This window comes from Ambystoma mexicanum, chromosome 1q (assembly GCF_040938575.1).
Source record: "Ambystoma mexicanum isolate Mex_15411 chromosome 1q, UKY_AmexF1_1, whole genome shotgun sequence".
In the NCBI taxonomy this organism is placed as follows: Eukaryota; Metazoa; Chordata; class Amphibia; order Caudata; family Ambystomatidae; genus Ambystoma; species Ambystoma mexicanum.
Genome location: NC_090922.1, coordinates 1,406,886,634 through 1,407,454,615, shown reverse-complemented (window position 1 = coordinate 1,407,454,615; position 567,982 = coordinate 1,406,886,634). Strand labels below are relative to the sequence as shown.

General features: G+C 47.3%; 1 protein-coding gene across 2 annotated transcripts; it reads left to right on the top strand.

The window, feature by feature from the left end:
- The first annotated feature begins 80,981 nt into the window (after positions 1 to 80,981).
- On the top strand, positions 80,982 to 557,796 carry LOC138548350 (vitamin D3 hydroxylase-associated protein-like). Of its 2 annotated transcripts, XM_069642270.1 has the most exons (15): positions 80,982 to 81,428; positions 202,782 to 202,895; positions 247,832 to 247,975; positions 262,480 to 262,613; positions 273,385 to 273,591; positions 316,232 to 316,272; positions 355,501 to 355,625; positions 393,660 to 393,785; positions 456,409 to 456,506; positions 480,986 to 481,085; positions 481,375 to 481,418; positions 483,564 to 483,603; positions 500,094 to 500,202; positions 503,284 to 503,429; positions 554,972 to 557,796. In XM_069642270.1, exons 1-15 carry the CDS (start codon positions 81,234 to 81,236, stop codon positions 555,089 to 555,091), a joined length of 1,743 nt encoding a protein of 580 aa, XP_069498371.1. In that variant the 5' UTR covers positions 80,982 to 81,233; the 3' UTR covers positions 555,092 to 557,796. The 2 variants fall into 2 exon arrangements, with proteins under 2 accessions (XP_069498371.1, XP_069498372.1); XM_069642271.1 differs by lacking the exon at positions 247,832 to 247,975 and having other exon boundaries at positions 81,121 to 81,428; positions 554,972 to 555,231.
- The last annotated feature ends 10,186 nt before the right edge of the window (positions 557,797 to 567,982 follow it).

Here is a 567,982-nt window from a genome sequence, read left to right as displayed (position 1 = left end):
ACAAGCATGCACTAAGTTGTGGGTGCATACACCAAACAAGATTGTAAAGCAGCCAATTGAGGTCTGGGGCGGGCTGGGAGGAGGGAGGGAGGGAGGGAGGGAGGGAGTGAGGGAGGGAGGGAGTGAGTGAGGGAGTGAGTGAGGGAGTGAGTGAGTGAGAGAGAGAGAGAGGAATGGAGATGCCAGAGGCAGCAAGGGCGGCAACCATGGTCTGGGGCAAGAAATGGTGGCCAAGTTTGGAAAAAGCAGGCCCAAGGAGGGTCGCTGGCACGGCACACTCACCTGCAAGTACTCACGCTGGTGAACGAGTGTGCAGGGAGTTGCCTGTGCATACACCAGGCAAGGTTCTAACGCAGCTAATCGGGGTCTTGGCGGGTTCGGAGGAGGGAGAGGGGAATGGAGGTGCCGGAAGCTGTGAGGGCCGCAGCCAGGGTCTGGGGCAAGAAGTGGTGGCTAAGTTGGGGAAAAAACAGGCCCAAGGAGGGTCGCGAGGCATGGTACACTCACCTGCAAGTGCTCACGCTGGTGAACGAGTGTGCAGGGAGTTGCAGGTGCATACACCAGGCAAGGTTCTAAAGCAGCCAATCGGGGTCCTGGGCAGGCTGGGGGGAGGGAGAGGGGAATGGCGATGCCCGAGGCCGTGAGGGCTGCAGCTAGGGTCTGGGGCAAGAAATGGTGGCCAAGTTGGGGGAAAAAGCAGGCCTGAGGGTCGCTGTCATGGTACACTCACCTGCAAGAGCTCATGCAATTGTCTGTGTATTATTTGGGTATTAATGGTTATGGTCGGTTGACTGACTCCCCCCTCCCTGGCCCCACCACCACCGGAGAAGGGGAGAGGGGCCAATGGGGGCAGGCACCGCTAAGGGGATGCCCAAGCCCCTGCTTGGGAGCTGTCGTGAGAACCTGGGGGAAGTGTGACATGTGGAATCTTCTGTTCCCTGCACAGATCTGGGATTTACATGTACCACAAAGACAGCAGAGACGAGGTGCATCCTGCCATGCAGCACACCTGTGGAATGGATCATTTTCAAGCTGGGGGTTTACATAGCAGCTTGCACTGCAAGTAGTTTCCACAGAGTTTGGAATTGTATATGTTCAAAGCTAATTGTTGGGGTGGTGGCGGCGGCCTGCAAACCATGCTTTGTGGACCCTCCCCCTGCCCTGGGTATCACCGCTATGATCTGGGTATGTGCAGAGATTCTCGGGGACTGTCCTTTTCAGAGGGAGTTGGTTGATGGTGACTGACCCTCTGGGTGTAGCTATCTCAAGAGCTACCCGCATGATTGAGGGACGACTCCTATCCTCAAACATAAGCAAAAGGGGACCGCAATAACTGAGTCGCCTAAGAAATGTGTGCTGTGCTCCAGTGTTCCTCTTTTTAAGTTCCAACGATGCAGTGAGGCATCAGCACCATGCACCATTAACATGCCCCTGGCTGCTGTACCTACCCCGCAGTGCCACCAGGATCTCTCCATAAAGCCTGGCTGCACTAGGGATGCCCTCTCCACCACTGTTGCCTTATTAACACTGAGGTGCTCCTGAAGGCAGCTTTGTGGGGTGGGGGGTAGATGTATGCACTAATAAAGGGAGTGCTGTGCCTAGTAAAGTAGAATCGTCGCGCGCTTGGAGAGCAGGTTTGGGCGGATAGTAAAGGGCTGCTGCTGGGGGGTGGAGATTAATGTCACCCAGGGCTAATTGCTCACCACTGCCGTGCAATAAAGCAAGCCACGAGCCAAAGGACGCTCCGTGTGCAATAGGGATTTAAAGAGCACCATGCTGGAACCAACCCAGCCTTGTTTTGTCGTGTGTGACCTGTCCTGTTCAAGGACACCCCGCACTTGAACACATTTTTTGAAACAGCACAACATGACTTGTGTTACTTGTGTGCCACATGTAACAGCGCCTAGATGCCTGCAGGTTCAGGGTGATGTGTATAGGCGCGTTATAAATGCCATATGTTTCAAGGCGCTTCATAAATGTTACCAATACAATAAAACAACTTTGGTAGCATGTACAATATAGATAGTTATAAATGAAAAAAACAAGCTATCAATGTTGACTGCAACAAGTTACATACATCATCATTTTTAAATTGGCAGTACACATGGTTTGAAACCTGGAGCTAACAGTACATGCACAGAAAATGACTGTACCAAAAAATGGCATGGCCTAAAATGCCACTGTCAGCAAATGGTATGCTCTTGGTGAAACGAAAAAAGACAACAAAAAATAAATATTGGTGTAAAGCATGCGACACTACAAAGAGCGGTGTATATCTCTCATCAGTAGGCGGCGCTGCCTTGATTCAAACTCCCTGGAACATGGCTGTAAGGGAGAAGACTATTTTCGGAAGCGTGCTGCCTGAGAATAGAAATATGCAGCCCTAACAACGCAGTTGAAAGATGCTAGACATTGAAATGCTGGGCACTGTGCATTGCTGCCACCTAGAGGCATGACAGTCCCCTTACTATTAACCAAGATTTCTTGAAGAGACTCGCCCGCCTGCACTAGTGGAACTAAAATGATACAGGACCTGTCAAAATGTTCTTGCTTATGCGAGTGGATTTTTCTAGGCCAGCTAGTACGTGCATATGCCTATTAAAATTGGATTACTGCACTAGCTAAATTACAGTTGGTCCAGAATAAAGTGCTGTGAGCCGCTCTAGGACTCAAGCGTACGGACCACATCTCTACCACCAGCAGGGGCCTCTCCCTCACGCACAAATGGATCTATAAAGTAGCACCCACCTACCTCAATGACGCACCATAAAACAAGGAGGAAGAGGCCTCTGATCAAACACCAGCATCTCATTGGCCAGCCCCATCCCCTGCTTTAAAACCAAAAAGGCAGGTGGCTGCAGCTTTAGGGTCACTTCACCTTGCCTTTTGGAACACCCTCCCGATGAACATCAGAAACGAGCAATCGTATCGTGCATTAAAAAAACTTGTAAAAACATGGCTTTTCAAGAAGTAAGTATAATCCAGTCTGTCTGTAACCAAATTCTGCTATGTAACGAAAGCCGTGATACCTCTGGGTTTGGGAGTTATATAAATGTCATAAATAAATAGATCGTCTTTACTGTCCATACCCCAATGGGTTTTAGGAGTGATATGAAGGCATGTCCTCCTTTACAGTAAAAATTCCCCCAATGGAGTCCTATCATCGCTGCCACCGTTACCGCCATCACAGAGATTCCCTGCTGCTGGTCAACTTGCTTTTGTACCTTTTTAAATTTGCTTTTGATTTGCCAAAACCATGAGCACTTAGCAATTGTCTTTACACAGCAAACATTGAACTCTATGGGAGTCGTTAATTCCCTTTAGAATAAACCAGACTTTGGAATGTTTCTAAACCCTCTTGTTTATGCTACAATTGGTTTCTGGAGGGCCATGGTTGATAGCTGAACTTCCTTGGTGACACTAGCTAGTAGGGGTAAGACCTAAAACATCAAACTCCAATATTTAATAAAGTTGCCTGTAATTCTGTATTGCTTTTTTTTTTACTGTGTGTAGTAAGCGAGAGAGATGTTGAAAATGTCCTTATTCAATGCTATGAAGAGATATAATCTACCTTTAACCACACCAACACCCACCCCACACCATACTGCCTGTCCTCTCCCTCCAGAAGAGATTCTTTTCTTGGCTGCTCCACCACCTTTATAATCGGAGGGTTCGAGGACTTGAGGTAACCATTGACTAATTGTTCTCCCTCACACCTGAAGACATGAGCAGAAGGGTCCCCATGACATTAGAATGTTTGGCATTCTATCATGATCCAATTCTACAGGGAAAAATTCGTTTATCTAATGAGATGGTGACTTGTTCGTTATGTACAATCCTTAAGGGTCATCGTCACCCTATGATATTCCCTCCTCTTCTGTGGTTACTGTTGTATCCTGTGATGAATCTGGCAGTGTCTCCGCAATATGAAGGAGGATTACATGGGGGAGGTGGCCCTCAGGGAATAACATGGCATTGTCAAATGAAGGCACACATCCCTCTTTCCCTTTTAGGGATGTTCCCTCTGTATCCCAAGCTTTTATAGCTTGTTGTAAAAGATCCCTGCCATTGCCCACAAACCTGCTAAAGACCTATTTCAGTATCATGTAGAAAGAAAACCTAGGAAAGCATATTTCCATACACATAAATACTGAGACGAGGAAGCTGAAGAAAGCAATGCAGATGCACAATGCCGAGAACTGTCGAATGCGCTGTGGTGTTATGAGCACAGATGACAGGTGGTAGGAGATTTAAAAGGCGGAACCTGAATGAGCATGAGGAAAGCTACTTGGGCGATCCGCATTTCGCTGGAGGATGAGCAAGGGACTGGTGAGCCGCTGTGGAGGAGTCCGTGGAGCGAACCGACTCAAGGCAGAAGGAGAGAGGCTGCAATAACCAGTGTTCCTTGCTGAGACCGCAGACAGAAAGCAAGTCTGGTCGACAGGTAGCAGGAACCATAGCACAGCATCTCAGCCACAAGAGCAGGAGCGAGGCTCAAACACCAAGCAGGAGCCGCAAAGGACATGGAGGCCTGTGAGACGATGGTGGACCCACAAACTGGAGGTGGAGCACTGGCTGGTTTACCGCGAGGGATCTAAGGAATGATTCAGAAAGCCCTGGAGAGAGAGAGGGTCATGGGGGCACTTCTGCAATAATACTGCAGAACGCTAACTAATTGAGAATTGAATGGAAGAGGATCATTTTGGGACGTGAAGCCCGAGAGAGGTCAAGGGGGGGGAGAAGAAAACCACTCACCTCATGAACCTTTGCAAAGCTGTAACAGTTGCGAGTCTGGGACCCGTGACCAAGGGGAGCAAATCCAAAGAGGTTACGAGGTGAGAAAGAAAACCACTTGCCTTATGAACTGTTTCGAATGCACAAGACTCCAAGTGTGTGTAAAGTGCAGCATGGTAAAAGACATGGCAGGAAAATATACCAGGCCAAAACCTCAAGTTTGCAAATTGCAGCAAACGAGCCATCCGAAGAAGTCCTGACACAGAGTACGCCAGGTAAAACCCAAAACAGTGACTTAAGAGAGATTGAAGTAGAAAAGAGCCTGGCAGATGAATGCACCAGGTATTATGTATAGTTGGAACTGATATCTAAAATGGTGTTGGAACACAACGTGTTTTTGCTATTTACTAAGAAACCTACAAGGAGGTTTTCTGCCTTTATTGAGTTAGGAAACCCTGAACAGCAACCTGGGGAAGGGAGCCATCCCCTGGAACTGTGAACCTAATCCATTGTGAACTTTTGTGTTGGAGTACCTTTATATTTCCTTTGTACTTTAACACTTGTGCACCTTTCAAACGTAGACATTACCCCTTTACACATTAGAATTACTTTAGAATGTGAGGGCAAGGATAGGATTTCTGAACCAAGACAGTTTTGCTTTGGACATCTTGACCTTAAATAGACCCTTAGTTTTGTTTGAGGGACAGTGAGGCATTTTCCAAACCCTTATTTAATAAAAGTCTATAACCACAAATATGACTTTTACGTGTCTGCGTTTCATTCCTGGCTCCTCACATATGGTGTTAGACGTGGGATCGGGCTCAGTTGATACAAACTGAAGATCCCACATAAGTAGCAAAAACCCTATGACTCTATCTGGTGGGACTAAACTAATAACATCTTTTCCTCCAGTAGTTAATTTTCTCGAGAGGTAGAGACTAATCCTCCCCACTCCATTGAGTCAAGATCACAAAAGCAGAGTTGGAAAAAACCTGTGAATACCATAAACATCTGGGCTATAGGATATGGTTTTACTTCCATCTTTTGATCTCACAGGCTATTTACCTGTGAGGGAAACATCTGCCTGCTTTTTTATCCCATAGATTGTCTGATACAGGGAAAAGACAAAAATAATAGTTTGTTTGGGCTTACATATGAACTACTGTAACAGTCAAGAGGGTCAGTTATACCACAGAGGGGCCCGGGACCCAAAGACCCAGTTGGTTGGGGAATGGTGGAGTCAGGAGATATCTAATCCAGGCGAAGCACAGACTGGGAAATGTAATGTGGAACTCCAGGACGGGCACAAAAGAGTCGGAACGCAGCTTTTCTACGAAGTAGCAGATTCCGAACGTTCGGGCTAGGAGACGCCATGCCAGCAGACATGGAACCTCAAGACAGGCACGCGAGAGCCGGAACGCCGTACTCGCGCGAACTAGCAGAGACGCCAACGTTCAACTCTGACAGCTGACAGATAAGTCAAGGAACCGCGAGCAGGGAGAGGCGGGGCTGCCGCGGCATGAGGAAGCTGCGGGTGCTCGGCAGTTGTAACCCACATGAGAACCGCGGATTATGAAAGACAGTGCTGTGACAACATAATAGGGCAGGCCAAAAACACAAGATTCCCAGAGACCCACAAATCCCCTTCCAGGGAGAAACTAAGCACTTACCTGGTCAGAGATGACTGGGACAGGGAGCGGGTGGAGGTCGAGGTCGAAGACAACTTGCAATGCCTCAAGGGAAAAGGGGGCGGGGCTTGGGAGAGTTTATATAGACTGGAGGAGGAAGTGAACACTGATTGGCCTGTTAAATTCTGCCTATATAAAGACAACGCTGGAAGGTGAGAGGGTGTTCATGTCATGATCTCTGCTTCCAAAAGATCAGGACTTGCCCGACTCCCTTGGAAGCAGACCCATAACCCCGGTTCCTAGTCCCTGCATTCCGGCATCTGAAAGACAAAGGCTTACCTACTCTTCGCATGCTCCGGAGGTCTTCGCACTGCATTCCGGCATCTGAAAGACAAAAGCTTACCAGCTCTTCGCACGCTCCGGAGGCCTTCGGCGCTGCATCCCGCATCTGAAAGACAAAAGAAGGTGCGTTTAAAGACATTGGGCAACTTTATTACTCACGTGCCATTACTCCTTCCCACGCCGAATCCAGTGGGTATTCCAGCACCCTTCAGCTTCTCTAAAGCTCCGAACTTGTACCTGCAAGATAAAAGGGACAGTTAGTGCGCATCGTGAAGCAGGCTACAAGCGCTTACTTACGTGCTTCCAGGCGCTTCTATTCCTCACGCGGGTTCGATCCTCAACTCTCATCAGGCCGCCATCCGCCATCGCCGGAACCCTGCAAAACAAGAGATATCATTACAAAAGACTTTTAAGACATTTGAAGTGCCCAGAACTTACCGTTCGTGCAGTTAACGACGGACAGCAGTCCTCTGAGGTCAAGAGGCCTGCACCCTTATCCAATGAAGAAACTGGTTACGGCCCCCTGCCCCGAGGCAGATGGAGAGCTCGGCGTTCACTTACCTAAGGTGAGGGCGTTAACCTTTGGGGTTCTACAGGAGAAGAGAAAGGGAAGAGGAGAGAGGCACCCAATAACCCCAGTTCATTAATCCCATATTTTCTATCTGCAGACATCTTACTCTTCGAGTCAGACATACAGTGCACAGAGGTCCAGCCCAAAGAGCCAACCGTGTGTTACACATCACCTTTGAAGATACGGCATTCACCCAGTCAAGACCGGCGCCTCTGCGGGAATCAGGTGAGCATTACAGAACACAAAGCCTACCGCAAAACTCCCACCCAGGCGCTATGGAAACCTCGGATACCGACCAGCTAGCCCAGTTACTTGGGGAAGAGCAGAAGTGCATGCAGCCCGTCAGGAGACGAATGCTCTAAGAAGGGAACTGATTATTTCCAAGGAGCGAACAGACGATCTCGCTAGACAATTGCTACAGTCACAAGCCGGACAAACTCTGTGACCCGCATCAGGGGCAAATCTTCCTTCAACATCCTCTACGAACCCAGTGCAGATCAACCTACCTGGGAATGTACCTCTGGCTCCGCCCAAACGATTTTCTGGTGACCCAAAGAGGTTTGCAGTATTTATTAATCAGTGCCGGTTGCACTTCTTATGCCGGCCAGCAGCCTTTCCAACTGATCAAGCTAAGGTAGCTTTCGTGCTTTCGTACCTTAGTGGCAATGCGGCAGACTGGTCGATCCCTCTAGTTAATCAAGATGATCAGGTTCTCCATGATTTTCAAGCTTTTCAGCTCAGTATGGAAAAACTGTTTGCAAGACATTCACAGGGGCAGGCCTTGGACAATGAGCTCCTTTCATTGCGACAGGGTAATCAAGACCTTTTGGCTTATATTGCGTCTTTCAACAGACTGATAGTGGAAACTCGATGGCCTGAGGACAAAAGGATTACGCTGTTTTATAGAGGTCTACGTGGAGAGCTCAAAGATGTGTTAGCCCAAGTAGTGAATCCCCCGCAAGACTGTTCGGACTATATTGACTTAGTCGTTCAAATTGACCACAGACTGCAGAACAGGAAGGCCGATCGTTCCAAGTTTGATGCTCGAGTATTTTCCAAACCACCAACTCCTACCAAAGGAGTAGACTCCGGGGAACCCATGCAAATAGGGGGCCTGAAAGGACCACTAACACAAAAGGAGCGGGAAAGGAGAAAACAGCTGCAATTATGCCTCTATTGCGGAAACTCGGGGCACTTTCTTAGAGACTGTCCGGTGAAACCAGCCAAGAAGGCAGTAGGAGCTGCAGTTACCAGGGTCACAAACTCTGAGCAGGGAAACGACCTCGCCCGACAAGAATAGAGGTCCTCTTGCCGAGCGTTAAAACCAGTTCAGTGACCTCGCATTTCGTGATACCTATGGTCCTCATTAGCCCTGAACATCCGGATCGATTACATGCGATTGAAGCTTACGTCGACAGCGGTGCCATCGGCAATTATGTGGATCATGAAATGGTTTTGAGGATGAATCTGACTCTTTGTCCAAAGGCTGTAAAGGACGTCATTACTACGGTGGATGGTACGGAGATAGCCTCCGGACCAGTAACGCATACCACCCAAGAAGTGACGCTAGTAAGTCAAGATGGACACCATGAGAAGATCGTGTTCGATGTGATCAAGGCCCCTCAGTTCCAGATTATTCTAGGAATTCCTTGGTTAGAGAAGCACAATCCTCAGATCGATTGGTGAGCAAGAATGGTTCAGTTTCCAGAATGTGTCTCTACTTGTCACCCTCGACCTGGTGTTGCACTGGCAGCAATTTCCTCGGAGGCTCCCCAGTTACCTCCTGAATACCTAGAATTCCAAGATGTTTTCCGGAAGGATCAGGCTAACTCTCTACCTCCTCATAGGTCTTATGACTGCCAGATAGACCTGATACCTGGATCTACTCCTCCTTGTAGTAGAATTTATGCCCTCACCGAGCCTGAGTATCTTCACCTCCGACAATACCTGGATCAATACCTAGCGAATGGGTTTATTCGTCCTTCCAAGTCCCCTGCTTCTTCAGCTTTGTTCTTCGTTCCAAAAAAAGAAGGGGACCTTAGAACTTGTATAGATTATCGCGCCCTGAACCAGATCACCGTTAAGAATAGATATCCGTTACCTTTGATCCCTGAACTCCTGGACCAAGTCAGAAAAGCATGCATATATACAAAGCTGGATCTTAGAGGAGCCTACCACTTGGTACGAGTAAAAGAGGGCGATGAATGGAAGACGGCCTTCCGCACCAAGTATGGGCTATTTGAATATCAGGTCATGCCCTTCGGACTTTGCAATGCCCCGGCCGCCTTTTAATATTTTATGAACGATGTCCTCAGAGAGCTCATAGATGTGTGTGTTGTTGTTTACATTGACGACATCCTCGTTTATTCTTCATCGGAAACTGAACATCGGAAACACGTGAAAATGGTCCTCGAGAGATTGCGTCAACACAAACTTTTCGCTAAGTTTGAAAAATGTGTTTTCAACGTGACTGAAGTTGAATTATTGGGATTCATATTATCACCTAGCGGAGTGCGTACGGATTCAAAGAAGGTCGATGCAATTCTCAAATGGCCATCGCCATCCTCCGTAAAAGGTGTTAAAAGCATGTTAGGCTTCGCTAACTTTTACCGCAGGTTTATCCCCGAATTCTCTCGAATAGTCCAGCCTATCACCGCCTTGTTAAAGAAAAACAAACGTTTTGAATGGTCTACCGAGGCGGAACAAGCTTTCCAGAATTTGAAGACTAGATTTATCTCTGCACCGATCTTAAAACATCCTCGCCCAGAACTCCCCTACATCGTTGAAACTGATGCTTCGAGCCTTGCCATTGGGGCAGTTCTATCACAAAAGGACCCAGTAACCAATCAGTTGCATCCCGTGGCATTTTGGTCCCGCAAATTCTCGCCTCCTGAAATCAATTACACTATTACTGATAAGGAACTTCTAGCTATCAAGTCCGCCTTTAAGGCTTGGCGGCATTATCTTCTGGGGGCCCGACACACCGTTACTGTGATTACAGATCACCGAAACCTGCAATATTTGAAAACCGCAAAAGCTCAATCCTCTAGGCAACTCCGTTGGGCACTATTCTTTGCCGAGTTTGACTTCATAATTACCTATCGACCTGGTACAAAAAACGGTAAAGCTGATGCCCTTTCTCGGATGGGAGTGGAAGAACATTTGATCAATCCTAAACCTGTACCTATCATTCCCGAACAAAGAATTCTAGGTGTAATCGCCACACAATCCATAGAGGAAGTTAAGGATAAAGCCAGGCTACTGGTTACTCCAGCAGACATACAGAATTGGCATCTGCAGGGAAAGGACTTTACGGTGAAGGACAACCTATTATATTTCCAAGAACGGTTATACCTGCCCAGCACAGATTTACAGAAAAAGGTAATCTCTTGTTATCACGATTCTTTAATGGAAGGACATCCCGGTATGACAAGACCTCGGAAAAGATCAAGCGCTACTTCTGGTGGCCGTCTTGGAAAAAAGATATCAGAGACTTTATAATGTCCTGTGGAGTATGCGCCCAAAACAAGAGTCAAAAGGAAAAACCAGCCGGCCTCTTACGCCCTATTGACATCCCGCCTCGCCCTTGGCATACGCTTTCTATGGACTTCATCACCGATCTACCTCCATGCTCTGGATACAATACGATCCTAGTAATCGTGGACCTATTCTCCAAGATGGCGCATTTCATTCCACTCAAAGGCTTACCAACAGCAGCAACTCTGGCCCGAGAATTTCTCGAAAACATCGTCCGACTGCACGGTTTTCCTTCAGTTCTAATTTCGGATCGAGGTAGTCAATTTATTTCTCATTTTTGGCGAAGTTGCTGTCGGTCGGCTCAAATTGATGTGAGACTTTTGACCAGCCACCACCCTCAAACCGACGGACAAACCGAGAGGACCAATCAAACTCTGGAACAGTATTTGCGCTGCATGCTACAACAAACTGAAAAAACTTGGAAAGATATCCTTTGGATAGCCGAATATGCCTACAATAACTCTGTCCACTCGGGAACTGGGAAGACCCCGTTTTTTCTTTTATACGGTAGTCACCCTCGAACCTCGGAGTTGGATCCACTCCAAGATCTTGGAACACCAGCAGTAGACCACCTGCATTCTACAATCACCCAAACCTTTAAGGAAGCCGTTTCTCACCTTCAAAGGGCTAAAGAACAATACAAGAAAGGAGCAGACCAACATCGGAAGGAAGCCCCCCAATATCAAGTAGGAGATCAAGTCTGGTTATCCACCAAATATCTACCTCTAAAAGGACCACGCACATTCAACCCAAGATACCTTGGTCCCTATTCCATCACTACCATAGTAAATCCAGTAGCGGTCAAGTTGGACTTGCCCCCTCACATGAAGATACATCCGGTCTTCCACGTCTCTCTATTAAAACCCGTGCAACCTCAAACCCGACTAACTACATCTCCAAAACCTATTCTAGTTGATGGAGAACTCGAGTTTGAAGTCAAAAGCATCCTAGATTCCAAGATCTCCAAATCTAAACTATTTGACCTGATTGACTGGAAAGGCTACGGTCCCCAAGAAAGATCCTGGGAACCTGCAGAATATGTCCACGCGCCTCGTCTAATCAAAAGATTTCATCGAACATTTCCTAACAAGCCCAAACCCCCGGAGAAGCCCGGTTTGGGAGGGGCCTTGAGGGGGGGTGCTGTCATGATCTCTGCTTCCAAAAGATCAGGACTTGCCCGACTCCCTTGGAAGCACACCCATAACCCCGGTTCCGAGTGCCAGCCAGTCCCAATTGGGACCTTTTGGACCCTGTCTTGGCGCCAGTGGCACCAGGCTCATAAAGATGCCCAGTCCCAGCGCTGGAAGCGCCGGGCTCATAATGCTTGGGTGGACTTACCTGCAGCAGACCATGCTGCTTACTTACCTGCCAGTTGAACCCCTGATCCTCTTCTGTTTGGGACTACTTTTCCTGTTGGGTGGGGCAGGAGCCACTCCCTAGGTTCAGAATACTGGAACTCTTCTGGAAAGCATGAACTCTTTTCTTACCTAGGCGTGGCTGTGGAAGGAGACACCTAAGCACTACAGGAGGCTATTTAAACCACACCCGATGGATGAATCTTGCTTTGTGTTATTCTGCATTCTCTGCAGCAGAACGCTCATCGTGTCTTCTGCTTCTGATCCTGGGCCTAAGGGAACAAAGGCTTACCATCCTGGAATCCAGTCTTCAGCAGCACCTGTAAAGACAAAGAAAGAACAGGTTAGCACTACGGTCTTCAGTGGCAGCGCATCTCTTACCTGGTCCATCGGCTGTCACCAACGCCTCGCGCTGCATTCCGGCATCTGAAAGACAAAGGCTTACCTACTCTTCGCATGCTCCGGAGGTCTTCGCACTGCATTCCGGCATCTGAAAGACAAAAGCTTACCAGCTCTTCGCACGCTCCGGAGGCCTTCGGCGCTGCATCCCGCATCTGAAAGACAAAAGAAGGTGCGTTTAAAGACATTGGGCAACTTTATTACTCACGTGCCATTACTCCTTCCCACGCCGAATCCAGTGGGTATTCCAGCACCCTTCAGCTTCTCTAAAGCTCCGAACTTGTACCTGCAAGATAAAAGGGACAGTTAGTGCGCATCGTGAAGCAGGCTACAAGCGCTTACTTACGTGCTTCCAGGCGCTTCTATTCCTCACGCGGGTTCGATCCTCAACTCTCATCAGCCCGCCATCCGCCATCGCCGGAACCCTGCAAAACAAGAGATATTACAAAAGACTTTTAAGACATTTGAAGTGCCCAGAACTTACCGTTCGTGCAGTTAACGACGGACAGCAGTCCTCTGAGGTCAAGAGGCCTGCACCCTTATCCAGTGAAGAAACTGGTTACGGCACCCTGCCCCGAGGCAGATGGAGAGCTCGGCGTTCACTTACCTAAGGTGAGGGCGTTAACCTTTGGGGTTCTACAGGAGAAGAGAAAGGGAAGAGGAGAGAGGCACCCAATAACCCCAGTTCATTAATCCCATATTTTCTATCTGCAGACATCTTACTCTTCGAGTCAGACATACAGTGCACAGAGGTCCAGCCCAAAGAGCCAACCGTGTGTTACACATCACCTTTGAAGATACGGCATTCACCCAGTCAAGACCGGCGCCTCTGCGGGAATCAGGTGAGCGTTACAGTTCATTCTTGGTTTTGTTGCAGATCGAACCAGGCAGGACATCAGGAGCTGCTGAAGGCTGGTGGGCGTATGAGGACTAGGAGGAGAAGTCTTGCCAGAAGTCCTTACCACATTCCCTGCAAGGATCAGAGAAGAAACCCAGTATAAGCACAAGGAAGGACATTGCAGAAAAATCTGATTGAAGCTTCTTTTCTTTTTATCATTTTTTTTGAAAAGTCTGAATAAAGACCCATTTTAATTTCCATCAAGCCGCCTGGCTGTCTCATTGTCACAAACAATCCTACTAGTATTGCCATTATGTTTTATCTTATGGGAAAAGAGAATTACAGACATTACCCATCTTGTCCAGTGGGCCTGAATTAAAGCTTGCTCTCTTGAATTTGTCTCTAGCCCAAATTAAAATCACAAGGGGAAAACTGGTGTTAAGGTTAGTGTGTGAATGCAAAGGGGAATCTCCTTCCTTTGAGGTTCTCTGTGAAATGGGAAAAGATCACTTTGAAAGACTAGGTAATGGGGAAGAACCCCCCAAAAAATATCCTCGCCCATTAGAAAGGGAAGTGGATTATAAACTAAACAAATGAGAAAGGGACCTAAAATGTTCTGTCAATAATGAAGGGTGGAGGCTATTCAGTTTTGATTCTGAATCAGCGAGTTGGGCATGGCGTGGAACCACTCTGAACACATCAATGAGTACCATTCCAGTAGTTCAGAAAAGTGAATGTAAAGTCCTGAGTTGGAACTCTCGAGGGCACAATAGCTTCCTTAGTCTAAATATGAACGCTGCTTTTGATGGGTACGCTATCGTATTGCTCCAAGAGACTTGTTTAAATGTTTCCCCTGACATGGACGGATTCATAGTAGATGATAAAATTGTGAAGAAAGGCAGGAAGGGAAGAACATTTGGGGGATTATGACAGCTATAAAAAACGCACAAGGCCTTGCATTAAGAGAAATAAATAAGATTCAGAAGCAGTCTTGGCAACAGTAGTAGTTGACAAATTAGAGTGAAAGAAGAGGAGTTTGCTTGTTATAAATATCTACCTTAACCCTTTGTGAGTCAACCCTGAAGAGGTCATTAATGAAATTTGAGAGGGTGTTGTTTGAGAGGGTCATATTCTGGTCCGATAATTTTGGGCTGTGATTCTAATTGCACGTGTGCCAAGATGGAAATGGCTTTTCATGAACTGAACACTGAAACTTGCCAAGTGTTCGGATTGGAAGGGAAAATTTGGGGTGAAAGAGAGAGGCATGGGGCGATTTGGGCAAGATTCCTTGCCAGATTAACTGTGTTTAACACAAAGCCCAGTCTGGAACCCACATGGTTTGGAATTTCGTCAACCTCAGTTATCGGCTATATTCATCTGGCGAACGTAGAATGTGGCGATATTAAAAGGTTTGAGGTAGTAAGAAAGAGTGTACGTGACCATGCCATGCTAAAAGCCTCCTTTTTGATTTCTGCTAGGGCGAGGAAAGAATGCAATCAGGATTGTTGAACGCATCATGGAATGGAGTTTCTCAATTCAGTAAAAACATGGATAAGGTAAACTGTTTGATCAAATGGTGGGATAAACTAAGCGAAGGAGACAAGAATTATCATTGTCCTCCAGCATGGGGTCTGGCAGGGATTCACATGCTTATGAATATTCCACGTCATCAGGATAGAATCCTCGGTAAAAGAAAAAACAGTTTCACTTTCACTTAAAAACTGCCTTTCTCCTATAAAGCAATCACTGAGCTCTGGGTCATACTGCCCCCAGCCAATGACAGCCCTCTTGCTAGGCCCCTCCTCTAGCTGCCATCTTCATTTTTTACTGCACATTCAAGTGTTGGGAGGTGGTTTGTTCCGAGACCTTTCTACATTTTCATGATTTTTCAGTAAAATTTTTGTCAAATAGAGCCCCTGTGCTCTTTTGTTCCTTTGACCGGCAAGCGGTGATCCATGTTGGAGGAGAATGCCGGAGGTTCCCTCTTCAAGCTCTGCTCCAGCTGCAGATTGAGGAATGTGTTTGTGGAGGACAAACACTCCCAGTGCCTCTACTGTCACCATCTGGATCACAAAGAAGTGGATTGTGAAGTTTGCCTGGGATTCACCAAACACATCATCAAGGATTGGCACAATAGATTGGCGATGTGGCTCAATGCCAAGGCCTCTACCCCATGTGGCAAGCAGGGGCATGCCTCACACAGGACCGGCCGGTCCAAGGAGCGGGCTTTTAAGTCCTTTGAGGGTGCTCTATCCCTGGGGGCCCAGGACAAGGACAAGCACTGGAAGTCTGTTTCTGTCGGGGTCGCCGCGCAAGCGGGCCCTGCGATGAGCAGGGTGTGCTCATCTTCACTGTCTGCCTCTGTCTCAAGCCATCGCTCCAGCTCCTTCTCGAAAAGGAAATTGGCTAACCCCGGGAAGCTGCGGGAGAAGCCGGGTGAAGGCCAAGGCACAGGATAAGGTGACTGACCTACCCCTGAAGGCCCAGGTGGGCCAGGAGAAGTCCTCGGCAATCGAGCTGGTGGCGGCCACCCTCTCGAAGGCGAAAGGGGCTGTCCTGGGCCAGGGGACCCCTGTGACGCCCAGAGTGGCCCTTCCTCCCAGACGGGAGGCTTCAGCAAAGCCGGCGGAGAAGAATCCCAGCCTCAACCCCTCAGGATTCAAAGAAGGGGGGCAGTGGAGGCCTCTGCCATGATCAAAGGCAGGGATATTTCTTCTTCCGATGAAGAGGACGGGGTGTCCTTTCACACGGTCCAGGAGGACTTGGTGGAGGATGATGGCGGGAACGCAGACGATGACAACAGGTAAATCGTCAAAAGGGTTTAAAACAGTGGAGCCAACGATGACGACGTAGGCGCTGGGCCCAGCAAGCCTACTCCCCCTCCACTTCCCATAGACATGTCGATGTACATCGTGTCGATGGACATCCTGTCAACTCTCCACACGCTGGTGTCTGAGATCCAGAGGAGGATGCTGACTGCATCCCTGCAGCTGGCCCTGATGGTCACGGGCCCCCTGGCGAAGTAGAGGAAACGGCATCCAAGAGCCTCCTCATCAACCACCTCATATACCTTCTCCCCCTCAAGGGATACGGGGACGGACACAGCGACGACAGACATGGACAACGGCGGCGGCATCACCCGACTGCGGAGAGCTTCTCTACCAGACAAAGTGGGATCGTTCCCATGGTCGCCCACGCATCTGAGCTCTTCCAGCTGACGCCAGAGGAGACCAAGAAGGAGGGTTTTCTTTACCAGCGACGAGAGCCAAAGAAGACCATTCTGGCAGTGCTGCTCCTGTTTGACGTCTTGGATGAGGGTCTGGCGCTGCTGAGGAATCCTGTCTCAGCGAAAAGAGACAGGCTGGAAAAGAAATACTGGATGCCGGAGTCTGCACCCAAGTGCCTGCGGTCGCAGCCCTCCCCAGACTCGCTGTCTCAGTGGCTGCATGGAAGAAGCCCTCGAATCCATCATCTTCAGCCTCCGTTCCCTCAGACAGCGAGGGGAAGAAGTTGGATGCCATGGGTAGAAAGGTGATCTACTCGGCAGCAACGACAGTGTAAGGGTGTCCCTAATTACGCTCACACCAGAATAAAAACACCCCTCCAGGGAAATAAGGCCAAACTAATTTCTTGTAAGGATAACAAGTTTAATCTTCCAAAAATTAGGATGGTAGCAAAGGACTCTGCTGCCTGAACGGTCTTCTCGTGACCCCGTAGGCCCTTTAAGGGAGGTAGCAATTTATTAGATGTATGGGGATGCAGCATTTACTCTGACACCAATGATAAGACCGACTCAGGAAGTTGGCAAAACATAGCTGTTTTATATGCAATTATCTAAAACACAGAGTACAACGAACATTCACCCAAATCTCTCTCATGAGTTTTATTCAAAGGATTTAATTAAAAATTACATTTATGTAGCGAAATAACATCATCCTTGACGTCATACTGTGTGGCAAAATAAGAAAACCTACTTGGGGTTGTAATAGGCTTAAGGGGAACATCTAGGTAAACCTTCTATGGGGATAGGATTATGATTGGGTCTCTAGAGCCAGGTGGACAACGTATACCCACCCATAAAGCAAGTCATCTTCGCTGTCATAAAATACACAACGTTTCATTGGCTTTCAAACTATAGGGCTCTTTGCTACGTGGCTCTCTACAATTGGTGGCACACGTGTACCCTTCTGGAATATTCCACTTTCTAGTAGCATGCAAGCTGGCACTCCAGGTGCTTGTGGGTGGACTTGACCATGCCTTCCCACCTAATTAGCCCCTCATCAATCACTCCTACTGTCTGCCATGCAAATTGTCTTTGTACTTGGCCTTGTAAAGTACCACTGCGTCTGAGAATAAAAGGGAGTGTGAGCACATCCTTATCTTCAGTCTCAATATGTCTTACCCAAAGTCTATTTTCATCTAGACCATGTGACAGGAGACCGTATTTGAGCTCCTTTCGTCGTATTTCATACTATTAAATGAATAAGACTTGGCAATCAGTGTTTTTCCAGTGCACCTCAAATAGGAGCTCTTCTCGCTTCTCACGTTCATAGTATCTTCTCGAATAGAAAACCAGTTTCTTGGCTGCCTCAACCCTTGACACTGGGTGAGACAAGCGTTCTCGATTCTTCCTCCATCATCCGCTGTTTCCTTCTACTGCGCCATACTTTCAGCCCTTTCGCTCTAGGGGTCCTAGTTTGCTTAAACATGACATGGAACATCCAGATTCGATACATACATATATATATTACATGGCTATGGTAGTGGCCATGTAGTTATGGTTAAGTTGCTGTTTCCATAGGAAGAGCACTTTTTGAGTGGCTTATAACTCCGCTCCCCCTGGACGAATCCTCACCAAACTTTGCAAAAAAAAAGTATATGGGGCACTCTGAATCTTGTAAAATTTGGTGAGAAATCGTCCAGGGGCAGGGGAGTTATAGGGGGGGGTCCCAAAACATCTTTTTTTCCCATAGACTGAATGGGGGAAAAACTTTGCGCACGGCTACAGGTGAAACCGCTGGACAGATTTTGACGAAATCTGCGGCAGGTACAGGGGCTTGGTCCAGAAAGCGTTCTTTTGTAAATTTTGTCACCATACATGCAGTGCGTTCATTTATAATTATGAAAAAGTAGGTCTGAAAAAATTAGTGATATCTATGTTCGCTCCGCGGTCACACTTCCCTGTTCGGTCAACGAACAAGAAACCGATTGGCTAAGGGGCTGCCGTCATGACCGCGTACACACGTCTCTCTCCATTTGCTGCTGCGAGACGTCTTCTGTGTCAGATGGTTTGGATGCGTCCAACATCTTGGATTCGCGGAAAGCGGAGTAACAAACAGCGTACACATGCTTTTTCCATTGCCCTATTTTGCTGTGGCACAGAGCATTGGGAAAGGTTCATACAGTAAGAAATGGGTGATCTATGCATTTGTTCCTCAGCCATCATGATGTAATTTCTATGGACACCTTGTACGTACAGTAAATGTGGGGGATAATAACGATAGCACTTCAGTCCATATATTGGGCAGGAAATTTGTAACACTTGACTGCATGTAGTGGATAGGAAATGTGTAACTCTTGAAAGCACAAGGGTATAGGTAGGCAACGTTGAAATTGACAACATGCCGTGACAGTATTATTTTTCGTAATGCCTATTATTACAATCATTAGTACGCCGCCATGGGTGGCACATGCAACAGTGGTAGTGGCCAGGGGATACAGTCTTCACATATGGATGATTAATGCACTTGTTCTGGGGGTCAGTCGTCATGATCTAATGTGTATGGACATCTTGTACGCACAGTACACTTATACCTACTTACTGGCGTATGTTCTACGGCCTCCTTGTACGCACGGAAAAGGAGGGGTCCAATAAGGGCAGTATTTGAGGCTGTGTGTTGCACAGGGGAGTTTTTTCATTTGTACGGACACGTCTGGTGTTAGGGAACATTGAAATTGCCTACATGCTGTGAATACATTACTGTTTCCAATGCCTATTATTATATTCATTACTACGCTGCTATGGTTGGCACGTGCTACGGTGGTTGTGGCCAGGGCCTAGAGTGTTGGATGCATGGACGTCGGCCAAAGGCCTTACTTCCAAGACTCTAGGCCCTGGCCACAACCACCGTAGCATGTGGCAACCATGCATACACCCCTTGTGTTGCATTTTCATTGGCAAGTTGTGGGGAGTGCGTGCAGTGTTGGGTCCATGGCCGAAGCCCATGCCCCCAACAAGAAAGTGGTAAGTACTACACTTGGAAGACACTGCACACCCTTCCCTTGTGAGATCTACAGACCTACACCTAGGAAGGAAGCCTCTGGGCAGAGGTACAGCAGGATAACACCCCTATAGAATAACCCCCACTACCACACATCACCGAGGTGGTTGTGGGGAGACCCTGCAGTCTTGGGTGCATGGCTAAAGCGCATGCATGCAATACTGAAGTCATAAGCAGTGGAGTTCCAGGTTAATATGGGTGTGGTAGATTCTGGTCATTGTTTTGATGCCCTAGTTTCTTCACTTCATGGCTGCAGACGATGGTCCGAAAAGTACATTTATAAGCAGTTACTTTACAAGGACCATGTTTCACATATGCAGTGATGGTTGTGGATAGGACCTGTACTCCTTGCAACTTGTTTGTAAGGCGTAGGTGGTAAATTACTCACCGCAGACGAAAGGCCAGCCTACAGGCAATGCAGCATATTACTACCACCCATTAGGCGAGTACATTCCCATGTGTAGAAAATGGCTGCCAATATACTTACTCCTTACTTTGTTTAGAATCCAGAAACATTTTTTTGTTTGGTTTTCGTACTTGGCAGAAGTATCACTTTTTCCATTTCTGTGATGAAAGAAAAAGGTGTGTTAATGTTTGCAGATTTTCCACATTTACCACATTGCTTAATAGACAGTTCATTTTTTTTAGACCCTCATTTTTACTTTATAAACCAGTGTACTGTGCATTGCGCTCAGTTTCTGTGTTTGCTTTTCTAATCCTTGCGTCTGGGGAAAAAAATCCTTGTGGGATTAAAAAACCCTTCATTTCTTATGCAACTAAGTGCTTCATTTTTTCCTTTCAGTGCGTTCTTCATTTTTCTGATCAATGTTATGTTTGTTGCCTTCCTACCCATTTTTATCAACCGTTCGATACCAGTAGGCGTATTCAAACTGTGCATTTGTTCCTACAGATTTTCGATACTCATTCATTTGTGTCGTTGACATATCCTGTTTCCTGTATCTTTCCCATTAATGTTTTCTTTGTTGCCTTCCTGCCCATTATCAACTACAGTTGGATACCTATAGGCGTATTCTGCCTGTACATTGGTTTCCAACAATCTGTGATAATCATTTATTTGTGTCATTCTTCCATCATGTTGGACAGTTAGATACCTGTGGGCGTATTCCAACTGTTTGTAGTCTTTCACTTACTTCGTTCACAATTTTGAAGTGCACATTATTTCGTAAATTTTGGCTTCAAGAACATTAAATATGCATTTGTTAGGTTAGCTGGCAACCTCTGCTTTAGAGTAATGGTGCTATCATTATATTCAAACCATCCACAATTCTTTTTAATGTATGCAGTGTAGTGACCTGCATTGGTTGTAGCTCCTGCATGGTAGATTATTCCTACTGTTGTAAAGGTTTTCTTTCAAAGTGACACTTGACCGTGTGTAAATCCAGTTAGTTTGCAGTTGTTTCTAGTGCCATCTGCATTAGAACATAGAAGCATAAGTATTATGAAGGCACTATGTGATTGTATCAGTAAGGTAGAGCGATTGTCTGAATTGCAAATACTACATAATCTGCCATGGTATGCATTTTGTACAAGTTGCTGAAAAGGAATGCTCTCACAATTTGGTATGGAAATATACACAAATTGCTCATTTGGGATTTCTTCCTGTATCACTTTGTTACAGAGAGTGCATGTTTGTTTCCACATGTACGAAATTTGGAAGATTTAATTTACAGGTATAGTTTTGTTTTCCAATACTAATAGTATGTACATTAGAAATTCTTGTGGATCTTCTTGTGAGTTCATAGTGAATCTCACCATTCCAGCACTGTCGTCCAATGGTTGCCTTACTCCATAAACACTGTATGTGTTGTCAGGATTGCTTGTTGCATTTCTATGCAGTGCTAACATTTGCAAACACAATTGGTCTGTGCTGTGCAGGTAAATATAGTTAACAATTGGTGGCAATTGAAATAGAATATTCATTGCAACATTTGCATAGCAATTTACCCCACTTTCATTTGTAAATTTGAATGGGCCAGCAGGTTCTGTACCTGAGTGCATTTTTCGGTTTTTCTGTTGCTTCTTTGCCGACGTCCCTGGTTCACATTCCCTAATAGTTTCTTCTATGTTTGCGGCAATTGATGAAACTTTAGCTTCTTTTCTTTTTTTTGCAGAACTTCCTGTTGCATTTCTGTTTCATTTACTTTTCTTTTACCATGTTTCACTTTATCTGGAACAGGGTATTGTTTCAGATGAGGGGTGTACAGTGAACACTATCTATTGTATTCTAGAATGCAAGGAATATCAGCTTTGACTTTACTTGAAACAAAGTTAATTAACAAAAGACTGTCAAGTGTATGTAAGCGTGATAATGCTACGTAGCTCATGCCTTCCTTAAACACTGTATCTCCTATATCTATCAATGCTTTATCTAGGGTAAGACCTTGGGATTTATGAATGGTAACTGCATATGCAAGAGTTGGAGAAAATTGCTCTCTACGTACATACATGTCTTTGAAGAGAAGGAATCGAGCCATTGAGCACCCTATCCTTTTCACTTCTGAAACTTTATCAAAGCGAATATTTACAAACTGAATGTTCTCATCACGTGGGTATGATTGAAAGCCAACAACTGTGCCCAGTGCTCCATTAACTAGCCCTTTCTCTACGTCAAGGTTACGCTTAAGCATTACTCTACAATTTAATGATAATTTCAATACTTTTTCCAACCCAGCTCTGTTGGAGATTGAATGTTCTAAACTATTTGGTCTTGTTGTGGCTTGCTCACACATGGGTACTGTCAAACCATGTACATCTAGTTTGTCTGTGGCGCTAATTGCTATTATTGCTTGCATTTCTTTCTTTAGCATTGTTTCATTGAATTTGAAACAGCCTGCAAGAGTTGGCATTAAGGCCATACAATTGACATTTTTATGCGCTATTTGTTCCATAACATCAGTTGTGCATGCATTATCGCCATAAAGTGCATGTATATTCCGCTTTTTCAATACAGCTCGTGCTTCTTGCGATAATACACCAACTCTAATACTTTTTAAGATGTTGGCATAAGTGAGATCTGCAGATTGGTGCATGTTCTTAGTTAATTATCTGTATTGGAAATGTTGCCAAAGGTTTACATTACCTATGCTACCAACAGTTTTCCGGCAGAGTTTGTGGCCTATGTTTTAAAAATCGGTTCACCTTTTACTGGTGTCAATTGTAGAAGATCTCCGAAAACGATAATGTGTGTCCCAGCAAAGAGTTCTTCCTTATTACTTTTAAGTACTTCTTGCAGTCTAAGATGAATCAAAGCCAACCTTAGATTGGAGACCATGCTTACTTCATCTATTAGTAGCATTTTCGTTTGCTTCAATACTCTCCGTAATTCCATTGCAGCTTCTGCAGAAAGTTTGTAGTAGTCTAACTTATTTTGATACTCTACTGAAAGCAGTAGTAATCGGTGTAAAGTCACACCGCCTATGTTGTAGGCCGCTAAACCTGTGGGGGCTGTTACAACAGCTCACAGTTTGTTGTTTGTCAATTGCTGCAGGAACTTGCTAATCATTCTGATTAAGAATGTTTTCCCTGATCCAGCTTCCCCACTAACGTACAGCAGTATAGGTTTGTAATTCTGGCAGGTATATTCTTTATTTTCGTGCTGTACGCCATGCACAAATTGTTTTGTTACCTCTTCAAAAATGGTGCGCTGCTCAAGTTTTCCTTGTTGCACAGTTAAGTCCTATGTATCTTCTTGATACTGATACATGGTGTTTTCTACTTCTGCCATAGAAACTTCAGCCTCATTTGCTATCAGTGGTTGTCCTAATGGCTCTTGCCTGTTACAGAAGGTTGACTACTGTCGGAAGAGTCTTTATCTAGTTGGGCCTGAATTTCTTCTTCTTGTTGCTGCTCATTGTGTAACATTGTTTTGTACTGCGTAAAGTTAACATCAGTGATAGTGCTTTCATTTGCTTTGAAAGCATCTTCATAGCACTCATAATTATCTAGTATGTCTTCCTCTTTTCTCCATGGTTTGAAAAGTTGTAAAAGAGACATGTATTATAGTTCTTTCTGTTGAGGAGTTTTTAATGACAACTTCACATGATTAATTAAGCTTTGTTAAGTTTCACTAAGCTCCCTTCACAATTGGTCACTCTATATCTACGTTTACTTTTATCGGGTTTTACATTATTTTTGTATGCAAAGTTTTGAGCTGACAGACACAAGCTTTCCAGAGTGGTACTCCTGTTCGATAGTATGTGTCCAGTAAATTCTTTTTCAGAATGTCTTGGCTGTTGGGGTCATTTCTGGCAATAGTTTCTATGTCCTCATATGATTTTAGCCCTCTTTTTCTAGATTTTGCAGGACCAAGACTGAGCCATACTATGTTGTCTGATTTTCCGTACAAAGCAGTGGTGGTTAAACGATCTGCTGCTTCATAGGCCCCACATTCTCTATGCGAGAGCATTTTTATGCCTAGGCTGTACAATTTCTGTGATCAGGTTTTGTCTGATGCTAGGTCATCCCAGAGGTCTTGAAGCTCTGTTTTTTCTGCTTTTGTTAAGTAGGCTGTAACATATCGTGCAACAGCAGTTGAATTGTCTGCAATGTACTGCACATCTATGTTTGCATTCCATAATAGGGCAATGATTGCATTATAATCATTGATATATTTTGATTCTTCACTTCTTTATGTGTAATACGTGTTTTTAGGTGATTTACCTTTAACACTATGTCGAACGGAAGACATGAAGTTGTTTACTTCACCTGTTTCTGTAACTGGTCTGGGGAAACCAAAGCGGCATTTGGTGTTGTATTTATCTTTGTTTTTGTATTTACGGCGACATTTGCCACATTTGTGTCTTTGAAATTGTAAAATCTGCCCATGCAGCTCACTATAACTGTTGTGAAGGGATTTCACATGTGCCATATTTTTGGATAAACTGCAAAACAGTGCTATCACTGTCGTGGCCAAATTTCGGGTGCACCTTTGATCCATAGCAGCATGTGAATATGTGGTGCTCCTCTCACTTGATATTCTTTTCTCCAAAAGAAGTGTTGCGCTTCTCCAAGGGGAGGAACACTTTTATTGCAAATAAAGTGAAGCATTGCAATGAAACGGTGATGGAAATATCTTCAGACATTAACTGGATCTAGAGAGCAAAGTTCCCCAGGTGTTAATATATCTATGTTGTTTTTGTTGCTGTTTGCTATGCGTAGGAACTCATGCAAATCTTCCTATGCGTATTCTGCACAACTTAGCGTAACAAACCAAGTTGGTGGTCCAAGGTTTCTGATCATGCAACGCACGTCTCTGTGCCATCTAAACCAGTATTCCTTTGTACCGTGCATGTTTGCAAACAAATTTGTTATACTTGATTGTAAAAACTCATCTTTTTCTTGTACTTTTTGTATAAACTGCGTAGCTGACATATTTTGAAAGTGCATTCCAGATTTAGGAATGTGTGCAACTCCATAACTTAGCGTTGCTAATTCACTTTCGTACAGTAGCTGGAATATGTATTCCACATTTTGTCTAAATCTGGGATGTTGGGAATACGTTCGTAATGAGTGGTATTCTGATGCCCCAATCTGAGTGGGTCTATCATCGTACCTCCCACCTTTGCCAGTAGGAAATAGCAGTGGAAAAGCACGTGCTTCTATACTTTTTTCCCAAATACTCATTGGTGACCCTTTGGTTTGTCGCATTTGGTAAGTTTCCAGTGCATCATCTATACTTTAATTGGAATGCAATGGATGAATTGTGTAATGGTCTAACAGAGTGGATACTGTAGCTGGATCCAGAAGTTCGAATTGTCCAGTTTCTGATGGCTCTTGAATTATTTCAGTTGTTTGCCTTAAGCTTTCATCAATATTTATTTCCTTGTAGTACTCATTGTTGTCTTTTAGATATTGCAATGCTTGTTTAACTTTGTGCAAGTCTACTAATTGTTGCCACATTTTTTGTCCTTTATTCGTACTCCATTTACCAAGGTCATTAAAGAATGCACTATTGAACGTTCCACTCCTAGAGTGTGTACATTTTCCGTTAGATCTAATGCCAAGTACACTACTTTGCCACGAATGCCTTTCACTAATTCAGAAGGAGGTAAATTTGCGGTTTTTGGATGAAGGCGTATAATTGCTTGAAATTGGTGAACTGTTTGAATTATTATGCTCTCATACAAATTGAGCTGTTGCAGGATTTATGGTAATGGAAACAAATCCAAATTATTTGTAATTGCGCGTGAAGAAGTGTGGTTGTTGTCTAATTTTGCAGTACAGTAACTGCAACATATGAGACGTTCAGTTACTTCATATTTGATTTCAGCTAAAAGGTACAAAGCTAATTCAAACCATTTAGAGTCTTCATTGTTTTCTATTTTGTATGCTATGTCCACATTTTTTTGTGTTCCTTTTGTAAAACGTTCTGCGGCAACATACACACACATGGTTTGGTACTTCAGCCGATGACGTTTTAAATTTTAGTATTTCTTTTCTGTATGTGTGTAATAGAAGGTTGATATGTGCAGAATTGTTGCTACTATGCTCTAAAACGGTTGCATTTTCTACGTGGCTCTCACTTCCAAAATACTTTTTCTGAATACGGTCCATTTCTTCTTGTAAGTATTTGGGTGTACCGTGCAGAAGAGTGGTATTTAAATTGCCTAGTTCTGAAGCTGGACCTTTTGCACAATATATTTTATACACTAAATGTCTTACTTTAGAATGATGTACTGATATTCTTTTGATATCATGGAAGGTACTTTTGCAAATAGGCCCAGAAATGCAGGCTAGTGAATGTCCTTTTAGTCCTGTGTGTTTTCGCACTACACAAATATCCATATTTTGCAGCACTTTGATTTTACTTTTGTCTTTACCTTTTACATATTGATTGAGGAACACACGTTAAGATTTGAAAGCTTAATTTGGAATGGCACACATTGATGTGCATGGCCATTTGTATACTGGATGGTGTGGTTCTGCTGAATCGAGAGGTAATTCTGAGTTTTCAGAAGACAGTTTTGTAAGCAGTGTTTCTTGTTCCATGATGGTAGTATTGACTTTCTCATACCCACGTCCACTGCTATGGATGGCAATTGTGCTTGTTTGTGTGTATGCTTCTTCATTGAAATAGGGCTCTGTGGTTGTTGTGTGACTCCATTCACCACCACAAACATGCAAAAAATTATTTTTGTTCGCATTCCGTTTATTGCTGAGTTTCATTTGTAGTTTGGTACTTATTTTTGTTAGTGCTTTCATCCTTTTTAACACTCATATGAACAACTTCCTTTTGAGAAGGATTGGACTGTCCACAAGTGCTTGCAGAATTAACTTTCTACGGTACGTTTTAAGGGGTGAGGGTGACTTTGGTCCTCTTCTTAGTAAATTCTGAAGGACTCTGTGACGAAACATTTTTGCTAAAATACTTTTTTTACTATGGGTTCTTCTTACACTATCAGGATTATTATGAACATTGTTGGCTGTACTGGCAGCTGTTTCTTTGACATCATTTCTGTGTTTTTGTGATATTTTCTGATGGAGGACGTACAGTTTCGGAAGTTGAGAATTCTTTTATTATGTTACCCAATTGCATTAGTTAGTTTGTACCAAGATTCTCCCCTAACTCTACAACAGGTGGATGCTTACATTGGGTACCTTTATTTTTATTTTCTCTAATTCTGTGTTCCTTTCTACGGAGCTGCTTTTTGGTAGGCATTCTTTGATGTCTGTTGAGAAAAAAATATATTATTTGGTCTGTTGTCCAATGTATGTGTGCTGTGTGCATATGTGCCTAAGTGTGATGGGGAAACTCTTTGGCGGCACGGTGTGTCAACGCACGTGACCTCTAACTATCATTTGGTAATGCTACTTTACTGTTTGCATAGTAGTACAATGTGCTTTAGATGAGAGTGGACAGTGCCCTACTTGTGCCGAGAACCATTATTAATAACCAAAATGGCATATACTTGCTACCGCCACTTATTTTGACAATCTAACCTTCTACCGATTTCCTATGTCATTTCAGTACCAAGCGCACAGCCATTTGTCAGCCATTCCACCTGTTAATCTTTGTCCTATAATTGGATATTTGTAGGCAGAATGGTTTACAAATGACTGCTTCCTTTGGTGCCCAAAGTAAACAAATAACCCACGCAGCCTCTTTAAGGAGAAGTTACAATATGAAGGTTGTACTGTGCTTACTTTTTTGTGGAAGATGCCAAGGTTTCTTCGGATATCTCGTCTACAGTGTAGATGTTGTTGATGATCAGGAGAAGAGTCTTCACTGTGAATTAAAAAAACTATATCAATTACTTTGTGTGTTTGCAGCCGTCATGATACTGCAGCCTTTACTTGTACTTCTTTCATCATATGATTCAACTTTCATGTTTCAACCCAATCCACGTGCACATTTCACTTCTCTCTGCGCACTCTTTGTATACTACTTTCAATATGGTACTTCAAAGTCCTTCGAAATATATATCTTTTTTTAGGGGTTTGGAAATGCCTTGTTATTTACAAAGTGTACTATGCATGGGAGAGAGGTTTGTAAGCGATAGGGCAAAGTTGTAGATGGGCAAGCTTTTTGTACTTCTTAATGCAAAGCACGATGTCCAAAAATCAGGAGACCCTCCGAAGGACCTGTCAGCACCACAATCGGGAGCGATTACAATTGTCATACGATCACATTGCAAGTAGCATTACTGTTGGCAGTACAGAGGACAGAACTGTGCCATTTTCACATACAAAATTAAGGTCTGCCCTAAATTATACTTTTCAACTCACATGCTTTTGGTGGGTGTCACCCGCCTTGTAAAGGGCAGACGCACCCGCCAAGCCTCCTGTACGGTCATTCATTCCAATGGGCGTGTCATCTGCCAAAAACAAAATTGGCTCATTTCACCCGCACTTCACACAAAAATAGTTGAGAGCTATGCCTAAATAGGCATGCTTGCAACGTATTTACAGGTTATGCAGAAGAAAGTAAGCAGTCGTGCAAATTGTTAATGGCAAATCGGCATTCTTGCACTTTATAAGGGGGAGCGTTGTTGTGTGCTTCCTATGGAAATTTACCGGCATTATTTTGACTATTTTAAATTATAAGGCTTCCACACGTACTCTGATTAGAATGAACATACCTGCACTCTATACTGATGCATGTGGTCATGCATGGAGCTGTACATAGAAATTCGCAATCCTTGCACAGTAGCTTGTGAAGTAGGTGCTTTGCAATGGTATGCGATTTCCATTAAGAATCATCAACAGTAATTTTGAAGTGCGCAATGATGATGACGGAGTTAAAATTAGCGAGGTTCTATGTGATTGGTGGCTGATTGTGTGCCCGCGTAGTTGTGTCCAATGATGGACTTGCTTTGGTACAGCTGTAGAAAGGGTGGAAGGACTGGGTAAGAGTTACGTGCCGCACGTAGGCAACGCTTGTCCGCTGGTAGGGCGTCACATACGGGTTTCTACAGCTAATCCTGCATGGAAAGACGACTGTAGCCATCAGCCAATCAGATGTTCACATTACTCTTTTGTGTCAAAAGACGGTGCACACACTGAAAATGGCATAGGTGCAGAGGGTCAGTGTTTTGCTGCTCAGAGACATTTTTGTACAAGGCTTACAAAACTATGCCAAGAGTAGGCATGTGGCACACCATTTTGATGTGCGAGTGGAGGTGGTTTGGAGCGCTGACACTGATGCCAATGCTGCGACAATTCTGCAAGTTTGCAGAGACATGCGTAGAATAACCACTCCTCATGGGGTAATTTTGCACTTCGATGCTTGCCACTTGGGATACCTGACTTCACATACTTTGTTGGCAGATGTGGCACAGTTGGTTGAAGCAATCATGACCATCTTCCCAACATCCAAAGTTATTTTTTCTGCTTTACTTCCCAGACTACAATGGATCAACACTTCTGTTTTCTGTCCAGATCAAAGCATCGGGAGGTGCATCATCAATCGCGGCATGCGTGCATTCATGCTGCGAGTTAGTATGTTTTTTTTGTAGCCACAATAACATTGCTCCCAGCAATGCGCATTACTTTGAAGGAGATGGCGTTGCACTCTCCTCTTTGAGAAATGTGATGTTCTTTTGGAACATAAGGCTTGCTTTAGAGAAGGTTCTGTAATGTTTGCAAGAGTAAAGCAAGGACAAAAACCAAAAACTACAAAAAAATGCACATGTCTGTACGATATGTGGCCAAAAATAAAATAAAAAACGGCTCTTCTCAAAGCCTACCTTTAAGGGGAAAAAGGGGATTAGTACTTTAATGTACTGTCGTCACGCTCTGCTTCTCTACATGTCCGCGAACATGGCGGTAGTTAACTGCCAGCACATATCACCACCGGGGACTGAAGGGTGGAGCCGCATGTAAATGAGAATGAGCGGCGCTAGGGATTGGTCCATAAAGTTCAGTAGGTGTGTTCTGACCAATGTACTTTAGTAAGACCGTCTTCTCCCTCACAGGACACCACACAGTCATGGCTTTCCATGCGCAAAAACAGATTGTCTGGATTGAGGGAGACTCATGGATACATTGGTTGAAGGTGCATGCCGAAAGCTGCAGTTTATCTACAAATCTCGGATTTCCACATGCGGAAGTGCACTGGCATGGCGTGCGCGGCATGAGATGGCTGGACTCGGTGCCTCTTTGTGTTACTTTACAGAGAGAGCGTCCTCCAGATATACTCATCATTCATTGTGGCGGAAACAGTTTAGGCCATGTATGTGGAATTCCTTTACAATTTGCCATGAAGGAAGGACTCGCGAAGCTCATGGACATGTTTCCAAATTGTCAGATACTTTTTTCCTGTATTTCCCAAAGACAAATATGGTTGCGTTCTTCTGCATTTGGTCCACAAATGGAGAAAGCGAGACGCAATGTGAATAAGGCTGTGTGTGCCTTTTTAAGAGATGTTGGTATGTCCTCTTTCCACAATGAAAACATTTTGTTTCGTAGCACTTTCATTTTCCGCAGAGATGGAATCCACCTCACATATGCAGGCAATCAGATGTTTCTTCACAATATTCAAAATGCATTGCGCCCTATTTTGCAATCACACTAACCTATTTGACAATCCGTTTCACCCAATACACTCCGTTTCAACCCACACAACACACCACCAAAAGGCTCTTTTCAGAGCCGCCACTTACTCCCAATGTACACTTTATTGCGTTTGCTCCGCTTGCACCCTCCCTTTTTGCCCTCTACGACTGTCCGCAAACTTTTGCCGAACTCCACAGGGCTCTACGGCCTTCACTTCATAGTTCTATTGTTACACTGAAAAAGGCGGCTCTGAAAAGAGCCTTTTCTGTCATTTTTGTTGTTTTTACGTTAATTGATTAACAGCACTCCACACACTAGGAGAAGAGACGAGAGGAGGGTAAGGAAGGGACACCAGCCACGGGGATAAGAAAGGGCAACTCAACAGATGCATATTAAGGATGATCTTTATTTAGGTAGGGAGCAAATCTTCTGGTGCTCGCTGACTGCAGCCTCAAAAGCATTTCGAAGACTCTACTCCCTGCAGAGTACTGCGTCACAATACGTGTACACTGTCACCTTCGAAAGGTAAGGGTCCACAGCATTGCGAATGGCTTGTGAAGCAGCTGGAGGGAGGCGCTCCCCCACAGGAGTGTCTCTTGTGGTGGGAGGATCAGATTCCGAGGATTCTGTGGAGGAACTCAAACGACTACGCTCTTCACATGACACCACCTTGTGAATGTCCGCAGTGTGGAACAAAGTGAGGTGGCGCTTCATGGTTGTCGTACCAAAACTGTATACTCCAAATCTCCTGCGACTCAACACCACATCGCACTGGTTACACTTCACCAGGTTTGCACGTGCTTTTGGTACGTTCCCATAAACGGAAAACAACCGCCACACCCGCGACTCCCGGCGAGTGCTCCTAGTGCAGAGTTCCTCCACGTCTGTCAGGTTTCGTGGGATTTGGTTGAATGTGGTAGAATGAGGATATGATTAACATAAAGTATGGTTTGGGCCTTAACTTTCTGTGCAGAGTGTGGAGAGCTTCCCAAGTCAAAATGGAGACTTCCAAAAGGATCAGTGATTGGTCAGAAGTAACAGAAAGGCATTGTTGGAACATTCTAAACCGCCTTTCATTGTCAGAAGCCCAGCTGGAAGGTCCTATGTTTGAAGCTCTTAAGATTTAGAAAACTTTAGTTAGGCCCTTGTGCCTAAAATTAGTTATTTTGGTTCTGGAAAGTGTTGGAGATTTAAGAAGAAACTTAGAAAACGTTCCGGTGAAAGAAAGAAGCAAGCTAAGTGAATTCATTATCTTTTATGGATCTTTGTGATTTTCAAGCAGGAGTTAAATATTAATTCCATTAATTAACTTGTTCCTGTTTTTATTAGTTTTTGTTAAAATAGTAGTTCATTTCGTTCTTTCATGAATCTATTTTTGAACTTCTAGAACTGTATTTAAATTTACTGAACTGCGTCACATTTTTTGCAATTGGCTAGTTGGAGTGTGGAGGTCTGTTTATCATTTTAGCGTCGTGTGTTTTTTCGGCCGTATAAAATATTGAGTATTGTACCCTTTTTCGGTAACAGTGCTTTTATTAGCGTCGGACTAGCGTTAGAAATCTTACACTGTCTGCGCAAGTGACAGTGTGGTAGCCATGCGACTCTGAAGCGTTATGTTTAATTTACTAACATTCTAACCTGGCGCGTGATCATCACTGGGCTGCCTCTTCAAGGATTAGTGTCCGGAACTGAGGACTTTCTCCTTCCTGTTTGAACACTTCATATTAGAAGAGTGGAATACTATTCATTTACGCATGCGCCCATGCCAGTTTCATTTTTGAACTCTTTTCCTTGTTTTTGTGCGCTTCCATTTTAGAAGGAGTAAACAATATCTTCACGCATGCGCATATTCTGGTTAAAAGAACGCTTCTTTTATGAGCGATCATCTTTGCCAGCAAAAGATCCAATTAATGAACACTTTTATATATTCAGGAAACAAACCATTTTAACTTGAATAGCCAGAGTGTCATTTTTGGAATTGGTATTGAAGCAGCTAGAAATCATCAATACAAACTACATGTATAATATTTCCAGCGGGTTGTTTGGGTAAATGACATTGGAACTGCTTGAAGATTAACTCATTAAACTGAGAGAGATTAGCAGCTTTTTCACAACCGAATTGAAGAAATTAGTAAGAGCATCTGAGACTCTATTTTTCTGTTTTCTTCATTTGAATTCACACGTCCTCTAAGTTATTCACAGAGGATAATCAGGTATGGTGGCGTGTTTATTTACTTAATATTATAACGAGAAGTCAGAGCCAAGGAATTCAAAGGTTAGTGACTAAAGTGAATTTGTTGTTATTTTCACCAACAGGTTGACAGATAAAGAAGCTGAGCAAAACCTGAAGTTTATTATTTTGTCCCATTTTCCCCCTTTCCCTTGGGGGTGCTCTCAACTGAACTGTTTGATACCAGTTAAGAGGTTAGCATCCAAAGGGGACTGCGGGGGTTCAGCAGCTTCCGGGGACAACATCAGATTTGAGAAAGCCTGACAGTATGAAAGGCCAGAAAAAATAGTCCTCCTAAGCTGTCATGAACCCCGAGTTCTCAATGGAAGCGTTAAGTGTTTTAGTGAGGGAATTACAGGAAGAATTAAAGGTGGCATATCAAGAGAATAAAAAATTAGGACAAAGAGTAGATGAGTTAAGTGAAAAGATGGCACAGACGCAGGGAATTGGGAGAGAAGAATTTCCCCCGGAATTGGTAAGGGTTGGTGAGGAGAGAGGTGTGGGTAGAGGTGATGGGGCAGAGGGAGGTTTTAGGGCATTAGTTATGCCAGTACCTTTGGCAGCTCCAGAGCGTTACTACGGAGATTCAAGTAAATTTCAGACATTTGTAACCCAATGTGAGTTGCACTTTCTTAGTAGGCCCGAACTATTTCCTTCTGATGCTTCCAAAGTTACTTTTATGATGTCTTATTTATCTGGAGAGGCTTCTACTTGGGCAGGTTTATTGGTCAGGCAGAAGAGTTTATCTTTAAAAAATGTTTCTCTTTTTATGGAAGAATTTAAGAAAATGTTTGATAAAAGACAACTGTCCTTAGAAATTGATGGTGAATTATTAGATTTGCGTCAAGGAAACAGAGACTTGGTTACATATATCACACAGTTTAGGTCTTTGGTTTTAGAATCCCAGTGGCCAGCAGAGAAGAGGTCTTCTCTTTTTTATAGAGGCCTCAAGGAGGAGTTGAAGGATGCCTTGTCCAGTGTAGTCCAACGCCCTTCTTCTTGTGAGGAATTGATTGATTTAGTAGTTCAGTTGGACTATCGTATAAGTGAAAGGAAAGCAGAAAGGCGTCGTTGTACTCAGGGGGAGGTGAGGTCAGTCATTAGAGGAGAGCGTTCAAAGCTTGAGGTGGGTAGTAAAGAAGTGAAACCAAGGGTGAATGATCAACAAATTAGAATAAAAGGTCCTTTATCAAAAGAGGAAAAAACTAGGAGGCGTGAGAATAATTTGTGTTTATATTGTGGTAGGGGCGGTCATTTTTTAGGAAATTGTCCCTTTACACCCAAAAAATTTTCATCAGCCGGAGGAAAAGCACAGCAGGTTGCAAATACAGTTCAGTCAGCGGTTCCACATATAACTGTAAATGTATCCTTGTATTTGAAGGAGGAAAAGAAAGGGTATGGACCGGTAGTGATTGATTCAGGAGCCACCGGGAACTTTATGGATTGGGGAGTAGCTAAGGCATTGGGAATACCACTAGTGAGGAAGGAAGTTGTGGAACAAGTTCGGGCTGTAGATGGAACTTCTCTTTCATCAGGTCCTATAACTCATGAAACTGGTGTCTTGGTTATGGAATTACTTGGAGGTCATAGAGAAGAAATCTCATTTGATTTAATTGATACACCAATTTTGAAAATAATTTTAGGCATGCCATGGCTAACCTTGCATAATCCTCACATTGATTGGAGTAGACGAGTGGTAGAATTACAGTCTAGTTTCTGTTTAGAAAATTGCCTTTTGAAAGGTAATCCTGGGAGGGAAGAAACACAAGGTTTAGTTTCCTCTTTTCTGACTGATGCAGGTATTACAGGACATAATATAGGAGCGGTGTTAGGACATCTTCCGGAGTGTTATCAAGGGTACAAGGAGGTGTTTGATGAAAAGGAGGCAGGAGAATTACCTCCACATAGGAGTTTTGACTGTAAAATTGATTTGGAGCCCGGGGCGGTTTTACCAAGTAGTCGAGTGTATGCATTAACTGAAAAGGAGAATGATTATCTTAAAGAGTACATTGCAGAAAATTTGGCTAAAGGTTTTATTCGTCATTCTCAATCTCCAGCCGCATCTCCATTATTTTTTGTACCAAAGCCAGATGGGTCTCTCAGAACCTGCATTGATTATAGAGCTGTGAATAGAATTACAATCAAAAACAAGTATCCTCTCCCTCTAATTTCGGAAATCTTGAATCAGGTCCAGGGAGCCACAATTTTTTCCAAACTAGATTTACGTGGTGCCTATCATCTGGTGAGAGTCCAGGAGGGTGATGAGTGGAAGACGGCATTCAAAACCCGATTTGGGCTTTATGAGTACTTGGTGATGCCTTTTGGTTTATGCAATGCTCCAGCTGCCTTTCAATTCTTTATGGATGAAATTTTAAGAGATTTTTTAGATATATTCGTAGTAGTATACATTGATGATATTTTGATTTATTCTCAGGATTTAGAGTCGCATAAAATTCATGTGGGAAAGGTTCTACAAAGACTCAAAGAGAATCATTTGTTTGCTAAATTAGAAAAATCTCAGTTTCATACTAATTCAGTGGAATTTTTAGGATACATTGTTTCTCCCAAGGGATTGGAGATGAATCCGAACAAAGTTCAAGCCATCACGGATTGGCCAACACCAACGAAAGTAAAAGAAATTCAAAGCTTTTTAGGTTTTGCGAATTTTTATAGAAGATTTATTGAAGGATTTTCTCGATTGATTACTCCCATAACAAAACTTTTAAAGAAAGGTGCCAAATTTGTGTGGTCGACAGAGGCAGAGGAGGCATTTCAAGAATTAAAGAAAAGGTTCAGTTCGGCCCCTATTTTAATTCATCCAGATCCATCTCAGCCTTTTTATGTAGAAGCGGATGCATCGAATCTTGCCATGGGGGCTGTTCTTTCTCAGAGACATCGAGAGACCGGACAACTTCATCCAGTGGCTTACTATTCTAAAAAATTCTCTATGGCAGAACAAAATTATACGATCTCAGATCGAGAATTATTGGCAATCAAGTTTGCTTTTGAAGAGTGGAGGCATTTTTTAAAAGGAGCAAGACATACAGTGACTGTGTTAACAGACCATAGAAATTTGCTTTTTCTGAAATCAGCCAAGACTCTCACACCAAGGCAGTTAAGATGGTCATTGTTCTTTGCTGATTACGATTTTGTAGTGACATTTAAGCCAGGTAGGCTTAATGGAAAGGCTGATGCTTTATCACGTCAATTTCCTGGAAGTGAGATGGAATCAGAAAAGGAGATGATATCCATTATCGATCCATGCTGTTTTATTTCTGCCGGAATACAGAAAATTGAGGATGTTGAGGAAGAAGTTCGAAAGTCCATGTCAATTGCACAAATGGAGGAATGGGTCCGAAAGGATCCGGTTCGAAAAATTGAGAAAGGATTGCCGTTCTTTGAAAATAAACTTTACTTACCTATTTTGGAATTGAGAGAGAGAGTAATAAGAGACTGTCATGAATCTATGCTGTCCGGACACCCAGGTTTTAGAAAGACGCTAGAATTGGTCAGGAGGAGCTTCTGGTGGGAAAAAATGCGTCAGGACATCTTAAATTTTGTAAAAACTTGTGCTATTTGCGCTCAAATGAAGAGTCAAACCGGAAAACCAGTCGGGTTGTTGGAGCCGTTGCCTATTCCACCTCGTCCTTGGCATACAATTTCCCTGGACTTCATTACAGATCTTCCTTGTGACAAGGGTTGTACATCTATTCTAGTTGTGGTGGACCTCTTGTCAAAAGAGGCTCACTTTGTTCCAATGGAGGGAGAGGTTACTGCAGACAATTTGGCCAAAGTCTTTTTGCGAGAAATAGTTAGACTGCATGGTCTGCCTAATCAAATTATCTCAGATAGAGGTCCTCAATTTATTTCTAGATTTTGGAGGGTTTTTTGTAAGGATTTGGGTGTGGAAGTCAGTTTATCATCAGGTTATCATCCCGAGACCAATGGACAAGTAGAAAGAGTAAATCAAGAACTGGAGAAGTATTTGAGGTGTTATCTACAGGCAGGGGAAGAATGGGTGGATTTGATTTGGCTTGCCGAATTTGCTTATAATAATTGTGCTAAAGATTCAATTAACATGTCTCCATTTTATCTTGGAAGAGGTTTTCACCCACGGTTTTTAAGTTTTGAAATTACTGAAGAGTCAGAAAATCCTGGAGTTGAGGTTCGATTAAAAACTATGAGAAACAATTTGGAAAGAGCAAAAAGGGTACTTTTCGATAGTAAACAGAAGTACAAAAGATTTGCAGATCAAAAAAGGAGGTTGGGTCCTAAATATAAGGTTGGTGACTTGGTTTGGCTTTCGACGAGACATTTGAGAATTAAGGGCAAAAACAAATTTACTCCACGTTTTGTAGGTCCATTTAAAGTAGAAAAGATAATCAATCCAGTGTCAGTACGGTTAAAACTACCTACTTCCTTGAAAATACATCCAACTTTTCACATTAGTCTATTAAAACCTGTGATTCCGGGGACTAGAGTTGTACATCCACCTTCACCAGTTCAGTTAGAGAATTCATCCGAAGAGTTTGTGGTGAAAAGAATTGTAGATTCCAGGAGGTTAAGAGGGAAACTACAATATTTAATAGACTGGGAAGGTTTCGGACCTGAGGAACGTACATGGGAAGACGAGGTGAATGTGCATGCACCACAATTAGTCTCAAAATTTCATAGAAAGTATCCTTCTAAAATTGGCCCTGGGACAGGGCATTAAGGGGGGGGTACTGTCAGGTTTCGTGGGATTTGGTTGAATGTGGTAGAATGAGGATATGATTAACATAAAGTATGGTTTGGGCCTTAACTTTCTGTGCAGAGTGTGGAGAGCTTCCCAAGTCAAAATGGAGACTTCCAAAAGGATCAGTGATTGGTCAGAAGTAACAGAAAGGCATTGTTGGAACATTCTAAACCGCCTTTCATTGTCAGAAGCCCAGCTGGAAGGTCCTATGTTTGAAGCTCTTAAGATTTAGAAAACTTTAGTTAGGCCCTTGTGCCTAAAATTAGTTATTTTGGTTCTGGAAAGTGTTGGAGATTTAAGAAGAAACTTAGAAAACGTTCCGGTGAAAGAAAGAAGCAAGCTAAGTGAATTCATTATCTTTTATGGATCTTTGTGATTTTCAAGCAGGAGTTAAATATTAATTCCATTAATTAACTTGTTCCTGTTTTTATTAGTTTTTGTTAAAATAGTAGTTCATTTCGTTCTTTCATGAATCTATTTTTGAACTTCTAGAACTGTATTTAAATTTACTGAACTGCGTCACATTTTTTGCAATTGGCTAGTTGGAGTGTGGAGGTCTGTTTATCATTTTAGCGTCGTGTGTTTTTTCGGCCGTATAAAATATTGAGTATTGTACCCTTTTTCGGTAACAGTGCTTTTATTAGCGTCGGACTAGCGTTAGAAATCTTACACTGTCTGCGCAAGTGACAGTGTGGTAGCCATGCGACTCTGAAGCGTTATGTTTAATTTACTAACATTCTAACCTGGCGCGTGATCATCACTGGGCTGCCTCTTCAAGGATTAGTGTCCGGAACTGAGGACTTTCTCCTTCCTGTTTGAACACTTCATATTAGAAGAGTGGAATACTATTCATTTACGCATGCGCCCATGCCAGTTTCATTTTTGAACTCTTTTCCTTGTTTTTGTGCGCTTCCATTTTAGAAGGAGTAAACAATATCTTCACGCATGCGCATATTCTGGTTAAAAGAACGCTTCTTTTATGAGCGATCATCTTTGCCAGCAAAAGATCCAATTAATGAACACTTTTATATATTCAGGAAACAAACCATTTTAACTTGAATAGCCAGAGTGTCATTTTTGGAATTGGTATTGAAGCAGCTAGAAATCATCAATACAAACTACATGTATAATATTTCCAGCGGGTTGTTTGGGTAAATGACATTGGAACTGCTTGAAGATTAACTCATTAAACTGAGAGAGATTAGCAGCTTTTTCACAACCGAATTGAAGAAATTAGTAAGAGCATCTGAGACTCTATTTTTCTGTTTTCTTCATTTGAATTCACACGTCCTCTAAGTTATTCACAGAGGATAATCAGGTATGGTGGCGTGTTTATTTACTTAATATTATAACGAGAAGTCAGAGCCAAGGAATTCAAAGGTTAGTGACTAAAGTGAATTTGTTGTTATTTTCACCAACAGGTTGACAGATAAAGAAGCTGAGCAAAACCTGAAGTTTATTATTTTGTCCCATTTTCCCCCTTTCCCTTGGGGGTGCTCTCAACTGAACTGTTTGATACCAGTTAAGAGGTTAGCATCCAAAGGGGACTGCGGGGGTTCAGCAGCTTCCGGGGACAACATCAGATTTGAGAAAGCCTGACAACGTCATTGTCTTCCTCCTCTTCTTCCTCAATCTCTACATCCTCACCCAAATATCTCCGTGCATGCCCTTGGTGAGGTGGTGATGGTGGCGGGTTTGGGGGAGGTGCAGAAGCTAATAACCCAACAACAGCCATGGAAGCCATTGTAATTCATTTCCTTTATGTCACTACAGCAGTAAAGGCAACGCACCTCTATCTGATACAGCTAGAAGGACAATGAAGATGCGCTCCGGGGGTGTGGCCTTTTGAAGGGGTGCAGGGGTTGCCTTGTGACCATCTTCATCCTTACAAAGCGGTACACTCATTTTTACACAGCAACTCCTGAGGTGGCCTATTGTTGTGGGATGTGTGAAATTACATTTTTCCACTCCACAATACTTTGCCTTGTATCTACAAGTTCATTTTTAGTGTTGTGGAAGCACACAAACCGCGGAAACTAGTCCCCACGCTCAGCGTAGGTGCGGTCACAAGATGATGTCCTCAACACATCCGCCCCCTTCATGAAAGTCCCCTGGACAGCAAATGCAAAGAATCACACATGCGCATGCGCACAAGTATCCTACGGACAGTGTTCGTGGTTCTCAAAGTACTTCAAAGTGCGACACAAGTCAGACGGATAGTTAGGAACTGGTGCAATGTTGCCAATCCTTTCGTTTGTATTGCGTATGTGCTTGCATGCTATGTTCACTGTACGGACAGTTCCAGTGTCCTTAGGACAACTCCATTTTGTTTGCCTACGACCTTGCCGCCCACCGTGCCTGTTCTACGGAAGGCACCATTTTGACTGCGCCCAATACGAACCGCTATACTGTCCTTTCCACACTCCCTTTCTACTCATGTACACCCATTCCGGTCATCTTGTGTGTTCTACCACCATGTATTCTCGTTCCCAAGTGGTACGACGAGTTAGTAAATCCTTTGGACACCCCTTTCTGTTTATGTACGCACATTGTGAAAAGATGGTGCTGTCACACATCACATCCTTCTTACTTGGCATTAGACAGCACCCACATTCCATTGCTTGCGGATAGGTCGAACAAGCGCTGTTCGCGAACATTTTACGTCTTTTTAAAAAAAAAAATGTAAACACATACTCTATCTCTACATTTACTGTACAAAACCATTTACTATATATACAAAAACACACATAATTCTAAAGAAACGGCAGGGGAAGCGGACACTGAAACAAATATGGGGGAATTTAGGTTTAACACAGGCTGGTTATGAGGGGAAGATTGGTGAGGGGAAGAAGGGATGGATACTTTGTCGAAACGTCTATTTTCCTGTTGCAGATTTGGGGATGGGCCACTAGGGAATGGAGAAGCAGGGCGGGTGCAGGTGGGGCAATGGTACCGAGCTTTCCCTCTCAACGCCCTCCACAAACTCCCGCAAAACTTTAAAAATTTTCGTTCAAAATATCCATTTTAGACTCTATCCTTTTAATTCTGTCTTCGTCTATCTCGTCTGTTGCCCTTTCCTCTTTTTTTTTTCCTGGCCTTTGAAAAAGAAAATACCACACGTTAAATGCCTATAAAATACTGGTCACTATTCTCCATATGCAGACCAATGTGTACCATTGTTGTCACTGTCTTCAGAAATTTCCTCCTTCGGGAAATACTCCTCCAGCCACTCCAAAGTACTAGCCATTTCTGAGTCAAAACAACAGAAAGAAATTATTATTTCTGCACCACATACCAAAAAAAACCTCACCCACTTCAAAAAAATGACCTGCACTTACTCTTTTCCTGTAATCTCCCTTCTTCCAAATGCGTCCGTCCACTATCGTTCCAGGCTGCCGAGTTTCTGTGAACTGACTACAGTGGTGGCATCCACTTCATTATACATGATTATTAAATGTCGTTTCCATTTCCTACCTTCAAGTTTCCATATTTACTTATTACTACTTACAATATCTTTATGCCCTTCTTCACCGTTTCACACTTTTTGTGTAAGACAATAGTACATTTTCAGATACCCCCGCCTCTTTGGGTAATGTTGATCATGTCTGCCCCCGTCCGCAAACAGGCACTCCGTCCGTCCCTATCTAAAGTCAATAGAGAGGGGGTTCTGAATGTTCTATGTTAAATGTATGGCAAGTACATAGATTATACTACATATCTCTCAAAATCACATGGTTACAGTGTATATTCTGCTGACCAACTTCATTGCACAATTTCATGCTTAAGTTCCACCTTCCTAAAACCTGTACATTTCCCTACAAAACACACTTTGATAAGGGGACGTTAGAGTTCAGTTGCCCTCCAAAAAACCAGTACAATTCACTACAAAAATAACTTTGTTGAGGGGACGTTATGGTTAAGTTGCCCCAACAAAAACCTGTACACTTCACTAAAAAAAACTTTCCCCCTCCCCGTTATGCTTCAAATTAAAACCGAAAAACCCCTGAAATTCGACAATTATGGTAAACTAAGCCCCCAACCCTGCCTCCACCACTGTGCACTGCTAACACTAACACCCAGACCATGAAAGATGTAATCTCAAATGTCAATGATGACATCAATGACAACATCACTTCTTTAGCCCCTTTCTTTACCTTCCCTGCCATACATATATATGTACGTTCAGTAAAAACATTTCACTAAAGGCATGTTACACTTCACAGTGCAACCAAACACCACTGCACATTCCCCATTATAGTAAGCTAAGTAACCATAACTCGCGCCATCTACGTGCATTGCTAAGACTAACACCCAGGACATCAAAGATGAGACCACAAATATCATTGATGACATCACATGTGTGCGCCTCACTTATTTTGGTGCATTGAAAAATGTAGGCTAGGTGGTTTTATTCAATGGCCAGCACAATATGAAAATTGAAAAGGTGCTGTATAGCAAAACGTTACCCTTGTCATGTGTTCTTAAAGTACTTTCCTTAGGGTCTGGTGTCAGCTCATGATGCACATGCATATGGCAATGGCAGGCTTCAAAAACGCAAATAATTTGTATACAGGAAGATAAACTGTCGGATGCTGCTAGTTCTTTCTACCTTCCTTAAGTTTCCCTGTATGTGCCTCTCATTTATATACATTGGGTCGTCATATTCATTGTTTGTTGTAGCACAAGTGTGTATTAAGTCTAGATTTGTGAGCTAGTTATTACATGTGTAACATTACACAATCACCCCTGACATCTTGCTACAAACATAATGGGAAGAACCCCTTGTAGGTAAGGACTTTTTAGGAATATTATTTTCACATGTGATGTCATCAATGATATTTGTGATCTCATCTTTGATGTCCTGGGTGTTAATGTTAGCAATGCACGTAGATGGCGCGAGTTATGGTTGATTAGCTTACTATAATGGGGGAATGTGCAGTGGTGTTTGGTTGCACTGTGAAGTGTAACATGCCTTTAGTGAAATGTTTTTACTGAACGTACATATATATATGTATGGCAGGGAAGGTAAAGAAAGGGGCTAAATAAGTGATGTTGTCATTGATGTCATCATTGACATTTGAGATGACATCTTTCATGGTCTGGGTGTTAGTGTTAGCAGTGCACAGGGGTGGAGGCAGGGTTGGGGGCTTAGTTTACCATAACTGTCGAGTTTCAGGGTTTCAGGGAATTACAGGTTTTTGTTGGGGCAACTTAACCATAACGTCCCCTCAACAAAGTTTTTTTTGTAGTGATATATATATATATATACGGCACCACCAGCAGTCTATTCACTGCATATAGCCAGCCTTATGATTACTTAGTCTACTTGCGTTACAGGATTTGTACAGTCGTAAAGCGATTTGCATTTTCTTCAATGCTTTTGTACGTGCAGTCTTCATTCCCGCACATGAAATGTTTCTCGACTCTTTCAGAATCTATAAGATCTATGTACTTTCTTCTTTGGCATCTCTTCTTGGTGCGTCATTTCTGCTTCTTGTGATGTCACCAGACTCTTGCCTTTGTCACTTCACACTTCTTCAAGAACCTCCTTTGAGCGGTTGTCATTGGATACCTTGTTTCGAGGGTTCTTGGTGGGATGGATACCATTACTGGCGTTGTGTATCTCTCAATTTCTGTCTTCCAGCATATAGGAAGAATAGACGCAGGATTTAGGCTCCACCTCTACACTCCTGTCCCTCTTCCGTTCCTTCCTTCCTCTGCCAAAGTGGTCCCAGGCAGGAGGTTATATAGTCTGGTCTTTATATAGTCTGGTCTTGCTGTAGTGACGTCACTGGATACGGGCAAAGGCTCAATCCTAATTCATCCTTCTTCCATACAAGGGAGGCTCCAAAGCCTTCCTTTCTTCATTGTCAGCGGTTTCTGTCAGAACATGCTGCTCTACATTTCCTTGCCTTATTCTAGAAACACACTGCAGCCCTGCAGACTTTTACAAACCTTGAGACCTAGCCCAAGGGGAAAAATAAACATTTTTATAACTAATTTTCCTTCATTCTGCCCATATTTCACTCCTCCTGTTAATGTTATCTGGGCCCTGTAATCTCATTCACACCTTATTTTCATAATCTGTCCCCTGCTGCATTTTGTCGTACGGAACATACAAATCCCATTGATGGCCTCCATGGACTCTTGACGGACAGTGGACAGCTGGTGAGCCACTTTGTGTGCCCTGTCAGTGCTTGTGAACACTGCCGAAACCTGTAGTCCATTTTTAGCACAAGCCACATTCTTTTTGGAAGGCTGGGAGTTTGCATTTACCGTACTTAGATTTTACAAAGCATAGGATCTGACATTACAAATGTATCCAACTAATAGTTCATTGTGCCTTGTATTTAAACAATAACTGCATTCTTCAGTGCCTGCTCATGTCTGTGTATGTGATTATGCATGAGAGAGCCTTCCCAGTGTCCCTACTCCTCCCTCGTCCATTATAGCACCTAGAAGAGGTCTTGCCTAACTCTAAAGCACTTGCGGGTGCGGAAGGACCCTGGGTCCTTCCCAACATTCCCCCCTTTTTTTACTTCTACAGTAACAAACTCAACCCCACCTGACAAATCTACAACCCCAGAAATGTTAGTTTGAGTTTCGCTGTTTATTGTATGGCAAGGTGTTTTCCATCCCCCAATTGATACCATCATCTTAGCTTTATTAGGAACTATATTGACACAACATTGGAGACCCAACTGGCATGCGCAGAAAAGGGCCAAGAAGAATACGATAATAGGTACCAGTATTTTTACTGTTGCAACTAGCCATGATGGTACCCAATCAAAGGCAAGCGATATCCAATCCGTGTTCTGAACTCCACCTACTTTCTTCATTTGAGCACCTAGATTGTGCACCACCTCAATGCCGTGGGATAGTGACCCATTCTCAGCATCCTCCGGGGGTACAAAAGTGCAGCAGCTGCTTCCCAATGTTTTACACACGCCTCTTTCAATGGCTGTTAATAGATCCAACATTTAGCGGTTTTGCATCCTTGTGAGTCTCAATGCACTGAGCTCTTCTTTGATGGCGTTGAACCCATTCTCTGTGTCATTGGCCAGTTGGACTAGCTCCCATCAGTGCGGATAGGTCTTTCGAGATATAGTTTGATCTCTTCTTTCTTCTCAGCTGTTGAAATTGTTCTTTTTCTGGCAGCATACAAAATTCTTGTGCAATCTGCTAATTTCATTATGCTTCTTTAGGGGCTGGAGTGGCTTTTGGCACCCTGCCAGGTATTTCTTTTCCCTTCAGGTGTTGTTCTTCCGGATTACTAGTAGCACTGAGTGCAGGTTGGCCTGTGAACACTTGCCCCTCCAGAATGGTGGGAGGTGCAAGTAGGTTTGTCGGCCACAAACCCAGTAGTAATCCATCACTGCTGATGTACCTTTCATCATATCAGGGATCACAAGAGTGTGGTTGCACTGTGTGTTTGTGCCAACAGGAACTGTTCCTTCATTGCTAAAACAAAGTTCATAGATGTCTCTATGTATTCGCACTGGTTTCTCCATTATTGCAATCCATGTCAGCCTTGTGACGTATTGGGACCATATTTGCTCACACATAGTCTCTATTTGGGCTATTCTTTCTTTGCTGTACTCAATCAGTCCATCTGCCAGGCACGTCACTGTGGTACCCTGCCATTTCTCATTGACATGTGAGTGACTTCACAAGGAAAAATATGGTGCTTGTAGACTCTTTATGTGTTTCGTACTGCCATCGCATAGCGCTGGGTCTAAATCAATGCTCCTCAACTGCACGCTGTCTGCCTGGAATGTGTCTTTTATCCTACATGGTGCCTGTGTAATTTGGACTGGATGTGGAACTAAAACCTTAGGAACCCCTTATGCATGTGGGATAAGCACACACACTTAACAGCTTTCATTGATCGCATTCCTTCCTGCAGTACGCATATCGTAGTACCAGCTGTGGATGATTCTAAATAGTGAATGTCAGAAATAGCGTCAAACCACAACCCCTTATATAAATAATACATCATTCGTACTTGCCATTTCATTCGTTTAAAAAAACCTGTAGGGGTGGCCGGCAAAAATTGAGACATTGTTTGATTCTTTTTTATCATGGGCATATTCATACTAGTATTATTTTCCAACTGTCCACCCCCCGCCCCCTTTATATGGCCACCCTATATAACAGACATACCTTCATACACTCCAACAACCACAACCAATGTCATACAAAACAATATAATACCAAAAAAGTGTAATACATAATTCCTAGAACCAATTACATTCTGTTTAACATTATCCCTACATAACAGATGTTTGAACACGTAATTCAGGCATCCTTGCTTATCCCTGGAGAGAAGAAAAAAAGGTTATTTAGGAAAGAGAGCGAGAGAAGAGGGAGAGAGCCTTTTCCCACCATTACTGACTGGGTTGTGGACCTTCAAAATTTGAAAAATTGAAAACAAAATAAAAAATCAGGCATGTGCCACTTCACACCACCCTGGCATTAATAGTTTACTAAACTTCTTCTTCTATTATGTCTTCAATCTATCAATTGAGCTTTGCATGCTCTCAGTTCCTTGATGAGAGCAACACGTTCCGCTGCCTCAGCTGTATAATGCATAGGTAATCTTTCATGATCATGAAATTCATGTGCCCCCTCCCCTTTACCGTGCACCACTGCCGCCCCCTTATGCCTCCGTCCCATCTCCTGGCCAATTGTTGATGACCCATCAACATATAGTATCTCTCCTTCTGTAAATGCACTGTCTCTAGCTTTTCATTTACCCTCCTCTTGACCCTCGTATGTAGCACAGTCATGTGTTTTCAGGTCATCATCAGTAGATGCCTCTGTCATAAATGTGGCGGGTTTCACCGTCCTACACCTTACTATATGAATATAAGGTTCGGATATTATAATCTCATATGCAGAGGATTTCTGAGTTGTCAAGGTCGATTTAGATATTTCCAAAATGGTGAATAGTGAATGTTCCACAAACAAGATAACAGAGCAACACATGCCAATAGTGGAGCTTTTCTCAATTACAAATGCAGCCGCTAGAAGTAGTTGTTTGCATGCGAACTGCCCTGCATGACTGAGTCGAGCATCACCTATAATAAACCAATGGCGTGTGGCCCAGTCCATCAAAGTGCAATAATAAATAAAACTCCTGTGTATAATCCGGAGTTACTAAAACAGGGGCCGTGTAAATCGCTTCTTTCAAGTCCTCAAATTGTCTATTCATTTCTTCAGTACATTCCAATTTACCATTTTTTGTCTTCTGTCCTTGCCTGAGACTTTAACAACGGACTTGCGTAGGCTGCGTAGTCTAAGATCCATGCCTTACAATAATTACAGAAACCCCAAAACTACTGCCTTTCCTTGACAGTACTGGGTCTAGGGGTGGCGCGTACTACCGCATCTGGTAATGTCTTTTTCCAATTTGCAGAAATAAGTTGCTCCAAGTACAGTACCTCCTGTTGGCAGTATTGTAGCATCTTTTTATATGCCTTGTACCCTTTGTAAGCCAGCAATTTCAATAATGCAACATAATCCCTCCCCCACTATTGTTCATTTTCAATACATACCAGCAGATCATCCACATACTGGGTGATTGTGCTAGGGACAATATTTCCCAAGTCGGCATGCAGCACTGTATTGAAAATACTTGGACTTTCACATTACCCTTGAGGCAACCTTGTGTGCTCGAAGCGCTGTTGACCATGTGTAAATGCAGTCAGATACCATGAATTAGGGTGAAGTGGGATTGAGAAGAACACATTCTTCAGATCCACCACTGTGAAGTACGTTGCTGTATTGGGAATGCTACACTGGATTGTCGCTGGATTTGGAACCATCGGAAACTCCTTCTACACCACGTCATTAAGAGAGCATAGATCCTGGATCCTCCTCCAACTATCCCCTGTTGCTTTCTTGACTGGATATATGACCGTATTACACAGGGACGTGGATGCACAATGATCCCTTGCTCTAATAGAGCCTGAATAGTGCCTTTTATCCCTTTGTCTGCTTCCCTCGACACTGGTACTGCCGCACCCTGGGGAGTACTGCTCCTGACTTCAATGTAGTCTGTACAGGGGTCACATCTCTCAGTAACCCAACATCATGTGGAGTAACAGTCCATAATTGTGCTGGCATATATTGAATGACCTCATAAAAAAATAAAGACATGGTCACCACTGCCATCATGGGTCACTGTACCTTCCTATACTGCACCATGATTTTAGAGGGGATGCAGATTTCCAAAATAATCTCCCCATTTTGCTTACTGTCCTCAAATAACTTCTCATCAGTCATTTCCATCAATTGGACTGTCGGGTCTACACATAGTACTGTGTGCCACTCGCACCCGTCCTGTTCTGTTCCAATCACTACTCTTTTGTCTGTCACTACCAGTCCTTGCAAATCTAATGACTAATATTGTCCCTGCCACCATCTCGGGTGGCACAATTGATCCGAAAATAAAATCTATGGGCACTCGCCAACATTTTGTCGCAATTTGAGGCACTGCTTTTGCTAGTACCTTGATGCCATAGACAAACCTGTCCGGGATCACAGGAACCCCACGTACTACTGACTCCCTTGCCATTGCATTGATTATTACCATTGCTCGAGCTACACACATCCCTGGAGTGGAACACACTACCCCTTGATGTGTGAAGGATATGGTTACATTTAGTTTACTGAGCAGATGCCATGACCTTGCCCTTATTTTATTAAAGGCTGCTGCATCATGTTCATTATTTGCAAGAATTATTGCAGGGTACCCCCCTTACCCATATGTCCCCGGCCTGGTCTCCAACTATGGTGACTAGTAAACTCTTAAGGTCTCCTAGTGCTAAAGCTACCCCTGCTGTTTGCTTTTCAAATTGATAGATCCATTTACTTCCTCCTGCTGTAAACTGTGGGAGAGCTTTAATCAAATTATTTTTGTCCATTTGAGGCCATGGCACATACAGCGTTATCCCTACTCCTTTATGTATAAGAGACATTTGCATGTCTTTTGTTGTCAACCCCTTTTTTTTTAGTATTCTTCTGCTGTTGTACTACCACCATTAAATTTGGTCTATCCCTTATCACTGCCTCTTGTGGCGGTGACAGGTTTCTTGCCGCCTCTTCTTTGATCTTTCTTGCCCCGTCTCTTCATTATTTTTGCAATCTTGATTTTCCCATTCCCTTTCCCTTGCTTGTTCTACTTGTTGTCCCAGGGACCGCCCATACCCTCTCCTCATCTTTTTCAACACAAACATTTCTTATTGCCCAGGGTTGAATCTAACCAAAAAATCCCCTGATGTCCAATCCCCTATTTTGTGCACTGGTACCCTTATTTCTGGTGGTACTTCTTCAGGTTCTTGTAACCTGACCAATCTTTCCCGCAATGCTCTTAACTTGTTTTTTTATATCTGCTTTTGTACACTGATTCTACGGGCATGTCAGCGCGTGTGGGTGGGTTATATGGAGGTGTAGGTGCAAGAGTTCTTGTGTCCCCCCTCCCTAGTTGCTAATCCTGTTGTTGACACTCTCTCGACCACTGGAGGCTTATAGACTGGATTTGTATACCCTACTGCAGGTTTAGGCTTTACAGGGTATATCCCCTTACATTGGATTTCTTGTTCATCTGCCTGATCTTCCATATCCTCAAAAAAACCACCAGAGATCTAGAATCTTTTCTTTTTTGGAACTGTTTCCCCTTATATTGTGCTGGTAAAATGATGAAAGTTTTTTCTAGCATTTTTCTGTTATGGGAGCCCTGCTCTGGCAAGGAGAAGGACATCCCCCCTTCCTTTGTTTCCAATACCCATTGTTTATAATATTTATCTATCCAGTGACAATACAGTGACAGGACCCTATGCATCTGTCTTATTGGGGTTTCTTCCCCCATAATGTCGTGTGCGTCCCTAAAGCATCACTTAGACCTTCCTGCTATGCTGCGCACACTGCTGCTTGTTACACAAAAATACAGAACAACCCACCCCCCTTATTCTTTTCCACTTTGTTTTCACACACACACACTGCGACTCATCCACCTTCGTTTCTTTTTTACCACAAAAGACAGCAAGAGAAAATATACAAAAATAATTGACTATAATCCAGGCCCATTCCTTATACCGAGCCACTACTATTTTTTCCTTATGTCCTTGTAGTACCACCATCCCAGATTTTTTATATGCGAGATCCCATTGCTTTTATCATCATAAAAGAATACCGCGTGATACTATCTTCTCAACCTATTATGGCTGAGGATCCCTTACCTCTAAGTCTTTATACAATGAGGCTCCCCCCTTTCCTCTTAGTCTTTATACACTGAGGCTCCTTTTTCACTTATAAAAAGTAGAAAAACAGATATACGTGACAATTTCAATGCACAACCCACATCCTAACCAATCTATACCTTAACACATCACCAAAGAGCCTATTCAATCTATGTCATTGACCTCATACTTGTGGGATATTTTGACCCACTCAGCTGTGCTATGCTACATCACTTTACTGCATTAGTGCAAGAAACAGCACAAAATGGCTGCGCTGACTCCTGTGCGCGCTGAGATCTTTAAACTGCATTTTATAACAACCAGAAAATGGCTACACCCCCTGCCACACGCATTCCAGGTGGGGTGAAACAGAGTACTCACTGCAGGAATGTGCCAGTGTGCTCTGCAACATTGAACATGGAGTGAAGTGAAAGAGGCAGCATTATCTTGCTGAAAACCCAAAATGCCTCTTTAAAATGACACTTTCTCAACCTTAAAAGTGCTGCTTGGCACTAAATACATCAATTTTCCATGAACCACTGTGATTAAAAAGGACCTGCATGCCTAGGATCATTCATTGTGTCTCAGAGGAACCGGGCCTCATTTGAATGACAGCTCCTGTCAAATGTATCCTTGAAAAATCAACCTGGGGCTTTGTTTTCATTTTACATGGGAAACACTGCTATTTTCTTTGCAACAGTATCAGGAATCAGCTGTCCAGAGAAAGACTCTAAATAGATGCCTGTAACTGTATCCAAGTTGCAAAACAACTCCAGCACTCAAAAAAAGAACTATGGCGGCACAAAGTGTATATTTGCTGGAGATGAAAAACGAATTTAAAGAAATAGTAAAATGTGATTTTTCCTGACTGAAGGGGGAAAGTCGCCTATTTAAAAGTACATTGTTGTGTAATGGCCCGATTGCTTAGAAATGTAAAAGGATATGTTACTGTTAGAAATACACTTATAAACTTTTTTAATTCTATAGGTTTAAAGTTCAGATTTAAAAGGAGAAAATCAAAGCTAAAACCCAGGTTCAGTTGGCAGACTATATAAAATAAACTTGCTCTGCCAGTTGCCAGCCCTGAGAAAGGGTGACACCTCATAAACTTCTGGAACAGGAGAGGCTAATTGCTAGCTTGGAGGCTTTGAATGAGTCAGGACAAAGGGACTTCCCCATTCGCATCAGGCATTTGTCTTTGCTCCAGGCTGGAACAATAGCAGTCTAAGACTCTCACCTGTCAAGTGCGAGGGGCAGTAAACTTCAATCAAGAGAGAGGCACCTTATCCTGCTTCAAAGGAATTGATATTTGCTTGTAGTTGGGGAAAAGAAAAAAAACGGATTAAGTGACAATAGACTTCCTTTTGGTTTTAAAAAGCTTATTTTGTAACGGAACTTCAAGACATTTAACTTGGCAGCAAGAATGAGGAAAAATTTGAAAAGTTTGTAGTTTTAAATCTAATTTTATGTTCTACCAAGTTTTCAAAGAAAGAACTCAGTACTGCATAAGGAACAGAAGTTGAGAAGAATGAAAGATTGTGGGGAATGTATTGCTATTAAGCACTTAACATTTTGTACACACATCCCAGGGGTAAATGCGTATCTGTGTACAAAGTTGGGAAATTTTAGGCCACATCTTTCATGGTTAAAATTGCTAAAATATAGCAGAAAGGCTAAACCAGGTCCCACAGACTTGGGAGTTGGAGTAAAATGTGACCTACAAAATATGTAACCTGTGCATCTGATTTTCTCAGAGGTTATAACTGTATAAATATGTATTTGTGGGAAAGTTAGATTTTGGTTCCAATAGCTAGGGGAGGTTTCTAGTCATTGTAAAAATCATCCCATAAACATGACATCCTTTTCTGTGATCCAATCAGCGAAGAGCAAGGCGGAAACTATGCTCTTGCCCAATCCTAGCATTATGGGTGTGGGTAGTAAGCCTGCCCCTGCCATATACTGTAGTGATGTCATTTGGCATGATAAATAAGGGAACCTGACAGCACACAGACTGATTCCTGACTTTCTTCCCGATTTCCTGCGTGGCATCCTGTTCCTGATTTCTTCATCCTACTTGATCCTGATTCCAGATTTCATTGCAAAGTCAAGGCCTATGCATTGCTGAACCCCTTTTCAGCTAGGCCTCAAATTCTAAAAATCCCAAAAACCCAAGGGAAGCATCCTGATCCAAGCTGGCTTGCTACTATTACATGCATGCCTGCTGCAAACTCGCCATCCCACTGATGTCCAGTCTCCAGTAACCACAAAGGCCAGTTCAGTGCAGTCCGGTGACCAGAATGGCCTAGATGATCCTGTCCCGCCAGAGTTGGAGTTGACCAGCTGTCGTTGGTTGGACCCGATCTGTGTGATGACCAGAACCCTTGACAGTCCAAAATCCTAAATTAAAGTGGAATGTAAGTATTAATAGGAATCATAGAAAACCATAGCCTACTTTACCTTGACTTGTCTCATCACCTACCTTTATAACTTATAACATTGTCAGAATCTTTATTGCAATCCTGTCTTTGATTTATCCTGCTAAGCGCTATTTCATTTTTATCTTGTGTAAATCTTAAATTATCAATCCTACTTTGAGTGATCCGACTGGTTCCGCCGGGGCGGACACTGGGGATCTGGTGTTGAAGTCATGAATCGACTCTAGAGCTTACTGTGTCCCTCCTTGGTATTCTGGCCGGAATTTCCTAGCCTAGAGTAAAATTATAGTAAATATTTTCTTGTCCAAACTGAGTTTCTTTTCTGTTTTCACTACCCGATTTTTTTAAAAACACCTTTCAACCTTGCATATCTTCTTCAGTTTAATAGCTAGACACCTCATTTCAACTCTGTATGATACCTAAGACCCATAGCTACGCCCCAACCGCAAATCAGTGTATTTCACCCGTGTGATTTTTATTCTAAATTATTTTCAACCTTCCATTCGGATTCAAAGTGTTTACTTTTGCTCAAACTTTAGCTTATGATAGTAATATCTTTCCAATGTTGCGCCCATAGAAATGTGTACTGATTTAAGGCTTTTTGCACACATTCATTGTTTTCCGAAATGTGATTTTAAAGTGTAAGATTTCAAATTTGTTCTTCTCTTTTGGTTGGGGAGGGAAGGTTATGATATAAATAATAATAATAATAATTTGGCATTTATATAGCGCTACGAACCCTCAGGTATCTGAGCGCTGCTTATTATTACCCACGGTGTGTGGTGCTCATTTATCGACCTCGGAAGGATGAAACGCTGAGTTTGGCGCTGCCGGGATTCGAACCTGCGTTCGCAGGCTCTGCACTGATGTCAAAGCGAGCGCTCTACTCGCTGTGCCACTTGACCGGCTTGATATGGCATTTGTAACGCACCTATACACAAGTGTTTCAAGGCGCGACGAGGCAGGGAGGGGGGAACAAGGGGAGACAGACAAACGATCCTACTAGGCCAGGTGTCATTCAGATCGCGCAAGTGCATGGGTAGGGGGGACGGGAAAAGCGCAAGGGGGAAAGGGAGAGGGGAAAGTGCAGTACAAAGTGATAAGTAAAATACAAGATAAATAATAAGGGCCAGCTGGTGGCAAGTGCAGGATAAGTGCAGACAAGTGCTGGGAAGGGGGGCTGTAAGGATACAGAGACAGTCCCGCAGTGCAGGGGTGGCCAGGGAGGCAGTGAAGGGGAGAGTGGCTGGTCCAAGGGCCGAGATTGGTGAGTGGCCCAGTTGCTGATTCAGTACAGTTTCAGTGATTTAGCAGGGGAGAGGGGTGGAGAGAAAGCAGAAGCAAAGAGGAAGGTTTTGAGGTGCTTCCGGAACTGGAGATGGTTCTCCTCAAGTTTCAGGGAGGCAGGAAGGCTGTTCCAGACGGAGGCCCCTGCTGCGGAGAGAGATCTCCCCCCAACTCGTTGCTTGGAGAAGCGGCTGACCCTGAGGGAGTTGGAGGCGGATGAGCGAAGAGCTCGAGAAGGAAGATATTTAGGAAGAGAGAGTTGAAGGTATTTTGGCCCAAGGCCCCAGAAGGCCTTGTGGACAATGCAGAGGGTTTTGAACCTAATCCTCGCAGCCACAGGGAGCCAGTGTAGCGATTTCAGTCCTGGAGAGATACGGTCCCTGGGCTTGAGGCCAAGGACAAGTCTTGCAGTCCTGTTCTGGATGAGTTGCAGCGGGCGGAGAGTAGAGGCAGGCAGATTTAGATAGAGGCAGGCAGATTTAAATAGAGGCTGTTACAGTAGTCCAGCTTCGAGAGAACCAGGGCTCTGGAGACAGTGAGCTTCTGGGGGAAGGAGAGGAAAGGAAGGATACCTCTGAGGAGGTGCAGCTGGTAGTGTGACTTCTTAGAAACGTCAGAAATGTGAGGAGAGAAGGAGAGTGTGGAGTCGAAGATGACCCTGAGGTTTTTTGCCTTGCAGGTAGGAGCAGGAAGAAGGCCAAGAGAGGCCGGCCAGAGAGCTGCAGGGAAGGAGGGAGTGGGTGTGCCGATGAGTAGAATCTCAGTCTTACTGGATTCGAATTCTGTTTTCCATTACTTATTCCTGAGTACCTGCTGCTTCCTTAAATCTATCTAGAATTTTCAATTTGTGGGTTGAGGAATATTGTAGGGGGAAATTCTAACTTAAGTGCTATCTTTCCAAACAAGTCAAAAGTGTTCTTTTCTCTGGTGTTTTGTATTTGTGTTGCTAAAGAGTGAATTTAAGTGCATTGCATACCTTCCTATCTGTTGTCACCACGTTTGATTTGAATTTTAAATAAATATTAACTTTGCCAACCAGCCTGATTCCTGGTCCATCGTGACCGGGGGTATTTGAGAAGGGTTGTGATATGAGTGGTATAACACTTAGAACATTGAACCTATAGATATAATAAAATAAGCATTTCAGCTGTGCGCTGCATACTAGGCTGAGACCAGGGTGTATCTGTCACAATGGCTCCCTGGTTTACTCGACTCCTCACCACTATCCACCGTGACCCTTATGCCCTCCTGCTCACCTGCTGTCTCTTCTTCTGTTTGGAGTCCAAATCTCCTTCTTCTCAGGGCCTCTTCTCGGGAATGCAGATGGGGTCTGCCTCGAGAGGAAGCCACCCTGCCCCTCTGACTCGGGGCCTAGGGGGGCCCCCGAACCGGGGCAGACCAATAAAGGGGAAAAAGCCACAAGGCACAAAAAACCCCTTCCGATGGGATCGGATAGCAGGAAGTCAGGTCAGCAATGATGTGAAGGATTCCACACGGAACGAACTTCCTTCCAGAACGAAGGTAGGATGGGGGAGATGGAACTCGATAGGTAGAAAAGAACAGGGAAACTGCTGATGCCTAGTTGATTGTCAAAACAGAAGGACTGCAGAGAGAAGGGGAGCCAGAGAGGTAAGGAAGAGGATGAAATGGCAATGCAGAGCGTTCTCAGGAGAGAGAACGAGAGAGGAACAGAAGCACGGAGAAAGACACTAGAGCGTACCAACCCGGAAGCCTAACGCGAATAGGTTGCAACGCGCGGGCTTCCGGGTTGGCGCTCGTAATAAGGTGCGCCGCTGATCCGACGGCGGAGAGCTAGACCGCGGCGGGAGAAGGTGCAGCTGCGTAGCGGCCGTAGCAATGGCCGCTCCGCGCCAGCGTCTCCACCACCGCCAGCGGCCGCGGCAGCAGCTAGACCGCGGCTGGAGAACGTGCAGCTGCGTAGCGGCCTTAACAATGGCCGCTCCAGCGCCAGCGTCTCCACAGCCGCCAGCGGCCGCGGCTGCCGTGCATGACAGTATGCCCCCCTCCAGATCCTACCCCTCCGGGTTTCCCCGGATGTGTTCGGTGAAAACATTTTAACAGTCTAGGAGCATGTACATATGACCTGGGTTCCCAAGAATCCTCCGAACTGGGATAGTTCTTCCATGACACAAGGTATTCCAATCTGCCTCTACGATATCTGGAATCTAATATGGCAGATACCTCCTATTCTTTGGGTATGGCCTGGGGATGACTCGCTATCCCGGTAGCCTTTCTGACAGGAGTGCTTGAATCGACTGGCCGGAAGAGGGAGGAGTGAAAGACTGGGTGTATCCGAGACATGGACTTGGGAAGTTGTAATCTATAAGCCACTGGGTTAATCTTCTTGATTATTTTGAAAGGTCCGATAAACCGGGGGGTTAGTTTGGTTGGGTGTACCCATCTCGGCAGATATCTGGTGGACAACCAGACCCGCTCTCCCTCCCTCTAATCAGGACCGGATAAACGTCTTCTATCAGCCACCTCCTTATACCGGCGTCTGGTAGATATCAGACTTTGTTGAGCGGTAGTGTGGGCAGAGGTTATTTGATCTAAGGTGGATTCGATGGTGGGTATATTTGAGGGTGAAGAGAAAATCGGTAATATACCTCGAGGGTGGAAACCATACGAACAAAAGAAAGGGCTGAGTCCCGTCGCCGAGTGAACAGCGTTGTTATACGCGTATTCGGCGGTGGGCAGAAGACTCACCCAATTATCCTGATACTTGTTGACATAACATCGGAGGTATTGTTCCAGGGAGGCATTAAGGCGTTCTGTCTGACCATTAGTCTGAGGATGGAAACCGGATGACAAGGCCCTCTCTATCCCTAACCGCTGACATAGTGCACCCCAAAATCGAGAGGTATATTGAGAGCCCCGGTCCGAGATAATCTTATCAGGTAACCCGTGGAGCCTGAATATGTCTTTAAGGAATACTTCAGCCATTTCTGTAGCGGATGGTACTCCTTTCAGCGCTGAGAAATGGGCCAGCTTGGTAAAGGAATCAATGGTAACCATAAGACATGTCAGCCCCTGGGATCGGGGCAGGTCTACTATGAAGTCTGTGGATATTTGGGACCATGGCTGGCTTGGCAATTCTGGTTGCATCAACAACCCATAGGGCTTGTGAGTGGAGTACTTGTTTTGGGCGCATACCATACACGACTTACAGTGTTGCATTACGTCGTGAGAAAGAGAAGGCCAGAAGAAAGAGCGAGAGATCAACTCCACAGTACCCTTGACGCCCCTATGTCCGGCGGTAACATGGTTGTGACCCCATTCCAGTACTTTCAGTTGTAGGGGTCTAGAGGGAATGTACAAACGCTGTCCCACCAGTAAAAGGCCTTCAGACCAGCGAAGTTGATGTTGTAAGCCACCCGGCACAGTGGTTGCTAAATTCGGTTGGGTTGCTGTCTTAACTTCTTGAAGGAATGACGAGATTATCCCCACTATTCGGTTTCGGGGAAACATCATGTGACTAAATGAAGAAGAGTGATTCTCGGAAGTCTGACATCTTGACAGGGCGTCAGCCAAACCGTTTTGAGTGCCTGGAATATAGGTTATAGAAAAGTCATATTGGCTGAAGAAATGAGCCCAACGAACCTGCCTGGAGTTGACGCATTCCATGTTTCGAAGGATCTTTAGGTTCTTATGATCTGTACGTAAAGTGAATGGGTGTGAACCGCCTTGTAGCAGATGTCTCCACTCTTCACATGCCGCCTTGAGCGCTAGAAGTTCCTTTTCAATGACTGAATAATTCTGTTGACTGGTGGATAGAGTCTTAGAAAGGTATGCGATAGGATGTTCCAGTCCCTCTTTGAGTTGCAGGAGTACTGCTCCTAATGCGCTTGCGGAAGCATCAGCCTCTACTATAAAGGGCTGATCCTGATCAGGTTGGGATAGTATAGGTGCGGAACAGAATCTCCTCTTTAAACCAATAAAGGCTTGATTGGCCGTTTCCGACCATAGAAACGGTTTAGCCTCCTTCTTGAGTAGTGAAGTAATGGGCAGCACTATCTGCGAAAAATGTTCAATAAACTTTCTGTAGAAGTTGGCTAGTCCCAAGAATCGTTGGACATCCTTCAAAGACCTGGGTGCGGGCCAGTCCAAGATGGCAGACACCTTCCTGGGATCCATGGTTATGCCTTCATGGGATAAGATATAACCCAAGTAAGGAACAGAAGATACGTAAAAAAAGCACTTCTCGGGTTTGACTAATAGGTGTTGGGATTGTAGTCGATGAAACACTGTCTGAAGATGCGACGCATGTGCTGAGGTGGATTCTGAAAAAATCAAGATGTCATCGAGGTAGACTATGACATTGATGAATAACAGGTTAGAAAACAAGCGATCCATGAAACGTTGGAATATTGCCGGAGCGTTAACCAAGCCGAATGGCATTACTCGATATTCAAAAAGGCCAAAAGGTGTCCGAAAGGCCGTCTTCCATTCGTCTCCATCTCTAATCCGGAGAAGGTGGTAAGCACTCCGGAGATCTAACTTTGAGAAGACTGTTGAACCCTGTACAGCTTCCAGTATGTCGGCTATCAAAGGCATTGGATAACGGTCACGCACAGTGACCTTATTTAGACCCCGATAGTCGATACATGGCCTTAATTCTGAGGAATCCTTTTTTGGTATGAAAAATAAAGATGCCCCAGCCGGTGATTTGGAGGGTCGAATAAGGCCATTGGTCAGATGAGAGTCCAAGTAAATCCGAAGCGCCTTCTTCTCTAATAGAGATAGTGAAAACATGCGACTAAACGGAACCAGGGCATCTGGTACCAGCTCGATGGCGCAGTCTTCCGGACGGTGTGGAGGGAGATCCAAGACCGGATTGTCTTTGAAAACTTCTTTGAACCTAACCAATTCTGAGGGAATCTTGCAAACTTCATGCACTCCTTCTTGTTGGGGGTTTAGGACTCGTACAAACTCTTCTGAGGTATGGAGTAAACAGTACTGTTTACAATACGAGGATGTAAAAGCCAGGGTGTTCTGAGCCCAGTCGATTAGCGGGTTGTGCCTCCTTAACCAAGGGATTCCGAGGATAACCGGAAAATGGGCTGCTCGAATTAAGTCGAACTGTAGCTGTTCTGAATGTTGGAGAATGCACGCCTTCAGAAAAATAGTGGAATGGGTGATGGGCCCCGATGACAGAGGAGAGCCATCAACTCCTTCTACCTTCTGGACTTCTTCCAGTTTCTGCAGTGGGAGACCATGTTTATGTGCCCACTCAGTGTCCATAAATACTCCTGCGGCGCCACAATCCAAAAGCGCCATAGTGTTGAAGACTTTTGTCGGGGTTTCCAACCGGATGGGAACAGCCATAAGGCGAGAGTCCATGGTGGTGGAATGAGACGCTACGGTCACCGTAACATAGGGACTTGTGGTCGAACCTCGGTTACTCGTCCCCTTCAGTTCCGAGGTCGGTCGTTTCCCGAGCGTCTTGGTGGGACTTCAGTACAACTTCGCAGTAAGTGGGAACCGGATCCACAATACATGCAGAGGCCCGCTTCCCTCCGGCGTCTTCTTTCTTCGGGGGTCAGCGGGGACCGTGCGGACCCAACTTGCATGGGTTCCTCCTTGTTACTGGAGTGAGACAGTGAGGGCATAGGGTAGGTACTAGGTAGTGGGGTGACGGACACCCTTTGTTTCTTCCGTTCTGCCTTGCGTTCGCTAAGGCGGTAGTCAATCTGTGTTACTATGGAGAATAAGTCCGACAGGGTAGTAGGACGGGCTATACGGGCCAGTTCATCCTTTATCTCCTCCTTCAATCCTCGACGGAATATTGTATACTGGGCCCTTTCTGGCCAACCTGCCTCAGAGGCCAACCGTTTAAAGGTGGAGATGTAAGTCTGCAGGTCCTTGGTACCCTGTTGCACATCCAAAAGTTCCTCTGCAGCCACATGTGTGATCTCCGGTTATTCGAACTGCTGGCGCAATAAGGTCAGAAAACCCCCATAATCTCTGATAATAGGATTATTGTTGGTCACAAATGGGGTGGCCCAAGCCAAGGCATTTCCCGTCATATTAGAAATCATGTACCCCACCTTAGCTTGATCGCTAGAGAACATCAGTGGTCTGAATGCAAAGTAAACGGAACATGCTTCCAAGAATTCTTTTAAGCGCTTTGGGGTGCCGTCATATTTGCCTGTGGACAAGGTCATAGGCGGTAAGTCTGAATCTCTAGCTTCTCGATTAGAGATCATCTGTCTCAGAACTGCATTGTCTGCCTTTACGTTCTGTAGTTCCATATTCATGGCCTGAACCGCGGCTACTAAATCTTGTATTTGCTCGGGGGAGGCCATACTTCTTTCTTGGCGTTGCAAACTGTCACAATGGCTCCCTGGTTTACTCGACTCCTCACCACTATCCACCGTGACCCTTATGCCCTCCTGCTCACCTGCTGTCTCTTCTTCTGTTTGGAGTCCAAATCTCCTTCTTCTCAGGGCCTCTTCTCGGGAATGCAGATGGGGTCTGCCTCGAGAGGAAGCCACCCTGCCCCTCTGACTCGGGGCCTAGGGGGGCCCCCGAACCGGGGCAGACCAATAAAGGGGAAAAAGCCACAAGGCACAAAAAACCCCTTCCGATGGGATCGGATAGCAGGAAGTCAGGTCAGCAATGATGTGAAGGATTCCACACGGAACGAACTTCCTTCCAGAACGAAGGTAGGATGGGGGAGATGGAACTCGATAGGTAGAAAAGAACAGGGAAACTGCTGATGCCTAGTTGATTGTCAAAACAGAAGGACTGCAGAGAGAAGGGGAGCCAGAGAGGTAAGGAAGAGGATGAAATGGCAATGCAGAGCGTTCTCAGGAGAGAGAACGAGAGAGGAACAGAAGCACGGAGAAAGACACTAGAGCGTACCAACCCGGAAGCCTAACGCGAATAGGTTGCAACGCGCGGGCTTCCGGGTTGGCGCTCGTAATAAGGTGCGCCGCTGATCCGACGGCGGAGAGCTAGACCGCGGCGGGAGAAGGTGCAGCTGCGTAGCGGCCGTAGCAATGGCCGCTCCGCGCCAGCGTCTCCACCACCGCCAGCGGCCGCGGCAGCAGCTAGACCGCGGCTGGAGAACGTGCAGCTGCGTAGCGGCCTTAACAATGGCCGCTCCAGCGCCAGCGTCTCCACAGCCGCCAGCGGCCGCGGCTGCCGTGCATGACAGTATCGCCTGATTGAAATACTTAACCTACCTCATTCACACCAACATACTATCATACATACACGTCCCCTTGTTATCATCTCTTACAAGAATATCCTCACATGTGAATGTTCACTCTAGTTTTCTCAGTTACAAAGTCCCACTACTGGCATGTCTTTCTTTCTGGAGCCACGCCCTGCTTCAGTGAGCAGAGAGGATTTCTTTTAAAATGGCTCCTACTAAAACCACTCGGGAAACATGTGTTTTTTTGTTTGGAGGGCCGGTCTCTGTAGATGGGCGTGACTCCTTCCTGGTGACTAAGCCGGGGCCTTCCCAAAGTATGGGGGAAAATGAGATTACGTCAGGTACGTCACCACTTATAAGGGTGTCCCTAATTGCGCTTGCACCAGAATAAAAACATTGCGCTTGCACCAGAATAAAAACACCCCTCTAGGGAAATAAAGCCAAACGTCTATCTTAGGATAACAAGTTTAATCATACAATAATAAGGATGTAGCAAAGGACTCTGCTGCCCGATTGGTCTCCTGTCCCTCTTCTGTTCCTTCCTCTGCCCAAGTGGTGCCAGGCAGGACTTTATATAGGTCTTGCTGTAGTGACGTCACTGGATACGGGCCATGGCTCCATCCCAATTCATCCTTCTTTCATACAAGGGATGCTCCAAAGCCTTCCTTTCTTCATTGTCAGTGGTTTCGGTCGGAACATGCTGCTCTACATTTTGTTGCCTTATATAGAAACACACTGCAGCCCTGCAGATTTTTACAAACCTTGAGGCTTAGCCCAAGGGAAAAACTAAACATTTTTATAACTAATTTTCATTCATTCTGTCCATATTTCACTCCTCCTGCTTATGTTGTCTGGGCCCTGTATTCTCATTCATACCTTATTTTCATAATCTGTCCCCTTCTACATTTTGTTGTATGGAACATATAAATCCCATTTTTAGCCTGCATGGACTCTTGACGGACAGTAGACAGCTGGTGATTCACTTCGTCTGCTTTGCCAGTGCTGTCAACACTGCAGAAAACTGTAGTCCATTTTTAGCAAAGCCACATTCTTCCTGGAAGGGAGAGAGTTTGCATCTGCCGTACTGAGATTTTACAATGCATAGGATCTGACAATACAAATGTATCCAGCTAATAGTTAATTGCACCTTATATTTAAACAATAACTGCCTTCTTCAGTGCCTGCCCATGTCCTTCTTCAGTGCCTGCCCATGTCTGTGTATGTGATTATATCTGCATGAGAGCCTTCCCATTGCCCCTCCTCCCCCCAGTCCATTATAGCACCTAGAAGAGGCCTTGTCTATCTCTAAAGCACTTGGGGGGTGGGAGGGCCCTGGTTCCTTTCCAACAACGGTCAAGACATTGAATGCTCTTGGAATCCTGGCCAGGTACGACAGTGAGCTGTGGTACAAGATGGCCCCACTTTTGGAATTTCTCCCAGACAAGCGGGTCGAGGCACTGGAAATTCTCCAGGAGGGCGAGGTGGCATTGGATCATGCTATCATAGTGGCCCTGGACATCAGGGACATAGGGCTCCTACAAATGGGGGAACAGTGTCTGCCTTCGTCGTCATGGCTGGTTGAAGGCCACCAATTTTAAGCGGAAGTTCCGACGAGGGTCCTGGATATGCCTTTTGACAGAGACGATCTCTTTAGGAAAGCCTTCAACGTTGCAGGCTATCAAAACAGACATGGAAATGGCCCGGTCACTAGGCACATTCCAGCACCATCAGCCTTTCTTTCGTGCCTCAGGAGACAAATCCTGAAGATAGTCGAAGGGTTTCCGCCAACTCTCCTGTTGCACTACCCAGGAGGCCTAGAGGGGTCATTCTAAGGTGTTTGGAGTTGGCCGCCATCGTCGTCGCTCCCAAGGCAGCAAACAGGCCCCGAAGCCGGATTGAGCCAGTTAGGATGTCGGGCCCCCACCCATGCACCCCGGTGGGAGGCCGGCTGGTGGGCTTCATCAGCGAGTGGGAAAAGATCTCCACCGACCGATGGGAGGTGGACGCTCTTGCCCACCGACACATTCTAGAGTACTGCAGGAAGTATGGGCCATGCTAAGAAAAGAGGCAACAGAGCTGGTTCCAAGTTGACTATGGGGCTCCAGAGTTTACGCCAGATACTTCTCAGTAAAATAGACCTGGTCTGGAGGCCCAATCTTGGCCTACGGCGTCTAAACAAGTACCTCAAGTCCCAAAAATTCAGGAGGATCACATTGAAACATGTGCTCAGCCAACTGGAGGAAGGGGACTTCCTGATGTTGCTGGATCTAGTGGACGCTTCCTGCCACGTCCCCATTCACAAGAAGCATCAGAGGTTCCTGCGCTTCATTGTATGAGGACAGCACTACCAATTTAAGGCCCTCCCCTTCAGACTGAAGACAGTGCCCAGGGTGTTTACGAAGTGCCTGGCACCAGTGGTGGCCCATCGACGTCTGCAAGGGATACACATGTACCCATACCTCAACTGTCTCATCCGGTCCAAGTCAAGGGAGATTGCGGTTGAACACACGGACAGGACCGTCTGGCAGCTGATGGATCTGGAGTTTTCAGTGAACTATCCAAAGTCCTGCTTGATTCCATCACAGAACGCGCTGTTCCTGGTGTCCAGGCTCAACGCGGTCTCCTTCCTGGCGCCCCCCCTCGGAAGAGAGAATAGCAGCCATTCTGGGCAAGATGCAATGGCTGTTGGCACTAAAGATCGTCACGGTACGGAGTATGAAGTTGCTGCTCGGCATGATGTCATTGTAGCTACCTGATCAGGCCCTGCAGGTTGGGGATGCAGCCCCTTCAGTAATTCCTGGATGCTCGGTGGATCCAGGTGTCCGAAAGCTTCACAGACAGGATTGTGCTCGACGAGGAGTTCCGTCGATTGATAAGGCCGTGGGGCGTGTGCTTCAACATCGCCTGAAGCATAGACTTCATAGGCCCCCCTTACCAAGAGATGGAGACCTCGGACACATCCGTGGAGGGCTGGGAAGCCCACACCGGACGTCTCCATGCCAGAGACCTGTGGCTACCAGAGGAGAGGGATCTCCACATCAATGTCCTGGAGCTGCAGGCAGTGTTCTTGTCCCTCAAGTCGGTTCTTCCGTCCCTCAAGGGCAACGTGGTAAAGGTCTTCACAGACAATACCACCACAATGTTCTACATCAGGATGCAGTGGGGCACCAGATCCCCAGCACTCTCCAGAGAGGCGCAGGGATTGTGGTAGTGAGCCTTCGCCCCGGGGATGTTCCTCATTCCTTTTCACCTACAGGAGTCAAGAACACCATCGCAGACTCCCTCAGCAGGGAACTACGCTCTTGTCACGAGTGGGAGCTTCAGCAGGATCAAGTGGACAGCCTCTTCCTCAGATGGGGCAGACCCCAGATCAACCGATTTGCGACAGCAGCAAACTCCAAATGCCAAAGATTCGCCAGCAGGTTCCACCAGCCGAGGAGCATGGGGGGCGCGTGCTCCTTCCTGTGGGAAGGCCTGTTCCTGTACGCATTCCCCCGTTGCCTCTCCCTGCTGCAGGTCAGCAATCAACTCAAACAGTGTCGATGCAGGATGATCCTTGTGGCCCTGGCATGGCCAAGGCCGATTTGGTACCCGGACCTTCTCAGCCTATCGTAGTCATCTCCAGTCAAGCTGCCAGTGGTTGCAGATCTGCTCAACAGGGAAGGAGGTGCAATATTGCACCACAACCCAGGATTGCTGAACCTGAAGGTTTGGCAGGGAGGTCTTTGCAAGGGTCAGAGCGTCATTAACTTTGAAGTGCTACAGGCACAAGTGGATACGTTTTGCGACGTAGTACTGGACGCAGAGGATCAACCTTCTGAGGGCCACGGCCCCACAGATTCTTCTTTACTTGTTGTCCTTGGCCAAGGCGGGGCTAGCACATGCCTCCATCAAGGTACATATGGCGGCTAGCTCCCGCTACACCAGGTCTCCAGGACAGACTTCCCTTTGGTCCCACCGTCTAGTCAAGGAGTTCCTCAAAGACTGTTGAGATCGTTCCCACCAGAGCATTGGAACACAACATGGTACTGACGAGGCTCAAGGGGGCCTCCTTCGAGCCTATGCATCAAGCCCCTCTCAAGTTCCTTTCGTGGAATACAGCTTTTCTCATGGCCATCACCTATGCCAGGAGGGTAGGTGAGATCCAGGCCCTGTCCTGCAAGTGGCCTTATCTGACTTTACACAAGATGAGAGTGGTGCTGCCGATGCATCCCTCCTTCATGCCAAAGGTTCCTCCACCTCAACAAGCCTTTGGTTTTGCCTGTGTTTTTTTCCAACACCTTCGCCGCCGGATGAAAATACTGGATGTGACGCATGCTCTGAAGTTCTATGTGGCACGCACAAGGAGTTTCTGGAGACGTCCCAACTTTTTGTGAACTTTGGTCCTGTGAAACATGGGAAAGCTTTGTCCAAGGCTTCCATTTCCAGGTAGCTCTCTGGCTGTATCGCGCACTGTCACCGGTTGGCAAACTGACGGCTGCCCGGCCGTCCGAGAGCCCATTCCACCAGAGCGGTCGCTGCGATGACTGTGTTCCTGTCTAGTGTGCCCCTGCTGGACATATATAGTGCTTCTACGTGGAGGGCTATGCACACCTTCACAAGATTCTACTGCGTCGACAGGGATTCCAGAGTGGAGTCCACGGTCGGCCACGCAGTGCTATGCAACCTGTTCACTGGAAGGTGAGTCTGCTCCGGAGGTATGAGTAATTGCTTCTGTTGAGCCTTGCTATCTCGAGTGGTTCTGTATGTATGTACTGCTATGTATTCTTTATTCATGAGCATGTGAATCCATGCCAGACCCCATGCTGGAGAAGCAACAAGTTACTTATCTGTAACTGTTGTCCTCCAGCATGCGTCTGGCATGGATTCACATGCGAACCCTCCCTCCTGCCCCTCTGCGGCTCTTCTTGGTCATATTGCCACTTTACGTGCTAGCAAATCTGAAGATTGTTACGCTCACCGGAACTGGGCCGCTGTTACTTCCACCAGCGTAACGTGTAGCGCCGCGATGACTGACTGGACTGGCCCGCTCAGCCTAGTTTGTCTGGCTCGCAAGAATATTCTTCTGCAAAGGAGAAGAGGAATTAACCACCCGTGGAATTGAGTGTCAACCCACCTTCCCCATTCCCATTGTCTTCCCACTGATCACTCTAAATGTCCCCTCCTTAGTCTCACCTGATGGTTTGGAAGGATGAGCTCTCCATCCTGCGTCGACCGCAGGGGCGCGTTGATGACCAGTTACTTCACTGGCGTAGAGGAATTGGTGAGTTCCAGTATTGACTCTAAAGTCCAATTGTTCATAAGAGTTCAAATGTCTGCTCTTCACTCTGTCCGATTCCTTGCAAGTTGCCGATTAATCCACTCGAAGATTTCCAAATGGCACTCGGTAAGATTCAGGTAAGTCTATTGTGTTTTTCCCCTTAGGGGCCGGGGTACGGCGATGAAGCAGAGTTGACTGTGCCGACCCGAGATGAGGTGAGTACCTCCCGTGGTAAATCAGGTAAGTCCTCGGGGGTAGCTTGTATGGCCTTAGAGAGTTCCCTTGCTCACCTTGCTGTCTTTGTCTCCTTAGGTGTCGGAGGGCGGCCGCGAGATGGAGAGAGCGTGATGGAATGCTGAAGTACCGGTGAGTTCAGCGCGGCGCCGTAGGAATGCCAAGCGATGCTTCAAAGACTTCTGTCTTTCAGTTCCGTGGCGAAATGGATCAGGATCCAGGTAAGGATTAAAGTTAAAACTCCTGTTCTAACCTTTATCCTTTTTGTCTTCTTGTTTCAGGAGTCCCAGGACTGAAGCGGGCGTGGCTGAAGACTGGAGCTGCTGAAAACATGGTGAGCGTTACGCTGCAGCAAGCAGAATAACGCAAAGCACGTGTGGCTGTCCGGGCGTGGTTTAAATAGCCTTAGAAGAAGATCCAGGTAAGTATTCTTCCACAGCCACACCCAAGTAACAAAATAGTCCCTTCAGTAAAATAGTCCCTCCTAAGCCTCATTTGGCTTGAGTCTTCAAGCAGCATGGTCTGCCTCAGGTGAGTATGCAGCATGGCGCCAGGACTAACTATCTTTATGAGCCGGGCGCCGTAGGCGCCAGGACTGTACCCAAACAGCCCCTAACTGGGGCTTTTGGGCATGCTCCAAGTGGCATGATGCCTGCTTCCAGGGCTGCTGGGCCTGGTCTGGTCTTCCGGGGGCAGGCATCATGACAGCACTCCCCCTCAAGGCCCTTCCTAAAGTCGTTCTCCCCCTTGGCCGTGGTTTGTCTGGAAATTCCCGATGGAACCTCTTCACTAAACGATGTGCATGCACGTGGTCACTAGGTTCCCAAGACCTTTCCTGTGGACCATAACCTTTCCAGTCAATTAGGTAAAAGAGTTTTGATCTCACTCTTTTTGAGTCCAAAATATTCTTGACTTTGAACTCGGGCTCCCCGTCTATGAGGATAGGTTCAGGTGGAGTGGTGAGCCTTGTTCCTGGTTGCACTGGCTTCAAAAGAGACACGTGGAAAACGGGATGGATTCGCATATGAGCAGGTAGGTCCAACTTGACGGCCACTGGGTTAATAATTGCCTTAACAGAAAAAGGTCCCAAATACCTGGGGTTAAAGGTCCGAGTCCCCTTGAGTGGTAAGTGCTTAGTGGCTAACCATACTTGGTCCCCTATTTGGTATTGAGGAGCTTCACTTCTGTGCTGATCCGCATCCTTTTTGTATTTTTCCTTAGCCTTTTGCAAATGGATGGTGGCTTCTTTAAAGGCTTGTGTAATAACAGCGTGGAGATGGTCCACTGCGGGCATCTCTAAATGCTGGGGTGAGTCTAAATCCGAGGTACGAGGATGGTGCCCATAATTGGTGAAAAAAGGACTTTGTCCAGTTCCTGAGTGTACGGAATTATTGTACGCATACTCTGCGATCCACAGAATGTCTTTCCAATTCCCCTCAGACTGATGTAGCATACAACGGAGGTACTGTTCAAGAGTCTGGTTGGTCCTCTCCGTTTGACCGTCGGTCTGAGGGTGGTGACTGGTCGAAAGCCTAACATCAATTTGTGCCAGTTGGCAGCATTTCCTCCAAAAATGTGAAATGAATTGACTTCCCCGATCTGAAATTAACACTGAAGGAAAGCCATGCAGGCGGACAACATTTTCAAGGAATTCCTTGGCCAGGATTGAAGCTGAAGGTATCCCTTTTAAAGGAATGAAGTGGGCCATTTTAGAAAAAAGATCTACAATAACTAGAATGGTATTGTAACCTTGGTACGGGGGTAAATCCGTGATGAAGTCTAATGACAAGGTATGCCAAGGGGTAGGTGGTATGTCTAATGGTTGCAATAATACAACAGGTTTTTTCTTTTGCCCTTTATTTTGTGCGCAAATGCCACAAGACATGACAAATGACTTGACATCCTTTCGCCAGGTAGGCCACCAAAATTGCTTCCTAATTTTAGCTTCGGTTTTTGCAATACCCGGATGCCCTTCTATTAAGGTGTCATGGTAATGGGAAATGACAAGTTCCTGTAGTTCCTTTTGCGGTAAAAATAGCCGGCCTTGGTAATAAGGTAAATCATCGATGACAGAGTACTCTGGACCTTTCTTTGCCCAGTCCTGTAGGGCAACGGAATCAAAGAGTTGGTGGATCTTGTTTTGAATGTTCTCCAGTGTCTGTATGGAAGTCAGGCTAAGGATTCTCTGTTCCGGGATGGGTACGGGTTCTAAAGTTATTTCTGCTTCTCCCATTCCAATCCGGGACAAGGCGTCTGCTTTACCATTCTTACAACCTGGTCGATAGGTTATTACAAAATCAAACTCGGCGAAGAACAATGCCCAACGGAGTTGGCGCGAAGATTGGGCTTTGGCTGTCTTTAGGTATTGTAAGTTGTGGTGATCGGTGATGACCGTGATGGTATGTCTGACACCCAGTAGATAGTGCCGCCAAGCCTTGAAGGCGGACTTGATGGCCAGCAGCTCCTTGTCGGTTATGGCATAGTTTAATTCGGGGGCTGAAAATGTTCTTGACCAAAACGCCACTGGGTGAAGCTGGTTAGTTTCGGGATCCTTTTGGGAAAGGATTGCTCCCATGGCTGAACTGGATGCATCTGTTTCCACTATGTAGGGAAGCTCGGGCGCAGGTGTCTTAATATGGGAGCAGATGTGAATTTAGCTTTTAACTCTTGGAAGGCATTCTCAGCTTCCTCTGTCCACACAAAGCATTTGTTTTTTCGCAATAGTATTGTGATGGGATGTACAATGTGCGAGAAGTCCGGGATAAACCTGCGATAGAAATTGGCAAAGCCAAGCATGCTTTGAACTCCTTTGATTGAACTTGGCGAAGGCCAATTAAGAATGGCATCCACTTTTCGTGTATCCATCCGGATTCCTCTCGGGGTCAGAATAAATCCAAGGAATTCCGCTTCCGTAGTGTGGAAGATGCATTTTTCCAGTTTAGCATATAATTTATGCTGGCGTAACTTCTCTAGGACTGCTCGGACGTGTTTTACATGCTCAGATTCTGATAAAGAGTATACTAAGATGTCGTCGATGTAAACGACCACACAAATGTCGATAAGCTCTCCGAGGACATCGTTCATGAAGGCTGCTGGTGCATTGCATAGTCCGAAGGGCATCACCTGGTACTCAAATAGTCCGTACTTGGTGCGAAATGCAGTCTTCCATTCGTCACCCTCCTTGACACGTACCAGATATGCCCCCCGAAGGTCTAGTTTCGTGTATATACAAGCGTCCTTCACCTGGTCTAGTAGTTCTGGGATCAAAGGCAGTGGGTATCGATTCTTGATGGTTATCTGATTCAGTGCGCGGTAGTCCATACATGTTCTAAGGTCGCCTTCCTTTTTCGGTACGAAGAACAAAGCTGAAGATGCAGGGGATTTGGACGGGCGAATGAAGCCATTAGCAAGGTACTGGTATAGGTACTGGCGCAAATGAAGATTTTCGGGTTTCGTAAGGGCATAGATTCTGCTGCAAGGTGGTTGTGCTCCAGGTACAAGATCTATTTGACAATCATACGGTCTGTGAGGTGGTAAGGTGTTTGCCTGTTCCTTTTGGAAGACATCCTGAAAGTCTTGGTATTCAACAGGTAATTGCATGGCTACTGGAATTACTGGGGCCAGGACTGAGTTTTGAGTTTTCCTTGGGTAGCAGGCGTGAGCACATTCTGGGTAGGTTAGTCTCTTCTCTCGCCAATCAATACAGGGATTATGTTTTTCCAACCAAGGCATCCCCAGTATCAGCTGAAACTGTGGGGCCTTGATTAAGTCAAACATCATAGCCTCTCGATGCCCATCTTGACTCAGCAATGTCATCTCTGCAGTGGAATGAGTTACGGGTCCAGAGGCGATTTCCGTTCCATCTACAGTGGTGACAACATCGGCCGTGGTCTTGCGGGTGAGAGATAGATTCATCCTGGTAGCCAATTCCCAGTCCAAGTAATTTCCTATGGCTCCACTGTCTACGTACGCCTTTACCGCGTGCATGCGTGATGGCTGCTCTGGATCTACAAGGACCATGGGTATGGTGAAATGCGAGGTCAGAGTGTCCTTCTTTAAGCTCGGCAAGCGGACCTCTACGCTTGCCGGGCGTAGTCGTTTCCCGAGTCAGATTTCACATGGTTTTCGTCTGCTGCTCCTATAACTTTCTTGGGTGGTTTTACAGCGCAGTTCTGAAGAAAATGACCAGCAGTTCCGCAATATAAAATAATTGCAGTTGCCGTCTTCTATCTCCTTTTGGGTTAGGGGTCCTTTACCCCCCCCCCCCCGATTTGCATTGGTTCTGAGACATCTACTCCCATGGAGCTTACGTGGGTTTTAACCAACACCCTGTTCTCAAACTTGGTTCGGTCAACCTTCCTGGTTTGTAGTCTGTGATCGAGCTGGACCACTAGATCTATATATTCAGCACAGTCTTGAGGCGGGTTCACGATTTGGGCCAAAACATCTTTGAGTTCTCCTCGAAGTCCTCGATGGAATAATGTGATTCGCTTGGCTTCAGGCCATTCGGTTTCCACTACTAATCTATTGAAAGTTGCAATGTAAGATAAAAGATCCTGGTAACCTTGACGTAGGGATAAAAGTTCGTTGTCCAAAGCCTGTCCTCGGGAGTGGCGGGCGAATAGTCTTTCCATGCTTGTTCGAAAACCCTGGAAATCTCGAAGATTCGGGTCATCCTGGTTAACTAGTGGAATGGACCAATCCGCCGCACTGCCGCTGAGATATGACAGTACAAAGGCTACCTTGGCCTGATCATTTGGGAAAGCTCCAGGTCTACATAAAAAGTGCAAGCGGCATTGATTCATGAATGTTGCAAACCCTTTTGGGTCTCCGGCAAAGCGTTCAGGCGGAGCCAAAGGAACGGCTCCAGGTAAATTTATCTGCACCGGGTTACTCGATGGTACAGGAGCTGGACTTGCCCCAAGTCCTGGTAGAGGTGTTTGTCCAGCCTGGCTCTGTAATAGTTGTCAGGCCAACTCATCAGTTCGTTCTTTTGACACTATCAGTTCCCTCCTGAGGGCATTGGTTTCTTGGCGGGCGGAATGCACTTCGGCCCTTAATTCCCCTAATAATTGGGCCAACTGATCAGTTTCCGAGGTCTCCATGATGCCCAGGTGGGTATTTGTGGGTAGGCTTTGCGTTCTGTTTCGCTCACCTGGTTCCCACAGGGGCGTCGACCGGAACTGGGCCGCTGTTACTTCCACCAGCGTGACGTGTAGCGCCGAGATGACTGACTGGACTGGCCTGCTCAGCCTAGTTTGTCTGGCTCGCAAGAATATTCTTCTGCAAAGGAGAAGAGGAATTAACCACCCGTGGAATTGAGTGTCAACCCACCTTCCCCACTCCCGTTGTCTTCCCACTGATCACTCTTAATGTCCCCTCCTTAGTCTCACCTGATGGTTTGGAAGGATGAGCTCTCCATCCTGCGTCGACCGCAGGGGCGCGTTGATGACCAGTTACTTCACTGGCGTAGAGGAATTGGTGAGTTCCAGTATTGACTCTAAAGTCCAATTGTTCATAAGAGTTCAAATGTCTGCTCTTCACTCTGTCCGATTCCTTGCAAGTTGCCGATTAATCCACTCGAAGATTTCCAAATGACACTCGTTAAGATTCAGGTAAGTCTATTGTGTTTTTCCCCTTAGGGGCCGGGGTACGGCGATGAAGCAGAGTTGACTGTGCCGACCCGAGATGAGGTGAGAACCCCGTGGTAAATCAGGTAAGTTTTGTGGGGGGTAACTGGTATTGTCCTTGCTTTCTCCCCTTAGGGGCCGGGGTACGGCGATGAAGCAGAGTTGACTGCGCCGACCCGAAATGAGGTGAGTACCTCCCGTGGTAAATCAGGTAAGTCCTTGGGGGTAGCTTGTATGGCCTTAGAGAGTTCCCTTGCTCACCTTGCTGTCTTTGTCTCCTTAGGTGTCGGAGGGCGGCCGCGAGATGGAGAGAGCGTGATGGAATGCTGAAGTTTCGCCAAGCAGGTGAGTTCAGCGCAGCGCCGTAGGAATGCGAAGCGATGCTTCAAAGACTTCTGTCTTTCAGTTCCGTGGCGAAATGGATCAGGATCCAGGTAAGGATTAAAGTTAAAACTCCTGTTCTAACCTTTATCCTTTTTGTCTTCTTGTTTCAGGAGTCCCAGGACTGAAGCGGGCGTGGCTGAAGACTGGAGCTGCTGAAAACACGGTGAGCGTTACGCTGCAGCAAGCAGAATAACGCGAAGCACGTGTGGCTGTCCGGGCGTGGCTTAAATAGCCTTGGAAGAAGATCCAGGTAAGTATTCTTCCACAGCCCCACCCAAGTAACAAAACAGTCCCTTCAGTAAAATAGTCCCTCCTAAGCCTCATTTGGTTTGAGTCTTCAAGCAGCATGGTCTGCCTCAGGTGAGTATGCAGAATGGTCTACTTCAGGTAAGTTATCAATAATGAGCCTGGCGCCCATGGCGCCAGGACTGACTTTATCTTTATGAGCCTGGCGCCATAGGCGCCAGGACTGTACCTAAACAGCCCCTAACTGGGGCTTTTGGGCATGCTCCAAGTGGCATGATGCCTGCTTCCGGGGCTGCTGGGCCTGGTCTGGTCTTCCGGGGGCAGGCAAATCTGAAGATGGCGGCTAGAGGAGGGGCTTATGGAGAGGGCAGTCATTGGCTGGGGGCAGTATGACCCAGAGCTCAGTGATTGGTTTATAGGAGAAACACAGGTTGTAAGTGAAAGTGAAACTTTTTCTTTTACCGAGGATTCCCGGCCTGACGACTGGGAATATTCATGAGCATGTGAATCCATGCCAGACCCATGCTGGAGAACAACAGTTACAGGTAAGTACACTTATTCCTTCTCCTTCGGAAATTCTCAAACACACTATCCAGGTTTAAAACTCCTATCTTGCTGCAAACAGGTTGGGATCAACAGATGTTTGCTGCTAAGAAAGGAAACTGGTATTACACAGTTATTAGACAAAAAAAGTGAGAGATGAGGACTAATATTATGATGATCAATAAGTCAAGCCACTTGTCAACAGAGCGAATAAAGCAGAGGATTAAGAATTGGTTGAGACACCATAGGATTCAGACATATATATCTGAGAATTAAGATCTCCTAGTGAAAATAATAAACAAGGATGGAAGACCAATATGGTGGAGACTAAATAAAAGTGAAGTACAACTAAAGTACTAAGTGAAGTACAACTAAAATTGGACATTTGAATTTGATAGATCCGATGTTGATATCATAATCAGAAAGTCAAAGAACTCTGAAGGCTTTGGATCAGGCGGAATGACAAATGGCTAGTTGAAAAACAGCGTAGAATTGTAGTAAGAGTGTTTACCCAAGTAGTAAAATCTGGAAAGTGTCCAGCATCTTGTATTCAAGAAAACGTTGTACCAATTTTTAAAAAGGCCTCACAAAGTGGGTGGAGAGCATATAGAGATTCGGTCATCTTCAGACTGGCTCTAGAAAAGGTATAGGTACAGTATTAAGTGGCCTAGCTAAATGGTGGGGCATAGATCAAGGTCTCAAAAGAATGTTACAGCTACTATACTCTAATAACATAGCCATGGTCGGGTTAAACACTGACTGCAATCTATCAGGTTCTATACCAATGGAGAAAGGAGTTAATCAAGGCAGTGCACTGGCCACAACCCTGTTTAATTTATGTATAGCAGATCTATGGGATGCGAGCAGGGCTTGGCGTTGATTTCCACCAGAACGAATTGCCTTGCTTATGCCGATAATTTAATCTCGTTTGACTTCACGCCATCGGGGCTGCAATGAACCCTGAATGGCAAAGCGTCTTACGTAAGTGACAATGAACTGGCAAAGACCTCTTCCAGTATCATTTAGAAAGAAAACCTAGGAAAGTACATTTCCATACATATAAAAATACTGAGACGAGGAGGCTGAAGGGAGCAATGCATATTCAAAATGCTGAGAACTTCAGAATGCGCTTTTGTAGTTATGAGCGCTTGACAGGTGCCAGGAGATTTAAAAGGCAGACCCTTAATGAGTATGAGGAAAGCATTGTGAGCAACCCACGTTTCGCTTGAGGACGAGCGAGGGACTGGCGATCCACTATGGAGGAGTGCGTAGAGTAAACTGGCTCAAGGCATAAGGAGGAAGGCTGCCACAACCGGTGTGCCTCTCTGAGCCTGCATCACAGACAAAAGGCAAGTCTAGTCAGCGGTCGTGGGAAATGGAGAACAGTACTTCAGCCACAGGAACACAGAGAGAGGCCCAAACACGAGGCAGGAGTTGCAAAGTACTTGGAGGCTGGTCAGAGACGAAGGTGGACTTGCAAACTGGAGGTGGCGCACCAAGATGCCGATCCCGCTTTTCCACGATGGGACCGAAGGAGTGCTTCGGAAAGCTGGTGAGTCCTGGGGAGAGAGAGGGAGAGAGAGAGAGAGAGAGAGAGAGAGAGAGAGAGAGAGAGAGAGAGAGAGAGAGAGAGAGAGAGAGAGACCAGTGCACTTCAGCAACGATACTGTAGAATGCTAAATAATTGAAAATTGAATTAAAGACATTAATTTTGGGAAGCAAAGCCAGAGAGAGGTCAGGGGAGGGAAAATCCCTCACATCAGGAACTTTGGCGAATGCAGAAGTCTGCAAGTGTGTGTAAAGTGAAGCATGTTAAAAGCCCTGCTAGGAGAGTATACCAGCAAGCATAGGTCAGAAAGTGTGTGTAATGTGCAGCCACGTTGAATGCCTTGGTAGGAGAACATACCAGGCAAGCATAAGTCTGCAATTGTGTGTAAAGTGCAGCATGTTAAAAGCCCTGCCAGGAGAATATACCAGGACAAAGGCTCAAGTTTGAACATTGTAGAAAATAAGCCATCCAAAGAAGTCCTGGCGCAGGAGCACACCAGATAAACCCAAAACAGTGAGCAAAGAGAGATTGAACTGGAAAAGAACCTGGCAGGGGAATACACCAGGCATTATGCATACTTGGAACAGATATCTAAAACGGTGTTGCAACATAGTGTTTTTGTTATTTACTAAGAAACCTACAAGGACGTTTTGTGTCATATGAAGTTGTGCAAAACCCTGGCCAGCAACCTGGAGGAAGGGAGCCAGCCCCTGGAACAGTGGGTCTTCTCCATTTGGATCCTTTGTGCTTAACACCTTTATATTTCCTTTGAACTTCAACATGTGTGCACCTTTCAAACATAGACATTACCCCTTTACACATTATAGTTACTTTAGAATGTGAGGGTGTTGGGGTAGTCGGGAAAGATCCCTGTTATTTTGGGGTTTGCACACCCCATATTCCTAACTGTTGGTGGCGGCGAGCTGGGTGCCATGTTGCAATTTCATAGTTATCAAAGTGTAGTTAATTATGGATGGGATATGTTACTTTAGTGTTCCTGTTGATCTAGAAAGTAAGACATATTCGCTTGCATGCACGCAGAAAGATAAAATGTTAACCCACCAAATGTAAAAATATACATATACAATAATACAAATACATGGGGAATTCATGAATCCCACAAATTAATCAGTAACACAGTAGCTGGGACCCTTTTATTTTGCAAACTGACTTTGCCAGGTTTTCAGAAGGCAGAAGGCTGGCGAATGAATAACTTCAACCTTCTCGGTTAGTACAGCTGTAGAAAATAGCTATGAGTTTTTATGGTTATCGTAAATAGTAGATGTAATTGCCTGATCCCTGAGAGTGTGACAGGAGTTTTGTTATTTATTTTGGTCAGTAGTACAATGCGGGGTAAGCCAGTGCCTAAGGCTGTTCAGGTGTTCAATTGTGCGATGAAGTGTGATTTTTGTAGATTGGAAAGTTTCAATGGAACGCTGACTTGGGAAATGAGATAGCATCACTTACTCAAAGAGAAATTATTCACCCAGCTTTCCTCATATCGCGGGGAATATTCATGCAAGTTATGTGCAAATCAAGAGTTCGGATTTAAACGGCTTCGGCCAGTTATTGCTAGTAATGAATTATGTTTCAATACCAATGTTTAACCATGTGCTGACGTCATGACTACTACGGACAAATCCTAAGAATAGGTGTGTTATGAATATGATCTGAAGATGACTATTAAGATAAAACTGGCCAATGAAAACGTAGGAATTGGGAAAAGATGGGATTTCTTTGATGAGGGTTTTGTCCAATCATGTTTGGGGGTGGATTGCAATAAAGTATTTGGGAGGGATTTAACTGCTGCAAACATACATAATAGATGTGATCTGATATGGTTTGTTGAGACTTGGGTTAGTTTTGTCCTGCAACACCATCTAACTGCTCCCCCGGAGAATTGTACAATAACATTGCTTAATGTACAACTGTGTACACACTTCTTAAGTGGTGGACTTGTTTGGGTTAAGGTGATTAAAAGCCCATCTGCACAAGGGCAAGAATAGGATTTCGGACACAGGACAGTCTTGCTTTGGTCATCTTGACATTAGACAGACCCTTCGTTTTGTTTGATGTAGGGAAATACCTCTTAGAAATAGGGACAGCAAAGCATTTTCCAAACCCTTATTATTTAATAAAATTCTAACAGTACAAATATGACTTCTGTGCCTGCGTCTTATTCCTGGCTCCTCACAATCCTTAACCATTAGGATTCACAGACTTAACTCTTGAATGTCTGCTACTTTGAATTCACCTGCTTCCATAAAGATTTCAGATTGTAGTATGGACGTTTTGCATGTATGGAAAACACGCTTTTAATCTTCATGTCATTGCTCGGGTTATAGTGATTGTCATAGCTTTAAATGCACTTTGGAACATAAACAACTAGACATTGAGTGAGTGTGATCATTTCCATAGTGCTGATCATACAATTGCCTCTCCTGGTGCTGGTCATGTGATCATGGAATGCCAGATGGTTTGTTCTGAATGTTAAGGTTTGAGTACCTTAAGGCTTGACCTTTGGGCTCTGATGGAGGTTCCGAATTGAAGTTTAGCATTGATGTGTAGGTCGCATATGTGTTAGTTCAGCCTTGCATGATCACGGAGGGCCAGAGAGTTTTCTCTAAGAAAAGGTAACCTTTGAGTAATGTATGGCTTGAGCTTTGTGTTCCGATGGAAGTTCCTAAACATTGATGCATAGCTCACAAAGTGTGTTTCTTCAGCCTTGCATGTTCACTGTGCATGGTGTACTTGGCATGTTTCATTATTCAAAAGTCCCTGGAATCATTTTGGCTTTGGTGGTTCTTGTAAGTGTGTTCGACACGCTTTGAGCAGTATTGATAGGACACACTACACTCATCCTATCCCCTGCATATAATGTAGAGAGTTGGGCTCTAGAGAAAAGATGGCAAGCCTTGTCGCTCAACCCACAGTCGGTCTAAGCCAATATGTGTGAAGGGTGGGGACAGGTTTTGGTTGGTGAAGGGCTGCTTTTTGGGTACTCCCCAAATACCATTTCACTACTGTGATCCAGAAACTGAAAGGTTCTGTGTGGGGTTTGTGACCAATAACCCCTCCTTCAACTTCAACACTGGGACAGTTAAGGTCTCCCTCATACTGCTATAAGCACTGGAACACTACCAGTTGTACAGTTTTTAGCATAGTTATAATAAAATCGGAAATTGAAAATTGTGCAGGACTGAATGTTCAGGTGCACGTGCCCTTTGTTGTGCTACCATTATAAATGTCAGTTTATGATGGCCAGTGGCAAATTCTTAATAATATTAAATATTTTCATATGCGACGAACCAAAACAGGGGTTTGTTTTGGAACCAAATATTTTGCCCGTTCTTTCTGATCTGATTCTTTCTGTAACTACATGCCTTCTGTTGTGACTGAAGCACGCTACAGTGCAGTCACCTGATGTGGGTTTTGTGACCACAGCACAACGTGTGTTTAGATGGATGTGATCACTTTTGTTGGGTCAATGAAAGGAGCAAGCGGCTTCCCGCTCGCCAGTTACTCTAATGCTACAGCAGTATCCGTGTGTGTTATTTGGCATGCGTTTCTGAATCGGCCCCATAACCCCTTCCATTTGGAAGTCACAAACCGCTTAATATGGATACCTCCAGTGTTGGACTAATCCTCTCCTCCTATTATGTTACTGTAGGAAACATTTCCATTTATGTGTAATTTTCCCTCCAGTTTTGAACCCCCAACTTTTTGCTGTGGTCTGACAATCCTAGCGTGACTTTTGCCAGTGTAGCCCAGCCTTCTGCTGTACCGCTGGGCTTTTGCTCATTTTGTTATGGTGAAACTGACATGCCCTTAAAGATGGTAAGTGCTGGGAGACTTTGTTTCCCTTTGTTTCCCTTAGTCTTTCACTTTGTTGCTTTTCCTAGCAACATTTTATCAATGCACAAAGTACCTTACAGACATTTTTAATACCTAGACACCCTCAAAGGATTTTTTGGTAGATGAACATATGTGCCTTGGACAGAGCTGGGGGCAGTTGTTACTTTTCATATATTTTTAACCCTTTCCTATGGTCCATACCGCGTTTACAGAGTTTAGCCCAGGACAGTGGCCAGTGCCTAAAATGGCCATGCCACGAGGTCCTTTGTTATGTCCTTCTGCCATAGTGTCCCTTTGCCTTGCTCAGGTCGAGCAGACCCAGGAAATTCCTTATTTGGTCATGCAGAGCCCCACGCAAACCGAAGCTTTGCTGGCTTCTGCATGCCTTGTGTGTGTGTCTCCAGGACGTGGGTTGCACTGTCTAGTTCCAATCAACATCCTGGGTGCCAGGATGTCGGGTGTGCTTCGAATGTCTGGGACCACCGTGGTCTGTGATTGGACCACGTCTGGGATGGCTGTATGTGAGCAGATCTCTCATTGGGTCCTCTTCATTTTGGTGCAAAGGAAATTCTGGATAAGAGAAGGCATCTTACACCTATTCCAGGTCAATCTCTTGAGTTCACACTGAATTTATGGGAGCCAAGTATCCTGAAACTAAGAAGCAGAGCCGAGAAACCGCTGGTGACCTGCTGGAAGGTTTGGGACCCTGAGCCTGCTGTCTTCCCGTAGGAGCCCCTGTTTCTGATCAACCTTATGTCTGCAAAGATGCTTCGACCCATTGGAATAGTGGGACTAACTATTCTCGGCACCTCCAACTTAACCTGTAAGCGAACCTTCTCGGAGGTGTTCCTGGACCGCCCAGTGAATTGACCAGCTTGCATGGGACCTTTGCCCTGCAACCGCTGCCGTCTCGAGTTGACACTTGAGCATTTGTAGACTGTAAGCTCTGGGTATAAGGCATTCTCCCGCTGGGTTTCGTACACCTAGCATTCTTAGGTCTGGAATTAGGAGAGTATGCCTGAACCAGAGCATGGGGTGCCTTGCTGCTGCGCCCCCCTGTACCCTCAGACTTGCTGCAGTGGAATTGGCTGAACCCTTCATCAGGAGCAGAGTAATTTCCACTGTCCCGCCAAGGAATCATCCCTGGAACGGAGCCCCTGAAAGCTGCACAGCCGCGCAACTGCAGGATTTGAACCTGAGACCGAAATGGACTCGACTGCCGAGGTTTGGTCTGGAGTACACTGAGGGTCGGTGAGTACTTGCAACCCTTACTGGTGGCCCCCTGGCGCATCCATCCATTTTTACGCACAAGTGTCCCATGAGGGCCATTCTCCTTTATCAAGGTAGCCTATGCTACCGAGCTATTCCCAACTCTTGGATCCTGTTCTGCCCTCTTGGGGATACTCTTCTATAAACGTGGGAACTTATTCTTCACTGCCTCACCCACCTTTCTGAGTTGCTACAGCCCCTGCGAGAGACCCCGTTTGCCCCAACCACATGATCGCATGCACCAGCACCAAAAGTACTCAAGGCTCCCCTCATTTTAGGGTTTAGACTGCCTCTCAGTTAGGGTTTGAAAATCGATGGACTGTCTAACCAATATTTTCACTGTATGAGCCCTTTCTTTACAGGTTGTAGACCCTTACTGTGATTATTCCTTTAGGCCATTGAGGACTGTATATATGTTTAATAGTACTGTTGCGTTCGTTTAGTTATTCCTGCTGATATTTGCTTTGCATTTGATTTAAAATGCCTTTAATAAATGTATATGTATTTTTGATAAATACATCTGACAGAGTAATTTACTCTGTGTGCTCATTGTGGACTTTCGATGACCCTCACACCTCCTGAGACCTAGTCTTGACCGCTGCCAGTGCTACCTTGATTGGTCTTTCTTGTCCAGAAGGTTACCCTATTCCAAGAAATTAGGCTGGCCTTCTGAACCTCTGACCCCCAGGTCAGAGTTCAGAAATCCATCTTAACAATTACTAACTGGGCTATCCTCAAAACCATACCGAGTAGAACATTGTTGAACCCGTTCTTGTCGGTATGCTGGTAACTTGCTCCAGTGGAATCAAACGTAATTCGCTTTTGCACAAGGGCAGAAATTGTGTCGAACTTAAACCGAAAATGAAATAAATGTACTAAATACCTTTAACTTGGCAAAAATATTAAACACATATTTTCACTCAGCCCAGATGCCCCGGTTTTGCCGGGACTGTCCTGGAATTGGGTGCTCTGTCCCCTTTTCTCAAGTTAATTTTTTCCATTGGAAAAAGCAGTGGTTCGGTTTTTGGTAGTAGGTCTTCATAGCTGGCAGGCAGGAATGCACACTCTCACAAATTAAGGTAGTGGTAGCCACCAGTTACATTTAAATCCCCTTCTCCTTCAAGCCTACTGAAGTGTAGTGCATTGACAGCCACTTTCAAGAGTTAGTCCTACTTTTATGTTAGTTGTCCTTTCCCGGTTTTTTACTTTTTAAATCTCGCCACCCTACCCAGTAATCTTTCGTCAAGCGCAATATAAGCTCGCGATGGTATATGGCAGGACTAGCAGGAACTATGTATACTCCAGTCCGTGTAGCATGATAATCCGCTACAGGATTTTCTTCCTTGCACTTGTTGTTTCAAGCAACGCCACTCTAAACTCCACTCCGCGTTTTCTTGAAGCTTAAAACCAGACGGGTGTGGGTGCGTGGGTGAAACACCTGAGCTCAAGCAGCAGCATGGAGGTTCAGGGGCTGGAGGTGGCTTCCTTGCCCGCGCTGCTCCTCGGGGGCACGGCCACGGCTCTGCTGGTGTTGGTGCTGCGGTGGAGCGGTCGGAACCGGCGAGCTCGAGAGAAAATGGAGCGGGCCAAGCAGAGGAGAGAGGCGGCGCTGGAGCGGATGGAGCGGGCTGCTGGGCGCTTCAGACTGGAGGTAACGGTGCCGGAGACCTCACTGCTTCTTTTACCTAGAGTGGGCTCCCACAAAGCACTGCGCTCATGGCCGGCCCTAGGGCTTGCGGTGCCTAGGTAGTGAAAAGATTTGCATATCAATCCGTGACGTCACAGAACATTACTGTGCCTTTGGTACTCGAGGGGATCAAATGGTGCCAGGAGAAAAACATGTATGGTCGCTTTATAATATGGGGCAATACATGAAGGAATCTGTCACAAATTGACTCAGTAAGTAAAGGAGCGATCAGGCCTTCTAAGGCTAAGCTGTTACTCGGCCCCACACTACTATTGAAAAAGTAGTAAATCACAAACAAAGGGGAAACTCTTTAAGGCAGCATGGGCTGAAGGCAGGCTATAATCTCCAAGAGGGTGTGAGTCAACAAGGAAGTATGTAAAACAAACATAGTACGGTAGCATCTAAAACAAAAATAGTATGGTATGTACCAAAATAAAAGAAATGCCAAATCAATATTCTACAAAAATAAGACTTTAAATAAACTAAAAGCATACATTATTAAAAACACTAACAGCCCACCCCTGTAATATGACACACCGATCATGCAGACTTTGGGCTGAAAGGGCACTCTGGTAAAGGAAGAACAGGTGACTGTAGGTAAATTAGTTTTGTTGAAAAGTCAAACAAGTTCAAGGCAAACAATGGCTCCTTAAAAGTCACTTAAGGCCTTAGAGCAAGGACAGAGGGCAATACCGCTTGTTCAGGATCTCAACATGGTTGAGCCGGGTTTCTGGGTACTTTCTAGTGCGTTGAATTGGGTTCAAGTTGGCAAGCTGGCCGGACAGGATTCAACAACTGGTGCTGTTTGACAAGAAGCAACGGCTTCAGGCTCGAAAAAGCTTGGGACAGGCAGGCGATTTCGAGTCTGCTACCTCGAAGGCTCGACTGGGTCTTGATGCGTAGAAAGCAGACATTCCATCTGGGTACTCCAGCCCAACTGCCTAAAATGCGATACACAAGAGTGTTGTGCATAGGCCATTGCTCAGTGTGTGGCTTTGCCGTCAGCGGAGCAATGGTGCACAAGGTAAGGTGAGGGTGCTGGAGAATGATGTGGATGTGGGTGAGGGGTGCGGGGGAAGGTGGCGCCCCGTGCCTAAAATGACCAGTGCGAGCAGGGGGGAGGGAAATTACCTTGTGGAATGCAGCCTTTACTAGACACACTTTACGCAATGTCACTCTTCTAAGTCACTGTACTCAGACTTCCATCCAGAGGTTCAGTTTCAGCAGCAAGCTGGCTCGACTTGATCCAAGAAAGTGGTGCAGTTAGTTAGACAAACGGCTCGTGGCTCAAAGACTATTGAGACAGGCAGGTAATGTGCAGGTCAGTGTAGCTGGAAGGCGCTTGACGTTGAAAGCCTGCCAAAGGCAGTTAAGCTGGGTCTTTGCAGTGGCCTGAAGGAGTTTAGAGCGCTGTAATCGGTCTGAAATTGCAGAGCGAGGCAAAGGCAGCTTCTTTTATTCCTTGGGGTACTAGTGGGGCCTTTCACCTGGTCCCTGTAAGGGGTGTTTCCATTTACTGCCCTTCCCAGCTGGGAAGGCTCCCTGGGACACTTGCAGTGCTTGCCACTTCAGCAGAGAGGCTTCTGGGTACCATGTCCAGCAAGACCGGCATTTCCTCTAGCAGGTCGCTTCAAATGTCAAGGAGAGTGTCTGCACCCTCCATGGAGGTTCTGGCCTTCACACAACTGATGCAAAATGTGGGTAGGCTTTACTCCAACAAGGATCCAGTGAAATCATCTTCAAGTTGGTCTAAAATGAATGACATATTATTCTTTAAACTGGATTTAAAGATGCTTCCCCCCCAAAAAATCTCAAAGACGATCCAATTAAGGGGTGGGCCTCATCCCCTTGTATAGTCCCTTCCATTGCTGTCCTTCTGTAAGGACCCATTACTTGCTGCTGTAACAAGAGTTACTCCTTGTGATGTTAGCTCTCAGAGGGCCTTGTTTGCAGGATGTTGGGGGGGAGGGGATCTCGGAAAGGAAGTGAGGCTTGAGCATATCCAAGATGGCTGGTTCCATTACCAGTGTTTACGTCCCCTCCCAGCTACACGTTCCCTCCTCCCCCTTCCCTAATAGCTTAAGTCAAACTGAATTCCGTAATTAAATCTCTGGTGGGATTACCCCATTGCGTTGGAGAGGCCGCTTTGAAGCCTCCATCTCCCACCCCACCGCTAGAGGTATGTCTTGTGCTCTTGGCTGATGGTCAAATCTCCGCAGCAGAAAGCAGAGGGCTTCCTGGGTGAGCTACCATCTGTTGTAGATAGAATTCCCATAGACCGAAGCAATACGCTCACATTGTGAACCAAGTTGAAAATAAAAATGACATCAGATTGATTGTGTTTTGGCAATTTTAGCTGTATTTCCTAGTGTAAGCCTAGATATTATGGCTTTTGTTTAACCAAACTACTGCCATCAGTCAATGACTGATAAAGGTTTTGGACCATGGTGCCGGCACTGTTAAAGGCAGTTGGAATTAATTTGGATTCTGGCAGGTTCTTTTAATAAGGCACTTGTTAATCTGTCTGCATCACAGCTGCTGGTGTGCCAGGCTGGGCCCAACAGAGTATACAGGTATGCACTATATGTGGAATCTTGGGGCATGTTTGCAGGGCCAACTTTCTGAGAGAGAAAACCACCATCATTTCACATAGCAAAAATCAAAACAAGATTAGGATTGCACATCCTCACAGATGGCATTCGTTCACAGAGGCTGTTTTTGGAACAATGGGCAGTGTAAGCCGAATCCCTGGTAGAGGGCATTTTGATTTTGGCAGCTCAAGGAAAGTGAGTGACATACAATGATTTGCCCGGCAGCATAGTGAGTGACATACAATGATTTGCCCCGGAGCATACTCTTTGGTTAAGTGGCTAAGTTAGGATTGGAGCGCAGTACCTTATGCACTTTAACACACCTTCACAGCTCGAGTTGGAAGACCTATTGGTTGCTGCAGGTCCTTTTTGTAAACTTTGATCTGAAAACACCATCTGGCTTTGGAATGCAGTGAATGTGATTGTGTTTTGCTAACTGCAGTGAAATGTGTTTTGTAGCAATTACTGGATTTCTTTTTTTTTATGGTGTAAACATTTGGCCTTACTATCCAAACTAGCGACATGTTTTTATACAGAAGCTAGAGATGAGGATTATCTTTACTTTTAAAAGAAATGAATCTCAACTTTCTTTTTAATGTAAGGCAAGCTACATACCTAATGAATGTCTCCTGCTGTAACCGCAGGTGTAAATGACCTAATGGCTGGGCTTGCGTCAGGCAGACCGACCACAGTACCTCTGCTTCAGGATTGCCTTATCCTGTGATTGGAGCAGGGCATATTTACTGAGGGAGGTTGTGAAGCCGGTCTGAATGTCAACAAGATCAGAAAAGGGATAGGCCCAGAAAAGCAAGCAAACTCACATTGCCCATCCCTGGCCCTAGTAAACCCACATGGCCTGCTTGCCTCTTTGGCCTCCTCGTCCCCTTGTTTGGCTTTCAACAACACTCTGTACTTTTCAAGTCAGCTTTATAAAACAAAGTGCCTCATTCCAATCATGCTGGTATCCTGGCGGTAAAGCTGTTACTGTTTCCAGCACTTGGTCCAGCAGCATTGCCGCTGGATTACAAGGGATGGAGTTGATCCCCATCCGTGGAGTCACATAGGACTCCATGAGGGGATTTGCCGTCATTACCGGCACCAGTAATGTGGGCCTTTGTGCTGGTAGAGTTGCCACCAAGGGCATTCATGTTATGGGCAGGTTCGGTAAAGTGCCCGTATCCTTGAATACGAGCACTTTTACCGCACCAGCCGACTCCTGAACGACCACATCGATAAATATATAAATCCTTAGAGGTCTATGTTTAGCAAAAGGAGTACAATTGTAGTGTTAAAGTCCCACATTTTGAATGGAAAATTACAAAAACCAGGATTCAATTCTGGGCGAGGCTAAAATAAGGCGTATTGGCTTCGCAAACGTACTTTCAAGACTTGGACTAACAAATGGCACACTTGTCTGGTCATGCAAAACAAACGATCCTGTGTTTTTCTGGAACACAGTAAACGGGAAATGTACTCAACATCGAGATCTGAATGGTGTGACCATGGAGGTTTGGGAAATCTTTGTTATACAACACTTTAAGGGCAATACCACTTATGATATCCCGAGCAGCATAAACTGTGCAGTTTGGCAATACTCCAAAGGCATCATTAATGTAGAAAGAATTATCAGATCCTATAAGTGTTTGCGAGCCCCTGGCCCGGATGGAGCATGCAGTTCATTTCTGAAGAAGGATTCCATCAGATGGGCAGAAGCCCTACACTGGCTATTCACGTGGATTGGAAGGACTCAGACCATCCCAGATTCCTGGAGAGACGGTATCATTCTTCTGATCCATAAAAAGTGGAGACCTGACGACACTAAGAACTATCGGTTGTTGGCAATGCTGGACATCCCTGCGAAACTCTTTGCACGTGTCATTCTTCATGAACTGCAGGATTGGACCCTGACTAACGTCATCCCGTTCAATCAGACTTGGTTCCCGAAGGGCTGTGACACTCCCAGTAACAGCTTGGCCCTGCTCAGTCTTACAACAATCCTGGTCTATATGCAATACACCAGTGCACATGGCATGTATAGATTTTAGTGCAGTGTTCGACACAGTGGACAAACCTAGACTATGGACCAAGCTGACAGCCTGCGATATTCCACCAGGGCTACTCAAACTGATTATTCTTCTCCATGACCACACGCAAGTAAACGTCTGCATTGACCAGATGGGCAGGACGACAGGATGGGTGGGTACAAATGAGGGACTAAAACAAGGATGCCGTCTCACCCCTATATTATTCAACCTTTACCTAGCAGACCTTGGAGGATATTTGTCCAATCCTGCAGCAACCCCCCCCCCCCAAATTGGAGGGCAGTGTTCTACACTGGCTGGGATATGATGATGACCTTGTCATTCTAGACTCTGCTCCCTGGGGCCTACAAATGTCACTGAATAGGTTGTCAAACTATGCTGACAGTAATTCCCCAATTATTAATACAGACAAAACAAAAATGGTGTCTTTTATAAAGAAGGGCACGAGAGCAAAGAAGATGGTATGGCTCATGGGGGCTCTAGAGTGGAAGTGGTACCCAATTTTAAGTATCTTGGGGGTATACTTGGACGTAGAGCTGAGGGGAACACAGCAACTTGAACACGTCCGCCTTAAAACAGCTATGGCAACTGGCCTGCTGAGCACTCTGCCAGGAAAAGTCAGTGGTTTCTCCCTAAAAAGTCTGTTACAACTGTACATAGCAAAAGTGGTCTCTTTTATGCTATATGGGGCGGAAACCTGGGCACTGATGCACCCGGAAAGCCTAGGTAAGCTTGAAGGAAAGTGCCTCAGAAAATTACTCTGCCTCTACTGAATATATTTGGAATTCAATCTGGGCCAAATTACAATCACGCTGCATGCTGTTGTATCAGCAAATACACAATGCACCAGACGTATCCCTGCTACGTCCTCTCCTGGACACAGTAAAAACTAGGGGAAGCCTAATGCCAACAAGCAATGTGAAAATTCAAATATCGAGTGACCTGGACCAAAAAATGAATTGGCCACGAGGCAAATTGAAGCACCACATAACCTCACTTTTACAAAAATATTTAGTCCCAAAGTTGCGCTTCTCTGTTAAATTAAGTGATTAGTTCAAGTTCTAGTTTTTAAAAAGTCAAATTTTAATGTATTGCAAAAAGAGCTTTTCCATTGAAGCAAATAATAGATAACTGAGAACAGTATAGTTGAATTCACTATTAAAAAAGATATATTCATTGTACAGACTTGTTAAATTGAAACTAAATGATCAGTTAGTTCGTTCAGTGTTTCACTGAGTTTTGTGTTCTGAAACCCACAGGGAAAATGTGCTGAAGATACTTGTGTATTGTTGCTTGGTCTCCCTTGTAATTTAAGTCCTTCATTGTGGAGATTGGGTTGCCGGGTTTTGAATATGGTGATTTAGAGCTCCCAAAGGGGGGAACATTTTGAAGTCCCCAAGGGGGTTTGTTCAAGATACTTGAAGTTCAATTGGTTGAGTATGTTGGTGCCAAGACTCCTTATTACTGTTACCTTATTCTAGTTGTTGCAAGGTCCTTGACACGTGTTTCCCCACTCAAGGTTTTGAGTGGTTCTTCAGGAGGTGGATTGGTCTTTAGAGGGAGAATTGCTCCAATTGGTTTAATGGTGCTTTATTGATAGTAATTCCGATTTGGATTTCCATTAGGAAGATGGTAAGGTTTGCATGTATTGATTCCCTGAAAAATAAAGTTACAATGGTATGTTCACTTGCACATTCTCAGTTACAGGTAAAGCTGTTCAAGGCTTGGAGTATGTGTATTCGCGTTGGTGTGTGTCCTTAATGTTTCCAATGGTGGTTCAACGTGGCCTCCTTTAATTTGTTTCTAGTGAGACAGGCGATGTATTCCTAGAGTTATGGAGAACAATTTATATATGAAATTGCTCTATAACTGATACTCATCTAAACTATTCAATGTATGTACATTTTTGTATATCATTTTTCTATTTATGTAGTGATACATGGACAAGTAAAGTTGTAATTTGGGGCATTAGGTGGCATTAATAAAATAGAAAAGTGAGAAAGGTGCTCTACCAGCTCCCTGATGTGGGCAAGATGGCTGTCAAATGGACAAGAAATGGTATTCTTGGCTAAATTTCAAGATTAACTCCTATTTTGAGGGAAGTCTTACCTTAGAGATATTCTGGTATTACTGCTCGATCTGTCTGGATGGTCCGATTGCCATAATACAATGAAAAAGATGGCCGCCTTTAATAGTGTGCAGTTGCACGTGATTACGTCGTCGCGCCGTTGTGATGACATCAGGCGTTAGAGTAATCTGTTGACAAACCTGATGTGTGTTTCTAATATTCACAATTATGCTTGTTTTAATGAGAAATATGTCAACGTTTCTAAATGTATGCTGATATGGAAATAATTATGTAGTTGGGTTCAACATGCTGTTGATTCTGCTTTTTGTTCATTACTGGTGTGTTGCAAAGTAAGCTAATATTTTTATGAGCATCAGTCTGGACTTAATTTGAGCTCTGGTTATATAGATGATGAATATCTGTAATTGGAGTGTTGCAAGAGTTTTAGACATTGATCTAAGTTTCAATTAGGCTTGAATACTACGGATGGTGAGATCACTTAAGTGATTACAAATAAATTTGTGGCAGAGATGAGGAAGAGACACTAAATGGTGTATGTGGTATATTATATAATTGATCTTATACAATAGGTCTATGGTGATAGACTGGGTACATTTTTTGGCGACAGAAGAAGGGGGGAAAGAGGAAACGAGTCAAGAGATGGAAAAGATTGTTATATATTTTTATGTGAAAAAGGTGACTATTGGGTTTTTTCCTATAGAAAGTGAAATAGCTCTTGATCTGTGTTTAGTCCAGTGTTGCACGTGTCCATAAGGCAAATCCAACGAGCTTCCTGTCTTCTTAAGAGGAGTTCGGTGTTTCCCTTGGGGGCTCTAAATCACCATATTCAAAACCCGGCAACCCCATCTCCACAACAAAGGACTTATATTACAAGGGAGACCAAGCAACAATACAAGTTGGCTTGAAGGACGAATTATGTTTTCTTGAATATTATGTTGCTCACCCTGGAGATCCGAGGTACATAGAGTATTTTGCAGGAAACGTTGCCATATAGGACTACTTAACAATTTAATGTAACAGTATTAGATCACTTGAAATCTGTGGTGCTTGGCAGAATATCCCTAGGGAGGCCCAGCTGTGCCGCCTATGTGGCAACAAAAGTGTGGAAACCACTGAGCACCTATGACTGTATTGCGAAGCGCTCTCATCTTTAAGGGCTACAACACTTAGAAGTGCAGGGATACAGGTGAATACTCCACTGGATGAGGTCTGCCAGTCTTTTATGATGGGAAACCTAGAGGGGTTAATCTTTCACTTCTCACAGCTCTGGTAAGTTATCTCTATTTTGTTTTGCACATTTAATTCTACGTCTAGAATTAACGTGTAACTGGAAAAATTCAGATTTTAAACGTTTTATCTTGTATCAACTGTATAAAATTAATACAGACATTAAAAAATTGAAGTTTTGAAATTGTAGCCCGGTTGTTTATTATTACTGTGCATAGATTTGTGAAGCAACGGAGCACTTTCACAAGTCATGGGGGAAGTACACAGTTACCAAATCAGAGATACTAGGGAGCGGGAAGCAAACTGGGGAGGGCAGAACATTTGCTAGCAAGGGATCTACAAGCAACTGGGGCAGCAGATCGTCCAGTCTCGGTTAGGTGGGGGAGTGGGCGGTGTGGGGACTGCTACAGATGGCTTAAAGAATTTAGTCTACAAAAGAGTTCAAGGGTTTTTATTTTTAATCAACATAAACTGTACAGATTATTCAATGTTACAATGGTCAGGGGGTTCTATGTTATGATATGCATATGTTCAATGCAACTCACCAGGCTGGAGAAGTGGGGGAAGGGGCTATACTGATGGGCACCCATCTCTTGTCTTCCCACGAGCTTCTACCTCCATAGGCCAGGCATTCCTAAATCCAAAGATCCCCATCTAGTGATTGGTAACCACTACCAGCTTCAACTAGCTGGTAATGAGGGCCCAACTGCTTCCCCCGCAGATTTTCTAGAACTGCCCTATCGTAAGGATTGTCAATGTGGTTTCATTGGAAAGGTGCTCTGGTAAAGTCATGCCCTCAGTCACTCGCTTTTTCTGATCTTACTACCCCCCCTTCCTTTCTCCCACTATCTCCTCCCCCTTCCTACTCCCTAAGTACCACACACACACGCACATGCACACACACCCTCTCTCTCACCTTTCTCATTCCCCTCTTCTTACCTGTCACTACACATCTCTTCTCTTCTCATCTCTGACTACACCACTCTTCTCTATTCATGCCTTACCACATTCTTTCCACTTATCTCTTACCACTACCCTCACCCTGTCCTGCTTCATTCCGTCCTCCCCACCATGCTCACTGCTCTCTCTACCCAACCATACATACACCTTTACACTACACTATATATACATAACTGGTTACGAACTCTCACGCAAATACTTCATCTACACCTTGCTCCAATTCTCCACTCCTCCATCCATCTTTTGCCGGGATGTCAGGGTGTTTCAGAGTTGTAGGTCAACAGTACAAATTTGAACTTTGAGGGGTTCGGCTGCATGGAAGCAATGAACATCCAGGACTGGATCCATGCGAGACAAGCCTTGATCCTGTTGATGTCTTCAGTGGAGGGTGTCTTTATTATTATATTTTTTTAACCACTTGTTATTAGCATTTTCTTTAACATAACAATAACCACAACCCCCAAAGAAGTCCCATTTCGCCCTCCCATATTCGAATGTCCAGGTCATTCCATCCAGGTCTCTCCGCTCTTCCATAGTTGACGGCAAACAACACTCCATGTTCAGCTGTGTCACTAAGAACCGGTCAACTCTGCGGCAACTTCCTCGGACATTACCACCCCTACTTCCCTCTTCCATCCCCACCTCCCTATCTGGCGGCCGCCCTTCATGGTGGTCTTAGGTCGTTGGCTTTCGACAAGTCATTCAGCAGCTCTATCCAGTGTATCGTCACTCTCTTCTCATCCGTCTCTGTTTCTGACCTCTGCAGGGTCGCCAGTTCCACCATCCCCCATCTACGAACATCCACCCACCACATATTTATTGCTGGGCCTTGTGGGCGTTTCCATGCTATGGCTACCCTACGTTTGGCGAGTATTAACAGAAACCGACCCATCGGATTCCTTATTTTATGTCCTCGCCCCCCCCCCCCCCGAGAGATGTCCCCAAAAACATATTCCCGGATTCCGTTAGCTTAGTCCCCAGTGCTCTATTACACCACACTCCCATATCATGTGCCAGAACCCCGCCTGGCTTTCTCCATACCTGGGAAAGATACATTTCAACCGAAAAAAGAAAATAATCTATTTTGTACAAACAGCAATATGAACAGTTTTTGTTGTTTCATTGTTCACTGTTGTCTAAATGTGTGATTTTTTTTTTTCCACATAGGTTGTTTTCACAAAACTGTTTTCAAAAAAAGAAAAACATTCTCTTTGTACAAATGTATTTTTTATCTAGTTGCTTTTTATTTTTGAAAACTTTATTGTCTATATCTAAAGAATATTTAATTTTTAGTTTATTTAGTAACTCTATTATTTGGAATCTTTCAGGTCCTTACCACTATTACTTTTACTGCATTATTTGCACTAAATTTTCTTGTCAACATAGAATAAAATTGACAAGATTAAATAAGTCTTAATTTTCTTTCTCTTTTTTCTTCTGACTGTGTATTGTAACTACAGAGGGTTAATTAACATGGATATCTATGATACCAAATACAAAGACTAATCGAATTTAATTCATTACTGAGGCTAAATAATAATTCTATTAGCAGCTTTTTGGAATTTAATGTACATACCTTTCTCCATAACTGGGACATTAATCCGACAGATCTTTATTCATTGCACGTAATTTTACTGGGGTCACATGCGTCCTGTGTATGATGCTAAATTGGACCAGCTGAAAGTGGGCATTGCCGATGCCTTCTGGGCCAGTCCACATGCCCGTGCCCACTCCTTTTCCGATATTTGGTGTCCCATGTCTGTTTCCCATTTTTCTTTCACCTTCAGCTCACCTCCGTGATTCCCTTTCTGCAGGGCTTTATAGATCTGCGAGATCCGCGCCCCACCGCCCTGCTTGATCTAGCAGCACCTGCAACACTGGACTTGGTTCTGGTTCCTCTGGGATTCCTTCCCAGATCTCTGCCAGTCTTCGGACCGCCGCCCCATACATTAGGAACAGACCTTGCAGGATTCCGAACCTTAGACACCATTCCTTACAGGTGAGCAGTCTCACTCCCTCGAAAAGATCTCCTACCCCTTTTCTCGAAGCCTCTGTATACCTGGTGGAGTGTCTGGTCCACACCCCATGGAAGTTTACTATCATACTGCCCCCCGGCCCTTCTCATGCCTACATATTTCTTCCACATCTCTATTACCGCGGATCTCTCCTTGTTACCTAGCGGGTTCCACAGCAGTTCCACAGCTCTCCAGTTTGGTGGCAACTCACCAATCAGCCCTTTCAAAGTTAGCCCCTAGCCCCCCTCCCCCAGCATGATCCCATAGCACCCACTGTAGTTGCGCTGCCACAAAATATTTCCAGTAGACCGGCAGCCCCAACCCACCTTCCTCTGTAGATCTTTGCAGTATTGCTAGGGATAACCTCCTCCTCCCCGTATTCCACAGCAACTCCCTTACCTTGCTATCCAACATTTTGAAGAAGACTTTTTATGCAACATATGGTATGTTAGAAAAGAGGTAGAGAAGCCGTGGCAGGATCACCATTTTACATAATGCCACCCTACCCATCAGAGAGAGAGGTAGGTTCTTCCAGAATTTACCCGAATCTCCTATCTGTGACAGCGCCCTCCCTGTATTGTGCACAAACGAATCCTCCATATCATGAAATATCTATATGTCTAAATACTTAAATGACTCCCTCTCCCATTTTATCCCAAATACTGGTAAAGGAAACAATACCGATGTTTCTGCATTAATACGAAAGCCGGACATAGCCCTGAAATTCTGCAGTATTTCAAACAGCTGTGGGAATTATATCCTAGGGTATGACACATATAGCAACAGGTCATCCGCGTATAGTGAAACTATGTCTCGGACCCCCCGCTTCAATCCCTGCCTCCATTTCCTGCCGCAAAAATGCTGCCAAGGGCTCCTGAGCCAAGGCAAACGGAATTGGGGAGTCTGCACACCTCTGTCGTGTCCCCCTGCCAAACTGGCACGTTCTGGACACCCAATTATTGGTCCTCACCATTGTCATTGGTTTACTATATAGCAGGCCCAACCATCTACATATGTTATCCCGAAACCCGAATTCCCTCAGTACCCGAAATAGCCACTTCCATTCTAGCGAGTCAAGCGCCTTCATGGCGTTGAAGGAAGCTATTGCCATGTCATCCTTATGTGTCTTCACTACGTGCATGACATGATGAAAGAGAGAGATGTTACCAGACATGTTCCGTCCCCTGTCAAACCTGCATTGATCCAGATGGACCAGTTGCAGCGCTACCTTAGCCAATCTGGTTGCCAGAATTTTCCACAAAATGTTCCTGTCAACATTTAGGAAGGATATCGTACACTCCAATGGGTCTTTTCCTTCACTGACTCTCTCATAGACTCCGAGAGACGGCCCTTCTGAAAAGCTTCCTCATACACCTTCTGGAGCTCTGGTGCTAGGAGGTCTACAAACGTGGAGTAAAACTCCACTGGAAATCCGTCACTGTCATGATTCATGCCCCTGGTCATCATGGCCAAACCAGCCTTTCGGCTGGGGCCAGGTTACAGGCTTCCATTGTGGCCTTAAGGGCCACAAAACACCATCAGGGACTCTCTTGGAGCCAGCCCTGGCGCCAGGTTCATACTGTTATGTGAAGGACAACATTTGGATTGGGACTTCAGTTAACATGGAGGCACTCACTATGCGGTCTAGTGTTTCGGGTGTGGCCGGGCCTGGGGCTACTTTATCTGGAACTACTTTACCTGGGCCATATAAGCCACACCCAAACAGCAGCACATGCTTCGCGTTATTCTGCAGTTAGCAGCGTAACGCTCACCGTGTCGGTTCTGATCTCCAGTGTTTCTTGCATCCTGCCACATGCTGAATCCTGTATCTGGAAGAAGAAGAGCACCATTATTCAGCGCTTGCCTGTAAGTAGCAGCCTGGTTTTGGTCTTGAATCTTCCATCTTCAAACTACCACCAGCTGCTCACCTGAATACACGCCATTCGGGGATTCTTCATCACGACGCTGCATCCATCTTCAGAACGCTGCAGCAACCTGAAAAAGACAGAGACATTATTAGTGAGCGCTCGCTCACGGCCGCGCAAGGACACCGAAAACCACTTACCAGGTGCAGTCTCTCCTTGATCTCGGAACATCACAGTGGCCCGGAGCATCATAACGACCTGCAAAGGAAGTGGCGCAGGCATAGCTTAGCAAAAAGAAAAGGTAAGAAAGCGCCGTGCACCACGCATTCACATACCTTGCTGGGATTCTCATCCTATACAGCACGGCAACGCCAAAACCTTCCAACTCATCTGAGGGAAAGAAACTAGAGACATTAATAACAACAAAAAGGCAAAAGAGGAAAAGGGCAAGATAAAAGACTGTATAACAGTAGTACCTACCTCATCAAGCAAATCGGAGTCACAGCAGGCCTGGAACCGAACACGGGGCAACGCACCAGTGAAGCAACTAGGTCGCAGAACGCCCACACCTCCGACGCGCCCCTGCACAGAGACGCAGGATGGAGAGCACACCATACCATATATTAAGGTGAGGAGAGAGACTAGATTTAAGGGAGGAATTTGAGGCTGAGGGAGGTAGGACCCAATCCAAGAGAGACATTTAAGCATTATATCCAGTTCTCCTGTATTGCAGGCGCTATCAACGTCCAACACACTATCAAGGGAGAGGGTTCGAGAGTGCTAATCTTCCAGCCATGGCTGAGTGGCGTCCCGATGGATATCACGTGAGCATAACAGTCACTACCTGGTGCAGTGCCTCTCCTTATATTGCGAATCGGCCAACGGATATCTCCCTCCTCCAATTGGGGCTTCCGATTCCTATCTTGAATCATCCCCTAATTTTGGTAACTGTATCGATTCCATAAGGTCTTCCACATCTATATCTACATACCTGTTCTCGTTCGTGTACAGCTCTTTTTAAAATGCTGCGAAGACTTCATTAATCTCCCCACTATCTCCCCCGAGTTAGTTCTGATTTGGGTGATAACCCGACTCTGGATTTCCTTGCTAATCGCCATGCCAATAGCTTCCCTGCTTTGTCCCCCTCCCGTGTAAGCGCACATCCCGCTTACTGCTATTATACTGCGACAGGTTCGCCAGGGTCTCCTGGTGGAGTGCAAGTTTTTGGGCCAGGCTTCCCCCACCGAGAGCAACCCTTGCTGCCTCCCTATCTAAATGCGCCACCTGGGTTTCCGTTCGCAGTAGCGTGTCGAGCAGGCGGCTGCGCATACCTACTGTCATGGATAGGCACTTGCCTCTTATAGTCACCTTGAAGGCCTCCCAGAACGACTCCCTGTGCTCTACTGAGCCCTCATTAAGTTCAAAATAGGTTTCGATCCCTTTACGAAGTTCGCCAACCCCATCCCCTAGTGCCTCTTTCTGCATTTGCCATAGCCGTTGGGGGCTGGGGGGGCTCTCATTAGTCTCAACTAATGTAGCCACTAAGAGGGGTAGTGGTCCGATATAGTGTGCCCCAAGTATTCCGCCTCATCAAAGCAATGTCAATATTCCCTCCCTGTTGGGAGGTAGTCCAGGTGAGAGTATGAGCCATGAACGCCCAAATAATAGGAGTACCCTTTTTCCTCACCATACCTTTCCCTCCACACCTCCACCAGGTCAAGTTCCTTTATTACCCTACGGAGTGATGCCATCATGTGCTTCTTAGAGACCCAACCCTGCTCCCGGACCCGTCCAGGCGTTCATCCAAATGACAAAGTCCCCTCCCCACACAATCATATCACCCATGTATGACCCCATCATACGCAGAACTGACGGGAAATACTCCCTATCATCAATGTTTGGCACGTATGAGGTAACCAGGCAGAGTGCACTGCCTTCCCATAAACCTACTATCACCACCGTCCTACTTACATCATCCTTCAACACTGTTTCCACCTTCAGTGGCACCCCCCCTAGCCACCCAAATGAGCACCCCTCTTGCTTGGGTTCAGTAAGTCGTTCCGAATACCTGTCCTCCCCATAGTTTCCCCCAACTCCTCTTTACCCATGTGCGTCTCCTGTATAAAGGCGACTTGTATTCCTTGTCTCTTCAGGTATTCTCCCACCCTCCGTCTCTTCTGGCACATCCCCAGTCCCCTGACGTTCCATGTCTCAATTTTTCTAAGCTACCAACCTACGCATCGACTTTGCTGAGATCATTTCTCAGGTCTTCCACCCATCTCCCTCGAGTCCCTCCCTCTCCGTTCCTTCCCCTCCTCTGTCACCAATCCCTGTACCCGGACCCGGTTCCGTTACATTCGGTGTCACTGCCGTCCCAAACCCTTCATCTCAACCCCCAATAACATCCATCCCCAACTTGGTGTTTTCAATTTTTACTCCCCTCTGCCCCCCTCAACTTCCCCTTCCCATCACCTAACCCCAACTTGGTATCACAAACCCCAACTCCTCCCTCCTCGCTCCATCAAACTTCCCAACTGTGGAGTGTGGGCACATCCCAATCGGGTTCTGTCCCTCCACTCCTTAAACGTAGACCCCTTGACTTGTCTAGCCCACCTGTCCCCCAACACTCTCGGGTAGTAGTCAATGGTGTCGTAAAACTGTGGGAGGATCCACCGTCCCCTCGCCACCACCCCTGTGATACAGTTCCCCTTTCATTTGCCAGTTTCCTCCATTGGTAGTCGAGGGTATCGCCTATTCAGGCCTCCATCCTCGTCCCTGTCATTCCCCTATATCAGACCGTGCCACCGCCTCCTCTCCTTCATTCTGGCTGTCTCTCCCATGGGGTATGGTGTCCAGCCAGTCCCAGACCTCTTTAGGGGACTCGAAGAACCATGACTTTCCTCCTGATAGGATCTTCAACTTTGCTGGGAAGAACATCATGTACTTTAGATTTAGCTCCCGCAGTCGGTGCCTCACTGTGTCAAATGTCCTCCTCTGGCGTTGGACTTCCAATGTGAAATCTGGGAAGATGTGCAACTTTGCATTTCCAATTTCGTAGAAGCCCACTCTACTGCTATTCTTGCAGGATAGCATCCCGATCTCATAAATTCATTATTTTGGCCACTAATATCCTCTGTGGGGCGCCCAGTGATGGGGCTCTTCCCGGCACACTATGTGCTCTTTCAACGGAGAAGAACTTGGACAAGCCTTTCATCCCCAACACCTTTAGGATTAGATTCTCCACGAATAACTCTGCACTGGGACCTTCTTCCCGTTCCGGCACTCCGACCAGGTGGATGTCGCAGCACCCGTAGTGACTCTCCGCTCTTGCCTCCAGAGTTCTGGTCAACCCCACTAGGCCAGCAACCTGATTTTGAAGGAGCTGGACGTCCTTCTCCACTGTGCTGACCCTCTGTTCCACCTCTGGGACCCTCTTGCATACTTTCCTGAGGTCATCTCTCACCAATGTGACGTCTATCCCAAATTTCTTAATACTCTCCTGTAGGGCGGATTGGGAGGCTCGTATCACCTCCATTAGCGAGTCCAATGTCACTCTGCTCCCCCCTCCTCCGGACGCTCTCTCCTCTGACTGTCGTTCCAGTACATCTTGCCTTTGTGACGTGTCTTTCGCCTCTGCGTACCTTTCCATGCGCTGTTGGCCCTTAACCGTGTGGAGGAATGGTTCTCTTATGTCGGGTTTATATATCAAGCCCACCCTGTCTGGGTTTCTTGTAGTCGTTCTCTCACGCTCGTGTTGCAGGCCCCTCTGGGCCCGCTCCCACTGTGTTGTCTGTTAGTCCACAGGCCAATAGTGTAGTGTATTCTCTGAGCCGCTGTGGTTATCACCTATTCTTGGTGAGATGTTGCAGTCCTTATTTTCCACTCCGCCCCTCGCCCCTGTCAGGCTTCACCCCGTACACTTGCTGTTCATCCCCTGCTCGGCCCCAGGCTGCCTCTGTCCGATGGGGGAGATCCGGCACCTCAGTAGTGCTCTGTGGTCTCGCTCTGGCGACTGGGCTACCCTTCCCCTTTTATCTTTATTCGGCCAGGTCAGGTTACATTTCTCAACCAGGTTGTGGGCTCTGGGTGGTTATCGCATTAGGAATGCTGCAGTGACCGCATACAGATGGCCTTCAGGGCGTTCATGAGACTCCTGCCTCCCCCACAGCCTTCCCCTGCCTCCCAGCCGCACATTACAGTCTCTATGTTGGCCAGGCCATTAGCATTGCGGGGGGAAGGAGACCCTCCTGGCCCCGGGTATTCAAATATCAGCTCACCTTCAAAACCGCCTCATCGCCAACATTCCAAGGAAGGGGCGCCGGCACTCAAGCCCCCCCCCTGACTGCAGCCGTCCAGGGCGCTTCCGAGTCGTAGTGCCGTCTCAAGCACCTTGCCGCCTCACCGACTCCCGCTGTCCCGTTCCTACAGTCTCCGCCCTCTTGTCTCCATGGCGCTCTCCTCACTTGTGACTCCGGGGTCCTCAGCCGGGGGTCTATGCAATCTCCCCATTCCAAACTGCAGCCCAGGACCAATCGACTACCTTCGGGGTCTGGTCCGGCCATGTCGGCTTCAGTGCTTCACCGCCTCCACGTCACTTCTATACTGCCAGGGTAGCGTCCGCAACCCTCTCCTGGTGTGGTGCCGTGGGCAATCTGTGGCACTGCTTCAGGGCGCACGCTGACCCTCCCTGCTCTACACACAGCCGGGTGGCCATCTTGGAGGCACTCCTCGCTTCGGGACGGTTGTCACAGTCCGCCAAGATTTCTATGCCTTAGTTGGCCTGTATTGTTGTTGCAGCGACACCGTTCGGTGCAGCCCGCATTCATCTCCAGTCTCTGCTAATTGCACGGCATCTCATATGGGTAATATAACAGGATTTCTACAGGACAGGGCCGGTGGCGCAGGAGCTACCAAGATCTACGTGCTCATAGCATGCCGGCTAGCCATGCCCCCCCCCCCCAGTGGAGGTTATCTTGAGGTAGTGCTGCATACAATATGCATATTGGTGGATTTTGTGTGGAACTCGGAGGGTTCTGGGCGGTTCCATGTAAAGTTTGAAGATCAAACGCAAGCCGAGGGATTCTTGCAGCACTCGTAGAGTGGTGATCTGGATGAACTCATTTAGTTATGTTGGTGGCAGTATCCCGGTAGGAATTGAACTAGCTGAGGATGGCAGCTGCTTCTGTGTTGCATCTGGGTCTGAAGCATCTAACAAGCAAACAATAAAGAAATAAATATTGGTAGGACTGAAGGACATAGTTGGCATCTGTGTTGTTGGAGTTGTGTGGCTATTGCTTTCTCAAAGATTGTACCTAGGAAGGGAAGATGGGTGATGGTGCAGTCATTTCTAAGGTTGTCGGGAGCCAGTGTTGGTTTCTTGAGAAGCGGGAGTATTTTTCCAGTGTTGAGGGTTGATGGGAAGGTTCCTTGAGAGAGGGAGCTGTTGATAATTGCCAGGTAAGGGTCAAGTGCTTCAATTGGAAGGGTCTTCAGTACAGAAGCAGAGAAGATGTTGTCTGCGTACTATGTGGTCTTGAGGGATGCTAGGTTGCAGGCAGGTCCCTTCCATGGAGACTGTCTTGAAAGTTGTCCAGGTAGTGGTAGTTTGGAGGCCTGGGATGTGTGCTGTGCTGTCAGTTGTGGTGTTGGTGTCTATGTGCTGGAGGATCATGCTGATCTTAGGGATGAAGAAAGAGTTGATGGCGCTGGATTTGGAGTGTTGGGTAAAGGGTTGATGCAATACTTGATGGGGCACCGCTTTCATTGTTTGCATCGGATATGGTGTTCTGGTAGTAGCTGTCCTTGGCAGTGGCGAGTCAGTTCCCTGAACATTCTTTTCTTGTTTTCAGATGATTCTTTTGCCAAGGTTGAGTTTTTTGGTTATACCACAGTGAGTCAGGCTTATGTTTGAAGGTGCATTGTTTCACCATTGCATCCTAGTTGACGTTAGTTACATGAGTGGTGGTGAGATCTTGGAGAAGCAAGTTGCATCCTTGGTTCGTCTGTAGTAGATCTGTCCATGTAAGGTTGAAGTTGGTGAGGTCGTCTGAGAGCTTCAACTGGGAAGTTCCTGATTTATCTGAAGGCTTGATTGCTTGATCGGAAAGCTTTATCGCTGGATTTGGTTTCTGATGGATGTGCTTGACTGGGGTGGTGTGACTAATCTGAAGGGGATTCCCAGATGGTCCAACCAGCCAAGCATGTCTGGAGACCTGTGACGGACGGTGGGCAGCGTGGTAATGATGAGGGCGAGGATATTACCCTTTCCTATGCATTGGTTCTTTTGTGTGCTGTGTAGGGTTCAGAGTTGAGGGAAGGTAGTGGAGATCTTCCCTTATGGGTTTGGTTGCCAGAGATGTTGCAGTCGAAGATATAAGCATGCTTGAGGGACATGGTTATGACCAAGTCTGTGAAGTCTTGAATGAAGTAGATGTTGGATTTGTTTGGTCAGTAAGTGGAAAGTGGCAGGAAAGGTTTTTGAAAGAGCCAATGTTGGCGATATCCTGTGAGTGCATGAAATGATGCCTTGTGAATGTGGGCGAGGTTCCCGCCCATCTTTTTTTAAGGTATCTTTGTAGAATGCTGCAGCCATTGGGGGATGAGGGTGTCTAGAATGTGGGTGGAGGAGGATTTCATCCAGGTCTTGTTAATGAAGATGACATCAAAGTTGTGTGTGTTGATGAGTTTGGCGATGTCTGTTGTGTGGTTTATTGCCGGGCGTACTTGGGCAAGCATCAGTTTTTGTGTAATGGTGGAGTGCTGATGTGGCATGGGTGAGGATGCTACGATGCTGTGTACATAATGAAGCAAACAACCTTGGTGTCATCTTCAACTCCACTCTCTCTTTCTCTCCTCACACCTCGGATGTCCCCAAGAAGTCATACTACAAGCTGCACCTCCTCAAAGGTACTCTTAATTTCTCACCTTCCCCCAGAACTCGCTGTCTCCAGAGCCCTGGTTCTTTCTAGGCTAGACTACTGCAACAGCCTGTTTCTCAGTCTGCCTTCCGCTACTCTTTGCCCTCTGTAACTAATCCAAAACAGCACTATAAGACGTATCCTTGGCCTCAAGCCCAGGGACCGTATCTCTCCAGCCCTGAAATCTCTCTACTGGCTCCCAGTGGCTGCAAGGATCAAGTTCAAGACCCTTTGGATTGTCCGCAAGGCTTTCTGGGGCCAGGGCCTGTACTAAATCCAATGCTCTCTTCCTAAATATCTTCCTTCTTGAGCCCTCGCCCTCCGTTCAGCTGCCTCAAACTCTCTAAGTGTCATATGCTTCTCCAGGCAGAGAGTGGGGGGGTAGATCTCTCTCCTCAGCAGGTGCCTCTTTGGAATGGCCTCCCTGCCCTCCTGAAACCTCTCTGGAAAGGCCTCCCTGCCCCTCTCAAACCTGACCCAGACCACCTGAAGTTCTGAAAGCAGCTCAAACCTTTCCTCTTCTCCTCTGTTTTCTCTCCCTCTCCCTGCTCTGCTTACCTACCTCTCCACCACACCGACAGGCTCTCTTGATCAGTCACCCCTGCACTGCCTCCGGGCCTTCCATGCACTTAGGGGCTGTAAATGTAACCTCTACAGTCTCGTGTCTCCTTGCACTTACCCAGAGCCGCGCTGCCCTGTGCTGCACTTACTCAGAGCATTTCTGCCCTGTTTTCCCTTCCCTCTCCCTGGCACTTCTCCTCTTCCTTTCCCCTTGCACTTCTCGTTCTTGCACTTGCTTGATCTAAATGACACAAGGCTAAGAAAAATCGTTTATCTTGTCCTTCCCTTGTCTTGTCGCGCCTAGAAACACTTGTATAGGTGCGTTATCAATGATTTATCCTATCTTTGGCAGTCCTTTGCTTCGGATGCCCACGCGAGAGACGGCATGTGATCCAACACTTAAGAAAAGATATAAAGAAACACCCATGCTTCATATAGGAGAAGGGGGAATATGATATTAATAAAAATGTAAGCTTTTTGATGTCTCAAATAAGCATACATGAAAGTAAGGGAGATAGTTTTAAAAAAACATGTGTGTGGTATATTTTATTTTTCATGAAAAGAAGGTATGGATTTGGGTAGCAAACAGGCACTTTGGGTTTGCTTTTAGAATACAAGTGCTCATATTGCAATTCTTCTCACCTAAACTTTAGAACATATGCGCCTGTGAAAAACAATGGTTACTTAAATGAAACATCACTTAATAATCACTTTACAATTACACATTTCTCCCTATGAAAAAAAGATAGTTAAGTAGTAAATTATTTGTGAGCCCCCAGTGGGACGTACTATACAACGTTTGCTGTGCCATTGGGATGAGAAGGTGGGTTGGGTGGAGGATTTATCCCTGGGCTTCGCTGATGGGTTAGAAGGGGGAGCAATGCCGCGATAGGCCTGCAAAAATCTTCATGCTCAGAAATAGGCCAGCTTCTCTGGAAACACTCTGTATTAGTTAGTATACAAGTAGTAGCTGGTGCCTGTGGGTCCTTCATAAGTGCATTGCCCTAGACTACAGTGCTTTTCTGACCATGCCTAATGCTGGGCCTGGCTTCGCTGAAGAGGGTCTCCAATTTTGGTCAGTCATAATTGAATTGTGTACATTTTAGCTGTAATTGTTTTGAAGGAATGGATTTTGGACATGGAAACAGAGAGGAAACTCAATATTGTCTCAACTTCTAGCTATTTGGAAACCTGGCAGTGAACCACAATCCAACGCAAAATCTCCAGTATTGGCTAAATGGTTGATAATTGTTTTGGCAACGCAGATAAGGGGTCCAACAGGATGAACGCAGCCCTTGATAGTATTGAGTTCCGTATAGGTGCCCCAGTGTTATGGCAGCCCACTGAGATGGTTTGGTGTGGGTGGAATCCCCCCTTTGGGCATCATCAATAAGCCTTTAGTGGCCGAGAACTCTGATCGTTGTATGATGAGGTTGGTCAGGAAGCTGCCATTGGCACAAACGTTGGTGGCTGTTAGAATTGTTTCCCTTTCTTTCTCTCCTAGCATGATCCTAACCTTGGGAGTACTGTGAGCCATTCTGAAACAAGAGAAGGAAGTAATGCTGTGTTCATGTTGTCAGGGTAAAAAAAATATATCTGAGTAGGGATCTGACCCTTCAACTCATTATGAAGAAAACATCATGCGGCCAGAAACGCCATGTGTTATCATTTTATTACTACCACCCAGCTTAAGCTAGCAGCATTAAGTTGGGATATCAGTCTCTATTGCACACTTGTCTAATAACGCCCACCAATATCCACCACGCGTGAATTCTCATACCTGTACCCCACCAAAGTGTCCACCCACGTCCGCAGGCCAGCCTTCATGCCCAACTGCAGTCGCTTTCCCATTATTCAGCATGGCTAAATAGCACTCTCTGCATCTACCAAAAATACTGCGGCTACTATCCTGTCTTCATTCGCCCCACGATAATTGCGTGATGACCAGACTAACAATACTAAACCGCCCCTAACCCAACACCATTTGTTGGACTGCACTATTGGATATGTCTGAACTAATTCCAAAATTACTAAACATTGTTTTGCGTGAGAAAATCACGACTGCTGTCCACACCGTATTCGATGCCCACTACCTGATCACTTAAGGCATTGATTCATTGTATCTACTGAATGCTAACTACAATATCCAGCGCCGACTAATGAGAGCATTACTGTGCACCATATCTATTGCCTGACTACTGCCAGCATTGTATATCACATATGTTGCCAGACTAACGTGTATATTGTATCCAATGCCCACTGTGCCCACGACCCGATCAGATTGAATATTGCACCCACTCCCTACTGCTCAACTAGGTTGCGCACCATACCCAAGGTATTACCCTGCCTGTAAGCTGAATACTGTTACATCTGCCAAACCGCCTGTTAGACAGATTACTGCAACTAACAACAGCCCCACCTTATCTACTGAGGCCTGATAACACACAAAACTTATACTGCCCAGCCTCATACCAACCATGGTCACAACTAGTATCATACTGATATTAATTATGGCTTCACTCAGCCCAAGGAATCAATCCTGCTCATCTGGTTCTTTAACGTATGTAAAGAACGGACTCTGCGCACGCCACCATCCCCTCCCTTGCCCAACCCTGTTCCTTCCTATGACGAGCCCATTCCCAGCACCGACACTGTACCGCCCTTCCGTCGAGACATTAGGTCCTACCGCCCTAATCGGAGCCCATTCCACATAAATGATAATTGGTCACATAAGGAAACTTAGGCTATCGCCTCGAACAGCTCATCACTATACCCACAGGAATGTGACTGCCCATATGTTGCCTACTAGACTACCCACTTGACAAACATTATCTAAACGCCGGACCCTCCAGCCCTGGCGTTGCCCCTGTCAATCAATAGACCATCCCCTCCCACAAGGCGTACCTATCCTGTCCCAATACTTCGACCATGGCCAAACCCACCCACAAACAAGCCTCAAAACCCTATGACCTACAACACCCATACCACAAAATCTGAGGACACCAACTCAGCTACACACTTGAAATGTGCCCTTATCAATGCAAGATCTATCACAGCCCACGCCTTAGACATAGAAGACCTTATCAAAGTCCATGACCCAGACCTACTAGCAATCGCGGAAACCTGGTTCCACATGGCCTCAGGTCCCGCCCTATCACTACCTATCCTTGAGGGATACACCATATACAGGAAAGACAGAACTAACTCCAAAGGAGGCGGAGTAGCTTTTATAGCTAAAAACACCTTCAACATTAGAATATCAGGAGAACTAGCCATCAATTCGGCTGAAGTGATCACCTTGAAAATTTAACTCTCCCACACCTGTACTTGTACTGTACACATTGTGTTTAGACCTACAGGTCCACACTCCACCTTCAAAGATGACATTACCTCTCTCTTAGCTCTCAACATGAAACCACAATCCAAAGCCATCATCCTAGGTGACTTTAACCTTGGCCTGAACGATCCTTCTGATACTCACGCAGGCTTCCTTGCAGACTCCAGGAAAGCCCAAGGCTTCTCCCAACGTATCAGCACTCGCACACATGAAAAAGGTTGCATTCTAGATTAGATTGCTGATATTAACTGTGCCACGGACAGCATCTTAACGCCCCATCACCATGATCGGACTACTATACCATAATTTTCTTCACCACCAGAACCTCCAAATGTACGAAAGCACCCTTACTAACATCTAAACCGCCATCCAGAAGCTCTAAAATTATCACGCGTGACAATATGCTCACTCTCCTTCACAAATTCCACATACCTGGAAAATGACCCATCGTCAAGTTATATAATAAAACTATGCTAATGGACATAGTCGCGCCTCTGAAATCGAAGAAATCTAAAGCTCATACCAATACATGGCTCACTGCAGAACTACAAACTCTGTGTGCGGCCAAAAGGTCAGCTGAATGTAACTGGTAGAAATAGCCAACACACACTAATAAATCTACATTCCAGTCTCTAGGTAATAATTATAAGGCAGCGATCACCAAAGCAAAAAGCAATCTTTACAGCACTAGAATCCAGAACGCCCAATTACGCCCAAGTGAATTATTTGCCATCTTCCGCAAGCTTGAATTACCTGATCATTCTATCAAAGGCCAACTATGGTGCACTAATGTTCAAAAAGCGCTAGCAGACAGAATCACTCTCTTGCAAAGTAAAATTGAAATTAAAAAATTTAAATTAAATTCGACCTGGACCACCATTCTATTTATGCGACTTAACAACCACCCTTGTCTAATAAATTCCCGTTTAGGCCAGTGTCCACAGAAGGAACTATTAATATCATTAAAGGACTAAATCCATCTAGATGCAAAGGCGACATCTGCCCTGCCACACTGATAAAAGAATGTGCACATGAATTTGCTCCACTTATCACTGCCGTCATCAATAGCTCATTCTCCCCCAGCTCGATACCTGACGACCTAAAAGAAGCCTGGCTACTACCACTGCTAAAAGAAAACACTTTGGATCACAACATCCCAACAAATTTTAGACCCATCGCCACAGCCCCTTTCTTATTAAAAATACTTGACCATGCAGCTTACCTACAGATCCAACAATTCCTGGAAGATAACAAACTGTTAGGACTAAGACAGTCGGGATTTAGACCCGGCCACGGTTCAGAGACAGGCTTACTGGGGTGTGCAGTTAAAATGTCGAATGAATAATTTTGAATGCATTAATTTTGAACAAAAATAATGTCGAAAAAAAAAAAGTCAAATTTTTTTATTTTATGTTTTTTTGGGGTTTGGCTAGTAAAAAAAGGTTTATTAAAAAAAACGGTGGGGTTGGGTGGGAACCCCCCAATTAAAAAATAAATAAATTCAACATTTTTTTTTCCGACATTATTGATTCGAAATTATTTGATTCGAAAATATCACTATAAACCGCTTACTGGATCTAAAAATACAGATGGACCAATTCAGGTCAGAGGAGACCTCTGCATTCTCCTCCTACTATACCTCTGTTTCGATTTGGTCAACCACAAAATGTTATGTCACCACCTTGAAACTGCAGTCCACTTCTCCCATGAAGCCATCAAATGGATGGAATCCTTTCTATCCAACCGTACAATGAGTTTTCTCTTCTACATCAGCAGCCTACCCCAGTCCGGTAACATGCAGTGTTCCACAAGGTTCATGTGTATCACCAACATTGTACAACGCCTTTACAGAGCTCCTATTTGACAAACTAGATAACCTGGGTATCACATATACTAATTACACAGATGATGCACAAATACGTATTCCAATATCAGGATGCCAAGACACTGACGACCTCAACAAAATATACCTTGCCATGCAAGTTTGGATGTCCCAAAATGAATTATGCCTCAACGTTGACAAAACGGAGTTAATCCTAATAGGAGATGAATCGAATTTAGATAATCTCCCAAAACAATACGAATCTTTCAATATCGATGGCAACACGATCAAGGTAGCCAAAGAAATAAAAATATTGGGGGTCTACATTGACTCGTCTCTCTCACTCACCAGACAGGTTAACGCCAATGTCTCGTTGGCAGCTTACACTTCCAAACTTATCAGATCTAGCAGACACTTCCCCTCAACTGATAATAGTATTACACTAGCAAGAGCCTTGATCCTCCTGAGGAAAGAGTATTGTAATTCACTATTCACAGGCACTAGCACTGAAAATATAAAAAAACTGCAAGTAGTACAAAATAACGCCATTAGAGCAGCATTGAACATACCCCAGAACAAGCACATCTCCTCCACCAGGCAACTCATACACTGGCTCCCGGTCCATGATAGGATCAAATTTAAAATTCTCATTCTTACCCATAAATGCCTTGCCAACAATGCCCCGGCTTATCTTAGTAGCCGGTCAAGTGGCACAGCAAGTAGAGCGCTCGCTTTGACATCCGTGCAGAGCCTGCTAATGCAGGTTTGAATCCCGGCAGGGACAAACTCACCCTTTCATCCTTCTGAGGTCGATAAATGAGCACCACACACCGTGGGTAATAATAAGCAGCGTTCAGATACCTGAGGGTTCGTAGCGCTATATAAATGCGAAATTATTATTATTATAAATCAACAGAACCCAATCCAAAAGACCCACTCGTACCTTATACTCTAACCTTATCACTACTCCAAGATATAAGAGAGTAAAAGCAGGTGGGTCCAGCTTCCCGGTACTTGCAGCCAATCTATGGAACCACCTACCACCACACTTACGAAATGACCCATCCTTGTCATTCCGAAAGTCTGAAAACTAGACTATTTAACCTAGACTCACAACAGTGATACACCAGTCACAGCTGAACTAGTCTCCAGTATGTGTTCTTTACGTATATTGGCCCATACCAGAATAGAAATGCCATTATTGTTTTACTTGTATACCCATTTGCACCTGTCACGTTGAACTCACCTGCACCAAGTGACATGTATATACTCCACTGTAACCTGTATGATGTACTAAGTAACATGTATGATATACTCCACTGTAACTGTCATCCTAAGTTTTGATGCACCTTGATGCCTCTTGGCTAAGTGCGCTTTATAAATGCCTAATAAATAAATAAATCCATGCAGCAAGTTACAACCATTGAAGACCTTTAAAAATCTATGGAATGAACGAAGAAGACTACAGAAGTGAATATCACTAGTTTCAACATGGAAAGGGCCACAGCACTGACAATCTTCCGGAACCTGGTCTTATGCGGGCGTCAATGGGTCAAAATGTTCCTGATGTATGTAGAAGCATGTATGGATCGAAATTAATGGCAGCAAGCAAAAAGGTTCTGTTGGTGAATTTAAGATATTTTGTGTATTCCATTATTGATATTGCTAAGGTGCATCCGCTGATTTAACACCCCCTGGTTTTAATCTCAACCTGAAATTCCTGCAACAAGCAGCTGGTTGTGTTGGAGTTGAAACTCAAATTTAAATAAAAGAAAAATAAAGGTGGTCCCCAAATGTTATACTATGTAACTCAACACAGTAAAATATATGTACATTTGCAGCTGGTTTACAGAAATAAGAATTGGCCTCCATGTGACAATCTCACTAAGACCAAGTGCACACATGTTGTCATTCCGTCAATCAGGTCATTTATTTTTCTGAATATCTACTTCTAATTACACTGAATGGCTAGTGTGGCAATAGCTTCCCCGTTTTAGCTGTCCAACTCTGGAACTCCCTTCCCCCTAACTTCAAAACTATGCAATCTCTTCCCAGCTTCAGAATCACCATGAAGAACTGGTTTATCCGAAATAATGACCCTCACTAATGTACCCATCACTGCCATGTACATATGTAACTTCCCTCTCTATGCATATTCTATTTATTGATGTTTCTCTTTCCTTAATGCCTGATTTCTCGCCTTTGTAATTACTATATGTTATCCTGTAAATGCATTGTATATTTTTAGATATTTTCATTGTACCGTTTTCTTGTGCCTGTGTAACTTAGAAACTGCATTATCTTGTACTGCCCCAGATACCTTTGGGTGAGGCGCGCATTATAAATAAATAAACCAAACCAATAGTTTGCACAACATATATATATATATATATATATATATATATATATATATATATATATATATATATATATATATATATATATATATATATATATATATATATATATATATATATATGACTTCTTCATTCATAATTGACAAAATAAAAAACAAGTATTGGTACGAGAGAAAAATTGCATAAAAATCACCATTGCGATGCTTCAATACCAATGAATCGGCCTCCCTTTACCCATGTAAATATGGTCCTGTGGGTTCATATCATATGCATATAAATGATATACAAGCCAAGATTAGTGAAGTCACAATCTACAGGCTTGTGTTTAGGGAGGTTGTGCCATCAATTTAGACAGAAAACTAATTTATTTACACTATGTATCCAAACAAGATTATGATATTCTGAAAGGACAATAATGAGCCCCCCAATTCTCTTGGATTATTTAGGTGTAGGTAATTTGGGGTCCTCTCCCTTCAACACATCCTCATTGGTGAACTTTTTCTGTTCATTTGATATTACATCTCTTCTGTGGAAATGGAAGTAGTTCAACTGCGCTCCCTTTCATCCCATTATCTCTTTTTTAAATGACTAAGCTTTCACATGTCACATTTTAATCATTCGTGAGCATGTGGAAGTTGTACACCCTTCCACTAATCCCATGTCAGACTACACCAGTAAAAATATGCAGGATTCCATTTATTTAGCTATGATTTACAAAATGCTACACTCTCAACAGGTGGGAAGTAGAGCAATCCCTCTACTCCGGAAGCCCTGCTACACAACAATTCTATACACTTTGGAACAATAATGTGATTATTAGACTGCGCCTCCAAGCTAGTATGTTTATGTTTATTGATTTATACCGCGCACAAGGTACCCTAAGGCTTATAGGCGCCGCCAAAACAACAAAGTTACATAATGAGTATAACAAGAACAAACAACATTAAGCTCTGAAAACATGTACTGACAGGGGGGCCACTAGGCCATTCCCATGGAAGAAGGAAAACAACATTGTAAAGAAAAGAGGATAGGTTAATTTAACACTATTCACACTTTTGTGAAGGCGGACATGTCCTGTACATTGGTGAGACTGTTTATAAAAGAGGGCAAACTACTAGACCCACAACCAATAATGATACAGTCGGTGTTATCTGTCTTGCACCATTTGCTGATCTGTAGTCTCCGAAGAACTTTGAGGTCCTGCGCCCTTATACAATTGGGTCCCACTTTATTATTAAGCCATGCTAAAACTTTGTTTTTTAGTGACTCCCTGGATTCCACTTGCTTCGGCTTGTCCACATTGATTAGAACGATGTTTCTTGGGTCCAGTGCGAAACTCCTCATGTTGGAATCCGCAATTTCGGGCATGGTGGATTTTCTCTGGCGAATGTCCTTAAATGTACTTAATATAATTCGCTACACCACAGCAAGCGCCTAGGCCTATATCGTAATTGTATTGTTGGGCCCTAACTGTGTCTAGGTTGGTACTCAAATTGCATTGTTGGGTGTATGCCTCTCTCCCACTATACAGTACTCTCAAATCTAGCTGTGTTTAGGTTGACACTCAAATTGCATTGTTAGGTGTGGGCTTCTCTCCCACTGTGCGGGATTCTCAAATCTAGCAGTGTTTAGGTTGACACTCAAATTGCATTTTTAGGCGCTAACTGTGTCTAGGTTGGTACTCAAATTGCATTGTTAGGTGTGGGCCTCTCTCCCACTGTGCGGGACTCTCAAATCTAGTGGTGTTTGGGCCGATACCAGAATTGCATTGTTGGGTGTGGGCCTCTTTCCCACTGTGCAGGACTCGGGTCTAGCTGTATTTGGTCTTGTGCTCATCTTGCACTGTCGGATGGTGGACACCCCCTCCTACTGTGCAGGATTCTAGAGCATAGCTGTGCTTGGTCTCGAGCTCAAACTCAGTCCAAACCAACCTGACACACACCTAGAGAGGACTAGACCGTGATAGTGTAGCATCAACCGTCCACCAATACCGCTGACACCTACATAGACAGAAACCCTCCTCCCGACAACTGTACGCCTAGCACCCCCAACCCCGCCAGACAGCGCACCGAGGATATATACCCAACCAACCTGAAGAATAGGCAGCACTAAAAGCACCCAAGCTTACTAACACAAGAAGAAATATTAGTATTGCCTATCACAAGACACCACAGTCAACCACTCAACCGGCATTTCCGCACCGAGCCCCAAAATGCCCCGGACCAGGAAGGGGCGCCGAGAAAGAGCACAAGATAAGGCCACATTGATCATAGACACACACATCCAACTCGCCCCTACTACAACAACCACAAATGAAGGAAACGCACAGCCAAAAACCAAAATGACCCGAACTAACTTTGAAAGGGAAACATCCTCATATCTCACACCATACCTCGCAATGACCCCAGAACCCGGATACCCCATTGACACAGACATCAAGACACACAAAGAACAGCCAGAGACAACCAGAAAAAAGACATGAGAACCCAAGAAGAGTGTGGGTAGACTCCGACCCCCCTCAGCACATAAATCACAAGAACAGAAAGACCCCATCAACACCCACAGCACACCAGAAAAATGACAAAGCGCTAATAACCAACAACCCAAATATCAACCTAACTGACCAATTCAATGAAGAAAAAGCCTTCGCTGATCTTCATCGAACTGGCTTGAATAGAGAAGCACCGCTATTGAACAGCCAAGCTTTCAATCTAGCAGACCGCTTCAATGAAGATGCAGCCTTCGCTGATCTTCATCCTCCTCCAATCAATGCCAATAAAGCAGCAACGCAACCAAACAACTGCAAACCAAAACAAGGAACTACCAACAAGCAAAACGACACCAAAAAGATCCACTGCAACCTAATCGATGCAAGGTCAATGGCCAAACATGCCACCGAAATATACAATCTGCTCTGCGACGGAGGGATCGACATCCTATATGTAACAAAAACATGGCTAGACGACAACTACAAGATCACCCTCAACTGCCTGCCTAAATACTTCAAATGCGTCCAAGCAAACAGAAAAACCAAAAGAGGGGTGGTGCAGGGGGGACTGGCAATCATCCAAAAGGAACACCTGGATATCAAACTGGAAGACCCACTAAACATCGATTAAATGCGAATCCTTAATCATACGTCTATAAGTGAGCCCGCAAGCAAACCTGAAATTCATACTGATCTACAGACTACCAACCTACGACGCAACCTTCGTAGACGCCTTCACCAGCCTAGCCATCAACCACAATCACCACATCGTCCTCAGAGATTTCAACATCTGGTCTGAAGAAGAAACCACAACCACAGAAAAATCTCTAACCAGCCAACTAGCAGAGATGAATGTACAACAACTAGTCAAAGGAGCAACCTACTCGGCAGGACATACACTTGACGCAGTCTACGTGAACGAACAACTCCTCACCACGACACCCCCAATTCAAATACTCTGGAGTGACCACCTCATCATCCCCTTCGTAATCAAAATGACCACTCCAGTAAACAATCAACCAGACAAAACACTGACAAACCGCACCCAACATTTATGGAAGAAGGTGACCTAGACAAAAAAGTAGCTCTGCTTCACTCCTGGATTACAACTATAGACAACATCGCCAAAGAAAAGCCTTTCACTCCTTCTCACAAACAGGCTATGGCAAAATGGTTCACCACACTGCTCAGCACCATGAAAAGGAAAAACCAAAGACTAGAACTAGATTGGAGAAAACAAAACAATGCTGCAAATAAGCTGGAATTCCTACAACACAACCACGCATACAAAAAGGAAATACAAAAAGCGAAGAGGAAACACTACGACGACCGCATCTTTGGAAAACCAAACACCCAAAAGGAACTCTTAAAAATCCTAAATGAAATTAAAAATCCTCCGGGATGCAACAACTCTCTCTATGAAACCATGCGATGACCTTGCAGACCACTTCAAAAACAAAATACCCAGTATCCAACAAACCATACAAAGCAGACCACCTGATCTTACTACGATCCCGCCATACACTCAGGCGGAACACCCAAACCAACTACGAAGCTTTCCAGAAATATCAGTGGAGACCTTCATCAAACTGGTGAATCAAAGCAATAACTCAGGGTCTCCCGAAGACCCCTGACCGCCGGACATATACAAATCGATTCTTAAACAAGGAATGCCCATGGAATATCACAGGAACGTCCTCAACCTTTCTATCGCAACTGGGAAAGTGCCACAAGCCTTCAAATCAGCATACATCAGGCCACTACTCAAGGATATAGTGGGAATCGTAGAGGACCTTTCCAACTACAGACCCATCTCCACCATCCCGTACACAGCCAAGCTGCTCAAAACTTACATATACAAAACGACCCAAGAATTCATAGAAGGGCACGGCCTACTATACCAGGCACAAGTTGGCTTCAGACCAATGAGAGGAACGGAATCAGCTCTCCTCTCACTATGGGACGACTAAGAATGAACACAGATGCGGACAACAGCACCGCCTTCATACTTCTAGACCTATCAGCAGCATTCGAAATGGTTAATCATGACACTCCTAAAGAGATTAGAAGGACTCTGAATAACAGCCACCACCCTACTATCGATCAAATCCTTCCTAACAAACAGAACGGAAACCGTATGGATGAAACCCTCAAATCCAGCCCGAGAGATTCCACCTTTAGAGTACCACAAGGATCATCCTTCTCCCCACTAATATTCAACATCTACCTATATCTACTAATCAGAGTCCTCAGTCACGGCCGCACCTTCGCCGATTGTAAAAAAAAAAACCTGGGGGTCCCGTTGGACAATACTCTCACGCTAGAGCCACAAGTAAACGCCCCACTCAAGAAATGCTTCTTTCTCCTGCGAGCGGCAAAGAGTATTCTACCGTTCCTATTATTCCCCAGCAAAACAACCACCATCATCGCTCTCGTCATGTCTAGAGTAGACTACGCCAACAGCCTATAGTTGGGTATGCCTGAACGACTTCTAATAAAACTACAACGCATACAAAATGCGGCAGCCAGACTGCTTCTGAAACTACACTGAAGAGAACACACCACACCACACCAGCGCTAAAAACACTACATTGTTTTGAATTTTATTTGTTGTTTTATTGGTAACCAATGTGTATCACGCAAAAAGCAGTGCACAACCAAGGCGCTGAGTTCCTGAGAGACAAACTGCATCTGCATCAACTAACAAGAACACTCAGATCAAGCAATGACATCCGCCTGGAACCGAAACCCTACAACAAAAGAAACTCCTTTCTCTCACCAAGCGCCAAAAACCTGGAACGACCTTCCAAAGTACATATGTAACACATGAAACCACCTACTATTCAGGAAACTACTCAAAACTTGGCTCTTCACATCATAACTAGAAGACCGGCCTTGGGGGGGGCGGGGGGGGGGAAACACACACACACACTCTCTCTCTCTCTCTCTCTCTCTCTCTCTCTCTCTCTCTCTCTCTCTCTCTCTCTCTCTCTCTCTCTCTCTCTCTCTCTCTCTCTCTCTCTCTCTCTCTCTCTCTCTCTCTCTCTCTCTCTCTCTCTCTCTCTCTCTCTCTCTCTCTCCCCCCCCCCCCCCTTGTGGGGACTATGTGTGGAAACCAGCCTTGTGGGGACTAACCTTTCCCAATGTTCTGGAAATGTGTTAATAGCAGAAATATATTCAGAAAAAATTCATAATACAGGATCCAACTTCAAATTTGCAAAAATATTTATTTTTAGTCGCGTGTTTGGTACCATCTTTGCGGGGACTTGAACGTGTGGTACCATCTTTGCGGGGACTTACCACATTATTCTTATTTGGGATGGAATGTATAATGAGCAAATGAAAAAATGCTTACTTTATAGTACTTAGTATACAATATATTTTATATACAAGTACATTCCTGATATCTAGGCACCACAACAGATGGATTAGGATGTTTTTGAATTTGCAAGATGTTTAATTTGCATGTGAAACTTAAAGGCAGTTTGTTCTGGCAGTAAACACTATTATAAACACTAAAAAAACTTCCAGGAAAGAGAACTGTGGCACAGGAGATACCATGATTGACCCAGGATTACACTTTGTGATAAAAAAGGAAGCAGGATTTCAAGTTTCATTCTTCCACAGGCACCATCTTCCCTATTTACACATCTCCTCTTTAGGAATGATGAGGTGTTGTTATCTACTTTTGGATCATGTTTAATATTAGTGAAGTTACCTTTCCAATAGAGATCATGTTTGATTATGGTCAATTTAAATTCTCCAAAGCAATTCTAAGTGATAATCATGATAAGGTCCCCACAGAGATGGTGTTCAATTATGACAATGGTATGGTCCCCACAGAGATGGTGTGTGATTATGATAACACCAAAGTCCCCACAGAGATGGTGTGTGATTACAATGATGTTAATGTCCCCACAAAGATGGTGTGTGATAAGAAAGAATGTTATTAAAGACACACAGAGGCCATGCAGAGGTCAACAAAAGATGGGAACTCAATCATTTCTGTCCAGTGTTAAACTCCCCGTTTGTCCTCATTTCTCATCTCCTATTGCCCACCTAAATGACTTACCTATCCTTTGCCTACTGCTTTACACTACACAAATATATCCATCTCACACATGACAGCCTTATGCATATTAATACCACATGAACCAGATAGAGGCATGCCAAAGTTCTAACCTCTATCCATTTTACTCATCCCCTAATCCAGTGGCTAATTCGGCATACTAGCACACTCATTTAATAGACCTTGGGCCCTCATCTCCATATAAATGAGAAATCCAAGTGCCACTTTCACAAACCATACTGAACCATACCAGCATTGGGCACTGAGGTAGGTACGGCCTCCACTTGTCAACACTGCAGGCTTTTCAGACGACTCCCCATCTAACCCACTAAGACCCCAACACCAGTTTCCTCTAGTAGAACCATGTGCAATAAAACCCCCAAAATGTCGAAGCTTCTCTATTAAAGACATTTCATTTTATTGGTTGTGTGTGATAATGATGTTGAAGTCCTCAAAGAGATGGTGTTTGAATATAATGATTTCAATGGCCCCACAAAGATGGTGTATGCATATTCAGATTTTTAAGTCCCCACAAAGACGGTGTACGATGATAATAACATTAACATCCTTTACAGAGATGGTATATGATAACAGTGATGATTATGTCCCCATGGAAATGGCATGTTGCTATAATGATTTTAAGTTTGTTACAGAGATGTGTGATAACGGTGATGATTAAGTCCCCAGAGAGATAGTGTGTGTCATAAAGGAGGGTGAAGACCCCACAGAGATGGTGTGTGATAATGGTAATGATTAAATCCCCACAAAGATGGTGTGCGATTAAAAATAGGTTGAAGTCCCCACAGAGATGATGTGTGATTATTGTGATGTTAGAGTTAAAGTCCCCATGGAGATGGTGCGTGATAATGGTAATGATTAAGTCCCCATAGAGATGGTGTGTTTTTTTTAAATTTATTTATAATGTGTGCCAGACCCGAAGGTATCAGGGCACAGAAGAAGCAAGAAGACTTTCAGCTTAGGTTACATAGTGGCATATAAAATACAGGTCAGAATATACAGATGCATAATGTACACGATATAGCAGAAGCATAGATACATACGATACAAGAATAACACTATACAAACGGGACATAAATATATAGAGCACTCTGGTGTGTGATTATAATGATGGAAAAGTCCCCACAATGATGCTGTGTGATAAAAATGAGGCTGAAGACCCCAACAGAGATGGTGTTTGAATATAATGATGTTAAAATCCTCACAGAGATGGTGTTTGATTTTGATGATTAGAATGGCTCCACACAGATGGTGTATGTATATTCAGATTTTTAAGTCCCCACAAAGATGGTGTACGATGATAAAAAAACATTAATGTCCTTTATAGAGATGGCATATGATAATAGTGATGATTATGTCCCCATGGAGATGGCATGTGGGTATAATGATTTTAAGTTTGTTACAGAGATGTGTGATAACGGTGATGATTAAGTCCCCAGAGAGATAGTGTGTGTCATAAAGGAGGGTGAAGACCCCACAGAGATGGTGTGTAATAATGGTAATGATTAAGTCCCCACAAAGATAGTGTGCGATAAAAAATAGGTTGAAGTCCCCACAGAGATGGTGTTTGAATATACTGATCTTAAAGTCCCCACAGACGTGTGTGATTATTTTGATGTTAAAGTCCCCATGGATATGGTGTGTTATTATAATGATGTTAAAGTCCAGACAGAGATGGTGTATGATTAAAATGAGGCTGAATACCCCACAGAGATGGTGTTTGAAGATAACAATGTTAAAGTCCCCACAGAGCTGGTGTGTGATAACAATGATTATGTCCCCATAGAGATGGTGTGTGGTTATAATGATGTAAAAGTCCCCACAGAGATGCTGTGTGATAAAAATGAAGCTGAAGACCCCACAGAGATGGTGTTTGAATATAATGATGTTAATGTCCCCACAGAGATGGTGCATGATGGATGAGTATGTCCCCACAGAGCTGGTGTGTGATAACGATGATTATGTCTCCATAGAGATGGTGTGTGATTATAATGATGTAAAAGTCCCTACAGAGATGCTGTGTGATAAAAATGAAGCTGAAGACCCCACAGAGATGGTGTTTGAATATAATGATGTTAATGTCCCCACAGAGATGGTGCATGATGGATGAGTATGTCCCCATAGAGATGGTTTGTGATTATAATGATGTAAAGGTCCCCACAGAGATACTCTGCCATAAAAATAAGGCTGAAGGCCCTACACAGATTGTGTTTGATAGGGGTGGTGTTAAAGTCTCAGAGATAGTGTCATAATGATGATGCTACCTTCCACACAGAGATGTGTGACAATTGTGATGTTAAAGTCAGTGATGATATGCACCAGCATAAATATATATATAATTGAAAATTGTATAACCTGGCTTATGCTATTTTCGTGGCTTCTTGGCATTATGCTCTGCAATAGAAGAAGGTGGGGGTTGGTGGCAGCAGAGTAAAAGGTGAGCTGCAGATTCTTAAGTGTGATTAGTACAGATTTGGATACATCGGTTTACTGTGAGGTTGTGAAGTGAGGTTGTGAAATGGATACATGGGTCTTGCGTAGACATATGCGCCCAGGTGTGTTGTATTATATACTACTAGCAGGTGTACCCGTGCTTCGCACAGTAAATCCTACTTAAGTCCTAGTTTGAAGTTTATTTAATAAACTAAACCAATGCTTCTTTGAAGACAAAATTGCTAGTGTTTCCTGTAGGAGCTAGTGTGAACAATTTGTCTTTGTTTCCAACTCTGGACCAAGCCACATAAAGCTGACCATTAAAACAGCATGAGTCACATAAATCGATTCCAGCTACTTTGAGTTGGAGCATTGAGATTGCACAGCAACATTATTGGTGTCCTGATCTACAGCCGAGGCAGCAGCGACCTCAACATAAGTGCTGTCCCCGTTTAGGGCTGAAGTGTGTAAGATTGAAGTGCTGTACCTGTACGTGTACGACTGAAACATGTACGCTTTGTACTGTTGAGATGGCATACATTCATCAGCTTCCATGCGAAATGAAGTTCCTGTAATTATCATGATAGATTTGCCATGATGTGACTGACAATGTCATTGGGGACACTATAGAAGAGTCATGCACCATTTCCTGTCACCCGCATTACTACAAAAGCACTGTTTTGTGTCAACCGCATGACTTCAAAAGTGAGTGCCGCTAATGTCAGCTAGAATGCTGATAGTGTGGAAAGTTTGGAACAATGAACTGCTGAAGTTTTCATGAACTGCTGAACTTTAGCAACAATGAACGTAGAACTACAGCGGAACTATGGTGCAGAGAGCTATATGATGGGGGGAAAGCATTGCACATTGCTTAAAAAAATCTGAAAAAGGTCTATTTTATATGTGTTACATTGTCTACACCATGGAACCCTACCCACATGCCAAATTTCAGGTTGGTAGCATGTTGGGAAGTATGCTGAACATTTCGAACAGACACACATACATATCCACAAACTTCCATTTTATATATATGGGAATATGGGATACATTACTCACCGTAATCGTATTTCTGGTGCTTGTATCTGCTTAGATTCACATGCTCTGCATAGTCCAACATCTAGTGGAAGTTGCAGAGTATCACAAGATTTGTTTTCAAAACTCAAAAATGGACGTTGACAGGCTGTGTTAATAATACTATCCCTAGTGTGACCTGTACTGTACACATGGTCCTTCACGCGTCGATGTCCCTCAGATTGTTTATTTCTGACATGAGGTTGCATGAAGTGTAGCGTGAGTACAGATGTAATGAAGCAGAAACAGTGATAGCCCAGAAAACATCTGTGTGTCTTCTACTCCAGAAGGGGAGGAAGGGTGGGCACGTTCATCTAAGCAGATAAAAGCACAGAAATACAATTACAGTGATTAATGTATCCCTTCTGGAGCTTGTGGATCTGCTTAGATCACATGTTCTGCATAGATTACCGAGCAGTATCTGGAGAAAGAGGTGGGAAGTGAGAAGGTACAGCAGCAAAGAGATGTTTTCGGACACCTTATCCCACCTGTAAATCTGCTTTAGAGTGTGTGTTAATGCAATAATGCTGTGGGAACGTATGGATGGAACTCAATGTAGCAGCTTTGCAAATGGCGTCTAGAGGGATGTTTGCAATGAAAGCTAGGGTAGCTACTATACCTCTGGTAGATTGAGCCCTTGGTGTGAAAGGTAAGACTTTCCTGGATAGGGAATAGCAGAGCTGTATGCACTTGACAATCCATCTGGAGATGGCGTTCTTTGACATGTGATCACCTTCCCTTCCAGGTGCTATGGAAACAAAGAGTTGGTCTGTTTTCCTTAGAGGTTTAGTTTTGTTCACATAGTACAAGACCACCCTCCGTACATCAAGTGTACGGAGGCTTCTTTCTGCTCAGTTAGATGGATGTGTTCTGAGGACAACCTTGTCCTTGTGTATTATGAAGAAATGGTCTTGTGCGGAAAAATCCTGTAGCTCGCTGACTCATTTTATAGAGATGATATCTACCAGGAATGCAATCTTGTAAGTCAGATGTTTTAGGCTGGCATTGCGCATAGGCTCAAAGGGTGGACCCATGAGCTTGGAGAGCATAGCACTGAGATCCCAACCCTGAGGAGGGTTGGAAATTGAGGTTACAGCCTCTTTATCCCTTCAATGAATGCCTTAATGACTGGAACTTTCCACCAGGACACCTTGTTCTGTGAAGTGGTGTAAGCTGACAGAGCTGCCAGATGCACTTTGATGGAATTAAATACTAGGCCATAATGTAGAATGTTAGCTGGGGAACAATGTTGGGTTTAGTGTTTGTGACATGCACCATATCACAAATCTCTTCCACTTATTGAAATAGCAGTGTCTGGTGTTGAGTTTTTGTGCCTTCTTTAGGATATCCATGCACCTTTCTGGAAGATTCAAGTGGCCAAATTCTATGACTTCAGGAGCCAAGCTGCCAAGTTCATAGATTTAGGGTGCGGGTGGAGGGATGCTCCCTTGTATGTGTTAGCTTGTTGTATGGGCACGGGAGCTTGATTGGGTCGCACATCGCCAGTTTGAGCAGATGTGGAATCTAAGGTTGTCTGGCAAACATGGGAGCAACCACAATTAGAGTTACCTGTTCCTGGTGCATCTTGTGCACTATTTTGCTCAGGAGCGGTGTCAGGGGATGGGGGGGGGGGTGTTGCCCAAGCACATTTCCCTGACCAGTTTATCCACAGGGCGTTCCCCTTGGACCCTGGTTGGGGAAACCTGGACGCGAAGTCTGGGCATTGTGCGTTTAGGCTTGTGGCAAATAAGTCTAATGGGGGGTGACCCCATTGTGAGAATATTCTGTCTCGAAAGGATATCTCTGTCGAGTTGGCACTCGTGTTCTTCTGGTAGAGGGTATCTGCTTAGAATGTCTGCCAGAGAATTGAGTTCCCCTGGAACATGCTCAGATGTTAGGAAAATATTCTGCTTGAGTGCCCACTTCTGTATTCTTGAGGCTAGCTTGGACGGACTTTGTCTCTTTGCTTGTTTAGGTAGAACATGGCAGTTGTGCTGTCTGTGAGGACCTGCACTGTTTGACCTGCCAGATGTTGCTGAAAGGCTTGAAGAGCCTTGAGGACTGACAATAGTTACAGGAAGTAGATATGTTTCTGTGCTGTAGTGCATGTCCATTGGCCATGGGATGTGTGGTGGAAGAAGTGAGCCCCCCCAATCCGGCGAGTGATCCATTTGTAGTGAGGATCGCTTGTGGTGGTGGAACGCGAAAGGGTTTTCCTTCGAGTAGGTTGTCCCTGGACCACCAACAAAGAGCCTGTACCAAGGTTAGCGAAACAACCACTAGATCATCCCCTGACTGCTTGCCTGAGTCCATTATTTTGCTAACCATTCCTGCATTGGACACATGCGCAAGTGAATGCATGAGGCCCTCATCCCGAGCAAGTACATTGCTTTGCGTACAGTTATTTGGCGACCGACTTTGTAGTGAGGTACTCGCAGCAGCATGTTTTGTACTCTCTCGTTTTAGGGGAAATTCAGTTCCTCTTTTGTCTTTAGAATAGCCCATAGAAATTGTTTTATTTGTCTAGGGACTTAGCTTGATATCTTCTTGTTGATGGAAAAGCCCAGATTGAAAAGAAGGTCTATTGTCTTTTGAGTATTTTGTTGGCAAATTTGAGGAGATTCCCTGTTAATTAGTCATCCACATAAGGGTATACTGGGATGGACTTTCTGCGCAGGTGTGCTTCCACCACCACCAGTACCTTGGTGAATACTCTTGGTGCTGAGGCAATGCCGAAGGGGAGTACCTTGAACTGGTAGTGAACTCCCACTATCTTGAAGCACAGATATTTTCTGTGCGCAGGGAGCATTGAAATATGAAAATATGCATCTTTCATATGCAATGTTGCCATGTAATCCCCATTCGTTTTAGGAGTGGAATCTCCCCCTCTTGCGGGGTCATGCGAAACCTTTGGGGTTTGACATATTTGTTCACAGGCCGCAGATCTAGTACTGGGCGCATGGAAAGGTCATTCTTTGGCACAGTACGTTGAATAAATACCCTTGTTTACCTGATTTGCTGGAACGATCTATATGCGTCCTTTTCCAGCAGTGCCTTTACTTCTTCCAACAGTATTTGTTTTTCTTCTGTTGTCATTTTCCTTTGTCTCGGCGGGTGGTAGGGTGGTTTTTGTAACAGCTCAATTCCCACCTGTCACGGTGGACAACACCAACTTATCTGACGTTATCCCCTCCCATGCGTGGGAGAAGTGTGAAATTCTGCCTCCTACTGGAGTGGCATGGGAGGGGACCTGAAGCGGGGCATCATTATTTGGGAGAGGTGGAGCCTCTCCCAGGTAAGGTTCTTCCCTTCTATTTCCTCATTTAAAATTGGGAGCAGAACCTTGACCTTGCGATTGGCCCCAAGACAAGGACTGTTCACCTTGAGTGTAGCCCATGGAATGTTGAGCACCCTGAACCCAAAACCTTCTAGAGTTTGAGGAACCCCGTTGAACATAGGGCTTGTTTGTCAATTGGCCAAGGGATTTGAGCGTCGTATTCGTCCTTAGCACTCTTAAGGGCGTCTTCAACGACCTTCCTTTGCACAACACTATTATACTGGCAAGAAAGTGAGGATCACTAGTTGTCTCAGCTCATTACTGTTGCAACAACATGAAGAACCAGACGTTATTATCCAAGCCTTCATGCTCTGTACACTTATCATGCCTCTCCCCAGTAACTATTGCTATTCCATAGGTCTGTGCCATGTCTATGTTAATGTGCCCCCTTCCATTTACTGCCTCCCACTTAAACATGCTCATCAATCGGCCTCGGCTTTCTTTCAACCTCTTTAATGGTTCAGACACAAGAATTAAGATTGCTCAAAAGCCTTTAAAAATGTTACATTATGACAGTTTCATAATTGGATACCTTACTTTTATTGTTTCAAAATATTAAGCTATAAGTCAACCAGGACAGCATAGTCAAATACCTGCAAGAGAATAGTCACACCTTTTCTCCAGAGTCACTCCTATTATGAGAGTAAAATATAGGATGTAAGCATAGGGGGGGTCGACCAGTTGAACACTGCCATATGCTGTTCGCTTGGGGAATTTCAATTCTATCACAGAGCTTCACTGTGAAGTAGTAGATGTGATTACACACTGAGCCACAATACGAGTTAGGCAGTAATTCTGCGATAAATTAGTGGAAAATGAATTAGTGTTACTGCCACTTGATCAGGAAGAATTTCAGCCTGATTACAAGTGGTGGTGGTGTAATTCCCCATTCATTGGATGTAATGGGGCTTTCTTTGTGGAATTACCGTGGCAGAATTCTGCCAAATCTGCTGATTTTTTGGCGTTGAGTGGGAAGATTTTGCTCCAGGGTTTTGCTGGAGATAAAACCTCCATTGAAAGCTGAAAGTCATAATTTGGCATAGTAGTAAAATTGGGGATAACTCAGTTACTGACAATTTTATCACTTACCACCCAAATCGTAATGAGGCCCGCTGTCCTGTGATGGACTTAAAACTCCCCAATGATTTACACTGCAGAGACATCATTGTTACACTCGCTATCTCTGTGAGAACGTTCACACACCATTCCTCTGGGGACTTCAGTGTAATCACACATTATTCCTGTGGGGCGGGGACTTCAATTTGATGACATACCATTGCTGTGCGGACCTCAATTTGATGACACACCACTACTGTGGGGACTTCAAAATCATCACACACTATCCCTCCGGGTACTTCATACCATCCCACACCATGCCGGTGGCAGCTTGAGTATAAACTAGCATTAGCCTTCTGTTGAATTTAGTATCATCCCACACAAGCAAGATAAGACATTTCAATATATTCTCAATTTATTTTTCAATGTTGCGAGGATACCTTCAGTATAATCATACACCTTCTGTATCATCACAATCTATTCCTCATGAGACTTTAACATCGTGAACGCTACAAAACATTTTGAAATGTCAATGTAACAGCACACCTCCTCACATACACTGAATAAAGAAGCAGCCCAATTCACAAAGGGCATCGGAATTAACGCATCTTAAATGTGCTCATTCAGATGCTCTTTTTGTACCCCTTTCTGAATTCACATGCTTTTAAATGCCCTGAAACAAAGGCGTTCCCACTGTGCCATTTGAAACAGGTGCAGGTGGAGGCAATAATCATGTAGGGTAATTTCGTACCCTGTCATAATTTTTCTTTAGAAGTGTGACAATCGCGGGTTAAACCGCTGCATTCACACTAGCATTTCAGCCCCTGAAACTGGGATGAACTGCTTTTCTGTGTCTTTTCATTGTGAGAAACCAAAGGGTGTCTCACTTTCTAAACCCTGCGGGTCTCTTGCTCAGGTGGCCAGATCACAGACATCACCTTTGGATCCAGACCCTGGGGGTGCAGGAGGATCACCTGGGTGAGGGGTCCTCAGGGAGTGGGGGTGAGACATCTGACGGGGATAAGCGGTATCCCACTTTTTCCTTTACCACTACCCAATCCTATGTCATAGGATATGCCCACCTCCCATGTGATAAACCTGATGGTGTCTCACCCTCTAGTCCCCAGAGATCTGTCACCCAGGTGACCAGGACATTGCCATGGCTATTGAATCCAGTGCCTGGTGGTGGACCATTGGGGGAGGATCACCTCGATGAGGGATGTTCAGAGAGTGGAAGTGGGACATGTTAAGTATGAACATCCGGACAACCGCAAGTTAAAGGAACTGCTTATTTTAAGTTATATTTATAATGAAAGGGCCTCCAGCTGCATAACACTACAACCAGGCACACAGGAAAGCAGCAACAGATTCACTTGGAATGCCAACAAAAGTAAACAGCAGCATCATAGCCAAATGGAATGTTCTCTTACAGTATGACATACCTCCATTCCAGGCTACATTGAATAGACAGGGCTGTATTCTTTCCATGGCAATACTTGCTTTCCATTGTTATTGAACACAACATTTATCTTGCTTATATTTCTATATCTTGAACCTACATCTTAATTGACATATATATATGCCTCATAAAAGCTACACCATAACACATCTCCCTCCTTTATTTTATTCCAAAAACATCATCCACCCCTTTTCACAAAAGCAACACGATTCAAGTTCCACACTTGTCCTCCCACTACCCGAATCGCTCCACGCAGCACAGCAATTCCCTTTACAGGATCGGAATATAGTGCTTCTCCTTTCTTCTTCAACACCCCTTTCTTTATCCTCACCATGTCTCCACATTCAATTCTCAGTTTTCTTCCCTCTCCTTGCATTCTCACGCGCTCTCCATTCCTTCTTTTTCTTTTTCAAATCTTTGCTCACACCATCTACCACATAATCACTTTCTCTTCTTCTTCCCAACCATGGAGGACTGACCACCGTGTTTGGTTTACGTCCTCTCATTAACTTGAAAGGGGTTATTCCCGTAAATGAATGAGGTGACATGCGCAGACCAAAAATCCTGTCCTGGATTGCAACTTTTCTATCACATCCTGTTTCAGTTGCCATCCTAATTCTTTCCATGATACATCTATTCATTCTTTCTACACACCCATTCGTCTCCGGGTGATATAACGCAGTCCTCTTGTGTTTGATTCCAGCCTCTTTGACATATTTTGCAAAACATCCACCAACAAATTGAGGACCATTGTCAGTCAGAATGCTTTCAGGGACACCTTCCCTAGCAAATATCTGTTGTAACTCCTTTACTAAGGCCTCTCCGGTGGTCTCCCTTACTATACTAAACTCACACCAGCGCGAAAATAGATCAACTAGAACAAAGATAAATTTTCCTCTTCCATACCCTAAATCAACTGGGCCCAGGATATCCACTGCCACATCTCTCCAAACTCCACCTGGTACTTCTACCTCTACCAGGGGTTGTTGTCTAGCCACTTCTCCTTTTCCAATCTTAGTACATATAGAAAGAAGACTGGCTGAGTGTCCTATGTCCCTATCAAATCCATGCCACCAATACTTGTTACGTAAAACACTTTTTGTTCTGCTAATGCCAATTTGTCCTACATGAGCTAAATCAGTAATTCTGTTTCGTAACATTCTGGGAACCACAGCACGCTCCCATCTGAATAAAATACCACCTACCACACTAAGTTCATTCCTGACCTCCCAAAATGGGACGGTATCTTCTTTCAATTCTGTTTTCTTGGGCCAATCACCCAAATCCACATATGTAATAACCAACTTTAAACACTCGTCCTTGTCCATTTCCTCCAACCATTCTTCCTTGAACACTATGCCCTCAGTATTAATGAAAACCATTTCCATTTCCACATTCTCACCATATGAATCATTTTCATTCTCTTGTTTCCTTAACCTTGACAAACTATCTGCTAGTATGTTTTCTTTACCCGGAATTACTTTAACCACAAAACTGTGACATTGCATACGGGTAATCCATCCGGCAACCCTCCTGGACACCTTATCTAGGCCTTTATTCTCTAAAATTTCTTTAAGTGGTTTATGATCGGTGCACAACATAAAACATGTTCCCCATATAAAATTTCTGAATTTCTCCATGGCCCAATAACAGGCTAAAGCCTCTTTTTCAAGGACAGAATACATAAATTCAGCTCCTCTTAATCCTCGAGATGCATGTGCTATAATCTCTTCCTTTCCCTTATCATCCACTTGAGACAACACTGCACCAATCCACATTTCGGATGCATGAACAGTGACTTTACTCTGGCGGTACGTATCAAACTGTCCTAATGGTTGTGCTAAATCTATTTCCTTCTTCAATCTGACAAATTCACTCTCACATTTGGACGACCAGACAAACTCACTTCCTTTCTTCAGCAGTTTTCTCAATTCAGTCACCTTACTAGCATAGTTGTGTACAAACTTCTGATAAAATTCAGTCATCCCTAGGAATGATCTCAATTGTGCTTTGTCCTCTGGGCTTCTGATATCTTTTATGGCACTTACCAAACTCTCTTTTGGCTTTAAACCATCTGCCGATATTTCATGGCCTAAATATTCAACTTTAGAAACACCAAATTTACATTTTCCTTCCCTTAACACTATGCCATTCTTTTCAAATATCTCCAAAACTCTATGGAGTGTGTTATTGTGTTCCTCTTCACTCTTCCCACAAATCAACACATCATCCTGAAAACAATATACACCTCTGATTTTTCCAACCAATCTGTCCATGACCTTTTGAAAAACTGCAGCAGCAGATACAAGTCCAAAAGGCATGCGTTTGAACTGGAAAACTCCCTCATGAGTGACAAATGCTGTGAGCTTTCTGCATCGTTCTTCCAATTCTACTTGATGGTAAGCGGAAGCCATGTCTAATTTTGAGAATACCTTTCCTTGCCCAATTCTCGAAAGCATCTCTGACAGATTAGGTAGAGGATGGCGATCTACCAACACACACTTATTGAGTTGACGTACGTCCACACACAAGCGGAGCTCACCTGAGCTCTTCTTAACTACCACTAGTGGAGAAGTCCAGTCTACCCCTCCTGTTCTTTCAATAACATATAGTATCAACAATTTCGCCAGCTCCTCTTTAACTCCTTCTCTAATTGCCAAAGGTACTGGCCTCAATTTTGCAACCACAGGGATACTCCCTTTCCTTAACAAGATTTGATGCTGTATACCTTTAATATTTCCAATGCTTTGGGGTGTTTACTGATGATTGATTCATTCACTTGCAACACTTGTTCAGGACTATTGGGATCTAACTTGATCTTCAATTTCTTTTGTTCCCTCCACCACAGTAGAGTAAGACCTCTTTTGGTTACATACATGTTCCCTTCACATTCCCTGTCTTTAAATTGAAAGTGATTCTTACTATACCCCAAGAGATCAATGGGGTCCTGATTGTAGCCACCAGGCCTAACATCAGGTTTAAAAAGTCCTCGTACATCCCCTTTCACTACTCTTTCAAACACTTCCTTGGACAAGAGTGTTATTTTTGATCCTGAATCTGCCATCATCCATACTTCTTTACCATCCACTTTAACATTTGCATAAGGGCGCTCACATTCATCATCTTCATTATCCACATCATCAACTGCATTAATGGTATCGGCGATGGTGTTAACAATAACATTTTCCACTGGAAGTTCATTCTCATCATCAGAAGACTTCTGTCCCTCATCCTCAGTAACATATAGGACTTTTTCTTGAGTGTGTTGATCCAAAATGGAAGTTCTCTTACAGTATGACATACCTCCATTCCAGGCTACATTGAATAGATAGGGCTGTATTCTTTCCATGGTAATACTTGCTTTCCATTGTTATTGAACATAACATTTAACTTGCATATATTTCTATATCTTGAACCTACATCTTAATTGACATATATATATATATATACATATATATATATATATATATATATATATATATGCCTCATAAAAGCTACACCATAACAGGACACCCAAAGGGTGAGACATGGTATGCCTTCCTTATACCTTTTCCCCATCCTACTACGTAGGATACTTAGAAGCTCTACCCCCCTTTACAACACAAACACTTTCTTACACTGTGACAAACAACGGACTAAAACCAGACCCGTTTAACTGACATGTCCCAACACAATGGTCAGGCAGAGTCAGGCCATTGCCACTAATCACACACACCTGACTGCCCCTTCCCTTCCCCACAGGGATAAAAGACAGAGCACAAGAACATACTTTGGAGCAAGGCAGAACGCACAAGGACGCAGCTATTCCCGACTGGCAGTTCAAACGGAGAAGAAAGGCGGCGAGACCTGAAAGGAGGACGAGGAAGGACTTGCCCATGTCCTTTTCAACTTAGCCATGCAAAACCTCTGAAAGGACAATCATAAGACTGGGAAGTCCAGCTGGAGTGTGGTGACAGGTGTCAATGGCACACAAGACCCTCCTGCGTTGATAGCGAAAGCGGGGAGCAGCGCAGGCTACCGTGGTGCTGTCCTTGACTCCCGAAATCAGAAACTGAAGCAAATTCAGAGAAGCCGGTGAGTCAAACAAAAGTAATAATAAACCAAACTGTGCGGGGCCCAAGCAGCAACACTGTGTGAACAAAGAACTTGTGTTTATGAACTTTAGAGAAAACCCAGTAAAGGTCCAGATACAGAGTGGTCCGGCGCTATGTGGGCGCCCATTCGAAGGACTCTGGCTGGGACCTTTTTGTGTTGAAACTACAAATACCAAGAGGCATTGGGAAAGGCTGGCGTGAGGTGTCAAGCTGGTCATACAAGGGTTAAGCAAAACCCCTTGTACACTCGAAAGTCATTGACACGTGGAGAAGGCAAGTGAATTGTGTTAATAGAATTGTGTTCGAATGGGTATGTGAACCCGACGGAGGAGGGATTCCAGGAGAAAACTGAGGGAAGTAAATCCTGCATTGTGATAAAGCAAAGTGAACTGTGATATTGGCAAACGTGAACCCGGCTGAAGGATGCCTGCGAATTGGGGTAAACGGTGCTACCCCGTGAACATTGTGTTGACAAGAGTGAACTTGTCCACAGTGAATGACTGTTTAAAAATACATTGAGATTCTTGAATGTTATGTTTGAATGAAAGGCCGTAGTGAACTCGAAGGAGAGAGGCTAACACAAAGAGGGATCGAAGCATGGTTGAGGGAGATCCAAAGGCGAAGAGTAATCACCCAACGTGAAGATTTACTAAAATAGCTTTTGTTTTTGTTGTTTATGGCTAATCGGGTCCTCTGAGGCAAGAGACTGTGTGAAAGAGACTTGCCCACAGAAGGCTCTAATAATTTGGAAACAAACGTTAAGCTCATGCTGGAGAAGCCCAGCAGTGTGCTGTGCTGAAGAGTCCCGCCTTGTCCAGTGCTAAAAAAGTGGGGAAGGGAGACTCCGGCTATACCATCCTGACTTATCATTTTGAGAACAATTTCTTTTCTTGTGAACACTGTCCCACACTCTTTTGTAGCAGAGCGGTAAGGATTGGAAATAGTTTTTATTTTTTAGCATAGGCCCTTTTTCTTTGATTAAGACACCACTAGGACAGTATTATTATTATTTGATGGTCGTAGCTTGCTCCCATCTTAGATTTAGGTTTAGATTAGGTGTTTATCTCACCCATTTGTACAGTTTAATAAACACCCTTGAACTGTGATCACTTGTGTCTGTCTTATCTTGATACCATGCCTTCCCCCTACACCCAACCCACCCCCCCCATTTCCTACATGAACACTGAGCCGAGGTAGAGGAGAGCTAAGAGCAAATATGCCTATACATTGCATTGGACATGTCGCACTAATACTGTCAAGCAATGTCAGCCACTTGACCGTGATTGCCTACACCTGAGGCCTATTAACACTCCCCACACGGTTAAAAAATAGATCTGTAATGGCAAGAATCCCACATTTGCAAATTAGGAAATGCCTCATCATTTGATGAGTACCTTTCTGAGTGGAAGATGGTTAAACAAAAAGCTATATGTTGTGGCTGAACTTTTGAGCAAAGGAGCATAAAGATAACAAAGCTAGCAATAGCTGGCAAATGACGTGAAAACGTATGCATTAGATACCAATACCTGGCCAATGCTGTAAGCTTATCGATTCTCTTTACGTTATAGCACATCCTCAAATATACTGTGAGTTCTGAGTAATGTCATGGAAATACCATGCGTATGTGATGGCTCATCATAAAGCATTGGAATGGAAACAAACCCTTTTTTTAAAACTCTATTATATTGATCATCAGTAGTCAACTGCCATGTGAGAGTTGTTTCTAGTCCATTACCGAGTATGAAACAGTTGTCTTCTTTCACACACAGTTCTTCTGTGAATGTTGTGGGTTGATTTCTTCAGTTCACACACTTTGGCTTGTGGCTCGGTTCACACATTCAACTTTACATTGTTTTGTGGACACATTGTTACATGTACTATGGTTCTCAGAATTCAGTGTCATGCCTCTCTTTCTCTCACAATGTCTACCTCTACAGTCCGCTGTTTCGCACAGTCTCTTCTCTAGGTGGACGCAAACACCTGCACAGGCCTTATTGGTACTGATGCCGGTGTGTATGAATGATGGCAAGAAAACATTGCTCAACATTTCTGGGAACCATATCTACAGACCATTAATATTGCCACTAATAGAGAAAAGAATCAGTCTCTAAGTCAATCTGCCAAGCTCATTTTACCACAGTTGGCCACTGAGCACAAACATATTCTGTGCATTCTGTTGGATTGTTCAAAGAGACGTTTTCTGCATGATAGAATAGCTGTTGTACTGACAATAAATGTATTGGTTATTAAGAGATCGTGTTGCACTTTGCATGCCCACTTTTAAAGCATTCTCAGTAAATTAGCACTCTCTAGAAAATGGGTGGCAAATCAGGTAGCACAGTTGAAACCACTAATCCATGCCCTTGTTCCACACTTCCGTCCTGTGCTGCGTCTCGGGTACTTTGCCTTCCTGCCATCCCTGACTCTGCTCTGCCTCTCAGATCACCTCTCCGGTCCTGCCCACTGCACCTGTGGGCTGTGCAGCCCACTGCTTCCCCACCAACTAGCTAGTTGTCTGATTGGCTCACAACTCGCCCCCACCTGAAGTACACTGCCAATGAAAAATAGAAATGGAAGATTGGCTTTTTACTTTAAAGTACTGTAGTTGGTCTTTACCCACACATCAAGAGTGCTTCACTTTTTATTTTTAATCACTGTTAGCACCTGAGGGCTTATCCCTGGAATGCTAATAGTAATAATACACACCTTGGCAAGCTGCATCAGCAATTATTGGCACCGACTTCTCTCAGGCCTATAACTTGGACCCCAAGTTGTTACTGGTCAATCCATCCTGTCCCCGTGGGTAGCATTACTTAAATGTACATTTACTTTTGTTCAGAAGATGGAACTAGGTATTTAGTGCACAGAACCTTTGATTTTGCGAGAACTGGGGTGGGTCTTTTCCAGAAACTGGTACAGAGGCAAGATGTAAGACGTGCAGCAGAACAAGAACCAGATCCTGATGGATGCCATACCACCTGCAGTCCATCGTGGATGAAGAAAACTGGCTATGGGTAAGCACTACTGCCTATGAGTGCTAATGTTAATTGGGAGCGCCTGCTCCATTCCAAGATGGCAACCTGATTTAACTCAGCCTTGCCTGTGTTGCCTCGAACACCCGACCTCCCTCTGCATGCCCTGGGTTGGCTCCCGTCGATACAAAATGCCCCTATTACTGGGCGCCGGCAGGCGACGCCAGCCCCCATGCAAGGGCCACTTTTAAGGCCATCAATCTCTGTCTGGCTCTGTCTGGCTCTGTCCGGCATTGGATGGCGTCCAATTAATATTATAACATACTCATGAAACGTTACCCCTATAACTACCCAATCATCATCAACAGTCCTCTACATAAAACAGAAGCCCCATCATTCTCCACCAGTAACTGCACTCGCCAAGTAAGTCTCTGCTCACCCTGCTAAATATTGTCTTTACTAAATGGCACCAGGATTCCAAAGACTCCCACCCTCTGCCTGACGAGGTGTGGCTCTTTCTTTCAGACCGCTTATAGCCGCTCTACACTCAGACCTACTTCAACTGCTGTATTTCGCATCTCGCAGACACCCCGATCTGCATATGGTCCTAACAAGCTTCTTGTTGTCATTCACAATGATTTTGTGCTGCTCATCTTCCCTGTTTCATCGGGTGCTAATCCCGCTCCAGTAGTCAGTGCATATCCAATTATGCCTCCTCAACCATTGCGGTCATCCATATCTGCCCCGCAATTGACTTAGTGACCTTTGCTTCTAGCCCTTTGTCCCGCTCTCGGAGCGTTGCTCATTACTTGCTATTATTGACCTACTCGGTCCTGTCCCTGCTTATTTGACGAAGCCCACCGCACCATGAGGAACGACTTTTGCAATGCGATGAACCCACCTGACTTTCCTTGCTTACTTGATGAAGCCCTCCGCAACATGAGTCACGGCTTCCTGCAATGTAACGGACCTTGTCTGATTTGTCCCTGTCTAGTTGATGAAGCCCCTTGTACCATGAGGCGCAGCTTTTGCAATGTGATGAACCCACTTGACTTTCCCTGTTGTATTTGTTGAAGCCCCCTGTAACATGAGGCGCAGTGTCTTGCAATATAATGAACCCACCTGACTTTTCCCTGTTTACTTGATAAAGTCCCCGCAACATGTGGCGCAGCTTCTGGCAATGTGATGGACCTTACCTAATTTGTCCCTCTCTAGTTGATGAAGCCCCCCGTACCATGAGGAGCAACTTTTACAATGCTTCAACCTAATACCTGCCACTTAACTTGGTTGTCCACTGCAATATCAGGATGTATCCCATGTAACTAACTTCTCAATCTCTTGTCAACCTGCCAGTAACCATGTTGTACCTAACTGACTACCCAAATAACACAGTCAGGTACTGTCTGTAACCCATTACCTGTGCAAACAACCATTGTAACCAATCCACTTAAGCAAAAGCGCCCTAGATGTCTCTGGGTTATGTGCGCTATATAAATGACAAAATAAATAAATAAGCATTACCAGCCTAAGTCAAGAGTCATAGTGAAAGCATACATACTATATTAGCATTTGCAGGAACAACAGCAGCAGTGCCCTAAATCAGTTCAGAGAAACAACAGCACTGCACATATACAGGAAGCAGAGGGTCAAGCTAGCAAGGATGGCGTAGTACTACAAAAAAGTAAACAGAGGCGAGATGCTGTCTTGCAAATGGTCATGTAAAAAGGTAATGGTAACTACATAAGGATTTTGTCCATCATGCTCAGGCATTGTAAGGAACACAGTACTTAAAAACGGGACAGTCCTGCTAAATATGGGACGGCCCACCACCCTAGGCAGAGTCCCAGACACAGATGGATGAGAAACGTTACGTGCCACTCTGGCTGTTTCATCTTCTGTGAGATGGCTCTTAAGAGTCAGAGAATGCCCAGCATGGTGCGCAGCTTACACTGTGCCAAGTAAACCAAAAAGGATGATTGAACATACCTCTCTCAACTCGCCCTCATTTGGAATATTTCCCTATTGGGCTCATTTTCACCCTCATCGCAAGCCCCTAGTCATAGAGTTCAGTGTCTACGAACTCCCAGCAAACATTCCCCATCCTTCAAAAAACAGTTTACCCCTTTGATTTCAATGGGTTAACTCTCCAAAAACAACTGCGATCACCCGCCAATAACATCAGGACAAGAGGCCTCATGATCAGCTGCTTCTCAAACGGAAAGCAATATCATGCTTAATAATAAGAAAAACTGCAGGTGCGTTTGTCCTTTTTTTCGCAACATTTTTAGATGTACTGCTTGATTGCCCTGTAAATGTTGCTATAATACAACTATTCGTTTTTTAAGATGTCATAAACAGCAATCCTTTTTGGACAGGCACCCTGCTCTAAATTAAACAGTTTTTTTGATTTAGCATATGGGAGAGGGGACATAAATTCACCACTGTGTACGACTTTTAAATAATGTACTGTTTGTTTGGGGATTCATACAGTAAACACCAATTGTTTGTTTCTAGATTCACATTTACCCACTTACTGTGCTTGACTGCTTAATAGTGAGGAGTTGTAGGCTGGGTGATGCGGCTGAGATTCATGCAAAGCAGTCACTTGCGCAAAGCCTTTGTTATGTAGAACTTGACGGCTAAGATTAACACCTCTCTGCCTGGTATCCATGGCGATGGGAGTTCCTCTGCAAAGAAGAAGGTGTGCCTGGCACACAGGTCAAGGACAGGAAGGGGGAAGGGGCACACCGAGTGTAATTCTCAGCTCTCAGGTTAGGCACTTTGCTACTTCAGAAAATATATGTTAAAGTCTGTTAATTTACAAGGCCACGTTTTTGGGGCAATGGTCTATTTTTTAAACCTACACCTAAGCCCGAGTACATTTCTGAATGATTTTTAAGCAGGGACCCTAAAAAGCACATGCTTCAGGGAAACGGCTTTAGGATACTAGGTTGAAGCAGTGTACATAGAAGGGCCCTTAAAAGCCATTTGATTCTTGCTTGTCAGAACAAAAATGCAAAAACAAAATACTCAAAGCATTTTTCTATGCATTGTGTCATCAGGAAGGATAATGTTTCAGCGAAAAGTAGCGATACATTGGTAGTGCAATGTTCATGTGTACTCTTAGCGCTGGAATGTAGTGCTGCTGTAAGTATGGAATAGCAGCAGTCGCATAGTGATCTGTACGGCTGAACATTAGAAAAAAACAGGATGCACATCACCAGGACTGACATGGTTTATGGAGTTCAAGCAATGGAATAAACAAGGGTGCTGTGGTCCAGACAAGGCTGTGTTTACAACATGGAACAAGGTTATGCTCAATCAGTCAAGTGCTCGTTTTAGGCAATAGTGTACAACCTGAAATCACAGATACGATTCCTGCATGGGTGACACAGACTTTTATCCATTTGCTGTGAATACATGAATTATCTTTAGATCGGGTTACAATAACAGCTCATATTACGTAGTATAGAAATACAACACATCAGAATGAAATGCTATATCAAAATCTGATATTATTAATAGCACAGTACAGAAGTAACGGTGAAGGATGCACATGAGAAATGTTCTTAGGCAGAGCTGCGGGCACCAAGGAATAAAGTAAACGGTTTGGACAGACTTTAGAACTGCGGTACACTAGCTGAACTGTCTGTGAATCCCACAACTCAGTGTTTAGAATCAAACAAATGTATGCTGGACTTTTGAGGGGTGGGATTAGGGAGGTATGCGGTGAGGCAGGAGACTAGTACCAGGGATGTCATGGTGACAGGTAGATGTTAGTCAACCTTGGTGAAATGCATTTCAGGCAGTCATCATATCACAACCACATTAGTTCTGTTTTAAGTTTATTTTAGCTTTCATGGGACAACACTTTTCAGAAGGCCTGATATTTTCTTTTTGTCATAGTACCTGCATTTCTAATAGGGGTTTATAATAAAGTGTTGTATTGTTGATAGCACTTCTCCATAGCCATGCCATACTTTAAAGGAACAGCACAAGGACTTATCATCAGATCCTCTGTACTTTTAGGCGGCTCTACCAGCATTTTTCAGAAGGACTGAATTACATTTGAATGGCCAGTACTAGGTGTGATGCTGGAAATGCATCAGAGGGACAGGGCCTCTGAATCCTTGTCCTTTACTGCTTTTTATCGTGTGTTCTGTCATGTTTTCTGCCCAGGAGTCCATGTGGGACTCCTGGCAGTGCAGCTCTCTCTTTTGGTTTGGTGAACAGACCCCTGGGATACCCTTATGGCACCCATGGGTAGGGGTACAACCCTGTACCCCTAGTGTATGTTTTTGGGCACCTGTGGGTGGCCCACAGAGCAGGGTATGGGCTGGTGGCAGCTCCATGCTGAATTTGACAGGTGTTCTGGGTGTCCTCCATTTTGGGATACCCAGGCCCTGCCATTGGGATCAGTTGATTCCTGATAGGAAACAAGATGGCCCCTGTGGCCTCTTGCTCTCTATTGCCTGTTACCTTGTTTTCCCAAAGTCCTGGGAAGCCCTGTCCCTTCCCCCTGACTGGCTGTTGGGTGGAAGTTCCATATATGGTGTTGTTGTGAAGGCCCAGCTAGACTGACTGGAGCCTTCCCAGTGACTGTATGTTGTGGGTACCTCCTGTGGGTGGGACCTGGGTGAATGGAGTGTGTGACCAATATACACTCCTTGTTGTGGTTGTCTGGTTTCTGGCATGAGAGACAAAGACTGAGACAGCCCTGCCCGAAACTGGCCTGAATGCAGTGTGTAGTGTTGAATGGCTGGGTACTTGTCCCAATCCACATTCCTTGTTGTGAGTGTCTGAAAGGGAGGAGTGTGGCCTAAATGCACTGTGTGCCTGATTGGCTGACTGACTGCATGAATGCCCTTCTGTATGATTGGCTGCTGAGTGTGTGCCAGCAGTGTGGATGAGAGACGGAATAGTATATCTGGGGACCTCTCACCACTGGTAGGAGGTTCAGGGAACGTTCAGAAGCGTTCAGAAGCGTTCTGGAGCTGAGTCTCCACTCTAAGAGTAACTGGAACTGCTGATCCTCGACGTCCAGCTGGAAGAAGAAGACTTGCTGTGGCATTTGCTTCGACCGATCCGAAGGCTGCCGAAATCGTCGAAGACTGACCCGAGAGAGGATCTGGTAAGGCGCCCTCTTCCCGTGCTCCGAGGGACCATCGAGCACCGCTCCATCTTCGCCGAAGCGCCCTGGAAGACAGACCCTCGAAAGGCTGCCGACCCGAGACGGGACCGCCGAGGAGATCGAAGTGAAGCACCCGGACATCGCCGCCGTCGAAGTCCATTGCCGTCGACCAGGGTTCGCAGGTTTGTGTAACCGCTGGAGGCCCGTCGAAGTTCTGTTGCCCAGCCGTGGGAACCACTTGACGCCGTGCCGCCGACGACCGAAGCCGTCCGCTCCTTTGCCTAAGAACATTCGAATCGAAGGACTCCCTCGTCCGCACCGTCGACCGCTTTATCCTGCCGGAGAAAGTCGAGGACGACCAACACGCCGAGGAGAAACCTGCCGGTGGGTTTCCCGCCACCCGAAGACCACAAAGACTCGAACGACTCGACACCCTTGCTGGGCCTCCGTCTCCACAATCTTTGCGGTCCAGAACTATTGTCACCGAGGTGCCCCGCACGCCTCTGCCTTGCAGGACGCCGACGCTCCGACGCTGACGAGCACCGCTCGGACGAAGCTGCCGCCTCATCGACGCCGGTCTACCCTGTTTGTCGACGGACGTTCGACGCCCCGTGTCTCCCGCTTGAAAGGGAAGGCATTCAAGAAGGGCCGTCGATTCCCCGTCGCCGAACACCGAGTTCCTCAACGCTTCTCGACGCCTCTCGACGATCCGTGACTCCCGCTTGAAAGGGGGTCGCTCAAGAAGGATCTGTCGACGCCTCTTCGAAGAACTCGACTCCACCAGGTACATTGGGGGAGTAAAAACATTATAGGAGGGAATAAGACTTGCAGAACAATATATGGACTGGGCTTGTGCTATATCTTTATTTTACAGGTTGCCCAGGTGGGGGGGATCTCCACACAGAACTGTGTCTAGTGGTAGGGGCCAGTATTCTGCCTATTGCTCAACCATCTTATTTTCTCTCCTCTCTCTATTGCTGGTTTCACTCTATTGATCTGTGTGACATTGTTACAGTATTGTTGATGCACTTTAATGAGATCTAATACAAAGGGTGGTACCACTTTAGAATTGTATATATTTGTCATTGTTGATTTTCCTAAGTACAAAGTGAGTTATTATGATAAGTGTACATAACCTTGAATATTGATTATATAAAGACTGTGTTCTAAACAATACAGTGTGTGGACATTCCTTTGTGGGGGCTTGGGGACTACACTGTACTTAAGAACCAGCCTGCATCACCTCCTGAGAAGCTAGGCCTTGATTGCTCGTCCATTGCTACCGTACTAGAGAATCTTGGCTGGGGTCCTCTGTGCCTCTCTTCTACCATATAGAGAGCAGAAGTACAGACACCCCCCACCGGTCTTCTTCACACTAGGAAACTGTGGTAAAAGGGTTGGGGAGTGCGTCAGTGACAGAGCTGTGTGAATGCCAGCAGTGGAGTAAAGGTTGCAACACAAAAAAAGAGATCCTATTTATTTATTTATTTATTGTGCATTTATTAGGTGCTTATTCAACAAGCAAATTGTGTTTTGAAGCGCTCCGATGGCATGGGAGGGAACATGGGATTGAAACAATATATACAATGGAGGAAAAAGACGAACCTTCTGGGCCTTGTGAGTATTCAGAGCATGCAAGTACAGAGAGAGAAGAGGGGGGGGGGGCGCGTTGGTAGGTGCGGGGTGGTAGGTGTTGGAATGTCGTGCTCGTGGTTGAGCAGCAGATGTAAGTGCCGGGTACAGTAAGTGCTAGGAAGCATTCAGCTGCTGGAAGTGGGTAAGTGCCGGCCTATATTGGGGTAGGCCAGTGAATACTGAGGCAAGTGCTGTGTGTAGTCAGAAGATGAGGCGATTGGGTGTGGGAGGCAAGGGCCCCGAGGACTCATAAGGGCCCTGGACACCAATTGTAGCAACTGTGAAGTTAGAGAGAAGAGAGGAAGGGGAAGAGAAAAGGAAAGTCTTGAGGAGCATCCGGAATTTGAGGAGGTCCGGCTCAAGACAAAGAGGAAGGCTGTTCCACAGGCGGGAGTGTGCTGAAGCAAGAGATCGGCCTCCGGCCCACTGTTTAGCGAACTGCTTCACACACAGAGAGTTGGTACCAGGGGAGCGTAGCAGTCTAGATGGAGAATATTTCGTAATAGCAAGATACAGATACCGTGGTCCCGGGCCCCAGACATCCTTGTGGATGATGCAGATGGATTTGAATTTAGTTTGTGCAGCAACCGGGAGCCAATCAAAGATTTTCAGGGCAGAAGAGATGCAATCCCTGGGCTTGAGGCCAAGGATAAGTCTTGCTGCCCTATTCTGGTTTAGCTGCAGGGGTCGTAGAGAGGAAGAAAATAGATTCAAGAGTAGGCTGTTGCAGTAGTCAAGCCTAGAGGGAACCAGAGCTCTTGTAAAATTGAGCTTCTGAGGGAAAGTGAGAAAAGGGAGAATTCCTTTGAGGTGGAAGAGTTGAAAGTTCGACTGGTTGGCAATGGATTTGAGGCAGGAAGGAGAGAGGGGTGATGAAGATGACGCCAAGGTTTTTGGCTTCGGATGAAGGAGGGGGGGGGAGAGCCCATACAGGATGCCCAGAGTGAGAGGAAGAAAGAGCGAGCAGGGGTCCTAAGAGGAAGGATCTCAGTCTTGCTGGCATTGAGGCAGAGATGCTTGGAAGAGCATCAGGACTGGATGGCAGATGGCAGTCTGAGATGATGGAAGGAGCAAGAGTGTCAGCAGGAAGTTTGAAAAAGAGTTGAGTGAACAAATTGGCAGAGTGAAAAAAGCATCAGTGGCTATTTCATCAATCAATCAATATTATTGTGAAACAAATTCAAACATTCTTATTAAATATGTATGGTTACTAAAATGTGGAGAAAAGGTTGCACTTGAGGTGCACATCAGAATGGAAGTATTGCAAATATATGTGTATGTGCTCACAATATCTCTGAATATTTGCATCAGATGCCCAGGTACTTGTGCCTTTTGCTAGGTATTGATATTGCTTGTCCTATTACTCATGCCAGGTGTTGTAGTATATATATTTATTTTAATTTTTATATCGCTCCGCAGGCCTCAGAGCACACACAAAACAGGGGCAAGACACACAACATGCAAAGTCAAGCCAGGAGAGAGATGGGCAGACAGAGACTTATATAAAATGACTCCCGTCATTTGACAGATGTTTTCATGATATAACCAGGTAGCGACATCTGTTTTCTGGTTTTTGCTATAAAATCATATTGAATAATCGATTCCTATGATGTCCGAGAGAGGTATAGAGGAGGAGGAGGCCACTACAGAGCCGCAAATGGGGCCTGGTGGGGTTGGTACCACTGGTGCAAGTGGTGCAGTCCAGGGGCAGGGGCAGGAGGCAGCACAGGTTGCCGCGGAGGTGCCTGTGCAGGTCTCTATCCCTGACACTGTGTCTGCATCACCATGCACCAGCAGGGATGCCCCATCCCAGGCCCGTCCGCAGGTAGGGGGGAAGTCCACGTCCTCTACCTGCGGACGAGGGGACCCCTGACTGAATGGAGACCGTCCTGATTGGTGTCGCATTGCGCACACGTATCATTCGTGATGACGTGCGTGCTTCCTGTGGGGACCACACACATCATCACGAAGAGGTGTGTCCCAACGTGACCCAGTTGGGAGGGGCCATGGTCGGGGGTTTCCTCCATGTGTCGGCCAGTCTTGCGGCCCTCTCCTCCTCTGTGCACACTATATGCCAGTCATTCTCCCTGCCGTCTTCCTGCCCAGATACCACCAGGGCCCCCTGTGCATCTGCCCCAACCAACGCAGCCAGCCAGGTGGAGATCCCATCCCTGCCGCAGTCAGTAGTCTGAGGACCAGCAGTGGTGGCCACCCCACCAACTTGACCCCAGCGGATGGAGAATGTGCCGGCATCATCGGGCAGCGCATGTGCACGACGGCACCGGGGGATTTCATCAGCCCGGATGCCGTCGTGGTGGCGGAGGCAGTTGCGTCAGAGGCAGCAGCAGGCTCAGCGTGGGAGGCATCATGGCTCTGGGCCATCAACACCCCGGGGGCAGGCATCGGCCGAGGGGCAGGAGGACCCCTGACTGGGAGTGTCTTCCGTGTGGCAGCGGCTGGCACGGCAAATAGATGCGGAGTGACAGCGGGCAGAGAGGGCACGGCTCAGGATGGTCAGGGCGGAGAACTCCATGCACCGGGCTTTGAGGCGGGCGGAGGGCCTCGTGGAAACTCGCAGGGAGTTGAGGGATTCCATGGCTGCATCCCTGCGAGACCTCGAGTCCAGGGAACAGGCCCACCTCCGGAACATCGACATGGAGTTCAATGATGCTCTGGCCCGGAACATCAAACAGTGAACCGTGGGACTAGCCCGCCGCCTTTGTAAATAGTTATGTAGTTGTAGTTGTTTATTTTTTTTTTCCTTTGGGGCGCATGGACTATGCCCCGCCTTTTTGTTAATAGTTATTTATTAGGTAGGTTTTTTGTTAGGTTTCCTTTGGATTGTTAGGCACATGGACCCTTGATTTTTACATTGTATATAGTTATGGACCTGAGTTTACATATTTTTGTTTACCATGGAGGAATGGTTTTGTCTTTATATTGACTTTGGATTTAGTGTTATGGACGGACACTTTGGAGGCATTTTTGTTTGCATTTTATTCATTTCACCATTAATAATTTTTCCTTGATTTCGGACATCCTTTTATTTATCATTTTATTCTTGTGTAATTTTGTTTCATTCATTTATTTTTGTATATAATACATTTAAATGGTTTACTTCATTTGTGTGGTCTTCTCTCATTGGTTTCGTGCATGTCACAATGTGGGTTTTCTCAGTCATGTGTCGCCATTGTGTGGGTCTGATGGACTTGTACTCATGCGCATACTGGTTATTTGGGATCTATCGTGACATGGGAATTTAAATTTGGAGTGGATGGAATGCTTGGTTGGGTGTTTGGACTGGGGTGGCATGGGGTGGGTTTTAGGTGGCCATAAGGGCCATGGATCTGGATTGTGATGACATGTTGGGTGGGGGACATAAGTCCGGGCCAGCTGGCAGGTGCCCGTCACTGGGGGTGGGTGGGGGACATGAGTCGGGGCCTGCTGGCAGGTGCCCGTCACTGGGGGTGGGTGGGGGACATGAGTCGGGGCCTGCTGGCAGGTGCCTGTCACTGGGGGTGGGTGGGGGACATGAGTCGGGGCCTGCCGGCAGGTGCCCATCAATGGTGGGTGTGTGGGAAGCTTGGGGACATGAGTCGGGCCTGCTGGCAGGTGCCTCGTCAATGGTGGGTGGATGGGTGGGGGACATGAGTCGGGGCCTGCTGGCAGGTGCCCGTCACTGGAGTTGGGGGACATGAGTCGGGGCCTGCTGGCAGGTGCCCGTCAATGGTGGGTGGGTGAGAGGGTGGGGGGCATGAGTCGGGGCTCACAAGTGCGCTCACAAGTGCATGGTGCCATGTGGGCTGCCTGCAGGGCATGGTGAGGGTTGTAGGGTAGTCCCCTGTGGTGTGGGCTGCCTGCAGGGCATGGTGAGGGTTGTAGGGTAGTCCCCTGTGGTGTGGGCTGCCTGCAGGGCATGGGGAGGGAGTAAGGCCACACCTGGGAGGGGCCAAAATGCAGAATCGCGTGTAAAACTTCCCACGTACCCCCGAAATACACATACCCCACTCGCACAAGGCCTATCGCCTGTGAAACTTCGCGCGCACCCCCTCAATACATGTACCCCGCTCACACAAGGCCTATCGCATGTGAAACTCCCCGCGCACCCCCGAAATACATGTACCCCGCTCGCACAAGGCCTGTCGCGTGTGAAACTTCCTGCGCACCCCCGAAATACACGCAGGCACCCCAGCCACCCTGGGCATGTCCCACAGGCAGCCCACTCACCCTCCCCATGCCCCGCAGGCAGGCCATCCACCCTGGGCATGCCCCACAGGCAGCCCACACCACAGGGGGTGCTTTTCCTATGCAACTTACGTGGCGCGAGCTGGGTACGTGTATTCGGAGGGTTGCGCAAGTACATTTTCACGCATTTTGTCTGCCGTGAGCGGGGTACGCGTAGTATTTTCACGCGATTACAGTGTAGCGGCCCTGTAAGCTCGTGCACGGCCCTTTGCGCTGCATTGGGGATTTCAATGGCTTTTCATTGCGCAATGGGCGTTCTTGGGGGCATAACTAGCGCTGCGGGATGTTCGCTGCGCCAGCGCTGAAAATGGCTTGGAAATTCCATGAATATGCGGTGTGCCAGAATGCTGTTTAGCGCACACGGCTGGCGCACGCTGGCGCACGCTCCTTATCTGCGCTGCTCGCGTGCGCTGCCTCTGCACTGAAATCTATGAATTACCCCCTTAGTATGTATAGGAATGTATCCCAACCCCCATCTTGACAACACTAATGTTTTTTGAAATACATACTTTGTTCTCACAGGTTTCGCAAGTCCGCCAAAATTGCCATGTAAAAGGAACTATGAAGTTCCTCCTTTACATAACACTTCCAATACATTGCACCATGTCACATTTGGCACTGGCCCTAGTACTCCCCTTTCTCTGTCAGAGTATACTCGGCAAATGTTGCTCATGCACACATTCGGATAGCCCACCGCAAATCATCATCCCATGTGTAGCATAAACAGGTGGGCTGCTCTACTGTGCAGCTGCTACCCTGCAATGTCTTTCCATAATACACAAGTGCACAAACACAATTGCAAACTATGCATCCACACTTAACGGTAATCTGGCCTTGTGTGACGAAAGGTAAATGTATTTTTTGCATGCAGAAAGGAGTTTGCACATGTGCAATTGCATTTGTATTAGTACAAATGACTTTTTACTGCATTTGCACAAGCGCAAATGCAGTTGTGCATGCACAGTCATACTGGTCTAGAAACTTGGCTGTGCATGCGCCTGGATGGACGCAGATGGAAGCACTGACGTCATACCTGCCCCAGACTAGGACACATGAACTGTAAAACCCTATCTGCAGGGAAGAGGCGGAGCCACAGACAGATTGTGTATGCTCTTGGGAATCCTGCATCGGAGACTCGTCACCTCCTATAATCTCAGGGAACCGAGCAAGTAGGACCTTTGCAGACGTGGACTGTCCAGAGTAGTGACACGCACATATCTGCAGTTTTGCCACGTGTAGATTCCAAACTACAGGCAGAGTCAGCTTGAATCCAGAACCCCACAACCCTAACAGCCACAGCACAGGCAGCATTGCAAGATGGTCACTTGTCTTCTTTGTGGAGGGTGTGTCATTTCCAAACGGCGACCACTCTGTCGGTGGCAAAGAGGTGGGAGCATCAGAGGTGCTGCAGCACCCGAGGTAACAGGTCCTGGGGGGACCTGTGCGGTCTGATGAAAATAATGCTGCCACAACACATTACACAGGGGGCAGACAGACTGGTGGCAGCTGTAGCACATACACATTCCTTTTTGAGTTGTCTGGATCTGTAACAGAACAGATGTATGCGGCAGCTGAGCTCACCTGGTCGTCGCAGAAGCACTGGCAGGGGCGGCCTGTGCTTCATCTGTACCTGCAAACCCACTAACCCGCACGGGCAGCATCATGAAGGCAGCGAACCACCCAGGCTGGCTCATGGATGGATGATCATGATGTTCCTTGTTCCCGTTTAAGGTATGTTTCCATCACCAGTTCCCCCAAAAAAGAGGCCCTATGCTCCCCTGAGGTCTACCGGGGAACCAGGGAAAGTCCTGGTGTCCCGGTGGGCCAATCCAGGCCTGTATCTGCCTTAGAGGATAAGCATCGACTAAAGGTCCCTCTTTTATGTATAAACCCAATGTCAGTCAGCAGCTATAACACAGTCAGAAAGGTTAGGTCTTGTGGTTTGTCTAAGTTAAGATCCAGCCTGAAATTAGCAGAGCGCCAACGCTTTACCATATGCACAATCATTTTATTGATAGATGAAGTATAACAATCTCAACGGGTCTACTCATGACATTCAATCATGTAGATGCAGCTCTTCGCAGTAGGCACATTAACCCACTGAGCACCTGCACTTGTACATGATAGTGAAAAGTATGTGGACACATTATGTGCACTGGAAAATCATCAAACCTATATTCTAAGAGAGGATAGTGACATCCTAAATGTTCTGATGTTCGGATAACAGGCTGCACATGCACATGGGCTGTGTACATGTAACACTGCACATGTTCTCTGCACAGAACCACATGCACATTTTATCAGTTCTCTTAATAAAGTCTCATTCTTTATCCCTTATGCACTCTCAGGTCCTCTCTAGACATGCAATACATTGGTAACAAAGTTTCCAGTGCTGGAGACCTGGTGCAGTCCACAGCAACCTTAAATCCTCAAAATACTAGGCTTGGAGGAATTCATATCACATGCCAGATGACATCACAAGAAAGAGCATCACAAAACCTTTTCACACTAAAAATGTCATAGGATGCAATATTGCTTTTATTTTGGCCCCCTTGATGACATCACATTAAGTGCCAGCAGTTATATAAACTAAAACTATAATTTGTGTAATATTCATAAGCTGAGAAAATATGTTATTTTTTTTTACTAACATATAATAATGTGGGTGACGATTTGATAAATTAGTGGCACACCCAGCAGAGCCATCAGGCAGAAATTGCATGCATCAAGCGAAACAATCTGGAAATGTTCTGGGCTCCTTAAAAGAGTAATACTCGGGAGCGCTGCTATCAGTCATGGCAGCACAGTTTTAGATTACATCAAAACTTAGGCGCACCTCAAAAGTGCTTTCTTTCCTGAAATTTGGCAGAACGCTGGCAGGCTTGCAAATGATTGAACTAGGGCTCTGACTGCAGTAAGCTTTCCCCTCCTCCACACCAGTAAAGAATCAACGAAAAGGGTGTGGTAATTAGGTGCTAAATTCCTCTGAGCCCAGAAGCATCTCAATGACAATAGCTCTTCCCCGGCTGGCAGTGACCGCTCCCTAGAAAACACGACATGAATAGCAGGTCAGAGAGTGCATGCAACATGAACTTGGAAATCCAGCACGTTTACAAATGTGAAATACAGAAAGAGTTTGTGTTTAATTTAACAAATGAACATTATTAAAAAGCTGCACTGCATTTTTTAAAGTTAATTCACACTTTTAAAAGAATGGGGGACAGCAGCCGGTTGCTGTATTACCTTTTGCTGTTCGCTCAGGAGTACCAGAAAGGCGCATATGGTAAAACCTGCTTCTGCAATTGATCTCTAAATGTACATAGTCTTCTGCAGATGAGATTTACGATATTTATTAGCAATGGCAATGCCAGGCCAGCGGCCGTTTTTGTCAAAGCTAATTTTTGTGTGAATTGCTGTGTTCCTATGATTTTATTCCCGGCGCACACTTTCATATTTTTAGTCTTTTTCTGCAACTGAGTGGCTTTTGTTCTCAAATATATGCCCCGTGTCTCTCTCCTGTTGCCCCGACCCTCCGGTCATGCCCCGTGTCTCCCACCTGTTGCCCCCCACCCCCCGCTCATGCCCCGTGTCTCTCTCCTGTTACCCCCCACCCCCTCTCATGCCCCGTGTCTCTCTCCTGTTACCCCTCACCCCCCTCTCATGCCCCGTGTCTCCCTTATGTTGCCCCCCACACCTCAGTCATGCCCTGTGTCTCCCTGCTGTTGCCCCCCCACCCCCCGCTCATGCCCTGTGTCTCTCTCCTGTTACCCCCCACCACCCTCTCATGCTCCGTGTCTCCCTCGTGTTCCCCCCACCCCCGCTCATGCCCTGTGTCTCTCTCATGTTGCCCCCCACCCCGCTCATGCCCCGTGTCTCTCTCCTGTTGCCCCCCACCCCCCGCTCATGCCCCGTGTCTCTCTCCTGTTACCCCCCACCCCCCTCTCATGCCCCGTGTCTCTCTCCTGTTACCCCTCACCCCCCTCTCATGCCCCGTGTCTCCCTTATGTTGCCCCCCACACCCCAGTCATGCCCTGTGTCTCCCTGCTGTTGCCCCCCACCCCCCGCTCATGCCCTGTGTCTCTCTCCTGTTACCCCCCACCACCCTCTCATGCCCCGTGTCTCCCTGCTGTTGCCCCCCACACCCTGCTCGTGCCCCGTGTCTCTACTGTGCCCCCCACGCCCCGCTCATGCCTCGTGTCAATCCTGTTACCCCCCACCCCCGCTCATGCCCCGTGTCTCCCTGCTGTTGCCCCTCACAACCCGCTCATGCCCCGTGTCTCGCTCATGTTCCCCCACCCCCCGCTCATGTCCCGTGTCTCCCTGCTGTTGCCCCAGACCCCCGCTCATGCCACGTCTCTCTCCTGTTGCCCCCACCCCCCTCTCATGCCCCGTGTCTCTCTCCTGTTGCCCCCCACCCCCAGGTCAAGCCCTGTGTCTCCCTCCTGTTGCCCCCGACCCCCCAGCCATGCCCCGTGTCTCTCTGTTGCCCCCCACCCCCCGGTCATGCCCCGTGTCTCCCTGCTTTTGCCACCCACCCCGCTCATGTCCCGTGTCTCTACTGTGCCCCCCACGCCCCGCTCATGCCTCGTGTCAATCCTGTTACCCCCCACCCCCCTCTCATGCCTCGTGTCTCCCTCGTTTTCCCCCCGCTCATAACCCGTGTCTCCCTGCTGTTGCCTCCCACCCCCCGCTCATGCCCTGTGTCTGTCTCCTTTTACCCCCCCACCCCCCTCTCATGCCCCGTGTCTCTCTCCTGTTGCCCCGACCCCCCGGTCATGCCCCATGTCTCCCACCTGTTGCCCCCCACCCCCCGCTCATGCCCCGTGTCTCTCTCCTGTTAACCCCCACCCCCTGCTCATGCCCCGTGTCTCCCTGCTGTTGCCCCGCACCCCCCGCTCATGCCCCGTGTCTCCCTGCTGTTGCCCCCCACCCCCCGCTCATGCCCCGTTTCTCTCTCCTGTTACCCCTCCACCCCCCTCTCATGCCCTGTGTCTCTCTCCTGTTACCCCCCACCCCCCTCTCATGCCCCGTGTCTCTCTCCTGTGGCCCCCAGCCCCGGGTCATGCCCCGTGTCTCCCTGCTATTGCCCCCCACACCCAGCTCATGCCCCGTGTCTCTACTGTTCCCCCCACCCCCCGCTCATGCCTCGTGTCTCTCCTGTTACCCCCCACCCCCGCTCATGCCCCGTGTCTCCCTCCTGTTGCCCCTCACAACCCGCTCATGCCCTGTGTCTCTCTCCTGTTACCCCCACACCCCTGCTCATGCCCCGTGTCTCCCTCATGTTCCCCCACCCCGCGCTCATGCCCCGTGTCTCCCTGCTGTTGCCCCAGACCCCCGCTCATGCCACGTGTCTCTCTCCTGTTACCTCCCACCCCCCTCTCATGCCCCGTGTCTCTCTCCTGTTGCCCCCCACCCCCAGGTCAAGCCCTGTGTCCCTCTCCTGTTGCCCCCGACCCCCCAGCCATGCCCTGTGTCTCTCTGTTGCCCCCCACCCCCGGTCATGCCCCGTGTCTCCCTGCTTTTGCCCCCCACCCCCAGCTCATGTCCCGTGTCTCTCTTCTGTTACCCCCACCCCCTCTCATGCCCCGTGTCTCCCTCGTTTTCCCTACACTCATACCCCGTGTCTCCCTGCTGTTGCCTCCCACCCCCCTCTTATGCCCCGTGTCTCTCTCCTGTTGCCCCGACCCCCCGGTCATGCCCCGTGTCTCCCACCTGTTGCCCCCCACCCCCGCTCATGCCCCGTGTCTCTCTCCTGTTACCCCCCACCCCCCTCTCATGCCCCGTGTCTCTCTCCTGTTACCCCTCACCCCCGGTCATGCCCTGTGTCTCCCTTATGTTTCCCCCCACGCCCCAGTCATGCCCTGTGTCTCCCTGCTGTTGCCCCCCACCCCCTGCTCATGCCCTGTGTCTCTCTCCTGTTACCCCCACCACCCTCTCATGCCCCATGTCTCCCTCGTGTTCCCCCCACCCCTGCTCATGCCCCGTGTCTCCCTGCTGTTGCCCCCCACCCCCCGCTCATGCCCTGTGTCTCTCTCATGTTGCCCCCCACCCCCGCTCATGCCCCGTGTCTCTCTCCTGTTACCCCCCACCCCTCTCTCATGCCCCGTGTCTCTCTCCTGTCGCCCCCACCCCCGGTCATGCCCCGTGTCTCCCTCCTGTTGCCCCCCACCCCCCGCTCATGCCCCGTGTCTCTCTCCTGTTACCCCCACCCCCTCTCATGCCCCGTGTCTCTCTCCTGTTACCCCTATCCCCTGCTCATGCCCCGTGTCTCTCTCCTGTTACTCCCCACCCCCTCTCATGCCCTGTGTCTCCCTGCTGTTGCCCCCCATCCCCCGCTCATGCCCTGTGCCTCTCTCATGTTGCCCCCCACCCCCCCGGTCATGCCCCGTGTCTCCCTGCTGTTGCCCCCCACCCTCTGCTCATGCCCCGTGTCTCTCTCCTGTTACTCCTCACCCCCCTCTCATGCCCCGTGTCTCTCTCCTGTTGCCCCCACCCCCCGGTCATGCCCCGTGTCTCCCTCTTGTTCCCCCCACCCCCCGCTCATGCCCCGTGTCTCCCTGCTGTTGCCCCCCACCCTCCGCTCATGCCACATGTCTCCCTGCTGTTGCCCCCCACCCTCTGCTCATGCCCCGTGTCTCTCTCCTGTTAACCCCCACCCCCGCTCATGCCCCGTGTCTCCCTCTTGTTCCCCCCACCCCCCGCTCATGCCCCGTGTCTCCCTGCTGTTGCCCCCACCCTCCGCTCATGCCACATGTCTCCCTGCTGTTTCCCCCCACCCCCGCTCATGCCCCGTGTCTCTCTCCTGTTGCCCCCCCACCCCCCTCTCATGCCCCGTGTCTCTCTCCTGTTGCCCCCCACCCCCTGCTCATGCCCCGTGTCTCTCTCCTGTTAACCCCCACCCCTGCTCATGCCCCGCATCTCCCTCGTGTTCCCCCACCCCGCTCATGCCCCGTGTCTCCCTGCTGTTGCCCCCACCCCCCGCTCATGCCCCGTGTTTCCCTGCTGTTGCCCCCCACCCTCCGCTCATGCCACATGTCTCCCTGCTGTTGCCCCCCACCCCCGCTCATGCCCCGTGTCTCTCTCCTGTTACCCCCCCAACCCCCTCTCATGCCCCGTGTCTCTCTCCTGTTACCCCCCTGCTCATGCCCCATGTCTCTCTCCTGTTACCCCCCACCCCCCTCTCTTGCCCCGTGTCTCTCTCTCCTGTTGCCCCCCACCCCCCGGTCAAGCCCCGTGTCTCTCTCCTGTTGCCCCCATCTCCCAGTCATGCCCCGTGTCTCTCTCCTGTTACCCCCCCACCCCCTGCTCATGCCCCGTGTCTCTCTCCTGTTACCCCCTGCTCATGCCCCGTGTCTCTCTCCTGTTGCCCCCCACCCCCTGCTCATGCCCCGTGTCTCTCTCCTGTTAACCCCCACCCCCGCTCATGCCCCGCATCTCCCTCGTGTTCCCCCACCCCGCTCATGCCCCGTGTCTCCCTGCTGTTGCCCCCACCCTCTGCTCATGCCCCGTATCTCACTGCTGTTGCCCCCAGCCCCCGCTCATGCCCCGTGTCTCCCTGCAGTTTCCACCCACCCCCTCTTATGCCCCGTGTCTCTATCCTGTCACCCTCCGCTCATGCCCCATGTCTCTCTCCTGTTACCCCCACCCCCCTCTCATGCCCCGTGTCTCCCTCGTGTTCCCCCCACCCCCGCTCATGCCCCGTGTCTCCCTGCTGTTGCCCCCCACCCCCCGCTCATGCCCTGTGTCTCTCTCATGTTGCCCCCCACCCCCGGCTCATGCCCCGTGTCTCTCTCCTGTTACCCTCACCCCCCTCTCATGCCCAGTGTCTCTCTCATGTTGCCCCCCACCCCCGGTCATGCCCCGTCTCTCCCTGCTGTTGCCCCCCACCCCCTGCTCATGCCCGAGTCTCTCTCCTGTTACCCTCAACCCCGCTCATGCCCCGTGTCTCTCTCCTGTTAACCCCCACCCCCCTTTCATTCCCCGTGTCTCTCTCCTGTTACCCCCACCCCCCGCTCATGCCCCGTGTCTCTCTCCTGTTGCCCCCCACCCCCACTCATGCCCCGTGTCTTACTGCTGTTGCCCCCCCACCCCCGCTCATGCCCTGTGTCTCTCTCCTGTTAACCCCCACCCCCTGCTCATGCCCCGTGTCTCCCTCTTGTTCCCCCCACCCCCCGCTCATGCCCCGTGTCTCTCTCCTGTTGCCCCCCCACCCCCCTCTCATGCCCCGTGTCTCTCTCCTGTTGCCCCCCACCCCCTGCTCATGCCCCGTGTCTCTCTCCTGTTAACCCCCACCCCGCTCATGCCCCGCATCTCCCTCGTGTTCCCCCACCCCGCTCATGCCCCGTGTCTCCCTGCTGTTGCCCCCACCCCCCGCTCATGCCCCGTGTTTCCCTGCTGTTGCCCCCCACCCTCCGCTCATGCCACATGTCTCCCTGCTGTTGCCCCCCACCCCCGCTCATGCCCCGTGTCTCTCTCCTGTTACCCCCCCAACCCCCTCTCATGCCCCGTGTCTCTCTCCTGTTACCCCCCTGCTCATGCCCCATGTCTCTCTCCTGTTACCCCCCACCCCCCTCTCTTGCCCCGTGTCTCTCTCTCCTGTTGCCCCCCACCCCCCGGTCAAGCCCCGTGTCTCTCTCCTGTTGCCCCCATCTCCCAGTCATGCCCCGTGTCTCTCTCCTGTTACCCCCCCACCCCCTGCTCATGCCCCGTGTCTCTCTCCTGTTACCCCCTGCTCATGCCCCGTGTCTCTCTCCTGTTGCCCCCCACCCCCTGCTCATGCCCCGTGTCTCTCTCCTGTTAACCCCCACCCCCGCTCATGCCCCGCATCTCCCTCGTGTTCCCCCCACCCCGCTCATGCCCCGTGTCTCCCTGCTGTTGCCCCCACCCTCTGCTCATGCCCCGTATCTCACTGCTGTTGCCCCCAGCCCCCGCTCATGCCCCGTGTCTCCCTGCAGTTTCCACCCACCCCCTCTTATGCCCCGTGTCTCTATCCTGTCACCCTCCGCTCATGCCCCATGTCTCTCTCCTGTTACCCCCACCCCCCTCTCATGCCCCGTGTCTCCCTCGTGTTCCCCCCACCCCCGCTCATGCCCCGTGTCTCCCTGCTGTTGCCCCCCACCCCCCGCTCATGCCCTGTGTCTCTCTCATGTTGCCCCCCACCCCCGGCTCATGCCCCGTGTCTCTCTCCTGTTACCCTCACCCCCCTCTCATGCCCAGTGTCTCTCTCATGTTGCCCCCCACCCCCGGTCATGCCCCGTCTCTCCCTGCTGTTTCCCCCCACCCCCTGCTCATGCCCGAGTCTCTCTCCTGTTACCCTCAACCCCGCTCATGCCCCGTGTCTCTCTCCTGTTAACCCCCACCCCCCTTTCATTCCCCGTGTCTCTCTCCTGTTACCCCCACCCCCCGCTCATGCCCCGTGTCTCTCTCCTGTTGCCCCCCACCCCCACTCATGCCCCGTGTCTTACTGCTGTTGCCCCCCCACCCCCGCTCATGCCCTGTGTCTCTCTCCTGTTAACCCCCACCCCCTGCTCATGCCCCGTGTCTCCCTGCTGTTGCCTCCCACCCCCCACTCATGCCCGTGTCTCCCTGCTGTTGCCCCTCCACCCCCCACTCATGCCCCGTGTCTCTCTCTTGTTACCCCCCCGCCCCCCTCTCATGCCCTGTGTCTTTCCTTTTACCCCCCACCCCCCAGTCATGCCCCATGTCTCCCTGCTGTTGCCCCCCACCCCCGTTCATGCCTCGTGTCTCTCCTGTTACCCCCCACCCCCACTCATGCCCTGTGTCTCCCTGCTGTTGCCCCTCACAACCCGCTCATGCCCCGTGTCTCTCTCCTGTTACCCCCACACCCCTGCTCATGCCCCGTGTCTCTCTCCTGTTACCCCCACACCCCTGCTCATGCCCCGTGTCTCCCTTGTGTTCCCCCCACCCCCCGCTCATGCCCCGTGTCTCCCTGCTGTTGCCCCCGACCCCCGCTCATGCCCCCTGTCTCTCTCCTGTTACCCCCACCCCCCTCTCATGCCCCGTGTCTCTCTCCTATTGCCCCCCACCCCAAGGTCAAGCCCTGAGTCCCTCTCCTGTTGCCCCGACCCCCCAGCCATGCCCTGTGTCTCCCTGTTGCCCCCCACCCCCCGGTCATGCCCTGTGTCTCCCTCCTGTTGCCCCCCACCCCCGCTCAGGCCCCGTGTCTCTCTCCTGTTAATCCCCACCCCCTGCTCATGCCCCGTGTCTCCCTGCTGTTGCCTCCAACCCCCCACTCATCCCCGCGTCTCCCTGCTGTTGCCCCCCCACCCCCCACTCATGCCCTGTGTCTCTCTCTTGTTACCCCCCCGCCCCCCTCTCATGCCCTGTGTCTCTTTCCTTTTACCCCCCACCCCCCAGTCATGCCCCGTGTCTCCCTGCTGTTGCCCCCCACCCCCCGTTCATGCCTCGTGTCTCTCCTGTTACCCCCCACCCCCACTCATGCCCCGTGTCTCCCTGCTGTTGCCCCAGACCCCCGCTCATGCCACGTGTCTCTCTCCTGTTACCTCCCACCCCCCTCTCATGCCCCGTGTCTCTCTCCTGTTGCCCCCCACCCCCAGGTCAAGCCCTGTGTCTCTCTCCTGTTGCCCCCGACCCCCCAGCCATGCCCTGTGTCTCTCTGTTGCCCCCCACCCCCGGTCATGCCCCGTGTCTCCCTGCTTTTGCCCCCCACCCCCAGCTCATGTCCCGTGTCTCTCTTCTGTTACCCCCCACCCCCTCTCATGCCCCGTGTCTCCCTCGTTTTCCCTACACTCATACCCCGTGTCTCCCTGCTGTTGCCTCCCACCCCCCTCTTATGCCCCGTGTCTCTCTCCTGTTGCCCCGACCCCCCGGTCATGCCCCGTGTCTCCCACCTGTTGCCCCCCACCCCCGCTCATGCCCCGTGTCTCTCTCCTGTTACCCCCCACCCCCCTCTCATGCCCCGTGTCTCTCTCCTGTTACCCCTCACCCCCCTCTCATGCCCTGTGTCTCTCTCCTGTTGCCCCCACCCCCGGTCATGCCCCGTGTCTCCCTTATGTTTCCCCCCACGCCCCAGTCATGCCCTGTGTCTCCCTGCTGTTGCCCCTCCACCCCCTGCTCATGCCCTGTGTCTCTCTCCTGTTACCCCCACCACCCTCTCATGCCCCATGTCTCCCTCGTGTTCCCCCCACCCCTGCTCATGCCCCGTGTCTCCCTGCTGTTGCCCCCCACCCCCCGCTCATGCCCTGTCTCTCTCATGTTGCCCCCCACCCCCGCTCATGCCCCGTGTCTCTCCTGTTACCCCCCACCCCTCTCTCATGCCCCGTGTCTCTCTCCTGTCGCCCCCACCCCCGGTCATGCCCCGTGTCTCCCTCCTGTTGCCCCCCACCCCCCGCTCATGCCCCGTGTCTCTCTCCTGTTACCCCCACCCCCTCTCATGCCCCGTGTCTCTCTCCTGTTACCCCATCCCCTGCTCATGCCCCGTGTCTCTCTCCTGTTACTCCCCACCCCCTCTCATGCCCCGTGTCTCCCTGCTGTTGCCCCCCATCCCCCGCTCATGCCCTGTGCCTCTCTCATGTTGCCCCCCACCCCCCCGGTCATGCCCCGTGTCTCCCTGCTGTTGCCCCCCACCCTCTGCTCATGCCCCGTGTCTCTCTCCTGTTACTCCTCACCCCCCTCTCATGCCCCGTGTCTCTCTCCTGTTGCCCCCACCCCCCGGTCATGCCCCGTGTCTCCCTCTTGTTCCCCCCACCCCCCGCTCATGCCCCGTGTCTCCCTGCTGTTGCCCCCCACCCTCCGCTCATGCCACATGTCTCCCTGCTGTTGCCCCCCACCCTCTGCTCATGCCCCGTGTCTCTCTCCTGTTAACCCCCACCCCCGCTCATGCCCCGTGTCTCCCTCTTGTTCCCCCCGCTCATGCCCCGTGTCTCCCTGCTGTTGCCCCCACCCTCCGCTCATGCCACATGTCTCCCTGCTGTTGCCCCCCGCTCATGCCCCGTGTCTCTCTCCTGTTGCCCCCCCACCCCCCTCTCATGCCCCGTGTCTCTCTCCTGTTGCCCCCCACCCCCTGCTCATGCCCCGTGTCTCTCTCCTGTTAACCCCCACCCATGCCCCGCATCTCCCTCGTGTTCCCCCACCCCGCTCATGCCCCGTGTCTCCCTGCTGTTGCCCCCACCCCCCGCTCATGCCCCGTGTTTCCCTGCTGTTGCCCCCCACCCTCCGCTCATGCCACATGTCTCCCTGCTGTTGCCCCCCACCCCCGCTCATGCCCCGTGTCTCTCTCCTGTTACCCCCCCAACCCACTCTCATGCCCCGTGTCTCTCTCCTGTTACCCCCCTGCTCATGCCCCATGTCTCTCTCCTGTTACCCCCCACCCCCCTCTCTTGCCCCGTGTCTCTCTCTCCTGTTGCCCCCCACCCCCCGGTCAAGCCCCGTGTCTCTCTCCTGTTGCCCCCATCTCCCAGTCATGCCCCGTGTCTCTCTCCTGTTACCCCCCCACCCCCTGCTCATGCCCCGTGTCTCTCTCCTGTTACCCCCTGCTCATGCCCCGTGTCTCCCTGCTGTTGCCCCCCACCCCCCGCTCATGCCCTGTGTCTCTCTCATGTTGCCCCCCACCCCGGCTCATGCCCCGTGTCTCTCTCCTGTTACCCTCACCCCCCTCTCATGCCCAGTGTCTCTCTCATGTTGCCCCCCACCCCCGGTCATGCCCCGTCTCTCCCTGCTGTTGCCCCCCACCCCCTGCTCATGCCCGAGTCTCTCTCCTGTTACCCTCAACCCCGCTCATGCCCCGTGTCTCTCTCCTGTTAACCCCCACCCCCCTTTCATTCCCCGTGTCTCTCTCCTGTTACCCCCACCCCCCGCTCATGCCCCCTGTCTCTCTCCTGTTGCCCCCCACCCCCACTCATGCCCCGTGTCTTACTGCTGTTGCCCCCCACCCCCGCTCATGCCCCGTGTCTCTCTCCTGTTAACCCCCACCCCCTGCTCATGCCCCGTGTCTCCCTGCTGTTGCCTCCCACCCCCCACTCATGCCCGTGTCTCCCTGCTGTTGCCCCTCCACCCCCCACTCATGCCCCGTGTCTCTCTCTTGTTACCCCCCCGCCCCCCTCTCATGCCCTGTGTCTCTTTCCTTTTACCCCCCATCCCCCAGTCATGCCCCATGTCTCCCTGCTGTTGCCCCCCACCCCCGTTCATGCCTCGTGTCTCTCCTGTTACCCCCCAACCCCACTCATGCCCTGTGTCTCCCTGCTGTTGCCCCTCACAACCCGCTCATGCCCCGTGTCTCTCTCCTGTTACCCCCACGCCCCTGCTCATGCCCCGTGTCTCTCTCCTGTTACCCCCACACCCTGCTCATGCCCCGTGTCTCCCTTGTGTTCCCCCCACCCCCCGCTCATGCCCCGTGTCTCCCTGCTGTTGCCCCCGACCCCCGCTCATGCCCCCTGTCTCTCTCCTGTTACCCCCACCCCCCTCTCATGCCCCGTGTCTCTCTCCTATTGCCCCCCACCCCAAGGTCAAGCCCTGAGTCCCTCTCCTGTTGCCCCGACCCCCCAGCCATGCCCTGTGTCTCCCTGTTGCCCCCCACCCCCCGGTCATGCCCTGTGTCTCCCTCCTGTTGCCCCCCGCTCAGGCCCCGTGTCTCTCTCCTGTTAACCCCCACCCCCTGCTCATGCCCCGTGTCTCCCTGCTGTTGCCTCCAACCCCCCACTCATCCCCGCGTCTCCCTGCTGTTGCCCCCCCACCCCCCACTCATGCCCTGTGTCTCTCTCTTGTTACCCCCCCGCAACCCCTCTCATGCCCTGTGTCTCTTTCCTTTTACCCCCCACCCCCCAGTCATGCCCCGTGTCTCCCTGCTGTTGCCCCCCACCCCCCGTTCATGCCTCGTGTCTCTCCTGTTACCCCCACCCCCACTCATGCCCCGTGTCTCCCTGCTGTTGCCCCTCACAACCCGCTCATGCCCCGTGTCTCTCTCCTGTTACCCCCACACCCCTGCTCATGCCCCGTGTCTCCCTTGTGTTCCCCCACCCCCGCACATGCCCCGTGTCTCCCTGCTGTTGCCCCCGTCCCCCGCTCATGCCCCCTGTCTCTCTCCTGTTACCCCCCACCCCCCCTCACACCCCGTGTCTCTCTCCTGTTGCCCCCCACCCCAAGGTCAAGCCCTGAGTCCCTCTCCTGTTGCCCCGACCCCCCAGCCATGCCCTGTGTCTCCCTGTTGCCCCCCACCCCCCGGTCATGCCCTGTATCTCCCTCCTTTTGCCCCCCACCCCCCGCTCATGTCCCGTGTCTCTCTTCTGTTACCCCCCACCCCCCTCTCATGCCCCGTGTCTGCCTCGTTTTCCCCCCACTCATGCCCCGTGTCTCCCTGCTGTTGCCTCCCACCCCCGCTCATGCCCCGTGTCTGTCTCCTGTTACCCCCCACCCCTCACTCATGCCCCGTGTCTCTCTCGTGTCGCCCCCACCCCCCGGTCATGCCCCGTGTCTCCCTCCTGTTGCCCCCCAACCCCCGCTCATGCCCCGTGTCTCTCTGCTGTTACCCCCACCCCCCTCTCGTGCCCCGTGTCTCTCTCCTGTTAACCCTCACCCCCCTCTCATGCCCCGTGTCTCTCTCATGTTACCTCCCACCCCCCGGTCATGCCCCGTGTCTCCCTTCTGTTGCCCCCCACCCCCAGTCATGCCCCATGTCTCCCTGCTGTTGCTCCCAACCCCCCGCTCATGCCCCTTGTCTGTCTCCTGTTACCTCCCACCCCCCTCTCATGCCCCGTGTCTCTCTCGTGTTCCCCCCACCCCCGCTCATGCCCCGTGTCTCCCTGCTGTTGCCCCCCGCCCCCCTCATGCCCCGTGTCTCTCTCCTGTTACCCCCCGCCCCCCTCATGCCCCGTGTCTCTCTCCTGTTGCCCCCACTCCCTGGTCATGCCCCGTGTCTCCCTGCTGTTGCCCCCCACTGCCCGCTCATGCCCCGTGTCTCTCTCCTGTTGCCCCCTACCCCCCGCTCATGCCCCATGTCTCTCTCCTGTTAACTCCGACCCCCCGCTCATGCCCCGTGTCTCCCTCGTGTTCCCCCCACCCCCGCTCATGCCCCGTGTCTCCCTGCTGGTTGCCCCCCACCCCCCGCTCATGCCCCGTGTCTCTCTCATGTTGGCCTCCACCCCCGGCTCATGCCCCGTGTCTCTCTCCTGTTACCCTCACCCCCCTCTCATGCCCAGTGTCTCTCTCATGTTGCCCCCCACCCCCGGTCATGCCCCGTCTCTCCCTGCTGTTGCCCCCCACCCCCTGCTCATGCCCGAGTCTCTCTCCTGTTACCCTCAACCCCGCTCATGCCCCGTGTCTCTCTCCTGTTAACCCCCCACCCCTCTTTCATTCCCCGTGTCTCTCTCCTGTTACCCCCCACCCCCCGCTCATGCCCCGTGTCTCCTGTTGCCCCCCACCCCCCGCTCATGCCCCGTGTCTTCCTGCTGTTGCCCCCCACCCCCCGCTCATGCCCCGTGTCTCTCTCCTGTTAACCCCCACCCCCTGCTCATGCCCCGTGTCTCCCTGCTGTTGCCTCCCACCCCCCACTCATGCCCGCGTCTCCCTGCTGTTGCCCCCCCACCCCCCACTCATGCCCCGTGTCTCTCTCTTGTTACCCCCCCCGCCCCCCTCTCATGCCCTGTGTCTCTTTCCTTTTACCCCCCACCCCCCAGTCATGCCCCGTGTCTCCCTGCTGTTGCCCCCCACCCCCGTTCATGCCTCGTGTCTCTTCTGTTACCCCCCACCCCCACTCATGCCCCGTGTCTCCCTGCTGTTGCCCCTCACAACCCGCTCATGCCCCGTGTCTCTCTCCTGTTACCCCCACACCCCTACTCATGCCCCGTGTCTCCCTTGTGTTCCCCCACCCCCCGCTCATGCCCCGTGTCTCCCTGCTGTTGCCCCCGACCCCCGCTCATGCCCCCTGTCTCTCTCCTGTTACCCCCCACCCCTCTCATGCCCCGTGTCTCTCTCCTGTTGCCCCCCACCCCAAGGTCAAGCCCTGAGTCCCTCTCCTGTTGCCCCGACCCCCCAGCCATGCCCTGTGTCTCCCTGTTGCCCCCCACCCCCCGGTCATGCCCTGTGTCTCCCTCCTTTTGCCCCCCGCTCATGTCCCGTGTCTCTCTTCTGTTACCCCCCACCCCCCGCTCATGCCCCGTGTCTCCCTCGTTTTCCCCCCACTCATGCCCCGTGTCTCCCTGCTGTTGCCTCCCACCCCCGCTCATGCCCCGTGTCTGTTTCCTGTTACCCCCCACCACTCACTCATGTCCCGTGTCTCTCTCGTGTCGCCCCCACCCCCCGGTCATGCCCCGTGTCTCCCTCCTGTTGCCCCCCAACCCCCGCTCATGCCCCTTGTCTCCCTGCTGTTACCCCCACCCCCCTCTCGTGCCCCATGTCTCTCTCCTGTTACCCCTCATCCCCCTCTCATGCCCCGTGTCTCTCTCATGTTACCTCCCACCCCCCGGTCATGCCCCGTGTCTCCCTTCTGTTGCCCCCCACCCCCAGTCATGCCCCATGTCTCCCTGCTGTTGCTCCCAGCCCCCCGCTCATTCCCCGTGTCTGTCTCCTGTTACCTCCCACCCCCCTCTCATGCCCCGTGTCTCCCTCGTGTTCCCCCCACCCCCGCTCATGCCCCGTGTCTCCCTGCTGTTGCCCCTCACCCCCGCTCATGCCCTGTGTCTCTCTCATGTTGCCCCCCACCCTCGCTCATGCCCCGTGTCTCTCTCCTGTTACCCCCACCCCCCTCTCATGCCCCGTGTCTCTCTCCTGTTGACCCCCACCCCCGGTCATGCTCCGTGTCTCCCTGCTGTTGCCCCCCACCCCCCCGCTCATGCCCCGAGTCTCTCTCCTGTTACCCATACCCCCGCTCATGCCCCGTGTCTCTCTCCTGTTACCCCCCACACCCTCTCATGCCCTGTGTCTCTCTCCTGTTGCCCCCCACCCCCTGGTCATGCCCCGTGTCTCCCTGCTGTTGCCCCCCACTGCCCGCTCATGCCCCGTGTCTCTCTCCTGTTTCCCCCTACCCCCTGCTCATGCCCCAGGTCTCTCTCCTGTTAACTCCGACCCCCCGCTCATGCCCGTGTCTCCCTGCTGTCTCCCCACCCCCCGCTCATGCCCCGTATCTCCCTGCTGTTGCCCCCCACCCTCTGCTCATGCCCCGTGTCTCCCTGCTGTTGCCCCCCACCCCCGCTCATGCCCCGTGTCTCTCTCCTGTTAACCCCCACCCCCTGCTCATGCCCCGTGTCTCCCTGCTGTTGCCCCGCACCCCCCGCTCATGCCCCGTGTCTCCCTGCTGTTGCCCCCCACCCCCCGCTCATGCCCCGTTTCTCTCTCCTGTTACCCCTCCACCCCCCTCTCATGCCCTGTGTCTCTCTCCTGTTACCCCCCACCCCCTCTCATGCCCCGTGTCTCTCTCCTGTGGCCCCCAGCCCCGGGTCATGCCCCGTGTCTCCCTGCTATTGCCCCCCACACCCAGCTCATGCCCCGTGTCTCTACTGTTCCCCCCACCCCCCGCTCATGCCTCGTGTCTCTCCTGTTACCCCCCACCCCCGCTCATGCCCCGTGTCTCCCTGCTGTTGCCCCTCACAACCCGCTCATGCCCTGTGTCTCTCTCCTGTTACCCCCACACCCCTGCTCATGCCCCGTGTCTCCCTCATGTTCCCCCACCCCGCGCTCATGCCCCGTGTCTCCCTGCTGTTGCCCCAGACCCCCGCTCATGCCACGTGTCTCTCTCCTGTTACCTCCCACCCCCCTCTCATGCCCCGTGTCTCTCTCCTGTTGCCCCCCACCCCCAGGTCAAGCCCTGTGTCTCTCTCCTGTTGCCCCCGACCCCCCAGCCATGCCCTGTGTCTCTCTGTTGCCCCCCACCCCCGGTCATGCCCCGTGTCTCCCTGCTTTTGCCCCCCACCCCATGTCCCGTGTCTCTCTTCTGTTACCCCCCACCCCCAGCTCATGCCCCATGTCTCCCTGATGTTACCCCCACCCCCCGCTCATGCCACGTGTCTCTCTCCTGTTACCCCCACCCCCCTCTCATGCCCCGTATCTCTCTCCTGTTGCCCCCCATCCCCGGTCATGCCCCGTGTCTCCCTGATGTTACCCCCACCCCCCGCTCATGCCACGTGTCTCTCTCCTGTTACCCCCACCCCCCTCTCATGCCCCGTGTCTCTCTCCTGTTGCCCCCCACCCCCCGCTCATGCTCCGTGTCTCTCTCCTGTTACCCCTCACCCCCTCTCATGCCCCGTGTCTCTCTCCTGTTACCCCCAACCCCCCACTCATGCCCCGTGTCTCTCTCCTGTTACCCCCCCACCCCCTCTCATGCCCTATGTCTCTCTCCTGTTGCCCCGCACCCCCGGTCATGCCCCGTGTCTCCCTGCTGTTGCCCCTCGCTCAAGCCCCGTGTCTCTCTCCTGTTACCCCCAACCCCCTCTCATGCCCTGCGCCCTGCCAAAGTATCCCTGAACTCGCAGGCACCTGCACTAAAGAAGAAAGAATGGAAAACTTAGGATCAGGCAATGGGAAACTCACATTGGACCCCCGGTGAATCCTATGTTAGTTTCATGACAGTCGTGCTCTCCCTGGTTGCAGGATGAAGATCAGCCGGGGCCTCATCTAGGGTTTATTCCTGACCCAGCGATCAACCCTGTACCAAGTCAGGCTCCCTATATTCCAGTGGAGGAATGGGTAAGGGTAACCTGCCACATCCAATTTACCAGGAGCAATGGGATCAGGATTAGTCTCGAAAGAACACTCTCAGAGTCGGGTTCACGTCCTCTTCTCTCACTGCCAGTGTCAGCTCAAACGCATCCTGGACTTGGAGCAGATGGTTCCATTGCAAGGTCTTGATGTTTCTTGGCTGTCCTCATACCCATAGTCAGTAGACAGGCAGCACTACTAATTGATGCTCAATGTTGAATGGTTGAGACTCCCACTTGTTACTCAGCTTGTTCTGTCCACTCTTTTTCCAGGCTGTGGATCAACACACAATCACCAGGTGGAAGACTTGCATCAATGTGCAAGATGCAAGGCAACTGAGGATCTGTGTAGCCCAGAATTGGTTTGAGTATTCGAGGAGCTCAAGTAGTGAGGATCTGCCTCAGCTCCTTGAATGCCTCCTGGCATTAGTCGGTCCACCTATCATCAAAGGGCTCATGTGGATGGTGTAAATGGTCTGCAGAGTAGTCCTGCCGCTCCTTTAGTTAGGCAGGTATCCTTTGATGAGGTCCACAAGCGGTTGCACGATGTTGGCATATCCCACAACAAATCTCCAGTAGCTGTTAAAGAAAGGAAACTCTGTAACTCCTTCAAGTTCTGAGGTCTTGACCAGGGGAGGAAGGCTTCCGTCTTTGCGGGATCTACAGGAATGATGTCTGCAGAGATGATGTTTCCGCTGTATTTGCTGCTTGTCCAGCAAAACTGGCACTTGTTCACACTGACCTTTAGCCCTTGCTCCCTTAGGCAGTAATTCTGCCAAAAATGCCACATAGAGTCCAATGAAAAAAAGGGATCATACTCCGCCACCACCACGTGTAATCCACCTGTAAATCTGCCAAACTAAGTGGTGGCAACGGTACGTCCAGTGGATTTACAGACAGAATACTGCCCAACTCGTAATCACCCCCATTGTCAGGTGAGATTTCGTTCAATTTCTGATTTGGCCATGTACTAAGCAGAGCATGATGTAACATTACCATTACATGAGTTCATGTTAACATAAAACACACTCAGGCCTATAAATACTTTCTTAAATGATTTCAACATCTTCACAAAACCTCTCTTTTACTTCCTTGAAGCATTACATATCTGTAAGGCATTTAATGTCAAAGAGTCCACATACAAAATGTTTAATATCATAATACATCTTCATTAAGGAGACTTCAACATCATCACACACCATCCATGTGAGGACTTCAATATCATCACATATCAACCCTGTGGGGACCTCAACATCAGCACACACCACCCATTTGAGGACTTAAATATCATCACACATCATCCCTGTGGGGACCTCACCATCAGCACACACCATCCACGTGAGGACTTCAATATCACCACATATCAACCCTGTGGGTACCTCAACATCAACACACACCATCCATGTGAGGACTTCAATATCATCACATATCATCCCTGTGGGGACCTCACCATCAGCACACACCATCCATGTGAGGACTTAAATATCATCACATATCAACCCTGTGGGGAACTCAACATCAGCACACACTGTCCATTTGAGGACTTAAATATCATCACATATCATGCCTGTGGGGACCTCACCATCAGCACACACCATCTATGTGAGGACTTCAATATCATCACATATCAACCCTGTGGGGACCTCAACATCAGCACACACCATTCAGTTGGAGGATTCAATATCATTGCATTCCATTTCTATGGGACCTTGAGCATAAATACACACTATTCTTATATGGCCTTCTATACAATGACACACCATCCCTGTGAGGACCTCTATGTCATCAAACAACATCCCAACGGAGACCTCAACATGACCACACACCATCCTTTTGGTGGACTCAGTACCATCATATCAGCTCTATTGGGACTTCAGCATCATTACATACTATTCGTATTCACATACCCTTGTATGGCCAATTGGGTGCATCTGTGGCTTCATTTGCATCACCTGAATGCATTTTCCTTCACCATTTGGGTATTTTTGGTTGAATTGGCCACTATTTTTGGCAGTGTTTCGTTCGGTATTTTTACCTGAAGATAGGATGGAATTAGCATTTTTATTTCCAGCTCTAATTCCACTGGAGGATTTAGCCCCGGGGGAATCATCACTGGTTTTCATTACTTATTCCTCCAGCGCTCATTTCTTCTGGGTTAATTTCACCAGAGGAATTAGTGTCCATTTTCAATAACCCTTATATCAGCAGATTGATCAAAGTGGCGCTAATTCCATTACTGCCACTTTTTTCCCTTAGAGATCAACTTGTAAGGAAACCAAATGAGTACCAATTAAACATCAACTTTGTGAATATTTTTTGAATAATCAGACAAAATGTGATGCCAACATTCAATTAATTCACATATCAGACTATAGACAAGATGACATCCGTGCACATAATGTGTTGTCTTGACAGTGTAGAATTCAATTTCATCACACACCACCCCTATGGGGACTTCAACAAAATCACAGAAAAATAAGAAAGTAAAGTAAGTCATATTGTGATTCGTTTATTACAAAAGTAGTCAATGCTTGAAATGAATCTGGAAGTGTGTTGTGCAATCAATGAGGGAAGATTTACATTGCATATCAATTATATCCAATTCTGTAAACATACAAAATACACAAAAAACAGCTTAATTTCATTATTTTACATTTAAACGCAGAGTTCAGGCCATTTAAAACACAATTGTATTTGTGTATAAATGGTTCCCATGAATCTGCTGTCTGCTGCCTAAGCATGTAGGGCATCTGATTTATCAAGTGTGTTTAAATTCCTGTCCGTGTGTTGATGACTGCAATACCACACCCACCCTGTGGGGGCAGAGCTGAGTAAAAAATCAACACACCAAAATAAACACAGGTCCCCACAAAGCCATTTTTTTAAAAGTTCCAAAAATTGGCACAGATGTCTTTTAAGTTGTTTTAAGTCATTTGGAAGGCATTACCATGTGGGGACTTGGGTTTAGGTCCCCACAGTGAAATCAAGTCCCCACAGCGTGTGCATGTTTACACACCCAAGTCCCCACAAGGATAGTCTCTCTCTCCCACACACACACACACACACACACACACACACACACACACACACACTTACACACACACACACACACACACACACACACACTTACACACACACACACTTACACACTTACACACACTTACACACACACACACTTACACACACACACACTTACACACTTACACACACTTACACACTTACACACACACACACTTACACACACACACACTTACACACACACACACTTACACACACTTCCCCCCCCCCAAAACATCGATGGACGAAGAGACAGACCCTGATCGACACTGAGCAATTGACGGGGAAAAGTTCCTAGGAAAAATATTCCACAAATTAACCAAACGACTGACCGAGAGACAGCCGTAATAGAACCCAAAGACCGAATACATAGCAAGGCAAAGACTGAAACACCATAACGACTCATCAATAAGACCCTGAACCTAAACCATAGCCACTCCCAACAGACCTAGTCACAGCAGATAGCAAGGGAATAAGTAACTGTACCATTAGCCCCAAGCCAGAGGGCGAGAAACAGAATAAGCACTCACATTACACAATGCTCACCAAGATACAACAGGAAGCACAATGCGCCATCACACACACACCATAACCAAATGATAGCTCTTAAGGAAGTCACCCAACGGTAAACCAAAGAACTAATTGAAAGAAAGTCATGATGGGAGGAAACTAACGACGAACACACAGGCTGACCGAGAAGGAAGCACTAGGATGCCTCATCGGCAGCACACTGACCCTGAGCCATTGGAAGCTCCCGCAGACCACTGTCACATTAGATAACAAGTGAATATATATATATATATATAGTACCAACCCAGTTCCACAACCGGAGGAAATGTTCTGACATATCTATCACTCCATACAATACGCACTAGGATACAGCCGGATCTGCACAACACCATCACACACCTCAGCGAGATGGCCATTAAGGAACCAGCAACAACCTCTCCCACAGGGATGCAGCTCAAATAGAACCAGAAGTATCTGAATCAGGATACAGACCCCACTAACCCAACCTTCAATTTTCTGCAAACTCGACCCCCTTATAACTCACACAGCATCTCTCTATGGAGCAGCATTTAATTAGTGACATGAATTATTCTACTTTCTAGACCGCTAACTTTATCCCAAAGTTTTATACCCATTGGAGGGTAAGTCAATTTGAATATATTCTAAATATTGCATTGTGGACACATCTTACTAAACTCCTGTACACTATTAGCATGTACTTTTCTCCAAATAATCTTACCAGGTATTCTATTCTATTGCTACTATTCATACTAGTAAGGACTATTCCATTATGATTTCAGGAAAACATCCTTTCTTAATCTGTACAATACCTACCTGGAATCACGGTACGTAGCAACTTCCCATAGTCCATTATTTACTTCATTGGTTAACTAATGATGTTTAAGCAGCTCAAACTTAATGTTCTGCTTGTTGTTTTTCCTTTTTTCTCTATATTGGCTCCAACCTTGTACTGAACATTGGTATGTTATTTTCTTCATTTTTTCTATTTTTCTTTGTCCTCAACTTTGATTGGGATGTTACATCAACTCTGATCATGTCATATCTCTATACTGGATTACTTTATGGTTTGTTTAATGCACAGCCTTGAAAACGACCTGAAAGGTTGAAACCCGTGTCGGCTGTTTAGTAACCAATAAACCTGGATCTGAAGCCAAATACATTTGTTTTATGGACTTGCAATAAGAATTCTTTAAGGATCTGCGCACTGAACTTACACTTCCATTACCACTTCCATACTATCTAGAGGCGCACCCGTTGCATGGCACGCGCACCTTAACCAGCAACATCTGCCATGGTGACACAGAGACCTCATCTGCCGCAGCAGAGTCCCTATCCCAGGCCATCCAGTTGACATTGCAGTACATCCGTGTGCAGGGTTCTGAACCCTCAACCACCAACACGCCCACTGAGGGCTCACTAGAAGGCACACCAAGCCGGTGGTCCAACTGCCTACTCAGCATAAGGCTCTAGGAGTCAGACCCCAAGGCCAAATGTGCCCACGGGTAATGCATGGACATGATGGTCACGCTGATGCATACTGTTGGGGATTTTGAGTGGGTAGGGTGTTTCTGGGGATTTTTAGTGGGTAGGGTGTTTTTGGGGTGGGTGTTGGGATGGGATGTACACTGCATGTATATCCAGAATAGCACTTCATATCGTAAAAAGAAAACACTTGCAACCTTGAATGGACATCAATCTTTATGTGCATTCGTTTATTGGCCAGCTGTGGATCGGGAGTCACCCCAGCGCGGATCACACACGGGGCGGCAGCATACGGGGTGGTGGAGGGAGCTAAGACTGATCCACTGAACCCACTCTAGGAACTAGAGACATGGAGGCGTAAACAGAGCCAACACCGAACAGGCACTGACATGTGTGCCGTAGCCCAAGCACACACAGGCATAGTTAAGCGCACAGGCCTTGGGAACCTACTGAAAATGCAGCAACCCCATCACATACATTTTAAAGTCCAACAGGAGCGTGCAGAGACCTAAAAAGAGCAAACGCACTGCTTAGGACACCATCCTGCAAACGACCTTGCTACCAGAACCACCTCAGGAGGTAGCACTCCGAACAGTCTAAACGACCCACGAGCAACTCTCCACAGTGGGATACACTGGGAGCACCACAGCCATGGGGTGAAAGCTAACGGAGCCAACACCTAACAGGCACTGACCTGTGTGCCATAGCCACAGCACACACAGACGCTGTTAAGCACACAGGCCCTGGGAACCTGCTGAAATGCAGGGACCCCGTCACATCCATTTTAAAGTCCAACAGGAGCACCCAGAAAGAGCTAACGCGCTGCTTAGGACAGCATCATGGCCCCAAACCTGTCCACTGGTATACTCATCCCACCATGCTCACAAAGCATTCCTCCGACGTCATTCCTCCCCGCATTCATTATCGGACAGCCATACCATGCCCCCACTAAGATCTCCCCAGCCCAGCCCCCAAACGGAGCCGCACCGCTGTCTACACAAACAGCCCAGGCCCACTCTATCCCTCCTGCCGTTGACCTAAGGAACCAAAGACTTGGATCCCGCGCCCACTAGATCTCCACGTAACGGAAAATGCCTGCATACTACCCCGCCAGGGTTCCCCCACACCACCTCCTCCACACCCAGCACTCCTAAACCTACCGCTATACCGTCACTATTACAACCAAACCCAAATCTAGCCACATTCCAACCCCACAACTTCAATTCGCTCTCAACGCTAGATCTATGCAAGCCCACGCCACAGAAATTCAGGACCTCATCACTGACCTAGAGCTTGATGCCTTAGCCATCACAGAAACTTGGCTACATGAAGCCTCCGGACCCACCATCTGCCAATCCCTACCACCGGGATACACCATCCTCCGCCAGGATAGACCTACCAACAAAGGAGGGGGGGGGGGGGTAGCCCTTATTGTTAAAGAATCACTCAAAGCTAGACAAATCAAGTCCGCCACCTCAGACTACTTTGATGCACTCTCTGTAAAAATCTCCCTCTCCCCTAACAACACCATCACATTACACCTCGTCTACCGTCCTCCTGGCCCTCTGCTGGACTTCCAAGCTATTCTCCTACACCTGATTGGTAGCAACCTCAAAACCAGCTCCAGATCCATCCTCCTAGGAGATTTCAACCTTGGCTTCCAGGATCCCAAAGATAAAAAAGGCAAAGCCTTCGTCAAATCTCTCCTTGACCTAGGCTTCATCCAAAAAGTTGACAGCCCAACCCACATCAAAGGTTGCATACTAGACTGGCTAGCGGATCACAACTGTGGTGCGGACATCAGCTCCAACACCCGTCGCCCCTAGACGGACCACCACCTTCTACACTTCCTCATACCGGCCAAAATACCTATACAACTAAACCCTATGCCTGCCACCTTAGTTAGATCCAAAAAAATGCTCACCAAAGATAGAATCCTCCCCCTTCTTGAAGCATCAGCCCTTGCACGACCTCTACCCAATAATCCCACAGAACTGATTAATCTCTACAACTCAGTCATCAAAGAGGTAGTCGATATAATCACCCCTCTAGAAACTAAGAGCCAAAAAACAAAACACTCCAACTCTTGGTACAATCAAGACCTACTTGACTTAAAAGCTCTAAAAAGACAAGCCTTGAAGAGCTGGCAATCCAGCCCCTCCACCCTCGCAAGAGAGTCATATCTATCAATCGCTAAACAGTATAGAAAATGCCATTGCCACAGCGAAAGCCACTGCCTACAACTCCAGAATTAACCATGCAAAATCACAATCCAAGGAATTATTTGCCATTTTCAATGAACTAACTATTCCCCCCACGTCTACACATCAGACCGTAAAGGATGAAAAATGGTGTAACAACATCCAACACGCTATGTTAGACAAGATCAACCTACTCCAAGAGAAAATTAAAACCAACCTCAACAGCCTACCCAAAGCCTCACCCCCAACACAGACTGGCACCAAGCCTCAAACCCCCGCCGCAGACTCAAATCACCCCACACCCTTTACCTTCAGAGAAGTAACCATCCCTGAAGTCATACGAATCGTAAAGAACCTTAAACCCTCGTTATGCAAAGGCGATATTTTCCCTGCTAACATCATCAAGGACTGTGCTGTATCTTTAGCACCTTTCTTTACAGCCTTTATTAATGCTTCACTTACCTCGTGCACCATACCCTCTTCCCTTAAGGAAGCGTGTGTTTGTCCACTGCTAATAAAGCCCACACTTGACCCAGACTCCCCCAACAATTACAGACCGATCACCACTGTGCCATTCCTTCTGAAAATTCTTGATAAAGCGGCTTACCTACAGATACAAGCCTATCTGGAATCGCACAACATCCTGGGCAAGAGGCAATCTGTTTTTCGCCCATGGCACGGCACAGAATCAGCCTTGCTAGATTTAAAAAAAAAAAACGGCTCCTAGAAAACATGGACAATGTTAAAGCTGCGCTTCTCCTGCTCCTAGACCTATCAGCAGCGTTCGACTTGGTCGACGTCATAAAGCTAGGAAACCACCTCATTAACTCTGCCCATTTCTCCCATGAAGCCACCAGATGGATAATTTCCTTCCTGGAGGGCCTTTCCATGAGGGTCTTCTCAGACCAGGCATCAGCCGCTCCCTCTCCCATCAGCTGTGGAGTACCTCAAGGATCATGCAACTCGCCAACCCTCTACAACCTCTTCACCCTGCCATTATTTAATGACTTGGAATGTCTAGGCATAATGTTCACCAATTATGCCGATGACCCACAAATCCTCCTCCCTCTATCTGGTGACTACGAGAAAGTCCTCAGAACACTGTAACAGACCTATGCAATCATCCAGACTTGGATGGTGGCAAACGGCCTATGCCTTAACGGGGGTAAAACGGAACTCCTAATTGTGGGCCCCAAGGAAACCTTAAAAAAACTTGACACCAAATACAGCAATTTCAGCATCGAAAACACTGTCATCCCAGTCTCGACTGCAGTAAAAACACTTGTTGTCTTTCATGACTCCACCCTTTCCATGAATAGACAAGTTAGCTACATGTCCTCATCAGCAGCTCACACCACTAAAATCATCAATGCGGTAAAACCCTACCTCTCCGCCAAAAACTGTCTCAACATTGCCAGACCCACCGTAGGAGCCAAACTGGACTACTGCAATGTCCTCCTACTAGGTACGTCTGCCAAGAACATAAACAGGTTAGAAATTGCGCAAAATAATGTTCTCCGAGCTGCTCTCAGTATCCCCAGGAGAGAGCATATCTCCCAGGCCAGACAAGATGCTCACTGGCTCCCTATCAAAGAACGCATATTGTTCAAGACGCTCACAATCACACACAGATGTCTCTCTCAATCGGCGCCCCGGTACCTAGCGGATCAAATACACCCTGCACAATCACTCAAACCCAAGCGAGAACTCTACTCTGACCAACTCGCGGTCCCTGTCTTTAACAGAGCCAAAGCCGGCGGTACCAGCTTTGAAGTATTGGCACTAAGATATTGGAAATTACTACCTCCCAAACTGAGGAAAGAAACATCACTGCTAGCCTTTAGAAAGGCTCTGAAAACCATACTATTCAAATAACTGTTTGTTCCACTGTAACCAAGGAACTTGACTATTGACTAATGTGTATAACCCTGTACTGAGAACTGTACACTGTTTTTGCCTGCACCCAAGTGAATATACTGTAACGGCGCCACGATGCCCTAGGGCAGCTGCGCGCTTTATAAATGGAAATAAATAAATAAAAAATAAAATGAACAGTGTGCATTGCCCAGGTAAATAGCAGGCAGCATAAAAAAAGTTCCTCTATCAGCTCCTGGCAGGTGATGCGACCCAACCTGGCCTCGGCATGCGTAGTATCTGGATGCAAACCATCTGCATGCGTGCTTTCATCCTCGGGGGGGGGGGGGGGGAGGAGGGGGGCTGGGAGGGCGTGTCCACATCTGGGGGCAGGTTTTACTGAATGCAGATGTTGTGCAACATGGCGCATGCCAACACGATCTTGCCCACCTTGACTGGCTTGTACATGAGGGACCACCCAGTACGATGTAGACATCGGAAGCATGCCTTCCAAAAGCCAAACGTGCGCTCAATTGCCACCCTGGTCCTTATGCGTGCACGATTGTATGCTACCTCCTGTGGTGTTTGTGAATTCTCCTCACAAGGTCATCAGCCGTTGGAGCTGCATATATCCGGAGTCACCTGCAAAAGGGACTGAAATATGGCATGTCAGTGGATACAGTGGATGAGTGTACCTTTCAAGCACTGTCGCAATGGTCAGGGTAAGTAGTGTGTGGAAGCACGTTACACCTTAAGGCATGTGGATCATTTGATGAGTGGTGTACATTTCTGTCAGGCATGTCATCTAGGTACTACGTTGATATCATGTTGCCCTGATACTACAGGATGGTGTTTGCGCGACCAACACCGACAAATAGGACATGGACAGGAAGGGCACAGTACTCGCACCATGGTTCAGTTCATGTACATTTGTGGGCCCGCTGTACCTTGTGGCATTCTGAGCTCCACGTGTTGCAATGGGCCGTGTATGGGTAGGGCAGATGGGATGGGCAAGTGCGCTTGTGGGGCTGGAAGTGGTTGCTGATGTGTGCTAAGGTGGGGGCACTGGCTGGGTGTCAGGCCGGGGTGGACACCTGTGTGGTGTGCACATGCGCTGTATATGGTGCATGCTGGGGCATAGGTGAGAAGGTGTGGGAGGCTGGCGGCATAAACTAGGTAGGTGCCTGGTGCCCTGTGAGTGACAGAGGTCAGCATCACAGATGACCTAGACATTCAAAGAGTGGTACTGCTTCCGGTTCCTGTATACTTCATACCAAGCTGCATTGGAGCATCTGGATGTATTAGGTGCCCCTGTGGCCTCATTCACCACACTTGCATGCATTTACTGCCTTTATCGGCTGTTTTAGGGTTTCGCCACCTAGTGTTTGCCTGTGTTACTGCTATTTCTTTGCTGGTATTCCTGGATAGTTGGGCTTGTGATATGGGGTGTTGCCATAGTGGTGGTGTTCCCACCAAGTCTTGGGTGCCTGGCTGGTTGACATCGGTGCCAGTTTCTCCGGCGCATTACTTACCGTATGACTTTTGCCATTGGTGGATTTTCCACCTCTGGCGGCTTCACCTGACTCGTAGTCTGCCAGTCCAGTACAAGTGGCAGTATCTTGTATTACTGCCATTTTTTTACTGGACCGACCGACTCGGAATGAGGCCCAATAGACCATATGTAGGAGGCAACTGTATTCCCCCTCACTTCCCTCCAACCCAAACAATACCAACAATGGCGTACGCATCCGGGAAACTCCATCCAGCTCTTTAATCCACCCTAGCACTTCATCCCAAAAAACTCACAGCCCTACCACATGTGCCAAGCGTCCACTCGTGCCCCACACTCATGCCAACAAAAAGGACTCACCCCCACAGACATCTTGGAAAGGCGCACCAGATCATACTACCATTGAAGCAACAACTTAATCGCATGGAGCTTGTATTGGCACGCAATCTAGACCTTGTAGACTCTAGAACAGATTTTATGGCACAATGATGTACCAAGTTCCACACCCAGGTCCCTTTGCCATTGGACCCCTCCCTGCCTCCACCAACACACTATACAGTGAAGAAATTGGTCCCTTCATCTCCACTTTAGAGTCAAGCAGTCTCTCTAATGGGGTGAGATGTCTTCCCTCCATACCTCCACCGTAATCATACCCTAAGGCCTCCTCCAATCTACCATGGGGAACAATCGACCCTGCTTCCATAACTGCACAACCCTTGTTAACCCTGCCTCAAACCAACTTTGGAATCTTTCCAAGTTCGGAATATGATCCATAACCCCAGGAGCCCACAGATGACTCATTGGGGAAGGCCAAGTCATCGCACCCATCATCTCCAGACCATTGCACCAGATATTCCAAATTACCCCCAGGATAGGGTGGTCTCTGATCCAGTCCCTCGGCACCCATAGCCATTGCCCCACCATCGCTGGTCTATGGAAAACATTGTCCAGTATCACTGCTGCTCCCTGAAATGTGGAATCAGAACTAGAAGTTGGTTAGCCTTGTAGTAAAGGTACAAGTACGGAAGACCCACACACCCTCTCTCTTTCAGAAGCACCAGAGTATCCTACGCAACCCTTGCCTTCTTTCCCTGCCACAAAAACATCAGAAGTGCTTTCACTTCTCTGAGCATGGACTCTGGGATAATAATTGGTAGCATCTGGAATAAATATAAAATCCTGGGAAGGAAATCCATCTTTATGGCGTTAAGCTGCCCAAGCCATGATATAGTTAACTTACTTTGCTTCTCCATGTCCTCGGATAACTTCCATAAAAGAGAGGAAAGTTTGTCTCATAAAGCCCCTGCATAGCTATAGTCACCATTATCCCCAAATAACGTAATCGGTCATCACTTATCTTCATTCCCATGGAGGCCAGGCCCTGCCGGTCAGTCTCCCCCATCTGGTTGCAAGAAACAGGATGGGCTTATTAATTTTCAACCCTGAAAACCCACCATACTGTTCTATCAATTTGACCGCTGCCGGGACTGAAACCACTAAGTTTCGTAGGTGAAGCAACATGTCATCAGCGTTTAATGCCAGTTTGTATTCCACTCTACCCAATTCAATACCGTCTACTCGCGGGTTGCCAGGTAACTTCTGGACCAATGGTTCCAAAGAAAGAGCAAACCGAAGCGGCGAAGGAGGACATCCCTGTCTCATACCCCACCCTAGACCAAACCAGTGAGAAAATCCTCCATTTGCCTCCACGCAAGCCTTTGGATCTGCGTACAACGCCATAACCCCCTGCAAAAATCTATTCCCCACTTTGTACTTAAGCCAGGCTGCCTTCAAGATGCCCCAATGTACTCTGTCAAATGCCTTTTCTATGTCAACCAGGATAAGATAGGGGTTACCTCCCTTGCTGTGCACCCATTCCATCAAATGCAAGGATTTTCTCATCAGGTTAGCTCCCCACCATCCCCTTATAAAGACCACTTGATTTGAGTGGACCAGTCATGGCATATGGAAATCCAGCCTCGAGGTCAGGTACCTAGTGAATATCTTTGTGTCCACATTAAGGAGTGACATCGGGAGATACAACTCAAAAATCTGGGGTCTCTGCTCTTTCGGTATTACTGAAATAAGCATCCAGGCAAACGAGTTTGGTGCACTGCCAGTTTCCACAATATTATTGAACTATTAACCAAGTGTGGGACCAGTATATCCACGAAAGACTTATAGAACCCTGAGGTATATCCATCCTCACCCGGAGCTTTTCCCAACTCGAGATGCCAGATTGCATTGAGGATCTCCTCTCCCATAATAGGGGTGTTCAATCGTGCAACCTCCTCTGTCAACTTTGGTAGAGCAATCCCTCTTCTGTAGCCCTCCATGCCCCCACATCCGGCTGACCCTCCCCCTCATATAACCTCTCCTAAAAGGAGGCAACATTTTCTACAATCCCTGCCGATGCCAATTCCACCTCTTCCCCCCTGGTCCCTGCACCTCTGATATCCACTGTCCACGGGGCTCTGCCCTCGTAGACTGGCTGCTAGCAACCTTATCTCCCTTCTCGTAATATTTTTGTTTTAAGAATTGACACTTACGGACTATCCTTCCTTCCTCCAATGAGCGCAGTTCCTCCCTCTTATTCCTCACCTCCTCCATCCTTTCATTTGCTTCTGCCGCCAATGCTTGTACCCGTCTATCTTAAAGCCCCAATCTCTGCACACAGTGTGTTCTCTAACACAGACCTCTCCCTCTTTTTCTAAGCTCCCTCTCTAATCAATAATCCCTTCCAAGCCCGCTTTGCCACATCCCAAACTGCCCAGGTTCACCTCCCTGTGTCATTGAGAAGGAAACATTCCTCAATTGCCCCCTCAAATTCCTCCATGAAGACTAGGTCCTTCCCTAAGGATTCAGTGCATCTCCACAACCAGTTACGTGCAGTCAACCCCAAACACGATAAATCCAATGAGACCATAATCTTGGTCCGACTAGCTGATTGGATGAATTATCGAACACAACGCCACCTCCCACAACCATACATAGGTAATCAATGTGGGTATAGGTTTCATGCGGCGGGGAATAAAAAGTAAAACCTCTCTCCTTGGGGTGGAAATGGCACCACACATCCCACAGGTCCTGCAAATCTAGGCATGCCTACAAACCTTCCCCTCCCACTATAGAGGCCTCCAATCCCGATACAACCAAGGCCTGCCTGTCCATTGCAAAGTCTGCCCACATATGGAGGTCCCCTCCCACTATTATGCGCACTGCGGCCTCATTCAGGACCCTCGTCAACATTGGCTTCATGAATTACTACTGCCCTTGGTTTGGGGCATACAGTGTTACAAAAGTGAATCTCATTCACTGAAGGAGACGGGAGGCCCACAGCGCTCTCCCATCCACACTATTCCACAACCTCACCTCCTCGCAACCGCTCATGTAACAAGATGCCAACCCTACCCTTTCTAGAGTATCCCAATCCCCAATACACCTGTCCATGGAGACCACAAGGCACCCCCTCCCCTTACCGCTGGAGAACTGATATTTTAGTCAGCGAGTTGAGCCCCTTCACATTCAGCGTACAATCTGCAAACGGTCCAATTTCCCATCCTAGTGCAAGTCCGCCATTGCCAAAACCCAAAACCATCCAGAGCCACCACCACAAAACACCCCCAATAACCTCTACTCTGGTTGCACCAAACTCCATCGGTTCCCCTATACCAGGTCCCCATAGTCCCCAACTTCCCAACCCTCCCCTCTGCCTCCCATTGGCCATAGCGCTTGTTCCCTCCCAGTTAACATCACTGGTCGAGTGCCGGACCACCATCAGGATCCGACCCGCGCGGTCACTTCCACAATCTGTTCCAGGTCAAGAGCCTCCCCTTTTCCCCCACCCTTAACACCCCCCCCAATCCCGACATTTACACCTCTGCACTCCCCCATCCTCTCGTTCACAAGTTCCCAATTGGACCCAAACTCCAAACACCAAAGAGCACTCCCCCGTCCCCCAATGGCCATCTACCCAGACACAGAACATAGAACAGTGCTGAGTCAAAGAACATACACTGCAGAAAAAGAAAAGCCAAACCCTCACGTGCCCGAGGAGGAGTCGAGTTCAGTTTCCTTCATTGCCCTGATCCCCTTAATACGCCATTGTCTATCTTCAGGCCTCTTTGTTCCATCCGCAGGCGGAGACTCCACTTCCCTGACCAACTCTCAGGTAAGGGAGGACAAGTCCTGAATCCATCACATTGGGGTAATTGAATTAAGGGGAAAAAGTAAATAAACAAGGAAAATGACACAGTTCATTTAGTAAAAAACCAAATAGCCTAATGTGTATGGTTGTTTTCTTCCTACTAGAGCTCAGTCTGACTTTGTTACCCAGATGATCAAAGGAAATAACCTAAATCATATTCAATGTTCATTCCCTTTGGTTGCAGACTTTCTAAACTATCAATCCATTTGATTTCTTTCTGAAGTAGCATGTTAATTCAATCTCCACCTCGTTTAGGTATCTTAACTGCTTCTAGGATGACTACCTGCATTTGCGCTACAGAATGATTCAGTTCAGAAAAAGGTTGGGATACTGGGGATTTGTCAGATTTTGTTCTAATATTCGATTTGTGTTCCGTCCAACGTGTCTTGCATTTGCGTGTAGTGAATATGCGGCCACGTATACTAAATCGGATGATAACTCATTCTTCTTAATGAGACTAGATTCTCTGATGGTTTCGTTGGCCTTCTGGGATGCTTGTTCGATATTATTCATTGAGTATCCCCTTTTCTAAACTGTATTAGTGAGTTCACATGATTTTAGTGTGCTTTGTTGGTTTTCGGAGAGCATACTTTTATATCGAAGTAATTGACTAAAAGGGATACTTTCTATTGTACTCTTAGGATGAAAATGTATAGCTAGTAAGATACTGTTCTTATCTGAGGGTTTAGTATACACTGTTGTATTAAGAATGCCATTTTGAATGTATACTTCCACATCTAAAAAAGGACTAGTAACATCCAAAGTGAATAGTATATCTTTCATACTGTCAAAGCTAAGGGTCTGAATTTTAACTAGAAAGTCATTAGTATAGCTCAAGTATTGGTAGCTGCAATTATAGGACGTCCCGGTGGTGTCGCCAATTATTTTTTTTAACTTTTATTTATTAAGAGAGCAGCTTCATAGTGAGACCATTTACATAAACATTGCGTTGTGTTTAAAGCATATTTCTGTGACATATATGCACATATCAGGCAGGCAAATGTCGCAAATCAAGGCAATGGCATGGGTGTTACATCAACGTCAGGCATTAAATTACATAAATATAGGTGCAAAAGTGTCCATATATCCTTGGGGCGACAAGGTGTCGGGACCGACAGTGCAAAGAGTTCCTCATCATCGTTTACCATACATAAATCTTTCAGGAAGTTAGCTCGGGTTGGTGCAGTTACGGATTTCCAACATTTCAGGATACATCGTTTGGCAACAATACATGAAATATTAAATAGTCGTCTTGTGGTTTCCTTCACTTTATCAATGTCCCCAAATAAATACTTCAAGGGGGCCCGGGTCGCCGGGATTGCTTTTATTTCCTCGAAGTCCCGCCACCTCCTGCCAGAATTCCACAATTAAGGGGTAAAACCAATACATATGATATGTTCCAGCATTAGGGGCATTACATTTTGGACAAGACCCTGTACAGTTTTCTACAAATTGGACTGGTTTAGCAGGGGCATCGTGCAATTGATTAAGGATTTTAAATTGTATCAGCCGAAGGCCAGAGTTTATTGATACAGACTTGGTAAGATGACAGTAATGGGACCATCTGATGTTAATCAGGGTGCCAGTGTCGCGTTCCCAGGTCTCTTTAATTGTGTTGCGTGAAGAGGAGTGGTTCTGCACCAGGGAGTATAGCGTTGAGACCTCCTTGCCATGACCAACTGTAGCTACCACAGCTCTAATACATTCATGTGTCTGGGGTTCCATTGGAAATGTTGGCGATCTAGTTGGGAAAGCAGCCCTCATTCGGTGGAACTGAAAGCGTTTAAGCTGGCCCCCTCCCACCGCATCGACAAAGTCTGTAAATTCACAGAAAGTGCCATCAGGGAACATGTCTCGTATCCTGAAGAGCCCGTTAGGGTCCCATGATTGCTGGAGGGCCCTGTCGAAGGTCAGGGAGATGCCAGGGAAATGCCACAGGGGAACCTCCGGGTCGTAAGGAGTCTCCAGGCCGATCCTTTTATAGATCCTGGACCAGGCGTGAGTGGTGGCACGTACTGGGTCAAATGGGCAAGTATCCTTGTAGGTGGAGTTGAAAATAACGGAACGTATATCGTTTGGGTGGGCAGCGTGTTTTTCAAGGAGTACATGTGGGGCCATGTTCTCAGGGTCGAACCAATGCTTCGCAAATTGTGCCTGTGCAGCTAAATAATAAAGTTCAAAGTCTGGGGCCGCAATACCGCCCTGTGCATATGGTTCCACCATCTTAGCCAAACCCAGCCTAGCCGTCTTCCCATTCCAAATAAAGGAGGATGTGAGTGACTTGAGTTTCGTAAAAAAGGGTGTACCGGGCCAAATCGGGATGTTATTGAAATAGTATAGAAGTTTAGGCAGGACCACCACTTTAAGTAGTGCCACTCGGCCGTAATTTTCGCTAGATGTACATCACAGGCATCAGTGGGTGTTCATTGTTAAGAAAGGCCTTTGTATGATGATTGATGTATTTGTTTGATTCTGCCTCGTCTAGTACTAATTGAATTATCTTTTTCACTTGATCTGTTGGATCAATTTGAACTTCCATGTAGGTCTAAACATCTGAGAGTTGTAATTCTATTTCTTGTTTGTACTGTGCAACTAGCGCCACACCTTTATCTGCTGGTTTGCGTATATCTGGCTTGGACCATAATCTGTTTAATGCTTGTTGTTCACGACGAGCAAAATTACCTGTGTGTCTCCAATTGAAGTTCAGTTTCTTTAAGTCATTTAGTACATAATTATGAAACGTATCAAGGGTTGGATTTTGTACCTGAGGCATAAATGTACTCTTTGGTGGTCATTCGAGGAAATGCCTCTCGTGTTCAGGTTATGGCAGTTCAAAAGTCTCAAAGTCAAGTTTAAGCTTCATTTTTCTGAAAAATTAACAAAAGTCTATTTTGTTTCTTTAAGCATTGAGCTGCTATAATGTGGCACAAATGAAATATCTTTTGGTAAGGGCTTTTTATCAAATGTTGTCAATCGATATGATTTGTTAACTACTAGGTCTTCTTTGGTGGCAATGTGACTTTCCTTGGTGGATTTCTTTTCTTTTTGCTTCTTCTTGTTGACTAACTTTTTCTAAAAAAAAGATGCCACTGTCAAAGTCGATGTGCCTGGCAAAGTGTCTTCTATTGCTGGGATAGCTCCCACAAGTTGTTTACTGATGTCAGAACTTGTTGATGGTACGGGTTCTTCAAGTTCTGCACTTGATACCTCTGAGGAGGACGTTCCAGAATGTGGTTTGCGTGGTGTTCTCGCAAAATTAGGAATATTATTTCTAGGTTGATGTTCAACTTGGAAGTAATATTGTTTCCAAGAGTACATAATGTCAAGTTTATAATCTAGAGTATCTCATCTAAATTTCCTGATATATTTTTGGGGATTTATTCTGATGTTTTATAGTCGTCAAGTTTCTTATTGATCTCTTCTAGTTCTGTGGTCAATTCCTCATTTGTAAGAAGTGGTAGTAAAGCAGATTGTGTTTATGAAATTTCTGCTTCAATACTAAATAATTATTTTTCCAGTTCTTCAATAGTCAAGAGAATAAGTGAACATTTATGAAGTATAAGTCTCCATCTCTTCTCTTAACAAACTCAGGCTTTTCTTTGCATAGTGTGGGTTCTAAGTCTATTCTTAATCCTCTGGGTATACGCTACTAATTAGGTCCTGTAAAACTGTAATCTTAGCACTGCCCTGCATCACTGGGCCCATTGAGCTTGCTTTTTCCAAGATCCTCATCTTTTCTGGGTAGTTATGAAAGCGAGCGGGGACATACCTCTGGCTTCCACTCGCTCCGTGCACCCTGTCAATTTTAGGTTGGTCAATTGTGTCATCCCTGGCTAAAAGTTTGGCCACCTAATGTATGACCCTCTGCAAGTCGCTCTGATTCCCCCTCATTCTCGAGCAAACCGAAAAACCTCAGGTTATTCCTCCTCTCTCGATTCTCGTAATCGTCCATCTTGAGGGCAATTTCCGTTTCTCTTCTCTGCAGCTCCGCCACTCGCATGTCCATCTGAGTTTCCAATGTATCCAGGGACGTCTGATTATTCTCCACTTCTTGAAGTCTCTCGTCCATCTTATCAATCCGAATGTTGATCTTGTCCAGTCTACCTCCAATGTCCACTCTCATCCCGCATATCTCTTCCACCAGAGAGGCAATGTCCCTTTTTGTGGACACTGGGTCTTCACCCCCTTCTGTCATGGTATGTACCAAAGTCCCACACTCGGGGCCCCTTCCTCTGTGACCATTGAAACTGCCCCAATGTCACTTTCCAGTCCATATAGGGTGCGAGTCCCCACTTCACACCTGACTCGTCCCACCTCACTTCAGGAGTGGGCCACCACGCACCTCCCTCCTTCTGTGCCAGATGAGGACCGATAATGTTGAGCTCAGGAGCCTCCCACTTGTGCTGGCATTCTCCATCCATGGAGGGCTACTACCACAAGCTCTTCACTACCTGGGGGCTAGTACGGGGCTGTCCCATCAAACCATCAACACATCCATGTTGCATCCTGGTGGAAAACAGGCCCGCTCTCTAAGATGTTCCACAGAGAGAGGCCTCAGACCACCCTCTTTAGCACGTGATTCCCTTGCGGCTCCTCCAATGGTGCCCCTGGGGGGCAGTTCTCACCACACTCCCCTCCACTCCCCTTCCAGCAGGATCCTTTAATTCACTGCAGCCTGGACTCAGGGTGATGGGGACAGATACCCCTCCTCTTGCCAGACGAACGCCTCTACCCTCTGGGTACACCGCAGGGGAATAGCCGTCTGCATCTCCCTTACTTGAGGCCAGCAACGTACGCCTGCTTCTGTCCCCTCAGCTTCTGTCTCCTCTGCTCGAGCTGCCAGTCAATCAGGCCTGCCCCCTCCTTCTCTGGGGCCAGGCAAGACTCCCTCCAGTTCAGCCGCCAACATCCTGGTCCACTGCTGCCTTTCCTCCACAGGGTCGTGGAGCCACCTCCTGGGAGTGTGGCTCCCGCGCTCCACAGTTCAGCACGCACTGCTCAGCTGTGCCTTGGGCCAGAAGCCCGAAATCTCGTCCGAGTGCTTCTCGGGGAAGAGAGGTGCGGGGGAGGGAGGGTGACAAGGCTCATACAATCTCCTATCTTACTTGGATTACTGCAATGCACTTTACTTGGGCACCAGTAATCACAATGCTAACAAACTCCAAACTCTCCAAAACAATGCTCTAAGAAATGTCCTAGGCATCCCTAAAGGTCACCATATCGCTGACGAAAGATGATCCATCAAGTGGCTAGCCATTAAAGACAGAATCAAGCTCAGAAACACTTAACTTGACATACAAATGCCTCAATAACAAGGCACCTATTTACCTGACGGAGAGATTCACCAAACCTACTTCAGAACGACCTATTAGAAAGGCACATTCTAATAGTATTAGAATCCCTAACTTTAAACTTAAAAAAACAGGAGGATCCAACTTCCAGTCTTGGCAGCACATCTCTGGAACTCATTACCGGATACTTTAAGAGTATTACTCCCCCACCCTCCTCCTTCAAGACTAGCGTCAAACAATAGCTACATGCTAATCACCACTGACGACCTCACCCATGAACTGTATAAATTGTATTTACTGTATGTATAGTTTTGTACTTCTCATGCACACTCTTATATACATGTAAAGTATCTCTGTATATTGTCTTATACTGTATTTTTATCTTCTCATATGTACCTGTAACCTAAATTTCTGCAAGCGCCCAGATGCCTGACGGCCCGATGTGCCCTATAAATAAATAAACAATACAATACAATACAAGCACAGTTGCAGGCAGGCCCACACAAGCACAGTGCCCCAGGCCCACACAAGCACAGTGCCCCAGGCCCACACAAGCACAGTGCATCCGACTTACTGGGGCATTTAGGGTGGCTCAGGACGACCCTTTTCTGTCCTGTGGGTATGGAGCTATGCAGATTGGCTACTGCATTTCTCCGTCCCCATTTCTCAAACCACATACGAGACGGATTTTCATAAGAAACCTAATGGGGTCTTTGTGCAGTCTTTTAGACCACACTGTCGCTATTACCCTTTTAGCATGTAACTTTGCTCTGAACTTAATATGAATTCAAAGTTTTTATTTTCAAATAAACAAAAATATAACGATAATTGAATAGATGATATCAACAAGGAACCTAAAATCATCTGATACAAGTTAACAAGCACAATAACATATCAGATCAAATCAGTACCAAGGTCTTTTAAAAAAGATAAGAAATAAAGGAGCAAAAGAAAGAAGAAGAAAGATAAAGAAAATAGAGCAAAGATTAAAGAACCTAAACATAATTATACTCTCAAGCATTGCTATTGGTTAATAAAGCATCATATAATGAGTCAAAGAGTGAACCATGTTGGTATTGTAGCTCACAGTCCAGAGACCTAATAGTCCAAATTATTAGGCATACATCACCCATATACCTTAAGGAAACTTCCCTAAATGTCCCAAAAATTTCTCAACGTCTCCTGAAACTTTGTAAATGGCCTTCTCATAAGTGGAAACAGTGAATAGTTCTTCCACCCACTCATCAATATTAAAGGAGCAACCAAGTTTTCTTTCCAAAGGTAGAATCATCCAGCTGAGATATGTCACCTAAAATCAGAAGGGAGCCAGATAGAGGGATTGTACAGTTCAAAACCAGTCCTAATCTTTCATTAACATGTTCCCAAAATATTTTTGTTTTCGGGCAAAACCACAACAAGTGACTGAGGGAGCCACCTGCACCTTTGCACTTCCAGCAGAGATCGTCCGCCAAGAGTTGCCTATGAAATACCTCAGCTGGTGTCCAGTAGGCTCTAAAGAGAATTTTTGTTTGTGATGCCCTAAGGCCCCAGTCCAAACTCATCAAGCGAATGTTCTCGCAGCAGCGTTGCCAACATTTTTGATCAATGTCCTCTCCTAGCTCTTCAGCACATAAAATTGGCAATCTTAGATCCCCTTTTCTGAATGCCTTCAAGAATCCATATAATATGGCAGCTTGTTGGGAAGCACTTGAACATGTCTGCAGTGCCAAACAGGCAACATTTTGAGTTTTCAGTTGAGGCATTTCAAGACAACTTGACACAATCGTTTTCTATTTCCTGTATTCAGCGAATGTACAATCCGCCATGTTATGAGATTGCCAAAGTTGTGTGTATGAGATCCAGTTCCCCACTTCTATAAGATCATGTATGTATTTTATGCCCATCGGGAACCATTCCGGCAAAAAAAAACTTTTCCCCTGACATTTCAAGGCAGGGTTGAGCCAAATGGAGGCATTCAATCTCTGAACTTAATATGTTAAACATATGTGGCATTTATTGGGAAATAGGATCTGTTGTTGGGTCCGAGCAAATCTAAAGACTACTTTACAGGAATGTCCCCTACCAGTGCATGGCAAATTAGGAACCGTTTGGGGCAGTTGCTTGTAATTGGTGCTTTCCGAGACATAGTGCCACAGACGGTGGTCGGTATTTTATGGAATTTAGCAAACATTTTACATGTGATGTGGAAGGAGGTATTGCCTCTTTACTTAGCTCACTTGCACACAACTAACAGTTTTGGCAGCAGTCTCGCTCATAGAGCAAAACGAGCTCTGGAGGCTAACTACAGTGTATGGTATTGCAGTAGATCTGCAGATGTACCAACTGGATGCATGGATGGAACTATTGATCTCTACTTTGTGTAAACATCCAATTAGCCGTGTGCATTCATTATGTAGGTGGAATATTGTAGTTTGCGGCTATTTCACTTTGATCCTCCTCCCACCCCCAAAAATTAGTTATGAAGGTTTGCAGTGGATGCCCTATTTTAACCACTTGACTGTGGCAGGCATTCCACCCACATTGCTGGATGCATTCATTACTGCATGTGTTTTGTGCGTGAGTGTTGACATTCTTACCATTGCACATAAAAATGGCAAGTCTTGATACAGCTGCACGCGCTCGGTAATTCAATCATCAGCCAACATTTGCACACATGCGTGGTGCAGCCAATCTGCTTGTCCATATTGCAGGCTGAATTGGGCAATAATGGTCTGTGTTTTGAGTGAGCTAATGGTCTCTCCACTGTGTGCCCTTGCACCTAACGCCCTTATCCCTCTGCTATGCTGTCCTCCCGCTCAAGACCCAGCCCGCCAGACCACACTGAAGCAAGCTTTACCCATGCACTTAGCTGTGCTACCACCTCCCTCACACCACCACATCTCCATGCTGGCAGAATGAAGGACTAATACTTGAGCTCACATTTCTGTTTTCCCAGCACACATCTTAGTAATCTTTTTAAAAAAAATGTATTTATTTTATTTCTGTAGAGAAAACACTGCATATGGCCCGCAAGGTTTTGCTCAGGCCTATCTACGTAGACACATATCTGTCAACTCACCCACTTTTTTGGCTGACACCCGCCCTAGAGTCAGTCCACTCAACCACCAGCCAACTCCCTTGCCCGTCCATAGACGTCAATGTGGAGCTCACCCGCAAAAGCAAAATATTGCCATTTCACCTACCTTTTCGTATGAGAAAATTGACCGGTATGTAGGCTAGTAGACGGTAACTGTATGGGTCAGCTCACTTGGTCGGCCATTACAGCCTCCATAATGAGGCTCGTCAGACAGTGTTGGCCAAATCTGTCCCTTCCAGGAAGTTTGGGTAATAACTGTAGCATCCCTGTGGTCAACTTACAAGTGTAAGGAAGGCATGATATCAACAGTAACACAGACACAAGTGACCACAGTTCAAGCGTGTTTATTGAACTTCAACAAGGGTATGATAAACACCTATCTAAACCTAAATTACAGATGAGAGCAAGCTACAAACATCAAATAATAACGCAGTCCTAGTGGTGTCTTGTCAAAATAAAATGGCCTATACTAAAAAACCTATTGCCAATCCTTACCTCTAAATACAAACAGCGTGGGGAATAATGTTACAAAAAACAGTGTTCAAATCGATGTCAGGATGTTCAGGCCGTTTGCCTCCCTTCGCCACGTTTTTAGCACTGGACAAGGTAGTTCACTTCGAGCGTAGCACAGTCTCTGGCTTTGTTAGCACGAGGATACAGTTCAATCATAACATCGGGAACTTCTGTATGCAAGTCTCTTTACTCCTCAAAGTCTTTGTTCAGAGGGCCTGATGCAACCAAACAATAATGTTATTTTCCTCTTTGAATTTATACAAGTGTTCACTTAAGGTGGTTCACTTTTCACCCATATCCCCCCTCAGTTGGGCTCTGATCTCTTTAGTACAATGTTCGCAGTATATTCTTTCGGGTGACTCACGGTTCACTCCGGATCCCTCTCAGCCGGGCTCAGATCCCCTTTTAAACACAATTATTCTCCTTCAGATGGCTTGGATCAATTTCAATCAAGTATCGCAGACTTTCTAATGTGTACGACAGTTTAGCTTGACCCGTTGCAGGTCCACTTCGATTTTACAATTCCGTCTCTTCACGTTTGTCCCCTTTCGAATGAGTGGTGTCGGATCACTCTGTTTACGGTAACTATCTTTCCTTCAAAGTTCAGTCACTTATTTAATGCATTATGTTCACATCACTTGCCACATACGCTTTATGCACTGTCCTCTTCAAATTCCATCATACAAGTTACCCCTTGCAACCTTGAGTTCATGACAGCCCGGGTTGGTATCAGTCTCCCCAACTCACGAGCTATGCTGCCTTCACTGGCTTTTCTTTGTTGTAGGAGCCAAGGACAGTACCACAGTGGCAACCGCTTCTCCCCGCCTTGACTATCGACATGAGAGATCCCGGGTACGTCTGACACACTATGCAGGAGTCTTCAGCTTTGATTCCAGGCCTTACGTTTTCTATTCTCAAAGGCTCATAAAAGTCAGTCTTTCTGTGAAAAGGTCAAGGTCCCATCCTTTTATATTCCTTTTTGGTCTCACTGTCTTTCGCCAATGTATTAAACTGCCATCTTGGAACTGCTGCTTCCTCGTGTGCTTTGCCTCAGTCAGTGTGTGCTCTTGTGCTCTGCATTTTATCCATGTGGGGGAGTGTGATGAAAGTCAGGTTTGGGTAATGATCAGTAGTTGCCTAACCTACACTGACCATCATGTTGGAACATGTCAGGTATACGGCTCGGGTGTTCTATTTTCCCTCACAGTGAGTTGTCCGCGAAAAAAGGGTTTGTGTCGGAAAAGGGGGAGAGTGTTTGAATCACTAAGTATCCTAGGATCGTAGGATTGGGGGTAAAGGTCTTATAATGAAGGGGATACTTTGTCTCGCCGTCCGGTGTCCCACTTCCACTGCCTGAGGACCCCCGCCCTTCCCCATCCAGGTGATCCTCCCGCACTGGTGCACCCCCAGGAACTAGATCCAAAAGCGATGGCCGTGTCCTGGCCACCTGGATGACAGAATCCCAGAGACTAGAAGGTGAAACGCCTTCAGATTTCTCACACAAGGGACACTGCGACGTGCGTTTATGTGAACTCGCTGAGCGAGCGAATAAAGGAGATATCGTTAACCTTCATGGTGTGTGGTCGTGCCCTTGTGCTGCAAGATGCACGCACGCCCAAGCACACCAGGACATTACAATAAGCACTCCTATAAGACACTCTGGCTTTGGCTCAATCCCTCCTCGTTCTTTCTCTCCTTAGGCTATGCACACAATATACTAGCAGTGTATATGCTTGCTCTCTGTGCGTCGTCTAGATGCACTGAGCACAACATTTAGATAGTGTGGTTTTAAAAGTCGGTTCTTGCCTCCACAAAGCATATGATGGTATTCTGTGTGTCTACACTGACTATGTGTATAGTCTAGCGTTTGAATTTTGCACTGAACACTTGCTATAAGGAAAGCATTGTTCCACACCAAGCTCTTTCAACATTTTACAGCCTGTTTATCATATGCTAAAGGCGCGCTGTATACAATTCCTGTACCATACAGACATTATCCAGTTACAGCAGTTTACATATTTGCTGTATGTCCGTCTTTGATAAATGTATCAAATAGTGCAGTGGTTGTTACTTCTGTGTTTTCTGCGGCTAAATACATAATCCTAGTGCATTGTTCAGCTGATCTCCATAAGCTAACACGATGTCGTTTTCACACTGGGCCTGATGTCAATTTTAACAGCGTCTGTTTGCACATTAAGCACATGATACGTATAGGGCGTGGTTCAAATAGGTATGGTTGCAAGGCACCAGTTGGCATGGGGCAGGGGTCTGCAGCCTGCAGCCCTCCAGATGTTTTCGACTACAACTCCCATCATCTCTCACCATTGATTATGATGGCTAGAGCCGTTGGGAATTGTAGTCCAAAACATCTGCAGAGCAAAGGTTGCAGGCTCTTGGCCTAGGGAGTGAAAAGTAGTTAATGGCAGCTGTTTGTGTCAAGCTAACCATGCTCTCCTAGGCAGCAAACGGTAGATGGGTGCTTCCCAGCAAATTTAACCTGTGTTTGTTCAAAACCTGTGATCCATAAAAAGCCACACAATGTCCATCTGCCACTAACCATTGGTGAGTTATCATTCACTCGTAGCAAGTAAAAAATGTGTTCTGCGGCGAACTGGCATGCATGGCGAGTGCTGGCTTTTAGCTGGCAACCTCACATTTTTCCCCACGGGCCAGATGCCGAAACAGCATTGTTCGCAGTCTTTTTGCCTTGCTGTCACAAACCCTCGAGCAAATAGTGCAATGGTCACAGCATAGCTTTGCGCCTGCCTACACTAGGCGTATGATACACAGGGTTAGAAGGTGCAATGAGCGGGAGCTAAAATCAGGTCTTGGGTGGGGGGCATCACCCAGTAGACAAGAACTACTGCTGGTGAACCAGGAGCGAGTAACCAGCGCACCACAAATCTAACTTTCAAATGAGAGGCACATTTTAACTTTTTGTCCATTTTATACGATTTATCATGTTTAAATATGTACAAGATAGGCACTCATTCTTATTAATTAGCATCCTCAAATAGTCACAGTTCATGTTTGGTTTTATAGTCTATGGCAAAAGTATTTGGCTGAAAAAACATTGCATTTGTATTTTTATTTGGTGGTTTACTCCCAAGACTTTTATTAGGAATACCCTTCCCTCTTATTTATTCCCAATCCTCCAACCCCACCCCCCTTTATATGCCCTTACCCACCCCCCATATTTTTTGATTTTTTTTTTCTTTTTTTTTTTTCCGGCCGAACATTTTCGGCAAAAAAACTTGGCTTAAAAAAACCGCCGATGAAGGAACGTCGTACAGCATGTTTGTAAGTCACCAATTGTCTGGCGAGCCAAAAATAGCTGTTGGTTTCAAGCTTACCAGGCTCTCCTAACCTAGAATCCGGAGCCAAATAGCTCCCACCGCCCCTCAATTTCGAACCCTGGTATAAACGTTTGCTTAATTTATTGCTTTCAATAGGCTCACGTTGATTGCGAGTTTCCTCAGACAGCAAAGTAGTTACAATTTGTGTGGTTCTTCTAAGCAAAGGATACAGAACATCCTTAAAAGGTATCCTCAAGTCGGATACCTTTCCTTGTACATTTTTCAAACTTTATTTCTTCTACTTCTCCCTGGTCCCCTCTGGATCGCACTGCTCCGAGTCTAGCAGTGGTGCTGTGTTGAGTTAAAATCCGAAATCAATGAATAACCAACATGCTTGAGTACACTTGAGTGACCTTTGAACATATGAATCCTTTTTTTATTTTTTATTCTCTGCAAATGCTTGTCACAGAGTGAAAAAAAGAGCAAGATAAAACCCTTTGAAAAATGACAGTCTTCCCCTGGGTAGGAATCACAGATAAGGAGTGGCGCTCATCGACATTACTGCTGTCCACGTTACAAGCGCAAAGTCATGGGAAATGTAAGGGTGCAGAAGTGTGACGCACACAGGAGTGGCACACTTGTTGGTATACACTTTAATTCTGAATGAAATGAGGAAAACCCCTACCTGTCCATGTGACTCAGGGGTTTCCCTAACTCAACTAAAGACTGTCAGGATGTCCAGTTGAAATAAAAATAGTCCACCATCCTGTGTCAAAACGCCCATTTTCAACCCTCACACTTATGACTAATACCAAAGGATTAAAGGGACTTTCTGGTCGAGAGGAATGGCCCTTCTCCAGCTTTCAGTTCTCCTCAAAAAAGCCAACATAAAGTTCCATGTTTAGTCCAAGAACAAGTTCATAATTTTAACAACAAGATCTCTCGGCAACACCAGGGGGAATACCTCCCTTCCTCTGGTCACAGTAATTGCAATGCCAAGAGGTTTCTCTTCTCCTGGCTCTCCACAAAGTTCATAGTACCAAGAGCACACCTCTTTTCCCTTGGCTTCTCCCGGTTCACAAACGCCAGGGCCGAATGACGCCCTTACCTTGGATACAATGTTCAGAGTGCCAAGAGGACACCTCTCCTCTCTTGGTTTGTCGGGATTCTTACAAACAGCACCAGGCGGAATAACTCTCTTCCCCCCCTGGTTACAATGTTCACAGTATTCAGATGTGGGATGTTTTTACCCATGCATCCAAGCCCTACAATAAAACTGTGCAGTACTGGCATGGAAAACATCATGATGGCCAGAACTCCCCAGAGAGTGCACAGGGAAAACATGAAGAATAGGCTGCCATCCATTTTTGCCTATGTTGTGAGCACAGGAGGGCACTGCCTAAAACCACCAGTGGGCTACACACACAGTAGACTGGAACCATTTGGAATGGCAATGCTGATTGCCAAAAAAGCAACTCAGAACTGTGGGGAATTCATTTTCTTAATCCCAAAAATGGTTGCATTACCAGTACTCACCACTATCAGAAAGGCGGCGTTTTAAAACCACCAGACTTTTGTGTAAAACTGAACAAATGAAACAAAACCAGACCAAGGAAAGACTTGCTAAGAGGTGGATACAATGTAAAACTATATTCTGAAATGACTTGAAGGAAGTAATTATTTAATGTATATGTAAAAATTGTCAGTTTGATTTGAATGTAGAAAACTGGGAACAAAAAGTGACATTTAGCTGAATCCTGGCTTAATGAAACTGGATTCTGCCTGACAACTACCCCCGACAGGAGTTGAAACCTGCTCAGCCACTCCCCTTGCCAAAAGGAGTTGCCACCTCTCTGATTAGATTAGGGGTGGAGCAGCTGGGGACTACAGGGAGTTGAACAAAGGCCTGTCCTGGACTCAGGCAAATGTTATATTGGGGGCGTTGTAAAAGTGGCTTCCTCTTTGGGGAAACTGGGAGGGGCAGTGCCTCTGCTAGCAGCTGAGCTTGGGGGAAGTGGATAAACCAGTTATTCCACCCTGTGATGTGGGAAGTCACACCCCTTTTTGACCAGAGCATAATTTTAAAAAGATAGATAACTCATAGTGCGGACTTGTCATAATTATATAAGTAATATCATTATTTTTGTGATTTTTCTGTGAACATTTTGAGAGGCGTTAGGACCCTGTGGTGTATTCTGGGGGGTTGCTAGCGGAAAATAGGGTCTCACTCCAAATGTCTGCATGTTAAAAATCTGACACTTCATCAATTAATGTCCATACTCCTTGCGCACATGTGTGTAATTTTGGGTAAATGTCCGATATTGCAAAACCAGTTAAAAAGCGCAAAATGTTGTCATTTTTGAATGCAAGCCCCCAGGAAGATCCAAGGCGGACAAGCATGGACCATAAGGAATATATAATGTGCACATGTAATTTCAACAAATTGTATATCTGGGAAGGATGTATTTGAATCAAATATAGATTTGTGGGCAAACTGACCAGGGGAGGATCCTCTGACCCATAAACATACTTCATCATGCTGACAATCCATTTCCTTCCCCCAATCATGGGAGAGGGGAGAATTGGGCCAATGACAAGTAGAGAGGGGCAGGCTTAGCTAGGCCCAGGCACACACCCATTTTCAAAACACATAAAAAGAGACTGCTGGGACAGGTAGAGATTTCAATTCCATTTGCTGCGGAGCATGCTGACCGACGACTTCACATGCAGAGATCCAACACTTAGACTTCCAAGCTAAACAGAGACTACAGAACTTTGAACCAAGAAGGCCCACTGCAAGCAAAAGTATTTGTCAGCAGGCCTCAAAATCATTTGCAAACTCTTCCACAGCCGGGCGAGCTGTCTGAATTCTTTTGCCAAGAACTGTTGCCAGTACCCAGAAAGCAGTGTTACATCCAGAATCCACTTGATCCGGACCGGAAAGCAGAGCAGTATCCAGAACCAGAGGCCGCTGAATCCAGAGAGGCTATACCAGCAGAGCAGAGCTGACCCAGACCGCTGTGAGCAGAACCAGTGACCCAGATCGCTGTGAAGTGCCGAGACCAGAACCGGAGTCCAGTCCAAAACCTGACCAGATCCGTGGCGAGGCCCATTCCTGCACAAAATATATTGTGAGTACCTAGCAGAACTGTGCAGAACCAATCTCTTAGGTTAAAATAGTTTGGATTAGATTATTTTAACTAAGTAGAACAGCCTCCTAGAAATCGTGTTATCTGTCATTTGTAAAGCTGCACAACTGTCACCTGTCAATTCTGAAGCTGCAAGCTGTCACCTGTCATTTTGAGTTTTACTTTAAATCTGAAAATCTACCTTTATTTAATCGTCCGTATCTCTGGAACCGTTTGGGCTAGGAACGAAATTTAGAATCTAAGCTTTCCAACAAACCTAGAACTGACTTCCTACTCCTTATACTTTTTCCGCAATCACGATTCACGCACTCGCGAAATTTACCGCGATTTGCGATTTTGGCTCAATTTCTCCACTTGTCAAAAAAGCAACTCCATTCTTTCTTTCGTTAAAATCCGTTGCAACTTGGTAATAAATCATAGAGCATTGTTAAAGTGAGCCTGAACTAATATAAAGTAGCCATCACCAACCCTGAACCTCTAGAGGGAATTAAAAGCAATTTTAGCACCTTTTCACTTCCTTGCAAACCACATTAAAGTAATTCGCCTGTGTTTAAAACTCATCCCTGTTTTCTCTAAGTTTGCTGGGGGGGGACTGAATTTCGTATTGCATTTGATTGCCTTCCTGAGAACTGTGTGCTCCTCTTTCCATCTGCTTCCATTTCTTACATTGCATAGGGGTGGGGGGTGAATTGCCAGAAAAAAGGTGATTATCTTTTCTTTTGCTAAAATCATATCAAGTGTTTCTGTACTGCATTTTATTCCTCATTGCTTTTCCCTTGAAATCATAAAAGTATTTTTGCTACTTTATCCATCCTATACTAACTCCTCATTGATTGTAAAGAAGTGTGCTAGTGCCAGATTACCCATTGTTGATCAACATCATATGTCTAAGTGTACTATCAGATATTAATTTATTATAAAGTGTGATATATATATATATATTTCTGAGGCTTGTGGAATCTGCTTAGATCACATGCTGTGCATAGGCCGACATCTAGTGGAAGCTGCGGAGTATTACAGTTTGTTTTTCGAAAATCGAAAAAGGGCGTCGACACAGGGCGTGCCAGTAATACTATCCCTAGTGTGACGTCCACTGTACCCATGATCCCTCACGCGTCTAGGATCCCCAGATTGTTTTTTTCCGCCATTCTGGTCGGAAGCACTTCATCGGAGTTCCCTGGCTTTGCCATATTTACACTTAAAACTAATTCTAATTTGCCCCATTTTGTCACCCTTACGTCGACCAGCATCTCGACGCCGAACCGGGGAGGAGATCAACGTCGAAACCCGACGGATTGGGCCTTGAGGCTTCCGCCTCGGCTCGGGCCTGGGCCGCTGGCCTCGGCCCTACAAGTAGGGAGAGTGGGGGGTGGTACACTTCCACACTCGGTTATAGACACCTTCTTACCTACACACACTTGCCCGCTGCCCACAGGCGCGTATGGAGGGTACGCCCTTTCAGTTTTGCCCCAAGTGTAATAAGAAATACCCTTGGGTAGATAAGCACGCTACGTGCAACCTTTGCCTGCCCAGAGACCACCCCGAGGCGGGTTGCAGGGCCTGTAGCAGGTTTAAGACAAAGACTCTTAAGGACCGCTCCACCAAGCGTTGGGCCCACCACGCCAAGCTAGCAGCTATGGAGGCGGAGGGTACCTTCAGCGACGGCAGCGACGCCGGACTTTCGGACGGCGAGGGCACCAAGGCGTCGAAAGACAGCCTAACGCACGTCCCCGGCCTCGGAAGGTCGTCCGTCCCGGCGACTATGGGGAAGTCCCCCGGCGACAAGAGCGTTACACATACACACGCTAAACACAAAAAACCCACCCGAGATTCGACGTCGTCGAAACCTCGGAAAGAGGCACAGAAGGAGCGGTCCGAAAGGACGTCCTCTGGGCGGTCCCGGTCGAGGTCGCCGCACGACGTCAGGCAAGCCTCCACACTTGCACATAGTGCCTCGCCCATTAACATCACGGAAGATCACTCGTCCGGAGACGAACACGGCTTCCATCCCCAGCCTGCACCCCAGGGAAAGGGTACATCACTTGGGAGTGAGGAGGGCCCAGTTTCGAAGCCTAGGTCGAAACACTGGGATTCCACCTCCGATCCTCGACGCCAGGCGTCGAAAGATAAGGGAAAGGGTAAACACACTTCCACCCACGGGGAAGGGGGTAAGCAACAAAGGAAACAACCCTTGCAATCCCCCACAACAATAGAACTGACTTCCCCGTCCAAGTCTTCTCAGGGACAGTCCATAGAGAGTTCCAGCAAGGTCACCCCAAGCTCAAAACTCTGGTCATGCGAGGACATTGACAGAGTAATGTCAAGGATGTCCTCCTTAGCAAATTTCTTCGAAAGACACCCTGACCAACTACTAGCTTTAAACCCTCAGGAATCTTCTCCCTCAGGTTCAAGGGACCCTATCCCTTCAAATAAAAGGCCCCGGGTCGAGACACCAGTAAAGGCTTCAGACCCCTTCGAGGTCCAACCCTATTCTTGCCTTTTCCCTACAGGCCAAGGAGACTCTTCCCTTATAGAGGGCCAGGATTTTGAGACACCAGAAGATCTCGCAGTGTCAGATTATTACGGGGAGGACGAAGACGAGGATGAGCCAGAAAATAGCCCAGATATTTTCAGAATGGACTCACCAGTCGAAAGGGAAGCCCCAGTGTCTGATTCCCCAATAGATAATCAGCCCCTCCTGAATGAACTGCTCTCTCGGGCAGCTAACCACTTCCACATAGACACACAAGGTGTCCAAGAAGAGAGGGACTTCGTGGAGGAACTAATAGGGGAAAGGAAGACAGTAGCCCAGACCATTCCCATCCTGAAATCTATTCAACGCAGAATAGCACCATCCCTTGTCAACCCAAACCTGACAAGACCTGTAAACCCGAGAGTAGAGAAGCTGTTTAAAGCAGCCCAGTCGGACCCTCTATATATTAGAGGCCAACTTAAGCCAGACTCTCTAGTCGTAACTAACACCCGCAAGAGAGCTGGAACCCCATTATCTTCCTCGGAGGCTCCCCCCGACAAGGAAAGTAAGAAACTCTATGGTTTTGGTAGAAAAGTAGCTTCCACGGCAGCCTACCAAACCAGAATCGCGTATTCCACCACACTGTTGGCCAGCTACAACTGCCATCAGTGGGAAGAAGTGGCAGCACTAATAGATTCCGCTCCCGAACCCCTTAAGAGCCAGCTATCTCGCATTTGTGCAGAGGGAAGAAACGTCTCAGGCTGCATTTTAAAAGCAACTTTAGACGCCGCAGACAATGCGGGTAGAATTATAGCAGAGGGGACTGTCATCAAAAGACATGCTTGGTTGAGGCAGTCGGGATTCAGAGCAGAAACACAAGCTGCACTCTTAGACAAACCAGTGGAAAGTGATCTCCTGTTTGGAAAGGCAGTCGAGGACGCACTAAAAAACGCTAAGGAGGAATTCGACACCCTCAAATCCCTTGGCCAGTTAACTACAAAACCACCTAACCAAAGAGGGAACGGCAATTTTCGTCGCCCCCGCGGCCAAAATTCCAATAGAGGAAATAGCTATTCCCACACCCAGGGTACACAGTGGAACACCAACTCACAACAGTCTACCCAGGGGTATGGTAGGGCTAGTAGAAGAGGACGTGGTAGAGGCAGAGGCAGCCCCAGTAAAGGAGGCGGCACGCCTCCACCAAAGCAGTGACGCTCATTTCAGGGTCCCTTCCCATGCAACCCCAGTAGGGGGACGAATATCCAGCTTCACCCAGGCATGGGAAGGGATAACATCCGACAGATGGGTGCTGTCGACGGTATCCAAGGGGTACTGTATAGAACTACTGCAACGTCCCCGAAACCACCCTCCAAGACAAAAAGTCCACTCTTTAGAACATCAAAAGATCCTCCTCGAGGAAATCTACAATCTGCTCCTAAAGGACGCGATAGAACTCGTCCCAGGACACCAGGTAAACAAGGGTATCTATTCAACTTACTTCCTTGTGCCAAAGAAAGATTTAACAATGCGCCCAGTATTGGCCTTACGACCTGCCAACAAGTATGTCAAGCCCCAAAAATTCCGTATGACCACGCTACAAGAGGTAATCCCACTCCTAAAAAAGGGGGATTACATGGCAACCTTGGATATGAAAGATGCCTATTTTCATATTTCTATGCTCCCGGCGCACAGAAAATACTTGCGCTTCAAGGTGGACAGTCGCCACTACCAATTCAAGGTACTGCCCTTCGGGATAGCTTCAGCACCAAGGGTATTCACCAAGGTACTGGCGGTGGCAGCTGCACACCTACGCAGGGAGGCAATCCCAGTGTACCCTTATCTAGACGACTGGCTCATAACGGGGGAAACCCCAGGAATCTGCAGATCAAACATTCAGAGGACTATCGACCTCCTCCACGAATTAGGCTTCTCTATCAACGAGAAGAAGTCAAGTCTGGTGCCAAGCACCTCAAAACAGTTTCTAGGAGCTATCCTAGATACTCAGAGAGAATTGACCTTCCCTTCGGAAGAAAGAATTCGGAATATACTTCTGCAAATTCCGCATTATCAGTCAGGTCAACAGATAACAGTACGCAAAGCTATGCGGTTACTGGGCATGATGGCGTCATGCATTTACCTGGTCCCCCACGCGCGTCTGCGCATGCGTCCCATGCAGGAATGGTTGGCGAAACATTGGTCTCAGGCAAGTGGTCAGTGGGACGATCTAGTGGTCGTTTCGCCAACACTCGTACAGAGCCTTCACTGGTGGACAAGAGAGAATATCGCAAAGGGGAAACCCTTTTACGATCCCGAAGTACAGGCAGTGGTTACTACAGATGCATGCCTGACTGGGTGGGGAGCTCACCATCTCCACCACACAGCTCAGGGTCTCTGGTCTCACTCAGTAGCCAAGAACCACATCAATCTGCTAGAGCTTCTGGCAGTATTCCGAGCGCTGCAGGCGTTCGAGCCCCATCTACTGAACTTGTCGGTGCAGATCAGGACGGACAGCACGACAGCCATGTTATATCTGAACAAGCAAGGAGGGACTCGTTCGCCAAATCTGTCCAAGCTTGCCCAGAAAATATGGATATGGGCACTCAGACGGAACATCTTCCTGTCATCGCAACATGTTCCAGGGGAGCTCAATTCCCTAGCGGATGCTCTAAGCAGAGACCCCCTCCCAGAAGAACACGAATGGGTCCTTCACAGAGACGTAGTAGAAGATCTCTTCTCTCAGTGGGGTTTCCCCACTATAGACCTATTCGCCACAAGCGAAAACAAACAATGCCCAGGATTTGCATCCAGGTTCCCCCAAACGGACTCCCAGGGGAATGCCCTGTGGATGAACTGGTCAGGGATGTTTGCGTACGCTTTTCCACCAACTCCTCTCATCAGGAAGGTGGTGTACAAGATGAACAAGGAATCAATGACGCTCATCCTAGTTGCTCCCATGTGGGCGAGACAACCATGGTTTCCACACCTACGCAGGATGGCGGTGTGCGAGCCCATCAGACTCCCAGCCTGGTACAACCTTCTGTCCCAGCAACAAGGTCAAACACTGCATCAGGAACCCAACTCTATGAACCTAGCAGCATGGCTCCTGAAGTCATAGAGTTTGGACATCTCAAATTACCACAGAGGTGTATGGACATTCTAAAAGAGTCCAGGAAACCAAATACAAGACACTGTTACTTTGACAAGTGGAAAAGATTCGTTATCTGGTGCCAGAATAAACAAATCAACCCGGTTGATTGCACTCCTTCCAACGTTGTAACATACATGCTCCACCTGCTGGATGCAGGGTTGGTTTTTAACTCTCTGAAAGTACACCTGGCAGCCCTCTCGGCTTACACCACATCCCATAACAAGGTCTCGTGGTGGAAAGTACCAGTGGTTAAAGCCTTCATGGAAGGAGTAAAGAGACTTCACCCTCCTATTTCGAACCCACCGCCAGGATGGGACCTCAACGTGGTGCTAGCTAAACTCATGGGGCCCCCCTTCGAACCCATGCATAAAAGTAGTCTCAAACACCTGACTTATAAAACGGCCTTCTTAGTAGCCATTACCTCCATAAGAAGGGTCAGTGAAATTCAGGCTCTGTCAGTGCAAGATCCTTTCTTTACTATCCACAAGGACAAACTGGTTTTACGCACACACCCTAGGTTCTCACCAAAATTCATATCCAAGTTCCATGTAAACCAGTCCATCGAGCTTCCGGCTTTCTTCCAAAACCCACAAAGCTCGGCTGAGGTGAAACTACACACCCTAGATGTGCGTAGGGCGGTCTTATACTATGTAAATAAAACCAGACCGCTAAGGAAAACAGATCAACTGTTTGTCTCCGTAGCTACAGGCAGAGAGGGGGATCGCGTCTCTAAGGGCGCTATCTCTAAGTGGATTATCAACTGTATACAGCTGTGTTACTCTCTTTCTAAAAAGACTCTGCCGTTTACACCAAGGGCCCACTCTACTAGAGGCATTGGGGCCACTCTGGCTTTCATTGCAAATGTTCCCCTCGACACCATTTGCAAAGCAGCTACTTGGAGCTCTATTCACACTTTTACTCAGCATTACTGCATTGACACTCATTCCAAGACAGATACACAAGTGGGACAAGCGGTTCTAAGACACCTGTTTGCTCATGACCCTTCTCACATCCCACCTCCTTCTTCTGGTACTGCTCGCTAATCTATGCACAGCATGTGATCTAAGCAGATTCCACAAGCCTCAGAAGGGATACATTACTCACCGTAATCGTATTTCTGATGCTTGTATCTGCTTAGATTCACATGCGACCCACCCTTCCTCCCCTCCGAGAGAAGGCGCATGGTTGCTTGTAGTCTTACCTTTCTGTCTATCTGCTTGGACTATCTGTACTCACGCTACTCCTCATGCTACCTCATGTCAGGAAAAACACAATCTGGGGATCCTAGACGCGTGAGGGATCATGGGTACAGTGGACGTCACACTAGGGATAGTATTACTGGCACGCCCTGTGTCGACGCCCTTTTTCGATTTTCGAAAAACAAACTGTAATACTCCGCAGCTTCCACTAGATGTCGGCCTATGCACAGCATGTGAATCTAAGCAGATACAAGCATCAGAAATACGATTACGGTGAGTAATGTATCCCATATATATATAGTTTAAATTCTCAAATAAACCTTTTAATTTGCAAAACAAACCTACTTCTTGGCTCAGTGGGGTCAGGGGGATTCTAAGAGGGGGGTGTTATACAAGGGTGGTCATCCAGAGTACTGAACTAGACATAAAAATACATTAATAAGGGTTTTCCTCAGCATCCCAGACTAGGCATTGACTTGGCTGTAGTGTTGATTGAATATTGCTTACACAGAGTAGTATGTTTAAAAAAGGAGCTGAAAATGCTTTTGTTCAATCTTGCGCCCAACTAGGGATAATTGCCTTTGGTGATTTTGCTCTTATTCGACTCCAGAGTTCTGTCATGGATTACCCCTCTCGCATCGTTCCAATGCTATCTATCTGATTGTCTGTCTGCGTCCTTTCTTGTACATGCCCTGAGGCCTATGGGCGTGTGGTGCGATGATATAAGAATTTTTAATAAATACATTCACAATATACAGTTCATCAGTTTCTTATCACCCCCAGCCTGCCTGGTATACTCTTGTGCCAGGCGCTAGTTCAGTCTCTCCACCTACAACTTGGTCAATGGTAATTATTTTCTCATCCCCTTTTTTTCTCTACCCTGCACAGCCAACCTGGTTCGCCCTTCACCCAGGTACTGTGTCTTGGAAGACTGCCGCACAGGTCACCTGGCAGCCCAGGTGTACTCTCCTTCCAGGGACTGCCTTGGGACCCAGACCCTTCTACTTTGGCTTTTCACACAGGGATCCTTCTGTATTGTCATGTGGCTTCCCCAGTTTCATATGGATCCCAAACCCTTCTCAGGTTTGTCTTGTAGCTCAGCACTTTGCAGGCTTCCTTAGACTTCAATGAGTTCTTGACCCTTCTGTATTGTCGTGTGGCTTCCCCAGTTTCATATGGGCACCAGACCCATCTCTCAGGTTTGTCTTGTCTGTTAACGAAGTCCTGTTCACTATCCCGCCAGACCTCTCTGTCTCTTATTAGGTTGCTCTTTCACCTCTTCCCAACCACAGCCTCAGGGGTCTTGTGCCTTCCCAGTCCCCCTCGCGTACCTTTGCACTTAATTTGCACGGGTTCTAGTTCTCGGCAGCGCCTGTAAGCTTCTGCTACTCACCCTGGGCTCTCGTGGTCTTCTCTCGGGAGCTCCCCTGCTGATCTCTTCCAGTGAGGAAGTCTCCATTTCTCTGCACACTGCTGGCGCTCACCGTCCCCCTGGACCGCCCTTTTTGGGAGGCAAGCAGGTCTTCTTGGTTCCCCCATGGAGGGAGACTCCAGCTTCCCTCAGTTGTCCAGAGGCTGCTGGGGATCAAGGGTTGCCCCCCTCTCTCTGTGGGTATTGTAGTGGAAGGTTTGACAACACATCAAGGTTTCCCTCCTCTTTTTCTGCTATAGATTGCCCAATAGAAAACTATCAGCCACTAGACTGAACCTCATGGTTCTTACAGGTGATCCTCATTTCTCAAAACTTCTCCCTCGTCACAGTACTTGTCTTCTGACTCCCTTGTGAGTCGCTGGGGTTGTTCTTCATCACAGTGCTTTCTAGGGTAAGAGTAGTGTGACTACAACCTATCAGTCTATTAGTGAAGGGGTTGTTGTAGGAAGGGTGTTTAGGGTCAGGTGATGAGCAGGGATACCACGTTCTGTCCAATTGGTCATCCCTAAACATATAGGAACTAGCCCCCCTCTTTTGAGCAGTGACTATTCTGTGTGTTTCGTCACAGAAAACAAAATAACTCTGCATTCCAAGGTCATTCACAAAACAGTTTGTGTATGAGAACAGAGGTGTACCCTTACAGGATGGTAATATCATTTACCCAGCTCTTAACAGATTGCCTTAATTTAGGGACCTAACCCTCTATATTGGTAGCAATACCTTTTAAAGAGATCCTTCCACCTACTGCATATCGGGGTGTAGCCACCGGAGGCTACCTATCAAAGACTGTTGTTCTCAAACATCTAGATTTCTGTCTTGGCCACATTCACCTGACTTGCAAGCGTCCACTGTTTTGCATAAACAATTTTAGCTAGAAATGTGTGTTTAATGCTTTACATACACTTTGCAATGCCAATTCCACTGTTTATTGTGTAGATTGGTGTACAGAACCATCCACCAAAATGTTCCATCTAAGCAATTGGGTGCCTCAAAATCCCTACAATCCCAGTGCTGATTCCACCTCCTCCAAATGTATAGCTGGAACAAGCTCCCCCCCACCCCTCTTACACACTCCTTCAGCAATCCTCTTCAGAGTTCTTCTGATGGGCTAACTGTGAGGGAGTGCTCTGTTGACTTGGGCCAAATGATGTTTCCGGCAGCTCACACATCTGGTAAAAAGCAAACCAAGATAGGTAAATTCCTGTACAACCATGATCTGATCACCCTCATAGTCCCACCTAGGGGCAGATTTATGTCTGCTGAAAACCATTATGGTCTATACAGTGATGGTTCAGAGTATCTCGCCACACTCGGCAGGTTTTGAAAACCGAGCGTATTTGGAGACCCAAGCAAGAGCATCGAGGTAAGATGAGGCCAGACATTGTCTTAAGCCATTGTTTATGAAAATGTATACCTTCCTGCAAATACTCAGACCCAATTGACCTCATATAGGACGATTGGAAGAGTGAACCAAACTTTTTGTAGCCATAGACTATGGGATCATGCTATATACCTCGTACATTTGGGATAGTGGAGACCTCTTCCTTAGCAGTGCAGGAGCAGTGAAAAGGTCTTGATATGTGTGCTACAAAGGTGACTATGGTGCTCAGGAGAGAGCTTCTCCACTGAGTATCACCTCCATAACCTTGCCACCTTGCACCTCCATCCCTATGCTGTGCTGTACTGCAGTTCTCCTTGCCACTAAAAAGGTGCAGTAGTGACCTGATGATTGTAGTCTGTGGCTCCGCCATTTTGAAGGCACTGTTAGGGAGCTGGCAAACGTAGGGGAATGCTCACTTTATAGTTGGAACAAAAAACACATATTTGTGAGTCCATTGTCTTGTATAGTAACATTTCAACGGTTCTAGAGAGAATTCTGGGTTTGCATGTAATTTTTATGAAAGCTGCCATATTTGGAACCTTGGAGCTTGCACACCTCTTTTGTATTCCCACATTTGTGCACTGCTCTCAGGGCATTTATCAAGCAGCTCCAGTGATCAGGAAGGTAGGCCAGGCTTTAGGGTCATTCAGTTGCCTGTTGTGAAGGGACTACCGAAGGAATGTGTGGTGGTGTGATTAGATGCAGTCATGGTCTTTATCTAGCGCCATACACATGCTTTGGCTTGTAGGCCCATTACTATGATGGAATCATTCAACTTCAACTCCCAGTGTTCTAGGGTTGCTGGCTAAAGGGCATCTGGAAGACTCGGGTTCCATTTACCATTATGCACGTATCGATTTAGTGCTTTTCGTGAAGGTAGATTTGTGAGACAGGATGCGGGCGAGGACCTAGTATATATCATGCTATGTAGGCTAAAAGATGCATTAGTTCTTATACATGTTCTGTATTTGGAACTGTCACATTTCAAAACATTAAATTCAATGTCCTTCGACTTAATACGTGTGTTTTTTTTATTTTAGAATCCTGGAGTGGATCCTGGAACGATCCTTTCCCTGTCCTTGGCCGAGCTGACGGAGAAACTGCAGGATGACTCCCTATCACCAGAGAGTGTCCTCTATACCTACATGGCAAAGGTAAGTTCTGTTTTTATTTTAGAAATTGTTTTTTGGATAACCCAAGGTGAGCGCTGATCGGCACACTGAGATTTAGTAGATTAGTGGAACTGTGACTTTCAAGGGCAATGCTCTAATGAGATAAATCTGGGGCCACTTAATAAAAACATTGTGCTCTAGCACCTGGAGTCTTTATGGCTAAATTGAATTACCAATAAAGATCACAAACCAAATAACCGCACATACTCGAGGACTATGGCAAAATATTACTTTATTCTCATTTAATCAAGTAGGGAGACCTGACAGACATCAGACTGATGCATGCACACTCGCATACAAACTGGATTACAGAGGGGCTTTATACCCCATTATGCGTCATCTGACTGCTCCGCGCCCTGGTCACCCTCTGAACTCGGGCCCATGCCCCTGCATGTCCAGTTGCCTTTGGGCTCCCCAGCACTTAAGGGTTTGTATCTGAAACCCTACAGTTCCTTCTCTCTGCACTTATGAGCCACCCACTGGGTGCACTTGTGAGTTAACTACACTTCCGCCTTCCGCTCCCCCCTCGGCACTTGTCCCCTTCCCACTTCCTCGCACTTGATCGATCTGAATGACAGAAGGCCTAGTAAGATCGTTATTTTGTCCTCCTTCGTTTCCCCCTCCTTGTCTTGTTGCACCTAGAAACACGTGTGTATAGGTGCATTGTAAATGCCACATCATATCATATCTATGACATCATCCTACGTGTGTCAGGTCAGGTGACTTTTTCAACACTTCTCCCTCGTCACAGTACTGATCTTCTGACTCCCTTGTCATTGGGGATGTTCTTTGTGACTGTACTTTCTAGGGTAAGGGTAGTGTGACTACAACTTAATGAGTCTATAAGTGAAGGGGTTGTTGTAGGAAGGGTGTTTAGGGTCAGGTGATGAGTTGGGATACTAGGTTCTCTCCAACTGGTCACCCCTAACCTTCTAGTAGCCCTCCTCTTTTGAGAAGTGACTATGCCTTGAGCTTTGTCACAGAAAACAAAACAACTCTGCTTTCCTAGGTCATTCCCAAAACCAGTTTGTGAATGAAAACAGACATGTACCCTTATAATTTGGTAATGCCGTTTTCCCAGCTCTTAACATATTTCCGTTATTTAGGGACCTGACCCGCCATATTGTTAGCAATGCCTTTAAAGAGATCCTTCTACCCACTTCATATTGCGGTGTCGCCAACAGACTTCTAAGCAATGAGAGGTGCCTCAAATAGTTGGAACAAGCTGCCCTCCCCCACCCCCCCCCTATGCACTCCTTCAGCAATCCGCTTCAGAATTCTACCAATTCTATTTGCCATCCTATGTGGTAAATTATAAAACCTATTGATAGGAGGGATGGGTTAGGAGAACATATCTACTTATAGATCATATAAGGATTAGTGCTTCATTGGCTACCCCTTACCTGTAGGACACGCCTTGAGCTACCTCTAAATGCATACAGTACTGATTATAGCGGACGCAATAGCAGCAGATTGGTCTATGCAATATTGTATGTTAGGTTGTCCACTAGACCCACTGATTGGTTGGCATTCCCACCCAATCTTGGACTTTCAGCTCATAACAGCACGTGTGCGAAACGAAACCTAGGGGCTTTGAATCTCGTCGGACTACTACCTGCATTTCTAATTAATTCCTCTGTCATTGATTCGGCCATAAGCCAAATTTTTCAGTTTGTAGTTGTCCTTGTAACCTGCACACTGTCCGGGAACATTTAGGGAGTGTGAGCACACCATTATCTTCGTCTGAGGCTTAATGAATAGCCCTTGAATCGCGTGTTAGGGGACCACAAAATTGTCCATTTTGACCTGCTATTTACTGCTATTTGATTCAATAATGTTGAATGTCGTTGCTCCTCTTGGACTCTAGAGACTTGCTCACTCCATCTCAAATGAGCTTTCTACACTTTTAATTGTCCAATACTTGTCTCTTGCAAATGTGTTTATCTTTTTTAATCTAAGAGCAATGTGCCCTTAATTCATGGCTTATCCTGGTAAATTCCCATTGTTCCTTACAATTATTCCTTAAAATAGCATCCTAAATCTTCGGCCAACATAGCTTCCTCTTTGTTTTAAACACAGGGCTCTCCAGCATCTCCTGATTCTGCAGCCTTAGTCTATTTCTGGGGTAGCTTGGCTTAATCTGATCGTCCATTTTCCTATTATGGCCGTCTTTGCCACGCTATATATACCTCTTTAGCAAACTTCTATATGTCTTTTCTACCTTGCGTTACTGCGTATTTACAGATATTGGTCCGTAACTAACTTCATCGTCTGAAAATTCATGATTACTTTATCTTTAGGTACATGTTTCTCTTAGTGCTTCAGTTACTCTATCACTTAGGTTTTTCATATTATTTCCATATAGCTTCATATATCTTCAATATGATATCACTTCATCCTCGTTAGATTTCACTTAACGTTCCATAATGCACATTGGTGCGTACTGACATCTGTCCATGTGATATCCTTCCACTTGCTCAGTGCGAGGGTACATTTTCTGTGGATGTCTGAGTGCATAGCGTCTCATACACTCGCTGCTTTACAGGGACATTACATGGGGGGGGGTCCCATTTATAGCTCTTCTCCTGCTATTCCAATATCACAGTGGAGAGGGGGTGGTAACTAGTGGGAACGCTTCCACCTGCTCCTCTACAAGGGCCTGTCACAGTTGTAAATTGATGTCCACTAAGGATGCAACACTAGAATTGTGATTACAAAGGTTTATTCGGGATGTTTGTAAAGTTTGGGCTGAATAGACTCGGAACACAGATAATAGTCCAAATGGCTGCCTTTTCTTCACTTGGTAAATGCCTCTAAAAACACAGTTCTCAGCTTGTTCTGGGTCTATACCTAGCATCACTCAGTTACAAAATTGCAAAGTTTCATTATTATTTTGGTGTTTGTGTTTTTAGCTTATGTCAACTTGGTCTTTAGTGGGGAGATACTTTTTATTTGGCTTGATAGTTGGGCCGCTGTTAGTGCTATGCTGGACTTGCAGGTGGGTCTAGGTGGGTGTCTCGACTGGCCCTAAAGCTTACAGCAGATAAGAGGCTACCTCTGCAGCTTTACAGTCTGTTCTCTTGATTCTTGATCCTTTCCCTGCCCTGGGGTCCTGATATTGTTTCCCAGCAACCTATCCTGCCTTTCCTTCTTGTTGCCCTGCCAAATGCTTGTTTCTGGGGGACTTTACCCTAAATCCTTCTAATTCCTTTCACTATCCGTAAACTCCTGTCACCTCTTTAATATTTCACCACAAGCTCGTTGCTGCTCCCCTCCATCTGGCACATACAATAGACTTATGGTGCATCTGTTCCTTCCTTGCCTCTTTGCTTCTCCTCCATAGGTGTTCCTTCCATTTCCTCCTCTGGTCTCCTCTCCTCCTCTGGTCTTGTCTGCTTCTCTAACGCAGGTCTTCTCTACCCCTCCACTGTGGGTCTTCTCTCCCATTCTGCCACATTTCTTTTCTCCACCTCCTGCTGAACTCCCTACTTGCTGCATTCATTGTTAACCTCTGGGCTTGCCATCTTAAATTCAGACTTCCTTGCTAAGCGAGTCAGACTGCTTACACGGCACTTAATGTTTGCTGTGGCATCGTCCTACTGCCATTACTTTAGATTGGTAAGCTTCTCTGATGGTTCAGCCAGCAACCGACCGGTATTTAATTGGACTTAAGGAGTCTATCACTCGCATTTACAGTGCTTGCATTGCAGTTTGCATATTGATGCCAGCTGAGTATGTGTTCGGCTCCTACGAAGAGAGTACATGTTGCATACTCAACTCTAGCTCACTTTGAGTTAGGGCGGAGCGCCCATATACTATTCCAGGTCTATTTTTACCAGTGCCAATTCCATTTCCCTTTAATGAGGGTCCCCTTCCGGTGCTTATAGGTGGTGCCCTAGTATCGCACACCTGGTTGGTGAGGCAGACAACATTTTCACAGCGAAATGCCTATCCCTAGAATAGTGGTTAGCAATAGACAGGGCTACTAGCAAGCTATCGGTTTCCCCATTATGTAAACTTAGTGGTACTGGGAAGTGTGTCCCATTAATGTTAGTACCCGCTGGCAGGCGCCTCTACCTTGTACTGCCGGAAGAAACCAAGTGTGTGGAGCCATTTGACCCACCAGCTCTGCATGCTTGACACATATTAGGGAGTTGGCGGTACAGGGAAGAAATCCTCCTAGTTTAGTCAAGCTTGGAGCATTGTGAATGTATTGCCGCTCCCCCAGCCCCCCATCCCTTCATGCCCTCAAACCACCAGAGAGGGTGTCTCATAGGCCAGAGGACTTGTTTCTGTCCTGCTTGGAGCAATTGGCATTATTCTAGGTACTGCCCAGTCACTTTTTCTTTGATTCATGGATCCTAAAAGGAATTGTAAGGTTTGATCAAATAAAATCCAATAGGCCTTTTCTGCCAATAAACTAAGTCTTCTGGACTCGGCAGTGGATAATGATATGGCAGAAGCATTGCTTGGCATAATCTAATGTGGAAGCAACTAGACAATTCGCACATCGGTTAGAGAAAACGGTTCCATGTAAAAATATCCCCGAAATAATATCTCCAATACAAAATATCGCCGTGATTTGGCTGTGCACATGTCGTTTTATCTAATCTAACAGATGTACATTTAGCATTGTGCTAATGAAGTATTTTCGAGACTGTGCTATTAGAATCGCATGAAGTAAAAGCAATCAATCACTGTGCAATGTAAACACGAGGCAGGTCACCAGTACAAAGAAACCTGTCGGAGCACAAGCAGCCAAGCGTGAAAGAGAACAGCTCCGTGTCAGTTAACTACCTAACAAGCGTTAAGGGAAGAAACTGACGAGGAGCAGGCTTGGCCCAGAACAGTAGGCAATTTCATATTAAGGCGAGCCTGTCCTATACAAATAGTAATGCGAAAGGTTTTCTTTTAGGGAATCGGAGAATATGAAACATTTGGTAAACCCATGGGGAGATATATATATATATCTCTTTCGTTTTCAGTATTTCCCACTGCAGCAATTCCGTCTGCAAATGTCCACGTCATTGAAAATCAATAGAACTTTGCTGCTTACACAACAGAATCACATTAAGTAGAAAGTTTTCCTGTTGTATTTCCACCGATCCTTCATTTTAAAACTGACTTTCATTTGGGTTTCTAGCCCTGTCGCCGTCGCGAAGTGGCCGGAAATACATTCAGTTCGCGTGTGAGGAAAAATAAACATGTTTTTTAGAAGTACATTACTTTCTGAGGCGTTTTTGTCTCGTTTGATGTGTCGGCGTGTGAGAAAGATAAAAATAAACATTTGAAGCACAGTATTTTCTGAGGCGGGTTTCTTTCTTTTGATGCATTACTGTCAGCGAGGGGTAAAAATAAACATGTGCGATATGTGTCACAGTGATATAAATCTGGCGATATGTGTCAGAGTGGGAAGGGGCGCACTGATAACCGCGATATTTTGCACAACGAAATTATCTCCAGGAATAATATTACGTGATACCCAGAAAACACTTGGAAATCACAAGATTTACAAAAGAATCGGGCAAACGCTCAAGGATTTCCTTCCACAAAAGCTTAGTTGGATTGATGAACAAGTTGTATGTGGACATTTTAGGGGATAATTGCAATAGTTTCTCATCAGACCAGAGTGTCTTAATAAGGGGAGCAGACAACCTCAACACGCATGTGCTTATGGGATATTTTGGTGACTTAACTGATAAATTCAGATATTTTTTTTTATTTGTTTATTTTTGTTTTATTGGTTAAATCAAATTTCTTTTCAACCTTTAACCAAAGAAAAAAGATCCAAGTCCTTTTCCCAAGCCCCTCCATCGTTATGCTTAATGTTTGTCCATCCTCTCAAGATTCCACATTTCCGTCCTTTAGTCCCTTTGAGATCGATTCTATGAATCTTAGGGCTTCTAGGGTGGGGCTGATTTTTTGCACCGTCATGATTTGTTCCCAGTATTCCTCAGCTGTTATTTCATTTGTGTTAACCACCCATTCACCTAGATATAGGCTCCTTTGGGTGCATAATTCTGAACAAAAAAATAGCCAATGTTCCACTGTTTCCAACATCTCTAGGTCATTACAGAAACGACATCTTGCGTCTTCCACTAGAATTTGTTTCCTTATCCACTGGACCTTTCTTGTTGGCAGGATGTTTAATCTGCATCTCATCAATAGGTCCCTATATTTTGAAGAGGGAAATCGTCGCAGGTAAGGGGGAGGTTCATTCAATGCTCTTCGTTCCCACGTAAGGTTATGGCAATTTGTGTTCTGCATTTTCCGATTATCCGTGGAGATCCAGTCTTTTTCCCGCATGTTTTTCTTCGCTTTCTCAGGGTTTTCTTTTAGCGTTTCAGTTTTGATGTGGTGATATTCCAATATTTTGAGTCAGTTCTGTTTCCAAGCCTCAAAACGGGAGTCTTTGTTTCTTACCTCTATTTTGGCTAGCAATTCAAATGGGATGGACGGCTTATCTAGGATACACTTCCGAAAGAGTCTTCCACAGGACTGTTGACTCCATCAATTGCAGTCTTAGTTTGTGTCTTATTGTCGAGACAGGGAGGCAATTTGGGATCCTGAGTAACCTTCTCCAGAAAAAAGCCTCTAGCACATTCCATGTTTTCCAATGGAGGTTTAGCAGGGATTCTGCTCCATATGTTAAGCTTGCCACTACCTTTTGTTTGTAAAATGTGATTACTGGCAGCATTGAGAAGGATCCGTAACGTTGGTGGAGAGCTCGAGCTTGGTTAGTTAGTTTTATCAGCTTTGCTTTGATGGAATCTAACTGCCCTTGCTCATTGATGTTCTTGTTGATTTGTACCCCCAGGTAGACTGTTGAGTCCACTATTTTCAGTGGTTGGTTGTCCAAAGACCAGGTGAATCCCTTTTTCTGTTGTCTGGCTCTGGATCCACACGCCGACTGCATTATTAAGATCATGGATTTTTTTACGTTGACCTTCAGGTGGTTTTGATTAAGTAGGACTTAAATTCCACAATTCGTCTTTGCAGACCTATGGGGGTTTTATCCACAAATACAAGGTCGTCTGCGTACACCGTCCATGCGAGGGCTTCGTCCTGAAATACTGGAGGAAATGCACGGATTTGGTCCTGGGATTCTTTCATATCTGCTAGGTACAGAACGAACAGGAAAGGTGGCAGTGCACACCCTTGCTTTATGCCCTTAGATGTCGGGATTTTCTGTGTCAGGTCTCCTTGTTTTGAGACAACTATCTGAACTGAAGTTTTGGTATATAGTTCCTGAATTGCTCAAGCAGATCCTGCGGACAGTTCCACTTCCTTAGTTTGGCCCATAGGAGTTCTCTGCAGATCCCATCGAAGGCCTGTTCGAGGCCGACGAAACCCAGGTATATGTTCCTCTTTTGTTTTAATGCTTGTAGCTTGAGTATATTCAGGATGAATAGATTCAATGATGTTCCCACGCCGCTCATGAATGCAGTTTGTCTCTTATCAAGGATCCCTGTCCTTATTGCCCAGTTTTTTAAATCTCTCAGCAAGATGGAACAGAACAGTTTTCCTATGCTGTCGAGTAGGGCGATAGGCCTATAGTTCCTCGGGTTGTTGCAATCTCCTTTCTTATATATAGGTACTATTAGGGCCTCCTTCCAGGATTGGGATATTGATCTTGTTGTTAAAATCTGCTGGAATAATATTAAGATGAAATCTGCCCACTCTTCCTTGTTTTCCTTGAGCATACAGTTAGAGATGCCGTCCGGGCCCGCGCTCGAGATTAACTCAACTTTTGTATCCTTATTAGGATATCTTCCCTGTAAATGTCCATTAACCATTCGTTTCCTGATCTTTGCTCGGTCTTGATAGGGTCTTTCTCCTGAAAGAGATCTGTATAGAACTTCACCCAATCCTCCTTTGACACATTACTAGATGTCGGTGCAGTCTGGAGTTCTCCCCCTTTTATTGATTATCTCCCATAAGGACCTTGAGTTAAACGTGGTTATTGCTGCCATCATTTTTTCAGCATCTAATTGTGCTCGCCACATCCTGGTGGATTTTAGCCAGTTTTTATAAAGCTGTTTGCAAAGTCTTATAAGTTCCTCTTTATTAGTGAGGGAGCTTTTCCACAGACATCTCAGTTCTGTACGATGTTCCCTTCGTTTCACCACCAAGATTTTGTTGTATGCATGTTTCCTTATCACCTCTTGTTTTTTATTAGGACCAGTCTTGATCTCAAACTCCTTCAAAAGACAACCATATTCCACTGTGTCTTGGTTTTCTTCAACGTTATGTTTCAATTGCTCTACTAGTAGGGGGATAGAGCTAGCTTTGATTATTAGCCTTGTGCGTCCGCCCGATAATACCAATTCGGGAAAGTTTCGGTACTTCGGCTCTTCCGTCTTCCAGAGAAGTTCAATTTCAAGCAGAGCGTGATCGCTAACCATCTGTTGGACTACTTTCAAGGAGTTTATCCAGGGTAAGGTGTTTCTGGCAATGAAACAGTAGTCCAGGCAAGCAGCCCTCGAGTTCGCAGTCCAGGTGTTTGATCCTGGAAGGTCCCCTACTGTTTGACCGTTCAACATGGACATCTCCCTGGTGTCCATTTCTGCGAGCCAGAGTTTTTCATTAGGCGGCAGAGTCTGTCTTCTTTTCAGCAGGCACTTTTTATCCAGCAGTTTAATATTTAGGTCCCCGCATAGGATGATCAGTTGGCCCTCATCCTCTAACATTGCTGCATCAATAGCCGTCATTATCTCCGCAAGATATTTACTTGTGGCTATTTCTGAGGGGTTCCAATATGTGTTTATTAGAAGGAGTCTCCTTTCATTTCTACCTCTGTTTTTCACCAGTTTGAGTATCTGTAGAAACGGGTTCGGAGTTTGATGTTCTAGTACTTGCAATTGACAAGCCTCCTTCACTAGGGTTACCAGCCCTGCCCGAGGTCTTCTTAAGGGTCCTTTCTGTGCCGGATTTATGTAGACTTAATAGCCTTCACACACCGGAGTTCTTCTGAGCCAGCTCTCTTGTGTACAAATTAATTCATATTTCACTAGGAAATTACTCTCTCCCGAGTAGAGATGTCCGAATCCCCGTGTGTTCCATGATGCCAATAGAGGTTTAGTTCCTTTTCCACTGCAATTAATCTATTGTCTCTTTTTTTCTGGTATGATGGGGGGGTTACTTCTTCTTATTTCCGCGATTCCTGTCCCTTTTTCACTCTGATTTGAATTATAAATCGTGAATCTCAGTTTTGTTAATTGATACTCTGTGGCCTTTCGGTAGTTATTTATTTTGTTCGTTGGATCTGAGCAACGATCCCTTGTATCCTTCTGATGTTGTCTGGCACTTGACTTTTGTATTGACCCTCCTTCCTGCCTTGTGTTCGTGGCTTTCCTTTCAAAGGTTTTCATTATTTTTTCCACTCTCGCTGTGGGAGGTCTGACGGTTTTTACTTCTTGCTGATCACTTTTTTTTTCCTGGGTCATCGAGTTTGTATCCCCAGGACTCAAGGTTATACCTTAACCCCCACAGACTTTCTTTCAGTTTACTTGTCCTCAGGTGTAGTAGGACCACATCCGGCTTTTTTTCATCAATGAACTCGACTATTGCCAAGTCATCACTATGGATTCTCAAGGTTGATGGTAGGTCTTTAAGTAATGCCATCATCCTAGCCCTGTTCAACACGATCCGTTTTCTGTCACTCCACACCCATTCCAATCTCAATGTATGAAATTGACCATATTTACCCACAGTCTCCCGTTCATCTCCTTGCTGGCTTTTTTTTGTTTGCTTTTCTCGATTCCTATATCTCAGAGTTTTTCTCTCTTTCGAATACCGCCGATTGACTGGACTTGTTTGGAGTCTTTCATTTCGCCTGACTTCTAGCTGTTTTAATAACTCCAGTTTTTTTGTTGTGTTGTTAGGGCTCCTTTTCCTGTCCATTATAGTTAATCGAGGATCTTTGGCTATGGTGTCTCTCTTCTTTTCTTTACGATCATTAGATCTTTCGTCACAAAATTCGTGGGGAGATTTCCCTCTCCCATTGGATCTATTTCCTTGATACCTGTCCCTTGTCTTCCTTTTGACGCTTCCTTCGTCATTTTTTTGGAGACTTTCTCGAGAGTCACACCTCCTGTGGGATCGGTTTTCTTGATACCTGTCCCGTGGGCTTCTTTTCTCATTTCGATGCTGCTCTTTCAGATGGTTGGTACCTTCAGATCTTTGGTTGTCCACTTCATTGTTTATTATTTATTCATTAGGTTTCTTTTTCCTTTGATCTTTGTGTCTTCTCGTTTTCTTTTTTTTTTTCTCCCATCGAGGCAGAGTCTAATTGGTTGTCTATTGCTTGCCATTCAGATAAGCTGATGTTGTCCCACAGCTCATCCTCTTTGAGTTCTTCAGCTGTTTCTATGAGGTCACTCAAGCAGACACTTGTCAAAATCTTTTTCATTCTGTTTAATAGCGGTTTTCCCCTTTGATGGTCCTGACAAGCTTATTTCTCTCCTCTGCTTTTTAGGTAGGGATTCATCCCTCTCCTCAATAGGCAGTTTGATGTTCCTTAAGAATGCTGTGGATCCATTTGCTTTACGCTTTTGAGCTTGATTTTTTGCTTTCTTTTGACTTATTCCTTTCTTGTCTTGGAAAGGATCTTCTGGGCAAACGCTCCTTTTTTCTGTTTGATGCGTAAGTTCTTTGAAAATCGCATAGTTTGATTTCTTTTACTCGTCATCTATTATCAACAGGCAGTCTGAATTATTGGGTCTAGCTGTTTTTAAGCCCTTCCCTAGTACTAGGGGGCCGTCTGTTTTTTCTTTACATTGATCACTTCAGGACTTTTCCTCATCGGCGCTTCCGAGTCCTGGTCCCTTTCAGAACCAGGGATCTGGTTTGGGATCTGTTTTCAAGGAGGACTGCTGGTTTTGCTTCCTTATCCACTTATGATCCTCAAGTATGACTTCCATCAAGAGTTGCTTATCGTTGGATTCCTGGCGCGCCAAGTCGCACAGGCGATTTTGCCACTGGTGTGACAAGTCAGACTCTTTTTGCAATCTCATATCCAGTTGCTTCGTGAAGCTTACTATTTCGCCCATTCCTTCCTCAGTTTTTAATGCTAAGGTATGTAGTAGCTGTAAGTTTTCGTTCATGGACTCATAAAGTTTCAGAAAGGGGGCAAGTGTGATGTTTAAAGATGCCATCATCACATTCTGAATGAGCCATGTCGTCCCTTTTTCCCTTGCAGTATAGATCACTTATTTTTTCCATGGAGATGCCATCAATACTCATAGACTGTGTCATTTTCAACGACCCCTGCGGAGCTTTGCTTCTGTAATCCGTTTGTCTGGGACCTGGATTTTGCTGTGGATTTCCCCCTCTTTGTGAGGTATTAGAATCCAATTGGTCTGTTAGATCCACATCATCATCAAGCGCTGCCAGTTTCTCCTTAATGAATGATAGACTTCTCCTTTTCTCCCTTACTATTTTACCAGTAAGGTTTGAAATGTCCAGAATTAATTTCGAAGCGAGGTTTGAGTTACTAAGCGTTTCGTGGGTCGTGCCGTTACAGCCACTTTGGGGGAGGATGGCCGGCAAGTGACCAGACCTCTGTTCGCTACAATCTCCGAGACTTAGGTCTGAGTCATTAAAAGTGTTTGCGTCGAACATTCTCTGCTCCTCATTTGGATGTGGGGATTCCCTCCAGCTGGGTAGTATACTCTGGGTGGCTGCTTTTATCTGGGGCATCTCTTTCTCAGTAATAGAGGGGACTGTGATCGCCCCCTTCTGAGTTGGTGTTTTATCCCGAGGGATTCCCGCTTTCCCTGCTTTGGGACAGGCAACTCCCGCCCCTGATGCGTATTTTTGGTCAACCCCCTCCTCTGCTGTAATTGGATCAGATGTTTCGACCCCCTTTCAACCCCACTCCCAGCGCCTTCTCTAGTGGAGCCTCCCGCTCTGATTGTTCAATAGTCAGGTTCTCCTCGATTATGTCGGGCATCTCCCCAACAAGTTCTTCCCCACTGAGCGTCTTCGAGTGGATGGGCTCAATCGGGGCCACCTCAGTCTCCTGGGGCCTCTGGAGGTTTATCTTATCCCTCTGTTTGTTTGGCAGAGTTAGCTGAATTGCCACTGCCTGGCCCTTTTCCACTCTAGGAGGGGTCTGATCTTGGGCGGCTCCGACCCCGCTAGTTATTTGGTGTAGTTCTCCGTCTTCAGGTGCTACGACCATAGGGGCGGGATCTTCCGTGGCCATTTCAGCCACCAGGGGCTGGGCCTGCTCCGGGACTATTTTTTTCGGGAAAGCCAGGCGGCTTTGTCTCCAAGGCAACACGCCTTTATTGAGGCCTCCCGTAGTTGGTGAATGGCCCCCTGCAGGAACCGGATAGGAAGCAACCCGCTGCCTTACCTGCTGTCAGGTTTTAACCCTTTCTTCCGCCCCTGGATCTGAGATGTCACTTTTCAGGCATCCCATCATCGTGCAGCTCCTCTCTGTTTGCACCAGGGGAGAGGGAAACTCAATCTCCTGGTCGGGGGCTCCTCTCCGCCGCACCGCTGAAAACTATATGTTTGTCTGAATGGGCTTGCGTGACCACCGACCGCAGAGTAGGATCACAGCCACAGCAAGCAGCCAAACAGCACAACAGCCAGGCGAGGCCCGTTGCGCGCTCGGGCTTAGCGCCGCAAGGGTGTCTGGGTAGGGGCTTTATAGCACTCTTTCTTCCTGTGGGTGTAGCAGGGGGCGGGTAGTGGGTGGGGCCGGGCCGCACTATGGCGCAATGGAGTTCTCCTTTTCCTGCCTTCCTCACGCCCACGTTCACACGCCTCCAGGCGTCCTCTCCGGGAGTCCAACAGCTGACAGGCTGCAACACGGAGTACGGGATAGCAGCCGCAGCCACAGCACAACAGCCAGACGATGCCCTTTGCGCGCTCGAGCTTAGCGCCGCAAGGGTGTCAGGGTAGGGGCTTTATAGCACTCCTTCTTCCTGTGGGTGTAGCAGGGGGCGGGTAGTGGGCGGGGCCGGGCCACGCTATGGCGCAATGGAGTTCTCCTTTTCCTGCCTTCCTCACGCCCACGTTCACACGCCTCCAGGCGTCCTCTCTCGGAGTCCAACAGCTGACAGGCTGCAACACGGAGTACGGGATAGCAGCCGCAGCCACAGCACAACAGCCAGACGATGCCCTTTGCGCGCTCGAGCTTAGTGCCGCAAGGGTGTCTGGGTAAGGGCTTTATAGCACTCCTTCTTCCTGTGGGTGTAGTAGTGGGCGGGGCCGGGCCGCGCTATGGCGCAATGGAGTTCTCCTTTTCCTGCCTTCCTCACGCCCACGTTCACACGCCTCCAGGCGTCCTCTCCGGGAGTCCAACAGCTGACAGGCTGCAACACGGAGTACGGGATAGCAGCCGAAGCCACAGCAAAACAGCCAGACGATGCCCTTTGTGTGCTCGGGCTTAGCGCCGCAAGGGTGTCTGGGTAAGGGCTTTATAGCACTCCTTCTTCCTGTGGGTGTAGTAGTGGGCGGGGCCGGGCCGCGCTATGGCGCAATGGAGTTCTCCTTTTCCTGCCTTCCTCACGCCCACGTTCACACGCCTCCAGGCGTCCTCTGCGGGAGTCCAACAGCTGACAGGCTGCAACACAGAGTACGGGATAGCAGCCGCAGCCACAGCAAAACAGCCTGCTAAGCCCTTTGCACGCTCGGGCTTAGCAGATTATTGCCTCATGAAATTGTGCCTGAGGTGCGCCCTTACTACAGTTTCACCTGCACATATGCAGTACATTACAAAAGCATATCTCCTATCTGGAAAGACATCTCTTCAATGCATATGCCCTATCACTGACTGTAAAAACCAGTGGTTATTCTATCCAACACCCTACCCTCCCTGTCCCCCCAAACAGGAACATTAGTTATTTTGTGGTTCTATTGAATAAAAGAAAATATACTCCAGTAGAGGAATGGGATTCTGTAACATTGTGCACTTCAGCCATTTTGGCAGTCTTGCTGTGTGTCTTTGTAAGTAGAGGGGGATTTATTAATGGGATGGGGGGGAAAAGCTGATGCATATCTTATGCTGATGATGTATTTTGGTCGGAAGTACCCTAATCCTGGGTGCTTTCTAAGTGGTTAGTGAAAGGGACATTTGGCTGAGTGTTTCATCCAGATGGGAACACGCAGCACTGCGTGGACTGAGTTAGTATTAGGTTTGAGAGGGGGGTGGTGCGTGAAGTGTGGTAGGGGGCAGTGATTTGCTCTGTCAATGTGGTGTGTTTGTAGGTTGCTTGCTGGCATGTCCGAGGGTTGATTGTGTGAGTGAGGTAAGGTGGAGAGTTAAGAGGAGCGGAGTAGGTTAGTGGGGAAAAGGAAATGGTTATGCGAGAGACCCTTTGGTTCAAGATTGATTGGTACTGTTTTGTTGGAGATGTTGTATCTGTTGACCCAGGGTTCTTCTTGTTCTGAGTCCTAGGTTCACGGGTTGTGTGCAGGCCTGTTGAATGTTCGCTTGAGTATCTGCCTGATTCTATTTAAAGGTCTCTGGGAAACCCTTATGAGGCACAACCTATCTTTGCCAGTAATGGTCGTCAATTTAAATTGCATGAAGCTGCTAACAAAAACACAAACCCACAATCACACACACCCATACGTTAGGTCTTCTCTTCAGGGTGCACGGACAAATTCAGACACAGCGTGTTGGCGCATCCCGAGAAGGACTTGAATCCCTTGGGTGCAGCGGCATAGCTCGTGCAACAACGACAACATGGTTACCGAGCAGTGTTAATTTTCTTAGAAAATATCAGGGCTGGCTCTGAGTCAGTGCCAGCCCTGACTGCACCATCCGTGAGGGAGGCATAGGAAGGCGCACCAGGGAGAAAGCCAGGTGGGCGACTACCCCCCACCCCCTCCTTGCTCTGCCCCTGTTTGGATTCTCTGCCTAGCACAGAGAGATGGTGCCATTGTTCCAGAAATAAACAGTTTTCTTAGTTATAGTATTCACTTTGCTGACACCCATTTTCTTTGAAGAAATTACATAGAAAAAACGAATCAAATATTTTTAACAAAATGGTGGTGGGTCCCCAGCCTCCCAAACCTCCCATTACCAATACTATTAACCCTACCCCAACACCCTGTTGGGATGCACGTACAGCTCCCAGCCCCACCCTATTGATTTAGGTTAAGGAAAATGTATAAGCGCACAAGGAAGTGAATGTGTGCGGTTAAGGGGGGGTGGGGTAAGCAACGTGGGTATAGCCAATGAAGTGGGTTGTAGTGATTAAAGAAACGTAGGTAGGCTCAAAGATAAGGCAGGAGTGACATTGTAGCACGATAGTTGCTGCATCACACTGTATAGTAACACACACATAGGCCCTAAACCCCACGGCAAGAAACCCTGAAGCGCTGCCATCTTTAGTGTTAGGCCTGGTTTGTTGCAGGCCATGATGAAAGCAGCAGAATGGCTTGGAATTAGGTCTGACATCCCATTTCTATCCCAAGCCACAGAAGGAAAACCAAGCATAGTGACGTTCAGGCCTGGTAGGTAACATATATTGATAACACAAACAATCAGGATGCGAGATCCTCACATAAATCCACAGTTTTTGGACTTATTTATTTCTATCTCAAAAACCAGTGTCTTAAATTTTATACAAACTTTCGCTAAGCACGAAAGCGATACCGGTCAGATTTTAAGAAAAACATAGGGAAGTGCAGTTGTGCACCCTCATCGGGATGTAGAAGATGAGTACCCTAGTAACAAGCACATGTGAGTATACGACGTAGGTGACACAAGTAACTCAAATCAGTGCTGCCCGTGGTTGTTCTTCAACCCGGGTGTGGTTTTCCAACAAAAACAGTGTACACAACATGAAATTCGAAACATACAACAAAGGGTATTTTCACAGTTGTGCCACAAGTGATCAACACAGTTGTGTTTCGGCCACAATGGCTTGGTTGAAGCTTGTAGTGGTGGTGGCCTTCATCACGATAGACTAGTTGGGGAGTCTGTCCGTTGGTAAGATCGTCCGATCGGAGTGAGACGGTAAACTGTCAAAAGGCCTGGGCGAAATCCTAGGTCTGGTGGTGTGTAAAGATACACCGATGGGTGTAGATCGGCCGTGCCTGGGAAACCGGATTCAAACAGCACTGGGCTTATGATTAGGTATTGATCTGATTCACATCCTTGGAGTTCTTGCTGGGTCCACACCAGACCTAGGATTTCGCCCACTCATGAAGTCTTGCTCTCCAATCTTGACTCTAACCTTCCTTCTGTCTTCATTCTCCTTGACCTATCCTCTGCTTTCGACACAGTCAACCACGTCATCCTGCTCAATCGTCTCCGTGACAACCTGGGTATTTCTGGTCAGGCCCTGGCCTGGAGGATCTCCTTTCTCACTGATCGACCCTCCCATGTCCAACTGGGGTTGTTCCTCTCTTCCATCTCTCTCTCTCTACTTGTGGTATTCCCTAGGGGACTAACCTCGCTCCCTGGCTGTTTAACCACTACCTGGCACCTCTGGCCCACCACATCTCTACCTTCTGCTCTAACTTTCAGTGTTATGCGGATGACACCCAGCTCTCCTTCAGGCTCCCCTAAGCCTCTGCTGCTCCTTCTCTCATACCAGACTATCTGTCAGCTATTCAGGAATGGTGTGCCTCCAACGATCTCTGCCTTAATGCCAGTAAGACTGAGATCCTCCTCATTGGGACTCCTGCTCCCGCCTTCCCTCTTTCACTCAGGTCGCCCACCCTGGACCCTCTTCCTGCTCCTTCCAGTGAGGCTAAGATCCTTGTGGTTATCTTCGACTTCACCCTCTCCTTACGTTTCTGACTTCTCTAAGAAGTCACACTTTCAGTTGCACCTCCTCAGAGGTATTCTTATTCTTCTTTTTCTCACTTTCCCCCAGAAACTCACTGTCTCCAGACCCCTTGTTCCTCTCTATGCTGGACTACTGCAACATCCTCTTTCTTCCCTCTACAACTTATCCAGAACAGCACTGCAAGACTTGTCCTTGGCCTCAAGCCCAGGGATCTTATCTCTCCAGCCCTGAAATCTCTCAACTGTCTCTGTGGCTGCGAGGATCAAGTTCAAGACCCTCTGCGTCGTCCACAAGGCTTTCTGGGTCCAGGGACCACACCACATCCAACGTTCTCTTCCTAAGCATCTTCTTTTTCGAGCCCTCTGCTCATCCACCACCATCTCTTTGACAGTCGGATGCTTCTCCAGGCAGAGAGTGGGGGTAGATCTGTCCTCGGCTGGGGCCTCCATTTGGAACTTCCTCCCTGCCTCTCAACGTTGAGCAGGATCACCTAAGGTTCTGGAAGCAACTCAAGACCTTCCTTTTCGCTTCCGCTTTCTCTCTCCCTTGCTGATGTCTCTGTCTGCTGTGCATACTGGTTACCTGGCTACCCACTGAATTTGCGGGACGAGGCTCCTGCACGACTGGTTGCCCTTGCACTGTCCGGGCCTCCCAACCACTTAAGGGACTGTATCTGTAATCCTACAATCTCATGACTCTGCACTTATGAGCCACCTCCCGGCTGCACTTACTAGTTACTTTGAACTCTTCCCCCCCCACTGGCACTTCTCCCCCTATCCCTCTCACTTGCACGATCGGAATGACTCAAGGCCTAGTAAGATGGTTGTTTTGTCCTCCATCTGTCCTGTCCTTGTCTTGTCGCGCCTAGAAACACTTGTGTTCAGGTGCGTGATAAATGACTTATCATATCGTATTATGATATATTGTGAAGATTTGTCAACTTTCTGTTTCATACTAATTTGTCTTAACGTTTTTAGAGATGATGATCTATTTTACTTTTGGTGTTGCTGATTTAATGTCCTACGCTCTGCTATCTACGGCTTCAGTGTGAGCCTTATAATATATATAAAATAAACAAACCTACCTGTTAATGCTTAACTGCTTGACATGCCTTTCGATGGCATTAATCTGTTTTGCATTAGAGGAGACTAGTTTAGAAACATTCAAGGCTATTCGGGCCATTGCCCACCTTCCCTTCCTAGGTAAGATCATCGAGAAAGCGGTAGCCGCGCAACTGCAGCAACACATCAACACCAACAATCTCCTCCAAACCTACCAATCCAGGTTCAGACCCAGCTGCAACACGGAGATAGCAACCATACAGGTGGTCAATTACGCCCTCTACATCTCTGACTGCCTCCCCAGCCTCGTGGTTCCACACAACTTAGCGGCTGCTTTCGACACAGTCGACCACCAGGCGCTCACGGACAAACTACATCGACATTGTTCTACGCTGGTGCAAGTCCTACCTCGCCAACCGCCAGCAATTTGTTCACATGGGCTCCTCTAGATGGCAAATGCTACCCGTCACCTGTGGAGTCCTTCAGGGTTCTATCCTCCCCACAGTGTTTTACAATCTATACATGGAGCCGCTGGGAGTTCTCCTAGCCACACACAACATCCTCATCCACCAATACACCGATTACACACAGCTAAACCTGAAGATTAAACCCATGAAGGACATTCACAGGCTCAAAACCTGCTGTTCCAGTCTTGCAAGTCCAGTAAATACTTGAAGCTTAACCCCTGCAAGACTGAATTCCTACTCCTCACCAACAACACCGAACACCCAGACAAACAGACCTGACTGAACCCTGAGGGCTTCACACCTGAGCTCACTTCCTGTGCCAAGTCCCTTATGTGCCACATTCACAAATACCTCTCAAGACACACATAGCTAAGAAAACTCAGACAGTTTGGTATAAGCTTTCCCTCTTGCGGAAAGTCAAGGCCTCCCTCACTCCGGATAGCTTTAGATCCATCGTTCAAGCACTGGTCCTATCCCACCTGCCCCAAGATGCAGCACAGAGACGGCAACCATACAGGTGGTCAATGCCCTCAACGCCATGGGCAAAGCCCTCCTTGAAGGCCTTCCATCGTCGTCCTTTTGCCCCTGAGAAGTCACATATACGTGGCTGCATGCCTCATCAAGGGTCTACGCAGATACAACCACATCACCCCAGCCCTCATTGACCTTCACTGGCTCCCACAGCATGCACAAATCACCTTCAAGTCTTGCTGCATCATCTATAGGGCATTTGTCCTCAAGTCACCCAGCTACCGTGCAGAGAAACTCACCATTCCGGCGGACAGTGCATCACTAGAAGCCAGGACACGTGCAGACTTTAAATCTGCTGCTGCAAAAAGGAAAGGACCAGAAAACAAACCTTTGCTGCTATGCCCCAAGACTATGGAACCTCCTCCCTGTCAGCATCACGCTCCTACAATTCAGAAAAGAACTCGCAACCCACCTCTTCAAGGAACCTCTCCTCCTCAACTCCTAGGCAATCACGTTGTCCCAGTGCCACCTGACTCTCTATACACTGTCCGCTCTTCTCCTCCCTGCCAGCCTGTACTGTACCTCTCCTTTGTGCCGCTCTGTATTCTACCACCGCTCTATAGCTGTTCTGTTAATTCTGAGAAGCGCTGTGTTATGTATCAGTATTGTTGTATACCTCCTGTAAACTGCTCCGTCGCTTCTCAAATCGAGTCCCACGCTCAATAAATATAATAATAATAATTGATTAATCCCTTTTGGTTGTTGATACCTCCAACTATTTGTCCTTTTTACTGGAGCTGGGGCCGCTATCGCCATTTAACCAGAAGGGTAGAAGTTGGGGCAAAGCCACACACCCAGCAATAGCAGCAAACCTATGCTAGATCCTTTAGGATAAGGGAGTTGTGAGGGGCATGTCTTCCACTACTCACTGGCTGAAAACCCTCTACGCAGGGTTCTCGCTGGCTGCCCATGGATGGGCATGATCAGGGTATTTATCGAGGGATGCCAGCATATAGCAGCACAAGGTCCGAACGATGGCAGAAATATAAGGTAGTACCCCAAGGATACAAACAACATCCCCAAATATTCCCCCATAATCATGCCCACTCCAGGACTCTTCTCCCTAGAAGAGATCACTCACTTTGCTGAAACGAGAGATGGAGCTTCTACTATCTTTGGAGGTTGTATTAGTGTTGCTCCTTTGATTGGCTAGCTTGTTTAGATATGCAGGATGCATTTTTCCACATCCTGATCCACAGGAAATATTGGACGATCCTTTGTTTTGTGTTTGTAAGAATGAGCTGCTGGTTTGCGCTGCTCCTTTTCGGCCTAACTTTGGGCCCTCGCGTATTCATGAAAGTAATGGCAATGGCAATGATGATCTTTACTGGATGATAGTATGTTTTTCTCAACCTCTACATTGGGCTCCTGAGAGCACAATCCCAAGAGAGAGCGGACGAGGACCTCAATAAGACATATTCTTTTCTCAATTTCTTGGGATACTTCCTCAATCTGAAGATATCCATAACTCTATCCAAGTGCCTCCCGTTCATTGGGCCATGTCTAGACCAATTTTGGCAAGGCCTTTCATCCTACCGGAAGCGTGACAGGGACACTGATCGATGCAATACAGTTGTAACCAACACCCAAACCTCGACAAGGGCCTTCCTAAGACTGGCAGGCATTGTGCCATCCTGTATTTTTTTATTCTTGGATACAGTTCCTGTAATGGTCCCAGAGAGGTCTGTTTTCCTAGCTCATGGATGACTCAGTTGGCAATATCCACAATGGTGAATGGCCCAGACCAGTCTCCTTCAAGGGCAGTTTACTCAACTCTGGCCCTCTGTTACACTGGCGATAGATGAATCCTTGATGTGTTGGGAAGCCTACCTCTTGGTCCTTTAAGTGGGCGAACAGTGGGACGCACGTGTGAAATCCTTTGAACCACGACTTGCTAGAACTCATGGCAGTTTGCCTGGCATTCCATTTTTGGTTACCACTAATTCATAGGTTGCCTATCGGCATCTGGACAACACCACCACCATGCACTGCATCAAAAAAGTAGTGTGGGAGTCAACAAAGCTATGCAAGGAAGCTGTATTCTTGTTGTGTTGGTCAGCAAACGATGATGTGCCTACGGGTAGTCTGGTACACTAGCTGGCTCTCGGCTGTGTTGCTCGAATGGGAGTTGAATGAAGAGTAAGTGGTGTAGATCTTGTCTAGGTGGTGGTTTCCCCAGAATGGTCTGCTTGCATCCAGTGAGGAGGGCAAGATCTGCTCCAGAGTGTTTCTTCTGAGGGGTGCTTTTGTTGTGGAGGAAGTTGAACCAGAGCAGTCAAGAGGAGGATCTTCTGTCGCAGGCTTGCTATGCATGGTCCTCTCAATTTGAACAGTCTCCCATTGCAGGACTCCTGTTTACTGCTTTTAAAAATGCATCCTTTTTCAAGAGGCTGTGACTCCCAGCTGGTGGAGTTGACGAATGATAATTCTGTAATGGGAAATCTGTGGGGGGAGAGGAGGACAATGGATGCATATGAAAGAACATCTACAAAGGTAAGTAACCTGAAAAAGGCTGATCTCTTACTTCGTTACAAGCTGCAAATTGGTTTCTGCAGCCAAGAAAAGCCAGCCCTTTAGGGGAATCTAGACAGAGCTGTGATTTCCTTGGCCAAAATCAAGGTGGGAATTTTCAAGCTTGGATTTAAGTGGGAGCCAATCCCCCTAACACTATTTTTTGTATGCAGATTCAAGGAAGCACAGCCTGACATGAGTTGTGTGCTTTGGCAATGATAGTGGTGTAGGAGCCCCAGGGTTCTATCTGTTGTTAAAGCCTATGACGGTTAAGGATGAAAGAATCATATTGCCGAAGACCGTTTCATCATCTGTTTAAAACTTTGAGACCGAAGGCAAGAGCCTGCAGAACTACGAATGCTGGGAGTAGGTCCTCGCAGGATAAAAGAAAACTAGCAGCCGCTGTGATCTGGCATCTGCAAAAAGAATGGAGCTGTAGCGATTACACATACGACCCGGCTTGCGAGCTGGGAATTCCAACTAAACAAACCAGGACTCTTCAGGATATCCGATGTGTGGTGTGAGCAGAATGGAGGCTTGTGAAAGTAGACTGGACGTGGGTAGCCGAGTGCCAAGCCCACAGCAGGCCCATGTGGAATTGGTGAGTGGTCAGGACATTCACTTGGTACAAATATGACCCCTAGATCTTAAGAAAGCTACACAATCACAGGGGCAAAAAAGACAGCAGAAGGCCTAACATACCAAGATGAGATTAGAAAAGAAAAAGTAACCTATCGCAAGGCCTTCCTCATGCTGAAAGAATGTGGTCAGTAGGGGGGTGCATTGCAGGAGAGGAGGGAATCGGAAATTGGAGCAGAGCAGAGCTGGTGTAAGAGAAGCCAGGGAGTAGAACACTACAGGAAAAGCCAGATTAGCTCAAAGAGGTGGGGCCTGAAACCCCTCCTCCCCTGGGTAGGAATGCCTAAGGGGAGATGTGTGAAGGGTCTTCAGGTGGCTGCTGCTAATTGCCATATTTCGGCAGACCTCTCTCCGGCAAGATCCCAGGAGTTGGGTCCACTGGAAGATCCTAACCAGGGCTCTAAGGGTTGCCAGGGTGAAGAGGTTTTGATTCTCTTGCTAGTAGTGGGAAGGGCACTATATCCCTTGCGTATGAGAAAAATACACTATATCACTTATAGGATAAAGAGTGGTTAGAGATTCCAGATAGTGGGACGGGTACTACGTCTCTTAAATTGTGGCAAGGGCATCATTCGCCTTAGTAGTGGAAAGCGCACAGTAGCCCTAAAAATGAATTTGGGCACTATGACATCACTCTGAAACACTTGTGTACGAGCGCGATACAAATAAAATATCATATCATATACAGAAGAACGGAACCAGGCCCTCTATGCCTTGATGTGGTTTGCAAAAAGCAAATTGTGTGCTATGTAAGGAAGGCATGATATCAAACAGTAAGACGGACACAAGTAATCACAGTTCAAGGGTGTTTATTGAATTTCAATTGGGTTTGAAAAATAACTATTTAATACTGAATCTATAGATGGGAGCAAGCTACAACCATTAAATAATAACGCAGTCCTATTCCAGACTGTCAAAATAAAAGGGCTTATACTAATAAACCTATTGCCAGGCCTTACTTCTAAATACAAATAGTGTGAGAAACAATATTATGCAAAAGAAAAGTGCTCAAGAAATTATATGTCGGGATATTGAAGCCATTGGCTTCCTTCCCCATGTTTTCAGCACAGGCCAAGACAGCACACTCGAGCTTAGCACAGTCTCTGGCTTATCTAGCACGAGGGTGCAGTTCAAATCTTCAACATCATGGCCTTCTGTGCCAAAGTCTCTTTGTCATTCAAAGGCTCTTATTTCAGAGAGCCTGATGCAACACGACAAACATCAAAGTTCCTTTCTTCTTAGGATTTCACATGTACAAATTCTCTGGTGATTTTCTGTTCACCCTTGGTCCCCCTGCGCCAGGCTCAGACCCACTTTAACACAAAGCTTTCAATTGATCTTGCTATGCTGGGCTCAGACCAACTTTATCTACATGACCACACATTTTCTTTAGTGTTTCAACATCGAAGACTTTTGATTGTGTGCAGGATTTTGCTTGACCCATCGCATGACCACCTCTATTCACAATTCTTTACAACTCTTTCACTTTGCCACCTCTCAGCTGGATACATTACAGAGACCGTTGATTGAGCACACACGCGGTACTGGACCACTCTGTCAAAGTTATCCTATCTTGGTTTCAAAGTTCAATCACTCATCATCAGTTCAACTTTACTTGCGTCGGTTATCGCAAACATTTGAAACAATGTTCATTCCAGCGCTCGCCATACAACGGTGCTGCTTACAACCTTGGCTTCACCACAGACCGGTCGTGTATTGGTCTCGCAACTGAATGGCTGTGTTGATTTCACTGATGCTGCTTTGTCCTTGGAGCCAAGGACAGTACCACAGTAGCTGGCATCTCGCCCCGCCTTGATTATTGACGTGGGATGGCCATGGGTACCTCCGACACACAATGCAGGATTCTTCAGCCTGGTTTCCTGGTCTTACGCTTTCTATTCTCAAGGTTTCAAGAAAGTAACAGTTCCTTGTCGAAAAGGTCAAGGGAACTGCCCTCCTTGCGATCCCCTTCGGTCTTGCCGTCTTTCTTCTCTTGTTAAACTGCCATCTTGGAACTGCTGTTTTCTCCTATGCCTTGCTTTCTCAGTGTGCTCTTGTGCTCTGTCATTTTTATCCATGTGGGGAAGCTTAATAGAAGTCAGGTGTGTGTGATGCTCCGTAATAGCCTGACCTCGCCTGACCATTGTATTGGGACACGTCAGGTATATGGCTCCGGTGTTAGTCCGTTTTCCCTCATAGCGGGCTGTCTAGAACTAGAAACTCTTAAGAGATTAGGTTTAATGGATGTCGGCTAATGGGAAATTTTCGAACATTAAAAAATTGAGATTTCTCTTTAGGATCATTGGTTCTCAGTCCTTACCTCTCTCTTTTAGACTCTGACACCTGGCATGTAAAATGTCTCTCATACTTTGAGGGTTTAAATTACCCAGCTCTTATTCCCTGGCTTTTGAAATTGGCAGGTTGGATTTCATAGATGTTGTCAGGGTGTCGCTTTTACCTTCCTGCACCTCTGCTTATCCTTTTTTCTTGGATGGTCGTTTCTCCTCTTTTTTATGCTTAGCTCCCTCCACACCAATGTTTCTACTGGCTTTTCTGCCTCCTTATCCCCCCTCAATTGTCACCACCTCCTTAGTGCTTTACTGAACTTCTCCCCCTCTAAATCTACACTACCTCCTTTTCGCCTCTGTCATCCTCGCTGCACCGCCATGTGCTATCTTGATCCTCGTGCCTTTCACGTCTTCCTTCAACACTTTGTCTCAAGTTTAATTTTCTCTTGTGTTTAAATCTCTCTATGTCCTTGTGGCCTCTTATCTTGACTCTTTTTTTTATTCTCCTGCATGTGTCCAATCACGGTTTAACTCTTTTACTTTGCTAGCTCCTTCTTACTCGAATGCTACTCCCTATCTCTTTGTTCTATTACATCTTATCCGTACTACTATTCTTAAGACCGATCTTCTACACTTAGAATGACAACCATGAATATTTTACTGTAGTGAAGTGTGTTCTCTGTTCAGCACTTTGGTGTAAAGCGCTATATAAGTCATGAATAAATACACACACACCTCTCATTGTCATGTGTGCACTTTCATACTCTAGTGTGCCCACCGGCTAGCCATGTAATTATGTAATTGACTTGAACCAGTCGGTTCTTTGCAAGTGAATGCTGTGATTTGGAGTGTTTGCTGAGGACTACAAATTCCCTGACCATGACCTGAGCCTTCAATTAGGGGTGCCGCCATCTTGGATTCACTGTTCTTATTGAACAGCTTGGGCCCCTGCATGGAGGCTCGCATTCATCGTGACATGCAATGGTTTAATGTAGGCTTTTTTGCGCTCAGCTGGTTCCCGCTAAGGTCCGCGGTCCAGGCTCGTCCACGCGTTACATAAGATGATTTAACCTGCAGGGATCCACGCTAATAGTCTCTGGAGCCGGCCAGTTGATTGATCTTAATTGTGCTTCAAACAATTCCTGCTCTTTTCCATAATAAGCCAGTATTTGCTGCTTGATTTGTGTCATTTCCTGCAGGGAAGGCAGTGAGGTGTTTACTCCTCAATATGTCCACCACTTACTCCCTCGTCACAAGGGGGACGTAGTGTGCCCTTTACCCTTCCCTGGCAGCTGGGGAGTGCGTTGGTGGATTTAAGGACAGGAAAGCCCCTGGGCTGCTCCGTGCTTATATTTTTTCCCTGCCTTGCCCACTAGGAAGTATACACATTGGTACATCCTGGCATTTGACTACACTATTCACTGTGTTCTCCTGATGGGAGTGGAGGAAGCCATTTAATTTGACGCTTGGGATGAATTGGGGAATATGGACCCACCCCCACTTAGTCCCATCAGCGAGCCTGCCGCATGGACCTTCGTCACAGTACATTCATTCAAGTGAGGTAGTCTGGGGTGGAGCCATGTAGTGCTTAGCGGGTTAAACACAGAGGTTTGCTGTAGGTCCATGCTTTGCTGGGCAGCTCATGCAGTTATTCACTGGCTAGTGCTCAGTCTGAAGGTGAGACTGGTAAACTAGTTTTCGGTTCCGTGTATTTTTGTATTTTTTTTTTTTGGTTTTGAAGGGGAAGCGAATACAGATAACATTGTGGCAGTTGATTGTTCACTGAAGCACGCCCTGGATTTTTGCGCTAATGACAGAGGTGTGATTTCCAGTAGGACACAGTTAACAGAAGTCACTTTCACTGTTGCATTGACATGAGGTTTACAGATTTTGCAGGCGGATAGATTTCAGGAAAACATTGCTGCATTTGTTTTTCCTCCATGTCCACGTGCGCGCTTTATGACGAGTGCATGTGCCCAGGACACTGCATTTCTTTAGTGAATGACCTCTCACCTGATCTTGTCTCTCGGAAAAGCTGCAGAACATGTACATTTTGCTTGCAAAGAACGGTGCTCTGCTTGCAGAAGGGATATTAAAATCACAAACCGGTTGCAACAGTCCTGGTTAATGAGCTGCTTGGAAGAGCAACCTTTGCATTCGGAAGACTATTACACCTAAAAGCTTCGCTTTGTCATTGTAGATAAGAGCTGAAATGAAACGCCTTTGCAGCAGTCGCTCAGCAACCCACATCACGTGACGGAGGCAGAGTATATTTGCTTTAAGGGATTTGCCCGATTAACTTTAGAAGACCTAATTTGATAGCTGCTGGTTGATATGAAGGTAAAATGCAAATCAAGTTAAACAACAATTTATAAACTTTGGAAGGATGCCTTGTTCTTAAAAAAGAATATACCCTGCCTACTCATTGAGGTTGGCAACCTGTGTTAGGCGCTGAGCCAAGCTTACTGTGGTCCATCGTGGAATGAAATGTGTGTTCTTTGGCCCCAAGGACTGGGCAGAAAAACCTAATCCCTAGGAATGTAGTCAGAATGCCCAGTTCCCTTTGGCCATCTGTGGGAATTGTATCCTAAGGACCGCAGACACCTTTGCACTTAGGTGCCACCTCCTTACAGAGAAATTATCGAAGAATGACCTCATCTCGTGAACGACCTCAGCCCCAGTTTCCAGTTGGGTGCTCAGAGGACCCCCACGCAGAGGCGTTGCTAGGGGGAAGGCTAAGGGGGCTATAGCCCCTGATGTTTTGGTTGTAGACCTGGATAGAATCTCAGGAGCTACAACTAACAGGCTAGCTAGACCCCAGTACCGACAGTTCTGACATCAGCATAGCCCCGGTTCTTTTCCAGGCCTAGTAACTCCCCTGACCTCACGTTATTGGGCCTTTTATGATTGTCACTGCGTTCCTTTCCTGTCTAACAGATCAGACACTTTTCCTTCAAAGTAAGCCATATCCGACCTCAGGTGATGAGAGAGGAGGAGAGACAGAGAGAGAGAGAGAGAGAATGAATATATATATATATATATATATATATATATATATATATATATATACACACACACTACCATCACCCTGCATTGATCTGTGGCATGTAGGTTATCAAGATGGCAACATGTTCATCTTCACAGTAGCCACTGGGGGAGTTAAAAGCCTAAATGACCACTTAAGAAAAGCTATTCAGTTTGCTTTGCCAGTCACAGCAGGGCTTCCCCACCACCCCCCCCATCTCCTCTCCACACGTGTGTTTGGTGGAAGCAAGGGGTGGCATTTCAGTGAAAAGTATGTTGAAAAGCCCAATTCTGGCCCTGGGTGCCTGGTTTTGTTTGTGATGATTAATCTGACAATGTAGGACCTTTTAGAAAATATTGGTTAAGATTAGTTCATTCCACCTGCTATACCGTGATAACCATGATAACCATGATATACCGTCATTTGGCAAGAAGGTTATCGTACCGTCCTAAAACGAATACTGTGACACCCCTAATTACTGAGACCAGATCCTGGATTCTACTTCGACTGGAGGCTCATATTAGGCTTCTCTTACATGAACAACCAAACATAACTAGACTGCATTTCCCCAAAATCTGGAGAAAAAAGCGTAGTCCAATTCAGAAAACATGTGACAGTCCTCAACCAATCATGTCCTAGCTCTCGTATAAGTAACACTTCCCCCTGCATCAACTTCCTCTTCTTTGATGTGACACTCTTATTCCTTTGCCCGGCCTCCTCCGATTCCAAAGGAACTCCGTGAGCTGCACCAGTTTCCTTTTAGGCCTTCTTAGGGTGCAATCAAGTACGTGCCTGAAACGTAAGCGCAAAGGTCTGTCAACGATGGGTGGGCTGTGCAGCTCCTTGACAAATAATAAAAGCATCACATATCCATAGTAAGACTTAAGACAATAGCTCGTACATTCCGCACCGGTATACCCATGTTGCAGTTACTCAAACATTCAGTCGTGCGCTTGCATACGAACACTCCAGTCAGCTTCGACACTCTCTTCCTCCTTTTCACGGGTGGGATAATACTTTGCCTCTGTGTCTTTAATAGAATCATGACTTTCCAGAAAGTTCGTATGGAAAATCAGTATTTATTTTGCCTCCATAGAAGAGACTGCCATTTCCACGTTCCTTAATGAAGGCCAGTATCTGCTTGTGGAGGGCTTGCTATTGTTTTTCCTTTGAATTCTTTTGATTGCTTTTAGAAGAAAAGAAGATGTACAAATAGGTACAATTTCAATTGTGGATTACAAACAGGTTGTCAGAACAGTGTTCAGCCTGGAGCACCATCCCAAGGTAAAGGGAAACACCCACTATAAACCCACGTATCAGGGGTAAAGGCTACAAGAACAAGGGAACCAGCCTATTCCACATACAGTATTCTGTCACTGTACATCCCACATGCACCATAGTATCAGTCTCCTGATTGTGACTGAGATACACTGGTTCCTCAGGCTTCGTCTCGCGCCGAAGCCATCAATTCCTGCACCATATAATTCTATGAATCCAAGTCTACGTTTTGTACACCCTGGCCGGGGTGGGCCGCTTCTTGCCACACTGTGGTTGCAGCTAGCATCCATTTTTGGAGGTCGCTCCACCAGTCTTACCCTCGGGTCCGTGCGTTCTTTCCACCCCATTGCTATTCTGCGTTTCGCCAGGATGAATGCCAGGTCTTTCAACTTACTAACTTGTCTCACCTGTTTTGGGTGCACAAAAATGACAAGCAGACAGGCTGCAGAGGAACCTGTATCTAGTATTATGCCCGCTTTGGCCAAGACCTGAGATAACCCCTCCCAAAAATGTTGGCTCGTCGTGCAAGCTCAGAACATATGCACCAGGTCCGCATTAATTGCTCTGCATTTCGGCAGGCCTGTTCCGTCGCCTTGCAAAACGCGGTGTTATTCTTTGGGGTTAAATACGCCCTATGAGTGACATACAACTGAATCAACTGTAGCTTTGCGTTTCTCGATACCTTTTTGTGATATGCTATTACCCGACCCCATGCTACATCTGTGAGTTGCTCCTGCAAGTCCTCTTCCAGCTGCGCCTGGTTTGTCCAAGCATATCTCTCTGTAATGACATTAGTAGCTCGTATATTCTTAATACAGTATGTCTACCCTCCTATATATCGTATAGTGTTTCGATGATCTCGTCCTCTTGTAGTGTCCCATCTGTGCCTGGCCATTTCCACTGCACTCCCCTAAGGAGCGTTTGCCCTACGTCTAGGCCTATTTCCGAGGTGAGTGTACTAAAGTCCATCGGTCTGCCCTCTCATAACAGGTCTCTCTCTGTCACCACCCCCATTGGTTCCCCATACTTCCTCATATTTAATCTGAGTTGTGGGTCTTCTCCTTTGAGTGTCACCAATGGGACCTGGGGGAGTAGGGAGATTCCCTCTCTAGGAAGCCACACGCCCTCTGCCGTATCTCGCTGCCTAACATCAGAAGCGGCGAAGGTCCAGGGACATGCAGCGCCATAGACAATATTGCCTCCTTCTAGAAGAATGGGGTGCATAGTTGCTGTAGCAAAAAGGTGTCTTGGGTCTGCTCATCCAACAGCCAATTTGTGACCAATTGCAGTAGGCTCACCAAAAAATATGCTTCCAAGTGATGTGCTTTAATACCAGCTTGGCCATATGGCCTCTGCAACTTCTTCAGCGCCATCCGGCATCTCGAGTTGTGCCATAAGAAAATACAACATATAGTGTCCAGTCTCTTAAAGGAGCTTTTGGGTATATTGTATGGGACATAAGGGAAGAAATTGAGGAGCCTCGGGAGCACCGCCATCTTTCAGAGCGCTGCTCCACCCATCAGCGAGAACGGCAGTTTGGCCCAGAAGGCCATTGATTGTTCTATTTTGTCCACCGCCCTCCCCGTGTTCTGCAGGTGTTCCGTCTTAGAGTCAGGATAAATATTCACTCCCAAGTATCTGAATGTAGACACCTCCCACTTAATGGCAGCACAGGCAATGCGCTTAAGGCCCTCTGCCTGTATCCCCGTGCCAAATTATTTTAGGCCCAGCTAGCAACCATGGCCATCTGACTGAGTCAAATGAGTCAAATGCTTTTACTGCATCGAGTGAGACCACAGCATATTGTTGTGCACTGGCATGAGTATTGTTGACGACATGATGCAGCCTCATAAGGTTACACGCAATACACCTGTTTGGAAAATATCCAGACAGGTCCGGGTGTATATGTTTAGATAATTTCGGCTTGAGCCTGTTCACCAGTAGGGCTGTAAGTATCTTCCTGTCTTGATTAAGCAGTTATAGGGGCCTGTAGGATCCCCAATCGGTGTCAGTCTTGTTGGGCTTCAGTAATGGGACGATAATGGACTCTCTCAGCGACTTTGGTAGTATGTCTGTGCCCAGGGCTTCATTCAGCATTGCTAATAACGGGGGCACAACATATCCTATGAATTCCTTGTAGAATTCACTGGGGAATCCATGAATCCATCTGCACCTGCGGCTTTACCAGTCGGCAACCCTCTTATGGTGGATTCTAGCTCCTCGATAGTTATGGGAACCTCGAGCCTACCCGCTGCCTCTGCATCTAATTTGGGGAGATCTATCTGTGCCAGAGCTTCATCTATTTCTGTCAATCATTTTTCTGACGTCTCTGCATACAGCACCCTATAATAATCATTAAAATCCTTGTTTATGTTTTCTTGTGTTACACAGGCCTCACCACTTTCCCCCGTAATCTCACGTATCGTATCTCGTTTAAACTCACTTTTGTATAGCCTGGCCAGCAAGGGTCCGGCTTGTCTCCTTCTGCGTGCTGTCTTTCTACATGTTTCTTGTAGCTCAGGTTACCTAGTCCCTCCCAATGTCCCGAACATTCTAGCTGCAGATGGGTTACCTCCTGAGCCTGCTCCTTTGTAGTGTCTACCGAGCCCTCCAGCGCCTCTAATCTAGCTTCGGCTGTGCTTAAATCTCTTTCTACCGCGGCTTGCACACCCTTGGTTATGGCTATCGCCATCCCTCTAATCACAACTTTGAAAGCTTTGCACAGTGTGCCCGCTAAATTTAAGCTCCCCATGTTGTTTCTGAAATAATCCTTCACTCCCTCTCTTAAGTGTTACTGAAACCTCACGTCTTTGAGGGATTCGCTTCTAAGCTTTCAGGTTGGGATGAGTTCCCTTGGAGGGGAATATTGCCATGTAACACTAAAGGGGAGTGGTCTGATAATACTGCAGTTTTAAATTAGTCTAATGTCTCTACTCCCGTGAAGACATAGGCCCTCATTACGACCCTGGCGGTAAGTATGCGACATTACCGCCATGGCGTAATCATTGTTTACGCCATGGACCGATGGCGTAAACAGCGCCATATTCCGACCCATCGCGCACAAGCATTACGCCATGGCGGTAATGTAAACTACGCCATGGCGTAAACAGCCCTTACCGGCATCGAACGCCGCGCAGGGTGACCTTCCGCCACCCATCATTGCGCCGACCGTAATTAGCGGGCACCGTAATTAGCGGGCACCGTAAATAAGCGGAACTGGAAGTAGCGTTATCGCGGCGGAACGGGAAAGAGTACAGCGGCCATCTTTAAAAACACAATCCATTGCCATCCTACCCAACCACACTACATTCGACCCTGAAACCCTGTGAATCCCATTACCCACCCATTTCCTCACCTAACCATGCCAAAAGTTGTTAAAAAAAAGCCTGCGACAGGCAGCGGCAGGACCGCTTCAGTCGCAAAGAACTAACTATGCTGGCAGAAACGCTGCAGGAAAAGGCAGACATCGTCTTCTCATCAGAGATGACGAGACCAGCCATAGCCCGGAAAAAAGCAGTATGGGAACTCGTGGCACAACGCGTCAGTGCCGTAGGTACCACCCCACGCACCAGACAGTGCCGCAAAAGGTGGGATGACCTCCGGCTCCGAGTAAGGGGCATACTGTCAGCAAACCGCAACCTGGGACTGGCAACTGGCGGTGGAGCAGACTCCCCACTGAAGATGCAGCCATGGGAGGAGACATGTGCCTCATTGATCGGCATAGAGTGCATTGAGGGCGTCGGCGGAATGGAGAGAGGAGCCCCGACATCAGGAGGTAGGTGCCTCCAATTCAGCCTTGCAAAACACCCTGAATCACACTTACATGGGAATCACAATGTCGCCCCATATGGCAAACGCAACACATCAGCAGAAGACCCACACCCTGCACACATGCAGCATGTACACTCTACAGCAGGCACACACATTCCTGCATGCTCAACCCACCCAAAAGGGAGACAACCTGTATGTCACGGCCTACAAAGTCCACCATCTATCCATCTAAACCATGGCACTCATCACAATGCCTGCTCAATGTCCGCTGAACCATCAATAACACTTTCCCTCCTCTGCTCCACCACAGGCTCACACTCGGACACCGGCAGGGACGAGAGTGGCACCACCCCAGCCAAGAAGCCCAGGACAGAGGGAAGATGCCACCAACCATCCACCTCTGCTGGACCCAGGGCCAACCCACAGCAGGCCAAAATTCCTGTTGCCGAACAGCCCAGGGCAGCAATTCCCCCCGAGGAAAGGGACATGATAGCACACACGGCAGACACACAACCACTGCTGCCCGCTGAGGGGATTGTGTCTGCGGGGAGCAGTACAGTCGGGGAGACTGCAGCCATCGCAGCCTGTTCTGACAGTGATGTGGCGAATGTGGATGATGACATGGAAGGTCCCCCCCAACACCCAACTTACCTCCCCACACCTGTCCCCATGTAGCCTGCATGGATAGGACACACAGGGGAAATCCCCTGGAGATTCATGGCCAGCCACTCCAAGCCCAGTGGGAGTAGGGGAAGAGGGGAGTAGTCCTATTGGGCCTGCAATTGCAACCTCCATTGGGCCTGATTTCAGGCAGGTGCTGGACCAAATATCAGCGAGGCAAGAACAACTGGCGTCACTCCTAACGCAGCATGTTGCTGATTGTGGAGGTGCCAGTTCAGGCATGGAGAGGTGTGCTGAGAGCATCAAGGCAGCCATCCAATCAGCAAGCACGAACATATGCACAGAACTAGCTGCAGTGCGGAATATGATTAGTGAACTGATACGGACAATCATGGACACACGGCGTACCGAGCAGGCCGGTACCTCCTCAGCTGCAAGTTCGGCCCCATCCAGCCCCGTCTGCAGGTCATCCAGGACCCGGAGGAGTCCAGGCAGGGGGGCCCCAGGTTCCGGGACAGGGGGCTGGCAATAGTGCCCGCCCAGTGGACCACTGAAACATTACCCACTTCACCACGGGCACTGGCACTCCTTTGCAGGGATTTCTGGGGGGAGGGGGAAGGCGGATTAGGTGTGTTGGGGTGTTCAGGGGGAGGGGGAGGTGGGATTGGGTGTGTTGGGATGTTCAGGGGGGATTGGGTGTGTCATACCTTTTCAGAAGCACAATACACTTTTTCGTTTATCACAAACCAAATGTGTGGACATTGCTCATTGTGTATGTGTGCTTTATTGTTGTACAGTCTACAGTCTGCATATACCAGACACACACAGTGCCCCAAGTGCCGTCCACATGTTACACGCACACCTTGTGTGTGCTAGAAGTATTGGTCAATGAGATTCTGACGCATTTCACGCCCCTCCTGTGCATCGCTGCCTCCTTGAGGTGCTGCCCCATCGCCACCCTCATCATCCTCATCATCAGGTGGTTGCAGTTCTGCGTCAGGGGGCAGAAGCACATTACGTCTGACGCACATATTGTGTAGCATGACACATGCCATGACGATCTTCGCAACCTTCTCATGGCGGTACAGGAGTGCCCCGCCAGACCTGCTGAGGCAGCGGAAACGTGCCTTCAGTAGGCCAAAGGCCTGCTCTATCACCACACGGGTACGTGCATGGGCACGGTTGAAGTCCTCCTCATGCTGTTTCTGTGGGTTCCGGACTGGTTTAAGGAGCCACCTCTTCAGGTGATAGCCTGCATCACCTGTAAATGGGCAACAATGTATGTGTCAGGAATGAGATTGCTTTCTGAACATGACGCGCCACCATGCCTTGCATTCAACTGTTACTTTGCACCAAATTTAGTTGTGCTAATGGATTCACACTATGAAACCGGTATATGTTCATGGCTCTCATGTACTGTTTTGCATGCCAAGACACAATGCAGGGGATACAATTGCCTTGTGAGTGCCCATCCACTGTTTCCGTTCAGGCCGTTATTTTATGTGACCTGGCACGTGTCCTGTGAGGTCAAAGCTCACATGATTGCAACATTGCTGTCTGACTCATTATGACCCCAGGGAACAATACTGGTGTCAATGGGGACAGTTTGTGGGTCTTGATGTCTGTGTCGTGGTGCATTGATGTTCCTGTCCGACATGTGCCTCCTTTGTGCGCAGTTATGGGGGACAGGCTTTTCAGTAGATTGTGTTTGGTGACGTGCATGTAGGTGCATTCCTTTGGAGTCAATGTGGTCACATTTTGTACAATGCACTTGCAGATGGTTGTGTCATGGTTGGGGTACACTTTCATTCACATGTTAGGGCTGATTAGATCAGGCATCATGTATACAGTTGTCAGATGACGTGAGTGCTGCCTCAGGGTATGATCTGGCTACTGCTAGTCGCAGCCATGTGACGTATGCATCATTTCCCCCCTCCCCTTTCTGCCAGGTGAAGTATGCATTGGTACGTCGATCACCTACACACTTCGCATTTCCATGCTCGTGACATTAGACTCACCGAGTAGCCAGGATCTTGGGCCTGCATGTCGCTCCATGTAGCGTGGTATTGTGGAGTTCCGAAGGACCATTGAATCATGGGTTGATCCGGGGAATCGGGCACAACAATGTGTGAAGATCCTGTTGGAATCGCAAACCATTTGCACATTGATTGAGTGAAATAGTTTATGGTTGTGATATGGTACCTCCATGGCATGTGGGACCACCAATTCAACATGGGTGCAGTCGATGGCACCAATGCAACCAGGTATGCCAGCTAGTGCATGGAAACCCACTTTGGTGTTGGCAATCTCCTGGGCAGACCGTGGCAATGAGATGTGGTAGTCTGTGTGCTTGAGGAGGGCATCGAGCACTTGGATCAGTGTACGTGAGAATAATGGTTGGGATATGCCATGCAAGTGGCCCACTGTGTGCTGGTAGGTGCCTGTGGCCAGGAAGTGAAGCACGGACACTACCTTCAGTAGGGGCGGGATGGCGGTGGGTGTTTCTATCATGCTGACAATGTCGTTGTGTATCATGTGCACAATGTTGGTGATGGTGTCCCGGTCCAGTCGGTTCAGGGTACAGGGTACAGGGTGTGGATCTGCTCGTCGGTGAGGTTGAATGGACTGGCTCTGATGCGCGGGATTGGGGGCTGCCTGCGTGGTGCCACTGGCTGTGCTGGTGGGGCTTGCTGGCCCTGCCTTGCCCTCCTTCTCCTCCATGGCGGTTTTTAGGGCTGGAGGGTCGCGCGCGCGTGACCTTGGTGCTGTTAGCAGCACCGTAAACTACGATGTCGCTAATGGCACTTTCGCGGGTCATAATCGGACCTAGCGGAAAACGATGCCGGTATTCATTTACCGGCATCGTTTTCTGCTTACCGCCTGGGTCGTAATGAGGGCCGTAGTCTATTCTGGTATGTGGGTTTAAAGGGTGGTGTAATGGGTGTCATACCTGGGCTTGCGGATGTAGCGTTCTCCATATGTCAGACAATTGGAATACTTGCAGCAGTGTATTCAAGACTTTGGCTGCAGGGTTCTAGTGTGCCAATTTTTCATCTGACCTGTCAAGGCGTTGGCACAGTGTGCAATTAAAGTCTCTGCCCCATACCAACATACTGTTTCTGTACGTGCCCAATTGAGGGTACACTGAGCGGGAGTAGGCAACCGTGTCGTGGTTTGGTGCATATGTATTAATGACACAAAGCTCTCTGTTCCACCCGTCCCTGCACTATAATCATTCTGCCCTCTGCTTCTTTATAAGTCTTAATGACTTTGAATGGAACTGACCGCGCCACACATATCAAGACCCCCCTTGCAAATGCAGAAAATGGTGAGCCCAGGGTATTACCACTCCATTTTCTAGCTAGAGTAGTTTGTCTCTCTCTCCTGTCAGGTGCGTTTCTTGAAGAAGTGCTATGTCTATTTTCTGCCATCTCAAATATGTCACGATCCTATTACATTTAATATAACTGTTCAGCCCCCTGACATTCCACAAAACTATTCTAAGGTCTCCGATCCCAAATAAGCATCCTTACTTTTCTGGACAGTCTGATGCACATACCATACATTACTTTGGCGGATCTATAGGCTAACTCCCTGCTAACTACCTCAACTCTCTTTCTTTCCCCCACCCCCATAATCTTTATAATATAGAATCCGGGCTATTATGGGCTGCGGTGGAGCACCTTGTGGTGGTTTCCTCATCAGGGATCTGTGTGCTCTTTCGACTGTAAAGCCCTGGGTGAGAGTACCCGGACCAACTTATTTTAGCAACATGTTTTCAATAAAGTTTGTGGGGTTCGCGCCCTCTTCCCCTTCGGGAAGTCCAATGATCCTTACATTATTACGTCTGGTTCATCCCTCTGCGTCTTCAACTCTTCCTTCCAGGTTCCGCATGTGTTGCTGCAGGATTGTTAGGTCCTTTGAGGTGTCATTTAGGCCGGCTGTGTTTGCCGCAATTTCCTTTTCTAGAATTCCTGTGTGTTCTGCGAGCGTCCGGACATCTTTGCATCCAGGCCGATGGCATCGATTTGGATTCCAGCACAATCATCAAGGCAGCTATGGCTTCCAAGACCTGCTGGTCTCCTTTAGCTTGGTTCATTTCCGTATGTGGGGATGAGTTCCCTGGTGTGCTATTCTCTGCCAAGTTCACTGGTTTGGTAAGTGTCCAGTGTAGGTTGTTTGGACTAGCTCTTTTGGGACTTGGACGCCATAAGTGATGGAACCGCTATTGGTTAGTTGATCTCTTCTACTTCAGTGCTCGCCTCTAGTTCGTTCCACTGAACGACCACAGATGTTGGGTGGAGGCTGTTTACAATGTTCTGGGGCAATAGCCTGGCGTCAAGCACTGCCACACCTCACCGTCGTAGGGTGTTGCTATCAATGCCAATCGTGATAGTAGTTTGATGTTGCCCTGCAGAAAGCATCCATTTACACCACTGGGTTTTGTACCCTCCTTGTTACTTGGTGTGGTATACTCCGGGCCAGTTGTCTATTTATTCCTGGATCTACACACACATCTAGGCCCTCTGAGGCGTGCATCAGTCCTATTCATCTCCTAGGGGGTCAGTTTGTACCTACAGGAGACTGGCAATAGCTGGTACCTGCCGTTGGTGCCCCTTTCACCAGTGTCTCCAAAGCCGATATGTCCTTGCTTCTTGCTCAAGTTTAGTATATGTGCGTTCATGCACGTCTATACTTGCACATGCCCTGGGCTGGACCTCTTGTTATGTTGGCGCAGCAGATTGATGTTGCGGTTTACCCTTGCTACCTGGGGTACATCAGCTGTTATGGAACTGGTCTGCGGCTGGTACTTGTCAGCTTTTTGTATTCATAGGTGAAGTGTATTTATGCACTATGGCGCGTGTCCAATACCCAGATTTATCTCTGGGGCTGTGCCTGCCTTAATGTTGAGTTGCGCAATACTATATGAAGCACTGCAGTAGCATGAGCTATACGTTCTGCATATCCTGTGAGCGTTGCGAGCAGGGGCCAGCTTCCTCTGCGGTACGCCTCTGCGTTGTGCTCCAGGACCGGCTTCCTCCATGGTCCGCCTACGTGCTATGTGCTAGGCCAGTTCCTCCACAGTCCGCCTACACGCTCTGCACGGGGCCAGTTCCCTCCACGGTCTGCCTCTGCGTTGTGTGCCAGGTCCATTTTCCTCCTTGGTCCGCCAACTTGTTATAACAGGGTCCAGCAATCCCCATGGTCCTCCTTTCCGCTATAATCAGATGCCAGCTTCCACCACAGTCCGCAATTGATATTTAATTGTAAACATTCGTTGCACTGGGCGCTCAATTTTATGCGCACCGGAGCCTGCTGGCTCACAGAATTTTACTTTATTGCTGCCCCGGAACAGGCGGTATATTCCACCGGCACACTCTGCCTGTACCCGGCTCACCTCACTGTGTATGAGACCCTGCTCGTGTGCTGGCCGTCGCTGGTGCCATTTTGTTGCCTTCCCCTGGCGCAGAGGTTTCTTTTCTTTATGACGCTGTGCCGACACTCGCTTCTTGGGGAATGCCGTATCCACTCCCAATCTTCCACTTGCCAGGATTGGAATCTCATGATATCAAGAGTGGGGTCAGGCCGGCTCCCAAATTATACTGTCCTGAAGCCGTCTTCTTGTCCCTTGTAAGCGGGGCTATGATTTGGCGGCCGCCATTTTGTTTCAAGTTACCGCTGCATGGGTCGCACTCTTCACACACCCGTGCTTCGTCAGAGGTGCAAGTTTGATGCGGCCAATATTACAGGCAAGGATCATAGCGGATCATCAGGAGCTGTACAAGAAGCGTTACTTCTGCATCGCTGCCTAGCCACGCCGCCCACTTCAAGATACTTTGTGTTACACATCAGCAATATATAATTCTGGTGCAAACTATCTTCAATCCAAACTGGCTATTTATCAGCCTTACAGACTTCGCTCAACTTCACAAACCTGACTGTGTACCCTGAGATACCGGAGAGTCTGGGCGGGAGTATGCTCTTTTTTTGGTCTTTGTCCCTGTACTGTGAAAGTCCCTTCCAGTCCATTTTCGAGACATCGACCACCTCTGCTTCCAAAAAGCTTTAAAGATGTATCTTTTTTTAAATTCGTGTTTGCTCCTCCTGATGGTTTCCTATTTTCTTTCGGCCTTAGTTAACGCTTTACAAATCTATATACATACATACATATAGGAAACCCAATTCTGTTTTCTCTTTCTCGATTCAAAGCCTGAAATAAGCCCTCAAAATGGGTTCACTTCATTTATTATGAGGCAGAGGAGCCCAGGAATACAGCTCATTAGACTAGTCCACCTTGGAATTCACAGCAGTACACACCAGCTAAGCAACTGTTGACAACTCCTTTGATTTGTCCGGCCTATTGACATGTCATCTTTGAAGTAAAATCACAATATTTTTACTTTTGTGGCTACGAATGTACCTAAACAAAATAGATTGGGAGGCGAAATGGGATGATGGAACTCCTTGAGGGATGGTCCTCTTGAGCTCCTCCCCAAAATTATCTGTCTTTGAACCACATTCAAAGCTGGAGGCAGGAAAAGGGCCTCCTGCCTCGTGGTTCTAAATGGTTTATACAAACTTAAGTGTACCTGGTACTTTTAACATCCTTTCGCAAGTAGCCCACACCACAGCATTTTACTTGTAATAATATTGAAAAGTAAAGCTTTCTGTCTGATGCAGATGGCCTCAAGAACACACCAACTCTTGAAGATACTTCATGGGATTTTATTTACAGAATAGTAAAAGGGTTCTCTAAGAGCTATCCCTCTCTATCCTGATTAGCGAAGGCCATTCTTTCCCTAACACAGACATCCCTCTGCCGCAGGATTGTCAGTACAGATTGATAACCCCTACTATCTACAAATCTGCCAAGCTAAGGGTGATGGCCTAAAGGCAAATGCCTTCACTATTCAAATCTCCATCTGGGAACAATGTATATGGTCCCTTCTCTAATTTGCCAAATGGGATGCAATTTAAGGGTGTGTGCCTTCCAGACAGTGAGGCGCCACGTGGTCTTATCCTTCGATGATCTGATATTCCTATCCCTATGTCTCTTTTTTCGCTCTCCCTTAACTCCTACTATTCTTCCCCTCATTCTCTAGCCTCTATCTTTCCTCGCTCTCTCTGACATGTTCTCTTCTAGTACTCTGTTACTCTCTCTACTAGCTACCTCTACCCTCTGATCATACTCCCTGCTAATCTCCCTCTCTTCACTCTCTGCACTTTTACTACTCTCACTCGACACACAAATTGTTTTCAATCACTCTCCTTTTGCTTCCCCAGTCACCTTTACATTCACTCCTCACTCTATCAATCTTGCTCACTCACCTAGCACTCACACTGACGCGCAATTACCACTCTCTAACAGCAACCAATATTTCCCCTTGCACACTGCTTCAGCAAATCTCCACCATGATTCTCTGTTCTGTCCTGCGTCCCGTCCACCTTTATGCTCCGCTCGCCCCATCCATTCGCTCTCTTCCCTGCCCCTTACTTGTATGCGGGTCCACCGGTCTACGTTAATGGCAGCCTGCAACATTTGTGTAAAAGCACAATTCATATGATGGCTTTCTGGCTGTTTAAGGATGCCAGCTCCCCATGCAGGTGAGTTCAATGTTTTGGCGCTTGTGAGCCATGCTGGAGATCGCTGCAACCTGTCCAGACCCCTGACAATTGTGTTGGTCATGTAGTGGTTGGTTTGTTTAGACGGCAATATATGCATGTTTTATTTTATGCATATGCCTTTTAAGATGTTTTATTAAATAACTGAGTTCTCTGCACACATACATTGAGTTTAGCAATTTCTCACAGAGTATTTACATATTGGGCACCTCATTTATTTCTGATCCAACTTGTATTATTGGCTTCCCAAGAGTATCTTTTCCAGTTTGCTGGCACAGTGGGAAGAGGCAGGGATTAGGGCCCAGCCAGCTCCCGCACCCCACGTCTAGGGCGAGGACAGGCTCCAGGTTGATATCTCCCCGGCCGAGAGGGGTCCTCATCCCCTCTTGACAGTGTCAGGTCTCTTCCTCTGCCTTGTCTCTTGATCCTCCCACTCCTTCCTGCCCTCCTTTTTATCTTCACTCTTCCCACTTCATTGGCTCTCTTCCTCAGCGGGATCCCCTGACCAACCCATGACTGTCCTTTTGGGAGGTGTTACAAGTGGGAAAACATAAAATAATTGTCTTAAGCCCCGCATCTTTCTTGTAAGTAAGTTCACTGGTTTCCGGCAATAGGTCCCACACTGTTCATTGTCCCAGTTCATGTGGGGAGTTCTTGCTGGTGAAAGATGCCGGCGTGGTGGGGATACTGCTCTGCAAACCCAATCCAGGTGAGTTCAATGTCTTGGAGCGTGTGAGCTGTTATGTCCCACTGGCAAATTTTCTTTTTTTATTCAGTTTATTTGAACTAAAAAATGAGGGTTTCTTACTAAATGGGTAGCTGTTAGTATTCATGCGGTGTGCTGTGTTGAAATGAGAAATATGCTGATAGGACTAGATGTGTAGGCTTACCGCCAAAGTAAGAAGTCCACTGCAGGTGTGTGAAGGAGGAAGGGGGTCAATATGAAGATTTCATTGGGATTCTGTTGAAGGACTCTAGTTCCCTGTTGAATTAGGAAAGAGAACAGTACAGGCCTGACAGTCATGCTTTTACAGAGCAACACTGCTAGAAAACATTTTACAACACAGGAGAAATTATTAGCTCCAGACACGCCTGGGATCTCAATCAAGACTTCAACTTAGTTATAACATGTCACAGTTGTGATTTTGTTTAGAAAATGCAATAAAAACAATCGAACATGGAAGTGAAGTTGCTCCCTCCAGACCTGCTTCACAACATGAGGACAGATATGTATGTTCAGGACAAGCCCCAACAACATCAGCACCAGCCTCAGGGATTTAAACTGGGATTGACTCTCGGGTGAGAACACCCCAGCCTCTGGATGCATACCATGGTCACCTGCTTAAGTCACTTTTGTCACTTGACAGCCACCTGATCCTCAAAGGCTGATTTCTGTGGGGAAACTGTGCTCCCTGGGCCATTGTCATATGGAACAGGGTGTTCATCATGCAGTAAATAGCATGGGCATATTTTCAAAACCGACTCCCAGATACATGTAGTTTATTTGTCTGTCAGTCAAAGAATAAAGTTGTGAACATCACAAAGGTTAGACCTAGTAGGACGATACAATCATCATAAGTTTTTCTAAACATTGCATTAAGTTACAAACATTGCATGACACAATACTCCACAGCACACAATAGCCAAGCAAAATATTGCATATGGGATGAAAACAAGTGGGAGTGCATATGTACTCCTCCCATCCTCTACTTTTAGATCTTCCCCCTTTTTCTTGTTCTCTCTTCATCTCTTTTTCTCCCTCTTTATTTTATTCTTTCTCCCAAGTAAATACACGGCAACAATTGTCAGTAACTAGAAGATGAAGAGGAGTGTGGCTGTCTGGGAACACCCTACAACTCCGTTAGTGCCCAGTAAGGGGTTCTGGCAGCATAGAATGTTTCCATTGAAAGAAAGGGCTAACAAGGGTATGAACACCCAAGTTCTCCATTTCTCCTGCCTTAGTATGCAAGTGGCAGCAGACAGCAAGCTGTCTGGTGCCTCAAGCTACCTTACATGTGCTGTTCCAGGTCGCCCCTTCTTGGTTAATAACATTGTCAGTGTATGAAGCCTGGAGTCAAATCCCTCGCAATTTTTCACACAAATGTCTATTTATATTTGAGTTTATATAGTGCAAACCTAGCAGGGAAGCAACAGAGCACTGTGCAAGGAATTTGAGATTAACAGAGGTCAGTGGAAGGGGAGGTTACAGGTTGTAACTCGGCAAGTTCCAAGTGACGCCTAGTTATTCCCCAAAGAGCAGGGTCTTGTATTTCAGCCTGAACAGCAGCAATGTTGGGGCAGTCCTGAATGCAACCAGGATGGTGTTCCATTATGCTGGGGTATATCATGGGAAGGCCTGTTAAGAGGCTTTCTCTTTGTGTTCCTAAATATTCTCATGTCTCTCAATGGTCTGGCTTCAAGAGGAGCATACCCCACCTGAGCCTGCAAGATGTATGCCTTGGTAGGCTGGTGTTTAGGCAGTAATTGCCTTATATGTGATGCAGGCAGTAAGAGTATCCTGGTTGATATGTGTAGCCAGTGTAATTCTTAGGTGAGTGGCTGAACGCCAGTGAGAAGAGCATTGCACAGTGGACCATTGGCTCCCGGTAGGAGCTCGGGTACAGTTTAAGGCGTTTTTCATTATGCACCGTGCACTAGGAGAAAATGGATTCTTAGCCATCTAGGAGAAGCTGATTAGATACAGCCCGGTGCGTTCTTTGAGATCCTCAAATTCAGCACTCTTTCAGATACCCAAGTACAGGAAAGAACGTTTGGGTGGCCAGGCCTTTTCAGTGGCCGGCCCCAAGCTTTGGAATTAGTTGCCTGAAGATTTGAGAAAAATTGAGGATTTCCTATCCTTCAAAAAGCATCTCAAAACATTTCTCTTTAGATAAAGCTCAGGAATACCTACCCCCTTTTTGATATCTGGGTTTCGTTTACATCTATCCTGACTATCAGTTGTTTGAGCGCCATGATGCCTTGAGTGATCGAGCGATTTACAAATAAATTGATTGATTCACGAGTGAGATTACAAGGGCCTAGACTGTGGTTCTGAAATCCTCAGGTGAGAGGAAGGATTGCTATCTTCCCGGAGGAGTGATAGTTGATAGCAGGTGGTTTGGACTTTTTTTGTTGATATGTTGTTGGAAGGAGAGATTTCTGTAAGTAATGAACCATAGTATTCCGGCAAATGGGGCCAACTGAGGTGTGAATCCATCAGAGTTCGCCATTCTGCCACTTTTGGGTGCCCCCAAAAATTCCTGGTTGGAATTCGTCCTACTAGGATGACCTAGTAGGACGAATTCCAGTTTCATTGCCTTGAGTTTTAGGTAGGTGCGTATCATCCAGTATCATTAGGGTATTGGCAAAGTGAGTTAATGGGAACATTAGAAAGAAACACAAGTGCTTTTACATTGATATTTTAAGATTACTGGGGAGAGCATTGATCCCTGTGGGACTCCATAGGTGACCTGTTGATAGTAGGATCTGAATGTACCCATGTGGACAGCTTGATATCTGTCCGAGAGGTCAGAGGCATGCCAGTTGACTGTGGCTGTGAACCCCATTATATTTGTAAGTAGACTTGAAAGTGTGAAGTGGTCAACCATGTCAAACCTGGTAGAGTTGTCAAGCAAGACCAAGAGCCAGGAGTCGCATTTATCAATGATTTGAAGAGCATCCCTGTGCCCCACGAATTCCTGCAAGACTTAGTGGCTGAGCCCACATGTCTTTAATATATGTGTTAATGGTTAGAAAGTGTGAGAGTTTGTAAGATTTGGATCTGCAACCTTGAGTAACAAAGAGTGTGAAAGCGTATGTTATTGCCCATATAATATTCTCCAAGCCCAAAATAAGTTGCTCATATACAACACATAGATATCCGCTAAGAGAAGCAGACAGTCCGAGGTCAAAGGATCCCGGTTTCCGGTCTATGGTTGTCAAAGTCACCTTGGTGTTCCGATTTCATCTGCCATCCTTTAAACTCTACGTGAGTTGAGAACTGGCATGATGGACACAGACATTGTGAGTCAAGTGGTGGAAATTTGAAAGAATACGATTGACCAAACTGCATGTATTTGTGTAAAAGTTTTTAAAAGTGCAAGCACTGTACAGCAATGGGATATAGCAGCAGGGTACAATAATATGGACATGATTAAAAGGATAGACTATTAACGGTACACTTGGAAGGACATTGATAGAGGAGCGACACAGGCATGGGATACAGATTACACTGGGCAGGAGGACCAGGTATTGACTCATTTGTTGATGGATCTGCAGCTGTGCTCCTCGTTAACGTATATTCCTGTGGTGTTGACTGTCCTGCTTCATTTCCCCATCTAAAGGCCCTTGAAGCTCACAGGGAAGTGAACTGCCTGACCGATTTCCTTTCCGAGTGCGAGGCTCAGCTTCAGGAGTTGAAAAAGCAGAAGACGAAGGGGCCTCTCTATGGAGTTCCAGTCAGCCTCAAGGACAATTATCACAATAAGGTAAATGCAGCACTATTTTAAGATTTGCTAGCATTCACCCTTGCACTAAATTAATGGTAGGTTTTATAGTTAAAAGGGTCAGTGAAAAATTAATAATTCCTGTCATAAAACCCAATCATTACAAATCGGAGAGTTATATAGAGAGAATGTGTTCTGTTAGAAACCTGAAAGTGTCTCACCTGCTTGTCCCCGGGGATCTGTCATCCAGGTGGCCAGGACACGGACATCACTTTTGGATCCAGTTCCTGGGGGTCGACCAATGCGGGAGGATCACCTGAATGGGGATCTTCGGGGAGTAGGAGTGCGACACCGGATGGTGAGATGCAGCGTCCCTCTCCCTGTGGCACCTTTTCCCCATCCTACCAGGTAGGATACTTAGGAACTCTACTCCTCCACCCCCTTTCCAGACACAAACACTTCCTCACAGTCAGCTCTCTGAGAGAAAACAGACTAACACCCAAGCCTTATACCTGACATGTCCCAACACAATGGTCAGGCAGAGTCGGGCAATTACTGATCATTACACACACCTGACTTCCATCATACTGCCCCACACGGATAAAAGGCAGAGCACGAAAGCACACTGGGAGCAAGGCAAAGTACACAAGGATGCAGCAGTTCCAAGATGGCAGTTTAATACAAGGAGAAAGATGGCAATACCAGAGGGTTGCAAATAGGGAAATACCCATGATCTTTTCAGATGAAAACCGTTACTTTGACAAGCCTTCAAGAATAATAAACATAAGACCTGGAATTAAAGCTGAAGAAACCTGCATTGTGTGTCGGAGGTACCTTGGGCTCTCCTGCATCGATAGCCAAGGCGGGGAGGAGTGGTTGCCGGTGTGGTACTGTCCTTGGCTCCTACACAAAGCAGCGCCAGTAAAGTCAGCAAAGCCGGTGAGTCAGGGAGACTGATAGCAGACCGGTCTGTGTTAGAACCAAGGTTGCAAGCAGCAACATTGGATGAAGAAATCGGAAGGGAACACTGTGTGAAGCGTATGTGACTAGCAACATGAATATAATTGAACAGTAAAGGAGTGACTGAACTTTTGAAGCCAAGATAGATACCGTATAACGAGTGGTTTGATGCCACGTAGGTGCTCATTCACAGGTCTCTATTAGGTATCCAACTGAGAGGTGGTGTCTTGCTCTTTTCCTAGGCCCTTTATGGGGGCAACTGATCTTCTTACGATAAATGCATAGTCTCACACTCAGGAAGGCAATAACTTACACAAACACCCATTCATTAGAATATAATTAGCTCTTTATCGGCCCTTTATTCACAAATATAATGATAGACATTTACAATGATAGAAACTTACATATAATACCATCTATAAACTCATTTGTTTATATAACATCACATGATACAGAGACTACATCACCGTTGTTATAATAGAAGCAGAAACCTTCATCTCCACCACAGCAACACCACCCAGTCCCAAGGCAGGTGGGCAGAGAGATCACAGGTTTCAACGGGTTCTGGAGCGGAGCGTCCTCCCTCTCCGCGAGACTTCTTCACCCGGGCTTTTAATTCTGATCTACCACTTGGATGGCCTCTCTCTTATGGGCAGACTGATCCCCGCCCTCCTCTGGTTGTCAACCGTCCCCGGCCGAAGGACGGACAACAAGCATGGAGGCGCAAAGTGGAAAAATCCAGTTAATAGAGTAAAAACCCAGCTTGTCTCTTACATGCTCTTTCCCAGCACCCCTTATCGCACCTGTATAGCTCCAACTCCTTTCTTGCCACAACCTTGGTTACACAATGCGCCAACTAGTCTCTGTAGTGTGAATCTCTGCTTCCAAATATAAATACTGCAACTGTGGCTGAACTTAAGAAACCCACATCAACTAATTATAGCCAAAGGAGCATAGACTTTCATTGTATATATGGCAATGAATGTCCAATATGGCGGGGCATCTGCGCCATATTTTTTTTCTTTTTTTTTTTAGCTCCTTTACGCTCACGAATTACACTCCACCGCTTGGACATTCAATCACCATATCTCAACAGATAAGCGGTCGGTTCCCGCCACCGATGAATGAGACCAAATCAGTATGGAATACAGGTAAGACAACAGCAGTCACCACTGAAGATCATCATTATAAGAACGATCCACAAAGACACAGAACGTAAAGAAACTGGAATCCAGGAAAACAATAGGCTCCCCCACCCCCTAGCTCCCACTTTCATCTTGAGTAACCCGAGAAATTAAATTCTGCAACCCACCAATATGCTTTTCAATGGAACGGGAGTGATCCGTCAGATCAAAACATATTCCCTCAACAGAAGCACAGCCTGGATTGTTTCAAAAATAAGTAATCAATAGCTGCACTATTTTGTAAAATCGCTTTTCTAAAATGTCTATTGTCCACTGACAGTTCAGTTAAGGCTTGAGAGGTCTCATTAAGCCCTTTTACTACAACGCAAGATAATTTAATTAGAGATTTATAACCTCCGCCAGCCAACCCAAACACTCCTACCAAGGAGAAGGCTAGCGCTAACACATCCGCCTCAGACAGCAATTTAAAATTAGAATCCCAGTCGGAAGATAGACCAATATGATGTACAGCACGTATAGAGCGGTGTATAGCAGGCTGTAAGGGAAACCTCATTAGACCAAGACTGGTTAATGCACAGGGACCACCTGAAATATTAGCAGGAATATAAGTATCGGTACTGTTACCACAAGAAAACAGCCATCCATTCGGAAGGTTCACATGTCGAATACGGCTGGCTGCTAGAACCGTAAAATTGCAAAAGCAACGATTAGATACATCGATGCACATAGATGCCGAATGCTTGCACAGGCTGCTTTCAAACTCAGGACCCTTCTGTGCATTGGACAGTTCTAATTGCTGATACTTGTCGATGTGGTGAGGATCACAAGTCATCATATAGCAGACATCGGCAGGAGCAATGTTATATGTAATAATGCGAGTCCTATTCCTCCAATAGCAGTCCGTGTCTGCACAAGATCAGCAATATTCATGAACGGACAAATGACTCTGAACATCTGAAACCTCCATCGGAGAATCATTGTGCAGTATTTCGAAAATGTGCCGTAATACAGGAGCCAGCGTAGGCACCTCTATGAGACGCGTAGAGATCAAGTTTGTTGCATCGTGGACATCCATCAAACAAAAACGTGAGTTATTAAAGACATTGCAGGCCAGAAAACTACACATGTTTTCAGGCTGATCCACAATTGCGGCATAGCCAATGCCGAACAAACGGCAGTAGAAAGCAAAATGTCATGCTCATGACGTTAACTCCAAGGACCACGTTGTCTCGTATCAAAACTGGCAGTAGATGGCCTGGCGACAGTGATGTCGTCATCCGTTGCCCACATCGTCGAATTCAGATACATCAGGGAGGCATGCGTCACCATTTTTCGCATGCCCCCGAACCCTCCCGAAGATAGTCCATGCATGTCCACAAATGCAGACACCACGATCAGGGTCTAAAAACTAAATATCAGAAAGAATACCAGCTTGATACATCACTCTCGTAAATAACATTTGTCAGATGGGACATGATCCATTTTCTTTTACCTGGTTCCATGACTAGGACAACTTGATCATTTCTAGTAGCAATCACATCTGCCGGGGGCCCACTAGGCTTCTCAACCCAGACCTTTGCCCATGGACAATGGTATCGGATGAACCAAAAACCTTATCCCCAATTGTTATTACCGTGGGAAGCTCCCCCTTCTTTACCATTGATATTTTCATATGTCCAATGATCACCTGCGCCACCCTGTCACCTTTATGGATAGGATATATATTATCTCCACTGTTAATCAAGATCACTTTAATTTCCCCCTGATAATCGGCATCTACAATTCCTCCTAAAACTTGGATCCCTCTCAAATCCAGCCCAAATCGAGGGGTAATAAGTCCCATATGTTCTGATGCATTCCAATCCCAAGCTCCTCCTCCATCTCATGCCGTTCTGTGTCCAGAGACTCATCAGTGTAGAGCTGCCTTGTCATGCACCAACTTCATTGTGTAGCCGGGAACCGAGTAGGCATGGATCCCCAGTCATTATGGGATATTTGGTAAGAAGTTGCTGGACAGGACTGCATATGAGGCCTCGAATAGGGAGGTTGTGGATATAAAGATCCCCTTAAGTGTGGCTGAGCATCAGGTGGTTGTGAAAGACAGAGGTAAGGGAGAATGGCAAAGCAGGTCGGATACAAGCAGGAAGGGGAGGCACTTGTGTGCAGTACAAAGGAAGGTTCAGTGTAAGAGATGTGGGGAGAGTGCAGAGTTGGCAAGCAGAGAGTAAACTATCTGGAATCGGCCAAGAGTGGGCCATGCAGGGTGAAAGGATGGAAGTTTATGGTGGGTAGAGTCACTTCTGCCGTGCGGGAACCCAGATACGGTGGATGACTATATGATGAGATTTAAATAATTCAGAATTCGGAGAGAACTGTAAATAGCCAGGATTAAGTAGCGTCAGGATGAAAGTGAGGGGAATATCTGACTTGTTTCACCTGAAAACAGGGTCACATGACAATGTGATGAATCCTGCAGATCCCTCACTAAACCCCTGCCTAAAGTCTCTGCCCACGTGAGCAGGGAAAGGCAGGCGCTTCCTGATCCTTACCTTGGGGGTGGTGCTCTGCAGAAGTATCACCTGGGAAGAGACATGGCGGTGAGGAAATCCTGTGGGATGAGACGCAGTATTTGTCTCTAAAGGGGAAGAACCTTTTACATGAACCAAGTCGTGTAATTACTTCTGCAGCGTATCACATATGGCAGCTAGTGAAAGAGAATGGACTCTCAGACTGATATCTATAGTTGATATATTGTGGAGGGAAGCATATAAATGTACAGTCATTGGGGAATTTTAAGTATGAATTTCTATTTTAATTGATTTTATATGATTAGATGAAATGTTGTGATATTTGTGTGATATTTTAAAAACACTATTTTTCTATGTTTTCACTATTGGTTTCATTAATAGTGTAAAAGGTCTCTTTTGACCAGTGCACTTAAATGTAATAAAAGTAGTGGCTTATTATCGTTATTTGTCTGATGCACAAATTGAACATCTTAATGTGTATATAGCTAATGTAAAATCCCTAAACATCTTAACAAATGAAAGCCCGTCTGAACCTTATAAATTTAGAAATCATCCTAACTCCCAGAGGTACAGTGAGAGGAAATCTATGAAAAATGGCTTACATGCACTGCCTTCCCCTTTTCAAGTAAATTCTTGTAATGTTTCCTTAAATACACTTAGGAGAAATTAACCTGAGTTTAAAAGTAGAAAGCTAACTAGCAAACCTAATTCTGGTGTTGGGAACTTCAAAACCCATAATTCCTTAAGTACTGAGGCGAGGAAGAGGGCTCAAGAATTATACAACAGGAGTGGTCAGCTTATTAAGGCAAATGACCCACACCTGAGGGGAGGCAGAAAGGCTTAAATGGCCCACTCAGGTGCAGGCCATTCGTTGGTGTTGGAGATGATATGATATGTGGCATTTATAACGCGCCTGTATACAAGTGTTTCTATGCACAACAAGACAAGGAGGGGGAACAAAGTTGTCAGAACCACTAGGAGATCCTTATGGATGCAGTGGAAGAAGCATCATCCCACGTATTCTCAGAAGAAACCAAGATGGTGCCTTTTTTGTTCCGTTCTTCCAACTCCAGCGCAGCGGTCTAGTTCTTCTCAAGATGGCGACCGCCATCTATCCGGAGCTAGGGTACTTGCTACTTTGCTCGCTCCTACGCTACGCTCCTCTGATTACTTCTTTTCTTACTTAGTCTCCTCCGTTATATCATCCCCTTTTCCTGCGCTCCCTGCTCTTCCCTCTCGGTGCTCCGGTACCACGCTCCTCCTGTTTCTCCATTGCTGCCGGGGCTGCTACTGCGGAATCGATACTAACGGAAGTCTTACCTGCATATCCACCAAAAGTCCTGGGACTCCGTGACTGCATCTCAGACAGGTTTTTTTCCCCCGAGGGTTTCCCGTGGATGCCGCCCTCCGGCAGGGCTTTAAGTGGGCCGGGGCCTGCCGGGCCTGGGCCCCGGCAGGCTCTGAAATTTCGTTTTGAGGCGGGGCCCTACCGGGGCCCAGTAATCTCCCCTGGCAGCCCCGGCCACTACACGAAAAGGCATTTTTTTCTACAGCCTGAAGCGCTCGCTCGTTTGCGAGAGCTTCAGGCTACAGAAAAAAATGCCTTTCAGCCATAATGGTGGCGCCGCACCTGCGAGGCATCCCTTTAATCAAGAGATTCCCGTCGGCCGGCGCCACCATTATGGAAAAAACGTGAGGCCGCTGAAAGTAGCGTCTTGCTTTCTAAATACTGGAGCTGCCGCGCATTCGCGGGAGTTTCAGTATTTAGGAAAAAGGCCTCTGCTTCCAGTGGCCTCACGTTTTCAGCCTTAATGGTGGTGCTGCCCCTCCCCAGCTGGCGAGGGGCAGCACCACCATTAAGGCTGAATAGGCAGGCGCTGTCCCCTGCCAGGCAAGCCTACACAAAATAAATGCAGAGATCAGCACCCTCTCCCCATAGGGGAGAGGGTGCTAATCTCTACGAAAGGCTGCCTGGCAGGGGTGGCAGTAGCCCATTGAGCCCGGGCTCGTTAAGGGGGCGTGGCCTAATGGGCCATCAAGACCCCCGCTGTTAGGCCACGCCCCCTCGATGAGCCCCGGCTCGATTTGTAGTGCCACTTAAGGCACTGCCCTCCGGTCTCTGTGAGTCCAATCATTGGCCTCATTAGAGACTTGAGGGAGACATACCATTTTCTTCAAAAAAGGCAAACTTATCGTTGGAAGTTACGTGAGTACTTCAAACTATCTAGTATTGTTACAAAAGGGAGGACAAAATAACGATTTTACTAGGCCTTGTGTGTTTCAGATCGCGCAAATGTGGGGAAGAGGAAAGGGGATAAGTGCCAGGGGAAGGAGGAAGTGCAGTTAACTCACAAGTGCAGCCAGTGTGTGGCTTATAAGTGCAGCGCGAAGGGACTGTAGGGTTGCAGATACAGACCCTTCAGTGCTGGGGAGCCCGGAGGCAGTGCAAGGGCCACTGGACATGCAGGAGCCTGGGCCCGGGTTCAGAGATTGACAAGGTTATCCGTGCGCAGAGCAGACAGGTGCATCATCGGGGGAAAGGAAGAGAGCAAGCAGAAGCGAAATGGAAGTTCTTGAGTTGCTTCCGGAAGTGGTTCTGTTCAAGTTTGAGTGAGGCAGCGAGGCTGTTCCAGAGGGAGGATCCAGCTGAGGAGCTAGATCTGCCCCCAACTCTCTGCTTGGAGAAGCATCTAACCCTCAGAGAGTTGGAGGTGGATGAGCGGAGAGCACAAGAAGGAAAATGTTTTTGAGGAGAAAGTTGGAGCGGTCCCAGGCCCCAGAAAGCCTTGAGGGTGATGCAGAGGGTCTTGAACTTGATCCTTGCAGCCACAGGGAGTCAGTGAAGAGATTTCGGAGCTGGAGAGGTATGATCCCTGGGCTTGAGGCTAAGGACATGTCTTGCATTCCTGTTCTGGATAAGTTGTAAAGGTCGAAGAGTAAGATTTATAAAGAGGTTGTTGCAATAGACCAGCCTTGAGAGGAGCAGAGCTCTGGAGACAATGAGCATCTGAGGGAAAGTGAGAAAAGGAAGAATACCTATGAAGAGTTGCAGCTGATAGTTTGACTTCTAAGAGATGTCAGAGATGTGAGGACAGAAGGAGAGGGGTGAGCTTCTGAGGGAAAGTGAGAAAAGGAAGAATACCTATGAAGAGGTGCAGCTGATAGTTTGACTTCTAAGAGATGTCAGAGATGTGAGGACAGAAGGAGAGGGGTGAGCTTCTGAGGGAAAGTGAGAAAAGGAAGAATACCTATGAAGAGGTGCAGCTGATAGTTTGACTTCTAAGAGATGTCGGAGATGTGAGGACAGAAGGAGAGGGGTGAGCTTCTGAGGGAAAGTGAGAAAAGGAAGAATACCTATGAAGAGGTGCAGCTGATAGTTTGACTTCTAAGAGATGTCGGAGATGTGAGGACAGAAGGAGAGGGGTGTGTTGAAGATGACACCAAGGTTCTTAGCCTCACAGGAAGGAGCAGGAAGAGGGCCTAGAGTGGAAGGCAGGAGATGGGAGCGGGTGTCCCAATGAGGAGGATCTCAGTCTTACTGGCATTAAGGCAGAGATCATTGGCGGCACACCATTCCTGAATTGCGGCCAGACAGCTTGAATAAGAGAAGAAGTCGAGGTGGCTGAGGGGAGCCTGAAAGAGAGCTGAGTGTCATCCGCATAACATTGAAAATTGGAGAATCATTGAAAAATGATCTGTTCATTCTATCAAACCGAGAGAAAACCAGTTATCAACGAATAAAAAGAATGGACAAGTATCTTGCGATCTGGAATGCCTTTAATGACTTATATGTTTTATGTCCTTAGGTTCCACAACTCCCTCCCCTCCCCACCAAACCCAAGCACCATAACCCTTTTTATTTATTTTTTATTATTTTTTTGTTTATTTATTATTTTTTTCTCTTGCTTCTCTCTCACCCCTTATTCTAGTCTCATTTACCATGTTAGAATTCTGTAAATATGGTGTTTTCTTTTTTTATATTCCGCAGATTCTGAATGTTATCTTTTCATGTAAAACAATGGCTTGGGTTTTTTCTGATTATCATTCTTTAATGTATCGTTTGTTCTTATATCTGTCATCAATGTTAAAATAGGTTTAAAAAAAAAAGAAAATTGGAGCAGAAAGTAGCGATGCAGTGGGCAAGAGGTGCCAGGTAGTGGTTGAAGAGCCAGGGAGAGAGGTTAGACCCCTGGGGAACAGAGTTTTAGGAAATCATTGAAAACTTTCCTGTTTCGAGAAATCTCGCTACCAACAGGCACGCTCCCAATGCTTATCTGGTATTGGCTGCTAGTTTGAATCGGGCTGTGAATCTGTTATACCGGTTTCCTCCGTGCGCCGATGCCTGCAGGCTTTCGGCACATTATAAACACACACGCTTTTGCTGCATTATAAACACACACATAACACATAACATAACACCACAAGTAGAGAGGGAGATAGAAGAGAGGAAAGACCCCAGTTGAACCTGAGGGGTTCAGTTGGTGAGAAAGAAGGTCATACAGGTGGCGATTGAGCAGGATAGCATGGTTGACCATGTCAAAAGCAGAGGTTAGATCGAGAATGAGGACAGAGGGGAGGTTAGAGTCCAGATTGGAGAGCAAGTCATCACAGCCATTCAGGAGAGGAGTTTCCGTGCTTCTGGCAGCTCTGAAGCCGCACTGGTGGTCATGGAGGCAGCCAACCGGTTGCCTCCATGGGAGATGGTCAACTTTTCCAAGAGTTTGCCCAGGAAAGGAATGATGGAGATCGGGCGATAGCCAGAGAAGAAGGATCGGCCGAGGGCTTCTTTAGAAGGGGTTGCATAAGAGAGTGCTTAAGGGGGAGGGGAAAGTTCCAGTGGCAAAGTAGTGATTGCAGAAATAGGCCAAGGCTGGAGCAAGGGTGTAGATGTAGTCCTTGATGGTCCTGGATGAGCAGGGGAGAACCTGCTTTGACAAGACTTTCATAGATTGGACTTGTCTAGAAACATTGCCATTGGTGAACAGGGGAAAGAGGAGAAAGGAGGAGGAGAGACGGCCTCAGACTGGGCAGGAGTGGTAGAGGAAGAGGAGGAGGTAGAGGAAGAGGAAGAGGTAGAGGAAGAGAGGGTGGACAGGATGTCTTGAGGTTTAGTAGTGAAATGAGAGGCCAAGGCCGTGCAGAGGGCCTGGGAGGGAACAGAAGATGCAGAGATTGCAGCAGGATTGCCCAGCTCCTTGCAGATTTTGAAAAGTTCGGCTGAGTTGTGAGATGCCGCAGAGATGCGGGCTTGGATGTAGACTTTCTTTTCTTAGACAGGACAGAGAGTGTGTACTGCCTTTGGAGCAGGCGGCAGCCCACTTTGTCAGGTGGTGCACCCGGCGCCCTCCACTTGCGTTTAAGGGTGGCAAGGTCGGAATCGTACCAAGATTTGCACTTGGATTTAGGCTTCAAGGACATCCAGAGTGTTAGAGATAGAGAGATGAAGGATAGAGAGGGCATTGTCAGGGTGTCTGTCAGCCAAAGGTGCAGGCGGAGGTGAGAAAGCAGCGGCGAAAACCTCAACTGACACATGCTTCATGGGTTTGTGGCAGTGCTGATGTCCGCTTGACCTGCAGGGAAGAGAGACAGAGGTGGGAAGAAACAAAGTGATCACTCCAAGAGAGAAGAGTGGTGAGAGTATTGGTTGGAGAAGGGTGAGGACTGAATAGATCAGAACATCCAGGGTGTTCCCTGCAGAGTGAGTTGGGCCAGAAGGAAGAATAGCGAGAGAGAGACAATCGGAGGTTGTGACGGAGTCCTGAAGAAGAGTTGGTAGCATCCAGGTGGATGTTCGTCTCAGAGGAGGAGAAGTTGAGAGGTAGAGGCAAGGAGCGAGGAGGAGAGATCAGCCCACTCAAAGAGGAAGAGTGCGACCTGGCCAGGCGGCCTGCAGATTGTGGGCACAGTGAGGGAGAGGCCAGGAGAAATGGAGAGCCTGCAGACCAGGCATTCAAAGGAGGAGTGGTGCTGCATTGGAATGATCGAAGCAGGGATCCACTCCAGGAAAATCAATGCTACACCCCCACCGGGACGGTTGGTTCTGGGTTAGGAGAGGATCTTGTAGCCATCGGGAAGGAGAGTGTCGAAAGTCGTGACGGAGCTGGCCATGAACCAAGTCTCAGTGAGATCGAATACATCCAATTTAAGCTCTTCCAGGAGACATCGGAGGAGTGTTTGACAGCTAAACGAGAGTTGAGAGTAGCAATGTGAAGCAGGTTGCCACATTTGAAGGACTTCCGGGTATGGGTACAGGCCAAAGGTACACCTTGTGAAAGTGTTGGAGGTGCCCGAGGATGGGCAGTGGTTGAAGGAAGAGAAGGCAGGGTAGTCAGAGAGGGAAAAGAGTGTCTGAGGGGTGGCAGAGTAGGGAGGCAACAGGGTGGCCAGAGAAGCAGCAGGGGGTGCCAAAAAGGTGGCAGAGGAAGGAGGCGGCAGAGGAGCCAGAGAGAGGTAAAAAGGGATAGCAGGAGAGGAAATGAAGTTGATAAGGCGCGAAACGTGTCTACCAAAAAGAAGATTGGCCCTAGGGCCCTGGACCAAGACGGTGTCATTTAAGTAGACATTCATGATGGTCTTAAAGGAGTGGAAGGGGCCAGGAGGGCCTCCCAATGGGCGCCACCATTAATTGGAGAAGAGGAAATAGGAGAGCGAACAGTCTCCATATGGGGGGAAGGGGTGTCCATAGGCCGAGAGAGGGAACAGCGAAGAGTATGTCAGTTAGGGTCTATCTGGAGGAAGCACTGGTATAGGGATCAGTGATAGGGATGCCTGGGTTGGAGACCAGGATGTCCCTTTTGAGCTTCTTCTGCCAGACTTAGTGAGAGGGATAGGATAAGGATGGAGCAGCAGTAGCAGAAGGGGAGAGCAGCAACATGCTCATTGTTGGATGTCCAAGCAGAAGTTGGAGGAAAGAGAGGGTGCTGGGACCACTGCAAGGCAGATTTCAGCTACCAGGTCAGTCCTGAAAGAGTCCTCTTCCACTTAAATTTGAAGTGCAGAGGTGGCACAGCAGGAATCCTGAAGGAAGAAGGCCTTCACCCATGTGACCTGAATTGCAGAGACTGCGCAGCAGGAAACATGCTGGAAACCGTTGCTGGGGGCTGGTATGCACCAGTGGCTCTCAGGAGCAAGTCGAGCTCCGTACTTGATTGCCGGGAACCAATGCAACTTCAGCGAGGAAGAGCGTCTGTTCGGAAGTTGCGAAAGCAGTGGAAGTCATGCAGCCCGCGAAGGGTTCATAGACTGAAGCTGGTAATTCTAATCCCTTGCTCGTAACAAAGGCAGGCAATATTAGTAGTAAAGAAGAATCACTTACTTGCGAGTGAAATTGCTGTAAACCCGAACATTGATTGTCAGACAATGGGCCTGATTACGAGGAAGGAGGTAACCATGCTGCTTTTTGCGGCATGGCTTACCTCCATGCCGGGTACCCTGCATGGGGAAGTACCGTGCCATTCCAACCTTGGAGGGCCCGGTATTTCCCCATTCAGGGAACCCGGACCCGGTACATCCCCATTCCCATTTGAACTCCCGTAGGGCTCCATGAGATTGGGGAGCATGCTAAGAACGAGCCCGTTAATGACGGGCCCGTTGTTAGCATGCTGGGCTGCTCGCAGGACCCGCAAGGACGCCTGGTAAAACCAGGCGTCCTTAGCAAACAAGCATTGCCCAAAGCTAATAGTGGTGCAAGCAGTGGCCAAAGATGAGGGAGATACAAGCATTGCCCAAAGCCAAGACTTTTACAAGCATTGCCAAAAGCCAAAAGAGGCTAATGGCATGGCATGGCATACAATTAGGCTACTGTGGTTAACAGGAAGAGAAGGGGCAGATGCAATGTTTCCAAAGGTGATGCTTGTTGATTGGGATTGTTCCATAGAATTAAAGCTGGAATAAAAAGTCACATTGCCAAAGCCAAAAGGAGGAATGTTAGAATTACAGCCTCAAGAGTACTTGATTTCTAGAGGTTGCCCTTCTGGAAGGAAAATGCTCAGAAGAAGAGTTCCTTGCTTGCATGAAAGTGTTAAAGAGCAGTAATGTGAATCTTTTTTTTTTGTGATAAGTTGTTGAAAGTCATACAACTGCAAACTGCTGAAGCTGTTGTGAACTTTTGGTTGTCCGTAGATCTAGAACTTCAAAATCAAGGTTGATTGTGGAAGGCTATTGGGCAGGCAAGTAGACCCGCATGGTGAATCCTTGAAGAAGTAGGCCTGATGGAGTAAACCAGGCAGAAGTGGAAGTGCTGTGAAGTTATCCTAACAAAAACATAAACTGTGATTTATAGTGTTGAAAGGAGAGCTAAGAAAAGCTGATTTCAAGAACCTGTGTTTTTTTTAAAAATCTTATACATTGTGGCAAATTATGCTGACCAAGAATATCATTGATATTTGATGGACTGAAAATATCTATTCCAAGAAGAAGAGGAATCTTTCTTTTGTTGGACATTGGATTATTTGAACTTTCCTTTGACAATTTGAAGGTGCAAAGAACTGTGTTACAGACCCCGATTTCCTTGTTTCTTTTTGTTGAACACTGGAACTAAAACCAACTTAAAACCTGTGGAAGGGGAGTTCACCCAGGTTGTAAAGAAATACAAATGCAATTATTGTTGGTGTGAATTGCCATTTATTTTCTTGTGTATTTTATGTACACTTCTGAGTGCCAGATAGCCTTTGTTGGAGTGTTTCCTTTAGTTTAATTTAGGCAGGGACATCCTAGTCATGGTAGGGATAGTGAGGCGTTTATTGAAACCTATGATTTAATAAAATGGCATTTATTGAGAAATCTAAGTGGTCAGCCTCATATTTCTGACCACTCACAACAAGCAGTGCATGTTCCTCCTTCAGTGTGTTAGGGAGACTGGGAAGTGGGACAGGCTTCCTTGCCGTCTTACCTGCGTCTTACCTACGGTCATAGGCCCAATGCAGTTATACCTCCCCGACATTGCGATTTCTTTGTTTTCTCACATGGAGTCTGTTTCCCGAGATTTGATCGGAAATATATATTTTTTGCTGTTGCTCCATGGGCTTACTCTTAAAAAGATTTTGTTGTGAGGTTCAAGGCAGGAGGCCAAACATGAGTCTGGGCTACACCAACCGAACAAAATAAATATTCGGGTCAATAAATAGTCACACATATTATAAATCAGGCGCCTTTCACATATATTCAAATGTATTTAGAAATAGTGCAAGAATTCCCCTTTACCCTGCTAACAGCAGGTTTAGTAATCTCCATTTCCACCAAGGGCAGTTGCAGAATTGTTTCCTGATGGGCTGACTGTGAATCTGCTGTTAGGGTCACCGATTATCCCGTTTCCCTGCGACTGTCCAGTGGAGCATTCCTGCATCCCTCCGCCAGGGACATGGTACTTCTTCCTTAGGGATGTACACATCACTCCTCCAAGAAGAATTAGGAGAGCTCTGGCTCAGGCACCACTTCCAAGGGTTACATCATAAAGCGGGATGGCTTACCCTTCAAATTACCTGCCCTGCCATCCAGCTAAAATGAAAAAGATAGTGTTGCTGGTCTGTCTTAAGTTAGATGTGAAAAGTTAAACATGAATATTTGTTAAAAAAAACTGAAGCCTGCATTGGTCGGACAAAGTTGTTTTCCTTTCAGTCTCCTCTTTCCACCTTTCACTGCCTTTTTTTTGTTTTTTTTGTGTGCTTTCAGTATATTTTGTGTCATGATCTGGGAGCCTAGTGAGAAGTCTCAATGACGCAGCAGTAGCGGTGCTCTTAGAAAACGTTTTAGGCAACAATCCCATTCCTCCATTCATTTTTTTCATTGATTCATTCATTTTCTCTCAAGCTGCTTACAAATTAAATGTTATGAAGTATCCTCATCAGTGTTTTGGAGCTATTTCAGCTAAGTGAATGCATTATTTTTTTAATACTGTTATCTGTCGTTGCTTCAGGGACACGACTCAACCATGGGCCTTGTTCAGTTCCTCAGCCGTCCTGTATCTGAAGACTCTGTTGTCGTTCAGGTGTTGAAGAAGCAAGGCGCAGTTCCTTTTGTGAAAACAAACATCCCACAGTCCATGTTAAAGTAAGAGAAGCACTTATTCATATGTATATTGTTTCCTATTGAAGTGTAAACGTCAGTGTCTTCTATAGTAAGTCAATTTTAGGTTCTGCTTTTTTAATACCAACTGTTGGAAAACTGAATTGTATGGTAAGCACTTGATGGGACTTGAAATGTGCCTGAATGTATGTCCTAGGGTGCGATGCTGCCTGGACTTCCTCAGAATTTCTCTTTCCCATCCCTATGATTTCACAATAATCTCCCTAACTGTGTCTCTTTACTCCTGCCATCATCTGGTCCAGCCTAGGGCCACCAAGGCCCACCAGACTCTTCCTGCTCTGCTTCTCAAACAGATGGTACCCTCTCTCTTCACCTCAGTCCTTCCTTCACCACCTGATGGTCTTGCATCTTCTTCCATCTCTCTCGATGTTACCACCTGGACTGCTCGGGTCTATCTGCCTTCTTTTGCTACTTCTAGCCCTCTTCCAGACTTTGTCTGGTCTGTGGTATCTCCCCTTGAGGTCGCACTGCCAACCTTCTCTGTACCATCTTCACTACCTCCTCCAACTCATGTTGTTCCTTCCTCCACTATGACACTCTTCCCCTTGATGTTTCCTCCTTAGTGTCACTTCCAGTTTCTGCTAATATCACATCCCCCTTCACTTGGGTTTCACCGCTTCTTGACTTCCACTCACTTCTGATATTATCAAATCCTGCAACTGCCGTCCTGTTTTACGGCCCCCTCTACCTCACCATGATTATCACTACAACCTATTCTCTATCACTAATTTTTCCACCTCCTTCTTGAACACTTATCACCTCCTCCTATCCACTCTTTCCATCTCATTTTATCAATTTCTCCTTCACCATTTTCGCTTTCACCACCTCTTTCTGCTCTCAACTACTGCACTACTTTTCACTTTAGTGTCTCTTCAGCCTCTGCTTCTTCCACCGTATTCTAGACTCCAGCCTTTCCCTACTGTGAGCCTCCTGCAATTTACTTTGAGCAACTCGGGTTGCATGCCTTTATACTATGACCTTCACACCCCCCGTGGGCGACTTTCAGTCTGGGTTTTCACCTGAGCGCTTGTAAATGGGTGAGGGCTGGAATTGGTGGTTTTCCCTGAGTGTACCTCGGCCTCCTTCGGGCTCGGGGTGGATTGTGATTAATTGACTTCTGCCCGAAGGAGAACAGAAATGAGTAGTCTAAAGCACCTGCTCAGGCCTAACACTTCTACAAACCAAGAGCCAACACTATCATAAAGTTATTTAAAGGTATGAGATATACCTCCGTCGCTTGTTGTAGGAACATGGGCAGGGTGATGGCTATACTCTCGGGTTGTGAATGTAAACTAGTAGCAACCCAAACAGTGACATCTAACGGTCCAAAATAAAGGATTGTCCAATCAAGCATCTATAAAAATATATACTTTAATTAAACTCACCATGTACATTAAAAACTAAATAGAAAACTCTGCAAAACCCACCCCTGTGAAAGAACACCAAATAGGCAAGATGGCAAGACGCAGAATTCTGGGTAATAAAACAGGGGGCGATGTTCAAAAGGATATTTCATGAATTGCAAAAAGGAGTAATGTAACTTGCCAGTCTCTAGTGCCAAAAATTAACCAGAGAGCAGTTATCAGGCAATAATCCCTTGTTCAGTATCTTGGTGGGTCGACAACAGTGAACCTGGATTCTCTGTGCTGTTCGAGGGTTCAAATCAGTTCCAGATGCAGCAGTTGGGGTGGTTCAGCGATGAGCAGATATCAAGGTAGGATTGAATTGGAAGAAGGCTGCGGTTCGAAGCAAGCTAGAACAATGTGAATTGTAGAGGTTACCAGGTCCGGTTCGACAGTTGAGGTTTGTTAGCTGACGGGATTATGACGTGGTGCTCAGGTGAGCTGGTTCGATGCCGGTGCACGAAGGATGCGGTTTGGGCCGAACACCAGGATCAGTTCAATAGTTGCGATGTAGTGGCTAGATTTGTGAACAGCGACTTGAGCAATGCAAGTGTAACAGTATTTCTCCATTTGAGCTGAGGAAAAGATGTGCTACAGCTGGCGCTGTGCTACAACGAACCGGACGGAATTGGTGGAACTGCGGTTCTAATGTCATAGTGGCAAAGGCAGCTCCGCAGCGTCCTGTTGGTTTGAACTGGGTCAAACACACTTGAAATATGTCTTGCATCGGTTCAAATGCCAAATGGCAGGAATCCTGGCTGTCTCGGACTCCATGGTCTCAAGGACAAGATGAGTCTTTTTCCCAGACACCCAAACATGAGAGATACTGGCACACACCTTCAGGGTTCTTTCTGTATATTGAGGTACTGGTCAGCAGTATGGATGGGAGAGATGCAGATCTTGATCCAGCACCAGATTCACCCACAAAAATCCCTGAAGAGGGTGGGGGGTTAGGAGACAGCGCTAGTCTCTGCCTGGAACACCTACCTCCACCTCAAAACTGGAGGTGTTTGGAAAGCACTGCTCTCCCAATGGTCCAATGAAATCATCTTGAAGGTTAGAAGTCCAGAGATGATTCCTTTTTAAAGGCAAAAGCCCCCAGGTGACTGGACTAAAGCTAGTCTGCTATAGGGGTTGTAAGGGAGGCATGGTATCCCAAGTAGACACTGGGATACCAGTGCACGTTTCAAAACCTTTGTTAGATTCAAGGGGCTTGGAAAAACTGCTGGCTGGCCCTATAACTAAGATGGGAGTAATCTCAATAATCATATAATAAAGAAACAGTCCTAGTCAGTCTTAGTCAAACAATAAAGGCCTATACTAACCTAATGCCAGCCCTCACTCTAATACAAACTAATGTGACATAGGGATATGTATCTAAAAAAGGAAAAATCAGTGGTGAAACGAAGATCATATTAATTCTCGTCCCCACATTGTATAGCATGGGGTTAGGTGGAACACTTGATGGATGAACACACTTTAGCTTGCTAACTCAGTTAGATGGCTGGCTCTGCCCTCCAGAGCCTTGTTGCCCATTCAAGTCTGAGTCACAAGTTCACGGGTTTAACCTCTCGGGTTCCCTTCACCCTAGTCCAGGTCACTCTTCAAGCTTCTACACAGTTTCAACAAAAAGTTTCTAAGTTTATAATTTGGTCGCAGTTCACTGTAGGATTCCCTCAATCGGGCTCAAACCTCATTTCATATTTGAATTTGCTGTCAAAGTCTTTCGAAACTGGGAGGATTTTTGCTCTCATCTCCACATGATCACTTCGACCCTCCTTTCCTTCTTTACTTCCACTTTACATATTTTCCATCAGTTCCAATGTATCTTGTAAAATGTACTTGCTACTTATGACTTTCTTTCAAGATCAAGACTTTCCAAATTTTCTTTCATGCGGTTTTGTGGTTACTTTCTTTCTCTCGCTTTCCGCTGCCTCTGCAGCTTTAAAACATTTCACAGAGACTTTGGATTGGGCAATTTCACCTCGCCGGATCGCTCTGCTACTTTGTATTTCGTATTCACAGTTCTTAACAATGGATTAACTTTCTATCTCAGCTTATCGGCGTTCGAGTAACCTTCATCCCTTGGATACTGTCGCAAGCATTTCAATTAAACACAGACCAGGCATTCTTTGTTTCCCTCAACCCATCGGTTGTGTTAAGATGCATTCCGTCTCCCACACCTTTGATGGAGGAGTCAAGGTTGCCTCCACTGCCGCCTTAGCGCCTCCCAAACTTTGCTGTTCACCCGGCAGGGTGGCTGGTAACCTTGTAGCACTCGGAAGACTCTTTCTTCCTTCCAGCTGGTCTGCCGTGCGAAATACACATGACCTTTCGGAAATAACGATCTCTCGCCGGGAGGAGGATCTCTGGCTTTGTTCCCCTTTGGTTCAACCCCTCAGTTTGTCGCTCTCCTTCGCCTGGCTCGCCATCGCCCTGGAGAAACTGATCCTTCTCGTGCACCACCTTGCTCAAAGTGTGTCTGTGTACCACCTTTTAACTATGTGGGGACAGTTAATAGGAATTAGGCGTGTGTGACTAATGTCAAGTGCCTGACCCTGCCTGATCTTGTTAGAGGGACATGTCCAGTGTACTGTATGCGTGTTAATTCTTTCAGCCTTAGTCCTCCTCTTACTCGGCACAGTGTTTGTGTAGGAAAGGGGGGGGATTTGGGAAGTTGGAATATCTGATAAAAAAGGATTGGATATGAGTATTGGGAAAGGGGGGATACCATGTCTTGCCATCAGACGTCTCTCAACCACTCCCCGAGGGCCCCTTACCCAGGTGATCCTCCTGCACTTGCCCACCCCCAGATTCTGGATCCAAATGCGATGGCGGTGCCCTGGCCACCTGAGTAAGGGATCCCCAGGGTCTGGGCAGTGAAACACCCTGTGGTTTTTCACAGGATCCAATCCTTGTTCTTGGAACAAGAGGACTTTTCCTTCTGACATCACACCCAAACTACTTTGTCCTACAGGAAATGGAGAGGACATTTAGGAAAGTGGCAGAGAGAAACAAGATGATGGCAGAACTTTCCTCCAGTTGCAAAAAACTCCCTCTGTCTACACTAACCATGACCTCTTCCCTGCTTAATAGAATCAAGGCCCCTTGGTATACAACACCCTGATGTAAGGCTACTCCTTTTGTGAATGGGTTTGCACCTTGATTCCTGTTCCAAGGACCGCTTCCTGTGGAGTGGATATCCTGAGCCTGGGCGGCGGGTGCCAGCAATCTGGGTAGGACTAAGAGGATATCTTGACCTGTACCTTGCACAGTACACATAAGGAGACAATCAAGAAGTTACTTGGATCACTCACCTGGGTCCTGCCCTTCTTCCATATGGATACTCAGTTCACAGCATTTGGCAACGAGTTTCAAGAGCCAGTGCGCCTGCTGCGGAGGTTGCAGGAAACCGCACATTGATGCCCCGAAGTTCCTCAGCACCCAGTAACTGTTGTATGTTCCTCGGCTTGCAGAAGTACTGGCGTTTTGAGGCTTTGAGAGTACATATGGCCGTGACCGACCCAGCGCCTTTTATGTATAGGGAGCGGTGGTCAGTGAAGTTGTGAATGGTCTGAGAAGTGGGGCATTACGCATCATTCCAGTTGTAGCAAAGCAATTGTGTAGTGAAATTGCCGCTCTGGCGTTTCCATTTGTGCCTGTGTGAAGTGCCCTCCAACATCTCTATTTGTGCCTGCTGTAGTGGAGTTGCCGCTCTAGACTTTCATTTGTGCCTGATGCTATACCTTGCAAGCGAATGGGCAAAGGAGTTGTGGATGTGTCGTCATCCTCCGTCAATGGCATGGAGGAAAGTGTGGCATTGGTGACCAGCACAGGAACAGTAAGCCGATGTAGCGGGATGAAAGGAGACGTGGATGAGCAAACACAGCAGAGCGGTGCAGGAGTGTGGAGCTGTAAATGTAGAGGGAATGGTCTGCACTATCTATGGAGGATGTCCATGTGGTAATGAATCAAGGTACTGATTGGAGAATAGCAGCAGCATGGATGGAATGTGCAGCACATAGGCCAAGGCATTTTCTCCTTCACCTGAGGAAAAGAAATTGGCAGCCACGATAGGGCTTTGTATCGTCTGTGGTAGAGTCCTTCTCATTGAAGGGAATGAATATTTGAGAGTGCTGCAGGAACTAGATCCGAAGCCCTGGAATTAACTTGGGCACCATCACAGAAATGTATTAACTAATACAGTGTTCATTGCTTGGAGTTCACAGATAGATATGTAATGTGCCATCTGTCGTTCTGTGAGAAGTTATGTGAATACCAATGAGTTGCATTGGGTGACTGCAAAAGGAAATAAAATGGAAAAAGAAGGAACGGGAGAAGTAATTATATGCAATGCATCGGTTGTTGACCTGCTAAGTGGTCAGGATGGGTCCAGTTGTACGTTGTTGTAGTTGTTAGGCACCCTTGAGTGTAAACACAATGTTCAATAAACAACCTGTGATCACTTGTCTGTTTTCACTGTTTGATACCATGCCTTCCTTACACTCCCACTCCCTCCCTTCACTCTGGCCACCCTCCATAGGCTCTCCCCCTTTTCCTGCATCTGAAGCCAGAAACCTTGGAGCCATCTTTGACTTCTCTCGCTCGTTCTTCCCTTAAATCCCGGACCTTGCCAAGAAGGCCCATTTTCAACTCCACCTCCTCCGAGGTATCCTTCCTCTCCTCACTTTTCCCCAAAAGCTCAATGTCGCTAGAGCTCTGGTACTCTCTAGGCTTGATTATTGCAACAGCCTCTACCTTAATTCATTCTGTCTCTGTCTCTGTCTCTGTCTCTGTCTCTCTCTCTGTCTCTCTCTCTCTCTCTCTCTCTCTCTCACTGTGACATACTGTGACATAGCTCTATGCCATGATGGTTCACCCTCTTACTACCACTAACCCAAACTAAAACTCTCCATAGTGCAGCAAACATACCAAACGCAAACCAACTATGCCAGGCATAGACCATCTATACCATCTAACACCTCCTCAACTCCTTGGACAACAAACAGCATAACTAATTTCGTCCAAAAACGTACACCCTCCCATATGGACTCAACCGCCATTTTGCCCACCGACCCATGCCACTTAGAAGCAAACCTACAAAATGTTCTGAACTTAAGTGAACAACACTACGGAAAAGCATTCTTGCATTCACCATCTCTTCCTAAGGCTCAATGCTTCTCTTATTTTCAGATCCGCCAGAGAACCTGGAGACCATGCAAATGGCAGCGGTGGGCAGGACAAATCCAAGTGACATGAATATGAACACATTCTTGCCCTCTCTGAGGATTACAAGAAGGTGGTGTGTTCATCAGATCCACTCTTTTCATGTGCAACGCCGTGCATACAAGAGGCGCTGTGATGAACTGGGGCGGCTATCGAGGAGCCACCCTTGTCATTTTTCTCCTGATACACATTTGATCTCTTCACCTACAGTTTCCAAGTTACTCATAAAGTCACGCTAATCTGGAATTGTTGTCCCTTCCGTTTCTCGTGCTTGGAAGAGCTGTTCTTGACCTGGTGCACAACCCCCAGCCATTTTAAGTGATCTCTCAGCCTTTCTTACAGGTGTTCTTCCCCTTCAATTGCTGAGATTGAAAGCTTGATAATAGATTTCCACCAGTTAACCCTTTCCTATATTCCAACAACCAGCCCTTCTTTAGGTTGTTAGTAGTACATTTGTCCCATTGTGCGTAAGATTAACCCGCTCGTTTGGATCATTCACGCCCTGGCCTCATTAGTCGCCCCCGCTGTGAATTCAAGTTAAGTTATCGGACAGTCCCTTTTGTCTGCAGAATCCCTGTATTGGAATATTTTTGCAAAATGTAGTCATGGAAATGCATATTTCCGCAACCGTTGGATATGCGTATATTTTGGCAATATTGGAAAAGTATCACTGTGAAAAGGGTTATCTGTAAATCTGGGTTCTTGAATTGGAAAAGTGACTTCTTATTGGGTGTTAATGTCAGAAAGGGCATTCAGTTACATGCTCTCTCAATAACCTAGTCGGTGGCAGGTAGCAGGCAGATGATTTTCGAGGTATGTTTTTCTCCACCTGGTGGGTTTTCAAGATAGCCTTCATTAATATCCCAGAGGAAAAATGTGCATCCATTTAGAATCATTGTATGCAAATTCATCTCATGAATATTAATGAAGGGGTATCCTGAAAACCCGAAATGGATCCTGTCTGAGACCTGGAGTTGGACAACCTTCCATTTGAGAAACTTTGCTTTCTTTAATCTGATTCTTCGGACTCCGCATCGACCACACCCGAGAGTCCAGACTCTGTTGGGCTGGATCAGTCCACAATAAATAAATGAAGCCCAGTGGGCCGGCTTGCTTTGCTATTTTTGTCACGGTTTGCATTGTCTTGGCATCCAAGGGTATGTTGCCAAAGAGTTTTTGCGTGCTTTCAGTAATCTTACTTTCAGATTCCAAATGCAAAGCGGATGCTAATTTCGCCGATGCTCTTCCTTGCATCCTGTTCACTTCGATGCTAGATTTGCCCTATTCTGTCCCACCTACCAGTCATTCAAGTTTGATAACCGATGTTCCCGTTAGTAAGGGCGCACATGGCAACTAGGGACATTTCCTCCACAATGTTTAAGCTGTTACAAATGACCCCACTCCATCACTGTTTTGGGTGCCCTCGCACGTTTAACAGTGGGCTAGCTAAAATCATTAGAAACCTGACTTTGAGGAGAAAAAGGTTGCAAAGAGGTGAGGACATTCCCTACCAGTCCAGTGTTGCATTTTCTAGAAGCCTTTTAAAGAACAGCTTCTATTGTTCGCCCCAGATGGTACTGTGCCCACTCCTTGTGAGAGATGAGAACCCGTTGGTTTAGGAGTATGAGGAGGAGGAGGAGGAGCAGGAGGAGGAGGAGCAGGAAGAAGGTGAGTCCCCGTTTTACTAAGCCCACATGACACTGGTCAGCATCACAGGAACGCTATCTGGACTTGCTTGCGGTCTCATGCAGAAGGTGATGTGACCTAGCAATGTGGTCCCCACCCCAGAAGGGTCAGTCTAGACCCGTAGGATCTCTAAATGGGCTTTTCTCTTCTTTAATGTCAGAACAGCCTGAAAAAAAAACATGCTTTGGATGGCTTCCCAGAAGAATAGCCATTGGTTAGCTTTTCCAGCCACCACTCTCAAGTCAGCCGACACAAACTGCCCAACCTCTACCCTATCCCCCAATCTTCCTTTTTTTTGTTGTTGACATTTTCAGAACAAGTTTATTATTTTCTCAAACCATAATACAATACAACTTCCTCTATATATTCTGCATGTAATTCCTTGATGCACACAGTGCCAAGATAACAAAGATAGCGTTTCTTTTGATCTCTTATCAAACCAGCAATCAATCAATCAATCAGGTCTTGTCCCTTGGGCGATTGCCAACTTCTGGTATTGATTGTGAATGTGCCACACTGATCACTGGTGAAGTTGGAGAACGAAGGAGGGGAGAGGCCATCTGGAGTCCTGGCAGAGGGGAAAGTCTGACACCTACTGTCTGTTAGTGGGACTGCAACCTATGGATACTGGTAGCAGCTGCAACGCGTGGGCATCCGCTAAAAAGGGCCAACAAGTTCCCCTTGCTTAGTCGGTTGCCAAAGGGTCAAGAGATTGAGAAGTTACAATGGTCATTCATGTCTAGTGAAGGGAAGAAGAGGAGGTAGTGGCCACTGTGGTCTGTGGGAGGACAAGCGGGGGATACTGGAAGCCCAGCGGTCATTGCAGTAGCCTCTTAGCACCAAGGAGTCTTTAAGGCGGGCCACACTAAGTCAGGCGTAGGAAACATTTCAACACTTGTGCAGTGTGATAGTGGAAGAGGAAAGGTGGCTTGCCACTAAGGAGAAAGTGCAGGAGGTCGCGCGGAAACTCTGTTTGGCTCATCCAATGCATCACACACATGGCCTTCTGCTGCACCCGACATATCCTATCTTATCTGCCAATCAAGAAACAGCTTGTGACTGTTGCTGTCACCTACTGAATGCTTTACAATGTTGCAAGAATGCCAATGCCCTGCTGTCCATTGATCCAGTAGTCACATTCAGTTTGGAGCAGTGGCAGACCTGCAGTGTAGTTGTGGGTGCATTGGGGATGCAGTGTTAACGGACTCCTGCAATACACCAGGTGGATCACATATTACCTGCAAGTGAAAGCAGCCTGCAAGCTGTGGATTGGTCTGTACAAAAAGGCTATTATTGTGACCCAAAAACGACGAGATTGTTTTCAATAGCCAATGACTTGATTGTTACCCTTGCCCTTTCTGATATTGCCACGTCTGGAAGTCAGATTGCTCGCTTCTTTGGCATTAAGATCAAGGACTTTCCAGACTTTATTAGAAATAAAGCTGAACCCTCACTAGTAGCCTACATGTCCCACGGTCACTGACTTTTACCTGGTATCAGAATTCAAGGCGCCATGGTGACATCAGGCTCTTGTGCCCCGACTTGGTAAGAACAATACTTAATCAGGCTACAACCTTGGCCCCCCTCTCTCAGCTCATATCATTAGTTGAGGGCATGGTTAATCACTTGCTTAAGATGCCAGCCCTGAAACCTCTTCGGTAAATCAGCGACTGATATCATTGCTCCCTTTAGCAGAATGATCACAGAAATAGCTTGCATGGTACAGGCACAGGCGTGATTTTATTGGCTTGTAGCGGGCCGGCTTCTGTGGGGCTAGTGGAATAGAATCAGCCCTGAATGAGCTCGGGACCACTGTTGAGGAGGCTGCTGCAGCTGCACTGATCTTTCAGCACCTTTTGACATGGTCAACCCTGGTGATTTGGGGCGAGGACTGTAGGAGGCAGAAATTCCAGGCACTGTACTCTCCTGCATTCTCTTTTCTAGCTGACAGTCAACAATCAGTGGTTCTGGGTCCTTTGGTTTTTTTCTATGGATTTACTTTTATACCATATTGAAAATGTATTTGACAATGCAGACCTTATAATGATGACAATGATGATGGCAGGGGTAAAAATGTCCTTGCAAGATGCTAGCGAGGCATAAAAAGTCAGTCGCTTTCTCAGTACTCTACATACACTCAAACATTCTTGCTCAACAAGAATCAATTGTCACTAGCCAATGGATAGCTTTCATTGCATATTTTTCTGCCTGATCAAAGTGTTCAGAATATTTACCATAAGCAGTTTAGACCATGCTTCAGTATGATTAATTTTCAACAATGTTTGGGTGCAAGGAGCTGGTATGTTGCGTTTTTTAAAAAATTTATTTATTTATTTATTTATTTTTTACAATGTTGGACTAACGCAGGCCCAATTAAACAGCTTGGACTGACATTTCCTTTCTTTCTCACTTTCTTTAAGCTATGGCTGCAGTAATTTGATCTTCGGACAGACTGTGAATCCGCGGAACCACAGGAAAACCCCCGGTGGCTCATCTGGAGGGGAGGCAGCGCTGATCTCTTCTGGCGGGTCCATCTTGGGGATGGGATCGGATGTTGCAGGCAGTATCCGCCTTCCAAGCTCCTTCTGTGGAATCTGTGGCTTTAAACCAACCGGAAACCGAATAAGGTAATAGAACAAATTTTTCCCCCAGCTAAAATATTTACCTCAAATTGACTGAACAAATGCCAACATCTTCTTTTAGGTCATTGTGAGCGAAGGCATCAACTTTCTTGTTGCACAGAGCTGTCCAATAGAATCTGGTGTCATGCCCCAAGACAAACTGTGCCTGTGTTTTTCAGGACATCCTTGTGTCATCAAGTTCAGTTGCGGTAGGCACAGAGAAAATTAGCATTATATGCCTTTTTCAAAGGTTTCAATGAGTTTACAGATGTACAAAGGCATCCTGTTATGGATGGCTTTAATAAACCCACAAGCAGGTGAAAGTACTGGTCAAGGGTTTTTATTAGGTTTTCAGGTTTTTGTAAGACTGCAGGTTGTTAATCTATGGGATGTCCCTGACCAATCCATCGACCTCGGGATTGCTACCTCCACCCTAGCCCAGGCTTCCCTATCCCCCCAATAGTATAGTGAAACTAGCAATTGGCAGTCCCTACTGCCTCATTTCATTTTCATTTAGCTTTTTACTAGCCAGCAGCCTTAAAAACATACATACAAAAACATTCAAATACACTCATATAATAAAAATCACATATAATAACATTTTATCACTAACATGATTCATGCCAAATATTAAAAGTATTCCAACTTCCAATAACAATGTGCATTCATGAACTCAACATTGAAGACCTATGCTACAAGCCATTTTGTCTTACTGACAAAGCTTTAGACATAAACATCGTTATCGTTCGGAAATGATAAAATGAATCGGAAAGTTTAAAAGTACAGGCATCCCTCCTAGTCGCTATACCATGTGCATTATACTATATATTTTATATATACATATATATATATATATATATATATATATATATATATTATACTGGTTTTAACCACAAGATTATCATAAAGTGTACATGTAAAGAAGTGATATTCATAATCATCCCAGTTTCCACAGAAGGAACACTATGTTTGTAAAGACTGGTAGGGGGTGTCTGTACTTCCGCTCTCTATATGGTAGAGGAAAGGCACAGAGGACCCCAGCCAAGATTCTCTATTATTGGTACGTGGTCGAGCAATCAAGGCCTAGCTTCTCAGGAGGTGATGCGGGCTGGTTCTTAAGTACAGTGTAGTCCCTGAACCACCACAAAGGAATGTCCACACACTGTATCACTGAAAACACAGTCTTTATATAATTAATATTCAAAGGTATGTACACGATCACAATAACGCACTTTGTACTCGGAAGTCAATAATGATAAATATATACAATTCTAAAGTGGTACCACTAATGTTATTGAATCTCATTAAAGTGCATCAACTGTACGGTTAAAATGTCACACAGATTAATAACGAGAAAACCAGCAATAGAGATAGGCAGGAACGCACGGTGGTTGAAACAGTAGGCAGAATGCTGGCCCCATTACCTAGACACAGTTCTGTGTGGAGATCCCCCCACCTGGGCAACCTGTAAATAAAGATATATAGCACAAGCCCATTCCATATGTTCAATAGTCTTACTTCCTCCTATTAAGGTTTTAGCCCCCCAATGTACCTGGTGGAGTAGAGTTCTCTGACGATGCGTTGACCGATCCTTCTCGAGTGACTCCCTTTAAGGCAGGAGCCACGGATCGTCGAGAGGTGTCGGGGAACTCGGCGTTCTGTGTCAGGGAATCGACAGCCCTTCTTGAGTGCCCTCCCTTTAAGGCAGGAGTCACGGGTCGTCGAACGTCCGACGGTGAACAGGTTGAACTACAGCCGTGAAGCGGCAGCTTCGTTCCTAGCGGTGCTCGTCGACGACAGAGCATGGGCGTCCTGCAAGGAAGAGGCGTGCGGGGCACCTCGGTGACGATAGTTCTGGACTGCAAAGAGATGATGAAGAACTGTGGTCCAGCAAGGGCGTCGAGTCGTCGGCGTCTCTGGTCTTTAGGTGGCGGGAAACTCACCGGTGGATGCTCCTCGCCGCGTCGACAGTCGGGCCTTCTCCAGCGGGAGACAAGCGGATGACGATGCAGGCGAGAGCGTCCAATGATCAATTGAAGTTCTTAGGCAAACGGGAGCACGGCGGCTCCGTCGGCGACGGCGGTCGTCGACAGTGGCAGACAACAGTCCGAGTGCTTCTCCTTGGAGTTCCGCAGCAGTCCCCGTATCGGGTCGGCAGCCTGTCGAAGGTCTGTCTACCAGGGAGCATTGGCAAAGATCAGCTGTGCACGATGGTCCCTGGTAGCTCGGGAAGAGGGCGGCTTACCAGGTCCTCTCTGGGTCTGTCCTTGGAGGCACAGCAGCTTTCAGATTGTGAAGGAGAGCAACAGCAATTCTTCTCGTCCAGCAGGGCTTCAAGGTCAAGCGTCAGTTACTACAGTTACTCGTCGTAGTGGACTTCAGCTTCTGAACACGATTCCTAGCAGTGAGAGGTCTCCAGATATACTGTTGATCTCCCATTCATTCCGCTGGGTCACACTCAAGCATCCAATCACGACTACGGGCATTCATGCAGGCAGGCAGCCAATCAGGCACACGAGGTATTCAGGCCATTCACTTCTCTCCAGACACTCACAACAAGTTATGTGTATTGGGACAAGTACTGAGCCATTCAACACTCCAAGCTGCATTCATACCGGTTTCGGGCAGGGCTGTCTCAGTCATTGTGTCAACCACCAGATACTAGACATCCACAACACAGAATGCATATTCGTCACACACTCTATTCACCCGGGTCCCACCCACAGGAGGTACCCACAACATACATCACCGGGAAGGCTCCAGCTATTCTGGCCGGGCCTTCACAACAACACCATATATGGCATTTCCACCCAACAGCCAGTCAGGGGGAAGGGACAGAGTCAGAGCTTCCCAGGACTTTGGGAAAACAAGGTAATGGGTAATAGAAAGCAAGAGGCCACCGGGGCCATCTTGTTTTCCATCAGGAATCAACTGATCCCAATGGCAGGGCCGGGGTATCCCAAAATGGAGGATACTCCAGCGCACCTGTCAAACTCAGCATGGAGCTGCCACCAGCCCATACCCTGCTCTGTGGGCCACCCACAGGTGCCCAAAAACATACACTAGGGGGCCATAAGGGTATCCCACGGGTCCGTACACCAATCCAAAAGAGAGAGAGCTGCACGCCAGGAGTCCCACATGAACTCCTGTGCGGAAAACATGACAGAACACACGATAAAAAGCAGTAAAGGACAAGGATACAGAGGCCCTGTCCCTCTGATGCATTTCCAGCATCACAATGTTGTCGAGCCCTTTGCCTACTGGCTAGTGGTTTTTACTGAGCAGAAGAATACCTACACAGAATAAAAAAAAAAAGTTGTCAATGGTTTATCAAACGGGTAATAAATATACTTCTCGGCACATAGGGACCACTTAATTCTCAGGTAATTCAAAGCTAGATTTTGTCCCGCCCATGTATCGAGTTGCTCCTTGATCACCCAGTCGTTAAAGGGTTACATTTAAATTGTTTGGTAAGATTGACCATATTTACATGGGTCGTTCCAGAAACGCAAGAGATTTAATATTCATAAACCATTTCAGGTTTTTAGCACCCAGTGTCTTCAGGGCATCTGCAAGGACGGTACAATAACCATGTAGCTCATTGGCACTCCAAAGCCTCAGCTAATACATATGAGGTTTCAGCCTGGCTTTGTTAGTCAATTCCTGTTAAGCCAAGTTCCAATTTTACCAGAGCAGAGGGGGGTACAGATGTCAAGACCCAACTGTCATTTTAGTATTTAGTTTTCTTCAATTACAAACTTACCAATATTGCGGTGCCATCAGATCTCATACTGCAACCAGGACAGCCTGAATCGTATAAACTAATAATGCATTTGAGGGTTTACCACCACAGTGCCCTCACCCCTCATTCCCAGCGTAACACTACTCTTGTTGATATGGGAGCACCAGTAAAGATTTTTACACAGCCTTATGCCTATCAAAAGAATCAACAGTCTCCAGGTGAGCGCCATTCAAGGTAAACATAGTCACTACCGAACTAGGCAGACATGTAGAAGAGAAAACCATTGTTTTAGTCTTGGCATTGTTTGTGCTTAGAACTTTCTCTTTGCACATTTCCTCAAAAATATTCAATTGTCCCGGCAGACAAGAGGGGGTTCTTGAAAATGTAAGACCTCATCCGTGAATAGAAGAATGCCCCAATGGAAACCGCCTAGGCTGGTAACGTCTGTCTCTACTTTGTTGATAGCCACAGCTATATCATTGATATATAACAGAAACCACAAGGTTGGCAAGAAACATCATTGCCTCTCATCATAGAGCCCCCCGGGACCACGGCATCGTTGTCATTGTAAAGTGATTGAAATGCATTCAGAAAATTAGAAATGAAGCTGTAACCAAAATAGTACATTCCATAAAATGTATGGGAGAAATGGTGTCAAATGCTGTTTGGAGGTCCATGAAGTAAATAGGTTGTTTGTGATATAACACATTTTTGAAGAATCATAAAAGGTGCTAAAAACTGATGGAGACGCCTCTTCCAAAACCGATTGAGCTTCTGACAGAATATGGTGCATCTCAATATGCGTTGGGTGATTCTATGACATGAGATCATAAAGCACATACATAATTACCTCCATCTCGGCCCTCCCATGGACGGACCATTACCTCATTCAATTCTCCATTCCTACTACGCCCACTTATAAAACCTTAACTCATGCCCCACCCGCTAAAGTAAGAAGCTCCAAAAAACTCACTGCTTCCAACCTCGCCCCTCTCCTCGATATCCCTGAACTCAAGCCTCCTTTCACCCATGACCCTACCTCTCTAGCCATCATCTACTCCAGCACACTCACTCAAGCCATCGATCTCATTGCCCCTCTAGAAGAAAAAAGAGGGAAAAAATCATTGCACTGCAACTCTTGGTTCACTGAAGAACTATCTGACCTTCGCACCAGGAAACGCAAAGCCCTATCCAGATGGCAAGCAGCGCCTAATCAATCCTCGCTTAAAGATTTTAAAGAGATCTCTTTGACCTACAAAAAAGCCATATTCCACGCTAAATCCGAATCCTACAATCAGAGAATTACTAACGCCAGCTCCAAATCAAGAGAAATATTCTCCATATTCAAAGAACTCACCACACCTGCCTCCGGCCCAGATGAAATCCTCAAGGATGAAGCCTGGTGCACAGGCATCCAGGCTGCCCTCCTCAACAAAGTTAAAACTCTCCAAGACAAAATAGCCTCACAACGCAAAGCTCTCAGCACCCCCACCTGCTCGCCCACACCTTCCACCAACAACTCTCTCTCACAAACACCCCTTTTTGCTTTTAGAGAAGTCTCAGAGACGGAGGTCAAGGACCTGCTCAAAAAAATCAAACCTTCCACCTGCAAAGGGGATATCTGCCCACCCGCATTAATCAAAGAGTGCTCAGAATCCCTCACCCCCATCATCACAGCTTTCATCAATGCCTCCTTCGCATCTGGAACTGTACCACAATGCCTAAAAGAAGCCTGGGTCCGCCCGCTCCTGAAAAAACCCTCTCTCGATCCTTCCTCCCCTAACAACTATCGCCCCATCACCACGTCCCCTTTCTCCTCAAAATCCTAGACAAAGCCGCACACAATCAAATCCAACACTACCTGGAAACCAACACCATCCTAGGCAAAAGACAATCAGGCTTCCGCAAAGGCCATGGGACTGAAACTGCCCTTCTAGATTTAAAAAATCAAATTACCAAAATAATGGACACAGGCAAACCTGCTCTCCTCCTTCTGCTTGACCTCTCTGCAGCATTTGACCTGGTCGACCACAGCATTCTCACATCTCACCTCTTCAATGCTGCACACTTCTCTCACAAGGCTACCACTTGGATCACATCCTTCCTTGAAGTTAGGGCCATGAAAGTATACTCTGACCAGGACAGCGCCCCCCCCCCCCACCACTATAAATTGTGGAGTCCCACAAGGGTCCTGCACTGCACCAACCCTTTACAACCTATTCACCAAACCCCTCTTTGACTTACTGGACTCCCTCAACATAGCGTACACAAACTACGCAGATGACACGCAAGTTCTCCTCCCCCTCTCCGGAGACTACGACCTAGACTCAGAAACCCTCCTCAAAATCTACTCGACTATCCAAACCTGGATGGCTATCAATGGTCTCTGCCTAAACGGAGACAAAACCGAAATCATCATCCTAGCCCCCAACGAAACACTAACCAAACTCAGCCCCAACTACTCTCACATGATCATCGACAGTATTAGCATACCTGTTTCCTCTGCCGTCAAGACCTTAGGAGTCTACATTGACGCCACACTCTCAATGACTAGACAAACCAGCGCCATCGCCTCAGCTTCTGCTCTGACCACCAAACTCATTTACGCCATAAAACCCTACCTCACCACGCCTAACTGCCTCTCCATAGCCAGAGCTACTATAGGAGCCAGATTGGACTACTGCAACGCCCTCCTGGCAGGCACATCGTCAAAAAACCTAAGCAGGCTCCAAATAGTGCAAAACAATGCCCTCCGCGCTGCACTACACATCCCCAAAACTGACCATATTTCACAAGCCAGAAGACTTGTCCACTGGCTCCCAGTCAAGGAAAGAATCAACTTTAAAATCCTCACTCTCACACACAAGTGCATCAATCACACAGCACCCCCCTACCTATCTGAAACTATAACTAAAAACTCTTCCATCCGTCCCAGAAGAAGCCATCACGCCAACCAACTCCGAGTACCCACTGTAAAAAGAGCCAAAGCCGGCGGCATTGGCTTCCCACACATAGCTCCTAAGCTCTGGAACGCCCTCCCTAACTCACTCAGAGCAGAACCTTCTCTGTATTCCTTTCGCAAATCTCTCAAAACCACCCTATTCAACTAACTCCATCCTCCTTCACCCACACCAGCTCGCAGACGTCTGTTACGAAATGTGTCTGACACGAAATGTACCTTGTAATGAAAATTGCTTTGTAACCATCTTCCTTCCACGGTAACCAGATTATGTATGTCCTCTTGTAACAGCGCCACGATGCCCCCGGGCTGACGTGTGCTTTAAATAAATCCAAATAAATAAATAAATAAATAATTGTTTCTCTTTTACTTGCTCCATCTTTTCATGGGCTCACACTTTATTTTTTCTTTCCTTATAGTGTGCTTATTTTCTAAGTAACAAAGGAAACATTTTCTCTGTTGTTGTGTTATTTTCCACACCACTAGAGTTACTGTCTCCTTATTTATGATAAAAATAATAAAAGACAAAACAGACAACATAAATTCAATTTCTTTTTTTTTTTTTAAATGGATGTCGTCGTCTTCAACCACTCCCCTGGCTTCTAGGGATTTTAGCTAATCAAAGAGTAATATTTTAACTTTATGGCATTCTTTGTCAAACCACCCCATATTCTGGGTTGCAAACTTAGAAGTCATTGAAAAAGATTTCAAGACCAAGGGTTGGTATATTTGTCATTGAAATCTAAATGATATCTGTAGTTGTTATCTTTGGCATATTCTTTTAGTGTCGGAAGTATCCCTGAGTATAATTTAGGAAGATGATTTAGATTATTGCTGGATAGCCATCTAATGGTTCTCTGGTTACTTGAGATATGCAGGGCAAAATTATATGGAAGCGCAAACGTCTCCTCATCATGAGGTTTGCCTATTTACACATTAGTTTTAAAAATGTCATGGTCACTCTCTAGGTGAAGAATTACTTGGAGGTGATCAGTCTCCAAGCCTCCAGATTGACTAATGCATATAAGTAAGGCAAGCTGGCATAGCCTCCTTAAATGAGCCATTAGAGGTCCTTATTTATTTATTTACATTTATATAGCGCGCAAGCAGCCCAGGGGTATTGAGGCGCTGTTACTTGCAATAACTTAGTTACATGGTACAGGCATGGTAGCGAATGTTGACACATTATGAATGTTACAGGAAATCATACTGTTATTACAGATATTGCTTTTGATCATATAATACAGTATACATGAAAAGTATTTGTGCTGATGTGTCTGGCCTTATGTGAAGAGGGTAGTCTTCAGCGTTTTGCGGAAGGTGGTGAGGGAGGCCTCACCACGGATAGTGGGTGGTAGGGCATTCCAGTGAGAGGGCGCAGAAATAACTGCCCCATTGAGCTTGCTAGAGGATATCTATGTGGATGCAGAATAACCTGTGTGTCCCGTACACCCCATATCTCGTCTTCAAAAATGACCTCATTAGATTGTGGACCATTGGTCTCAAACTGGCAGTTTAGGTCTCCCAAAACACCATAAAACCTTTTGTCACTTTTGTAAATTGATTATACAAAAGATCTAGGGCTTTTTCCAACCCAGTAACTTTTGCCCTGATAGTAGGATGCAGATACCCATTTATTAAGAGCATAACCTGACCCCTACTCCCTCTGAACTGCATAGAGAGACTAGTTCAGTTCTAACCCATATCAGAAGACCTCCTTTTGGGGGGCCCTTCCTTTTGCCTCAGCTACCCCAATCTACTGGTGACGGCCTAAAGGCAGAGGCCTTGTCTCCCTTGCTCCCTCAGGGGATTTCTAAGCACTCCCTACTCCCTGAGTGTCCAGCAGTGTGATCAATGGTGCTCAAACCGTTCCATTACCTTATCCCTCAATTATTCTCTCATGTTTTCGCACTCTTCTTCTCCCACTCCCACTTCTTGGATTTTGTATTTATTTGAAAAACAGGGACTCCAATTTACAGATTTTGGAGGCATTCCCAACAAGGACATTATACAAAAGCACAAAGATGAGAACAAGTTGTGAGTCCGTTTTTGAGGGTGTAGAAAAGTGGGACATATACCAGAAACAAAAAACACAGGTGACTTACAAAGGTAAGGTTAACCCAAAGGGCCAGTGCTTCAAACTAAAGAGGAGTACTCTTTAAGTACATTATTGTGTGACACTGGAGGCAGTGGTAGGTTAAGGTAGGCGGAATGGGGAGTGGGATGGGGTAACGCCCTCTTTAGCAAGTAAGTGACCCGAGCTTTGAAGAGATCCACAGTTGGACTGGCTTTGATTGTTATGGGCTGTCGGTCCCAGTCGGTCCCAGTGGAGTTGGAAGAGTAAGGAGAAAGAGTGGAAGAGAGAGGAGGTACAGGGAGGGCAGGTGATGGTGCGGTTGAGTGCAGAGGAGAATCGGAGGGAGCGGGATGGTGAGTAAACTGACAGTCGGACAGGTATTGAGGAGGAAGACCATTGATAGCTTTGTAGACTTGGAGGAGAACGACCTTGAAAAGAGAGTAGTTGTGAATGGAGAGCCAGTCAGCATGTTGACGGTAGGTAGAAGTGGGGGAGGAACTGGGTAGTGTGCAAAGTTGAGGACGTTTTTTAGAGGGAGGAAGAAGTAGTGAGGGCGGTCACTCAGTAGGCCTGAGCAGTAGGCACCTTTGCTGAGCACGAGAGTGGTACTTAGTTTTTGTAGAGTGGTTAGTAAGAAAAGGGAATGTTTTCAGAATATTGAGGAGTTTAATACGAGCAGCAGAGGCTGTGGTAGTGATTGTTATAGTCGTATGTCGCTAAGAAGGAGGACTCCCAACATTGCAAGCCTTGGGTGGGGGAGCAAAAAGGTCAGGCAGGAAGTTACTAGGAGAGGGGTGGGAGGGAACGCTTTGGAAGCTGCGAGAAAGATGATTTACATGTTTTAAGAGTTCTACATGAGGCAGCGGAAAAGCCACCCAGTGACAAATTGCAGCGAGACGGTTCTTAATCCGTTCTGAGATGGCTGGGGTGAAGGAGAGAAATGGGAAAAATATTTGCATGTCAGCAGCAAAAAGGTGATGGTGAAAGCCAAAGGATGAGATACGTTTTTCTTCGTGCAGAGGGTGGAGAGCAGATGCCCAGGGACCGATCCTTAAGGGACGCTGATTGGGAGAGTGGCGTGGTCAGAGGTTTGCAAGTTCCTAGAGATTTTAAAGGATGGAGTTTCCAGGCAGGAGGGCAATCCAGGCATCAGCAGATTTGCTCAAACCTAAAGTCCTGGAGAGTGAGGATGAGAGAGCAGTTTTCAAAAGCAGCATATAGGTTGAAAAGAATGAGTATGGAGTGGTGTGCTGTAGAGAGAAACGTGCAGACTTGTAGGACTGCAGTCTCCGTGGCGTGTTTACTACATGAGCCAGATTGAAGTGATTACCCAAGGTCAATATCCTCAAGGTACTTAGTTATCTGGTCAAGCAGAGTAGGTTTGTGAAGACTTTGCAGAGTCCATTGCAGAGGTTAGTGTAGCAAAGGAATTTTGTAAGCTTAAGAGTAGGGTAGGTGTCTGTAATTTGTTCCATGGTGGTAGGTCACGGAGCACGTTTGTGTTGAGGATCGGAATTTTAGAGGCTATTCAAGGCTGAGGACAGGGCAGGTAGGTGTAAATGTGCAAGCAGAATAGCGTTGGTCAAATGGACTCATAAAGGCTGTAAGGGTGCAGAAGTAAGGCTCAAAGTTGACATAGTTTTTGTTATAAACTTTTTTTAACCAGTAAAAGGGTTGGAAAAACGGCCCCCTGTCCCTAAAGTTAAGAGAGGATTCCTTGCCTCTAAGAAATGTCATGAAAACATCAGGCTGTCAAATAGTCACTTTGGTGTCCAAAAACCCTGCTTCTGGCTCCAACGCTAGTAACTTAAATATAATGTGCAAGGATGCTCTATACTAAAACTGATGATGCCAGATCTTGCCAACAGAAAGTTCTCAATGTCTCAGGTTGTCAAACAAAACAAATGTTCTGTTTCTCTTAAGGTAAAGGTCCAATGATTAGGGATTAGCACCCTTCCCCTGGATTCCTTCTTGTGCTACTTGACCAGTTTAGGAGCTTGTTTCCTCCTTACTCGATTCCTGTATTTTGCAAGCTTTCCCCAAAGGTAAACAATAAAAGTTCCTGTTTCCCGTGAATGTCTCTTCTTTGCTCATGGAGGGATTATGTTTGGTTCACTCTCCTGCCAAACACACCCCCATGAAATTATACCAGAAAGTCACTCTTGATTTCTTCTTCATCTCTTTGGGTCTGAGACCCCTTACTTTCTTGAATGAGGTTCACTTTATCCTTAGGGCCTCATATGGATGTGAGTCTCAGACTGGCAGCGGTGTATCACACCAGCTTAGTGTACTCTCCTGCCAAACACATGGTTTCTTCTTGTCTGTCTCTTTGACTTTCAGGGTCTCAGACCATCTTATTCTCTAACTCTCATATCGGTGCGGGTCCCAGACTTGCAATGCGGAATCGCAATAGCTTGGTTTATTCTCCTGCTAAACATATATTTGTTTCTTTCTCTCTCATTCCCAGTGACCCAGGCCCTCTCATCTCGCACTCTGTAGTTGTTCTCCGATTCCTCCCGAACCTCTAGCACCTCTTGGTCTGCCTGTGTACCTGTTTGTGTGGTTTGCATCATCGGAGTGGTGCTGCTCAGCTGCAAAGTTCTGATAGCCTTTGGGCACTCGCTCTGGTCGGCAACGGCTCCACCTGTCAATCCTTCTTTCTCAGGCCTGGCTTTCCATCTCCAGCCAAGTTTGGGTATCTCTTCTCCTTGTCGGTGGTTTCTCGCCAGTCAGTGTCCTTCTCGGGCTGCAGTTCTTTTCTCCAGCAGCTCCCCAGACTTTGGGATCACAGATGGTTTCTCGGGCAGCGGTTGAAATAGCTCCTTCTTCCTGGACTAACTTTTGTACTCCTGTTCGCCTCCGTGCACGGCGGCTGCCAGTGCGATTGCCACTTCACCGGGTCGGTGTCTCCTGGGCTTCCTCCTCAGAGGATGGCTCTCTCCATGTTGCATTCCCTTTTGCTATTTTGTATTGCATTGACCAATCAAATGCTGTGAGATACTAGACCGTTTTGTCTGGTTCACTGGAGTGATCTACATACTCCTTGTCATCTTCTTCACAGTACTTGCATTGGAACTATATGGAAAGCAAATGATGTACTCTGGTGCTTTAGTTAAGTCTAACATACTAGGGTTGCTGCCTTTACAATAGAAGATATTGGCGTTAGATTAACAGAGGGAAGGCAAATAAGGCTGGGGAAAAGAGGGAGGGTGTGACAAAGCGGCAGTATACTGCGTTATCAGGGGATGTTCTCCCCTAATCCCATAAGGGGCTTCCTCTGTGATCCTCCCCTGGTGCACCACCCTGGCCCCGTGGGAAAGGTCTCCCCCCCCCCCTAAGGGTGGAGGGACAACATCCACAGATTCGTCACAGGGCATAATGAAACTCCAAGGAAGCATGGTCAATGAAAGAGGCATGAATAGGGGAAAGAGACAGGAGAGAGGTCCCTCATCATCAAGGATAGGGGCCTGAGTCCTGCGTGAATTACCTCTTAGTCTTTGAAGAGTGGAGATGGGATGTAGAAGGTGGAGGGATTGAGATTTTAAAGTCAACAAGGGAGGGATCAGAGGAGCAAAGTGAATTAGAAAACCAGAGTGTTTAGGTTGGTCGGTATGCAGTGATAAAATCACGGGGAAAATGTTGCCTGTACAAAAAATTGCTGCAAAAATGCTGTGGTTTGACCTTTCAAAGGTGTACCCCATTACACTATTTAAGGGGTGCAGGGGTTGCAGGGGTGTCCCCCGCTCCTCTTAAATGGTATAATTGGTCTGGGGTTTGCAGGGGTGGCCCCCGCATCCTTTACATGGATTGCGGTGGCAAAACAGCCATTTTGCTGCAATATTTTGTGTCCACAGCCATTTTTTATGCGTTTTTAACACATGGAACCGGTTGGTCATGGAGAGAGTGGCCAGATAGGAGGGAGTTGTGTTCCAGGCAGGTGGCTGAAGAGGGAATAGGACAAAATGACCAAGGGCAAAAAGTCTGACCCCCATTTTTCTGCAGATATATAGATGGGGGGGTAAATTTAATACAAATATATAGGGCTAAGGTGGGGGGGGCCTGCAGGGGGTCTCCCCCCACATATATATTTGCAGAAAAATTATAAAAAAAAGGTCAGACTTTTGGTAGTCACTTTTGCATTCGGTCATTTCACGCAGATCTGCTGAAGAGGGCTTGGAGGTTAATGTCCCCCAGCATGACAATGAGGATGCCGTTAGGAAGTGCATCCAGGAGAAGGGTTAGATCATGTTAGAAAGAATTGTGATGACCAGGGAGGCGATGGAGAGCCAGAACAGTGAGACGAGTATGAGGGGTCGGGGGGGTGTTGAATAGTAGCACATCCAAAAGACGAAGATTGCATCTCTAACTGGAAGGAGGGGCAGTTCTGATAAGGAGACCCACACTGCCACACTCAGCAAATGGTTGGGGATAGTGGGAGAAGGTAGCAGAGACAGTGTGGAGAGATTCTAGTGTAACAGCATCATGAGGGCTGGTCCAGGTTTTTGTGATACCAAGAAGTGAATGTTGAGGGCGATCAGAGTCAAACTGGTCTGTAATATAGGAAGGCTTTTTGCAGAGGGATTGTTCATTCCTTAAGCCAAGTGAAAGGTGATCAGATGGGGGTCGGGGGGACGAGCAGGTGTTGTGCGATAGGCGAAGGGGATAGATGATGTTTCTTATCCTGGGAGCACAAGGGCATCTTAGTTGAGGGGTGTCGGGGCAGAGGGGAAGGAGGAAGATGGGGAGGCGGAATAGTGATGCAGAATTTAGTTGCGGCGGAAGACTATGAGAAAAGGGAAGGAGAACAGTAAGTAGAAAAGCAATGGAGTGACATCAAGATGCATGATAAAGGGTAGAAAAAGGAGACAGTGAAGACAATCAAGAAAAGGTGCCGCATAAAAAAGGGAGGTGGGTGAGCGTAACAAAGGGGCGAATCGTTGGCTGAGAAGCATGTGTATGTTCTGAGTTTGGCTAGAATGGCGCTGTAGGTAACCAAAAGACAGTTATCTGTCCAAAAACTGCAATTGTCCTTGGTACTTTCAGGTAAGAGAAGGTCCGCAGTGAATGGATAGTCAATTGCTGGAAGGATCCCTATGCTTGGAAGCAGTCGGGTAATGGTGAGCTCAGCAAAGTGCTGGTTTGAGCAGGGGTTCTCGCCCTAGGTCCTTTCAGGCCCAAACAAGGAGCTACCATTTCTGCTTTTTTTCCCAGGTAAGTTTTTATTAACATTTTCAACAAAGTACAACAATAAGCAAGCCCTCGCTCCAGCCTCCCTTCCCCCTGGTTCCGTCCTGAGCCATTATGTCCAAATTGCACATTGCAGCTTGCCCAGTCTCTTCATTCCCTTTAGGTTCTTGTTAGGGACCATGTGTCTATAGAGTCCTCTCTCAATGGGCCTTTTGTGTCTATATCCACCCCTTCTATAGTAGCCCCAATAGGCTCATCCTCCAGGTGCACCAAGCTTTTCTTGCCCCTTGCTGGAGGTATTCCAGCATCAGAGACCAATCTGCGAGCAAGCCCTGATGGTCCCCCTGAAGGGAATAGGTCACTGATTCCAAGGTTGCGAAGTTCCACACTTTCCCTACCCATTTGTGCTCTTGGGGGGGGGGGGGGGCTCTTTTGATTTCCACTACTGTGCCAGGGTGAGCGCCCCCTCCATCACTAATATGACAACCACCTTTTGTTCCTCACTAGTGGGCAGGTCATTTATGCGGGCCCCCATACCCAACAGCACTAGTCCTTTGTTCCCTCCCACCAGTCACCCCGTAACTGCTGCGAGCGCTTCTAAAGTTATTCCCCAGAATGTATGGATATGTGGGCATTCCCACCATACCTGGCTCCACGTCCCCTCCATGACGCGCTCCCTCCAGTACATTTTCTATACTGAACTGCAGCTCTTGTGTAGCCTAACCGAGGTTAGATGCCATTGCACCATCAATTTCACCCACATTTCTTGGATCTGGCTGGACCTAGTTATTTTTGGGATCCACCTCCACAGCTGTTCCGTTAAGGATTCTAATCGGGCATCACAAACCAGACGAGGATTCTTGCCCTTATCCTAGGATGTAGCACTTAATTAAAATACTTTTTATTTCCTAGAATTCAGGTTGAACTGGCACCCAACCCGTCTCACTCCCACTTTTACAAATACCCTGGGTCCCAATGGACCATGAACTAGGCAGGTGAGTGGTAATCCAATATTTATTTATTTTCAATTCAAAGAAAAACGCGCAATTTTAATATTGGGCAGCATTCACCAATGGGGTGATAATTACAATGTAAACTGATGAAATACACTTGGTTGACCTTCTACTAGAACATATCAAAAGCACAGATACATAGGAGCAAGTTTACTGTTCGGGTAGATAGCACCCGAGTTAGGATTTCCCCTTGCACTGCTCCCTCAAACCGCGATTTGTCGTATTTTGAGTGGATAGAAAGGAGTAGCAAGGAGTCAGGGATACTAGGCAGCAAACTGAATTATAATCCGACCTTCCCTCACAAAATGAGAGGCAAAATCGGGTTTGAAAACCTTTGCAATTATGTAAATGACACACGGAATTGGTAAATAATTAATTTACATGTGCGGTTGAATAAATTGGGTAAATATGCGTTATCACAGTATCAGCGATGTAAGAACACTAGCAACTATAAGGCAAGGTATGAACAAAGGGAGTACAGTTCAAAAATCAACTTGAAAGTAAGAACCCAGTGCAGCCAAAATGACATGTTGGAAAGTTGCATTTTCGGCTTTTTACAGTTATGTCATGTTATGTTAAAGTTACTTATATAGCGCACCGTTACCAAAGGAATTGGTCCCCAGGTGCTCTGGCGGGTCTGTAAACGAGAAGGTGGGAAGAGTTAGTAAGGTGAAGATGGAGTAGGATAGTGAGAGGGGTGGTATACTGTTGGCAGCTTCAACTCGGTGGACACCGGGTGCTGAGCTTTGGTGCAAGTATTGGATCAGTGTCAGTCCACGTGTGCTGTTGGTGCAGCTTACGTGTTGCGGTGTGGTGAAGTGTGTGCAGCTTGTTGTGCGAGAAATGGCTGTGTGAGTTTATCAGTGATATACGTATGCAGAGAGTTTGAGCTTATATTGGTTAGTGGGTTATATGACATTAAACATGCTGACCTACATAGTTCCATCTATGTGTGGCACATGCTAACATTGGTGAATTCACTATCCTGTCTAGATATGGCGACGGCTAGTGTTCTCAGATGACAAAGTGTGGCACATGCTAACATTAACAATCCTATCTAGATACAGCGCAGGCTAATGTTCTCAATTCTAGGTGGCAGATGCTAACATTCACAAATGTCAAAACTGTTTTGAAAATAAATGGGTGAAATTGACAGAATCGAAATGCGGTTTTTAGGCTGGGTGGTAGATGCACATCACAGGGATAATATAGAAGTGAAAGAGTGACTCTAGCTCAATAACTGGATGAGATTTTCAATGTGGAAGGAGATTCGGTTTTGGGAAAATAAAAGCAGATAACAGAGAATCTGTTTGGAAAGAAAGGACAAGTTTTACTCAAACTAGATTTTCAAGAAGATAGTGCTGCCTATGAAACAGGTTAAGCAGCCATCTTAACGCCCTTCACGCCGCGTGTCTCTTAGGAGGAAACTAATTAATTTACTCCAAATATAACTAAGGACTTACAAATGACAGGAATGAGTGGAAAAATTGCACTAGCACTAGAAAATCAAAGACCGGATGCACAGTACAAATACCCAAATCATGTACAAGTCAAAGTGGAAACAGAGGCTCGTTCCTACAAAGGAGCACTCCTCAATGTAAGATCACTAGTTGCCCATGCCCTTGAAATAGCTGACCTAATTACTGAAGCTAATTGGACTTCATTGCTATAACTGAGACCTGGCTACATAACGCGGCAGGGTCGTCACATAAATTGGCCATCCCTGACGGCTATACTATATTTAGGCAAGACCGAGAGGGTACCCGTGGAGGAGGAATTGCCATCATATCCAAAACAAATCTATCCCCGAGGCTAGCCCCCACCCAAACCTTGCAATCCTGTGAAGCCCTTACCGCTAAACTCCCTATAAATAACACCCAATCACTCAGCATTCACCTAATTTACAGACCACCGGGCCCTCTTGGGACCTTTGAGGCGGATCTTCACAGTCAACTAACCAACAATGTTAAAACTACCTCACAACTGCTGGTACTAGGTGAATTTAACCTAGGATTTAAAGACCAAGCGGACATGCACGCTTTGACCATAGCGAACACTATCAACTCACTAGGACTATCCTAAAAAGTTAAAAATCCCACCCATCTGAAGGGTAGAATATTAGATTGGGTTGCCGATTCCAACTGCACAGCTGTCATTTCTTCCATTTCTCCACTACCCTGGACTGACCACTTACTGGTGTTCTTTAATCTTCTAACCACCAGACCATCTACCATAGCCCCACCTACGGCACCATCATGCCTAACTAGAAATAAGAAGAACGTGACAGTGGGCAACGTCATTCCTGCTATCCTCCCAACATTAAATGCACTGCCAGACAATCTAGACCCCAGTGTACTAGTCCATGAATACAATAAATTTATGCTTGCTACAATGGACAAAATTGCCCCACTTAAATTGCGAACAAGTAAACCCAAAGCCCATTTAAATAAATGGTTCACGCCTGAACTCAAGGCCCTACGCCTAACAAAGAGAAAATGTGAATCTGCCTGGAAACTATGCCCAACTGATGAGAATAAAGTCAACTTAACCTCTATCTCTCGCCACTATAAAAATGAAGTTTGCCTGGCAAAGCGGAATTCTTATGAGAATCGCATTGCCAATTCCAATTTGAGCATGAATTAACTTTTCTCCATACTGAAAGAACTCGAGTCACCTATTGCCACACCAGACATTTGCACCAAGGATCAGACCTGGTGCGCAGATATCCAACACATGCTAGCAAATAAAATAAATACCCTCCAAAATAAAATCTTTTTTTACATTTTTTTTATTTGTTTTATTATTTTCATTATTATTTCATTTCATTATCATTAACAATACAACCGTAATCTCATTGCTTGGTCGATCACGAGTAACCAGCACAGATAATGAAAGACGCTGCCATAGACTTATCACCTTTCATTTCCAAACTCATTAATGCTTCATTCTCTACAGGCAACATTCCTGCCAACCTCCTAGATCCTCTCATCCCTACTAATTACCACCCTATTACTACAGTACCATTTTTATTGAAGATACTGGACAAAGTGGCTTACACCTAGATTAAAAAACACCTTTAACTACACGAGTTACTAGGAGCTAGACAATCTGGTGTCCGTCCACTACATGGAACTGAAACAGCCCTTATTGACTTAAAGACCCAAATAGATGAACTGAGAGATAAAGGAAAGACAGCACTCCTCCTCCTACTTGATCTCTCGGCTGCATTTGATCTTGTGGACCTTAAGGTCCTCTGCAGACACTTGGACTCAGCTGCTCATTTCTCTACCAAGGCTATCCGATGGATAGAATCCTTTCTGAGCGAGAGAACTAAGAGTTTTTTCCCCCAGCAGAACCCACACCCATCACATGTGGAGTCCCCCAGGGCTCCTGTAAAGCACATTTATTTTGACACGTGGTGAATTCTGCTGGGATGTCTCTTTCAAATTTGTTTTTCGCTTCCATCTGGATTACAACCATTGTTTGCAGCCCTAGTCAGCTTCTTTTACAGCAATCTGTTCAAGGCACAGGTCCACTGCAATTGACATATGCACAGAGAGCTAGGGTTTCTTTTGAAGAGTTTATTTTCGACATTTTGTAGCATAAAAGTTGAGTTTTTACGTACGGCTCGGAATAAAGTTGTTTGTGATTTCAGTGAGTTTTGCCTGACGCAGCCTGTCATTCAGTTAAAAAAATGCTTTCTTTTGCTGGGGCACAACCTGAATATGGCTGGGCCTAGCTGGGTCTCACTGGATCAGGACTGTGCATTGTTGAACAGATGAAAAAGGGCATCAGGCTGCATCATTTTAAATGCCAAATATTTCCTTGTTCAATGGGAAATTCTGAGCTAGCAGCAAAGCAGCGCTGCTTTTAAACTGTCTTCTTTGGTGCACATCAGGAAACCCACTGGCAGCCTTTCTTGGTGTGTTCCCGGTTCCATCTTGCCCCATATGTGCTTGGCAAAGACCGAGCAGCCGTTATTTTGTTGACTGCAAAACGCTGTTTTTAAGGCAAAGCGATAGTGCTCAACAGTGCCAGTGCAGCCATTTTGCTGGTAACTGCTGAAGTGCAGATTGGTGATGGAGGGGAATTATGCTGGGTGGGTAAATGTATCCCACAGTTCCCAGTCCGCTTCCTTCAAAGCCTGGCCTGTCGACAACTCCCATTTAGTCATGTATAGTCTTGCCTGTGCCTCCTTGCGCTGCTTTGCCCTTGAGTATATTGCCCCCACTATGTGTTCATTGCCTGTTTCTGTTACTAGATATTTTTTGAATTGAGTTATCTTACGGGTCGCGCCTTCTATCACCGGGCTCTGCATTGCTAAGTGTCTTATCTGGGTGTATCTATACCTTTCCCTTTCCCCCAGCCTAAAATCTCTTTACATTGGTTAAAGGATTTGGTTTCTGTTCCGTCAAACATGTTCTGGATTTTGTGGCATCTCCCCTTTAGCCAGGCGTTTGTTTGTTTATTTTATTTATAAAGCGCTCCAGACCCTGGAGTAAATGGGCGCTGGCACATGTTACAAAGCACAATACATGGTAATTAACGGTGATATTTTTAGCAAAAAGTTATATACAGAGAGTACAGGCCATGGCCAATTAAGACATAACTGGTACATGTACAATATATACAGATAGTAACTGTGTCTAGCATACTAATTGACTTTGTGCCAATAGCCACCCAATGGCAAGTTTCCTGAAGGACTGGAAGGAGCTGGCTGACTTAATGTTTAGTGGCAGGGAGTTCCAACGTTGGGAGGCGAGGACAGTGAAGCTAGAGCCTCCGGCTCTTTTATAGTTAAATCTGGGCACCATGAGACCTAGGGTTTTGGAAGATCTAGTAATTCTGTTGGACTGCTTCCAGGTGAATTTATTGGTAAGATTAGCCCCCAAGTGGTTGAGAGCTTTGTATGTGAGGCAGAGAGTTTTGAGGTCAATTTTTTGTTGGATGGTGAGCCATTTGCATGTGATTCTAGAGTTGGAGATATGCTCTATTTAGTGCTGCTCGTAACGCGTTATTTTGAATTACTTGGAGTTTATTAATTATAGCTTGGTTGGCACCTAGGTAGAGGCTGTTGCAGTAATATAACTTGGACTGTATAAGGGCTCTCGCTAGAGTAAGGCAGCTATTAGTAGAGAGAAAAGGTCTACAGGCCCGAATTAGTTTACCTGTGTAGGCGGTGGAGGGAGCGGTAGCGTTAACTTGCTTGGTGAGATTGATATTGGCATCAAGATAGAAACCAAGAGTTTTCACGTTTTTGGCGACGGGGATGGTGTCGCCATCGATGATGATTTTAGAATAGTTGGGGCTCAGTTTTTGTAGGTTGGTAGGTGAACCAACAATGAGCAGTTCGGTCTTCTCGTCGTTCAAGCAGAGGCCATGTGTGGCCATCCATGCCTGCATGACAGAGAAAATTTCATTGATCCCGGTGACATCAGTATTGTAATTGCCAGATATGGTGAGGAGTATCTGGGTGTCATCCGCAGAGTTTGTATAGGTGACACCCAGAAGATCCAATTTATCAAAGAGAGGCTTTGTAAAAATATTATAAAGAGTGGGGGAAACGCATGAGCCTTGTGGGACACCACAAGTAATGGGGATGGGGTCTGTCGCTGCCACAGGGGAAAAGACCCTCATGGTTCTTTTGGCCAGGAAGGACTGTATCCATGTGACAGCAGAAGGGGAGAAATGAGCAGCAGAGGAGAGGTGGTTACAGAGTATTTTATGGTCGACCAAGTCGAAAGCTGCTGAGAGGTCTAGGAGGAGTAGGATAGCAGCCTTACCCTTGTCTTTAAAGTCGTCGATCTGACTTTTGAGATCAACAAGGGCAGTTTCTGTTCCATGCTGAGGTCGAAAGCCAGATTGACGCACTCCTAGTAATTGGTTGGATTCTAGATAATTCTGGATTTGCAGGTAGGCAACTCTATCCAGAATTTTTAGCAGGAAGGGAACGGTGGTGATAGGCCTATAATTAGTAGGAATGGCTGGGTCCAGAGTCTGTGTTTTTAGAAGAGGGAGGACCCATGACTGTTTCAAATTGTTAGGTACTGAGTTAGTAGAGAATGATACGTTTATAAGTTTAGAAATAAATGGGGAGAGGTCTCTTGCGGCATCTTTTATAATCTGTGCGGGACAGCTGTCCCCTTTACAGTTTGACGGTTTGAGAGAAGTTATAATTTTTTGCACTTCTAGTGCGGTTACCTTTTTGAAGGTGAAGCCACAGTTGGTATAGGGCGTAGTAGGTGAACTAGGGGTGGGTGGGTTACTGTTGGAGAGTTGTAGTCTTTTACTTTCAATTTCCGTTTGCAGGCCGGTGATTTTATTCGCAAGGGCGTTTTGGATGCTGGTGCACCATAATTGATCCTTTACGGACATGTCCATAAGTGGATTGGGGTTTTCTAGCTCCTTCAAGATAGTAAATAATTCTTTAGTATTGGAGCTAGCATTGTTTATTCTTACATTGTAGGCTTCCTTTTTGGTGCGAATTATTTCTTTTTTATAGAGGGAGGATGCAATGGTGAGATTAATTTTGTGTTCCTCAGATGGATTCATTTTCCACAGGGTTTCCATTTTTGTTTTCTTATTTCTTAGTATTTTAAGTTCCGGTGTGTACCAGGAGTTGAGATGGGCTCTAGGTTTACTTTTACGTAATTTTAAGGGGGCAATGATGTCAATAGCTTTGGACATGACGTCATTGTAGGTGTCTACAAGTATGTTAGGGTCCGATGTGTCAGGGATCATATTGAGGGTAGGTAGAACCAATGGAATGAGGGTTTCTACGGTAATGTTTCGCTTATTTCTAGTCAGACAAGCTGGTGCCGGGGGGCATTGTATGTGGTTCGGGTTGTTGGTACTAATATCAAATGAAAGTAGGAGATGGTCAGTCCATATGAGGGGTTGGGGGTCCTTACAGGTGATTTTGCAGTTGTAGGCAGCAAGCCAGTCTAGGGTTCTGCCCTTCTGGTGCGTAGGTAGGGTGATGAGTTGAGTGTAGTTGTATTCACAGAGGGCATTGACAAGGGAAGATGCAGGGTTATCATGAGGATCATTGTAACCCAGGTTAAAGTCACCTAGGATAATATTCTGTGAGAGAGGTTTAGAATTCTCTGCTATGAGGGAGGTTATATCTTCCTCAAAGGTCCCTGTTGGGCCTGTATATTAGTTCCAAGGTGATAGTGGTCTTAGGTGAAGTTTGTATTTTAATGGAGAGGTGTTCACATGAGTTTAGTGTGGGGACGGTGACAGATCTAATATCAAGCTAGGATTTGAAAATGAGAGCTATTCCTCCTCCACGAGCATTGGATCTGTCGGCCCTAAGGATGGAATAGTTGTCAGGAACCGCAAGGGTTAGGTAGGGGCCTGCTGCTGCATGGAGCCAAGCTTCTGTGGTGGCAAGGAAGTCCAGGTCTTCTGAACGGATAAGGTCAGCGATTTTAGTAGGGTGAGCAACAAGGGATCTGACGTTAAGTAAGGCTCCTTTTAGTGAACCGGTATTTGCATGGGTATTTTTGTTGGTGTCTTTAGTCGTGGGCGTAGTTAGTGTTTTACTCGGTAAGGTGAGAAGTCTGCAGCCTAGTCTGTTCTTACGGGTGGTGATGTTAGGGTAGGCTGTAGGGCGATATTCTGTTATTTTGGGTACGTTTTGGTTGGTGTCACAGTGAGCACCTTTGGCAAGGTCGACACAGTTAAGTGGAGGGTGACCTGGAGTGACGCTGATTTTTGCGATATGGTCTATAGGGGCACTGTGGGGGAAAGGAGGCTGGGTGGGCAGGAAGGGTGTGGGGCAGGGAATGGGGTGATGTCTGGGGCAGCCAAGCTTGGCTAGACCATTGCTAAATGGGATGTAGCTACTTCTACTACAAGGCGTGTGAATAGGCATGACACAGAAGGGGAACATGATGAGGATGAGCCCACCTGGGATAGAATTGTGGGTTACCAAATATTGGGGTACATGGGGATGTAAATGTTGTAAATTGAGCTATTTTCACCAATTCATCCCAGGCATCCCGCACCCCTGCCACTATTCCACTCCTATACACGTTAGCCAGTCTGTCCCCCTTCGGTTTCCACAGTACCTCTGCTAGACTCCCTCCCACCACTGCCTCGTCCATTGCCCACCATAAATTCCCCTGATCATACCTCAGCCTATCAGTAATAACACTCGTCTGTACCGCTAGGTAGAAGACGCAGAAGTCTGGTTGTCCCAAATCCCCCCACCCCTTATTCCTGGGCAACATCATCAAATGTCTTGCCACTCTCGGCTTCTTTTGATTCCATACAAATCTCCCTGTGTATTTCCATAGTGACCGAAAGAAAGATTGAGGAATCTGTATTGGGAAGGTTGTAAAGTGATACAGTAGTTGAGGAAGGACCACCATTTTTAATATGTTAATTCTACCCAACCATGTGACATTTAGTGGGCGCAAGTCTACCAATTTGTTTCTGATGCTTTCTAGGAGGGATGGACAATTGGCCTTGAAGATCGTTTCTATGGATTTCGTTTGCCGAACCCCTAGGTATTTTATGCTCTTCTTCACCCATCTGTAGGGCATCTCTTTCCTGATCTCAGCTTCTGTGATGGGAGGGGTAGACCGATTCAACTTTTTTGATTCATCAGTGTTCATTCTTAGACCTGCTACGTTTTGGCATTCCTGCAGCTCAATTTCCATTGGTTTAAGGGACCTCGTTGGGTCTTGTATTGACAAGCATGTCATCCGCAAAAGCTGCGACGTTATGTTAAATGCCTCCGAAGGAGATCCCTTGTATCCCATTGTTTGCCCTGAAAGCCTCTAACATAGGTTCCAAGTGAATCGAGTAAAGCAGGGGTGTGATATGGGGCATCCCTGCTTCATACCTCTATGAACTTTATTGGTGGGTGACAGCTGGCCGTTGATTGCTAAGCGTATCGAAGGGTTCCTGTAATTGGCCTTAACTTTTGATACAAACTCTCCCCAAATCCCATCTTCTGCATTGTACTTAATAGGAACTGCCAATCCACCCTTGTCAAATCTTTTCGGTGTCCAGGGCGATGAGGAGAGAGGAGGGCCTGCCCTTTTTATTAACTTTGTCTATGAGGTGGGCTATCCTCCTAGTGTTGTCACTCATTTGTCTTCCCTTGATAAAGGCGGATTGGTCCTTGGAGATTAATAGGGGGAGTATGTGCTCAAGGCTGTTTGCCAAGACCTTTGTGTAGATCTTCGCGTCCATGTTTATCAGAGCAATTGGTCTATATGTTCCGCAGGAGAAGGGATCTTTACCTTGTTTGGGCAATAAAACCACTTTTGACTCCTCCATAGATGGGGGGGGGGATTTTCTTGGACGTTTCAAATTCATCGAAAAGGGGAACCATGTGTAGGAGTAACTATTCTCTAAAGAACTTGTAGAATTCTGTAGTGAATCTGTCCTGTCCCAGGGACTTTTTGGAAGATATTGAGGAGATGGCTCTCCTCACTTCTTCCGTAGTTATTTCTTGATCCAGAGCTATTCTCTCCTGTTCAGGGATTTGAGTTAACTTCCTGCAGGCCAGGTACCTCATCTGCTCCCCCCTTTGGCTGCCCTTCTGCACTGTACAACTGGGAGTAGAAGTTACTGAACTCCCGGGAAATGTTGTCCGTGTCTGTACAAATCCCCCCACCTCTGTTTTGATTTTCAAGATAGTTTTGGCTTTTCCCTTCCTTTTCAGCATCTTCGCCAGCAACCTATTTGCCTTATTTGCTTTAACATAGCATTTATGTTTAAGGAGTAAGAAGGAGCGTTCCACGGCCTGCGGCTGTATCATGTCTAGTTGTCCCCTCAGGACCCTATAATTCCCTCCTAGTTCCCCCTTGCCTCGGCCCCCAATGCGAGTCATGAACTGCTTCAATTTCCCCTCTAGTTCTTGTTGTACTAGCCTTAGTTCCCTGTCTCTATGCGCTTTAAGTGCCATGATCCTCCCTCTTATTGTGGCTGTAAAAGCATCCCACCTTATCTGTTATGAGGTATCACATTTTCTATTGCCACCAATGTATTCCTCTATCCCCTCCAATGTATTCCTCTATCCCCTCCCTTATTTCATCCTGCAGCAAGTTGTCCTTTAGTAAATTAGCATGGTGGCGTAATTTCCACATTCCCTGTGGTCCCCCTTTCCTCCTAAACTGCAATGTGATGGGCGCATGGTCCGAGAGATTCATGGTCCCCACCTCTCAGTAACCCTTCCGAGTAAGGATCGAGATTCCCAGGCATAGCCTATTCTGGATGACGATCGACAAACGTGAGTGAAAAAGGTATATCCCTCCCTCTCCCACCAAACATCTACTACCCGTAGCCCATCCAATTCCTTTGTCACCTGTCCTCTCATTCTGTCCCTTTTTCACAAACATCTAGGTCAGACAATAGGACAGGCAACACTCACAATACACCAGTTACCCCAGTCAGGTTTCCACTCCATGTCCCTCACAGTGGAAGGGTGTCACGTGAGCGGGTTTACCCCAAGGGCCACACATGCAGACTCAAGGGTTCCCCGTTCCTTCACTGGCGTCTGCGATGGCGTCTGCAAGAGGGAGCTCGCAGGCGCCGGCTACAGGACGCTGCCCGCAGAAAGTCAATGAGATCAAAACAACGCTCACGTGTCGCGTCTTTGGGTCACGTGACGTGTTCATCCGTCTCACTCACGGATCAGGTGACGCAGAAGCTTCCGCTATTTAAGCGCTGAACTTCCATGCTTCACAGCTGTTTTTTGGAGGACTCTGTACAGGATACCTTGTGTTTCACGGCTCTTGACTCTTGGATTGTTTTTGAATTTGCTTTTGCTCACGTCTTTGGCTCTTTTTGCTGGATCATCTCGAACCCGGAACACCTTTTGGACTGTCTTGGATTACCCTGAGGACTTGGCTTCAACATTTCCCGTGGTTCCGAGCTTCAAGATCTACCCACCTGTGGCCTCAATGATCGCATAGGGAGTAATCTTGTCTTCTCTCTCGGTGGTACTTGGGGACGGAGGTTTCAATACTCTTCACGACAATCAAGCAACCTGACAGACTGTGAAGCCTTTCTTTGTTGTGCAGAGCATGCAGGGTGCCGCGGATGACCCCATGGCAGCTATGATTCAAGCAATCACAGTACTAAGAGTGGACATGGCTGCAGCCACCACAGCCCTTCACCAACGTTTAGATGCTATTCAGAGTACCCGCAACCCATTACCTGCAGATGCAGAGTTCGTGGACGCGGCATCACCTGCCCCAGTTCCCCAGGCCCAACCACTCCTGCTCCCGTGATTCTACCCACTTCTTTCCCATTGGCTGCACCTGAAAGATTCCAGGGGGATCCCACCAAGTACCGCACATTTATAAATCAGTGCAAGTTACACTTCCTGTGTTGACCTACCTCCTTCCCCGATCCTACTTCGAAGGCCGCCTTTCTGTTATCACATTTATCTGGAACAGCCGCTGCCTGGGCCAACCCACTTCTTGAGAATAATAACCCAGCATTATACGACTTCGACCTCCTGGTCACAGAAATGTCACGTGTCTTTGACACCCGCCACAAAGCCCAGTCCAGGGATCTAGAACTATTAGAATTACATCAAGGCAGGGGAACACTCATTGAATATATCACAAAATTCAACCAACTGTCAGCCGAGACTTCATGGCCTGAGAGCAAGAGGGCTGTGGTATTCTACAAAGGTCTGAACAACGCTATGAAGGATGCTTTATCAGTAGTTCCTTCCTTGCCCACAGCGTTCCCCGATTTAGTGGATCTGGCTCTCCAGGTCGATGCCAGGTGCTCAGAACGGAAAACTGAAGCTAGGTTTTCTGGTTCTATTCCCTTCTGCAGGATCCTCTCATTCTGAGTCTGTTTCTGAACCTATGCAAGTGGGAGGTCTACGTAGTCCTTTAACTTCCACGGAAAGGGAGCGCAGGAGGGTGGACAATGCTTGCTATTATTGTGGGTTGATTGGTCACTTTGTGAAAGAATGTCCACGTCGCCCAAAGGCTAAAGCTCAGGGTTTTCGGGCAGCTCGACCATAGACCCGGGGGTGGGTTTGAGCGCTATAAGTCACTCCCTGGACCAGGTACCTGCGTTTGGCGCCATCAGACCCGTGATGGTACATGCATTGTTACAACCCAGTATTGAGGTCTCGCATTCAGTAACTGTCATCATCGATTCTAGTGCCACTGGCAATTATATCAATATGGCCCACCTACTTAATCTCCCTCTTATCACCAAGATCCGACCAGAACCCGTACAGACCATAGATGGGAGTTTGTTAGTTTCTGGCCCAGTTAAACAACAGACAGCACCTCTCACTTTGGTCATACAAACTAACCGCAAAGAAACATTAGCTTTGACCTGATCTCCATGCCTCAATATGGCCTTATTTTAGGCATCCCTTGGTTGCGTCTGCAAAACCCTTTGATCAATTGATCTGTGTTTTTTGAGTCAGAAGTTTGCCAGGAGTTTTGCCTTACTACACCTCCTACTGAGAGCACTCCAGCCCAACTTACTGTTTCACAACTCACTTTGGAACCCTCTTCCGTTACCTTGGCAGACACGCACATTGTTGGTCTTGTAGCTGAGACAATTGCGGAGCCTTATCGAGACTACCTGGACGTCTTTGATAAGGGATCATCAGAAATCCTTCCACCTCATAGGTTGTACGATTGCCCTATTGAACTACTACCAGATTCTGTAGTCCCAAAGGGTCGTATATATTCGCTATCTCCCACTGAGGAACAAGCCTGGAAAACTTACATTCAAATGTCCCTACGTAAGGGTCACATACGTCCATCTTCGTCTCCAGCGGCCAGCCCCATCTTCTTTGTCCCAAAGAAGGAGGGAGACCTTTGCCCATGTGTTGACTACCGGCGTCTAAATGCCATCACTAAAAACAACAGGTATCCTATACCTCTCATCACGCCCCTATTAGATCGCCTCCCGCATGCGTCAGTATACACTAAGTTGGATCTCGGGTGTGTATAATCTAGTACGTGTGAGAAAGGGTGATGAGTGGAAACCGGCCTTTTGCACTCGTTACAGATTATATGAATACTTGGTCATGCCTTTCGGCCTTTGCAATGCGCCTGCCACATTCCAGCGCTTCATGAATGCAATATTTAGCGACATTCTAGATGTATTTATGGTGGTCTATCTGGATGACATTCTCATTTTTTCACGTTCTCAAGAGGAACACATCCGACACGTAAGGGAGGTACTAAAACGCTTACGCATGTGTTCTATTTTTGCAAAACCCGAAAAATGTCAATTCCACACTGACAAAATTGAATTTTTAGGGTTTCACATCACTCCTGATGGTCTCACTATGAACCATGCCAAAGTCAAGGCGGTATTGGAGTGGCCGACTACCACCAACCTTAAAGCATTGCAGTCTTTTTTGGGTTTTGCTAACTACTATAGAAGATTCATTTCTGGATTTTCTTCTATAGCAGCACCTCTTACTCTTTTGACCAGTCTTCTAGTTCCATTTAATTGGTCCAACGATCAACAGCTTGCATTTGATACCCTAAAAGCTGCGTTTACCACTGCTCCTGTCCTCCAACACCCTGACAGTGATCTCCCTTTTATAGTTGAGGCGGACGCATCCTCGTTCGCCTTAGGGGCAATACTGTCTCAAGAATGTTTCTCTACTGGACACTTGCATCCAGTCGCCTTTCATTCCCGGAAGTTTACACCCACAAAGTGTCACTATACAGTGACCGAAAAAGAACTTCTGGCTGTCAAAGAGGCTTTCCAAGTCTGGCGTCACCATCTCCTGGGTGCAAAACATCGGGTGACGGTCTTCTCGGACCATCAGAATCTCCGCGATTTAGCTTCTCTGAAATGCTCGAATAGCAGACATGTTAGGTGGCATCTGTTTTTTGCCGCTTACGATTTCCAGATCATGCATCGTCCTGGTACCGTTCATGCAAAGGCTGATGCTTTGTCTCGCTCTCCTGGGGGGGTTTCATTGCCAGTCTATCCAGAGACCCTGTTGGATAAGAAACATGTGATATGTCTCTGTACTCCTTCTCTGACTCTGCTGGATATGGTCCGTAAGTGGGTCTCCACTCACCCATCCTTACTTTCAGATTGGGATTTGGTATTACAAGACGTCTGCCTTTCTTTCAGAACAAGTTGTTTCTACCTACCACTGATGTTCGCAATCTGGCTCTTGAATGGTCCCATGATCTCCCTCTTCATGCACATCCTGGGCAGCGAAGAACACTTTCACTTCTACAACGTTGGTGTTGGTGGCCTTCCATGATAAGGGATGTGGAATGCTATGTTAACACTTGTGCCCAATCCAAACGTAGGAAAGGACGACCGTTGGGTCTCCTGCAGCCTCTTCCCATACCCCCGAGGCCCTGGCATACCGTGACGATGGATTTTGTGACGGACCTTCCCCGGGTTCAGGGTTTTGATTCCATCTGGGTTGTGGTAGACTTGTTCACCAAAATGGCACGATTTATTCCATGCTCGGGCATTCCCTCGGCTTCTGTTCTGGCAGGATTGTTTTTCAAGTCCATCGTATGCCTTTTTGGTTTACCATCAGTGTTGGTATCCGACAGTTCACTTCTCGTTTCTGGCGTGCCTTGACTATATTAGTGGGGATCTATTCACGTTATTCTTCGGCCTACCATCCGGAGACGGATGGACAGGCCGATAGGGTTAATCAAACCATGGAGCAGTATCTGCGTTGCCTGATTCTCCAGCATCAACAGTCCTGGTTTCGCATCTTGCATATGGCTGAATTCGCCTATAACAATGCGGTGCACTCCTCCACTGGTTTCTCTCCCTTCTATGTCTTGTATGGTCAGCACCCTAAAATCCTGCCCATCCCGGATTTCTCGCTTTCTGGTAATCCGGCTGCCTCTTCTTGCATCAGAGACGTCTCGGCTGTCCACGCGCAGACCTTGCTGCACCTCAAAGAAGCCCAGGATTCCATGAAGGCTGCCGCGGACCGGAAGCGTTCTGTGGCCCCTTCGTTTGCCGTGGGGGATAGTTTGGCTTTCTTCTCATCATCTGCATCTACAGGCTTGCCGCAAGTTGTTGCCTCCCTTCGTTGGTCCTTTTGTGGTCTCTCGGGTGATCAACCCCGTGGCCTATCGCCTTCGAGTCCCGGTTTCATGGTGGATTCACCCCGTCTTTCATGTCTCTCTTCTTAAACCTTGCCCTGGTCCTACCCGTCTTCGTTCCCCTGGAGCTCCGGTTTCCCCTTCCTCCCCGGATGTCTGAAGTGTCTGCTATTCTGGGTTCTCGTTTCTTCAAAGGGGGTTTGCAGTACCTAGTGGATTGGAAGGGTTATGGCCCGGAGGAGCGCTCATGGATTCCTGCGGGTGATGTTCATGCCCTTCGTTTGGTTTCCAGTTTCCATAGGGACAATCCGTTGTGCCCACGGGGTCGTGGGCCTTTGGGGGGGGGGCCTCTCTCACGCTGTCCTCTCATTCTGTCCCTTTTTCAAAAACATCTAGGTCAGACAATAGGACAGGCAACACTCACAATACACCAGTTACCCCAGTCAGGTTTCCACCCCATGTCCCTCACAGTGGAAGGGTGTCACGTGAGCGGGTTTACCCCAAGGGCCACACATGCAGACTCAAGGGTTCCCCGTTCCTTCACTGGCATCTGCCATGGCGTCTGCAAGAGGGAGCTCGCAGGCGCCGGCTACAGGACGCTGCCCGCAGAAAGTCAATGAGATCAAAACAATGCTCACGTGTCGCGTCTGCGGGTCACATGACGCGTTCATCCGTCTCACTCGCGGATCAGGTGATGCGGAAGCTTCCGCTATTTAAGCGCTGAACTTCCGCGCTTCACAGCTGTTCTTTGGAGGACTCTGTACAGCGTTTGGATACCTTGTGTTTCACGGCTCTTGACTCTTGGATTGTTTTTGGATTTGCTTTTGCTCACGTCTTTGGCTCTGTTTGCTGGATCATCAACTGGAACGCCTTTTGGCCTGTCTTGGATTACCCTGAGGACTTGGCATTGTTTCCCCTTCATTGCATTACGTTATCAAGTACTTTGGGCTTTGGTCCTTTTTGTTTCATAAAGTTACAGGAGGGCAAGTTGGGTTTTAACCCAGCCTACAGTTCTTCTCCCTACTGTCATCGGGGAAATCAGCTCACGTGCCCCTCCACGGAATTACCAACCATCATAGGTTCTGGGCTTCCTCACCCATCAGTTTAGCTGCCTTGGGTTTCAACATTTCCCGTGGATCCGAGCTTCAAGAACTACCCACCTGTGGCCTTAATGATCGCATAGGGAGTAATCTTGTATTCTCTCTCTGTGGTACTTGGGGACGGAGGTTTCAATACTCTTCACGACAATCAAGTAACCTGACATATACATTCTCCCGTTTGTGAACCATGCTGCTCATAACCCTTGGCTCTAACTTTACGAACCCTCTTCCCCTCCTTCCCCAAATTCCCTACGCCTCCCTCACTTGACCCCCCCAGGTCGCCAGGGGTAATCAACCAACGTCTAGCCTGCTCAAATCACTCCCTCTAGGATTGGGCCACTTTCTTTCCCCAGCGTTGTTCCACTGTAGGTACTCCCATACCCTTTCCAAGTTGACCTCCCCCCACCATCCTCTGGGACCTTCTTGTTCTCTTCCTGTCAATGCCCTCCCCAGACTTCTCTCCCTTGCTAATGCCCTGATCGTACCTAGGTGTGGTCCATGCCCAACCTGCTTCTCCATGTGTGGTAGTCTCTGCCTGGCCTTTTCAGGGCGCTGGGTCTTTCGGCTGGGGTTGGTGACCCCCTTTCCTGCTTCTTTTGGCCTTCATCATTGTCCATTCCCAAACCTTTCAGTTTCTCTGGTGTCTTTGGCTTGAGGTCTTTGGGATTGCCTTCTCGCCCTGCCAAGCCCAGCAGTCTTGCTCCTTCGTTGGATTGGATCCATCTCTGCTTACCCTGCCAGTTAAAGACCACCCCAAATGGAAATGCCCATCTGTAGCTGATGTCTTTGTCCATCAGAGCCCCGAGAATCAGGGCCATCTGCCTCCTCTTTATCAGCTTTATTTGGGTGAGGTCTTGGAATAGGAGAATTTCCCAACCATTGTATGTAATTTGAGTCGCTTACTTTGCTGCTTATAGGATCCTTTCCTTCATCGAAAAGTCTTGACGTGCCTATAAAATATCCCTTGGCCTGGTTCCTGGTTTTGTTCTTCGTGGTTCGACTCTGTGTACTCTGTCTAGTCGAATCGCTCCCTTGTTCTCTGGATCTAGGAGGTCTGAGAAGATGTTAGTGATTACTCCCTATACGTCCTTGTCTGGTACTTCCTCAGGCAGGGCTTTTATTCATATATTCAATCTTCTAGATCTGTTTTCCAGGTACTCTGCATGGAGTTCCAGATTGAGTGGCTGTTGCTAATTGCTCCATGAGTATCTCTACCTTCCTTGAGTCATCTACCAGATCTTGGCCTCTCATTAGTGTCCACCCTTTCCTCTCTTATTCACATCCCTCTTTATGTCCTGTAGAGCCTTCGCAAGGTCCTCCCTCATCTTGTCCATCTGCCCCTGGACAGTGTCCACTATTTTAGCGCAAGAATGAGTGAACTATTGCTTGAGGACCAGGGTGGTGAACGCCTGATCTTAGTTCTCCAGCATGGGTTCTGGCACGGATTCACATGCTCATGAATATTCCCCGTCATCAGGCTGGGAATCCTCGATAAAGAAAAAATCAGTTTCAGTTTCGTTTCTGAACTGTCTTTCTCCTAATAACCGATCACTGGTCTCTGGGTCATACTGCCCCCAGCCAATGACTGCCCTCTGCCTAAGCCCCTCCTCTGGCAGCCATCTTCAGATTTTTACCACACGTTCAAGTGTTGGGAGTCCTCGTGCTATAACTCTCGAGCTTTTACTGCGTTTTGCAATTTTTCAGAGTTAAACCTCTTTTTTTGGGTAAATCGAGCCTCAGGCTCCACAGTTTCTACTTCCGATCAACGGGGACCCATTTTGGAATTTTCTAGGCCCCTCAAGGGCGAAGTTTTCGTCCAGTCCCGCTTGTTGGAGGATTCCAGAAGATTCTTTGAGGCCTACCCCGCGTGGACATGGCCCAGGAAAAAGGGAGCACGACACTCGGATCCAAGCTGTTCAGGAGCTGCCCTGGATGCGGATTGCAGAATGTCTTCAAGGAGGACGAGCATTCTAGATGCCTCTACTGCCTTCACGAAGACAAAACGCACGTGGAGAAGGACTGTGCGTTTTGCAAGAACATGTCGGAACGGACCATGAAGGATCAGCGGATCTGCCTCACCAACTGGCTGGAAGGGAAGAGCCCAGCAGCAGGTGACAAGAAGAAGAGGTCCTAGCAGTCTTCTAAGACCTTTGAGGGCGCTCCGGCGACAGGGGCCCAACAAATGGCAAAGCACAGCGAGTCCGCGGGCACTGGGAGCACCGAACAGTCGGGCTCCTCGGCTGCCAGGCAGGGCGCACTTTCACCGACGCCATCAACCACGAGCCAACGCTCTGGCTCGGGGGGAAAAGGAAGTCTGAGAACCTGGGTAAGCTTCGGTAGAAGCCTCCGTCGATCCCGACAGAGAAAGCCGAGGGGGAGCGAGGCGGCGACCCTCCCCCCCCAAGGTGAAGCCCTCAAGTGTGTCCAAAATTGTCAGGGCTTTGATTCACCTGGCTAAGGCCTCTATCGAGGGAGTCGTGGCGGCCCTGGCGAAGCCTGTGGAGGCTACCCCAGTGGAGGCGACCTTGGGACCCAGAGTTTCCCTGCCACCACGGAGGGAATTCTCTTTTCAACCCATTGATAAGACCCCCCTGAAAACCCTGGTGGAAAAATAGGTGGGGGGGAGGTGGTGGTCATCACAGAGCTGGCTGAAGTTGTGAAGATCCTGGACAAAAGGTCAGAGGAAGTCTGGTCCCATGGGAGGGATCCCAACGAGGCAGACGAAAGCGGCGGTGATGCCGACGAGGTTCCCGTGGAGGCGGAGGATTCCACTCCCCAACCGTCACGCCCGTCGCAGCCGGTGCCTGGGCCACAGGACAGCTCAGGAGCAATCTTGATGGCTATCCAGGCCTTGTGCACAGCCCTTACCCCCAACGGACGACCCTGCAGAGCCTGGACCGTCGGGAAGCCCTCCAAGCAAGCAGAGGAGAACTCATCCCCCACCGCCTTTCCAGCCTACACGGCCCTCAAGGCCTTCATCTCCTTCCCCGGATCCGAGGGATGACGCAGGAACAGAGACGGCTACGACGGGGACGGATGACGACGGTGGTGACGACGGGATGGGCCTTTCATCACCACACCCCCAGGTTTCCCCGCCCGATGAAATTGGCTCCTTCCACGCCTTGATCGCCAGGGCATCTGCGCTCTTTCAGCTCTGCCCGATGGAACAGAAGAAGGAAGGTTTCCTCTGTCAACAGCGTGAGGCCAAGAGGAAGACGGTTCTCTCGGTCCCGTTGCTTGACCACATCTGGGATGAGGGGCTCGAGCTCCTGAAGAACCCGTCCACGACCCCTGCCAAGAGAGACCGGTATAAGAAGTAGTACCGGGTCCCGGATTCCGCCCCCATGTGCCTTAGGGCGCAACCGAACCCGGATTCGGTTGCCTCGGCGGCGGCCAAGAAGAAAGCAGCGGGGCGACGGCTTCAACTTCGACCTCCCCGCCGGACGGCGAAGGGAAGAAATTGGATGCCATGGGACGACGGGTCATCTCATCGGCGGCGACTACGATTAAAGCGGCCAACGCCCTCGTGATTGTGGCCCGCTATGACAGGGAGCTGTGGTTTAAGGTCGCTCCTCTGCTGGACTTCCTTCCGGATGACAAGAGGGCTGAGGCCCTGGAGATACTGCAGGAAGGCGAGGTGGCGTCAGACCACGCCATAACGGTGGCCACGGACATTGCTGACACCGGCTTCCGCCAGATGGGCAACAGTGTTTGCCTTCGCCGGCGTGGTTGGCTCAAGGCAACCGATTTCTGCCAGGACGTGCAAACCAGAGTGTGGACATGCTTTTCGACAGAAACAACCTGTTTGGCAAGACAGTGGACGAGTCACTTCAGGCCATCAAGGCCGACACAGAAACGGCGCGGGCCTTGGGATTTTTGCAACAACGACGGCCGCCCTTTCGGAACTCCGCAGGCAAGCAAGGTGCCTCCAAAGGATTTGGCGGCAGCTCCTCAACATACCACCAAGCGGCCCGCTCCTCGTCGTAGGAGACCTACAGAGGAAGCGGCAAGTCCGGAGGATCTCATCGTTGTCAAGGCGGCAAGGCCACTGCCAAGCAGGACTGAACCGGCCGTAGCGTTGGGCCCTCACCTGTGCACCCCGGTGGGAGGCCGGCTGGCGAAGTTCATCAGCGTGTGGGAGTTCATCTCCACCGACAGATCAGTGCTGGATACCCTCGCCCGCGGGCACACTCTAGAGTTTCTAAAAAAGTGCCCCTCATTCCTCCCGTGGCCAGGAAGGAAAACCACATCCCTTTACTGCTGCTGGAAGTAAGGGCGATGCTGAAGAAAGGAGTCAGCGAGCTCGTCCCAAAGAGGCCCTGGGCTCCGTAGTGTATTCACGATACTTCCTTGTAGGGAAGAAGACCGGCAGCTGGCGACCCATCCTGGACCTTCGTCGCTTAAACAAGCACATCAAGTCCCAAAAGTTCCAGATGGTCACTCTCCAGCACGTGCTGGGACAGCTGGAGGAGGGCGACTTCCCACCTTCAAAAAACAAGTTAATGCTATGGCTTCCGCCACATCTTACACATGCAAACTTATCAGAGCAGCTAAACCCTTTCTCTCTCCATCCAATTGCATCACACTAGCCAGGGCGTTGATCCTATCCAAGTTGGACTATTGCAACACACTATATGTAGGCTGTAACAAATATATCACTAACAAAATTCAGATCCTCCAAAATAATGCCCTTAAAGCGGCACTCAGTATCCCGAAGAAAGCCCACATTTCTGACTCCAGAAGATCCGTCAACTGGCTTTCCACTAAAGACAAAATATTCCTTAAATCGGTCTCCCTGACTCATAAATGCCTCCACCAAGCAGCCCCTCAATACCTTATCACTATATTCTCCAGACCAACCTCCTCTCGCCCCTCTAGAATAGCCAACTCTATCCTCCTCCTGGTGCCTAGGTTTAAACACACAATGTCTGGAGGGAACAGCTTCCCAGTAAAAGCAGCACAATTCTGGAACTCCCTTCCTCCTACTTGCAGAGAGGATCTTCCCTACCGCCAATTTAGATCCAAGACCATCCTCTGGCTCAAGGCCCACGATACATAACGACCGCCTCCTCTCTTGCTACCCGGATGCCCCACACCACTATGTTTGTAAATTATGTATATTTAGGTTGCCAACTGCGCGGCGCAGATACCTCTGACGAGACAACCGGCACCTTGTATATAATATCGTTTATATTGTTTATCGCTGTAACCTATGCTGCTTCGGCGTGTATTGTTTCTGTATGACGCATCCAGCACTGTAACCAAGCTGGATCTCATACCCCTGTATGTAACCAAGCTTTGCAATCGTCATGAAGCTTCTTCGCCTTGCTACCTCTGGGTTAGGTGCGCAATATAAGTAAATAAAATACAAAATACAAATACATCCTAAGAGGACATTGAAAGTGCCTCAGATTCGTAGTCTGAGGATGGCACTACCAGTTCAAGGCCCTCCCCTTGGGATTGAAGTCTGCGCCCAGGGTGTTCACCAAGTGCCTAGCCCTGGTAGCGGCACGGCTGCACCTACAAGGGATCCACGTCTACCCCTACCTGGACGATTGGCTCATCCGAGCAAGGATAAGAGAACTCGCCATCGGACACACAGCGAAGACCGTCCAGCTGCTCGTGGATCTGGGATTTTCCATCAACTACGCAAAATCCCACTTGGCAATGTCACAAGTCGCACTGTTTCTGGGAGCCAGGCTCGACACGGTGGCACGATTGGCCTCTGTCGGAGGAAAGGACGAAGGCCTTCCTGGGCAAGGTGAAACGACTGTCGGCCATGGACGCGGCCAGGGTGAGGTCCATAAAGTCCCTTCTCGGCATGATGTCCTCGTGCATCTACCTCATGCGCCTGGGTAGGCTGCGGATGCGTCCACTGCAAGAGTTCCTCGACGCCCGTTGGATGCATGCGGCGGGCAGCTTCGAAGACAGGATCTCACTCAACGAGACCTTCCGCCAAGCAATCCGGTGGTGTGGCACCTGCACGCATCTCGCAGCTGGGATGGACTTCCAGACCCCTGCACACCAGGAGACGGTGACGACGGATGCCTCCCTGGAGGGATGGGGAGTGCACACCGGAGATCTCCACGCAAGAGGCCTTTGGCTCCCGGAGGAGAAGTCGCTACACACCAACTTCCTGGAGCTCCGAGCCATGTTCTGGGCCCTCTGGTCCTTCCTTCCGTCCCTCAAGGGCAAGGTGGTGAGGATCTTCACCAACAACACCACCACGATGTTCTGCATCCAGAAGCAGGGAGGCACCAGATCCCCAGCCCTATCCAAAGAGGCCCAGGATCTGTGGCATTGGGCCGTCGCTCAACGGATGTTTCCGATACCCTTCCACCTGGCAGGAATAAAGAACACCATCGCCGACTCACTCAGCAGGGAGCTACGCTCGTGCCACAAGAGGGAACTGCGGAGGATCAAGTGGATCTGCTATTCCAATGATGGGGCAATCCCCAGATCGACATATTCGCGATGGCGACGAACGCCAAGTGCCGGAGGTTCGCCAGCAGGTTTCCCCAGCCGGGGAGCAGGGGCGATGCCTTCTCATTCCCCTGGGACGGCCTGTTCCTCTGTGTTCCCGCCATTGCTGTAGCTGCTGCGACTCATCAACCAACTCAGACGGTCCCGGTGCAGGATGATCCTTGTCGCACCGGCGTGGCCGAGACAGATATGGTTCCCGGACCTTCTGGACATGTCAGCGTCGCCCCTAGTCAAACTGCCGACGGATGCGGATCTCCTCTCCAGAGAAGGAGGCGCCATCCTCTACCACGACCCGGAGTCGCTGAACTTGCAGGCCGGCCTGGCTCCTGCAGAACTAGAGTTTGGAGGGTACGATATCCCGGCGGACTGCAAGGAGGTGCTTGCAAAGGCCAGGGCGTCCTCCACTCTCGTGCTACGGACACAAATGGAAGAGGTTCTCTGTCTGGTGCCGTGCACAGAAGATTAACCCTCTGTGGATTACGGCCCCTCAAGTGTTGCCGTACTTGCTATCGCTGGCCAAGGCGGGGCTGGCCCATGCCTCCATCAAGATCCATCTGGCGGCTATCTCCCGCTACACCAGAACTCCGGGGCGCTCATCCCTTTGGTCCCAAAACCTGGTGAAGGAGTTCATGAAGGGACTGTTCCGATCCTTCCCGCCGGTTAAGACTCCGGACCCGGTGTGGGAACTCAACGTGGTGCTGACCAGGCTCATGGGGCCGCCATTCTAGCCTCTGCATTCGGCACCATTGACGTTCCTGTCGTGGAAAACAGCGTTTCTTGTGGCCATCACCTCCGCACGACGAGTGGGAGAGGTCCAGGCCCTCTCCTGCAAGCCCCCATACCTGACTTTCCACGAGACAAGAGTGGTGCTGAGGACGCACCCCTCCTTCATGCCCAAGGTGCCGTCGGACTTCCACCTCAATGAGCCCTTGGTGTCACCTGTTTTCTTCCCGTCTCCTTTGTCTCCGGCCGAGAGGACTTTGCACTCGCTGGATGTAGCTAGAGCGCTGAAGTTCTACGTGGACCGCACAAAGAGTTTTCCGAAGACATCACAGCTGTTTGTGACCTTTGGACCTGTGAACCAAGGGAAGGCCCTCTCGAAGGCTTCCATTTCTAGATGGCTCTCCGGCTGCATCATGCACCGGCACTGGTTGGCAAACCGACGATTGCCCGGCCGTCCGAGAGCCCATTCGACCAGAGTGGTCGCTGCTAACACGATGCGCAACCTGTTCGTCTGAAGGTGGGCCTGGTGAGGAGGTAAGAGATGCTTAATGTGGAGTGATGAAATGCTTAATGTTGAGCCTTGCCACCTCCCATAGTTGTGCATGGGTGTACTGCTATGTATTCTTGTATTCATGAGCATGTGAATCCATGCCAGAGCCCATGCTGGAGAAGGAACAAGTTACTTACCTGTAACTGTTGTTCTCCAGCATGGGTCTGGCATGGATTCACATGCGAACCCTCCCTCCTACCCCTCTGCGGCTCTTCACTTGGTTCTACTGCCACTTTACGTGCTACCAAATCTGAAGATGGCTGCCAGAGGGGCTTAGGTAGAGGGCAGCCATTGGCTAGGTGCAGTGTGACCCAGAGACCAGTGATTGGTTATTAGGAGAAAGACAGTTCAGAAACGAAACTGAAACTGATTCTTTCTTTACCAAGGATTCCCAGCCTGACGACGGGGAATATTCATGAGCATGTGAATCCATGCCAGACCTATATTGGAGAACAACAGTTACAGGTAAGTAACTTGTTCCGTTTCCTGCGGGTAACGGTCATCTTTGTCCACCGCTCCCACCTGCAGGTGGTGGGGGGGTGCTGGCATCCTGACCCCACAATTTCTCTAGGTTACTGTCCTTGAGTTTTTTGGCCCCCTTTATGGGTAGGGGAGGGGGTCCTTTCCTCTTTCTTTTGACATGGCGGGGTATCCCCTACTTGTGGATCAGCGTCACCAGTGAGCTTTCTTCCTGGTCTTGTCTTCCTTCCCCCAGCGGTGGCCTTTTCTGCTTTGTCCAGGGTTGGTGTGCCTCCTCCGACGCTTGGTTGAGGGGGACACGTGGGTGATTATTGAACGCTTACAGCCTTTTCACCGGGCTTAGACAGCTGTGCTCTTGCGCTCTTATAGCAAAGAGGGTTACCTCTACTTGGGCCCCTCTGTCCCTCACTAATTACGGGCCCCTGTTCTCTTCCAGTCCCTTGAGGGAAGGCTTGGTCTTGGTGTTGGAATGATACTGTGGGCCCAATCCCCTTTCTAGGTCTTGTCTCTCCGGGCCCAGAGGATTTGGGCTCTTCAGTGGATCTCCCTTCTCTCTGGCTTCCCCCTTAGCTGCACTTTCCTTGCCTGCCTGGCCCGGGCACTCTACCTGCCCGTCCCACAGCGGCGCGGTGGCCTTCCTAGGTCATCACTCTGGCAGCCTCTCTCCCACTGTCACCGCCCGGGGGGAGCAACGCGGCGCCACAATCCCTTACGGTCTGCCTCCTCTCTGCTTGTCAGCCTCAACTCCAATGTCTCCGTCCAGGTGGGAGCTGAGCAGAGCTGAGGTCCTCTACAGTCCGGTTCCTTGGATTCCTGCAGCCCTCTTCACGATGTCACAGCTTGGGGGTGGGGGACGGGTGGGGGATGTGCGGTGCCCGTCTTTCACCTTCTCCCTCTGGCCCTCTACGATTGGGCCCCTTGTTGGCAGCTTGGGTGCCTTTGCCGGTGCCAGACCGCCTCCACTCTTTCCTCTCAGCCCAAACTCCAGGCCCTCGCTCCCGGGTCCCAGCTTCCCCAGCACTCGCAGTGTCCACAGATATCTTCTGTTTTTCGGGGGTTCGAGCTGAGGTCTCCGAGCCCCCACCGGCAATGGGACTTTTTCAGTGTAATTCACACCTGGGGAGACCAAAGCTGCTTTATTTAATCTCTGCTGTGGTCCCGAGGTACTGGGGAGCATCGTTCACGGTGCTCAATGCTCGGTGGCCATCTTGGAATCTCCCCTTTTCTGCTTTGGTCCTACGCTGCAAACAGGCAGTGTGTCACATGTCCCTCTGTGAGCCAATAGTAGTGCTCTAGAGGGAGTACCCCACTTGCAGGAAGAGTCCTAGGTGTTGTAGGCCGATGGAACTTTGCAGGGAGTACTATCTTTCTTATCTATCTAATTCTTCCATTGCGCCATAGGCCTCAGGGCTCTCAGTGGGTGCACATGGTCCTCTGGTAAAGCAGGATGATCCTTATACTCCCTCCTATCTCCACCTTCCCCCATTCCTCTGGGCTTCTTGCATGCCTCGTTTCTCCAATCCTCCTCTTCCTACCACTCCCTCCTGACTCTAGCTTATCAACGCTATACTCGATCTGCATCCATATCCAACACTGCCACAGTCTTCTTGGCACTCTGCTACACCAGCCTCTTTCTGCCTGGTCTCTCGGTTCAACACCACACCTCCTGACCTCACCCGAATACATTTCACTCGGTCTGATGAATGCAGATCTTTGATACTTGTGTGTGTGACCACGTAAAATCCTACAAACTGTTATTTTAGTTCATTCTCTTAAGAGCACAAGAGACTGACTTCTTCAGCAGAAGTGCAAGTTAACTCCCACAATTAATCTACATCCTGTTCAGAGTGGGAAGCACTTTGATGGGCCTTCTTCTGAAATGACTAACTTGAGTAGGAATGTCAGTTTTGTTAGATGGCAGAAGCTTTAATGCGCACATTTGACACTTGTCAATCTGTTTGGTAGATGTGACACTGAGATGCTGGAGTAAAAGTGTGAATAAACAATAAAGCAGGAGCTGTTTATGTGACTCAAGTAGATCAATGGTCCATTGGGGTGGGGCAGTATCTGAAGATGGCTAGTGACTTCAGGGAAGGAGCTTGTCTGGGAGTGAGTCATCTGTACTTGGGCCTTATGGAATGGTCTCTCCATCGAAAGACAGTGGCAATGCTGTGATCTTCAGTATGTGTATCTTCCTAAGACGATTTATGGGAATGGAGGTTTGTACAAACATTGCTCCTTTATCCTGACATGCAGATTATATTGCAATCTAGAAGGTATTGCCTATCTTGAAAAGCTACTAGGGATGCCTTGGCTCTCTCCCTGCAAGCTTAAGTGATAATGTTGCAGGGTGGCAGTAGCGGTTTGTCCAAGAGTATCCATGTGCACCTCCAGTATACTTCTTGCAGTACTAGGATTATAGTCTAGATGCTTCTAATATGGTAAGGCAAGAAAGGGTTTTGGCTAATAGTTGTAATTTGGAAGAGGGAAAAGTCACACTTACTTCATCCTAAAGCACATGTGATCAATGAACTGGATTATGCCCTACTTGGACTCTGGCAGTGATTATAACAACTTGAAATTACTAAGAGAAGCAAAGCAACTGTGAGGCACAAATGCCCAGACAGGCAATGTTCCCCTCATGGACATATTCGAGTTAACACAGTATTTTAGCATCTCAGAATCTGTGTACTGATCACCTCCAAAGCACCTGGCAGTGACTCATCTAATGAACATGTGAGAGCTCTTTGCCCTTGCATCCTTTAAGAGCCTCAAATGTACCACCCTCAAACCCACTTTTTTCCTCTTGAACACCCTGACCTCCACCTCCTGGCATCTACAGCATTGTAGTTTTCAGCTTGACCCTCACTCAAGAGTGAATTGTTAATTACAAGTTCTTTATCTTCTTCTTTTGAAGATGTCAAATGTTTAATCGAAGAATCTAGTAGAGAATGCGGTTCTTCAATGATGTAAATGTAATCTGTTTCCCATGGATGTATTGATTTTCTTCTCTGTCTTTGGGATTAAATCTGTTTATTTGAATGAGGTATTGCTTGTGAGAAGGTACGAGATCTTGGTTGCTCATGGTAAGCATTAGGTTGGCTGCTGTTTGAACAGATGCGGAACATGTTGAAATGCCATTTCCAAACTCCAAATTTTGTTAGGAAAAAGATTATTGGCAAAAATACAATTTGATTATACGATGAAGCCTAAAGCTCGTACCAGTGTAAATGTTCCATGTGCATTGTACCAACATGCTGAAAGATATCTTCCTCCCCACAGCAAGCAAGGGATGTCCTCCAGTTCACCTGGCCAGAAGACTGGTGAGGATTTCTCTTTTTCCTCAAGTGATCTTGTGTCCTGATGTTATGTTATATCAAGAGCTTTTTTAATACTGTGTAAAGGTGCAGAAGGAAGAGACCAACACATAGGTGGCATGGTTGTTGGCATAAACTTCTATTAGTAATGAAAATAAGGAGAAAACCTAACTTTCCCAAACTGTAAGAGGGGTTTCCCTACCACAACCAAAATGCTAAAGGATTTGTCAAGATGTCGGTGTAAATGAATAGTCCACCCTCCTGTGTCAAAAACCTACTTCTGTCCCTCACACTTATTACTAAACTAAAGAGGTAGTGGATCTTCTTGGTCCAAAAGAATGGCTCCCTTCTTCTGGACAGTGGATGACAGTTCCAGTTGGTAGGTGGGATTTTTACCTGAAGGAATGACTCCCTTCCCCATGTCTCAATCCTTCTGCAAGGCACAAAATAAAGCTCCAGGTTGTAATGCCAAAATGTAGTAAAGTTCTCAATTCAAACTCAAAAGGTAGTTTCAGTTCAAACATCACATTCCTTGTTGCCGAAAGTTGCTTCTTCACTATTGGGTTCCTAGGGAAGGCCTCCCTTGTACAGGCGTCTGACTCTCAGTGATGTTCCCCACACAAAGCCAGGGGGGGAATGACTCCCTTCCCCTGGACTCTGTAATCACTTGGTTTTACGATTTCACAAAGGTTCTTGGCGTTTACTTTCACAGTTCACAAAACCAGAGGGATTGATTCCCTTCCCCTGGCCTTTCACAGGCTTTTTATCACAAGTCACAATGCCAGAGGGAATGGCTCCCTCCCCCTAATTTTTCTCAGGCTTAACAAGGCAGCAGTTGTGGGTCCCAGACCCAGGTTTCTTTAGTGACCCGCTCTGGTCCGACCTTGTTCACTACCCTGCCATGTAGTGCCACGAAGAAAATCAGCGATGAGCAATTTCTGCTCCTCCAGGTTTCAGGCTTCTATCCTTTTCACTATCCTGCCAGATATTATGATATCCGGTTATTAATTCAAAGTCCCAGACACAGTTAAAAGTGTTTATCTTGTTGCCCTGTAAGACCCAGGCAGTCCTGTACCTTCTGGGTTGCTGCTAGATTCTCTTTGACGCTGTTGAGCTCTTCAGACGTCCCTGGGGGCTTTCTTCATTCTTCTACATCTTTGTCTCGGCCGTACCCCTGTCCTTCTTGCTTTCCGGTCTTCCCTTGCACGGCGGATGGGTACGGATGCCTGGACTCTCCCTCTCCCGTCCCGGTCAGCAGCTTCATCTCCTTCCCAATCGAGACATCCTCCTCACTTGCGTTACCTCCAGGAAGGGTCTGACTCCCATGTGAGTCCAGCTATACTTTTAATCTGTAATGGATGATGGAATCTAGTCTGCTCTTTCCAATTCCCTGGAGGGCTCGGCATGCCTCTGCCTTGTCTCATTGTCTCCTTTAGTGGTGGTCCAGTCAGCCCTACTCTTCCTCGTCTCATAGACTACTGCCTCAGCAACCTCGCAGATATACATAGGAGAGTGTAATATGGAGGTGTGTGGCATGGGGCCAAGAGGGTGTGAATAAGGTGGGCCTCATGGACTGATGGGAGGTATATGAAGTGGGTGGAGGGTGAGGGGTATGATATGATATGGCATTTCTAACGCACCTATACACAAGTGTTTCAAGGCGCGACGAGGCTGGGAGGGGGTCAACAAGGGGAAGACAGACAACGATCCTACTAGGCCAGGTGTCATTCAGACCGCGCAAGTGCAGGGGTAGGGGGAAGGGAAAAAGTGCAAGGGGAAGGGGGAGGCTTGTACCTTGTGTTCCCGAGATGTCCTCCCTGATCCCTGGAGGAGGAGTCTCGCCTCTTCAGATCCTCCTACTGAGTACCACCCCCAGCGGGACTATCGGGTAGCAGCCTCACCTCCCTGGTCTCAGGAGAAGGGGCTCTCACTCGGGGAGAAGTGATGGCATCTCAGGAATTGTCAAAACTGCAACTGCCGCCGCTGCAGTGGTCTAACAATGCCAAAGCTGTCCGGAGTGGTGCATTGTGTATAGAAGGGGGAAAAAGGCAAAGGGGACAAAGGTTCAAAGCAAATGAATTTGTACAGTTAGGAAAGGGAATGAGGGGTATGGCTGGAGTATCTAATTGGTTTTCATTCCCTAGAGTGAATATAGAATGATCCAACCACAACGCTGATTAGAAAAGGCAAAATGCTCAATGCTATGTGCAGTTTCTAGTACTTACTGAGAAGCAATTAAATTAGTCAGTGAGTGGTTGCAGATGTGATTTGAGATGTTCTCAATCATACTCTTGAATACTTGTCGAGAGAGATGAGAGGATGAGATGAGAGAATACTGGGATTGCACACCTGACTGTTGGAAATAGAATTCACGATACTGGCCACCAGGGGGCACATGGAACATGATCGCCTAGCCTTGCGCTCACAGCCCTTCAGTTCCGAAAAATGAACGGAGCGTCCACTTCTGCCCCCCTCCAGAGACATACTGTTGTGTAAAAGCAGTGGGAGACCCCCAGACCCACCGGTTTCAGAAACGGGCACGATCCGTGCCGTATGAGAGGAGCTGGAGCCAGCCACGCTGACAGCTGGAAAAGGGCAAGTCCCCCACGCCAAGGACACCATAAGAGGCAGGTGGGGTGATCCCCCCCATCTGGGGACCAGGCAGACTCTCACTCCTGTCCTCAGGTTATCCCGTGATCTGCGGCTGACAGCCTAACCCCTCACAAAGTGTGACAAAGAGAGCATCCCTCAGCAGCTACACCGGAGGCCCAGAGGCCACTTACAAGGCTCTACAGCACCCAGGATTTGCACGGGAGTGGGCCCCGCGGTGCCTGCCAGTGGCCCCACCCCCTAGAGAGGGGCAGTAGATAGCATGGACCCTAGGCACTGGGCCCCTGGGTCCAGGAGAGCACCAGATTATAGGGAGGGGTGGGCTCCCGGTACCGGGGCGTGTGCCCACCCCCTGACTGTGGTATACAGTGGGGAGCCCCACACCACACAGCGAAACGGAGGGTGCGTAGAGGAACGCACAGGAGGGACCCTGTGGGCCGCAGCAAAATAAGGGGGAGCGAGCTCCTGGCACTCCGGAAGAGGATAACTTGGATACCCCTTCCACACCATCTCCTGCAGAGGGGAAGCTCCCATTAGCGCCTGCCACGATCAGGGGAGAGCACAGAGGCTCAGGGATAAGCAGACCCCCTTTACCGGGCCGTGTGCCCACTTCCAGAAGATAGTGGTCCAACGCACACAGCCGCAATCCATCAGCGGACAGCGCATCTCCCCATCTAGGCAGGTCTCACAAAATTTGCGTGGGGGCGCAGAGGCCCCTCATACCTTGGACTGGTCTCAAAGGCCCCCAAGACCCTATCCCACCCTAGGAACCCTAGAAAGTGCCTCTGTCAGGTGGTGGCATTGCATGGACTAGTCGGTGAGTCTCGCAGGCTAGAGCTATACCCCGAGGGTGGACCCAAGGACAGAGGACCGCAGGGAGACCATGGCGGGGAAAGAGAACTCATAGGCGACAAAAGTATGTGGCCTCTATAATGGACTAGATCAGAAGCATAAGAGCAGATATAGGCGGAAAGGTGGATAAGATAACGCAGAGGATTGACCAGATTGAGGCGAAACTGCAGGAAGTGGAGCACAATCAGTCCACGCGACACCCATGAGGACAGAAATCAGCATCCCTGACCAACCCCAGCCAACAACCTCACCCACCCCATAATCACTACCGGGTATCATACTTGTTTAGAGTTGTATGAATGTTGGTACTGGCCACACTTCAACTAAGTTGTGGACATTGGCATGGGCATTGACCGTATGTAGTTGCGAATGAAGGCAGGTGCCGCACCTGGACGTAATTGCAAGCATTGGCATGTGCCTTGTTTCGAAGGGGCTGGGAGCGATAGCCTGCATAGCCGGACAGCAATGCCAACTAACCAATCTACTAACAATTTCACCCCTCTGCATACACCTCTCAAACACTAACCAAACACAAGCCTACAACACAACAATCTGCACAAACTTCACTACACTCCAACAACAAAACAAACCACACATAAACCCGCACAACAGCACACAACGACTACGACCGCAAAACACCCCAAGCCCAGCCAACTGACTCACTGTAAAAGGTCTCAACTCCCCAACAAAGATCTCTGGTAACGAGGGAATTCCGCAGGTCGGGGCTTGATATCCTCTTTTTGCAGGAGGCAAAGTTTATGATGGAGGATGAGCGGAGAACCTTGAACAGTAAAATGGAGCATGAAATCTGGGGCCCTCGCCCCTGTAGGAAAGCGGGAGTGGGTATCCTGATCCGTAAGACACTAAGAATGGTGGTCTCAAAGGTTTGTTCAGATCTAGATGGGCGGGCCCTTTTAGTCACAGATAGCATTCGAAAGGTGAACAAGGGACAACTAAGATTCATGAAGGGTACACTCCCCAAGATTCTTAGCGAGAGTTCTGGACACTTGGTCAGTGCCAGTAAGACAGAGATCCTTCTCATTGGGACAACTGCTCCTTGTTTCCCCCTTACTCTCTGTCCAGACTGCTTTGGTCCCCTGCCCTCACCCACTGGTGAGGCAAAAAACCCTGGGATCATCTTTGACTCCTCTCTCTCTCTTTCTGTCCACACATCACGACCTTGCCAACAAGACCAATTTTGAAGGTTAATTTGCTCAGGGGCTTTCTACCTTTCCTCACCAGAAGCTAAATGTCTCCAGAGCCCTAGTTCGCTCTAGGCTTGGCTACTGCAATAGCCTCTTCCTCAACCTGCCTATTTCCTCCCTTCCCCCCTCTAACTAATCCAGAATAGGACTGCAAGACTTATCCTTGGCCTCATGCCTAGAGGCTGCATCTCTTTTGCCCTAAAATCTCTTCACTGTCTCCGGGTGACTGCAATGATCAAATTCAAGACCCTTTGCATCATCTACAAAGCTGCCTGGGGCCCGGGACCTCTCTACATCCAGTGTTCTCTCCCTAAATACCTCCTGGCTAGAGTCATTCTTAAGTTCTGGAAACTTCACAAGACCTTTCTATTCTCCTCTTCCTTCCCTCTCGCCCTCACATGCTAAAATCTCCATCTGACGCTGGCACTGGGGCCTGGTCCCTTAAGAATCCTACAGGGGCCAGACCATCCCCCAGCAGTCTCCCCCAGCATTCTTTGCCAGCACTTGCCCTCTGGCTCCCTTTCCCGGACTTTTCCCAACGTAATCCTCCCTGTCCACTGCACTCCCCTCCTCCTCCCCCCTCTCTCCCATGGCACTTGCTGCCTTGGCCTGACAAGCACTTGCCCGCCCCCACCAATGGGGGTACCCCTCTCCTGAATTTCTCGCTCTACTCCCCTCCCTCTTCTCTTACACTTATTACTTCATCATGCACTTTCTCGGTAGGATTGTCACAAGGCCAATGTTTGCTGTATTTTTTTATTTCCCATGTCCTCTCCCCTCCATCTTGTCTTGTTGCGCCTGGAAACACCTGTTTATAGATGACATACAAATGTCCAATAAAATATAAACTAAGGTCCTCTTGCTTTAAACCAACCATAGGGAGACTATTGGATAGTGACTGCACCTCCCTAGCCACATGTTAAGTGACTCCACTGGGGAGACGTGACAAGAGTAGGTAAATCGTCGCAACACCCTGCTTGATTCGGTCTTCTTTCATGCTCACTCTTCCTTCTCCCTTTCTTGTCCTATCTCCTTCTCTTCTCCTTCCACGCTTCTGCCCTCTCCTCACTCTTCCCTCCACTTCCTGTCCCTCTCTCCTTCTGGACCGTGCCTCCACCCTTTGATGTCACTGCTAACTTTCTACTATTGTTCCTCTCTCCTACTTACTACTACTACTCCCTCCTCCCCACTACTACTCCCTCCTCCCCGCTACTCCTTCCTCTGCCACATTACTACTCCTTCTTCCACACTACTACTTCCTCCTTCACACTACTACACTACACACTACTACTCCCTCTTCCACACTACCACACCTCCTGCCTCCACACTCCCACTCCTCCTGCCTCCACACTACCACTTTTGCCGCCAACTACCACTCCTGCCTCTATCTCCAAATACCACACCATTTTTGTATGGAAAAACCTATCAATTGTATTACGTGATGTTGCAATCAAAAATACAAGAAGCTCTAAAATTGCTAAGAATGTAACTGCCATAGGTGCTAGTGTTGATCCCTGTTCTCATCCAGGCACTATTAATACAGCCCCAAATGAAAAGGCTAAGACTAGAAGTTTATGAAATTCACCCCCGCCCCCAACACTTGATGTTTCCTCAATGGCCAGTAAAAATTATGAATCGCTTGGTCAGAGACTTCTACATTAATTTTTTGGAATGTTGGAATGTAATAGGCCTTTATAAAAATGGGAAACCATGATTGGCACTTGTTTATTGAAGCTTATCATATAATACTTTTCCGGGAAACTTGGGCAATGCCACCTATTATTAAGCTGGGGTTCCAAAATGTGAATATGCTAGTCTTAAAAGACCATAGCGTGCGGCCATACTGGGGCTAGCTGTATTGGTAGATTAGGGGTTGGGTTTGATGATTGAATCAGTGGATACTAACTCCCCGGAGATGATGTGTTTAGAATATTTTTCTGAAAATGTGTTAGTACTTTTGCTTTTCATTGTGAAATTGATTATGGTGGCTGGTGATGGGAATGTCCAGTTTGGACCCCCATTGTCCACTATCGGTCTTACGATTGAAGAAGATTGTTTATGGAATATTCAACCCTGAAAGCACGCTATCCAAATTGGTAACATACTATACCGAAAGAATTACAAATATCGCTCCCCTTCCCACCTTACCATTATCGCATTCCGCTCTGACCAGCATCCCCACCGCCCCCACAGCCGCAGCCACCCCCCTGTCCCAAACCCTCCCAGGCACCACTGGCACTTCTTGTTACTGTACAGGCACGATCCGAATGACCCAAGGCCTAGTAGGACTGTGTTTGTTATTCTTCAATCCTGTTTCCACTCCCCCTTTTTGTCTTGTGGCACCTTGAAACACCATTTGCTGTATAGGCGCCTTATAAATACCCAATGAATAAATACATGAACCAGGAATGAGACGCAGACACGGGACTCATTGCATTTGCGATAAACATTTATTAAATGAAAACGGGGTTGGAAAATGCCTCACTGTCCATAACAAACGAAGGGCCTGTCGTTTGTCAAGATGCAAAAAGCAAAAATATCCTGTGTCCGAAATCCGATCCTAGCCCTCTCACTCTAAAAGTAACTCTAAGGTGCTAAGGGAAATGTCTCAGACTTGCAAAGTGCACAAATGTTCCAGTTCAACAAAAAGGCTTAAATTCAACAAATGTTCCAAATGATTAATGTTCACAGTTACACAGAATCACTCATTTCCCCAGGTTTCTTTTAACCTAAACAAAACGTTTCAAAATAACAACTTTTAGTTCTTTGTAGCTCATGAGGATAACTCCCCTCCCCTCCTCTTGATGTTGCAACTTATTCCAGGGGAAATGTCTCCCTTCCTCAAGTCCTTCTCACAATCAACGTAATCCAAAAATCCTAAGGGCATGAATCTTCCTTGGGATTCTCAGTCTTACACAACAGCAACACCTGGTGTACTCAACTGCCCGGTTTGTTCATATAGTTCTTCAATGCAATTTGGGTGCAGGTCTCAGATTCTCAAAACACCTGGTATACTCTCCTGCCAGGTTCCTTTTACATTCACTGTAGTTCACGTCACCTACTTGGCTTTGCCTGGTATAATCTCCTGCCAGGACTTTCTTTAAGATTTTTCATTTTAGTCTTTTCTGCCACAATGTTTTATTATATAGTGTGGCTATGGGTCCCAGACCCCCTTTCCATGCACTTCCACATTGTTTTCCTCATGTGCGTTTTCTAACGTGGCTATGGGTACCAAACCCTTTTCTGTGGATTTTTTTTTGGTTATAGTGAAATGTCCCAGGGGCCCTGTTATTTTGTTCAAGCCTCCCCAGCTCTTATACTGTGTTTCTCTCTGTAGGCGATTTACCCTCTAAGGCGGTCTGTTCCTCTGAGTGTGCTCATCAGAGGCCTCGGGGTACTTTGCGTCTCTAATGTCGATCTGCGGCTTGTTGTCACCGAGCGCTTTGTTCGCTAGCCCACTACCACCATACCTCCCGGCTCCCCTTGGCAGCTTCTCCTCTTCTTGGCATCTCAGTGGCAGTGCTTTAACCCGTGAGCTTCTCCGTGCGGCGGTCTCTGGCCTCCCATGACTTGGCAAGACCGCCTGTTCCCTCAGGTTACGTGTTTCACGCATAGAACTTCCTGTCCCAACAGGAAACGTACTACCGGTCTCTCTCCTTGGCTGTTCCTACTACAGCTGGATAAGAAGACAAACGCCATGCTTCTCTTCCTCGCATGGTATTAATTAAACCAAGTCGAGCCAATTGCTTTCTCCGACCTACTAGACTAATGCTGTTGGTTCACATTAGGAGTAATCATCATTGCTCCTTGCCTCTTCCTTGTCTCAGTTCATGCGCCTTTATTGAGGAATACTGTCAGTAAGAGTGTAAAGTTGTTGAAGGGGGTGATAGCAGTATGCCATTAGGGCATGAGGGATGGAGGGAATATACATAAAAGGTAAAGGGAGACATGTCACTTCCTCTAACGAAGTTGGTTCATCTCCCTGAGGGTCGCCTCCCCCCATGTGGTCCCCCCTCATATAGCCTGTGGGATATATTTAGCCACTCTGCAGTACTCCCCAAACATCACCAAGCTGCACCATCTAAATGGCTGCTCTGGCTTGTAGAGCACCATTGCACCCAGACTCCGTTTGCAGCGACACACGGATGGCTGCACTGTTTTGCCAAAGCACCATTGGGCAAGATGGAACAGGGAGTACCCCAAGAAAGGTTACTAGGGTGTGTTCTTGTTTGTCTTAACAAATAGAGGGAAAAAACAGCGCAGTTTTGCTGCAAGCCCAAAATTCCCATTGAAAAAGGGAATATTTCACCTTTAAATTGATGCTGCTCTGATGCTATTTTTCCCTGTTTTCATCAGACATCTTTTATCAAAAAGACCCTGTCGTGCCCAGCCATATTCACATTGTTTTCCATCAGAAAAGAGCCTTATTCCTGAATGACAGGCTGTGCCAGCCAAACCTGAGAAAATCAACAAAAGCTTTCCTTCAGCTACACGGGAAATGATAAAATTTTGCTACAAAAAATCCCTGCTTGAAAAGAAAATCATAGCTTTCTGTGCACATGTAAATTTCATGAACATTTTTGCCTTGTACAGACTGTTGTCTAAAACAAGCTGACTATAGCTATCAAACCATGTGGGAATCCAGATGGAAGAGCAAAACCGATTTCGAAAGGAATATGCTAGCTTTCACCACATGTGTCAGAATGGGCTTTTACAAACCAGAGGAAACAAAATGCCTGTTTTAAAAAGTACAATGTTGAATGAAAGCTTGTCAGTGTAAATAGGTTCATTACTGGGGAAACATATATGGGCTGTTTTATTCAACAGGCTTATTTTGATTCAGGACAAAATAAAATAAAAATAAAACTGCTAAACTGCATGGGCTGGACTTTGCAAGCTCCCAAAACGGGTTATTCCAGTTGGTCAGAGCTAAGGCTTCCCCCAAAAGGGAACCACCATAAACTTCCAGGACACCTGGATGATAATTGCTACGTTGGAAAACTTTGACCAAGACAGAGAAACTTCACATACTAACTAGACTTGGGTCTGGGCGGAGCCATCTTAAAATGGAACTTCTAGGACACGGATGTGCGAAGTGAAAAATCACACTTCCTCGTGACATTTACCAGAGGCTGAAATGTGAAAAGTGAAAAGTTAACCGATTAAATGTGATTTTTTTTATGGGCTTTAATTTAAGATGTCATAGACTTCACTGCCACATGGGGAATAGAAATGGCAGAGAATAGGGTATTATAAGGGAAGTATCCATGAAGCCATTATGAATTTTAATACTTTCATGCCTGGCGATAATCCAAACACGCATGTAAAGTGACAGAATTTTAGTCCGAATATTTCATACTCAGAATGACTAAAAAGTATTAGAAGGGCGAAACAATGTCTCACAAACTGGAGGGTTGGACTGGAATGGTCTGCATAAAATGTCACCTGCTTATGTAATTTGTTAAGATGATTTAACTGTATAGATGTGCCATTTGTGGCAAAATTGGATTTTACCTAAAGTAACTGTGGGAGGTTTTGAACATTGTAAAACTTGCATCATAAATCTCACATCCTGCCCTTGAAATGAAATCCAACCAGCTGAGAGCGAGGCAGGGACTATCACCCTTGACCAATCCAGTGGTTTAGAAGCGTGCTTGGCTAAGCCTGCCCTACCATATACTTCTATGATGCCACTATGCATTATAAATATACACACTCTCTCCTGCATTTCCTGCGGCTGCGTTCCTGATCTGCTCCATTCATCTTGCTGATTCCAGATTTCACTACAAGGCCAAAGCATTGCTGACCCTACTCCAGCAAGGGGAAAGCATTGCTGATCCTGTCCCAGCAAGGCCATTGATCCAGAAAAAACCCACTAAATCCCATTAAAAAAGGGAAAAGCTGTGGTACCTTTTGCATCCTGAAATCAGACCAGCTTGCTGCCTACTGCCTGCATGCCCGCTGCAACCCTGCCATCCAGCTGTCTTTGCCATCTGGTGACCAGGATTGCCCAGCTGTTTGCTGTAAGGCGCGCCCACCGTGTGGTAACCAGACCCAGTTGGCTGTTCCATAATTCCAAACCTAAGCGTGGAATGTGAGTATCTCCCCATCACAGAGAAACACATAGGGCCTCATTACGGCTTTGGCGGTAGCCATGCCGCCAATAGGCATGGCTGCCACCAAAACCGGGTTCGGGTTCCCAGGATGGGGAATTACCAGGCCATTCCGAGTTTGGAGGGCACAGTTATTCCTCCCTCTGGGAACCCGGGCCTGGACCTTCCCCATTCCCATCTGAGCCTCCATAGGGCTCAATGGAATGGGAATGGGAGAGGGAGCTAACAACGGGCCGGTTACGACCAGCCCATTGTTGGCTCCCTGGTCCCCTCGTGGGACCCGGTAATGACGCATGGTTTTACCTGGCGTCCTTACCGGGTCCCGCGAGAGTACCTCGTAGTTTTGCGTAATGGGTTTAACGGGTCCGCCGCCATTAGCGGAGCCCGTTAACTCATTACGCAAAAGTCGTAATGAGGCCCTTAGTCTCCCCATCTTGACCCTTTTGTCTGTATTACACACTCCAAGCAATCCCATTTATACCCTGTTAACTTGTTAAAACTGTTAGAAATCAAGGACAGGGTGCACCGAGAATTCTAAGTGCTAGCACCATCTCTCTTTTCATTTCTGTCTGGTGTAAATCCTAAGCCCTTAGTTATATTTTGAGTAATCAAACTAGTTTCCAGTTAAAGTTGAGCACTGGGGTGATCAGGTTGACCTTGCGAATCAACTTTGGAGCTTACTGTGTTCCTCTTTAACAATATAGTCTAGATAATGTAGTTTAAGTAACATTTGCCTTTCTTTCAAAACCAAAGAGTTTTCATTTTAACTGCTATATTTTTCCTAAAACTGAACCCCATTCCACCCCGAAAATCTCATTAGAATCTTCAGCTACCACCATTCTTTCACTTTGATATTGTCCCTGTGATATACATCTGTTCCCCAAACCAAAAACCGCATTGCGAGTTTTAGTATTTCACCCGTTTTCATAAAAAACCATTTGAGTCATTTTAAACGGGAATTGAAAGGAAATGCAATTTTCCCACGTGTCATTCGGCTGCAGTATGTTCTAACTTTCCACTCATTTTCCAATTGTATGCTTCTTGTTGATCCATTGCATTGTGATTGCTAGTGTTTCTGCATTCCTGTTGTTGGGAGAAATAATATTTGCCTCACACATTCAACCACATATTAATTATTTATTTGTCCATTTCCGAGTGTCATTTCATACCTTTACAAAGGGTTTAAAATCCATTCTGTGAGGGAAGGTCGGATTTTGATTCTGTTTTCTGCTCCTTATTCATGACTACCTGCTGCTTCCTTCTATCCACTCAGAATCTGATTAATTCGGGGTTATGGGAACGTTGCAGGGGGAAACATTACCTTGGGTGCTATCTATCCTAATTCAAAAAGTGCTCCTATTCACTTGTGCTTTGTATATGTTCTAGGAGAAGGGTAACCAAGTGCATTGCTTCCATTTTCATTGTAATTATCATCCCATTGGTGATTTCTGCCCCATATTAAAAATGAAGGATTTCCTTTGAATCTTAAAGTAAATAAAATATAGCATTTTCACCAACCAGCCTGGTTCATGGTCCATTGTGACACTGGGGTTTTTAAAAAGGGGCTGTGAGACGAGTTGTGTACCATCTCAAATTGAATCTGCATAAAATAAAGAAAAAGGACTAGTCCGGGATTGGGTTTTGGTTGCCACCTCTGGCAGTCTAACACAGCTGACTAACCTGCAAGGTAGTGATACTTTGTGTAGTTGGAATATTGCGTTACACTGTAGAAGCGCCTTCCCAAAACAAATACTCTAACGACCAGGCCTGTGTCTAAAAGTAAAACTAAATCAACCCCAAAATAGACAGAAAGCAACACAATACATGTTAGCCTTACATAAATAAATACATTAATAAAAAAATAACATTTCCAAAATGACTGTTTCAGTAGAGATCAATATGGCTAGGGAGCACCTTCTGCACAAGTTATTTGTCAGAAGTGAATGGCCAGAGCAAGATGGAAAAAGTCTGGCTAGGAGAAATAACAGGTCACCGCCATTAACCTGGACACGTGGCAGGACGGTGGCCTATTACATCAAGCTTTGAGTGAGTTATATATGACCCGAAAAATTAAAGAGGAGCAAATCAAAATTGTCAGAATGGCGGCCTACATGTATCTCCACATGAGAGTGATGCGGGAAAAGTATGAGGAAAATACAACTCTTGCGCAGAATCAATCTGAACTATTAAATAAAATCCAGACGGAACTAACATTAGCAGAACAAAAATTACAAAAAAGCCACGATTTGGAGGTAGAATCTGGAAATTAAATCATAAAATTAAAAGATGACTTAGCTTTCCAACAGCAGAATAATTTAGACATAGAGGCCCAACTAGAAGCAATAAAAATAGAGTATCAGGAAAAGGTCAACAGAAGCTGACTCAACAATTAACGTATAACAGGAGCTGCTCAGGACAACTAACCATGCTGCAAGATCAGGTCAAAAGGTTGGAAGAGGAGAATAGCAAATACATTATTAAAGAATCCACTCCCAAGCAGAATTCGATGAAGAGCGCCAAAAATTAAATACCATCAAGAAACAAAGGGATGACCTGGCTGAAGAGGGGCACCCTAAATCAGGAGAAAGACACCCTATGCCAGGAAGTAAGCAATTTAAAAACGGAGTTAAAGGGAAGTGAGTTAAGCCTCCAGAAACTAAATTAACTCAAAACAGAATATGGGAATCTACTGGAGCACGCCAGACTGATAGAAGGTGCTCTGGAGGAGAATGCACAAACCCAGGAGGTGAGTCTCCTGCTAAAAAAATGGCTCAGGGTGCCCAAACTATACCCAGCAGCACAAAGAGATAACGAGGCCCTCTGTGAAGAGAATGGTGGGCTCCACAAACAAGTGGCAGCGCAAGAGCAGGTCATAGAGGCTAGTAAAACCCTGATAGCCGAACAAAAGGCTCAAGAGATGGGGCTGAGAAAGAAAAACTAGCGAGGTTGGAGAAGGAGTATCCTAGATCTAATACAAACTGGAGGGACCCCGAACAGGTAGAGAGGGACAGGGCACCCCCTGATCATAGTATGATGACTTCTTTACTAAAGGACTCGCACCCATTTAATCCTTTGTGCACTGCTGACTTCATGGCTACCGGTTCACATGAGCCGGAAACCATGAGGCCATCAGAATTGAATAGCCCAAGCGTAATGGAGCTGACATGTCAGTGCCCCCCAGAAATTGATAGAAGGGCGTCCCTATGTAGGTACAAAAATATAAAGTCTGATTCTCTGACCAGGAATCCTCCTATGAGGAGTCAGGGAATCAGACCTGCAGAAGCACTACCTCAAAAGGGACCAGTTGGTTCAATTTGCTCAGGAACAACAGAAAAAAGAGGCCCCATAAGAGCATCCTGAAGACCACCACCCAATCAGGGCAGTGGGGGGGATACTATACCAACCTTGGGAGCAGGGAGGAGTCAGAAGACTACTCTCCTGTGCGCCGCAGGAGTGAAGAAACGAGGCCCCACCATTCTGCGAGCCCCTCTCAAGCTCACAGAATCAGGAAACGCCTAGATGATCATGAGGGGACCTCAAGTAGCAGCACCTCTGAGTCTTAGGTCGAGTGGACTTGGGTGACTAAGCCAAAGAAGGCAAATAAACTCAAGAGTTATGGCAAAGGACCCCATTAGGCAGATTAAGGCCATTAGGAGTTTCATAACCCCATATCACAAAAATGCAAAATATTCTGTCTGGGAACACTTGGAGCATATGATGGACACTTTCCACCTGAAAGACAACCATAACTGCAGAGAGTATGCTAAATGGATGTTCTCTCCTGAGTACTCCAGCATCTTTGCTGGACTGGAGGACCAGAACCATTCAAGATGGTCCACCTACAGGCTGGCCATCTTGGAACACTTTTCCGCCCACAGAAACCCCCAAGGGGCTTGCAAAGCGGCCTACAATCTGCAGTGTGGGGAAGATCAGGCCCCACAAGAATTTGTGCAGGAGATAAAACGCCCCTCTGCACAAACCACTAGGAGGGTGCGCACGGATAGCAGGGAGTTTACATGCGCTCCCAAAGTATATTATGACTCAACTGGTGAGGTACTTCCACAATAAAAGATCTCTGGACTGGGTCATAGAGCAGACGACCTGCATTTATGAAGTTCAAAAACCTGCAGAAAACACAAATCAGACCAAAAACCCCAAGCCAGCCAACACCCCTGCTGTGCTGCTAAGGTAGCAGATGTGAAGGTGTCCCCCATTTTAGACCTTGAGATGGGGAAGCCTAAAAATTTACCTACACAAAATCAGAGACCCAGAAGGCCTTCAGGCCAATCACAAACAGGTGGCGGTCAGGGAGGTAATCCCACCAATGTGTCATGATCTCTGCTTCCAAAAGGTCAGGGTTTTCCCAACTCCCTTGGAAGCAGATCCATAACCCAGGTTCCGAGTGCCAACCAGTCCCAATTGGGACCTTTTGGACCCAGTCCTGGCGCCAGTGGCACCAGGCTCATAAATATGCCCAGTCCCAGCGCTGGAAGCGCCGGGCTCATAATGCTTGGGTGGACTTACCTGCAGCAGACCATGCTGCTTACTTGCCTGCCAGTTGAGCCTCTGATCCTCTTCTGTTTGGAACTACTTTTCCTGTTGGGTGGGGCAGGAGCCACTCCCTAGATTCAGAACACTGGAACTCTTCTGGAAAGCAGGAACTCTTTTCTTACCTAGGCGTGGCTGTGGAAGGAGACACCTAAGCACTACAGGAGGCTATTTAAACCACAACCGATGGATGAATCTTGCTTTGCGTTATTCTGCATCCTCTGCAGCAGAACGCTCATAGTGTCTTCTGCATCTGATCCTGGGCCTAAGGAAAAAGGCTTACCATCCTGAATCCAGTCTTCAGCAACACCTATAAAGACAAGAAAGAACAGGTTAGCATTACGGTCTTCAGTGACAGCTCTTCACTTACCTGGTCCATCGGCTGTCACCAACGCCTCGCGCTGCATTCCGGCATCTGCAAGACAAAGGCTTACCTACTCTTCGTGCGCTCCGGAGGTCTTCACACTGCATTCCGGCATCTGAAAGACAAAATCTTACCAACTCTTCGCACGCTCCGGAGGCCTTCGGCGCTGCATCCGGCATCTGAAAGACAAAACAAGGTGCGTTTAAAGACATTGGGGAACTTTAATACTCACGTGCCATTACTCCTTTCCACATCCAACCCAGTGGGTATTCCGGCACCCTGCAGCCGCTCCGAACTTGTACCTGCAAAATAAAAAGACAGTTAGAGCGCATCGTGAAGCAGGCAACAAGCGCTTACTTACGGGCTTCCAGGCGCTTCTATTCATCACACGGGCTCCATCTTCAACTCACTTCAGCCCGTCATCCGCCATCGCCGGAACCCTGCAAAACAAGAGACATCATTACTAAAGACTTTAAAGACATTAGAATTACTCGAAACTTACCGTTCGTGCAGTAAACGACGGACAGCAGTCCTGTGAAGTCAAGAGGCCTGCTCCCCTTATCCAGTGAAGAAACTGGTTACAGCACCCTGCCCCGAGGCAGATGGAGAGCACAGCGTTCACTTACCTAAGGTGAGAGCGTTAACCTTTGGGGTTCTACAGGAGAAGAGAAAGGGACGAAGAGAGAGACATTCAATAACCTAGTTCCTTAATCCCATATTTTCTATCTGCAGACATCTTACCCTTCGAGTCAGACATACAGTGCACAGAGGTCCAGCCCAAAGAGCCAGCCGTGTGTTACACATCACCTTGGAAGATACGGTATACGCCCAGTCAAGACCGGCGCCTCTACGGGAATCAGGTGAGCGTTACACAATGGGACCCCTAACTCCCCTGATTATATAAGTCCCAGATACAAGGGCAACCAACCAACCTTGGGGTATGTATGGACTCCCCCAGCCCAAGGGGGGATCCAATCAGGTAAGTACTGCCTGGGAAACTTCCCTCCTAATTTCTCTCAGGAGGGCAGTAATCCCCCAAATGCTGGGTTAAGTTTCATTCCCCGGTACCCACAAAACCCCAACCTGCAGGACAACCCTCTGTTCATTCCCCGCTTTCAGGAACCCAGACAACCCAATCCGGGAGAGGGGTGGCTAAGGGTGGAGGCTTACCAAAATTCACAATATCCAGGGTACTAAGGTAGAAGGGATAATTACCCTTCCTGTGATCCACCTAGATTTGAACAGAGACCCCCGTACCAGCCGGAACAGGAGTCCCAACTGGAGCACCAGGTCCAGAACCTTACCCAGGATCTGGGTCGCATGTTGAGGGCTCAACGGAACCCTCAGATGAATATGGCGGCTCAGAACCCCACAAACCAAGGGTCTGGCACCCCAGAACAATGATGGGGAAAGAACCCTGACAACTCACAGGTTCCAGAGGAGGAGGCACGGGGGAACAAGGGTGTAAAACCCTAGTGGAAGCTTCCTTCCTGACCCGTTTAAAGCCCCTGGACACACCGAAACCTGAACAAAAATCTCCTGCCCCTGAAAATCTGCAAGCCAGGGAACAGAGAGTGGGTAGGAGAAATAAAGACCTCAAAAATGCCCATTTTGGGGAGGAGGTTGGTGTCCTCCAATTTGCAGGGGAAGAATCCTTAGAGGATTCTGGGAAAATAATCTTCTCCTTCAGGGACGGGGAACTCCTCCCAAAGAAAAATGGGTCCCAAGAGATCTAAATGAAGACTGAGCGGGTATGGGGACTAATTCAGAATCACCCAACCTTGAACCCCAGAATGAGCACCCAGGGGACCAAGTATTAAAAGAGGATTCCAAAACTTCCCAAATCAATTCTAGTGACTGCCTCCAAAAAGGGGGGGGGGGGGCAACCCAGAATCAGAAAAAGGAGAGCCCCAAACTCCCCAAATATCAGAATGCTTTCAGATTCCCAAACTCCAACACAGAATTATGCCCAAACTACCCCTGTGTCGGAGTCCAAAATAAGGAAATTGACCACCCAGCTTGCCCAGAATGCACATTACCTTTGCCCACTTGAGGAGAAGGAGGGTACATTTTATGCCCCGGTCCAAGTGCAAGGGCAATGTACATTTGCAGCGCTGGTGGACACTGTATCCCAAGCCACTATTCTGTCAAAAAGGACTTTGAGCAGCTAAATTCAGGAAGGGGGAGAGATAGCAGATCTCTCGCACCGCTCTTCCTGGACCACTCCAGAACTTCGACGGGAATGAAATTCCTGTCGAGGGGACTGCCGATTTGGAAATAAAAATTGGGACACACAAAGTGAAACACCCAGTTATAGTCGTGACTCCAGAGGGAACACCCTGTCTAATAGGGAATGACATCCTGCTCAGGTTGTACCCCCAATAGACTGTGTGAACAAGGTCCTCTGGACTCAGACTAATAGGCCAATAAAATTAAAACAGAGTGTCAACCATGTTAGTTTAAATGGAACATGCCACATGGTTGAACAAAAACCTGATCATATTGAGTTTCATTTCCAGAACAATCAAATACCTGACGTGACACTAATTGCTGTAGGACAACAGACTGATGAAGGGAACTCCTCTCCATTCCTGAAAATCAATATTCCTTCAAGTCTCAAGTGGCATTCCACACTGGAAGGAAATACTTTGAAATTGTATACTGATTTACAATCTGAAAATCCCAATTCTATAGTCAAAAGTGATGAGAAAGCAGCTCAAGGTTTAGCTGACATTCAGAAAATAAGAGTACAGTTGTTCATCCGTATTCAGTTAAATGAGGGGAAGGAGGCTGTTCTCGCCCAAGTGTGCATGAACAATGGTAAGCGCTTCATCAGCGAAGCCATGTTGCGAAAGCTCCCAAAAGATCCAGCCATTCCCACATTTAGATTGATCGATAAGTGGGAAATGGGCCTGGAAACTCCCAATTCCAAACATCTCCTCCCTAGCAGGAGTATGCTCAAAATTTCTATAGGAAACAAAAGCATAAAACATAATTGTTGGGCCGTGCGAGATGTCCCTGCTGCATTCTATTTAGGCGGTGACATTCTCAATCGTTTTGCCATTAATTTGGACCTGATAAATTACAAAGCCTGGTCCTGAATAAAGGCAAATCCCATGTACTTTGATGATTCAGAAAAAGCATTTTGGTTGATCCAATTGCTGCCGTATGCAGTAGAAGTTCAAATTGGAGAGGGGGTCTCCATCCCAGGACGGACACAACTATTCCCACTTGAATTAAAAAGTAAGAGAACAGAAACGGCAAAATCCTGACGCATATTTACACCTCAATGCACATCTCCAACATCAGGGGTTGTGGTTAAACCCAACACCATTAGTTAATCCAGAACACAACACCATTCCAATATTGGTGGATAACCGTGACCTCAGGAGTATCACTCTGGGTGCAGGCACCATTAATCCCCAATGACTGTTTTGACTGTTTTGACAATGACAGTGACTTACCACCAGACAGGATCTTCAACCGGCAAGGGGAGAATTTCCTGGTGTATTCTTCCTGCCCTTACGGTGACATCAGGCAGGATGAGGTGATATTACAGGTCCACAAGCACTGCCTCTCCTACCTGAAACCCTCTCTAACCAGAGACCTCTCCACCCAGCTGGAGAAGGCCGCTGAGATAGCAAAACCAGAAGTCTTTCCAGGCTACAGGCAAATGGTTGACAAGCGGGTCAACCTAGCTGATGCCTATGAGACACCGGAGCAAAAGTTGAAACGGGTATTCTTAGATTTTCAAGGTCTTTTTGCTGTGGACTGGTAGGACTGTGGTTGCACCGAAATCCATACTACAAAAATTCCCACGGACCCTGGAATGACTCCAGTGTTTGTGAAGCAATATCGTTTGCCTCTCACATCCATGGAGTCCCTGACGGAAATAATCCAAAATCTTGAGTCCTGTGGTATCATTTGTCTAGTCCACAGTACCTTTAATAATCCGGTACTTGGGATTTTCAAACCAAATGGCCAATGGAGATTCTTCACAGACCTCAGGTAGCTAAATAAACAGGTCCACATGTCCCAATGGCCTCTCCCCTACATTGTCCAGGGGCTGGCCCAGATCCAGGGGTCAAAGGTGTACACTGCCATTGACCTGACCAATGGGTACTGGACTGTGCCAGTCAGTAGGGAGGACCAATACAAGCTGGCCTTTACCTTTGGGGGCAGCAGTACACGTGGACCCGGACACCCTTCAGATACATCAACTCTGGCAATGAAATCAACATCTTCCTACATAAAGCCATGCTCGACTTGGGTGAAAGGAATAACCTGGTCTATGTGGATGATGTCCTGATAAGAAACTCAACCGTAGAGGAACACATAGTGGAAATCCATTATTTTCTGACCCTGTTGAGGGTTGCCGGAGCAAAACTATCCTTCCGAAAGGCACAGTGGTGCAGGACCTGTGTCAACTTTCTGGGACACGAGATAACTCCTGAGGGTCTCTGTCCCCAGGAGAAGAAAGTGGAAGCACTCCTGAAACTAAAATACCCCACAACTCCGTGTGAGTTAAGAGGCCCCCTTTGGACTGACTAATTACAGTAGGAAAGTCATTGAGGATTACGGCGAGATCACAAGACCCCTGATCCCGTTGAAGGCGGGTCCAGTGGAAGTGGGGTCCAGAACAAGCAGAGGCAGTAAAGCAACTCAAAAGACGCCTCTCCCAAGCGCTTTGTCTACCTTTCCCTGTCAAAAACAAGGAGTTCTTCTTGGAGACAGGGTTTTCAAATACATGCTTGACAGCGGTATTATATCAAAAGCATGACAAGGTCAATAAAGTCATCTCCTATGCAAGTAAGACTTTATCCTCTGTGGAGGAAAAATTCAATGATTGTGAGAAGGCAATCCTTGCAACGTGTGGGCATTGAAAAATTACCGCCCGTTCATCCAAGGGGAACACATCATTCTCCAGCATGGGGTCTGGCATGGATTCACATGCTCATGAATATTCCCCGTCGTCAGGCTGGGAATCCTCGGTAAAGAAAAAACCAGTATCAGTTTCGTTTCTGATCTGTCTTTCGTAGTAGTAACCAATCACTGATCTCTGCGTCATACTGACCACAGCCAATGACTGCCCTCTACCTAAGCCCCGCCTCTGGCACCCATCTTCAGATTTTTACCGCACGTTCAAGTGTTGGGATCCTCGTGCTATTGCTCTCGAGCGTTAGTGCTATTTTTTCACATTTTTTTTTCTCAAAAACTTCGATTTTTTTTCCGGTCAAAAGAGCCTCAAGCTCCACCGTTTCTTCATCCGATCAATGGGGACCCGTATCGGATTCGTCTACGCCCCTCAAGGGTGAAGATTTCGTCGAGCCACGCTTTTGGAGGACTCCAGAAGTTTCTCAGGCCCATCTCGGACATGGCCCAGGAGAAGGGAAGCTCGACGCCCGGAAAGCTGTTCAGGGTCTGCCCTGGATGCCAGCTTCAGAATGTCTTTAAGGAGGACGAACACTCCTTTTGTCTGTACTGCCTACATGAGGACAAGACGCACGTGGAGAAGGACTGTGCGTTTTGCGGCAATATGTCGGAGCGGACCATGAAGGACCGCCATCAACGTCTCGCCAACTGGCTGGAAGGGAAGAGCCCGTCAGGCGAGAAGAAGAAGAAATCCGAGCGGTCTTCTAAGACCTTTGAGGACGCCCCGGGGACGGGGGTCCAACACAAGGCCAAGCACTGCGAGTCCGCTGGCACCGGGAGCGCCGAACGGTCGGGCTCTATGGGCGCCAGGCAGGGCGCATCCTCCCCGGCACCATCAACCACGAGCCAACGCTCTGGTTCGGGTAAGAGGAAGGCCGAGCACCCGGCGAAGCTCCTGGAGAGGCCCCGGTCGAGCTCGAAGGCCCCATCGGAGGGAGAGCGAGGCAGTGACCCTCCCCCCAAGGAGAAGGCGGTGAGCGCACCTAAGGTGGTGAAAGCCTTAATCCATCCGGCCAAGGCCTCTATCGAGACAGTCGCGGCGGCCCTGGCTCAGCCTGTGGAGGCTACACCAGTGGTGGCGACCTCGGGGCTCAGAGTCTCCCTGCCACCGCGGAGGGAGTCCTCTTTTATGCCCATCGACAGGACCCCCGTGAAACCTCCGGAGAAGAAAAAGGGGGGGCAGGAGGTCGTCGTGGATTCGGCCTCAACCTCTGAGGAGGAGCTGATTGAAGTCTTAAGCCACGGCGTTGGCGTGGAAGAAGACCAGCCTGTCGGGAGGGACCCCGACGTGGGAGACGAGGCTTCGGGGCTCCGGAGTTTACTCAAGATACTTCCTCGTGAAGAAGAAGACGGGAGGATGGCGTCCCATCCTGGACCTACGACGCCTGAACAAATTCATCAAGGCACAGAAGTTCCGGATGGTCACCCTCGAACACGTCCTGGGTCAGCTGGAGGAGGGCGATTTCCTGTCGTCGTTGGATTTGGAGGATGCCTACTTCCATATTCCCATCCTAAAGGGACACCGAAAGTTTCTCAGGTTCGTGGTCCAAGGGCGTCACTATCAGTTCAGAGCCCTTCCCTTCGGACTGAGGTCGGCACCCAGGGTGTTCACCAAGTGCCTCGCACCGGTGGCGGCGCAGCTGCGCCGAGAGGGGATCCACGTCTACCCCTACCTGGACGACTGGCTCATCCGAGCGAAGACGAAGGAGCTCGCCGTGGAGCACACGGCAAGGACCGTCCAACTTCTCACGGACCTGGGATTCTCCATAAACTACGCCAAGTCCCACCTGGTGCCCGCGCAAGACGCACTGTTTCTGGGAGCGAAGCTCGACACAGTGTCGCTTCTGGCCTATCCGTCGGAGGAAAGGACGAGGGCCATTTTGGGCAAGGTGCAGCGGATGCTGGTTGCGGACGCGGCCAGAGTGAGGTCCATCAAGTCCCTCCTCGGAATGATGTCTTCTTGCATTTACCTCATCCCCCTGTGCAGGCTCCGGATGCGCCCGTTGCAGGAGTTCCTGGACGCGCGCTGGATCCAGACGACGGGCAGCTTCGAGGGGAGGATCACACTCGACGAGAGTTTCCGACGAGCGATCCGGTGGTGGGGCGCCCGCGTGCATCTGACGGCGGGCATGGACTTCCAGACCCCCGGCCACCAGGAGACAGTGACCACAGATGCCTCCCTGGAAGGGTGGGGAGCGCACACCGAAAATCTGCACGCGAGAGGCCTTTGGCTCCCGACGGAGAAGTCCCTCCATATCAACGTCCTGGAGCTCCGTGCAGTGTTTTGGGCCCTCAGGTCCTTCCTTCCGTCCCTCAAGGGCAAGGTGGTGAGGATCTTCACCGACAACACCACCACCATGTTCTACATCAGGAAACAGGGCGGAACCAGGTCCCCAGCCCCGTCCAGGGAGGCGCAGGATCTGTGGCATTGGGCCGTCGCCCAAGGGATGTTTCTGGTGCCGTTTCATCTGGCAGGGATAAAAAACACCATCGCCGACTCACTCAGCAGGGAGCTGCGCTCGTGCCACGAGTGGGAACTACGACAGGATCTAGTGGACCGCCTCTTCCGACGGTGGGGCACACCCCAGATCGAACTGTTCGTGACGGCGACGAACTCCAAGTGCCGGAGGTTCGCCAGCAGGTTTCCCCAGCCGAGGAGCATGGGCGATGCTTTCTCGTTCCCCTGGGAGGGCCTGTTTCTATACGCGTTCCCTCCATTGCCATTGCTGATCCGGCTCATCAACCAGCTCAAGAGGTCACGGTGCAGGATGATCCTCGTCGCGCCTGCGTGGCCGAGGCAGATATGGTTCCCGGACCTTCTGGACTTGTCAGCGTCCCCGTCAATCAAGCTGCCAGTGGTGGCGGATCTTCTCTCCAGGGAAGGAGGCGCCATCCTCCATCATGACCCGAAGTCGCTGAACTTGCAGGCCTGGCTCCTGCAGCGTTAGAGTTTGGAGGATACGACATACCGGCCGACTGCAGAGAGGTTCTTGCAAAGGCCAGGGCGTCCTCAACTCTTAAATGCTACGGACACAAATGGAAGAGGTTCTCTGTCTGGTGCCACGCACAGAAGATTAATCCTCTACGGATTACGGCTCCCCAAGTACTGCCGTACCTACTGACGCTGGCCAAGGCTGGACTGGCGCAGGCGTCCATCAAGATTCATCATGCTGCGATCTCCCGATACACCAAAACCACGGGGCGGACATCTTTGTGGTCTCATCATCTGGTGAAAGAGTTCATGAAGGGACTGTTCAGATCGTTCCCGCCGGTGAAGGCTCCGGCCCCGGCGTGGGAGCTCAACGTGGTGCTGACCAAGCTCATGGGACCTCCGTTCGAGCCTCTGCACTCGGCTCCGTTGAAGTTCTTGTCGTGGAAAACAGTGTTTCTTGTGGCCATCACCTCCGCACGACGGGTGGGAGAGATCCAGGCCCTTTTCTGCAAGGCCGAGTACTTGACTTTTCACGACACGAGGGTAGTGCTCAGGACGCACCCCTCCTTCATGCCCAAGGTGCCGTCGGACTTCCACCTCAACGAACCCTTGGTGTTGAACTGTTTTCTTCCCGTCGCCTTCGTCGCCGGCTGAAAGGACTTTGCACTCGCTGGATGAGGCTACAGCGCTGAAGTTCTACGTGGACCGCACAAAGTGTTTTCGGAAGACGCCACAACTCTTTGTGAAATTTGGACCTGTCAATCAGGGGAAGGCTCTCTCGAAGGCTTCCATTTCCAGATGGCTCTCCGGCTGTATCATGTACTGTCATCGGTTGGCAAACCGACCGCTGCCTGGCCGTCCGAGAGCCCATTCCACCAGAGCGATCGCAGCTACCACGGCGTTCCTATCTGGTGTGCCCTTGCTGGACATCTGCAGGGCTGCTACTTGGAGGTCGACGCACACCTTCACGAAATTCTACTGCGTCGATCGGGATTCCAGAGAGGAGTCCAGGGTCGGCCAAGCAGTGCTGCGCAACCTGTTCGCTTAAGGTGAGCCTGGTGAGGAGGTAAGATTTGCTTAATGTTGAGTTTGATGTAATGCTTAATGTTGAGCCTTTGCCACCTCCCGTGGTTGTGCATGTGTGCACTGCTATGTATTCTTTATTCATGAGCATGTGAATCCATGCCAGACCCCATGCTGGAGAAGGAACAAGTTACTTACCTGTAACTGTTGTTCTCCAGCATAGGTCTGGCATGGATTCACATGCGAACCCTCCCGCCTACCCCTCTGCGGCTCTTCACTTGGTCATACTGCCACTTCACGTGCTACCAAATCTGAAGATGGCTGCCAGAGGCGGGGCTTAGGTAGAGGGCAGTCATTGGCTGTGGTCAGTATGACGCAGAGATCAGTGATTGGTTACTACTACGAAAGACAGATCAGAAACGAAACTGATACTGGTTTTTTCTTTACCGAGGATTCCCAGCCTGACGACAGGGAATATTCATGAGCATGTGAATCCATGCCAGACCCATGCTGGAGAACAACAGTTACAGGTAAGTAACTTGTTCCTAGTGGAGACTCCACACCAGCCTTTGCAATACCTCCAAAGTGACAGAATCCGGGACAGAAATGTGAGTAATTCTAGAATTACTTCCTGGATTCTGTCAATGCAAAGCTTTCCTGTGGAGGTCCGATATGGCCAGAACAAGAAGAGACCCCTCGCGCAAGGTCTGGCTGACTTGCATGATTGTGCCAGAGAAAACTGTTTTGAGGACGAAGGTCCTAAAACCCAGGACAACATGGAGGAGTACCTGAAGTCTATGAAGATGACAAGTGCGAGGGAATGTCCACAGTTTATGTGGACGGGTGCTCCTACCATGTTGACAACAATGGGGAAAAGGAACTGGTGGCCGGCGTTGGACATGCTTGGGTGAATGTTGACTCACAACCATCCGCTGGGTACAAAATCGATCCCCGCAGTGGTCAGGTGGCGGAGTTGATGGCAGTTCATGAGACCATCCTCACTGCCGTCCAACACCAACTCCACAAACTGGTCATAATCACTGACTATGTCCGGAACGGATTCGTGGAGCACCTGGTTAATTGGAAAACCAGAGGCATGCTATGTGCTAATAATAAACCGCTGAAACATGGCAAGCTAATCAAAAATATTGATGACCTGATCACCTCTACTGGGATGACCATCTATTGGAAGAAGATCAAGGGCCATTCCAGAATAGAGGGGCCAGACAAAACTGGAAATGACCTAGCTGATCAGCTGCCCAAAACCAGAGCCATCCAGGGGGATCTCCTCGAGATCGAGTCCCTGTTGGTGGAAATCCAGGTCACTGCTATCTCTAGGTCCCAGACAAATGCTCACAATGAACTTTGAACTGCCCAGTGGAGTAAGGAGACCCAAGATGCCGATTTGATCACGGCACAAAAAGGGGATACGATTATTGGTGAATTTTATCATCACATTAAGGATCCAGAGAACTTTCCTTTGACGTATACCGATTATATTGGGAAAGAGGACCTCAGAGTGTTGATGTAGTGTCCAAAAATGTTCTGAATCCAAGACGGTTTGTTGATAAGGAGATCCATATCTGGCTGTGACCAGTGGGTGGCCCCTACCTCATTCCGAATCCTGATGCTAAGTCATGCCCATGATGCGGCCACAGCCGGTCATCAGGGGTTTCACACTACTTTAGAAATCTTGCGGGAGGTTGCATACTGGCCACACATGGGGCAGGACCTCGACAAATATTTGAAGGGGTGTCGTGTGTGTGCACAATTTCAGCCAACTTCACTCACACACCGAGCTCCCCTCCAGAAGAGTGGGATGACACTGCCTTGGTCAGATTTACAAGTAGATTTCCATCAGGCCCATGATTGGCTCCTCTAGGGGGAACAAGTACATGTTAACCGTAACATGCTTGTTTACCAAATGGGTGGAATGTCTCCCGCCCCAAATTGCAAGGCAGAAACAGCAGCTGCCCTGATAATCAACCACATCTTCTCGCGTTTTGGCCTACCCCAAAGGATTGAGTCAGACCGAGGTAGTCACTTCACCAGTGAAGTGATGACAAAGATGTGGAGATACTTGGGGTAAAAAGGAAACTTCACATTGCATCCTCTAGTGGTGGAGTCGAGAGGTACAATAAAATCATTGTCAGCATTCTAAAAATGTTTGTGGCAGATTCTGGGCCAAGGTGGGACATCCGATTACCGCTTGCCCTGATGGCCATCAGATCTACACCTTCTTCTGCAATGAAGATGTCTCCATTTGAGCTGATGACTGGATGAAGGATGTTGCTACCTCAGTATCTGCTCTATAGAACACAAGAGCAGACACTGATAAACGCCTCCACAACTCATGACTATGTTGAGAATCTAAGAAAACACCTTCAAAATGCTTTTGCATACGCTCAGCAGAATCTGGAAAAATCTGCAGAGGGTATGAAGACTCAATATGATTTAAAAACAAGCAAAAAGGAATAACAAGTAGGAGACAGGATTTACTTGTACAATTTTTACTTGTACAATTTCCAAAGGAACCAGACCAAACAACGTATATTTTTGCCAAGCCGACGCAGACCTTTTGAAATTGTAGATAAAATTTCACCTGTCGCCTATAGAATCCGCATCCCCAAAGCCGAACTGACAGAAGAGAAATGGGTCCATATTAATCAGCTAAAGAGTTGTCACTCTAGGCATACTTTGCAGCAAATTGAGGAGCCAAGAGAGAATCAAACAGAGGAGACATCTGAAGAATAAGAACCAGACAAAGAAGAACCAGGGAACAGATAGATTTTGTAGGTATAATTATGTAATAGGGAGTATTTTTCTTCATTGTCAATTGTCATTATTGAATGCATGTGTGTCCCACTGCTGTCATCCTTCCGGGGGCGGGGCAGTTAGTGGGAAAATGTAGTAACCGGTTCTTTATTTTATAGATTTGTGCTGGTTGCGCCTATTCCAGGACCTCCCAGGAGACCTGGAAAGGAGAAATTGAAGATGATCTGGGGGTGTCACTCAACACCATAAAGGAAGATCCAAGAGAAAGCTGTGGGTGTCGCTCCATACTACGAGAGACAACGGGAGGATTGTGGAGGACTGCTCCCCGATGATGAAAGGACTACACCTGATGAACCCCGTTTTGCCCACCTGATGAACCCCACTTTGCCCCATTGATGAATCCCACTTTCCCCTACTCTCCCTCGACAAGGAATCTCAGTAGAGTCAGGGGGTTGGGGGGAATTTGTGGGATATTTTTACCCCCGCAGTACTTCCCCCACATCACCAAGCTGCATTTCAGCAGAACCAGCAAAATGGCTGCGCTGGCTTCTGTGAGCACCATTGCACCCAATCTGCGTTTGCAGCAACAAAAGTATGGCTGCACTGTTTTCCCAAAGCGCCATTGGGCAAGATGGAACAGGGAGCACCCTGAGAAAGGTTACTAGGGTGTGTTCTTGTTTGTCTTAAAGAAATTGAGGGAAAAGCAGCACTATTTTGCTGCAAGCCCAAAATTCCCATTGAAAAAAGGAATATTTCACCTTTTAACTATGCCGCTCTGATGCTATTTTTCCCCGTTTTCATTAAACTGCTTTTATCAAAAAGACACTGTCATGCCCAGCCATATTCACATTGTGCTCCAGCAGAAAAGAGCCTTATTCCTGAATGACAGGCTGGCCTTGCGAATCAACCTTGGAGCTTACTGTGTTCCTCTTTAACAATATAGTCTAGATTATTTAGTTTAAGAAACATTTGCCTTTTCTTTTAAAACCAAAGTTTTCATTTCAACTGCTCTATTTTTCCTTAAACTGAAACCCATTCCACCCCGGACATCTCATTCAAATCTTTAGATACCACAATGTTTTCACTTTGATATTTTCCCTGTGATATACATCTGTTCCCCCAGACCAAAAACCGCATTGCGAGTTTCAGTATTTCACCCGTTTTCATAAAAAACCGTTTGAGTCATTTTAAACGGGAATTGAAAGGAAATTTTATTTTCCCACGTTATTCAGCTGCAGTATGTTCTAACTTTCCACTCATTTTCGAATTTTATGTTTCTTGTTGATCCATTGCATTGTGATTGCTAGTGTTTCTGCATTCCTGTTGTTGGGAGAAATCATATTTGCCTCACACATTTAACCACACATTCATTATTTATTTGTCCATTTCCGAATGTCATTTCATGCCTTTGTAAAGGGTTTAAAATCTGCGTTTGTCTCTCATTCTGTGAGGGAAGGTCGGATTCTGTTTTCTGCGCCTTGTTCCTGACTACCTGCTGCTTCTTTCTATCCACTCAGAATTGGGGGTTGAGGAAACGTTGCAGGGGGAAACCTTACCTTGGGTGCTATCTATCCTAATTCAAAAAAGTGCTCCTATTCACTTGTGCTTTGTATATGTTCTAGGAGAAGGTTAACCAAGTCAATTGCTTCCATTTTCATTGTAATTTTCACCCCATTGGTGATTGCTGCCCCATATTAAATTTGTATGATTTCCTTTGAATCTAAAAGTAAATTAAATATTGCATTTTCACCAACCAGCCTGGTTCATGGTCCATTGTGACCTGGGGTATTTTAAAAAGGGGGTGTGAGACGAGTTGAGTACCATCTCAAATTGAATCTGCATAAAATAAAGAGAAAGGCATCTCAGTTGTGTGTTACATACTAGGCTGAGACCAAGGTGTGTGTAGCCCAATTGAAATCCTTAACAAGCAGCCCCCAGGGTCAGTGTCCGGTAGTGGCTGCCATCCACTGGCCACATGGGGAGAAGCTCCCCCCAGGAAAGGAGTGATGACATCATCCGATTCATCACACGATGGGAAAATGTTTTACATGTGCCGGAGAAAAGATTCTCCAGGGCTCTAGATTTGATTACCTTGGAGTTAGGATAACGGTAAATGGATCAGATAGTTTGTTGTAAGACATATAGCGTATTCCATTTCAGTGGTATGGACATTTACAAGGGGCGTGGCCAGCACGCATGCCGTGAGGACAGGCTTCCATAGAGCTCCGTCCGTGATCCTTCCTTTAATGAACAAATGCCGCTGAGATTCAGTCTGCAACAAGAGACAAAAGAGTAACCGCACAGGGGAACCGACTGCTTGCACTTGACAGCGACCCTGGGCTGAATCGGAGACCAAAAGACCGAAAACGGGAAGCTCGAAGCCGAGCCCCTCCGATCCGCAAGATGGCGGCGCCCTCCACGAAGCAGAACTGAACCGGCTTCGACACCGGGCCATCTCACAGACCGCAGCAGCTGAGGACGCTGCTACTGACGAGCCTGCCGCCTGCTCCATCGGCTGCATCCTGGCCCATGCGAGCGGAATACCGAGAGAGGAGAACCGGGGCTGAGGTCTCCTGCGGCCGCGGCGCATGGAGGAAGAACTGGTGCGCGGGCGCCGCCTGACAGGGACTCGCCCGCCGGGACGGAGAAGCAGGGGACACGGAGCTGTGCCTGCGACGCTGACCCGCTCGCACGCAGGTGAGGCCGGGCAGGATCACAACTGAGCGGAGCCACAGGGAGCATAGCGGGAGGCGATGGGCCCCCGCACGACGCAGCGCACGGGGTGAAGACCCCTTAATGTCACCCCTTACGGGGGCACCCGACCTCGCATTGCACGACCTCCCAACACCTGGGAGCGGGAGGAAGGCCAACCTCATCTGGGCCCCCGGACAGTGGGATAACGCGGGGGGCCCACACCAATAAATACAACCCATTTGGCAGTACAGCAACCGCATCATCTAGGCCGCTGGAGGACACAAGAGCGATTAGCGGACCCCCAGGGAGACTGCACTGAAAGCGGCTGAGGTCCGCCAACCCATCGGGAGCCAGGGGCACCCCCAACCACACATTGGGCCTAACTGGCAGGTTAATACCCCCCCCCCGGGACGAAGGTAGCAGCAAGACAGACAAAGGGGAAATCACTACAGCTTGACGAACGGCCTCAGGGATACTCCCCACCGAAACAAGCCCCAACGCAAGCATAAGACACAAGTGGACGGGGCACTGAGGAAGGCAGGACCAGGCCAATACTAGTAGGAGGACCAGCTCGAGCCATATTCCACCAGCTCAAATCGGCAAGCAGGACAGTGAGGCGGGAAGGCCCATATCACTATTTGGGCTGCTAGACACTGGCCGGATAGGGAGCCCCGCCCAGGGGTCCCATCGAGTAACACCGGAACCACAACACTACCTGAAGGCAGTAAGCCGGGGCCACACAACTTGCGGATCAAGACATGGAACAGGACATCGGAGGGACCTTTGGAGGGAGATGTCACCCCCCAAGAGCAAACTGAAGCTGGTCACAATGGACTCTTTTACGACGGCTAAACCCCAGACCCAACCACAACAGGTCCAGGAAACCTTGGGGGAACCCCCCCCCAGAAGGAAGAAGACCTTAACTATGCGCAGGTCCTACAGGCAATATCTGCCCTTCGCACATCGGTGGACGGGAAGATAGAGGAGGTGAAATTGGACATGCAGCTTATGCGTCAGGACGCCCGCAACCTCACTGAGAGGGTCACGGCGGCGGAAAATACACTACAAGACATTGCTTGGGGCACCCAAGAATTGAAAACGAAAGTCCAGGAACTTGAGCAAAAGGTGGCAAGGTTGGAGGCGCGCTCCGAAGATGACGAGGGCCGAGCCCGCCGAAATAATATTCGCATACTAGGGGTTCCCGAGGACTTGGAGGGCCCAGACCCGACCAAATTCGTAGAGACACTGCAGCTGCAGGAGATAGGCCTAGGGAAGCTCTCCCAGGGGTTCTCCGTGGAAAGAGTCCACAGATCCCTCCAAAAACGCCCACTGCCAGGCTCACACCCGCGACCAATTATAGCCAAAATTCTGAATTTCCGCGACCGTGAAACCATATTACGATATTCAAGAGAAGGAGGAGAAATCAAACGGAAAGACTCAACGATAGTCATATATCTACCGGACTATACACCCACTGTGCAACGAGCAAGGAACTCCTTCATCCCAATAAAAGCACAATTACGGAAGCTCAACCGAAAGTATATGTTGCTCTATCCGTCACGCCTCAAGGTCCTCTACAAAGGAAGAACGACATTCCTAGAGACTCCAGCTGCAGCAAATGTATGGCTGGAACACAACAACCTGGCCGACGGCAAGGATGATCCACCAAGATCGGACATGGGATGACAGCCCACCCGCCGTTATAAGAAGAACGGTGAGATCTCCCCATGCAAGGACACCAAAGCAGACACTGAGATCTCAGCGGAATACTACTGAGTTGAATGCCGGATCGGATGGGAACTCGAAGAATTACACGAGCACGAAAAAGTGACCCACCCCCACGGAAACTGTGTAGGCAATCTACCTGCACGCATCCTGATCCGGAAGGCCAGGAGTGGCCTGGAAGGCTCGGGACCCCCCGAGCGTTGCAAGTTGGAAGCAACTGCTGGGGGCAGTTCAAAGTTACACTGTTTGCTGTTCCCATTCAAAAGAATGGAAGTTACTACTGTTGGTAAGTCTCCAAAAATGAAAAGAAGGGGGAGAGGGACTGAACTGAGGGAGGAGGAAACCTGCATCTTGTCCCATACAGGGAAGGGGCCATCAACGCCAGTACCATGCACGTGGACCCTAAGAAGAGGGGAACAGAATGTACACTATGCCCACTTTAAACCACCATGACCACAACGGCAATTAAAATATTGATATTGAATGTGCGAGGACATATATCCGCAGAAACAGAATTAAGACCTATCTGCATAGAAAAGGGGTGATGATAGCGTTATTACAGGAGACCCACTGCACGACGGACTCACTGGCCAAACTCCAAACACACTGGGGGGGGGCAGGGATTTGGCACTGCATACTCCAAATATGCCAGAGGAGTGTATACCTGGATACACCCACAGCTCCCTTTCCACCTGAGCAAATCAGAGGTAGACCCGGAGGGTAGATTTGTGATACTATGGGGGCACATAGAGCAGACAGAAATATGAATAATGAACTCCTATTTTCCTAACAGCAATATACCGGCCCACCTGGACTCACTATAACCCAAAATTGTGCAATATAGAGATAGCCTGCTCCTCTGGGGGGGTGACCTTAACTGTGTATGTGATCCGGCATTCGACAGATCCATCCCCCACCCGAAGGGTCCATCAGCAGCGACAATGGCCCTGACTGCAATGATACAGGCTGGACCTGGCAGATGTATGGCGGGAAACACACCTAGCACAAAGAGGATACTCATACTATTCATCCCCGCACAAACTATACACGAGATTGGACCACATCCTCATAGGCAGAGAACACTTACCCCAAGTGGAAGGAGCGCAGTATTTGGGAAGAACCATATCTGATCACTCCCCACTCTTGGTAACATGGAACCACAATGGCCCCAGACCCCCGATTCCCATGTGGAAAATGCCAGCGGAAGCTCTCAAAGACCCAGACTTTAGAGAGGAGCTACAAGACTCCATAGATAGCTACATAGAAATTAATGTGGGAAGTGTGGAACACAGCAGCACGGTATGGGACGCCCTGAAAATGGTGATAAGGGGGGAAATCATTGCAAAGGCCGGGGTAATCGGGAGACAGCTCAGGAAAGAATTGGACCAGCTGGAGAAGAAGATAGAAAGGTTGGAGGCAGCTCCCACAGGTGCCCAGAACAGGGAAACAGAACTTCGGAAACTCAGGGGAGAAAATGATACAGCGTGGAATAGGCTAGAAAAGCTCGACTACATGGCCAAAACGAACAGAGCGCACACAGAGGCAGACAGACCGGGCAGGTTGTTGGCCTGGCTATGCCGAAGGGAACACCCTAGACACCCCACCACCACACTGCGAGATGAGGAAGGGAACACACATCACACGCAGCAGAACATAAACGACACCTTTAAACTTTCTACACACAACTCTATTCACATGAGGAACAGGTCCCTCCAGAACAGATCACAGACACCCTCGATGAGATAGTGCTCCATAAGATACCACCCGAACAAGCTTTGACAGTAGACGCTGAAATCACGCTTGAAGATATAACAGAAGCCATCAGGTCCCTGGCCACATGCAAGGCGCCTGGCACGGACGGCCTGCCCTCGGAGTTCTACAAAGCATATGAACCCTCCCTCACACCTCTGTTACATAAAGTGTACCAAGAGGCATATGAGAGGGGAGTGCTGCCCGAAAGCATGAGGGAAACATTGGTGGTCCCAATCCTTAAACCAAACAAACCGTCAGATCTGTGCGATTCCTACCGCCCGCTGGCAATGCTAAATTATGATGCGAACATTTTAACCACAATACTAGCCAAGCGACTGTCCAGAATAATAGGGGACATAATACACATCGACCAGTGCGGCTTTATACCGGGCCGAAACACATCAATAAATCTGCGCAGGCTACAACACATCATAGCCCAAACTAATGAAGACAGGAGCTCATATGCATTAATGTCCCTAGATGCCATAAAGGCGTTCGACTCTATCTATTGGGAGTGGCTGGTGGCGGTGCTCAAAGAATTCGGCTTCAGACCCGGGTTCATTAGATGGGTTCAGATATTGTACACCGGACCAAGAGCTAGAGTGAAGTCTGGGAAACATGTATCAGAAGCCTGGGATATACAAAGAGGGACCAAGCAGGGCTGTCCGCTATCCCCAATGCTGTACATACTGGGGCTGGAACCCATAGCGATCTATTTTAGGAAGCAGTTCTTCGATGCTGGCATAAGACTAGGAGGGGTAGACCACACCATTTCGCTTTACGCGGATGACGTCCTTATATATGTTAGAGACCCACACCTCAACGTGCCCACCATGCTGAAAGTCCTGGACAATTACTCCAGAGTATCTGGGATCCGATTCAGCAAGTCGAAATCCTGCATGTTCCCCTTGGCGGCTCTGAAACACGCAGAAACGGAGGCACTTCCGACGGTAGGGATAAAATGGCAAACCACCAAATTCAGATACCTAGGCATCCAGATAATGCACACCCCCACACTGATGCATGAACACAACACAAAGGCAGCACTTCCGACTCTACGCAGGTCCATGAACTTCTGGTCGCGACTCCCCCTGTCGATGATGGGAAGGGCCTCAATAGTTAAGAGGATTGTTTTACCGCGATTCCTGTATGGGTTCCAAAACGTACACTATTATATCAAAAAACCCTTTTTCCGACTACTGGAGTCACTAATAAAAGAGTTCATATGGGGAGAAAATAGGCACAAAATAGCACTGTCGACCCTAACCCTGCCATACGCTCGGGGCGGCATTCAGCTTCCTAATTTAGAAAAATATTATCTAGCAGCCCAACTCAGCTTTATAACTAAATGGTTTTCTGACGAACCTACCGATGAAAACCTCCTACTACAGACTATGAGCCTCCCGCATCACCTGAAAGAACTGGTCTGGGTATCATCGAAGTTACTGGGAGAAACACCTCACATAGTCACCCTGGGGAGGGACGTCTGGCGCAGAGCGAGGACACTCACTCACACGCAGAAGGCTTACTCACCAGAAGTCCCACTGATTGCAGATTTATACACAGCGGCCACAGACCTGAAACAAATCAGATCATGGGAAAGGGAAGGGGTCTATACTTGGGGAGATCTCTACGAGGAAGGTACCTTCAGGGAGTTTGCCACGCTACAGGACAGAGAAGGCATACACCCGGGACAGTTCCTCTGGTACCAGAAGGTCCGCGCCATGGCACGAAGCAAATGGGAAACATGGCCCGAAGAACCAGACACTGAACCACTATTAACGCTGCTATACAACATGGGGGAGGGATGCAGACCAATATCCCAAATATATAGGCAACTGAGCGATACAGCTAACCCCCGAAGCATGGACATGAAAAGAAAATGGGAAATGGATATAGGCAGGGAAATGACAGAGGTGGAGTGGAACAGAGTGCTTACATTCCCCAAGGAGGTGTCGAGAAACCACCGGTTCCGGCAAATACAAATGAATGTACTGCATCGAACCTACCTAACCCCGAAACGGATAGCCAAATTTAGCAAGCAAATGCAGTCAAACTGCAGCTGGTGCATGAAGGAGGAAGCAGACCTAATCCACATGATGTGGGAATGCCCCAAAACGAAGACACTCTGGGAAAAGGTGAAACAGACATGTGAGAAAGCAGGTATGACCAAATACAAATGGTCACCTGAGGAGTGCTTGCTAGGAACCTACCCCAGATTAGCCAAGATAAAGCATACAGTCAGACTTATGGACATAACGTGCATACTAACCAAACGAACTATAGCCACGTCCTGGAAAAAAACAGCCGGCCCACAATATAAAGCATGGCAAGGAGAAACTGAACGATGGCTTCTGGCTGAGACCAAGGCCTGGGAAGAAAGCGTGGCCAGATCAACCGATGAGTCTAGCAGAGCCCTGGAGGCATGGAAAGAACTTACTAGGCACATGTTTCTCCCCTCCGACGACAAGCCCCCCCTGAGCCGACGGCCTGGAACGAACACACCTGCAAGCCAGGCAGGGAGACCCGATGAGAGCTAATAAGAGACACTACGGGCCCCTGGGAAGCATCCCCCCACATCCCACGAGCAACCCGATTGCCCTCTTCCGAACACCCCTCCTCCCTGGGATGAGAGAAGCTGAACTACGTGAACATAGTAAGGAGACAGTTGTTATTGTTTGTTAAAGTTAAAATTAAAATGTATTTTACTTGAACATGAATAAGGCACAACATGGAAATATGTAACCGATGTTATTGAAAATGCCAATAAACAAATGGTAAAATAAATGGACGTTTACAAGGCTCAGTCCTATTTTGCTGGTATGTTATGAAGTGGAGCTCTGTATTTTCTTATTTTCCGCAAAACTAGAAATAGAATAGATTTTTCTTAAAGAAAATGTTAATTCTTCCTAAACGGGGACCAACAGCTCGATTGTTGACTGAGCTGTGTTTACGACCACTATGTTATGAAACACTTAAAATCCCTCTTCCGTTGGCTTAGAGTGCATAGTACAGAGGAACTGGATGTGTGCCGAAAAATAGTATGGGATTACCCCGTTAAATAATGTGGGGGAAGGATGGGCATTGGCCAAATATGAGTAGTCCATTGAATGTGACCCTGTCAAAAGAAGCAGGCAACAGGGAACCTCGTCTCTAACCCCTCAAGAGTGTTTGAACATATGCGTGGATATTGGTACCACTGTCCCGGTTGTAATGCCTATTGACATCTGTCCTGGCCAGATCTAATTTTCTTCTTTTTTTATTTATAACTGCAACTCCCAGAATGCACTGGGTTGCATCCAGGAATACACAGACCGGAGCTAGGGCAGTGGCATCTGAACCAGATATGGTATAGATTGAAATGTACCTGCCCAAAAGGGATGAGAAACCCAACACTTAACCCAGCAACCCGACATGGGTTTTGGAGAGGAATTGGAGGACGTTGGATGGTGAATATGGGAGAGGGTAGCTAGAAAGGTAGAGCAGTAAAACAGCGGAAGGAGTGTGGAGAGTGAGAGGGAGAGAGCTACCACCAGGAAGCACAGTATAGGGAGAGGGGGAGATGAGCTACAGGGTAGAGATAACCGAAATTTGTGTGAGTCAGTTTGAAAATAAGGGGGGTCTGAAAGAAGTGAGGAGAACCTGTCGAGACAACCATTGAAAGAAAAGAAATGGAGCCACAAGGAGGGAGAGAGCTAGAGGAGGCCATGGTCTTTAGGACACCCCCCCTTTGGGCAAGGGATAGACAGAGGATAGGGGTCATCTGCTTCTAGCGAATACAATGCTGAATGATATTTTGTTTTTGTTGTAAGTTGGACCCCAACCATTATAAGGCCGTAAAAGGTTATGATCAGTTGTCTTTAAATCATTTTCTAACAGTGGGTATAGAAGGCACCCTAACATTGGGGCACCGGTCTCTAGAAGCTAGCTGGGGCTGTGAACAATGTTTGCATTGGGTTCCCAGCCCATATATATTCTTCCATTGGCCTATCGAATGGGAAATGGCAATCTGGAAATTCTGAATGCAGCCCATTGGCAATCGGGAAGCATTTTCCCTTTTTTACGCCCCAAGTAGATCGAGATTCTACCGATATTAAGAAAGGAAGGGACCAGACAGACTGAAATGGGAAATGTTGATACTCAATGGTGTTACGCGGTGCACATTTTTTATCATGATATATGGACACTTAGAAAACATATGAAATTGATGTTCAATGATACTGTATCTTTGTATCCCTTATTTTTCTCTTTCAAGCTGTTTTTGAGATGATCAATTCTATTATTTTAATGTTGTATTTTTTGTCGTATCTTATGGACTTTATAGAAATGTTTCGGAATAAAGTTTGATAGTGGTTATGATGAGCCCCAGGGTTCCACATTCTCAGTTTTAGCACTACAGATCAAACCTACCCACTTCACCTTAACCCCTTAACTGCTGAGCTTTAATCAAATCTATGCAAAAAGGACGACCATACTCGTACTTTGCACTTAGCTCACTGCGCCCCTTCTTCGCTCCTTCCACACCCACCAAAAAGAGGAAGGTAATTGCATAACATCGTCTAACTACAGGCAATTGCATGTTGATTGCTCATGAGTGTGCTAGAAAGTATGGCTTGCAAACTTATTTTTTTTAATTTTGAAAATGTGGGTAATTAATGCATTTTTTTTTCTATTTTTCCGAAGCACAGCTGCAATATTTTACCTATGGTAGGCCTTACTTTTGAGCCAACACACTTAAATAAACTTACTCTTAGTTCAGCTTTACATGCTGTGTTGCCCTATTTCCTAAGCATGTAATTGTCTGGTATATTTGACAGTTATCGTATATAAAATGGCATGTTATGTATGTCTGCCAGGATGAGTACATTTAGGCCACAAAATGAAGAGTCGTTTTTTTTAAAAAACAAGCAGATTTATCTAACAACTTGGCCGTTGTGCAGGTAGATTTTTAAAAATATTCCACACCCCTTAAAGCGAGGTACTGTATGCACCCCCCCCACACTAACTGGGGTTGAAGTCTTTGTAGTAATATTTGTTGCATGGTGCATGAGGTAACCCCCTGAGTCCCACAGCAATGCACTATGTCTGGGAACTCAGGGGTGTAGCCCACCCCTGTTTGCATCAGCTATTGCAGGTTGCCTTACTGACCGTGTACCTCCATTTTGTTGAACTGGGTGGGTGGGGAATTCATGTATTGTTCATTGCAAGTTGCAGAACAGACTCCGCCTATGCTTCTCATCTGGAAAGGGTTTGGGAACATACCTAGGCTACCATTATCACTTTATAGGGTTCATGGGGTTTACCCGCGGGTTCTCTGAGCCTGTAGGTGGCATGCCTGTTGTGGTCTCCGGACAACTCTTGTCTCGGGAGGATAGCTCAGGGGCAACGTGCTCGCCTTGGAAGCAAGACGATTCAGAGAAACACGGGTTTGATTCCCCGGGTCTGCGTTTAGAAACCTCTGGGTATTAAGCGTGTTATAAATAACCAATTAAAATAAATAAAAACTCTGCACAACATTTACTTTCTCCATATTAACAAACGATAAATGCATATACGTTTATTAATTGGAGGAGCACAAGTATGCCTTTGTGACAGCGCCCTTCCTTAACATTCGTGTCCACAAACCGTCTTTTCATGATGTTGTTACTATAAAATGGTTGTTACTAGATTTCTAACTGGCCTGTGGGGGTTGCATTCATGTTGTTCTAGTTGTCACTATGCTTGGACCTATGGCCAGAGATGTGGAAAGCCTGACCTTGTGCATGAGAGCACTCCTGTGTGAAGCCATGTTCCGCCTGGACCCAACCGTGCCCCCACTGCCTTTCAATGAGGAGGTAATGAAACGTACGAGTATTGCCCCCTTGATGTCAATCATGAATTGTGCAAGTGGGTCTTGGTTTGTTAAAATATCTTTGTTGGTCCCAAAAGGTCGTCCTCTCCATTCAGATTCTAAAAATCGACTGCATTTTTACATTCAAGAGTCTAGTTATGTTATGTTATTTTTATTTATTTAATTGGTATGTTATTTTTATTTATTTAATTGGTTTTCTTATAACGCACCGAATACCGTACCTGAGTTTGGTTTCTAAGCACGGATCTGGGATTCGAACCTCTGTTGCTCTGCATGGTCTTGCTTCCAGGACCTGTGTGTTGCCCCTGTGCTATCCTCCGTTGAAAAAGGTATGCCCACTTATGTATTGTCCCTGTTGACTGTTCCATTTACTCCCATCAACAACCTGGTCAAATGTCCCTCAAACTCGGCCTTCACTGCTTCCCGTCAAATCTGATTTCTTATCTACTGTATGTTCTTTTGTGATCAAAAGAGAATTCTTCCTCCTGTATTTATATACATAAAATAGTTAAACTCATTTGAAACTTCAAATCATTGTAAATGTCATGTTTCTTTTATCCACTCACACTAAAACTGTAATTACATAAATCACATTACTTACATTAACACTATCCTGTTGATTGCCCCTTAGGGGCTGTGCTGTCGCCTTGATCGCATCTTTCCTCCACACCAAAATATATTTTCCCTGTAATTTATTTTTCTTCTGTGTCCTGCCTAAAGGTGACGCAAAACAGGCTCTCAAAATGAAAAATGTCACTGTTTAATGGCCAGCGGCTAATCAGATGCTATACATCTAAGGATCTTTTAATTCACGAAATATCCTGATATATATTATTTTTTTTTTATTTTTTTAAATTTATTTATTTATTTGACTTATATTCAGGAAAAACCTGTAATTTTGTCAAAAGAGTGTGGCACATTTTTGTTCTGCAATTTGTTCCTCTTGGTTTCATTGAAAATGAGTTTCTCGACAATGGTTTTTCACAGATCCGACTTATTAAAGTGCTTGTGGGAGACCTCCAAAGTCATCTGACTGGTGGTTCCCCTAGCCATGCTCTGCTTCAGTAGATTCAGTGAGCCGGGCCTCGTTTATCTGTTTGAAAGCCATTTCGAGCAAATTTGTCATGGCTATTGTCCACCTAGTGGCTTCACCGGCGATGAGTCTGTTCCACAAAGTTTCTTCTTGAATCATCCACTGATTCGTGATCAACGGTGATAGGTAGGTTGTTCTATTCTGTTTCGTGCAGGTGCAGTTTAGGATTAGGTGTCTGATCGTTTCCACAGTGTCTGGGTTTTTACATAGTCGACATACTAGGTTTTCTGCCATATTTCGAATGGCGAGTATTTGTTTAGTTTGTAGTAAATTTAATCTTGCTTTCATAAACAAATGTCTTTTTTTCTTGCCCGGGAATTTACTCACGTATTTCATTGGAACCTTTGGTTTGTTGAACGTTGGTGGAAGATGTTGTAATAGTTTATTTTCTGTTGCTGCCTCTATTGTTTTGATCCAATCCCTTTCTTCGAGTTTCCGTTTGATTTTATCTGGGTTTTCTTTTAGGTCTGTTTCCGTGCACAGTATTTCAGACAACCTTTCCTTTCTAGAATCTGCCCACTTCTTGAATAAGCTGCAATTTCCAGTATCAAGTTCTTCTTTAATCAATGCATAGATTGGCAGAGAGTCAGCCAGGATGATTTTTCTGAATAGCCTCATTGCATTAATGTCGACTATCGAGGCCAAGGATATTAATCCAAGCTCCCTTCTGATAGCCGTTATTGCGGTTGATTTGGGAAGCCCCAGAACGGTTCTCCAGACCATGCCTTCTATTCTGTTCCAGATGTTCTCCGGGATGCACAATGATGCTTCCGTTCCACATGTCAACGCGGGCACCAATTTCATTTTATAGAAATGTATTGCCGGGGTTAGCGTAAATTTACCAAATTTCTTGTCCAAAAAATATATATTAATATTTAATCTCTCTTATAGTATAGCAAAACATATATTACAGTATAGCAATGGGGGCATGTTCTTCTACCTGGCAATAAAGGTGGCTGCCCTATTATAACAGTGTGTTTCTCCTTGCCATGTGAATATAGCCGCCTGCCAAATAGTTGTTTTCTTTACAATGCCAAATTCAGGCCCATGGAATTACTCCAACTGAAATAGAATGTTCTTACTTAGTGCTCTATAAACTATCAGAGCATTCAGAATTGCAGGCTCTTGCAATCAAGGTGCACCAAAGAAATGTCCATGTTATTTTCTTGGTTCTAAATCAAGGGCCACTCTGAAGCATTGGATAAGCAAACAGCTGTTTATAGTCTGCCTAATTGAAGGATGTACTAAGCCCTACTCAGGCATGTAAAGGGCACAGAACATTACATTAGATAATGCTTGCATGCTGATTTAAAAAAAAAAAAGGCAAGCTGATGCTTGAAGTAGCTTGAATGCTGTTTTAGCAAGTGCTAGGCAATTAAAACTTTACCAAGACCATAGCATTCTTGAATGTAATAAACATTTACTAACTGTTTAATAATACACGATAATGAATGGTCAGTGAAAATGTATTCGATGCTTTAAATAATATATGAACTTGCTTGTAGGAGCATGGGAATGTTAATTCCACAAGCTTGATAAGGGCAGGGGAAATTTGAAGCAATCATTTTGCTTTGTCAGGGCACGCACTCATGTGCGCCTCTTTAAAATGGCCGCTCAATAACGCAACATGCTCCTCTAAATGAAGTCCCTGCTTGTTAATTTGATTTATTTGTTTTAGTTCATAAGAACTTTTACAAATTTAAACATAGAAAATAAATGCGTGAAATTCAACAAAATCTAATCAACATCACTACATTACACTACAATCATTACTCCATTGAAAAAATCTTCTTGGTAGATAAATAGCTAAAAACAATTCATAAATACATGGCAAACATGGTCATCAATGGGATAAAAAAAAGAAACGTAATGCAAATGTATGAACATTAATATGTTAGTCAGTCCAGCATACAGTGCTTCCTCAGGGGTAGTCCATCGCTCCTCAGGGCTGTCACAGGATGAGGTGAGGCCCGGGGCAAAAAATTTGGTGAGGCCCCTTCATTTCTTGCACTTGACCAGTGGCACCGTAAATAAGTAAAGCAAGAAATCTCTACTTGAGACACGACCTTTCACCCCTTGACAACACATCAAATAGCATTGTTCACTACACTACGAAAAATATGGTTATGATTTCACTAATGTGATATACATTTCATATAAGAATGGATCGCCATATGTATCATTAATATCTGTGTGTACAGATCCATATTATCAAATTACTGTGAATACAAGCAGACGCCCAAGCCCAAATGATAATGTTAACTTATAGCACGTACACTTAAGCTCTTTTTTTATAGAACAAATATGCATACAATATCACCCAACCTGTGTTGATACTCATTTATCGACCTCAGAAGGATGAAAGACTGAGATGGCCTTGCTGGGATTCAAACCTGCAACCTGCAGATCACACACACATCACAGCAGCGAGTGCTCAACCCACTGAGCTATCATATCAGCTATAGTAAAATGAGCAACTATTCTGTAGTGGATTATACCATTAAACTGGTAACTGAGATTTAACAGCAGACCAGTTAAGTTCATCTGCAGGTGTGGTGTAAATGTGGCCACATCATGTCAGACCTGCATTCATCTACTTTTCAGGCTAGTCTATTGTCCCATCTTCAAACAAAAGTCTTCAATTGCATGAACCAATGGAGAGAGAGCTCCAGGCAGAGAGGAAAAAGCATTGTCCACATTCGCCATTGCCGATAGAATTCTAATCAAGCTGTGAACTGAAGAAACAAAAGCAGGGCAGACTCCCCCTTTGTAAGCATGTAGACATGTGCTCCCGGAAGTGGGAATGGAGTGGGCAGATTGCGGGAAGCATGGCCTCTGCTGCCTGGCATTACTCAAAATAACTGCATTACCAAACAGTACAATTCAAATGCGTGACTTAAAAGCCAATAGAGTAAAGAGTTGCATCTCCAGACTCCAGCAGCTCACCTGGCGTCTATGTGGTGGTGGTGGTGGGCGAGGCTGAGCTGGGCTGTGTGTGGGGTAGAGGGTCGGTAGGTCAGAAACACGAGGGAAATAGATGTGCCATTGGTACGAAAGATTCAGAAAAAAGCAACTTGCATAACATTTCACCTGCTGCTGCCTAGCTTCACCCAGTCTGTTTCAACATTGCCCTGTGAGATCAATACTGCGCAGGCGGTATCATACTGCCTACACAAAGCGTCCAATATATGGTATTATCCTTATGGGGGCGTTTCATTGAGAGCGGGCCGGGCCGCGGCAATCACGCAGTGGGCATCTGCCATCGGGGCGCTCAGCGCTGTCCGTGTAGTCCTCACCTGCTGCCACCAAATACAAATAAACTCACACACATTGTGTTGCAATACGCACACTCAGAGACACACGCATTCATACAGACGCACAGCACACACCACATGCGTACGTTGTATTCACAACATTCAGGCATGCATTTTTTCCCAACTTACCTTTTCAAGTGTGGGTCGCCTGTCCTGTGCCGGCCGCCGGCCTGTGTCAGGGTGGCTGCCTCACTAGTGCCGCTCTCTGTGCCCTCCTTAGCTGGCTGGGGGGCGTTGGGCGGCCCTCTCTGGCTGCTGCTGCTTGGTCTGCTGTCTGTGCTTTGGTCCTCGATGGTCTGGGGACTCCTGACTAACTCCTGTGGACAGAGGCCTGGCCTCCTCCGGATAGCTGCCTCCTCCTCGACCTGGTCCTGGACCTTGACTCGCCTGGCCACGTCTGTGGTCTGTCCTGGACTCCTGGCACTGGTCCTCCTCCTTTCTGTTTCTGTGCGTGGCTGAGAGGCTCTCTCCAGCCCAAGTCCTCTCTGTGTAGCACCTGTTGTCAGCTAGTGTCAGGGCAGCAGGGTCAGAGCAAAATATAGGGGCAGCCCACCGGGCAGTGAGGGCTGGTGGCGGCACAGAGTCTCGCCGGCCGGCGCTGGATTTTCATTGGCCATTGTTGCTTTCAACTTTGCAAAGTGGCGTGCATCAAATGTGTTGCTTGCTTCCTGCAATGCAAAGTTGAAAGCAACTTTCATGTGCACGCCGCTTCCCCAGCCCTGCAGGCAGCCTGGCTCTAGGCTCCTCCAGCAGCCCAGGAGGCCAGGTGTGAATCTCACACCGACACGCAATTGTTATCTGTGTGAGCTGATGGAGCGGGAGCCCGGCACGAGCACCGTCCGTGGACCCCGACCCTCTTGTTGTTGTTTGCATAATTGGATTGCCTGCTTGCTGCCTGATGCATGCATCATGCTGCAAATCAAAGCAATGTAACAATGAGTGTTACCTTGCTTTGATGATTTATGCTGCCGCCCCCACCGTCCCCTGCCCCAGCCAACCCAACCCCTCTGCTCCCTCCCCCCCTGCATAGCATCCGAACCGACACCAACGCCATCCTGGCTGCTGGTGTGGCCGCGGCCTGCTGCATGGGCAAAAGCAAGTTGCAAGTTGCAAGAGCCTTCCAGCCCAGAGGTTCTTTGCCTGTGGGTGGTGCCACGCTTGAGCACCGAGCGTGAGCGTGAAAGGGAAACATTCAAACAAACAATTAAAACCATGTTCTGGTGTCACTGGTGATGTTCAATAAAATGCACTCAATGCTGCGACACAGCCCCGGCTGTGCTGCAAAGTACTTGAAATGTTCATAGAAAGATAAATTAAAATTTCATAAAACCGGCCCAGGCAGGCCAGCAAGAAAACTGACACCCCCCCCCCCCCCAAGTCGTCAAGGTCCTTGACAGATGGCACCAATCCGAATCTGCATCCAGGGCAGGCAGCAGTGAGGCCAGGCCAGCCTGTTGTTCATGGTGTGATTCACACCTTGGAAATTAACAAGTCTTCAGTGGGCAGACCACCCCCCACTTAACTTTTGTATTGTTGTCTGTGACTGCCTGTAGGCTTGCACTGCCCTTGCAGCCAGCAAATTATCAATGGCACAAACATCTCGCACAAATCTTTCCTTTCTCTCGTGACATAGCAGCAGCTGCGCGAGGCCCCCCCCTGAGCGCGAGGCCCGGGGCAGTTTGCCCCCCCCTAACCCCCCTTGTGACAGCCCTGTCGCTCCTTAAAGTGCCTATTAATTTGCTGATATGGACTGATTCTGAGTCCGTGTTCAAACAGTAGTAAACTGCCCCAAAATACGCATATAAGTAGGTCCCAACTTTATACACGCAGCAAAAAAATGGCAAGCAGTTTCTTACCTACTCTGCAGTCTACATAAACGACATAGTCTGTGCTCAATTGGTATTTTGGTATAGGCACCTTGTATCACCAACAATGGGAGTTGGTTAATGCGAAGTCGAAGCATTACATTTCGGACGCTGGGCTGGAGCTCAGAAGTAGATATGGTTGCGTTTTAAGATGGATATGATTCATGGTAACCACTTATAATTCTGCAGTGTTCAGATGTTCATAGTTCTTAATCCAGTCCCATAGTTCTACTTTGCTCTTCTATATATTCCTTATCATTTCGAAGCTGCTACCCCTATAAAAATCTGGGGACCAATCAATACTAGCAAAGTGTACTTCATTTAACTCTGCAAAACCAGTATTTCTGCTCTTACCTATGAGCTCTGTCCTAGTTACTGGCTAAGATACCCAACAATGGGCATCAGTGGCTTGTTCTCGATTTAATGTACAGCGCACCGCTATGGATCCAAACCTGACTGCTGAGTGAAACCAGCCCCATCTCCAAACATATGCCATGGGGGCGGAGGGTGTCAAATGCAATATTCTCCTCGAAAAAGCACCCTCCAAAATATTGTGCATATTCAAATCCCTCATGGCCAATGCCTCAAACCCTATAATATACTAGGCCAAAAACACTGCTTATAAAGCTAGAGGATTCCACCAATAGAGTAACCCGCTGTTTGCTTTGAAAATGTATTTATCAATAGAGTAAGTTAGTGTGTTTTGCTTTTTGCCCCCACTTTGATCATAAGATAAGCCCCACTTGCCGCCAGCTCCAAACCTAAATACGGGTAATGAACCACATATTCAATATTTTCAAGTTGGGATCCCAGGGAGACACGATTTATTTTGTATCCGGCCACAACCCTGGCTTTGGTTTTACTCATATTGTTGTAGAGGTCATTTGTGTCAGCATACTCCGTGAGGTCATTGAACTTGGCTCGAATCCCCTGACGGTCTGGTCCATAAGAACCAGGTCATCCGCGTAAAGCATACTCTAGATTAGTCTATAACCTACTCTTACAGGGCAACCAACCGAAATCAGTCATGGTGGAAGATCAGCCAGGTAGAGGTTAAACAGCAGGAGTGCCAGCACACATCCCTGCTTGACTCCCCTGCTGGTCTTCACCAGGTCAGAAAAAGCACCTGCATCATTGAGTCGCACCTACACCCCGTATTTGTATGTAAACCAATTAGGAGCGCTAGCAGCCAGTCAGGGCAACCCAGCTGTTTCAATTTCTACCACAGGATAGTACGGTTGACAGTATTTGAATGGTGCATTAGAGTCGACGTAAATCGGGTACAATGCTGTGCTTACCAATGACCGCAGCCTCCTGAATCAGTTTGTCCAACAACCTGATATTGTCCGTTGTAGTGGAGCTAGGGCGAAAATCTGTCTGCAGCTGGTCTCAAATATTTTTCTTGGTCACCCAGTTTTGGAGTGCAGCCCATATGAAAGAGGCAAACAATGTATCAGTCCCATGCAAAAGAGAGAGCTATCTGTAATTCGCTAGTAAATCTATATCATCTTCCTTATGCACAGGAAGTAGTATGGCTTGTTGCCAAGACACAGGTATTTCTGTATCTCTGCAAACTTTGTAAAATAATGATTTTAGAGCTCTTGACCGGTTATAGGTTAAAGTTTCGACTCAAAAGGGTCGAATGACAAAAGGGTCGAGTCAATTCGACCGAAAAAAAGGATCGAATTCTTTTCTTTTTTAAAATTTTTTACCTATACTGAATAAAAAAAAAATATATACATTTTAAAAAAATGTGATCCTTTTGTTATCGGTCGAATGCACTCTCACCTTTGGCATTCGATCCTTTTGATTTCGTAACTTTAACTGGACACCCTCTTGACCATGGTTCTGGATCCACCACATTCGATAAACCATTCAGTCCTGGAGCCCTGGAACATTTTAGATGGGCAATGGTGGAGTATATATAGTCCGTACTTATGTCTAGTAGCCAGGTATTACCTATCCCAACCCTTCCTTTCACATTAGTTGGGGGCCCAAGCCATATTAGCTTGCTAATAGGATTAACTGTATGCTTCCTTTCATCCCCCGTGGCAGTCGTAAGCATCTGCCATAACGACCGTGGCTCGTTACTGCATAACGCAGCAAACATTTGTTGCCACTGAGCATTTTTGGCCGAAAACCTCCATCCTTTTTAACCATGATCTGTATCCCTGTTTTATCTTCCTAATCTTAATTTCCACTACCCCCGTTGGGCCCTCAGACTCACTGGCTTTCCTTCTCATTTGTCTTTTAGCATCACGGATATCAATATCAAAGCCATTTGAATGCTTAGGGCAAATGTTTGCGAGCCCTGGCGCCTGCATTCCTATTTCGCATGCTAACTGTTTTAGGCGCCCTTCCATTTCATTTGCGTTGAATCGCTAGAATTCCTTGAGCTCAAGAGTAGAAATCTGTCTGGCCAACCTATATTGGAATTCCCTGTGTTATTAGCTACCACTCCCCCTTCAACCTTTATGTGTGTCCCCGGCATAAATCATGTCAACACTATAATAGTAGTCACTACAATCACTGTTGCGCACTGTTAGGTAAGATTTTCATATCAATGATAAATCTTCCTGACCTGTGTCCACCCTAGAACCTTTTGCTTTGACTGGGTAACTATTTTACCTTGCCCTTAGGTGAAGGGGGAGTCCAAAACTCTGCAGCCCTTTGTCTTCCACCCTACCTGAAAGGAAACTACTCCCAGTGTGGGGGTAGCTGTCCCGATTGGATAGCCAGACTGCCCCTAACTGTAAAATGTGGGGGGAGAATGCAGAGGTTGTGCTGTAGTTTCTCATAAAAACTCTGAACCTGGAGGCTGCTGACAAAGTCAACCGCTGCATATGAAACTGAAGAGGCTGATGAAGAAATGAAGGCCTTAGTGATTTCCAGCGACTGGAAAGCCTGCTGTGTAACCAGAGCCTGCTGTAAACCTTCCTTCCAATCGACCGGGGGATCCCAAAACGGACAACCCCGACCCAGAACCTTGTGAGATCCACTAGACTCGAGAAGACCTTTATTTTGAGCCATCCCACGTCACACGTCATGCTGTGACCTTGCGGGACTACAATACCTCAAAACCCTGGACTCTAGAGCCATTGTGCGGTGCACGGTCTTCCGAATTCCGGATCGAGCTGAAATCTTGGTGGCATCCTGCTGAATCTCCAGAGACATGATTTGAGTCCTAAAAGTCCCCTCGCCAGATTGCTGGACCTGGAAAACGACGAGAATCCAACCAGCGATATTCAGTCTTCTTCTGGTTCCTGAATCTCTTGCATGGCACCTTCTCCAATGAGTCCTGCTGCTAGTTCCCTTCCAAAGTCCTCTTCCGTCTTCATGACAAAGGGATCTATCGACCGGTTGGCTGGGGTATTTACTTACCTTAAGCCTGTATGATTTCTGTAAAGCTTTGGGGATGTATTCTGTGATTGGTAGTCCTCTCGTCCAGTTCACCCAGGCCCACTGCTGGAATACTTCTACGGTGTCTTCTCAGAAGCCTCTGGACCCTAACTAACTTTAAAGTGAACTACTTACTTGTTTAAACAGTCTACTGTAGGTTTGCCTGCAACAGAACCCTATCTCACCCTGCCTACAGCTGGCACCTAGACCTCTAGGGTCCCTCTTCTGCCTGCCTCTGAGTGAACTCATGCAATAGAATAGGGAGGGACTGGATGAGGTAAAAAATTCTGTGTTGAAAAGTATAACAAGTGTTGAAAAGTACTTACTTGTGAAAGGGTTGGTTAGTAACTGTAACTCTGAGAGTGAACAGTTAAAAAGTTAATACTTACCTTGAATGTGTGTTGTGCCAGTCTGAAAAGTGTATATATAAGGTTGATTTACTCACCTGTGAGTTGGCTGTGTCTCTTTCTCTTCTTAATGCTGTTGACTTCACTAATTATTACTTTCATAGACTAGGTGCCTAAGTTCCCCAACTGGGCCTTGCTTCCACTAACTTGCTGTATAGCCTGTTTAGGATAGGTCTGCTTTAGCTTTTACCTACCTGGAATAACATTATGAATGACTCAAAGTGAATCATTGGGTTTTGCTTTCCCTGGTCTGTTGTATACAGATGCTAAAACAGTCTTTGGTCTATAAAACCTTTAAGTTGCTAATAGCTCCTTTAAAAAGTATATAGGTTTTACTTCCCTTGATTTAGCTGTGTGCCATCCTAAAATAAGTTAGTTATTGCTTACCTCAGTCTGTGTACCACTGATCTGAAAAGCAACTGTATTAGTTTATTACAATGTTAGGTTTTACCTGCCTAGAATAGCTGTGTGCTATTCTTGAAAATGTTCTGTAGGTGTAGCTGACCTTGGTTTGCTTGGTGCATTCTAAATTAGTGTAAAGAGTTCTTGCTTAACTTAGACTGTGTTCCGCTGAGCTGAAAAGTAACTGAAATTGTATATTACAAAAAAAGGTCTTTCTCACCTAGTGTGTTATCCTAAATGTAGTTATAGATATATATACTGTTCCTTGAATGAGTGTTGCACTATACAGAAAGGTATCCTGGTAACAGGGTTGGTTGATTGTGATTCCATAAACAAGTGTCACTGCATAACTGACCTGGTCTACTACCCTTGAATTACTGTAAAGTAATGGGTTTACACCCCATGAATAGATGTGCCCGATATTAAATGTGTTTGATAAGGTCTGACTTACCTAGAAATACTGTTAGTTTTCTAAATAAGGTATATGCTTTGGTATGTGTACTTTAAAGCATAGTGTCGTGTTTTTATTATGTTTTTATATGATCTGTGATAGTACTCGTTTCCCCCAAGATGTATCTGGGCCGACTTTTATTTAAATAAACAACTTATGTTTACAATACATAGTGTTTCAGTGTTTCTTTGGGCCATATGTCTACTACAATTTCTTTATACTGATTCTACAGCTCTCTTTCCCTCCTATCATAAGCCTGGCTGCTCTGTCTACGCTACCATATACTCTGGTGATACAGCCCTATACTAGGAGTGGAGTATTGTACTGTCTGTTGAATGGTTTTGCTAAGCCCTTAGTTGGACTTCAGAAAAACTTTCCTAACACGCACCTCAAAAGAATAGACTAGCTCTGCATAGGTGTTGCTTCCAAAGACGTAATCCAAAGTTTGTGCCTTTTTTCCCCCCGACGCTCCAGGTACACTGCCCAGGACAGTCCCCTGTTGCTCTACCATTGAACATGATCAATTCCATTCCTTGAGGTATTTCACCCACTGCTCACCCTTGTTATTCCCACGTTTCTTGGGCATAATACTATCTGCCTTTACATTCCTATAGTTAGCTCAGATATCAGGGTCCCTGCATCCGGCATTCACATCCCCCCAACCACCAGTAAAATAAAGTTGTGGCCCAGGATGGATGTCCAGGCTATGCAGATGGAATCCATACAGTCGTGCAAATTGTCCAAATCGATTACATCAGGTGGAGCATAGATATTAATCAAGAGCATAGCCACGGACACTCCTTCACTCTTAACAAGAACCTCAATGGCTAAAACATTTCTATTATTGGATGGCAATCTCGAGCTAGATGTACACCATTTTTGTTTTACACCAATAATTAAACCACCATAGGGATGACCTTTTTGTACCCTTTTTGGCCAATACATGGAATAAGAGATGCTTGTCCATTTGTATCGATGAGGTGAGCCACGTCAATTGTAGAAAAATTATATCGTACTCCAGTAAAAGAGGGAGAGACCCTTTGTCTGCAAAGAACTGTTTATGGACCCTGGTATTCCAGCTTGCAAACTTCAAGGTTCACTTACATTCAGCCAGTTGTTTTAACAAAAGCCTTTTAAACCATTCCCACCCTAATGCATTGTCGGGACAAGTCCTCAGCCAAGTTTAGCGATCCAGCTTTAACTGGAAGCGGTCTATTGCCTTTTTTGTACTGGTCCTCGACCATGCGTAAAGATAAGCGAGTCCGCTTCTGAGGCCCTGTTTTCTAAAGCCTGATTAAGCACAGGACCAGTGACGGCCCCATGGGGGACCACTCGCACAGATTCGCTCACAACTTCTAAGGGAGTAGCTAGGCCATTGGCTATTAACTCAGGTGTCACAACAGCACCATCGCCTACCAACCAACTAGTTAAGTTGCCACCAGACCCACGCAAACGCGTCTGCCGCCTAGTAGCTTTTTTCTTTACATTCTTGGGATTAGTTGGCTAATTGGCAATAGTTGTAGAGTTGAGCAGCACAGTTATAGGGAGAACAGGCTCTTTGGGGCTTTTACTAGAGACTAGTGCCCCCCCTCCCCGTTTCTTTGCCTGTTCTTTCCTAGTCATAAAAATGGAAAGGTCCGCATTTGAAACTTCAACCACCTGGCAATCCTGCACGGCATTAGCTTCAGTCTGAAAATTATGCGCCTTGACTGGGGCCCATGTGTACAGGCGTGTTATAAATGACTTGTATCATAGGTCTCGTCGGGCAACGGCTCTATCGTGCCCGAGTTCTTTGCCCCCGTTCCATGGAACCTTTGGTCAAAAGATGCAATTACCCTGCCTTGTTTTTGTACCTCCTCAAAGGATAACCCTGCAGAGTTTAAGCAGGAATTTGACTGTACTCCTGTAGATGTCTTGGTTGTGTCTGCCAAATCTGTTACAACACTGCAGGTAGACCTGTTTTGCTCATTCGCTTGCCAGATACATCCCCTGCGCTAGAATCTGGATAAAGGTTGGGGGGATAAACACTGTCCCCGCCCCTGGAAAGGTATAGGATCGGAGTGTGCCAAGGGCAAGACTTCCTTGTTATCAGTACACAGTATCGCCGTGCCTCTCACATTCGGGATGTTATCTAGGCTCGCCGTGCAAACAATTTGGCCTAAAACACTGAATGACAGATGCACTAAACCCAAGGCCATGCAGCCCAATTCCTTCTCAGATGACCCAACCGGCGTGAAGAAATTGGAGGAAGAGCAGGGCAGCTACCGTGCACAAAGTGATGCCGAAGACATTATGGGGTCAGCAGATTGCCGCATGCCAGTCCCCCTGTCCGATAGACAGGCCAGCTGGACAGGCTATGGAGATAATGTTAGGGAGAAGTCTCTCTTTAGGCTGAATTTCCTAACCTAGTGAGTCCCCCAGCAGCTTTGCTGGATTCCTGGAGTTTGTTTTTTTCTCCTGCCAAGAGTGAGACTCTTTTTCTCCCACTCTTGGACATGATTTATGGTGTTCCTTTGACTGTTAATGTGTTTTATGGGCTATGGGGTCCTTTACTCCATAGGGTCTCATGTGTTTTACTATGTGTGTTACACAGCACCCTCCGTGCAGTAACACAGGGGTGTCATAGTGGCACCCCACCGTAGACTCCATACCCTGGGACTGACTACTGTCTCCCAGGGCATGTAAAGTCACCATTGACTTTACTAGTCCCAAATTATTAACAGAAACCAGTACAAACCATCCTATTGTGCACGTACTGGTCGTGGCAATTCGATTGCCCCGGGGTCTGTTAGTCGAGGGGGCACGTCTCCGTCCCCCCTGATCGAGTTTTCGCTGGTGGCAGTGGAAACTACTTTTTATATTCGACCGCGAATATTTTCCTATGGGATTTTCCTATTGTTCGAGGCTACCAACTTTAATTATTTAATTCTCATAGCCTCGAACATACCGCCGGTTTATTTAATTAATATTAATTTGTCGGTTGGTATTTTTTGCCAGGACTCGATTCAAAAATGGCGTTTGTGTTCTCTTCTGTGACTCCAACCCAAGTCGAGCCCTTTGTTCCAATTTTTTGGCGGCCGCCTCCACTGAAGCCTCCAAAAGTGGTGCCACTCTGTCTGGGTACCACAGCGGGTGTGGGAGGGGGTTTAGGCACACTGGACTGAGTTACCTTGGTGTAACTCAAGTCGCACTCTTGTGTGATTGGCCCAAGTGGTGAGCCGGCCGGCTCACCACTTAGCATGTTTGATTGACAGCTAGGCTGAGTGAATGGGGGTATGCTGCATAAAAGCAGGGCTTTGGGTACTGGAACTTCAGAAGTCGCCACAGGACCTAAGAATCCGACGAGGTAGAAGCTGAGCCGACCTACCACGATGACACCACCGGTGGAGCCCTGCGGAACCGACTCACCACTTCCCGACGACCGAGAAGATCTCCCGGCTGGAGAGGCTTCTTCCCCTGACTGGTGGGCACAACCAGTTTTACCTTCTTTCTTCGCACCCCAGACCGGTTTGTGGTCGAACTGCCCGTGCCAAGCACCCCGGCGGCCGGATAGCCACTCACCACTGAACCGCGAATCAACGGACCACTCCTTGTACCTGAGAAACTCCGCGGCTGGTTTCTTCCCTGGCAGTGCAACGGACTCCTGTCTTCTTCCACAACGAGATCCTCTCTTCCCCCGGACGAAGCACCGACTTGCATCCGCTGCCAGGAACAACTGCCCCCGCTGGAGTATTCTCACCACTTAAGGTACCGTGTCCGCCAGGCCTCCCTTTCTAAAGATTGCTACAAGGTAATAATAACCCCTTAACCTTCTGGACTGGGCTGGCCGCCTTGACCCTCTAACTGGTCCCTTTCTTTGGTCCAATTCCTTTTTGAACCGTTACAAGACTTTTGTGCACTGCAACCGTGTGACCTTGGACACATTTCGTTTGAGCCTCTTAAAGTGGATCCGGCCTATTGAACTCTAACTTCACGGTTTTACTTTGCCTTCCTCTCTTGTTATGTTCTTGTAAAAGTGTTGGGATCTGTTTCAACTTATTCTCTGCTTTTCTCTCCCTTTTAAAAAACAAACTATTAGAGTGCCATCTACGTTAAGCGCTCACCGCTGTCTGAAAATAAGTGGGGCTTTACTTAAGACTTGTCTAATATTCTTTTAAGGGAGTGTATATCTTTTAGTGACCGTGTTTTTGAATTGCTTACTATTAGTGCCTGTGTGTTTTTCTAGATGTGGTTTTAAATAAATAATTATATCTCTTTTACACCAAGCCCTGGTCAGTGTTTACTTGTTCTACTGTGTTCTCTTGACCTATTGTGAATACTCTGTATACTGCCTAACTCTTCTTGAGGGAAGTCTGACTGCTCAGCCACAGCTACCAAGTGAATCTGTGTGGTACAGACTGATACCAAGTGGGTTTACTGCCAAACACCTGTAGTCTTAAATCTTTTGCAGTGGTCCCAGCGGGAACTGCACAGGTTTCTGCCTAACAGATAACACCCGGCGAAAGTGGCACATATAAGCATAAACACTCTAAACCCACAACCCCCAGCCATTCCTCGACAAAGCAGTCAAAACAAAGCCCTGTGGTGTCTGAAGGCACACCTCATGCTTCTAGGTCCACGCAGTCCTCTGCGCCCACATCTTCAGGTCCGAGGTAAGACTTACTATTAAAATAAGCATTACGTGAAACCACTGCGCATAAAAAAGCTCTGGTTCTTGTTTCGAAAGGTACACGTGTCTGAGCGAACACTGAAACAGACAACCGGTTCTTCAAACGCTCAATGACTACTGTCGAAATGCTCGCACACACATAAACGAACCTCGACGAATGTTGACACACCCACACTACAGTCAGGCCTCATTCACTTTATCAGAGGCTTTACATTCAAAACATGCACATGATCCTGAAGCTATAATCTTTCCATTATAGGATACACCTAGAACATGTACAGGACAAAAGAACAGTTTGAACAAACCTTGGAAAATGTTTCCTCATTTGTAAATTTTTTGGAAACATATCAAATAAGACAAAAGTACATTGATATGGAGGAGGGAGAACCCCCATGTGAATCCCCCAGGTTGCATAAAGATCCCTCTTCAAAATCCCAAAAAGTAATTAATATTGATTTAGATGACCATGACCAATATCAGGATGATGTTTACATAGGATGAATCCAATAATAATCTAGGTGATCCGGATATCGATCCTGATATTTGTTCATTACAGTCACCTGAAGATCAGGATCAGCCAGTTGCTGCAATGATTTGCTCAAAAAGGCTGCAGATCATTTCAGGATACAAACTCAAAGGTCTGTAGAGGATACATATTTTGTAGATGAGATCCTCAATGAAAGAAGATCTGTAGGTCAATGTATTCCATTAATTCATTCTATTACTAAACTCACTCAGCTTTCGTTAACCACTCCATCCCTTACCAGAGCAGTCAACCCTCATATTGAGAAAACATTAAAACCATTAAAACCTGCTCCCACTAACCCTTGTATATAAGGGATATATCTCAAGCCGGATTCACTGGTGGCAACAACCACACGTAAGAGGGTGAGAACTCCTCTAGCATCAGTGGAGGTACCAGCTCAAAGTGGAAGCAAGAAACACGTTGCTTTAGGTAAGGAAGTGGCTACCTCAGCAGCATACCAATTACTTATTGCTAATAATACTACTTGAACCCTCGGGTCCTTTTAATAGGTAACCCATCATGCAGGAATGGGATGCAGAATAACTCTTACACCAAATAATCAGACTGACTCAGGAAGTTGGCAAAGTCTCATCCGACTGTTTTATTATCAATTGTCTAAAACAGGGAGTTACAATGGACGTCGCACTTCTTTATACTAAAAATGTGTCATTTGTGATGTCTTACTACGTGGCAAACAAGAAAAAGCTACGGGGAACCGGGATTGGATTGAGGGAAATATCTAAATATACTTTCTTTTATAGAACGGGTTGTGATTGGGTCTCTTCAGTCAGGTGGACAACTCATGGCCACCCCTAGTGCAAATCATCCTTGACAGTTATTAGATACTCGAAATACTATTGGCTCTCAAACTATACGGGCCTTTGTTATATGGCTCTCTACAATTGGTGGGCACACTTGTCCCCTTCTGGAATATTCAGTTCACTTAGCAGCACGTAAGCTCAGACCGCAGGTGCAAGGAGGTGGACGTGACTTTACCTCCCAACCAAATTAGCCCATCATCTCTCATTGACCATGCCATCTGCCATGAAATCGTCTGTGAACTTGGCCTTGCAGTAGCTTCTCGTCTTTGGGAATATAAGGGAGTGTGGTTACATTCTTATTACAGTTCTGGTCTGCCTGCCCACTTATATTTTCATCCTTGATTCATGTGACCGAAGACCGTGCTTCAGCCTGATTTTCAGCATTTAATTGTCTTGAATTAATAAACTTGGCACTCGTGGTGTTCCTGCTTTGCAATTTAACAAGGACGATTCAGCTTCTCAGGTCTACTGATCTTCAAAGACAGATAACCAGTTCTTGGCTGCTCCAGCCTTTGACACCAGGCCAGACAGCCCTTCTCGGTCCTTTCATGATTCTTAGCTATTCTTCTTGCTCCGACACAACTTCAGCTTTCGATCCTTCCTTCTCTTTGGGTTTGAACTTACTAAAATTGTGACATTGAATGTCCAGATTCTATATAATGGCGGCACTGCCTGCAGTCTATTCACTACGTATAGCCAGCCTTTATGATTACTTAGTCTACTTGTGTTGCTGCATCTGTACAGTTATTAAACGGCTTGCATTTTCAGCAGTGCTCCTCACACGTGCAATCTTCATTCCGCATATGAACGTTTACTTAATTCCTTATTTTGTCATCAGTTTTACAGACGGTCCATACACTTTCTTCTTCAGCCCATCTTCTCAGTGCGGCACATGCTTCTTCTGTGACGTCACCAGCTTCCCTTTCTTTCGTCTTCATATTTCTTCAGGGACTCCTTCGAAGAGATTATCATCTCTTTGAGGATACATCAGATACAGTTTTCTTAGTGGATACCTTTTCTCGAAACTTGTCATGAGATGGTCACAATTACTGGTGTTAAACATGGAAATACATTGCCCCATCCAAAATGGCGACCGTGACACAAATCATGTTCAAAATGGCAACCGTGACGCAAATCGCCATCAGTACGCCATGACATCATCGCGTCTATCACGCAAATGACGCATATAACAAGTTGGCCATTTTAGAATTGGATGATCCGATCCGATTCTCCATGCGGTCCCAGATCTTCACGGGATACATTTTCAGATTGAAACAAGGTAAGAAAAACGGACAATGGCAATAACCTGCCCATCAGATTAAACTGAAATGCTTAATTTGAATACTATATAGAACGGGATGTTATATATAATTTTTTTCTTTCTGAACAGAAAATCAATATTCGAGCAAATTGAACAAAAACTGCATGGGAAAACAGAGACAAATCGAAAGCATTTGTAAAAGAAATAAACTCATAGAACCTAACCGGTTATACTATGGAAGGATAACAAAGACATTGATTAACTAGCTAAAGTAAGTACATATCATGTATTACATTCAAATGTCATGCAATACAAAAACACGGACCCTCTGTAGATAGTCAATGACCAGATACTTCTTGTTCTCTATGAGACAGACAATTTTTTTGGGGAAAATCAAATTTTTATTGGCATTTTTTCGTTATCACATGCATTATGCTTTGTCAAAATTCACCTAAAAAACATGTCAACCATAACCCTTATCTCCCACCCTCCCCCCACCCTCAGCCATGGATCGAGCACTGGTATATAGTTTGTCCGTCAAGCTCACGGAGAACCTTCCAAGGCACAGTCTATCAGTTCCTTGTGCACCAATGTCTTGGGCTCGGCTTGTTGCAGCCCCAATAGGGTGATTATCTACCTAGTGTCTCATGTCTTTTGGGCGCCATCCCAGGTGGTCGTTGGTGTCTGGGTAGGGGCCTACCCAGACACCATGCATACTTTTGTTACTTCAGGCCAGGTGGTCATACTTCTCAAAGAAGGGGAGCCAGAGTTCTTCGATGTTAGATCTGGATTCATCAAGGACGTGTGTCAAGAACTCATGTCATAAATGGGCCGGACCTTGGAGTCCCAGTCCCTCTCCCCCGGCATGTGTGGGCTCTTCCACTTTTGGGCTAGACAACACCTAGCTGCCACCAGCATAACCTATAACATGTGGACCTGGGTTTCCTCATGGTCATCCCCTACATCGATCCCAAAGAGGAGAAGCCAGGGGCACAAGACCTACTTACTCCATCAACCCATTTAATCCAGGATAAAACCTCTCCCCAGTATGTCTGCACCATGGGGCATTTCCACCACATGTGTATGTAGTCACCCTTTGTTTTACGGCATTTCCAACAGTGCGGGTTGTATCCCGCTCTCATCCTGGCTATCCTCTGAGGGGGTGGGAGGGGTTAATGCCACCTGTGCAATACCTTTAGGGCTTGATGTAGGTATTGAAGTGAGGTCGTTGAGCGGTGGGCTCGGATGCACATCTTAGACCACCTCTTGTCATCAATTGCCCCTCCCAGGTCCCTTTCCCATTGTGTCCGGGTTGGTGGGGGTTCCCCAGGTGCTGAGAGCAAAAGGAGTTTGTAGAGGCGGGATATGACCCCCCCTGGAGCCACGGGTGGAGATAAGCACTTTTTCAAAATCTGTTAGGTCTCTCCTGAGGGTGTCGCCCCATGAGGGTTCTGTGAGGACTCCCTTAAGATGGAGATAGCGAAACGGTGATAGTTTGCCCAACCCCAGAGCCTCCTCTAGTCTTAATGGGGGCATGAAGGATCCCTCCACCCATAGCTGACCTGCCCTGGTGAGACCTGCCTCGTACCACTGTCAGTATGCGGCTGGTTCTAGCCACTTTGTCTATGAATGGGGGGGCCCAAATACAGCTCAGCGGGGAGGGCTAGGTGGTGAGCCATCTGTAGTATCCTCCTTCCCTCCAGATTGACCATAGGACCCCCGCCACCGGGTGGTGTAGGGCCCGTCTTGGAATACGTGATCTTGGGACCCATAACCACTCGTCCAGCGTGACCGGGGCAAGTACCTTTTTGTCCATTGCTACCCACTGCTTTTCTGTTCCAGGGTTGAAGTGGTCTGTGAGAACTCTAAGCTGGGCTGCCTTGTAGTATGTATTGAGGTCTGGGAACCCCACCCCACCGTCCTCCTTGGGCCTCGTTAGAACATCATATGAAATCCTATGCTTCTTACCCGCCCAAAGGAATCTCAGAAGGGTATGTTTTATTGCCGTTAGGAAGATCTTGGGCACCTGGATGGGAAGCATCTGAAACAGGAACAGGAATTTAGGGAGGACCACCATTTTAATCAGGTTGAGGCGTGCCATCCACGAGAGCCCCGAGCCGGCCCACCTCTCTACATCCCTCCTGGCCTCTGTCCAAAGTGGGGCAAAATTATTGGAGAAGAGGTCTGCAGGGTTGCCCGTGACCTGGGTTTCCAAGTGCTGGAACCCATCTCTCTGGAGTCGGAAGGGGAGCTCACCCACATATTCTGTCTCTGCTTCCGGTAGACGTCCCCCTATGAATGCCACTGACTTTCCCTGGTTAACCTTGAATCCCGAGAGGTCTCCGTAGCGCGGCAAGCCCCTCAGCACATGGGGAACTGTCTGGGACGGCCTAGTGATATAGAGGAGTGCGTCGTCGGCAATAGGCTGATTTTACAGTGGGAGTCACCTATCCTTACTCCGTTGATTGCCTCATCATTTTGGACAGAGATCGCCCAGGGCTCCATAACCAACGCGTATATTAGGGGGATAGTGGGCAGCCCTGTCTCGTGCCTCTCCCCAATGGAAAGGCCTCTGATTCTGTCCCGTTCGCAACCACATTGGCTGAGGGCGAGGAGTATAATGCCGACATCCATCCCAGCCACCTCGATCCCATCCCTACCGCAGAGAAAACCTCCCCCATGAATGCCCAGCTGACCCTGTCGAAGGCCTTCTCTGCGTCGAGTACCATCAGCAGGGCCCCTTCATCACGGACCATCCTCGAGTTTAGTACGTGGAGGGTTTTGTGCATGTTATCTGAGCCCTGCCTATTGAGGATGAATCCCGCCTGATCTGTATGGACCAGGCGGGGTAGGCATCTCTCTAGTCGGGTTGCCAGAATTCTGGCGAAAATCTTGGCGTCCAGGTTCAGGAGAGAAATGGGCCTGTATGATCCGCAGTTTGCCCAGTCTCTGTCTGGTTTGGGTATTACGGTGATGAGGGCCTGCAGGAAGGTGGGCAGGATTGTGTTTTGGTTCCTGATTTGGTCAAACAGTTTATCTAGGGGCTCTGCTACGATGGCGTGACATTGTTTGTAGTAATCTACTGTATACCCGTCTGTCACGATGCCCGCTCCCGGGGAGCCGGCTCAGGCCCTGCGTCCCCGAAAGCGGACATCAAGTCCCCGGGGAAGGTCCCAGCAACCCCTTATAGGGGCCCTTTGGACAGCGTCCTGGCGCCTATGGCGCCAGGCTCATAGAAAACGGCTCATTATGAAAGTGTTTGGGTGCACTTACCTGATGCAGACCATGCTGCAGAACCCCGGCCTCCTTGAGGCCTGAAAGGAACTACTTTACCTGTGGGACTCATTTACCACCCGGGCGTGGTCGGGGAAGGATACATACCTGATTGGAGGAAGGACACATTCTAGGAACTTCTTCCAAGCCTATTTAAACCACACCCGATCAGCCACACGTGCTTCGCGTTGTTCTGCATCTAGCAGCTGGACGCTCACCGTGTCTGCTCCTGCATCTTGACTTCTGCCACACCTGCCAGCATCCTGAATCACCTGCAAAGGAAGGGAACAAGAGAACAGAAGAAGGAAAAGGCCTCACTTGCTAAATCCGCATCCCAGAGACATTTCGCCGACAATCCTGAAAAGGAAGACATTTATTTTTAAAAGCACATCGCATCGATCGCTGCAGCGCCGCATTCTACTCACCTTTACAGGGCGCCTCCATGTTCAGCAGCGACCATCCGGATTCGCAGTCGCGCCCCCGCGCCTAGGGAGAAAAAGACAAGAACAAAGGTGAGAGAAAGAAGGGAAAAGGGAAGCTAAAACTCCATGTCAAGACTTACCTGTTGGGTCATTCCCTTTTCATTTCGGGTCCGCGCCGCATCCAGGCATTTTCGGACCTCGGTCCCTAAGGGGAAAAAGACATCAGCGTTAATGAGTGAATGAAAAGACATTACCAAAACACTCATTAAAGACTTACCTGATTTCCACAAGGATTTCACTGCTCACCTCGGGTCGGTGCCTGTTCCCCGGCATTCCGTACCCCGGCCCCTATGGGGAAAAAGACACTAGCATTAGAACATTAATGCATGGACACAAGGGGAACCACTTATAGAAAAACTTACCTGGAAGCCAAGCAAGTTTGGTTCTCACCCATCCGAAAATCCAGTGACGTAACTGGATACCAACGCGCCCCTGCATCAGAAGCAGGATGGAGAGCTCGTCCTTCCAGACCCTAAGGTGAGACGCTACGGGGAAGCACAGAAGGGTTTTGAGGAGGGTGAGAGGGGTAAGTGGGAGGCCGATTGCATTACCCCGCAGACAGTTAACCCCCTATTCTCACCTACAGAAGGATACTTCTGCGAGTCAGACAAGCCAGATCTGGGGCCCGGTCCAGTCCGTCTTCCGAACCCTGCGCATCACCTTAGATGAGGTCACAGCAGCGCGAACCAGGCCTGCGCCCCCGTGGGAGTCAGGTGAGCGTTACAGAACGCGAAGCCTTCCTACAAATTCCCACCCAGGCGCTATGGAAACTTCTGAGACTGATCAGTTGGCCCAATTACTGGGGGAATTACGGGCCGAAGTACATGCCGCTCGTCAAGAGACTAATGCCCTCCAGAGGGAATTAATAATATCAAAGGAAAGAACTGATGACCTGGCCAGACAGCTTTTGCAAGGTCAAGCTGGACAAACTCCTCTACCCTGTTCCGGAGGGAACCCCGCTCCTGTGGTTCCCAGTAACCCTGTGCAGATTAATCTACCTGGAAACATGCCGCTGGCCCCACCTGAACGCTTTGCTGGGGACCCCAAACGATTCGCTGTATTCATGAATCAGTGTCGTTTGCACTTCCTATGCAGACCTGGGGCCTTCCCTAATGATCAGACCAAAGTAGCCTTTGTATTGTCATATCTCAGCGGCTGCGCTGCCGATTGGTCAGTTCCACTGGTTACTCAAGATGACCCGATTCTCCGTGATTTTCAAGGATTTCAAGCAAGCATGGAAAGGTTATTTGCTCGACACTCTCAGGGGCAGGCTCTGGATGACGAACTTCTATCCCTGCGACAGGGCAATCAGGACCTCCTATCCTATATTGCAACCTTTAATAGACTAATTGTGGAAACGGGATGGCCAGAGGATAAAAGAGTCACGTTATTTTATCGAGGTCTATGCGGAGAACTTAAAGATGTCTTGGCCCAAGTTGTAAATCCGCCCCAAGAATGCACAGAATATATAGACTTAGTGGTCCAATTGGATCACAGACTTCAAAACAGAAAAACAGATCGGTCCAGGTTTGAAACCCGGGTGCTGGTCAAGACCCACGCTAACCCCAAGGGAGTTGATGTCTCTGAGCCTATGCAAATTGGAGGGGTTAAAGAACCCTTAACTCAAAAGGAACGTGAAAGGAGGCGGCAGTTAAAATTATGTCTTTATTGTGGGAACTCTGGACACTTTCTACGAGATTGCCCGGCAAAACCGCCCCGAAAAGCGGTAGGAGCCGCTGATAAAAACCATGAAGACTCTGTTTCGGGAAACGACTCAGCCCGACAAGCGTAGGGGTCCGCTTGCCGAGCTTGAAAACTAACTCTCAGACCTTGCATTTCATTGTGCCAATGGTTCTCGTAGATACAGAAAAGCCAGAGCGTTTGCATGCAATAAAGGCATACATCGATAGTGGGGCTATTGGAAACTATGTGGATCGTGAATTGGTTTCTAGGATTAACCTCCCTCTCCGTCCTAAAACCATCAAAGATGTCATCACCACAGTCGAGGGAACTGAAATTGCCTCTGGACCGGTAACACATTCCACTACTGAGGTGACTCTTATTGGTCCTGACGGCCATCGGGAGGCAGTTGTGTTTGATGTAATCAAGGCTCCACAGTTTCAGGTTATTCTTGGAATTCCTTGGTTAGAGACACATAATCCTCGAATTGATTGGCGAGCTAAGAGAATAACCTTCCCGGATTGTGCACAAACCTGCTACCCAGAAAACCTGAAGATTAATCTAGCATCTGTAACCTCTGCCTCCATGCAATTACCTCCGGAATACCAGGACTTTCAGGACGTCTTCCAAAAGGAACAGGCCAACACGTTACCTCCTCACCAATCGTACGATTGCCAAATCGATCTGGTGCCCGGTGCACAACCCCCTTGTAGCAGGATTTATGCCCTTACCGAACCTGAGAACCTGCATTTGAGACAATATTTGGATCAATACCTCGCCAATGGTTTTATTCGCCCGTCAAAGTCCCCGGCATCCTCGGCTTTGTTCTTCGTGCCTAAAAAAGAAGGCGACCTTAGAACTTGTATCGATTACCGCGCATTGAACCAGATAACGGTTAAAAACCGTTATCCTCTGCCTCCGATTCCTGAACTCCTTGACCAGGTGAAGGACGCTTGCATATACACCAAGTTAGATCTCCGGGGGGCATATCATCTGGTGCGAGTAAAAGAAGGCGACGAATGGAAAACAGCCTTCCGTACAAAATATGGATTATTCGAATACCAGGTAATGCCTTTCGGGTTGTGCAATGCGCCTGCTGCCTTCCAATTCTTCATGAATGATGTCCTTCGGGAACTCATCGATGTTTGTGTTGTCTATATCGATGACATTCTAGTGTACTCCTCTTCGGAATCTGATCACAGAAAACACGTTAGGGCAGTTCTGGAAAAACTGCGCCAACACAAACTATTTGCTAAACTGGAGAAATGTGTTTTCCATACCACAGAAGTTGAGTTTCTCGGTTTCATCCTGACACCCAAAGGAGTCCGAATGGACTCAAGAAAAGTGGATGCCATCCTCAAATGGCCATCACCTAGCTCTGTAAAAGGGGTTCAAAGCATGCTCGGCTTTGCCAATTTCTATCGCAGGTTTATCCCGGAATTTTCACGCATAGTACAACCCATTACTGCACTCTTGAGGAAAAATAAACGTTTTGAATGGTCTGAAGAAGCCGAGCAGGCCTTCCAGGATTTAAAAGTTAAGTTTACCTCTGCACCTATATTGAAACACCCACGTCCAGATCTCCCGTATGTCGTCGAAACTGACACATCCAGCCTAGCCATGGGAGCAGTTCTGTCTCAAAGAGATCCTGAAACCAACCAACTGCATCCCGTAGCATTTTGGTCCAGAAAATTCTCGGCACCAGAGATTAATTATGCAATCACTGACAAAGAACTGTTAGCCATAAAGTCCGCTTTTAAAGCCTGGCGGCATTACCTGCTTGGCGCTCGACATACCATCACGGTGATCACTGATCACCGGAATTTACAGTATTTGAAAACCGCCAAGGCTCAGTCATCACGGCAGCTCCGATGGGCTTTGTTTTTCGCTGAATTTGATTTCGTGATTACCTATCGACCTGGCTGCAAGAACGGCAAAGCAGACGCCTTATCCCGAATTGGAATGGGAGAATCTGATACAAACTCAGAACCAGTACCAATAATTCCCGAACAGAGAATTCTAGGCATGACTTTGTTACAGACGCTTGAAGACATTCAAGTCAGAGTGAAACAACTCCTGGACCCTACAGTCCTACAGGATTGGATACAAAAGGGATCAGACTTTACCATAGATAATGGTTTACCTTATTACCAAGGACGCTTATTCCTGCCGCACAAGGATTTACACGAACTAGTTATTTCAGGTTATCATGATACATTAATAGAGGGACACCCCGGTATTGCCAAGACAATGGAAAAGGTGAAACAACAATTCTGGTGGCCCTCTTGGCGAAAAGATGTTAAATCTTTTGTGATGTCCTGTGGTGTTTGCGCCCAAAATAAAGGTCAAAAGAAAAGACCAGCCGGTCTCCTTCAACCTCTAGACATACCGCCAGCACCCTGGCACACCCTATCAATGGATTTTATTACGGACTTGCCTCCTTGTTCAGGATACAATACCATTCTGGTAATTGTGGATTTGTTTTCCAAAATGGCCCACTTCATTCCTTTGAAAGGTTTACCTTCAGCTTCTGTCCTAGCCAAAGAATTCCTCGAAAATATTGTTCGGCTACATGGATTCCCATCTATACTAATCTCTGACCGGGGAAGCCAATTAATTTCCCACTTCTGGCGCAAATGTTGTCAAATGGCACAAATCGACGTAAGATTATCGACCAGTCACCACCCTCAGACCGATGGTCAGACCGAGAGGACAAATCAGACCCTTGAGCAGTACTTACGGTGTATGTTACAGCAATCTGAAAGCAACTGGAAAGACATTCTTTGGATAGCCGAATACGCATATAATAATTCGGTACACTCTGGAACTGGCCATAGTCCTTTTTATACCTTGTTTGGACATCACCCTCGAACCTCAAACCTCGACTCACCTCAGAACCTCGGAGTGCCCGCAGTAGAACATCTGCATTCTACCATTACCCGAGCCTTCAAAGAGGCAACCACGCATTTACAACAAGCCAAGAGAAAATACAAGGAGAATGCTGACCTACATCGGAGTGAAGCACCTCCGTATCAGATTGGGGATCAAGTGTGGTTAGCTACCAGACATTTACCGCTCAAAGGGCCTCGAACTTTTAATCCAAAATATCTGGGACCTTATTCTATTACGGCAATAATTAACCCAGTAGCGGTTAAACTTGATTTACCAGCTAATATGCTAATTCACCCTGTTTTTCATGTGTCACTTCTGAAACCAGTGGTACCCGGAACCCGACTACTCAAACCTCCAGAACCTATTCAAATAGATGGGGAACCCGAATTCGAAGTGAAGAACATTTTAGATTCAAAAATGTTTAGGTCAAAGCTTTTCTACCTAATTGATTGGAAGGGGTACGGACCTCAGGAGAGGTCGTGGGAACCCCGTGACCATGTGCATGCACCTCGATTAGTCAGGAAATTCCACTGACTCTTCCCAAACAAACCAAAACCCCCGGAGGGAACAACCTTGGGTGGGGCCTTGGGGGGGGGGGGGGGAGTGCTGTCACGATGCCCGCTCCCGGGGAGCCGGCTCAGGCCCTGCGTCCCCGAAAGCGGACATCAAGTCCCCGGGGAAGGTCCCAGCAACCCCTTATAGGGGCCCTTTGGACAGCGTCCTGGCGCCTATGGCGCCAGGCTCATAGAAAACGTCAGTCCTGGCGCCATAGGCGCCAGGCTCATTATGAAAGTGTTTGGGTGCACTTTCCTGATGCAGACCATGCTGCAGAACCCCGGCCTCCTTGAGGCCTGAAAGGAACTACTTTACCTGTGGGACTCATTTACCACCCGGGCGTGGTCGGGGAAGGATACATACCTGATTGGAGGAAGGACACATTCTAGGAACTTCTTCCAAGCCTATTTAAACCACACCCGATCAGCCACACGTGCTTCGCGTTGTTCTGCATCTAGCAGCTGGACGCTCACCGTGTCTGCTCCTGCATCTTGACTTCTGCCACACCTGCCAGCATCCTGAATCACTTGCAAAGGAAGGGAACAAGAGAACAGAAGAAGGAAAAGGCCTCACCTGCTAAATCTGCATCCCAGAGACATTTCGCCGACAATCCTGAAAAGGAAGACATTTATTTTTAAAAACACATCGCTTCGATCGCTGCAGCGCCGCATTCTACTCACCTTTACAGGGCGCCTCCATGTTAAGCAGCGACCATCCGGATTCGCAGTCGCGCCCCCGCGCCTAGGGAGAAAAAGACAAGAACAAAGGTAAGAGAAAGAAGGGAAAAGGGAAGCTAAAACTCCATGTCAAGACTTACCTGTTGGGTCATTCCCTTTTCATTTCGGGTCCGCGCCGCATCCAGGCATTTTTGGACCCCGGCCCCTAAGGGGAAAAAGACATCAGCGTTAATGAGTGAATGAAAAGACATTACCAAAACACTCATTAAAGACTTACCTGATTTCCACAAGGATTTCACCGCTCACCTCGGGTCGGTGCCTGTTCCCCGGCATTCCGTACCCCGGCCCCTGTGGGGAAAAAGACACTAGCATTAGAACATTAATGCATGGACACAAGGGGAACCACTTATAGAAAAACTTACCTGGAAGCCAAGCAAGTTTGGTTCTCACCCATCCGAAAATCCAGTGACGTAACTGGATACCAACGCGCCCCTGCATCAGAAGCAGGATGGAGAGTTCGTCCTTCCAGACCCTAAGGTGAGACGCTACGGGGAAGCACAGAAGGGTTTTGAGGAGGGTGAGAGGGGTAAGTGGGAGGCCGATTGCATTACCCCGCAGACAGTTAACCCCCTATTCTCACCTACAGAAGGATACTTCTGCGAGTCAGACAAGCCAGATCTGGGGCCCGGTCCAGTCCGTCTTCCGAACCCTGCGCATCACCTTAGACGAGGTCACAGCAGCGCGAACCAGGCCAGCGCCCCCGTGGGAGTCAGGTGAGCGTTACACCGTCTCCCCCCGGGGCCTTTCCCGCTTTTAGCCTCTTAATGGCACCCTTAACCTCTTCCACTGATATATCCCCCTCCAACTCCTGTAATTCCAGCTCAGTCAGTCGGGGTAGCAGATGTTCCGCTAGGTATGCCCGGATTTCCTCCACTGATTCACCCCCCTCTGTTTTGTATAAAATTCCCTGTAAAAGTCAGCGAAGCAGTCTACTATTGCTTCCTTCTTGTTACGCATGTTGCCCCCTCTATCCCTGGTGGGTCCCACCCTCCACTCCATTCTGCATCCCCTGGCTCTACGCGCAAGAAGAGTTCCCACTCTGTCCCCCCTTTCATAATATCTTTGCCGTGTGTAACTCAGTTTCTTGACCACCTCCCCTATGAGGACCGTGTGTAGTGCCTGTCTCTTCTCTTGTATCTCTACCAGGAAGGTTTCCCTATCTTTCCCATTGAGGCTGAGCCTCGCGTGCAGGCCCTTTAATTCTTCTCGTATCTTATTTTCAATGAGTCCTCTCTCTCACTTGTGCCTGGAGCCCTCAGCTATCAGGAGTCCCCGGAAGGTGGCCTTTGCCGCCTCCCACACCGTCACCATGTCGGATTCCCCATTATCATTTGTCTCAACGTAGGCTACCATCTCATTCCTTAGGGAATCTCTGAATACTGGATCTCTCAGGAGAGTGTCGTTACAGCGCCATCGTGGGGATCTCGGGAACAGGGGCAGCGACCAATTTGCCATCAACAGTTCATGGTCGGACCATGTTATTGCTTCTGCCTTGGGGAGTGTAGCCGCCCCTCCCCCTTCCTCTGAGGTTAATAGCAGGTCGATTATTTTGTAAGTGTAGTGCGGGGAGAGAAGAAAGTGTATCCCCTGGGCCCGGGCATGCCTTCCCAGGCATCTGTCCAATAGTGTTCCCTTGGAAGGGTCTGTAGTGCTAGATGTCTTTGGTGACACCTCTTGACCCTACTCCTCTTGCCGTCCACCAATCCAACTTGGGGTCCATGTTGAGGTTGAAGTCACCTCCTAATATCATGGCCCCTTCTGCCCATTCATCCATTACCTCGAAGATCTGGGTCAGGAACCCTATCTGACCTGAGTTGGGCGCATATAGGGTGGCCAGAGTGATACGTTCGCCTTCGCAGGTGCCCTTGATCCCCAGGAGTCGCACCCCAAAGCCCCTGGTTTCTATGTTTATGAGGTGGAGTGTCTTGTTCAGAATAATGCCTACACCTTCCTTTTTAGAACTTCTTTGGGATGCCCAAAAGTTGCTCCCGATTTCCTTTCCTCTAATGGGTGACTTTTTCCTCTGTTTATAGTGGGTTTCCTGTAGGAAGAGTACCATTAGCTGTTGTTTGGGGAACATGTTGCTGGTCAAGGATCTTTTGTTTTGGTAGTTTAAGCCCTTGACATTGAGTGTGCCTATTCTACCTTCAACCATTGTCGTCCTTGGTCTCTATATCTTTGTGCTCCTTCGTTTGGTTCTGATCTAAAGCCCGTTGTGGGGCCAGGAACCCTGGCTCGATCTGGCTGGCCCCCTTCCCCTTAACCCCCAGGGGTTCCTTCCCCCCACCCCATTCATTGGCCTCCCCCCTTCCGCCCACCCTGTCCGATCCCCATCCCTTGTTTCCCCCCCTTTTTTCCCCATTGTAAGATGTTTGTCTATGTCCCCTAATTCACGTCGGGGTAGTCAACGAACCACCAAGGACTCTACCCCAACCCCGGGTAGTTCAGTGATCGGGGTACCCATCTCTATCACCATGTGTGGGGTGATCCCGTTCTATCCTCGGCGTGGGTGCCCAAAGCGGGCTCTCGTCTACATCCCTCTCTCTCCGCCCATGTTATTAAACTTGAGTCCTGGGCATGGGCTCATCAGCAATTTGGTTACCATTTAACAAACAACAAGTGGCCCCATAACCTTGGGGCCCGTACATGGTGCCAACGTGGCTTGTGGGCACAGTGCCCGGGGGTGCCGGCCCTAGATACCCTTGGTGTCCCCATATAGCATCATCGTTGAAAAAGAGACCTCGCCCATTTCCTAAGCAGTAATATCAGGGTCACTTCAAATGTCCCTCGGAAGCCGTTGAGGTATGTCTAGTTTTATGAAACTTGCGGGCCCCCTTCACCTTTGCTTTACCAATGTGATTGTCTGGTCTGCCCGGGCCCCGTGGTGGGTCCCGAGCGTCTTCTTCTCGGTCACCTGAGTAGCCGGCCCGGTAGCCCACCAGGTCCTCCGTGACCCGTTGGATGTCCTCCTCAAACACCAGGTGGTGCCTTCGCCCATCCACTCAAATGCCAGGTAGAAGGGGTGTCCCCAGCGGTATCTGACCCCTTTTCCCTGTAGCCATCTTGTGAGATTGCTGCACTTTTTCCTCATCAGCAGGGTGAGGGCTGAAAGGTCCCAAAAGATGGCCACCTTGGAGTCCCCGTATTGTATATCTCCGAGACTCCTAGCTTTTTCCAAGATCTTGGCTTTGTCCTTGTAGTAATGCAGCCGGCCAACACCTAGCGAGGGCCCCTGCCCCCCATCCCAGCACGGTGGACTCTGTCCAATTTAATCTCTCCACCAGCATCCCCCCCAGGACAATCTGTATAATATCATGCACCTTGCCTTCTAAGTCTTGTGGGCTTTCCCCGTCGGATTCTACCAGGCCAAAAATGCGTAAATTATTTCTCCTCTCCCCGTTTTCCATGTCGTCCACCTTGAACCGTAGTTCTTCCTCGCGACGTTGCACCTCTTGGAACCTAGCCTCCATTTGAGTTTCCAGGAGGGCCGTGGAGAGCTGGTTGTTTTCGACTCCCTCCATGCGCTCCTCCAAAGTGGTGACCTTTGTTGTGAGGTCTGCCAGCTTGGCGCCCATGTCTGTTCGTATCCCGCGGATTTCCTCTTGGATCATCCGGATATTGTTTTGGATGGCACCCAGGTCGGGGGGTGGTGTGGATGTGCCCCCGGCCGCCATGTCACCTTCGGCGCAAAATTGGTATTTCGAAAGGGCTTCCTTCCAACTCATGGGGTTCTTGCTCAGATCGTACGTAGGGGCCACCCATGTGTGGCATGCAGCAGCGGGGACCCTGTGCCACAGCCCGTGACCTTCAGCGATGTTGCGGTGGGGCCAACGGGGGGGATACAGTGTCTATGTGTGCTGGCTCCAGGAGCGATCCAAGTCCTCAAGAGGCCTGTGAGTACCCCTGAGGCGGCAGTCCTTGGGTCCCCAGGCGGGGCCAATCTAGGTCAGATGTGGCAGTGGGTAGGTGGGTCAGCCCGCCCGGGGACGGAAAGACCCTTGGGCGGTGGTCTGTGGGTTCGGTGTAGGGTGGGAGGAGTCGCCCTCCGAAATGTTCCTCAGGGCAAAGGTGACCCCTATCTGGGTGGCACGCCCCCCCGGGGCCTGGCCCAAAGGGGTTGGTTTTATGGACCTTGGCCCGTTAGGCCTCTCACCTGCAGCGTGGGTCCGTGTGTGCCCCTCAGCCTGCTGTGTCAGGGGCGCGCTCCCGCGTCGGCCCAGGCTGGGGAACCTCAAATGAGGGCCTGGATGTGGCCTCTGTGACTTCCTGGGTGTTTCGCTGGATGTCTGTAGGCCACTGAAGGTCTGGTCGGGCTCCACTTGTGGGCCGGTGGTGGTCTGAGATGCGCAGGTTCTTCCTAGGGCGGAGGGGGGCCCACACTGATCGCTCTGGGTGCCCCTCCCACCCTGTTTAGTGGCAGGGGCCCGCTCCTGCGTCGGCCCCAATGATGCTCTCTTGTACCTGTGGGCCCCTAGGGTTAACCTTGGCGTGGAGTGGGCAGTGATGGCGCGTTTCACTGGGTGTTCGTAGGCCACTGGGGGCCTGGTCGGGCTCAATTTGTAGGCCAGTGGCAGTCTGAGGAGCGTGGGCTCTTCCCAGGGCAGGGGGGGCCCGCACTGAACAATCCAGGTGCCCCCTCTCACCCTGAGTAGTAGCGGGGGGCATGCTCCTGCGTCGGCCCAGTAGTGCTCTGTTATGCCTGTGGGCCACTGGGGCTAACATTGGCATGGGGTGAGCAGTGATGGAGCGTCCCCCGTCCCGCGGCTCTGACCCCTCAGCAGCCTGACTTCCGTGGCCGCAAGTCGCCCCCGGCTAGCGCAGTACACGCCTGCAGAGGGAGCAGGAGCAGGACACCCGTCGGGCCCGGGCTGCCCTGCAATGCTCCCGATGTGCTCTGGTCTGTGGGGCCTATGCTTCCCCACCCAACTCCAATAGTGCACCGGTCCGCGGGGCCCGGGCTGCCCCACTGGTGCACCGGACCACGGGGCCCAGGCATTCGAAGGAACTCAAACAGTGTTCCGTTGCCTCTGCTTCCTCTCCTCCCGGGGTGTCACTGTTAGTGGGCCGCTGTGGTTCCCTCTGTTTTCCCGGGCGGTCAGCGGCCTCGATGGATCTTTAAGGCGTGCAACTCAAGGTTGTGGGGGAGGGGCGCCAAAGACTCCCGACGGCGTATCTCGGCTCAAGGGGCACCGATAAACTTCTGGTTTGGACCCTTCAGGTGGTCGCAAGTTCCTACAGCATTATTCCGCTTCCATGTGCAGGATGGGACCTTTCCTCCTCATAAACTCTGCTGGCTTCCCGGGGCTGGGTATGGAGCTAAAGGCTCAGGCGGCCATCTTGCCTGCGCCCCCTGGTGACCTCTCGAGACAGACAATTTTAAATTGAAATAATTTCTAAATACTATAATATTTAGACCACTACAGAAAGGATAACAAGAAATCCCTCCTGAGGAACCACCTAAAAGGATGGAGAAACACGTGTAGAGGGAAAGACAAGTTATGAAGTAATATAATATGCTTCAAATCAATGTATGAATTGAATACATGTTAACATTGACAATTTGTATGAACAGATTTGAGAGGAAAAGACAAGTGATCAAACATGCTTTGAATTGATGTATGAATTACATGCTAAATACTGACAATTTGCAAGAACTAAATTGAGAGAAAAATCAATTTTGGAGCGCACCAAAAGTAGTCCTTGTGGTTATTATTCAGTTGTAAAACATGGTTCCGTTTCAGGCTTCCAGCATACAGGCAGCAAAGGAGCGGGACTTCCTGCAGAGGCTTTTGGCTGCTCCTCTACACCTCGATCTCCCTCCGCCGGGTTCGGATCCCTCTTGACTGCTTGTAATTAGGTGATAGCTTCATCTCCGACATCCCTCCTTCGGTTTCACCCTTGCGTTTCTTTAACTTCTGCTTCTCTCAAACGGGAGCAGAGGGGTTAACAACTTTTCACCCTATGATCCCCTCTGCTGGGCTCTGACCCTTCTCGATTCTTAGCCTCCCTTCACCGGGTTTCCTGTGGCTCTTGATCAGGGTGATAGTGGCTCACCCCTCTTTACTTTCAACATTCATTTTCTTTATATAGATTCACTTCCCTTTTCCTCACACTGCTTGTAGATCGAAGTATTTCCATTGTACAGGGATTTTGCTTGACCCTCTGTATGACCACTTTGACCTATTTCGTTGGCCCTCCTACGGCCTTCTGGTACTTGTAGTTTCTCTCATATGGGGCTCCACCAGAGTTTCTTGAATTAGCACCCACGTGGTGCCGCTTTCCCTCTGCAGCTGGTCCCCCCCACCCTCTTCACACTTTTAACAGTTAATTCAAAGTTCATTAGCTTTGGTTCTAAACTTATCCACTTTGCTATTCTTACTCATCACAGCCCTGTTCTTTTCGGTTCTTCCCTCGACTCACCGGTTGTGATGAACCGCCTGGCTGTTGGCATCTTTGGAGTCAAGGCCGGTACCATGGGCACGGGAGCTTCCCTCGCTCCTGCCTATCGGCATAGGCTTGTCCTGTGTACCTTGACATCTGCTGCAGGACACTTGTGCTATTATTCGCGGTCTTGTGCTCTCTTCCATGAAGGTGCTGCAGGTCTGGGATGAAAAGGGCAAGGTCACGTCTCTCCTCGCCACCCTCTTGATTCATTCTGTCTTTCTCCTTCTCTTGAACTGCCATGTGGTTGCTGTCTTGTCGTGCTGTCTGCCATGCTCCCCTTGCTTATACTCTGCTTTGTGGCTCCACCTTTTATCCCTGTGAGGGAACGAAAAGGGTGTGTGTGATTCTGATCAATTGCCTGACTTTGCCCGACCCTTGTATTGGGACATGTCAGGTAAATGGTCCTGGTGTTAGTCCGTTGTCCTTTGTGTTGTGCGAAAGTGTTTGTGTTGGAAAGGGGGGGGGGGCCGTGGTTTGGAATGTCCTCCGTGAGAGGATGGGGAAAAAGGTGTAAAAGGAAGGGGGATACAGCGTCTCACCCATCAGTCTCCTACTCCCAAGGACCTTCCCCCAGGAACTGTGTCCAATAGCGGGTTTATAGTCATAATCCCGAATTTAGAAATCCCGAAAAAAAAAATCTCGAATAAAAAAGGCAGAAAAAAAAAATCGAATTTTTTTTTATGACGTTTTTTGTTCGAAATGGGGGGTTCCCCCTAACCCCCCCCCTTTTTTTATTTACTTTTAAAAAAATGTTTTACTTATTTTAATTATATAACTAGAGCCAAAAAAAATATATGAAAATTCGATATTTTTTTTTTTCGGCCTTTTTTATTCGAGATTTTTTTTTCGGGATTATGACTGACCACCCCAATAGCGATGGCTATGTCCTGGCCACTTGGATGACAGATCCTCAAGGTTTAGACAGGGAGGCACCTTCAGGTTTCTCACAGTTTGTTTGTTGCTTTATCTGTAGCGCGCAACAGACCCGGAGGTATCGGGGCGCGGAGACAAGGATATTTTAAGCTTACAGGTTACAGAATGTGTCACAGGAGTTTTACATCAATTACACGATACAAAAATGTTTCACAAAGGAATTTACAATATTTACAAATTACATTCTTATTACATAAAAGAAAATACAGGTTATAGAAAAGGGCATTACATGTATGTAATAGGCAGGTCCAGATAAGGCTGTCCTTTTCTCACCTGCACAAGATCTAGTAGTGGTATTGCCCTTTCAATTGGGCTGAATTGTGTGCAGTATGAGCTGCACCAGCCTTGGAAGACCTCACCTTTGGCTGGAGATCACTAACTTGAGCGGCAGTTACCTACCACACAGTAGAGCCCACTTTTGCAGGCTCTAATGCTACAGTAGGAAAGTAGCTCAGTAGAGATAAACATCTTACATACATTCATCCGTGTGAGGATTGTGGAAATAGTCAAGGGTTACCAGGATTTAAATCAGCTTCTAGGAGTGGAATAAGACTCCCTCTCTCTAAACAATGGTACATGATTCTTTGCAATTGGAAGAACACACATCTCTCTCCTTCCAAGCCGCTTATATTCCTGGAGTAGTGAATTTTCAAGTAAGGTCTCTTTGAGCATGGTCTTTTTGTCTTTATCTTTGCTCCGATTTGCTTCAAGCCCAGGACACAAATGCGTGAATTTGTTTGCATCTAGGGAGAATACTCTTCATATTCCTTTTTCCCGAGAATCCGGGATTCTCTGGCTTGAGGGGTTGCTGCCCTTTTCTCTTCATTGGCCCCAGTTAACACCCATCATCCCCCCTTTTCCCCTGCTAGATTTCTGGAAATCAGTGGGGAGGGATTCTCATTGATTTGATTTGCACCAGGATGATGGTTGTGGTTTCCTCTGCTTCCACAGATGGCTGTTTCGGGAGGGTGGGCCGTTCCTCTGCCTCTCTTTTTCAGAGCCCTGTTGTTCTGTCCTGCCATCTGGCTCGATTGAAACTAACGGTCTGGCATGTGAAAGAAGGATGGTTATCACAGACACGTTGCCCTGTGCTTCTCTGATGATAATCGATTTCTTAAGGGAAGGAATTGTTTTGGGATGATGAGTTTCTGTTCTAGGCTTCCAGGTGGCTACCATCAGTGGTTTTAAGGGTCGTGGTCTTAACTGTGATTTGTGGAGGGGTATGTAACTCACCTTCAGATACAAAGGCTCAGGCATCGTTCTCCTTTTCCTAAGTGGGCTCTACCATTGGTTTTCAAAGCCCTTCAGGCTCCCCATTCAAACCTATGGATGAAATTCTTGTACAATTGCTTTCTTTCAAGGTCCTATTTCTAAGGCCTTTACTATTGCTGTAAAGTGGGTAAATTGGGCACCCTTCCCTCTATACCACCCTTTCTTCAGTTTCACCCAGAGCGTATGGTTCTTCGCCCTCATTGTAAAACCATTTCTGATTTCTATCTACATCAAAAGATTGTGCAAACCTGTCCATTTTCCTCCTGGAGCTCCAGAATAGAATTTGGATATTCATCATTTGAATGTGATGAAGGCAGTGGGGATTTACCTTAACAGCATCTCTTTCTTCCATCTTTCCGATTCTTTGTTCCATTAGATTCTGGATTCAAGGTTAGGGAAGCCTTCTGCCACCACACTGAGCAGACGATCAGATCTCTGATCTCCATGGCCTATGAGATTTCTCAGATTCCTGACTCTCCCTCCTACCCCTGCCCAGTTATTGTGGGATCTAGCTACATGCTGAGCTTCTGAGAAGGGTGCATCGAAGTCCAATATCTCAAGGGCTCTTTTGAATGTACCGGGATCTGTGTGGCCAAGATGACATGGACATGTCTTCTGGCGGTAAGAACCTTTTATTGAGGTTGTACAGGTACATTTGTAGTGGGTCAGATAGGAGCAGGGATACCCAGCATAGATGGCAGCAGCTGTCCTTAATTGTGTGATTTAGAACCCTCACACGAGGAGTCCACACCATGTTCCATGCTGCAATCATCAAGCAGACCGGATACAACACTGCTACTTGGCTCTGTCTCTAAATTTGTACTGTATTGCAAACTGTTTGGAGAATCGTTCTACCTCCCAGCAAGGTAAATTCATCAGTGCTTAATTAGAATAAAGACCCACACAGATTCTGCATCAAGCTTGTTTCTATGATCTTTTGTTTGTGCCTGTGTATAGACCATCAGGGTTGCTCTGCCCATCTTATTGAGGACTGTTAGGGAAGAGGGATGAAGAGGCATTTCTTGGGATACATAAAGGTATTCCTCTGTCCTACTCTTCCTTATCACAGTCCTACTCGAGACCCTCCCTTACTTGAAGTGGTGAAATTGGTGTTGAAATTATCGCTTGCAGGAAAATGTCTCTCGGGGGGGGGGGGGGTGCTGTATTTGATCCGCGTCCTACAGGGAGGAGCCTGATTTTTGTTTCTTAATTTTCCACCAAGGTGCATGTCTTTGGGGGTTTGTCCCCCTCATCTTATTGATGACTGATTGAAGAGTGGGACTCAAAATAATAAAGTTTACTTTAAAGTAATCGTAGCATTAGTGGGTAAAACTATTTGCGCATTTATCCTGAGGTTCTAATTTGTGTATGGGTGAAATTATTTTCTGTTTCACTTCAAGCCAATCTGATTTCTCAGAATTGCAGTGGCTTTCAGGAGCCCGGTAGATAACCAGATTTAAGATCACACTTAATCTAAAGGTCACATGGTTTGCCAAAGTTTCATTGACCACAGTCTTTCTTTCTGGTTCTTTTCATTTCAGATATACTCAAGTTCCAGGCCTCTGCGTGTGGGGTATTATGATACGGACGGCTTGACCATGCCATCCCCTTCCATGAGGCGGGCAGTGCTGGAAATGAAGCAGGCATTGGAGAACGCTGGACACACGGTACCTATTTGAATGACCCCTTTGGTCGTTCTGCTGGGGGCCAGGTTTATTCAGCAAGAACACCAGCAGACACCTACAGAAGAGCTAGATTGAAGTCCATGATCACTGCTAGTTCTGGGAGTAGCAGCCAGGCATTTTTCCTATGAGCTGCTGTCTTACAGCATCTAGAGCGCACAGTGAGTTAATGCAATCTGCACGTCAAGAGCAGGGCTGACTTCACCTCTTTCTACAGTTAAGAAATTTACAGTCATTGAGGTGCATATTCTGTGATTGACGTTGACATGTCTTACCGCGGTTATTGTACAGTGATTCAAAACCCTAAACATGCCTTAAAAGGGTATCTATAAAAAACATGGTATGATAAGTAATCTAAAGCAGGATCTTTTAGCAAAATTCTAGTATAACATAAAAGAGGGAGGGCCTGCGTCTGCCATCTGCGAGGTGGTGTGAGGAGCTCAGCCTGTTACTGTAGCTGCTCCCACTGGCATCTCGATACCCTTCCCACCTGGGTAGAAGTCACCACTTTAAGGTGACTTATACTCCGTCAAGCTTCCATGAGCCCAGGTTCCCTTCAATCATGCTTGGTCCACATAGCTCTATTTGCACACTGTGCCTTTGGGCACAGCCAACAGCAACAGTTACTCTCTGCATGCACCCCATATTTGGTTTGGGGTCTGATGCCAACATACCCTGGCGGGTGACCGAAATAGCTAGAGGATAGGGTCAGATGCACTCATAGGGATTGTCATGGGCAGCTGAGATGGTTATAAATATGCAAATTTAAGGAAATAGGGGCGCTTGAGCAGGGTTAGTGGAGATGTCTGAGATTGTGAGCAGTTGTGAGGAATGGGACCCTCATGTCTTGCAAAGGGGTAATGTTGAGCATGGGGGGATGGGGAAGGTTACGTATTCTTTCCTCATCCACTCCTTTCTTTCTCTACTTGAACGTGGAGGGTGGGTGGCAATAGCTACAAACGGCCTGGCAATCTCATTTTCAACCTTTAAACATTGCTGTATGTCCATGCTACAGGTTTGTGACTTTGAGCAAAGAATGGCGTAGGCGGTATAAGCTTGTCCGGCCATTGGCAGTGGAGGGACCAGGTCAAGCAGAACATGGGGTCTTGTCCTCTATTGCTACAAATAATAGGCCTTGGTGCCTGGCACGAGTAAGCAAACAGCCATGTCTTCCTCCACATGATGGGATGACCTTCCTTCTCCTATCCCCCAGCCGCCCAGCACAGAAGATTGTGGACTGATCATCAGCTGTGCCCATAGCATATACTGCCTCGGGCCAGTTGCTATCTCTCTGCCTCTCCATATTCTCTACACATCATCTGCCAGTCCTGCGACCTGCTTCCTCCCATTATCTAAACCCATCCTGTAAGTGTGTCCGAGTACTTTCTTATGTTTGTAAAGATTTGCCTCCAATGAGAAGTATGCTGTAGCCTGTCATTCTAATCACATTTGTACTTTGACCTCTGATCCCCGTATCTCCTGGTTGTACAGTGCTTTGTTGCGTCGCAGCTAGGAGAGTGCTATATAAAACCCAACAAGTGTACTGCACCCGTACATAGGGCCTCATTACACGTAGTGCGGTAAACCATGGTGCACCATGGGTCATGCCGGTAATTTACCGGTACCGCCTTGGAGGAAAGGGGAATTACTGCCCTATTCCAAGGTTGGGAAGGCGGTAATTCCGCCTTCCTCCATTGCCCTTCCCCATTTTTGCCCCATAGGGCTCTATGGGAATGGGGAAGGTGCTAATTACGGTACCGCAAATTGCGGTACCGTAATTAGCACCCTGGACCCTTTGCGGGTTGGTTTTTAACGCCTGCTAAAAAGCAGGTGTTAAAGTACCAACCCGCAAAGGGACCTCGTAGTAAGGCGGTAAGCATTTACCGGTACCGGTGCCCTTACCGGTACCGGTAAACCCTTACCGCACTAAGTGTAATGAGGCCCATAGTCTTTTTCTCACTAAGGCACTCGTTTATCCTCACACTCCGGGTATTGCAATAACACTATGCTGGCCTACCGCAATACTGCTTAGTTAGCGTCCAGTAGATAGAAAATGCTGCTGTAGGCTGTGGTGCTCAAGCTGCCCAGGAGGATTTTTTAAATCCTATGATTGCAGGGACAGTGTACGACCCCAAACATAATGTGGGTAATGGTTGACTGCCATATATGTATAATGATGCACCTCTGTATGTACAGTATTTATGTAAGGAGGTTACTAAGAAGTCTTTTTTTTAATAATGTAAAAGAAAGGAATGCCCTAAAATCCAAAGGCATTATGGGTATGCAAATTAGCCCAAATGCAAGTGTTAGCTCCACAAACTTGGCTATGTCTTGCAAGACAGTGCTACTTTATTAATAGCTTTATCAACCCAAGAGAGATGTCTCAAGGCTGAAACTATATACCTATTTCACCCTTATTCGGGCTCATCGATGCTGTATATTCTTGATAGCCTTGTGGTTGGAGCATTGGGGCATGCGTAGCAAACACCAACAAAGTTATGGTGGGTATAAAATAGGAAAATGTTGTTTGAGCCAAGTCATATGTGGCACAGCGCCAAATGTATATATTTATAGAGTTAGTGTGGGGTGCATGGCGGGGTTAAGGACTAGGGGTCTCTATCAGGGATCTTGGCCTTAGGTGTGATAGGTTTGTATTACAGCCTGTTAAAGGCTTTCTGAGATGGAGGGCCCAACTATGGGGTTATCCCGTAACCCCACAATCCTCTGGATGACATAGGAGAGGAATTAGAGGGGGGCTGGTCGTCTGCCCACCCTTAGAGTCCCTCCGTAACTCATGAGAGAAGGGCAGGCTGACGGAGAAGGACCCCCTGAAGAGGGTCATGCCAAGGCTAGGAACCTTGGGTAGAAATATATAGCGGTATAAAGGGGGTTTAAGTATGTTAATGTTAAATAGTGTGTGGTACAACAAAATTATAGGTATCTCTTGGGACTTTAAAAACCCATCTTGGTGCCTGGTGTCATTTACAGAAGGTCTCTCTTGGGACTTTAAAGATTCATCTTGGTGTCTGGTGTCATTTATAGAAGGTGTAAAGTAGTCCATAGGATCGGAGGGTTTGCACCACAAATCACAGTTTAGCAGAGTACCCAGGGCCCATTGAACCCTCCCCTGGAAGTGACAGAGGACTCAGCCATGGGGCAAAGCAGAACTGTCTTTTATTTTCCAAACAGACAGGAATCATATAGGAAACATGCACATATCCAGCAATCACAGAACCTGTGCTCGTGTCATGAGCTTTTATCCCGTTATGATATCACAATCCTTATTCCTTCCCCAAAAACCTAAGAGGAAGTTCTATTGGGTAGCTTGAGTACAATCACCTATAGGAATCCCCTATATGAGTGGTCTAACTGGTCCTTCAATGTCAGGTGGGTTTGCCTGAGACTTCCCCAAAAACTATCTATTACATTGTTGCAGGGTCGCAAGACTACCATTGGCCTTTGCTCCATTAGACACCACCCCAGGATTTGTGCTCTCCCATTGGCTGGAGAGGCTCTCCTCAGGCCTGCAATCCTGCTCTGTTCACAGTGCTCTGTGAACCTTCTCAAGATAATGCGAAACACTGTGTGTCCCAATTGTTGGCACTGGTATAGCCACTTAGCCTGGGAGAGTGCCTGAAGGTTGTAATGTTGGATGGGCAACACATGTAACATTCATGTCTGTCTTCGCTGGGAACCGCTTCTCTTCCAACCAAGGGTAAATGGTCATTGCTCAGCTCGGCCGAGTCACGTGGGTAACTCAAGGACCACACAAACTGAGCCTTTTGGTCTTCAATTAGTGAGGATTTATTCTGTTATTTTGCAGATGGCTCCTTGCCCTGAGAGCCAGGAATGTTCTACTCGCCCTTGTCCTTGGCTGCGAGCACTGACCCTGTGCTTCACGCTGCAGAGTCTGCATCTCTTCGTCTTTTATTCTGAGGCCTGTGGCTTCATGTGAATTCACTACAGTCATTCTATGGCTTCCCTACATATATATTATAATATTCTCTTTAGGAGTTAGTAGTATTCCGCTCCTCCAGGTTCCTTATACGTCTTTGTAGTTCCATATAGTTGCAGTGAAGCGATTGCAAGCTTGCTCTGTGTGATTGTTTTGCTTTGTTGCATTTCTGCGTTTGACTAGTGAAAAAGGAAGTCTTCTAACAGTATGTATAGGTATCCGTCCTCTACCTACAGAACTGTGTATGCATTTTCTTCGTATGTGCACGTGTGTGTTTGTGTAACTTCTTGCAGGGCGGCGAGATTACTTCATGACTAACGTTTACTATGTCATGGTGTCACTAATGATGTCAACACAGGTGGGTATTATCATTAGTTAACCTGGTCCAGTGATGGGGCACATGGTTCCTAGACATAAAATCGAAATCAATAAAATCGAAAGTCAAAATGTCGAAAAAATAATCTCGAAAAAAAAAAAGTCGCATTTTTTTTTAATACGTTTTTTATTCGAAATGGGGGGGTTCCCCCCCCAACCCCCCTTTTTTTCTATTTTTTTTTTTATTTTACCCCTTTTTTTTACTTACCAAACCCAAAAAAAATATATAAATAATAAAAAAACAAATTCGACTTTTTTTTTTCTACATTATTGATTCGACTTTTTTGTCATTCGACTTTATTTTTTCGATATTATGACTGGACACCGGGGCACATGTATCCGCAAAGACATCAGCTGGATAAGGTTTGAATGGTTGTCTGAGGGAATATCTGCTCACATACTGGTCCAACTGGGGGTTGGCCAAACAGCAACTGGCATCTGTCATGTCCCATCCTTCGAGCAGTTATGTAAATAGGGGACACGAGAGCCATTCGAGGGACTCTCTCTTCAGTCCCCCCTCTGCTTGACTTGTCGACCACTTCACCAAACCTATTCACTATTGCTTTTGGCAGCCAAATCTTCGTTACTCATCCCAGATGTCCATAAAACCTTGCATGATCATCTAAACTCCATGTCACGTAACAGCAGTCTCCTTCCGGGTTGCACCACACCCATTTACCCTAATATTCCTTGTAGTTGTTGGGATCCTGGAACACTACTCCAGTCGGGAACAGTGGACACCTTGTTATTTGCGTCCTCAGGGTATTTCGAGTTTCTTTTATCTTATCTTCTTCAGCAGTTGTTTCTACTAATACTTTCATTCCTAAAGTTTTCTCTGTCGTCTTTTGGGTATTGTATGATAACACACAATATTAGTAGCAACAGTATTAGCGCTGCGAGCAACACCTTCAGTCCGTTCTCCATCCATGTAGGTATCCATGAAAATATGTATGACAGCCAACCATACTCTTTCCTACCCCTTTTGCTTCTTTCTCCATTTTGGCATGCATTTGTGACAATCTAGTAACTGTCTCAGTTAGTGTCCCGTTTGCTTCATCATTTGCTGGAACGAACTTACAGCAAGATGACCCGATATTGATGCAAACTCCTCCTACCATTGCTGTGAGCAGGTCCAGGACATACCTGTTCTGGAAGGCCATCATTCCTACTGATAGGAGCTCTTCATTGATGGCGTTGAAGCCATTAACTGTTTTGTTTGTTTGCATAAGCTCCCACCTCTGGAGCCATTTTGCGTTTGTGTATGTCTGTACTGCAGGAACTACTACTAATGCTGGCATGTTGATGTGTGCCAGTGAACATACTGTTCCCTCAGTGCTTGGCAGCTTTTCATATGCCTTGGATCTGCAGGCCCAGTAAAGATCCATTAACACTGCTGTCCCAACCTTCAAGCCTAGAACCTTTACTGTCTGCTGGCATTCCGTGTTTGCTCCAACTTTTACTGCTCCATCATTCTGGAAACATGCTGCTTTCTTCAGTGGTATTATGGGCATTGGTCTAGCTTCATTCTCCACCCAGGTCAGTAACTTCGCACTTGTTTCCTATTCCTTTAGGCCTTTGTCATTTCCCTCTTGAACTGTACGAACAGGAACTGTTAGGACCGTATGTGCCTTGCTTCCCACTACTCCTTCTTTCCACCCTTCTGCTGTGTATACTTGGCCGTAAACAAGCACCTGTGGTCTTTCCCAGTATCCTGGTTCTCCTCCTATCTCCATAAGGCGTTTTTTTAGGACATGGTAATTCTTTCTATTTTATTGTTTTCGTCTCGCCTTTCTGCGGGATGTCAATGATATATTTTATAGCTTGGTCTTTTTTCCAATAATTGTCCATCATGTCTAGTATTTTTATATAGCTGTCTTCATAGGGGAAAAATTGCTTTGGACATCCATCTTAAGGTTGCTGTTTTCCCTTGGAATCTTCCTCGGGTGGTAAACATTGCTAAGTACATAAGGCACTGTGCTCTTGCTGTTGGTATTTCAGTTGCTACAAACATTCTGGAGGCACTCATGGGTTAGGGGATAAGAGAACAGACATAGCAGCTCTCCCCAGTGGTTTGTTACTCTATTTAGTCACATGTTTCTACCACATGTTATTTGATACTCGAGCAGTATCAGTGAGGTAGAGATCAACCCCTCCAGCTACATCAACACCATGTCTACCTCGCTTTACTGACCTTGCACTGTTTATCTCCCCACCTGACATGGTAGCCGTACCTGCCGGAATTGGTGGTGTGCTAGTAGGGGTCACAATGTTATTTTCTATATCGAAGGACATTTGCCAAAAAATAAGGGCAAAAATACCAAACGAAAAGAAGACACAAGGCCCCATTAGCACACTTTTAATGATGGCATTCATTACTTCCTCTGCTTCAGACTCTTGTGCAGCTTTGAAGATATTGATGAACTGCCTGAAATGCACTAGAAATGCGTTATGTTGTGGGTACTTATTATTTTTATGCTCTGCGGTCACAATGTTGGGCTAGTGCAATATGGAATAACTGTTCCCACACAATGCGTATTCTAGGGTCACGAAGCACTGCAAGTACTGATGGATTTCGCTATTCTGTTGTGGGTATGTTTGGGACAAATAGGCAAGGAAAACTCGAAAATATTAATTGGTAGAGGGTCTTGGTGCACGGTTGGAATTCCTAACAAAGAGGACAAATTGGCCTTTGAAGGTCGCCGGATAAAGGTCTTCGGGAAGCATGGGACAATGAGGCAGTAACAGTCGCATTTTTCACGATGAATGTTGTAAGTGTGTGCACCCTCACTCGGATGTTTAGGAAGTCCTTTCCCTGTCTCTCCTGCTCGGGAGCGAGTGAGCATGGGTTGGCCTCTGCTGGGCGATGATGCTCCTTGGTGATATTTTTGCTCTTCTTCTTGTGGAACGTTGGCCTTTTCGCTGTCATTGCTAGAAAAGCCTGCTGCTCGACAGGGCTTAAAGTCATGTAATTCCAGACCTTTTTGCTTTGGATCTTCACTGCTTTATCTCAACAATGTGTGGACCCGTGAATCTTGCCTTTAACCATGTTCAGGTGAAGTCACACAGAAGTACAGCCTCTCCAGGATAAAGTGGTGTTGGTTTAGGCGTTTTTCGTATCTTTCCGTATTGTTGCGTTCTTCTTTACCTTTGGGCCTCTCCCGTTGTCCCTGTATTTGGCGAGAAATTAAAGAGGCACTAGACATCAATGAAGCGGTGTACTTCTACATCTCTTGTCCCAATACATCAAACATTTTTTCTGCATTCTGCAATGCCCTATTGGGAGGAGTCAGTGGAAGTCGCAAGCGCCGCCCCGTTACCACCTCATGTGGGGTTAAATGGTGGTTGGATCCTGGTTTATTGTGCAATGCAAATACAGCCAATGGTAAACCGTGTAACCAGCTCTTATTCAACGTTTTCATTATCTTGGCAATGTTTTCTTTGAGCAGCCCGTTGAGCCGCTCACACACTACATTTGCTTGCGGGTGATACGCACAAGAGAATTTGTGTTTCATGCCTAGCAAGGTCGTGATTTGATGAAACATCTCATTGGTGAAGGGAGGGCAGTTGTCAGACCGCAGGATCTCACACAAGCCTCAGCAAAGGAACATTTCTCAAACCAGGAATGTTGCTGCCCTAATGGCATCACGATGGAAACCAGGACCGGCTTCAATCCATCGGTAAAATGGGCACACAACCACTATCATGTAGCAGTAGTACTGGCATAAAAGGTGAATGTCCACATAATCGCCATGAAGGTATTGGAATAGACCCATTGGGTGAGGTATGGCTCCTCTCACTACATTTAGTGTATGGCATGCTGTAAATTGCTTGAAAACAAGCCAATTAATCATAAATTCTCCCACATATTCTGCCAGGTTGGGACAAAACAATTCTTTTCCAATATGAGCAGCAAGTACACCCTTCCCCATATGGGTTGGATGGTGCAGTTGTGCCTGTGCTGTGTCTAATAATGATAATGGCATCATCACCTTCCCTGTGTTTTCTTGCCACCTTTGGGCGTCTGTCGGGAACATGAACAACCCCTTCTCAACCATAATTCCTATTCTTCCCTGGGTGCAGCTCCCTGCAATTCCATAATCTGCGTCACTGGTAGTGTGTTAAACCCCTTCTTCAACACAATTGTTAGTATATGGTTACGCGCCTGGTATGGAGTGTCTATTTCTAAGATGTCATTAAAATATGCGTTGAGTTTTGCTTCTGTATCTGCTGACTCATTGCCCCTGGAAATGGGGTCCTCCCCCCACGTGTGGGCCTGGAACTTCACAATTGCTATGCGTAGTGGTAGTTGGGACACTTATATAGTGGTGACTGGTGACCCGTCAGCACGTCAGGAGCCCCTCCCTAGCTAGCATGACAGCCCAGAATACACTCTAGACGTCATGTAGGCTGAAGATATTTTGCACTTCCTGGTTTTTACTTCGCTCTAGCACCAGTATCAGAGCTACCAACTCAGCAGCCTGTGCTGAAAAATGTGACGGTAAGCGTGCGTTTACTACCTCCTCACTTGTTCTGTCATCTTTTAGCCGCACTACTACCATCCCAGTGTGTCTTTCTCCTGTGGTCTGGTCTATTGTGGAAGACCTGTCAATATAAAGTACTTCTCAACCCTCAAGTGCATCTTCCTTTATCTTTGAGATGTCGTCATGGCTTTCTATGTTTGTGGTGCAGTAGTGTATGTAGTCGTCGTCCTCTATGGGATCGGCATCTCACTACCTTGATAGCTGGATTTGACAGTATTACCTCATATCCAGAAGCCCTTTGTGATGTCGGTATACTTTTTGGTCGCTCTAGTATTGCAAAGACAGCATTCTCCACAAAAAGAGTGGCGCTGCATCTCCTGGTAATACCTGCTGGTTTGTGGCAGCATCTAGTGCCTGCTTGCAAGAGTAGTGCCCTCGCATCACTGGGTCTAATTTCCCACCGTAATATGCTTATGGTTTGTGACACATTGTGGTTTTCTGTGTCAGTACTGCGGTCATCACTCTTCTGTTGGAGTGTGAAAATAAGTAAAAATTCCCTTTGATAGTCTGGGAAGCCTAACACTGGAGTTGTGCAGATTGCTTTTTTCAGCTCTTGAAATGCCTTAGTCATTTATTCTGTCCATTGCAATGTACCGTCCCCTTTTTGTGCTTCTTTCACTGCGCTCAACAAGGGTCTTGTATACGTGCTGTAGTCGAACACCAGTGCCCTGCAGTAATTACATAGTCCTAGGAATTACTGCATTTGTCTTATGGTCGTAGGTTTTGGGGTCTTACGAATTGGCTCTGCCCTTTGTGGTGTCCCTTTCCGTCCTTCTTGTGAGATCAGTTGCCCAATCTATAATATTTCCTCCTGGCAATAATGCAGTTTGGCCTGGTCTACCTTGTACCCCTTTTCTGCTAATAACGTCAACATGTGTACCGAGTCATTTTTACATTGTGCTTCTGTTTTGCTGCAAATAAAGAGGTTGTCTGCGTATTGTATAACAACTCTCTCTACCTGCACGTTGCATATGTCCATCTGGAGGATCCTGTTGTAACGCTCATCTGGCTCCCACGGAGGCGCTGGTCTGGGTTGCTGTGGCCTCTTCAAGCGTGATGCACAGAATTCGGACCACCAATTGAACAGGACCCCCAAATCTTGCTTGTCGGGCCCGTAGGAATATCCTTCTGCAGATGAGAAAGGGGATTAACTGACTGCTGAATAGTGTGCTTGCTCCCCCCTTCCCCCCTTTGTTCTTCTCTGATTCCTCCAAAACCCCCGGCTTAAGCTCACCTTATGGTTTGGAAGGATGAACTCTCCATCCTGCTTCTGGTGCAGGGGCGCGCGTTCGTCCAGTTACTTCACTGGTTTCAGAATGGCACTGGCACATCCACTTGACTTTTCTGAGCGATACGCCGTAAGTATGAAGATGCAAAAGTTCAAGTGTGAGCCTCCTTTTATGTTGTCTTTTCTGTCCTTTATTTCAGGTGCAGAACAAAGGCGATGCGTTGAGGGGTTAAATTGCCGGTGGTAAAATCAGTTGAGTTAGTGATGAGGGCGACCCCTCTAAATGTCTTTATAATTCCCCAGTAATGTCTTTTGTCCTTTCCCCATAGGGGCCGGGGTGCGGTACCTGCCAAAGATGCGGCGCCGACCCGAGATGTGGAATGGTTCACCAAGAAAAGCCGGTAAGTAATATGGCTGAAAATTCGGCTTTCCTCTTGTGTTCCCTTGCTCACCTTTTGTCTCTTCTTCTCTCCCCTAGGTGCAGAGATGTGGCGACCGGTGCTGAGAGCCGCGATGGAGCCGGGCGGCGTCTCGGGAACAGGTGAGTGAAGCGCGGCGCTGCAGCGAGCAACGCAGTGCTTTTAAATGGAAGTCTTCCTTCAGGAATGCTGGCGTGAAGATTCCGGATGCAGGTAAGAAGGTTGAATAAGTTCTTGGTTTTCACCTTTTGCTTCTCTTATTCCCTTACAGGTGTTCAGGGTTCGAGGCGGGCGTGGCTGGAGTCCAGGTGCAGGAGCAGACACGGTGAGCGTTCAGCTGCTGGGATGCAGAACAACGCGAAGCACGTGTGGCTGTCCGGGCGTGGCTTAAATAGCTTTGGAAGAAGTTCCAGGTGAGTATTCTTCCACAGCCCCACCCAAGTAACAAAATAGTTCCTTCAGAAAAATAGTCCCTCCTAAGCCTCATTTGGCTTGGTTCTTTATGCAGCATGGTCTGCATCAGGTGAGTGTGCAGCATGGTCTGCTTCAGATAAGTGCACCAAACACTTCCCCTTATGAGCCTGGCGCCTATGGCGCCAGGACTGATGTCCAACATGAGCCTGGCGCCAACGGCACCAGGACAGAGTCCAAAGAGCCCCTATAAAGGGCCGCTGGGCTTTTACCCGGGGGCGTGATGCCTGCTCCCGGGGGTGCTGGGCCTGGCCTGGTGCTCCGGGGGTAGGCATCATGACACCTGTTGAATATACACAGAGATTTGCAGTACCCTTTGGGAAGACGAGTGTGCTTCCACCTCTTATTTCTGTATAGGAACAAAGTCAAATCTTGTGAGTCTGGTGGGAGTGGTATAGAGAAGAAGGCATTCTTTAAATCTATAACCATGAAGTGGATAGCTTCTGTAGGAATGCTACACAAAAGGCGCTGGATTTGGAACTAAAAGAAACTCTTCCTCGACAATATGGTTTAAAGGATGTAAGTCCTGTATGAAATGCCACGACCCCATGTTGCCTTTTTCACACAATGTGATGTTACTGCGGTGTTACACAATGATTCCGATGGTACTAAAACGCTTTTCTTAACTGGGGCTGCAATGGTTTCGTAAATGCCCTCATCTGCCTCTCTCGACTGAGGGTATTGCCTTGCTCTTGGTAAGATGGCTTTATATCTTCACTGCTCCTAACCCCTTCAGAATTCCTACGTCATATTGGCTTGTGGTCAATAATACACTGGGGACCTTTGCCAAGTTCTCTTTGAGAAATGACGGCTGTGCTAGAAGCATCATCGCCATTCTCTGCAGTACCTCTCTGTAGTGAATCTTCCCCCAATATGTAATACTGATGTCGAATACTACCTCGTGATCTGAGCGGTTGCTTTTGAATAGTTCTTCCTCAGTGACTGAAGTCAACCTGTGTCCTTCTACTACTGCAATCACTATCCTCCATGCTCGTCCAGTGTTGTCTGTCCCGTGTAATGTGTCTTCCCCCCCACTATTACTACCTCTAGCTCCAGTGAAATCACTGGCACCTCTTTCTCGTCTGAATATGTACTCATTTGGAATGCACCATAGCTTCCCCTGGATCCCTAGGAGCCAGCTCCATATCGGATTAACTCTTCATCTGCTGGCATCCCGCTCTGTACGGTGCGTGCGTAGTAGGCTTGAATAATTTCCCTCACGTTTAGGAGGCAAATTCCTGGTATGTAACACACTATCCCTTGATCGCTGAATGAGATGGCCATGTTAGGTTTGCTCATAGTGTCTCTCCCCATTATGTTTACTGGTATCTGTCTGAAATACAATAAGGGTAAAGCTTAGTCATGCTCCACTATAGAAAGTGTAAGATTGTCTGTAAAAGGAACCAAATCCTTCACCCCAGAAAATACCTGTGCATTCATGATGTCGCCTGACATTGGATACCTTCCCTCCCTGACACTGGACCTGGTTGCCCATGTGTCTACGAGAAAGGAAAAAGTATTGTCACCTATCGTCACCAATATACGTTGTACCTTGGCCAGATTGGGTGTAATCGATAGGATGGAACACATCAGGTCTGTCTGTGGGCTGTCCTATTGTGGGTATAATGACGATTATGTACCCTGTGAATGGGGTGCCCCCCACCACGGTACACCTCCCAACTTTCTAATGGGAGTCATTCCCATGGAGTCTGTGTCTGGCAGTGTCCCGTCATGCTCCTGTATCGTTTACTGTGACTTTGTATTATTCTGCATCTGCGATGTAGGTGGTATCTGAGACTACTGTTGTGTAGGCGCCTGCAACAGGGGTGTCTGGGCCATGGGTTGGTATGCCTGCCCGTATGCGATAGAGGTCTGCCCCTGTCGTGTTTGGTCCTGAGCATATAATTTGGTCTGGTCTCCCTGATATTGCATCACCCCTCTGCTTCGACACACCCTGGAAATGTGCTCTATCTGTCCACTAGGGTGGTTCCCTCATTTGCTTCGGATAGGCCCCTGAAAATCCATCTGGGCCTTGTACTATTGGGTGCCCAGACCCTAGGCCCCGAGTTATCCCCCTCAGCCTCTGAACCCGTGCTTTGCATCGCCACACCCCCTGAAACCTCCCCTTGTGGACGGCGGTCCATATTGCGCATGCAGTGCGCTCTGCCCTTCTGTGCTTGTCAGAATTGCCTCTTCCATTGCATACTTGGACAACTTCTTCTGCATTAATTTTGCCTCTACTTGCTTCCTCTCCTCTGTCTTTTTCCTTACCGTTACTTGCATTAGCCTATAGTGCCCTATAGTAAGTTGAATTTCTGACCATGGTTTTGCCTCCATCCCCACTAACTTCTTGATCTTGAGCTGCTTTTGCATCTGCTTTGGCAACCCTTGACAAAATGTACGGTAGAATAATGCCACTGTCCTGTCCCACGGTTCTCGCATTTCAAGTCTCCATTCATCTTGAATGTCTTGAATATAATGCAAGAGGTCTTTGTCGTCCCTCATTTTGTGTGCCATGATCGTGCTAATGTCTGAAGTGTCTGGATACTGTACCCATAGAGCGCTTTACAAGCCCGCTCGGCGGTTAAACAGTGACCCATCGTGCGCCGTGCTCTAGCCAGTTACACCCGGGTAGCCCGCCCTTTTACAGAAGTCGTCAGCAACCTCCCCTAGAATTGCCGAAAGTAAAATGTTCATATCCCCCACTGCTACTGTCGTACCCACTGTTAGCCTTTCTATTTCAAATATGCACTTCCCAGCACCCGCGGTCAACAATGGTAACTTACACCTCAAGTTGTCTTTGTCAATCTGTTGCCATGGTATGTATTGAGGTCGCTCCCTTCCCTTTTTCCCATAAAGGAAATTGCATCAGTCCACTCTTCCCACCCTGTCTCCCTGTGTCTTTGTTCGCGGTGAATGCCCCTTGCCAATTCTCCCCTCCTCCATGTTGGAAGGTCCCTGAGCCTCCAGGTATATGGAGTAATGCTATCTGTGCTTCGCGATATAGCCCCTAGAGCACTGTGCCCTCTGGTCCTTGTCACCCTGTAGTCCACCTGTGTCCTTGTTTGCTCCCCATATCATGTCACGGTCTGACCTTTTGGCTATACTCCGCTGAGCAGGCTGCCCCACCTCCTCGCTCCCTGTTAGGTCATCGTCCGACCCAGTGTCTCCACCCTCGCTGTTTGTGTTATCTTGGAAGTTTAGCCTTCTTAACACTGCGCTTTCTCGCTGCCCTTCTCCTAGGTCTATCACGCTCCTGCGCTCCCCCTTCATGGAGGACCCGGTATTGTCTGTCTGGCAGTGTGGCTGATCTACCATCTCTCCTGCCGCAGTCTTGCTCTCCTTGCTCCTCGTAGTCACAAAAACATGCTAAACCCAACTTTTCTCGTACTTCCCTCACAGCGCGCTCATCCTCTTCCCTGTGCTTGCGCTCTCTAATGAGGCGTTCCATTTCTAACGTGCCTTTCTCCTTCTTTATCTGCACTTGCTTTTCCCTCTCTTGGTTTGCCCTTTTCCTTGCTATATCCTCGATCTCTCTCTGCCTTCTTATCTCTTGTGGTTTGCGGTCTTGCGCTTCTGCCTTCTGTTTCTTCCTTCACATTCTTTTGGCATTCCTCCTTTTCTTCCCTTTCTTCTCTCTACTTCTTCCATTATTGCTGCCCATTCCCTTGCTTCAATGGTGTCCTGACAACCCATTGCTTCCTTATTGGGATCTCCCGCTTCTCCCGCTACCTTCCCATCTATTTTAGGTAGTATTTGTCCGCCCACCCATTCGTTCGATGCTGCATTCTCTGGTCCTTCCTTCTTACCCATGTCGCTCCCTTTGGTGTGTGTCTGGATCTCGAAGTGCACTCCCACACTTCCTAGTCCCTCTACATGTCCGGTCCTGCTCTCCCCCTCCCTTCCGCTGTATGCTGTAGGTGCAGATATTGAATTTGTGTACCCTGCCACTGCTTTTAATTTCCTCACTGGGTAGAACCCCTGGACCCCCGCTGTTGCGCCTTCGCTTTCATGTTCAGGAGGAGGATAGGTGGGGGCCCAAGGGCTTTTCGACTGCAGCCTCCTGTTGGCTAAGCATCCAGTGGTTCTGCGCCGTGTCCCCTCCATCGTCCTGAAACATTTCCCACAGTTCTAATATAGCTATTTGCTTATTTAATTTCTTCCCTTGTAGACCTTGTGTATATGCATGTGTAATGGTTGCTGCACACATTTGGAGAAGCTCCCACCTTTTGGCCATGGCTCAGGCAGTTTACTCTCTGTACTTCGGGTCCATTCCACGCTATATTTAGGAATGTTGTCTGTATATCGTTGAACATATGCTGTAGGGGCGTGTCCCCCGCATTGCTTCCACGATGCATTGCTTTAATACTTACTTGACCCCAAGTCTGGGCGTTCTACACCTCTGCTGTTATTAGGCAAATGCACTTTATGTTAATCTCAAATTTCCAAATAACAGTTCAATCCACAAAGTCACAAGCCTCTCTGGCTTTCAATCAGTGTTCTGGGTGTGCTTCCCGCACCGCCCTTCTGTAATTCTCCGCCTTTTTAGGCACACCTACCAATCTCGCGCATGCACCTTCTGCGCACTGCCTAGAAAAACACCACAACTTTTTCAATCCTTGATCGTCAAAAGGCTCTGCACCTCCTCGTGCTCTACTAGTCCAATACACAAAACCTCCCTGGTGACATCACCTCCATAATGTGTAAGTGAAGAACACAAAAATCGCCAATACCTGCCCACTTACAGCATTTCCCAATCACACTGAGACCTCGACAAATACAAAAATATATATCCACGGCCGTCTTCCTGCCTAACGGGGGATACCAATATTTCACATGCTCAATCTGTACCTACAGCTTCGCCTTGTAGATAAAACGTCTCTGCGAGACTTAACCAGAAGAACACCTTCCGCAATTCAAGATAGCTCCAGTTGCTAAGCCCTATACACAGAGATACTGTCATCTATGACCCGAACTGCAACGCCCAACTCACAGGAAATCCAATATGTAGATAACCTCTGTCATTCGTACCGTCGAATTGATCGTCTAGGCCAACTGCTGCAACTAATCATCTCAAGATCGAATGCGCCCTAACCACAGATAACTAACTTCCTACCACCCAATACTCAATATTCCACAATTCTCACCAATACTTGCCAATACTCAACACCACCCCGCACCCAGTAGTTATTCCCAACTTCCCTTATTTGCTGTATGGCTGTGTCAATACTTGCACTCATGGATCTGCTGACGCTGCTTGGCCACCGGCTCTCCCCAAATCTGCCACTCCACCCTTCTGGTCTGCTGGGCGTCCCACGGACTGCAGGCATGATTTTCTCCAAGGCGGCTCCTGACTGCCTCTTCATGGGGAGCACTCTCTGTGAGGTCCTAGTTTTCCGTGGGTCACCTGACAGCATTCCAGGCGTTGCAAAGGAATTGTGCCGATCGTATGTAGTGACCTTCCTCTGCTGCCAATGTGTAAAGTAGTCCAGACTATCGGGGGTACGCACATCAAATCACAGCTTAGCAGAGTACCCAGGCCCTTTGAACCCTCCCCTGGAAATGATGGAAGACTCGGCGATGGGGCAAAACAAAACTGTCTTTTATTTTCTAAACAGACAGGGATCATACAGAAACACGCAAATCTCCAGCTTTGACAGCTCCTGAGCTTGTGTCATGAGCTTTTATCCCGTTATGGCATCACAATCCTTAACCCTTCCCCAAAGATCTAAGTGCAAGTTCTATTGGGTAGCTCGGGAAGTATCACCTATGGGTATCCCCTATATGAGTGATCTAACTGGCCCTTCCATGTCAGGTGGGTTTGCCAGAGACTTCCCCAAAAACTATCTATTACTTTGTTGCAGGGTCGCAGGACTGCCATTGACCCTTGCCCCTTTACACACCACCCCAGGATTTGTGCTCTCTGATTGGCTGGAGTGAGGCTCCTTAGGCCTGGGACTCTGCTCTATTCACAGCACTTAGTGTACCTTCTCATGGTAATGAAAATGTCAGTGTGTCATAATTGTTACCACTGGTTTAGCCACTTAGCCTGGGAGAGTGCCTGCAGGTTGCAGTGTTGGTTGGCCAACACATGTGACAATTCTGTCTGTCTTCGCTGGGAACCGCTTCTCTTCCCACCACGGGTAAATGGTCATTGTTCGGCTCGGCCGAGTCACGTGGGTAAGGACCGCGAAATGGAGTCTTTTGGTCTGCAATTAGTGAGGATTTATTCTGTTATTTTGCAGGTGGCTCCCTGCCCTGGGAGCCAGGAATCTACAACCAGCCCCTGTCCTTGGCTGCGAGCACTGGCCCTGTGCGTCGTGTTGCAGAGTCCCCTATTCTGAGGCCTGTGGATTCATGTGAATTCACTACAGTCATTCTGTGGCTTCCCTACATGTATACTATAATATACTCCTTAGGAGTTAGTAGTATTCGGCTCCTCCAAGTTCCTTATACGTCCCTGTAGTTCCATATGGTTAGTTGCAGTGAAGGGGTTGCAAGCTTGTTCTGTGTGATTCTTTTGCTTTCTTGTGCTTCTGCATTTAGCTAGTGAAAAAGGAAGCCTTATAACAGTATGTATATGTATCTGTCCTCTACCTACAGAACTGTGTATGCATGTTATTCTTGTGTGCACGTGTGTGTTTGTGTAACATCAAGCAGAGATGTGAGTTTACTCAGTGACTAACGTTTACTATGTCGTGGTTTCACTAATAAGGTCAGCACGGCTGGATACTATCATTAGTCAACCTGGTCCAGTGATGTGGCACCTCTATCTGAAAAGACATCAGCTAAATAAGGTTTGGATGGTTGTCTGAGGGAATAGCTCACATACGTGGAATGCACCGGTCCACTTGGGGGGGTTGGCCAACAGCGACTGGCATCTGTCATTTCCGTCCTTCGGGCAGTCATGTGACTACGTGACACGAGGGTCATGTCTAGGGAGGATAGCTTGGGGGCAAAGTGCTTGCCTTGGAAGCAAGACGATGTTGAGCAACACAGGTTTGGTCCGTGCTTAGAAACCTCTGGTTCTCCAGCATGGGGTCTGGCATGGATTCATATGCTCATGAATATTCCCCGTCGTCAGGCTGGGAATCCTTGGTAAAGAAAAAATCAGTATCAGTTTCGTTTCTGATCTGTCTTTCTTAGTCGTAACCAGTTACTGATCTCTGGGTCATACTGCCCCCAGCCAATGACTGCCCTGTCCATAAGCCCCGCCTCTGGCAGCCATCCTCAGATTTTTACCGCACGCTCAAGTGTTGGGAGTCCTCGTGTTTAGCTCTTGAGATTTTTACTGCTTTTTCAGGAGATTTTCTCATTTTTTCAGTTTAATTGAGCCTCAAGCTCCACCGTTTCTACTTCCGATAACGGGGACCCGTTTCGGAATTCTTCTACGCCCCTCAAGGGGGATGTTTTCATCGAGTTTACACTTCTTGGAGGATTCCGGAAGCTCTGCGGCCTACCTCAACGGACATGGCCCTGGACAAAGGGAGCTCGACACCCAGATCCAAGCTGTTCAGGAACTGCCCTGGATGCGGATTATATAACGTTTTCAAGGGGGACGAGCATTCGCGATGTCTCTACTGCCTCCATGGGGACAAGACGCACGTGGAGAAGGACTGTGCGTTCTGCAAGAACCTTTCGGAATGGACCAAACAGGATCGTCGTTCCCGCCTCGCCACCTGGCTGGAGAAGGGCACAGCAAGTGAGAAGGCAAAGAAGAAGTCTGAGCGGGCTTATAAGTCCTTTGAGGGTGCCCCGGCGATGGGGGCCCAACAGAAGGCCAAGCACCACGTGTCCGCAGGCTCCGGGAGCCTTGAAAGGTCTGGCTCTTCGGTTGCGAAGCAGGGCGCTACTTCCCCGGCACGTTCGACCACGAGCCAGCGCTCTGATTCGGGGAAGAGGAAGTCCGAGAACCCGGGTAGGCCGCTGGAGCGGACCCGGTCGATCTCGAAGGGGGAGCGAGGTGTTGACCCTTCCCCCAAGGCGAAGGCCCATGATGCACCGAAGGTGGTGAGGGTCTTGATCCACCCGGCTAAGGCCTCTACTGAAGTGGTCTCTGCGACCCTGGTGGAGCTGGCTGAGACTACGCCAATGGAAACGGCCTCTGGGCCCAGAATATCCCTGCCGCCGAGGAGGGAATCCTCTTTCCAGCCCACCGCTAAGACCCCCGTGAAGCCCCCGGCTGAAAAAGAGGGGGGGGGGCGGTGGCCGTTACAGACTCAGAATCAGCCTCTGAGGAGGAACTGGTGGAGACCGAGAGGGGCCACAAAGAAAGGTCCATAGGCCTCAACGAAAGGTTCATAAACCTCAAAGAGAGGTTCGATCCCAGGGGACGGTCCCTGCTGACGTGATCGAAAGATAGCGAACAGGGCCCAGTGGAGCAGCCATCCCGTCCGTCGCAGCCATTGCCCGAGCCCCAGGATAGCTCGGCGGCCATTTTGTTGGCAATCGAATCCTTATGTACCGAGATAAGGACGAGATTACCACGGACTCCGACGGAGGATCCAGAACCAGGCCCGTGGGGAAACCCTCCGAACAAGCAGAGGAGAGTCCACCCCTCTCCGCCCTTCGTGCCCGCGAGTTTGGCGGACCCCTCATCCCCCTCGCCGGGAGAGGATACGGTGATGGATACGGCGACGGACAACGACGGCGGCGGCGATGACACAGCAGACATCCCGTCGTCATCCCCCCCCCGTGGGCGTCTCTAGCCGACGAGGTTGGCTCTTTCCACGCCATGATAACCAGGGCATCCGAGCTCTTCCAGCTCTGCCCTGAAGAACAGAAAAGGAGGGGTTTATGTACCAACGACGAGAGGCTAAGAGGAAGACGGTCCTCGCGGTGCCTTTACTCAATGACATCTGGGACGAGGGGCTGGCTGTCCTCAAGAACCCTGCCACGACACCCGCCAAGAGGGACAGGTACGAGAAGAAGTACCGAGTCCCTGATGCCGCCCCCTTGTGCCTCAGGGCCCAGCCCACGCCAGACTCGGTCCTCTCGACAGCGGCTAAGAAGAAGGCAGCGGGCGCGGCGGCTTCAACTTCCACTTCCCCGCCGGACAGCGAGGGTAAGATGTTGGACTCTATGGGACGTTGAGTCATCTCGTCGGCAGCGACGACGATTAAGGCGGCCAATGCCTTAGCGATCGTGGCCCGCTACGACAGGGAGCTCTGGTTCAAGATCGCTCCCCTGCTAGATTTCCTGCCTGATGACAAAAGGGCGGAGGCCCTAGAAATTCTGCAGGAGGGCGAGGTGTCGTCGGATCACGCCATTACGGTGGCAACGGACATTGCCGATATCGCATTTCGCCAACTGGGCAACAGAGTTTGCCTCCGACGACGAGGATGGCTCAAGGCGACAGACTTTCGCCAGGACGTCCAGGCCAGAGTGTTGGACATGCCGTTCGACGGCACCAACCTCTTTGATAAGGCGGTGGGTGAGTCTCTACAGGCCATCAAGATCGACTCGAAGACGGCCCAGGCCCTTAGGGTGCTTCAGCAGCGACGGCCCTTTCGGAGCTCTGGAGGCAGACAGGGTGCCTCCAAAAGGATCCAGCGGTGGCTCCTCCACCTACCACCAGGCGACGTGCTCCTCTTCCCAGGAGGCCTACAGAGGTCGCGGCAAGCAAGGGGGTTCCCGCCGTCGTTGCCAAGGAGGCAAGGCCGCTTTCAAGCAAGACTGACCCGGCCGGGTGGTCGGGCCCTCACCGAAGCACCCCAGTGGGAGGCCGACTGACGAAGTTCGTCAGGGTGTTGGAGTCCATCTCCACCGATCGTTGGGTGTTGGACACCCTGGCCAATGGGCACTCGCTGGAATTCCTAAAGAAGTGCCCTCGCATTCCTCCCGTGGCCAGGAAGGAGCTCGTCCCCAGGAGGCTCCAGGGCTCCGGATTATACTCAAGGTACTTCCTCATCAGGAAGAAGACAGGCTGTTGGCGCCCCATCCTAGACCTGCATCGGTTTTACAAATACATCAAGGTGCAGAAATTCAGGATGGTCACCCTCCAGCACGTACTGGGACAGCTGGAGGAAGGCGACTTCCTATCGTCGCTGGACCAGGAGGATGCTTACTTCCACATCCCCATTCTAAAAAGGCACAGGAAGTTCCTCGGGTTCGTGGTTCAAGGACGCCACTACCAATTCAGAGCCCTACCGTTTGGAGTAAAGTCGGCACCCAGGGTTTTCACCAAGTGCCTGGCACCAGTGGCGGCGCGGCTGCGCCTGCAGGGGATCCACGTCTACCCCTACCTGGACAACTGGCTAATCCCGGCAAGGTCAAGGGAACTCGCCGTCGATCATACGGCGAGGACCGTCCGGTTGCTCACGGAGCTGGGGTTCTCCATCAACTACCCCAAATCCCACCTGGTTCCGTCGCAAGTAGGACTGTTTTTGGGGGCGACGCTCGATACAGTGGAGCAATTAGCCTCCCCTTCAGAGGAGAGGACCAAAACCATCCGGGGCAAGGTACGGCGACTCTTAGCCACGGACGTGGCCAGGGTGAGATCCATCGAAGTCCCTTCTCGGGATGATGTCCTCATTCATCTACCTTGTACCCCTTTGCAGACTTCGGATGCGTCCGCTACAGGAGTTCCTCGACGCCCGCTGGTTTCAGGCTGGGGGCTGCTTTGAGTACAGGATCCCCCTCGATGAGGAGTTCCGTCGGGTGATCCTATGGTGGGGCACCAGGGCTCAACTCACGACGGGCACGGACTTTCAAACCCCGGCGTTTCAGTAGGCGGTGACTACGGATGCCTCTCTGGAGGGTTGGGGGGCCCACACCGGAGATCTCCACGCAAGAGGCCTTTGGCTCCCGGAGGTGAGGTCTCTTCACATCAACATCTTTGAGCTCCGTGCAGTTATGGGCGCTCAAGTCGTTCCTCCCGTCCCTCAAGGACAAAGTGGTGAGGATCTTCACCGACAACACCACCACGATGTTCTACATACGGAAGCAGGGAGGCACCAGATCCCCAGCCCTATCCAAGGAGGCCCAGGATCTGTGGCACTGGGCCGTCGCCCAGGGGATGTTTCTGGTTCCCTTCCACCTGGCAGGAATAAAAAACACCATCGCCGACTCACTCAGCAGGGAGCTGCGCTCGTGCCATGAGTGGGAACTGCGCCAGGATCAAGTGGATCGACTCTTCCAACGATGGGGCAAACCCCAGATCGACCTGTTCGCGACGGCGGCGAACTCCAAGTGCCAGAGGTTTGCCAGCAGGTCCCCACAACTGAGGAGCATGGGCGATGCTTTCTCATTCCCTTGGGATGGCCTGTTTCTATACGTGTTCCCTCCATTGCCGTTGCTGCTCCGCCTCATCAGCCAGCTCAAGAAGTCCAGGTGCAGGATGATCCTCGTCGCACCGGCGTGGCCAAGGCAGGTCTGGTTCCCGGACCTTCTGGACTTGTCAACGTCCCCGCCAGTCAGGCTGCCGGTGGACGCGGATCTTCTCTCCAGAGAAGGAGGCGCCATTCTACACCACGACCCACAGTCGCTGAACTTGCAGGCCTGGCTCCTGCAGCGCTAGAGTTTGGAGGGTACGATATCCCGGCTGATTGCAGAGAGATTCTTGCAAAGGCCAGGGCGTCCTCAACTCTCAGGTTTTACGGTCATAATTGGAAGAGGTTCTCTGTCTGGTGCCGTGCACAGAAGATTAACCCTCTGCGGATTACGGCCCCTCAAGTGCTGCCGTACTTACTGTTGCTGGCCAAAGCTGGACTGGCCCACGCCTCCATAAAAATACATCTGGCTGCCATCTCCCGATATACCAGGACTACGGGACGGGTGTCCTTGTGGTCTCATCGCCTGGTAAAGGAATGTATGAAGGGACTATTCCGTTCATTCCCTCCGGTGAAGGCTCCTGCCCCGGCGTGAGAACTTAATGTGGTGCTGACCAGGCTCATGGGAGCCCCATTCGAGCCTATGCATTCGGCGCCCTTGAAGTTCCTGTCATGGAAGACGGCGTTCCTCATGGCCATCACCTCTGCACGACGAGTGGGAGAGATTCAGGCCCTATCTTGCAAGCCTCCATACTTGAATTTTCATGACACAAGGGTAGTGCTTAGGACGCACCCCTCCTTCATGCCCAAGGTGCCGTCTGACTTCCACCTCAACGAGCCCTTGGTGTTACCAGTTGTCTTCCCGTCGCCTTTGACGCCGGCCGAGAGGACTTTGCACTCGCTGGATGTAGCTAGAGCGCTGAAGTTCTACGTGGACCGCACGAAGAGTTTTCGGAAGACGTCACAGCTATTCGTGAACTTTGGGTCTGTGAATCAAGGGAAGGCTCTCTCGAAGACTTCCATTTCCAGATGGCTCTCCGGCTGCATCATGCATTGTCACCGGTTGGCAAACCGACCGCTGCCCAGCCGTCCGAGAGCCCATTCCACCAGAGCGATCGCTGCTACCACGGCGTTCCTGTCTGGTGTGCCCCTGCTGGACATCTGCAGGGCTGCTACGCGGAGGTCGGCGCACACCTAAACAAGATTCTACTGCGTCGATCGGGACTCCAGGGAGGAGTCCAGGGTCGGCCAAGCAGTGCTGCGCAACCTGTTCGCTTAAGGTGAGCCTGGTGAGGAGGTAAGAGATGCTTAATGTTGAGTTGTTGTATTGCTTAATGTTGAGCCTGTTGCCACCTCCCGTGGTTGTGCATGTGTATACTGCTATGTATTCTTTTATTCATGAACATGTGAATCCATGCCAGACCCCATGCTGGAGAAGGAACAAGTTACTTACCTGTAACTCTTGTTCTCTAGCATGGGTCTGGCATGGATTCACATGCGAACCCTCCCACCTACCCCTCTGCGGCTCTTCACTTGGTCATACTGCCACTTGGCGTGCTACCAAATCTGAGGATGGCTGCCAGAGGCGGGACTTAGGGAGAGGGCAGTCATTGGCTGGGGGCAGTATGACCCAGAGATCAGTGATTGGTTACTACTAAGAAAGACAGATCAGAAACGAAACTGATACTGATTTTTTCTTTACCGGGGATTCCCAGCCTGACGACGGGGAATATTCATGAGCATGTGAATCCATGCCAGACCCATGCTGGAGAATAACAGTTACAGGTAAGTAACTTGTTCCGTATTAAGCGCGTTATAAATAACGCTCTACAATTAATCCATTACCATATTACAATTCCAGGGACGCTCTCTTCAAAGGTCTCTTGGGACTTTAGAAACCCATCTTGGTGTCTGGTGTCATTTATAGAAGGTGTGGATGACCTCTCTGTAGGAAGAACTCCAGAAGTGACCCATCTCCTCTTATGCTGTGCTAACGTTTATTCTTACAGGTTGTTAAATACACATCTTTTTAGCTGGTCTGGTTTTGAGGGGGTGGAGTTTTGTTATTTTCTATATGTGAGAAACCCAGGGGTATTCTCCCATGTAGACCCTAAGAATCCTATATTCAGGTGGCCAGGTGAGGGCTGTCACTTTAGGATCCCAACCCTGGGGGTGGACGAGCGAGGGAGGATTATCTGGGTTGGGGAGAACGAGACCACCATGAGGAGAATACCCTAATAGAGACACAGTATCCCAGTGGCATAATAGGTAGAGAAATCCCAGAAGCCTTTGTGTGTTATGTATGACCCATTATTCCTAACTAAAAAGACAAACTGATTATCCTAGTGCAACCCCAGGGAAAGGGGGAAACAAGGTGAAACAAAAACCGAACCTCGATTCCAATGCTTCCTAGCCCTTCCCTTGTTCAGATCATGGGAAGGGTTACACAGCCCGTACTTGCATATTCGAGTAGGCAACGTAGGAAATAATTTAATAGAGAGTCGCCTTTTGTTTACCAAATTAGGGCCAAGTGGTCTTCACCTATTCTTTACCAATCACCTGATAATGACATAGACTGTCAATGTCAAATCCCATCTGACCTCATCTCCCCATCCCCATCCCCATTTTCAACAAATACTGAGACGAGGAAGAAGTGACTAAGATTAGTAAAGACTACCCATAAGAATAACATGGGGAAAATGAGGGCCACCTATCATAGAAACAACTCAGTGTCCCACTAATAGTCTGGCAGTGTCAGGAATTTGATAGTAACCATTCACACCAGACACCACTTGACTGGTCTTTTCACTAAGGTGTGGTCTGACTGTATGAGTGAATAGGAGATCAAGCTGAGAGGAGGACAGATGCCAGAGTTGCCTAGGGCCAGAGACCAGGAAGCCGAGACGCTGAGGAACTGCAGTGCGAGAAGGCAGAAGCGTGGCATGGGAGCTTTTTCTCCAGGGTACATGAGAGCGGAGCCTGGGCATATAATGTGGATGCCTTGCTATATGATGGCAGTACCAGAGTACCATTTTAGAGGAGTGCCAGGACATATGAAAGCACCAAGACACATCGCAATAGGACTTGGGCATAACGTGAAAGACTAGCACGCAGCCTGGTGTGGGCACCTGGGTGCTGCAGTGTTTAGAATATGGCTGGAAATGGATACAGTGGGGGAAGGGGTCTTCAAGAAACCACTAAGTTACAGCCCATGTGTTTATTCCAGATCCCACCTCACTCTAACCAATGAGCTCTGCGATCCGGGCTGTGCTTCCCCTGCCCCCATATTCTCTGTGACCCTGCTCTTCCTCACTGGGACTCACCTGAAATGTACCCGTACGCTGAGGAGCAGCTATCGTCCCTGGGACCCTTCTGTTATTACCGTTCCTCCTCCGAGCCTTGCTGGCTTGTTGCCCAAAGACTACTGACACATAGCGATTATTGTTGGAAATAAAAGGCTGTGTTTTTTTATTGCACAGTTACATATATAACAATAAAGAAATGATATCAATAAAATGTGCATGAAAAACATGTAAAGTACTTTTGGCACATGTTTATGTTTGTTGTGATTATATAGCGCTATACGCCAAAGCGCTTTACATTATAACAACAAGGATACAATAAAAAACAGTCGGAGCAATTACAAAATATGAATCAAACCAGTAATACAGTAAGTAGAACAATTTGCCAGCGAAGATAAACGTGGGAGGAGGGGGTGGAGAAGGGGAAGGAAGTGGGAAACAGGAAGAGGAATAGGCTGAGGAGGAGAGGGGACTTAAGAGGAACGGAGCAGGGAGAGAGAGGTAAGAACAGGAGGGTAAAAGGGAGGAGAGAGGAAGGTGGAAGGAGGGGGATAGGAGTGTCAGGGAGGGGAGTGGAGAAGAAGAGATTTCAAGGAGACACGAAAGGAGGAATAGGTGGGGATGGAACAGATAGAGAGAGGAAGGGAGTTCCAGTGGAGGCGGGCAAGGAGTTGAAAGGAGCACAAACGAGAGGAGACACATGAGGACGGGGGACAGAGAGAAGGAAGAGATCGGCAGTGGATGTCTCCCTGGCCTGTGCCGCCACCGCCATGACTGTGAGACCACGTGTGTGGTCCTGTTATTCTTTTTGTGTCTGTCTCTGGTTTCTTCTTCTTTTCTGGGTGGGTGGGTGGGTTGGTTGTAAAAAAAACAGGAGTCTTCTGTGTTTGCAGAAAGGCTCCTTTGCCTCCATGATGAGAGCTCTGCGAACTGGAGACCCTTGCTGTCAGGCAGGCCCGTTTCTTGGCCCGGTCCCTGCCCCTGGCTGGAGGGGTTCACATGTCTGAGTTTGTGGTGGCGATTGCCGAGGGGAGAGAGATTTCGGCAGCGCCTTAGCAGGTGCTGGCGCTGCCTCTTCTTACTGTACTACGTGACATTACGGAAGTCAGAGCAGGCTCCCAGCCCACCCCCTCTCTTGACTTTCGGGCCACTTGGGGTGGGGGCATAAAAAGGCGCCTTTCCTGATGGCTGCCCACCTTTGCTTCTGGCTGTATCCTGTGCTCGAGACGGTAGAAACATTTCTTTGCAGCTCAGATTTGTTTGTGTGCACGGTGCACCACTTCATCAAAAAGAAGGTAGGTGTCATGTTTATTTTATTATGCTTTGTTCTTCTAAGTCCTTGACACCTTCGTTTGTGTTTTCCCTGTTGGAGCCTTACTATGCATGATTTCTCTTGTGTGCGTGTACTGAGTGCGTGTTCGTGTCAGCGTGAAAGTATGAGAGTGTGTGTTTGCACTGGTCCCCTTTTCCCACTGTGTGCCCCCACTGTATTCCCGTGCCCCAATGTGTGCCCCCACTGTGTCCAAATGTGTGCCCCCACCGGTCCTCTGCCCCACTGGTCCCCATGTCCCAATGTGTGCCCCACTGGTCCCCATGTCCCAATGTGTGCCCCCACTGGTCCCTGTGTCCCACTGTGTTGCAATGTGTGCCCCCACTGGTCCCTGTGTCGCAATGTGTGCCCCCACTGGTCCCTGTGTCCCAATGTGTGCCCCCACTGGTCCCCATGTCCCAATGTGTGCCCCCACTGGTCCCTGTGTCCCACTGTGTCGCAGTGTGTGCCCCCACCGGTCCCCGTGTCGCAATGTGTGCCCCCACTGGTCCCCGTGTCGCAATGTGTGCCCCCACTGGTCCCCATGTCCCAATGTGTGCCCCCACCGGTCCTCTGCCCCACTGGTCCCCATGTCCCAATGTGTGCCCCCACTGGTCCCCATGTCCTAATGTGTGCCCCCACTGGTCCCTGTGTCCCACTGTGTCGCAATGTGTGCCCCCACTGGTCCCTGTGTCGCAATGTGTGCCCCCACTGGTCCCCATGTCCCAATGTGCCCCCACTGGTCCCCTGCCCCCACTGGTCCCCGTGTCCCACTGTTGTGCCCCCACTGGTCCCCATGTCACAATGTGTACCCCCACTGGTCCCCGTGTCGCAATGTGTGCCCCCACTGGTCCCCGTGTCCCAATGTGTGCCCCCACTGGTCCCCTGCCCCCACTGGTCCCCGTGTCCCACTGTTGTGCCCCCACTGGTCCCCATGTCCCAATGTGTGCCCCCACTGGTCCCCTGCCCCCACTGGGCCGCGTGTCCCACTGTTGTGACTCTTGGTCTTACAAATCTTCTCAGAGAATAGAACATGGTAGGCATATCCAACTGTCCTATTGTAGAGGTTAGTTCTACAAAGTTATTGAATCATGATGTAATAAAACCGATTTCATTTGTTTAGCAGTGTTATATTGAGTTTGGGAGTGGTGCGCGGTGGGGCGCAGGGGCGGGGGTGGGGGGGCATATTCCTAGTGTTTCGCCCTGGGCACCAAATGGGCTACAAACTTCCCTGCTGGCAGGGTCTCCTCTTATTTGCTTTCTGTGGCCTCAGGCCATTCGTTTTGTGGTGTGCTGGTTGTCCTGCCGGCTGGCTGGAGCTGTCAAATTCTCCATGTGTGTGTGTGCCCGGACTTCGCCTGCAATCCCCCACTTCCTTTCCTTGTTCTTGGCAGCTCACACCTGGCCCCTTTTGGTACTCTGGTGCGACATCCTACGTTGCCCTTTGGATCACCAACTGGTTTTTCTTTTTGTAATATGCCTGCTGGCAGGGACACCGACTTCATGTTTTCCCGGGGGTTGCCGGTGCCAGTAAAAAATGTTTTCCCATTTAATGTATAGAGACTATTACACAGGTGGCCTTTCCTGGGGGGTGACCGAGCCCTAGATCACCCCCGTAGCCTGCTGGGGAAGAAAAGGGTGAGGGGTGACTGGCCCTTTTTGGGTTGTGCACAGTGTACTTTTTTTTATTAGTGTACAGCTTCTGAAAGCTGTATATGCCTACCGTGACAATGCAGCCCCCGCTTATGCCCCCCGCGCCCTTTAGCTGCATATGATGCCCTATTACGCGGCGCTGGCCCTCCATGTTGGAGGAGTTGGCCTCTTGAAAATACTGCAGTGATGCAGGCATTGGGGGGGAGAGGGAGAGGGAGGGTGTATTATTTCTGGCTCCTTGACCACTGATTAGTCGCCATCCTCAAAAGATGCCTTCTCCCAGAAGGACCGGTAAGGTTATGAAGCACATTACTACCACTGGGTTCAAGGCAGCTGACATTAACATGGGCGCTCATTATTTAGCTACTAGCAGTGAAAGTGACATTAAAATCAGGTCTGGTTAGATGGGTACACACATGATGGCAGCATTGTACAACGAGCTTCAAAAATACAGGCCACACGAACTCCAGAGTGCACAGCTTCAAGATTAAATATTTTTTTGTTTTGTGATGTTGGTAAAATATTTTAATTTGTCAGAAATCCACAGTAATGCACTCTTCATACTTCTGATAAACATTCATGGTACCGTTTTCACCAATATTTGTATAGAAAGAAAATATCATTCTGGGCGGTCTCTGCTTATGGCGCTGACAATTGTTTATTTATTTTTCAATTAGTAGCGTGCGCCGAACCCGTAGGCATCGTGTTTCTTTTCCTTCTTTTCGTGGAGTTCTAATTATTTCAGAGACCTTTGCCCCCACGCCCCCCACCGGCTTTCGTTTTCTTTTCTTGAAGCACTCCTGTGAGTGCTGTCTCTATGCCACCGCAGCTGTCAGTACGGTAGCCTGGAAGCAATGTTTACAAGCAGTCCGATGCGTTCCATTCATACCAGGAGGCCATGCAGTGGAGTACATGACAATATCATGCCAGTACGCCCCATATAACTTGTGCCAGGGCATATGCCAATACCTGGGTATATTAGGAGCGTCTTCCCACAGGACTACATTACATGGCATTACCGTAGACAAAGGATGATAACATGTTTCATGTGATGTGAATATATGTAGGTCATTGGCTTATCATCTTGATGGATGTCATAATAAACATAGCACCAAGCCACGTGATAGTAAGGCAAGCCAAGCCCTGGCATATAGTAGTATGGTTGTCCCGGGGGATCGCTCAGCAGCAACGTGCTCGCCTTGGAAACAAGACGACACGAAGCAACACAGGTTCGAAACGCTTAGAAACCTCCTGATCGGCAACTAAGAGACATATATTCCTGTAGCAGCGCTTAGATGCCCCCGGGCTGTGTGAGCCCTTTAAAAATGTAAATACATCAATTATTGTGCCAGTACAGCCCTTTATACACTCCAACTCCAACCACGCAAACATTCACTCGTCATAGACCCAGAAAACAAAACGCACACAACGCACATCAAACCACACACCCATCCACTCTTCACTAAAACACTGTTTGCATGACACAAGGCCCGTGCTTGACGAAGCCAAAGCGTTTTACTTAATTTCACCTACGTGCAACGCTCTGCCCTGTTCTTTACGCCCAATTGAAGATCGTTTAAATGTCAAAGGACTTTCTAATTTCTTCGGTAGACTGTATCTATCCGGGCATTTTAGACCGCTTCTTTTTCCTTTAAGCGCCAGGAGACGAATGTGGAGCTTTACAAATAAACACATTATTATATAAGTAGGAGAACCTCTCGTCTTAAGCACCGGTTGACGTGTATGCTCTGGGAGACCGTGCCCGTGTTCAGTGATGGTTCTGCCAGATGGGGTTAATGTCAATGAAGACCCGCGGGTTGGTGTCAGATTCGTGGTCGGGTGGAGCAGTACGCAGCATAAATAAATAAATAATTAAATAAAAAACAAGGGAAGGGCTGTAATTCTGGATTCAGCCATCCGGCCCTAATCTAGCAAGCAGGTGCAGTGACCCCAGTCGGCTAGGCATCTGGTGGCGTCCCAGCCACGCTCCAGAAGCGCAGTAGAGGAAAGGAATTTAAGTAAAAGCCGCACCACCGACCAGCCCTTCCCGGGGTCTAAATTCAGCACGAGTCATATGTCCTTGGCAAAGGAGACTGCTCTTGGCATCACCCCCTGCAGCTTTACTGTAGGGGAGGGATGGGGAAGGCGACAGGGCTGTTCTCCACAGGCCTTTTGGGCGGGCTCCACACCTCCACTGACATGGTTCGTTGTCAGCCAAAGATAAACACTGCCTTCAGTCACACTGTGACATTTTCAGCTTTTTATTGGCACAGGTGGAGCTAAAAAGTGGGTGCCACTTCGCCTTGGGTCCAGTCAAAATGTCGAGTACAAATCTCATCCACTGCTTGACAAAATAAAGCCACAACCACAGCTAACACACACATTAAATTTGCACGTCATTAGTTGTAAAATAAAGATATAATGGACGATGACCTTAGTCGAAAGCATGGTCCCGCACAAGAGTCCGAGAGGCAAGACAGAATTTGACAGTAATAGCGTAATATTATGTGATGTGATGTGTTCATTCTATGGAGAAGGTGGCGATTAATTTAAACATAAATGAAGAAGCAGCCTTGTTTTAAGGGGGGAGCCAGCTTTTGGTGCATTGTAGTGGGAAAGCTCCTGTGCGGGCACCAGGATTACAATGAATTCATGAGTAAGCCGTTACAAGTAATGCTGGCTGAAATGGTTACATTCGCGAACTGGCATGCACCACCCTGACTCTCATTTCGGTACACACACACACACACACCCTAGATCACACTCGCACATACCTTGAGCTCGCCCCCACACACCTTGAGCTCGCCCCCACACACACACTTTCTGCCCATGAAACTCTTTCAGTTCTTACTAGAAACCAGCTGCGATTTGGCATGTTCTGCATTGTTAATGGTAAGTCACACACGTGTAACAGACAGCCACCTTTCTAGCAACCGAAAGTCGCACTCCAGTAGCACACGGAAAGCGGTCACAATCTTGATTGGCACAGAGAAACAATCCCGTATTTTTTTTATACTGTGCCCTTAAGTTTGTAAAATACAGTTGCAAAACCAAAAGTAGATAACTGCAGTTGGACATTAAAAACTAGCATTGACAAAGCAGGTAGACATAGTAAAAAGACTGCAGTGCACAAATATGTATTTGTACTGTGTCCGTTACTAATGTTATGTTTCTTCAAACTCTACCTTGCAGCAGTTTTGGAAACGTTTAAAGTAATACGTGGTGGATTAATAGGACACAAGTATTTACTGCATCGATTCCTAAAAATGGAATCAACCACTGTAACGCGAAAACTATAGGCTTAATTTTTTTAAACAAACCTTTTTGAACATCAGAAGACTGATATGCAAATGGGCTAATGGACCATGTTCTTCCTTTGTGAAAAGTACAGTGAGCAAAAAGCGATGACTGCGCTCAAAGTGGGTAAAAACCACTGAACAGGTTATCATGCCGTGTTCTTTCGAGAGCGGGACGCCTGCTACCTTTTTTGTATTTTTGAACATCAAGTAAATACAGCAGGAAAGTTGGCACCAGAGAACGAAAAAACATGAAACTACAATATAGTGTCTCAACTCAACAAAGAAGCAAATTCATATTAGGAGTACCTTAAGATCAGGAGACGGGTATTTTAACACGCCTTCCGGTTTATTGCAGATTATGTGTCATTTCTGCAGTACTATTGCCCTATCGTGATCTATTTAAACCACACGCTTTTCAGATGACGTTTTTGTTGCAGGTCATTCTGTGAAACCCTATTACAAGAAAGGCATTCAGTGCCTTGTGATGGGTTTCTCAGTATTGGGAATAAAACATACAGAACCTAACATTAGCACATGTGGTAATCAGAGGTGCCTACACCTATTATGAGTTTGAAGTCAGCAAGAGATACCCGGACAGAGTATTTTTGAAATAATGCTTATGATAAAAATAATACTACAGGCAGTATTAATTTTTCCTTATGTGCAGGTGATGATAATGGAAATAGATTGATCATGTACTGTAATTGTCTGTGAAAGAGAATAACATGTATGCAAAATGGCTATCACGTGGTCAAAAAACAATGTCCAGAAGGGTTAGTAATGACCCTTCTGTGCATTGTGCATCTCCCTTCACAAATACCCAGCCTGTGTGGTTTCCTGCATTGTTTTGTCAGGGGATGCCTATCCCATGGCACATATGGCTCAAGAAATACTCCAAGTCCCTGAAACGGTTCATGGGATTTATTGGAATTTTCAGGGTCATGTCACTGTCTCTCTCTCGTCTAATAACCCCCGCTCCTGGTGTCCCTACTCCCAAGGTTAAAATATTTAATAGTTTCAACCATACTGTCTAAGCTCTGACGAGTACTAGAAGTGAAGACTTAAAGGCCGAATGCCTTCTGTATCCAAACCTTTTTAGTGACTTAATAGACTTCATACTCTATCCAGATGTTCGAGGTCTAATCCCTGGGACTGACTGCCTGGTTCGGTGCCCTTTCTATCATGCCCATTCACTCCTTACCCTCTCACTTACTGGTACTGCCGTCTTGCTACTCTCCTCTTTCCTACACTCTATCTACTCCTTGTCTGTCCCTCCGTTGTCTCTCACCCGTTCTAAGCCTTGCCTCCACCCTTCGATGAAATTACTTTCTCCCTGATACTACTACTCCCTCCTCCTCACTGCTAGTATCACTCCACCCCTTCTTCTACTGAAACAACCTATCACTCACATTTACTTCACACCCTCTCCTAAAAACTCTTGCACTCTTTCACGGTCACACACAAAGCAATATCATTTGCACTCAGTAACCAATGCCTCACCTGCTCTGAAAATCCCCTCCACAATCTACTCCACTGTCCTTCCTCCTCCCTTGCAGCCTCCAGCTGGATCTGTCTCTGCCACCTCCACCTCCTCTGACCTGACCTGATCAAACCACACTTTCCTGTTCCCTTTGCCTTCTTTAAACCCCCTCCCTACTTCCTGTTTGGTCCTCTTTCCCTCACCAATATTGCCCTTTCTTCCCCACCCAGGAGGGATCAGCATTACCGTGTGTTTTAAAATCTGGGTAAAGTCCCGCCTCGGTTCTCTATGCAGGGCCACTGTGCTGCTGGAATGGCTGCCTTTCCAAGTTGGGGAATTGAGGAGCGGTCCCAGTGAGGTAAGCACAGTCTGTGTGAGCTGCCACAGCTTTATTCCAAGTCATTGATACGCTAGGGGCTCTGCCCTGAACTCCTCCTCGGTCGTCCTCGGGGAGCGGTACGGTGCACGGCTACGGGTACTGTCGCGTAGGAACTCCAGCTCATGTCTCTGCTCCTTCCTGCAGAACTGATGGCCTAACGCTTGCGCACGTTGGCATCTCTGGAAACCGGTTCTCTTTCTCTACGGAGGGTTTCTTTTAACACCAGAGCATTTGCAAGTCTGTGTGGGATGCTTATTGCTCTCATTGTGACTGTTCGCCTTCCTGATTTGCTATGTTTCGGAAACGAGCGAAGAAAACTCGCCCAGAATTTTGGGTCAACGGCATGGGGGTGATGCAATTTAGTACTGCTCATATACAAATTGGCACATGGGGAGGGGACAAGAATTGGATCCCTTCCAACTGACATCTTCTTCCTTTGGGCTAGGATTGGCATTTGATTTCTCCCTGGCAGGCCTTCTCCCTCAGGCTGAGTAGGGTTCCAATCCCTCTTGATAAGGTTAAGATAGTGACCTTGCTATAAGCCAAAAAGCAGGTTGCCCGTAACCCACAGGCCCTTTGGGGACAGTCACTGACCTTGTCACAACCCTCACTTGTGTTATTGAAGGGCAAAGCAAGACAACGTATTTTGCTTCCACCTTTTTGGTAAATGTAGTATAATAGGATATTACCTCCAATTTTAAGCTTGCATTGAACCCCGTATGCCACAGGAGGTAATTATCCCCAACTGTCATTGATGGTGCCTGGTAAAAAAGAGGTATAGGTGTGTATTCCACCTTTTCTTAAAATGTGATTGTTTAAAGCACTGACCTAGCTCGAGAGCAGTGGCCCATAGGTAGCTGTCATTTGGGCTGGCATCTTTTAACAGTAGCGAAGTGCTGTGAGGTCTGTGCGTTGGTTTGTGCATCCATTGCAATTAGTCCTTGGTCGGATTTTGTTGAAAGAGCCATGATTTGAGAGATGTGTTAAATTGGTGAATTGTGGTGTCATTCCGAGCCGACACCGAGATAGAGTTCCAGAGGGTGGGTGCAAGAGAAGGATTGTTTGCAGGTCCTCTCTTTGCGGCCTAGTTGTGATTCAAGCCGGTTTGGACCATTTGCTTAGCTGCCAGGTACGCTGGAGTGCCACTCGTGACTGCTTTGTAGATGATACATGTAATCTTTAACAGTATCCTGGCTTTGAGAGGAAGCCAATAAATTCACGTAGGATATTTTTACAAATGGTGTCATACTTTCAGTGAGCCCTGTGGCCCCTCGTGTATCTCATTTAGTCTATGCTGCGCTCTCCTGTCCCAGCAAAAGAATCAAATTCCCCCATATCCCCCATCTCCCAACCTGCAAATGATTCTATATTTATTTTCTTGAAGCAGATGGTTTTTAGTTGGCTGAAGAATATGTTTATTTTTCTAAACCTGTTCATCTGTGTATTTGTTTCATTACACTCCTAGTATATTTCCACTTTAGTCTGCAGTCTTTTACTGATGCCATAGGCACACAACCTATTGGACTGCTCTGAATGTTCTAGATTTAGACACTCTGTGAAGCTTAGATTTCTGTTTGGACATAAGATTGATTTGGACATGTTCTAAGCGATGGTGGCCTGCTGTCGGTCATGTGGAATTTGCTCTTGCAACAGAATCAGACTTATTATTTTGAAGAAACAGGTTGTACCTCTTGATGCAGAGTATCAGAACTGGCAGTGCTCGATTCTGTGTGTATTAGAAATCACTGTAGGCGGAAAGCCCCATTTCTAGATTTCCCACGTGAAAAACATTCTCTGATGTAGTGGGAAGACCATTTTTTAGTGTTAGCCGAATGCCGACGCAGGCACACAGCCACCATTTGCCCATGCACATAGAGGAGGGTTGTGGTAATCAACTGCCCTGAGTACATGTCACAAGGGCGCCTCAGACTTTTGGAGAAAAATTAATAAACAAAAAAGTGGGTGGGTTCTGTATGGGCTCAGGGCCTTTCTACTCAAGGCCCATTTTAGATCTAAATCGTGGGTTTATGCGTTTTCCACATTCTATAGTATCTCTCAGTCCTTCAGTCCTCAGATTTGAACATATGGTTTTCCTACACCCTGTGACAATTCTTTGAGTATCCCTTCACGCTGTGATTCCCAAAACCGGGCTTAAGGGTTTCCCGCATCCTGCAATGATCTCAAGAGCATCTCTTAAACACGGGCTTAAGGGTTTCAAGCAGCCCGTGTGATCTACTGAGCATCACTCTGACCATGGCTTAAGGGCTTCCCTTTACACTGCAAAGGTATATTCCCAATGGGGTAGGGAATCGTCCAGGGGTTTCTTCCACTTAACCCCTATTTGGCACTGACTCATACACTTAGCTCGCTACACCCACGCTTTCTCTACATATCTAAGCCACATACTCCTACTGCCTCTCACCATGGGCTATGGCCCTTCAGATTAGGCCTTTTCCCTGCCTCTTCCTAGGGCTGTGTATTCCCACGTGAATCTTCTGATCCTATTGGCAAATGCCTTTGGTATCTCTCCCTGATGGTGACTAATGTCCTCCTCCTTGTTGCCTTCTGATTTTTCCTCCCAGACCCCCTACTACTTTATTCTATTCCTTCTTCCCATCATAGTCTCATCCAAGCGGCCTTCTTCTATTATTCCTCCTCCCATTCTAACTATTCTCCAACCCTCTTCATTTGTTAGTCCTCCTCCACCTTCTACGTCCTTCTCCCACCACCTCCAAGTCTCATCTCCACCTATGCATTCCAATTGCCATCCGAAGTTAACTCCTCCAACCACTGCCAAACACTATATTTCTCCAATCAAATGCTGTTGCTGTCTTTCTCCAAGTACCACCATTCTCTGTTGTTCTCCAACCAGCTACAAACCCTGCCTATTACTTGCTCCTAAACAAGTCGAATGAGAGCCTGAGCTTATATAGGATTGTAACCCATCTCTCATGGTGGCTGGGTTGCGAAATTGGTGAGGGACTGGGCTTGGTGGAATTTAACAGGTTCAATAGGGACCACTGGGAAGCTGTGTATTGGGCCAAACTTATATAATTGTGTGCATTTGTTGATTTCACAATCGTACTTCTGGTCCCCAGGCAACCTGACTCTGCCAAAGGTGTATCCAGGAAGCCATGCTGTTTTTTAGTCCGGGTGTATCTTATGTTATAAAGTCAGGGATCTGACCCTTTTAAGAGGGGATGGGGGCCCCTGTGTCTTGGGGCAGGAGATTTAATAAGGTGTTTTGCAGAGCTGTCCTACCCCAGTGGGAGCTCCCATTTTCTATCCATTCTACCTGTGCCTGGCTGTAACTACAAGTACCTCTTCTTGGTGCTCTCTACCTGCTGTGCTCAGTGTTAGTGTTTTTCTCTTTTGTCCCATAAGATTGTGGCTACTAGAAGTTCTTGCAGTGGATACTCAAATTCAGAATTCACTGGGACGAGAGGTGGTGGAGAGTGGGAAAGCAATGGAGGCTCTCACCGGTCAGAGCAGTGGTCCCGAAGCTCTATTTGATGAGACACAAACTCTAACATTGACATTGTTTGTAGTGGGCGGCAGACTTGTGTGCAAAAAGGGGGGGTTATGTTTTCTTAATACCTGTAATTCGGCATAGGTGAAACGAAAAAAGCGGCAAATATGTCCAGGGGAACCAGGTGACCTGGAGGACCAATCAAAGGGTGGGATAAAGAAGGGTGGAACGGACATGGTAGTGTGTGTTGTTCGGGAGAGGTCAAGGGAAAAGAAGGTGGACCAGGCAGAGGAAGAATGGTTCAGCACAGCATGGAGGAGACCTGGAGAAAGCGTGTGCAAGGTGAGGTATTGGGTCATTAGAGAAAGTGGTACTTTGGTGCCTGTGTGTGTGTGTGTAATTTGAGTCTGAGGGAGATTGTATGTGACTGAGAGTGTTTGGGAAAGATGATTGGAATAGTGAAATGAAGGTGACTAGGGGAATAGGTGTGGGTGAAATTTAGTGTAGTGGGACGATGGAGTAGTGGGAGAGGAGACAAGTGGAAGTAGAGAGGAGACAGTGGGAAGGTCAGGGTGAGGAATACTAGGGTGTGAGAGGAAAGGATAAGTGGAGCCTGGGCAATTGGAAGGCACCCATTCCTTTTGTAACTGTAATTGTTATTCTTGTGGGATCCTAGGATAGGAAAGAAAAAGTATCCTATAGTGAAGGATACTGTTGTATCTTGCAGCTGGCGCGTGTGGAATGTTGTTCCTTGTTCATGGATCAACATTCCACACGGGCCAGTTTGTTGTTGTTTGCCAGCCTGGTGCAGGCTTCTTCTGTTCAGGGTTCAGATTAAAGATGTAAAATACTTATCTACCATGTCTCAGTAGATTACTTCATTGGCGACAGAGGAAATCTTAACCCTCCTATACTCCATGTGCGCAGGATTCCCGGTCTGGGTTGGATCGGCGAGAGCAGGAGCCGCGGAGCGCATCGAGGTTGGGCCTGGCACCGTCCAAGCGTGAGCTCTGTGGTTTGTGGCGAGCTGCGTTGCCTGCCGGGGTGAGCCAAGCTGCTGCCCCCCTGAGCCAAACCGCTGCCCCCAACACCCGGGGGTGCTGTGGTTCAGATCCTGATCATTCTGGCTGAGCTTGGGCTGCTCCCAGGTGGGGGCGGTCTGATAAGGGGCACCCCGCCGCAGTGTCATCGCGGCCAGCTTCATTGCGGAGGCTGCTACTAGTCGGGGGGCGGCCGTGAGAGAGGCTGCTGCTGCCGTGCCCAGCGCGGCTGGCTGTGATCATTGGGAGGCTGCTCCCCAGTCCGGGGGCGGCCGTGTGAGGAGCCGCTGCTGCAGTGCCCAGCGCGGCTGGCTGTGATCATCGGAGGGGCTGCCGCCGCGGTGCCCGATGAGGCGGGCATAAGGCCAGGACAAAGTGCGCGGTGCTGGAGGCATCAACGGTCCTCAGGTCCGCTCTGCTGGAGCTGTAACTTGAGTTGGGGAAAGAACGTGGACACGCTTTTCCGGCAGCCGGGAGGCGGAGACATAGCCGGCGGTGTTACGCTCACGTGACATGCTTTCCGGCTATACGCCCATGGGTTGCATAAATCACTCAAGGAAAGGACTTCTTGCATGCTCTGTGCTCACACACCGTTTTGTTAGTATTTAGGACGTCGTGGCCAGTGACCTGGCTTTGGATGAAACGCCCTGACTTGGAGGTGTGTTACAAAGCCTTCCTCATCAAGGTACTGTGATATGTTGTGTGATGTGCTGTTGCTTGATGTGGCCTAGGAGGAGGAGGCCCATTAAAGTACTGTGACATTTTGCGCTTGCACTGAAGCTTGAAGTGGCCAAAGCGCAAGGGGAAGGGGAAGTGCAGCTATGTACTGAGGAAGTGTTGTGCTTGGTTCCCTCCTGTCACATAGCTGCCACCCAGCTGGGCGCTTTCAGTTGTTAAGACATGTCTCATTCAGCTGCCAGGCCGCCCCCGGCATTTTTGCCTACTCCTGGTGAGCCTACGTCCCCATGGGACCAGTGGAATGACTCCTTCAAGGTATATCTGAGGGCAGCTGGGGGTGAAAAATTTGATGATGACGAAAAGGAGGGAGCGCTTTTGAACTGTATTGGCACTGAAGGCTTGCAGGTCTTTTGCCATCTGTCAGGGGAGGTGGTGACAGTGCCTGGGAGTGGCGAAGGAGAAAGGGTGGTGAGTGCATATGAGACTGCATTAAAGAGGATCTGGAGGATCGTTTTGGCAGGAGAATAAATGTGGTGCTGGAGCGTTACAAGTTCTTTTCCAGGGCGCAGGGGTCGGGTGAATCTTTGTGACAGCTTTGCAAGCTTTGATGGCTACCTGCAGGTTTTCAGAGATTCTTAATGAATATATTAGAGACCAGATAATGATGAAGACCAGCAGTCAGAAGATGGCTTTGGATCGAAAGTGACCCGCCATTGGAGAAGGTGGTGGAGAATGCCAGAGCAATTGAAACATCTAGGGCAAGTGTACAAATTGTTACTGAGAAGGAGGGATCCAGAGATGTCATCCAGGCTGTATTACCTCGCAATAGAGGTGGTGGCATAGACAATAAAAAAAAGTTTTACAAAAGTGACAACCAAGGTGGTAGGTTGTCCAGACAAAAGGAGCCTTGTAGGAAGTGTGGCTGGTCTAGCCATCTGACTGGTTCCAAGGAATGTCCTGCTGCCAACATTGAGTGCAGAAAGTGTAAATGTAGGGGTCATTATGCCCGCATGTGTACGGTTAATGCTGTGGTGGGCGCGGTGTTGGAGGGTGGTGTTTTGGATCAGGACGATGGGCTCCAGATTAAGCCTGAGCAGGGTGTGATACTGCATGTGGAATGGGTGTCACGGAAAGGTCCGTGGGTTTCGGTGTTGGTGGATGGTCATCCTGTAGACATGCTAGTAGATTCAGGCTCGCCCTATACTATAATATCTCCGGAGGTTTATGTGGAGATATTGGGAAAGGAGGTCTCAACTTTGCATGCATCTAACATCAGTCCCAGCGCTTATGGACAGAATCCTAATAGTGTGTTGGGGTCATGATCGGGCTTGCATTGAATTCAAGGGTCGGCAAGCGATCTGTAAACTCTATGTGGCGCTCAAGGGTACGAGCTTATTTGGGTGGGATGAACAAGCGGCCTTGAACATTGAAATTCATCCAGGGAAGGATGTTCCGGTATTGAGTGTTCAAGAGGTGGTCGGGACAGGACTACATTACATGGCAGTGGGGAGTCAAGTGATGCCTGAGGAGGTTGGGGCTGTGGAGAGTCAAGTGACGCCCGAGTCACTGAAGGCGGATTTCCCTGAAGTGTTTTATGATATTTTGGGGAGGCACAAGGGATTTTCCCACCGCATTATTTTAAAAAGGGGTGCAGTGCCCAAGGTGCCCAAAGTGAGGGGTGTCCCAGTGTTGGCCAGGGATGGTCTAAAGGGAGAGTTGAACACTTATGGTGTCAGGGGTCATTGAGCCTATTGAGAATTCAGAATGGTTGTTCCCGGTAGTGTTGGTCAAGAAATGGGATGGCAATTTTAGGATGTGTGTGGACCTTCGGGAGTTGAATTCGAACATTTAGGTCGATCGCCATCCTTTGCCAAATATTAATGAACTATTGCTTACCCTGGGTAGGGCCAAGTGTTTTTCTACATTTGATCTCTACGCTGCATATCACCAAATTGATTTACACCCGGATTCCAGACCGCTCACCACTTTTGTGACTCCGTTTGGAGCGTATAGTTTTTGCCGTATGCCTTTTGGTCTTGCTTCGGCATCAGCTGTGGTCCAGCGGTTGATGCACAAGTTATTTGGTGGCATGTTGGGTGTATGCTACTTCCAGGACGACATTTTGGTGTGGGGCAGTTGCAGGGAGGAGCATGACATCGGGGTACGTGAGGTGATGAGGGTGCTGAAAGTGAAAGGTTTGACTGTGAAGTTGGCAAAATGTCAGGTGGGTGTGGATAAGGTGACATATCTGGGTCACAACCTCAGTGCTGAAGGTGTCAGTCCTAAGGCTGACTTAGTACAGGTGGTGAATGACACTCCAGTACCTGCCAATAAGGATCAGGTGAAGGTGTTTTTGGGTTTAGCAGAATACTATGTGAAATTCATTCCTAATTATTCTGAGAAAACCATGAGCGCTTTGTTAAAGAAATGTGCCAGGTTCGTGTGGTCTGACAAATGCATGGAAGAATTCAAGGTGGTGAAGAATGACGTGGACAAGACTCCATGGTTAAGGTCTCTTGACCCCAAGTGCAAAACCATGCTCACTGTGGCGGGGTTGGGTGCTGTTTTGGAGCAATGGTGTGAAGGGGAAGCCAGACCAGTGGCATTTGCGTCTAGGACTTTGAGAGGGGTGGAAAACAGTTATTCCGTAATTGAGCGGGAGGCTTTGGTGGCGAGATGGGCGTCTAAACACTTAGGACGTTCTTATGGGGTATTCCATATGTGGTCAGGACAGATCATAGGCCGTTGGTGCCTGTGTTCAACACTCTGGGTGGGGTGACTGTGTCTCCAAGGATAGCTAGGTGGATTGTGGAGTTGCAGGAGTACAACTTCACCATGGAATATTTGCCTGGGAAACGAAACGTGGTTGCCGATTGATTATCACGTTTGCCTCTGCCTGTGTCAGAGGGTGTCAATTGTAAAGAGGTGGTGTTGGGGTAGATGAGGAGTTTCAGATTGCGTTTGTCATTCCTGCCATCGATAAATCGGTTTGGACCTTGGAGAGTGAAAGGGATGTTGAGCTAGGTTGGGTCAGAGAAGGTTTAAGTAGGGGTTGGGAGGCGGTCAAGAGCAGACCAGAGGGTAAAGGGTATTCCCAAGTACTGGATGAGTTGGTGGTTGGTCGCTGGGGTGTTTCAAGAGGCGAGAAGTTGATTCCACCAACATGCTTGAGGGATAGCCTTCTGGCGTTGGCCCATGAGGGGCATTTGGGACGCTCTTTGACCAAGAGGAGGCTGCGGGAGGAGTATTGGTGGCCTTCCATGGATCGGGATGTTGAGTTGGTAGTGAAGGATTGTCATGCATGCGCCATGAGCGACAAGAGCAGGGTGGTTCGCCCCCCAGCCTGTCCATGTGGTTGATATTCCCATAGAAGTGTGGTCAAATGTGGCTCTGGGTATCATAGGTCCCTTTGAGTGCTTACAGCCGGAGTGCAGGTTCTTGTTGGTGTTGGTGGACTACACCTCTAGATGGGTGGAGGTGGCAGCATTTTGGCAGGGTGACAACTGAATGTGTCGTTGCTTTCCTGGAAACATTTTTCGACAGGGAAGGGATTCTGGGCAGTTTGGTCACTGATGATGGTGTTCAGTTGAGGGAATTTCTGGGGTGGTGTGGTGTAGACCACCCTCGCACCTCTCTTTACAATCCCAGTGCCAATGGTCTGGTGGAAAGAGTTAATGGAGTGATTAAAAGTGCTATTCAATTGGCCCTGGCCAAAGGGCTGGAGTGGCAGCAGGTGGTTTCTGAGTATTTGTCGGCTTATCGCAGGACTTTGTCAGTGAGCACGGGTAGAACTGATGAGGGGGAGGAAACCGGGGACACCTTTGAGGTCTTTGGCATTGGGTGGGGGTGGCCCGTGTGAGTTGGATCTTGATGGTGTACAGCGCAGAATTCTGGCTCGCCAGGAGGCTCTGAGGTTTTCCCAAAAGGGAAGGAAGGAGTTGCAAGTCAGTGTGGGTGACCATGTGTGCATAAAAAATCCAAGATTTGTGCAGAAAGGGGGTTGTACATTCTTACCTTCTAAGAGTGTTGTCAAATGTGGCAAGGGTTATGTACAGTTGGAGGATGGCTCTAAGTGGAGCAAGAGGCGGGTTGTGGTGTTGGATGGTGGTTCGAACATGGAGGCTGAGTTGGAGAGTGATGTGGGCGGTGTGTTAGACTTCACGCTTGAGAGGAAGGATGATTGCGTGTTGGAAGAGAATGGTGGACCATCGAATGGGTCTGTTCCTGGGCGTGTGGTGAAGGGGCAGGTCTTGGATGGTGCTCGGAGTGGGGAGGAAGTGCAGGCTGGCGAAGGTCATGTCAGGTCTGACGGGAATGGGTGTAGTGAGGGGCACCCTGTGAGGTTTTGTGGTCCTCCTGTTAAACTCAGGGATTATGTGTGCTAGGGTGTCAGCTAGCACCGTCCTGTGTTGGCTATCATTTTTCTATGTTTTATTGTATTCACTTCAGGGTATGGAGATGTTATGGTGAATTGTAATTACCTTTAATGTTATTGTGACTCTTAATGATATTTTTCATATGGTTTATTTTCCTTCCAGCATTTTCTCTTCACATGTTTTGTTATCTTATTGTGTGATATATTACCCTTTGCTGTTTTGTTTGGGGGGGGTAAGGGGAGAAGATATGTTGTATCTTGCAGCTGGCGCGTGTGGAATGTTGTTCCTTGTTCATGGATCAACATTCCACACGGGCCAGTTCGTTGTTGTTTGACAGCCTGGTGCAGGCTTCTGCTCAGGGTTCAGATTAAAGATGTAAAATACTTATCTACCGTGCCTCAGTAGATTACTTCAGATACTCTGTCCCCAGCACATATTCATGGCTTATAATGGCCACACAGTTTTGAAAATTATTGATTGATAGGTATATTCACAACAATTTGTTCAATAGTTGTCTCAATGCAAAGTAAATAATAATCTCATTAATTGGACCAACAGTATAAACAAAATTAAAGATCTGAACAATTTAGAAAAATCTATCTTAAATGAAATGAGAATAAGTTCTTCAATAGTTGTTTATTCAACATATCTTTTTTAACTGTTTGAATTGTGCATTTGGTAAAGCATTATAAACCTTCAGCACATATATACATTTGATAATCAGATGGGAATAAAAGCGGGCAACGTAACCAAATACATAGAATACAAGAGTTGATTACCGCAACTAGGAATGAAATCAAAGCAGTCTAAAATGTACCCTGTCACAAATTGTCAGAAAAAATTGTTAAAGCATACAAATCATGTCAATTCAATGCTAAAACACGAAGCAGCTCCTTCCAAATGTAGAAAGCATATGCCGTCACTGCAGTTGAGTTGGTACAATAAATACTATTCCAAAATTGAGTGGAATTCAATGTGTGAAGACAAGTGAGATTATCCCTTCAAGTATAAGCTCATTCGCTTCGGACAACCGGTAAGAACATGGCGAGAAGTTTCAATGGCAGCATTACATAATCAGCATGTTCTATCCTTATACAGGGTCCTGCCCAGCTGCCAACGTGTTCCCTGGTGGGGTAATATGTTGAATCTTATGTAAGCAATGAATCTTTTCAATTGTGTACTACAAGGTTTAGCCAGGTACAAGCATGGTGCATTAGGGCAAAAGCCTTGTGCAGAATACATCTGTTAATTTGTTTTTTTAAGTGTACTCTGCACATTGTTGTTTTATAGCTCCCTACTGCTGGCCTTTATTTTACCCTACTTTGTGTATTTGCTGCTATTTGTTTTAACTTGCCTGAGTTTTAACTTCGTTTTTATTAACATTTTCTTTTAGCCTTCTTGTTTTAATATTGTGTGCATCCATTCTCACTGTAGCCTCCTTCTGTGTAAACCTTTTTCTAACTCTGTGCGATTTGAATGAGAAACCTTTGTTTCTGCACGCACTTCAGTTTTAAACTACACTACCCATAAGTCTTTGCCTCCTTTTCCATAGAAACCCGGCGCGAATGCGCCGGCATGAAGGGGGCAAGCCGGTCTGTGCCGGTCCGTGTCCGGGACCTGTGGGACTAGCTACGTTGCTAGTGAGTTGCCTTCAACCATGGGAATCATTGAAGTATTGGCGGCCATAAGAGCCGCAAGAAACATCTCTATCGTTTGAATGGCTAGCATGGTGGACGAAACCGCGGTACGTTTTGTTTCATTAGCTGCTCATTTGCCTATTACTAACGCAACGCTTAGCGTCCTTCCCTGTGTGGATGTTTGTGCTACTTATTCACTTTCCTCGTCACAGGCAGCGAGCGATTTGGGACTCTTAAAGGGGACTCAGACTACCGCTGACCCTTCCCATCAGCCTGACATCGCGCAGTCTGACACTCTAACACCAGAAACTGTTATTACTACATCAGAGCTGGTGAAACGAGTCATCAAATCTGCTCCTAAACTAGCATGCCTGCTCCTAAATACTATATCCCTGATCAAACATGCTCATGAGGACTGTGATTATTTGGAAAATAAAGACATTGATATCGCAGCACTCACTGAAACATGGGGCTCCAATACTGCTGGCCCTGCCTTAGATTTAGCTATTCCTGAGGGCTATGTCATGTCTCGCTCTGACAGACCAGAAGGGAGAGGTGGGGGGGGTTGCCTTCATATATAAAGCGGACCTCACCATTTGACCTGTACATTGCCATATCATGGATGGTATAGAAGCCATGCACATAAAGGTTGGTCTCAATGCAGAACTGACAGTTAATCTTCTTTTAATATATAGGCCCCCCTCTCTAACAGAAAACTTAATTTTAGCACTGTCTAATTATCTGCTAGCAACTCTTAAGCCTAATTCTCTTTTCATCTTGCTAGGTGATTTTAATTACTGGCTTGGCCACAAAGATGATGCACTGGCAGCAAAATTAGAGCTGTCTCTCACTGATTTTGGGTTTAAGAAATAAATCTGTGTCCCCACATATTAGATTGGGTCTCAATGAACAACTTTGATAGCCAAGACTTTCTGGTTACCCCCTGTCCTTGGTCCGGCCTTTGCGCACTTTTTGTTTTTGGCTACGTTCTCTTTATAGGTCAATAACAGAAAGACCCATACCACGCTGGTATTGAACTTGAAATTGCTCACCTGTGAAATAATTGAACCCTTAATCGGCTCTAATACCCCCCTTTGGGGACTCCACACTTGTGTCTGATATGTCTGAAATTCTTATTGATAACCTAGATGCCATTACCAATTCCCTGGCCCCTTTGAAACCCAGAAACAACCTAGAAGGGAAAAAAAGCAAACCCTGGTTCTCACCGGACCTGTACAAACTGAAATAATTGTCTCTTAAACTCTTCCATTTGTGTAAAGCCAATCCATGTCCCCAATCTCTTGCGATTTACAAATCAGCTGCTAAAGTGTATAAATCAGACATTGTGGCAGCCAAGAAAAACTTTCACAACTCAAGAATTCATAACGCTAAGTCTGACGTGAAAGAATTATTCAAAATATTTAAGGAACAGGAGGAAATATCCCCTCTGCTAGCTAATTCCTTAATTGAGGAGGCCTCCTGCTGTCAAGAAAATCAAGACACGATGCGAAACAAGCTTAACGGCATTAGTTTGGACATAGTTTCAAAAAATAAAAAATAAACACTGCTTGTCTTCTTCGACAGATGTCAGGCGGGAGTCTTTTGTTAGATGCCCCTCCATTCCCCAGTTTAATTTTACACCCATCGGGGTTGAGGACCTGGCTACAGTTGTAGAACAGCTGAAAGCTACCAGGTGCAAAGGAGACCCGTGTTCTTCAATGATAATTAAATCCTGTCCTCCTGGATGCTATCTGCAAATTTGTCAACTCTTCCTTATCAGAAGGGTCTGTTCCAGTGGATATAAAAAAGCCTTGGTCACCCCCATACTGAAAAAACCTGCCCTTGATCCGGAAGTTCCCCTTAACTATAGGCCCATATCTAATACGCCATTCTTATTGAAAATCCTTGACGAATTCCCCATCTTGAACCTCCATCAATCAGGTTTCAGAAGGGGCTATGGAACTGAGACGTCATTACTGGAATTGAAATCAAGACTTTTGGAGCGATTGGATAAAGGATCTCCGTCTCTCTTAATATCATTGGATTTGTCAACTGCATTTGACTTGGTTGACCACGCCATTCTGGTTTTCAGAATGGTGGAGGTGGCCAATCTTTCACCTCTCGCAGCTCAATGGATAGTGTCTTTTTTAGCCAATAGAGAAAGTAGGGTTTCTGTGGATGAGGTAGAGGCTGCGCCGGTGCCTGTGGATTTCAGGGTGCCACAAGGGGCCTGCATCTCCCCATGCTTTTATAACATCTTCATTGCTCCCTTTTTTGCCCTTTTGAAGCAGGAGGGAGTCATGTTTTCTAACTATGCGAATGACATTCAATGTGTCATCCCGCTGACTGGCTTTCATGCCACAGATGAAGGTGAATTTAATAGAGTCTATATAAATATAATAAAGTAAAGTAAAAACACAGACGGTTCCATGCGATAAAAACAAATCCTTAAATAACAAATGACATTTTAACGAATTAACCCAAACCACCGTTTCCCCTTGCTCCAATCCCCCGTTTCCCCATGCTAAAAACCCACCCAACCCCCTCCCCACAATATTTAACCCTTTACTCCACCCCACATATATTTTCTTTAAAACATTCGCAATTATTTTGTTATTTTCAATTTGTTGAAATTGTCATTCGTTATTTGTTTTTGTTATATTCTTCACTGTATACCAAACAGACTTGTGTCGACATCCCAAACACTTGTTCTATTCTTTAATAATTGATCAGAGTTTGTGGAGTCTGCTAAGTCTGCTGTGGTTAATCTTATATTTGCTAAATGCTTCAGAAAAGTGGTGTGAAGGTCCAACAAATATGTATTTGAGTGTGGATGCTTATGATGATTAGCAATTAGACCCAAAAGAGAATCGGGCTGTGACAATGCTGTCTGCAGAGCTATAACAAATTTGTAATGCTGGAGAAGCCAAATGCACCTCAGAGACTGTAATTCAAACTCCAGCCTCAGGGGCTCTATCAGCACTGAGGAGGGAACGCTAAAGATCTCAAAATCTTTCCCTCCAAGACCTCTAGCCACTTCATACTAGACTTGGATACAAGAGTAATGCCAAATGACTGTGTTATTGCCCCCATTATTACTGACAGATTTTTACAAGACAAGCCATTTTCTAAGAACCTTGGGTGTGAGGAAATCACCATAGTATTTACATACGGGGCGTGGGGTGATAGGCACCCCACCCAAGATAAGTGTAGCTCTCTACTACTTCTAATGGCATGACGTCAATTTTCCAAGCAGAATGTTACCCAGTCCTCACTATTTTAGTTTTACTGATGTTAATGCTCAGATTATTTTGCTTTGCATGCAATATCAAGGCATCAATTGAGCGCGGGAGGCCTATCGAAGTATGGTCCAGTAGTACAGTGTTGTCTGCTTAACATTACCAAGGGACTGGTCCACCACCCATCAAAGGAGGAAAATTATGTGCTGAGCCGATCGCTAGGGCCATATTTGAGATGTACAGATTAAATGGCAGGGGTGCAAAGAGGCATGCGTGCTTCAGACTGCAATTAGTAGGGATAACTTGAGTTAATTGGCAATCTTGGTTGCCATGTACCATAACAGAGGTATCGTCGTATAAGGCCATGATGAAATATAGCAATTGGGAATCAATGCCCCAAGAATAAAGTTTTTCCCCATAGACGAGCTTGAGGGACTGAATCGAATGCCTTGACAAAGTCGACAAAGCACAAATATAGATTTGTATTCTTATTTGCAACCACAGCCAAAATAGTTTGTAATGTACATATATAATTTAATGTGGAATCTGTCTTAGAAAAAACGGGTTTAATACTTATGCAAAAGTCACTTGCCTTCAGCCCAAGCCTTGAACTTTTTCAATAATATCGTTGACAATTTTTTTGATATGCTGTCTAACATGATGTTAGGATGGAAATAAGCCTATCCCACCTCCCTAGGCGCTTCCAGGTAAGGCGAACACCATATGAGGTGATGTAGTGTATAAGGGGGGACCAATCCGCACCATTAGGCAATATGTAGAGGCACTGTAGCACCTACAAGTAGATGCGCGGCACTAATTTGAATTGAATTGATATTTTATTTCTATTGCGCTCATACACAAGTGTTTCAGAGAGCGACAAGGCAAGAGAGGGGAACAAGGGAGAACAAAACAATTATCTTACAAGGCCCAGTGAAATTGTGAACGTGCAAGTACATGGGAGAGGGGGAGGGGAAAAGGTGCAAGGAAGGGGGGAGGAGTGGAAAGTGCAGAGCAATGGAGAACAGAATAAATAAAAATAAATAAATAAGTAATAAAAGCAACAAAAGTGGTAGTGCAGCCAGCAAGTGGCAAGCGCTGAGTTTTTGGCAGCAGACTGGGTAAGTCAGTTAAGTGCAGGGAGGAAAAAGGGGGGCTGTATGGGTACAGATACAGAACCCAGTGCAAGGGGTGGCCCAGAGGCAGTGTGGGAGGGTGGCAAGGTGAGCAGGAACCTGGGCCTGGAGGACAGAGGGTGGCCAGGTGCACGGTACCAGGAGAGTCCAGATCAGCAGGGTAGAGGGGGTGCGAAGGCAGAAGCAAAGAGGAAGGTCTTGAGGTGCTTCCAGGACCGGAGATGGTTCTCCTCAAGTTTTAGAGTGGCAGGGAGCCTGTTCCAGAGGGAGGCCCCAGCCGAAGATGGAGATCTACCCCAGCCTATTTCTTTGATAACAATTGACCCTGAGGGAGTTAGAGTTAGAGAAACGAAGAGCTCGAGAGGGGAAGTATTTGCGGAGGGATAGCTGAAGGTATTTTGGACCCAAGCCCCAGAAAGCCTTGTGGACAATGGACTAAGAAACACATAGCACACAATTCCATTTTGTATTAGGCCCAAAACAGTAGGAGTGTGCACAACCCAGCTCACTAGGCCCAATATCATTGAAACAGAATGGATCCACAGAGCCCTGTTCCCACGGACCCACGGAAGATCACTTCCCCTCGTCCCTCCAGTGTTGCGAATATTTAGTATCTTCCAAAGGAATGTGCCCTGCAAGAGCGTGAAACAACACCAGGCTCCATACTGCGTCCATTCATCTCCACCAAACTGCCAGTAGGCCTCTAACCCCACCCAGCCAGTCCGGAGGCAGCCCCACACCACTGACCCGACCACCCCACCTTTGCATTCCCCAATATGTGCACGACACCCCTGGCCCAACACAAATTAAGTGTCTGATTCACAGAAGCTTTTATAATGGTGCAATCCCATAGGACCATGTTCTGTGAATCAGGCCCAAAGTGTCTACAAAAGATCTAAGCATGCACAGCTGTATTTTTCCAACTATGAAAACACATCTCTTGTAACACGAAGTAAAGGGAGATTAAAATTGGAGATCAATACTCTGGGTGGAGACCTTGAGTGCGGGAACTGCGGTATCAACGAAGCCCTGAATGTGTGGGTCAGCGTGACTGTATTTTATCCTCCCTTCCCCCTTGTTAAGTATTTTAATCCAGCGCGCACCCCTGAGTCTCGGCCTAGTATGCAGCGCGCAATTGAAATGCTTATGTTTTATGTTAGATTCAATATTGAGATGGTACACCACTCATACCACACCCCCTTTTCAAATATCCCGGGTCACAATGGATCATGAACCAGGCTGGTTGGTAAAATATAAAATTTATATATTTGAAAATTAAAAAGAAATCATACAATTTTTAATCTGGAGCTGCAATCACCAAGGGGGTGATCATAACAATAGGAATGTAAGCTATGTACTTAGTTTATCCTTCTATTTACACATCGACAAAACACCAGGGAATAGGAGCACTTTTTGATTTTAGGTAAGATAGCACTTGAGTTAGAATTTCCCCCTGCGAGGTTCCCTCGGGGCACAAATAATTCTGAGTGGGTTAACAGAAGAAGCAGGTAATCAGTAATGACAGATGGAAAACCGAATTGAAATCCGACCTTCCCTCCCCAAGAGAGAAAAACGGATTTCAAACCCTGGCAATACTAAAAATGACACTTCTAAATGGATGAATAAAATAATGAAATGGGTGTAAAAACCTTGAAGCAAATATTATTCCTCACTACAGCAACAATTTACAGGAACTAACAATGACAATCGATGGATTAACAAGAGCATACAGTTCAGAAATGAGTGGCAGGTTTTAAAACATGTTGCAGCAAAGGACACGTTGGAAACTTTGCAAACTTTGCAATTCCCGCCCGAAATTACCTAAACGGTTTTTGATAGAAACGGGGAAATACACTGATTTAGAGTAGAGTTTGTGTTGGGTTGTAGCTATAGATCATAGGTACAATATGGAAGTGAAATTCGGTCTCTAGCTGGTAAATTAAGTGAGTTATGCAAGATCTAGAAAGGTGAGTTTTGAGTGAAATGGAGCGGTGAAAAAGGAAAAGAAATCAGTTTTGACAAGAACAGTTTTACTCTACACTAGAGCATTGAGCCTAGGCTTCCAAAGAGGGACACAGTTAGCCCCAGGGTTATTCGCGAATTCAACCCTAGCTTCCCAGCACCCGCCCTGGCAAAACCAGTCCGATCAGTCGAAATAGAATTAATAACTTAGAATTTACAAGACAAATTACTGAAGAGCTGGCGCCAGCACTAGAAATCAATGGCAGGGTTGCAAGAATGATTCTGACGGTATTATAGGTTATCTGGGTAAAGATAGGATGACTTAGAGAGGGGAACTAAGGGCAAGGCATACTATGGGTTTCTATGGTTCCTATTGATACTCAGAGTCCACTTTAGTTTAGGATTTTGGAACAGTCAGCGTTCTGGTCACCACACCGATCTGGTCTAACAAAGAACAGCCGGACAAAATCAGTCGTACAGGGTCAGCTGGGCAGGGACTGGTTACCGGGTAGCACTTCTGGACTGGCAATTCTGGTCACTGGATAATCTAGGTCATCAGGGTAGCAGGATGGCAGCAGCATGTAGCGAGTGGCAGCAAGCCAAGCTGGATCAGGATGCCAATGGTACCACAGTTTTATCCTGGTTAATGGGAATTTTACTGGTTTTCAGAATTTGGGGCCTTTCTGGAGCAGGATCAGCAATTCTTGGTGTCATCTCTTTCTCTCCTCACATCACGGACCTTGCCAAAAAGGCTCATTTTCAGCTTCACTTCCCCAGAGGCATTCTTCCTTTCCTAACCTTCCCCCAGAAACTCAATGTCTCCAGAGTTATTGTCCTCTCCAGGCTGGACTACTGTAATAGCCTCTTCCTCAACCTACCTAACTCCTCACTTCGCCCCCTTCAACTAATCCAGAATAGGACTGCAAGACTTATCCTTGCTCTCAAGCCCAGGGACCTCATCTCTCCAGTCCTAAAATCTATCCACTGGCTCCCAGTTGATGCAAGGATCAAGTTCAAAATCTCTATCATCCACAAGGATTTCTGGGCCTGGGACCCCGCTACATCCAACTCTCTCTCCCTACATTTCCCTGATAGAGCCCTTCGGTCTTCTAGCCCCAACTCTCTGCAGATCAGACGCTTCTCCACGCAGAGAGTGGGGTTAGATCCCTCTCCTCTGCAGGTGCTTCCCTCTGTAATGGCCTCCCTGCACCTCTCAGACTTGAGCCTGATCTCCTTAAGTTCTGGACGCTTCTCAAAACTCTCCTTTTCTCTTCCTCCTTCCTTCTCCCCCTACTCCTTCCTCTTAACTGGCCACCTTGTTCCTTCAGATTCTTACAGGGCACGAGGCTCTCCCCTACCAATCTACATCTGCACTTGGTCTCCTCTGACTGCTCCCTCAACCCCCCCAAACCTGCACTTGCCCTTCTGTGCAACCTCCCCTTTCACTAGCCTGGCTGTGCCTGCACCCCCTTAGCTCTTCCAGCCTGTTCCTCACACTAAGCATGTGGACCATCTGCCACTGCATTGTCTTCTCACTGGGCTCTGTCCACTGGCCTCCCTGGGCACTTGCTAACCGTCCGGCTCCCCCCGCTCTCCCTTTCCCCTGCACTTCTGTTACTGCTCTTGAACGATCCGAATGTCACCTAGGCCTAGTATGACCGTTTTTGTTTTGTCATCCATGTTTTCCCCCGCCCCTGCCTTGTTGCACCTTGAAGCACACTGTGCATTGGCGTATTATAAAAACCCAATACATAAATACAAATACAAATAAACAAATATAAAATGGGGCTATCATGAGATGCAGTAATATTGGTAGCCTAGTTGGCACCTTGGTACTGATGGAAGAGTAAGGTATTTAGCTCCTGTATGAATTGCAAAGGCTTTGGCACAGTCTGTATTGCCACTGGGATGGTGTGGTGTTTCAGTAGGCATGGGCATACCAAGAGAAGGCCTGTTTCCACTCTTTTTTTCATTGTGCACATGTTTAGTCTCTAGACTTGCAAAGTCTTGGCTACTGGAGGAATGCCACCCACCCAAAAAGGAGGTCGTAATCTGTGTCCCAAGTGTCACCCTGTCTGGAACAAAGTTTGGGTGCATATGAAGTTCCTTTGAATGTTTAGGGTCAAATAGGAGAATGACCTCCCTGCGTGGTCGGCACCGGAACTTTGTCCTTTGAGTGCAGAGGTCCCATTGGGATTTAGAGATGCAGGTTTAGTCGAATAAAAGTGAGGCACATCCCTTCTATCGCCTTCAGTGGGAAATGGAGCGCCCGGACCTCAGTCCATTGATGTATTTGCAGCCGAAGTAATCCAGGGGAGAGGAAAGAGATGTCGCACCAAAGAGAGCAAAGTGTCTACGAACTGCAGGATAACCCACTCTGAAGACTTCAACAGGTACTGCAGTGTTCCCTGGTGTAGGCTCCAATGATCTAATCCAGCCTGAAGCACACTGGTCAGGCAGGTTGGCCTCACCTGGGTCACCATTCCCATATCACGGAAGACGTCACCAGCAGCGGAGTCCTATCCGCATGGTTGAGCAGTCTGAAACCCCAAAGGGTTCTACAACCGTCAGCGATGCTTCTTGCTGCAAAGTCTCTTTGGCAACTGGCTGAGGAAGGTCCCAAGGATTTAGATAATACAGGGGGCCTCATTAGGAGGGTGATATATGGGGAAATGGGCAGCAATGGATTTACCCAACCTTTGATGAAACCTGCCAAAAACCAGCTGAACCTTTGTGGTCAACCCGTTTAGAAGGAAGCTTAAAAACCTTGTTGTTTGGCTGATTCCTCCCTGGCCGCTCCTGTTTCTGCTTCTCTTGTCTTATTGTTGTTGTGTTAAATGTTGCGCCCTGATGCCTGCGGGCTATGGCTCTTGACAAACAAATAAATAAATAATAACCCACAGTACATATAGTATGAACAACTGCAAATACCTAGTTAGAATCATACAACTCGAAAATAAACCACTCAACAATTCTCGAAGAAAGTCCCTGGATTTTGACACAGGCAGAAATGTATTTCAGACGTGTGCCCTTCATCAGGAACTACATCTCCCTTCAATGTCTTCTATAGATAAATCCAAAAAGCGACCGTTCGTGTATAGCACCAGGCAAAAAGGCTTCTTTAACAGAGAGCTACCCCATCCAAGGCATGCTTAAACGCTGACTGCATACTTCTGCTGTGACAAATATCCCTCTATTCCTCACCCTACTATTTTACCTCTTAAAGCATATGGCTTCATTCAATGTCGCCAGCTTTTTTACAACAACTTCACGATATAGCGGTCACCTGGGCAGTGCATACGTTTTTAATTAAAACACTTAAAATGTACTGGAAAGAGTGCAAGAGGTATTGCGAACTCTTCTCAGTGGTACAGCAAAATTACACAAAATACAGAATATCATGTATTTCCTGTATGGTTAAATTTAATGTGCATTGGTATTAATAATATTGTTATTATATTACTATGATATTGGGTTTAAGACGTTTTGACCGCACGCAAAAGTTTGCATGGTCAAAACGTCCTGAAAATGCTACCACCAAAGGTTCGAACACCAAAAGTTCGAACCTTTGGTGGTAGCATTGTAGGTAAGTATAAAAAAAAAAGAATGCGGGGCTACAGGGGTGTCCCCGCAACACCCCGCTCACTATTTTGTGTGGTATAGTGAGCGGGGTTCTGCGGGGGACATCCCTGCAACACACCTGTAAAATATAAAAAATAAACGGGGGCTGCAGGGGTATCCCCCGCAACACCCTGCTCACTATTCTTTACAGTATAGTGAGCGGGGGGTTGCGGGGGAGACCCCTGCAGCGCCCATAGCATGTAAGTGTGTTTGCATGAGAAAGGTTCAAACTTTTGGTAGTTCGCACCGTTCTCATGCAAACGATTTGCCCGCGGTAATTTCAGCCGCGGGCAAATCACTCGGATTCTGATATTGTTTCATTTGTATCATTTTTAACAGCAACGCGTTTGCCTAGTAATATAACGCCATTTTGCACTTGAAAATTGCCATACAGTTTACTCTTTACACGGGAGACGCACCCAACATTTTAATTTATTGTTGACCCAAGAATTGCCAAGCATTCCTTTGTTAAATTATGGTTAAGTGTCCTGCCCTTGTATCGTCGGATACTTTTGCATTCTGCACTTACTTTGGTTCTATGCAATTTTGTTTTTTTTTCCGGCCGATTTTGGGCGGCCTACAAAAAGCAAAAACCCACATTGCCTCGCCCCGTGAACCCCACCCTGCCCCGACAGGATTTGTTAAAAATCAGGGGGTTTCACCCCCGTGAACACCCCTCCCTCAGCACCCCCACACTCCCCGAAAATAAGCACACACATGCAACACACTGTTGCGTCCGCTACCGGGTCCTTTAGTGCCGATCAGCCCCTATGCGCACTCGTGTGCGCCGCAGGGGCGTGACAGTTCAATTTGGAAACACTGCTCCGATCGGTCACAGAGCGGTCTTTCTAAATCGATTCTTATTTTTTTTTTTTGGGTTAAAAGATCTTTATAAAAAAATCTTTTCACCTAGAACGCTTCCTTTAGCATTGGCTATTAAGTGGTGCTAAAATGCCACCTATAAGTCAAATCTTTTGTATTAGAGTACATCTAGGAAGACATAGCATATTAGGAGGGACACACAGCTTTTAGGTGTTGGGTTATTTACCCGCACGTTGACAGCCCATGGCCTTGCTAATCCCTATGGCCATTCCCACCCACATCCTGCCCCTCCTCGTCCAAAACACACCACCCTGGGATCTCTTAGAGCTAGCTTTAAGAAGTCTTGCCATCAAACCTTGTGCCCGAAGTACGTGCCATTTTTTTTGTTCAACGTAGTCTTGTGAGAGTTAATGATTTAATTTTAGCTGTAAACGTGCTACTGGTATAATAAAAATGTCCAGCAGGTCTGATTTCAGCCACTCTGTTTATAAGCACTAGGTGTGTCCTTCTCTGACGTACTGTTAAAAACAAGGAATGTGGTGGGAAGAGCATTGATGGATCCCTGCGCTGATCTGGCTCTATAGGCTGTATTGTGTCCTGCTGCCATTCACTAGGTTCCTGCGGGACCATGCTCAGGGAGTCCCGCATTGTGAAGTAAGAGGATAGTGAGAACCCTTTTTGTTGTGGTGCTGGACTGTGAATGTCTTCACCAGTTAAGGTAGTACGTCGGGCACGAGTGAATGATGAGTCTTGAACGCAGTCTTGCTTGTATTGGCATCAGGTTGCCAAAAACTTGCAATGTGTCCGACACATGTCTGGACCATAGGGTCTTTGTCAGGGCGTTGTAATTGCGGCGTGTTGAGTTTGCCATATTTGTGATGTGGTGAAAGGCAAAGTGCTGTGATTAGCAATGTGAGTTGTGAAAGTGTACATTGCCAAGTGACATAAATGCATAAGTGCAACAATTGACCAGTATAATGTGTGAGGCGAGAGTGATAGTGACATAATCATACATGGAACAGTTAAAACAATATACATTTGGAATTAGCATAGTAGTTTTGACCCATGATGAGGACATAGAGGGGGTAAGTGGAGGATGTACCAGACGACGGCGGGGTAAAGGAAAATAGAAGTTATCGTTAGGTATGGTTAGGCTGATGGGAGTTGTGGTACTGATAGGGTAGTGGCCATAGTCTTGCCGGGTGAGAAATAGCTGGTATATATTTCTGAATTGATTGTGTGCTGGATAGCAAATCTAGAGAAGAGAGTGAAGAGTTGTGTTGTATGAGGAGCTAGGACCGCGACTGGCCCAGTGCCTATAGCGCATGTGGTAAATAGGGCGGATATAATGTGAGTCAGTGGGGAACGAGTCCCCAATGGATTTGAGGTTGCATGCTATTGGAGTAGTAGTCTTGCATACATGCTGCAGCCTCCATAACGTTTGGGCGGAGGGCTGCTAGGAATTAGTTATCATATTTGGTCTTGTTTAACCTAATTTCTAAAATTGCCACAGTGGCATCCTAGGGTGCCCGTTCGTGGGGCTTGCAATGTTTAGTGGAGGATGATGGAAATGGGCCTGGGGGCCAGGTGGCTATGTGTTGTCAACCGAGGTCCTCAGCGAGTTGCAAAGGCCTAATGTTTCCATATAGGTAGCAATTAGCTAGGGCAGCCTGTTATCAGGCACAGAGAATCCTCAATAGGCACTGGCGCCTCCTGAGCATCGACACAGACATACAAAAATGGATACCTGCAGGCCCCAACTCTCGTACACGAAAGTACCTACACTAAGGACTAGGTTGAGCCCATCATACATGGCACCCCCTGAAGCAAATAACCTAAATTGGCTCACTTCAACAAAAGCCATCGGCTTCCACAGATGTGGAACATGCTTCATGTGCCCCCACGCGCTGAATGCAAACTATCTACTTTAGGGAAAATCAAAGCCATAAAATAACTCAGTTTATCAATTGCAAGTCTAATATCTAAATATCGGAAGCACTATCAGAGAACTGAGAACCAGGATCAGAGAACACCTGGGTCTCCTAAACTCACAGGACACAACATATCCATTGGCATTATGAAGGAAATGTTAAGAGCATAGAAGGACCAATGACTCCCTGCGCGGATCTTGCTCTATAAGCTGTTTGTGCCCTGCTGCCAGTAAATGGGTTCCTGCGGGACCATGCGCCTAGTGTCCTGTATTGTGACGTAGAAGAGGATAGTAGGAACCTGGTTTGTTGTGGTGCTGTACTTCGAATAATGTCTCTAGTTAAGGTAATACGTCAGGCGCAAGTAAATGATAAGTCTCTGTACTTAGTTTGAATTAAATGTTACTTTATTGGCAAGGGGCTGGCAAGATCTCACAGCACTTGTAGTGCCAAATTACATGAAAAGGTGCCGACATGTGTTTCGTCCATAGGGTCTTTGTCAAGGCAGGTGGTGAAGTTGTTAACCTCATCTGTAAAATACAGAAGTGTTAGCCAATGCCTTAATTTCAATCATGAACTAAAAGTTTTTCTTTGAGCATCTGAAGAATAACCTCAGTCAATTGCATAACATAACTGGACACATACCTACCCAAGTGTCCAACCATGTGAATGAACCAAATGTCTTTCTTTGAATTGTAAATAGTTATCTCACTCTACCTCAATACTAGAGACACACCTATACATATGCCTAACAAAGCAGCCCCATGTTAGCCTCCTCCCCCCACCACTGGCATTTTCATAGGTCATTCTAAACCTTTAATTGCCCACCTCTCACCACCTAACCAATACTATGGTACACATTATGAAATATCTCAATGCTCTCCATCGAGCGACACTAGTGCAACCACGGCTACCTTGCCGCCCTGTTCTTAGCATTTTCTAACGTACAGTTAAATTGCCCTCTTCGGTACTTTCATACCAGCTCCGATTTATCCCCATAGGCCACCAGACACCGATCCTGGCCTTAACAATATACATGGCTGTCCCACACTTATGCGCTACAATTGGTGCTCTCCGCCACCGCTGCCTCCGTTACGTTACATATTCATGTATTTTATTGCATGCTCCACATGCACCCCACCGCGACCGTCGCCCAATTTGAATCAATTACTGGCACACCCTCACTGGGTCTGCACCTATTGCACACAACGTGGCCAGCCCGGCCACCAATTGTATAATCACAAGCAAGATGGCGGCCGGGATTGAAAAGGGACTGTGACTACGCACCTCCCATCCAGAGGCCTTGCTGGCCTTACAGGTAAGCTTGTCCCCCCCCCACTCCCCCCACCATGCTCAGAGGTCCTGGCAACCGCACAGGCACTAAACCGCATGCATACTAGGCCTCAGTCCACTCCCCCATGGCAAGGCACACCTATATCTCCTCTCAATGCACCCCTGCAGGCATCACTTACATGCGCAGCACTACATCACTCATGCCGGCACCATCCCCCTACACATTAAGATCCTCACCCTTATACTGCGCGCCAACCCCACCAGGGACCTGCTCCACTTGACCCGCCACGTTCGCTAACTTAGACTACTGCTTTAGGAACGCTAATCCTCCCATTACATACTTGACTAATCCCCAACTGTTACAAACATGGTCACCCATATGCTGCGCGCCAACCCCAACAGGGACCCGCTCTACTAGGCCAACCACGTTCACTCACTCGGACTCACGCATCCAAGAACGTTATTCCGACAATACTTACCTGACTAACCCGCACTTATACCAGCATGTTCCTTCATCACCCATGCAATCACTGATGTATGATATGATTGTTTATTTATATAGCGCCTATGCACAATGTGTTTCAAAGTGCTTCCAGGCAAGGGAGGGAACAAGGGAAAAAACAATGACATTGTTACAGGCCATGAACAGTAAGGATCTGAAATTAACTATCGTACTCGGCCTGACGACATTTCCGATAGTGCAAGAGCTAAGACATAGATAAGGAAGGGAGTGGGGAGAGTGGTAACGAAATGGAAACAGATAGGCGACTATCGTACTAGGCCTGACAACATTTCTGGTAGAGCCGGAAAAAACAAAATGTGAGGGAGAGGTGTGCAGAAAGGGAGGGGAGGAACAAAACAACCAACTATTGTACTAGGCTTGACGACATTTCAGATAGTGCTGGGGGTGAAGGGAACAAATAAGGGGAGCGGAGAGGAGACAGACGATGTAAGTGCATAGAAGAAAGGGTTCCATGTCTTAAAATAGCGGCAAAAATGGCAGTGAATACAAAATATTGCTGCACAAATGCAGTGGTTTTTTGCACCACAATCATGTAAAGGATGCGGAGGACACCCTTAAATGGTATAATGGGGTACACCTTTACCGGATGAAACAACGTCATGTTTGCTGCGATTTTCTTTTACTGGCGACATTTTTGCCACGATTTTATTAACTGATACCGAAGAAAGTAAGGGGAGGAGATAGGAAAAGGGAGAGGAGGAGAGAACAGAGGGTAAGCAGTCAAAAAGGGTGGAGAAGCAAGAGGGGAGAGCGAATACAATTGCAGAAGTCAGTAGTAACACATAATGTTGCAGGCCAGGATACAATATGAAGATGGGAACAGCATGATTCAGGGCCACCATGAGTACAAGATGCAAAGGAAGTCCAGCATGAGAGTTGAGAAAGGGTGGCGCACCGTGAATCAATCAAGTCCATAAAAGTCCAATCCAGCATTGGCCAGATGACAGTAATGGTGAAACCAGAATGTATTAGGACAGACTCCTGCAGAAGAGGGGGAGCAGGGTAGAAGCCTCAAACCTTTCATCTACACCCACTGACTTGGGTGTAGCACACACTACAGGGATGATGTGTGGTCCACTTTGTCTATTCAGACATTACTCTCTGCCTTACTGCCCATCATCACCTCTACAAATACTGCAATCCTGCCCCATTATATCTAGCACCACGACCATGATTTGCCATCTCGCTCACCCCTAACAGGCTGCCCTAGCTAACTGCTACCTATATGGAAACACCAGGCCTGCGCAACTTGATGAGGACCTCGGTTGACACAACGCATAGCCGCCTGGCCCCCAGGCCCATTTTCATCATCCTCCACTAAACAACATTGGAAGCCCCACGAACGGGCACCCTATCATGCCATTGGGGCAATTTATAGAAAGTAGGTTAAACAAGACGTAAGCTGACAACTAATCCCTAGCAGCCCTCCGTCCAAGCGTTATGGAGGCTGCTGCATGCATGCAAGACTACTATTCCAGTAGCATGCAACCTCAAATCCAAGGGGGACTCGTTCCCCACTGACTCACATTATATCTGCCTTATTTACCACATGTGCTATAGGCACTGCGCCAGTCGCAGTCCTAGCTCCTCATACAACAAGACTCTTCGCTCTCTTCTCTAGATTTGCTATCCAGCACACAATCAATTCAGAAATATATACCAGCTATTTCTCACCCGGCAAGACTATGCCCACCACCCTATTAGTACCACAACTCCCATCAGCCTAACCATATCTGACGATAACTTCTATTTTCCTTTACCCTGCCGTCGTCTGGTACATCCTCCACTTACCCCCTCTATGTCCTCATCATGGGTCAAAACTACTATGCTAATTCAAAATGTATATTGGTTTAACTGTTCCATGTATGATTATGTCACCATCACTCTCGCCTCACACCATTAAGCAGGCCAATTGTTACACTTTTGCATTAATGTCACTTGGCAATGTACACTTTCACAACTCACATTGCTAATCACAGCACTTTGCCTTTCACCACATCACAAATGTGGTGAAACTATTCAACACGCCGCAACTCAAACGCCGCAATTACACAGCCTTGACAAAGACCCCATGGTCGAAACACATGTCGGCACTTTTCATGTGATTGGCACCACAAGTGTTTTAGGTTTATGGTAACCTAATGCCAATAAAAGCAACATTGCATTCAAACTGAAGTAGCAGGATTCCCTCGTGCCTGACGTGTTAAATTCACAGTCAAGCGCCACAACAAACAGGGTTCTCAATATCCTCTTTTACTGTTAAAAAAGCTTGGCAAAAGCAATCATTTTGGCTTGTGGATAAGTATTACGCATTTGCCAGCTAATGCTATTATAGGTCCAGGTGCTTGGACTATATTTCACCGGCTAGCAACGTTGATCAGTGAATACCACTATGGCAGGGCCTGGCAAATGACTGGAAAATGTTGGTTGTTACAGTGACAATAAAAGCTGTTCCAGAGTACAGCAATGCAGTCATTGGGCATTATGTGTCTCCCTGCCTCGATTATTAATATTTTTGTTGTATGTTTCTATGCTATTGTGGTCTGTATAAAAGCTTATTTAGTATGTAACAGTCTAAAAAAAGACTATCAATAGCTCCAATGCATACATTATTAAATTAATAATACAAGTAAAAAGGAGTGGTTCCTTCAAGGAAAATACAATTTGATCCAATTGATATTCAAACCTTGTAACAGAACAATCCTAGAAGTATAGACATGCAGGCCCTTATGATATGATAGGTTATTTATAACGCGCTTAATACCCAGAGGTTTCTAAGCGCAGACCCGGGGATCGAACCTGTGTTGCTCCCTGTCATCTTGCTTCCAAGGCGAGCACGTTGCCCCTAAGCTATCCTCCCAAACTTGTACATTCAAGGAAAAAACATCGAGGTCCTCGTTAGGCACACAGGTTCGATAGTATTAACTTAATGTATGGTTTCATTTTATACATTTCCCTTCATGATACTGTGCCGTATAACATCTGAATTCATGCCATACACTAAGCACCATTAAAAGCCTTTTTCGAATAGTTTCCAGTGATTCTACTTAAAGCAACACATGTTTTTTATTGAGGGATAATTGCAGCAGATTGCCCAGGGCTGGTGGGTCCAGTGCTGAGCTGGGCCCGGTGGATGTTTCTGTCGCTCTCTGACACCTGGAATCCAGGCCTGTTGTAATATTGTGCTCTTTGTTTATTCCTTCTAGCTGGTGAGCTTCACTCCTCCTCGGGTGGAATATGCTACTATTGAAGTATCCTTTAGAGGACTGATGGCGGACGGGGGATCCACTTTCCTAGATAAATTGTGAGTGATATCTGGAACTACCTTATTCTGCACAAGTTTACTTTAAAGCTGAGGTCATTGCATTTCACTGCCTAACATTCTTTGTCCCATCCATGTGCAAGTAAGCACCATGTTTTACTTATTTCACATATTCATCTTTGACTTTTTTCCCAACAGTGTCCTTCCATAGGAAAGCCTTCTTTTAGGAAACCTTGGCAATGTGATAATTGACTCATGGCATCAGCAAAAGGCAATCGGCAGGGGGGCGTAGAAGAAATCCCTTATAGGTGAACCCTTACCCCATCACATCACATTAACAAGGGTGCATGGGCATTGCCTTTGGGGTAAAAGAAATATAACAGCATGTAGAGTGTGCATGTCTTTTCCCTTGTCTCTTCACTCGGAGCAGATGACTGCAGCACGCAAAGGAACAGCCTCGGCTGTCCTCACTATCAGGATGGGCTGACGCTTCATGGTGATGGATGAAGAGGTGGTGAATAGAAACATCAGAACAGCCAGGAAATGGCAGAGTAAGGGAAAAGGTTGAAAAAGAAGGCCAATCTTGGACTTTCCAACCTTAACAATAATCTCACCAACACACGTCAATGTACTGAGCACCTAGGCAGGCTGGTGCGTCAAGGTATGAGTTCATAACCCTTTGCTTTCCTGATAGAAATTCTTAATTAATGTTTTTAGGGAAACCCTCTGTTACTTTTTCTGATTTGCTTGTTAAATTGACATTGCTTTTGCATCTAAAAACTGCATTTTGATTTTCGGCATAATCAGGTTATCCCACAGAAAGCTTTTCTGCATCTACCCCATTATGTGATAGATTTGCGGCATGGAGTGGGAACCCTGTGGGAAATCCATGGCGGATTCTGCATGCCTCTTAGCGGAATCCATCTGCGGTTACAGCCGCAGAGAGGCATGGTTCTGATAGATCCAGTCAACTGTATAAACTCATTCCTAACGGGCAGAGTTAGTTGTAATCCTTTGTAATTACAGACGCCATGTTTTTTTGATTGTGGCGTTCCTAGCGCTGAAGTTCACAGCGGCGACCCATTCAGATATTCCAGCGTGGAGTGGAAACGGACACAGAAGCCTGGGATCTGCCCGGATTGAAGTACATGTTGAAAATCCCAAGACTGGGGTGGTAAGGATCCCCAAATGTAGAGGCGGATGCCATCAGGATCTTCCTACCAGACTCCTGCTACATTAAAATGAGCCCAATAGTGTGTGCAGTCTCCAGTAGGTTGCAGTGCATAGATACAATTTTAACCCTGAGTAATTGTTGACAGTACAGTGGGTCTGCTTTGTAACATTCCCCACTCTCTCTTCATAAATGATTCTCTCCTGTGAAGTTATTGTGATCCACATAAAGTACTGGGGACAGATAGTGAACTGTTTGCAAACTCTTCTGTAAAAAGTGTTGCACAGCTTCAAAGCCAATCAAAGAGGTGACTTGATCTCTGCAATATTGAATTCAGAGGAAGGCTTCAGTATCTAAAACTCTTTTCTAAAAGATGTTTCTGCTGAAGATGAACTGCAAGCTCCTAGATAGTCTCTTGCTATCAGATGGTCATGTGACTACATTGCAACAGAAAGAGGAAATACCATTTGTAAGGTATTTGTTTGCCACTGTCTATCATTCCCGAGGAGCCTAGCCACCACTTGTTCTCCTGCAGCAAGAACTATGTCCTTTCCCCACTAAAACAAAGGGATTAGCAGAAGCTTCCGGTGCCTGCTGAAAGCCATCTTGGCCCAATCTGATTCGATCCCAGTGAGTAATGTTACATACTCACTCCTTATTCAGATTCCCAATGCTTCCAACTTGGGACACTTTAAATGTGCGAGTGACCGCAAGCGAAATCATTCGGTGCTAGAGCCGCAGGTTCTATTTTTCTAGAGGCAGGATTGTCAACAAGGAATATTAAGTGTTGCAGAGGCACCAAATTGGGAGACCGCTGTTTTGAAACCAGCTAACAACCCGAAGCATGCCCCAAGTTTAAGCAGTCGATGCAATCTCTGCAGACTTAGCTGGGTTGGTGGATGTTGATGTGAGAACTTATCTCGTCTAGTGATCCTGCCTGAAATCCTGGCTCTGCTTATTTCACTACAACCAGCTATTACTTGTAATCTGCTTATATTGGTGAATGCAAACATTAATGAAACTCTTGACATATAAATTATATGATCTAATCTACATAGCAAAGGCTTACTCAACTTTGGTGATATGAAGCTTATGCAGTCAAGCCTGTAGTTCGTGCAGTCAGGAAATCTGGATAATATGGACTTGGAGTATAGACCTCTCTTGAAATAGGAATTCAAAGAAAACAAGATAATGGACTGTGCACATTTAGGCCTCAGGAAAAAGAAAAGAAAATGACTACATATTTTAAAAGAAAGGCTTTGATTAATATCCAGTCATTAATTATTGAGGCAAGAAGGCATCCGGACTACTACGGGCTATTTTTGAGAACATGTTTAAGTCTTCAAGAGGAGGCGGACACACTGTGATTGATTCAGTGATAGTGTTGTAGCCCAAGAAGAGATTAGGATATGTGGTAAGTGTGAGTGTGCTTTATTCTTCTTTACAAGTTTGTCATGCACAGGAACTGCAACCTTCTCTTCTACCCTCCAGCTCTGCATCACTCACATCAACGTCTCAATGGTCCTTGGAATGCAGAATCAATAGCATTTCAAACTTTAACACTTCCCCCTCCCTTAATGTAGACAAAATGTGAAATACAAACAACGAAATTACAAAAGCAAAAAGAAAAACAGAAAACGCTACCTGGACATAATACTATACAAACTTGTCAAAACATGTCTACGTGGAGAAAACACGCCACTTCATAACACCCCTAAAAACATAACACACCTAAAAAAACAACAAAAGATAATACTGATTTCCTTACTCGGAGTATACATTGGCAAACACTGAGAATTTATCATAACAACATACATCTGATTAACATTCCTGTCCCTGCATCACATAGTCTCTGGACCACACAGGAAGTCTACGCGCCCTGCTTCCCCTGCCACCATCGTCCCTGCTCTCATGCCCATCTCTGTTATCTCTATTATCTCTGTCCGCAATGTCGCCACATTAATCATTTCCTCATTCCACAACCTACGCCTCTCGCCTAAATTATATTTTTACTCGCACTTCCCCTGGTTGCTCACATTTCAATCTTACAACCCTATTGAAATTCCAATTGAATCATCTTCCACTCTTACACCACTTGAGAATACTTCTATCACTTGTACTGGGTCTGAGAATTTCAACCCTCCCATGCACACTAAATCTCTCTTCTTTATCCTTACCCAATCTTCCACTCCAATCTGGTTTATTCCCTTCCTGTTAACTGCTGTCCTTTGGGAATGCTTACTCCCCTGTTCAATGGGTTCCATGTGATAATATCGCCACAAAAATATCGCTGTACAAAAGTTTCGCCATATTTTTGTGGTGATATTAACCCATGGATCCTGCGGGGGACACCCCCGCAACCCCCATATATTTTAAAAGGGAGCGGGGGACACCCCCGCCATCCCCCATCCATTTATCCCATAAATTATCCCACCAAAAATATCGCCTATGGCCGTTCCCGACGACCATATGTATGGAAATATTTTTGGTGGCGATATTACCATTCAATGTGTGACCTCATACTAGCATTATCTATTAAACCCCTTCTGGTGAGCTCATTGACCCACGCAGGCTTGAGTTTGGTATTGGGATCTCTGCCACTCATGAGACTAAATGGTGACTGTCCCATCAACTGATTGGGAGACTGCGTGATGCTTCAGAACCTTTCCTCCACCTCATTGAGTACATATGCTTCATTCCTCATTGCCTGCTTGATAGTCTCCACCAACACCCTATTAAATCTTTCAACCAAACCATTGGTCTTGGCATGGTAGTTTGCCGAAAATGTCAACTTGTTACCCATCTTGTTGATATATTCTAACAGTGTTGTGCGCTTGAAGTGAGCCCCATTGTTACTGATAACCTCTTCTGGGCATCACTCCTTCTGAAAAACCTGATCCAAAAGCCTAACTACTTCCTGAGTACTTGCGTCACGTGTTATCTTCACTTCAGGCCACTTAGATATCTACCATCACCATGAAACAACATGACCCTGATCTAATGTTCCTGTATGGCCCCAGAATGTCTACTACTACCTTTTTCCATGCACCTGAACTTCCTCCGGCGCAATGTTTTGCTTCACTGCCTTACCGCTCGGACACATCTTTCAACCGCTATGTCAACTCCAGGCTACCAATACCTCACCCTTACTTTTTGTTTTGTTTCACAAATCCCAAGATGTCCTTCATGAGCCAAATTAATAATTCTTTCTCGCAAAAAGTCTGCCACCGAATCACCATATCTCTTTCAAATGACAACTCCTTTTTAACCCGTTATCAGTCCAATGCTGTTATCACTCCTTTCTCCGCAATGACCTCTCCCCATACATAATCCTGACCCTGAGGGTGGCTATAGGAGGGAGGATCACATGGGTGATGGTGACCCTAGCTGAGTGCATAAACAAGGGGAGTCCTGGGAGTGTCTCTTTACCGGCCTATATCACGGCTTAGAGTCTCAACCAGAGTCTTTAGATCACCATCCTTTCACAGAAGAGAATTTTCCACTACATATCAGTCTTTGTCCTGCCCAAGGCAGTCCAGCACCGAAATGCCAGGCAATTCTCTTCTGAACAAGAGTACCAACAGCAACCCTAGACATGTGTTTCGGCTTGGTTGAGCCTCGTCAATGAGGTGGAGCTGTGCCTCTCTAAGAACAGTGAGCAAGGATTTCATGTCTGGATTACCCTAGTAATTTAGGATGAAAATCCAAAGCTACTTAATATGCATAAACATGTTTGGGGATGCTTGTGGTCTCGTGCAGAAGGGATGTGACCTATCAGTTCAGGCTGGACTTCCCCTTTTAGGGGTGGGACCAAGCCTGATTTGCATATGGTCTTTCCCCTTCTGTAATGGCTTGGCAGGCGAAGAACAATGGTCTGGAGGGTTGCCCAGAGTAATGCCAGGGGTTAAGAATCATTCTAATCCTTCCAGCCATCACCTCTTTGTGTTTGACCCTGGGGGAGTGACATGACCTCATCGGACAAGACATGGTATCCCCCTTTTCCTTTTGAGGATACACCCTGCACTCCTCATGCCTTAATGGCGTATTGTCATACCTCCCCTCACCCACCTAGGAAAGTTACTGAAAGCCCTTTCCCTAACTCTCTATACAAGTCATCATAACCTGACCTGCCTTTCAAGACTACTGAGAACCCATACTTTTCATACAAGTTATCAAGAACTGACTTTTCTTTCCTTAAAAACAAAAATCAATGGAGGCCAAGAGCACAAGCTGCTCACTAGTTATTGCAGGAACAGGACTGATGCCGGTAAATTTAAACCGGTGGCCTAGCTAACAAGGGGACACTGGCTGGAGAACTCTAGTCCTCATGGAGGGACTGCAAGGCTAATGCGAGGTCTGTGGAGCCAACAGGCTTACCGAGACTGAGGAGAGCTCACTGCAGAGGAGGGCAAGCTGAAAGGACACCAGATTCGGAGAAATGCTTCCAAGCGTTTGCAGGTACCGAATGGCAGCCTCCACACTGCCGGAGCCCTGAGAGACGCTGAACACGCAAGCGAGAACCGCAAGAGGCACCAAGCAGCGATGCAGAGGTGGCGAGAGAGTGCAGAAAGCGAAGAGCCGCCACAGGATTGCTGCAGGAGAACCTACACACGCCACCAAGAGCTGGCGAATCCAACCAGGGGAAGCTGGGGCACCGGGTTGTATTAGGAACCCTGGCGAAAGCAAATAACAGTGAATTAATTATATGAGAAAGAACACGCAAGTGAATATTTCTTAGCGATAGAATGGAATAAATATAAGAGAACTGATAATAGAAATTGAGACTGAGAACCAAGAACATGTGCAGGGGTATAAAAAGATGAGAGGAAAGATAAGGGTGCAAGAGAATACAATGGTAGAGAAATTGAGTCACAAGGGGAAAGAATGTAGAGGAGATGAATAGAAGCATTGAAAACAGACTTTAAAGGGGCCAAGCGAGAGACAGGGAGTCCAGAGTGTGGCAGAGCAATAGAATAATTATGAAAAGATGAGAGAAGAAATCAAAAGCTTGGTGGCATCAAATGTAAGAAAATGATGTGATTTGTGAATGTTAAACAGATGATAGCGACAAGCATGTGAAGGAATAGAGATGTGATCAGAAAACGATAAATCAGTATAAAAATAAAGACAAAGATTACGAGCAGAAGATGAATTGGGTAGTTGTGAAGGAGGAATTGAGACGCAAGAGGGAAGAGAAGAAGAAAGAATAGAATTAGTGGAGAATTAGAGAACTTCAGTTTTAGTAGCTAGAAGACAAGAGGTAAGATTATTACGAATAGAAGATGAAAATGAAAAGGACAGACAAAGCTGGGTATCATCTGCATCGAAATTATGGGATATTCCAAATGACGAGATGATAGCAACAATAGGAGATGTGTAGAGAGCAAAAAGAAAAGGCACTAAAACAGATCCTTGAGGAACGCCAGGAAGAAGAGGTCGCGTGTCAGAAGAGGACCCAGCCCAAGAAACTGAATACATTTGGTTAGATAAATATGAATGAAACTAAGATAAAACAGAACCAGAGAACCCAAAATAAGAAAGAGAAGATAGGAGTAGAGTATGATCCACAGTGTTGCGCCTCGCAACACATTGTGTATAGGTGCATTAGAAATACCCAATAAAATCAAATAAAAGCTGCCGATAAATCCAATAGGATCAAAAGAGAAGAGTGTTTAAAGTAACAGAAAGCAGGCAATCTCAAACCGAAAGGAGAGCAGTTTCAGTGGAGTGGAGAGGACGAAACCCGGACTGGAAACAAGGAAGAACAGAGTTTTCAGTGACAAAAGTAAAAAATGGGGATTAGACAAGATGCTCAAGAAGTTTAGAGAGATAGGGAAGAAGAGAAATCGGTTAAAAATTAGCAGGAAGAGAGAGGTCAAGGGGAGATTTCTTTAGAATGGGAAGAATAGAAGCACGTTTAAATGAGGAAGGAAAGGTTGAAGGTACAAACATATTAAAGAAAGCAGTAAGATAGGAAGCCAGCAAGGGATAGAGGAATAAGTAAAGAAAGAATCGGATTGTAGGGAGAGGCAGTAGGGTGGGCTTGAGCAAGTAAGGAAATACTCAGAATTAAAGATCTGAGAGAAATATGAGATAGCCAAGGTGGACGCAGAGGTTGGAGAAGAAAAGCAGACAGTAGAAGAAGGGATGATTGCCACTTGGGGAGTGGCCATCTCTAAAGAAAAATAGGAAGAAAGATCAGAGGCAGTTAGAAGGGAGTTAAGTGAATGAGGAGAGGGTGGAGAAAGAAAACGTGAAAGTGATTGAAACAGACGCATAGGATGAGTAGATTGAGATTGCAAATGTTCTGGATAGTATGAGCGTTTTGCTGAAAGCAGACTATTATCATATAGTGTGTGATAGGCGGAGAAAGACAGATGATCTGTGTCCGAAAAGGAACTAAGCCAGCATCACTCAAGGCAGCAAAGTACTTGTCGCATTGGGAGAAGGTGAGCGGTAAGCCATGCTCAAGATGGTTTCCGAGAAGGGCAGAAAGAAGTAGTGGGGTAAAGAGAATCAAGAGAAGAAGACAATGTAGTAGCTACTTCATCAGCTGAGAGGACTGCAAACGAAATGCCAGAGGAAAAAAATACAGAAATAGTAAAGGCACTGTAAGCGATATTCAATCAACACTACAGCCAAGTCAATGCCTAGTCTGGGATGCTGAGGAAAACCCTTATTAATGTATTTTTATGTCTAGTTCAGTACTCTGGATGACCACCCTTGTATAACACCCCCCTCTTAGAATCCCCCTGACCCCACTGAGCCAAGAAGTAGGTTTGTTTTGCAAATTAAAAGGTTTATTTGAGAATTTAAACAATATATATATATCACACTTTATAATAAATTAATATCTGATCGTACACTTAGACATATTATGTTGATCAACAATGGGTAATCTGGCACTAGCACACTTCTTTACAATCAATGAGGAGTTAGTATAGGATGGATAAAGTAGCAAAAATACTTTTATGATTTCAAGGGAAAAGCAATGAGAAATAAAATGCAGTACAGAAATACTTTATATGATTTTAGCAAAAGATAAGATAATCACTTTTTCTCTGGCAATTCACTCCCCTCCCCTATGCAATGTAAGAAATGGAAGGAGATGGAAAGAGGAGCACACAGTTCTCAGGAATGCAATCAAATACAATACGAAATTCAGTTCCCCCCCAGCAAGCTTAGAGGAAACAGGTAGGAGTTTGAAACACAGGCCCAAAATGCTTTTTAAATGTGATGGGAAAATATGCCAATGATTTTAATTCCCTCTAGAGATTCAGGGTGAGTGGGAGATGCGTGTTGGTATTAGTTCAGGCTCACTTTAGCAATGCTCTATGAGTTATTACCAAGTTGCAAACGGATTTTAACAAAGGAAAGAATGGAGCTGCTATTTTGACAAGTGGAGAAATTGAGCCAAAATCGCAAATCGCGGTAAATTCGCGAGTGCGTGAATCGTGATTGCGGCAATACTATAAGGAGTAGCAAGTCGGCTCTAGGCTTGTTGGGAAGCTTAGATTCTAAGCTTTCAGAGGAAAGTTAAACCTCGTTCCTAGCCCAAACGGTTCCAGAGATACGGACGATTAAATAAAGGTAGTTTTTCGGATTTAAAGTAAAACTCAAAATGACAGCTTCAAAATTGACAGGCGACAGTTGTGCAGCTTTACAAATGACAGATGACACAATTTCTAGGAGGCTGTTCTACTTAGGTTAAAATAGTTTGGATTAGATTATTTTAACTAAGAGATTGGTTCTGCACAGTTCTGCTAAGTACTCACAATATAAATTTGAGCTAGGCCTCGTCACGGATCTGGTCAACACGTCCGGCTGCGGTTCTGTCTGCTCGGCGGGTCAATCAGGCACCGGTTCTGCTCACAGCGATCTGGGTCAGCTCTGCTCTGCTGGTCTAGCCTCTCTGGATTCAGCGGCCTCTGGTTCTGGATACTGCTCTGCTTTCCGGTCCGGATCAAGTGGATTCTGGATGTAACACTGCTTTCTGGGTACTGGCAAGAGTTCTTGGCAAAAGAAGTCAGACAGCTCGCCCGGCTGTGGAATAGTTTGCAAATGATTTTGAGGCCTGCTGACAAATACTTTTGCTTGCAGTGGGCCTTCTTGGTTCAAAGTTCTGTAGTCTCTGTTTAGCTTGGAAGTCTAAGTGTTGGATCCCTGGATGTGAAGTCGTCGGTCAGCATGCTCCGCAGCAAATGGAATTGAATGTCTCTACCTGTTCCAGCAGTCTCTTTTTATGTGTTTTGAAAATGGGTGTTTGCCTGGGCCTAGCTAAGCCTGCCCCTCTCTACTTGTCATTGGCCCAATTCTCCCCTCTCCCATGATTGGGGGAAGGAAATGGATTGTCATCATGATGAGGTCTGTTTATGGGTCAGAGGATCCTCCCCTGGTCAGTTTGCCCACAAATCTATATTTGATTCAAATACATCTTTCCCAGATATACAATTTGTTGAAATTACATGTGCACATTATATATTCCTTATGGTCCATGCTTGTCCGCCTCTGATCTTCCTGGGGGCTTGCATTCAAAAATGACAACATTTTGCGCTTTTTAACTGGTTTTGCAATATCGGACATTTACCCAAAATTACACACATGTGCGCAAGGAGTATGGACATTAATTGATCAAATGTCTGCATGTTAAAAATCTGACACTTCGAGTGGGACCCTATTTTCCGCTAGCAACCCCCCAGAATACACCAGAGGGTCCGAACGCCTCTCAAAATGTTCACAGAAAATTCACAAAAATAATCATATTACTTATATAATTCTGACAAGTCCGCTCTATGAGTTATCTATCTTTTTAAAATTATGCCCTGGTCAAAAAGGGGTGTGGTTTCCCACATCACATGGTGGAATAACTGGTTTATCCACTTCCTCCAAGCCAGCTTGTTCACAGAGGCACAGCTGCCCCCCAGTTTCTCCCAAGAGGAAGCTATTTTACGATGCCCCCAATATAACATTTGCCTGAGTCCAGGACAGGCCTTTGTTCAACTCCCTGTAGTCCCCAGCTGCTGCACCCCTAATCTAATCATAGAGGTGTTAACTCCTTTTGGCCAGGGGCAGAGTGGCTGAGCATCCAGTTTCAACTCCTGTCGGGGGTAGTTGTCAGGCAGAATTCAGTTTCATTAAGCCAGGTTTCAGCTAAATGTCACTTTTTGTTCCCAGTTTTCTACATTCAAATCAAACTGACAATTTTTACACATGCAGCTAGAGTGCTGATTCTAAGTTCAAAACTATGACATTTCAACAGTTACAAACTATGTGACACTCAAAAGTAGGTCCCTCATTTAATTTAAACATTTCGATTTTTGTGGCTTTCAGTTCAGTTTAACTTAAGATGCTGACCTCCACAGCTCAGCCAGTTCTGTTATGAACATTGTTTTGGGCTCTTTTTATTTCCAGATTTTGTATGCACACAACTTCATTCTGCCAAATGTCTGCTGGTGTTCAGTGAGATTTTTGAATATCCTGCAATGTTTGACATAGGCATTTTTAGCTTGCATTCAGAGAAACCAAGGTGATTTCAACGGGCTTTTTAAGCTAACAGGCACTGCTGTTTTTCCTTTGGCACACATTCCACTCATGGCACCCCTGGCCCATCACGCTCGCACTGGTGGGTGGAAGGTTAGGCGACCATTTTGGTGTGCGCACAAACTGCGCGGTTCTCCTATTCTGGATGAATGTGGGCGGCGATAGCTCATCCCCACATCCTCCCAGTCTATTGATTTAGTTTGTTCTGGGATAGAATAATGGGCGGCAACAGCTCATCCCCACATCTACCCAGTCTATTGATTCAACATGGGTCAAAACCCTTGACAGCACGAAGATTTCAACAAATATGTCAGAGCTTTGCAGCCTGGGGAAGTAGGTTTGTTCGCATGCGGTTTTGTTCACAATCCCATTCCTTGAAGCTCCTACTACTTCCTTTTTGTTACGATCGTGTATGGGGAACAGCTGTCTGCCATCATCCTCATTCTCCAATTCCCAATGCCTACTTCTCAACTTGGGCACTCCAAATCTTTACACAACCATCACTCTCTCATCTTCCTCACTCCCCTCGTCATCTTGTACTACATTTACTCTACTTTTCTTCCTGCATGCCACCACAAACTGCCCCTTCATGTTGCATGCCGAGCATTTCTGGCCTTAAGGAGGACAGTGTATTCTGAAGCTCGGAGAAGCCATGAAAATGTCAGATAGTATGCTATACAAGACTCTGTAACATAGCATAGCAGGGCATAGTAAAGCATTTCACTCATTCTCCTGTGGGGGTTAATATTCTGGATTACCTAAGCAACTTCAGTGACTGGCAGCAACAGGGGAGCAAATCAGTGTTGGCTCTGCTGCTGACAGTCTGCTGTAGACAGTCTGCTGTACTAGAATCTCGAGCCCACTGACTCACTGGCTGGCGAGATTTGATATCTGCTTGTCAAATCAAGTGATATGAGATAGAGGCAGGCCCGCTGCAACAGTAAACACAACGAGGGATGGGGGAGACTGACAGAGAAGCACCAGGTGGGTCTCCATTCTTTCTTTAAAAAGCAATAAATCTGCGCCATTGCAAGGAAGTCTTTGCTTAGTATTGGCTGTTAAGTGGTGCTGCTGGCACTACCAATAAACCTTAACTATTGCATTGGAGAACAGCTACGAGTGAAACGTGATATAAGGTGGGAAACAAAGTGTGTAGGTGGTGTTTGGTTCTTTATCAACCCATCGGCTGTCCATGCCCATGCTAATCACTATTTATTTTCTTTATTCATATTTGTTGAGCGCACAGCAGCCCTTAGGCATCGTGGCACTTGTTACAGAGGATGATCAATAATTAGTTACAGAGATAGGAGCAGAGCTTTGTTGCAGGAACGAAGCCAGGGAGAACATAGTACATGCTTGAACACCGTACACTTATACACTTTGCATGAAATACATATTGTAGTGCAAGAAGATGAGTGTAGTGTGTGAGATGTAGGATGTTGATGTGGTGGGGGCAGGGGAGGGAGTTCATTGAAGAGGGCAGTTTTCAGATGTTTCCGGAAGGCTGTGAGGGATGTCTCAGCTCTGAGGGCAGTGGGTAGGGCGTTACAGAGTTTAGGGGCTAAAAACGGTAATCCTAACCCCCCCCTGCTTTGGCCTTGTTGATTTAGTTGGTTTAGTGTGTTCTGATGGGCCGTGAGGATGTGGTCCTTGATAAGGTTTCTGACAGGTATGATGGTGCAGTGAGATTGAGACATTAATGAGTGATGGTGAGAATTATAAAGGTGATTCGGTCTTTGACTGGTAGCCAGTGGGCTGCCTGTCTGGCTTGTGTTATGTGGTCTCGGAATGCTTAATGCTTAGCACATCGTTTTGGGTAACTTGGAGTCTGTTTACTTTTTTTGTTGAAGTGCCTGCTAGAAGGGCGTTTCAGTAATCTAGCTCGGCCCCTATCGTAGCACTGGCAATTGAGGCAGTTTCATTTGGTTAAGAAGGGTTTTATGGCCTTAATTAGTTTCGTGTTTAGTGCTCAGGCGAAGGCCCCCAACTCCCTCAACACTCCGATGCCACGAGCGGTAATTCCCGCCTTGCAATGAGAAATATGCTGCAATCTACATTCAATTTTGTGCTGATCCACCTTCCCAGCCCATATGCATAATTGTTTCATTGCTGTTTTCGGTGCCCACGGCCGTTTCAAGTTTATCTGGGCTAAGCTGCATTTCCTTAAATTGGCCGCCGCCAGAAGTGCACTTAGCGCCTGATCCTGTCGCCTCTCTGGCTGCCTGACCTCCCCGCCCTCAATGCTGTGATTGGCTGCCCTTTTTATCCAATCTCAAGCAACCGGCAGACGAGAGCCGGCCAGAGAAGTAAGGCAGAGAAAGAAGGCTCTATTACTGACGGAGCTGGCCGAGCGTACCGAGTTGCCGGTTGCGCTAGGTTATTCGCAAGTTGCCTAAAACAGATTTACACACCCACCCGCATTGGATGACTGCTACCTTCGTCCAACACACGGTGAGACTCACACGCCACCCAGGCTCATACTCACCTGTACTGTTGCGAAGTACAAATACAGAGACTTGAACGTTGCTGTCTGCCCGTACTATCTCCTATTTTCCTTATGAGGCATTATGCGTGTCTCTCCTTTCTTTGGTGTTAGTCCAGTCTACATCCGCCAGCACAGTACGCTGGCTCTATAACTAATAGATTCACAAATGATCTACTAAGTCCCCACGCTGGCCGCCATGCGCCTACTATCACCTGTAGCCTCCTTGTTTTAAATGCCTTATAGGGTAATGTATTTGATTGTTACACCTATATACTGACCCTAGCCTACTTGCATTTTACTAGGTGTTAATCACTTATATGCACGCCTACAGCTGATTGTTGACTGTTCAGTACCCAAATGTATTGCTACCGTGGTTAATGTTATTGTTGCTTAACATTGTGTGCATGCCATTGCATCACTCAGATGAACTATCTGCTATCCTCCTTGTTTCCAATTACCCCCCTGCGGTTTTGGTAGGCATCTGCATTAAGACTGTATTATGCCAATAAGCCCTCCTCTAACAGCCTAATAGCCACATACTCGTTCCAGACCCCCCTCACTAATCTATTTGCATGTGTACTGCCCATCCTACTCTTCCTCACACGTTACACCGGTGGGACTGTAATCAACTACACCACTGTCTTCTTTCCACACCCTCACCATCACAACACCATAACTATGCCCTCCATCGCTCACCAACCCTTACCTTAACAACCCAGCCTTATGGCTCCCAACATTTTGCATCCAGACCCTCACCGAACATACCATGCTCCATCACCATGAGAAATGCCAGACTTGGCTCACGACTCACTCACGCCTCCCACCACTTTGCGCATCTCAACAAACACCCTCACACTACCGCCTCGTCTACACCCATGCCATACCCACCATCACCACCATCACCACACTCTAACCTCCCTAATACCAGCAATATTAAGGGAGCGTTAATCAATGTCAGATCACTCACTGCACACGCACTAGAAGTGGCCGACCTCATCCTAACTCTTGACTTCGACTTCATGGCTATAACCGAAACTTGACTTCACGCAGCCTCCGGCCCACTACTCTCCCTTGCCATCCCTCCAGGTTATAACATTATCAGACATGATCGCAACCCAAACCAGTCCAAAGGTGGTGGTATTGCTATCATCTATAAAAACGCTCTAAACTTCCACCTCTCCGCATTATATTTCCTCTATGGAAGCACTAACAGCCAAACTAGCCGTCACCCCTAACCACACCATCACCTTCCATCTACTTTATTGGCCACCTGGGCCGCTATCCACCTTCGCTAAGGACCTTTCTAACAACATCACTCACAATACCAATACCAAAACCAATTCTCGATATTAGGGGACTTTAACCTTGGCCTTACTGATCCCAATGACACTGCTGCCACGACTATTGATAGCATGAGTAGGAATGCAGGATTCATACAGCTTATTAACCAACCTACACGCGCTAAGGGTAGAATCCTTGACTGGCTAGCCGCTCACAATTGCCCCATCAATTTCATCTCTAACAGTGTGCATGGACTGACCACAACTTAATTATGATTAACACTGACAGGAGAGGAGTTCTCTCTTGTCAGTGTGTTCACGTTGCTCAGCGTGACCACGCTGACTGACTGATGGGAGAGGAGTTCTCTCTTGTCAGTCAGTGTGTTCACCTTGCTCAGCATGACCACACTGACTGACAGGAGAGGAGTTCTCTCTTCTCAGTCAGTGTGTTCACGTTGTCAGCGTGAGCACGCTGACTGATGGCAGAGGAGTTCTCTCTTGTCAGTCAGTGACTGATGGGAGAGGAGTTCTCTCTTGTCAGTCAGTGTGTTCACGTTGCTCAGCATGACCATGCTGACTGATAGGAGAGGACTCCTCTCCTGCCACCCAGTGTGTTCATGTTGTCAGCGTGATCACGCTGACTGATGGGAGAGGAGTTCTCTCTTGTCAGGCAGCAGGTCTACGTGTCGGCTGCGTGGATGCTTTTTTAGGGTGCATGGAGGTAAGGTAAGTGTTTTTTATTTTAAATTAAGTGTATATGTGTATTTAAATTAAATAAGTATGTGTATGTATGAATGAATGCATGCATGTTGGTGTTTGTGTCAATGCTGTGTTTTTTTAATGTATACATGCATGTATGGAGTTGTGTAACTGGTGGATGAATGCATGGGTGAAAGTGTTTTTTGTGAGTGTGTGTTCAGCACCACGCCTAAATGTAGCCGCCCTGGGGGCCACTCCATTAAGGGGTGGGTTCATGGCATCAGATGTGCATCTAGGCTAAAATGTCAGGGGGGAAAGGGGACTAACACTTCAAATGTTGGGAGAGGCGCTAACGTCGGAGGCTGTGAGGAAGGGGAAAACTTCCTTATGTGGGGGCACCTAACATCTTTCCACATTTCGAATGAGACTATTCTGGTGAAGCTTCAATGTTACAAGCAGCTACCTCTTGCCTTCATTTCTGATACGTCACACTTAAGGACTGCTGTGCGAGTGAGATATCTCATGTCACCACTTCCCTTCTAATCACTCCCCTAGCATGCAAGTGCTAACCCCACATTACGATTTCAATTACCTAAAAATGTATGGATAATTATGCAGGTGCTAACAGTGAAATGATTTCTCATGGCCATGCTAATCCCTATGGCAATGGCAATTCTCACCCAGTTCCTGCCCTCCCCACCAAAAACACCTTCTCACTGGAACTCTTGAGCTACCTTTAAACAGTGTTTCCTCAAAGGAGTCTTCTGAGAATTCATGACTTCATTGGAGTTGTAAGCACGTAACTGGTGTAATAAAAATGTCTTAATCGGGTCTGCCTTTGGCCACTCAATTTAAAAACACCCTGCGTGTCTTTCACTGAAGTTCTTTTAAAAATAGGCATTGGCAAAGCCAACAGTTGTGGCTTGTGTACAAGTATTAGGCATTTACCAGGCACTGCTATCAGCTGCTCAGGTACTCAAACCATTTTGAACTGGCACTATCAATGGCCAGCTAATACCAATACAGAAGTGACTTTCCCATGCCTACACGAATCCCCAAAGTGTTAGCATTGCCAGTGCTCTTTTTGCTTTACCCTTGATGCACAGGACTATGCATCAAGGTTAAAGCAAACATACTACTTGGCTAAATTGGCCCACATTGAATGTAGGCCAATCTAGCCAGAAATAACACTTATGGTACACAGTCAGCCTGTATATACTTTCTGTGGCATGGCATTTTTACTGGCTGGGAGTCCGTACATGGTAATAATGGCATATATTGATGCAGCCTGCATCGACATAATTAGAACAACCAGCACGACTATATTTCTATACTAGCATATCTCGCGTGGAAAGGCGGCATGAAATGTATTGGAAAATGTTCCTATGCACAATTTGTGATTTGCAACTATTGGGAATTTCCAGGTGCTTTTATACAAAACCAATTGCAAACTGTATGGATTTCTACCCAGAGAAAGTGCTGTAAAATGCATACTTTTAACCCAATGTTTCAAACATTTTCTTGGGAGTGAGAACCCTTCTCAAGCAACCCTTGTTTGGTCTGGGCTGCCTCACTGTGCTCTGTTGTTCCTGCCTAATTGGCTCAAACATTTAAGCCTCTTAAGTTCAGAAATGTACCAGCCTCCACTGTACATCATTTGTCACTGTGTATGATGTGTGTTTTAATGCGCACACAGGGGCAGGGTACTCCTTAATGATATGATATGGCATTTATAACGTGCCCATATACAAGTGTTTCTAGGCGCGACAAGGCAGGAGGGAGAAACAAAAGAGTAGGACAAAACACAGATCTTACTAGGCTTTGTGTCATTCAGATCCCGCAAGAGCAGGGGAGGGGAGAAGTGCCGAGGGTGGAGTAGGATGCAGAAGTGCAGGAACAAAGAAGAAACAAGAGTGCAGCCAATGGGTAGCAAGTGGGGGTACTCATAAGTGCAGCCAACGGGTGGAGAATAAGAGCAAGAGTGGGGACTGTAGGGTTACAGATACAGACCACAAGTGCAGGGGAGCCAAGAGGCAGTGCAGTATTGCAACAGGACAGGCAGGGCACTGGGCCCGAATTCAGAGCTTGACCAGGTGACCAGTGCATGGATCAGGCAAATGATCAGCAAGGGAGAGGAAGAGAGAAAGCGTAATCAAAGAGATAGGTCTTGAGTTGCTTCCGGAACCAGAGATGGTTCTCCTCAAGTTTCAGCGAGGCAGGGAGGCTGTTTACAGAGGGAGGCCCCAGCCAAAGAAAGAGATCTGCCCTCAACTCTTTGCTTGGAAAAATGACAAACCCTCAGAGAATTGGAGGTGGCGCAGTGGAGAGCTCATGCCATCCTATATATATTTATTCATATGATAAAAAAGTTAGTCTGGCATGAACCTTTCTTCAGTAGAGAAATCTAACTTTGCTGTAGTGGATTTGGAGTTGTATTAATAAACCATATTTGGGTTCCTGCACACAAACTCAAGGGGAGATTTCTCGAGTCTCCTGTTTGCGGATGTGCCGCTGCTGGCTGAGTGCAAAAAATTGTAAGGGGGCCTCACCAAATGTTTTGCCCCGGGCCTCACCACATCTTCTGACAGCCATGTGCCTCCGTTGCAAATCTCAGTCTGCCCAGGTTAGTGAAATTTAAGTCTTTGATTCTATACCAGTTGACACTGACAACCTAAAGGATGCGTGGGTTATCCCTCTTCTGAAAAAAACAACCCTGGACGCTAGCATACCCACAAACTACAGGCCAATCACTAGGGTCCCGTTTTTACAAAAAATCCTCAACCAAGCCGCATACTTACAAATTCAAGATTACCTTGAATCTAACAAACTTCTGGGATTTAGGCAATCTGGGTTTCGGCCACGTCACGGCACCGAAATTGCCCTTATAGATCTAAAAACACAGATCGAAGATCTAAAAGACAAGGGCAATCTTGCTCTCCTACTCCTCTTGGACCTCTCGGCGGCCTTTGATCTTGTCAATCACCAAATTCTTTGTCACCACCTTAAATCAGCTGCACACTTCTCCGACAAAGCTACAACCTGGATTAGTTCCTTTTTAGACAATAGATCAATGCGCGTGTTCTCTCCACTAGCAGCCGCCCCACCTGCACCTGTCTCCTGTGGCATGCCACAAGGATCTTGTGTCTCACCCACGTTGTATAACGTGTTCACTAAACCTCTTTTCGATATCTTGGACTATCTGGGTGTCACTTACACCAATTACGCTGACGACACCCAGATACTAATCCCAATCTCAGGCGCCTACACTGCTGACTCCCTTGCCATCAATGCCATCTACCAGGTCATCCAAGCATGGATGGCACAAAACAGACTCTGTCTAAATGATGAAAAGACAGAGCTCCTTATTCTTGGCTCGCCACTAAAACTTACCAAGCTTGACCCTGCTCTTAAGTCCTTCATCATCGATGGGAATACTATCCTAACCGCCAAGGACACAAAAACCCTAGGGATCTACATTGACTCGACTCTATCCCTAGCTAGACAAACCAATTCAGTCTCATCCGCAGCTGCATATACCTGCAAGCTTATCAGAGCCAGCCGCCCTTTTCTCTCTTCAGCCAATTGTGTTACCCTGGCTAGGGTAACACAATTGTCACTAAAACTAAAATTGTCACTAAAACCAGGTAGTGTCCAGCGCTACACGCACACATCGTAACCACGTGTGCCTATTGCTTATCTGTATATTACATTACGGCCTGCTGGCCTACTGTTGATTTGTATATATTGTATATAACATTTGTGCACCTATATTTGTATTATGTATTTTCCTCGTGTAGTGTAACCAAGCTTCGAAAATTCTTGTAAAGTCTGCGCCCTGATACCCCCGGGTACGCTCGCGCATTATAAATAATAAAACAAACAAACAAACAAACAAACAAACTGTAATGCACTCTACCTGGGCACTAATTGCTGCAACCTAAATAAGCTACAAATTGTCCAAAATAATGCTATTAGAGCTGACCTCAACATTCCCAGGTGCCAATACATATCCGACACCAGATGCAACATTCACTGGCTCTCAATCCCACACCGGATTTCCCTGAAAACTCTGGCTCTCACTCACAAATGCCTTCATAACCAAGCTCCGTGCTACCTGGCCAACCGATTTGCCCTCCACAACTCCACCAGACCTTGTGGAATGGCTCAAACCAACTGCCTTGTCTTTCCACGTTTCAATCTCCAAAGATCAGGTGGAACTAGCTTCCCTATTATGGCAGCTAAATTATGGAACATGCTTCCAAATGAGCTTAGAGCAGAACCTTCCTTGATGAGATTCAAACACCTTACCAAATCTTGGCTATCCGCCCAAGACATCTATCCTTGGGTTCACTGCTTAACTTGTACATAGCTGCATCCTTGTAAATACAATCTGCTTTGTCTTCTCATTGTTATTTTTATACTTGTAAACTATATAATTATTGCTCTGTCTGCCTTTCAAGTTGTAACTAAGTGATGCGCCCGGTTGCCCCTGGGCCTGGTGTGCTATACAAATAAATCAAATACAAATACAAGGCAATGATGTTTACATGTTTGTCCATTGATAGGGTGGAGTCAATATGGACCGCTAAAGTCTTTACTGACGAGGATATAGGGATGCTGGAGTTATCTATGTCAAAGTTGGTGTAGAGGGGGGTCTAACTTGGCCAGTGTGGCTTTTTGGCCGAGTATCAGAATCTCGGTCTTGTCCCCGTTGAACTGCCATCCAGGCTTGGATGGTAGCGTAGATTAGATGTAATGCCTCTGCGTCTTGGACATATTAGCCTGTTAGGGGTAGCAAGACTTCTATATCGTCTGCATAATTGGTGTATGCGATATTGAGTGCCTCAAACTTGTCGAACAGGGTCTTCGTGAAGAGATTGTATAGTATGGGGGCTGTGCAGGAGCCCTGTGGGACTCTGCAGTAGATGGTGGTGGGGGCAGCATTAGCTATGTAGGAGAATACTTTCATTACTCTGCCTTCGAGGAATGATATGGTCCAGGAGGCTGCTTGTTTGGAGAATTGTGCTGCTTGGGTGAGGTGAGCTGTGAGGGTCTTCTGATCTACACGATCGAAAGCTGCTGCATGGTCTAGGAGGAGGGCAGGCTTGCCTTTGTCCATGATTTGTGTGATTTGGTTTTTTAAGTCTAGTAGGGCAGTTTCTGTACCATGCCCTTTGCGGAAACCGGGCTGTCTTTTACCTAACATGGAGTTAGTTTCTAAGTATGATTGTATTTGGTTGTGGGCTGTCTTGTCCAGAATTTTGAGAAGGGAAGGGATGGTTGTTTGAGCCAGTAGTTGTTTGGCTGTGCAGGGTCTTTGGTGGGTTTTTTCAAGAGAGGGCGAACCCAGGCTTCTTTGAGGCTATCTGGTACGATGCCTGTTTTAAAATAGGAGTTAATGAATGCTGTTGGAAGCGGGGCGAGGGTTTCAGAACAGCCCTGTATGATCTTTGGCGGGCATATGTCACCTTTACAAGGTGATGGTTTGAAGTGTTTGAGGAGGTCGATGACTTCTGGTTCAGAGATGTCTTTGAATGCAAAGTTGGGTGAGTGGGGGATTTTGTGCTCGGGGGAGGTGGGAGTAGGTCGGAGCTGGCTGGGTAGTGCATTATAGTGATCCAGGATTTCCTTCTGAAGGAGGTCTATTTTATTGAGCATTTCAGCTTGTATGCTTGCACAACAGGCTTCATCTTTGATGATTTTGTCGGTGCTAGTGGGAGTAGTGGTGAGTTCATTGAAGATGGTGAATAATTCCTTATTTTGGGAATTAGCATTGGTTATTCTTGGATTGAATGAGTTACATTTGGCAGTGATGATGACCTGTTGGTATTGGAGGGCAATCAACTTAAAGCTTTCTTTGGAGGCGTTGCAAGGGTTAGTCTGCCAGTTTTTAAGAGCCAGTTGTTTGTCAGAACCCAGAGTTTTAAGATCTTCAGTGAACCAAGAGTTCTTATGGAAGGATTTTTTTTCTTTTTACATTCAAGTGGGGCTATTGAGTTTACTGCATTGAGGAGGGTGTCCATGAAGATGTCTGCTAGGATGGTGGGGTCCTAAGAGAAAGGGGGTGCTAGGCATGGGTGTTGAGGTATGGTAGGATGTTTTCTACTGTACGTTTTTTTGTGCTTCTGGTTTGCGCCATAGGGGCATGAGTGAGGATTTTGGAGCAATGGTCAATAGGAATGGAGAATTGAATGCAATTGTGGTCAGTCCACGGGTGGGCAAGATTAGATGTGATGATCGAGTCACAGTTGTGGTCAACAACCCAGTCTAGGTTGCGACCTTTGGCGTGAGTGGAGCCTGAGACTTTTTGGGAGTAGCCCAGGTTTAGAAAGTATTTGGTCAGAGCTGTAGCTGGTTTGTCTTTGGGGTCGTCGTAGCCAAGGTTAAGATCGCCTAGGAGTATGGTTTTGGTGGATTTTTTTATATTGTCGCTGAGTAGGTCGGTGAGGGGGCCTTGAAAGTTTGCCTGGAGACCAGGGGTCCGATATAAGACATGGAGTTGATGTTGTTATTGGGTGAGAGCGATAGTTTGACAGATAGGATGTCTGCGTTGCCCTCTCAGTGGTGGGTGATGGGTCTGATGGACAGAGAGTCTTTATGGATTAGAGCAACTCTGCCACCAATTTTGGAGTGTCTATCCTGTCTGTGGATTGTGTATCCATGGGGTAGAGCGAGGGTGATGGCAGGGCCGTAGGCAGTAATGCATGTCTTCTGTGATACCTAGAATGTCTAGGTCATGGCTGGATATAAGGTCATTTATTTCAAGAGCATGAGCGGGGAGAGAGAGCGCACGTTGAGTAGGGCGCATTTGAGGTGTGGTTTCTGTGAGTTTTTGCCTGTTGTTGGTCTAGGTGGGCAAGCTTTAGGTATGAGTTTGGAGGGTGTAGAGGTTGGTGGTGCAGGTTTGAAGCTGAGGTGCGTAGTGAACCTAGTTATAGGTGTGGAGTGGTACGTGCTGTTGCTAGAAGTTCTCGCGGCAGTGCGGGAACCCAGTCTGGGGTTTCTTGACTTAGTGGGCATGGGTGAGGTGGTTGTGTGCAGGGGTAGGGTACGTGTTCGAAATCTAGGTAGTCTGATGGCTTGATAGTGTGAGGGTGGTTGTGTGCATCTCAGGCCTGTGTATCATGGGAGGAGTCAGGCCTAGCGAGGGATTGGGCGGTATAGTGCTCTGTGGTGGTGTTTTGAATAGGTGTTCCTGTGTGTGAAGAGATTGTGTGGAAGGCTGGGCGGTGTGAGAGAAGATCATGATGGAGGCTAGGCAGAAGCTAATGAGGGAGCTGATGGTCATGTCCATGTCCATCCACTTCCAGCCATTTCTGTCCAAAACGCATCCTCCTGCAAGAGTCAGGCCTAGTGAGGGATTGGGCAGTATAGTGCTCTGTGGTGGTGTTTCGAATAGGTGTTCCTGTGTGTGAAGAGATTGTGTGGAAGGCTGGGCGGTGTGAGAGAAGATCATGATGGAGGCTAGGCAGAAGCTAATGAGGGAGGTAACAGAAGGGACTGCTCAGGAGAGGTGGTAGGACTTTAGAGCTATACACTTTTGAAACAAAATAGTGGCGTCCCGCCACATATATTTACTTCAATTTGCATTTTAATTTTCTGCAAAGATTATCTCAATCGACATGCTGAATATCAAAGACATTGTATACTCATGATTAGCCGAGGTATAAATACAAAAAGAAGAATCTCAAGGTTGACTTTTAGTTTATTTCTTTAACTAAGGTCAAAGCACAAGAGGAAATAGGGGTTCAGTTTCCCTTAGTATTTAGTAATTTTTATGCACAACACTTGCCTTCAAGTTGGCAAACATATTGAAAATCGAACAAAACAAAAAGAAAAGGCAATTTTCAGACACACTTTTCAAGTTATTTGTACATGGTCCTAGAATTGCTAGTGCATGAACATAAGAGCAGGACAATTGTTACAGCAATTATGATCACATAGGTCATGCAACGGTGAATAGTAAACCAGAATTAGGTTTTTACAAAGAGCATCCTGGTAGTTGTTTCCAAGGTGTGTTACGTTCTTGAGGGAGGTAACCAAGTCTTTGGCCTATGTCTAGATATTGATCAGATGGTGTATGGGGACAGGCATATCTGAGCCAGATGGTGTGTGGTCCCGTGACGTTTCGGCGAAAAACGCCTTCTTCAAGGGTGAAAACCCAGTCTCCTATTCAGACAGCCCCAGGAGGCCCGTGACGTCCACTTAGACATCCGTTCAAACCTTTTCCAATCAATGTCTTTATGGATACAGGTGCTTCAACATGCTTCGATGGATGATGTTGACATGAGAGAGACGCCAACACGGAGGAAGCAGCAAGAAATGTCTCCCAGACTCCCGCACCAGGATAAGTGGGTTTAAATCCCAGATAAGTCCTGGTGCGGGAGTCTGGGAGACGTAACGAATACATGTTTGCATGTTGAGCTAGAAGAAATCATGAATATAAACTCCTCTTCAAAAGGGAACTTTGGTGTGTTTCTCACTTTATTTGTCTTGGAAGCAGACACAGATCTGGTAGGTCGTTGGAGCCGTGTGGGTTCTTTCAGGTGGGAATGTCCCATCGCGGTGCCAATTGCCTAAACAGTCACACATAAGAAGGGCGATGCTGTTAACAAGCCAAATGTTTACAAATGTAGTTGCAAGAACGTTGTGATGGTGCTGGCCAAGCAGCCCTGGACGCTGTTTGTCATCTGCATTTTGTCCTGATCAAAAGAGCTCTTAAGGTGAGCAGGCCCATCCAGCTATGGGCCGGAATTCCAGGAGGAATTGAGGGCGACAAAGGCCATTTAGGCCCTGGAGCGGCACACCTGCTGAGTACTGTATAGCCTGCGGGTATATGGAAGAATTATGGAAACATGGCATGGGAGCTCGCCACTCACAGGGCGCAACAGAGAAATTGTTGGTTTGGAAGGTATTTTTATCATTTTAAGGGATGTGGGTGGAAGGCATAGAATCGATTTGAAGGAGGATGGTGTGAGGCCAGGTATTGCACACGTTCTTGGAGTGGTTGGGAGAATTGGGCATTATGGGGGTTTGGGAGAGAGTGGTGGGACGCATGCTGTTGTTTTCTTTCAGTGGGTAGGAAAGGGATAACGCCGGCCATACACAATATAACATTATATCAGCTTGGATAAGCCAATCTGATGCCATTCAGAAACCCTTGGAGAAAACCATCCTGCTTGTTGATACATACCCATTTACCCTTTGAAGGCAATCGCTGCCCCTTGTAGGATGCTGAAAGCAGCCTTGGACTTTTAGAGCATTCTCCTAGCCGAGTCATGTATTTGTATGAAAGCCCTGAGGTAATTGGAAAACTATTGAGTCCTCCATATGCATTTCGTTTCAGCAAAGGGGACCTAGTCGATCCAAACCTGAAAGAGCAGATCACACTTTATCGGATTCCGAACCTAATCAAGAGGTTCCTGTCTTTCCTGTTGAGGCCACTGGTGAGGCTCTTCTTTATGTCTTTGCTACTCCATTCTGTCCCCTCTACTCAATTCACTGCCCCCTCCCGCACCCCCCCCTTCCCCTGGACTAAATGCTGGGATTGCATGCAGCGTGAAGAGTCCTGGAATGTACTTGCCTGTTTGATGTCTGCGAGCACACAGAAGACACTGCTTTTCACGTGACGCAGCGATATCATCAATTTCTTTTCATGTAAAAGTCTTTGTTCTTTTAAATCCGTTTTTGACAAAACTTCGGCATATAAAGCAAAACCTTTTTTTTTTCATTTAGCTTCCCAGATTTTCATATATCTGCAAAAATGTGACCGACCTGGGGTAAGTGTTGTTCTGATGTGTTTTGTCCCACACGGATACCTGTAGTGATCCACGTGACAGCAAAGGGATGCACGTGTTTAATGTATTTCAGTCGAAGTTACTTTTCTGTGCAGAACCTGATCCGCCTCTCGCCCTGCATAGGACGATGCCGAGAGACTTATTAACGTGATAAAATGAAACGGGTGGCAACACAATAGCAACGTATTGCCACTTATTGACCTGCATTGCGTCCATGCCCGTTACTGTATGAACAATGGAAAAAAAACAGTTTATGTACAATATTTGAAACATAGTCATTTGCACAATTATAAAAATACATTAGTCAAGTCATGACAAGAAAAGTATTGATATAGTGCACACATGGAGTGTAGTTAACAGCTATCAACATTTTGCTTGGATGTCATTTTGTGGCTTGGGGCCTTGTCCAATTGTTGCCATATAGTAAAGATAGCCTCTGGCCTGGTCTATTGCTAAATGCTTGGACCTTTTTCCTGTGTCACATTTTTTTGTTAACTCAACAGCTCGAATTGTATCCTTCGTAGTTTGTGGATTGGGTTTATTTAATTCTTTCCCATATTTCACTCCCACACAGACCCACCCACCACACTTCAACAATATATTATATCCTGGATCCAACCCGTTCCAGTCCCCAACCTTGCTCTTACCCAATAGATTGAGGTTTGGGGAGTTGGCACAATGGAGAAGAGGGGGGAGGTAGAGGATTGTCACGGAAGGGTGAGTGTGGGTGCGGGAGGGTTGGGATGGAGGAGCAACAGTGTGTGAGCAGGCAGTGCCGGAGAACAAGTAGTTCAATAGTTGTACTGTGGCGGGCCGACTGTACACATGACCAGGGGTTTATCGGAAACAGAACACCGACTCATCGGTTAGGAGTGGCCTTAATCCGCAGTGTGTGGATGGGTCAAATCAGCCAGTGGAGACAATTCTCTCAGTCTCTGGGATGTAGTGCCCACCACACGTCTTCTAGATCTAGCTCCCAGCTCACTATTTGTAATCCATACCAGGAAGATAGTGCCTAGTTCACTTCTTCCTGATCTAGCGTTTTAGTGCCCCAGTTCAATATCAGTAAGGGATAGGTTGCTTCTCTTAACCTTTAAGGTATATTGTGCCACTTCAAATACTATGGTAGAGTTATGTGTGAAGCGCAAACTTCACAAGAGTGCGAGAGTCCCTCTACTGAGAACGAACATGGTTCAGAAAACCTGTTCTATGGAATTTCTTCCACTCAGGAGGGTCTACAAACACGAGTAACCATTTGCATAACACACCCATAAGGGCAGTCCAGCACCAAAATGCTTAGGCAATTTTCCTCTGAGCAAGAGTACCATCAGCAACCCAGGCACGTGATTCGGCCTTCTTGGGCCTCCTCAGTGAAGTGAAGCTCAGCCTCCAAAAAGCACAGTAAGCAAGGGGTCCACGTCTGTGTTACCCTGGTTGACTTAGGGTGAAACCCCCAGTATTAGAAATTTCCCTGTGGGAGCACCTCTACTGAGAATGGATAACTACTACTAAGCTATCCTTTAACCCTACTTATCCTAGAAGGGATGTGCCACCTTTTCACTTTTCTTAAGGGAGTGAACATTTATTTAATCGGAAAGGCCATGCCCAGTGACCACTGCCAGGCAGGCACAGTTGAAACCTGGTGGGGCCTGTGGCACGGCTTTACACAGCTCTCGTTCCTAGGCCTTGAAGGAGCATCAACACCCTCTCCAAAACTTTTCTCAACTCCTCCCCACTCCAGTAACAAAGCTGGACTTACTGCCACCTAACTACGTACAGTCCACCACCAAAGTTGTATCGTAGCACTTTTTTTTATGTTGACTAGTTCTTGGTATAGTGATAAGCTACTTCACCAACTGGTCATTTGATAACTACTCGTTGCTTGTAAGTCAATTGTAAGGGACCTGCCGCGGACTGCCCCGTCTACTGTGTATCACTGTGTTAGTGTTTCAGGTTGAGACAACATGGCCTCATTAATAAACTAAGAATAGTCAAATTGTCCTAAGCATAGGGTAATAGTTTGCATCTAGTTCTGGTAATTGGTGATTATTTATGCAACCTGTCATTCTGATGCATTTACAAAACTGCATTCCCTAATCATGTTTTCTTTTTCTGCGGATGCTCCAGATCAGTGAAAGCGCTCTGGAAGCATCATGGCGATGCAGAGGTAAAGTTAATCTTTTCTTAACACTCCTTTTTAGTTGTGGGGCACAACTGTAGCTTTGGCCATGTGGAGGTGTGTTGCCATGCCCATACTCATATGCAAGGGTTTATTAATTGTTGGGTTTGGGTACATACATGTTTCGATCTCTGCCAGAGCACATGCATCTGTATTTAGATGTGCCTTGGTGTATTTCATCTACTCTGTGATGCATAAACAGTGCATCGTGGTGGAAGCACTATTGTAGGACCTGCCATTTTGTCAAAGGTATTGCAATTGTGTAAGCTGGGGAGACAATTGTTGAGTATTGCTTTTAATAGCTTCTTTTGTTCCATTCTACTTTTACATTGATGTTTTGTGTTTGTTTTACATTGATCTTTGTGCTGCATTACAGTGTAGTTACATATATAGTAACAAGACACCATCCCCATAACCAGCTGCAATGTGTCTTTCATTGAGTCCTTACATATTAACTAAAGCAATATTTTTATAAACACCATATTGGAATGATAGTACACACTTGACAATGTTATTGGTCTTTGTGTGATGTTTCTATTCACTATGCAATTTCTTACTGTGTGACAACTTTTAGCCATAACTTGGAAAACCAAAATCACTATTCCAAAAGAAACAAAACATTTCCTCCGTAGTAGGTATTCCTTGAGTTCTAACATACAAAGCAATAAGTGCATGAATGTGGCATCCACGGGCACCAATAGTCTCCCTACTGTGAAGGCATCATGAAGCAAGACACAGACAACAGATTTCAAATTCAAACAAAAAGGTTTTATTAACTCAAATGTCAGGATGGTAGACGGCCTCATTTTCCCTATCCTTAGGTGGGATTTCCCTACCTAAAGAAACTAAGGAAGGTCTGAGTCAAAAAGTTCAACTTAAAAGTCTTTTCCCAAAGTCCATGCTTGCCCTCACAACTAGAGCTAAACAATGTGTAAGGATGGTAATAATGAAAGAAATAGTGTTCAAAATAATGTTCTGAGCTCTTTCTAGCTTCTGGCATAATCTTCAGCGACCCTTCCCCACATTCAAGAAAGTTCTATCAAAGTCCCGGGATTTCAAGCAGTTCCACAAAACCCTGGGGTTCCCTTCCCCAAGTTCAAGAAAGTTCCACAAGACCTTGTACTTGTTCTCAATCTTTCAAAATTCGAGATTAGTTCCAGATCACTTTGATACTGCTTTGGTTTCCTTACCAGTTCATCAGGTTGTTTTTCCTTAGTTTGCTTCAGCAACCTCCTTGACTTTTCACAGTTGGGGTGCCCTGCACTAGGTGCAGTCGTTGGACTGCACTATCCACCCACTACAGGTCACTCAACCAGGACTCTTGGGCTCTCCTGCCCACACAGGGTCTTTAGTGTTTGTATCTGTATCAGGATTCACACTTAACCTTCTGATCTTCTCACAGTTGGGGTTCCCTGGTCTAGGCACTGTTGTCGGACCGCAATGTCCACCCACTACACGTCAAGCAACCAGGAACCCTAGGCTCTCTTTGTTAGCCTGTTGGCTTTGCCACACAAGGATCACAACTAATTTGCCAGTCTTTGGCCTTGTCACACTGTGTTCTTGCTTATGTTTCACTTTATGGCGACTTTATTTCTTTACCACTTTGTTCTTGTGTTCACTTTCCATTCCCCATTTCTGCTTTCTTTCGTGCTGCATCCAATTTTACATTGGCTTTCAAATGGGCAGTCTCTGTAGTTCATATCCATTTGTCATAGGCTCATAGCTTTGCCTAAAAGCTTTCATTTAGTTCGCTATTCAATCTGCACACTGTTTCATCCCCCCACTTGCAGATTAAATGATGTTGAATATATTTCTCAGTTCGGTTTCTTATATGCATGTATTTCATTCATTCAGTTTCCATTTTGGGTTGCCCTTACAGCCCCAGGAAAGCTGGCTCGGGTACCTTACCTCTACTCACTGGCTCTCTGCGATTCCACCGGGCAGATGTGCACCTTGCTTCTGCTATCGCCTGCACGTCTTGTTTTGATAGCGAGTTCCGCTCGCACTTCCGTTTCATACGTTCACGACCAGCAGCTCCACTTCCCTTCTGTGGATGTTGTCGGTCTCTTCCTTCATTCGCAAGACCCGTTCCGGCAGCGCACCTTGTACGATTGAGCACTCCCTAATTGTGGTTCTCTCTCAGCCCTTTAACTCCTAGGATCCACAGTCCTTTGGGGTCTCCTTCTGCCGGTGTCCTGTTTCTCCTGCAGGTCCCACCTCATCGGCCTCCTCACAAACAGGTTTCCCTGCTGGTTTGGTCTCGCATACTGCTGGTCTCCTCCCTTCTTATACACCTGCAAGCACTTAATAGGTTGCAGGTGTGAATTCCAAATTGTAATTGCCTGACTCCAATTGGAGGTAATCTTGGAACATTCCTGCCCCTTAGAACTCTAAGCTTCTTCCTCGTCCCAGGACTAGAGTGGTTTGAATGAGGGGAAATGTGGGGAGATGTGTTGCAAAAGCCTATTAAGGCTGGTGAAGGATTAGAATGGTTTTTGTAAGGGAAACAGCAGTACCATGTCTCGTCTTCCTTACCTTTAACCCCTCTCTTTTCCACCTTCTTTCTGGCATTTCTAAATTGGTAATTTCCCCTGTCGTGTTTTTGGTCAGTGAGACAGGGATAGCAATACCCCTAACTGCCTCTGGGTAGAGGGTGCCTCCTAAAATGGAGATGACGGATACCGACATATCATTGCCAGTACCCAAGGACCATCCAGCCAGGTGATCATGATCCTCCCTCGCTTCTCCACCCCCAGGGTCAGCATCCAACAGCAATGGCCTTTCCCTGGCCATCTGAGAAGATGATCCAAGGGGATTAGATGGGAGGACGCCCTCAGGTTTCTCACACTACATGCAACAATCATTCTAGAAAATTAAGTGAGTTTTCATGTGGGCATGAAACTGCATAAAACAAGGTTGATATGGAACATGCCATTTGTTAATTTAAACTACAATGCTATTCAATCTCAATTCATAAAATATCTCAAAAAGTGCTATTTGATACTTGAAAATAAGAGTGTCAGTGATGGTTGGTTAATCTTTTTTTTTTTTTTTACTTTGTTTATTTTAAATCAAGGCAGGATGACAAGTACAACCATTATAAGCAGTGGTTATTTAGGCATGTTGATCCCCAGTCCTTTATCCCCCCCTGCGTTTCCTCCGCCCCCCTCCCTTTGGTCCATCTGTCCCTTAGGCATTGTAGGCGGGCTCTTCCCTCCCGGGCTGTCCAGTTTGGGCCTCAGCGTCTATGTATCTTCCTCCGGGATCTCCTGATTTTTTAAGATCCAGCGGGCCCCGGTAGTTTTATAGGTCATGGCGGGGAAGCGCTGGTCGAATTCCAGCACTGGGGCCCAGATATTCTGGAAACGATGAAGAGTTCCCGCTTGTGCTGCCGTCACCTTCTCCGCTACCAAAATGTCCCAAAGTTTGGTTCACCATTGGGCTATGTGAGGGCCTTCCGGGGTTTTCCAAGTCCGGGCCACCACCGTTTTCCCTGCTAGTAGGCAGTGGGTTGGTAGTTTCGCTCTGGACCCGGAGCGCGGGTAGGTCCCGGGAATTGGAGCTCCCAGCAAAACCGGTTCTGGTTCCAGGGGAATCGTTGTTCCGGTAATTTGTGTGATGGACCCCAGGCAAGCTTTCCAGAATGGTTGGATCTTCGGGCAAGCCCACCACATGTGGAAGAAGGAGCCTGGGTGGCCGCATCCTCTCCAGCAAGAATGATCTACCTGGGGGTTCATATGGTGAAGTCTGAGGGGCGGATAGTAGCGTGATATTGTACGCACATTCCCCATTGGTGATGCAGGTGGACGAGGTGTGTGTTCTGGTCCATATGTCCACTCAGGTTTGATCCTCTATCGGGTGACCCAGGTCCGCCTCCCATTGGGCCATGCAGCGGGTTTTTGTGGTCAGGAAGTCACTTAGGAAGCGCCTGTATAGGGTGGATACTCTGCCGCGGGTTGGAAGGTCTCCCAGAGTGAGTTCTAGGGCAGTAGGAGGGCGTGTCGCTGCTTGCAGAGTTTGGGGATGTGAGCACCAGTGGCATAGTTGAATGTATGTGAATCTATCCCGTTCCTGGAGTTGGAATTTCTCCTTGCATTGGGCGAATGTGAGAGGTCTCCCCCCGTATACAGCTGGTCTATGGTCTCCAGCCCGCCTTTGATCCAGTTACGAAAATTGCGAGGATTCGTTCCCGGTGCGAACGTTGGATTATGGAAGACCGGGGAACGTGGGCTCAGTCCTCTTGGCACTCCCTTTCGTTTTAGCGCCCAGTCCCAGGTGCTAAGGGTGTGTTTGGTTGATAGCAGGAGCTCTCCCCATTGGGTCCTGAGGGGGGGCGGGATGTGTGGTAGAAATCGTAAGGGTAGGGGCACCCGTGATTGTTCCAGCTCTACCCATCTGGGGCGGTTTGTTGTATTTTGCCAGGCCTGGACCTGGGCCAGTTGGGCTGCCACTCTGTAGGCCTGCAAGTCTGGGACCCCCAGCCCTCCCAGTTTGGAACTCCCCAGCATAGTTCTGAGAGGGATTCTCGCTTTCTTACCTCTCCAGATAAAGTTCAGCATTTTTCTCTGGATCCCTCGAAGAGTTGGCGTGGGGATCGCTACTGGTAGGGAGGCACAGGCGTATAGGAATCTCGGAAGGAGGTTCATCTTGCATGCAGTGATGCGCCCGAGCAGTGAGATCTCTTGGGTCTCCCACTGCTTCAAGTCGCCTTCCAGTTCTTTAAAGAGTCGGGGGAAATTGGCTTTGTACGTGTTCCTTAGGTCAGCCGGGATGTGGACCCCTAGATAGGGGATGGCACTCTTTTCCCATGTTATCGGGCACATCTTAGTCAATGGTTCTCGTTCTGCTGGGGTGAGGCCGATACCCAAGGCGGATGATTTATCGAAGTTTATGGTGAGGCCTGAGACTTCGCCGTAGCTGGCGATTTCACGTATCGCGTGTTTGAGAGATGAGTGGGCCTCCGAGATCGTGAGCAGAATGTTATCCGCGTATAGGACGAGTTTGTGATGCGTGGGGCCACTTTGTATGCCCTTGATTTGGTTATTTCGCCTTATATTCTGTGCGAAGGGCTCCATGGTGAGTGCAAAGTGCAAGGGCGACAGTGGACAGCCTTGCCGGGTTCCGCACGATAAGGGGATTGGGGCCGAGTTATGTCCGTTGATTCTCAGGCAAGTTTTAGGGCTATCATAGTTGGCTAGAACCATCGTTTGGAAAGCTGGCCCGAAGCCGAAGGCCCCTAGGGTGTGTCTCATGAATGTCCAATCCACCCTATCAAACGCCTTAGCTGCGTCGAGAGCCACCAAGACTAGTTTTTGGGAGTTCCGGGAGGCAAGGTCCACCAGGTTCAGGGTTCTCCGGATGTTGTCACCTGCTGTCCGGTGTAGGATGAAACCTGCCTGGTCGGGGTGAATGATCTTCGGCAAGATGCGGTTTAAGCGGGTTGCTAGAATTTTCGAGTATATGTTCGCATCGATGTTTAAAAGTGCGATCGGTCTGTAGGACGTTATGCTTCTTGGATCTTTTCCAGGTTTAGGCAGGAGGATGGTGGTTGATTCCTGCATCGATGGGGTCACCGCTCCCGTTTCCCTGAAGGAGTTGAATAGGGTAGCCAGGTGGGGGGTCAATTGTGCTCTGAATAGTTTGTAAAACCTGGTTGAGAAGCCGTCCGGGCCGGGGCCCGTGTTTTAAGTGATTTGATGGCTTCCTCAATTTCCTCCCCTATAATGGGCTCCTCCAGTTCGTCTCTCGTTGCGTAGGAGAGACGGGGCACTGCTGCCTGCTGCAGGTATTCCTTCTGTTGTGGTAAGTTTCGTGGGGTTGCCTTCATGATTTGGGTCAGATAATCTATTGCGAGGCGTTGCTTTTCGGGCTCTGAGTATAGTGTGACCCCGTTGGAATCACGCAGGCCTGTGATTGCGTTGACACGTCTCTGCTTGGCTAGTTTGGCCACCAGGAACTTGTTCGCCTTGTTACACTTCACGTAGTACGACTGTTTGGCCTTCGCCATTAGTTGGGCGGTTTGTTCCGCATAGTGGGCTTCCAGTTTTTTCCGTGCCGTACGAATGATCCGTTGCATTTTGGGGGACCAGCCTTTCTCCTTATGGAGTGCCTCGGCCTCTCTTAGTTCGTTCTCTAGAGCCGTCCGGGTCTGACGCCTGTCTCGGTGGTAGGCCGCACCTTGGGCTATCAGGGAGCCCCTGATTACTGCCTTCATGGCGTCCCAGTTGTTCGCTAATGAGGTGTCTGAGGCTGGGTTTTCGTTAAAGAAATGTCTTATTCCTGTTGCGATCTTGTCTCTTGTGGCCATGTCGTTAAGGATCGGGTCGTACAACATCCATTTACGTGGGTTATTGGGGTTAGGGTTATGAACCCGGAGTTCCAGGAGCACTGGGGCGTGGTCAGATATCGCTCTTGTGCCGATGGAGACTTCTTTGACTGAGGGGAACGTTTGTGGGGAGATCAGGAACAGGTCGATCCTTGAAAAGGTGCGATGGACGAAAGAGTAAAAAGAGAAATCTTTTTTGTCAGGGCGGAACACCCGCCATGAGTCTATTATCTCCAGGGTCCTGAAGAGTCGGAGGAGGCTAAGTGCTTGGGCGAAGTCGCCTGGAGTCGGGGGGTGTGACCGGTCTTTGGTGGGGTCAGGGACCCCATTGAAATCCCCACCGACAATTGTTTGGCCCTCCACAAAGCTAGCGAGAGATGTGCCCAAGGAGTCATAGAAGTGTGATTGTCCAGTGTTAGGGGTGTACATTGAGATGAGAGTATATAGGTCTCCCATTAGGAGGCATTTGACTGCTGTAAATCGGCCTTCTGGTCATATTTTCATTTCCAGGATCTGTGGGTTCAAGTCTCTCCTGAAGAGAATCGCCGTACCTCCTTTTTTGTTTGTGCCAGAGGCGAAGAATTGGAGCGGGAATAACCGGGAACGAAGACGGGTCACATCTGCCGGCAGCAGGTGAGTCTCTTGGAGCATGGCTATCGCTGCGTCTTCTTCCCGGAGTTTCAGTAGCATTGCCTTTCGCTTGTTAGGGGAGTTCAGGCCATTAACATTCAGGGAGAGGACCCGAAGCGTCTGGAGGTCCACTGAAGACTCACTCTCCTTTCCTTGGGTTGGGGGGGGTCGTGGGGCGGTGATTCAACTGCCATGTCTGTTAGGGAATCTCTTGATATCATCCTGCACTTGAGGTTTTAACGGGGGGCCGCAACTTTAACAGGGGGGTAGACCGACATTGTAAGTACGGTCGTACCTTCGGCCAACAAGGCCAACTGTCCCATCACGTATCGTGTACTGTGGGTTTCCAAGGAAAAAGGGATGGAAAGTATCCTTGGAGTGGGTATGAACCATGGGTATGGCCCGCCGCCATCGCCTTCAAGGTTCCTTAGCTCGAAATCTAGGTGGCGGGTCCTACTTTAGGTAGGGGCATCTGTGTCCGGGCTCAATTGCTGACGGAACCTGGGATCGTGGAAGCGTCCCCGTTCATCTCTTTCTGTTGCTCCGCTGGGTTGACGACCATGGCGTGCGTTTGGGCTTTGGGGAGGGAAGAGGTCCAGAGTCTTCGGTCCCCTCCGGGTTTGGCGTGGAAGGATCTCGGGGCGAGGCTGGATGAAGATTTTCTCTGCGTCTTCCAAGTGGCTGATTCGGCGTAGGGTGCCATTATATGTAAACTGGAGAGCTGTCGGAAACAGCCACCTGTAACGGATCTGTTGCTCCTGAAGGAACACTGTCAGAGGCCGAAGTGCTCTTCTTTTCTGAAGTGGTGAGAGGTCCTGGTATATTTGAAGTGGAGTGCTCTGAAAAGTGATCTCATCTCCTTGGCGACTGATCACTGAAATATTGCCTCTCTGGTCGTGAAGAAGTGGACCCTGGTAATAACATCTGGGGGGGGGGTCCGAATCTGTCCCACAGCGCGGGCGGAGTCTGTGGGTCCGGTCCAGCAGGAGCTGGGATTTGTCCAGGTCCGAGAGTAGGGCCTCAAAGAAGCTTCCCACGTAATCCGCTAGCTTGTTGTCGGGGATAGAGGATGGGACGCCCCGAATGCGGAGGTTATTGCGGCGTTCCCTGTTTTCAAGGTCTTCATGTTTGAACTCCAGGATCTCGTATTTGTGATGCAGGGATTCGATGGATTTTTGCACTTCCCCCCAGTGTGGTAGCGTGATCCTGAGAATGGTCCTCGATCTCTCCGAGCCTCTGTTCGATTTCTGTGACCCTCTGGTCTGTCTGATCAACTTTAGCGGTGAGTTCCGAAAGGCAGGCGCGAAACTCCGATTTGATATCCGCCATGAAGGCTATCAGGTCTCCTTTGGTGACGAGGGCACCCCTGTCTTCTTGTGGCTTCTGTGGGGTCAGTTTAGGAGGATCCTGTTTCTTGGGTTTCTCCGGTGCAGTAAACATGGCGGAGATATCTGTGCCCTTGCTCACCTTCGTGTGCCTCGACATACTGCTCGTATCAGGCGGTCTTGATTGAGAGAGTAGCAGCGGAGCCTAGGGCGGTGGGAGACTGTACTCGGGGTGTATATCGCACTCGACCTCCGCTCTGGGCTAGATCTGGGCGAGTGGGCAGGGGCGCCCCAGGAAGCGTTGGTGTGGGGGAGGGTCTCCGTTGGGGATGGTGCAGGATGGCCGATTGTTGCATGAGGGGGGTATGTCGCTACGATGAGGCCCACAGGTTCAAGGCCTCTTTGGATGAAAGCACGTCTTCCCCGCCCCTCCTCCGGTCTCCCATCGGTGGTCCCTCGCTGGTGGGGGTTCCAGGTCCCTCTGTGAGCCTCTCGTGTGCGGTTTTGTGATAGTATAGGCTGTCGTTGAGCGGGGATCCCGACACGTTCTGCGTAGCGGGGGGAGGGGTGGAAGCCCGCTCTCCCGGTCCCTCGGAGTGTGTGCCGGGAACTCAGGCCCTAGTCGCCGAGGATGGACACCGGTGTGTTCTGGGTCGCCTTGGTATGAATCGGATGATTCTGTGCTAGAGTCTGCTCCCCCTCTCTAGCTCCCCAGTGTTCTAGGGCCCCGCTACCGCCAGGTGCGGAGTGTGCTGCTGGGTTCCGTTTTGGCGGCCATCTTGGTTTCTTCGGTTGGAGACGGGGGAGAAGTTTGGCCGCTGAATTCTGGTAGAACGCCTCCTCGGTCGAAGGCTATGTTTGGCCAGGTTGTGCCATGTCGGTTCAGGTCGCCTTAGATGGCATTGGCGACGCGGAAACCCGCTTAGAACCGCCGGGATTCGACGGCGGCGGGGGGCATCCCACGGGCGGCCTCAGAGGAGCCACCACATTGATGGCGCTCCAAGCCACGCCCATATGGTTGGTTAATCTTATATCTATTATTCAATTAACATTTTAGGATTGTTAATTGAAATTGCCTAAATTCGATTTTTAAAATATAGTTCTTGCATCATTTTATTCCTTGCGCCGCTCTTATACCATTTTATTGCAAAGTGTGTTGCTTCCATGTTCCATTTAACTTTCCCCATTGCATTTTTCTAGCTTGCAAACTACATCTCCCAGCATTATTGTAGTTCTCACGCTCCTTTTCATCCGATGACCGGTGCCGATTTGTGCCCTGGCAGTGTTCGTTTACATCATGATACCTCTGCAAGCCTCTGCGCTGCTCTTGTTAGAGATGCCACGTTCTATATATATATATATAAACTTATTGTACTAAGGCTTCTTTCTTTTGGTTGAATAATACCCCACTGTGATCTCCTGGCGGCTATTCAGAGGAGGCAGTGTGCAAGGCTGGAATTCAGAGCATGGGATTTATCCTCTGGCTCCAAGACAACACCAAATATTGATCTTAAGGTGAACGCCTTGCCTACGAGTCCTGAACAACCCAGGAAGGTAAATGGCCCATTAAGCTCCATAACGGTAGGCCATGTTGCTAAAATGTGACCAACAACCGCCTGCAATTGATATAGATTCCCCTACACCCTATAGTGGTTACTCTCCTAAGTCGATCATAGTACCACATTGAAAATAGTGTTAAACACACGCTCTTTGGTGCGTCATGCTGTGGAATTGACAGATTTTATTATTGAATCACAAGCTGATCTTGTTGCCATTATGGAAACTTTGCTCCAAGGTACAGCTTTACATGCCACCCAGATTGCTACCACTATAACATTTGACATTCTACTAGCATCGGATCAAGAGGAGGAGTGGCCTTGATCTATAAAGATTGTTTAAATACCTCTGAGGGCTCACTTGCTTCCTGTTGGTGGTCCCAAATTAATATCTTTTCGGGCTAGTGCTTGCTTTAGGGAAACCTGCAAATCCAATTTCTTGAGTGTGATCTCCAGCTCATTAAGAGACTGTCCCCATTTGATCATCTGCGAGGTTGGGTAGGGTTTCATATATACGTTGGCCTTTGTGATCGAGATGATGCATTAACAGAGCTACCTTTCTGTCCACTCCATACAGTGCAGCACAGGAGGCCCTGAAGTAAGTCATACATCCTTGATTCCTTGCTGCCCACTTCATGTATGCAGTGCTGGGGAGAGAATAAACACTGCAGACCCAGAGGGACATTCAGCATTCTGTTAACTTTGTTACCCAACATGCCTGATAAAACCTGCTCTTCATTTAGTGTCTGTGCGCCGCTGTGCTCTTTCATGTTAACAATGTTCCTTATTGCTGCTTTCTCTGTGGCTACTCTTGTCATTGTTAAAGAGACATCATTGCCTCCCTGTCACTCAATTTGATAAGTAGATAGCAAAGGGAACCTTCTCTCTTCGGCCATGCCCAAAGATTTGTGGGTCCTTTTTTTTAACCATACACATGGAGCATTGTCGGGTGAATGTCTTATTTGGTGCTTATTAAACTCTCCAACCTAGATTCTAACATTCCCTCTGTCCTCATTCTACTTGACCTCTCCTCTGCGTTTGACACGGTCAACCATACCACCCTACTCAATCGTCTTCGTGACAACCTCGGCATCACTGATCAGGCTCTGGCCTGGTTGACCTCTTTTCTCTCTGATAGACCCTCCCAGGTACAACTTGGGTCCTTCCTATCTTCTATCTCCCTCTCCACATGTGGTGTTCCCCAGGGGTCTATCCTCTCGCCCTGGCTTTTCAACCAATACCTGGCAACTCTCGCTTACTGCATCTCAATGTTCTGCTCAACTTTCCAGTGCTATGCTGACGACACCCAACTCATTTTCAGGCTTCCTTCAGCCTCCCCCTCTCCTTCCCTCATCTCCGATTGTCTAATCGCCATTCAAAATTGGTGTGCCGCCAATGATCTGTCTAAATGCCAACAAGACTGAGATCCTCCTTATTGGTACACCATCTCCATCCATTCCTCTCACTCTCTGGCCGGCCGCCCTTGGCCCTCCTCCCACCCCCACTTGCGCGGCTAAGTACCTTGGGGTTATCTTTGACTCTACACTTTCCTTCTCCGCACATATCTCTGATGTCTCAAAAAAATCTAACTTTTTACTCCACCTCCTTAGAGGTACTCTACCTTTCCTCTCCTTCCCTCAAAAACTCACTGTCTCCCAAGCTCTGGTTCTTTCCAGACTGGATTACTGTAACAGCCTCTTCCTAAATCTACCTGCCTCCACTCTCCACCCTCTACAACTAATCCAGAACAGGACTGCGAGTCTTGTCCTTGGCCTCAAGCCCTGGGATCGTATCTCTCCAGCCTTGAAATCCCTTCATTGGCTCCCAGTGGATGCAAGGATTACATTTAAAACCCTCTGCATTTTCCACAAGGCTTTCTGGGGCCTGGGTCCAAAATACCTTCAACTATCCCTCCGTAAATACCTCCCCTCTCGAGCCCTTCGCTCCTCTACTTCAAACACCCCCAGTGTTAGTCGTTTTGCAAGAAAACGAGCTGGGGTAGATCTCTGTCTTCGGCTGGTGCCTCCCTTTGGAACAGCCTCCCGGCCACCTTGAAACTTGAGGAAAAACACTTTGGTTCATTAAACTTCTCAAGACCTTTCTCTTTGCCTCTGCCTTTGCGCCCCTTCTCCCCTGTTGATCTGTTTCTTCTCATGGCATTGTGCACCTGGCCACTTTCTGTTCTTTCGGGCTCAGGTATCTGCTCACCCTGCCACCCACCTGCACTGCCTCCAGGCCACCATCTGCACTAGAGATCTGTACCCATACAGCCCCCCTCCCACGTTTCCTCTGCACTGATCCGATCTACCTTTCTGACTAACTTTCACCTGCCACTTGCTGGCTGCACTACCATGGTTTAAAGCCCTTATTTATTATTTATACTATTTAATATTTATTTATGTTTCCTCTCCTCTGCTTTGCACTTTCCACTCCCCCCCCCCGACCCCCTGCACTTCTCCCCCATTTTCCTTTCCCTTGCACTTGCGCTTTGTTAAATGTCACTGGGCCTAGTAAGATCGCTGTTTTCTGTTTTTTCTTTGTTCCCTTCCCTTTCTGCCTGGTCGCGCTCTGAAACACTTGTGTACGAGCGCAATATAAATAAATAAATAAATAAATAAATACAATATAATTTCAAGAGATATCCGTGGTACACGCTAGGCAGGAGTTTCTTACAGCGAGCGCAGTGCATAAGAGAAACACAGGATAGGCGCGGCTCACATTGTTGGCTGCCGCTCTTCTACAGCGTGAATTGGAGCTCCTTGCCATTGTTGTCCAAGTAAGTACAGGACATAGTACTTCGTAGCGTAGGAGTTCTTCTGAGTTGATTTGATTAAGTTGCTAGTGAGATAAGAGCCCCTGTGCTGGCAAGCCACAACTTCCTCCTTCACTTAGTGTCCCCCATGAACTGCCCTTTCCAGAACTCCTGTGACCTCTCATTTTCTATGCAACATCGCAAACAAGCTTTGTCTATGCCAACAGTTCGGGCTTTTGTGTAGGCATGGGAAAGGCACTTGCCAGCACAGAAGTAGTGGTATTAACTGGGAATTGCTGGTAAAAGGTGCAAAATGGTGCGGGTACCTTGGCATCTAATAACAGTTCTTGGCAAAGCCTAATATTTACACACGCCAAAACTGTTTACTTTGCTCATGCTTGTTTTTAACAGAACATCCGTCAAGGATACGCAGAGTGCTTATAAATTGAGTGGGTGCTGGCAGACCTGGTTAGACCGTTTTATTACACGTTAAAGTCACTGGTTTTCTAGTTCACCAAAGTTCTTTCACAGTTCAATAAAAAGTTCACATAGGTCTCACTCTGTTTGGCTCAGACCATTCAAAGCATAAAGTTCACATAGGTCTCCCTCTGTCAGGTTCGGACCGCTCAATAAATTATAGTTTTCACATAGATATCCCTCTCTTGGGCTCAGACCTCTCAAAGTAGAATGTACCTGATTCAACGTAGATATCCCTCAGCTGGGCTCATAACTCACAATCACAGCACTTGCAGGTGTTCCCTTGCCCAAACCTTCTTCACATTTGTTAGGGGTTCCTTACCTAACTTATTTCACATTCCAGGTCTCCCTCAGTTTGGCTTGGACCTTTCACCGATATCGAAGATTTTCAAATGTGCAAGGCTTTTACTATGGATCTCAGCAGGACCACTTAGACTTTCACTTCCACTGTCCTTTTGTGTTATTTGCCCCAGTGTCTCTTGGTCTTGGTAGTTCTGTACCATAAGCAAAATGTTCAAAGAAATCTTTCTCTTCAAGCATTCACATTTTCACTTCCTGTCACACTCGGCCCCTTGCTCACCTGTTTGTCTGAGGTTGATTTCTTCTTTGGAGATCTTTCCTACTTCCTGGCTGTCCAGGACTTATATAGGAATGGGCAATTATCCTCTGGGTCCAGCGTGGGGGATCGATGTCAGCCTCAGGAAGCAGGTAAGGGTTCAGTATCCAGGAGGAAGGAGTGCGGGAGGCGGAGTTCGGGAAGGAATGGGGACAGGAATCCAATGCTGGCTGCGTGCAAGGGGAAACCCGTGAGCACAGAAGCGCAGAGCAAGGGTCCGGGATGGAAACGGAGAACGGCCCTTGACAGAAGAAAAAGGGGCAGCTGAAGGAGTACCAGAGAGGAAAGGACGATAAGTATCAGAAAGGGGTACAGACAGAAGGAAAAAAGTAACGAGTACACTTCCCGACAACTTGGAACAGTAGCGTTGAGATGCGCAGAGCCGCGGGGCGTGCCTATTTTCTAGGAGGCAGTGCATCATACGTGAACGCTAGAGCGCAGTGTTTCCATGAGGACAGCCGACTCGATGTTGTGGTGCGTTATGGACCATGAAGGCCAAAAGGGCCGGAAACAGCGATTCATGACACTTCCCCTTTGTCGGTATTTATCTTGACCATTATGCGTTTCAGAGTTCATTCACTTTGTGGCTAAAATTCAGGAGTCAGTTAATACCACAGGCTTGGCCTGGCCTACCCAACTCTGTCGTTCACCTGGGAGGGTCGCTGGCATCCTTGAAACACAATGAAGTCTTCTTCTTTGGGATTTGGCTCTCTCCTGGTTTTTCAGAGGCAACTACCTACTGGAGGGAACTTCAGGGTTTCCCCAACCCTTTGCTCTGGTCCCTTGATCAGTCGTTCTGCTCCAGTGGGCTCGCCTTTGCCCCAGACATTCTGCTCCTTCTCATGTTCCACCCTGCTCCAATTCTCATGGGTCTGCCTCCGTCAGGCTCAGACCCCTCCTTTGCTTCACACCCAGGTCTCCCTCCGTCAGGCTCAGACCCTCTCACTTTGCACAAAAGTTCAATTGAAAAATGTATCTGGACTTCAAGTCCCACAATGCAGCTTTGGTATTTTGCCCCCAATTCACCAGCTCCCCAAAACGGCATTCTGCATGTTCTGAGAATTGTCTGGGTTTCCAATGGGCTTTTCTGGGATCAGGGTCGTCCCACCTTCCCCTCAGAGGCCTGGGCTTTAATGTTACACCCAGGGGATGAGCCTTGGCTTGGGTCCTGTCAGATAGCTCCAGCTGCCCCTGATCTGGCTGCCTGGAAGCACAGCTCTCTTGTCACACTACAGCCTCTCCTGCACTCACAGGCATAGTCCTTCTCAGGGTTCCTTCCAGGGTCTCAGCAGCTTCTCCTAGGCTCCTCCGGCCAGTACCACCCTCTCAGCATCCCTAGCTCGCTCAAAGTGTGCCTGTGTGCTCTCCCTTTTATACTGACTGGGAGGCTTAACAGGTTTCAGGTGGGAATGATTTTGGAGGGAGGCCTGACCTTGCCTGGCCTCATTATCGGGACAAAATGGCGAATGCCCATAAGAATCTCTGGTGCATTGGCTCCTATGGGTAATCTTCATGGCTCCCTTTTTCGTCGTCTTCTTAGTATTGTTAAAAAAAGGGGCAAGGGGACACATGTAATGCCACTGCACATATTTCTAAAGGAAGAGTGGGCATGATGGGGACTCGGGGCCTGACCCTGCTTGGGCTTAGTAGTGAGACATGGCCGTTGCATATCATTATAGGCAATATTCCTAGCCTTGTTCTTTGGGTTTTTATAGTGGATGAGGGAATTGGGGGATTTGTAGTTTTGCTTAGGGATCATGGAAAAAACATGTGGGTTTTTGTCAAGGTGAAGGGGCAGATGTATTGTTGTGGGTGAATGGGTTTTGGGCAATAATATCCCATGATGACTGAGGTGATGTTGGGTAGGGATGCATTGGAACGGGGTGGGGGGATACCATGTCTCGCCCAAATGAGTTCCTCCTAGGGTCCCTTGCATGGGTGATCCTCCCTTGCTTGTCCGCCCCCAGGGTTGGGCCACCTAAGTCAAGGATCCCCGGGAATAGCATGGGAGAAACGCCTCAGGTTTCTCACAGCTCCCATGAATCCATTTACATGAGGGGATAGCTTGGGGTTGTGTGCACTTGACGGAGCATAAGGGATCATACAAGGTGGGATCTCCTCACAATCTTCACCAGTGCTAGACTAGAATGTGGTCTTTAAGGTTCTCCCAGAAATTGTATGTTTTGGTCAGAGGGGGTCACATGACAATAAACTAGTACTTTTTTCTTATTCCTTAATTGTATCAGAGGTCAGTGTCTGTCTTTTATAAGATCTAGGTCTGCAACCATGCAGCTTTTGGAACCGGATTAGGCTGTTCAGCAAAGTTAACTAGAATTTTATTGAAATAACCATGGTTTTGAAGTTGACTAGTTCTATAATGCACAGTGTTCGAAACATTTCTCTAAAATGAGCAGTAAAGCCCAGGATTAAGGGTAGCAAGGGCATGGATCACTTGCACCTCTAGTTGGAAACCAAGCTGGGTTTGACATTTTTTATCTAAGGTTCCAGTTCAAGGGCACTGGCGATTGTGCGGGTTGTGGACCTGCAGGCTCAGCTAGCTGGTTTGGGCACAGATGGGACTATTGTGGATCAATCAGGCCTCCTGCGGTAGAGTAGCGGACTCAATGGCACGATATTGCTACGCCTTTGCTTGGAATGTGGGATGGTCAGGCAGTGGTCAATCCTAATGATCTCTTTCACTAACTCGATTGACTTGTACAGCTAGCCTGCTTTCAGGCGCAAAAGATGTCATTTATGTGCAGTGTGTAATGACTGTCTTTTTTTCTCTTGATTCTAGAACTACCGCCTAGAATTCCTTGCTAAATGGAAGGCACTGGATCTAGATGTGATGCTGTGTCCTGTCTTGTCCCCTGCCGTCACCATCGGGTATCCCGGAAAGCTAAGCAGTATGCAGTATTAACATTCCTTAATACAGTATCGCAGTTTATTTTTAAGCATCGACAGCTGGCCTCTCCATGCCCTGGACTCTGTATTACCGGTTCCATGGCATCTTTCCAGGTAGCACAGGAGACAGTCTGCTTGCAGATTTATGAGTCATATGTGCAGTGGGGTTTCAGCCAACACTGCTGATTTAAATTCACCACCTCCCTCTCGCCCCCATGGTGGTGCTTGTATACAACTTCTGAATTTGTGATGATCCTCGATATCGTAGACGCTGCTCTTCGAAATGTATTTTTATCTATTCCTTCCCCATACCCACTACTGGCCCTCTTGCCATACAGAGCATACGCAGCCCCCAGAGTGGACAATTCATGGCACTCTCTCTAGCAACTGGGATCAGAGGTGACTCATCCATTTCACACCATTGCATTAATTTCACATGTTCATATGTGTTAGGTTATATGTCACTTACTGCTATTTTACCTCTTTTTGTGGACCCTAAAGTTTTTGCTTTTGTTTCAGCCTCCTGTCCTGACTTTCTCCAGTGGAGCACAGCCTTCGGCTGCACTCCGCTGGGCTTTTGGTCATCATTCTGGGGAAAGTGACTTGTCCTTCTGACCATCAGTATTGGAAAACTTTGTTTCCCTCAGTTTTAGGACTTTGTTGACACTTTTGGCAACTGTATTTCAGTGCACAAAGTACATTTCTGTACTGCGCATTGTGGTCCTTGTGTTTTCGGGCCCAGGTCATCCACTAAGGATTTTTTGGTAACTGGACAATGTGCCTAGGAGTGCACTGGTAGCAGCAGAAGCTTTTTAATATATTTTTATTACTGTTTACCGAGCCTTACGGCGCTTACCGCGTTTGGCTGATGACTGTGGCTAGTGTCTGTGATGGCCGTGCCACAAGGTCTTTTCTCTTCTCCTTTGGCCATTTTGTCCGTTTGCCTTCCTCCTGATCTTTCGTGACTTGGAGAGTCCTTATTTGGGCATGCATTCAGGCGCTTTTCGCAGGCTAATGCATGTCACGTGTGTAGGTACCAAGGAGGTGGGCTGGGACTGTCTGGTTCCAATCCACAACACTGGTGCCAAGATGTCTGGTGTGCACAAGAGCATGTGAGCTGCAGTGGACCACTGCTGGCATGCATGAGTGGGACAGATCTCCTCATTGGTCATCTGGATGTGAGCACTCACTGAACTTTAGGATATGAGGAGAGGGGTCCTGAATGCAGACCCACCAATCACCCATAGGTCCAAGCGATCTATACACGGAGCCAAGTATCCAGAGAAGCGAAGCAGATCCATGGACTATCCAAAACTGCGCAGAGAAGGTTTGGTACCCTGAACCTGCTTTTGTCCCAGTAGCGCCCTGCTTTGCACTCGATCTCTGAAGGCATACAAAGGTGCTTCAACCCCTTGGAGTGGTGGGACCAATCATTCTCGATGTCTCCTTGGCCCCTGCAAACAAGCCTTCTCAGTAGTGGCCCTCGGCCCTTCAGTGGACTGACCCGCTTGTGCTGGAGTGTTCATTGAGTTTCAGCTCGAACTTTGGGTAAATCCTAGTTTGCAATGCAAAACATCTTCTTGCCAAATTTCGTTGTACCAGCTGCTTTGGGCTGCGAGAGGGAAACGTGCATCAGTTTGCGAGACTTGGGTGCACCTGTGTGACTGTGCGACAGTGCTGGTCGCTGCTGGTGACTTTCGCGTCTTTCTTCAAGTGTCATGAGACCAGCTGCATCAGTGCTTTCTTTGTCTTGCATTCGAGGCGAGAGATCCAACACCGAAACCGCATCTGCACCTGCAGTTCCTGTGCTCTTTGAAAATTAACCAAGGAGGGGATTTTGTACTCCAGGTGACCATCTATAAACCTGCCAAATTTGATCCCGGAGAGAGCTAAGGGCAGTTAGTACTCGTACTACTTACCGGTGGCCCCTAGTTCATCAGGTTCCATGTCATTTTAGCTGACCTCCTTTTTTCCAATGGGTGTTTTGCCGCGCAAGATTTGCCGAAAAACTTAACCAGAATTTTGTTTAAATTATTTTTGGGGGGTTTCCTCCCCCTGTACTGTCCCCACCCCAAAAATGCCCTTAATTTTTTGTTTTTATTCCCCCCCCAACACTTTATTTACTCCCTCACCCCCCCACAAAAATGTTGATGGAAATGTTCAGCAAAACTCCCACTGCAAAACACCCGTTGGAAAAACGGGCGTCGGCAAAAGGGCGCAATACCGTTCATCCAACCCATAACCTCTTTTTACACACAAAGGATCCCTTGTGGTCCTTGCCTTAGCTTGGGTGTCCTCTGCATCCTAAAGCCGTCCGAAAGTTAGTAATCCCTTTCTTCTCCGCAGCAGATCCTCCCCTGACTTTAGGAACCACATTTTCTTCACTCCAGAATCCTCCTCTAACTTTACTATCCCATTGAATATTGTACTTTGTGCTTTTACGCATCACTGATTGCTTTTACGCACAAACTTGACATTGAGCACAAGACTATGGGGGAAAGCCATCTCTGGAGTTTGCCAATGTGTTAGTTTGTCTGCTTTCCCTCCTTACAGGTTTTAGCGGGAATCCGCAATTCACCACATTGACAACCACTAGTAAGAAGAATTTTTAGGGGTCCTGGCTTAGCGAAGAATTCAGTTTAACACATAGATCTGTTGACCAATGGGGTGTTTGAATAGAAAATTCCTTTTAACAATCGGTGGTAGACTGGAGGTCCTTGAGGTTGCTTGTGCTCTGCTGCCTAGCAAGTGGCCATGTGGAACTCTTCTTCACCAGTCCCATCAGTTTGGAGCCCCTCGCTATTCTTCAAATAACAGATTTAATTTACCATGTAACACATATATCATAGGATTAGAGACCACTTTTGAGGACTAGTTAATTAAATTGGAGTTAAACCAATCTTCCAACTTAGGCCTTGGAGGCAGGCTGCCCAGCAGGGTTTTAGCATGCACTGCCATTTGGCTCGACTACAGAACTGCTAGGAAAATGTCAGGTGAACAGGATAGTTGAAGAAAATAAATTGTAGTTTTTGTTTTTAAAAGTGTGCTTTCACAAAATAGCATTTCATTTTGTTTTGTTATAGTCGCGGTATCATACACAGTCCTGTACAACTTGCTGGACTGTCCCGCTGGGGTTGTGCCAGTTACAACAGTGACCAATGGAGACGAGGAAGAGCTGAAACATTATGAAGGTTATTACAAGGACCGCTCTGATAAATTGTTCCGCAAGGTGAGTGCTGGTCCCATATGTCAGATTTCTATTGGTGTCTTGGTCACTGGCAATACCACATGGTGAGTCCAATGGAGGTTGCATGCAAACACAGCTTTTACTTCGTGGAGTATAAATGAGGTTAGTGCCCACAGTTACTTTAGCCCTTTGTCCCTTAAAAGGCACTAGGAGAAATACTCACACTCACTTCCATTTGTGGATCAATGATGTGTACTATTGCCAAATTGACAACCTGAATATCTACCTGCACAATATTTGTGTGGTGGCTGGTTCCTGATGGAAATACCACGCTGGATACGTTCCACAAATGTCACCTTAGGAACGTTACATAGACACACAGACCACGGCGCATCCATGTCCCAGTCTGTTCACTCTCTAACTGCCATTCCCAGAACACTCACCCAGTGCTGCACGAACGCTGTACATGCATTCCACTCATGCATCCAAACATTCTGACAGGCAGACCGCGGCACCTCTCTCACAGTACACACAGTGGAAATGACCAATGATCAAACACTACATGGTAACCACTCGCCACAAACATACCATGAATAACAACAATGCAATTGCTGAAACATTACATCTGCTACAAACATCACCCAACTGCATACACAATGGGAAACCCATACATGCCCCTCAGCAGCAATGTCTGGCCAGACACAAATCATCCAGGAGCATCACAGGCGACAACACCCACACAGGAACTGGAACTGTGCGGTCCACATACTGAACCAGGACTGGTGCCCTGAGACACAATGAGCACATACTGGTCACTTAACATGACCGGCACTGCAGAAGTTTTGTCGACCAGATCAAAACCAAGCAACTGAACAAAATTATAAAAGTACAACCCAAAAACACAACTACAAACCCACATCACAAATGCGCCAGGCAATAGAATAACACAAGCACATACTTCAACTTCACAGTAAGACCTCAAAACGCAACGCACCCCATGACTACACATCATATATGAGAAGATAGCTCAGCAAGTTAATTACTCACAGAGATGCGAGTAATGGTCAGTTGCACGCTCAAAATCCAGAAGTGTCTACTTATCCCCCCCATCCTTCTGAGGACCATACATTAAATTGGACAATAATACCAGCTGTTATTGCATCTCTCAGAAGTAGGAGGAGAACCCCACATGAAGTCCTACAGTGTACAAAACTCGCAGCACAACTACCGAGCATAAACACCTGACATTGAATTGGGGAGAGTTTTAGATCTAGCATATTATTGGCAGTTAGTGATTTGTAAAGCACTTAAACCCGAATGTATGCACGTGCTCATTTGGAGCCTAAAAGCTCCTGCAGTCCAGCGTCAGCAGAAATAAGGTATTCAACGCATGAATTTCAGAAAATGGTTTTCTGAGCTGCACTTCATCTCTGTCTGACTAGATGAAAAGCAATTATGATCATAAATCCCAGAGACAACTCCATCTCACAGAACAAAAGATCTCCCTGACATGCAAGGACAGATCCTGACTCCATTTCGCTGGTGGCAAAGCACCAGACCTTTTAAAAAACAAGCCATGTTAATGCACAGCTGAAGGTAAGGAGACCTAGGGCCCAAACACAGAGGGCAAACTTTCAATGGCAACCCATCATACTAAATTTTGGTTGGCTGGAAGAACTACACATTTATTTTAAACAAAGCGCAGCCATGTTCGGCACCTATCCTCTTCCTGATTTGCCCCAGGAAAGGGCCAGGTTATTTTTCTGCTCGAGATACCTCAAATGTTGGCAGGACCCCTCATGTGACTCAATTTACTTGTAAGGCCACACTAGCCGACAGGTCAGTTCTTAATTTCCCAGCATTAGAAGTGGGAAATCCATCCAAAGGTTTGTTCTGTTTGTTTGGCGGATAACCCCATGTGACATCACAGCTCACCTGGCACTATGGAAGAACAGAATACAACTGTACTTGTCTTGCTGGATAGTCTTCACTAGGGATCTGTCAACCTTGTAAGTAGTGGTAAGTTTCTTCTGCCTTCCAAACCCTTCTCCTCTTCCTCCCCACCCCCTCGCCCATCTTGGTTCGCAATGACAGAGTGCAGTGCTGACAATATTGGGCAGGTGAGTGGTAAAGCACCACCCTTACAACTCTCAATAACCCCATTTCAGGTGCTGACCTTCCTGGAGCACAACAATTGGGTCGAAGCATGTGACCTCATGGAGGAACACCCACACGTGCTGATTTGGCCACTTCACAAATCAACTGATTTGAATCAACCCTAGTCCTTGCCTCTCTTGCTCTTGGACATGCAGTATTTTCCATCAACATTTATAATATTGGCCAACACATAATGCACCCTTTGCCATAATATGAGTTCCTGCATATTGTTGTCAAGCAGTCTCCAACACATTTATTTCTTTTCTCCCACATCGCAGATAGAAGTAAACTTAAACTAACTGCAGATGTCCACGGTGTAACACTAGATGCAAACGGCATTGCCAGGTACAGGGTTTAGACATACCCGACATATTCCCATATTAAAGGTCCTGCAGACTCAATGCCATCCTCAAGAAAGCGCTGAGCGCAAAGTGACATACCGTGATGAGCTCAAGCTTATATACTCTTGGAAGCTCTTTGTGAGCACTTCCTTGGTTGTGCAGAGGTTTGAACACTGAACTTGAAAAACGTATCAGCCCCAGGAGTTGAATTTGAACCACTGTCAATATTTATTCTTTAGTTCAAAATTGTTTTATTACATAGTATAACAAAGTAAGATATACACTAATAACAAGTGTATCTTCGCCTTAGACAAGCATATGATCACAAATTGTAATTCTAAAGCAAGTTTTGCGTCACAGATGGCAGAAAACATTTGGCGACACAAGGACGGTTCAGGATTGTTTATTCTAAATTTGTGTATCCTCTTGCTCGTCTCTCTTGGTGTTTCTCCCTAACCCAGGCATCCATAACCCCAGGTTAGTACTACCGATTGCTAACCCAATTGTCTAAATAAGTCTCAGGCTGCTGACGACTCCCTAAGACTATCTTGCGTACCTTGCACTCACGCCCACGCTTAACTCATCCCTTCTCTACTCTTACTGTCTCAGACCCTCTTCTTGAGCTTACCTCTCTTCTTCCCCTCTGATGTTTCATCCGCTCCTTCCTTTTACTACTGCTTTTTCTCCTCCTCCTAACACTCATCCTCCCAATACACCTCCTCTTACTATTGCATCTCCTCTGATTGCCACTGCTCCTCGTACTACTCATTTACTACTACCACTTTTACTCTTACTACAACCGCTCCTCCTCCTACTACCCCTCCTGCACTACCATGCCTCCCATTAAACCACTACTCAAGTACCCTCCTTTCAGTCTGTAGCCGCATTCTCAATGCCACACCTTACACAATCTTTTCTATCCACATGTCTCACATGCACGCACACTCACACTGTAGAACCCTTGTACTCACTGAAACAACACCTTACCTTTTCCATTAGATGTCTATGGGCTCTGCTGCTTCCTACTTCCTCCTGCGGTTCTCTTGGTCCTCCACCACCAACTCCACTGACCTCACCCACGTTACCCACACTTCAGATTTCCTGTCCCCTCCTTAAATCTCCCTCCCTTCTATGTGATTGTCCCTCTCTCCCTAGCCAGTCATATTATATCTTTTCCTTTTGGGAGGTGTGTATATGGATTTGAAGTTATTAAACAGTGGCTAAAACCCTCCCACTTTCTCTGTGTGGGCCTGGCGGATCAAATCAATGCCATTTCCAGAAGTTTCCTGTCCCAGCTCGTAATGCGGTCTTGGGACCAAGTGGCTTGATGGTGGTTCTCTCTTCCCCTGGGGTTAGGACCCTGTCTATTAAGTCCTTGGTAGTCTAGGGTGTACCCTGACACATGCTGTTTGTTGTGGATGTGGAGGATGAGCATTGGGTTGCCGCTGCAAGGGGCCCCTACTTGCATGCCATCGCCCTTCTTGTTTGGGCACTGGCATTGCTGCATGCATGCATGCATGCAGGTGGGTCTTCGTCGGACTCTCGGTTCCCTCCTTATCATGCATGCACACCAACAGGTGCCACAGGGAGGATATGATCTTTTTCATGCAGAGAGGGTTGGTTTCATTCTGCCTTAAAGGGAAAAGAAATCACAGGAGTAGTTGGTATTGTGGGTATGGCTGATTGTTCTACTATTCAAGGGTTTACAAACAAAATACTGGTACAATGGTTTGTGGTGAGGATCAGGTCCCTCTGTGTTAGTACGTGCCCAAGATTACTTACTCTGTTTCAGTTGTGAGAAACCTGAAAGTGTCTCACCCGCTAGTCCCCAGGGATCTGTCATCCAGGTGGCCAGGACACAGCCATCGCTTTTGGATCCAGTTCCTGTGAGTGGACCAGTGTGAGAGGATCACCTGGGTGAGGGGTCTTTGGGGAGGGGGAAACCGTATGGGGAGATGGGTTATCCCCTTCCCTATAAAATCTTTACCCCATCCTACCGGGTAGGATACCTAGGAACTCAACCTCCCACCCCTTTCATAACAGGAACACTTTCTCATAGACCGCTTGCTATTAGAAAAAATGGACTAACACCCGAGCCGTATACCTGACATGTCCCAATACAATAGTCAGGCAGGGTCAGGCAATTACTGACCATCACACACACCTGACTTCCATTACACTTACCCACACGGATAAAAGGCGGTGTACGAGAGCACACTCGGGGCGAGGGCTAGCACACGAGGAAGCAGCAGTTCCAAGATGGCAGTTTTACACAAGGCGAAAGATGGCAACACAGACGGGAATCGCAAGGAGGGAAGTGCCCTTGACCATTTTTACGAGGAACCTCTATTTCAGGAAACCTTGAGAATAGAAAGCGTAAGACCAGGAAACCAGGCTGAAGAATCCTGCATTGTGTGTAGGAGGTGCCCGGGGCTCTTGCGCGTCGATAATCAAGGCAGGAAGAATCGCCTGCGGCCGTGGTACTGTCCTTGGCTCCCACAACAAAGCAACGCCAGTGAAATCAACTCGGCTGGTGAGATGCGCAGGCCAATACCAGACCGTTATGTGTTGAAGCCAAGGTGCAAGTAGCAACATTGTATGGTGAACGCTGAAGCGAACAGTTTATGAAGCGCATGTGATAACCAACCCGAGTAAAATTGGACAACTGATGAGTGATTGAAATTTAAAACCAAGATACGATACCTTAGACAGAGTGGTCTGCCACCAGGTACATGCTCATTCGAAGGTCTCTGTAAGGTATACAACAGAGAGGTGGCAAAAGCGATAGAGTGACAAAGGCTTGTGAATCGAAGTGGTCCTGCAACGGGTCAAGAAAAATCCTGTGCACCATCGAAAGTCTCGATAGATGTTGATAGAGTAAAGAAAGTTGATGCCAAAGTACCTTAAAGTTGGTCCGAGCTCGAACGAGGGAGATCAGCTGAGAGCATTGGATTGAAGCAAGATTGTTAAAGTACATTAAAATTGGTCCGAGCCCGGCGGAGGGAGACTGATTGAACATTGTGATGAAATTGGATACATGAAAATCCTATGGGATCTGAACCAGGCTGAGGGGGATCCAAGGTGAATAGTGAATCACCTAAGAAATTGAGTGCGTGTGAAAGCCTGAGAGGAAAAAACTATATTGTTTGTCGCATCAGGCCCTCTAATAGAAGAGACTTTGAAAGAAAATATACTTGGGGATGCAAGGCCCTGATGCTAATGTCTGAACTGCACCGTCGTGCTAGGGAAGCCAGAGACTTTGCTAAGCTTGAGTGTGCCACTTTGTCCAGCGCTGAAAACCTGGGGAAGGGGGAGGCCAATGGCCTGAATAGTCTGACATATCATTTCTTGAATACTTCTTTCTTTTGCTTAACATTGTTTCCCACACATTTGGTATTTAAAGGTAAGGATTGGCAATAGGTTTATTAGTATAGGCCCTTTTATTTTGACAAGACATCTCTAGGACTGCGTTATTACTTGATGGTCACAGCTTGCTCCCACCTTTTAGATTTAGGATTAGATATGTGTTTTTCAAATCCCTTTTAAAGTTCAATAAACACCCTGAACTGTAGTCACTTGTCTGTCTTACTGTTGATACCATGCCTTCCTTGCACAGTCCTCTCCCTCTCCCTTTTGACAAGACCAGACTGCCACCCTTGTCACATTTGTCATATAAATATAATATAACAATGAATTACAAACATTCCAATTTAACTAGAATTGAAGGTAGGTCTGGAGTACCAAGATACTGTAAGGGATCAAGAGTAAGACACGGACACTGTTGCATGTTAAGTGTTGGTTATACACATTTATTGCCAAAATAATGCAAGCAGTTGGAGAAATCCTACCTGTCCCAAGGTCTATGAGGGGTTTCCCTGCCTCAACAAAGCTAATGAACGTCCGTGTCAGGATGTTCAACAAATAAAGGATCCTCCGTTCTGTGTCTAAAACCCTAAACTGACCCTTAGACACTAAACTAATTACAAGGTGAAAATTGGGATTTCTGTGAGCTATAGTCTTATAGCTTTCTCTTGAGGTTTCAAACATAAAGTTTTAAGGTGCAGAAAAGAAAAAGAATAATGTTCCACCAGGAACAAGGGGGTGTCCCTTCCCCTATGGTTCTTATGGTTTCTCACAATCTGTCCGGAACTTCCAGTAAAGCCAATTATGTTCCGATGTTTTCCAAGGAGATGACTCTACCCGAGTACTCCTTCAGTCTTCACTTATTCTATGGTCTTCTTGTCACTGTAACATTTCTTTTAGATATTTACTTTCTCTCGCTTTCCTGATCTTGTTCCTCTTTCAAGTGGTACTGTTTCCCCTATTGTCACTGTTCCACAACTTGAGATGTATTCACTTATGTTCTTTCCCCTGGTTTACTCTCCTGCCAGTGCTTAACTGTTTTTTGTTACTTCTCTTGTAGCCTTTATTATTCAAAGGGGTAAGGCTCTTCCCCTTCTGCATCGAAACTTTATGGTTTCTTGTTTTCACAAAGGGGTATTGACCCCATAACTTTCTTAAACCTTCTTCTCTCCATGGTATACTCTCCTGCCAGGGTATTGTAGCTTCTTCTTTAAAAGGGGTATGGATCTTCCCTTTGATTACAGATTAATGGTTCACACTTTCAAGGCAGGGTTCTCAACCTCTTTGTCTCTGCTCACTACTTCTTCCACTTCCCTTATCACTTCTCCTTTCACCCCTGGTTTACTCCCCTACCAGGGTGTCCCAACTGTATTATTTGGGTGTGAGTCCAAGCCTCACTGTTTGCCTGGTTCACTATCCTGCCAGGGCTGCTTCACTTTCTTTTCACCCTCTTCTGTATACAAGAAACAACACTTCTCCAGTATTGTGTCACTGACCTTTTCTTCTCAAACTTTGTATCATTCGTACTGTCTTTATTAGGGTTTTCAAAAATGTTCAGTTTTGTATTAACTGTACTGCCTTCACTTAGGCTTTTCCCAATGTTTGTATGAATTTTATTGCCTTCACTTAGAATTTTCTCAATGTTCATCTCTGTATCAATGATATTGCCGTCTCTTGGGCTTTTTGCAATGTTTGTATCTGTATCAATTATATTGCCTTCTTCGTTTGGGCTCTCTTGCATCGAGTGTGGTACGCGGTATTCACCCTGAAGTGCCTAAGTAACCCATGTACTCTCCCTGGGTTTACCAGTGTTTCTCTACGTCTTCAGCGTTCACATTTCTCCATCCTCTACGCTTCTCGTCCGCTGTCCTGCAATACCTTCCATGAGCTGCTTCATTCCCACTTGGCCTCCCTCTTTGTCTGTCAGCTCCAGCTGCCCGTGACAGGGAAGCAGCAACCTTTTCCCGGTTTGGCTTTGCTGCACGCCATCTCCTCCAGCCTCTGAGCTGTGTTCCGCAGTCCGTTCACCTCCGGTGTCCCAAACAGCATCAGCACCAGTGGGATGTAGTGGCAGACTCTCTCTCTCTCTCTCGATGCTTGCTCAGCTGTGTTGGCTGAACACGTCTGGGAATTCAGTATCTACATTACAATAAGCTATACAAGAGGGTGGCACAGGTCCTTGCCTGTTACTAGGAGTTATCACTGAAAGGTTATTTAAGTCTAGTATTCTCTTTCCTCCCTGGAGTTTCTCCTTCCCTACATGGTCCTCCCGCAGACTGCCCCAGGGTCAGAGTCAGCTAGCTTCTGCCTTTCCCTGGCCACGTAGGAGAATGTTCCCTCCAGAGAATCAGTGATGATGTGGCTATTACAATACTCTTTAATAGAAGGCCAAAAATCAGCATGTGTATTCGGTTTGATAAATGAGTACATTAGTTAAACTGCAGAACGTCTCCTTGGAAATAAATCGATTGCCACCAATAATTAATAATTGCATGTCCTTCTAATTGAAAGTAATAGATTTGGTATTTATTGTTATTTAATCAGCACTTTCACCAAAGCGCTTCATGAACAAATAAACAATGGTACAAAGATAATTATGGTAAAATGACAAAGCAAATTTGGCAGAGGGAGGGGGTGGATTAAGTATCAGAAGGAAGGAGAGAAAATTATTCTTTAAACCAGTGTTAAAGATATGGAAAGAAGTGTAGGAGTGGATAGTAAGAGGTAGAGCATTCCAGTGTTTAGGAGCATGCAGGGCAGAAGCGTGAAGGCAAGAGGATGTGTTCAAAGGCTTAAGGGTGGAGTTGGAAAGACGGTACTCAAATTGTGAACTTAGAAGATGGGAAGGAGAATAGAAGGAGACACAAGAGATGACGGATATGAGGGGCAAAACCATAGGCACATTTAAAGACTATTCAGATGAAATGAAAGAGGAGATGAGAATAAAATGGCAAGAAAGATAGAGGTCGAGCGGAAGAGGAAATAGGAGTACTAGAAGGTAAAATTCAAATGAGGCGGAGAGCAGAGTTAGAAGTAGAGCAAAGGGAGTTATAATGAGAGGCATGAGAACCAACTAGAAGAGCAGAGCAGTAATTGAGACGAGAGAAGTTGAGAAAGGAGTTAAGAGGCTTGGTAACATTAAATGAGAGAAAGATGCATGTACAAGTGAACAGCCATGAGCAGTATTGGTGATTTTGTGCTGAGAAAGAAAGAGAGGATTCAAAAATGGCACCATAGTTATGTGAATAAGGGGTGAAAGGCAAGAGTGCAGGGGGGAGGAATGCCATAAGGTTGACTAGGGGGGAATGGGGAGGATAGGGGAAAAAACAGAATTTCAGTTTAGGAGGGGTTTAAGTGAATAAATGTGAAGACATCTATGAATGGATAGTTAGTAGACAGGATTAAACGGAGAATTTAAGAGTGTGAAAAAGAGGAGAAGGCGAAGATCTGTGAACTGTCTGCATTGAAATGACAGAAAGGTTAAATGATCTGACTAAGGATTAGAGAGGAAAGGTGTAGAGTGAAGATTTTAGAGGTCCAAGGACATCTCAGCTACAGGCCTTACCTGAGAAGTGTCCCGAGTAGGGGCAGGGAAGAAGTAAGGCGTTAAGTAAGATCTGAACTTTAGTGCTAAATTTCACTCCCTTGTGAGACCCCTAGAACTTTTTGCTGGACTGGTAGATTATTTTTCCCTATATCCCAGTGAGTTGGAACCTTTTTTCCACACTCACAGATCCTTCTACTCTTTTTATGGGTGTCATTTTTAAGACTCTCAACAGTGTCTTTTTAATGTTATCCTCTGACAACTTTTGATATATACCTTTTGATTTTTACAGGGTTGCCCTTAGGGCTCCCCTTTTACTTTCTCTCGCTAACCTTGTGAGAACAGGGCCTGGAGGATAGCTTGGGTGCAACGCGCTTGCCTTGGAAGCAAGACGATGCAGAGCAACACCAGTTCGATTCCTGGGTTCACGCTTCAAAACCTCTGGGTATTAAGCTTGTTATATATATTCAATTAAATAAAATACATAAATAAAATAAACCACAGTTCCCAAGTGTAGAAAGGATAGTTCTATCCCTTCTACATTTTGTTAGGTGAAAACCAGCACACCCTACCTTATGTGGAGTGCTGGGGAGATACAATGTATCCCCTTTCTCACTAGCATTGTAACAATTATGTTACAGGGACAAGCTTACCTTAAATGGCAGGTGGCAGCAAACCTTTTTACCAATTCAGTGCATCTTAACCACAGGCTGTTTTCACAGCTGCGGTAAAGGCTCCCATGGTGCCTATTTGACCAAAATGGCCAGTCTTCTATTTTTGCCATTTTTGAGCTTCTTGTCCCTTCTTGGATCTTCTCCTGCCCTCCAGGGTGGGACAGTCCTTTCTGTGATTTTTATCTTCAGCGGGAGACATGGGTCAAGCCCGCCCATGCTCCAGAGTGTCTGTCAAGGCAGGAAGTGAGGGTGGAGTCCACAAGTCTGCAACCCTTTGACTTCCACTTAACTATTTCTCTCAGCATATTAATGTGTAAGTTCCAGGAGACGAAAGAGAACCCAAAAGAGTGGAATGATCAACCGATTTGATGGCTGCAGAAATTAAAGTCACCTAATACTGGATGAAGAAATTGTAATAGCTTTTGACTTAAGCATTATTATTTTTAAGGACGGAGTTCTGAAATTGGCAGAATATTGTAAACCTTTTCCAAAATGTTACCCCAGAGCTTGTATGTAAAAGGACAGTCACATATTTCCGTTATATAGTGACAACACTAGTCTGAATTTATAGGATTTGCTTTAAGCATGTTAAGTGACATCCACAAATATTTATGTAATATAAACATATTTGTGTGATAAAATGAAAGACAATAATCCACTGATGGGACACAACCACATTTCTTACCAATCAGATTTTGCACATATATGTAATGCAGAATATGGAGTTGGCCATAACTGACCAGACTCAAAAAATATTCTCAATCATAATGCCATTTCAGAAAAGAATGATTTAGGAATAGAATTGGCAAACCAATCAACATCCACAGCTTTAATAATATAATAATTGTCCATTTGATTTGTTTGGAGCAAAAATGCAGGCTGAAGTTGACTAAAAGAAAGAAACATAACATCTTTACAAATGCCATGGCCTGTTCATACTTTGATAGGTGGATGCATGGTCCAATTATAATGTAATTAAAGGATTTTTCCATAAATGTTTGTGTATCTAATAGAAATGGAGAACGTTGTGTCATTCTTTTGTGAACCAAAGGAAAGGAGCTAAATTTCTAAAATCTGTATTTTTGCTCAATAATATACTAGGGAGTAGAATAGCCATTAATGTATTCCTTTCAAGATCAAGCCACCTAGGGACATTACCTCCAAACTGTTTATGTATATTTCTAAAGCGCTACAATCATCAGCTGGGGACTCAAGGTGCTAAGAGCAACACTGAAGAAAGCGGAATGGGAGAACGCAAGAGATTTAGGTGTAGGACACAAAGTGTTTTGCTGCACGCCGGAAAGGTAGGTGATCACAGATACTACGAAGACATAGAGGCAAAGAGTTCCATAGCTGGGCTGCAGCAACTGAGAAAGAGCGGGCCTCAGGCGGTAGCGCTTAAAACGGGGGCAGAAATGCAACATTTGGCAGCAGAGAGGTTGAGTGGGAATGTACCGCTTGAATTTAGTTTGCAGATACTCCGGGCCTGTCTTGTAAAAGGCCTGTTGGACCATGCAGAGTGCCTTCTGCTTGACACATTTAGGCACTGGCAGCCAATGCAAGTAGCTGAGGATGGTGGAAGCCGAGGAGTGACGAGGCGCCCCAGAGGCCAGTCTGGCCGCAGAATCTTACAAGATTTGAAGGCGTTGGATAAGATAGACGGGTTGGGCAAGATAAGGGAGTTACGGTAATCCAGAGAGACTGAGATGAGAGAAGAGACACATGTAGAGGAGCAGACACATACCTCACTAATAGACTCCGCCCCTCACCTCTGTCATACTGGGTGAATAACAAGATGACACTGCATGACACCAGGTATCATCACAATACTGCATCGAGTGTATGAGAGACGTTATGCACTCAGACAACTGTACTGAATGGACCCTCGTACTGAGGTGGTAGCAGGAGAGTTGCAAGTAACACTAAATATCGAGCAGTTGTGAAGAAGATTTGACGGGTACAAAATGATGCAATGAAACGATATAAGAATACTTAGGAATGTAGATGTAACTGAAAGAACAAGAGTAAACATACGTACCAGTAAGAAGAAACCATATATACAAAGAAGACATGTAAACAGATGAGTAGTGAATGTATCTATGCAGAAACGCAAGGTAGATGATTCATATAAAAGCTTGCTGCAGTAGAAAACATAACACATGTATAGCAGCCATGTGGGAAAGATGGACACCGGTTCTCAATGATAGTAAGCGAAGAGCACCAAGGAGAGAGACCAGAGCTGCAGAGCTGACACAGGCTGGAAAAACAAATTCATGCATGAACAAAGAATAGCTGCTTGCCAGAGATCAAGGATGCCACAGTGAGAAGCTCTTGAAGAGTACAAGGGGAGTTAACGAGGATAAGCAACATACACTGGACATATTTCTCTTAGATTAAGTAAATGAGAGAACATTTGAAAGTGCCAAGTATTGACAATGAAAGATGAAGAAAAGCCTATGTGAGGTAGAGCAACCAAGTCTCCAGAGGCCGAGTGGAGTAATGGCACCCAGCCCAATTTAATTAAATAACACCAAATAAAATGTCGAAATGGACAAAATCGTGGTCTCCTCACACGTGATTCAGAATTTGAAAACAAGACCTGTTCCTTAAGCTGCAGACGATGGTAGTGGTGTACCTATACTCCCTTAAAAGTCTTAGAGAAGAGAACAGTGTATAAGGTCAACTACAAATAAGAGGCCTTGGCTGAAGCCTTGGCCGATGAGAGATGATGGACTAATTGAGCGAGTGGGCAGTAGTCTGTCGTTCTCTGCACCTGAGTTTCATTTTGCTTATTTGTTGATAGTGAGCAGAGTGTCCAAGGTTGGGAGAGGATGCCAACCTATCATGAGGGCCTATGCAGCGATGAGCATACAATGTTGCAGGAGCCAATCCGTTACTGTTATACTGTTATAATCTGTTGTATACGTAGTTAGGGGGAAGTTTGAGGCTTGCTACCAGAGGAGGAGCAGCCAATGAAGTAGACTCTAAAAGTAGATATGTTCCCCTAATCAATCCCTGAACCCACTTGGTTTCATTATTTGCCACAGAGGATGATGTCATAGCTGATGCACTTTGAGGTATAAAGCCTTTGTGTAACCAAACTATTGGTGTGAGTGTGTGGACTGCATTTTGTTGTTTGCCAGATTTCCCTACTCCATCAACCTTATAATAAAGTAGTATTTTGCCATATTCTTTGAGTCTGTCCGGTCATTAGGGTCCAAGACTGTTTATTATGGTAATCCCATTCTGCACAGATATGCCCAAAATGTGCTACTGCACACAACTAGAGGGCAAAGGTGAGATGGGGCAGGACTTTGCGTAAGATGCAAAGTTTAAACTGAACGGACTGGCATACTGCGCTCACCTGGGGGGCATAGATAGGGACGCAGACAGATTCACACTTAGAACTTTCACTAGTGCAGAAGGTTGTGGCAGGGGTCCGAGTTCAGCAGGCCAAAAAGCAGTAGACCATGATGAGGAGTCGGGAGGGGCACCAACAACAAGAACCATTGTCTTATTTCTCTTACAACGAAGCCATTTGTTACCCATTCAAGCATGGATCGCAGGAAGACGAGGACAACAGCACTTGTCAGTAGAGAGAAGAGCCAAGATTTGGGTGTCTTCAGTGTAGGAATACCACTGAAAACCAAAAGAGTGGATACATTTAACCAGAGGCTGAATATAACAGAGGTACACCACAAGTGAGGTGCATCGGAGGTGAAGTGAAGGGGTTAATAGAGAGGGATTGAGAACGTCCCGAGAGAAAGGAAACAAACCAGTCAAAGACCTGGCCGGAGACGCCAACTGCTTACAATCTATCAGTCAATGCACCAGATCTTCAACCGCAGACCCAAAACTGATTTGGTGGCCTGGCCAGGCCTAAACCCTGACTGGAAAGCATCCAGGGCTCCGGAGCCCTCCAGAAAAGAGCGAAAGAGGGGTGTGACCAGAGCTTCCAATAATTTCATGGGGAAGGAGAGCAGAGAAATATGACAAAAGTTAGAGGAGAGCGAGGGATCCATATTAGGTTTCTTTAAAAGCGGGATGATCAATGCATGCTTAAGTGTGAGGGGAATGTGACTATTCGAAGAAGATGTTAGCAGCTGAAGACACCAAGGATTTAAACCATAAACATTGTCTATTGATAAAGGTTTTATGATACAAATCAGATATTGCCATACCATCCAAATGCTTTGGTACCTTACATTTGGAAATTGCTATCCTAGGTAGGTATTTTCCTAGATGCATTTAATTAATAGCATTAAAGAAAGGTGTAGATAGTAAAAAAGGAATAAACATTGATAGAAAACCTTCTGGACAATACATCATTTAATGGCTTCAGTACACCCCCACCAGTTCAAAAATGGTGATGACCATTTCTCTAGAGAAGATTGAACTTTAGCTAAAATTGCAGAGCAATCAACTTCCTCAGTGCTCCTAATATCACCAACAAACGAAATACCAAAATAGGATAAGTTATGTGAATTCTAAAATGTAGCTTTATTTGCAATCATTTCTTTTGTAGAGATCTATTAAGGGAGCAGCACCACAACGTATTAATATTCAAAGGGATTTGAATATTGTTAATATCAAAAACATGCAGAATGTAAATGACTGGGTCAGAAATATATAACAGCATGTCATCTCCATAAACCGGAACTGTAACAGTGATAGTATGTCAAACAATCGGGTCATAATTCTAGGAAAGATAAATGAAACAGAACCACTTTGACATGTACCTTTTAAAAGAATGAAAAGGGCAATGCGTAAGGACCATTAATGAATAATCTTGCCAATGGTGAGGAGTAAATAGCTGCAATCATACTTATAAAATAAGAATTCAAATTATAATGATTTTAAAATTGAAAGGAAACCTTGTCAAATAAAATCTCTGCATTGAAAGCTAATCATCCAGCTGGAGATTTAATTTTATTTGCATAAGCAATTAACATACCGATTCATGGAATAATTAGCGCGGTGCAAGTGGCCAAAAACGTGCGATTCGCAGTGGAATAGCGAAAATCGCAGCGCAAGTGCGAAATTCGCACGAAAAGCAGCGCACATCGATTCGTGGAAGGCCGTGCGCGAGAAAACCATCGGATGTGCGCTAAAGTGCGCAGCGCACGTTGGCGCACAGGCCATCTAACGGCGTGCGCCAGGTCACAGCGAAAATCGCACAGGCCACAGCGAAAATCGCACATAGCGCGGCGCACACAACAAAAGTAGGCGGAACACGGGGCGTAACACTCGGAATGGGGAACAACTTGACAAAATGTGGGCGTCGCAGGGGAAGTACAGGGTGCAAGTGCGCGGAACGCCCACACACTCGCCTACAACACGTATTCATGGAATCGAATAGGGCAAAACAGCGCACGGTCAAACCAGCGCACAGGCACAAACACGACGGCCACAAGAAAGCAGGCGGTAGCGTCTCTGCGCCTGTAATAAATGTGCGCCAAAAGGTGCGCCAACAAATAGCACCTATATACAGCTATGATGAATGTCCTATACTGTGGCCCTCCAGGACAAATGACGTGCAAAGAGGTACCCACAAACACGGACACCCGCTGACGAAAAATAACGTGTGCGTGTATTTCGGGGTGCGCGGGAAGTTTCACACGCGATTTGGCAGGGTACGTGGATTTCAGGGGTGCGCGGGAAGTTCCACACGCGATTTGGCCGGGTACGTGCACGGGAATTTCCACACGCGATTTGGCTGGGTACGTGGATCTCAGGGGTGCGGGGGAAGTTTCACACGCGATTTGGCAGGGTACGTGGATTTCAGGGGTGCGCGGGAAGTTCCACACGCGATTTGGCCGGGTACGTGCGCGGGAATTTCCACACACGATTTGGCTGGGTACGTGTATTTCAGGGGTGCGCGGGAAATTCTACACGCAATTTGGCTGGGTGCTCCCAGGTATTCCCTGTACACCCTCCACGGCACCCTGCAGGCAGGCGACACCACAGGGGACTACCCTGCACACCTGCTCATGTCACCCAGCACCCCCACCCCCCAGCACTGTGGGGCACCCTCCACCAGGCCCCCACTCATGTCTCCCTGCACCCCCACCCCCCAGCAGTGCAGGGGCAGCCTCCACCAGGCCCCCACTCATGTCCCCTATCACCCCCACCCCCAGCAGTGCAGGGGCAGCCTCCACCAGGCCCCCACTCATGTCTCCCACCACCCCCACCCCCCCCACCCCCAGCAGTGCAGGGGCAGCCCCCACCAGGCCCCCACTCATGTCCCCCACCACCCCACCCCCCAGCCACCAGGGGCAGCCTCCACCAGGCCCCCAATCATGTCTCCCACCACCCCCACCCCCCAGCCACAGGGGGCAGCCTCCACCAGGCCCCCACTCATGTCCACTATCACCCAACCCCCCAGCAGTGCAGGGGCAGCCTCCACCAGGCCCCCACTCATGTCTCCCACCACCCCCACCCCCTAGCAGTGCAGGGGCAGCACCACCAGGCCCCCACTCATGTCCCCTATCACCCCCACCCCCTTGCAGTGCAGGGGCAGCACCACCAGGCCCCCACTCATGTCCCCTATCACCCCCACCCCCCAGCCACCAGGGGCAGCCTCCACCAGGCCCCACTCATGTCTCCCCCCACCCCCAGCAGTGCAGGGGCAGCACCACCAGGCCCCCACTCAAGTCCCCTATCACCCCCAGCCACCAGGGGCAGCCTCCACCAGGCCCCCACTCATGTCTCCCACCACCCCCACCCCCAGCACTGCAGGGGCAGCCTCCACCAGGCCCCCACTCATGTCTCCCACCACCCCCACCCCCCAGCCACCAGGGGCAGCCTCCACCAGGCCCCCACTCATGTCCCCTATCACCCCCACCCCCCAGCCACCAGGGGCAGCCTCCACCAGGCCCCCACTCATGTCTCCCACCCCCCAGCAGTGCAGGGGCAGCCTCCACCAGGCCCCCACTCATGTCTCCCACCACCCCCACCCCCCAGCCACCAGGGGCAGCCTCCACCAGGCCCCCACTCATGTCCCCTATCACCCCCACCCCACAGCAGTGCAGGGGCAGCCTCCACCAGGCCCCCACTCATGTCTCCCACCCCCCAGCCACCAGGGGCAGCCTCCACCAGGCCCCCACTCATGTCCCCTATCACCCCCACCCCCCAGCAGTGCAGGGGCAGCCTCCACTAGGCCCCCACTCATGTCTCCCACCACCCCCACCCCCCAGCCACCAGGGGCAGCCTCCACCAGGCCCCCACTCATGTCTCCCACCCCCCAGCCACCAGGGGCAGCCTCCACCAGGCCCCCACTCATGTCTCCCACCACCCCCACCCACCAGCCACCAGGGGCAGCCTCCACCAGGCCCCCACTCATGTCTCCCACCACTCCCACCCCCCAGCAGTGCAGGGGCAGCCTCCACCAGGCCCCCACTCATGTCTCCCACCACCCCCACCCCCCAGCCACCGGGGGCAGCCTCCACCAGGCCCCCACTCATGTCCCCTATCACCCCCACCCCCAGCAGTGCAGGGGCAGCCTCCACCAGGCCCCCACTTATGTCTCCCACCACCCCCACCCCCTAGCAGTGCAGGGGCAGCACCACCAGGCCCCCACTCATGTCCCCTATCACCCCCACCCCCTAGAAGTGCAGGGGCAGCACCACCAGGCCCCCACTCATGTCCCCTATCACCCCCAGCAGTGCAGGGGCAGCCTCCACCAGGCCCCCACTCATGTCTCCCACCACCCCCACCCCCAGCCACCAGGGGCAGCCTCCACCAGGCCCCCACTCATGTCTCCCACCACCCCCACCACCAGGGGCAGCCTCCACCAGGCCCCCACTCATGTCCCCTATCACCCCCACCCCCCAGCCTCCACCAGGCCCCCACTCATGTCTTCCACCACCCCCACCCCCCAGCAGTGCAGGGGCAGCCTCCACCAGGCCCCCACTCATGTCTCCCACCACCCCCAGCCACCAGGGGCAGCCTCCACCAGGCCCCCACTCATGTCCCCTATCACCCCCACCCCACAGCAGTGCAGGGGCAGCCTCCACCAGGCCCCCACTCATGTCTCCCACCCCCCAGCCACCAGGGGCAGCCTCCACCAGGCCCCCACTCATGTCCCCTATCACCCCCACCCCCCAGCAGTGCAGGGGCAGCCTCCACCAGGCCCCCACTCATGTCTCCCACCACCCCCACCCCCTAGCAGTGCAGGGGCAGCACCACCAGGCCCCCACTCATGTCCCCCATCACCCCCACCCCCCAGCAGTGCAGGGGCAGCCTCCACCAGGCCCCCACTCATGTCTCCCACCACCCCCAGCCACCAGGGGCAGCCTCCACCAGGCCCCCACTCATGTCTCCCACCACCCCCACCCCCCAGCCACCAGGGGCAGCCTCCACCAGGCCCCCACTCATGTCTCCCACCACCCCCAGCCACCAGGGGCAGCCTCCACCAGGCCCCCACTCATGTCTCCCACCACTCCCACCCCCCAGCAGTGCAGGGGCAGCCTCCACCAGGCCCCCACTCATGTCTCCCACCACCCCCACCCCCCAGCCACCGGGGGCAGCCTCCACCAGGCCCCCACTCATGTCCCCTATCACCCCCACCCCCCAGCAGTGCAGGGGCAGCCTCCACCAGGCCCCCACTTATGTCTCCCACCACCCCCACCCCCTAGCAGTGCAGGGGCAGCACCACCAGGCCCCCACTCATGTCCCCTATCACCCCCACCCCCTAGCAGTGCAGGGGCAGCACCGCCAGGCCCCCACTCATGTCCCCTATCACCCCCAGCAGTGCAGGGGCAGCCTCCACCAGGCCCCCACTCATGTCTCCCACCACCCCCACCCCCAGCCACCAGGGGCAGCCTCCACCAGGCCCCCACTCATGTCTCCCACCACCCCCAACCCCCAGCCACCAGCGGCAGCCTCCACCAGGCCCCCACTCATGTCTCCCACCACCCACACCCCCCAGCCACCCGGGGCAGCCTCCACCAGGCCCCCACTCATGTCTCCCACCACCCCCACCGCCCAGCAGTGCAGGGGCAGCCTCCACCAGGCCCCCACTCATGTCTCCCACCACCCCAGCCACCGGGGGCAGCCTCCACCAGGCCCCCACTCATGTCCACTATCACCCCCACCCCCCAGCAGTGCAGGGGCAGCCTCCACCAGGCCCCCACACATGTCTCCCACCACCCCCACCCCCTAGCAGTGCAGGGGCAGCACCACCAGGCCCCCACTCATGTCCCCTATCACCCCCACCCCCTAGCAGTTCAGGGGCAGCACCACCAGGCCCCCACTCATGTCCCCTATCACCCCCACCCCCCAGCAGTGCAGGGGCAGCCTCCACCAGGCCCCCACTCATGTCTCCCACCATCCCCACCCACCAGCCACCAGGGGCAGCCTCCACCAGGCCCCCACTCATGTCTCCCTGCACCCCCACCCCCCAGCACTGTGGGGCACCTGCCAGCAGTCCCCCACTCATGTCCCCCTGCACACAGGTCCTCACAATCCCCAATCATGTGCGTTATGGTCAGCCTCCACAGCCAAAAGGCCCTACCAAGTAACCCATTCACCCACATGGAAATGGAAATTACATGTTACACCCCCAATGTTCATAAAGCAAATGAACCCATGTCCGTCACACACAATGGTTGCAATTGAATGGGAAAACACCCAACATGACATGCATGAAACCAATGAGATGATACCACACAGTGAAGTATGAAAACAAAATTGTATTAAAAAAAAATGAATGCAAATGAAATGAAACAAACTACAATGGCAATAAAAAAAAGATAAGCTGCATGTCCGTCAAAAAAAATGAAAACTACAAATCCAAAGTCACATTAAAAATAAAATCAATCCGAGAGAGAAAAATAAATGCAAAGACCACTGATCAAAGGAAACCTACAAAAAACCCTAACTAAAATACAACTATATACAAAAAGTGGAGCAGTGTCCCTCGACTCCAAATCATAAGAAGAAACAAAGGAAACCTAAAACTAAAGAACTATATACAAAGGCGACGGGCAAGTCCAGCGGCTCACTCCGTGGAGTTCCGGGCCAGGGCATCATCAAACTCCTCTTCGATGTCCCGGAGGCGGTCCTGTTCCATGGCCCCGAGGGTCCGCAGGGACGACGCCATCTGCTCCTCCAACCCCCTGCGGATTGCCTCGAGGCACTCGGCCCGCCTCAGGGCCCTCCGCATGGAGTTCTCCGCCCTGACCATCGTGAGCCGCGCCTCTTCCGCCCGCCGCCGCTCCGCACCTATCTGCTGGCCCAACCGCAGCCACACGGAAGACACTTCCCGTCCTGGGTCCTCCTGCCCTCCGGCCGATGCCTGCCCCTCCGATGTTGATGGCCCCGAGCCATGATGCCTCCCACGTTGACTCTGCTGCTGCCTCCGACGCAACCGCCTCTGCCAGCACGACGGCATCCAGGCTGATGGAATCCACCGACGCCGTCGTGCACGTGCCCTGCCTGATGATGCCGGCACATCCTCCATCTGCTGGGGTACAGTTGCTGTGTTGTCCACCCCTGCTGGACCTCCGACTCCCGACTGTGGCAGGGATGGGATCCCCACCGAGCTGGCTGCATTGGTCAGGGCAGGTCCACAGGGGCCCTGGTGGCATCTGGGCCGGAAGACAGCAAGGAGAACGACCGGCGTATAGCCTCCAGAGGAGGAGAGGGCCGCCAGATTGGCCGACACATGCAGGAAACCCCCGAACATGGAAGATCCCAATTGGGCCACGTCGGCACAGTGCTCTTCGTGATGACGTGCATGCTCCTCCCGGGAAGCATGCACGTCATCACGAATTGCACCCGCGCGCATCGCGACCCCAATCAGGACCTTCTCCATACGGCCACGGGTCCCCTCGTCCACAGGTGGAGGGGAGTCAGGTGACATGGACATCCCCTCTACCTGCGGACGGGCCTGGGACGGGGCATCCCTGCTGGTGCATGGTGGTGCACTCACAGGGTCAGGGACAGCGACATGCACAGGCCCCTCCACGGTTACCTGTGCTGCCTCCTGCCCCTGCCCCTGGACTGCACCACTTGCACCAGCAGGGATGCCCCCACCAGGCCCCATGTGTGCCTCAGTGGCGGCCTCCTCCTCCTCTGTGGAAACCACCAACCTGGATGGCTCCTCACCGTCTTCCGCCGTAGCAGGCCCCTGTGGGGGCTCACCCACCCCTTCCGCTGTAGCCGTGGGGGCATCCCCGCCGCCTTGCTCCACAGCGCCGTCTCCGCCCTCTTCATCACTAGCCGCTGCGTAGAGGGAGACATAGAACACAAGCATCAGGGTACTGTACAATGGTCCCCTAGACAGGAAGCAATAGCAGATGAGTACCACTGTCAAAGTACACTTCCATCATGTCCCTCCACAACACAAGGGTCAGTCCAGGCAAAACACACACAGTAACAGGCATGGTGCATGCCATGGACATTTCCATACATGTCCAATGGACTCTTGAAACATACAATGATATGGAACTCACATGTATCATGGGTCATGCCTATCACATGCACACACTTCACCTCAGTCACATCCATCTGGCCTCATACACCCCAAACACAGCGGATACAAGGATAACTAGGCTGCATCAGTGAATCTGTGCATTGTCACAGACATGTGTCATGCATCCATGGCATTCACAAGTCACAGACACGCAGGTCAGGCACACAGACATGGCTACCTTATATGTACCTGGCATCAGCACCCATCCCTCACCCCCACCCATGTCCAGGAACAGAGACTGGCATGCTCTTATGTGTAAAATCTGCATAGGGCTCCCCATGTCACATTTAAACACATGCAACGACCATGTGGTTCACACATTACTGGTCGCACATGCATTACCATGATGTCCCTGCACACATACATGCGTACATGGCCTATGTCACACATACAGGCAAGTATCAGACAACCAGCACACCGCAACATGCCCTATCTCACACAGCAATGCTTGGCCACTTACCGCTCAACTCCAGACGGGTCTCCCTCTCAAGGATCTGGGCGTGGAGCGCTGGGCGTACGCGTTCCAGGACCCTCATCTGGATGGAAATCAAGCGGCCCCGGCCCTCCTCCACGAGGCGCCGGGCCTTCACGAGGGTCCTGGACCTCAAGTCCTCCCAGCGCTTCTTGATCTTCTGGACATTGTGGGTTGCCACCCCCTCCGCGTTGATGGCAACCACACAGTCGGCCCAGATCCTCTCCCGTCCTTCCTTGCTGGCGCGGGACGATCCAAAGAGGGCATCATACTGCCCCAGGACATGCTCCACCAGGACACCAACTTCGGTGGCAGTGAAGCTGGTGCCCCTCTGCCCCTCTGGCCTGGGGTTGCCACTGGTGCCAGATGTCGAAGTGCCCGACATGGCAACCCCAGAGGCAGGAGTGGGTGGGCAACTGGGTCCTGGGGCTGGGCTGTGGAGCGATGTTATCCCAGTCGGGAGTCTTCTGTTCCAGCAGGGGTGGACACAGCAACTGGACCCCTGCAGATGGCTGATGTGCAGGCACCAAATGGCAGGGCACTGTGGCAGCAGGCAGGCAGGCAGGCAGGCAGCAGCAGATGGCACGTGGGAGGCTGCTCGGGGCACTGGGGGGCAGTAATTCGGCCTTCTGGGCAGGAGCGTGGTCTTCCGTGTGTTTTCGCGTGGCCAGCTTGATACGGAGTGATTTGGCACGTGAAAATCCTGCACGTCAGCGTGAAATTCGAGGAAAGGCCCTAAGCGCGTCAGCACGCATACGCGATTCTATTGGACCAAAGGCCCTCAGCGCGTAAGCGCGTCTGTGACGTGACCCGCACGGGTGTTTCCCTCATAGCACGTGATGACGGAGCACACGTGGAAAGACTGCACGTCAGAGTGTCATCGCGTGTAATTGGACAAAAGTGCGCGTACACGCGATTGGCCTATGTACGTGTATTTCAGGGGTGCGCGGGCACTTACACACGCGAGTACATCAGCGCACGTGTATTCCGGGGTGCGCGGGAATTTCCACATGCTATTTGCCTGGGTACATGGATTTCAGGGGTGCGCGGGAAGTTTCACACGCTCGCCTAAAACACGCGCAAAGAAACAAGTACGCCAGTAGGAAGCAGGCATACGTCGACCCGCGACGCATAAATTTGCGCGCAAAAAACTAACAAGCTCAGACGCCAGGATGAATATACCGTTCCTAGCAGCAGTGGCCGTGGTCTACCAAAGGAGGAGGAGGAGGATAGTCGGGGCCAGAATTTTCACACCCAGAACCAGCCTTTTTGGGATGCCTGATGACCAGGTGTATGGGAGGTACAGGTTTCCACCACACATAATACTGGACCTGGTGAGTGAGTGGGAGGATGGCACTCAGCCCCCTGGAGAAGGTCCTCAATGTACTGCACTTCTTAGCCACTGGATCATTTCAGCGGACAAGTGCCATACTGGGTGGGGTGTCACAGGCCACGCAGTCACGCTGCCTACACCAGGTCTTGAACATCATCACTGCACGCCCATCAGTCCGCAGGCACATATACCTGCCCAGAACACCTGCAGAAAGGCATGCTGCCGCCCTGGATTTTTATGGTGTGGCACGATTCCCCAAAGTGCTAGGTGCCATCGACTGCACCCATGTGGCTCTACGTCCCCCCAGGGCATCTGAGCACATCTATAGGAACCGCAAGCACTGGCATTCCATCAACGTGCAGGTAGTATGTAATGCCAAGGGAATCATCACCTCAGTATATGCCAACTATCCCGGGTCCACCCACGACAGCTTCATTTACCGAATGTCCACCCTAAGCCGGGACCTAGAAGCTGGGCGGCATGGCGATACATGGCTGCTTGGTGAGTATGAATGCCACTGCACATGCATGCATGTCAGATACTGAGCAAGGTCACAACCCCACCAATGATACCCATCACCACCTCCCCAGGGGACAGTACCTACCCTCTCAGCCCCCACATGATGACGCCAATTCGGAACCCCACCACGCCACGCGAGGTAAGATATAACACAGCCCACATTGCAACCCGGGGCATAGTGGAGCGCACATTCGGAGTGCTTAAGTCACGCTTTCGCTCCCTTGACCGTTCTGGCGGGCAGCTGTTATACGCTCCCCCAGTAGTGTGCAGGATCATAGTGGCAGCATGTGTCCTGCACAAGGTTGCAACACGCTGGGGCCTGGCCGTGGACATGGTGGGGCCCCCACATCCCCAACCACATGCACGCCCGCTGCGCATGGGAGGGGAAAGGGCACGGGGGAGGCAGCCCGTTGTCGCGCTCACCTGATTCCCATGGAGGCGCAGGTCTGGCTTCGAGTGCTGATGCTTCTTCAATGGTGAAGCGCAGGACTCTGAGGATGGACAGGTAGGGCCCCTCTACTCTGGCTTCTCTGGCTCGCAGGGATATTCCCCTGTGCGTGAAAAGGGAGTATTACCTACTGACGGAATAATGCTCAAGCCTCCCACTCCCTTCCAACTCTCCACGATACCCTTCCACGATTCCCCGTGAAGTCTCACCTTAGGGTCTGGAAGGATGAGTTCTCCATCCTGCTTCTGATGCAGGGGCGCGTTGAAACCCAGTTACTTCACTGGATTGAGGTTTGATGGGAGTTCAAATAAGCTTGACTATTCAGGTAAGGCGCTGTAAGAGTTCTGTAGCAAGTTCAAAAGTTCAAGCTTAATAATAATGTTCATTGTCTTATTGCAGCAAGCGCTAACGCTTATGTCTTTTTCCCCTTAGGAGCCGGGGTTCGGAATGCCGGAGATATGGCGCCGACCCGAAGTGAAACGTGCAGTTCCAGTAAATGACAGGTAAGTTCTGGATGAGCGTTCGGGTAATGTCTTTGCATTCGCTCATTCAATGTCTTTGTCTTTTTTCCCCATAGGGGCCGGGGTCCGGAATGCCAGGAAGCGGCAGGACCCGAAATGAAATGGGAATGACCCAACAGGTAAGTCTTAGAAGGAAACTGAGCTTTTCCTATTCCCTTCCTTCTCTCACCTTGTGTTCTAGTCTTTTTCTCTCTAGGCTCTGGGAAGTGGCTGCGGATCCGGATGATCGCTGCTGAAGATGGAGGTGCCCAGGAAAGGTGAGTGAAATGCAGCGCTGCAGCGATCGAAGCGAAATGCTTTTAAAAAATTATGTCTTCCCTTTCAGGATCGTCGGTGTGATGTCTCCGTGATGCAGCTTTAGCAGGTAAGGTCTTCTTTCTCACCAATTCTCTCTTATCTCCCCTTGCAGGTGACCCAGGAAGTTGACAGGCGTGGCTGAAGTCCAGATGCAGGAGCTGACACGGTGAGCGTCCAGCTGCGAGGAGCAGAACAACGCGAAGCGCGAGTTGCTGATCGGGCGTGGTTTAAATAGCTTTGGAAGAAGTTCCAGGTATGTATCCTTCCACCAATCAGGTATGTATACTTCCCTGAACACACCCAGGTGGAAAGTAGTCCCACAGGTAAAGTAGTTCCATTCAGGCATGGTCTGCATCAGGTAAGTGCACATTAAAACACTTGAACACATGTCTAGCTTTATGAGCCTGGCGCCTAAGGCGCCAGGTCAGGGGTCCAACATGAGCCTGGCGCCTAAGGCGCCAGGACTGTGTCCAAAGGGCCCCAGCTTGGGCCCGCTGGCACTTCCCTGGGGGGAATGATGCCTGCCTCTGGGGTTGCTGGGTCAGACCTGGCTCCTTGGAGGTAGGCATCATGACAGTACCCCCCCCCTCAAGGCCCCTCCCAAGGTTGTTCCCTCCGGGGATTTTGGCTTGTTCGGAAATCTCCGGTGGAACCTTTGTATTAATCGAGGTGCGTGAACATGGTTACTAGGCTCCCACGATCTCTCCTGAGGTCCATATCCCTTCCAGTCAACAAGATAGAAGAGTTTTGACTTTAACACCTTGGAGTCTAAAATGTCTTTAACTTCGAATTCTAATTCCCCTTCAATTTGAACTGGGTCTGGAGGCTTGGACAGTCGGGTCCCGGGTTGTACTGGCTTCAAAAGTGATGCATGAAAAACTGGATGAATGCGCATGTTAGACGGTAAATCCAGTTTAAAGGCCACGGGATTGATTATAGCCTTGATGGGATAAGGTCCTATGAATCTGGGATTGAAGGTTCGCGGACCCTTGAGGGGTAAATGTTTAGTTGCTAGCCATACCTGGTCTCCTACTTAGTAAGGAGGAGTTTTACTTCGGTGCAAATCAGCGTTTTCTTTATACTTTTTCTTGGCTTGCTGTAAATGAGTTGCAGCTTCTTTGAAGGCTCGGGTTATTGTGGAATGCAGATGATTTACTGCGGGCATTTCCAGGGTCAAAGGTGGATCTAGGTCAGAGGTCCGAGGATGGTGACCATACAAAGTATAAAAAGGACTTTGTCCGGTTCCAGAATGCACTGAATTGTTGTATGCATATTCTGCGATCCAAAGGATGTCTTTCCAATTTAACTCGGATTGGTGTAACATGCACCGAAGATATTGCTCGAGAGTCTGATTGGTTCTCTCGGTTTGTCCGTCGGTCTGGGGGTGGTGGCTGGTGGATAACCGCACATCTATTTGTGCTAGTTGGCAACACTTCTTCCAAAAATGGGAGATAAATTGACTTCCACGATCCGAGACTAATATGGAAGGGAAACCATGCATGCAAACTATATTCTCCAAAAATTCTTTGGCCAAGGTGGAAGCTGAAGGCAAACCTTTTAAAGGGATAAAGTGGGCCATTTTGGAGAATAGATCCACAATTACAAGGATAGTGTTGTAACCAGCACAAGGAGGCAGGTCAGTTATAAAGTCCATTGACAAGGTGTGCCATGGTGCCGGTGGAATATCCAAGGGTTGAAGTAGGCCGGCTGGCCTTTTCTTTTGACCCTTGTTTTGGGCGCAAATTCCGCAAGACAATACAAAAGACTTTGTCTTTTCTCCAAGAAGGCCACCAGAAGTGGCGTTTGATTTTTCCCTCCGTTTTAGCGATACCAGGGTGTCCTTCCATTAATGATTCATGATGATGGGCAATAACAAGTTCTTGCAATTCTTTACTTGGCAGAAACAACCGCTCCTGGAAGTAGGGTAAATCATCCTTAACGGTGTAATGAGGACCCTTTTGACTCCATTCCAGTAAGGCTGAAGAGTCTAGAAGTTGTTTTACTTGCGTTTGGATGTCCTCAATAGTTTGCAATGAAGTTAGGCCTAAGATTCTTTGTTCAGGTATGATTGGCACAGGTTCTAAACTTGAATTGGGTTCTTCCATGCCAATCCGGGATAAGGTGTCCGCTTTACCATTCTTGCAACCAGGGCGATAGGTAATTACAAAATCAAATTCCGCAAAGAATAGAGCCCATCGGAGTTGTCGTGAAGATTGAGCTTTGGCCGTCTTTAAATACTGTAAATTTCTGTGGTCCGTAATTACGGTGATGGTGTCTCTTGCCCCGAGAAGGTAGTGACGCCAAGCCTTGAAAGCAGATTTAATAGCCAGTAACTCTTTGTCTGTAATTGCGTAGTTGATTTCAGGAGGAGAAAATTTCCTGGACCAAAAGGCCACAGGGTGTAGTTAGTTAGTTTCTGGGTCTCTTTGCGACAGGACAGCTCCCATGGCCGAACTGGATGCGTCGGTTTCCACAATGTAAGGGAGATCTGGGTGCGGGTGCTTCAATACAGGTGCAGAGGTGAATTTGGTTTTCAGGTCCTGAAAGGCTTGTTCGGCCTCAAGAGTCTATTCAAAGCGTTTGTTTTTCTTTAGGAGAGCTGTGATGGGTTGGACTGTTCGGGAAAATTCCGGGATGAATCTTCGATAGAAATTGGCGAAGCCGAGCATGCTCTGAACTCCCTTCACCGAGCTAGGAGATGGCCATTTGAGGATGGCGTCCACCTTTCGCGAGTCCATTCGGACTCCTTGAGGTGTCAGGATGAATCCGAGAAACTCAACTTCTGTGGTATGAAAAACGCATTTTTCGAGCTTTGCAAATAGTCTGTGCTGGCGCAATTTCTCAAGAACTGCCCTAACATGTTTTCTGTGATCGGATTCTGAAGAAGAGTACACCAGGATGTCGTCAATATAAACAATGACACAGACATCGATAAGTTCCCGAAGAACATCATTCATAAAGTACTGAAAGGCGGCAGGTGCATTGCACAAACCGAAGGGCATCACCTGATATTCGAAGAGCCCACATTTGGTGCGGAATGCAGTCTTCCATTCGTCGCCTTCTTTTATACGCACCAGGTGATAAGCTCCTCGGAGATCTAACTTGGTGTACACACAAGCGTCTTTCACCTGGTCGATAAGCTCAGGGATCAGGGGCAGAGGATAACGATTCTTAATCGTTATTTGATTTAGGGCGCGATAGTCTATACATGTTCTAAGGTCGCCCTCTTTTTTCGGCACGAAGAACAGAGCTGAGGAGACAGGAGACTTGGACGGGCGAATAAAACCATTGGCTAGGTACTGATCTAAATACTGACGCAAATGCAGGTTCTCAGGTTCCGTAAGAGCATAAATCCTACTACAAGGTAGTTGAGCATTGGGTACCAGATCGATTTGGCAATCATAAGACCGATGGGGAGGTAATGTGTTAGCCTGTTCCTTCTGAAAAACGTCTTGGAATTCTTGGTATTCTGCCGGTAGCTGCACAGGGGTGGAAGTTGCTGAGGCTAGACCCATAACTGGATTTCTTGGATAACAAGTTGGTTCACAATCAGGAAAACTTATCTTCTTTGCTCGCCAGTCAATTCTGGGATTATGTGTTTCTAACCAAGGAATTCCAAGAATTACTTGAAATTGCGGGGCCTTGATCACATCAAACACGATTGCTTCCCGATGTCCATCCTGACACACCAGTGTCATTTCAACAGTGGAATGCGTTACAGGCCCTGAGGCTATTTCGGTTCCATCTACTGTAGTAATGACATCTTGGGTTACTTTCGGGCGGAGAGGGAGCTTAATCCTGGAAGCCAATTCACGGTCTATGTAATTTCCAATAGCTCCACTGTCGATGTATGCTTTTATAGCATGCAACTGCTGAGGCTGTTTTGGGTCCACGAGCACCATTGGCATGACAAAATGCGAGGTCAAAGAGTTTGTTTTCAAGCTCGGCAAGCGGACCCCTACGCTTGTCAGGCTAGGTCGTTTCCCGAATCAGGTGTCAATAAATCGTTATCAGTGGCTCCAACCACCTTCTTAGGTGGTTTAACCGGACAATTTCGAAGAAAGTGACCGGAAGTCCCGCAATACAGACAAAGTTGCATTTGCCGCCTTCTCTCTCGTTCCTTCTGCATTAATGGTCCTTTAACACCGCCGATTTGCATAGGTTCGGATACGTCGGTACTCTTGGAGTTAGCGTGGGTTTTGATCGGTACTCGGGTTTCGTACTTGAACCGATCTGCTTTTCTATTTTGAAGTCTGTGATCAAGTCGAACCACCAAGTCTATGTAGTCTGCGCAGACCTGGGGTGGATCTACTATCTGAGCTAAAACATCCTTAAGCTCTCCGCGCAGGCCTCGATGAAACAATGTGATCCTTTTGTTTTCTGGCCATCCAGTTTCCACAGCCAGTCTATTAAAGGTGGCAACGTAGGACAGGAGATCCTGATTACCTTGTCGTAAGGATAGCAGTTCGTTATCAAGGGCCTGTCCTTGAGAGTGTCGAGCAAACAATCTTTCCATGCTGGCCTGGAAACCCTGAAAATTCTGGAGAATGGGATCATCCTGATTTACCAATGGAATAGACCAATCGGCAGCACTGCCACTGAGGTAAGATAGTATAAAGGCTACCTTGGTCTGGTCGTTAGGGAAGGCCCCGGGTCTGCATAGAAAGTGTAAACGACATTGGTTCATAAAGACGACATATTTCTTGGGATCCCCCGCAAAACGTTCAGGCTGGGCCAAAGGCATGTGTCCAGGTAGATTGATTTGTACCGGGTTATTCAAACCCATTGATGTGGAAGTACCTCCGGAATTGGATAAAGGAGTGTGCCCTGCCTGGGCCTGCAATAACCTTTTGGCCAGGTCATCTGTTCTTTCCTTGGATAGGATCAGTTCTCCTTTGAGAGCGTTAGTCTCCTGGCGGGCTGAGTGCACTTCTGCCCGTAATTCCCCCAAAAGCTGGGCCAGCTGATCTGTCTCGGAAGTCTCCATAGCGCCCGGGTGGGAAATTGTGGGTAGGCTTCGCGTTCTGTCACGCTCACCTGATACCCACGGAGGCGCAGGTCTGGCTTCGAGTGCTGATGCTTCTTCAATAATGAAGCGCAGGACTCTGAGGATGGACAGGTAGGGCCCCTCTACTCTGGCTTCTCTGGCTCGCAGGGATATTCCCCTGTGCGTGAAAAGGGAGTATTACCTACTGACGGAATAATGCTCAAGCCTCCCACTCCCATTGCAACCCGGGGCATAGTGGAGCGCACATTCGGAGTGCTTAAGTCACGCTTTCGCTCCCTTGACCGTTCTGGCGGGCAGCTGTTATACGCTCCCCCAGTAGTGTGCAGGATCATAGTGGCAGCATGTGTCCTGCACAAGGTTGCAACACGCTGGGGCCTGGCCGTGGACATGGTGGGGCCCCCACATCCCCAACCACATGCACGCCCGCTGCGCATGGGAGGGGAAAGGGCACGGGGGGAGGCAGCCCGTTGTCACGCTCACCTGATTCCCACGGAGGCGCAGGTCTGGCTTCGAGTGCTGATGCTTCTTCAATGGTGAAGCGCAGGACTCTGAGGATGGACAGGTAGGGCCCCTCTACTCTGGCTTCTCTGGCTCGCAGGGATATTCCCCTGTGCGTGAAAAGGGAGTATTACCTACTGACGGAATAATGCTCAAGCCTCCCACTCCCTTCCAACTCTCCACGATACCCTTCCACGATTCCCTGTGAAGTCTCACCTTAGGGTCTGGAAGGATGAGTTCTCCATCCTGCTTCTGATGCAGGGGCGCGTTGAAACCCAGTTACTTCACTGGATTGAGGTTTGATGGGAGTTCAAATAAGCTTGACTATTCAGGTAAGGCGCTGTAAGAGTTCTGTAGCAAGTTCAAAAGTTCAAGCTTAATAATAATGTTCATTGTCTTATTGCAGCAAGCGCTAACGCTTATGTCTTTTTTCCCTTAGGGGCCGGGGTTCGGAATGCTGGAGATATGGCGCCGACCCGAAGTCAAACGTGCAGTTCCAGTAAATGACAGGTAAGTTCTGGATGAGCGCTCGGGTAATGTCTTTGCATTCGCTCATTCAATGTCTTTGTCTTTTTTCCCCATAGGGGCCAGGGTCCGGAATGCCAGGAAGCGGCAGGACCCGAAATGAAATGGGAATGACCCAACAGGTAAGTCTTAGAAGGAAACTGAGCTTTTCCTATTCCCTTCCTTCTCTCACCTTGTGTTCTTGTCTTTTTCTCTCTAGGCTCTGGGAAGTGGCTGCGGATCCGGATGATCGTTGCTGAAGATGGAGGTGCCCAGGAAAGGTGAGTGAAATGCAGCGCTGCAGCGATCGAAGCGAAATGCTTTTAAAAAATGTCTTCCCTTTCAGGATCGTCGGTGTGATGTCTCTGTGATGCAGCTTTAGAGGGTAAGGTCTTCTTTCTCTCCAATTCTCTCTTATCTCCCCTTGCAGGTGACCCAGGATGTTGACAGGCGTGGCTGAAGTCCAGATGCAGGAGCTGACACGGTGAGCGTCCAGCTGCGAGGAGCAGAACAACGCGAAGCGTGAGTTGCTGATCGGGCGTGGTTTAAATAGCTTTGGAGGAAGTTGCAGGTATGTATCCTTCCACCGATCAGGTATGTATCCTTCCCCGACCACACCCAGGTGGAAAGTAGTCCCACAGGTAAAGTAGTTCCATTCAGGCCTCAAGAGGGCCTGGATGTAGCAGCATGGTCTGCATCAGGTAAGTGCACATTAAAACACTTGAACACATGTCTAGCTTTATGAGCCTGGCGCCTAAGGCGCCAGGGCAGGGGTCCAACATGAGCCTGGCGCCTAAGGCGCCAGGACTGTGTCCAAAGGGCCCCAGCTTGGGGCCGCTGGCACTTCCCTGGGGGGAATGATGCCTGCCTCTGGGGTTGCTGGGTCGGACCTGGCTCCTTGGAGGTAGGCATCATGACACCCGTACACAGCTAGTGGCTAATTACTTCACATAGAAATCACACCCCTGTGGAGTGCACACTGCCCTGGCATATACCATCTGACAATCAATGATGACTCAACCTGACAATGATCCTGAATGTCTGGTAAATTAACCGTCAAAACCATATCAGCCTGAGATTGTTCACCTGGAAGTGTTACAATGTGTGCATCCCTACCTACACAGACACCACCAATGCAGTTTCGTGAAAAAACACATTCATGCAGCTAAAATGAATACCCACTTGCAAAATGCAACATGAGGACAGTGCCATGTCACCCAACCCATCCCCAGCACCGCCACACGACACGCCATGTCATGCTATGTGCGGGTAAACAAAGTAATCCCCACAACATGACACAAGTGTCACAAAGTACAGTGTCCCTAATTGAAACTCGCGACACCTGAAATGCTCACAGTAATGCAGGACCAACAACACACTTGAGCAGGTATTTAGCAATAACACTTATCAGCTACTGACCCTCAAAACTACCATTGACATGACATTATGAATGTAAGAAATTAGTAGTCTCACCACCTGGAAATGCCTGCACTCCCACCACTTCCAACTGTACAGTGTTGCCGCCATGTAGAGTTGTAGGTGCACTGCTGCCAACATGGACTCCATCTCCAAAGTAGAGGGCCTTGTGTAGACATGAGGAAAGGACCTGCAAATTAGAAGGTAGACATGGATGATGAGTTACACATCTATGCAACATGCAGTGTACAACACAACAATATGCACTAGGAATGTATACACAGTATTGACTAGACTACCCACACATGTAGTGGGAGTCCAATGTCACCATGTACGTCAATGTCACTTGGGCACACCCTTTGCAAGCCCATGGAAACGGGAAGCAGGAGGGGTGTGTGTGACAAAAACCCAAGCATCTGAACCAAATACATGCCAAGCCTGCATGTGCCCAGCCACAATGCAGCGTATGCCCACGGGAGCCACACAAGGCAACACACTGTCCCAAAAAAAAAAAATGGCCATTAATGGGCCCGGGGGGTTGGGGAGGCACACCAAAACCCACCTGTGTGGCTCTTGCAAAAAAAAAAAACACCTCCATGGGCTCATGGCCCACACGGCTACCCTATTGTGGGAGTATCACTGCTGTCGCTATTCTCACCCTGTGCAGCTGCATCCGGAGGTGGTGGCACTATGGGAGGCAGCCCACGCAAGGCCCTAGTCTGTTCCTCCATGGCTGCAAGCATGCGGGTGTGGTAGGTCTCGTTCTGGAGGATGAGTGTGCGGAGGTCCCCATGCAACAACTCACGGGATGCCCGGACCTCCGCCCTAGTTGCCTGCATCTCAGCTGAGAGCGTACGGGTGAGACGCTCCAGCTGCTGTTCTGTCCTTCGGTTTGTTGAAGCCTCAAGCTCAACAAGAGTCGTCCTGAGGTGAAGGAGTTCCAGCCTCAGGGCTTCCCTGTGGCCCTGGGACTCTATGGAGATGGCTTCCTGCAGAGTCGCCAGTGCCGCCCGCCTGTCCCTGTTGGACGCCAACATGTCCTCCCTGTGTGACTGGCAGATGGAGTCGGTTGTCTGCTGTAGTCGCTCCATCAGCCTTTCGGGGGGGACAATGGAAGTGGCCACCCTATCCATGGCCTGAGCCATCATCTCTGATGATGCTGCCTGTTGGGTTGCCATACCGTAAATGGATTGCTCCCATGCGGTATTGCCAGGTGGCGTACGGCCACCACGTCGGCGGGCACCACACCTGTCTGGGGCAAGGCGAACTGCGCCTTGCTGTGCCGGCACTGCCTGAGGCTGCAGGACTGCATTCCCCCTCTGATCTGCTGGCCCAGGAACAGGATCAGATGTCGCGGAGTGTGACCCTGCATCCGTAACCACCAAAGGCGTACCTGCCAACACTGACATCCCCATTGAGGGTTCGAACCCTGGTGCAGGTGGGTCGGACAGAACAGAATCCCTCCCAGGAACACTCACCTGCGACGGCACGTAGGTCTCATCATCCGAATCAACACCTGAGTACAGCTCGGGGGAGGTGCAGCCAGAGACACCCCTTGAGAGCACGACCTGCAGCAGTTGTGGGTTCTCACCCACCACCACACCACATCCCTCACTGGTGGTCGGTCGGCCCTCAGACCCCTCCTGGGTCTGCACCATCTTAACAACCCCAGCAGTATCAGGTGCATCTTCCCCTGCAAAGACATAAAAGAAAACAAATGGAAACGGGCATTAGCACCATGGCACACAATGAGGGCTGAGAAGCAACAGAACCAGTACTTGATTGACACATGTCCCACATGACTAAAACCCTCCCATGCATGCACCCTCACTGCGTATGAAGGGGAGGCAAATGGCACACATTGATGACACCAAGATGGAAGATGAACACATTTGCTGAATGCTGCCTAGCAGTGGCATCACACATTGGCCTGTGATTGCCAGGTGAAATACACATGCCATCACACAGATGGCATGTACCATTGCTATTGAGTGAAGATTGAGAGGAGGGCAGCACTTATTCATTCAGTCCAGTTCCCTCATGTAATAGCTTTTCTAATTCAAACAGGTTTGATTTTTCACCTGGAGCTGCTAGTCCAAAATGGTCCGATTGCACAGGGACATGTCTAAACAAATGATATCCAGGTAACAAAGTCACTCCACTTTACCATAGCCATGTCAGACATGTGACTAGAGGACTGAGAAATGCCTAGTAAAAGTGGTGGAATGCAAACAATCTGCCTGAATGAACAGAGAAAAATAAGCAACAATGTTGTGGCAAGGTGACACTTCAAGGGCAACTGGCGTGCTGTTGGGCTAGATGTCTACTGTTGGCAGAAGGGATACTGCTATGGCCAAATGCTGTTGCGCAGAATGTATTGCATGAAGCACGTGGGTGACCCAAACAACTCAGGCGCGCACACCCTCACCTGGCACACAAACAGAAGCCCTCACACACACACCATGCACATGGATGACACACACATGCATGTGCACTCACCGGACAATGCCTCATAATCTGGCAGATCTCCCACGCCTTGGATCTGTTCCTCCGTGACGTGGGTCCCAGGGACTGACTCATGTGGAGTGAGTTCCATGTCTTCTACTGGAGACCCACCTCCAGTCACTAGAGTTGCGGCATGACTTGAGGCCAGCTTATTCTTTGCCCTGCGCTTTAGGTCATTCCAGCGCTTATAGCAATCATTGGCTTTGCGCCTCATGATTCCAAGGGCACTTAGGATGTCCGCAACGGTCTGCCAGTGTGCCTGGCGTTGTGCAGGTGTGGTCTTGGATCCTGCAACAATGACCATTTCGTTATCATGTGCGGACACATACTCAACAAGTGCCTTCAGTTCGGCATCCGTGAAGCTGGGCTTCCTCGACGGGCCGGACTGTGTAGCCGTGTCTGGGGCATCAGCCTGTGCCGGACGAGCACTCTTCCTCTTCCGCTTGGAAGGTGGTGGTGATCCTGAGTGTCCTACGCCGCTCTGGACACTAGGGGCAGGAGCCCTGGTGGACTCTGTATCAGGAGTGTGGGATTGCACACTCAGCATGGGAGTTGGTGCAGGCATTGGCTCAAGTGTAATGGTGTCAGGGGGAATGTCAGCAGGATGGACTAGGACCGACACTGTCCTGGCTGGGTGTGTGAGAGCTGGGGTGGATGGAGCCGCAGCTGCCCTGCAGCCTCTCCACCCTGCCTACTTGGGGCAGCAGATGACCTTGCTGCCCCTGATCCACGTGGCCTGATGACATCAACGTGCACCAGCGCACGTGTCATAGGCCTGCTGACCTGTAAGTCAGCCATGGAGTCAGCCAGGTCTGGTGCCACAATGGGCTGGTCCAACAAGGGCTGAGCATGGATGGTGTCAGCCACATCACCCTCAACCAGGGGGGGGGGGGATTATGGGTGCCCTTGACTGGTCCTCCACACATGGGGGGACATGGTCACCCTGCAAGTAACGACCACGTCCCCTACCGGATCCACCACGGCCACCACTTGTGGCTCGTCCACCTTTGCCACCCTTACGGATTCCTTGCCTCCCAACCATGGCACTGATGTTAATGTGCGTATGGGAGTGGCTGTAAACTATTGTCCTGGGCAATTGGGGGTCAAAGGGGTTGGGTACCAGATGGTAATCGTACCCTAGTGCTCTAGCAAGGCTGAATGTGACCCCTGGGGAAAGATGACGGGTCACGCAAAGCACAGGAAGCCCAAAAAAGGGAGATAACGTGCACGCGTTGCGTGCACGCAACCCCTCCTAGACCACGTGTGCGGAAAAATAAACCTGCACTACGCTGTGGCACCCAGTAACACAAGAATGAACGTATGCGTGTCACACGCAGCCTAGAATGACCTCTGAAGGGGTAGGCTACACACGGGGCAAGCACAGATGTTAGATACGTGCGTGACTAACCGTCTGCCAGGAAAAAGAGCGTGAAAAAGAAGCGCATGTGCGCGTTGGCAACACCAACGCCAAAAGAAGAATTGTACGCTGTCTGAGGAGACAGGACAACAGTAGAAGGGAACGCTGTTTGAGGGAACAGGCCCAGGAAAACCAGAAAAAGAGAAAAAGCTGTCAGAGCTAACAGGGAGTACGAACTTGAAATGCCGTGAAGTAAATCGCGTGTGAAATGACAAGAAGTACAGATTTCACCCACTCGCTCTCCACGAAAAGCACGTACAAGGAAATGGTGTTCTACACGTACCTTTTATGCAGGCCCACACGTCCAGCGTCACTTCCGTGTGTACGCGCTAGGGCCATTTCCACCAATTACACGCTTTGTCACTTCCGCGTGTACGCGCTAGGGCCATTTCCACCAATTACACGCTTTGTCACTTCCGCGTGTACACGGTAAGGCCATTTCCACCAATTACACGCTTTGACACTCGGACGTGTCTTTCATTTTTTTAACACGCCACATTTCAAACGTGTGCCATATTCAACGTGCACGTGACTTCATAGACGCGCATACGCTGGTGGCCTTTGGGCCAATGAATGTACAGACGTGTGCTGACGCGCTTACGCGCTAAGGGCCTTTCCTCGAATTACACGCAGATGTGCTGGATTTTCACGTGCAAAATCACTCCGTATCAAGCTGGCCACGCGTTCACACACGGAAGACCACGCTCCTGCCCACAAGGCCGAATTACTGCCCCCCAGAGCCCTGAGCACGCTCCCACCTGCCATCTGCTGCTGCCTGCTGCCCACGTGCCCTGACATTTGCTGCCTGCACATCAGCCAGGGGTGCTGTTGCTGTGACCACCCCTGCTGGAACCGAAGACTCCCGACTGCTTTTCCATCGCCCCACAGCCCAGCCCCAGGACCCAGTTGCCCACCCACTCCTGCCTCTGGGGTTGCCATGTCGGGCACTGCAACATCTGGCACCAGTGGTAACCCCCGGCCAAGGAGGCAGAGGGGCACTAGCTTCACTGCCACCGAAGTTGGTGTCCTGGTGGAGCATGTCCTGGGGCAGTATGATGCACTCTTCGGAAGGTTGCGCGCCGACAAGGAAGGACGGACTCGGATCTGGATGGACATCGTGACTGCCATCAACGCGGAGGAGGTGGCAGTCCGCGACTACGAACGTGTCAGGAAGCGCTGGGAGGACTTCAGGTCCAGGACCCTCAACAAGGCCCGGCGCCTCCTGAAGGCAGCGGATGCTAAGGGGTGCTGGGGCCACTTGTCGGAAGATCAGATGAGGGTCCTGCAACGCATATCCCCAGCGCTCCACGTCCAGGTCCTTGAGAGGCAGCCCCGTCTGGAGTCGAGCGGTAAGTGTACATGCATACTGATTGTAAGCTGTGCGTGTGGTGTGCCAGGAGTGTGCAGGTTGAACATGTATTTTTATGTGGGCAAGTAGGGGGGGTGTACAGGGCCGTGAGGGTGACACATGCGAGGGGTCTCATGTGTGACACATGGATGGTGCTTGTGTGTGTGGGCTTGCATGGCACAGGATGTGGAGGAATGATTATCAGGTGTGACATGGATGTCGATCGGAACACTGCGACAGTTGGCGGAGGTGTACACATGCATGCAAGTTTGGTGGTGTGTGTGCATGTGTAGTGTACTCCCTATGTTGCATGTGATGTGTGGATGACCTTTGGCTGCTCATGCTTTTGTATGTGAATGGATGGTGCTGGCTGTTGCAATATGGCTGTGGTATGGCTCATGTGTGCAAGTTGAAATGACATGTGTGTTGGGGATTGTGATGCCATGTCTGAGGTTTACCAATGCCACTCATGTATGACTGTCATGTGTGTATGAGTCCATTGGACAGTGCCCTGATGCCTGTGTTTTCTTTCTCCCTGTCTGCAGCGTCAACTGATGAAGAGGGCGGAGAAGGTGCTGTGGAGCACAGCGGCAGGTGTCGCACCACCAGCCGGAGACGCAAGGCCCGGATCCCCTCCCAGGTTCTGATCTCGTCGGGGAGTGAGGAGTCCGGTGCCGTGTCCCAGGCCGCAGCTGCCGAGGGGAGGTCCAAGAGGCGGAGGTTGGAGTTGGACTCCTCGGCAGCAGAAGGGGCAGCTGGGACCCCACAGGGCCCAACGGAGGAAGATGGTACGGAGTCATCCAGGTTGGTGGGGGGTTTGGAGGAGGAGGCCGTGCAAGCGACAGAGGCGGGGTCTGGAGGTGGGGATTCCACTGGTGCTAGTGGTGCAGTGCAGGATCAGGGACAGGAGGCAGCACAGGCCGCCGCGGAGGTGCCTGTGTGCAATGCTGTCCATGCTCCTGTCACTGCATCATCTTGCACCAGCGGGGATGCCTACCTCCAGACCCGTTCTCAGGGAGGGGATTGGCTTACAACACCTGGCCTTCCCCTCCCTGCGGATGTGGCTATCCTGCACCAGGTTGAGCCTGTCCAGGGTGGGGTGGCGTTGCGTCAACGGGCCATGCGAGCTGACCTGCAGTCTTTTCATGATGAGTCTGCACGTCTTCTCGCATGGCTCGTTGACCGCGTTGACCCACTGGGACAGCGCACCAGGGCTGGATTCCTCTGTTTCCTGGACCTTGTTCCGACCCCCTCCTCCACAGAACCCCCTATGCCCTAGTCGTCCTCCATGGAGGTGAACATGTCGGCGTCCCTGCGGACCCTCGGGGCCATGGAACAGGACCGCCTCCGGGACATAGACGAGGAGTTCGATGATGCCCTGGCCCGGAACACCACTGAGTGAGCAGCTGGACTGGCCCGCCGCCATTTTATATAGTTATTTAGTGATAGGTTTCCTTTATAGTTTATTTTAATTTGGAGTCGACGGACACTGCTCCACCTTTTGTATATAGTTTCATTTTAGATAGGTTTTTTGGTAGGTTTCATTTCTTCTGTTGGGATGATGGACCCTGAATACTTTGTACATAGTTGGACTTTGCATTTGGATATTTTTTTTACTATGAATATTTTTTTCCATGGAGCAATGGTTTTCTATTTCTTTTTTCCCTTCATTTCCTTTTTATGGACTTGAACTTTGGAACAAATTTTTTTGGATTATCATTTATTGACTTTAATTTGAAAAGGGACAGCCAGCTTAATTTTGTTTTTTTTTACTTGTGTATTTTGTTTAATTTTGATTGCCATTACTGTTGTTTTTAATACATTATTTTGATTTTTTCATTCTTCAATGTGTGGTTTCATCTCATTGTTTTCATGCATGTCATGATATGGGTTTTCAGGTTCACTTGCAACCATTGTGTGTGTGTGAGACACATGTGTTCATTTACATTGTTTCCATTGGAGTAGTATCATGGGCGCATGTAATACTTGGTTGTGTCTTTGGGCTGTGGTGGCTGGCCATGAGGCCCATGCTTGAGGATTGTCAGGGCCTGTGGGCAGGGGGACATGAGTGGGGGCCTGGTGGAGGCTGCCCCTACACTGCTGGGGGGTGGGGGTGGTGGTAGACATGGGTGGGAGCCTGGTCGAAGCTGCCCCTGCACTGCTGGGGGGTGGGGGTGGTGGTAGACATGGGTGGGAGCCTGCTGGGAGCAGCCCATGGGGGGTGGGGGTGGTGGGAGACATGAGTGGGGGCCTGGTGGAGGCTGCCCCTGCACTGCTGGGGGGTGGGGGTGGTGGTAGACATGGGTGGGAGCCTGGTGGAAGCTGCCCCTGCACTGCTGGGGGGTGGGGGTGGTGGTAGACATGGGTGGGAGCCTGGTGGGGGCTGCCCATGGTGGCTGGGGGGTGGGGGTGGTGGGAGACATGAGTGGGGGCCTGGTGGAGGCTGCCCCTGCACTGCTGGGGGGTGGGGTGGGTGGGAGACATGAGTGGTGGCCTGGTGGAGGCTGCCCCTGCACTGCTGGGGGGTGGGGGTGGTGGTAGACATGGGTGGGAGCCTGGTGGAGGGTGCCCCACAGTGCTGGGGGGTGGGGTGATAGGGGACATGAGTGGGGCCTGGTGGAGGCTGCCCCCGCACTGCTGGGGGGTGGGGGTGGTGGTAGACATGGGTGGGAGCCTGGTGGGGGCTGCCCATGGTGGCTGGGGGTGGTGGGAGACATGAGTGGGGGCCTGGTGGAGGCTGCCCCTGCACTGCTGGGGGGTGGGGGTGGTGGTAGACATGGGTGGGAGCCTGGTGGAGGCTGCCCCTGCACTGCTGGGGGGTGGTAGACATGGGTGGGAGCCTGGTGGAGGGTGCCCCACAGTGCTGGGGGGTGGGGTGGGTGGGAGACATGAGTGGGGGCCTGGTGGAGGCTGCCCCTGCACTGCTGGGGGGTGGGGGTGGTGGTAGACATGGGTGGGAGCCTGGTGGAGGCTGCCCCTGCACTGCTGGGGGGTGGGGGTGGTGATGGACATGGGTGGGAGCCTGGTGGAGGGTGCCCCACAGTGCTGGGGGGTGGGGTGGGTGGGAGACATGAGTGGGGGCCTGGTGGAGGATGCCCCTGCACTGCTGGGGGTGGGGGTGATAGGGGACATTAGTGGGGGCCTGGTGGAGGGTGCCCCACACTGCTGGGGGGTGGGTGGGGTGGGAGACATGGGTGGGAGTCTGGTGGAGGCTGCCCCTGCACTGCTGAGGGGTGGGGGTGGTGGTAGACATGGGTGGGAGCCTGGTGGGAGCTGTCCATGGTGGCTGGGGGGTGGGGGTGGTGGGAGACATGAGCGGGGGCCTGGTGGAGGCTGCCCCTGCACTGCTGGGGGGTGAGGTGGGTGGGAGACATGGGTGGGGGCCTGGTGGAGGCTGCCCCTGCACTGCTGGGGGGTGGTGGTAGACATGGGTGGGAGCCTGGTGGAGGGTGCCCCACAGTGCTGGGGGGTGGGGGTGATAGGGGACATGAGTGGGGGCCTGGTGGAGGGTGCCCCACACTGCTGGGGGGGGGTGGGTGACATGAGTGGAGGCCTGGTGGAGGATGCCCCTGCACTGCTGGGGGGTGGGGGTGGTGGTAGACATGGGTGGGAGCCTGGTGGGGGCTGCCCATGGTGGCTGGGGGGTGGGGGTGGTGGGAGACATGAGTGGGGGCCTGGTGGAGGCTGCCCCTGCACTGCTGGGGGGTGGGGGTGGTGGTAGACATGGGTGGGAGCCTGGTGGAGGGTGCCCCACAGTGCTGGGGGGTGGGGTGGGTGGGAGACATGAGTGGGGGCCTGGTGGAGGCTGCCCCTGCACTGCTGGGGGGTGGGGATGGTGGTAGACATGGGTGGGAGCCTGGTGGAGGCTGCCCCTGCACTGCTGGGGGGTGGGGGTGGTGGTAGACATGGGTGGGAGCCTGGTGGAGGGTGCCCCACAGTGCTGGGGGGTGGGGTGGGTGGGAGACATGAGTGGGGGCCTGGTGGAGGCTGCCCCTGCACTGCTGGGGGTGGGGGTGATAGGGGACACGAGTGGGGGCCTGGTGGAGGGTGCCCTACACTGCTGGGCGGGGGGTGGGAGACATGGGTCGGAGCCTGGTGGAGGCTGCCCCTGCACTGCTGGGGGGTGGGGGTGGTGGTAGACATGGGTGGGAGCCTGGTGGGGGCTGCCCATGGTGGCTGGGGGGTGGGGGTGGTGGGTGACATGAGTGGGGGCCTGGTGGAGGCTGCCCCTGCACTGCTGGGGGGTGGGGTGGGTGGGAGACATGAGTGGGGGCCTGGTGGAGGCTGCCCCTGCACTGCTGGGGGGTGGGGGTGGTGGTAGACATGGGTGGGAGCCTGGTGGAGGGTGCCCCACAGTGCTGGGGGGTGGGGGTGATAGGGGACATGAGTGGGGGCCTGGTGGAGGTTGCCCCACACTGCTGAGGGGGGTGGGGGGGAGACATGAGTGGGGGCCTGGTGGAGGCTGCCCCTGCACTGCTGGGGGGTGGGGGTGGTGGTAGACATGGGTGGGAGCCTGGTGGGGGCTGCCCATGGTGGCTGGGGGGTGGGGGTGGTGGGAGACATGAGTGGGGGCCTGGTGGAGGCTGCCCCTCCACTGCTGGGGGGTGGGGGTGGTGGTAGACATGGGTGGGAGCCTGGTGGAGGGTGCCCCACAGTGCTGGGGGGTGGGGTGGGTGGGAGACATGAGTGGGGGCCTGGTGGAGGCTGCCCCTGCACTGCTGGGGGAGGGGGGTGGTGGTAGACATGGGTGGGAGCCTGTTGGAGGCTGCCCCTGCACTGCTGGGGGTGGGGGTGATAGGGGACATGAGTGGGGGCCTGGTGGAGGTTGCCCCACACTGCTGGGGGGGTGGGGGGTGGGAGACATGAGTGGGGGCCTGGTGGAGGCTGCCCCTGCACTGCTGGGGGGTGGGGGTGGTGGTAGACATGGGTGGGAGCCTGGTGGGGGCTGCCCATGGTGGCTGGGGGGTGGGGCTGGGTGGGAGACATGAGTGGGGGCCTGGTGGAGGGTGCCCCACAGTGCTGGGGGGTGGGGTGGGTGGTAGACATGAGTGAGGGCCTGGTGGAGGCTGCCCCTGCACTGCTGGGGGTGGGGGTGATAGGGGACATGAGTGGGGGCCTGGTGGAGGGTGCCCCACACTGCTGGGGGTGGGTGGGGGGTGGGAGACATGAGCAGGTGTGCAGGGTAGTCCCCTGTTTTGTGGGCTGCCTGCAGGGGCCGTGGAGGGTGTACAGGGAACACCTGTGAGGACCCACCCAGCCTATTCGCGTGTGTAACTTCCCGCGCATCCCTGTAATACACGTACCCACCCAAATCGCGTGTGATAATTCCCGCGCACCCCTGTAATACACGTACCCACCCAAATCGCGTGTGATAATTCCCGCGCACCCCTGTAATACACGTACCCAGCCAAATCGCGTGTGATAATTCCCGCGTACCCCTGTAATACACGTACCCTGGCTAATCGCGTGTAAAACTTCACGCATACCCCTGTAATACACGTACCCAGCCAAATCGCGTGTCATAATTCCCGCGTACCCCTGTAATACACGTACCCTGGCTAATCGCGTGTACAACTTCACGCGTACCCCTGTAATAAACTTACCCTGGCTAATCGCGTGTAAAACTTCCTGCGTACCCCTGTAATACACTTACCCTGGCTAATCGCATGTAAAACTTCCCGCGTACCCCTGATATAAAGGTTACCCGCTTTGCGTTCCTTGTTTGGCAGCCCTGTAAACTGGTCCAGGGTTAGCGCAGCCCTTTGCGATGATTTAGCGATTTTGATGGCTTTTCCTTGCGCAAGGGCGTTCTTGGGGGCGTTACTGGCGCTGCTGCAGGGTCGCTGCGATACTCTGCGCCACGGCTGGTTTGGGAGCCTAAAATCCATGAATACGCTGTGCGCGGAAATCGGTTTTGGCGCACGCGTCTGGCGCAGACAATCGCACGCGGACACTCTGCGCCAGCCGCTTGCGACACTTTTCTGCGAAATTCTATGAATTACCCTGTAAATGAAATGATAAACCTTTATTATCTACAGAAAATCTACTTTGAAGAAAACCTACCTCATCGTAGTCGATGACTGTATGAAAGAGGGATGCCAATATTTTTTAAAGACCCAGTAAACCATATTTCAAAGTGAAATTGGTCTGTTATTAGATACTAAAGTCAAACCTTTATCCAGTATGGGTAAGGCTCTCAAAACAGCTCATGGAGTATACCAGTCAAAACCTGTGTTTCTGAAAAGAAGAGAAAGACTGTGCATATCAGGAACAAGAATATTACTAAATGTTTGATTAAATTCCAAAGGGATACCACCCAGGCAAGGAGCTTTACCAGTTTTAAATAATTGCCTCTAGAATTTGGTTTTGCAATGTAAGACGTCCAAAGTACTCTTTACCATCATTATATATTTTTGACAGATTAAACGATCTTAAAAACTGTTTCATTGATTGTTCATTTATACTACTATTATCCATGTACAAAGTTGAATAATTTGTCTTGAATTCTTTGACAGTTTCTTTATTAGATAAAACTGTATGGCCCAAGTTACTCACTGAGAAATAAGTTCTACTGCACTTAGTTTTGAGATAAGTTGCCACAATTCTACCCATTTTATTGGAGTTGCAAACGTTCTTTGCTATATCATTAGTAACTAAATAACCTGCCTTCTTCCTTTATTATGAGTTGTATTCAAAACCAATTTTTCATACAGAAAATCAGTGCAAATTATTACGAGAAAAGATCGCTAAATGCTCTACTCTTGCAATTAAATGTTTTAATATAGAAATTAAATTGTTTAATGTATGTTGTAAGCAAAATCGCAACACCACAAATATAAAAGTATCCCAGTGTATACCAATAGATGTAACAAAGTAAGAGTTGTTAAGAAAATACATAGTTATGTTGCATTAATCATTCTTTCTATTAATATCTATGTATTAATATTCCATTGTGATACAGTTACCTGGTAAGGACAACTAAAATAAAAATTAACCCTTGGTCTGACACACAAATGTATTCAATTCTGGAACCATAAAACATTGAATATATTATTAGATATCAGTCAGAAATACATGGTCATGTAAGAACATAGACCCGGTTATGATATCTGAATTCTTACAAGGTGACTTGACGAGGTTTGTGCTTATGAAGTGACCTTTAAGAAGGAATTCTATGTGCTTTATTTGATCGAATGGTTGTGGAAATTAGATTTTGAGTAGTTGCAGAATCAGATTCTCAAGGGTCTTTCTACAATCTGATCCTCATTCTTACTCTGGTAAATTAAAAACGATCATATTATATGGAAAGTTGCGATTTTCAATATCCGTGAATATCATTCACATGGATTTAATCTGAGCCATCTCTGGTTTCATGAAACCTATCGCCTTCTCGTTTATCTTAATTTTCACATCAGATATTTTCATACTTGGGTGAACCGTTTATTTGGGTGTTAATGTTATGTTAATTAGTAAATTATTGTTTTGCTTTAATTTCTGCTTATGGAGTTTCCAGAGTACAAATCTCAGCAGTGTGGGTAACATATTGTTTTCTCTTTTTAGGTGTTATCCCCTTATCTGATTTTACATTTGCCATCTGAATTCCAAAAAGTAAACAAATGTCTTCAGACACAATCAAAAATAAATTCCCTTTACTATGCTGAGAAAAATAAATGGCACTGTTTAATATTAGATTTGCCATAATAGGTTTCATAAGCAAGTATTTCAATTAGCATAACCACAGAAAACAAGGAGATCTTTGTGAGAAGATGGAACTCAGCAACTGTGCTTATAAGCTAAAGTAAAGGATGAGCGTTAATGAACTAGATGAAACAAGTAGCAAATAGTGAAGGCCAAAATATGGGCCAAAAGCAATCTGCTAAGCCACTCAACTCTACATCAGTCACACTGAAGCAAACCCAAACCGAGATAATCCAGAAGTCTACCAAGAAATGGACGGGGGCGGAAGCCCTCTGGCACATTGACTAGCTGGATGAGGAGCAGCAAGCTAAACATCCTGATGTAGATGAATCGCCACCAACATTTCGTGGGCAGCTGTCTCAGCTGCTTGTGGAACATGACCTACTAAGTCTAGACGAGGAAGACGTGGCTCTACCAGCTTCACCAAGGCCCATACAGGGCCTACTGCCTTTTTCCAATTGCCCTGTAAAGGACTCAAATATTTTTTTACTTTGAGTAGGGGGCCTTTGACATTTACAGGGAATCACACAAATGAGCAAGATCTGCTTAAAGTGTGTACCAGTATACCTGCATTGAGAGTTTTGTCATCTGCAGAGTTTAGCTTTATCCAACCAGTGAAAAAATCAACAAAGTCAATGTTGTGAGAGTGCACTGTGTCTCAATTGAGGTGACTTAGCTGATACAGAGTCACCAAATAACTATTGAGAACGTGGGATATGTGGTGGATTGTCCAACGCATGCGATTGTCCTGCAGACAGTAATAAGCAGCTCACCTGAGGAACTATCTCCCAACAAGAGGGTGGTGGGCAATGGGGCAGTTTTGGATGATGATGATATGGGATGGGCATGGTTCAGGAAGTTCCTCATGCAGAAACTGGTAGTAACACAGTGAATTTTAAGGATAGCGAGTTGGAACACCAGGGGGCATGCGCATCTGCTGGATCACAATGGTTCTCTTCCCCTACTTAACAAATTTGATGTGGTCTACCTCCAAGAAACGTGGCTCACTGCAAAGATCCACATAGAGGGTTTTACACTCTTTCAACAAGTGGAGGCCAAGGGTCCTAGAGGCTGTCCCTTTGGCATAATTGTATGAATTAAGCAAGGGGTTCCTCTGAGGAACGTAAACCTGATCATGAGTACACAAAATATTCTGGCTATTGAGGTGGTGGTGAAAGGGGTGGGTGACCAAATGACAGTTTTGTTAATTAATATATAGATACCACCTGATGGGGACAATCTGGACGAGATCCATGAGAACATTGATCAAATTTGCTCTGCCTAGGTAGTTGCAGGGGATCAGGAATTTATCCCGTTGGGTGGGGAAATGCTGGGTGAAGAGACACGGAAGCCAGCCTGAAATATTGGTGTGTTAAGTCCGTCAGCACAATGAAAAATCCAAGGGGAAACAAAAAAGGGAGTTCATGGATTGACATGTTAAGAGTAGAATATGTTCATGTACAATGGACAGACCCCAGGACTTTGCCCGGGGAAATGCACCTGGATCATGGGTAAGAAACAATATATACTGGACCCCTTCTTTGGCACCAATGCCTGCTCTGAAAGAGAACAGACACTAGAAGCTAGAGGGACACAGTTCAGTAATCACCACATGCTGATTCCCTCCTTTGCCTTACAAATGAAGCGAGGTTTGATGGGGGGGGTTGTGCACGTGAGGTGGGGGTTAATCACGGGAGAAACAGGATTAGTTGGGCACCTAAAAACATATCCAGGGCGTCAAGGTACATCAATCTACAGACTAAGCAGGAAGTGGAAAGTTGGGAAGGGGAGGCAGTCGAATTGGCGCATGATTGGAAAAATTGTCTGTTGAAACAGATCTACGTGATATTACCGCGGCTCGATTTCCCGCAATGGAAATCTTTGCATGGGAAATGCACGAACAATTTCCCATGCAAACATGCAGGGGTTTCCACAGTATAGTGAGCGGGATGTTGCGGGGGACACCTCCGCAAATCCCCGTTTTTTTTCTTTTTTTTTTTATGTTCTGTTGGGAGAGCTCGGGGCTGTCCCCTGTAACCCCTGCTCACTGTAGTGGGCGGCGGTGTTGTGGGGTACACCACCCTCCCACATCCTTTTATTTTTTTTTTCTTCATACCGACCCCACCAAAACACCTAAACGCATACCATGAAAAGTTCAAACATTTGGTAGTTAGAACTTTTCGTGGTCTGTGTTTTAGGTCTTTTAGTGGGGTCGGTCATTTTTATACAGACATTTTGTCCTATTCCGTTGAAACAGGGTCGGTGAGGTATAACCAGGTGGCCGTACACAAAGGAAAGGATTGTAAGGACTTTGATATTGAAATTCGCCAAAATAAGGAAAATAAAAAGGGAATATAAGAGTTGGCTGAGAAGGATAAGGTCAATGGCTCTTAATAGTCAATGGCAGCAGATGTTTTTGGTGCTGTGCAGCATAAGAACGCGGTCTATATGGCAAATGCTGGCAAAGGCCAAGGGTTATACTCGATGTAGCATGCTTAATCCTATCCCGGAGTGTAAATGGGTAGAGTGCATTAGGGCCAACTTTGACGAAAGCAGACCGAAAAATAAAGTCAAGTACGGTGGGGAGATGGCCAATGGCCCCAGACATTGATGACATATATGGTGCCATAACAAAATGTAAGTGTTCTCGTGCACCGTGGCCCAATGGGCTGTCGAATGCTGTATTTAAAGACTACCCCAGTGCATGGGCAGTGGGTTTGCAAAAATCATTTAAAAAGGGGTATGAAGAAGGTGTTGTCCCAGGATCATGATTAAAAGCCATTCTTTTGCCAATATATGAAAAGGGAGACAGAGAGCCTGTAGAACTACAGATTAATATCTCTGTTAGATGTTACAGGTAAACTGTTCTCCGGCTTTGTGCTCCAAGCCCTACAGGGATGGGCAAAGGAAAATAATATCTTGGACTACACACAAACTGGTTTTCGACCAGGGTCTGCAACCACACAAAATATCCGGTTGCTTGATACACTTATTAGTGTGGCGGCAATAAAGGAAAACCCTGCATTATACTTGATCTGGGTAGACTTCAGTGCGGCTTTCGACACTGTTAACCGGGCACGTCTGTGGCTAAAGGTGCACACTTGGGGCTGCCCAGAATGGTTATTGGTAATATTAATTCAACTCCCCTGAGGGAATAGTGTGCAAGTGTGTCTTAACAGTAAGCACCTTATGACCAGCCCAGTGGAAGTAAACAGGGGAGTCAGACAAGGGTGCAATCTTGCACCCTTATTGTTTTGCCTGTACCTGGCAGATCTGCCCGCAAAGTTACTGGCAGTGGAGGGATATCCAGTTAAGATCTGTTCCAAACATATAGCTAGTCTATTGTACGTGGATGACCTGGTCTTTCTCGACCATACAATAAGGGGCGTGAAAAATGAATTGAAGACATTGGTAGAATACGCTAACCAGAATGACTTGGTCATTAATATGAGCAAGACCAAAATGATGGTAGTTTCATGAAGTAAGATAGCTAGGCTTGGCCAGCGGATTGATTCACACAAGGTGGAGTATGTTATCAGCTACCTATATTTGGGAGTGGGAAACCGAGGCGGGCTCGTATTCCACTGCGCTATCCAACCTTTGTTCCAGTTAAACACTCAATTCAATGGATTGGCACTGACAGGATGCAAACCAAAATGGGAAGGAGGTAGCTTTGAGTCCTATGGAGCTACAAACGTGATACTCAAGTAAGTTTTTCCCAGGTGCGCCAGTGCCTAAATATTGCTTTACAAATTTCTAGTTACACAATTTAGGAAAACACTAGAACAATTACGAATTATCTTCATTATTGACTTGTCATGAGACTGTGTAGGCTAAGCCGACACGTGTTTCGACCTTCACTTCCAAGGTCCTCTTCAGGAGTGCAGAAGGAGTTGGATGTAGTGCAAGCAATGAGCTAGGGATTGTTCCCAAGGAAGTCTGACCAGGAATATCTGAAGCTATTGAATTGATTTATTGAAGCAATTGGTGCGAAGCGAATTAGAATTACGCATTGGAACTTAGAGAAAAACTCTACTCTTTTATGGAAGATTAGTGATTTCCACTACAAGTTTGGCAGAATGCATTATTACCCCTTACTACCCCTGAAGAGGACCTACGCAATCTTACGACAAGCCAATAATAAAGATGTTTAGTAAATGTTCAAGTGTTTTCTCAAATTGTGCAACTAGAAATTTGTAAAGCAATATTTAGGCACTGGCGTACCTGGGGAAAATGTACTTTTATATTTGAGAGTGGTGCTGTCGGTGAAGGGGGATCACAGTGCCATAGTTGAGAGGAAAAAGAGAAAGACTAGGCAACTAACATATTTAATTAATACATTTGCAAAACAAACAGCCGGGTATTCACTCAAAGGAATCCTGAAGCTCTAGACACAGAGCTTCTTGCTGTGTCATTCTTTATGGAATTGATGCATTGGCCATGAGGGTCTGACATGGCTAAACGTGATGGGTGGCCAATTCTGGAGGAGGCTCTTGAGTTTACCTCATACCATGCCAATGGCCTATTTAAGACTAGAACTGGGATTAGTGTCCCTCATGAGCCAAGCAAACATACAAAGGGGCCTATTGTACATGAAATGAAGAACTAGGCCTGTATGCCAACTGCTGCAGCTCATGGGCTCGATGTACGAAAGAGGAAGCCATCCGGACTATGTTACTTTAAATGAGGCGTGTTTCACAAACGTATTGTTGTCCCCAGGTTTTGAGTGGGGTACAAGGCTTGAGGTTCTGAAGGCACTATATAAAAACAAGGTGAAACAGTGGGATTGGCTGGGAAATGACACACACCTGCAAAAAAGACAGGACTTCAAATATATATTAGGTATTGGACATTGTTATCTTAAGACCCAACATTATCTTTTGAAGTGCCCCTGTCCTGTGATCCGGACTTTCTTGTTGAAACTACGGACCAACCAGTTGCCACTGCTAGTGTTGCAAGGTGCACAAGCATAGCTACCGGTGGAACAGAGAGTTTTTCGTATGTGTAAGGTACAAGAGAGCATTGAAACACCAAGACATTTATTGACACTTTGTACAAGGAGGGGAACTACGTGTATTACAAAGCTGGGGCAGTTTGTTGGAAGCTATGATGCAATTAAAAGCGATGAATTCTGGAGCTATTGTTTAAATACAAACTTGGAATCCGTGCATATGGTTCTGTACTCAGTTTAGAAAATGATACTAGCATGTTTAAACAAGTAGAATCAGTAACGAAAAAGGCACTATGCGGAAACACTTGTTGGCACTTTTTGGATCTAACAGATTTTCAGTACTGTGGGGATCTAGTCGAATGGCAGATAACAAATTGAAGACTTAATGTACAATGTGTAGAGGACATTTTAATATTAATATATATATATATATATGAATATGCATTTTATGTTAATTTTTTGCATTAATTTTATTATGTATTTTATGTGTATACAAAGTTTAATATAGAGTCTGGATTTGATTATATTTTAAAATGCACCAGAGTAAGATTTGTAAAAAAGGCGAACGAACCGAAGAACTAAAGACGCAACATGATGAGATCTGAAATGGTGTTATTAGCATGTTTTGTAAAGGTTCTTTATAAATCAATACAAATAAAATAAAAATGAAAAAATATTTCACCACCACCCTTCCTGCTCGACTCAAAAAAGCTCACAGGGAATACTGGTGAAAATGATGACTTAACCAATATGATCTATAATTGGAGGAGACGCTGTCACCATATTTGAATAGGCCTATCTATAACCTGGGGCACAATGTGTGCCTGATAGCCAGAGTATGGATGTGTTGAATACCAAATGTAACCACGCAGTACCTCCTTCAGACGTGGTCTGCCATTGTTCCCCCTACCCACCAGCACGCCACTGTGGTACTGCCTCTCATCTTTTAGAGATTAATGAAGAAGGCTCACAAGTCTGTTGGGTTCTGTAACAAGCTATGTGAAGTTCCCGGGCACTCAAGTGATCAGGGTGCGCTATGCTATGTAAGTGAAGCGGATTATTATCGCTAATCATTTCTCATATTGTCTCTACAGGCAGTCGAAGGAAGTGTGGGGCTTCCGGTTGCTGTGCAGTGTGTTGCGTTGCCGTGGCAGGAAGAACTGTGCCTCCGCTTCATGAAGGAGGTGGAGACCCTGGCACGCAATCGGAACTAAGTGATGGGTGCCCTTCTGGGAACAGATCTGGCAGTCCAAGTATAAACCGAAGCAGGAACAAGACGGCGCTGCACGGCCAGTAACAACTAGTCAACACCATGAATGAGAAAGAGATGGATTGACGGTGCTGCGCACCCTTTGGGATGAAGGTGTCCAAGCATGGAAATGCATTTTGGAGAACAATTGGACAGGATTAATCTAGTTGATCATTTCAGGCTTGCTCAATTGGAGTGAAGCATGGCACATTTCTCTGGCGTTTTACGTGCCATTGTTGACATAGTCTATGCTCCTGCTGCATATGACCTCACTGATGTCGTTTGTGACTGACACTAGACACTTGCAGCTGGCACTGGTGCTACCACATGCAAGCTACCACTACTTGCACTTGTCACTGAAGGTTTGTGTATTATGGCATAGGAATCAAGAGAACAAACCACTGAGCAGTGAAAGACCGACACCTTTATTCCATCTGTCAGGGTGGGATTCTAAAATGTCTATGGGTCCTAAGGATGGTTATGCCTAACATCATGAAATGCATTCTCACACAAGGTGTAAGGATGGGCCAAATCTTTGTCTTTGGGTCCTAACTATGGAAATTCTAGATCTTTCCCTGGGTTCCCTAAATTAAAGTCCCAATCACCACACTTGGTGAATGCATAGCGCCTGGCTTGCTTCTTGCATTAAGGAGTGTGGGTTTATACTGGCCATGTCTCTTTGCAACTTTGACCACTCAAACACCACTGCTTAGGCATAGATGTTCTCTACCTCCAGCAAAGCCAACCTCTTGGGCCATGATGAGATCTTCAACACGCTCCTGCAAGCAGACATTCCCAGCTGCCCCCGCTCAGGATAATTGTCAGACTTGGATAGCCACTCGCCACCTTCCAGGACCGGCATATACATATAATCTTTCCTTGTGTCTGAGATACAGCTCTCGGCAAGCTCTTTGCTCGCTCTCTCATCTGGTCTTTCCATGTGTCTGAGGTGTAGCTCTCAGAAACCATTCATGTTCTCCCTGTGTCATGGTCTCTTCCGACGATTATTTCTTTCCCCCTTGAATAACCCCTAAATGAAGCCCTCATGTAGCCGTAGCCGCAGGCATAGGCAGCAAAAGGGCTTGGTTTTGCAAGGAAAAACTAAGAAACATACCCTTTTCCTCCTGACTTCGGACTCCCTGAACATCCTACCCCCCAGTCTCTAGGCCGGTTTGTGTCCACGTCTGCAGAGCCGTGGCCTTTTTATAGTGTCTCTGATTGCTTGGATAGCTAATTGTTGGTCCTGATTCGTTACCTGATCTTCTTTGCCTTCCCAAATGAAAATGGTTATTCATCCCTTTCAGTTGGTCCCTGCCAGGTGGTCAACATCGCTCATAAACTTTCTCGCTTGTGGCCAATCATATCCCTGTAAGTAATTTGTCTTAATTCGGGTTGATTAAACCCATCAGCCTGCCCGCCATTTTGAAGTGGGCAGGCCACACCTCAGTAAGGTGCAATTTCTCGTCACCTGATTCGCTATGCACTGCGTCGATTTGGAATACTACGTTTTTCTTTTATCGTAAGTCCTCACTGTAAACTGTGTGGTGCCCACGAGTGTGAGCATTAAAGGCAGCAGTGGAAGCCGCGGTTTGCAAACTGGTCCCTCCTCCACAGAAACTTCTAACAAACCGAGGTTTCAGATGGTGTGGGTGGAGGGATGAAAACCTTCTCTCTGAATGATTTCTGCTTGAGGTGAAGTCCCTGCATATCCGACTGCACAACACTGGCCTGGCTGTGGGGGGTACACGCCAGGGTATCTGGATAATAACCCTTTTACCAGCTCCAGGCAGCACATTACACTGCAGTGAATGAGTCTCTGGGCCCCAGATCTCCTCCCATCCCTTGAGGGGTGTTACCTTACTTAGCTTCATCAAAGTGCACCACTGCAGGCTTGTGCTTGTCACTGCGGCTTTTGCCTTGGACATGTCACTACAGCATTGGACACATCCTGCAGGTTGGAGCTTGCTACTGGTGCCTTGCGCAAATCCTAGTTCCCTGCCCCTTTTGGCTTGGAAATGCCAATGGAGAACTATTAGACTTGAGAGCTGCACATGTAGCTCTAGTTTGGGTCATTTCTGCCAGCAGATCTGTGTCTTCTGCCATGATTAAGGTGATTATGTAGAATTCGCTTTGCATATTCACATTGTCGCGCACAGGGCATATAAGTAACGGGTAACCCCTATGCAAACATCTGTCAGCACCCGGGCATAATTAGGTATTGATTCAAGAAAGAATTACTAGTATTGTCCTGGTGTGTCCCTTAATTATGTGGCCTAAAACTACTGATCTTGCTACAACTGCTGATCTTGCTACAACTACTGATCTTGCTACAACTGCTGATCTTGTTAATTTTGCTGATCTTGCTACAACTGCTGATCTTGCTACAACTGCTGATCTTGCTAAAACTGCTGATCTTGCAAGCATTGATTCAAATCGGTTTTGACCTAGCATGCATTCCAAGCAAACAGGTCCCAATTTCTGCCTGAAATATAGACTAATGGTGGATTATACTCATGGCACGAGGACTCGTTTTTGCGAAAATAAAGAGCACAGTTTTGGAAAGCACATGTGTAAAAAGGAAAATGAAGATTTGGAAATATATATCCACTGGATGATTTAATTTGTGGGTAACCCCATTTTCTAATAAACGTGTTATTATTTTTTTGCCCATTTTGTGCATGGTTTATATTTTGTCCGTTTTCAAGTGAGGCGGTGTAAGGGGGATTATCATTTGTGCACAGAAAGCAACCGCAGAATGGTCATATGACACAAAGACCTTTCTTTTCCTGTGGCATCGCAAACATCAAAGACTCTATGGCTGTTCCTGGAGCTGACTTCTCCGAACTTTCTCCCTGAAGTACATTTGAAAGGGTTGTGACCACGTACCTCCTTTCCAACGTGACCTATGTTCATATTTATTCATGTATTTATTTATATAGCGCTCCTAATCTGGGCGCAGGTTACAAGTTGCATTCGAAGTGCAGGTAGTTTCAATTACATTTAAGAGTACATACAATAGTAAAGGTGACAATTGTCATACAACAGAAATAGTCCAATTACGGTGAAGGTATATACAAATTCAGGTACAGAGCATTGCACAATTACAGTCTACATTCAGTTCCATGCATGTGTCCGTAATCTTAAACTTGAGTCATGATCTATTGATTTGTCTAGCCCCAGCACGTCACTCTACGGCATACCACGTGACCCACAGGATTGGAAAACCCCACACTAGATTGGAGTAGGCTGACGCAAACCTTTATTATATGGCCACTGTTTGAACGTTCAATCACACGAGTCTATCCCCACATCCGATTGCATTACATCGGATCACAGTCTGGTTAAGTCGCTATCCCCACACCTGATTCGATTACATCGGATCACAGTCTGGTTAAGTCGCTATCCCCACACCTGATTCCATTACATCGGATCACAGTCTGGTTAATTCGCTATCCCCACACCTGATTCCATTACATCGCATCACAGTCTGGTTAAGTCGCTATCCCCACACCTGATTCCATTACATCGGATCACAGTCTGTTTAAGTCGCTATCCCCACACCTGATTCCATTCCATCGGATCACAGTCTGGTTAATTTGCTATCCCCACACCTGATTCCATTACATCGCATCACAGTCTGGTTAAGTTGCTATCCCCACACCTGATTCCATTACATCGGATCACAGTGTGGTTAAGTCGCTATCCCCACACCTGATTCCATTACATCGGATCACAGTCTGGTTAAGTCGCTTACCTGGAGATCAACAGGACTCTGGCTTTTCTACAGTTCATGTCTACTCTCTCAAGTCTAACTTGTGGCCCAATGTTCAGGCTAACAACTAATTCTGTTGCAATCATGAGACGATATCATGTGCTTAAACAGCGGACAAAAAAAGTCTGCAGGCTTATCTGTTCCTGGATTCAGAGCCTTGTTTTGAAACAATATTTGACTGCACTGGACATGAAGCCAAAGTAAAACTCTTCAAATTACTTAAAGATATAAAGTACTTTAAATAACATTGTTAGCAATACTCCAGAAACGATAGAGCATAAAAATGTGACATTTGTGTAAACACGCCTGGCACACTGAATGTGGCAACAATGGTGACAAGTGATGGCGACACAGCAGTACAAGTTGGTTCTGTGGGGTTTAAACTGGGCCAGGGAACTGGCAGGAAGGATAGGTTTTGCAATCTAACTTTTTTTTCGAATATGAGCCCTCTTTAAAAAATAAAAATGTATAACTGTTTATTGATTCAATAGTGTGTACGTACCAACAGTAAATATGAAGGTCACATGACCTGGACCAGCAAATACATTTCATGAAACCTTCTCAGCTAGCACATGGGTTCTCTGAGACGGGGTGGAGGGAGGGTGAAGACATCAACGTTCAGAGTCTGAGTGCAAGGAAGCATCAGTGCCTTCCCATCTCCCCCCAGACCTTCTGAAACTTTACTAGGGCATCCTCTGGCTTTGTAAATTAGTTTTTCCGAGGATGCACATCTGTCCAACTCATTAGACCATCGGTTTAAACACAGTTTGTCAGCCGAACCCCGAATATGAGCCCTCTTACAGTCCCCGCTATGGACGTGCCCATGTTCTGATCTTTTCTCCTCGGATATGTATGACTGCGTAACTTTCTTGGTCAAGGAATCCGATGATCCTGCCGCTTACTACTCTCAGCCCTTTCACCCCACCCAAACATCCTCTCATCTCCCTCTTGACTCCTCTCGCCTAGTGCTAGTCTGATGGTCCATGACTATCATTGCTGTTCTGCAATTTCTGGCATCCAAAACAATCAAGAAGTGGTTAAGACTTGTCAGAAATGCTGTACCTTCTGACACAGCATTTTTATTATGACTCCGGATGTCATTTTTTTTCAAAAGAGCACTGCTTCCCTTTGGGGTGTCATTTGACCGCAATAGAATCTCGAAAATGAATGAGATAAAGATGCTTCTATTTTTGGAGGTAAATCCATGGCAAGGTTTAAACATCATAGGCACAGAGACTGAGTGCTCACTAATCGCAGGACTCTTAATTTGCCCAGTATCAGGTTGAGTAGTTCATCCAGTCCCGCTTTTATCATCTGGTACTTGTGACTTTGCTTTTCACATTAGCAATTCAATGTAGGCATTCGTAGCGTCACCAAGAAATCCTAGTTTGCTGTAGGGGGGTGAGAGAAAAAAACAAAAACGAGAAAAGTTTAGGTTTGTTAGAAAATGCCAATAAAATGATGTACAAATAGGCCTGTGGTTTTTTGCTTGTACGAGCTTGGAACAAATGGTCTGCTGTGTTGTTTTCGCCATTTTCTAGGCTTTAAAGAAACCAAAAAACATACTTTGATATGGTTAGCAGCCGTTTTGTCAGAGGTAGGTGATTTTGGCCTTTTTTTTCCAATAGGACGTACGTGGCGGAATCGAAGAGGAGGGTAGGAAGACAGAAAGGCATACATTTCTGAAAAGTAGACAAAATTCCATGTTTGGGAAGGGGTGATTTGCGCAGGTCAGGCAACAACTATGTAGGGAAAAATTCTATAGTTTGGAGAAGAATTGGAAAAATGAATGAAAAAAAAGGTATGTGGTGGACATGGTTGGCCCGGTAAGGCAATGGCTTCTGTGTATTTTGAGAAAAGCAATGCCCTGCTACATTCCCCTGACTCTTCCAGTTAGGAATTCACACATTTATGGTAATGTTTAACAAAACAAGCAATACTACAACCCTAAAACTGAGCCATGCTACACAGGATTTTTATGCTTACGGCCTTAACAGATGTACTTAGCTTGTGTAAGTAAGGAAAACAAATGCAATGAGGAATGGCATGCATAAATCTTTTGAAAGAGCACAGGCAGACCTTTCGAAGGGTAGGTGACTTGTGCAGGTTACATACGTGTATAGTGCCTAAAGCAGCGACTAAATGTAGGTCACATTTGGGAAATGAAATTGTTGAGCAACAAAGTGCAACAGCAAATGTTCGAAAACTTTATGAAAACATTATGAAAACCATGCAAACACAAATGTCCTACCTTCCCACGTTCCCACAGGTGTTCCGACTAAAATGGTACCTCATTAGTGGGTGCACCTACCTGGGCGCAAAGGGAAAAGGCTACATCACCAAGTCTTTCGGCCGAGAAGATTTTGAGGATTTTGCTCTTCTGGACAACCTACGGATTTGGGCCTAGGCTGTCGAAGCCACCAAGCAAAACAGGGAAACCCATGCATTTCAGAAAAGAAGACACCCGTGGGAATCCACAGAGATCTGACTTGCACGAATCGTCCAAGAATGTATTACCCACAATCCCAGGCAAAGTCTGAAAATTGACAAAAAAAACAGTTTCCCTCTGCACACCCACCGAAACACGCTGCCAACAACACATGTCCTACCTTCCCACATTCCCACAGGTGTTCCAATGAACACAGTACCTCCATGTGTGGGTGCACCTACCTGGGTGGAAAAGAACGTGTTGACTGTCCACAAGTTCTACGGCAGTCTCAGGGAGCCACGGCAGGGTCCCCAACCTTTCCCGGAGGGAGAGGCTGCAACGCAGGCCAGCTCGAGCTCCAGGATAGTCGGGGGTAATGTCCTTGGTGGGCTGTCTTCCATATGGGGCGACCATCCCCAAGTACAGCGGCTGTCCCAGGGAATCCTGTTAGTGTCCCCATACCTTCCCCGAGGGAAATTCTGTATCGCAGCCAAGCCAGAGCTCCAGGATTTGTGGGGGGTGATGTCCCTGGCCTTGGGAGGCTGTCTCCCATGTGGGTCGACCGGCCCCACGTCCAGTGGCAGTTCCAGGGTATTACCCAAATTGGTCGTTTACAATTGTTCGAATGAACAATTGACCCAATTTAAAGGGTCACAATTGACCTTTTCACAATTGACCGAATATATATATATATATATATATATATTATGGTTTGGTTGTATATATATATGGGTTTTGGGGGGTTTGGCGTTGGGTGGGGGGTTTCCCCCCACATATATGGTACAATTGACCTTCACAATTCGGTCAATTGTGAAAAGGTCAATTGTCATTCGAGCAGTTGTAAAACGATCAATTCGTATACAACCAGTTCCAGCAGGGTCCCCATTCTTCCCCGGAGGGAAAGGCTGTAACGGAGCCCAGCAAGAGCTCCAGGCTGGGCTTGTGGATGGTCGACCCACATGTGAGACGGGTGCCAAAGGCCAGGGACTGGAGGTCTGGCTGGCCTCAGTTACAGCTTCTCCCTCCTGGAAAGGACGGGGAATGTCCCGGGCCTTCCGGGAAATACTGCTGAGCTTGGGGACATTCAACCCACATGGGAGTCAGCCGTCCAAGGCCAGGGATAGCACCCCCAACTCACTGGATCTCTGGCTGGGTTGCATTACAGCTTCTCCCTCGGGAAAAGACGGGGACCCTGCCGAGGCTCCCTGGGACTGCCGCTGTACTTGGGAATGGTCAACCCACATGGGAAACAGCCGCACAAGGCCAGGGACATTACCCCCATTACCTGCTGCCCCATGCTTTGGGTGCCGGGGGAGGGGGCCGCTTACATGGCTGCCGCAGTGATATTTACTTTGTTTCACATCAGCACGCATTACGTGTGCTGATGTGAAACTGAAGGAAATCCAGTCTCCTTCTCACGTAGCGTGGTGGTTGGATTTCAATGTTGTGCGAATAAAGTGCCAAAAAGGATGAGCTATCTCGTCCTTGGTAACAGGAACGTAATGCCAAAGTCGAGATAGCTCGTCCTTGGCACTTAAGGGGTTAAAGCATGATGGGCGTGCTTTAAAAATAAACAAATGACATTTTTATTTTTTTGTATAGAAATGACCGGAAAGCAATGCATTTTTGGCACAAAAACGCATACAGAATGTAATAATTATAACAGATCAGAGGACATGGATCCTTGACAACAATGTTCCCTCTAAGCCGTGCGCATGTGCGCTTGCCCAGCTTCATTCTGGGCGCCGCGCAGCAGAGTTTTAGCAGCGCACACAGACCATTCCCAACTTCTCAAGAATGAATTAGGTGCAGTTGCCTGACATTTGTTAAAGCTAAATTATATAAAAACAAATATGAACACGTGCCTCCATGAACAGAAGATCTAAGATATACCTGCACACATTACCCAAATAAGCTTCCCTCCCCACCCATGACTCCTTTACTTGACTTTACCTCTCATATGTATTGTGATTCTAACTTTAGCACCAGGCCCCATTCAGATACAACCTTGACTGTGCCTACCTTGGCTATGCCAAGGCTTTCCAGACTTGTAACCACATATGCTTGGTTTATGTTTGCTTTCATATGAATAACCTTCAAGCAGCAGAATTTCTGTTACTCATGGTGCTAAGCAAAAGCTTCTCCCACACTATGCATTCTACGGTAGAGTAGAGCAGGGGAGGAAGGAGAGGGAAAGAGCAGACACCAGAGGGAGCACAAAGGGCTCGACTAGTGGCAAGGAGGGGAGTGGAGGGTGATCGTAACGAGTGAGGGGGAGAGTAGAACGTAAGGTGAGTAGAGGGTAAGGTGGGGCAAGACCTTTGATAGTTTTTAAGATGATGAGAAGAAGTATATACTTAGCTCTTTGTTTCATAAATAGCCATCCAATCTGGCAACAGGCAGAGGAGGTAGAGGTAAACCGAGAAAGGTTGAAAAGTGTGCGGACTGTGAAATTGATGACTTTGTCCAGAGGTGAAAAGGCGTATTTGGAAAAGCCACAGAGGAGACTGACACAGTAGTTCGACCTAGGAAGGACATAGGCGGAGATTAGCTGTTTAGCAGTACTGAAAGTAAGATGATGTCAGATTTTTCTGAGAAGGTTGAGTCAGGCTGTAGCAACAGATTTGGAGATGATGAGTGAGATGCTGTGAGATGGGTCTAAGATGATACCAAGGCTATGAGCGGAAGCAGATTAAGGAAGGTAGTCTGGCGAGAAGAGGGGTAGAGGAAGAGATGGTCTGTTTGGCTGGGAAGTAGAGAACTTCAGTTTTAGTGGAGTTGAGCATGAGCGAATGAGACAGCATCCAACATTTAACGGTGGAGAGACTGTTAGAACTTTTTGACACCAACTCGTCAGTTAATGAGGAAAAGGAGATGATCTGAGCGCCGGCAGTGATGAGCTGATAGGCGAAGCTGTAAGAGGAGATTATGGTGCCAAAGCTGAAGTATAGTGAGTGATGAGAAGTGGATGAAGGACAGACCCTTGGAGAACCTCAACAGTAAGGGCAGTAAGTAGGGAAGTAAGGCTGTTCCAGGACACCTGAAAGTGTCCAGGGGCAAGGTATGAAGCAAACCAAGCAAGGGCCTTATATCTGATGCCAAGGAGAAATAATGTAGAGAGAAGGTCAGAATGGTTGACAGTATCGAAGAGGGCAGAAAGTTAAAACAAGAATAAAAATAAATGAACGGTTCGCATGATGTGTGGAAGAGGAAAGGTTGCTGACATTGTGAAGAGCTGTCTCGAGAAAATAAATGCAGAGGTCAGAAGCCAGACTGAAGAGGGTTCTGAAGGTTGTGAGTATCCAGGAACTCAGTGAGTCGAATGAATACTCCTTGCTCTAGGATTTTGGAATAGTGTAGTAGAAGATATACAGGACACAAGTTGGCGGAACAGTTAGGATTGAGACCATGTTTTTTTAAGGAGTGGGATGAAAGTAGCTGACTTATAGGATGAGGGATAAGTAGTATTATGAAGAGAGCAGTTGAAGAGGGAAGTAAGATGTGCAGCAATGCAGGGAGCTATGTGCTTCACAATGTGCAGGGACAGTGGGGGCACATGACGGGTAAGCCATTCGGAGTATGGCAAGAATCTCACCAGGGTTGGTTGGGGTAAAGGAAGACATAGTAGCAGGAGAGGAGGGTATGAGTGGTGGAGAAACGTGAGCATAGAGCAGAGAAGGAAAGAAGTTACGTAGCAAGGGTACTGCGAATGGTAGACATTTTAGAAGCAAAGTATCGGGACCATTTGCAGAAAGAGTGGAGGAGATCGGGAGGGTTTAGGAGGTGAGCGAATTGAGTTGAGGGATTTTTGGAGGTGCATGATTGGGAGGATTGAGACGAAATGAGAGATGGAAGTCATGTTTGGCAGAGTCAAGAGCAGAGAGTTAGAGCTGGAGATCTGAGGAGTGTCTGGACCTTTGCCAAGTGCAAAGCTTTTTACGCATTGTTGTTTTCAAGGTGTGGATGAGAGATGTAATTCAATGCTGAGCAGTGAATGTGGATAGGGGGAAATGAGAGGAGAAGGGCGTGTTAAGAGCAGTGTGGTTAGAGAAGGCTCCTTCAGTGGATGTAAATATCAGTTCAGCATAGGAGGAGAGAGAATGATTATGGTCGGAGAGGTGGACAGGGTGTTTGGAGGAGGGAAATGTGAGCTTAGTAACACTAGTATTAGATGGAGAGAGTGAGGACAAAGCAGGAGTGGAGATTGAGGCAAAGGTAATAATGATGGGAGTGAGAAGAAGCAGTGGAGATATTCGAGGCGGACAATTGAGAGAAGAGGAGAATAAAGGTTCAGGGGGTTTCCATTTGAATGGGTGGGCAGAGAGTGGACAGAATAGAGTGAGTGTTTAAGGAGAAGAGTTAGTCAGTGGATAGAGAAGCAGAAAGAGGGGAGGTTAAAGTCACCAATGACAATGAGGTAGCGGGAGGGAGGGAGTCAATTAGTTGGAAGAGTTGTTCGAGGAACTGTCCTGCTGGACCAGGTGGCCAATAGAGAGATAATATGTATGCCATAGGGGGCAGTGAGTGTATTCAAAAGAGGGAGAATTAGCAGGAGATAGGGGAGTAGATTGGGAAGTGTACAAGATTAAAACAGCCCTACACCACCACCACCCCTGCCAGTGAGGCGGGGAGGGTGTATAAAGGTGTAAGAAGCGTCACAAAGTAAGTATAATGAGGTCAAGAGGATAATGAGAAAGGAAGAAGTCTAGGGTAAAGGAGGGTTTACAGACAGACTGCGCATTCTAAAGAGCAATAGAGAGAAATATGTAGAAGCATTGCGACATTGAGTCTGAGAAATAGATGGGTGCTGGGGGTAAATGCGAGAAGAGAAAGTGTAATGAAAGCTGGGGTGGGTTGGAATAGGTTTTGTGAATGCAGAGTGTAATGGAGCGAGAAGAAGGGTGTTGTTGTGTAGCAGAGATTATAGGGATGGAAAGAGAGTTGAGAAGGTTCTGAGTGGAGGAGAGTGCAGAGAGAAGTAGAAGGGAGTATTGCATGGTAAGGGCGAGGCTGCGAAGCAGCAATAATCAATACTTACCGATAAGCAGTAGGATGCAGCAAAGTAAAGGCTCATAGGCAAGAGACTGAGGGAAGAAGGCTGGGAGATTGCCCTTTACTTCAACACCCTTCACTGAATACACCCATTGGCGTGCTAATATTTTAGCATAGAGAATTATCATCCAGCATGTCTACCTGTCTATAGATCAGGTTTTCTGTAGCTTGTATGCACACTATTACATATCTAAGGGTACCCTCTCAAGTGTTTGAATGTTTTTGTCTCTCTAATTAGAGAGTAATGCATTTTGATTTGGCGATTGGAAGTTCAGTCATTGAAGGAATCCTTACAAGTAATCTTCTTGGGTAACAGCACATTCAGGGGTCTAGCTTGAAATATGGTCTGCACTCCTAATAGACTGTATTGTCATTATGTCACCATAAACAGTAAGATGTCATGATTGTACTAAACGGTCAAAAGATTTTGTTATTGATCAGTTGACCTATCCCATTTAACTTGCCCTTTAAGGGCATTGGCATTAAGGGCAATTCTTGCTACTTTCTAGAATGTACGTTGCTTAATACATTTTGCTTTTATTTTTGGTCACTTTCGTTAAAATCTTTTAGGGTTAAGCCTTCTCATTTTGGGAAAACAAATTATAACATGTCAGGACAATACGTTCAGTGGTTTTGTCAGCGATGTCGGTTGCCACTTTCCTACTGAAGACATTGCCAAAACATGACAGTATACGTTAATACTGGCAAGTTAATTCTGCACTGGCCGACTTGTAATGAGGCCCAATGTTTTTTTAAGTAATTTGAGCCTTTGTCATCAGTAGATTTAAGCTTATTCTCCTAGACGACTTTTTGTAGTTGATGCTTCCTCAGGTTACCTGGTAAGTCTCTGTACAAGATGTTATTTCATTTTTTTTTTTTTACATAGAAAAGTTGTATCAGGGATGTAATCTTCCTTTCTTTTCAAGGGATTTTTGGATGTCTATTTATCAAAAGATCAATTTCAAGTTTCTTTCCGAACTCCTAGAGGGAGACGGCATGTTATGCACTGTTTGGCTGTCCGCCGGGCTTTGTAGTTTTAGTAGAGCCGACAAAGGATGTAAAACACTAAAAGCAAATTGTCCTATATGTTCTTGTACCCTTAATATCTACCCCAACTCTGTCTCACTTTATCCTCCCCGCCTCCGTTCTTCGTTGGTGCTCTGTAGCCACTATTTATGCATGTAACATAATTGGCAAAAAATGATTGGCAAAATTCTGGGATCCCTGCCAGACGGACTGGCATCTTGCTATTTTAATATCAAATTCTCTGCAGCCTTCCCAAAAAGATTCATGCCCACCTGATTAGTCCAAAGGCAGCTTTCCATCCTTTTCAGAAGCATGTAACCCTTGAGTGCATTTACAAAGTGGCTACATGATTGTGCCGAAATGGCTTCTGCTGTGCAGGAGTATAAGGATGACTAGTGGCTAAACCACCTACTCAGCCCCCACACTTCTACACACCATCAGTTACCCCAAACATAAAGGTAAAACATGCACAGCTAAGAGCTATACCTCCACCTTTTGTGGTAACATGGGCTGGACAAAGGCTTCACTCGCTGTGAATGTGAAACAGAAGCAACCCATTCATTTGAAGTAGTCCAGAA

Coding starts and splice junctions, on each gene's coding strand:
- LOC138548350 (XM_069642270.1), top strand. CDS start 81,234: ATGGAGGTTCAGGGGCTGGAGGTGGCTTCCTTGCCCGCGCTGCTCCTC. Junction 81,429..202,781: donor CTGGGCGCTTCAGACTGGAG/GTAACGGTGCCG, acceptor TTTTTATTTTAG/AATCCTGGAGTGGATCCTGG. Junction 247,976..262,479: donor AGGACAATTATCACAATAAG/GTAAATGCAGCA, acceptor TCGTTGCTTCAG/GGACACGACTCAACCATGGG.